The sequence below is a fragment of the Lepus europaeus genome, chromosome 1 (genome assembly GCF_033115175.1).
Source record: "Lepus europaeus isolate LE1 chromosome 1, mLepTim1.pri, whole genome shotgun sequence".
NCBI lineage: Eukaryota > Metazoa > Chordata > Mammalia > Lagomorpha > Leporidae > Lepus > Lepus europaeus.
In genome coordinates this window covers 16,370,316-16,943,016 of record NC_084827.1, presented here as the reverse complement: position 1 = coordinate 16,943,016, position 572,701 = coordinate 16,370,316, and the positions used below count along the sequence as shown (strand labels likewise).

The 572,701-nt window shown below is 53.5% G+C and overlaps 1 protein-coding gene across 1 annotated transcript; it reads right to left on the bottom strand.

The window, feature by feature from the left end:
• Window positions 1-112,266: 112,266 nt before the first annotated feature.
• On the bottom strand, window positions 112,267-532,751 carry PLXNA4 (plexin A4). Its single transcript, XM_062198967.1, has 32 exons — window positions 532,441-532,751; window positions 465,996-467,265; window positions 449,498-449,680; window positions 262,169-262,300; window positions 208,881-208,981; window positions 199,205-199,328; window positions 198,390-198,543; window positions 197,172-197,271; window positions 194,868-194,982; window positions 185,559-185,759; window positions 176,109-176,205; window positions 175,554-175,744; window positions 171,962-172,113; window positions 166,222-166,339; window positions 161,414-161,550; window positions 160,248-160,412; window positions 157,409-157,502; window positions 156,904-157,143; window positions 155,874-156,020; window positions 155,119-155,353; window positions 152,393-152,535; window positions 145,694-145,962; window positions 142,956-143,022; window positions 142,243-142,389; window positions 138,485-138,644; window positions 130,056-130,159; window positions 129,616-129,715; window positions 128,372-128,562; window positions 127,820-127,989; window positions 124,424-124,636; window positions 118,565-118,715; window positions 112,267-116,658 (listed from the first exon to the last, which is right to left on the bottom strand). Exons 2-32 carry the CDS (start codon window positions 467,178-467,180, stop codon window positions 116,563-116,565), a joined length of 5,682 nt encoding a protein of 1,893 aa, XP_062054951.1. The 5' UTR covers window positions 467,181-467,265; window positions 532,441-532,751; the 3' UTR covers window positions 112,267-116,562.
• Window positions 532,752-572,701: the final 39,950 nt, after the last annotated feature.

Here is a 572,701-nt window from a genome sequence, read left to right as displayed (position 1 = left end):
ACTTGCTGTGTGACCTTGGCCAAGTTATTATTTCCTGTGCATTGAATTCCTCATGTGTAAGCTTCCTTGTAACAGAATAAAAGCAGTAATGGTTCTGGCATCTATGATGCCCTACAGCTGGTGAGCACTCAGCCTATGGTAAGAGGTGTTAGGATGTGATTCCAGGGAAGCAGTGGATGTCAGGGACCACGCACGCCCTGGATGGGAGGAGGGAGTGGGGAGGAACTCTGGGAAGCTTCAGATCCCAATTGGCTGGTGTGGAACTGCTGACTAAGCATTTGTACACCTGTCCTGCCAATTCTTCGCTGTTTCTAAGATCAGGAGGGAGATAGGGACCTATTTCAACCTTTCACTCAGACCTGGAACATATATGATTGGAGAAAAGCAAGGCGAGAGAAAGACTGCAGAGAGTGGACATTTAAGGGGACAATAGGGTCACGCTGTCTCAGAACCCCCAACACCTGGGGCTGCTCTCCAATGTGCAGCAAGCCAACCCCTCACACGGGGGAGGTGGGAGAAAGCAGGTGTTTGCTGCAAGGCACAGAGCCAAGGAGCTGGACCCCTGGAGGGGTTGGGGGTGAAGTTCTTCTAGACTGAAGTTGGAGTTGAGAAGTACACATTCTCCATTGCTTTTCCTCTCCAGCACCGATCCAATACCTCTTTTACTCGGTCTCCTTTCAACTAGGATTTAGGCTCAATGCAGACAGGAAGTTTTGACTTCGTGGTTTGTGGCCACATTTGCAGTCTGTAAAAGCCAGTACTTTGCCACATGCTAACTACTCCATCAATAGCCGATGGACGAGTAAAAGCCCTGTGATGGCCCCTCCTCATCCTGCTTGGCATTCAATGGCTTAATCGCTCATCTTCACCAGGCCACTGACTGCCTACTCTCCTCCAATCAAGCATCCTCTATTTTATTTGCTCCTTCATCTGGTTTTGGTTCCAGGTCTGTGCTTTCAAAAACATTCTCACGAATGCTCTAAATCCCCTTGACCTTCAGTCTTTTCTTTATGTTGCTAGAAAGAAAGCGCTGCCAATCTCTTTTATTCCTTTTCTTGGTGCTTGCAACAGAGCACATGAGAGCTGCTAGAGACAGCTAGGCCCCAGCGGGGCTGACATCATGGTAAATTCATCTTCAGTGTTTAAAGGGAGCCCGGCTGTCCTCTGCAATCCTCCTGTGTGTCTCCCTGGGTTGACCATTCCAAGCTCTCTCTGTTCTCCTGGAATTGTGCCCTGTTCCTACCCAAGCGTTTGGTCTAGAGCCGGCGTGGTCCAGACCAGCAGCTCCAGGCACACAAGTGTGTTTATACTTACACTTACTCACACAGGAGAAAGGTAAAAACTCAGTTCCTTGTCCCAACAGCCACATTTCAGGAGCTCAGTAGCTGCAGGTGGGTAGAAGCTACCATATCGCAAACTGGAGATGCAGGCCATTGCTACCACGGATGGCATTGGTTTAGAGTCATCATTCACAAGTAAGAGCTGGTTCTCCCCACCTAGCCAAGGTCAAAGAGCTCACTTCTGCTCTGGAATATTCTGTCCTGCATTCCCCTCCATTCTTGGGGACCCTGACAACAGATTTTCTTCTTTTTTTCTGCACATTTAATAAGTTGTATCTCCATCAAGTCATTCAGATGAGCAGTTAGATATTGTCAGATGTTTCCAACTCAGGCCAATACACACACACACACACACACACTACCCAGCAGCAATTGTGGGCCGCCATGGCCTAGCTGTCTGTGTCCATTGTCCCCATTTCTCCCATTTCCTGCCCCTCAACCCACGCCACGTTGGCTTCCCTCCTCTCATGTCTGCTAACGTGGCTTTTCCTAGGGCAGCCAGGGTCCAGCTGCCTTCTTCCATGTACATCTTCTCTCCCCTCCTTGCAGCATTGCTGTAATTATCACTGCTTCCCTTTAGAACGGGCATTTTCCTCTGCAGGTGCTGTGATACTGTGCACTCCCGGTGTCCTCTGGTCGGGCTCTTCGATCTCTCTTGCAAATTCATCCTCTCCTGTCCAGCAATTAGGTGCTGGAGTTCCTAGGGTTCAGTCCCGGGTCCTCTTCCCTTCTTTTTTTTTTTTTTTTTTTTTTTCGACAGGCAGAGTGGACAGTGAGAGAGACAGAGAGACAGAGAGAAAGGTCTTCCTTTTTGTTGTTGGTTCACCCTCCAATGGCCGCTGCGGCCGGCACACTGTGCTGATCTGAAGCCAGGAGCCAGGTGCTTCTCCTGGTCTCCCATGGGGTGCAGGGCCCAAGCACTTGGGCCATCCTCCACTGCCTTCCCGGGCCACAGCAGAATGCTGGCCTGGAAGAGGGGCAACTGGGACAGAATCCGGCGCCCCGACCGGGACTAGAACCCAGTGTGCTGGTGCCGCAGGTGGAGGATTAGCCTAGTGAGCCGCGGTTCCCTTCTTAACATGCCTCCTCGCCTCGGCGACCAGCCATGAAGCCTGCAGCTTCACTTTCCATCTCCATCAGTGGCTTTCGTGTTGTGTTTTTCTTACCTGTGAGCCATGGTAAGTCTAGATTGTTACAATGAGACCCAATACATGCATACATCCATAAAATAATTAAAATCGAATAACACTTATCTGTTCTACTCATTTCATTTTGTGGAAAAGGCTGGTCAGGACCTGTTAAATTGATTTTATAACTCACCAGTTAGATGCCCCAGAACATAAGCAAACGCTGAGGTGTATGTCAGTGAACACCTATGATGTCTCTTTAAATCATATATCTCTTGTGGGTTCTTGACCCCACGACACTATACTGCTGCTTTTTTGAACCTGACCATATTTTCACTTGTGTTTCTCAAAGTCACTTCAAACTCTCCATGTCCAAGACCAAACTCACGACCTCTTTGGCAGGCTCTGCCTGAGTCACATCTAATTTTCTGCTTCTCTTTCTTGGATGCCTTTTTCTGGTGACTAGACCCGTAGGCCACTCAGTTTCTTAAGTGAAAAAAAAAAAATCCGAGAATCACCCTTTGAGATGCCCTCGTCCTTCACTGTCTGTATCTAATTCACCACAAATTCCTATTGATTTCCAGATGTCTCTCCAACATGGCGGCTTCTTCCACGGCCTTCCCTCCGATCCACACTCCCATCGTTTCTCTCCTGACCACCGCACAAGCCTGCGTGCTGGCCTCTCAGTTCTGGTCTCTCCACACTGGTTTCTGCACTAGTAGTCAGAGTAACCTTCTAAAACAGCTAAATGGATCGTGTAACTCTCAACCTCTAACCCATCCACCACTTGGAACTTTTGAACAGCTTCCTTTTCCTCCAAGTTCTTTATCATGGTCTACACGGCCTGGATGGTGCTCCTTGGCCTAGCTCCCAGCCCCACCGCGCACCACCTCCATTTCATATCTGTGCCACAGTCAGTCTGACCTTGCAAGCATTTTGCTCCATCCTGCTGCGGGGGTCTTTGCAGATGATCCTCGTTCTGTCTGGAAATCTACCCTCTTTACCCGGCCAACCCTACAATTCCTCCTGCAGTACTGCTTCCTGGGGAAGGCTACCCACATCGCGGTCACATGCTAGATCCTTAGCTATGTTCTGAAACAGAAACAACTCATGCCATTTTGCATGTTCCCCCCCTACCCTTGAGATCTTATGTTTTCCCCGTGACGTGAGAATGGCCCTGAGAGCATAGGCTGTATCGTAGGTCACAGTGGCATCTCCTGGATCTGGTGTGCTGTCCGACACTAAGAAAGTATAAAACGTATTTTCACATGGCCACCTGAGCACAAACACGGGCTATGAAAGAAATGACCAGAGTGTAGAAGCAGACACCTTGGCTCATGAGGGTGGTAAGGGAAGCCTCCCCAGAGAGGTGAGATTTAACTCAGCTCAGAAGGACTCCAGCCAGCTGAAGGCTGAGTGGGGAGGATTTCTGTCCAGAGACAGGGACATGGGAGTAGCTGCAATGGGGTGGAGAGGGGGAGGGGACTAGCATTCAAGATCAGTTTGGGGCATTAGGCAAGGGCCAGTTTTTTGAGGATTTGCTGAGCGTGATAAAACACTTGGATTTGGTTTGAGGCACCATAGGCAGTCACTAAAGAACTTTGAGGAGAGCGACACCATTCTCGGATTTCTGAAGAGATAATAGATTGAGCAGGTGCAGGGGCGGGAGCTGGGACATGGCAGCGAGGAGCCCATGGTCACCGGCCGTGTGGGTCAGGCTATCTGGAAGGGAAGAGAAGACATGCGGCTGGGGTGGAGACGCGCTTTGGAGGTAGAAGCAGCAAAGGGGTTGGAACGGAAGAGATGGCCTGGTTTCCTGAAGCAGCTGTGTGGCCAGGGCACCACCGAGAGATGGAGCAGACTGTAGATCCGGTGTTGGCGTGGTAGTGTGGTGACACTATGCCTGGGAGATACCTAAGTGGGGTGTTTCAGGGAGGCCGTTGTGTGCGTGGGTCTGGAACTCAGAGGGTTGATGTGGATTTTGCCCCAGCCGCTCCCTCCCCTCTCTCAACCATCTCCGCCCCCTTCCCGGTTCCCGGCTTCTCCTCTTTGGCGCATGCTCATCAGCTTCCGATGGGAGTTACTACTGATGGTGCCTCCATACCCCAGCTTTGCACGCCCCCTACAATGCAAGCCCCACCACGGTGGGGGTGTTTGTTTAGTTCATCAAAGTCATCTACGTGAAGTACCCGTCTGCAGAGGCCACGATGGCTGGATGTGTTCAGGCTGTGTCCCTCAGAGCCTTATGGTCTCAGGGAACACAGGAACACAAGGATGCATGTCCTGAGGCCCCCTAGAGACAGCAGGGAGGACTGCATGGAGGAGGTGGAGAAGGGGTGAGACTGCTGTCTGAGCAGAAAGTGTGTGTGCTGGCTTGGAGCCCAGGCAAGCGTGGGAGACCAGGGGCCTGGTGTTGGCTCAGCGTGGCTGGGAGGGGACTGATGGGGCCTGGGAGAGTCAGCAGCCGTGGGGAACGGCCCTGCAAGGAGCCAGTGCAGGTGCAAAGCGCAGATTTCCCGGGAGCCAGCCGGGTCCTGCCACGCCACGCCAAAACCTCACCGTCCTCACGCTTCTCCCAGAGCTGTCTCACCACACAGCAAGCAGGCAGAGTGAGTCCTGGGGGTGCAACCATGGTGCCCAGGGATGGCCGTCCCACCCTGTGCTGCTTGTCCCCAATGTCCTGGAGCAGTCAACAGCAACCGGGCTCGACAGAGCACCCCACCCTGGTCGAAGGCCCCTGGAGCCTCCTTCCTTCCACCGCTGGGGGCGGGGGTGGGGCAGCTGAGACAACGCTGTGGGGACCACGTGGTCAGAGCTCTGGATCCAGAAAGGGAAAGGCCCCGTGGAGATCTCACAAAACACCTCGAAGAGGAAAGAGCCCTAGCCCCTGTCCCGGAGGCTCTGCCCACGTTGGCACTGAGGGCCTACATGTGGTTAGGTGGGCAGAGCGATGAATGGTGTCTGGGGTGGTGAGAGTGGTGGAATGAGAGCATTCCCTTCGTGGTGAGACAGGATGACAAGCTCCTAATGGACGAGGTGGACACCAGGTTTAGAAACAGAGGCCCCGGGTTCAAGTTCCACCTTTGTCACTTCTTTGTGGCAGGGTTTGGATCATCACTGAACTCCTGGTTTAGAATCTGTAAAATGCGAACAGCTTTACGCAAACTCCTTCTTCTTCTTCTTCTTCTTCTTCTTCTTCTTCTTCTTCTTTTGACAGGCAGAGTGGACAGTGACAGAGAGAGACAGAGAGAAAGGTCTTCCTTTGCTGTTGGTTCACCCTCCAATGGCCGCCATGGCTGGTGCACTGTGGCCAGCGCACCGCGCTGATCCGAAGGCAGGAGCCAGGTGCTTCTCCTGGTCTCCCATGGGGTGCAGGGCCCAAGCACTTGGGCCATCCTCCACTGCACTCCCTGGCCACAGCAGAGAGCTGGCCTGGAAGAGGGGCAAACGGGACAGAATCCGGCACCCCGACCGGGACTAGAACCTGGTGTGCCAGTGCCGCAGGCGGAGGATTAGCCTATTGAGCCGCGGCGCTGGCCAAACTCGTTCTTCTAAGAGAGACGTGGCAAAAAGCTATATGCAGAGTGGATGGGAACGTCTGGGTTAGGAAATTAAAGGCCAACGTGCTGGTGAGGCTTGGAGCCCCTTAAATACTGGGATTCCTGCGGCACCAGGCGAGTGTCCCCTTTGCAGGGCGAGTCTCTCAGGTGGGGATTGTCGGTGAGACTAAGAGTTGTCCCCCTTATCAGTGACATTCTTTTTCCTGGTCCTATCTTATCTTGAAACTTTTGTAACACAGTTAACCCATCTGTGTCCTAATACACTCTATTCCATCCATTTCCTGGAGCAAGATCTACTGAGCACGTACCGTTTGTCTATTAGGCACCGTACGGCGTGCTGCGGACTCGAATGGGAAAGGCGTGAGCCCCTCGGGAATAACAGATCTGTACCCAGAAAAGCAGACGCGATGCCCCGCCGTGAGTATTATGAGAGACGCAGGCAGTGAGCACCGGAGGTTGAAGGAAGGCTGATGCTCGTACACAAAGCTCTTCTTTCTCCCAGAGGAGGGGCAGGAGGGGTCCGGAGAGGCACACTGAGCGAGTGATGGATGCTGAGAAAACCAAGAGCACTGGCAGAGAAAGCTCTCAGGAACAGGTGGGTGTGTGTGTGTGTGTGTGCACGCGCGCATGTGGGTGCACCCCGCGCAGAAGGCAGGTTCAAGGGAGCAGTGAGTGCACACCCCTGTTGGAGCTGCTGCTCTGATCCGGCATGGCTGATGGGGGGCAGGGGCAGACAGTGGTAGCAGGGATGCTGGGGTGTTGGCAGGAGTCACGTGACCTTGAAAGAGGTACGCTTTCTCCTGTGGCTTCTTTGAAAGCCCTCTTCCCAGGGCAGGTGCACGACCAGCTTGTGGACAGGTAGTTCAGGCGGCAATGTGTGACACGAATGTGGCCGGGGTTCTGCAAAGATTGCGATAACCCACGCCTGGGGTGACCGAGGGCAGGTGCGTGGGGATGGAAATGAAGCTGATTAGCGAGATGCACCAAAGACAATCAGCCTGGTGCCGTGTGGGACTGGGGAGTGGAAAGCTAGCCCAAGGTTTCCAGTTTGGGGGATGGATTGATGGTGTTGACATCACCAGGGAACGTGGGATGAGGACAGGCGGAGATAAGGAAAGAGAGGGCAGAGTTACAAGTTCTACTCTGAATCGGACATGGCCCAGTCCAAAGGATCAGACGGGTCTAGACCGGTCTAAATCCACCTGCCTCCTCCGTGGGAGCTTTTCCCCCTTCATCTGTCTTCCACTACTCCGTATCCCACCATTCTAGGGGAGGGAGTGGAGAGAGCCAGGCAGGAAGGCAAGGAGGACCTTAGATTTTCTCCTGCCGAAGCTCCACCTGGCGGCAGCTCCGCTACAGTTTAATACGTGGCTGAAATATGCAAGAGGACTCTCCAAGATGCCCACAACAATCAACTTTCTCCACCTGGAGGTTTTCTTTGCGATACCAAATTTGGGCTCTTATTTTTCTAAATGTTTTATTTATTTATTTGAGAGGTGGAGTCACAGACAGAAAGAGGGAGAGATAGAGATAGAGAGAGATCTTCCATCTACTGGTTCACTCCCCAGATGGCTGCATTGGCAGGAGCTGGGCCAATCTGAAGCCATGCACCAGGGGTGCAGGGGCCCAAGGACTTGGACTGTCTTCCACTGCTTTCCCAGGCCATTAGCAGAGAGCTGGATCGGAAGAGGAGCAGGAACCAACGCCCATATGGGATACTAGCACCTTAGGCTGATGCTTAACCTACTATGCCACAGCTCCGGCCCCGGAGTTCCTGTTTTTATAGAATATCGCATCATCTCAACCCAAATGATAAATGTGCTCCATCCCCCCATGCTGCAGTAAGTCAAGCCCGATCTGTTTTAAAAAATGGTAGAATGAGTGAAGGAAATAATTGTGTCCCAAGGGGCTTACCCAGATGAACAGCCCTGGTGGCCAGGCTGCCACCAGCCCACATGAACTTGCTGTCGGCAGGAGGAGGCGGAGAGAAGGAGGCCAGCGATCTAGACTTCCAGACTCCTCCCCTGCTGGCTGGGCCCTGCGGCCAGTGGTTAGAGAATCACAGGGTGACTCGGTGCCTCCTCGTGGGACAACGCTGGGCTCAGGCCAGGGCTCGTGGGGCTGGCTGTGGAGAGCCTGCCTGTCAGGTTGGTGGGCATGCAGAGAGATAAACTCCCAGGGAGGCCTTCCGTGGCACGCTGAGGCTTTGATGGCAGACTTAATTAATCAAGACACCAGTGTCAAAATTAGAGAGAGGAGGAAAAGTCAATTAGTGATTGAATGGCTGGTAAGGAGCCATATTTGAATGAGAGTTCCTGTAATTTGAGTTACTCCTTGCCCTAGCTCTGTTCCTGGTACTACCAGGCTTAGAAGGAGGGAGGGACAAGGAGCTCATCTCTCTCTCTCTCTCTCTCTCTCTCTCTCTCTCATTTATACTCCAGGGTAGATGGGGAGACAGAGCCCCCTGTTGTCTGCACAGTCCCCCAGGGCCCCATCACACTATTTCTGAGTTCTTTTTGGCACGACGTTGCTTTCACATTTGCAGTCACCTCTTTCGCTCCCCTCCCGCAGGCTTGGCCACACTCTTGAGAGAAGATCTGAGCCCAGAAAGGGGGAGACGCAGGCGGGCGGGGAAGGCGGGCTGGAGCTGGGCTCTCCAGGGATGTGTCTGCCACCACTCCACCCTCCACCGCCTCTTTTAACTCTATTTGCTTCTGCAGGGAGACAGAGGAGATTATGATGTTGCACAGGCTTTCCAAACCCTTGTCATGGTTAATCAAGGTCTGGCAGGAGCCGGAGCTGGGATGGCGCAGCAGCTCTGGGGGCTGGGGATTTGGGGAGGGGAGGAAGGCGTGGTTATTGGTCCAGCTGTGCATGGTCCAGGAGCCCCAGGACCAGCAACAGAAGGCCGGGGGTGGAGGGCCCCCCCGCTCCCTGTACTTACTCAGCAGGGTCACTGCTCCCTTGTACAATGGTTGCATGGACAGCGGGGCTGGGAGGAGCGAGGCTGGAGGCTAGGAAAGGAAGCCCTATAGCTCTAGGTGATTAAGGACATGGTGGCAGCAGAGCAGGGAGAGGGGTTCGAGGACTGGGGACTGACCTGGAGCAGGAACGTACGGTGCAGGAGCCTCTGGAGCTCGGTCTCCTGCCCTTGGCCGGGATCAGCTGTGGCTTAGGGCTTTTGGGGGGGGGGGGGGCTCCAGCCTGAGGGAGGGGATTGAATGTACCAATGTCTCTGTACCACAGCAAAATACATGTCCACTGCAGGACAAGCAGGCAAGGAGAGCCGCGGTAACTGTACCTCAGCGCCCAGCGGCCAACTGCAGCTAATAGCTCCAGATGTTTTCCTGCTAAGTGTCCTTGAGGTTTCGCATTGATAACACACACATTTCCTGATCCATCCTGAGGGTCTAGTAGGCGTGAGTATTTGCATCAATGGGCCGCCCTATCCTGTTTGTGATATTCGCAGGTTAAAACCACGCTGAAAAACTTGCTTCCTAGATAGTCATAACTGTTGGGTAAAACTGAGCTCCTTTTTTTTTAATATATGAAAAATAATGAAAATTTAGCCATGGGTTTATTGTGCAATAAAAAAGCAATTTAAACAAGGAGAAAATGGCTGGCGGGCATAAGTGATATGTGAAGAACTGCAAAAAAAAAAAATCTTGGTTTTGGATTGAAAAATAGAGCATTGCAAAAATATCAAGGACAAAGAAAAATTTTCAAAATATTTTTGAAAAAGAGAGAAATACTAAAATGCAAGCAGGCTGAAAACAGAATCCAGTAACCCAGCACAAAAATACTTACCATTGTGTTTTATTTCTTTTTAGCATTTTTCAAGGTACATATTTTGAAAGAATCATAGCATACATAGGTCTTCATCTTGTTATATTGTCTTCACACATATAACTTTAGTGACTAGGTTGTGTTCTGTAAACTAGATTTATGGTGCTTTGTTTAACTGTCGCGCCCGAGGTTGGATCTGATATGCTTCAGATCACGCTGTTAGAAAAATACTGCGACTAACATTCTGGGAAAGTCACCTTTTATTAGTTTGACTTTTTCTAAAGAGTAGATGTGCTTAAGTGAAGTCTTTTAGCAAAATTCATTGAAATCTTTATAATTGTTAATTTATCGAAATAAGAATTAATTCTTTCAAGATTTATTTATTTGAAAGTGAACTTACAGAGGGAGGGAGGGAGGGAGAGAGAGAGAAAGATCTTATATCCGCTGGTTCATTCCCTAAGTGAACACAATGGCCAAGGCTGAGCCAGGCCTACGCCAGGAGCCAGGAGCTTCCTCTGGGTCTCCCACATGGGTGCAGGGGCCCAAGCACTTGGGCCATCTTCTACTGCTTTCCCGGGCCATTAGCAGGGGGTGGGATTGGAAGTGGACACAAACTGGCACCCATATGAGATGCCAGAGTCGCAAGAGGTGGTTTTCCTGCTGTGTCATAACACTGGCCCCCAAATTAGCAATTGTTGAATAGTCTTGCTTTCCAAAGCGATGGTGGTCTAATTTATGGGAGCACTGGTTGTGCTGCACCCTCACCAGTCAAAGATGTTATTACATTTTTAAATCAAGGTATAAGTTGCACAAGATGAAGGGAGAAATATAATGGTATACACTGTAACAGAGAATAGTTTCATGACCAGAGAAAGCTCCCTGGTGTCTCCCCCGAGCACACCCAAGGCACTCACTTGTTGACTTCCATCACCATAGATTTTGCTGCGGTTTGGATACGTTTGGCCTCCAGAGCTTTGTGTGTTGGAAGCTTGGTTCCCAGTGCAGCATTGTTGAGGCGTGGTAGGGCCTCTGAGAGGTGGGACCTGGGGGGAGGTGGTTAGATCACTGGGGGCTCTGTCTCCTCCTGGGGTCCCCAGTTGTACTCTGGCTTCCTGTCTTGCTGATCGTGCCCTCTCACACACTGGCTGTGATGACGTCCGCTGCGAGGCCCTGCAGCCAGGGAGCCCTCACCGGAGGCAGTGCTGTGCTTTCTGAGCTGAATTTCAGCCTCCAGAACTGGGAGCGACATAAGCCCTTTTGGACAAATTGCTCAGGCTCAGGTATTTAGCAAAAGTGACTAAGATGGACTAACACAGTTTTCTTTTGCCTGTTCTTAGATTTCGTATCAAATGAATTCAGCAGAAGAAATCCTTCTTGCCTAAGCTCTATTATTTTTCAATACGATGCTTTTGAGATTCATCCATTTTTTTTTTTATGTATCAGTGATTTCTTTCTTTGGTTAAAAAGCTTCTATTGTATAAATATACCAAGTTGCTTATCCATTCTCCTGATGAGGAACATTTGAATTATTTCAAATTTTGGACTATTATGAATACAGCTGTTGCAAACATTCATATTCGAATGAAAAATATTTTGCATTCTTTTGGTGACACAAATACTTGAAGTGGAATTACTGAGATGGGGATAGATGGTTATTAATTTTATATGAATATCCAGAATGATGATGTACTTTACTTGTCAATCAAAAATGCATGAGGGTTTCAGTTGTTCCACACTCTGGCCAAAATTCGAAATTGCCAGTCTTTTATTTTTGCCGTTCTAGTAGCAGGGAAGTGGGATCTGACATATATGTTTCTGACAATCTGAGCTGTTGATCATCTTTTCACCTTTGTATGTACTTACTGGTTATCCCTATTTTTGCCCTGTTATAAAGTGTACTCTTAAAAACAGAAGGCTTATTTTATTTATTTGAAAGTTAGAGTTAAGAGAGAGGTAGACACAGAGGAAGAGAGAAATCTTCCAACCACTGGTTCACTCCCCAGATAGCTGCAAAGGTCAGGGCTGGGCTACACTGAAGCCAGGAGCCTGGAACTCCACCTGTGTCTTCACGTGGATGGCAGTGAACCAAGTATTTGGGTCATTTTCTGCTGTCTTCCCGGGTGCATTGGCAGGGAGCTGGATCAGAAGCAGAGCCGCTGGGACCTGAACTGGAGATCTGATGTGGGATGCCAGTGTCACAGATGGCAGATTAACCCACAGTGTCACAACGCCAACCCATAGAAAGTGTATTTTAAAATTGAGTTTGCCTTTCTTTATTAATTTATAGGAGTTTATTATTCTGTATACAGTTCTTTTGTGAGGTGTACAAAGAATATTATTTCCCAGGCTGTAACTTCTCTATTTGTTTTATTAGTAGTACCTTTGTTGAGTAAAAATGTCTGATTTTTGTCAGGTCCAACATAACAGTTTTTCAGTCTTAAGATTACTACTTTTTGTGTCCTAAGAAATGTTTGCTGTCCTAAGGTTGGGTACACATTTTCCTTTGCTTTCTTCTGCAGGCTTTAGGTTTCTAACCTTGGTTTTTAGGTTTTTGACATATCTCAAGTTGATTTTTGTGTGAGGAGTGAGGTAGGGACTGAAGCTTTCATTTTCCTTATGAGTCCTTACCTGTTTTGACACAATTTATTATGAAGACAATTCTTTCCCCTTCAAAGTGATGTAACAACTTGATTGAAACTGGTCATATATATCTGGGCCTAATCTTTAATGTTCTGTTTTGTTCAAATGATCTATTTTTCTACCTTTATGGCAACACCACAAAGTATTAGTAGTCCTGGCTTTATAGTAAATCTTGAAATATGGTGCTGTAATTCCTCTTATTTTGTGTATCTTCATCAATATTATTTGACCTCCTAGGTCCCTTGCATATCCATGTCAATATTGGTATTACTTGTCAATTACTACAAGAAAAGCCATTAATATTTTGATTAGGATTGTTTGAATTTATAGGTCAATTTTGGGAGCATGAACATTTTAGTACTCTCAATATACCATTCACTTAACAAGTATGACATAACTCTTCATTTGATTAGATCTTTAATTTTTCTTAGGGATGTTTTGTAGTTTCAGTGTAGAGATCTGGTCCATGTTTCATTAGACTTATTCTTAAGTTTTTGATGTTTTAAACGTGGAAATTATAACATTTACAATTTTCTTTTTCAATTATTTATTGAAAGTAAAGATAAACAACTGACTTTTTTAAAGGGAATTTTATTTTTTTAGATTTTTTTTTTTATTTGACAGGTGGAGTTTACAGACAGTGAGAGAGAGACAGAGAGAAAGGTCTTCCTTCTGTTGGTTCACTCTCCAAATGACCACAACGGCCGGATATGTGCCGATCCGAAGCCAGGAGCCAGGAGTTTCTTCCTGGTCTCCCATGCAGGTGCAGGGCCCAAGCACTTGGGCTATCCTCCACTGCCCTCCTGGGCCACAGCAGAGAGCTGGACTGGAAGAGGGGCAACCGGGACTAGAACCCAGTGCGCATATGGGATGCCAGCGCTGCAGGCAGAGGATTAACCTAGTGTGCCACAGCGCCGGCCCCACTTCTGACTTTTTATATTGATATTGTAAATGTCAATGTTAACAGATTTACTCTTTACTTCTTGTAATACTATTGTAGGTTTCTCTTTTTTAAAAATTTGTTTTATTTATTTGAAATAAAGTTACAGAGAGAGGTAGAGACAGAGAGAAAAAAATCTTCCATCCACTGGTTCACTCCCCAACTCTCTACAGTGGCTGATCTGAGCTGATCTGAAGCTAGGAGCCAGGAGCTTCTTTCTGGGTCTCCCACGTGGGTTCAGGGACCCAAGACTTGGGCCATCTTCCGCTGCTTTCCCAGGTGCATTAGTAGAGAGCTGGATCGGAAGTGGAGCAGCTGGAACTAGAACTGGTGCCTATATGTAATGCTGGTGCTGCAGGCCAGGGTTTTCCTGCCACGCCACAGTGTCGGCCCCTTTTTTTGGGTTTGTTAAGGTCTACTATATGCAAATCATGACATCCATAAGTAAAGATAGGTTTACTTCTCTCAGTGTTTAACTTTTCTTTATTATGTCTTTTCAGCACAATGTTTTATAGTGAAAATGGATGTTGTATGCTTCCTAATGTTATTTCATCATTAAATAGATTATCGCTTGTTAATTTTTTTGGTGCCTTTTACAAAATTTACAATGAGTTAATCTTGGCTTAAAAAAATCCTATAGAGCTTTTTCTGGTGATTATTCAAGGGTATTTGATTTTGTCAAATTCTTTTTCTGTGTCTATTGAAATGATCACATAGTTTTTCTCTTATACTCTGTTAATTAATTAAGTGAGTTACACAGATTCTATTTTGAGTGGAAAATAAATCTGGTATTCCTAAGAAATTTCAGTTGTTCATGATGTATTACTCCTTTGATAGATTATTATTTCATTGATAAATTTGATTTGCAAATATTTTGTTAAGGATTTTTGTTCTTATGTTCATGAAGGACATTGTTCCTTAATCTTTTATTATAATGTCTTATTCAGGATTCAGAACCAGAGATCTGCTTACCTCATAAAACAGAGGGGCGTGGGAATGCAGGCAATGGTCATATCACCCCTTGGAACACACACATCTCCCATGTGGAAACGCCTGGTTTGAGTCCAGGCTGCTTTGTTTCCAGGCCAGCTTCCTTCTAATGCACACTCTGGGAGGCAGCAGATGATGGCTGAAGTGACTGGGTCCCTTCCACTCACCTGGAGACCCAGATGGAGTTATGGGCTCCAGACTTGGACCTGGCCCAGCCCTGGCTGTTGGGAGCATTTGGGAACTAATGGATGGCTGCTCTCCTGCCTTTAAAATAATAAATAAAAAATTGTTAAAGACACAAAACACACAGGAGAGCGTTTTCTCCTCTGTTTCTTTTTTTTTTTTTTTAAGATTTTTAAAATTTATTTCTTTTACTTGAAAGAGTTACACAGAGAGAGAGAAGGGGGGAGGGTGGTCTTCCATCTACTGGTTCACTCCCTAGATGGCCAAAATGGTTGGAGTTGTGCCGATCCGAAGCCAGGGGCCAGGATCTTCTTCCAGGTCTCCCACACAGGTACGGGGGCCCAAGGACTTGGGCTATCTTCTACTGCTCTCTTTGGGCCATAGCAGAGAGCTGGATCTGAAGAGGAGCAGCTGGGACTAGAACAGGCGCCCATATGGGATGCCAGCGCTTCAGACAAGGGTGTTAACCCGCTGCACCACAGTGCCGGCCCCTCTCCTCTGTTTCTAAAGTAGCTTGTATAAGACTGGAATTATTGGCCGGCGCCGTGGCTCAGTAGGCTAATCCTCTGCCTGCGGCGCCGGCACACCAGGTTCTAGTCCCTGTCGGGGTGCCGGATTCTGTCCCAGTTGCCCCTCTTCCAGGCCAGCTCTCTGCTGTGGCCCGGGAGTGCAGTGGAGGATAGCCCAAGTGCTTGGGCCCTGCACCCACATGGGAGACCAGGAGAAGCACCTGCCTCCTGGCTTCGGATCAGCAAGATGCGCCGGCCACAGCGGCCATTGGAGGGTGAACCAACGGCAAAAAGGAAGACCTTTCTCTCTGTCTTTCTCTCACTGTCCACTCTGCCTATCCAAAAAAAAAAAAAAAAAAGACTGGTTCACCACTGAAGCTGTTTAGGAAAAGAGAACTTTTCTTTGGTGTAATTTTTTTTAATGTAGTTATAAATTCAATTTAGAGACAGACTTAGGATTATTTAGATTTTCTATTTTGTCTTGGGTCAGTTTAGAAAAATTATCATTTTTAAAGGAATTTGTTTTGTATCAGTTGTCAAACCTAACTGACATTGAGCTATTTGTAACTTTCCTTTATTCTCCTTTTAGTAGTGAAAGGATCTGTAGCATAGCTCCTTTTCTTTGCTGATAACTTTTCTCTTTTTATACCTTGGTCAGATTTTCTACAGGTATACGGTTAATTTTTGCAGTGAACCTATAACTTAACTTACTCAGTTTGCCCGTTTGTTCATTCTTTGATTTCCACTCTTATTTTTATTATTTGTTTTATTCTACTTAGGATTTATTTTGTTTTCCTGATCAGTATGTTCAAGGTGGAAGCTTGGCCCTTTGATGTTTCCTGTTTTTGTTTTTTTTTTTTTTTCTTTTTCTTTTTTTTTTTTTTTTTTGACAGGCAGAGTGGACAGTGAGAGAGAGACAGAGAGAAAGGTCTTCCTTTGCCGTTGTTTCACCCTCCAATGGCCACCGCGCTGATCCGATGGTAGGAGCCAGGTGCTTCTCCTGGTCTCCCATGGGGTGCAGGGCCCAAGGACTTGGGCCATCCTCCACTGCACTCCCTGGCCACAGCAGAGAGCTGGCCTGGAAGAGGGGCAACCGGGACAGGATCGGTGCCCCGACCGGGACTAGAACCCGATGTGCTGGCGCCGCAAGGCGGAGGATTAGCCTAGTGAGCCGCGGCGCCGGCCGATGTTTCCTGTTTTCTAATTTAGGTGTTGAAAGCTATAGATTTCCATGTAAACATTGTTTTAGCTTTATCCCACTGTATTGCATTTTCGTTACCAGTCTGTCTAATGTATTTCTAGTTTCTCTTGTGATCCCACATGCTCGTACTCTTTTTAAAAATCTGTTGTTCAACTTCAAATTCGGAGATTTTCTAAATATCCTAGTGGGTCTTAGCCTGGTTTCTTTCTTTCTTTTTTTTTTTCCTTTTTCTTTTCTTCCTTTTTTTACTGCTCTATCAGAATACCTGGAATTGGGCAATAAATAATGAACAGGAATTTGTTGTCTCACCGTTCTGGGCACTGGCAAGGCCAATACGAACGTGCTGGCCCCTGGCTCTGTCACCACATGGTGGACTGGCAGAGGGTGAGCGAGGCCAGAGGGGGCCAGGCCCGTCCTTTTACACCAGCAACAGTCCCACCTGGGGGGGTGGGGTCCTCTTGCAACCAGGGACAGTTCAGTGTCAGCCTGAGTGTTGGGAGGAACCTTACTACCAACTTGTGTGTAGAATCTATTCCATCCTTACTGATTTCTTTTAGCGTATGATAATGAATTCAACTTTGATCAGTAAAAATATCCCACTTTATCTTCAGTAATCCTCCGTTTTGAAAACTACTTCCTCTGTTACTGATAAAGTTCTTTATGTTTAGCATTGGTGTGGCATATTTTCCCCTCGTCCTCTTAGTTTTAGTTGCTCTATGTCTTTCTGTACGTGTCTTCCTCATACACAGCTTTAGTTGGCTCTTGCTTTTTCTTTTTCTCTTTTTTTTTACAGGCAGAGTTAGACAGTGAGAGAGAGAGACAGAGAGAAAGGTCTTCCTTCCGCTGGTTCACCCCCCAAATGGCTGCTACGGCCGGCGCGCTGCACTGATTCGAAGCCAGGTGCTTCCTCCTGGTCTCCCATGCGGGTGCAGGGCCCAAGCACTTGGGCCATCCTCCACTGCACTCCCGGGCCACAGCAGAGAGCTGGACTGGAAGAGGGGCAAACGGGACAGAATCCGGTGCCCTGACCGGGGCTAGAACCCGGGTGCCAGTGCCGCAGGTGGAGGATTAGCCTAGTGAGCCACGGCGCTGGCCTGGCTCTTGCTTTCTTATGCAGTCTGACTGTCTCTACTTTTAAATTACAGTTGTCAGCTCACTCACACTTAGGTAATTATGGATATGATTGGGTTAGGTGTGCCACCTTGGTGTCTATCTGTTTTCTATCTGTCCTGTTTTTTATTCTTTCTTGTCTGCAATCCTTCCCATGCATTTAATATTTTAATATACTGCTTCCTCTTCTCGATTGACTTTTTAGCCATACCAATCTTTTCTCTAGAAATTCCTCCATAGATTATCCTCTGAGTCTTCTATGGTAAGTACCTAGCGAGCAATGTTGGAATGCTGCAACCATATCATTGCATCTACTTCCTTTGGTCCTCCATGCTCCTGTGGTCAGGTACATTTGCTCTGGACTCTGTAGTTCCTTGATATAATTTTTATTTCACATAATTAATGAACTCCATGTTCTTTTTCATAGGGGTCCAAGTGAGCCATTCTCTGCTGCTTTCCCAGGCACATTAGCAGGGAGCAGGATCAGAAGCAGAGCAGCTGGGACTCAAACTGTCGCTCCAGTACGGGATGTAGGTGTCACTAGTGGTGGCTTTAGCTGCGACACCTCTTTATTTACGTTAGGCATCATGAATGGAAGAATGGTAGAGACCAAAGAAATAATATTCAGCCACAGAGGAGGTTGTGTCCCTTCCGTGAGACTGCTGGTGTGAGGACGGAGTGAACTAGCACTGAGTTTGAGCAAGATGGAGGCTGTGTTGAAGGTTCAGTTTGACCCATTTTAATACTGGCTGCAAACATTTTGAGGATGGTAGCAGGGCTCTCCCTTCGTCAGGTCTGTGGATCTGAGCACCAGTAGGACTTCAATTATCTCTCCGTGCATCCCAGCCTTGCTCCCAGCTTTCTGAGCCACGGAAGGTTCTTTCTTTTATTACTTGGCAGTCAACTGCCAGCTGGGTTTGGGTGCTGCTCCCAGGCTTCTGCGACTCAGGGGACTTCTCTTCACCTCCATCCCTGGCCCCAGCCTTAAGCAGGCTGTTGTACTGCTCTCGGGGAAGGTCCCGTGTCCCTTAAGGGGTTTCTCTCCAATCTCCTGTTCTGCACCTTTGCAAACCATGTCCTGCCCCTGGGGAAGTTCATGTGCACATCAACGGGATCCTCTCAGTCCTCCTGCCTCATCCCAGGTGTGGGTCTCCCGCTCCTTTGCACTTGATGAAGAGCTGTGTGAGAACACTGGCGTGGATGTGGAGGCACGGGCTGGCCCTGCAGCCGGGCTTGTGAGTTCATGGTGGGCCATCACAATGTCACCAGCTGGGCTGGCGACACATTCCTGTTCTTCCTGCGCTTCTCCCTGGGTAGGAGCGGCCATGCTTCTCTCCCACCCCAGGGAGCGCCGGTCATTTCCCGGAAGTCAGTTTGTGTAGGTTTCCTTGCATCCTTGGCACTTTATGGTTTTAGAAACGACTGTTCTGTGGGTTATCTGGCTGGCTCTCTTTGCAGTCTACAGCTTTACCGGAAACCGAGGCCCCAGAGGAATTACATTTAAATTTATGCTAATTTGGCTGTGGAAATGGTACCTTGATTTTTAATCTACATTTTTTATTCTCCAGGAACCAAACATCTTCTCAAATCTTTGTTTGCTGGCTACACTGTTTTTTTTTTTTTTTTTTTTGAGTGTTTTCTGCCCTTCCATATTTTAAGACTTTTAGCTTTTTTCTGCTGAGTATGTATTGGGTCTTAAATATTAAATACAGTGCTCCTTTGTTATATTTATAGCACTTCTTCAGTTTGCTCTTTTCAGTTTTTGTAGTCAAACTTACAGATCTTACTCGTTTTTACATTCATAATATTGCTTCTAAGCCCTACAAATTTCTTTCTCCTCTAGGGCTTTGGGTAATGTTTGGTAATATTTATTTCTGAGGTTTTGAGTTTAACAAGAAGGCATTTAGCTCTTCTACCCAACTGGAATTTCTTTGACTGCATAATGTAGAGTGAGATTTCAAAATTATTGTTTCTCCAAATTGCTAGTTAATTGTCCCGGCACCATTTGTTGGCTAGTCCCTTTCTTCCTCCCCTCGTTGAGCTGTAATGAATCTTACATCTTTGTACGCAGTCAGGTCCATTTCAATGCCATCTGTTCCAGCGTGCTGGTCGCCTTTTCCGGTCCTGGGCACACACAGATGAGGTTTGGAATCTGCAAAGCCAAGAAGCTCACCGTGGCTCAGGAGTCAGTTTTTCTTTGGCAGCATCTAAAAGCAATTATTCCTTAATCTTCATTTGTTTATTTAATTATTTGGTGGTTTAATTCTTTTTAAAAAGTTTTGCTTATTTATTTGAAAGAGTTGCAGAGAGAGGGAGACAGAGAGAGAGAGAGAGAGAGATCTTTTTTTTTTAAATTATTTATTTATTTATTTATTTGAAAGGCAGAGTTACAGAGATGCAGAAGCAGAGAGAGAGAGAGAGAGAGAGAGAGAGAGAGAGAGAGGTCTTCCATACTCTGGTTCACTCCCCAGTTGACAGCAATGGCCAGAGCTGCGCCTATCTGAAGCCAGGAGCCAGGAGCTTCTTTTGGGTCTCCACGTGGGTGCAGGGGCCCCAGGACTTGGGCCATCTTCTAGTGCTTTCCCAAGCCATAGCAGAGTTGGATCGGAAATGGAGCAGGCAGGACTCAAACCAGCGCCCGTATGGGATGCCAGCACTGCAGGTGGCGGCTTTACCTGCTCTGCCACAGCTCTGGCTCCGAGAGTGAGCGAGCGAGCGAGGGAGAGAGAGATCTATCCGCTGATTCACTCCCTAGTTGACCACAGCAGCCGGGGCTGTGTCAGGTTGAAGCCAGGAGACAGTATCTTCATTCCAGGGGTTCAGGGGCCCAAACACTTGGACCATCTTTCACTGTTTTCCCCAGGCCATTAGCAGAGAGCTGGGTTGGAAGTGGAGCAGCCAGGGCTCAAACCAGAGTGAATGTGGGATGCTGGTGACTTTCCCTGCTACACCACAATGCCATCCCTTGATGGTTTAATTTTTAAATCCCCAAGAATTAAAGGAACTGAGAGTGTTCTGGACAGTGCAAAACTCAACAGCAATGGTCCAGAAATCCCCCAGCCTGTCTGTGTTCCTGGGAGTGGCTTCCTGCCAAGAGCCTCCCATGCTGGTGTGACTTGGGTAAGACCCTGGAGGATGCCTCCTTCCTCCAGGACAAGGTCAGGCACAGACCCCGTCTTGTGTGTGACAACTGTTTATCCCACAGAGGAATCTGGGCAAAATTCCTACCCACTTCTCTTGGCTGAACTCGTTAGGCTGTCCCCCTCCTCAGAAGCCCCTACACTCTGGCCCAGGCTCAGTGAGAACAAGTCCTCTTTATGACCCCACCTGGACGTTCAATGACCACAAAGAAAAACAGCTATCAGATCTCTGGTCCTGTGAGCTGCCCATCCCATGCCTGTTCTTCCCTAAAAAGAAGCCCCTTTCTGCCCGATGCTCAAGGAGACTCTAGGGATTAGGGTCAAACCATCCTCCCTCTCACTCTAATCTCTGTGATGGCTTGAATATGACTTCTCTCCTCTGAAACTCATTGATTTTTAACTGCCAATGTAATGGTATTGAGAACTTTAGGAGGCGATCGGGTCATTGGGTGGGACCGACACAGCGGTCACGTGGCAGGGTTAGCTGTCACGTGGCTGGGTGAGCTACCCCAAGAGTGGCTGGTGGAAAGCAGGGATGCCCTAGAGTTTTGTCTCTCTTCGCCCACGCCTACTTGTGCTTCTGCTCTGCACCATGAGTTGAAACGCAGGAGGCCTTTGCTGGGGCCAGGGTCTTGGTCTTCCCAGCCTCTGTAACCAGGAGCTCAACAAACCTCTTCCTTATGAATTACCCAGTTTCAGGCATTCTGTGATAGTAACAGAAGATCAGCTAAAAGGGGCAGGTGTTACGGTGCAGCAGGTTAAGCCCCTGCTAGGGAAGTCTTATCCCATATCAGAGCTCCCATTCGAGTCCCAGCTCCTCCACTTCCAGCCCAGCTGGGAATGCACCCCGGAAGGCAGCAGGTGATGGCTTAGTACTTGGGCCCCTGTCACACACATGGGAGGCCCAGATGGAGTTCCAGGCTCCTGGCCAAAGGTTGGTCCAACCTTGTCCATTGGGGTTATTTGAGAAGTGAACCAGAGTGTGGAAAATCTTTCTCTCTCTTTCTCTGACTCAAAACTTTTCAAATAAATACATAAATCTTTAATACAATGGGAACAATTTTTTTTCTGTAAATTCTGATCATTATTTTATATTGCTTTGCTGATGTTCTAGGTGAAAAGTTGAATCTTTAGCTATGAAGGAAGTTCACATTTCTGTCTGTGGGAGATTGAGCATGTTTTAACTTGGTTACTGGCCATTTTATTGGGATTTCTTCTTTTCTTATTGATTTCAAAGAGTCTTTCTATAGCAAATAAATTAGTTTGGCTGTCGTATGTTATAAATAATTTGCCCATTTGTCTGTTCACATTGTAAATGCTATTTTTTGCTATAATTTTTTTGTATAGTCAGATCTATTAATCTTGACTTGTGTAGCTCCTATATCACTTTCAATTAAATGTATTGGTGTATCATTCTATAGTTAATTCCAGCATTTATGAAATATAAGTTGTTTTCAATTTTTAAATTATCTTAAACAGTGTTTGCAGATACATTGATTGTTGGCTACTTCATTTGTGCACATTCCAAAAAGTATGACTTTGGAGTCAGAAGGAATAAAACATACGATGTTTGCTAAGCATTGCCAAGTAAGGGCCACCAATTTCATCCCCTTTGTATTCACTGATCGCCCATATTAGTAGAAGTCTCATCTCCCAGAAGAATCAGGTGCAGGAGCTGAAGGGGAAGGGGTCAGAGAAACACGGGAGTGTGGCACAAGGACACCCTGGGAGGACATTGCTAGGGCCCGTCGTGGGTGCAGATTCAAGGCAGTGTTTTTATCTGCTTTTACTCCTTTGGCACTGATGTTACAGAGATGAGGTAGGGATTAACTAGAATACTGCCTTCCAGCTAGATTTGTGTGCAACGATGGTGACTTTTGTATCAACAAGCAAGGAGAAAGGACCCCTTTCTCGCCATTTTCCTGCTACTTTTGAGCCCACCGTCAGCATATTTTATATATCTGCTTTATAACTTCCTATAATCTTCTAATATTGAATTGGAGCATTGATAATGGGCCTGGGATCCACTGGCTTTCTCTTTTAAAGTATAAACGAAAGGAGGATTTACAAATCTTGACTATCTCTCTGAAATTCTGTCAGAGGGCTATGAGAAGCAAGGGCTCGCTCAGCCCTTGTCCTGACTGTCGAGGAACAGCGTACTATTTTATTCTTTTTAGTATTTTCTTGTTCTACTTAATACCATTGGTTGAATTCTTTACTTACACAATTATTCTTAGGTGTTTAAATCCAATTGGAAGCCGGCACCGTGGCTCACTAGGCTAACCTTCTGTTGGCAGGACCGGTACTCTGGGTTCTAGTCCCGGTTGGGGCACTGGATTCTGTCCTGGTTGCCCCTCTTCGAGGCCAGCTCTCTGCTGTGGCCCGGGAGTGCAGTGGAGGATGGCCCAAGTGCTTGGGCCCTGCGCCCGCATGGGGGACCAGGAGGAAGCACCTGGCTCCTGGCTTTGGATCGGCGCAGCGCCAGCCATAGCAGCCATTTTGGGGGGGTGAACCAATGGAAGAAAGACCCTTCTCTCTGTCTCTCTCACTGCCTAACTCTGCCTGTCAAAAAATAAATAAATAAATCCATTTGGAAATTGATCCTTGTAAAAAATAAGTGTGGGAATAAGAGAGTGAGGAAATGTACAATATGGCACACGTTTCCATGGACTTATACCTAAGAGTAAAGCTAAAAATGTGCCATGGGACTCCAAATTCCATTAAGGTGGATGGGACTAATGCCATCTCACATGTTAAAGTGATCATATTAAGTGCGTAATTGTTCCTATAGATAGGAATAAGTGTCAAAGGGATCACATAAATATGACCAGTGTCTGCTAATAACATAGATAATAGATAGAATTAAAAAGGAGAGGATGATCCAACGTGGGAAGCAGGCCACACAGCAGACTCACAGAATGACAAATGCCCTAAATAGCACTCTGACTTCAGAATCAGCCCTTAAGGCATTCAGATCCAGCTAAAAAGCCCGTGAGAGTTTCTCAGGCATGGAAAGCCAAGACACTGTGGCCCAAAAAAAAAAAAAAAATCTTAATGAAAGATCTCTGTGAGTGAGATCCCAGTGGAAAGAACGGGCCATCAAAGAAGGAGGTACCTTTCTCCGAAGGGAGGAGAGAACTTCCACTTTGACTATGGCCTTGTCTAAATAAGGTCAGAGTTTGTGAACTCAAGAGGCTTCCATAGCCTTGGCAGCTCATGACAAGAGCCTCCGGTGATCACTGACGCCATAAACAAGAGTGTCGATTGTTAAGTCAACAATAGAAGTCACTGTGCACTTACTGCCCATGTAGGACCTCTGTCCTTAATGAGTTGTATTATGAGAATTAATGGTAAAACTTGTCTTCAAACAGTACTTTTATAGTGTGTGTGTCTGTGTGAGTGCAAACTTGAAATCTTTACTTGGTGTAGAGTTGGTCTTCTGTATTTAAGATAATTAAAAATGAATCTTAATGAAGAATGGAATGAGAGGGAGTAGTAGGTGGGACAGTTTGGGGTGGAAGGGCGGGTATGGGGGGAAGAACCATTATATTCGTAAACCTGTACCTATGAAATTTATATTTATTAAATAAAAGCTTTCTAAAAAAAGAAAATAAAACAAATTCTATCAGAGGGAAGCCTTGCAAACGTGGAGCCAAGTTCCAAGCTCGAATTTCTCTATTTTCGGAGCTGAAACCAGTTTAGACACTTTTGTTAAGTGACAGGGTGGCCGAATCATCTGATGGTTCTTTTTATCAACCCTGCAGGCTTATTTAATCTTACACTCAGAAACTCGTTTTAAGTGGTGCATCTTTGACATCCGTGGAAGCACACACGGCTGTCGATGCCCCTGCTGTCTTCCCAAGAGGAAAGTGAGTTCCCTGAACACAGGCTTGGTGGGATCGATCCGCTCATGGCCAGCTCACAGCGCTGAGCACGGGCGGGCGCTGCTCCAGTGGGTGTTAAAGAGACGTTTGCCTGGTCACTGGGTGGAGCCCCACGTTATCTCCTCTGCAAGTGTTAACACCTGGCAGCTGCTGGAAGCAGGCAACTCCGATCAGATCTGACACTGCAGATCTTGGGCCCCAAATAAAAGCACTTTATGTACAAAACCATTTGGTGTTTGTGCAAAACCCAAGGGTGCCTCCTCTCCTTAGCTCCTGTGCGCCTTTTAGGCAAGTTCCCAAACCTCTCTCCTCCTCATTTATCAAGTGCAGGTGAGACTCCCCCTACCTTGCAGGACTGTTGCCCTCATATATGAGAAAGTTTCAAGAGTACTGAAAAGAGCCCTTCAAATAAAATCCATGAGGGCCCAAGTTTTGGAACCTGTGTTCATCCACTTTAGGCAGAGGCTACAGAAGACAGTTCTGGTCAGTGTTTTGTTTTGTTTGATTTTATTTTTTTAATTTGAAAGGCAGATGACCAAGAGAGAGAAGAGAGAGGAGAGAGAAGAGATAAGAGAGAGGAGAGAGGAGGAAGGGAAGAAGGGAGAGGGGAGAGGGGAGAGGGGGGAGAGAGAGAGAGAGAGAGAGAGAGAGAGAGAGAGAGAGAGAGAGAGAGAATAATGAATTTCTTCCATCCCCTGGTTCACTCCCCACATGGTCACAATGGCAGAGGCTGGGCCAGGCTGAAGAAGGAGCCTGAAACTACATCTGGGTCTCCCACGTGGGTGCAGGGACCCAAGCACTTGGGCCATCTTCCACTGCTTTCCCAGGTGCATTAGCAGGGAGCTGGATTGGAAGTGGAGCAGCCGGGACTTGAACTGGCGCTCTGATATGCGATGCCAGCATCGCAACCAGCTGCACCATGACACCGGCTGCTAGTTTTGTTTTAAGCTAACGAGTTCCTCTGTAAAATCTTAAGGTTTAACAATTAACTGCGGTCAACTGGGATGTCATTTCCATGCTTTGTAAGATAGCGGAAATGAGTGCAGTTAGCTATGCCCTTTGCACCACTTTCCTCTGAACTATAACAAAGGGTAAGGTTCCTACTTCGCAATTTGCTCTAGGTCTTGTTAAGCCAACTCCAGGGAAGAAATGAGAAGGCCCCACCCTGCTGGAATCCTCAGGGTGCTCCCCAGACCTGTGAATCAAAGGATCTCACACCTGTGCTTGTCTGCATAAGAGCAGTACCCCTCTGGGCCGGCGCCGTGGCTCACTTGGTTAATCCTCCACCTGTGGCACTGGCATCCCCTTTGGGCGCCGGGTTCTAGTCCTGGTTGCTCCTCTTCCAGTCCAGCTCTCTGCTGTGCCCCGGGAGGGCAGTGGAGGGCAGTGGAGGATGGCACAGCTCCAGCCGTAGCGGCCAGTTGGGGGGTGAACCAACGGAAGGAAGACCTTTCTCTCTCTCTTTCTCTCTCTCTCTCTAACTCTACCTCTCAAATAAATAAAAATAAAAAAATAAAAAAAACACAGTATTCCTCGTATTCAGTGGCTTTGAGCTTACACATTACACAGGGCAATGACTTCCCAGATATAGACCAGGCAAGGGCAAAGTCATGGCAGAGACTGTGTGGCCCAGGCAACTGCAGCCAGGGACGGATGGAGAAGATCCCACCATAGCTAGAGGGAAGAGTTCTGGAAGTTCCCTTCTACCCACCCACTTAGGCAGTCAACAGATGTTTATTTGCTCCAGGCAAGGGGGGTTCAGCAGACAACAGAACAGCTGGAAGTCTTTGTCTGCTAGAAGTTGCCTTTGAATGCAGAACAGAAGATGTTGGGTATGAATATGATGAGCGGTTACAGATCCCACCCTTTAGCTCACCCATACATGCAGGCCTGGAGGAGGCCATGGTGCTAGCCAGGAGGGGTGTTAGGCAAAAGATCCTTAAAGGGGGAAAATACATAAAATTACTGAGATGTACATTTTAAGTTCCGTCCATGAAAATTACCAGAAAAATAAAAGCCAGAAAACCCCGGGGACATTTTTGCAAAGTAGAGAACAAAGAATTAATGCATTGAATATAGAAAGAGCTTCTACAAATTAATAGGGAAAAGATGGACCCTCAAGGAGAACAATGGACAAGCAATTTAATGGACAACCCAGAAAAGAAGAAACGCAAATGGAAAACAAGATTACATGCAATCTATACTTTTCCTCCTCTCCATGAGTCAGAGAAATTGTTGGGGAAATCATTTTTGCCCCTGTCACATTTTGGCATTGTTTCCCGTTCTCTCCCTGTCTTCTCTTGGCTTCATCTTGCACTGGGTATGGAGTCTGTGTCACACCAGCAGCCAGGCCACCCCTCAGCTTTGATAACCAGCTCCTTCATTGAATGACCAATTTGGTTCAGAAACTCCATATGTGTGGATAGGTCTTGCTATGGGACTATCCCCATAGTTTAACTGAGCCTGTGAAACCCCAATTCTTTTTTTTTTTAAAGATTTATTTATTTATTTGGAAGTCAGAGTTACACAGAGAGAGGAGAGGGAGAGAGATAGATAGATAGAGAGAGAGAGAGAGGTCTTCCATCCGCTGGTTCATTCCCCAGTTGGCCACAATGGCCGAAGCTGAGCAGATCTGAAGCCAGAAGCCAGGAGCCTCCTCCGGGTCTCCTATGTGGGTGCAGGGGCCCAAGCACTTGGGCCATCTTCTACTGCTTTCCCAGGCCATAGCAAAGAGCTGGATAGGAAGTGGAGCAGCCAGCTGTCGAACCGTTTCCCATATGGGATGCCAGTGCTTCAGGCCAGGGCGTTAACCCGATATGCCACAGCACTGGCCCCGAAACCCCAATTCTTATTGGAGAATTTATCTCAGTTCTGCTTTGGTTTCCACTGCTTGGGCCAACTGTCAAGAACTGAGAATGTACAAAACAATAACAACAACAACAACAACAAATGTTTAATAAGTAATTACAGTGCATCCTACTGGTGAACTATAATGAAAAAGAAATACAAAACACAAAAACAAAAAGGAAAATATACAATGGCGTAGGGAATGCTTATGATGGGATATGAAGGGATAAAAACAAAGAACTAATACTATATATTCCATAGTGATTCCTCTCTCTTACTACTCTCTCACCCTCTCTCCTCTGCCTGTTGGGCTTCCCCCACCCGTCAATAAACCTTTCCTCTAACAACAACAATAAAAATATCCCATAGAACACCCACTCATACACGAACAGACTCATCCATCTCTCTGTCCATCCATTCATCCATCCATCCATCAAAAATGCAGAAAAGTCTGGAAGTGGGGTGGAAATTAGCATACATTAATGAATGTATTTGGGCAGTGCTGATTTCTGCTTACCAATGTGTCCTCCAACAAATTTTCCAAACTTCTACAGAAAAAAAAACTTACTACTCCCATTTTAATAAGTCTGTTTAAAAACTTCCCTTGGGTCCAGTGCTGTGGCATAGTAGGTTAAGCCTCTGCCTGCAGTGCTGGCATCCCATATGGGTGCTGGTTTGGGTCCTGAATGTTCTTCTTCTGATCCAGTTTTCTGCTTATGGCCTGGGAAAGCAGTAGAAGATTGCTCAAGTGTTTGGGCCCCTGTACCCACGTGCGAGACCTGGAGGAAGCTCCTGGCTCTTGGCTTCAGATTGACCCAGCTCCAGCCGTTGCAGTCATCTGGGGAGTGAACCAGGAAGACCTTTCTCTCTCTCTCCCTCTCTGTCTGTAACTCTGCCTCTCAAATAAATAAATAAAAATCTTCAACAACAACAAGGTTCCTTCAAGGTAAGAACAAAGAATACAAACCAAGGATGAGAAATATGAAGGGAACTGTAAATGTCCATCCAGACTAAAATCCACTTGTAGTATACAGAGGAGCCAGCCCAGTGCCAGGCCACAGCAGTTTAATGTAAGGCTCCTGTGTGAAGCAGGAGATGTTAGAAACTGCTTTCTTTCTTTCTTCTTCTTCTTCTTCTTCTTTTTTTTTTTTTTTTGACAGGCAGAGTGGATAGTGAGAGAGAGAGACAGAGAGAAAGGTCTTCCTTTTTGCCGTTGGTTCACCCTCCAATGGCTGCTGCAGACGGCGCATCTCGCTGATCCAAAGCCAGGAGCCAGGTGCTTCTTCTGGTCTCCCATGCGGGTGCAGGGCCCAAGGACCTGGGCCACAGCAGAGAGCTGTACTGGAAGAGGAGCAACCAGGACAGAACCAGCACCCCAACTGGGACAAGAACCCAGGGTACTGGCGCCGCAGGTGGAGGATTAGCCTTGTGAGCCACGGCGCTGGCCAGAAACTGCTTTCTTCATTGTGTTTGTATAGCATGATGTCCAACTTTAGGTGGATTAAAACTCTACCAGATTAAGGCCAACGGGTATAAATGTCAAAGGCAGTAGATTCTGGTTGACAATGATAAGAAAATCACAGACGATGATGAAGAAAAAGGAGAAGTGGACTCCTCAGAGAGTCCCTAGTTTTCCAGCGGTCATTCCTGGTGTCCCGGCTGCACCGCCAGGGATTGTCTGGTTTCTCCAGCTCCCGTGTAGTTCTGCGTCCCCCATCTCCCTCACCAGGAAGCCCCGCATGCGGCTGTGCAAGCCTTCTCGGCAGAGACAAGCCGGCTTTGCTTTTGGAGCACGGTGGGGTGGACACAGACACTTGCCAAGAGGCTGGTGGGAGTGGGGAAATAGGGGAGACAACACAAGCATTAGTGATCAGAACGAATATTTTTTCAGGGCGCCCACAGTGGGGCTTGGAAGAGTTCAGCACGCTGACTCACATAAACCAGCCAGAGGCCTTAGGAAAGATCCCTACGGATGGACCAAAGCAGGAATTAGGGCATGGGCGATTGTCCTAAGGGTCAGGATGCTGGTTAAGACACCCACACCCCCCACTGGAGTACCTGGGTCTGAGTCCTGTCTCTGCTTCTGATTCTGTGCGGACCCAGGAGACAGCAGTGATGGCTCGAGTAGTTGGGTCCTTGCCACTTAAAGTGGGAGACCTGGATTGAGTTCCTGGCTCCCAGCTTCTCCCTGGCCAGGCTCTGGCTGTTGTAGGCATTTGGAAGACTGAAACAGCGGTTGGAAAACCTCTCTCTGTCTTTATCTCTCTCTCTCTCTCTGTCTCTTAAATAATTGAAAATTAAAACACAAAAACAGAGCCAAAGTCTCCGACCTTCCTAAGTGCTGAGAGGGCCGCAGCCTGGGATTTAGATTTTCTTACTTTTGGGTTCCCTTGTCCCCGTTGCCCTAGACCTGAGTGATGTGGCCTCAGTTTCCCCTGCAGTGGATGAACAGATGGGAGGGGGACGAGCAAGGCGAGCCAGCCTCTGTGAAGGGTCAGACATGGCTGATTAAAAATAGGGCACAGGGGGTAGGGAGCCGGACGGCGCCGAATGAGAACTGGCGCACGAGGGCAGGAGATTAAACAGAACAAGAAAAATCGCCAGCAGATTTGGATTTACCCAGCTGGGCAAGGAAAGCTTAAGTCATCCAAATTAATTTCTAGTTAAAGGCAGCCCTCGGAGGCCAATCAAACAGGTGACCACAGCTGGCATCAAGCTTCCCCGGGAGATAAACCACTAATGCTCAAAAATAAGCCTGTGTGCGCTGGGAGAGGGGCTGTTTGAAATCAGCCGGCCGGGGTGCAAAGCCGAGGCTAGGTCGTTTCATTCATTCATTCATTCATTCATTCATCGTGCGCACGCACACACATACCCACCCCACCCCACCCCCCACACCGGGAAGGAAGTAGGGGAAAGTGGAGGATGGGGGCGGGGGGTCAGACCTGAGCTTGCAGGAGATGACTGGGCTGACCAGGAGCAGAGGACAATGCAACAGTGGCTGCAGCGACATGCCCTCATGGGGGCGCTCCTGTGCACTCTGAAGCCAGCCCCAGTCCTGGATGTCTCCCCTGTATCTCTCCCGGGGTTGAGGGCCCTGCGGCAGGCTGAGCAGGGTGACTCCCGTCTGCTGAAGAGCCCCCGCAGGGTTTTCCGCAGGAGAATGACATGATCAGGCTTGGGGAGGTTGGGGGATGGGGTGGGGGCCTCATCTGCCAGTCACCCAAGGAGATGGGTTTGGAGATCGCCAAGCCTTTGGATTCTCCAACGTGGTGGTGGACCGGTGGGACGTGGCATGTCAGAGGAGTCAGACTTGGGGCCCTGGTGGGGGCATTGTTGGGGATGGGGGGCAGCTGGGGAGAGGGAGACATAGAACGCACAGAGGATATAGATTGGGAAGCAGGGGGCTTGAGGTATAGGGGACCCTCTCCCTCTCTCATAAATTGTCGTTAACACCCACCTCTGAAAGTGGGTGCCATCTGGGTCCTGCCTGGGACACCCAACAGGAGCTCTGTCCCTGCAGGGCTGAGAGCATGGTAGGTGGTGGTGTTTGAAGATAGGTGATTGCATGCGGTAAGGGTTTGTCTTTGACAGCCTTAAGGGGGAATGGGACAAGCAGTTTCCAGGCCCCGTTCCTCAGAGCTCACGACTTCTGGACCCAGAGAGAGTGCTCAGTGGAGGACCGAGTGTAGAGAGGGTGCAGACCGGGAGGCAAAGTGGGTGTCCAGAGAGGGCACCACCCCTGGGAGCGCCCCACAAAGGCTCTGTCAAAAAATAACCTATGATGTATTTGTATAAGCAGAAATAAGACAGGAGCTCGGATCGTAAAGCAATGTGCAAGAAGGGGAGATGGGGATGTCCCTGATTTGCTCAGTGCACGTTGTATCTGTGCACTGAAATGTCATGGGGCCGGCACTGTGGCATAGTGAGCCAAGCCTCTACCCTGGGCCAGCATCACATATGGGTGCCGGTTCGAGTCTCAACTGCTCAGCCTGCTCAACTGCTCCTCTTCCAATCCAGCACCCTTGTGGGAGACCTGGAAGTAGCTCCTGGCTCCTGGCTTTAGATCAGCTCAGCTCTGACTATTGAGGCCATTTGGGGAGAGAACCAGCATGTGGGTGACTTTTCTCTGTCTCTCCCTCTCCTTGCCTATAACTCTACCTCTTGAAGAAATAAATAAAAATCTAAAAAATAAAAGTCACACAGTAGCCCATACCTATATATAAAAACTGTAAAAATATTTTTAATGTTAAAAAAAGCTTAAAAAAAAAAAAGAAAAAGACATTAGAGGGTAAATGGAAGACCTTGACCCAAGAAGTCTTCCCCTCCAGTTGACATGGACGCCATGAACACTGGGAAGGAAGGGACGAGTTATCCCCTGCGACAGATCCGTGGAGGAACGAGTTTAAGGAGCTCAATGCGGTGCCAGCCATCTGTCAGAGTGGGTCTGGGGTACGTGCTGTGCTTGCAAGGGTGGAAGAGGAGTTAGCTAGGTAGGGAAAATAGAGTCATCCCAGGAGACAAGTCCTGGGCCTGCAGCCGGGAGGTCCCTCCAGGCAGCACTTAGCTGGGACTGCCTGTGTAGCACCTGCTTTCCCAGTTCCCCACCCCCTGCTTCCTCTGAGGCTGTGTGGCTCACTGAGCAGGCTTCGGCAACATGAAATGGCTGCTGTCTCCTTTTCCTGCCTCAAAGAGTTTTGCTTCAACCAAATTCCTGTCTCCCTTCTACTTTCCTGTTTGCCAGCAAGCAACGGATGTAGTTGGTCATTCTGTGTTAAGAAGCTGCCCGCTGGCCTTGGGGACAGTGCGCCGCCAGACTGCACGTATGAACAGCAGGACAGAGACCTAGGCCAGAGCTCACAGCAGCTTTGCCCTGGTTCAGAAAGGAGGGGCAGGCTTCCCTGGGACCTGATGGATGAGAGTGTTAGCAATGGAAAGATGGGGAGGAAGAGTGGCGTGAGTGGAGGGAGGAGCAAGGTGGCAGGAGGGTGTGGAAGGGGAACTTGGGAGGCAGACCCTAGCTTGAGCTGGAGCGATGGCATGGGATGGATTTGAGGGAGTTTGAGCAAGTGGGTAGGGTGCTGAGGGGTGGACCAGTGATGAGGGGCGAGGAGAGGGCCGGGAGATGATGTCTTGGTTTCCAGATAACGTGACTGGAGCTGTGGGCTTCACGGAGATGTACAGCTGTAGGAAAGCACCTGCAAGCGAGGCTCACGACTCCTCCCATCTGAGTCTTGGGTGCCTTGAAGACACTGGAGAGGAGTTGACAGACAACAGTTGGGTCCCCGAGAAGTCTGGGGTCCCTACGAAGGGTTCTCTGCTGCCAACTCACTGCTCTGGTGCTTGGCCGCCCTCTGGGCACTTGACCATCTTGATCTGAGCACGTGCACCACCTGACCTTTGATTACTCATTAATGCAGGTAGTATTTATTAGACACCGAGGCTGTGCAGGTTCTGTGCTGGGTGCTGGCTGTAGAGCAGTGAACGCAGGGCTGCCGCTCCATGCTAGCGACCAAGGCAGCGAGTTTTGCAGCAGCGTGGACGTGGTCTTGTTCTCATCTCCACATCCTCACTCCATCGGAGTTGCGAAAGGTGGATTGGGCCTTCTCTGTACTCCCCTTCCTCTGGGATGGTGGTCCATGGTTTAGAACAGGTGCAGGCTTCACAGCTGCCTTTAGACCAGAATCCCCGAACTATCTGCCATTACGACCTTGGTAGTAATCTATTAGCATATTTATCTGCAGACTTGGAATCTGAAGTTCTGAATTCTCTGATTGGGAGCCAGACCTTAGATACCTTCCGCTTGAGGTATAAGAACTGATCTCTTGGGCTCTGAATGAAGTATTTCAAATTCTCAGAAACTTATCATTTTCCAAAACTCCCAGGCAGAAGAAAGTACATTAATCCCAAACATCAATTTGCTCATCTGTCTCCTTCTCTAGACTTGAAATCCCTTGAGGAAGGGACCCTTTACTCAACCTGTGTCTTTGGGTTGCAGTGTAGACCCTGTCACACAACAGGCAATTCATGAATATGTGTGTTGAATGGATCGGTGATCATGGGACAAGTTTTGATGACCATCTTGGTTATTCAGTTAATTCTTGTTTTATGGAAGCTTGTGTGTTTTGCCTCGTCTACCTAACTGTAGATTAGATTGCTACAGGTAAGAGTTTTGGTTGCTCCGTGAGGCTGGGCTCACAGTGCACACTCACTATGTATTTGTGGATTGACTGCTTGGATCTAGAAGAAGTTTGGTCTTCTCACCACTCTCCTTCACCAGTGAGTTGTCTCCATGTTCCCTACTCTACGATTGCCAAGCCCAAGTCATTTCTTGAATATTTACCAGGTCTAGGCACTCTGTTCAAATTTGGGTGGATGGTCTCTGACACAGATAAGCTCAGAAGAGCTCTTTAGCTGTCCCAAGCAAACACTTTCTGCTTTCTTCCCAAGGTCCTGACTGGCAGCAACTATTATCATTTATATCTCAGAAGGATGTTAAGCAGTTGGCCCAAAGTTGGGGTTTGAATCCAGAAGGTTCTGACTCTGAACTCAGGCAGAGCTGCTACAATGTCAGTGGCTGTCAGAGTCATCTGGGAACCTGGGACTATTCTAGGACTCCATAGCAGGTGACATTGTGACGTAGAGGGTGGGCTGGGGTCCAGGAGAAGCCCCAAGGAGGACTTTGATGCAGGTGGCACAACGGGGCAGCTGTGACCTCATCGATGTGGGAAACAGCTGTCCAGAAACTTAGACTGACTCTGTCTCATGGCCAGGGACCCTTCACTGACCCTCGGGGACAAGGAATATGACATTGCCCTGCTCTGTGTCTCTAGAAACCCAGCTGGAGCCAGGCTGTGCTCTGTGTACCTACAGTAAGGGTTTTGACATGAGTCCCTCCTGCAAACTGGGAACTGCTGCACACCTGATAGGCAAGGGCTCCAATATCCCCCCATCAGCCCAGCCAATGTGACCCTCTTTTCCTCTCCATGTCATCCCTGTGAAATAGAATAAATGGGACCCAAAGAGGCACAGTGAGGGGAGCCTCACCATCCTCTCTGGAGCAGAGTGAGGGGGCTTGGGGATGCCAATCCTGGAAGGAAGCCTCCCCTGGTGCCCAGGGAAGAGGGCTGCCCAAGAGGCAGCTAAGCCCATGTGGGGCTCCAGGGTCCCACCCTAGAGGAGAAGCCATGGGTCTCATGGAGGGAAAGAGCTCAGGCACCAGCACTAAGCAATCTGAGTCGAACCCTGGCTCTTCCACTCAGCGGCTGCATCACTTCCCCTGTAGCCTCAGTGCTCTCATCTGTAAAATGGGGATTCACAAAGCTCCTGCAGTTCACTGTGATGATTAGAGACAACAAGGAGACCCTGCTTAAACACAAGGGGCCTGCTAGTGACTTCTAGCTTTCCACACCGTCCCCTCATCTAGCATCGCAAGCTTCCCAGGGGAGCCCAGGGGGCAGTCCTGGCTCACACACTGGCTCACCAAGTGCCTAGACATCTATTGGGAGTCAGGTGCGCCCCACCCTGGGTTCCCACCCTGCTCTTTGGCTGGGCTCCCTTCTTGTCATAGTTGATTCATTTCATGTCCTTGGTTTGATGTTGAAAGGCTTGATGTTGAAAAAGATTAGATGGAGGGATCCAGGGCAGGGGACCCGGGAGAACTTTCTGAGCTGATATGAAAAGTACAAGACTGAACATGCTGTAGAGCCTGAAACCCGGTGACTGTCAGGAGTTGTTTCTGAGCCTTTGATTTGCAGTTGGCATATTTATGGGCGACCCTGGATGGTTAAAGGATGTGCAGTCTGGGCCACCTGCCAAGGAAGCCCTGGCTTGATTCCTTCAGGAACTTGCCAAGCGTTTGCCACCCCAGGTTGTAGTCTTGAAGCCAGGGGACATTTGGAGGCCCTGGGATAGCCCACGGAACATAACGTCAAAAGCAACAGCAACTGAGCCTTTGAAAGGCACCACGGTGAGCATGGTGTATCGTCTTCGCAGGAAGCCCGTGAGCGAGGTGTAGTTCAGTTTACAACCATCAACCCTAACAGCTCTGGGAAGAGGAACAGGTGAGAGCGGGCCCTGAGCTTTGCTCAAGGAGCGAACTTGACACGTTCTTAACTCTAGAAGCCTCAGCTATCCTCAGCTGAGCAATGGGAATAATTCAGGGGGTTATTTGAGGTTTCCCAGACAAAGTGTGTAGACGATATCTAGCCCAAGCATAGTCTGTCTTCTGTAGCCACAGATTCTGAGGCCTCCGTAGAGGAAGCGGTGTGCCCGCCGTGCCCTGGCTAGGGAGGCCAGGGGCCAGAACTCAAGCTCAACTGTGCTCCACTCCAACACCCTCGCTCGTCCTCACCGTGCCTCCTGCTGAACTGACCAATTTCCTGGGGAGCTCTGGCTGGCCTGGAATGTTCTAGAAGCAGGAGCCTCTCTGCAGCAGCTCGCCCTTCCCCTCCCACTCTCCTCTTGCTGGCTCTCCCCTTGGGGCTCTCTCAGAATCCCCGTGAAAAGAACAACCAGTCCCGAGCCTGGTGTCTTTGAAGCCACACTCTTGGAGTTGCCAGCTGCCACTGGGCCCATGCTTCCCACGCTTGTCCGGGGACAAGGAACTGGGTTTTCCTTTCACAATTTGCTGCTGCTGCTCCATGGGACTTTTATAAAATATCTGCTTCTGTGCTCTGGTGTATTTTAATAAAAGATGGATTTTTATTAAAAATGTATCCTTTAGAACATGTTTCTGGGCAAATGAAATTTACAAATGTATAAATACAAATCCCATTTTGTGATTAGAATAAACACATTAAATTATTCCGTCAGATTGCTATAAAAGTTTCAGAACACTGTATTCACTCGCTATGGACCAGCAACAAGCAATTTGCAGACGTGCCCTAACACAGTCCAGGGTCTGGATGACCTGTAGTGGGAGTGTGGACCCTTCCTTGGGAAGACTCCGGAGGCCATGTCCGCAGACAGCAGGCTGGCCTCACAGCCAAGGGCGCCATTCAGCAGTGGACGTGGCCTCGCAATGACCATGCATACTCTACAGGGAGGCCTGGTGACTACATATTGCAAAGGGGATGAGTAAGGGCTCCTCCCCGCCCCCACAGCGCGCAGTCCACACTGCTGTGGCAGCTTGCATGTGCTTCTACCGTGAGCCCCCCGGCTTGGGGTTGACAGACACCAAAGCACTCCCATAAATAATTGCCTTCAAAGCTTAGGCTCTTGGGAGAAGGGCTCATAGTCAGCTCCTTATCTTCATCTCTGATTGGCAGGACGGTGGGAGGCACATTGGGGGGCGGGGTTCTTTGGAGTGGGGAGCAGAAGGAGACCGTGGGCCCACTCCACAGCAGCCTGCCTGTCACACACTGGAGAAGCTCGATAGCGTATCAGACCTTCTCTCCCCTTAACCTTGTCAGGCTGCCTGGCAGTCAGCGCCCGCCGTTGACAAGAGAAAGGGGGGCCGAGGGAACATCCTCTCCTGGCAGCAGGGAAGCTGTGGTGGGGTCCCTGGGGGAGCGGAGCCTCCTCTGGAGTGGCACGTGCCAATACCTGGAATCAAACTTGCCCAAGAACGGGTTCCCATCCAGCCATCTGTCCATCCGTCCACCCTGTACTCACTCCAAGCTGCGCCACCCTGGGTATATGCCCTGTCATTTGCTCGTAGTGTTAAAAATGACTCTAGTCCCATTTCCCAGCGCAAGTGGTGAGAGGCCCTTGAGGCAGTAGATGGGTGTGTCTGCCTCCCCGGGGACCACCCAGGCACCTGCCGCTTTGCCTGCAGCCTCTTTCTCTCTCTGTCTCTGAGCCGGGGATCCGAAGCCTGTTATTTCCCTGGGAAGACTTTCTCCCAGTTCTCAGAGGACTTCTAGCATTGCCGATGATTGACAGGTCCTAACTCAATTAGTCAAACCCCATCGCGACTCAGTCCTGAGGGCTCCCCATGTCGGGCCGCTCTGAGCCCTGTCATTGCATTCCAACACGTGTCAATTTTGAGGGACAACAGATGCACTTCTCACCGGGAGGGAGAAGTCAAGGTGGGCGCGATGGTGCCAGCTCAGTGCTTCGGCCAGTGTTGGAAGGGAGACGGGGCCAGCGGGGCTCGTCACACACCAGCTGCCATGGGGCCCTGCCTGGCCAGCTTTCCTCTCTCCCATTTGTGTCACCAATAACCACCTTACAGCGCTCTTTGAGATAAAGATGTGTCAGGGACTAGGCATGTGGCAGGCAAGGGTCTTGAGTGGGGATGGAGCCACACTCATGGACAGAGAGGTCCAGGCAACTGCATGAAGACACAGTCGTCGCTACTGCTGCCCCGGGGACCCGGTGGTCAGCTCACGAGTGGCCGCTCTGCTCCCACACTTCTGCAGGCTTCTACGGCAACGCAGCTCTGCAGGCAGACCCGGCGGGGCCTCAGCCTCTCTGTGTGTTCCACCACCTCTTTTCCAGGAGCCTGTCTGGTCTTTCTCAGATGATCCCTGTGTTTTTAGCAAGTCAGCAAATCCGACATTGAACATTTCTGTCTCACGGTCAATGGACGAAGGCTTTTTCTTACCCTGTTAGCTTCCCCCCAAGTCATCCAGTACTCTATCAAGTCAAGGGCTAGAAAACCCTCCTCAGACCATCCTGAAGTGACAAATACCCAGGAGCAAGCTGGGGAGTAATAGCAGGTGGCTGGTTCTGCACAAACCAATGCAGTGTGATCGGTGCCACTCCAGGGTCACAGCCATGCAACACAAGCGCTGCGTAAGGGTGGTGGAAGCCAGCGGATCTCACAGCCTACCCGTAGCTTCTGGCCCAGAGCAGCAAGACCCTGCAAGCGACTGCTTTGTGCCTCTCTGCGCTCTTGGGAAACGTTGTTTCCTTGGGAGGTGGGGTTGAACTTGAAGATGGGACAGGAAATCATTTACTCCATTCCAGGGAGCCATGGAGGCATCATCTGCCTCCTTTGCCCAATGAAAAGGACACTCCCCTTATCGTCCACCATTCCTCTTATTGCCTTTATCCGTTCCTCCTCCCCAGCCCTTGGCTGGCCTTGACCGGGGAGGGACCCAGCCAGGAAATGGTCAGTTCCGCCTGGGACCCTTCTTCACGGTATACTGGAGCTAAACTGGCCGCGGGGGATTTCTGGGCTCCTCACTCTTCCCATGCAGAGACTATGGTCAAGAAAAACACATTAAAACTTTCCACAGTGGGAGAACGGGAGGTCCTGGGCAAGTTGGATAGCAAACAGAAGTAGCAAAGAGGATGGCAAGGTCTGGCAGAAAGAAGGTAGGGGAGGAGGTGTCAGCAGGAGGAGCCCCTCCATAACCACAAGAGCAGGTGCAACCAACTATGGACGGGTAAGGCCTGTAAGATCATCTGGTGGGGCCCTGCCGTCACAACCACAGGTGGGACTCAGAACGCACTCAATATATAGCAGGCTGATTTTTAAGCTGACAATGTTGTATGGCCTGTGAATGATGGTACAAATATCCAAATGGTCCCTGGGAGAAAACAGGTTCCCCATCCTGCTGGGTACGAGGCAGCATCACCTTATACAGCTTAGACGTTGTGTTGGGTACTATAGGCGATCTTGACCTGATTTCAAGCACACAGGAGGCTATGTGTGGGTTATATGCAAATTTGTATAAGGGGCTTGAGCATCTGTGGGTTTTGGCGCCCTTAGGGGTGGTCCTAGAACCCACCCTCCTGTATGTAGGGACACCTGTGCTTGTCCTGCCTTCCCTGCCCCCTGCCTCATCCTCCCCTTCCCTGCCCTCCTGCTTCTCAGTCCCCGATGTGCTGCAAGTGCACCAGGGCTGGAGGTGGTCACTGAGGGACCCCGGTGAGGATGGCCTCACTGGCAGGGGCACCTGCTGCCCTCTGGGTTAGGGTTTCCTAAGTGACTTCCTTCCGTGAGGGGACTGTGGTGGAGCAGGTGGCCCAAATGCTGCAGGACACCTTGCTCTGACCCTGTTTTTATAGAGTGTCTTTATGATGAAACCAACGACAGTTCTATCTCTGGCACAAACAAATAAAAATTAACCTAGCTATCAGCGAAGGTCCCATTACTGATGATTTCCCTTTTTAAGAAAAAATTGAAACAACAACAACAACAAAAAAAGAAAACAAAGTCTCCTCTATGCCCATCAGTCAGAAATAAATGCAGTTAGCACCGTGATGTAAATCATTGCGTTTTTCCCCTCTGAAAGATATATTTTTAGAAGAGATGGATATCAACCAGGAAAATAACGTGCTTCTTGCACTTAACAATATCCATAAACATTTTCCGATGTCATTAGATGGTTTATTACAGTATCTTCTTTATGTTTGCAATGGATTTCATCATATGGTTATGGCATAATTTATTTAGTAATAGCAAATATTTATAAAACACTTCCTGTGGGCCACACTTCACACGCCTCATATAGTTTATGTCTCAGTCTGCTTCTATGAGATAAAACACTTATTATCCTCAGTTACAGATGAGAAAATAGGTTCCGAGGTGACATGTGGCCCCAGGACACACAGGGAGAGAGGGGAAGAGCTGGGGTTTGAACCTGGGTCCATTGTCTCCAGTACCAAGTCTATGAGCTAAGGCTCTACGCATGCTACAGCCAAGCATCCATCGCTGGCCTTTAGGTTGTTTGCTATTTGTGCATATTTCCTTTTTTTTAAGATTTATTTATTTATCTGAAAGGCAAAGTTACAGAGAGGCACAGGGAGATAGAGAGAGAGGAAGAGAGAGAGAAAGGTCTTCCATCCACTGGTTCACTCTCTAGATGGCTGCAATGGCTGGAGCTACGTTGATTGGAAGCCAGGAGCCAGGAGCTTCTTCCAGGTCTCCCATGCAGGTGTAGAGGCCCAAGGACTTGGGCCATCTTCTACTGCTTTCCAAGGCCACAGCAGAGAGCTGGATAGGAAGTGGTGCAGCCGGGACTCAAACCGGCGCCCATATGGGATGCCGGCACTGCAGGTGGTGGCTTTACCCGCTATGCCACAGCGCCAACTGCACATTTTGTGAATATTTCAAACGGAGCTGTGACAAATGTCTTTAGAGCTATAGGTTGTGCACACTCCATGTCATTTTCAAGAACAAATTTCTAGAAAGGAAGCTGTGAAGCCAAAGCAAATGCACATTTTTAGAGGTTGTTTGTGGAGCAGGGGCTGGCAAAACCCACCCTCTTCTCCTCCTGCCCACCCACAAGATTACACGAATTTGAATCCCAACCTCCAATCTTGAGAGTGACCCTCACAAACACAGAGGAGTCTCCTTAAAAAAAAAAATCACTGTGCTCTTGGGTGGAAAGATGACATTACTTTTATTTGCAAGCTGAAAATGACTAACAAATCCAAATGACATTATAAATTTGTTGATAGGCCACTTGTGTTCCTCGTTTGTGGGCATTCCTGTCCATGTCCTCTGTGATGGGGCGGAGCTTTGACATCCAGGAGGCCAGGCTGCATTTGTGTATCCTTGTTTCTGTTTCCTTGTTGGAATGAATACATGAATGGGTTTCATTTCCTGAAGTTCCCTCTGAGAGTTCTTTAACAAGGACACTACTGGTAGCTTTCTCTTAGGCTTATTGACCAAACGAGGCTCCTGTTAACTGGGGCTCCATCATTGTTGCTTGCTCCGGAATGTAATCCTTGGTCTGTTCGAAGCCTCTGGTTTGGCAAGTATTCTTAGGGGTGGCAGACACAGGAAACAGCTCCATACTCCTGAATCCCTAGGAACAATCATCGTAGCTGCCACTTCCTGAGCACCTGCCAAATACAGACGGTTTGTGTCCTCAGCACAATCGTGCAAGGTCTGCATTGTTGTGCCCATTCTACAGGTGAGTAGGATGAGACTCAGGCTGTTAGGTGACTCGAATTGGGGCATATAGCTAATGAGTAGCAGAGAAGAGTCCTCTGTGTCGTGCTGGGTATGAAGGGGCTGAGAAATTCAGTTTTCCTTTCTGTTCTTCATGACTGTCTTCATTTTGTGACTAGCCAGGAATCCAAAAATTGGAACTCAGGATGCTGTGAAAGCAGAGTCTATATGGAAGAAATATTGGGATACTGGTTTTTACAATGTCTTCCAGTCGTTTGCTTCTGTGACTCAGAGCACAAACTTTAGGAAGCCAAAGAAGTCCGTATTGGACGCAGGGTCTATTTCTGGTCAGTCCTCATTGCTGAGAGGTGACAGGGTCAGGACAACTGGGATCTGAGAAGACCTCTGGGGGTGGAGGGGTCTGGATGGCTTCACGTCAGGATAACTCTCCAGGGAGCAGTGAGCGGGACGGGGAGCAGAGAGAGATCTTGGGATTGTTTGCAATGAGGAAAAACTGGGATGCCCACCAGGGTTGCTTGGGACAGGGACAAATGACATCGAAAGGAACCCAGAATAGTTTAGCCAGTCTTTAGCAAGGACGGGAGGCATAGGGGTGGATATCTACAGAAGGCTGCGGTCCAAGCAGCTTCCATAGTGAGTCTGAAGGAAGAAGTTAGGAGCTCTCTGATTTCGGACAAGTCTCTGCTGGTTTCTGGGCTCTTACTGGACAGCTGTGGCATGGCACTTACATGCTGGCACCTCTGAGGGACTTTTGGGAACACGTGGGGGCTGCTCTCAGATTTCGGATTGCTTGGGGAGGGGTGCATGTGGCTTCCAATGGATGGAGACCAGATTTGCCAGCCTTCCTGTAATACCTGGAACAATCTTGAGCAACGAAGAATCTTCCTGACCCCAAAGGCCAGTGGTGTCCTCTTGTGGTACTGTGTTTGCTGTTGCTCTTACAAACTACCTGGGACTGGATAATTTATAAAGAACAGAGATTTACTTAGCTCAAATATTTGGAGGCTAACAGTCCAAGACTAGGTGGCCTCTTGACTGTGTCAGAACATGGAACACGAGCAGGAAAGGCATTGGCCGTGTGCAGAAGAAGCAAACCATGTGGGCTGACCTCATGTCATAACAACCCATGCTCTTAAGGATCAACCAAGGTCCCCTAAGAACTGCATTCATCCCTCCTGGAGGCAGCACCCACCCCTGTGACCTAATGACCCCCGACTGGGCCCCACCTCCTAACGGTGCCATCACCACTTTGCGGCACTGCCACACCGAGGACCAGGCTTCCGGAACGCAGACCCTTGGGGGCACACTCAAGTCCCAGGCAAACCCCAGCACCCATCAGGAACAGTAGAGGATAGCCAGGAGTCTCAGTTCTCATCATCTAATATGCTACGACTCTGTTCTGGCTCCCACACACAGCTTGTTCTCTTCAAGACAAAATGGGAAAAGACATCGATCATCTTGGTAGGTGCAGAAAAAGGGTCTGGTAGAACTCAGCAGTCGCTCATGATTTTAAAAAGATCTCTTAGCAAACTAGAAGTAGTCTCTTAACCTAATATGCCATCTACTATCTAAAGCAAATGCTATAATTAATTATGAAAGATCAGAAGTGTTCCCATTCAAGTAAGGAGAAGGAAAGAATACGCCTATGAATCACTTAAGTGGTAGCATTGTGCTTAAGGTTCTAACAAATACAATCAAGTGCAAAATAAAATAAAAAGATAAGAATTGCAAAGTTAAATATGTAATTGTTATTTAACATTACTTGATTTTCAATACACAACAACAATGACATATGGAAAAGCTGTCAATATTTTTTACAGTTTTTTTTTTATTTCAGAGTTATTTATTTGAAAGGCTGAATGACAAAGAGGCAGAAAGAGAGATAGAGAGAGAGAGAGGGAGAGAATGAATCTGCCCTCTGGTTCACTCCCCAAGTGTTTGCAATAGCTGGAGCTGGGCCAGGATGAAGCCAGGATCCAGGGACTCCATCCTTATCTCCTGTGTGGGTGGCAAGGGACACAAGAGCTTGGGCCATCATCTGTTGCCTTACAGGCACATTAGCAGGGAGCTGGATCAGAAGCAGAATAGCCGGACTCAAACCAGCACTCCAACATGAGGTGCTATTATCTCTAGTAGCAGCTGAGCCTGTTGAGTGACCCCACCAGTCTCCCACAGTTCAGTTTTATTGGAAGATCGACATATCTAGACTTAAAGCACTCTACATATCATATGAACCACATTAGAAAATTGCATTTAAAAGAGATGCAACTCGCTATAGCAAAAAACTAAAATTTCCTAGTAAATAAAATAAAATGTGATAAAATAATATGATAAGAATCCAAGTAATATAAGCATTGAATAACTGGAGAGACTGTGTTAGTGGATGGAAAGATATTATTATAAGGATATAAGTTCTCCCAAGGTTTTGTTACAAATTCAATGTACCTGTAATAAAAATCACATTATTTATCTCCAGGCTTGATAAATTGATTGTAAAGTTTATATAAAATAAATGTCTAAAAGCAGTCAAATGGTTCTGAAAGATGTTGCGAAATATCAACATGTGTTCAAGTAGAGTCAATAAAAGTTACAGTGGGTTTGGCTGTCATGCTGAACATTAGAAACCATGTGTTCAGGAAATCAAGGGGCAAACACATGGTGATACGGCCATTTCATGGAAGTCACTCAGCAAGCTCAATAAATAAGCTACATGTATGTGTATCGACCCGGATGAGCATCGGATGGCAGTGGCCAGATGTTGTTCAACCTTGCACCAGTTATGAGAAACCGTACGAGTCAGCGCTGCTATACATGCACACGCCTATGTGCAATGTTGAAGACAAGAGGGAAGAGTTCACGGTAGATGCACAATGGTGAAAATGCCTGGGATGCGGTTGGGACATGGGATCGAGGTCGATAAGAAAAGCAGCTTCCAAATTATGTAGGGTTGTCCTAGGTATCTCATTTTACAAAATGAGACACGAATGACTTCTGGGTGTTGGGCCCCTGGTATTTATTATTCTTTACTTTTGGTAATCTGAAGGAAGATGAAGATGTGGAGGAGGAGGAAGGAAAGAAGAGAAAGAAGGGGTGGGCGGAGAGGAGAACCTGTGGCTCTTACGGATTCCCACAGATAAATAAGCACAAGGTACATTTCTCCTTGAAATCAGTGGCGTGCACGGACTTCAGAAACGATTTAATTAATTATTTTTCAATTATTTTCATTAGATAATGGGAACTAATGTTTCCTTTTCATGTATTACCTGCTAGGAAAGGCAGCTAAATTTCAGGCTCAGCAGTGATAATTAACCCATCTCAAGTGCCTGATAATCTCCATTTATCTGATCCTTTTGAATGTCTTTTCTCTTTTCATTACCCTGTTTCATACACTGTCTCATTCCATAAGCCATCCCAAATGAACTCGGCAAATAATCAGGCTACAAATCCTTCGCTTAAAAAGAAAAAAAAAAATACAGGGGCCGGCACTGTGGTTTAATGGGTAAAGCTGCCGCCTGCAGAGCTGGCATCCCATGTGGGTGCTAGTTCGAGTCCTGGCTGCTCCACTTCTGATCCAGCTCTCTGCTATGGCCTGGGGAAGCAGTAGAGGATGGCCCAAGTCCCTGGGACCCTGCACCCATGTGGGAGACCCTAAAGAAGCTCCAGGCTCCTGGCTTTGGATAGACCCAGCTCTGGCTGTTGTGGCCATTTGGGGAGTGAACCAGAGGATGGAAGACCTCTGTCTCTCTCTCTTTCTCTGCCTCTCTGTAACTCTGCCTTTCAAATAAATAAATAAATCTTAAATAAAAAAAGACAAAGAACAACTTTGGTCTCTAATTCCAGCAGTTCTGAAGTTGAATAGCATCATAGGAAGAAGTCGTTGGTATCACCTTAAAAACTGGGTCCTGGCATGGTGCTTGATACAGCTGCTCCCCGTGTGCCTGTGTTTCACACGCTGTAGCTTGCCTAGGCACTGGGCATGAGTGGGTGAAGACGAGAAGCTGAGGAGGAGGCAGGGGCTTGCCTCCCACTGTCAGGCACCCATGGGGGGTTGTCCGGGAGCAGTGGACAGGGAGATTTTGTCTGCAGCAAATGCTGACTGTTGTGTAGTACGGCTTACCAAACAGCACTCAGAACTCCGTGTCAACGGTATTAACTGAACCTGCTGCTGGGCCCGATTCCCTGATTGATTTGCTCTATGACATTGGTCAACGCACATGATGACAACCTTGGAAAGCGGTGGGGCTTAGGGATCATGCAGGCTGGGATTGGTCCATTTTGTGCTACTGTGACAGAATACCACAGACTGCACAGTTTATAGCAAGCAGACATTTATTGGCTCGTGGCTCTGGAGGCCGGGACATTGGTCTGTGCTGAGGGCCTCTTGTGGCGTTGTCTGCATCACCCCAGGGTGAAAGGGTAAACGGCAGGCCAGCACCAGTCCCTGTCTTGCCCCTGATTCTTAGCCTGTCTCCCACCCAGTGTATTCAGAGATAGTGAGGGTGCCCTGAAAGTTCACAGTGGGAAGGCAGAGAGCTATTTTAAAATGGGAAGCGTCATGATGACAATGACAGACGCCTGCTCCCGAGGCCGTCATTTTGGTTTATCTGTTATTATGGATGTGTCTTCTTTGACCTCAGGAGTGGCAATGTGACCAGCTCTGGTGTTCCAGTTGGTCACCTCTTGCAGAAATGCTGGACCTCCGTCTATCGTAGCCCCATCCCTTCTGCATGAAACTCCAGCTCAGCTCTGGTTTCTTTAGTTTACAAATCACCTCTGGAGCCATCCATGCTTTCTCTCTCCTGCTGGTAAGATCTCTGGCCGGATAGTTAATCCCTGTAGCCATGGGGATGGCCAGACCAGGATCCGTGCAGTTCTGCCACACTCCCACCACACAATGTGAGACCAGCGTGTTTTCCTCTGTGGTAGGATTGTTCCCAAAGGAAAGCCTAGCAGCTTCCCTGGGAAAGGCGATTCCCTGCAACACACACACCATTCTTGGGTCCACTGGGCAACATCGCACCCCTGGGAGTGATTTGCCAGTCAGTGCTATGCTATTGCCATCTCATTTCCCAAGTCACAAGCAAATTCTCTCTCTCTTGCAGAATCCAGAGGCTGGACGTGTTTGATTTATACCCCTACCACTTGCCAGACAACAACAGATGTATTTTATAACCAAGCAACAATTTCCCGTTTAGTCTGAGTCAATCCATCTTTAATCCAGACTTTTCTATGATCTTTTAAACACAGGCGTGTGTCCCTTAACATTTTGGTCAATGACAGGCTGCATATACAATGGTGGTTGCAAAAGAGCGAAATACAGCCTAGGTTGGTGGTAGGCTACACCATCCAGCTTGGGTAAGTACTGCATGGTGTTCACACGGTGACGCAATCACGTAATGACGCATTTCTCAGGTGCGTGGCAGTGCGTTAACTCCGTGGTCCTCACACTGTGGTTCTGGGGCCGGCGGCATCCACATTTCCCGGGTCCCAGTAGGAATGCAGATTCTTGGCTTCTACTTCAGCCCTGATTAGTCAAAACCCCTAGAAGCAGGGTCCAACAACCTGTAGGTGAGCACTTCAAGAATTTCATAGGAAAAAGGAATTAAAACACAAGTATAGTTTGAGGCAGAGCTTTCTGAAACCTGTGTGATTTTTCATCGTGCACAATTTCCACAAGCTGTTTGAAAACCCTTCACCTTGTAATACACGTCCTATCGCCTTGCTGTGTGCTTCTGATGCAAGATCAAGCTTGAGAACCACTCCCTTAGCTCATTGGATCTTGGTGGGGAAAAAAAAAAAAAAAAAAAAAAAAAAAAACCTCTAAGCATCTTCTTCCCAAGCTACAGAACAGGAAGCTGAGACTCAGAGATTAAAAAGCATCAAGGTTTTGAGTCACGACTCCCCCTCAGGTGTCCGACTCTCTCTGCTGCGATGCAATCTTGGGTTAGAGTACTTCCCCAGAGCCTGCAAGAGGCCTCTGCACCACTCAGCACCCACGAGGGACGTGGGGGCACCTGGTTTCTCCCCCACCTTGCCGTGCTTCCCTGGGGTCATGGATTCTTATCTCTGAGCCTAAGTGTTCGCTGGCCTCTCCTGCTTGATTTGGGGCTGCATTTAGTGCTATTTGTTGTAAATATTGAGTGAAGGTTGGAACCTAAGATGTGAGTGTGGAAGAGCCAGGATTGACTAGATGTGCTAGCCCTGTGATATTACCCTGTCATGTAGTCTCTCTGGGCTTCCAAACCCTCCGCTGGGGAAAGAGAGGGAAGCATCACTTCACGTGGCTGTTAGCAGAAAGAACTACATGGCGCAAGCACCTGGAAGCTCTTGGAAGGAGGCTAAGGAGTGCCAAGTTACCACCTTCCTGCTGCTGTGAGTGTGTAAAATACAAGACGTGCGCCAAAGAGTACATAAATCATGAATGCACAATTCAGGGAAGTTTTACATCTTGAGTACATTCAAGCAACCACCACTGGCTTAAAAAAAAAAAAAAAAAAAAAAAAAAGAACATTCCCAGCTTCCCAGAAGCCCCTGGGGCTCCCCTCCGGGCGTTCCCAATACCTCTCCCAGGAGGATAATCATTATCCTGACTTCAAACACTACAAATTAGTTTGCTAGTCTGAAAATGTTCCATAAATGGATGCACGCAGGATTCTTTTGTGTCTGACCTTTTTCACGCCACCTTGTAAGATGCCCACATCTCCCCATTATGTTCTCATGCTTGATTGTATCCATTTTAGCAGCTTTTAGCATCTGGTGCTGTCCATGGTGCTGTCCACTCTGCCTCCTGTTCTGTGCTCACATGGATTTACTTCACTCTTTTTCTTTTTAAGACTTATTTATTTATTTGAAAGTCAGAGTTACAGAGAGGCAGAGGCAGAGAGAGAGAAAGAGAGAGAGAGAGAGTCTTCCATCCGCTAGTTCACTCCTCAAATGGCCGCAACAGCCAGAGCTGGGCTGATCTGAAGCCAGGAGCCTGGAGCTTCTTCTGGGTCTCCCATGTGGTGTAGGAGCCTAAGTACTTGGACCACCTTCTATTGCTTTCCCAGACCTTAGCAGAGAGCTGGATGGGAAGTGGATCAGCTGGGTCTTGAACCAGCACTCATATAGGATGCCAGCACTGCAGGTGGCAGCTTTACCCGCTATGCCACAGCACCGGCCCCTACTTCACTCTTGAAATCTGGAAAACTGATGGATGGTGGTGATTATTATGGACTATGATGCTCTCCCACCTACTTACTCTTGTAACAAAATGACACACGTGGATCTTCAGAGCCAGGCCAGTGTCCTTGACTATGAGATTATGAGCTCTGCTACTTGGGTGCTGTGGCTTGAATGTGTCCCCAAAGTTCATGTGTTGGAAACTTAGTCCCTAACCCAACACTGTTGAGAGCTGGGACCTTTAGAAAGAGGCGATTTATGGATTCATGCCATCATCATGGGAGTGGGTTCCTGATAAAAGACAGAGTTTGGCCCCCTTCCCTTCTCTTTCTCTCCCTCTCTCGCACATGCCCTCTTGCCCTTCTGTCTGGAATCATGGGATGATGCAGCTAGAAGGCCCTCAGAAGACAAACATCACTACTATAAGGAAATACCAGAGGCTGGGCAACTTTACAAAGAGGAGAGGCTTTCTTTAGCTCACAGTTTTGGAGGCTTGGCTGTGCTGAGGGTCTCATGGTGGGTGATTGAAGTGCAGGTGGATGCAAGAGATCCTTTGCCAATAGGAAGCCAGAGAGCAGTTCAGGGGTGATGCTTGCTCTTGTAACATTTAGTTCTTATGAGCGCAAAGGAGTCCCATGAGAACTACCTCCATGCCTTCCCAGTGCAGTGCCCCTCAGTGACCCAAGAACCACCCCCCCAACTGGGTCCCACCACCTCTTACTGTCACACTGAGACCACACCCCCACCCAGGAACCCTTGGGGAACAAACCACGTCTAAACCATAGCACCCCTCAACTTTGGACTTCCAGTCTCTAGAATGGTAAGGAAAAATCTCTGTTATTTATAAATTTCCTAGTCTAAAATGTTCTGTTCCAGTAGCACAAACAGACTTAGACAACAGGAACGCCAGCCCAGAGAGCAACACTTCTGTTGTCCTGTTCCTGGCTACTGCTTATTCCCTGGGGAAACCATCCCAAAGAGGATGGCTTCAAAGCTCTGCCTCTCCTTGTAGCAGAACCAGAGCACCTCCCCTCCAAAAGCCATGGATAAATAATAGATAAAATCATTGCATTTGAATAGGATAGCTCTTAGGACCTTAGAATATTTTACTGAGGCATTAAAGGAAAGTTCTCCTCTCATTACTGTACAAAGGGGACTAGTATTAAAAAAAACCACATCTTTGCTCAGTGCTTTGGTGTCTTCAGAAGTAGAAGGAAGATGAGACCTTGGGATCCTGGGCCACTTTTTCCTTATTATTTAGGGGAATATGGTGCCTCTTTGTGCCCTAGGGCACTCTCAGTCATACCTAAAAGTTTATAAAAAGCAAGCAGCCCTATAAACATTTCTGTTTGCTTTATGCCTTGCATCCCAGCCCCAACCCTGCACCCACTACTTCATAAACAAAGAAAACCAGACCACAGCATCTAAAGTTTCAGATACCAATGGCTTAGCTGTGTTGTCTTATGGAACGTTCAATGCCAATGTCCAACGAATTGATGTTAATGAGGCTGTGGCATTGATTGTTTTAAGATAATGAGATCATAGATGCCAGGATTTGAATTGACTTTTTAAATTTTTACTTGTTTATTTGTGTTTATTTGAAAGGTCTAAGACAGACATAGAGGAAGATGGAGACAGATAGAAAGAGAGAGATGTTCTACCAACTAGGTCACTCCCTAAATGCTCACAACATCCAAGGCAAGATCAGGCCAAAGCAAGGGGCCCAGCGTTCATTTCAGATCTCCCAAATGGATGGCAAGGACTGAAGTACCCAAGCCAGCATTATTGCCTGTTAGGGTGCACATTAGCAAGAAGCTGCATCAGAAGCGTAGCCAGGACTTGAACCCAGACCCTTTGATGTGAACATGTGAGCATCCCAAGTGTTATCTTAACTGCTGTGTCAAACACCCACCCCTAGGATTTTATTTTTTAAAGTTTTTAATTATTTATTTGAGAGGTAAAGACACACACACACACACACAGATAAACAGATTGACAGAGGGAGCTCCCATCTACTAGTTCATTCCCCAAATGCCCACAATGGTTGGGATTGCGCTGGGACTGAAGCTGGAAACCAGGTCAAGGTCTCCCATGGGGTGGTAGGGACCCAACTTCTTGATCAGTCTGAACTGCATACCAGAGCCTGGGTTGACAGAAGCTGCAGTCGGAGGATGGGCCAGGGATCAAACTCCCATATGGGATGTCAGCATTCCAACAGGATGTTAAGCAGTAGGCTAAAGACCCACCTCGTATGCTAGGATTTTCACTGTGCATGTCCTCTTCATGTTACCTGTTTTTGTTTTTATTTTTTAACTTTTCCATGGAAGAGAAACCTGCTGCCACCCACCCTCTCTACAAGACAGCTCATTCTCTTGTTGCATAACTGATGGTTAGGAAAGTTCTTTGATGAGCCAAAATTTTCCACTAGTAATTTCCACCTATTCTCCGTCCCTGTGGAGTCCCTTTGAATCTATGCCGATCCATATAGCAGATCCTTAACTATTTGAGAAATGGTGATGATGTTTCCCCTTAGGTTATGTATTGACCTCTACTTCTAACAGGAATTGAACCCCCTCTTCTCAAAGTTAAACATTCCTAGTTTTTGAAATATTTATTATATGAAGTGGTTTCTACCTTCACTTTTGAATGCTTTCTGTCTCTCCAGTGTTGCTCTTGAAATGCAATGCCTCTTGTTAAAATATATTATTAAACTATAAAAATTAGAGGATTGCAATAGTAGCACAGTACAGAAAGAATCCCAGTTTACACATACACACACACACACACACACACACCGTTCCAATGTATGGTAAGATTTTTAGATTTTTATCTTGCATGATTTATCATAATAAATTCCAGATAAATTAAAGATTTCAAAGGAAAGTATAGATGTTCTAAAAGAAAAATTGATGTGGCATTATAATCTTGGGGTATGGGATGATTCTCTGAGTATAAGTCAAAGGCAGTAACTGTGAAGAAAATGACTGGTAAATGTGGTGACAATATATGGTCTATGTGAAAATTCACCAACAAATAAAGAGGCAAATGATGAACTGAAATACATTTTATAACATCTCAAACAAAGGATGAATATACTTACTATAAAAAGAGCTCTTGAAATTATTTTTTTAAATAGAAGATGAATTATACTAAACGAAAAAGCAAATGAAATAAACAGGCAATTTCAAAAAAGTTTAATATAGTACGCATATGAAAAATGTTCAGCTCTACGAGTCAGGAAAAGATAGTCTCATTAAACCAACATATTGTTATTCATCATTAAAATCTTTAAAGATGGGGGGAAAAAACACCTCCGCTGACTGTAGTCTGTGCTGGTGGGCTGTGAGTGTGAGGATGTGAGAGTATTCACTTATATGCTGCAATTTTCAGGGTGAACTGGTGTAATCCTTTGTGATTTGACAATATGGATGAGATGAGTAAAAAATTTTAAGAAATGAATATGCCACTTGACCCAGCAATTCCACTTCTGAGTACTTACTAGTAGAAAATCAATATTAATGCATATGTATGTATATATTCCCTTTAAAGCATTATTTAGATATTACTCCCTTAAACTTTTAGAATAATACACCCCTATGTGAAAAAATAACTAAGTAAAATCCAATATATTATACATCTTTTATAAATCATTTACTTGCAACATCATAATCATATACATATTACAAAACATTTAGAGGGGCCGGCACTGTGGCATAGCAGGTAAAACCGCCTCCTCCAATGCCAGCATCCCATATGGGTACCAGTTCACGTCCCAGCTGCCCCACTTCTGATTCAGCTCCCTGCTAATGGGCCTGGGAAAACAGTGGAAGATGGTCCAAGTCCTTGGGCCCCTGCATCCCTGTGGGAGATCTGGAAGAAGCTCCTGGCTTCTGGCCTCAGGCTGGCCCAGTTCTGGCTGCTCTGGCCATCTGGGAAGTGGACCAGCAAATGGTAGACTCTCTCTCTCTCTCTCTCTCTCTCTCTCTCTCATATGTGTATATATATACATGTACATATACATATACCTATACATACACATTCCCCCCCTTTGTAAATTCTTTTAAATAAATAAATGAATCTTTTAAAAAACATTTGGAAGAGATACATTAAAGGATGAGTTATATCAAAACGGAAAGAATACTAATATCTATTTCTCCCTGCAAATGAAAGATTTTGTACAATTCCTACATTAGAGATTCTCGACTCTGAGGACTACAGATTTTACTATTAAAACAAAAGCTTGAAATGTCTCTAATGTCTACAATAGTTAAGTGTTGTGTCCATTTTATTTAATGTAATGATCAGCATGATGGACTAATGTATAGTATAAAAGTGCATTGTAGAAACAGCAGATTACAAACGACTCTATATAGCAGTTCCACTTCCCTGAAATAGTAGAGTAGTTTATAGTGGACTAACCCTCCCATGGATCGCTATTATGAATTCTGGACAAGATACTTTTAGAATTGAGGACACTAGAGAATGACCAAAGATGAGCAGGGGGCTAGTAGGGAGCGAGGCTTCGTGAGACTCACATTGACGCATCAGTCCCCAGACCACTCCACTTCCAGACAGCTGGAACCCAGGCAGAAAGCTGTGGAACCACTGGTCTGCACCACCAGGAGACAGAGTTCATAGCAACCAGAACAGCTGGAAAGTGAAGGTGGGAACATCAGAAGAGAAATGGCCAGAGAAGGAGGAGCCCCCAGATCCACATAGGAAATTTGGCCAAGTCCTTTCAGGACCCTGAATTGGGCACCCAAGGACACTGCCATAAAGCAGAGCTGGAACCCTCCTGAGCTTAAGAAAGAAGAATCCATAGTTTCCACCATGTTTTATTCACAATGCCAAACATAGTATAGAAAATTATTAGACACTGAAGAAGCAGGAAAACACAATCCATGGTCAAGAGAAAAATAGTCCATAAAAAAAAAACCCAACACCATGACCCAGATGTTGGAATTACTCATTAGAATTTTAACACAGATCACAAATAAAAGAACTTGAAATACAACGTGATTATAATGAATAGATGGTAAATCTTAGCAGAGAAACAAAAAAGAGAGCCAAATGCAAATTCTAGAAATAAAAAATATAATACCTGACTTAGAAATGTCAGACTTAACAGCAGACTGAAATGCAAGAATAAAAGGTCATTGAACTTGAAGAAATGAGCTACATCTGAAGACTAGAGAGCTAAACGGCTGTAGCGTGAGTGGAGCCTTGGTGGACTGTGGGGCTATCGCAAGGGTTTGGTGCCTGTGCCTTGTGTCGTATCAAATATCGACCCATCCTCATAGACGTTCATGATCATTGCTGAGCTGCTTAGTCAGAGATACGCATGGGAAACACCAAACCCACGGCTCAGCGTTTGGTGTAAAACTTAAACAGTCAAACACAATTTTAGCTTGCGTGCTCGTATAGTCAGTCACTCAGTACCATTTCCATCTCCGGTAGTAGTAATTGTCCTTGAAATTAGGCCCTGTGTTTCCGTGACTAGCAGTTCTAAGCGAGCCCCTGTGTTTCTGTAGGTTTTGGGAAGAGGGTCTCTGCTTTTGTTCTGGTCCAGCTTCTTACGGATCGCTATATAGCGCACATCTTTGGAAAACATGATTTTTTTCTTACCAAGCAAAGGGAAAGGTTGGTTTGCATTCCAGGGTGATGAAGATGATGTCTCCCTGCAGGAGGGCCTACAATGGGGTGTAATGGGCCTAGAAGAGCCCCTTAACCCCTTGCAGTGGATTTGTGTTCCCCAAGAGTCAAGTTTTTCTTCTGTGACTCAGTACCTGGCATGGTCCCCTTCATGTCACCCTATGGAAAGTGGGGTTCAGAACCTGGTGCAAATGCTAGCATTCTGGCTACTGCTGTCATTTATCAAGTCCTTTGTCCTTCACCTAGGACTCTTGTGCCTTCTTCCAGAATCCATGAAATAAATATGGCAGACAAACCCATTATCTCAAGAGTAGGGCAAAAACCTCACATCCTTCACAATTCTTAACAACCATCTTTTCATTATTACCAAAATCAAAAGATTAACAAGAAGTCAGACCCCAGACTCCATACACATGGTCAGCTGGGCAATCCCTCTTTACCACTGCTCCCCGGTAGCAAGGTTCCTGATATTCTGGGAAAATTTCATCTTATCCCCCCAGCCCTCCTCCATCCTTGATGTGGTTTGAGTGTTTGTCGCCTTCCACACTCTTGTTGAAATGTAGTTGCTATGGTAACAGTGTTGAGTGGTGCGACCTTTAAGAAGTGATTACTTGTGAAAGGATGGAGTTGGTACCCCTTGTCTCTTGCCTATCCACCCTCTACCTTGGCATGACACAGCAAGAAGATCTTGGAATTTCCAGCCTCCAGGACCCTGGGGAAATAGATTTCTATTCTTTACAAATTACTGCACAAATAGACTTAGAGAAACACCCTCCCCACCCCGCCAGATGGCCCCAGGTGGACCATTCAGTGCCTCGCTTTGGAAAAAGTCATTTTCTCTTCCTCTCCTTAACTTCTCAGGCAGTTGCCTTAATAAGAGACAAAGTGGATCTTTCAATATTCAATGGTAATGTCTTTAAAATCCAGACATCTAGGACAGTGGGTGATCTATGAGGATGCTTGATGTAGGCTGGGTGTCACGGAAGAAACCAAGAGCTTATTTCGAAGGAGTGGCCAGGAAGGGTGCAAAAGAGGGAGGCTAGAAACTTAAGAGCCTGTCCCAACCTTAGCAACAGCATCCAGGGATCTGTCCTGTCCTACGGGCAGGTGCTCCCCTGAGCTCCTCAGCTCATAGCTCTGCTCCTGCAGCTTGGGTTCTGATTTCTGGGTTTCATTAAGAAGTAAGCTAGGAGAGAGCCGGGGTGTGGGGGGCAGTGCTGGCTAGGTTCAGGCACAGGTGGTCGAGGAAAGAGCTTAGCAATGCAATGCATCTGTAAGTCAGCTGGTGCGACTCAGTCAGCGTTGCTGCCTGTTGCTCTTCATTTCTATGACTATTAACCTGGCCTCTATCTTGGGAAAGGAAAAAAGCAGAAATAGAGACACCAGCTGTTTTATAAAAAAAAGAATAGTATTTCTCTGATATGAGTCCAGCTTCCTTCACAAAAGGATACGAAAACTTCGAGTTGAGCAAAATGAAAGTTCCTGACACTTAGAAATGAAGATCCAGGAAAGAACAGAGTGGCAAGTGGGGGATTTTCTGGGATCAGGCCTCACGGCATGAGCCGTGGAGAAAGATGGAAGTCGGCGTGGCTGGGAGCAGCCCCAGGGAGGGAGCAGGGCAGACGGGCACGCCCCTGGGCGCTGACCCATGTACACTTGCTTTCTGCGTACTCCGTGGGTGCCCAGGACAAGAATGCCCTCTCAGTGCCTGGGCCCAGGCCTGGCAGGAGTGACGCAGGCAGGTGCATGACCTCCACAAGCCCCGTGCTGTACGCAGGGGGCCCGTCTCTCGTTTTTAGCCCAGGAGGCTTCTGAGGGTCAGACAGCGGAGTGTGAGTGGCGGGAGCCCGTGCCATTTGCTGGTTGAGAAAATTAGAAGGAGAGTGCAAAACCAGGGTTCACAAGAGCTTTCCCTTGGTGCTTAGAAAATCATCGTGTGCCACACAGGAAACGAGACACAGGCCTTTCTGGCGACCACGTGCTAACTTTTGTGCTTTTCTTTGAGAGATTCAGCCAATCTCGATTCTTTCCCATCCGCCCAGGGGTGTTCTCCTCCGTGTTCTAATTGCTGGCACATTGACCAATGCAGAGTCCCCTGGCCCCGCCACCGCCCGTCACCTTTCATTAGGAACCCAACTGCCCCTTCCCCAGGTCTCTCCTGATGAGTGACAATCGGGGGTGACAGCAGAATGGGGAACAGGAGGGGCTACTCTCTGCGCCTGTCTCTGAATTCACTAAATGCCTTCAGTAACCCAGGTCCTTTTCCCGTGTCTCGTCTCTTCTCTTGGGGTATCTGCAACTGCCTGCCCAGTTGGAGTCGGGACCAGTCAGGAGTCGTGAGCAGTCAGCCCAGCCCATCCCCCTGGCCAGAGAGTGCAGGGCCTGACCCATAAAGCCCAGCCATAGCTCCAGCTCAGCCAATCAAGCTCCCTCTGGTGGTGGGGGGAAGGAGTTTGAACTAAGAGAAGCCACAGAACTTTCTTTGTGTTGAAAAATCATGAACATCTGGGGGTGATCTGTGGGCATACCAGCAGGGACATAAGCTATGAGCTTGTCCAAAGTCCTCCCTGAGGTCCATGAGGCTCGGCAGGATCCGCCTCGCTGGCTTCTCCTTTCACCTTCCACCGCTTACGCCCTCTGTTCCACCTGCCTTTGCCTCCCAACTCATCCTTAAACATGTGAGCACCAAGCCAGTCCTCCCCACCAGAGAGCAGGTGTGTTTCATAGATAACTCCTCCATCCATCACTGGATGGCTCCCCACACTCAAGAGCAGGAGACACCCAATGAGTGTTGGTTAAGCTCATCTGAACAATCACCACGGCCACCTCTCCTTTTGTTTCTTTTATCGGGGCTATGACCCAGGCACAGTGGGGTGGGATGGATTGGTGCCTGGGCTTATAGGCAGCAATGAAGCCGTTGCACAGTAGTTTGAAATGACGGCGTGGAATCACTTTCCAGTTATCATCCCCCATGGAAAGGGACCTGGAGTCTGTCCTGCCTTGTGTATTTAAGGGTCTTTTAAGACAGAGTTCTGGGTAATTCTTCAAGCAGCTCCTAAAAGCTGTCCAGTCGGCGCCCATTTCTATTGTGGGTGGGCACGGGTGGGGTTGCAACAAGCGCTTGGTCCTCCAAAAAGGACAGGGATCAGGCGAGCAGCGGAGCAGGAAGCGGGTGGTGGAGAGAGCGCAACAGGCTCCGCCCGGCTTCTGTTCTTGGCCGCTTCTTTGCTCCTTCTGCTCCCATGGGAGACTGTGACCCCGCCCCCGGGCCTCTGCCGCTGAGCAGCAGCCAAATCGCCTTCTTGGGAATCCACGGTAAGGGAATTACCAGACTGTCCGATCATGGTGCTCCTGCCCCTAAGTCTGGCAGGAGTGGCCTGGCTGGGCTAGGCTCTCGCTGGATGCAGAAGGGAAGAGCAGGTTGGTGGGAGGCCACGTCATCGTCATCGTCATTGGGGTAGCAAGGGGTGGCAGGGGAGGGACTCACAAAAGAGGAGGGGGAAGAGGAAGGGAGAGAGAGGGAGGGAGCGCAGAGTTCAGGGGCAGGAAGCAGAAGAGGTAGGATATGGGAGGCAGACATGATAAAGGACAGGAAAAGGAGATGGACAGGAGGGGTGGGGCCAAGAGCAGGTCAAGGTGAGGAGAGGGATGTGAATTAAAAGAGGGAGTTTTCACCCCTTTTGAAATGTTTAAAAAATTAATTATTTAATTAAGAGGCAAAGAGAGAGAGACAGAGATCTCCCATCTGATGCTTCAGTCCCCCGAATGCCTGCAACAGCCAGAGTTGGGCCAGGCCAAAATCAGGAGCCGTACGTCCAGCTCCCGTGGGTAGCAGGGACCTTAGTACCCACGACATCACCTGCTTCCTCCCAGGGTGTGCGTGAGCGGGAAGCTGGAGTGGAGAGCACAGCCAGGACTCAAACCCGGGTACTCTGATTTGGGGTGCAGGCGTCCCAAGCATCGGCTCAGCAGCTGTGCCAAATGCCCTCCGGCCTCGGCAAATTTGATGAAACTGCAGATTCTCTCTAAGCACACTAGCCTGCACCAACCAGCGTGCACAAGTATGATGCTGCCTACGCGCCAGTGCATTCCTGGAATCCCAGACACATACTCACGGCCCAGGGACCCGAGGTTAAAAACTCCTGGGCTAAAGGGAAAACGGTATGGGACAGGGAAGGGTGCGACATGATGGCAGAATCTAAATGGCAAAGAGGACTCAGCATCTGTGTCCATCCCAGCCCAGCTGCAGGGGAGGGCGGCGCTGGGTCCTGTGAGCACGGGCTCTGACATCGTGATTTCTCCAGCATCCCTCACTCGAGGGCTGGCTACTGGTCCACCTGGTATTCTTGACTCCGTGCAAAGAGTGAGAGCTTGAATGGACAAAGCAACACGCATGTGGCCATGAAATGTCTTCCTTAACTAAAGAAACACTCGTTACTGACCGATGTACCGGCACCTGGGCGGAGAAAGGCTTTGCCTTTGAGTGAGGAATCGGCAGGAGCTGCCAGGCTTCCTGGTTCGTTGACATTCAGGAGTGCACTTTTCTCTGTGTCCCTCGGATTCCTTAGCCTGGCCTTTTAAATGTGTGGTTTGCTGTCCGTGGAGAAGAGCCTGCGGGTGCACACTCTGTGTACCACTCCAGTGCGCAGCCTGCTGGTAGACAAACGCTTTGCCAGTTACTGTTTGTGGCATCTTGATAAGATCATGAATGTCGCTGAGACTCAGTCTTCTCACCTGTACAAAGGGTACAGCCAATGTTGGACCATGCTTGTGATGGTAAAATCAACGGACAGACGTGAAGAACCACCTGGGATTCTGCCGCGTGGTGGAGGCTGAGTTCACAAGCCCCTTAACTTTCTCCTTTTCTTAACCTGTATCTTGAAATCGCCTTTAAACATTTTATAGGTGATATGTAATAATTGTACATATGGGATACTGTGTGCTAACTGGATACAGGCATATTATGTGCAGTGATCAAGCCAGAATAATTAACATTTCTGCCTGCCTAAATATTCATCATTTCTCTGGGTTGTGAGCCTTTGAATCCCTCTCTTCTAGTTCTTTATAAAACATGTGCTAAAGGGCTGGTGCTGTGACATAGCTGGTAAAGCCACCGCCTGCAGAGCCGGCATCCCATATGGGCGCTGGTTCGAGTCCTGGCTGCTCCACTTCTGATCCAGCTCTCTGCTATCGCCTGGGAAAGCAGTAAAAGATGGCCCAAGTGCTTGGGCCCCTGCACCCATGTGGGAGACCTGGAGGAAGCTCCTGGCTTCTGGCTTCAGATCGCCACAGCTCTGGCCATTGTGGCCATTTGGGGAAGGAACCAGCAGATGGAAGACCTCTCTCTCTCTCTCTCTCTCTCTCTCTGCCTCTCCTTCTCTCTCTGTGTAACTCTGCCTTTCAAATAAATAAATAAATCTTAAAAAACAACCAAAAACCACGTGTTAAGTTATTGTGAGCCATGGTCACCATATCGTGCTGTCAAATCCTGGGATTTGTTCTTCCTCTCTAAGTGTATTTTTTTTTTATTTTGACAGGCAGAGTGGACAGTGAGAGAGACAGACAGAGAAAGGTCTTCCTTTACCATTGGTTCACCCTCCAATGGCCGCTGCGGCTGGCGCGCTGCGGCCGGCGCACTGCACTGATCCGAAGCCAGGAGCCAGGTGCTTTTCCTGGTCTCCCATGTGGGTGCAGGGCCGAAGCACTTGGGCCATCCTCCACTGCCCTCCTGGGCCACAGCAGAGAGCTGGCCTGGAAGAGGAGCAACCGGGACAGAATCCGGCGCCCCGACCGGGACTAGAACCTGGGGTGCCAGTGCCGCAGGCGGAGGATTAGCCTATTGAGCCGCGGTGCCAGCCCCTCTAACTGTATTTTTAGAAAGGATTTATTTATTTATTTGAAAGGCAGAGTTAGGGAGAGAAAGAGAGAGAGATCTAACTGTATTTTAGCAACTGTATTGTATAACTAGATTTTAAAAGCATCAAATACTAATACATATTATAAAACATGTAACATCCAGAGAAGTGCAACAAAAGAAAAAGAATCACCCAATTAAAAAAAAAATCACTGTGACCCATCACCTGGAGGCAGCCACTGTGTGCGTCTGATGAACTCCACTCTGGTTTTTCAACTCTGCCACAAGCCCATTCCTGTGTGTGGGGCCCCACGTTAAGTCCAGCCATGTGCCTCCTGCAGCTCCAAGGCAACCTAAATACAAGCACAGGCACGGGACTCCACAGGTGCAGCCTCTAGGGGGCGACCTGCGTGTTGATGGCTTTCCATCATTCTCATGGCCACAGGCTGGGAAAAGTCCTGGTGCGGAGATGGCTACAGGGTCCCTCAGCCTCCCCTCCCACGCTCCCCCATTGGCTGCTTTCCCTTCGTTCTTCGCTCCGGAAAGTTCTCTGGCTGGAATCACCAACTCTGTTGCTTAGCAGTTCATGTGCTCCAGGCTGCTCCCCTCCTGTCCCCAGGAACTCGGAGCTGTGTGTTCCCTAGGCCCACATGCCGACAAACATCTTCCCAGCCAACCTGCCACCAGCCAGGCCCTCTCCCCGGCTTCCAGAGGCAAGGGTTGGAATTGGGAGGGGAGAGGCGGGGAGAGACAGGGGGCCTCAAATAAAGGGCCTTCCACGGGCTTCCTTCCCCAGTCCCTCCCCTGGGGTCCTCACCCCTGCTATTAATTGGCCACTGCTTGGAAGATGCTTCAGGAAACAGGAACAACCAGCAAGGGAGCTAGCATAGGATGGGGTTGCCATGGGGAGATGCCACACTCCCACGTGGCAGCTCGCTCCTTGGGCAGGTGTACCAAAGGCTGGCCTGGGATGAGTCTCAGGGCAGGGCCTCCGCGCCACCTGGCTTCTCCCCTGGCCTCTGTGTTCTGTGCTTCCTTCTCATCGGCAGGACACTGTAGAAACCCTTCTGTTGGTTACCCAGCTGGCAGGCCTGTAGGGTTTCCGTGGCTTGTTACACACAGGAGCAGTGCTGTCTTCATCTGGCACGGGGCGACCCGAGTGTGGCTGGCAGGGAGCCGTCCCCCCATTGACACCTCCTGTGGCCCCAGCAAGGACATCCCTCCTGGAAGTGGAAATGCTGGCCCCTGAAGAACTGGAGTGGGGTTGCCTACAAAGCACAGAGCGACCTCCGAGTGGGCAGGGACACATGTGCCAATCCCGGCCTCCTGAAACTCAATGCCTTGGAGGCCTGTTGCAGGTACACTAGAGAACTTCCCAAGAGGCCTGGAGAAAGAACACGGGGCAGTGAGGATGAGCTCAGGGTGGTGGAAATAGGTCTGTGAGCAGTGCGTGGCTGACGGCAGAAGCCCTGGCAGCCTTGGTACGTACTGTACCCCTGGGAGCAGGGCGGCTACAAAGTAAGGGGAGAAACAGGGACTCAGACACAGAGGGCCCTGGGACTGTCCTCCTTTGATGGGGCCACAGAGCCACCGCAAGGGCAGAGGGAAGCAGGGATTGGAAGGCAGAACCTCCCCACCTGGGCGTGGGTAGTGTCGAGGGCAGACCTATTTGGGACAGAGAAACCAACCAAAGTGCCGAGAAAGGGGACACTCGTGGACTTTCTACTTATTTGTTACCTGGGGTTGTCCCGGATTTTAACTTATCAAAAAGAGGCCACACTGAAGGTCACAGCAGTCATCCAAGATATGTGTCTGCGTTACTTAGGGGCCGAGAGCTAAACACTGGGGCCGGCCCTGTGGCGCAGTAGGTTAATCCTCTGCCTGCAGCACCGGCATCCCATAGGGGCGCTGGTTCTAGTTCCGGCTGTTCCTCTTCCAATCCAGCTCTCTGCTAATGGCCAGGGACAGCGGTGGAAGATGGCCCAAGTGCTTGGGCCCCTGCACTCACGTGGGAGACCTGCAAGAAGCTCCTGGCTATGGCTTGGCTCAGCTCTGGCCGTTGCGGCCATTTAGGGAGTGAATCAGCGTTTGGAAGACCTCTCTCTCTATCTCTCCCTCTCACTGTCTGTGGCTCTACCTTCAAATTAAAAAAAAAAAAAGAACTAAACATTGATGATGGGAAAACAAACCTAAAGAGGGAAATAAAGGCAACCCATGCTTTCAAAGTCCAGAGATCAAAGGGTCCCAGCATGTTGACGTACTATGCAAAAGGCTGTCAGTCTTATCACTAGACGTCTTCAAAGAAGTTATAGAAAACATCTATTAGGAAGAAATGACCCATGGCTCTCAAAAACTTTTTGTATCAAAATAACCATCTTTTAATTCCATTTTTCATAAGGTTTCTAATATGTCCTAGCCTGCTTTTAAGCTTAAAAAAGATATCAGCAGTGGCCGGTGCCATGGCTCACTTGGTTGATCCTCCACCTGCGGCGCCAACATGCCATATGGGCGCTGGTTCTGTCCCGGTTGCTCCTCTTCCAGTCCAGCTCTCTGCTGTGGCCTGGGAGGGCAGTGGAGGATGGCCCAAGTGCTTGGGGCCTGCACCTGCATGGGAGACCAGGAAGAAGCACCTGTCTCCTGGCTTCCGATCGACGCAGCGCACCGGCCACGACAGCCATTTGGGGGGTGAACCAACGGAAGGAAGACCTGTCTCTCTCTCTCACTGTCTAACTCTGCCTGCCAAAGAAATAAATAATAAAAAAAAATTATCATTAATATTTTCCCACATCACTTACAAGTGTTCTTGCACACGGCTGCCCCACATTCCCTTGCTTGGTTACACCATGCTCCAGCTATACACCTCCTGCCATTAGACCCTGAGATTATTACAGATTCTTCCTGAGCTCTTGGGCGGTGGTTCCTCCCCTCAGTTCATTTACAATCCGACTGAGACTTGGGTTGTTTATAATCTGAGGGATTACAGTCAATTTGGCAGGCTGCATGGGTACAAAAAGTGTCCCTTCCATCTAAATATATATAAATCTGCACACACAAAAATCAATTCAAATATACACCAGACTTCAAAAAAAAAAAAAAAAAAAAAAGAGGGAACTTCCCTGAGTGGGTGAGGAGGCAGGAACTGAGCCATCGTCTTGGGTGGGAGCTGAGACTGTGATGGCCCAGGGCCCTTCGTTCCCAGACAGAAACATCACAGCTTGTGTTGGGGTTTAGTGTTTGCCCAAGGAGAGGATCGAAGGCCTCAAATCTGGATCAGCTGAGAGGCAAGGGTCAACGCCCTCTGGCATGGCGTTCAGAGCCTCCAACTTCAGCAAATCTGTTTGGAGAAATCTTAAGTGAGTTTGCCACCTACGAAGGCCTCGGGTAGAAGAGAGTCCCACACCACAAACTGGAGACCTGAGCCTGCACTGTTCGCAGAAATCCACTCGACACGAGCAATGCTTAGACACTAACACAAATAAATACTGGTCTAAAGCTGGCAAAGCCAGTGGGCATTAGCAAAGGCAAACATCAAGTCCCACAGAGAGAGAGATGCTGCCACCATTGAGACGGGGCATGTGGGAACCTCACTCCACTGCAGAGCTCCCAATAAAAGTAAGAGATGGCCCGGGCAATGAGCAGCAGAGCCTGGCCTTGCTGGCATGCCCAGCATAAGACCAAGCCACACGAGAAACCACTGAGCCATAGAAAACAGAACAAGGCAACAGAAATGAGCTAAAACTCATCGGCAATCATGATGAATAGAAACTCATTAAAACGGCCCTTTTTAATGCAGTTTTTTAAAAAGATGTGTTTATTTGATTTGAAAGGCAGAGTTAGAGAGAGAGAGAGAGAGAGAGAGAGAGAGAGAGAGAGGTCTTCCATCTGCTGGCTCACTCCCCAAATGGCCTCAATGTCTGGAGCTGGGCCAATCTGAAGCTAGGAGCCAGGAGCTTCTTCCGGGTCTCCCATGGGGGTGCAGAGGTGGGACTCAACCTCCAAACTCTGATAGGGGATGTAGATATCTCACGTAATGTCTTAATTGTTATGCCAAATACCTACCCTCCTTCATTTTTTTAAAAAAAGATCTATTTATTTATTTGAAAGGCAGAGGCAGAGAAAGAGGTCTTCAATCAACTGGTTCACTCCCCAGATGGCCACAACTGCTGGAGCTGGGCCAATCTGAAGTCAGGAGCCAGGAGTTTTTCTGGGTCTTCTAAGTGGGTGCAGGGGCCCAAGCACTTGGGTCATCCTCTACTGCTTTCCTAAGTGCATTAGCAGGGAGCTGGATAGGAAGTGGAGCAGCTGGGACTTGAACCAGTGCCCATATGGGATGCCCGCACTGCAGGAGGCAGTTTTACCTGCTATGCCACAGAGCTGGCCCCAAAATAGTCTTCTTTTTAAAGGCAGAAACTCCACTTTTAGGTCTTAAAAATATGCAGATATTAAGAAATGCCTGAAACATAGCTTGCTCTTTTGGCCTAAGTGCATTGTCCATATTCTGTTCTGGCCTAGGCCTGGTGCCCATATCATGTGAGGGGTGTGTGTGTGTGTGTGCACCTGTGTATTGTGTGTATGTGTGTGTCGAATATAACGGCATACATAGGAGGGGCCAGTCAATTTTTCTCCTTTTCTCCTCCTCCATCCTCTGTCAGATGCATTCACACCTTTGCAAGACATAACACAGAAAGTTTGAAAATAGAATGAAGACAGGCACACCTGCACATCCTAACAAAACTGATGGATCACAACAAATAGCGGAAAAAAGATCTTTAAGGCCAAAAAACAAAAACAAAAACCCCAGCCTCCCCATTCATCCAGAATGAAGTTCATCACGACTTTGTGCAAAACAGGGCAATCAGAGGACACCCGAGAAGTCACGTTCAACGCAGGCAGCATGAGCTAAGTCCAGAGTGCGAGGTTCAGAGAGCGAGTGCCTTGAATTCAGACCAGGGTTGGATCTGACCTGACTCCACCTAGAAACAGATTCTGGATAAAGAGCTCAGTGCTCCAAGTAGCTGCCCTCCTGCTGGGTTGAACCTGTGACAGGTAAATTGCTACTTGTTTGAGAAGCAAAGTACCAATCTGGGGACTTTACAAAAAAAGCGAGGGGAGAAGACAGTGCTGCTCATGACCTTGGGCCCGGGAGTTAAGGTCAGCAATCTCCCCGCAGGGGGGCGCTCCTCTGCTCCTCTGGATCTGAAACACAGCAGCCTGGGAGTTTTGCTTGTTAAGTTGCAGGAGCCTGAGGAAGCCTTTGTAGTCCTCTGGGGAAAGCGTGGCGATTCTCAGTGGTAGAGAAGGACGCCCCAGTTTGGCCAAATGAAGGGCCCTAGCTTTGGGACAGAGCTGGGGCCAGAACACGAATCTCCTGGCTAAGCAAGGACTCCACCCTCCAGCATGGGGCAGCAGATTCCCTCACGCCGGCCCGCCGTGTTTTGGGTATTGTCTCTTTCAGCAGGTGTCCGGCTGCAGGTCTCTGAGTGTGTGTGTTGGTGGTGATGGGATGTGGTAGTCAGCGGGGGTTATGGTTGATTTTTCTCCTTTCCCCCTCTGTCCTCGTCCTCTGTAAACTCCTTCTCACCTTTGCAAGACACGCAGGGGAGTGGGAGGTGCTTTAAAGCCTGGCTCCCTGGACCTAGGGCCTGGGGGGAGAGAGGAGGGCGTGGCCTGGTGTTCACGGGACAGCGAGGGCTGGAGAGGCTCCCGGCGGCGCATGTGTCTGGGGACACTGTGGACAAATGTCCCGAGATTACCCCACCCCCCAGAAGCTGAGGCCGGCATCATGCTATCTTGGGAGACCCAAGCCTTCTCACTCACCCAAGCCATGTGCTAACAAGCTGCTGGCAGAAGACTAGGGAAAAGCATTTTCAAAAACAACAGCAGCACGGATCGCCAGCCGCTCCCTGCATCTCATTAGCGCTAAGGGTGGGGGGACAGGGGCTGGCAGGCCCTGCCTCCTCCTCCGTGTTCTGGAAACCAATGCTGGCCAGCAGCGATGGGTGGGAGGGTGGGTGGCATCGCTCTCTGCTCACAGAAGGTCTTTCGGATGCTGTTGATCTGCTCCTGTGCATGGGGGTTTTTGCAAGTGCAATTGGATTCCTGAGTCCTGTGTGTGAGACCTTGCAGACGATAGAATGTCTTCCACATCATGGAGACTCCTGTGTGCAATAGCGCCTCCGTGAGGCAGGGTGTGTTAGCAGAGTGCAGCCGTCAGCGTTGACCTCCCAGCGGGCATCTGCCACTCGGGCTGCTATGACCTCCACTGGGGTGCTGTCCACAGACACCCCCACTCACCCCTCAGGGGCAAGCGCCATTGTCCCCACCTCCGGAATTAAGGAAATCCTCAGCAAATTTCCGTAATTTTTTCTTTTGTTTTATTTATGTATTTCTTATTGCTTTATCCTTCTATCCTGAGTCCTAGGGCTTCTAAAGAAGCTCATACTGGCTCAGAAGTCAGAGAAGATTCTGAGAAGACCAAATGCAAGCCAAACACCAGGTAACCCATCTCTGCCTCCTGGGTGCATTGAGCATTCTCACAAGTCAGTGGCCTAGCTTACCTTTGGTGAAGGCACCGGAGATCTGGGTTGGGGGCAGGCTTGGCAGAGGCACTCGGGTTGAGAGTTTCTTCCTGTCCCTCCTGGACAAGAGCATCCCAGTCCTCCTCGGCCTCCCCTGACCTGCTTCTCTCCTGGCTCTTTGCCTGCTTGCTTGCTTCCTTCCGAAATTAATTTATTCTCTTATTTGAAAGGTAGAGTGACAGGGAGAAAGGAAGGAACAGGAAGACAGAGAGAGGTCTTCCAGCTGCTGGTTCACTTCCGCAATGATTGCCATAGCGGAGGCAAGGTCAGGCCAAAGCCAGGAGCCAGGAACTCCATCCAGGTGTCCCAAGGGGGTGGCAGGGCCCTAAGCACTTGGGCCATCCTCCGCTGCCATCCCAAGTGTGTTAGCAGGGAGCTGGATTGGAAATGGGGCGACAGGGACTCAAACTGGTGCTCCCAATGGGATGCCAGCGTCACAGGCAGTGGCTTAACCCGCTGTGCCCCTGCCTGCCTGCTTTTCCCAGGGGCAGGGAGATGAGTGCTGGCTGCTGTTATGGGGGTGTCCGTGGGAACGGCCTCTCTGGAGAAGCCTCTCTCGGCTGGGGATGCTTCCTGTCTCCTTCCGTCATCTCCCCCCAACATCCTCCCCACCCTGGCCAGTACTTCTCGTCCACATGGGGTGATGGAAGAACAACCCAAAGAGATGTCTCCCTAATTGCTTCTGGAATCTGGAATCAAGTCCCGGCTCTGGGCCCTGCTCCATGTCACTTTGACATTAACTTCTCCACTCTCCGTTTCCTGGGTCATGGAGCTGGGAAGTCAGACCGTGAACCTCAGGGCCTTTGCGGGCTTTCCCTGAGGTCGTGGGCGTGGGTTGGTACTGTCTGCAACGTGTAGCACGCGCTGTGATGCCGCTCAGACTTGAACTCACTCCAGGGTGGAACAGGCAGGCCCAGCCACAAAGGAAGGGACAGGGAATAAATGTGCTGCAGCGCCATTGACGGGGAAACCGGCCCTATGTCCCTTCCCTCTACAGATACCGTGTAGCAGCAGCCAGTGGACAGATGCCTTGGTACACAAGGGCCAGCTCTGGTAGCCAGGGACCGGGCCACGCTGGGAGGCACAATTGAATTTTCCTCTTCCATCTGACAGTTCAGGACTGGATGTTACTTTCCAAATGAAAGCCGTTCTGGAAGGTGGTTGGGAGCAGTGAATTGTGAGTATGCTGGCACATTTTTAATTCTGTCTCATTACAGCTGCTGTTAAGGCTACATTATAATAATTGCTTTAGTTCTGCTTTGGTATTTGCGGGCCCCTTTAATGTTGCTGTAATCTATGTGTGTATTAAAGGAAGCAGAACCCGCGAGAGGCGCAGGAGCAGTCTTATTAGACCCGAGCAGTGAGCGCAGGGGGTGCAGACAGGCTGCAGAGCGGGGAGACTTGGGGACAGCACGGGGTGGGGGGGAGGGACGGCTCTGGCCCCAGGCCCAACACAGACGCCTGCTGTGACTCTGAGCAGGTCGGAGCTGCCTGTCTCGGTTTGCAAAGTCTGTTTAAAAAGTCCCTAAGAGAACACACCAGGGCTGGCAGAGAGCCTGGGGTTAGAGAGAGGGGGCGGGGCTGGCTGCGTCAGGTCCCCAGGGGGAGCCAGCCGTGGTGGCAAGAAGTCACTGCGGCAGCCCTCACGGAAGGGCCAGGCCCTGTGACCTCTGAGCCGGGACAGGAGTGAGATCCGTGGTGTCAGACGCCCCGATGCTCATGGAGAGCTCTGCTCTGATCTTCCTCCCTTCCCTCTGTCTCTGGTTTTCATCTTTTTATGAAGAAGCCTGCTTCGTTTCTTGAACAGTTCGGATCATTAAAAAGTCCTTCCTTATTTTGGATCAAAGTCTCTCTCCTGATAACTTCCACCAATTAGTCCCTGGTTTGATCTCCTGGAATCAATCCATTCCCTTTTTCACATAGAGGATTTTGAATTTATGAAGGGAGCTGCCAAGCTCCTCCGGAGTCTTCTTCAGATTCAACATCCTTAGGTCCTTTTTTTTGGGGAGGGGTTACTTCTATTCACATCATCCTCAAAGAAAATAAAATATTGAGAGGCCTTGGACTGTCTCCAGCATAAACTAGCCTCCTAGGCAGGCTTGCTTTCGGAGCCAGCATAGCGGTGCAGCAGGTTAAGCCGTGTCTTTGTGACACTAGCGTCTCGTATCAGACTGCTGGTTTAGGTCCCGGCTGCTCTGCTTCCAATCCAGCTCCTTGCTAACGCGCCTGGGAAAGCAGCAGAAGGTAGCCCAAGTGTCCGGGCCTCTGCCCCTACGTGGGAGATTTGGATGGGGTTCCAGGCTCCCGACTGTGGTGGCCATTTTCCATCAGCAGATGGAAGATCTCTCTCTCGCGCTCACTCACTCTGTCACTGTACCAGTTCTCCCAGCTTATTCCAGTGAAAATTTGGGGGCAGCTCCCAAGGCCATAAATGCAGCTGAGAGACTTAGAAATGCAAACACAGAAGACGAGGCTCTGCTCTTGGCTCTGTGACAGCTTCACTCAGAATTGCTAGGCCGGTGTGGTTACCGCCTCCTTTCCACGGTGCAGTAACTGCACGTCTACGTGCACACCCACAGCACCGCTGTCTGCCTGAGAAGAGCCACAGAGCCTGCCGCCCGCCGGCACAGCTTGGACCTCTTCCCTGCATCTTTCGCATCTGCGGTTCTTGGTTCTCCTTTCCTGGCCCATCCTGGAACCCTCTGCCGTCCCCCGCCCCTCTCTCCCCCAGGAGCGGGGCCTTCTCCCCGAAACGCTGCCCTTAATTAGTTAATAAAATTTCCCTCCACGACACAGGCTGCTCTCCCCCAGAACACCAGTGACAGATACGAACACCATTTGGTCTAATTAGTTCTGATATTTCACACAACATATTTGCGAGGTTTTGGAGGGAGGGGAAGTGGGCAGGGAAAATGCTTCTATTAAAAGAACAGCAGGGAGGCGCCGCCGATGCTGGGAGGCAGCCGGCTCTGGGGTCCTCTTTTGTCACTGCAAATGGAGCCTTTATGAAATGAGCGCCACCTGGCTGGGGACGCTAGCCCTTCTGTCTGTCTTTGCATCCCCAGGTTGGCCGCCATGGTGCTGAGACCCAGATCTTGTCCTTATTCTTGTCACAGGAAGTTCCTGATCCAGTGACCGCCTGGGCTGGTGGCAGGAGTCTCTGCAGGGCCAGGGACCATGAGAGGGGTCTTAGCACTGGAGACCCGAGGAGTCGGGGGTGTGGCTGGCTCCATGACCTTGGGACAATTCCTGACCTCTCCAAGGCCCCTCTGCAGGCCAACGGCTGTGTGTTAGGTGGAGGTGGAGAGGGAGGTTAGAGACCAGATCACGTCCGAGTCGCACTTGACATGAAGAATGAATCCTGTATTCCTCTGCCATATTTGCCGGCCTCTGTTAATAACCTGCAGGTTTCGAGACATCTGTTTACCACCGCAAAGAGCCGAATGTGTGTTTCAGGAGTCCGCATGAACCACACTGTTAAGTATGGAGGGGAGACTGGAAATCAACCGTGGGTTTTCCAAGCAGTCAGGCTTATCGCAGTGCCTAACCCGAAGTGGCCGTTCTGTCAATGTTGGTAACACTGGAAATGGAACAGGCTCCCAGGCCTTTGGGTGGCTCCCTGGCTAAGGCCCCGGGAGGGGTGTCGGGACTCTTGGGCTCCCAACCTGATTCTGTTGCTACTTAGTTCTGTGACCTCATTTACCAACCTAGAGCCATTCGCCCAGCTCCAAACTGGAGAGTTGAGCGACTGTGTGAGCCTCATTGTAGTTCCAACACCCATGATTTCGTGACCAAGCACAGGAAAAGTCAGGGAGAGCATTTTAATCACATTCTTGGTGCAGGGCTGGCTAAGGCCAATGGGGCGAGCCTCAGCTCCAAGCTTGAGGAATTCCCAGGGAATTCCTGCAGACCTCCCTCCCAAAGGGCTGTGAGTCTCTTGGGGATCATCACGCGGGCCAGCCCAGTTATGAGCTTCACCTCTGGCCACGTGGCCGCCTGGACACCTGTCCGGTCCCTTGTTTATTCTGCCGCCATCACCACCACGCACCACCCCGTGCTGCTGATCTGAGCATTGCCCTGTCATGAGTTCCCCCTGAACCAGATGTCCTCAGAGGCACACTGATGACCTCCCACTGCACTGGAGGCTCAAGTGGGACTTCATCCGCCATAGGGGTATCACTTCAGCACACAGGCTAGGAGGTCAGCCTAGGCGTGAATCCCAGCTCTGCCATCACCAGCCGTCATCCTGGTTCCTCCTTGTCAGTTTCCTCATCAGGAAAGTCATGGTGAGAACAAAATGGAAAAAGCAAGTCCGCGTAAATCACTTGGCCCGTGGCTGACATTTTTTTTTAAAGATTTATTTTATTTATTTGAAAGAGTTACAGAGAGAGGTAGAGACAGAGAGAGAGAGGTCTTCCATCTGATGGCTGCGACGGCCGGAAATGAGCCAATCCAAAGCCAGGAGCTTCTTCCGGGTCTCCCACGTGGGTGCAGGGGCCCAAGGACTTGGGCCATCTTCTACAGCTTTCTCAGGCCATAGCAGAGAGCTGTATTGGACGTGGAGCAGCCAGGACTCAAACCGGCGCACATATGGGATGCAGGCACTGCAGGCCAGGGCTTTTACCCACTGTGCCACAGCACTGGCCCCACGTGGCTGACTTCTGATCAGCACTCGGTTAATGTTGGTTATCTCTGTGTTGATGTTGATATTTGTGATAAACCCTTATGACCCTTTTGCTCCAATAAGAAGCTTTCTTCGCCAACCTGCTTTAATGATATCTTTTTTCTCCCCTCTTTGGAGAGAGACCAGGAAAATGGCATTAATCACATCCCTTCCTCTACAAGTTCTGAATCCTTTCAGAAATAGGCCAGAAGTCAGATAGATTAAAAAAAAATCAGATTAATCTCCAGCAAAGCTGGATTAGGTGAAGAAAATTAGATCCAAAGACCTCGCATCTCCCCCCAGTTCTAGAGCGTGGGTCTCTCTAGGGGAGGGGTGGATGGGCGCAGACCGGTGAGCGCCATCTTTCCCACGAAGGCCCTGTAGACCTGGAGCTGCCCACTCGGCCCCTGATCGCTCTCCTCTCCAGAACTAAATAGGCAGAGGGCCGCTACCCCCATGGCTCAGCCAGGGTGAAAGTTCTCAGTCCCTGGGGGGAGGTAGGAAGATGGGAAGGGGAGGATGTGGTTCCCACCGCATTTCCTTTGAAAAGTTCTCATTTCTGGCTGGCTGCAACAGCTGCAACTGTGCAGTCACCAGACGCTCTTAGAAAATGACTCTTCTAGAAGCTTCTGGGAGGTATTATCAAAACGTCCTAAGTATCGTCCAGAAAATTCTGTCTTGGAGTGGGCATTTGGTCTAGCAGTTAAGACCCCATGAAGATGCGCTCATCCCATATCGGAGTGCTTGAGTTGGATTCCTGACGCCAGCTTCCTGCTAACCAGACTTTGGGAGGCAGCAGTGGCAGCTCAGGGAATTAGGTTTGTGAGAAGTAAACCTTTGGTTCATTTTCCAAGATGTTTAGCTGTCAGGTAACTAGCTAGCTGGTTACATGTGCCTGAAAGTTCTTAGGCAAACAGGATGCTAGTGGCCAAAACAGTTGAAGCAAATGCGGAGGAGACTGTAACCTTGCAGTACTCAGCCAATGAGGAATGGGGGGGAGGGGCGGGTGGAACAAATCTGTAATAAACAGCTCCTTGTAAAACACCCCGGGGGTGCAGGCCCACCAGGCACCTGCTCTTGCAAGATGGTTAACAAAGTCTAGATTTCTCTGCACTTCCTGAGACTGAGCTGTTGTTCTTTAGTGGAGGAGTCAGTCTGTTTCTCATAGGTGCCTGCCATCCATCCCATGGGAGGCCTAGATTGAGTTTCTAGTTCCCTGCTTTGGCCTTGTCCTGGCCCCAAGTCATTACAGGCATTTGGGCAAGGAACCAGCAGATAGGCACTCTTTCTGTCTCTCTCTCTGTCTCTCAATAATTAAAAACTAATACAATTAATTTTTTAAATTATATTTTGATATATCTTCACTGTGGAAGCATGACTATTATAATAAATTGAGACACAAATGAAATATATATATAACACATGTAATGAGATCTCCTCCCTGGCAGTCTGCTAGCTGCCTCTCCCCACCAGGAGCCTACGAAGTTTTGTGTCCACATAACAGCTTCTGCAAGCGAGGTTTGCAGATCCAGGGGCAAGTGAATTAGGTCCCACCCTCTTGCTAAGTCAGTGCCATGCACAACAACTCCTATTCCCATGGCCTGGGCCCTGTGCCCTGGGAAGTTGTCCCCTGCTCCGACCAGAGTGGGTTCCCACGTTGGTGTTCCCCTGTCCTGCTCCACCCTCACAGCTTCGAGAAGGTTTGGCTCAGGCTCGATTCCTGCATCTCCATTTCTCAAGCTTCCTGGGGCCGGAGGCAAGCTTGCAGGTGTAGTGGGGGTGAGGGTGCAGGTGAGCCCACTGTGAAAATCCTGCAGACGCCCCAAGGCTCCAGGGTCCAGTTCCTGCCTTTTCTCCCCGTCTGTCCCGGTCCTGTTCATTCTGCTGCTGCATTCAGACCGAGCGGTGGATGGGGGGCATGCAGGGCTGCTGGGTGGGGTGGCAGAGGCCTCACCCAAGCCCCACTGTTTGGTCTCCCCTTAGTTTTTCCTGTGCCCAGACCATCTCCCCGTTCTCTGCATGGCAAGGACTGTACCCTGTCCCCAAGCCCAGCTCACGACTCCCTCACACATTTCCTTTCCCAGGGCTGGTTCTTTCTCTGGAAGTCCCTTGCATCATCCAACCGTGTGGCCTGGATGTCCACCTGATGCAAATGCCGCCTGTCCCCAGAAGTCTTGTTGTGGCGTCTTGAATTCCCACCTGGGAGTTACCAGGCCAGAAAGAACTTGACCTTGCCCTCTGCCCTGCCTGAGCGCTGGACTCTGGGCTGTAGGAACCCCCTTGCAGGAGACAGCCCACACTTCCAGCCCCAGTCTTCCCTGCCTTGGCCCCTCTCCTGGCAGGAGCCCCTCAGACACTGTGCAATCCAGGCATGTCACCGGTGACACGTTCAGCTGTCACTGCTGTTTCTCATGACACTTAGCTGTCACTCAAATATTAAGCAGGCCTGCTGGTCTACAGACGGGTTTGGCAATTTATTTATTGCTACTAATAGTCAGGTAAATATTGGTGTCCCTTTAAATATGTGATTTTCACAGACTTTCCCTGGGGAGTTTCTTACATCGGGTGGGAGTACAATCTCCCCCTAGGGGACACAGCCCTAATTTTACCTGGAGATCGGATGAGATAGGCAGCAGCCCCAGGTTGCGGGGTGCCCCTGCATGTGCACAGCAGGGAGTAAGGGTTGCAAGGACATTGATGACAGTTGCTGTGTCTGCCGGGGCGCTCTACACTGCGTCCCCGTTAACCTGCAGAGAAATTCCACGCTGTGAAACCTCTCTGCCTCTTGTTTGGTGGTTTTGTTTTCGTGGCTCACGTCTGCTGGGGTTTGGGTATGGTTGGAGCGTCCCCCAGGGGTCTGTAGCTTGGAGGCTTGGTCCCCAGGGTGGTAGAATTGGGAGATGGGGGAACCCCTAAGAGGCAGGACCTGGTTGCCGGGGGTGGGGGGGTGGTGTTTAGGAAACTTGGAGGCACTTTTGAAAGGGAGAAAGGTTACAGTTGCTGTACAAGGGGCAGCACTGGCTCTGCCCAGCTGTGTCACGGCTCGCCACTGGGCCACCCGGATGCCACCACCACGCCCCTGACCCTCCAGCACCGCAAGCTAAACAAGCCTCCTCTTCTTCATACGTTGCCTGTAGCCACCACTAACACAGTTATTTCATTATATGGCTCTAGTACTTACCCCATGCCAGGCCTTCACAGGCACGGGGACCAGCAGGTTTTAGAAGTCCACAGAAACTCGCTGCTGTGACAAGCAATGCATGGATTTCAACACTTTGGGTGCCTAACTAAGCTTAATTCCGATTTTCCACACATTTCTGAATTCCTCTCATACTCATCTCTTCGGTCCTTGGACGGCTCACAAGCTGTGTGCTTGAGGGTGCTAGTCTTCTCTCTGTTTTACAGCTGGGGAAACCGAGGGAGAGACAGGGGCGAGTGACATTGTTCAAGGTCACTCGCAGCGAGCCACAGAACATAGACGAAAACCCGGCAGCTGGAGCCAGCACCACTGACATGTCCATCCCCGGCCTGTACCCATCTACCCCTGGACGCAGGCCATGGCAGGGGAGGCTGGCCTCCCTCTCACTCTTCACGGCATGGCGGGTGTCCGTACAGGAACCACCACCTCTCCGCTGCCTCACAGGGAGGACTTCCCCCTCCCGGCAGCCGCTCCCCTCACCTGCAAGAATGAGGCTTACAGCCAAGTGGCTTCTGTGTGAATACAGCGTCTGAGCCGTCCCCAGATGAACTTGTAACAGAACGCAGCCCCGTGCCAGTGCCCTTGGCTGCCACACTGCGCTCTCAGCTCTGGCCCGAGAGCTCTATCGACTGCTCCATTCGTGTCGTCCTCGGTCCACCTCCCTTCGTGGTCCTGGGAGTCCAGGCAGTGATCCTGTCATGTCACCTGCTCTGTGGCATCCAGTAGCCCTTAGCTCTGAGCGCCAGCCTTTGCTTGTGTAATGCGAAGCCCTGCCTTTTGTGTCCTTGTTCTCCATTTGGTGGAACCTAGGGACCTGGTTCAGAACACTCTGCATTCCAGCAAATCCCCAGAGCCCATCCCACACAGCCTGGAACCAACAGGTGGCAGGTGAATACCTTGGCCGGTCAGGGAAGGTGGCGGTTAGTGCGTGGGCTCCCCGTGCTTGCAAAATGGGGGTGAAGCAGCAGTAGGGCATGGAGGGCTGGGCTGGGAGTCTGGGGAGCAGAATTGTGGCACTGGGTCTCAAGTTTCCTCGTGTGTGTAACAAGAAGCCCTGATTAGACATCTGCACTTGGCTCTGCAAGCTCTGGTCATGTGATGGCATGGCCGGGAAGGTCCCCAGCCCCGGGCCTCACACCCCATGAGGCCGATCCAGTTGCTGAGGCCAGACGCTGCGAGGCCCAGCCCTGCTCCGAGTGAGGGAGAGAGATGCAGGTGGGCAATTAGAGCTGGAGCTGGCATTTCAGGGGCCGGCTCTGGCATTCATTAACAAGGCTCCTGAAGAAGGGTGTCCACTTGGTTGACATTTCCACACTGCCCTCCTGCCGCGTTCCACACCTTCGCTCTCTGCCCTCCACTCGCAAGGTGTCGCTCAAGCCACTGTGTTCCCCAGCCACGGTGGGGCTGGACTGAGGCTCCGAGGGTAGGTGGGCGAGCAGGACTGGTCACCCCTCTGGGCCCTCAGCCTAGCGCACGGCACAGAGGCACTTAATTAAAGGTCACTTGTTAAGTGGAGAGCCACAGAGAAGGCAGGGGAGGGCCAGAGAGCTGCTTTCTGTGCAGAGAGAGGTGACGGAGTATTCATGAGATCCTTGTGTAAGAAGCGGAGTGGGGCCCCCATCACCACATCTGCCCCTTCTTGTCCCACCCCTCCTGCCTACGCACTCTGTCCCCCTCTCTCCCCTCCCCTGACCCGGCCACGGTCAGGCTCCCAGCCTGTGATGGATTTTTCAAGCTTTGTTTCGTGACATAACCAACCCAGTAAAACATACAAATGGGCCAGCCATGAGGCCTAATGTGCAGTAAACGGTTTTTCTCTTCCTATCATTTTTTATGGGAAGAAATTGGCTTTGTGCCTCCCCGGCCGCCCCCCCTCCCCGTGTGCAGGTGGGCTGTGGTAGGGGGAGGGGCCCTTGCTTGCACCGCTTCATCTGCTGGGCTGTCAGCTCCGTTCCAAACAGCACTCACTCATGGGGCTGGGGGCGGCTCGGTTTGATTAAGTGTCCCGTGCGATATTAATTTCCAACAAGAGCCTTGCGCTGCCATCTCCGTGGGAAGAGGGAGGTGGGGGGAAGGCAAGGTCCCAGCTGGCTTCAGCTCTTTACTGAGGCATTTACTTTCCAAAGGCCCTGCCTCCTGCGCTCCTTGCTGGGAGTTCTGTCTCTTTTCCTTAGGCTTTCCTGGGTTCTCCCATCCACACCGGAGCAGCCAATGCTTCTGTCTTTGCCGCACAGCAGCTGGGGGCACGCTCTGAGCTCTCTGGCTAAGGAGACACAACAGCATCCAAACTGACCGGTGCACCCTGCAGACCTCAGGAAGGAAGGCTCAAAGACGCTCTGCTGCATGTCTTCCGATCCCAGCTCAACCCCTGGGCCTGGCCGGGTTACCTGTCCACATCTCTGTGCTGTCCCTGCCTTCTCCTTCTGCCCCTGGGCCTAGCCCTGTCCAAGCTCCTCTTCTGGCTATATTTCCTCTGCTCCACACTGACCTCAGGGCATCTTCCAGGAATCCAGCCTGGACCATTTGCAGTAGAAACTTCTAGAAGCACATCTAAGAGGCATGCGATTTGGAGGAGGGCAGGCGATTTGCTGAACGGGAGTTGGGGGCTGACCAGACCTCCCTCTCACAGTCCTGGACTTGCCCTGTTCCCGCGGACTGTAGATTCCTCCCTGTCCCTGTTTCTCCCCCGGTGCCTGCTGTGAGCTCGGGAAGGCAGGGGAGGCGGCAGAGTGGGAAGCAGCAGCAGCTTCCCCCCTCATCCCTCTCTCTGGCTCTCACTGCTTGGCCGAAGAGGCAGCTTATCTTCTGCACTGAGACACCAGCAGGCCTGGGAGCAGCAGCTATCTGTGCACTGTCCCTCTTCCAGCCCATGCACCAGGCCCCTCTGTAGCAGCCTGCACTGCAAGATGCAGCTCAGAGATGTGTGTGTGTGTGCGCACCATGTACGTGTGCACGCGCCGTGTGTATGTGTGTGTGTGTGTGTGTAGGTGTGCCTCCCTGTATTCAGATCTTTAAAGCAATACCTGTACTTTGGTTCACAGGCCCAGAATAAGTTACCTAGCACTTAAGAGATACTCTGATGTCACGATGCTGTTTTAGGAGGATAATTGTACCTGAACAAAAGGAAAATGTTCAGAAGCTCTATAGGATCGTCAGGGTTAGTAATGATGATAATTCTTCTTCGTAGACTCCTATTACTCACAGTGGCATCCGACCACACCCCCGTGGCAAGCCCTGGAAAGGAGTGAGAAAGGGAAGAGAGGCCAGAGGAAGCGTCCAGACAACTTGGACACTGGAGATGGACCCCCTGTAGAGCCAGTGTTTGCTGGGAAATACAGACAAGCAGCGAGTGTGGGAGCAGAGTGGCCAGGCTGGAGAGAGGCGGACAGTGCCAGGACTGCTCCTGGGGGCGGCGTGCCTGGGTCTGCCCAGGAAGCTGTGGGTGGCCGCGGTGCAGGACCAGCTGGGAGACCTTCTCCCAACCTTTGACCCTCCCCGCGGTCTCCCCAGGGGGTCTTTTCCTGCTTGCTGAGAGAGAGTCAGATGGGGCCTGGGATCTCCTAGCCACCGTGTGCTGGAGTCTGTGATGGGGGAGAGAGCAGTGAGAGGGCCCGTGGATGTCTCTCTTCCTTTCCTGTGCCTTCAGTTCTCATCAGTTCTCCAACGAGCTAGCCTGAATCCAGGACTGCAGGCATCAGGAAGGGTTCACAAGCAGGGGGCTCTAGAACTTGAGACCCCTCCAGGCCTCCTGGGCCCCCAGAAAACCCAAGCTAGAGGTGCTGAATATTCCCCGGAGGCTCAGACCCCAGCTCGCAGCTCCTCAGAGGGGTGATCTGCTGGAGTTTTGGGGTCTAAACACAGAAATACCGGAATGAAGACACAGGTTAATCTTTCAGGGTCTCTCCGCGGTCTGGAGGAGTCAAGGCGAGTACCTGCTGTCGCCTGGCCCCAGGCAGCTCCCTGATTTTTCTGGATGCTCTGATGGCTGGCCTCCCTCTCCAGCCATCTCACAGGGGAGGGGACCAAGAGGCAGGTGAGGAGTAACTAAACCTCTGACCTGGGAGACGAAAGTCATGGCAGTGCAAACAAGTCTACGTGGAAAGCTCCAGAAGCTTTTAGACACCTTGATTAATCAGAACTTGCTACGCATTATTTCCCTATAAACAAACTACAATGTTACTCATATAAACAGCTTTATCTTGACAGCTGCAAAATGTCAGGATTGAATGTAGAATGAGCAGAGATGTGCCATATGCCAGCACTCCGGGCCTGGAACACGCTCATTCGCAGCACACTGCCTCACGCCGACGAGGGGATTACAAAAGGGGGCTTTAGTGTCACCTCCCACGACCCTCAGCTCCCAGGTCCCTTCCTGTCCCAGCGGTAATGGCTCAGAAGAAACACAAGGCTCTGGGGCTTGCCAGCTAAATGGCAGCCAGCAAAGTCTGGACGCAGTGGGTTGGAATCTTAAACGTGGGCTCCAATCCCTACAGGTGTGCCATACCACGAAACCCACGGTTACGGCACAATAATTACAACAAAGACGCGAAGCCGATGAACCACCGGCATCCCGCGGAGGCAGACTGCTGCTACTTTTGCCAGAAAGAAAAGCTTACAAAAGATACCAAACAAACAGAACCTCCCATGGAAACAAACAATTAAGACACAGTTAAATGCAGGGAGAAACAGAGCTTCAGAGTCACGAACAGAGTCTGCAGAAGGGATTCTTTCCCGAGGGTTGGTTTTAGCCCAAGAAGAGAGCAGTAGGGAATTTTCCCCACTGGCTCTCAGCTCCACAATCCACAGGATTGCCATAGAGAGGACAGTTTCCTGTTTGGTCTTTGCTTTCAGTCCTTGGCCCTCTGTAGCTCTCATCCACCCCAAGATGGCACTAATCCAGGGGTCCACAGGCCTGCGGAGTGTTTTATTAAGACCCAGCCATGCCCACCACATTTGTTGACTGCACCTGCTTTGGGGCTACAGTCGCGGGGTTGGGTGGTTGCCTCCATGACCGTGGCACCCACAGGATTGAAAATATCTGCTCTCTGGCTCTTTACAGAAAAAGTTGGCCAACCCTTGCTCCACCTGGAATGTCACTCCCCGGCCTAAGTGCTGGAGCCATGCTTCTTTGGCCTCTAAACCCTGACTCCTTTTTTTAGGACGTTGCACCCATTCAGTCCGGTCTTGGTGGGACTGCCAACCACGGGAGGCCCCAGCTTGGTGTCAGACAGTCTCGCCTGACCTGTGATTTGCCAGTGGAGTGGGTGGAGTTGATTTGTCCTGGGTTAGCAGCTCCCCAGAGAGACGGCAGCCCAGAGCCTTTCCTAAGCCATTGGTTATGCTGCAGGTGTGTGAGCCACCTGTCGTGTCTCCATGCTGTGTTTTCCTTGCTTAAGTGAGCGAGTGTTTGTAATGTCAGCCGACTCCATGGCCCCTTGCCATCTGGGGGCGGGGGGCCAGGCTCAGCCATGCTGCAGGCCCTCCCCGACTTGGTCCCAGCTCAGCTGGAGAGCGACCCCCCCTCTTCCCCCAGCCTCCCATGCTGCATGCCCAGGGCTGCAGCACTTCCCACACCTCTGCCTTTGCCCATGATGCTCTCTGCTCAGTATAGCCTTCCCTCTTCCCTACTCAGAGAGCTTGGATTCATCATTCAAGACACAGTTCAAAAGGGCACCGCCTTCCCTAACCTTGCCAGGCCAAGTTCTGTGCTGCTTCCTCTGTCACCTCTTGTGCTTTGTGCATCTGTATGGAGCATACGAAACCACTGCAGCAACTCTGCTAAAATGAGGAGTTTATGGGGCTGTTTTCCTCCCAACTGCTATGAGCTCTTGCTCAGGGGGAACAGTCCTTGTCACCCTCACGCTCAGAGTACAGCTCAAGGTTGAAAGCTAGAAGCAGCAGCCTTGTGTCTTTACTACTGACATTGTCCTTGACTGTTCAATTCCCATCTCGCTCCTACGCCAATAGTTCCCAGCCCTTTCTGCTCCTGCTCTGACTTAATTCCTCAGCTCTAATCACTGGCCTCTGCGCCTGGTCCATTTGCTCCCTGGACATGGACCCCTCTCTTTGGCTGTGGTTCCATTCTTCTTCCTACCTTATCCCTCTCCCCTGCCCCAGCCTGTTCCTTTGCCCTTTATCATGGAGGCCTTGCTTTCTCATTCTCAGTGGGGCTGTGGCTGGAAGCTCCACCCCCAACCTAGGAGCCCACAGCAGGAGCACTGGTGCCTGATACCCCCATGCCACAAAGGACAGGCACCCCATGCCACAAAGGACAGACACCCCCATGCCACAAGGCCTTCAGGGGAGCCAGGAGCCTTCAGGTGCTTCCTGGCCCTCTCAGGTCTACACCTCGTCCACACCTGGATCCCAGTAATCCTGATCTGGCTTATCTTGTTGTTGACCTTTTTGCCAAGAGGGTAGTCTGGCCCCAGAGGCACAAGCAACCCCGGGCAGAAGTGCGAGCTGACAACTGGTGTGATCCTCTGGCTGGGAGATCTGTGAGTCTATCTTTGCAGAGAAAAAAACAGCCTTCTGGGGAGCACCAGGCTGAGCGGGGTTAGCAGGACAGTGGAAGCTCCAATCCCAGTGCCCCGGGCCGGAACCATGGTGCCATCTCGGCAGCCAGAACTCTGGAACGTCAGGACCACCGAGAGGAGACAAGCATTGTGATGCTTCGCAGGCCTCCTGGACAGGAGATAAGTGACTCTGAACCACTCCCCTTGCTGCCTGTCCCCATGGTGGGCCGCAGCCTTCGGAGCGTTACATCTTGTCTGGATGTCAAAGTCACAAACATTATCGCCAGCAATCCTCTCGCCAGTTTTCTCAGTCCAGAAAGTCTGCTGGCGTGTGCAAAGCATCCCACATCCTCTCCAGTTCGTGCAGTCATCCAATGAAGTCATCCATCGTCCTACTCCCAGCCCCGTGGCTCCAAACAGAGGAGCATAATTATGCCCAACAAGGGCTAATTCTCAAGATCAAAGCTCCCCTCTGGGATTCCGGGCACACTCCCTAAGATAACTGGCAGCCATGGGTCCCCGTCACCAGCAACTCCTCTGGGAGCCATGAGCTCAAAGCCACACACGGCGGGTGAGAGGGAATTTGGTGGGGAGGCCGAACACGTGTCCTGAAGCATTCAGGTCAGGCTGCACTGTCAAATGGGCTGTGTGGTCCCTCTGCAAACCTGTGGGATGTCCCTCGAGTTCTGCTATTTCCAGCCCACCAACTGTAGTCCCAAGACTTCTCCCCAAACCTAGAATGCCCAGAGTCTTTGCCTGACCACATACTTCATACTTGACTTGCAATCTGTGGTCCTGGGGTTCTTGAAAAGACAGCCAAGGTAGCCTGGCTCCCACCTCTCGCTTGCCCCTCCAGCAGCCCTGGTCTGCATGGTGCTATCAGAACTTGTGTTCAACTCAGTAGGCGCTCTCGCCCACCCAGCTGCCGTTCCCAGCACTAGGACCTGGCCGGATCCGGTGCATGGATTATCCGGATTATCTTTTTCTGTTACTGGCTGTTTCTCTTAAGGACTTGACTCTGGAGTTCAAAAGACCCCTGGGACCTAAACTACAATTAGCTAATGGAGCCCAAACCGGCGTCCAGTCATTACCAAGCAAAGGGGCTCCCTGGTGTGAGCCTGGGGTCCAGGGAAGCTGTAGGACGTAGACTTGGGTTAAGAGAGAGTAACTGCATCGTTAGCAACAGTTCTCACAGTGTTGTTGCCCTGGGCTTTCCTGCACTTGCAGTCCATGTGTGGGTGTGCGCTCATGCATGTCAACCACGTGTGGATGGCGACACAGAGGGTACCAAGTGAATTTTAAAGGAAAACAGCCCTAGTTTCTGCTCACCGTCCTGGAGCCCTGATGCTAACATACAATCGGGGACAGCCTATACTCAGTCCCATGCGCAAAGCTATGCTCTAGGTGACTGCTGGAGTTTTGAATTTGCTCTCAAGGATGCTGTGGATTCCCCAGGGCTCCTGGTCACAGGGCTAAGGGAGGTGAGCAGAACCAGTGGGTGATTTCCTAAGTCACCAACAGCTGGGATTGAAAGGCCCTGTCTGATGGCTCCTGGGAGCTGCTTGGCCTCCCTAATTGTGGGCTCTTTGGGCTACCGTGAAAACAACTGTTTCTTCCCAATGCAAATGAAGTCTACTCTTCATGCATTGTTAAACCCACTGCCTGTGATATGCGGACCCTAACAAATCAGGGAGGAGGGAAGACAAAGATGGAGCATGGAGGTTGTGGTGGTGGTGGGCATCTTGGTTTTTGACTGATTTTTGGATTTATTTATTTGAAAGTGATAGTTACTGAGAGAGAGGGAAGCCAGAGGTCTTCCATCTGCTGGTTCACTCCCCAAATGGCTGCAATGGCCAGAACTAGGCCAGTCAGAAGCCAGGAGCAAGGAGCTGCACCTGGGTCTCCTTCAAGGGTGCAGGGGCCCAAGCACTTGGGCCAGCTCCAATGCTTTCCCAGGTGCATCAGCAAGGAGTTGGATTGGACGTAGAGCAGCTGGGACTCTAACGAGTGCGCTGCGCAAATGGGATGTCGGTGCCGCTGGTGCCGCAGGTGGTGGCTTTATCTGCCACACCACAGCACCAGCCCCATCTGATTTTTTCTTGCCACAGCTCAGGAAGGGACTAAAAGCACAGTCTTGCGGCCGGCATTGGGGTGCACTGGGTCAAGCTGCCGCCGCGTGCAACACCGGCATCCCATATAGGAGCAACAGTTTAATTCCCGGCTGCTCCACTTCCGGTCCTGCTCCCTGCTAATGCGCCTGGGAAGGCAGCAGCAGATGGCCCGAGCCCTTGGGCCCCTACACCCATGTGGGAGAGCAGGAGGGAGGCTCCTGGCTTCAGCTTGGCCTAGCCCTGGCTGTTGTGACCATTTGGGGAATGCACCAGCCGATGGAAGATCTTTCTCTCTGCCTTTCAAATAAATAATCTTTGAAAGCAGGGTCTGAGCTCAGGACCTAAGCCTCCCCGTGTTTCTGCGGAGAGGACAAGGCTCTGGCTCCTGCCTGGCTGCATAGACGTGTGCTCTGCGCTTCCTGGAGCGTCGGGCTGGGCGCCTCTCATGGCGCCTTTGCAGCCAGCTGCGCTGTTTCAGGCCTCCCCGCCTTCTGAGTGCGGACGGGGCCGCCCATGCCCTTGGTGTCCGAACAACAGCTTTTAGCCCATCTGTCTTCTCAGGCCTCACGGGCATCCTTGCTTGGAAAACCCCGGCATTGCTGCCCGCGGCCTCTCCACTTGGCTCTGTGCCCTCTGTGTCCCTGGGCCTCATCCACTCCGGTCGGTCTTTCCTCTCAATCTTCCCTTTGAAACTAAATCCTGGGCTCCAACCCCTTCCCTTCCCCTTCCCCTCCCCTTCCCAGAGCGCTCCAGCTACATCCGGGAATGTCCCACCCTGGTCTCGCTCTGCTGAGGTCACTTCCGCCTGCCCTGCAGGGGCCAATCAGTTCTTTCCCCCTCTCAGCACGTGATCATTCTCTCTGACGTCATGTGACAGCGACTCTCAGGGGCAGCCTCTCCCGCCGAGCCTCCCAGCCGAGGGCGGACGCCATTCCCAGCCTTGCTGGCGAGTTCCTCCCATCAGCCGACGTCTTCTTCGTCCTCTGAGGCCACTGCTCATTTCTAGAGTGAGTTCTGCCCTCCCAGGCTCGGGGACTTCCGCGGACACCCTCTCACGGGCGACGTGCGCGACGCCTTAGGCACGTGCTCTGCCGGAACTCCCTCCGGTTTCAGTTCCTGCGGCCGCTTCGCGTGCGGGCTGGGGTGTGGCTCACGTCGCTGCTGGAGGTCTCCCTGACGTCATCTTCAGGACGGCCCGCAGGGAGGGGTCAGTCACAGCGCACCCCCAAAGAGCCCTGGGTTCCTGGGAAGCTGTTTAGGGAGAGGGCGCCTGTTTTTCTTACTCTCGACTATTTACGGGGAGTTTTAGTACACATTTCTTTCTTTCTTTTTTTGAAAACTACATTGCTAGAAGAAAACAGTTTTGGGGGGGCCTTGCATTGTGGTGCGGAGGGTTAAGTCTGCACCTGTAACTCCCTTATCCCCCATGGGAGCACCTGTTAGAGTCCTGGCCGCCCTGCTTCCGATCCAGCCGCCTGCCCATGCGCCTGGGAAAGCGGCAGAGGATGGCCCGGGTCCTCGGGCCCCTGCACCCATGTGGGGGACCTGAATGGCGTTCCAGGGTCCTGGCTTCAGCCTGCCCCAGCCCTGGCCGTTATGGCCACTTGGGGAGTGAACCAGAGGATGGAAGATACTTCTCTCTCTCTGTTTCTGCTACTCTTCCCCTCAAATATTTTTTTAAAAAAAGGCACCTGATGTCCATGTCACTCTCAGACGGCCCTCAGTTTGTCCTTTTTTGTTTTTGCCACGTCTGCGTTCTACTGTAGCATCTGTGCTTGCGTCCCGGATCCTCCAAGTATCTGGTGCAGCAGTTTGGGAAAATCCTTCTGAACTGTAACTTGCATACTTATTATTTAGCTTTGTGAAAATTCCACTTGCGTGGTCAGTTGTAGGGATTAAGTGAAGTAATCTGCATAAAGTGCTGAGCTACGGCCTCTCATGGAAGTAGTGCCACCTGTGAAGTAATCTGCATAAAGTATTGAGCTACGGCCTCTCATGGAAGTAGAGCCACCTGTGTGTTCACTGTTACCTTTCTAAATGTGGAAATTCGTTTGCCTAAGAGACTGACAAGCCCAATGTCTCTTGAATGATGTCTACATGTGCCTCCTTCTTGGTTTTGTGCCTCATTCTTTCTCCATTTGAACTTCCTACCCAGTTAAAAAAATTTATTTGAGAGGTAGTGTTACAGACTTGCAGAAATGGAGAGACAGAGAGGTCTTCCATCTGTTGGTTCACTCCCCAAATGGCCACAACAGCCAGAGCTGCACTGATCTGAAGCCAGGAGATCGTCCTGATCTCCCATGTGCAGGGCCCAGGCACTTGGGCCATCCTGCACTGCTTTTCAAGCATGTTGGCAGGGAGTTGGATTGGAAGTGGAGCAGCTGGGAGTTGAACTGGCACCCATATAGGATGCTGGCACCATAGGCAGAGGCTTAGCCTTCTACCTCTCAGCCCCAGCCCCTGCCCTACCCATTATTAAAAGTCCAACCTATAACCTCCTCCTTTCATGACACTCTTCCCTGACTTCCACTCCAGTTGAGCTACACTGGATGATGCTGTGATGGGCACAGGTCACTATCCATTTGTCCGAACCCAGAGACTGTGCAAGACCAAGAGCAAGCCCTGCTGTAAACTGGATTTTATGAGCTCCCCACTCCCCCTCCTCTTGTTTCCTGTGCCGGGATGAGGGTGGGCAGAGAGGAAGTGAGCGCTCAGGAGCACTGGCTGCAGTGCCATGTCTGCCACATGTCATCTTTCCCGTGCCATCACAGCTGTTGCTGCAAGGAGTGCTGAATCCGGGAAAAGAGAAGGAGCGAGATGACAGGAAGCAGGCAGGCAGTGTAGAGTGACTCTCCCTTTACTCCAGCCTGAACTTCTGGTCTACCATGCTCACAGCCTCGGGAGCAGCTGAGACCATGGTATTCACCTGCCAGCCCTGGGCTGGGGGCTGGCTTCATCTCATGACCTCAGCTTGTGACAGTGACTGCCTTGGGGTCCCTGTCCCCGGCCACCCATCAGGATGGGCACCGAGCCCTCGTCAGCCCAGCTGACGCCACGCAGCCTGGCACCTGCCCCCCAGACATCATGGAGGTCCCTGTGCTGTCACTGGGACTGGCCTGATCACCTTCTTGTGCAACAAGGGACCAGAATTGGGAGGACGGGTTCTGTAGTGATGAGAACATCTCACGTTCAGATACCTCGGTGGAGGAGGTTCTGCAGGTGTTGTCTGGGCCTGAGTTACTGTTGTATAATTGTAGGGGCGAGGTCATGTGTCAGAGCAACAGGTTTTCACTTGGGTCCTCGTCTTGTAGAGGCAGCATCTGGAACACTCGGCCTCTGAGTCTCCGTAGGAGAGCATCAGGCCTAAAAACAGGGGTGCCCCCCTCCACTCACTTCCTGTTTGTGGGCTCAGTCATTGGCCGTGGCCTCACTGCAAGGGAGCCTGGGAAATGGAGTTTTCCTCTGTGCTTAGAGGAGACAGAGCTCCACATAGCCATTCTAGCAAAGCCTGCAGGTTGAAGGATGGTTCTTTTCAGTGCGATCCAGTTCTGTGCTGGTGAAAATGAAACTGTTTTTGTTTGACGATAAAGTATCGATTATCTCAAATAGTGGCTGGCTGGGAAGACCGAGCAGAGAGCCCGTGAGCTCCTAGTCATTGGAAGACAGAAGCCCTGTGTCTTCTGTTATGAATTATTTGAAGTAGGGCTTCAGCATTACAACGATGATACAGGAATCCATCTCATTCTCTCCAGCCAATCCCAGTCGAAAAGGTTCTTCTCTCAAACTGTAAGAATGTGAACAGAGGAAATCTGTCTCCACTGCAAGTTAAGAGCAGAGGGATGTGATTTTGCCAAAGCACCAAAACCTGGAGCCGCTTTGAAATGGGGAGCCCAGGGCCGCTTCTCTGATTCACGTCGGGGTGTAGCACGTCGCACGTGTGACTTCCTGCCTCCTGGGGAGAGGTCCGTGAAAACAATTGGGTGCACAGATGACCAGCCCCATTTCTTCCTTTCCAGCCCTCACGGTCCAAGGCAAATACATAAATCAACAAGGACCCAAAAGGGCTGGAATTTTTTGGTTTATTAGAATTTCAATTACTTTTATTATTTGTTTGATTTAGCAAAGGTGGCTTAGTTTAATTTGTAGTATTTATGATATGCTAGATAATAATCTTGTAGTTCATTAGGTAATTTCTGTAACAAACACCTGTCATCAAAGGTTCTTAATCGCAGCTTGGCCAATGGAGGCACACTGGGGACCCCCGTGCCTGCTTATACAGTCCAGGCGTGACATAGGGCCCGTGAAGCAGCCCTGACACCACGATCTCCTCTCACTTGTGCACTGTTCCTTGCCCTCCATACTCCTCACCTGCCTCCTGTCATTGCAAGCAGAATTGTGCCCCTCCCCACCCCCCTTGGAGCTGTGTGGGAGAGTTGCAGGAGGTCCTGACACACCTTCCAGTGTGTGTCGGGGGTGGCTTGTTGTAGACTCTGAGCAAGTGTGATTGTCTCTCCTGCACTTCCTCCTCTTCCTCCTCATGTCCCTCGTTGGGAGAAGGGCTCTCCAGGGACGTGCTGATCCCTAGAGGCCACCACACCAGAGGAAGAATGAAGGAGGCGGAGCGCTCAGGGAGCTGCTGGCCAAGGGTGCTGGTCACACCTCTGCACTTCCCTGTGTCCTCACGAGGGAGCCTGCAGGGAAGACCCTGTCCTCCTTGTCCCAATGAGCGTGTTGAGCCCTAGAGAGTCCAGGAAACTTGCTGAAGGCCACACATCAGGTAGGGGGTAGAGCGGAGAGTGGAACCCGCATCCAGAGACGTCAAGTCCAGCATGGACAGATGAAAAGGCGGCTGTCATGGAGGGTGGGGGAGTGTCCTGGCACCGGCCTGCAGGACCCTGTGTGTCTCCTATACAGCTCGCCAGGCCCCTGACCCTGTCCGTGGAGATCCACCTGCTCTCCTGCCTGAGGAGCCCCGAGAGGATATACGCTGGACACCAGAGGGGGCCTCTTCTTCCTGCCTGGGACCTTGGTTCTGGGTAGAGGGGGGGGTCTGCATCTGAAGGGAGGTGGTGCTGAGGACCCCTCTCCCCTGGCTGCAGAGACCCTGCCCCTGCAGGCTGTCCCGGGGAAGAACATCGGCATTTGGCATTGAGGGAGGGAAGGCCTCCCGGGGAAGGGGCCCCTTTCATCCTTCAGTGCACCCTCAGCTCCTTGGTGTTGGACAACTCTCGCTGGTCGAAGAGCTTTTCCTGAAGCCCTTCCCGTGGTGCCCTGCTCCGCCCTCTTGTTCAGTCTGGTCCATACCCAGTTTGCTATCTCTTCATTCTTGCTCTGTTTGTGTAGAAGACTGAGGGGGAACATGACAGCAGATTACAGGAATTCAGGAGTAGACTCTGGGGAGAAAAAGCACCTGGACCATCCCCTCCTCTCTGTTCTCTTCTGTGGCCTGCTTGGGTCCTCGTGATCAGCTGCCCAGGTTGGGTGGGGTTGTTAGGAGCCACTCAGCTTTCCCCCAGGAGAGCCCCCCGGAGGCAGGCTCTCAGGAGTGCAGTGGCAGACAGCGCTTTGTCCCTGCAGAACAGGATGGGCTCCTGGGGCTGGGACGGCCAGTGGCGTTGGTGGCAGGAGGCCTGGGGTCTGGTCCAGGACTTAGCTTGATTCAGCTTCTCCTCCAGCCAGTACTCATCTGTAGGGAGGTGCAGAGCCTCCCCCAATCTCAGTGCTTCTTGATTTTTAACAAGATTTATTTATTGATGTGAATGAGAGAGAGAGAGAGACACTTCCAGTCCACTGCAACAGCTGGGGTTGGAACTCCATGCAGTTCTCCCACATAGGTGGCAGAGGCCAAGTGCTTGGACCATCCTCTACTGCCTTCCCGGGCACGTTAGCATGAAGCTGGATGGGGTGTGGCGTAGTTGGGATTTGAACTAGTGTTCATATGGGATGCGGCGATGCAAGCAGTGGCTTAGCCTACTGCACTACAAAGCTGGTACCCAGTACTTGTTGGTTTTTGAACTTCCTCAAACCATAGCCCTTGTATTTACTTTAGGCCATGGGACCCTCCACAGCAATCCCTTTTGTCACTCAGCCTACAGTGCCCCCCAAAGTACACATGGGCCAGTTGGTAGCCCGTCAGTTCCTGTAGACATTTTGAGTTTTATTTCCTTTAAATTGGCAATGTCCCTCAAATGAGGCCATTTTCCCCACTCTCGGCTCAGCCCTCTAATCTGTTCCCTCTGTCCTTGCAGCCTGGCCAAGGGTCTGTCTCTCCGATTCCAGCCCCCGCTGCCATTGTCGATGTGCTCAAGTCACCCAGAGCCAGCGCCTGAGGACCAGCTAATGCGATCCAGTTGGATTCAATATACACCCAGCACTTGCAGGCACAATGTGGTGGATTAGTCCTCGAGTTATTACAGAGTTGTACTTGGTCCCTACCCTGGAGGAGCTCGCAGGCTGCTGAGGATTGGACAGGGACGATGGCCGTGTGGCAGGAAGTGGGGCAGGTGCACAGAGAACATTCCGTGTAGGAAGACGGTTCTTTCTTTCCCGACCTTCTGCTGCCTCTGCTGCCTGTGGAGATGGATTTATCTGGAGACCTGGAGGAAGTACCGATGTGACCACACAGGACTCTGTGGAGGGAGGCCAGAGGAGCTCATTCATCGTTGGGGATTGGAGACATGACTCATACCCACCTTTCCCCTTGTACATCGAGGGAGGCTTCTGGACAAGACGTGCATGGTGGCACACCTGTGTGCTGGAGGTGGAGGGAGCACTGACCAGGCACTCAGGGACCCACGCCCAGTCTGCTCCTGAGCTCGAAGCTTCCTCAAGTCCTCACCTCTGTGGCTTGCGTGTCCGCATCTTTCCCTGGAGTGACTGGGAGGGCTCATTCCCCAAGGGATCAGCAGCCGTGGTCCCGCAGTCTTGTTTCACACCCATGAGCCTCCGCTTCCAGGCCTGTCCTGGAGTCTGTAGTTCCTACCTCTCTATGGGGCAGGGGTGGGGAGCGGATTCCTCAGCTGTGGGAAGAAGCAAGCATGACAGCTTTGCCAGTCTCCTGGCTTCGTCCAGCACACCTGTGCGCATGTGATCCTTCCACCAAACTGGGTCCCAAGAACCTCTACGCATCAGCAAACTGGCACCCGTGTTTATGTAGACAAAGCATCCGCCTCAAAATCGCATCCTACCTTTCACATCCAATTAGTGGTGATCTGGGACGTGTTCATTTTGGACTGCATCTCCCATTTGCTGCATTAGAATACTCCTGAGCTGATGCACACAGGCGCCAAAGTCTCCAGTCCCAAGCACCATCAGGACCCCTGAGGAGCAACCCTGACGAGACAGACGACATCGAGCAGGAAGCACAAAGAGCAGCTCAGCCATGGTCACCTCTGAGGAATTAGAAGTAAGTGACTGCATGGTTTTTACTGGGCCATAGCCTTGCTGTGCCCTGTCTCAGGTGCAGAGGCAGGATGGGGGATAGCCGGGCCTGCTAACACAGTGGAGGCCGATGTTGTATGTGCGTGTATGTGTGTGTGTGTGTGCGCGCGTGCGTGTTCATGCATGTACATACGCATCTGTGTGTAGATGTGCGTGTGGCTGGTCAGGGGTTCAGATACCAGGAAGATGGCAATTTGTGCATTAGCTTCCAGGCCTGGAGGCTCAGGAGGAAACACCAGGGTCTCGCAGCATCTCTCTCTCTTTTGGAGCTGGCCTTCGGCCTCCCTAGATGGTGGCTGCCATCTTCAGCCCCAGAGACACAGCGTTCCTGTGAGTGATTCTCCAAAGAGCCCTGTCCCCAGAGACTTAATAGGCCATGCTTCACTGAGCACAGAAACTTGGGAGACAGCGGTTGTTGCTCTAAATTGTCAAGGGAGGCCAGGTGCTTTGAACTGCAGCTGCTGGAAGCACAGGGAGAGTCTGCCTGGGGCCACCTCTGCTTCCTTCAATCCTCAGGGGCCGCGGAATGGTGACAGAGGGACCAGCAGGTGGCTGGGAGGCATGACCAGCCTAAGCTTGGCAGGTCGTTTGATGGTCAGGTTGCAGGAAGCCTGGGGGCCACGAGTCTGGGGCCAGGACTTGGTGAGCTTGTGCAGCTGATCTGGTCTGGGCCCAGTTGGGGTGCGGCCTGTTTAGGGCATTGCCCCGTGGCTCTTCTCCTTGATCATGTGTTGTCTGTGGTCCAGGTGTTGACGATGGAGGCTCACTCTGGGGCAGGACGCCACACTGGGCGCAGGACAGTTGTGTAGTAAGGAAGAAGAGCTGCCTGAGGTGCACGTCTGGTGACACAGAGGTGGCTTTGGGGGGAAGGCGCGTCCTGGATGAGGCGGGGGACAGGAAGGCAGCGCCCAGTGGACAGACGGAGCTGGTAGCACACGCAGCAGGAGACTAGGACCTGGGTGATGGCGGGGAAGGAATGGGGATGATGTGGGAGGCAGGCTGGCTGGGCCTCCAGGTGTTCCCGGAGCAGTCTTCCTTCAGCGAGGCGCCGTGCTCATTCTGTGAAGCCCAAGAGCATAGCATCTCGTTGGCTTCCGGTGGGGGCCTCGAGCTGCTTCGCCCATGGTGGACGGGGGAGAGCAGACAGCTGTGCGCAGAAAGGGAAAAGGGGCAAACTCTCGGGCAGCTCACCCATTCCTATAGAAGCCTGTTCCAGAGGCGCTCTCGCCGTGGACCAGACACCTCCCACGGGGCCCCACCCAACACCGCTGACCTGAGAAACCAAGGTCCCAGTACACAGCCTGCTGGGGAAACACTCAGCCCGCAGCACTGCGGGATGCTGGGATCCGTTTTGACCTTGGGTTTCCCCTGGGAGCTTGGAGCAGCCCTCATTCCCCGCGTCCTGGCGCCGTCTGAGACTCGGTTTGTCTGAAGCTATGCTGTGTATGAGGTAGGGCCATGTGCCTCCTGCCCGCCTCTTCCTCCGCCTTAGTGTTCATGACTCGGTCCCTTCTCTTGGCTGGGTTTGTGTCAGAGGAGGTGTGGGGAAGAAGGCAGGTGGCAGGGAGGAAGCAGACTGCCGTCCCGGGGTTAGGGGAGGATAGGGGCAGGTTCTTGCATGTTTACTGAGTGAGGCGTCCAAGGAGAACCAAAACGGAAAATTGAGGCTGCACAGCCTGGAAGGAGGACCTGGGGGAAAGTCGTTTCCATGCTGTCCCTGTGGCCCTTCGCCTGCAAGGGAAGCTGCTGGTGTTCCCCGCGTGCCGGCTGGGCTGCCCTGGGTTGTTTCACAGCCTGCTGGGCAGGCAGGACTCGGAGCTGGGGGTTCACAGTATGGCTCCTGCCTTCAGGGCACAGGTCCTGGAGCTTTCATAGACAGCATCAGAGACACTCCTTGATGACTCAGCCTTGGTAATCAATTGGTCTCTAATGACCACCATTAGCATCCTTATTAGCTCCAAACCAGGAACTCTGAGCTGGCAGACGGGCCCTTGCGCAGCCTCTGCACCTGCAGCCTTATCAAGGCAGAATCTTGGCCCGCGTGGTTATGAATGTTAGGTTAATTTCAATTAGCTGTGTGAGGGAGAAAGGTGCTCTCCTGCTCCGACTCTCCATCTGGCTCCTCCTCCTCCTCCCTCCCTCCCACATTGCTCTGTGGACCAGCAGTCGCTCTCCCAGAGGGTAGCTTCCACTGTCAGTGTCTTGTCTCAGCTACCCTTGAGTGGCAGGCACAGCAGTTCCCAAAGAATCCTTGCTGTATAGCCAGAGTGGCAGAGACTCAACACGCTGGCCCACGTGGACAGCGAGCCTGGGTTCAGCCAGCTCTTGGAGTCTTGACATCTCAGAGTCCCTAGCACCACACCTGCTATTTATAGCAGAGTGGGTGCCCGATAAATACAGAAGATCCCTGGCTTGCGGTGATTCGATGCAGGGGTCTTTGACGTCATGGTAGTGCCAAAGCCGTAAACATTTGGTAGAAAGTTGGAAGCTAGAGCTTCCCTAGCCAGCGATGTGCAGTGCCATGTTCTCTGGAGGTGCAGGGCAGCGCGCACAGCTCCCCCGTCGGCCCCGTGGTCTCCAGGGGGAACAGCCCAGACTCTATGGTGTGTTCTGTGGCTGAACCAGGATGTGGGTAGGTCAGGGGTATTCTGTGCATGTTCAGGTTAGGCTGTTTCTCCATTGCACACCAAGGAGCACCTGTATTCGGCTGCTGTGCAACAACACGGAATATGTTCCAGAAACACCAGTTCTCTGCAGCTTCTCCCGAATTCCTGTACCGCGACCACCACCACGGAGTCCCCCAGCGCCAGCACTTGTGCAGCCGTGATCGGTGAATGGAAAGTGGGTCCCCAGCAAGGAGGGGCGTGCCTGTCCACGGCTGACGGGCCTCACGTCTGAGGCAGAGCAGCCCACCCCGACACGTCTTGAGGGCCTGACGCCATCTGAATGCCTCCTCTCCCCTCTTCCACGCTGTCTTTGAGACTGGCTGGTGAGTGCCTTCCGCTCAGCCACATCCCGACGCTCTCTTGCTGCAGAAGCAATCAGAGGACAGATTGAGCCGCTGTCGCGCTGGGGGGTTCGGTCTGTGTACTTTCGCCTGCTTCCTGCTTGGTGCTGGCGGGTGGTCTTCGAACCACAGGCAAAGCAGGCAGCTCCCTCCTTTGGCTGAGTGCACACAGAGAAACCAAGACACTCTCCCTGGTCACAGAGACACAGCCTGCCCAGTGCAGCCCCCATTCCAGCACTGAGCCCAAGGTGGAGACAGGTGAGGCCAAGGGGGACCCGGGCAAGGTGCGTGTGAGGTCACACAGATTGCACACCTGTTTGCAACCCTGAGCGTCACTGCAGCCCAAGCAGATCCTTGGAGCTCTGAACGCTGCAGACGTTGGTGAATCAGGGAAGGGCTGCAGGAACTCACCAGGAGGCTAATGCAACCCACGGATTCCCCGTGCTTTTACAGGTCTCTTCCACGCTGCACAGTTCTGCTAGATCACTTGCGCCTGTAGGCAGGTCCGTCAGAGGGAGTTGTGGTGACCCAAGGACCCTGGTCTGTCCAGGGAGAAAGCAAAGTCCCCATTTTCAAGGCTCACACCAGGAAAATTGCCCAAGAATTCCCTACCTGGATGAGGCCAGAGGTTAATTTATTTTACAGTTAAGATGGAATGGAATGTATGGTTTTATTTATACAAAGTTCTAGAACAGACTAAGGTAATGTGGTACAGAAAGAAAAAAAAAACAGGAAGGTGGTACCTTGAAGGGTGGGAGTGACGGAATTGTCAGGGAAGCAGCATTAGAGAATTTTCCAGATGATGGCAAAGTTGTGTCTTGATATGGATTTGGGCTGCAACAGACGTATGCATTTGTCAACACTTAGCAAATGTACACTTAAGATGTGTGTGGTTTTTTTGTATGTAAACTTTACTGCAAAATAAATCTGTAGCAAATCTTGAAATCTAGTTAATGACATCTATGCTGAAGTTTAGAGGAGAAGTGTGCTGATGTCTGCAAATTATTCCGTACTGCATCAAAAATAAGTTGGGTTGACGGATGCAGGGGGTGATGGATTGATAGACAGAAGCATGGCAATATAAGTCTAATAAAATGCTAATGGGGGAATTGAGTTAGTGTGTGTGTGTGTGTGTGTTTTCACTGTAAAATTCTGTCCGCTCTGTTACGTGTGGCTTTTCTTGATGATTAAACATCAGAACAAAATAAGATGGGGCAACTCAATTTGGGAATGAAGCCCATTTCTAATTTGTTTTTTTCGTTTTTGTGCACTGCTCCTAAAACTGTTTTTAACCTAAAATTACTACCCCTCCCACTTCACTGGATTTTAAAGGGTCAGATGCCACATTTTTATTTTAAAATATCATCAAGCACAGACAATAGACTCCGAAAACAAAACCACTTCCTTACTTTATTAAGGGATAAATGTATCTGTAACCAAAATAAATTTTGAAGCCCCATATGGCTCTTTGAGTGCGAGTCAGAGACGTCGGGAAGATAATGTGAAGCCGGCATCACAGTTTGCAGGAGGACGCAAGGTTTGGCGCAGGATGTTCCAGGTGGCATTCTGTGAGCTCACAGAATCCAGACACTTAAAACAAACCCCTTATGAAGTTGAGAAATTGGTTTGCATCCAAGCCTCAGTGAAATGGACTCTATCAATCTAGAATCCTTTCTAGGCAGTGAGAGAATGCCGGTGCATTCCAAAATGCGTCTTGCTAAGTCGAATGATGGTGGACCCTCATAGCTCTCTCTTTTTTTTTTTTTTTTTTTTTTGACAGGCAGAGTGGACAGTGAGAGAGAGAGACAGAGAGAAAGGTCTTCCTTTGCCGTTGGTTCACCCTCCAATGGCCGCTGCGGCTGGCGCGCTGCGGCTGGCTCACCGCACTGATCCGATGGTAGACTGGCGTCGAAAGAGGTAGATAGGCTGTGGCCAAATGGCCATGTGAAAGGATCCCAGACTCCACTTGCATCTCTTGGAGACAGACAGTGTAGGAAGTCCAGTTCTAGACTCCCAGCCCCACGGACAGCGTGTTCTCCGCTGGCCAGTTTGTTTTGTGCCTCGCCAGAACCTGCAGACCGAACTCCCTGCCTCCCTCCTTCTGGCTTCTCTCACTCACCCTGGATTCCTCCCTCTCTCAAGTTTGTAAAATTACATATAGGATCTATGTCTAACTAAACCCTCCTTGTCTGTCCTGCCTCAGACCTCGCTGATTGGAACCTGCCCCATTCCTGTGGTTTTAGCAGATCTGGGAACCTGGGGTGGGGGTTTCTCCTTTAGAGTTTACATGGGCACGGGGCAGGGATGAGAAGGATGGGGGTCAATGGGGCGGGTCTGGAGAACCGATTAGATAAGTTCATGCATTTTATTCCTGTTGTGTGTGTAAGAGGCCTTGCACATCACTTTGCACCTGGTAAATGCTCATTTACTTCCCCTTCGTCCCAGCTGCTTCCTTTGCCTTCTCTTCTGTTACGGGGAAGCTCTCTGAGGCTGGAGTCGTCGTTCAGTTTCTTGGGATCCTGTAACTCCTGAAGTCAGAATGACCACAGGCAGTTTGGGTCCCCTCCTCCTTTTCCTAAGAACCCCCAGTCAAGTGCACAGAGGTGGCACAAAGAGAGAAGCCTGTCTCTCCACCAGCTGTGAGTCGATCAGAGACAGGAGAGGTTGTTGCAAAAAGGGAAGAATTGATTTGGTTGGCAAATACTGAGCACGATAAAAGCCACTGATGTCAGAGCCTGATGTTCTTTTGATTGAGGCTGACATTCCCTGTCTGGACCCTTCCTCCCAGAATTGGCGCCCAGCCTCTTGCGGCGTACGCAGCACAGAAGGGGTAGGTGGCAAGCAAGGGCAAGGCCTTGCCTTGTTTGCTTCGTGAGTCAGGCAGAGGGGCTCGATCCTAATGATGGTTTTAAATCTTTTGGTGGAGAAACGGAAGCCCTTGGCTGCCTGGAAAAGATGAGGAGGCAGTGAATAGGAGCCAGCGGAGCCCCAGGCTCAGGGCGGCGCTGTGCTTCTTGCGCATTTCTTGGAGCCAGCCCTGCCACCATTTGTCCTCCGTGCCGTCTTCCTGCCTTGAAGCAGAGAAAGTTTGCAGCTTGCTGCCCAAGAGGGAAATCCCCTGCCCACTGGACAGCCCTCCGTGGAGGCAGCCTGTGTTGGGGTGGGGGCCAAGTGCCCAGACTGCGGCCGGGTTTGTTTTGTGTACCCGCGTTGGGCTACACCAAAAAGATCATCCAGGGAGAGAAGGGAAGCCCTGGTAGGATGGCAGGGCCCAGACAGACCGCGGGCACTCAGAAAGCAGGCAGGCAGGTCTTGGAGGGGCTGCGCCCGAACACACAGACTCAGAGAACCATGGGTCAGGTTCATGACGCAGAGAAATCCCACGGCATTGTCTGCAGGCTTTGCATTGTGGCATGAAGGAAGAGAAAGTGTGGCTGGACGGGGCAGACCTGGAGACCATGCAAGAAGGGTTTCTCTTCCTATGGAAATAGCAGGGTTCTAGGGGGAGGGGGCAGGCAGGCTCACCAGGGCTGGGACACGAAGAACAGGTAAACTGGGAAGGAGAAACCAGACATGAAGTAAAAATCCAGTTTATGTGGTGATCTGCACAGACAGAGCCTGGGCCAGAGCCCCTGATTAACTGGTCTGTAGCACCTGCCCCGGCAGCGCCGCACCTGCCCGCAGCGGGAGGAACTGCCGGCCGGAGGCCTAAGTGAGACACGGGGGCGCTTGTAGGGAGGGCTCGGAGCAGAGAACCCTGACTGCATGTGTGGGGGTGCAGAGAGTGACGTCAGCCGGGGAGACATGTGTGGGTCCCTGTGGGGTTCCCCTGAGTGTATCCACCCACCCCCTCCTGCCCTGGCCTTGCTTCTTTCAGGGTAGGTGGTCAGGGAGGCCTGGTGACCGGAGCTGGGTACTCCAGTCCCCAGGGGTTCTACACAGCAGAGCTCCCACCCCCCTTCTGAGCTGCAGGGGGTCAGTGGGAGGGGTGGATCCCTTTGGTTTTCGTCACTTGCTTCCCAGAGTGTCTTCCAGAGATCTCTAGTTCCCTTCCAGCATCTCTGAGCCCACTTCCACCTGCTGGGCGGCAGCCGCAGCCTCTTCCCCTCGCTGCAGTGCTGGGCTCCTGGCTCCTGGGCCTTGGAGGGGGTGGGGGAGACCTGCCCCACTGGTGCCCAGCCAGCTCTGGAGCAGAGGAGCCTCCCCTTGTTTAGGGGGCTCCCCTCTAGCCCCCAGGGAGGGGTTTCCCTGGGAGACGGAGCAGCCAGCAAACCATGGCGCTCGGTGAGCTTGGCCGCGCTTGCCTCTTCAATATTTATAAGCAGGAGCTCTAATTCAGGGAGGGGAGGGGACATTAGCAACAGCTTTCTCTCGCTTTTTCCTTTTTCCTGGAAGTGAGGGGGCAGCAGAAGAAAACGGAGTGGTGGGAATGGTTGATGGCAGCGAGTTGCTGCCGGCAGGTGAGCAGAGGGGATGGCTTGGGGCTCGCAGACTCACGTCCCCTCCTCCTGCCTCTGCTGCCACCAGGTACTGCCGGGGCCCGTGACAGAGTGTGATGAAGCAAAGGGCACCAGGACCCACCCAGGGAACCGCAAGTCTTGGTGTCGGGCCTGCCCCAGTGGTGACCGTGGTAGTATCCTGAGTCTTCCCAATCCAGGGCCTGAGTGAGCAGGGCGGGGCAGGCTCTGAGCTCTCGGATGACTGCTGATTTTCCTCGAATGTGGCTCAATCGCGGCGTATCCACCCTCCAAGAGGAAGCTCCCACCTCAGCTCCCCCAGAGAGCCTCTGCTGTCGCTGCATGCGTGGAGTTCCTGTGGCGGTCACGCGGTCCTGTCTGGGTGGCAGCTGACCATGGTCTGTCTTGTACCAGTTCTTCCTGCCAACTTTAAAGCGTGGCTGGGCTGTCCTTGAACTTCCGCCTTGTTTGTGGCTGATGGAGTTGCATGCTAAGCTCCGAAGGCGGAAGTCTCAGCTGTCTAGAGTCTGAGGATGCCCGTGACAGTGGGCATCTTACACTCAGTGCGAGGACACAGCACACACCGACTCTGTGCACCACAGCCTCCTGCAGAGAGCCTCGTCAGCGGGGCAGGCGTGACCCAGCTCTGCTCGTACCGAGTTGGCAGGAAGAATGGGTAGGGTTGGGACAGCAGCATCTCTCGGTACTGTCTTGGTACAGGAGATGGCCACGGGGCGGGACCAGGCTGAGGGCAGCAGCACCATGTGTCTCTGGCATGGGCTCTCCTGCCTTGGTGTGCTCCCCAGGGCCAAGGACCGGGCTGGGCTCTCTCACAGGCCTGCCTTCACAGACCCGTGAAGAGAAGTGTGGCTTGCTTTGGTGCCTTCCCCCACCCTCCACCAGGTCCCTCCATCCCATGCAGGCCGTTAGCTGCGTTTGACAAGGCAGAGTTAGCCTGGCAGCGCACTTGTGTGGGAAGAGATTCCAATGAACACGGTAGTTTTATTTTTTAAAATAGAAGAACCTTTTGGAGTATTCCAAGTTCTCCCAGACACATGTGTACTGGGAAGCTCCCCAGCGCAGGGATGGGAAACCCACCGGTCTGAACCCATGGGAGGATGGGTCCGCGCAGCACCAGCTGTTCCCAGGAGCCCCCGGTACTCTCAAACCGGAAGCCAACCTTGTGTGAGGTCGGGGCAGGCAGATCACTTTAATGCAGAGCTCGCTGTCTCTCTCTCTCTCTCCTTCCCTGTGGCACTGTCACTCTTTCCTTTGAGAAGATAACCCATCTGGCCTCCTCACCCTCATTCCCCAAACACACAGCTGTGTCTGGGACTTTGTCAGATAGCTGCACACACGCTGGATCCTGAGTGCAAGCTCATGTCCCCTGCAGGCAGCTTCCCTGAAGAGAGAAAAGATGGAGGAGGGCAGAGGCTGCCTTTGGGGAGGAGAACCAATGAGTGGGCTCGCAGGTGGGAGACGGGAGACCCTTTGTGCCTTTTTAATTGGACCCTGTGTACATGAACTACCTGTTAATAATCATTACATTACTTCCCCCACCCCCGCTGCCACATGTGGTGCGGGACAGGACAGGAGGGAGGTGTGGTCTCACCACGGCAAGGCGGCCAGGCATAGGGTGTGCTTTTGGCCCGTCCTCCGGCTCCCTCCTGGCTCAGAGCCAACCCCGGCCCTGTGAGCCTACACCAAGTGTACAAAGGACAGACCCATCCCTGTCTTTGCTGCGTGTTCAGAGGCTTCTCTTTTCCCTGAGGAATAAGAGAAAGGAAAAAAAAAAAAAACACCTCTCCCCTTCTTGCTCTTCCTGTGGCTCCCTCTCCTCCATTCAGGCGGTCTCTGGTGGCATCATGGTCTTGGACTGGGTACGTTGTGTGAAGGCGCCCAGGGAGGCCAGGAACCAGAGCTTTGTTGATTATCTCCGCATAGCTCTGACGTTGGCTCAGGAGCAAGACTCTCTGATGGGGATTTCCAAAGCAAGATCCTGTTTGGGGCTGCGTTTGGTTGGCAGGAGCTCTTGAAGTAGATGCCAGTATGAGAGCATTTAGAGAAATACAGCCAAGATCCCAAGATTCGGTAGCCCCAAGGAGGGTCCTGGGGGAAGACTGACCACGTCACCTGCAGTCCAAGAACACCATGCACCTGCTTTGCCCTCAGGGAAGATGACGGGCGGGATTCTGTTGGCTGTGCTTGCTTATTAAGAGTCCACGTCTTAGATCCCAACCTGAGACTAAAAGTGCGTTCTTTTTCCCCTGAATGAGTGGGACTTAGACTTACAACAGAGACTAAGCTGGTATGAGTCAAGGAGAGCCACCTTTAGCCTTCCCTTCCTTTCCCCCACATTGAGGAGGGACAGAAGGGAGCATTCCTGGCTCAGGGCGTTAAAGGTTGCAGCTCCTCCCCTCAAGATTAGGCTGCATGAGGGTGGTCCAAGTGTCCTGGTTGCCTACGATTTCTGGGACACTGGACTTTCAGTGCTAAAACTCAAGGAGCCATGGAGAAACTGGAAAGGTTGGTCACCCTCGGTATCAGTGTCACAGTGGTGGTGCAGAAGTAGAGGTGAACCTTGTTGGGCAGCCCACAGTCCTCCTGTGGGGATGAGAAACAGCTCTCTGTCAGGGGTCCCAGCAGGTGTGTCAAAGGCAGCCTAGACCAGCTCTGTGCCCTGTTGGTGTTTCAGGTGCATAGAGGAAGGGACCCCAGGGAGATCTGTATCTGTGGGTCTCTTACGGTCAGTTTTATCCATCAACTTGTGTCCAGACAGTGGGTCAAGAATTATTCTGAGTCTGTGTGGGAGAGTGTTTCTGAATGAGACTGACATTTAGATTGGTTGGCGGAGTCAAGTGGGTGGCCCTCCCTAACACGCCGGGCCTAACTAGAACACAAAGGGTAATAAGGGGAGTATCACTGCCTTGAGCCGGGACACTGGTCTTTCCCAGTGGGACTTGGCCCTTGAACTGAAACACCTGCCATCTTGGGTCCCAAGAACGCCCACTGCAGACCTTGGGTCTGCTCAGTCTTTTGTAATGTTAGCCAATCCTTCCTTGTAGACCCACTGCTTCTGTTCTCATCCTGACTGATCCAGGGGCAGGTGGTGTTGCCCCATTCATAGCAACCCGAGGTTATTGTGATATTAGTAGGAGCCCAGCCTTCCAGGGCCAGGCTACTCAGCACAAGAACCTCCCAGCACCTGTAAAATGTACTAATAAAAATATTAATAAAGATTTGCCAAGCTCTTCCATTTCCAGTGCAACACTCGGGTGTAAATTCTAACGGCTAGAGTATGGCCAGCTGTTCTCTCTACCAGGAGTGCTTTGCAGAGGCGCCCGGGCCCCTTTGCAGAGTGGAGTCAGTGATCTGGAGAGACCGTGGGCAGCAGAGGCGTAGGCTGCAGGGACTCCAGGATGGTTTTGCGTAGCACCTTGTGTCAGGTTGCAGACAACCCTAAGCCTGGGATTCCTACGTAGGCTTAAGCTTTGCTCTGAGAAGTCTGGCAACTGTTGCACTCAACTCTGTAATAAGCTTCTGTGTGATTATTTCAATATAAAAATAACGTATTTTATTTGGTAGTTAAATGACTTAGTTTTCCTCAAAAATGTCTCTTAAGTAGAATGTGTGCTTGAGGAGCATCTTCCATATCTATGCTGTGGCTTTAACTCTCCTTGAAAGATGGCCGCCCCCACGTCTTGCTGGGAGGACAGCAGGGGCGGTGAAGGTCACTGGTGTGCTTCTGGCTTAGGCTGGGATCGTGGGGCGTCCTCAGACGTTTGATCAATGCTCAAGGTGGCAGGGCGTGGTGCTCCTGCACTACCGTGGGTGTGCACACAAGCTGCCCGCCATTGACGCCTGTGTAATCAGCTTCTCGGCTGTGACTAAGCTGATCCAACTCTGCCTGATGTAAACAGAAGAAGTCCACGCACAGCCCTCAGCCAGCTCAGAGAATCCTGGTGACCCTGCCAGCCCTGTTGCTACCGTCAGAGTGAACTCTCCCCACTTCTGTTCCTTCCTAGGGCAGAATGCGTCTGGGCGAGGGTCAGGAACTGTGCGTCTGGTTGGCCAAGGTGAAGGCCGTGTTTGTGTCTGTACAGCTACTTTCGTCCGTCCCAAACCCATCCCCCTCCACCCTTCCCAACTGCCTTGTGCCCCAGGGACTGCTCCATCCAGGCACCCTGCTCCCTGGTTTCCGTTTGCTCAACCACAGGGTGAGAAGGGCGAGAAGGCAGACTATCTGTGCCCCTCCCGACACCCATCTCCCTCCAGTGCAGCAGCCCTGTCAGTGAGTATCTGCCTCTCTCAGGGACTTCAGCTCCCCCTGGGCAGCCCCTTCCGGAGCCCCAGACTCACCAGGCTCCAGCCACACTCCTTCCTCCTCCCGCTGCTTCCAGGCCTGGCCGTGGAAAGAGTTCTCCCCTTTTGTTCGTGTCTGAGTGCTTTGGCATCATTTCTGATTTCCCTTAACTCTTCCCAGAGAGCCCTTCCTGGAGCTGAGTGCAGTTTCTGTCTTCCGGGAGGGTTCTAACCCACTGAAGGCCCTGGCTGGAAGGGAAGCTGTGGAATAGGCGTCTGGCATTTGGGCTTCTGGTGGGAGGCAGGCTGCGCTCACCAAGTCAGCTCCCGAGGTGGGAGATTCCTTACTCTCGGAAGGCAAAGATGAGCACAGCGCTGTCACCCCTGCCATCCAGCATTGTGTCGGAGGTCCTCGCTGTTTCAGTGACACAAGAGGAAGAAATGAAATGTACAGAGATGAGAGTGCACGCACAATCCCAAGGAGTCTATGGGCTGGTGAGATTAACGACTGAATTTAGCGAGTAACAGTGTAGACCAGGTTGCTGTACAGAAACATCAATTGTGTTCCTAAACACTAGCAGCAAACAATTGGATGATGAGGTTTTAAAAGATGCTATTTATAAGAAGCATAAAATGGGGGTCTCTGCTGTGGCGCTGGTTAATCCTCTGCCTGCAGCACCAGCATCCCATGTAGGTGCCAGTCTAGTCCTCTCTTCCCATCCAACTCTCTGCTATGGTCTGGGAAAGCAGTGGAGGATGGCCCAAGTGCTTGGGCCCTGCACCTGCATGGGAGACCCGGAAGAAGCTCCTAGCTCCTGGCTTCAGATCACCCAGCTCTAGTTTTTGCGGCCATTTGGGGAGTGAAGCAGTGGATAGAAGACCTTTCTCTCCGACTCTCCCTCTCTCTGTCTGTAACTATGCCTCTCCAGTAAATAAATAAATCTTAAAGAAGAAGAATTGTAGGCCGGCGCCGTGGCTCAATAGGCTAATCCTCCGCCTAGCGGCGCCGGCACACCGGGTTCTAGTCCCGGTCGGGGTGCTGGATTCTGTCCAGGTTGCCCCTCTTCCAGGCCAGCTCTCTGCTGTGGCCAGGGAGTGCAGTGGAGGATGGCCCAAGTGCTTGGTCCCTGCACCCCATGGGAGACCAGGAGAAGCACCTGGCTTCTGCCATTGGATCAGCGCAGTGCGCCGGCCGCAGCGCGCCGGCTGCGGCGGCCATTGGAGGGTGAACCAACGGCAAAGGAAGACCTTTCTCTCTGTTTCTCTCTCTCACTGTCCACTCTTCCTGTCAAAAAAAAAAATAAAAATAAAAAAAAGAAGTGTAAAATGGGCAGTTGGTAGGAGAAACATTATGGAGGTTCCTCAAAAAATTGAAAGCTACCCTATGATCCAAGGCTCCCACTCCTGGGTATATATTCAAAAGAATTGAAAATAGGATCTCAAAGTGGTATATGTAGCATTATTCACTATAGCAGAGAGATAGGCGCGACCTACAACACTCACCGACAAATGGATAAAGAAAATGGGAGTAAGCGTGTATATGCAAGGGAATCTCATTGGCCTTAAAATACAAGGAGGTCCTGACACGCACCGCCACACGGGTGAGCCTGAGGGGCGCTGTGCTGAGTGAAACCAGCTTACAAAAGACAACTACTCCATGCAGCCACGCATACCTGAAGTGGTCAGACCGACGGGAGCAGGAAGCAGAATGTGGCTCCAGGATGAACTGGTGTTCAGTGGGTGTGGCAGAAGGAGAGAGGGCCTGTGGATCCGTCGCACAACAGCATGCATGCCGTCCACACTGCCGCATACATACTTACAAATGGCTAAGATGGCGGATTTTATGTTACGCATTTCTCATCATAAAAATTGTATCTGTAGTGCCATCAAAATGTCAAGTACCTAGGACTACATCCAATTAAAGATGTGCATTGATTTACATGTAAAACATTGATGAGCGAAAACTGAAGACAGTGTTCTGAGGCTTACTGTAGGGTTATGGTGATAAAGTCAGCGTGGTGCTAGTGCAGGGAGAGACAGGCCAGCGAATGGGATGGAACAGGGAATCTAGAGGCAGATCTTCACCTGTACAGCCGTGGGATTTACATCAGACTCCACCATAACTCACTGGTCTGCAGTAAATGGTACTGGAGCAGCTGGTACCCATGGGCGGGGTCGGGGAGGGGCTAGTTTCATCCCCTACATCACGCCATACACAAGTATTAATTTTAGCTGGATCACAGACATATATGAAAACAGAAAGAACAACTTCCTGATCTTGGGCCATGCAAACGTTTCATACACAATGCACAAAAATGCTAGCCATTAAAGGAGAGAGCAATAAATCACACTCAACTGCACCAAAGCTAGAGCTCTGGTTCATCAACAAGCATCATTTAGACAGTAGACCACAAGCCGAGTGCTGCAAGAATGTAGTAATAATATATCTGATTAGGGGTCCGATTTTTTAAAAAGGGTGAAACAGTTAGGCAAGGTCCTTTACAGAAGAGGATGTCCAGGGGCTGGCACTGTGGCGTAGCGGGTAAACCTGCCACTTGCAGTGCCAGCATCCCATGTGGGCACCAGTTCAAGTCCCGGCTGCTCCACTTCCAATCCAGCTTTCTGCTCTGGCCTGGGAAAACAGTGGAAGATGGCCCAAGTCCTTGGGCCCCTGCACCAACGTGAGATACTGGAAGAAAGCTCCTGGCTCCTGGCTTCGGATTGGCATAGCTCCAGCTCTTGTGGCCGATTGGGGAGTGAACCAGCAGATGGAAGCGCGCGCACGTTCTCTCTCTCTCTCTCTCTCTGCGTAACTCTGACTTTTAAGTAAAATAAAATAATTTTTTTTTATAAAAGAGATGTCAGATGGCCAGTGATCCTATGGACAGGACAGCAGCCTCATTCTTAGAGAAGAGCGTGAAGTACGACCACACTGAGACGCCGTTGTGCAGCCGCCAGAATGGCCAATGTGCCAAGTCCCGAGCAGCCAAGTGCTGCAAAGGGGAAGCAGCCTGGCTCTCGTACGTTGCTGATGGAGGTGTGTATGTGCTCCATCACTTGGCAAAACTGTGCATGAGTGCTTTCAGCCAAAATACGTGCCTCCTTGTGACAGGTATCTCCCCTGTTAGATATTTACCTGAAGCAAACGAGCAAGGTGTGCACAGAGCGAGCGGCACGGGATTGTGCCCAGCAGTGACAGAGCTCGGCATGGCAGTAAGAAGGGCCCCATGGTACAGAGAGCGTGCACGAAGAAGAAAGCCAGCACACACACAGTTTGGCTCCATGTATACGTAATCCATGCTTGTGATGGAGATCAGAAGGGTTGTTAGCACAGCAGAGTGGGGGTGAGAAAAAGGCACAGTTGGGGTCAGGCTCCGGGACCTTCTGTAGACAACGCAACCTCAGGTTCCTTAGTTCGCATGGCATAGTTTGTGCATATAACCCAGAGGATCCTGCTGTAGACTTGGCATCATCTCCGGGTTACTGACAGTGCCGACGGTAGTGCACACGCCCCGTGAGTGGTCGTGATGCTGTGTTCTTAAAGGGTAATGACAAGAAAGAGAAGGCCTGTGGGGAGTGTAGGTGTGAGTTGTGTCTCAGGTATTTTTGGTTTGTGCTCAGTTGAATCCGCAGATAGGGAACCTGCAGTGCAGAGAGCCGACGCCTTTGCTAGACAGAGGCCGGAGGGCACTGTGGGAGTCGATGGACTCGGGTGCTTTACGTGGGCTAAGACTCCGAGGCCTATGCACTTTACTGTATGAGAAAGCGTACCTCAATTTTACCAGATGAGAAGGAGACCCAGAGGTGAGGTAGGGCAACACACGACGTGTGTCCTTCCGGGTCATACGAACAATAACCTGTGTGCCAGGTTATGATGGGGGTGCCGGCTGGAGAGTCCGAACACAGCGCCAACACCAGTGCTGGGGCACGCCTCGCCTGTGCCGTCAGACCCGATGCAGATTTGTGGCTGGGGCAGAGCACATCTGGCCATGGAGACGCCCAGGTAGATTTTCCCCTCGCACAGTCCTTGCCTTCAAGTGCCGTTAGCCATGGGTTGCCAGTGGTCCAGAGAAGCCCCACCTGCTAGCCAGGGCCACCTTGGAGTCCAGGCTCACGCTGCACAGGATCAGCCGGTTTGTCCAGAGAAGCCCTGGGGTGGACAGAAGCCTGAGTGGTGCCCCACGACTTCTCCCTGGGGTTCTGGGCCAGAGCTACTTAGAGGGAGGCCTGTGGACAGTGCCTGTCTACAATGTGGTGCTGGCCCATGATGGAAATCATGCAGAAACTGAGTGAGCGTGAGCCTTTGGGAAACTCATAGTGATTTGAAGGAGTGGTTGCATGGCTGCTGAATTTCCCATTAGAAAATAAGGGCTTGCTGGGATGCAGCACCATGGTGAGCAGGTAAAGCCACCGCCTGCAGTGCCAGCATCCCATATGGGCACTGGTTCGAGTCCCAGCTGCTCCACTTCTGATCCAGCTCTCTGCTATGGCCTGGGAAAGCAGTGGAAGATGGTTCAAGTCCTTGGGCCTCTGCAGTCCTGTGGAAGACCTGGAAGAAGCTCCTGTCTTCAGCTCAGCCCAGCCCCGGCCATTGCAGCCATTTGGGGAGTGAACCAGCAGATGGAAGATCTTTCTCTCTCTGCCTGCCTTTTTTTTTTCTTTTTAAATATTTATTTATTTGAAAAACAGAGTTAGAGAGAGCTAGATCTTCCATCTGCTGGTTCACTCAGATAGCCACAACAGCCGGAGCTGTGCCGATCCGAAGCCAGGAGCCAGGCGTTTATTCTAGGTCTCCCACGCGGGTGCAGGGGCCCCAGGACTTGGGCCATCTTCTACTGCTTTCCCATGCCATGGCTGAGAGCTGGATCGGAAGAGGAGCTGCTGGGACTAGAACCGGTGCCCATATGGATGCCAGCACTTCAGGCCAGGGCTTTAACCCACTGCGCCACAGCGTGAGCCCCGATCTGCCTGCCTTTCAAATCTTTTTAAAAATGGGGGCTTGCATGTTGCATATCTTTTATTCCCCCATAGTGTGTTACAGAAACACTAGATGGAATGAGCTGGAAGTCTTGGGAAAGACAGATGTGTCCATTACCACAGGTGGCTTCAGAGGCCCTGCCCGAAGCCTTACAGAGAGCAAGTCCCAAAGGAGCACACGGAGGAGCCCGGGCTGCGCTCCGGCGAGTTGGGGCTGCCGCCGCCCGCCCTTGGCAATTTTTAGAGACATTGAGCAAAACAGCCTAATTGTAGTTGCCATGGTTACCAGCCACCACCGAAGAGAACACGAGCATATCTTAAAGGAAAAAGCCAGGCACAGGCAAAAGTCAGAAAGGCAGGAGGAGAGGAGGCTGCTGGGGCCAGGGAGGGCAACCATCCCCTGTCTCCATAGCCACTAGTGGATGGCCCTCACCCAGGGGCCCAGAGACGGGCAGCATCCCGGTAGCTTCCCATGAAGATCACAGGGCAGGCCGACCAGGGGCCTCAGCACAGCCCTGCCGGGGTCCTGCTCTCTGGCCCCGCCCCAGTGGCAGCCTCAGGAATTTCACTGCCTGTCTCCCCCACATGCAACACACTTCCCGTGGGCCTCCACCCAGAGCAAAGCTGGTGCTCGGAGAAAGATGGCAGGAAGGTTTATGTAGCAGCCCCGTGGGCAAGGTCAGGGTGAGGGTTTCTCCCGGGAAGCCTCCATCTCCCTGTGGTCCACCGGGGTCAGTGCCGCACAGCCTCCAGCAGCCTCATGTGACCTTTCATTCGTTCGCTCCTTCACTCATTCTCTACTCAATGAACACGTATGCGTGGGGCCAGAGAACACGCAGCCCAACCAGATCAAGTCCTTGCCATTATTGGAGCTTGTATTCTGGTGGGAGAGACAGGTGACAAATGCAGAAACGGAAGCGGTCATGTAGGAGACTGGCCTGCAGGGGGCGCTGTGGTGAGGCTTGACGTCACCCACTGCCCAGTCCAGGGCCTTGTGCATTTGAGGGGATCTGAAGGGCAGAGAGGCGCCTGGGGCCCTACAAGTGCTTGTCAGCCCAATGACCTGGAGCCGCCGAGATCGGAGCGTGGTGAGTCCCTCCTGGTCTGGTCCAAAGTGTGGCCCTTCTTATCACGCGCTTTCGGGGACCCCTGGGACTTCCAGGCGCCCTCTTGGGACAGATGTCACTGTGCTGTCACACAGCATAAGGGATGCAGCTGGTGACGGTGGCCAGGGGTCTGCCCAGGCCTCGGCTGCAGGACACCGCTCTTGCTACTTAGCTACATTGCTTTATGAAAATATTTGGATTATGTGAACTAAGCAGCAGTCCCGCCTCAGAGTTATAGGCTCATAAATCACTCTGAGGGGCTGGGGGCCGGGGAGACTCGGCCGCGTGTTTACGATCTCTCCAGAAGCCTTTGATAGAATTACAGCCTCGTAACTCACAGGGCCCGCACGTGCCTGCAGCCTGGCCTGGGCAGGCCTGTCTGGTGCCAACCGGGAGGACCTCAGCCAGCCAGGATGCTGGGGATCTTCCGCTGGGTGCCGGGGCTGGCACGGGGCTCCCAGGTGGCTGACAGAGAGCCGCGGGGCCGGGGAAGAGCTCATAGCCCCGGGGAGACCCCTGACCGAGGGAGCTGGCACGGACAGTCCTCCCATCCGGGGAGGCGTGCCCATGGGAGGAGGAGGGCATCGCTCCCAACATGCCCACCCCGTCCAGGATGTAACACGGCTTCTGGCAGAACAGGGGCCTCGCATGAGGTGTGTGCTTCGCAGCGTGAGGCCCTGTGCCCAGAACCCGCCGTCATTCCCCAAGTCCTCTAGAGCAGACAGGTGAGGGGACAGGGCGTGGGGACGGACAGCGCTCACACACACACAGACACACACACAGACACACACACGGCTGAGGGGCTGAGCTCTGAGCCCGTCCTTACACACACACACACAGCTGAGTGAGGGGCAGAGCTCTGAGCCCATCCTTCCTCACACACACACACACATACACACACGAGGCTGAGTGAAGGGCAGAGCTCTGAGTAGCAGGCTTTGGAATCAGAGAAGCCTGGACTTACATCCCTGCTGTGTCACCTCCATCCCTTGGCGCCGCTCATCCGTGGGAATGGGTCTAATAACGAGAAGCCCGTGAGGCTGGGTCTGAGCACCGAGAGGCAGTGTGTGTATGTGAGCGCGGCGCTGTTGCTAATTCACCATGGCACTCATCTCTGAGGGTCCTCTGGTGGCCCTCGGTCACAGGCCTTGGAAAGCAGTGTCACTGTCCCACCCACTACTGCGTTCTCATCTTTGTCCCCTCGAAGGACCTTTGCAGCACTTTTCTTTGCAGGGGACCAAGTTCTTGGTTTTTAGATCGATAGGTTACGACAGGCTCAGGTCATTGAGAGATCTTTGCGTTTAATGTCTGTTTGGCTTCGTTGCATGCTTGTTTTTGGGCATCTGGTCCTGTGGCCCAGTGCTGCGGAGAAAACAGTGGGCATTTATCCTATTATTTCACACTTGGCCTCATGTTCAGAAACAAAGAAATATTGAGGCCCGGGTCTTATAACTCCTCTGGATGGAGGAGACAGGACCTAGACGGTGAAATCATTGGGGGGAGATGATCACGTACGGACGGCTCTGACGTTTCAGACAGCATGCTGAGTGGTGCGCTACAGGCACTCAGAGGCCACCGTCGCCCGGGTAAGTGCTGATTGTGCCGTGCACAGGGGAGCGCAGAGGGCGTCGGGATGGTTCAGCAGCGCCGAGTCTCCCGAGAAGGCATCGGCAGGTCTGAGTCGCAGCACCCAGGGGCTCCCACCAGCACCCACGGCTCGGGGCCGCTCTGCGTGCTTTGCTTATGTCATGTGGGCCGTAACTTTCGAGGTGGGGCAGACGCTTGATTTTTGTCGTGAGTGATGGAAGGGCGGAGCAGACACAGCTACAGCCGTGACGGAAGTCACGGGACACTGGAGGGTGCAAGGAAATCGAAAACTCTCACCAAGAAAGTGGTACGGAGTTAATAAAGGGTTTTAAGATTGCCCACTGTGTCGTAGGCATTCCTTGCACCCTCCAACCAGGACTCACCTGCCATTTTTTTTTTTAAGATTTATTTGAAATGCAGAAATACAGGAAGGAGAGACAGACAGACAGACAGCAGGGCCCCGTGAGTTGACTCCCCGCAGTGAGACGCTTACCAGCCGGCACCACTGCCTTGGAACACAGGGCACAGTCTTTGGTCAGGGCCCGTATCTCAGCTGGCCCAGTTAGGTGGCCAGCCCCTGCCTGGCCGAGGCTCCCGTCGCCCCCCCACCTGCCCCCAGCCGGTCACATAAAGAAGGAGCCCGGATGTCAAACTCCATTTTTATTATTTTTTAATAAACTTTATTCTATATTACAAATAAGTTTTTTTTGTTCTGAACTGCAAAATAGGAATGCCTTATATTTACATACACAGGTATACAATTAATTATAACAAAGTACAGAAGCTTGCCTTTACCAAGTTACAACTGGGCTCCAACTTAAATAGCATAGGGTTCTTTTTTAAAAAAACTTTTTTAAATCTGTTTTTAAGCTTACTCGGATACTCTTTAAACAGCCAAACCAGAGGGCTCTGATAGGTGCCATCCAGCTGCCCCAGAGGCTCAGGCTAACACTGTTGTCTAAAGATTCGCTTTGCTCTGCTCTGACAAAGGTGGGGGCTTTATTTCCAAACAGAAGTGGGGTGGGGGGCACTGGGAGGGGCAGCGCATCCGAAACCACTGCCCGCCCTCCTTCCGCGGCCTCTCTGCCAAAGACCCTGCCTGCTTTCTCCCTTCTCTTCCCCCCTGCCCAGGCCACAGCCCCTGCTCCCCACCCCTCTGCTGTGGCTGCCGGGCTGCTGGTTGCCTGGCGACGTGGCCAGCCCCTGCAGAGGCGGCAGGCCAGTCTCCTCCGCTAGCCTAACGGAGGAGGAGGGTGGCAGCACCCAGGGCTTCTGCTGCCTCGGAGCAGCCAAGCCCGGGCAGGCGGCTGGGCACCCCCGCTCACACACACAGTCACGATTTCCACATGGAAACAAGGTTCTTTGAGGTAAACTAGCGTTTCTTTGTAAAGGGAAGGGTGAACAAGCCAACACGCCATGAGAACCCGGGGAAGGAGAGGGAAGAGGGAAGGCTGCCGGTGAGCTCGCCCATTCTTCCCACACTGATCTCTGGCCCGGAAGCGCTCCTCAGCGCTGCTGGGTCACCGGGCTGGATTGGGCCGGATTCTGAAGGGGTCTTGGGGCTGCTCTAGCACCGTGTCCTCTGTTTTGAACTCTACTCTTGTAAGGGAGCCCTTCCCAAATGTGCTTGCCTTGTTGGGATCGAAGATACTAAGGAAAGTTCTAACCCAGATAAAGAACCCGCGGGAAGAGGAGCTGTGTAGACCCGGCCTACTTGCTTTCGCATTTCCTGGGGAGGGGAACACGGGTGCCTCCACAGCCAGTTCCCAGTGGGGCCCCCAAGAGGCTGATGAGAAGTGGGTGGGGTTGGCAGCCTGGGGAGCCCCGACCCTGCCCCACCGGCCCACCCTCTCTCTGCCAATGCAAAAATATTCTTTTTATTCATTAAGGAATTTGTCTTAGCTTTGCTTTCTGGTAGCCGCCAGTCCGTGGGAGCAGTGTAACTGGGACTCTGAGTATGCCATTTACAACGAAAAAAAAAATTCCATATATGTTTTAAGCTTGGATACTCACCCTAATAAATAATGATTTTATTGAGGAGTCAGAACCCAACAAGGTCTCCCCTGACGCTCTCGCGTTTGCTGCAGGGGTTGCTCTAGTGGGAGCATGGCGGGGCCACCAGGGCCAGGGCCTCCCTGGGAAGCTGCCCCTCCTGGGACGCAGCCAAGCAAGCAGTGTGTCTGTGGGCAGGGGTGACCGTCCCTGCACGGCCCCCTCCACGGAGCTTCCTGACCCTGTGCACCAGCGGGGGGGGGGGGGGGGGGGCTGGCCTCGTCCTCCTGAAAGCCACAGGCAGACTTTGGCCCATGCCCCTCAGTAATCCTCAGCTTACAGCCACACCTGGGCTCTCCCCTAATCTCAAACTCTTAAGATTCACAAGCAACAAGCAAGCACGTATCACCAAGCAGGAAGCCTGCACAGCATCTATCAGAGGCCAAATGCTAGGGCTCATCCTCCCAGTGCTGCCTTCCTGGGGGTCGGGGGGTGGAGGGGGGAGCCGGGCATGAACTGCCCCAGGATCTTCTCTGGGGGCCCAGGAGCTGCTCACTGACAGCAGTGCCCTCAGAGACTGAATGGGCTCACTGCTACCCAGCGCTGCCTATCTGTCTAGACAGAGATGACAGGGTCCAGCTGCTCAGAGGAGTGGGTCTGGGCTGTCCACCTGCAAAGCAGGCGTGTCCCCACGCCTCTCTGCCTGTCCCACCTGCCCTGGCTCCCAGCGAGGTGTGGAAGGTTGGTGACCAACAGTCCTACTGGCCCTCAGTCTAAGTATCCGTGTACCCTGTGAGTTCAAAAGCAGTGTCCTCTTAGTCCTGGGGAAGGAGAGAGATGGAAAGGATGCTCCGTTTAGACGGAGACTGAATCACAGCATCATCTGGGCATCTGGAAACAGCGGCGGAGCCCTGCCTCTTGGAGGGGAGGTCACTAGGGACACCACTGCTGTGGCTTTCCAATGGGGGACCCATAGGGCTTGCTGGATGAGGGGCTCCTGCCACTCAGAGGAGCAGCCCTGGGCAGAGTGGGACGGGGGCGGGGCAGTAGCGGGAGGCGGGACCTGCCAGCCGAGCAGTGCCTGCACAAGTGGACACCTGGCGCTGGGGTGGAGGCTGCATGTGCAGGGGTCAGGCAGGGAGGGGCGCGGCCAGAAGCCAGACAGACATGCGACAGGCGGAGAACACCAGGGCCATTGTGAGTGGGAAGGGTGGGGTCGCGGCCTCAGGACAGTACAGGGAGGTAGGCTGACCTCGGCTGGGGGTGAGAGCTGGGCCCAAGAGGAGGCAGTCAGGGACCTTAGCCAGCAGCAACACCTCTTCTCCTGGGGCAGCCCTGGGCAGACTGCCTCAAAGCTCAGACTTCTCTTCCAGAGGGAGCCCACTTCCAGGTTGGCGGGCCCTCCTGAGGCTGGCTCTGGTGCACGTCACCCAGGGTTGCAATGTCGTACCTTGGCCTTCAAGCACTCACGTTATCCTCCACCCCCAAGTTTAAAAGCTTACTAAATGAAGAAGGCAAGAAAATAGTTTCCTGAGGAAGCAATGGACAAACTCGCCAACCTCGCCTGATTGCACTGATGCCTTAGCGAGGCATGTCGGGGTCTCTCCTGGGGGGAAGGATGGAGAACGGGCCCAGCCCGCACATGGCAAGCCTTGTGTCCCCAGAGAAAGGCCCAGCCCGCAGCTCTTTCTCGGCTTCCTCGACCCAGTCTCTCAAATCCAGGATCCCGCCAAGCTGCCCCTCCCACCTGTGCCAGCCGGCTCCAGCCGCCAGATTCCCCACGTCCCCTAGCTCAATATTCCACCTGCATGCTGGTCTAGTACCGGATTGACCCTGTGGGCTCCAGGAGAGGAGGGTGCTGGGGAGATGGCCTCTTCTGCTTGCTGTCCAGACCTTCAACAGATCTGTGTCCTGCCAGTGGACTTCAACCCTGGGGCGAGGGCGCCTCCATCCCACATGCCCGAGCCTGCCCAGCTCCCTTCTCCCTGGCAGCCTGCCCTGGGCCACTCTCAGGGTCTCTGGCCCTCCCAGAGGACACGGAGGACCCCGAGGGCAGCAGGGCAGGAACACCTGGGGGAAAGGCCTGCTCTCGGATAACGGTGTCTGTCTTTGCTTTTGAGACGCAGTGTGCGGGCACCAGGAACGTGAATGGAAGAAATGGAACATGACAGCCAAAGATAGGAGCGCTGTGCCTGGCAAGGTGGGTTGGGGGCTCTGGGTGGCACTGATTTCCCGGGCCCCTAGGAGGTCCCAGCAACTGGGGGCAACCCAGTGCCCGAGCAAACCCACCCTACCCACCAGCCTGACACCTGCCCCAAAGCCTGGCCTGGGTCAGGGGAGCAGCCAGGACCCTGGTGCCCCCGTCTCACCTCCTTCCTCCTGGTGCGCTCTTCTCAGAGGTGTGTGAAGTTTTTCTTACAACGAAAACATGGGAACCAACGTCCTGTCCCGAGTACCGACAGAGTAAGTCAACATTGTGAGTGAAAAACAAAAGCTCCCGTAAACCCATGAGAACAGTCTCATTCTGCCTGTTCATTTGTTTCCTTTAACTGTGCAAAACTTAAAAAATAAAACACACACACGCACTCACACACATGCACGCTCACTCGCACACAGCTTCCATCCTGCAAATCTGTGTTAAATACGCTCGGATCTCTCCTCCCCAACCCGCCCACGTGCAGCGACCTTGCATCCGTCCCACCACCCACGGACTCCCCCGGTGGCCTGCCAGGTCTCGGCTCTTGGGAGGGATCCCTGCCAGGCTGCTCTACCTGGCTTTTCGTTTGCCAAAGCCTTTGGTCATCTGTCTGCCTGTCGAATGCATCTTCTGCCTCCAGGGGGCTTGTGCCCTTCACCATTCTGTCCTCCACAGGGGGCCCTGCTGTCCAGACCTCCACAGGTCACCGCCCCGATTTCCTGTAGACAGAGGACCTCTCCTCCTGCCCACCAGTGCTCAGCTTACAAAGCCAGTGGGGGAGATGCCGGAGGCCGCAGGATGACCCGACAGGAAGGGGATGGAGAAAACAGTTCAGAACCCTCTCGCCTAGGTCAAGAGATCTTTCGGAGCTCTCTGCTTACTCTTGGGGCTCTCTCTCTCTCTCTCTCTCACACACACACACACACACGTGCACATGCACTCTTATTCATAGCCAGAGGAACCAGTACTCTTCAAAGTGCAGGATGCTGTGTAGGCTTTGTGGGAAGCAGCGAGGTCCCTTCCCACGTGGGGCTCCTTTGGAGTGGATGGCCGGAAGGACGTCCCGATGCTTGGGGTGGGAAAACAAGACTGTGGATTCTTGATCCTCAACAGCACCTTGCACGCCGCTGCTTGGCTCCCCGAGGGGTGTACCCACAGCTGGAGACCAGAGCTGCCCGGAGAGATTCCTGCTTGTGGCCACAATGCACCCTACCAGATGGCATCTCAGGTTCCTTACAGGGGCCTGGGACCCCTCACCGCGCCACCTCTCGCCACAGCCCAGGCTCACCTGGTCCTCGGTTCTGAGCACACACTCGCCTCACTGGCGAAAACCGTCTATCCCCAGGTGGAAGGACGGATGGATGGATGGGTGCCAGGCCAAGGCCACCTTCTGTCCGCCTCCCACTTCCGGCCAGGTCCACCCCTCCCAGACACACCAGGCTGGGGCCGAGCCTGGCTGGCACGTTGTGGTCTGTCTCGGCGAGCCTGTGGTTGAGTACGTGTGTGTCAGTGACAACCGCTGTAGAGATGAGGAGGAAGATCGACTACAGAGACAGCTCAGATGTTGAGGAAACACTTCCCAAGGAGGTCTGGACGGCCCAGGGTCAAGGTCGGCTGCATAGCAGTGGCACCAGGTTCTGCAGGGAACAGGGCCTGGGCTGGCCGCCCCAGCCGTCGGTGGGCTCCCAGGAAGCATGGCTGGAGGTAGAATCTTCTGGACGCACTGCCCTTTGCAGTCCACACTGACTCCACCAAGGGTGCCGAAGGCCAAGGTGGGCGGAGGCGCTTCCTCAAGACAGCGCCCGAGGCTCTGGCAATGGACTAGACCCATGACTATGGTCGTGACTCACGTGCATTGGGGGATTCATGAAAAACAACAAATTCTGCTTCCAGGGTAGACACAGCGCTCTCTCCCGCTCTCCCTTTCTCCTTCTGTGTCGCGTTTCTGCTGTTGGGACCAGATCCGAAGGTCAGCAGTGTCTCCTGCTGGCATGCCACCACCATTCCTTCTGCCAGCTGTGCCCGGCAGGGGAGGAGGCCGGGCAGGCCGGTCCCTTGCGGGCACTTGGAAGGGCTCCGTGGCAATCGCATGGGGACACGAGAACTCCCAAGGAGCAGCTGCAGCTCCTCACACATTCTCTTCTCCGGTCTGGGGGGGCGGGGGGGGGGATGTGGGTCTTCTGGCATCTACAGAGCACCTAGACCACCAGCTGGCCCCTTGGAGAAGGAACCACGGGGAGGGGCGCCAGGCTCCCCGCCTCTCCCCTAGGCCAAGGTCTGCACCTGTGGCTCTCGAAGTGGAAAAGGAAGCAGCAGCCCGGAAACAGCCTCTGTCCACGGCTCCTCCTCCACACTCGGGCCCCGCTGCTGATGTGAGGTCAGCTGGCAGGGCCAGCCCTCCATTGGCATCTTCTGGTCAGGTCCCCGAGCAGGGGCCCAGGCCAGCCCTGCACTGACTCGGGGGCCATGACCCGCTCCAATCATGTCGGTAGAGCAACTGAGAGACGAGAGATTCAGGAAGGAGGGAGAGACAGGAAGAGGCAGGGGGAGAGAGAGAGGGGGAGGGGAGAGAGGGGCAGCGCTGCCCAGGGGATGCTGCTGATGCCAGTCGGACTTGCACTTGGTAAAGATGATGATCTAGACTGAGGCACGGCTTGGTGTGTCCCTCCCTCCAGGACGGCCCTGGAAGGTTGGTTCTCAGCTGTCGAAGCTCAGGAGGGCCATGACTTGCTCTAGTTTGTAGGCCAACTTCTGCTTGCCACACTGGTCATCGTGGTCCAAGGGTCCCAGGATCTGTGCAAGGCCAAGGACAGGGAGGTTACTGGTTATGCACACATGTCTTTTTTTTTTTTTTTTTTTTTTTTTGTGCGAGGCAGAGTTAGTGAGCGAGAGAGAGTGAGTGAGCGAGAGAGACAGAGAGAGAGTTATAGACAGTGAGAGACAGAAAGGTCTTCCTTCCATTGGTTCATTCCCCTAATGGCCACTACAGCCAGCGCCATGCCAATCCGAAGCCAGGAGCCGGGTACTTCCTCCCAGTCTCCCATGTGGGTGCAGGACCCAAGCACTTGGGCCATCCTCCGCTGCCCTCCCGGGCCACAGCAGAGAGCTGGACTGGAAGAGGAGCAACCAGGACTAGTACCTGGCGCCCATATGGGATTCCTGCACCGCAGGCAGAGGATTAACCAAGTGAGCCATGGCGCTGGCCACGTGTCTGGGTTCTTAGGGCAGGCAGGTGCACACACACACACACACGTGCAGCCATGGTCGACAGGTCAGGAGGACACGTGCACCTGCAGAGGCACACAGGACACTGCTGGGTGGGTGGGCAGCCTGAGCCACGAGGGTGGGAGATGTGGGAGGCGCCTGGGCGTGGCACACAGCAGGTGGGCAACCATCTGGCAATGAGCAAGAATGCCAATACAACATGTATGTCTACTGCCCATGGAAGACACCTGTGCAAAGACACCACGGCTCCCTGCAGGTGAAATAGCAAGTAGTCTCATCTCCAGGGTCAAAGCCTATGTACTGGCCGGAAAGACGAGTGTCTACAGGGCCAGTTACCCCAGGACAGACTGCCTGTCTAGGGAACACAGCAACCCAAACCATGCCCTCGTCTCTTCTTTTCAACTTATTTATTTGAGAGGAAGAGTCACAGACAGAAAGGGAGAGACAGAGAGAGAGAAAGAGATGTCTTCCATCCTCTGGTTCACTCCCTGAATGGCCACAATGGCTGGAACTGGGCTGATCCAAAGCCAGGAGCTTTTTCTGGGTCTCCCAAATGAGTTCAGGGGCCCAGAGACTTGGGCCATCTTCCACTGCTTTCCTAGGCCATAGCAGAGAGCTGGATCAGAAGAGGAGCAGCCAGGACTCGAACCAGTGCCCCTATGGGATGTCAGCACCATAGGTGGAGGCTTAGCCCATTACACCATGTGCTGGTCCCAAACCACATTCTCTTCTCTTCTGTCTTGGATCCAATTCAATTTGGTTCTACTTTAGTCTACTCTATCCTGCTCTGTTCCATTCTACATCAAACTCCACCAAACCCCATGGTTTGCCATGAAAGTGGGGAAGTGCTTATTTAAACAAGATCAAATCATGGGTGCCATTGTGGCGAGATATGTTGAGCCGGAATCCCATATAGGCACTAGTTCAAGTCCCAGATGCTCCACTTCTGGTCCAGCTCCCTGCCGATGCGCCTGGGAAAGCAGCAGAAGATGCCCCAAGTCCTTGAGCACCTGTACCCATGTGGGAGACCTGGAAGAAATTCCTGGCTCCTGATTTTGGCTTGGCCCAGCCCTGGCCCTTGTGGCCATTTAGGGAGTGAACCAGCGGATGAAGGATCTCTGTCTCTCCGTCTCTATCACTCTAACTTTCAAATAAATAAATGAATATTTTTTAAAAGAAGAAAATTAGAGGAAAATGGAAAATCAAAAAGGAAATATGGGGGGGGGGGATAAAAATACAGCTAGAAGAGAACAGATCTTTCTGTATCTGAGGAGGGTGGAGATTAAGGCAGCTGTATGGGAGGCAGCATTCTTAGTCTCCAGTCCTCTCAGCACAGCCCGAGGCCTGGCTGGTAGACTTTCCAAGGCAGAAGCGGGGACGGGGGTCCTGGGGGTGTTCTTACACATGCCACATGCAGGCTGTCTCCATCACTGCCCCCTTCCTCCCAGGAGAGCCCGAGCAGGGCATGGCTCACCTCCTCACTGTATTTGCCCACGTAGGAGAAGATCTCCGAGAGCGCGCTCATGGTGTTGAACTCGTTCATGTGCATCCGGGACTGCTCGGCCAGGTACGCGTTCATGTCCTGGTCGCTGATCGCCGGCATCTTCCCGATGTCTGAGTAATACCTGCCGAGGGACAGGGGTGGGGGAGAAGCTGCAGCCATGCGTGGAGCGTGACCGGGAGAGATAGGACTCCCAGTGCCTAACGTGCACTCCAGGTAGTGGGTGCCCAGCTGAGACCACCTGGGGACCACAGGAGTCCCATCTGGGCTCCTGTGTGGGCCCCAGGGGGAGCCCTGTGCTGTTGCACCTGCAGGAGGCACAGACGGAAGGGACCTGGGACGTCACCGAGGCCCGGCTGCGGGGCGGACAGAGCAGGGGGCAGGAGTACGAAGGGCCACACCTCGCTTAGCCACTTTGCTCCCAGCCAGCCGGCGGTCCAGCCCGACTCACGCCCCTTGGATGCCTCCTCCCCCAGACATAAGAGGTCTCCTCCAGAGGAACCAGGGGCTCCTGGGAGCAGTTGCTCTCCCCTGGTGCCCTCCCCTCTCCCGGGGTTAAACAGGAGGGGGCGGGGCTGGGGAGAGAGGCTGGCAGAAGGCAATCCGTCACTGTCACTTGCAGCTGTGCACTGCTGTCAACCGGTTAATTAGATGCCAGCATTTACATTTTTAATTTCTGCAATTTGACATTTTATGCACTAAACCCCGCCGCCCCCCGCCAGAGGGGAGTGGTGCCGTTTCCTAATGAGGACCCGGAAGGCCCCGGTGTCCCTCACACAGCGCTTCCGCTCTCTCCTGCGTGCTCGCTAGTGTAGGATAGAGGCGTCAGCAAGCCCAGGGAGCCCCCCACCGACCCCGAGGGTTGCCAGGCAGGAGAAAGCCAGCCCTGCAGTGGGTGGGGGAGTCACGGGCAGCAGGGACCAGGGTACCATCGGGGAGCCGTTCTCTGCCAACCCGGAACCACGCAAGTGCTGGAGACAGTGAGGGGCCCTGCGGGATCCCAGCTCTGCCCCTGGCCTTGACCATGTCAGCACAGGGGGCATTCTCGGAGGCTCGGGGACAGTCTCACCCCCCTCCCCGGTCCTAGGCCTTTCTCAGCCCACAACTCTCCACGCGCCTTCCAGGACCCCATCGGTCCTGTGCTGTCCCACCAGTGCCCAGGAGCTGGCTGGGAGGTGGCCCTCCTGCCTGTGATGCGATGACAGCTCCATCTGCCCTGGGCAGCTCCTGCAGGCCAGGGCTGGGATGGCTGCCCTGCTCTTGAGCCATGGCCACTGGCTTTGGAGCTCTGTCCTTGCATCTGGTCAGAGGGGAAGGTGGAGGGTGAGGGGGAGGGGAAGAAGGGGGAGGGGGGACCCACCCTCTGGGAAGGGTGGTGGGGAAAGCAGGTACAATGCCAGCTCCCCAGCTTGGCTGGCTGGGGTGGGTCTCAGTCCCTGACACGCTGCTGACGGGCAACAGGCGAAATGCTCAGGACATGACCTTTCTCAGAGCAGCCTGGGGGCTCCCTCGAGGCCGTGCTCCCCCAGGCCTTAGGGACTCCCATCCTTCACAGCCCCCCCACTGTACCCCTCGTTCTGCTCCGGAGCCGTCACGGCCGCCGCCTGCCTGTCCTGCCTCACTTAGGGCCCACGACCCACTGCAAAGCACACCCTCAGGCTCCTCCTCACCCACGTTCTGGGTGATTTGGTGACCTTGCAGGGACAAAAGTTGCCACGACAGCCTCCACGCATGGTCACCATTCCCCTGGTGCAGTCATTGCCAACGTCCCATTTCATAGCAGATGACCCGGGATTTTAGCGGCGGCTCCCAACCCTGCCGTGTGCCCAGGGAGATTTGTGTCATAGTCCCTCAAGGGCCATGCGCCTCTCAAGGAGCCCTGTGTGCCCAGTGGAGGTTATGGTCACAGGCGGCCTTGGGGGGTGGGGTGGCGGTGAACAAGGGACACCTCTGAGCCGGCTACACGGATCCCAAACAGAGCTGGGCCACAGCTATAGCCAGTCAATGCTCCAGCAGGGTTCCCAGAGGGGACACAGCTGCCCCCTGATCCAGTGTCACTGGGGCTCCCGCTGCAGCCTGGGTAGATCCTGAAGCTCAGGGGAGCCCAGGGCATGGACTGCTGTCCCCAAAGTGAAGGCAGAAGCCCAGCACTTGGTCCCCTCACAGTGGCTCTCCTCCGGGGAGGGCACTGGAAGCCCCTGTATTCCAAAGAGAATGTGACAGGAAGAGAGGAGAGAGGCTGGAGCCGTGGGGGTGTGCAAATGGCCTATCTCACGTGGATGGGCCACGCACCACCCCCACGGCGTTCCCAGTCAAATCCACGTGGAACAGCCTTTGTACTGAGAGGGCTGGACTGGCCCAGTGCACATCGGTGGCCACACATGGGTGGCTCAGCCACAGGGCGTCATCTTGGCTAAATGGTTGTGGACAGCTCAATGCTGTGTGGGGCTCAGAGACTGGCTCCCTCTCCAGCCTGTCTCCACCCAGCCCTACCCAGTGCTGACGGGTCCCAGCCTCTCTGCAGGGCTCGATTGATGCTGCCTTGACACCCCCCTCCCCCCCGCCCAGCATCCCCACCCAGGGCTGTGCCAGCCTCACGCCTGGTGCTGCACCCTCTCTGGTGTATGCGCAGTTGCATCCTCCTTGCCCTTGCTGCACTGGTCTCCGTGCCTGGCTCCCTGGTTGAGAAGTCTTACTGATTGGGAAGGCTGCATCGAGCCCCGGGAATGAGCTTCAAACCCAGGTTCTCAGCTGTGCAGTGAGGAAGGGCCAGGGCAGCCCGGGCCCCTGCACCGGAACTTGCTCCTGTCCTACAGGTGATCCTGGCTTCAGAAGGGGTTGGGTCTCTGCAAGTTCCCCAGGACCCCTCCAGCCGGACAGCGCTTGGCAGGTGGAAGGCTGCCTTTTTATCCAGCTTCAACCAGCTCTCTGGCTGCGTTGGCCAGCATCCCTGGGGGCCCTGGCACGGTCCTCAGAGAGCTGCTACCAAGGGGAAGGTCCCAGGAGTGGCTCCTCCCTGCCGACCAGTCTGCAGTGGGATAGGATAGGGGCGCTGGCTGGGATCCCAGGCCCAGAGTGGGGCGGTGGGGGTCTCACGTCTGCCTTTAGGACAGCTCCCTGGCAATCGGGGAGATGGTCTCGGATGTCTGAGTGTTCTGAGAAGGAAGAAGGCTAGGCGTCCCTTCCAGCACCCCGAGGACAAAGAGGCAGATGTGAAAGCTATTTCGAGCCTGGTGCTCTGATGGCCCCAGCACTTGTCCATTGAGGCCGTGCACAGGAGCCCTACCCTCTGTGACCCGCCAACTCATCTCTCTGGGCCCAGCAGAGTGGGGGCCTCACTGCCAGAGCACCCTCCCCCCCTCCACTGTTACAGCTCCAGGGCCTGCTGAGCACCTGCCCATGTCTCCCCTGACCACGGGCGCCTCGAGGAAGGGATGGAGTCTGACGTATGCCCTGTGCCCAGTAGACGTGCGATGAAGACCATTCATGCCCGGCCTGGAGCAGCGCCTACGTTAATGACATGACAGCCCTTTATCTCCTGTGCTGCTCCCCAGGACGCCCAGCCATGGGTGCACAGCAGGACAGACGGCTTCCTTACGGAGCATATTTCATGTTGAAAAGTCTTGGCCTTTTTCAGGCCATGACACATGTGACGGATGGCCATCAAGTGTGTGGTACCCCTGGCCCAATCCCAGGGGCCCAGACTGACTCCACTCCCTTCCTGGGGGTGGGGGGAAGCCAGTGATGCTGAGTGACTGAGGCCTGCGTCGCCACAGGGGTGACCATGACACCTGCGAGCTCAGATCAGAGGGCACGGCCACCAAGACGGGGCCTGTACGGCCAGGGGTAAGGCTGCAGCTGGTCGTGGGCCACGGCCATGTCCTTGTGTCCTTGGTGAAGAGGCTAATGATGAATGAGGGACACAGGCTCCCTCCCACTTCTCAGAAGCCGGAAGTTTAATAGAGGGGGGAGGGAGGGGCTGCAGCACTGGCATTAGCAGGGCTTCCGGGGCAGGAGTGGGAGGAGAGGATTGTGCACGGGGGCTCCCAGCTGCAGAGGGTCGCCCTGTCCCCCCTGTGGCCTGCAGGTGGCCAGTGTCTTCTGGACCCTGAGGGGAGTCTGCCCCCTGCACCTCACTCTGCATCAGAGCAGGACGTGCCTGGCTCCACGCGCAGCCCTATCCACACAGCTGGCTCTGCGGACCCTCACCCCTGCGTGAGAGGAGGGTCTGGGGCCTCAGGAGGGCAAACGATGCCCTTCCAGAGTGGGCAGTGGCTGCTGAGAAACCGGCGGGGAAGCGGCCAAGGGAACCACAGGGACCACAGCTCGGCACGCACCCGGCACTGAGCCCACGGGGGCCATTAGCCCAGCAGGTGCACTGGCTTCCCCTCTGCCAGCCAGCCCTGCAAGTCATGAGAATGTCCCCACCCCTTCCCCAGCCTGGGCCTCGGTCAGGGCTGCCTGGGGCCCTGTTTCTGCCTCCTTCCTCCCACACTGCTCCTGGAGGGAGCAGGCCAGCACGCATGCAGAGGGAGGTGACTCAGACATAGGCAGATATGAGGACAAGGGGGCGTGGCCACTGCAGGCACCTGCAGACTACCATAGGTGGGGGGAGGGCAGGCGTGAGTAAACCCTTCCGGGGAGTGGGCAGGACTCCACACTCCCTAATTATCCCCTCTGCAGGCCGGAAGGCAATTCTCAGACATGAATCATGGGACTTTCTTTGCCACGGACAAAATGGTACTGTTCATTTTGTCTTCGGGCATCAAGTCGAAAACAGTTTCTGATCTTATTTATCAAGAAGTGAACAGTTCTGAGCTTCCTTCAGTTTTCTAATCTTTAAGCTACCTGAAAGCAAGAGAAAGGAAGTCTAAAGCAGGGATGCCACGTATAGTTGTGCAGGTTGTCCACTGCACAAACGTACTGCGCTCAGCGTGTAGGCTGGGGCTGACAGCCAGCCCATCACCCTCCAGAGAGGGGCACCTTCGTAATTCACGCAGAGGCACCACGTGGGTTGGCACGGACCCTATCTGCAAGTCTCACAAGTAGCAGGACGGAGATTCGGGAGGGTAGTGAGAGGCTTGGACTGGGGTGTGTTCCATGCTGGCCGTCTGCATTAGTTTGAGCCGATGACTTAGCCATTCTGGGCATGTATTTTTTATCTTCCTGGGCATAAAAGGAAGCTCTCTTCCCTGTCCTCCTGTCTGGGGAAAGCAGTGGAGCTTCAGCAGTGCCTGAACTCAGGTGCGAGGCACACGGAGCCAGCATGGACAAGACGGAGCCTTGTGGCTCCTTCCCAGGAGTCAGTGCGACACTGGGAAGGGCCCAGCCTGCCTGCAGCACAGGGGTTCTGTGAGAGATGGCGCCTGCCCAGGGCCACACGACTGGGAAGACACTGACCACACCAGGGCATGGGGGTCACAGGGCTGGCACAGTGAGAAGCTGCTCGGTGGGTGACAATGGCAACTTCACGGAACTGCTGGGTGGATGGGAGAGATGGGTGGGGCCTCCAGCCTCTCTGTGGCCAAAGGCTATTCTGTCCTTCGGAGCTCCATGACCCGGCCTGCACAGCAGGTGCGCTGGTGTGGATGTGTGTGTGTGTGTATGTGTGGTGTCTGTCCCAGTGCATGGTGGGATGCAGGCTCCTGCCTGCGTGGGGATCCAAGCAGGGAACAGCGCCCCCTTCTGGGCCTGCAGGGCATTTCAGGGCTAAGCTCTGCAGAGGTTCCCAAGCTCTCGGCAGTGGACAACAAGACAACCGTGGGCCCCAGGTGTGGCCGCTGCAGGACCAGGCCGAGCGAGTGGAGACAGAGGGGCCTGGCCGACACTCACCTCTCCACCCAGTTCTTGTAGCTGGGGATGTCCTTGGCGTAGAGCAGCTTGTTGGAGGGCGAGTCCTTGCCCAGCCGGTGCTCCGACGTGGAGCAGGAGTCCATGAAGGTCTGGGCCACCACCGACAGGCAGGCGTCCGTGATGCTGTTCTTGTGGATGTCGAACACGAACTGCGGGTTCTTGATCATGTTCACCCAGAAGCGCAGCGGCAGGCTGTGGGGAGGGGAGCAGCGGGCGTCAGGGGAGAGGCCGTTGCTTGTCTATGAGCGCTTTCTGGAGGAGGGGGAGGGCTCAGGAACTCGCAGTGCCTCCTCTGGACTAGAGAAGGGGTGGGCTTCAGCGTGGCCGTGTGGATGGTCTGAGCTGTAAACTATGCCTGGGGGGCCGGCGCCGTGGCGTAGTGGGCTAAGCCTCCGCCTTGGGTGCCGGCATCCCATATGGGTGCTGATTCCAGTCCTGGCTGCTCCTCTTCCAGTCCAGCTCTCTGCTGTGGCCTGGGAGAGCAGTGGAGGATGGCCCAAGTGCTTGGGCCCTGCACTCGCATGGGAGATCAGGAGGAAGCACCTGGCTCCTGGCTTCGGATCTGCTGCAGCCATTTGGGGAGTGAACCAGCGGATGGAAGACCTCTCTGTCTCTTCCTCTCTCTGTAACTCCACCTCTCAAATAAATAAATAATTTTTAAAAACTGCATGTGTGCTCCTATGCCCTGAGAGGCCTGGAGGAAGGGGTGGAGGCTGGGTTGCCGCTAGGGAATCAGCAAAAACAAAGAGGAAAAAAAACACGCTAAGTCACTCACTGGGTCCGTTGCTAGAATCCGTCGCTAGGCACGGGGCGGTGGGGGGGGGGGGAGACCCCTGCCCACCTGCCTCCTGAAGCCTGCTGAGTCAGCAGTGAGGAGGGGGGTAGAGGGGGATGGCGTTGGGTGAGGGAGCACACTTTCCCTCCCCTGCTCCCACCGCCTCCCCCCTGCCACGTCCCCTGGTGTTTCACTGCTGTTTTTATTATAGTTACAACTGCTGGTGTGTGCTTGTCTTGCCTCTTAGAACTTAAACCCTTTGGGCTGCGTCCTTTCCATAACAGTGCATGTGATGTTTCTATAGGGGTTGAAGCGGCCAGCGGCCAGCAGGTGCAATCAACACGTGCTAGAGCGCCGGCGAGACCTGCCACTCAAGAGCGCTGATCCATCAAGACGTATTTACTGCGATCCTGACAACGCTTGTAGGCTTTTGCTTCAGCGCCGGAAATCGAGAATGGGGAATCACCCGGCTGCAGCCCGGGGCAGTTCCGAGAGCCCCAACACACCCGTGGGAGGTGGGAGTCACGGCCGCGCCCATCCTCCCCGAGGGGAGAGCAGGACCCTCAGCCTTGGGTGCCCTGCACCTGCTGGGCTCTCCGGGAGTGCTCCCTGGAACTGGGGCTCCAGGAGCCCGCATGTCCTGCCCGGGCTGCTTCCCCCCCTCCCTCTTCTAAGCAGGTGGTGATGACAGGCACACATCAAACAGGGAAGCCACAGCACCCCCGGGCTCTTGCCTAATGAAATATTAACATATTATTAACATTAGTGGTGCCGCTCATCTCTGGTTGATTGCAGCCACTCAGGCTAAGTGAGCAGGAGGTTTATTTAAAAACAGAAAAGGTAGGGGGATGGGCAGAGGGTGAGTGACACCTTGGGCCCAGAATAAAGAATCGGTCCTTTTCCAATCAGGGCCAACCCATCCTCCCTTAAGCACTGACTGCTTCTCTTGCAGGGCGGGAGGGGTCAGGTCAGGGGAGTGTCATTTGGTGGGAGAACTTGAATGCTTGCTGCTGTCCCTGTGCCAGGGTTTCCTTCACCTGGACCTGGACCTGGACCTGGACTTTGTGTGCTAAAACCGGAGTAAACTGGAAAAGCTGGCATAGAAAGTGTATCTGGGGTCGGTGCCAGCATCCCTTATGGCCTCTGGTTCGAGCCCTGGCTGACCCACCTCCTGTCCAGCTCCCTGCTAATGCTCCCTCCTGCTAAGGCCTCAGTGGGATGGCCGAGGACGGAGGGAGGACAGGTGTGGACAGGGACTTCTCACGTCCTGAAGGCTGCGGGTGTGCAAGTGCGGGCACAGGCAGGAATGTCCACGGAGGGGGGGCGTAACTGGCCAGCTGGCGGACGGGCTGAGACGCCCAGGGGCTGAAACACCGCCTCACCCGAGGGCAGACACAGGACTGCAGAGTGAGGACGCAGGCCTCTCCCCGTGGGGCGGCCCTGAGCAAGCAACTCCTCGTGCAGCTGGGGGACTCCACCGTGGGCAGCCTCGGCTCTCCAGCTCCACGGGACAAAGCGTGCAGTAGATGGGACGCTGGGCCCGGGACACTGAGTTAAGGGTTAGCACCCCTGCCTGGCTTCCTCCTCATTCTGCATTACAGCCTGGGGTCCAGGGTTGCTCATCTGTGTGCTTGCCTGTGTCCCAGGGCCTTACTGATCTGTGCAGGGTCAGGCGCTGGGCAGCAGGAAAATGATTTGGTCAAGAGTGACCTGGGAGGGGGACCACACGAGCGGCCGCCCTGGAAGCGACGGGGACTACGTATAAACCAGCCCTGCCGCAGCCGGGCTGTGCCAACAGAGACTGCGCGGGGTTCCGAGACCCAGCTCTGCGCGAGGTTCAGTCCCTGGTGCTGATGTCTGACCTTGCAGCGGGAGCCCGAGATGCAAACCACACATGGAGGAGAGGCCTGGGCGATGGATGTGGACGGGCGGGAGGCCCGGCCGCAGAGGCCCTGAGTGTCTGCTGTCTCCCAGGAACGCGGAGCAGCCGCGGGCAGGCCTCTTTCCCTCCCAGAGTCAGGAAAGGGAGCTGTGCGGTGGGAGGACATGACTGCTGCTCACCTGGGCGATTCCGAGGTGCGCTTCAAAACCCTGTGTGTCAGGTGCGACCCCTCTACCCCAGGTGCACAAGGCAGCTTCCACCCGAGCTCTGGTCTCTGTGCAGCCTGGCTGAGTCCCTGGGCTCCTACTCTGCTGGCTCGCATCGGGTAGGAGCCATATCCTACTAGCCTGTGATCCCCAGGCCTAGCCTAATGTCAGGCACCCAGGTGGCACCTGCATGGGAGAGTGGCCTGCCTGTGACATCAGCTCATTGTTGGTATTGTTGTTGCTCATTTAGTCAACTCAGTGTTTGTTGATGGACTGACAGATTGACTGATAGAAAGGGACCCAGACGCATCTGACTCAGGGAAGGCAGAGAAGAAGGGAGCCCAAAAATAGAACAGAGGAGGTTGGCAAGGGCTGGAGAACAGGCCTGCTGGTGCAGCTGGGCTCAGCTGGCCAACGCCTCCCCAAGGGTCTGGAATCCCTGCGCGCACTGGGACTCCGGGCTGGGGAAGCACTCCCCCACCTCTGCCGGCGCCCCGCCTCCTGTCACTCACCAGTTGCTCTTCCAGGTGTGGCGGACATGCGGGTCGTGAATGCCATGCTTGTCGGCCTGCTCGTCCAGGAAGTCGAACATGTACTTGATGGCCAGGGGCAGGGCGGAGCCCCGGTGCGCCGTGCTGAAGATGGTCTCAAACAGGTCGTCCACGAACTTCTGCAGCGTGCCCTGGGGAGGGACCCGCACAGCTCTGAGGACGGGCTCCCGGGGTGGGGGCGCCCCGGGGTGATGGAGCCCAGGTTCCACTGGGAGAGAGTGTGCACCCCTAAGGAGCAGCCACTATGTCCTAAGGCACGGAGGAAGGCAGGGAACGGGGCTGGTCAGTGAGCAGACACAGAGCAAGGACACAGGCAGCGTGGACGGCAGGCCAGCACTGGCGTCTCTGGGTTTTGTCTGCAGCACTGGGTTAAGGAGGATTCTGAGGTTCAGTCCTGGGAGGGGGAGGTGGACGATGGAGAGGCAGGAGTGAGCTAGATGGCTGCTGGTGCGGGGGTCTGCAGGGCGGGGAGACCTCGCCCCCTGCCCCTCCCTCCAGCCCCGGGTGGGGTACCTTGGTGGCCAGCAGCCGCGTCAGGTAGATCTCCGACACCATCTTGCTGCCCCGGTCGCCCTCCTTCTGGTCGCCGTGCTCGTGGTTCTTCACCAGGTGCCACAGCTTCACTCCGCTCTCCAGGTCGGGGGTGATCATTGGGGTTCGCGAGCGGAGGCTGTCGGGGCTGCCTGTGTACCGGATCATGTTCTCTGCCAAACCAAGGACGGCCCTGGCCTGAGTGACTGCTGCTGGGCTTTCCCTGCCCTGGCTGGCGCGGGCAGCTTGCCTCCATTTGGTACAACCCCTGAAACCAAGATGCCCTTCCCACCTCCTCCAGGAAGCCCTCTAGGGCTGATCCCACCCCTCAGACTCCCTTCCCTTTTGTGATTAGCAAGACATCAGCCTTGAACTGTTCACTTTGTAGAAACAGCAACTCGCTCTTCCTTTGCACTTGTTCAGGTGAGCGTCTCAAGTCGCGTGTCGGGGTATGTGCTGTGCCGCCAGTTCAGCATGCGTGGGAGCTGGTGGCCAGTCCCCTTGGATTAAGTAGGCCCATGGAGTAGGGACCAGGACCCTGCTCCCTCTCGCCTGGACCCAGATTCCCTGGTGTTGGCTGAGCCCCCTGCCTGTGTCTGTGAGGTGTGGTAGAGGAGGATGGATCGGGCAAGGAGGATGCCGTCCTACTGCGCGCTCGCACGCAGGCCTGGTCCTACTGTGCATGCATCGACTCCCGACCCGGGAGGATCCGGGCCTTTGCGGGATTTCTGATCTGTTTTGCTGGTGAGCAAACGGAAGCTCACCACGGTCAGGGGCCCGGCCTGGATGCGGCAGGAGGTAGCCAGGCAGTGCTGCACAGGGGTGCCAACCCCACCCCTCACCACCACCAGCCTCCCCTCGCCCCACAGTCGTGGCGTGACCTTTCCTCGTCCGTCAGCCTCTGCGTGTCTGAGTTTTAATTTGCTAATCTGCATAATAGCAGGAAATAATAATTACTTAATTCACTGGATTGTTCTGAACGCGGCGTGAGATGATGAGCCCCGGGAAGGGACGTGCGTCTGGCGGAGGGGACACTTGGGGCCGCCGTTTCTGGAAGGAGGCCCCGCCTGTGCACCACGGCTGCAGACTGCAGTGGGGGCCTTGCGCCCGCTCTGCCTGCCCGGATGCTCAGCCTGCCCGCCTCACCCCCTCTCCCCTCCCCCAGCCCCAAGAGCCCCCCGCCTCCCAGTTCTGCGGCCGCCCAGGACGTGCGAGGCGCTCTTTACCGTATTTGCTCGCCGAGGTCCTAGAGACGGTGGAGTTGTTTACTGCGTTGTAGGCCGTCACCTGCTTGGACACTAGAGCCACCACCGACCCGTCCGGCACCTGCAGGGAAGAGGCACCTAAGGGCCGGGTCTGAAGATTCGGCCGCCCCAGCTGGCCAGGGCGGATGGGGACCAACTTGGTCCTAAGGGGTGACGGGTGCCTTGCTGGAGAGACGGAGGACTGGGGGGAGCCGTGCCTGCCGGTGTCCCACCTCCAAAGGGGCAGGGTCTCTGGCGGGAGGATTCAGTGTCCCCTGAGCGGTTATAGGAGGAGGGAGGACAGGTAAAGAGGGGCCTGGGGGCTTGGTGTGCAGCCTGGGATCGACACGGTCACCCAGGACCGGGACTCCCAGGGAAACGGACGCGGAGTCGGCTCCTCCCCTGTCCCACAAGCGCCTCACCTGGTAATGGGCCAGCGTGTTCAGTCTCTTCCAGTCATTCTCAATTTTGGTGGTGATGTCCTCATCCTGCAAGATCATCCTCACCCCGCTCCCTTGTCGCCACTCTGCAGAGAGAGCAGCAGGGACTCAGGGAGGCGGCGGAGATACTGGGGACCCGGCGCGGGGGCTGGCACCGCAGCAGCTCAATGGCGCATCGTGGAGAGGGGGTTGTGAGCTCACTCTCTCCTAAGGATGGGGCAGAGCGCTCGGTACAGAGAGGCCCTGAGTGTCCGTTCTCGTTCTGATTCCCAGAAATCATGAGGCAAGAATGGGGACAGCATCAGCCCTCCCTCTCCCAGCCCCTGGCTGTGAGCGGCACATCCACAGAAGCAGGTGCAGAGGCAGTGCCGGCCGAAGCGGGGAGGGGAGCCCCTGGCTCCTGACACTAAGCCCTCAGAGGAGTGGGGAGGAAGGCGCACAGCAGCCCGTGTGCGGGAACCAGGCTGCAGGGGAGGTGGGCAGGAACCCAGTGGGCTCAGAAGCTCGCCTGGGAAGCAGCCCAGCAAGGGCCTGCCCACATCCGGAGAGCCTCATAGGGGGTCCCAGCCTTCCCCCCACCACCCTGCATATACCCAGGAGAGTCTTCCTGGCCGGCCACCCAGGGGGCTCTCCTGGGACTCCCGATCTGATAACATAACATCGAGTCATAAACCTTGGAATTTGGTGAATTTCACACACAGAAAGCCCTTCGTCCAGCAACATCCGATAAGAGGAGGGAGGGGTGGGGGGTTAGACACAGACCCCAAGCCCGTGTAAGGCCCAGTCTGAAGGCAGCCCAGGCACTGTCCGTCTCTCCCCCTGAGGAGTTGCCCTGCTGGGCTGTTGGATGTTCTACCTCATTCAACCTTCACGACTTTGCGTACCACTGCTCTCCGCCTCCTCGGAAACTCTTCTTACAGGAGACAGGGACCTGTGTCCCAGCCACCTGCGGCAACAAAGGCACTAAGCAGGTGCACGGATGGCTGTTGCGGCAGCGTGAGTGGCTGGCTCAGAGCTGATGAGAGCTGGGCTGCAGGTCCTGTCGCTGTACCTACCCTAGGGTGTGTCCCTCTCCCGGAAGCTGGCAGACGGGTCACTCTCGGGAGGGGGCTGGGCCCATCCTCCTGCCCGTGCCCACCGAGTTGGTGTGGACAAGGCTGACTTCGTAACTACCCATCACCTGACGCTTTTGCTGTTGTGGGTACAGACCTGCATTCCTACCCACTCCTAATGGGCTTGCTGATGGACCACAGAGGGGAACTGAAAGACTGTTTCTCATCAGCCAGCCCCCCTCCACCGTACATGACAGAAATCACGTGGGGTGGGAGAAGGGCACATTTCAATCTCGAAGTGCACACACATGGGACTCCATGTGCACCCCAGACACAGTCAGCTCCGACATGTGGGTGCACGCGCACTCCATTCCAACAAGTGCACTCCAGAAAGGGAAAAACAGCCTCTTAAATTCAAACGCACCATGGATCCCAGCCAGCAAGCCAGAGCTCTGGTTCCCAGGCAGCCAAGATTATGCACAGTGCCTTATAGATGCTGACACTTGGGCATCACCCATAGAGCGCTTGGGCTTGTTTCGGGGGAGGCTGGTGGCCAGGGAGAGCTGCCTGGCAGTCCCTGGGGGTCTGTCCTACAGCCCAGAGATTCTCCACCTCATTGCCCTCCTGCCAAGTTGGGTCCGTGGGTCCCCAGCCGGCCCAATCGGAGACAGAGCACCGATTCCTCTCTGCATTGTGCAGCTGGCGTGGCCTGTGCTGCCACCCCCATTTCACAGATGGGGTAAAAGCCAGAAAGAGATCAGTTCGCCCCGCACAGCAGCAGAGACGTTCCCCAGATCCAAGTCCTGGCCTCCCGTTCCCTGGGGCTTCCGTACTGGCTGGCGGAGAGCTCAGGGTAGGGCCAGGAGCCAAGGAAGGCGACGCTGGAGCAGAGACGTCTCCTGTCACTTAGCAATCAAGGCCTCAGGAGAGCGGCCACAGGGAATGCCCCACTGTGCCACGGCGGTTTCTGGTCACCAGTGTCTCCACTTGCCCCTGTCTCTCCTGTGGGTCTCCTTTTGCTTTTTATCAACGGACGTACTTTTACGTGGCCGGGGCAAAGGAAGAGGAGTATCTTGGAGCTGGCTGGGCAGCTGATGGGCGGTGCCGTGGGGCTCTGGTGAGGACCAGGGTGGGCAGAGGTCTCCCCTGCTTGTGTGGTGAACGAGCTAGGAGGCTACATGCGGTGGGGAAGGGAGAGAGGCACGGGGACAGCTTTGAGGCACCCACTGGGGACAGCAGCAGTGTGACCTCAGGCCACTGGCCCCCACAGGGTCTCCTCCACTGAGTGGCCACGGGGCTAGCCAGGACCGGATGGAGAAGGTGCCAGCCCAGGACCAACTGCCCCCGGCCGCTGAAGTCACAGCACACCTCAGTGGGATCTGCACTGGACCCCAGTGCAGGCTCTCCCTGGGGCCCCGCCCCCTCAGCTTGTGCAGTGCGCGGCCTTTACAGTCGTCCCCGGCAGCCCGGGCTCTGAGTCAGATCCAGCAGTTACGTAAGTAAACGAGAGTCCATCTGCCTCCATGCCCCATCTGGAAAAGTGGAGCAGGGCAGCCAAAGGATGATGGGGCGTCCTTAGAGTAGGCAAAACGGTGCCGCAGCAGGGACGCAGTGAGCACCTCATGCATATTTATGAGGGCAACTGATGGCCAAGTGAACAGACAAATGAGCGCAGAACGCCCGGTGAGCGATGTGCCGGGGCCCGTTTTCCAGGCAGTCCAAAGAGGGTCATGGGCTTGTGCGTCTGGGCTCCATGGAGGCAGCCCGCCGACTGTGGGGGGAGGGGAGCTGCAAGGTGCTCGGCCAGCAACCCGGGACGGGAACAAGACAGGCTTGGCCCCCTCCCTTACTAGAAGCAAGAGCTCCCGTGCACCCCTGACCCTGGTTCAGTTCTGGGACAGGAAATGAATGAGGCAGGTTAAAGACGGACCCAGAGGCCGCCATCTCCAGCCCTCACCACCTCATTTAGCAGCTCAGCTCTCCCCAGGGCTCTTGTTGGGCATGGGACTGGATGGGACAGGCAGACATGGGCACAGCTCAGGCCTGGCCACATGGAGCCTGCCACCCGAGGGTGAACCATGCACTGGGGACCATGGGAGAGGAGAGCAATGGCTGGACTTGAACTCTTGAGTTGTGGCTGCCGCTCGCCTACACAGATGGAGCTCGAGGCATCCGAGCAGGCCACTGGCAGCTTCTCTTGGGCCATGAGTTTTTTTCTTTCCACAAAATCCAGCTGTGCCGATGGGGTGGCCACATGCTTTCCCTACTGGCTGAGAGACTACGGGAAAGAATTCCATGCAGAGGGCGGCAAGAGACAGCCGCACGCAGGCAGGAAACACACGCGTCACTGATGCCAACGCTTGGGCACAGGTTCAAGAACCGCAAGAATTGTTCTCCTGGGGACCCCAGCCCTGAATCCCTGCGGCCCAGCCTCTGCCTGTGAGCGGCTGGCGGGGAGCAGCTGTTGTCCTTTGCTGTTGTCCTTGCAGTAGCCATCTCAAGAAGTTAGGAACGACCTCCAGCCCCCGTATGAGGATGGCGAGCCGGAACCAAGTGGAACACTTGGCCTTGCTTTCAGAGCCCCGAGCCTGTTAATTTTGTCACCTCTTCTGCAGAAAAATTGCTACATGTGCTATGCTTTTCTGAAACATCAGAAAGAAAGAAAACAAAACCAAAATGGTGAAATTCTGTGCCCTCCCCAACCCAGTCCTGTTGAAATGCAAGCCCAGCGGCTGGGCGGCTGGGGCTGGCTGCTCCGTCCCTGGGACCCACAGTGTCCCCCGCCTCTGAGGCAGGAGGCAGTGGTGTGCACAGCTGGAAGCCAGGGCCACCTCCCCGTGCAGAATGGCTTCAGCAGCACCTGCACTCACTCCTCTCTGCCCAGGTCCTTAGTTCGGCCCTGTTGGCTGGGACACACGTCCACCTGCACGTGGCCTGAGTTTCTTTCCTTCCTGAAACTCCTCCCCCAGGCCAGCTCTTTCCCCAGTCAGGGTCATGGGCTCAGCTCTCTGGAGTGCTCCTATGCTGCTTCGTGGGCCGTTAAGCCCTCAGAAGCCAGACACTGGCACAGGCCAAGGTCAAACGCCCAAGCGGGTGGCTCTTCTCTGTCCCAGGAGCAGGGTGCTCCCCTGAATGACACGGCTGGGTTCCTGCGGTCTCATCAGCACCCCAGGAGTGAGGGCCCCTGGGAGTGTACGGGGGCTGCCGAGGGTGAGGCTGGCCTGTCACCTTGGGGCAGGAAGACTGCGCCAGCTCCCTTGGCAGCGGTCATGGCTGATCAAGTCTGCCTCCATCTGGAGGCCCTGAGTAAGGACCCTAAGTTTGTGCCCCATCACATGTTCAACATACGCTGAGGTTTAATAGCAGTCATGGAAAAAAAACAAATAGCAGTCACAAAAAGAAACAGGGCCCAGGGCTCCTAGTCCTACTCCAGCGTTCTTTCCCCCCAAAGAGACCCCTTGGTCTTGCCTGTGACAGTGGGCAGAACACCTCTCTGTGTGTCCACACCCTGCCCTGCACTTGAATTTTGAGGAATCACAGTGAGACCTTGTGGGAAACAGGTAGAAAGGAAAGGCTGCAGGGGAGCTTTGAGGTTGGGGGCTGGGCTCAGAAAGATGCAGCTGGAGACAGTGGGGACAAGGCGAGGAGGGTCAGGGAGACAAAGGCCAAAGCCACGAGGGCCCAGCTCAAGCAGAAGGGGCATGGGGGTGTGGGTCAGAGGGGTGTTCAGGAGTCGGACCTGTGGTGCCTAGAGGAAGGGCAGGGAGGAGCAGAGGTCCTCAGGTGTGAGAGGAGGGGTGTGGGTGGTGGGGGGAGCACCTGCAGGCCAGCCTGGAAGGAGCTGCTGGCTCCAAGGACACTGCTGCTTGGCTCCGGGGGGACCCAGTGCCCAATAGGAAGCATCACACTGACCTCACTGTTAGGACCCTCACAGTGTGCATGTACAGTGGGCATATGGGCAACGCCCTCCCCCCAACATGCATCTCATTCTATCCTAGGCTGGGGCCCCCCAGGCTGTGCAGCCACCCCCAGCCCATAAGTCTTCCTGTTGCTCTCTGGCCTCAGGCCCCGCACAGGGGGCAGCAGGGAGAGCCGAGGGTGAGAGGCAGCATAGGAGAGCCCAAGCCGGCAGGGTCAATCCCCAGGCCCTGGGCAGGAAGGACCTCACAGCCAGGAGCCAGGACGATGTCCCTCCCCACGTGGCCCTGTGGGCAGGTTCCCCTGGGAGCACACACCCTCCCTGCACCGGGCCCACTTCACTTCCAAACACTGGGCTGTGGGAGGAGCTGTGAGCCTATGTTTCATGCACCTGTCAGCAGGTGAACCCTGGTAGACACCTGAGACCCTCACCATCTAGCCACTCTGAGTGTCACACACGGGGAACAGAGAAGAGCTGGCAGACGCCATGAGAGAGGATCAGAACATGGCTGTGCAAAGGGTCAGAGCCTTCACCTGGGAGCCGAGACAGGCCCATCAAAAATGTCATGGCAAAAAAAAAAAAAAAAAAAAAAACCAGAGTATTTTTGGAGCTGGCACTGTGGAGTAGTGGGTAAAAACTGCCTCCTGCAATGCTGGCATCCCATTTGGGCACTGGATCATGTCCCAGCTGCTCCACTTCCAATCCAGCTCCCTGCTAATGCACCTGGGAAAAGCAGCAGAAGATGGCCCAATTGCTCGGGCCCCTGCACCCATGTGGGAGAGGCAGATAGACTTCCTGGCTCCTGGCTTCAGTCCTGGCTTCAGCCCCAGCAGTTGTGGCCATTTGGGGAGTGAACCAGTGCATAGGAGATCCATCTCTCTCTCCCCTCACTCCATCTCTCTCTTTCTCTCTGTACACACCTTTTAAATGAATAATCCTCTTTAAATATAAAAATGTGAAGTCGTTGAACTCTGACACTCAGCGCTTAGGAGAAGAAATTCTTAACAGAAGCACTGCCTGTGCATTTAAGGCCGAGTCCTCGTCCACAGCTTTTGCACCGGCTGCCGTCTGGGGGTATCTGCAGAAGGGGTGGCCAGCCTGATTTCAGGGAGCCGAGCTGGAGCTTCATGGGTATTCTTGACTGTGGAACATGGGGCTGCGGCGTGTTGCTCGGGGCTGTGTATGCTGGGCTGCAGAAGAGTTTAAAAGGCAGGTGGCGGCAGCAGGGAGGGGGGAAGGTGACCCTGGCATTCAGATGCGTGGCACCCAGAGAAAATTGCTAGTGCTGACCTCTCCCAGCAGCTCCTGCCCGGCAGCCCCGTGCCCTGCTCCAGGCACCACGCACAAAGGACAGACACACTCACAATCCAATTTGTTACACTTCCACCTTGCAGGGAGAGAGGGAGGTGAAAGAAAAAAGAAAAAAAAAAATCCCATTATCTTTATCTGTCTTTCCCATCAGGTGCAGCGGAAAATGCAAACTGGGGAGACAGCTGCTGTGAACTCTTTATATTTCACTCAGAAGATAGTGTATCTTTTTATTGCATACAGGAATTACTTATTTGAAAAAATATATCCTTTCAGCACGACTTGAGCCGCAAGACAGAGAGGGGGGCGGTGGAGTTCCGGGGGCTATTGATAGAGCATTTGCATTAAACCAGAGGAATCTCTGGAGGTCATGGCCAGCATGGAGGAGGAGGAGGGAGAGGGCTGTGTGGGAACCTGTGTCTCTCCACTTCCCTGCTGTGTGACCCTGGCCCAGGCACTGCGCCTCTGCCAGCCGCAGTGCTCCATCTCTGCAGGGCCACAGTACAGCACCAACTATTTCCTCCCGGGAGCAAAGGGAGGTGACACAGAGAGTCCCTTAGCTCCAACAGGAGACTATCACACCTCTGCTAGGTTGCTAAAAAAAATAAATATATAAGGAACATCTGCTGGCACCACCATGGCTGGCGCGGAGCTGGCCAGCAGGTACGCTCTCTTACAATACGTGTGTGGATGCAAGTACTTACCCTGTCCCATACCTGTGCACGGACCAGGACATGAACCAGGGGGTGGGCTCGGACACAGTGGGGGTTGGGCGGCTCCCACCTGGACCGCGCTCTGAAAACCCAGCACCATCCCAAGCCCCACGCCTGCAATCCTGTCTCTCCCCGGACCTCCACAGAACTTCCTGTGTGGACTCACACACCTCGCATTTGTCTCCCCTGGGTTCTAGACACAGCACGCTCTGAGCCACCTCCAAGCAGAGGGGAGCAGGCGCTCTCCCCCGATCTCTCACCAAACACATCCCGCCCAGAGCAGTGCAAGAGGACACAGGGGTAAGAGAGGAAGTGAGGGTTCTGGGGAGCACAGAACTTCCCAATCCCTCAAGTCTTTAGGCATCAGAAGCTGGGGGCAGACGGGGCGAGGTGGTGGAAAGGAGAAACATTCCCTCCGGATTTCAGAAAACAGCACAGATGCCCATCTGTCTTGGATGGCTTAGCTGAAGGCAGCTTCGAGGCAGATGGATGGATTAGGGGCCCCTGGAGGGTCCTCCCTCCCTGTGTTGGTAGGGACCCCAGATACAGCACGTGCATGCGCAAGCACCTCACCCCCCCCCCCCTGCCCCCGACCAGCCTCAGTGGACAGCTCCCACTGTGTCCTTCCCAGAGTCGCCCTCCTAAGCAGCCACAGGAGCAGCCGGTGCCGAGTGCGCGTGCTGAGCCCGGCACGGCCTGGCAGAGGCATCATCCCACGGAATTCCTGCTGTGAGCCTGGCACTCTCGTATTCTCCACTTCATAGGCAGGGAAACAGAGGCCCAGAGAGCTTAGACTTGACCGAGGGACCCGACAGCACCAGGACTCACAGCCGGGGGGGGGGGGGGGTCAGATGTCATGCCACCTGAGGGCCCCTCACAATGACCCCCTCTGAATTGCCCAGGGAACCCCTCACTGGATCCAAGTGCAGCCGGCCCTAAGTGGCGTGCCCTTGTCTATGTAGGCTGGGAGATCTATTCATGGAACACTCAAATACAGCATCACCCTGTGCCCCAGCAGCCTGTCATATCTCATTTTGCTCTATTCATTCCCGCACCCTCTATTGCTGACCCAGATCCTCAAGTTGTAGGTATTCAGCAAAAATTACAGGCAAAGAACACGGGGGGCAGGCAACAAAGGCAGTGGCCAGCGTCCAGCCTAGCAGATTTCGCCACTAACTCTTCCCTGCTGTCTTGTCCCCTCCTCTCCCCATCACCGCCATCCGACCTGCCAGGCTGGATGGTCAACCAGTGGCCACCTTCCTGCTCACTGGTCAGCCCTGCCTGATGCCCAGCAGGCCATGGAGGCCAACCCTAGCCAGGGGTCCTGCCCCTCTGCTCCCTGCACCCCAGCTCTGCCTCCTGCCGCAGGAGAAGGCAGGAGGCGCACGGGGCTGGCCCCTGCTTGGGCTGCCGACTCACCCAGGTCCATATCTGCAGCCTTGGGCCGGTGGGAGCAGGGCACGTTCTTGAAGATGGCGTCCAGAATCTTCTCCTTGACCTGAGTGATGGTGTCGCAGTTGAGGATCTTCACCGGGACCTCGGGGCTGTTGGCGTTGTCTGGGCTGACACAGCTCAGGACCTGGGGAGGAGGGAGGAGGCATGTGGGTAAGCGCAGCCCCCTGGACCCTGCTGAGACAACCCCCCCCAGATGCAGCCTGGGGTCCTGTCTCGAGCGGCACCTCTTCTCCAAGAGGGACCGTGTTCCCACTAAGCCTGCAGTCCTTGCTGGTCCATTCAAGGAAGGAGAATCCGTGGCTTCCCCGTCATCGTGATCATGGGAGCCACCTGGGTTTGCAAAGGGGACACTGCCCAAGCGCACGGAAGCAGCGAGGTTGCCAACTGCACAGGCGTGCGTCGGCCGTATGCACGCACGCACGGGCTCCGAGGACACCCTGTCCCTGAGCGTCAGTCTGTCTCTTCCTGTCACTCTGTCCCAGACACACATGCCAGCTCAGAGCCCACGGGATGCTGGCTCCTCTCTCAAAAGATTTCCTAAGCTTCGATTTTTATGAGGCTGGTTGGAGGCTGGAGAATCTATAAGAAGCTTAAGGTGTTCCTTAAAAATAAAAAGGTGCCCTTTAAAAGCCTGCAGATCCAGGCCACCTGGGATTCCTCGCCGGCTCTGCAGCCGAAACCCTGCACTAGCAGAGGCGGCCGCGGCCCGGAGCCCAGCCCCCATTTCTCATTTTGGAACCAGCCAGAAAAGCTGCGACTGCCTCACCGGATCTGGGCTCTCCTCCTCTCTCGAAGTTCTCCTAGTGGGCTCTCCCTGCCCTGGAGGTGCCGTGTGGCCCCCCCTACCCCCGGGGTGGGGGTTGGGGTCGTGAGGGAGGAAGGCCCCACTTCCCGGCACGTTCACTCCCCTGCGCCCGCCCCCCACCCCCCAGCCATTTCCCACTGGCCCATCTGGCTTGCAGAACCAGACAACAGAGCCCCTGCCCCACTCCATGTGGTGGCCCTGGACGCCTGCCTTTCATTAGCAACTTGACTACTACATGCGCCAATGAAACATGCTTATTCCATTAAGGAGAAGAAAAAAATATCCCCGGAATCTGTAAAACCCACTCTCCCCCTCGAAATGCACTAAACGGAAAGTGATGGTGGGAGGGCCCCTGGACCCAGGTGTGTCTTCCTGAGCCACTCGCTCTCCTCCTCCTAAGAGCCTCCCAGCACCCGCCTTCCTCATCTCCTGCTGCGCTGCTCCGAGAGACCAGGAGGCAGAGGCTGCCATCGGAGCCCGATCTCCTGGTGTCGTGACTTCCCTGGGGACAGGGTGGCTGTCCAGAGAGAGGGCAGAGCTCCCCCAAGTCATGGCCACAGCACCACTCCACCCAGAAGTCTCCTGCCTGCCATGTTCCCTGCCTGGTTTCTGAACCAACTGCTGTGCTAGGGGAGGGAGTTTGAAACTTCTAAAGTGAATAGGCTCACTTAGGGGTTCTGACCCAGGTCGTGTGGAGTGTGGCCCGAGATTTCTGCAATCCAGCAGGCTCCCACGCGGGCATCTGGCACTGTATCAGCCTTCTAGGTGGGCATGGCAGTGGGCTCCTAGGTGAGTGTCTATACTGCGGCAGGCTCCCAGGTGGGCATCTACACTGCGGCAGGCTCCCGGGTGGGCGTCCACACTGCGGCAGGCTCCCTGCTGATGTCGGTCCTGCCACACTCCCAGCAGCAGGACCCTGGGCCATGCTGTGTCCAAGTTTCAGCGCCAATCCAATGAGTCCATCAACACTTGGGAGGTATAGCTGATTATAAAGACCTTCTGTCTGAGCCCCTCAAAGCCTCTGTGATTATCCCTGCTCCCAGGCCCGGCCTGAAGCACTGGGGGGAGGGGGCTCCTGCAGCTCCTGCTGAACCCCCGACATCCCCTCTTCAGCCCCCCACCCTGGAGGGGTGCACCTGTCTGCTGGGAGGCAGCACACGTCTCCCTCCCCTCCTGGTCACTGCTCAGGCACGTGCAAGCGGCCTCTCCAGGGCCTGGAGGTAGCTAAACTTACTATCTCCCTGCAGCCGTTTCTTCCCAAGGCAGAACTGTCCCAAGGCTGTCCCCTTCCCCCACGACACCCCCTCCACGGATGCGGCCATTGCCTTGCATTCTCTGTAAGTGAAGTCGGTGAAGCCAGCTCCCCTGCCAAGGATCGCCAGGAAGACAGGCTGCTGCAGTTTGGGGAGGGAGCATAACACCGACTCCTTGCACGTCATCGGGAAAGACCAGGAGTGGACAGGCAGGAGGCATGGAGAGGGCGGCTCTCTCGTGCTAGGCGGCCCAGGCAGGGCTCTGTTTTCTGAAGGGTTTCCCACTCTGACGGAGCCGACGGGAACTGCAAGGGAGCTGGGGCCTCCTCCACAGACTGCTGCTGAGTGCTCGCCAAGGAGCCCAGCCTGGAGAATCTGCTCCGTCTACCGGGATTCCCCGCGCTGGCGCTCTCTCGGGAGATGGAAGTGGGGCAGGGCGGCGTCCTAGTGCGCAGCCGCTAGAGCCAGGAGGGACAGCTTTGTGGGGAAGGGGGCTGTCTCCCCAGCTGCCCGAGGGGTCTGGGGCACTTGCAGGAAGGGGGGGGGGTTGTCTAGGAACCCCCCCAGCCTGCTGGTCGGCTGCATTCCCTGGCTGTCTCCTTTGCCTCCGTTCCTGGTGCACACACACATCACGCCCAACACGCGGTTTTTCTCTTAGCTTCTCACTGCCTCCTTCCTCTTCCTTTCCCCGCTCTTGGAGCCTGGGAAGAGATCATAATGCGTTCCAAAGCTGCCTGAGAGTGGGCTCCCCGTGTGTGAGAGACAGCAGAGGGCCAGCAGACGGATGGGCAACCACAGTGGGACCCGATGTGAGCGTGCAAGAGGGAGCACTTGTACAGGGCCCCGTCTGGGGTTCCGACCCAAGGCTGTCTGATTCCAGAGCTGTGCTCCTAAATGCTGAGTTTTGCTGTTTCCTACAGCAACTGTTTCTATCAGTCTGACCTTGGCAGAGGTCATCCCCATGTTCCTTGGACACAGGCCCCATCCCAGGAGGCCATCTTAGCCTTACCCATACAGCTCGGATCACTGTCACAGTTGAACTTGAACCAGTGGGCAAATGTATGCTTCAGAAGCACAAGGGGGGCTGGCGCTGTGGTGCAGCGGGTTAACACGCTGGCATCCCATATGGGTGACAGTTCGAGTCCCGGCTGCTCCACTTCCAATCCAGCTCTCTGCTATGGCCTGGGAAAGCAGTAGAAGATGGCCCAAGTCCTTGGGCCCCTGCACCCTCATTGGAGACCCGGAGGAAGCTCCTGTCTTTGGGTCGGCGCAGCTCTGGCCGTTGCAGCCAACTGGGGAGTGAACCAGCGGATGGAAGACCTCTCTCTGCCTCTCCTCTCTGTGTAACTCTGACTTTTAAATAAATAATAAATCAATCTTTAAAAAAAAAAAAAAAAAGAAGCACAAGGAACACTTTGTACTTTCCTGCCCACCACCGCCTGCCTGCACAGAACCGCCTGGAAAATGTCCACTCTCCACCGGCAGGACTCAGACAAGGAGGTGCCAGGGCCCAACAGCCACTGCCGGCAGGTGGCTACCCTTCTCGACTCAGGCCCTGCCTGGGCCCACACCAGCGCACTGGCTGAAGCGCTGCTTGGAGCCACGGCCCCTCTGGTCCCTCCGCGGGGCAGGGCTGCCCAGGCCAGGGGCAGAGGCCGCCTTACCAGGGTCTTGTAGTCGATCTGCTGGCGGATGAGCTTGTCCTCACTCAGGGAGTAGCGCGCCTCGCCCGTGATGGCATCGATGGGGCCCTTCTCCATCTGCTGCTTGATGGCACAGAAGAGGGAGAACAGGGGCTCCCCGGCACACTCCTGGATGCAGGGAGAGACCTCGCTGGCAGGGCTGCAGGACGCAGGCGTGCAGGGCCCGCCCCAGGTCTCCAGACGGCCCCTTCTCCTCCCTCCACATTCCTGCTCTGACTTTTCAGCTCCCTGTCCTCTGCCTCCTCCTTGAACCCCAGGGTCTTCCCCTGCCCTGCCCCTTCCTACCACCTTTCCAGAGCGGGCTCTGCTCCTGGCCCGGCTCCCCGAGGCCCCATCAAGAGGCAGGGGTTGGTCCCAGGTGGCCCAAGCTCCTTAGCAAACAACTTAATAATGGGCAGCTGGGCAGCCCTTGCACCTCCTGGGTGGGCGCCTGGGGGGCTTATCTGCCAAGGACACTTATCAGCCGCTGGGCAGGTGGGTGAGGAACAGGAATTTAGCTTTAGGGGTCCCCCAGGGCTCCCCCTGAGGCTCAGCTGGGGGGCAACGTGGGAGGACTGTGCCTCTGCAGCTCTGTCTTCTGGGACCTCCTGTAGGGACACCCAGGGGCTGTGCAGTGACCCAGGGCCGGCCCAGGCAGGCGGGATAGCGGAGGCAGGGCCGCCGCTCAGTCCTACCTTGAGGAACTTGTAGAGGAGGAAGGTAAACCAGTTGGTCAGCATCTTTTCTGCCACAGACTCTGTCCTGTGCAGCGAGACAGAGAAAGACGCGCTGGGTTAGACCCGCTGGCTGGCAGAGACCTGCGTGCCTCTTGCTGCTTCCAGCTTTCAGGCCAAACTTGGAGATCTTAACAAACATGAGACTCTCATGGGGCCTGGTGCTGTGGGGCAGCCGGTTAAACTGCCCCATGCGACGCCGGCATCCCAGATAAGCACAGGTGCGAGTCCTGCCTGCGCCACTCTCCATCAGCTCCCTGCTAATGTGCTTGGGGCCCTGCACCCACATGGGAGACCCGGATGGAGTTTCCGTCTCCTGGCTTTGGCCTGGCCCAGCCCTGGGAGTGAACCAGCAGATGAAAGACCTCTCTCTTTGTTGCTTCTGTCTCTCTGTAACTCTTTCAAATAAATAAATAAATCCTTGTGGAGTTTATTTATAAACCTCATGGCCTCCTATACCCACCCCCTCCCCGAGCAATCCTTTCCTTTGGGGCAGGAAAGAAGACAACACCTGGGGAGACCCTAATTCGGCAGGAAACAAAGACACGTGGCAGGAGGAAAGGGGCACAGTTCACAAGCCAGACAGGCCAGGCTAGGCCCGCAACCCAGTGCCGGCAGCAAGACTCAGCCCCAGAGACGGCGACACTGTCCTATTTCTAGGGGCGGGCAACTGGCCTCCCAGTTAAGCTGCTGCTAGGGATGTCCACGGCCCGTACCAGAGCACCTGGGCTTGAGTGCCAGCTCTGCCCCCAGTTCCAGCCTCCTGCTAATGCAGATCCTGGGAGGCAGCAGGTGATGGCTCACATAGTTGGGTCCCTGCCGCCCACACGGGAGACCTGGACTGAGTTCCTGGTCCCTAGGTTCCACCCGAGCAGTACTGGTCACTGCAGGCCATTTGGGAAGTAAAAAAAAAAAAAAAAAAAAAACAGATGGGAGTTCTCTGTGTCTGACTTTGTCTCTTTGCCCTTCAAATAAAATTTTTAAACTTTTAAAATTTTGTTAAAATTATCCTATTTCACATACTCTGGGACTTCCTCCTGGAAATGCTTCTAATGTAAACGGGAAGTTCCTTCTTGAGTCTAACTTGTATCTCTCATGCTGGGTAGCTGCCCAGCACAAAATGAGCCAGAAAGAGAAAAGAAGGAAGCACGGGGGGTGGGGGGGGGTGGGGTGGGGGTGGGGGCTGCTACAGGCAAGAGGAGGAGGAGATGGAGGAGGGAGGAGGCAGAGCATCGGGGAGGGCGGGCACAAGGAGGAAGCAAGAGGAGGCCCTGGCCCGGAGCAGGGCCACGCCGGGAGCCGGCGGGGGTGCTGGCAGGCCGTGGCAACCCTAGCATTATGCCGGTGGGTGGCTGCATGGTGGAAGTAAAACAGAAATCAAAACGGTCCACCTCGCTGTTCCTGAAGCCGGGCGATGGCTCCTCCTCGTAGCTGTGCAGGCGAACGCCCACTGCCCCAGGACAGAGCCTCAGGTGAACGCTCTGGGAAGCCAGATCCAGGCCAGCCAGCGGGAGCCCCCAGGATGGAGGTGAGGGCACGGGGTGGTGGGCGGGCCCGGCAGGGGCTGCGTGCAGCCACTTGTGTGGGAGTACTCCAGCCTCCCTCGGGCAGGGCTAAAGACGCTGGCATAACTCAGCCTGCAGGACAGTGGCCAGCAAAGAGCAGGGAGACAAAGGCTCCCCCCAGGGCTTCAGGAACTTCGTGGAATTAAGACAATGCCCATTGTCTATGGGTGCTCTGAGCCCCTCTTGTGTTTCCTGAAGGCCAAGGCCACAGGTTATAGCTGCCTGCGCAGGGGCCTTCTTGGTTTCAGCAGGGAGGAGGGGGAGAAGAGGAGGGGGAGGAGGGGGAAGAGGGGGAGGAGGCAGAAGGAGGGAGAGGAGGGAGGAGGGGGAGGGGAGGAGGAGGAGGAGGAGGGGGAAGAGGAGGGAGGAGGTACCCAGCAGTCTCCTGTGCTGGGCCCTGGACCTGTTTGGTCCAGGAGGAGGAGGGGGAGGAGGGGGAGGGGGGAGGAGGGAGGAGGAGGAGGGAGGAGGAGGAGGGGAGGAGGAGGAGGAGGGGGAAGAGGAGGGAGGAGGTACCCAGCAGTCTCCTGTGCTGGGCCCTGGACCTGTTTGGTCCAGGAGGAGGAGGGGGAGGAGGGGGAGGAGGAGGGAGGAGAAGGAGGAGGAGGAGGAGGAAAAGGAGGGAGGAAGTACCCAGCAGCCTCCTGTGCTGGGCCCTGGACCTGTTTGGTCCAGGAGGAGGAGGGGGAGGAGGGGGAAGAGGGAGGAGGAGGAGGAGGGAGGAGGAGGAGGGGGGAGGAGGGAGGAGGAGAAGGGGGGAGGAGGAGGAGGGAGGAGGTACCCAGAGCCTCCTGTGCTGGGCCCTGGACCTGTTTGGAGCCTGAAGCAGGAGGCAGAAACACATCAGGGCTGCGCTGGGTAAGTTCTCACTAGCGGGCTTGCATCCGGGGCTTCGCAAACTCAAATGTGCATTGGGGTCGCCCTGGTTCAGCCGGCCTGTATTTCTAACAGGCTCCCCAGTGCACAGACAGCACGAGGCCGCGGGACCTGGCTCCTGAGTCCAGTTCTGACTCGGACAAGGCCAGCGATGGCCTCTAGAGAACCCATGAGAGAAGCATTCCAGTAGCAACGGTCAAGGTCAAGAAAGCAGGACGCAGAGGGCAGATGGAGAGGGGGCGGGGCGGGGCCGCCGACCTGCGCAGCAGCAGCTTGGGGTGGTTCTTGCTCTCCAGGTTCTTGTCGATGAGGTCGGCCAGCAGCTGCTTGAGCACGTCAGTGGCGTACTCCAGCTTGCTCTGCAGCACGGTCATGATGAGCGAGGCCACGTTGCCGCGGTCGCGCATGGAGAAGCTGCGCTGGGCCTCCAGCGTGCGGATGAAAGACAGCAGGAAGACCTTGCTGTTGATGAGCTGCGCAAAGAGCTTCAGGCCTTTCTCCACGCGCTCCTGCCGGTAGCCCGGCACCTGCGGGGGAGACAGGGCTCCTGACGCATCCACTGGGCACCCCAAGGACCTCCAGGCCGGATGGGCTGGGCTGGCTCCTGCGACGCTCCTCCCACTCTGCCTCTCACCTGCTGCACCTGCCACAGCCTGCCTGGCTGAGGCCAGCCCTCATCAAGGCCACTGCCGTGCCAAGCACCCACTTTGTCTCCATGGAGCCCTGGGGACACGGCACTGCCTCTGCCTTGGAGAAGAATCAGCCGAGGCAGGGAGAGAATGCCACACCAAGAGTAAATGGCCATGCTGGGATTGAACTCACTTCTGCCAGGCTCTGCGGCCTCAGCTCTTCCCTGGTGATGATGCAGAGTGGATGGGGATCTGGGGTCTGGCAAACCCACCCTCACAGCCCCCCATGGGGACCCCTGGGAGGTCGGGGTGCTGTGTTGTGCACCCTGGCTGACGAACAGCCAGGTCTGAGCCTCCAGCTAGCCCAGCGCCCACTGTGGGTCCTGTCAGGACTTGTGGGCTCCATGTGGGCTCTGACATCACCATGCTGTGTGAGCCTGGGTGAGTCCCTTTCTTTTTCTGGGGGGGGGGGCCCTCCTAGGACCTGAGAAAGGGGAGAGCTGGTCCCAGAGGGGTCCAGCACACTCCCTAACTCTAGAACCCTTTTTGAGAGCCTGCTCCCGCCAGGGAAAAGGGCGAGAAGATGGCTTGATCTTCCTGCCCCATGGTCTGTTGGGAGAGCCTCACAGGGCGGGGCCCTCACCCCAGCAAACATGAGTCGGCCTTGGAGCTGGACACACGGGCTGCCCCTCTGATGGCGGCGGCAGCGCACAAGGCAGCATGGGTCACGGTGGGGTGGCCCACACCGGGGAGCCCCAGTTGCCCAGCCAGTGGGCTGAGGGACTGTGGGACATCCCACCCAATGGGAGACCGCACAGGAACAAGAAGGAATGATCTTCGAATCTTGCAAACGCAGTGAATGAAGAAAGTGACACTAAAGGGGCGGTCTCTATAGAACGCCTTTTAAATAAAGATTTCAAAAATGGGTGAGGGGTGCGTGTCGGGCCCCATGGCTGAGACACGGGGGGACGTCTCCATCCTATGTCAGTGCTTGGGCTTGAATCCCAGCTCTGCTCCTAACTCCCAGTTCCTGCTAAGGAGGAACTCCGGGAGGCGGTGCTCACGGCTCAAGCAGGTGGGTCCCTGCCACCCAGGATGGAGCTCCCAGCCTCGGCACTCGGAGAGTGAACCAGCAGACAGTCGCTGTCTGTCCTTCAAACCTAAGGGCAGACAAAGCAGTCAGTGTGCTAGAAAGGGGGCGACTGTGGAGTGGCTGTGGCTGGCGGAGGGCGCAGGGGGAGCTGGAACGCTCTGCCCCGTACGTGGCTGCGGCTGGACATCTGCCTAGGGGTCGTTCTTGGTGTCCTCCGCGGCCAGTTTGCTTGTGTCCTTCTGACAAAGCACAAAGTTCACTGAGAAAGTCCGCCTGGAAGTAGTGACCTCTGAGGTCAGGAGCAGGGCTCCTCCCCCGGGGAGGGGCAGTGGAGGGCAGGGGGAAGGCTGGGGGCTTAGTGGGGAGTCCGATCTCCCAAGGGCCCTGCATGGGGATTTCTATTGCAGCCATTTCCCACTGCTGAACCCTTAGCAGACTCCGCCCCCTCGGCAAACCGAAGGTGATCCCAGTGGTGCCCGTACCCAAAGGGGCCCACGCCAAGATGCTATGCAGGTGCCTGAAACTTTGGCTCCTTCCAAACCCTGTTTAGCCTATGTGTTTTCCTATATGGCGACCCTATGATAAAATTACAAAATAGGCACAGAGAATAATAACAAATAATAAAATAGGACAATTGCAACATACACTACAATAAAGGTTATCTAAGATAATGTACAAGTTATTTATTTCTGGAATTTCCCACTTACTACTTTCAGACCACGCTTGAGAGTGGTGAAGCTCCAGATACGGTTATTACTCTACAGGCTTCGTGCCGAGTACTGTTCTGTGTGCTGCAGACATACTGGCCCACTTCATCCACACAGCACCCCAGGAGGCGGGGCCTGGTGCAACCCCAGGGTTCCCAAGGGGGAGGGAGCCTTCTTGGCACCCCAAGGCAGAGAAGCGTCAGAGCCAGGCTATGAACCAGGGCAGCTGGCCCAAGTTCCTTCTGTCAGCTCCTGGGGCTGCCCCACAGCCTGGAAGAGACAGCCAGTAAAGAGCCTGCGGCACATGGCCTGCCACAGCCACACCACTAAATGGTGTCTGCCGTGGCCGGCTGTGGAAGACAGAGGTAGCCGGAGAAAGCCCAAGGTCACAGAAGGTTGTGGGACATTTACGCCTGTCACGACTGAGCGGCTGGTGTTCTGGGCTCAGGGCAGGAGGCAGGGAGCAGACAGTCCCAGGACTGTGGTCTGGGAGAGGGCCTGGTGGAGATCCACCCTCCAGGAAGGCCGGAGCAGTGGGAGCTGAGAGCTGGGAGACACTGCTTTAGGCGAGCAGGTCCTCGGATTGTGTCCACGCTCAGAATGCCAAGCGGGAGCAACTCTTCTGCAGGCAAGAGTGGGCTGGGAGCAAACAAACCAGAGTTCGGTGATCCAGTAAGATCCCCGGCTCCCCTAGCCCCAGGCCCAGGGGTGGCAGTCAAAGTTGCTCTCCGTCCACACACAGTTAGTGAGTTTACTGGGACTGAAAAAACCCACATGGTCTGGGCAGGTACCTACAAGACCTGGAAGCGAGGGCTTGAACAGCTAGCTGCACACCAACCTTTGCTACAACTCGCTGGACACAGCCAGCAAGTGCCAGGGCTCCCGGGTGCCCAGATGGAGGCATGGAGAAACAGAGGGTGGCCCAACCACACAGCCTTACAGCCACACAGCTCTGAGACGTGCGGCAACATTGGTGAGCCTGCAGAACAGGATGGCAAGGGAAAGAGGCCAGGACCAGAGGACAAGCGCTGTGTGACCACTTTCACGAGAGCCCGGAACAGTCCCTTGATAGATAGAGTACAGGGGTGGCCGCAGGGTCGAATGGAGTGGCAGAGGCGGGTTCTTGTTCAAGGGAGACCAAGTTTCCATTTGGAAAGAAGATAATGTTCTGGGGTGGATGGTGCCAAGGGTCGTACACAACATGAAGAACTTCACGCCATGGGACCACGGACTTAAAGATGGGTGCAGCGGTACACGCTATGTTAAGCATCCTTTACGCAAATGTTTAAACAGGCGCGCCTTTTAAGTGGTCTAACTTGCTTGGTTCACAGCCTGGGTGTGGCAAGCAGTGCTCCTGTGGGCTCCCTACCCAGGGACCCTGGGGAAGTTGACTGTTGACCGCTTGGTGAGCAGGAGGCTGGGGTCACTTTCCCCTTTGGATAAGGACAAAGAAATCAGAGGGTACTCATGTTGGGGGCCGGGGTTGGGGGGGGAGATCATCAGGCACCAAAGGAGGACACTGTTCACTCACAGTGTGAACCATAGGAGTCGTCTAGGGTTGGAGTGGGATGGGCTATGGGTCGACGGAGAGCATCTTGGGAGAAACACAGGATGGGCCAGGTGATACCCGGAGCCGCTGACCCGATTCCCGGAGGGTGAGTCCCCAACACCCTGTGAAGGCTGCTGGGGCATTGGGAACTCTCGGCTGGTGCAGCTCCGTGCGAGCCCTTGTGTGTGTCCACCTAGTCCTTGAGGATGGACCGTGTCTCCACGGAGCCAGTGGTTCTCGGAGACCACACTCAGCAATGGCTCTAGCAGCCTTCTGGGCAGAGGGAGGGCTTTGTGTCACTCATTCTGTGACCCCAGAGGGCCTTGTGAGTGTCCTGGATGGGGGTGGGGTGGGGTCCTCACTTGGTAGAGAACGCGGCACGTGGGCCCAGGGCAGGGGGAGGGAGGTTCTGTTCAGGGGGACATGTAGGATGCTCGTGCTTGTTGAGCCCAGCTGGCTGGGCAGGGACTCTGGGCAACAGGCATCCTCATCCTAGATCCTAGAGGGAGCTCCCGAGCAGTGCCACTGGGCGGGAGGCCCTCGGCGAGGGGCCTGGTGTGGTCCGGGACAGCGAGAGGAGTCGTCTGCACACCAGTCCTGGTGATCAGAGCTGTCGTGTACAGTGAGGCAGGTCATGCCCTGGACCACTCTGGGTGATGCAGTACCCAACCTGCACAACCATCCACAAGAGGACAGACCCACAGCTCACCCTGTTCCAACCCTAGACAACTCCACTCCACTCATCCTGGGCAGCCTCTGGGTGTGCGCCAAGTCAGGGCCAAGTCAGAGCCCAGATCCTGAGGATCTATGGAGATACAAGCCCCTCAGGAAAGTCACAGGACAGATGGTTCCAAGCGAGGGATAGGCACCCCTGTGTGGGAACATAGTGTGGTGTGTGATCCAGGCCAGGAATGGTGTGGAAAACAGTGCGGCAGTATGCGCTTGTGTCCAGCAGCAGAACCATGTGCGTGGCAGGTGGCTGACCTCAGCCTGCCCCCACGTATGCAGGCTGGCCTACAAGGGGCCCGGCTTCCACACGCTCTTAGAAAAATCCAGTGTAAAATGACAACCTTAGAAGAAATCGACTTAGACTTGGGATTTTGAACCAGGGAGAGAAGTAGAATTGCTCTCTTGAATTCCTACATAGTTTGCCCTCCACGCAATCCACAGACGGGCGTAAGGATGTCTTCAAACGTGATTTCCCTTCCACGCACTGCCAGTTCCACCCCAGTGCAGGCAGACACACAGACATGTGCATATTCATTCACAACTTCCTGCATGCCTGGGGCACAGCCTGCACACCCAATCTCTCTCCCTCTCTCCCTCCCTCCCTCTCTCTCTCTCTCTCTCTCTCTCTCTCTCTCTCACACACACACACACACACACACACACACACATCATGTCCTATCCCCTCGGAAGACTAACCAGGAACTGGCAGGACTCCCTAAGAACCCTGGTATTTTGATGCAAATAAAGGTGAGGTTGGAGAGAAGAAGAAAGGAACAAAAAAAAAAAATAGAGGGAATGCGGGAGAGGAGCAAAGCCGGGGAGAAGAGCCCTGAGTAGACAAGTGTCAGGAGACACCTGGCATTTCTGTGGCATCCACGGTGCGTGCATGGATCCGTGCACACACGCGTCCGTAGACAGAGAAGCTGTGTCACTGTCAGCGAGGACGCACAGCCTCTCAAAGCCCCTGTGCTGTTTATCAGCCAGCAGTCAGGGGGCCTCTTCCAGGCAGCAAGGCCCAGGCCCTCACTACAGACACACACACACACACACACACTGCGTTCAGCAGGCCAGGGTGAGGAAGCGTCCCTACCACAAATGTCCCTGTGAATCTGTGGTGTCTGCTGGGAGGAGGCACAGCCTACCACAACCCCCTGGGGAGCCCTAGTCCGCACTCCCTGGGGCATCGGTACCTGCAGGACCCCCAGCTCCTGACAACGGGTCTGTTTCCATCTTATGGACCAGGTGATGCGTGGGATTCATCGTGGTTCCCACTGTGGCCTTGGTGCAGATCGTGAACCCATCCTAACCAGACTCCAGAGCTGCAGGGCAGGCCGCTGACCTCACACCCAGAGGCCGGGGCACAGGCTTGCTCTGGGGAACGAGGACTTTGGGGTCTAACTTCCTATACCCGGATCCTGGCCCCACCCCCAGCAGCCGTGCGGGGCCCAAGACAACCCTTGAACCTCTCTGGCCCCACACTCTCACCACCTGTGGAAGGAGTTGACCTACTTCACGGGGTTCTCGGGAAGTTAAATGAAGGAATGAACGCGTGCAGAGCGTTTAAAACTGCACCAGGACCCGAGCAGCAGTCGACTAAAAGTAATTATCCCTTATGAGGATGGTTTTACTCTGGTTTCCTCATTTATATGTTCCACTTTTCTCTGGTTTTTATCTTTTTAAGCCATTCCAAAGCCTGTTCGGAACAAAGCGTAATATGAATGTATGCACAAGCCAGCTACCACGCTAGACAGTACGTAGAATAAAGTGTTCGGGAGATGAGCTTCCTGCTGGTAGGAAAGACAGCTACATTTTAATCATTCCCACTGCCACCTCCCTTCCCTATGTCCCACTCACCTTCCCCAGCTAAGCACCAGGAGGTAAAATCCCTTGCACACTTACCAAGTAGCCACTATGTGTTAAAATCTCACATACTGCAGCTTTTACACAAGGGTCCATGAATTCTAAAACTATCTCCCAGCTCTCTTCTCCCTGTGTATATGTACAGTTCCCCCAGGAGAGGGTCCTCAGCTCCCATGGCGCTTGGGACACAAAGCTCCACTCACTTGTCTGTCCCAGCGTCGACAGCTGGGCCCTACCTCTTCCAGGGAAGGTGGCTTGTGCTGCAGGAGCTTGGGCAAAATTGCAACCCCTCCCCGAGCTCAGCCTGCTCCCCTCTGGATGAGGGGCTGGGTGGCACGGTCAACACTCTCACGCCCTGCTCTTCCATCGGCCAGGGGCACGGCGTCTCACCTCGAGGTCCCGGAGCACGGGGTGGTCTTCTATTCCTGGGAACAGCACCCTCATGGTATAGGTTCTGTAGTCCAGGAAGGGGATCCCGGCTCCATCCAGGTCACTGGTCAACTCATGGATGTCCGTCTGCAGCTCGGCGAAAGCTGGAGTGAGGAGAAGACTGTGGGACGGCTGGATGAGGCTGCCCAGGAGGCTGCCCCATGTCACAACGCTCACAGCCCTCAGCACGGCACCAAGGAGACGTGGGCAAGGGGCCACCAGGAGTGATGACATAGCTGTGTAAGCAGCTGGGGTGAATGGCATTAGCGTGGGACAAAGTGTGGAGGGTGGGTGGCCCTGTCCACAGATCTGTGCTGGGACACGGACAGTTCTCCTGAAGATGAAAGGCTTGGGTTTGCAAAAGATGCTGGGGAGTGACAGGGAACAAGGGAGAGTCTTCCTGAGGGTTTCCCAGCATTGTCTTCTGATAAAGGAAGCCAATGGAAGGCCCCGTTCTGCCCCAGGCAGCTCCCTTGGGCCGCCAGCCCTCCAAAGGGGATTTGGCTTTGCCCTTCCAACCTCAAGGTGACACCACTAACGGGAGGTTACGATCTGCATCTGGACTCTGTGGAGGCGGCTCAGGCCTCGTGATGGACAGTTTCAAGATCCTAGCTGGCCTCTGGGAAAGCCCCGTGCGCAGTGCAGCCTGGGATTGTTCCATAGCTCTGCCTATGCTGCTGTTGCATTCTGGCCTGGGCACATCCTCCTCCGGGAGCCACCCTCGACGCGGGAGGTCCTCAGAGGCGGGGCGCCCAGCCCTCTCCTGCTCTGCCTTTCTCCCTGGTGCCTGTGCTCATGCATATGTAACAAGTGCCACCCACACTGGCAAAGAGTGGCCTGAGGATGCTGACCAGCCAATGCTTCTTGCTAGTGACATGAATTCAAGAACAGGCAAAAAATAAGCTGTGGGCTCAGAAGGGATTCGCAAGCCCAGGGTGGCTGTAGGAACCTGGAAATACAAGGCCAGCACCCAGAGGGCTGTGATGACCACGTGAACAGGACACGGAGGCCCCAGGAGCTGTGAGCAGAAGCCAGCCCTGCACTTTGACCTCTCTGCCCCAGGCCGGGCTCCAAGCCTTTGTGTGCAAGAGGTCAGAGGGGGACAGGAGCGGGACACCAGGCAAGACCGGTACACCCTCCTGCTGCTCCAGTCACTCGGACACCGGGGTTCTTCTCATGGAGTGTGACGCTGAAGGCAGAACGCCAGTGTGCCGCGTGGAACGGACACTACTGTGAGTGTGCATGCGTGCGAATGGGGAGACAGCAGGCCTTTGCAGCACGCACTGTCACCAAAAGCCCCCAAACACTGCGCATGTCCAGAATGAGGACCACGAAGGTGTGTGTGTGTGTGTGTGTGTGTGGGAAACGTGGGAGTACGTGTCTGAACATGGATGCACTTATCCGAGTGTGAGACTCTCTGAGTATATGATGGTATGTGTGTGTGTGTCGGGCGTGACAGTGTTGTGAGCACACCCACGTGTGAAGGTGTCAGGAAGTGTGTGGGTATGAAAGGGCTCATGCTCACGTGTGCGCTTACGTGTTAAAAGCTCGGGCTGGGTGTCCTGAGACTGTGGGTATGGGCGGCACCCTGGCTAACAGTAAAGCCCTCTGGGCCATGACCAGAAACCAGCTCTGGACACCCCGGAAAGAACGTCCATGGCTAACCCTGCAGGGGCTTTGCTGTCCACTCCCTCTCCCGACCCAGGAAGCACAGCTCTGCCAGGGCCAGCAGCCACTCGGACCCTCGGGAGCTGGGCTCCTGTCTGGCTGCTGAATCCTCCCTCCCTAGGAACCTTCTGGAGGGGGCTCAGCGTCCCCCTGCCTGGGTGGGATCCTCCCAGTTGGGGTGCTCAGCTGGCTGGGCGGAGGAGGAGGGAGCTGGCTTTTTATCCATCTGCAGCGTTCCTTTAAGTCACCAAGAGCCTCCAACATTCAAAGGCTCGTGCCTGCCACACATAAAAGAGATTCTAATCACTACACCTAATTAGAGGGAAGAGTACATTGCGGAGAAAAAATTAAGCAGCGTAAATATAATAAAAGGCAGTAATTAACAGTCCCACCAGGCAGAGGCTGTGTTGACAGCTGAAGGGTGCAGACAGGGGACGGAGCAGAGCCGCTGCCCCATCAGAAAGGGCCACGGCTTCCCCGGAGCCCAGGTACAATGCGGGAGTTACCCCGGGAGCCAGCGGACAGCCGGGCCCGGCTCCTCCCAGGGTGACCCAGGGATTGATGTCCTGCGGGTGACAAAAGCCAGCACCAGGCTTCCTCCGTGGGATCTCGCCTGATGGTGGTGTCTGCCATTTTTTAAATACAAATTGTGAAATGCTCTTCCTTCCAAACCACCCACCAGCCCTGCAGCCTGTCCTTCCGGCTAGAAGACTGGAGCTGAGGGTGGCTTGCATGTGACATGTGAACGCGCCCCACGGCTCCCCTCCAGGACAGCGTGGGCCCCTGCTCAGCCAGGAAGCTGGGGCCAGAGGCTGATCCCGGCCTGACACCTTGGGGAGCGGCTGGGAGGCCTTAGCCTCCTCTGGTGCCGCCCAGGGGGTGGCCTGCAGGGGTGTGGGCTGGGTCTAAGTCACAGGTCAAGGCCAGAGCAGAGGCAGCACCGCCCCCTGCTGCCCAGCCTGCTGGCTTGTGTGTGAGAGGCACACGCACACGGCTGTGGACACCCGGCCACTCGCTACCTTCCTTGCACTCCAAGGCCACGCGGGACTCCAGGTTGTCCATCTGCATCTGCAGCCGCTTCAGGGTGAGGTCGCTCTCGCGAGATTTGCGCTTGTAGGCGATGAGCACGGCCACGATGAAGATGATGAGCAGGCCGCCGGCCACGGCGATGCTGACGATGGCGGGCAGGCTGAGCGGGCTGTCGGGCACGATGTACACCATCCCTGGGGAGTACTCCATGCCTCCGACACGGGCCTGGGGTGACACGCAGGGCGAGAGGGAGCGGGCGGTGGGGGTGGGGCACAGCAGGCCAGGAGCAGTGGCATGCCAATCAGAGAACTGCTGGCCGAGGCGGGATGAGGACCAGATGCCAGGGAGGACCCTTGTCGCTGGGGGCCTGAGGAGGGCTCGGCCAGGAGAGGCCACCCTCTAGCTGGGACCTAGCATCGTTGTCTTCCCAGGGGACCTAACAGGACTGGCGTGACATCAGTGATCGGTGCCCCAAGACCTAAGCCATCCCCACTGTCAGGATGGAGAACTGAGGCACGGGCCAGGCCAGCGGCAGCCATCCCCTGGGAAGCCTTCTGGTCTACCAGATACGCTGCTGCCCATGGCTTAATGCTGCTTGGCTTTGCCTTTCCTGTTGCACCAGCCAGTATGGAGGGAAGGTGCTACAGAAGAGAGACCCGGGGTGTGGGGTGAGTGGGGATGGAGCTGTGCCACTCACACCCTGCGCCTGCCTGTGCCACCCAGGACCGGGGTCGGCCAGCCTCACCATCACTTTGTGCCTGCCGGTGAGGTTGGGGGACTCGCAGAGCAGTTGCACGTCCGACACGGTCACAGTGCACGGCTTCTCCCCGACCAGCACGGTGTAGTTCAGCTTCACGTTGCCCCCGGCCACCGGCGGGATCAGGTTCTTGCCCTGAATACACACAGGAAAGCCCTGGTCTCCAATCCAGAGTCAGGCCCACGGCTACTGGCTGGCTGCCAGGCCGCCCCCTCCCTGCCCCGGAAGTCCCTCCTGCAGGAGTGGGTCCCCAGCACCCTTGGCCCATGGGGTTTGCCCCACCCCACTCCCTGCAATGTTCCTGTGTTGGGGGCTCGGTCCCCAAGGCAGCCAACTTAACCGGTGGCCTACGAGGGGTCAGCACTGTCCCCTCCCCAGGGTCTGGCTTCCTGTCTGGCAGGTGCTTTTTCCCTCCCAAGCAGGCTGCTCTCTTGAGATGTAGCCAGGGGGCTCTTGTCAGAGCTGGTGCCGTGCTGTTTGGGCTGGCAGCCTTCAAAGCTGTGTGCTCTGTAAACCTCTTGGCTTTTTAAGTACCCAGGTTCGGGTATTCTGTGATAGTAACAGAAAATAGACCAAGAGCAGCATGCACACTACCCTTCTCCCTTCCTCCCAGTAGGAAGCTGACAATCAAAGATAAGTCTTTTCAGCTGGTCCCAAATGCAGACTCAGCGGCCTCTCCCCACTGAGCTGCAGGCAGTCACTACCAAACGATCAGAGGAGTGAAAATTAATTTGCAACCCGCGCTCCAAGGAGAACCCGTGTGGTGGTTTGCCAGCGGCCGCACAGGCAGACGCAGCGTGCGCCTCTGACCTCCCAGCCCCTGGGTTCTGAGGACAGAAGCTTGGGAGTCCAGTGGCCTTGGTGCACCTGCTGCCCTAGACAGCCCTGGCCTGTGTTGAATTTTCTTCCAATACAAACTCAGAGTGTGTGTGTGTCACATGCAGTCCAGCGTCTGCCAGGGACACCGGTCAGGAGGCCTGGCAGGAGCCCTCCCCATACCCCCCGCCCTAGCACTCACCTTCAAAATGATGGGTGTGCCAGGCTTGAGCTCCAGGATCCCGGAGGGACCGAAGGCCTCAAACACGGGGTTGGGGTAGTAGGTGAAGTTGGTTCTGTTGAGGATGAGCAGGGACTGGACATTGTCCAAGATGAAACCAAACTCTTCGGGCCGCTCAGTGAGGTCCGACTGGTGGTCAGGGCCCAGGGCGAGGGCTGGAGCCTGGCACGTCATCTCAGTAGAATTCAGGACCTCACAGACCTGGGGGAGGAGCCAGAGGGAAGGGAGATGCTGTGGCTCTCCATGCCTCGTGTGCACACCCCGGGGCCCTGTCCACACGGCAAGGGGCCAGTGCAGGAGGCTCATGGATACGACAGCCAGAGCTGTAGCTGGCACCTGCTCCAGCTTTGCCCGTGGCAAGCGTAGCAGTGACTGGGGGCCATAGGCAGTGGGTCATAGTGCATTCGGGGAGGCCTGCCTGAGCGAGGGGGCAGCCCCCCATGAGGCCCGCCCACCCCCGACTCACATTGATGTGCTCCTTCCCGCCGTGCTTGGCACGGATCTGGGGGTTCTGGATGAGGTCCAGGTGAGTGCCCCAGACGGCGATGGGTGTGTTTCCACTGCCAAGAAAAAAGGAGGTGTGTGAGAGACGGGGACAGAAAACAGTGGCGCTGAACAGAGGGCGCGGGGGAAGCGAGCTGAGCTGTAGGAAGGACAATGATGACCAAGCGTCATGGTCACGGTCACAGGAATGACGGGAAGCCGCTGCATGACAATAAGGATGAGGTCTCCCACGCCAAGGGGAGCACAGTGAGGACCAGGACTCTTTTGTTCCATGCTGAGCTCGCAGTGTAGACACCTTGCGGAGACCCAGGGGACAGCCCAGCCCCTTGGCCCTTGCAGGCCTGCTGACCTGGGCCAGCTGCTTCTCTGCTACCCCTGTTTCTCTCCCCGCCAGCCTCAGCCCTCAAGGCTCTCAGAACTGGGCTCACATTAGCCTTGGCCTAGTGGGAGCCTCGCTCTCGATCGCCCCACCAGAGCCCCCAGGAATCGAGAGCAGCCTCGCCCCAGGTTTCCATACTGGAGACTTCCCCAGGCTGAGGTTTGGTTCAGGAGAGGCAGAGAGATCGGGCTCTCAGGAACCTCCTCCAGGAGTGCAAATGTGACATGCTCCAGGCTTCAGGCCTCCTGCCCCGGGGTGGCACAGGACCACCGGTGGGAGGGCTCAGGACACACTGGGAGGCCAGTGCGGAGTGGGGGCAGTTCCTGGGCTGGACCCTTCTTAGGGGCTGCCCAGAGGAAAGCAAGGAATGATCAGATTCCCCAACTACCTGGGCATCCTTGTGAAGAATCCTACTACCTGAAACAGGGCCCCGAGAGCTCATGGCTTCTCAGGCTGGTGGGTGAAGAACCCTGGTGCCCACACCCACATGCATCTCTACCCATCTATCCCTCTGTCCCCAGTTATTTCCCTCTCCCCTTCCACACACACACACACACACACACGCATGCGCACGTGCATGTAGGAAGGTTCCTATGAAACCCAGAGCGGCTCCTCTGCCAGTGAGCTCCTGGTGTCCAGCTGTCTCCCCAGGCCTCCGACACACAGCCAAGCAGCCACCACCACTGATCCTTGGCGACCCAAGTGGCTTGTAAGCAAGTCACGCCACGTGCAGAGCCCACCCTGCCTCCCGTAACCTCTGCAGACACGCTGGAGCTGGCTGGCAGACCCAGCGTGAGTCTCCAACCTCCCAGTTGACGTGAGCGTGGCGCACGGATGGCCGCCGCGGGCCAGGAGGGAAGACGCCCGTTTCTGGCACAGTGATACGAGGAAGAACTGAAGGAGACCCTGCTCTGGATGCCTCGGACAGCTGCAGAGGAGCGGGGTGGGGGGTGGGGTCTGTCAACCTCCTCATCTTACCGGGCCCTGGGGTCAAGTCCTGTTCTACTTTCCCCTCTCTGCACCTCACGGTCTCCATCTGCTTTAAGACCATGGCTACAGCTTCTAGCATCGAGCCACTGTTGAGAACAACCAGTGCTCAACTCCACAGGCAAAGCTGCCTTTCCTTTGGGCTTAAGGCAGGGGGTGGCCAACTCTTGCTGCAAAGGGCTAGAGAGTAAATATTTCAGGCTTTGCAGGCCATATGGTCCCTGTCGCAGGTCCTCAGCTCTGCTGCTACAGTGAGGAAGCCGCTACAGACCATACAGCTTGGCCCAATGCCAATAAAACTTTATTTACAAAAGCAGGTGCCGGGCCAGATTCGGCCCTGGCCAGGAGTCTTACAATTGTTCCCCCTTGGCTGCCCCCTGCCCCAGCCTGTGGAGACCCTTCTTCGTGGTCTCCCCACTGGCTCCCCCGGTCCCAGGCACTGCAGAGCTGGCACAGAGGGGAAACAGGACTCACAGGGGGTGAGGAAAGAGCTGAGCCAGGAGCTGTGCTGCCTGCCTGCATCTCACTTCTCAGCTGTTCTGTGCCCGAGTTGACAGATGAGGGAGCCTGGCCCCAGCAGGTGAGCTAACTTTTTAAGGGCCCTTAAGCAGTGGCATTCGGCTGAGCCTGTTCCTTCTGGCCCCAGGCCCTGGTTGGGCTTCTCCAGGTGGCCCCTGGTCTCCCCATGGCATCCCACGCACCCCCCAGGGCCTGCTGTCTGCCTGCAGCTCCATCTCGGCCATCAGCTGCTCCACCCCATGGGCCCGGAGGTCCCACGCCAGACAGTGGAGAGCCAGAGGCCCAGGCAGGGTTTGCAACATGCCCAAGCTGAGTGCCCGAGCCAGCCACATGACTGAAGGGCCCAGCTCCCTGCCATGGTGGTGCCTGTCTTCTGGGACATGCACCCAGGGCCCTGGGGAAGGAGCAAGGAGCAAGACCCGAGCTCTGCCCCTGAGCCGGCAGTGGGGGCAAGGAGGAGTGTGTACAAGCAAGCAGAGGGCACGCCATGACACAGGCCGGCAGAGGCTCCGGGGACACGTGCAGGGACCCACACCGGACCTCGGTGGTCAGGACGTGTGGCTTCCTCCCCAGTGGCCCTGACCACACCCATTCTCTCACCTCCATCAGCCTGAAAGCAGGCCCAGAGTTCTAGCTGATACACCCAGAAGTGAGATTGAGGGGAGTAGAACTGGCACTGTGGAGGGATGGAGACACTCGGCACAGCCCACCCACCAGCCCTCGACGTGGGGGAGTGGAGTTCCTGCCGATTGGGGTGTGGCCTCCCAGCCAGTTCCTGTGCCAAGCAAAGTCTTCCGCTTGAGAAGTGCCTAGAGCCAAAACTCCAGGTCCTCAGTCTCCAGCGCAGGGATCCTGGGTTCTGGAGAAGGCAGGGGCAGCAGGGACCCCGAGGCGTGGAGGTTGGGGCAGCGCCTACCTGACGATGCTCCACTCGGGCTCAATCCGCACGATGGTGGGGTCCTCCACGTACTGGAAGACCAGGTCCTGGCGGATCTTGGCCCTGTCCACCTGCACCGTCACCTTCATCGCCAGCACGTCCTCCGAGGAGGTGGTGTTGCAGACGATGGAGGAGGAGGACCGCCTGCAGGGGGCAAGGCAGAGCACTGGGCTCCCAGGGGCTGAGGAGGGTGGGGGTCTGGGGTCAGGGCCCTCCCACGCCCCCTCCCGGCACCCTCCCGGGCAACCACTGAGCCTCTGTAGATGTACGGCTCCGGCGCCCATGGCAAGGATTCTCTGCTTTGCCACACTTGAGACAGGCTCCTCTGCTTTCCAGCAAAGCCTCACCCTTGGGCTGATCTTGGGACCACACAACGCTGCATTTAGCGAGATTCCTGTGCAGTTTGGTGGGAATCCCCCATCTTCACCCGTGATAGCTGATCCCCCTGGTCTGTCTTCAGCAAGAACCCCCCTACTCTTGCTGTGTCCTCTGAGTGGTTTTCCATGCCCTGACCCTCTCACTCTGCTCACTGGCCAGACACTCCTTGCTGGGTTAGTTGCACTCAGAATCGAGCCTGAGCTCTCTCCCCTGTCGCCACAGTCCTGAGTGGTCTTCTTCAGTACCAACGCAGAGCCTGGCCTGGGCTGACTTCAGATCTGTCCCGGCTCTCGGCACACCTCCCTGGGAATGGGCTGTCTGGCCAGCTGAGGGGCATCTCGGCCACAGCCCCGAGAGCCCTTGGCTGCGCGCACTTCCTGCCTCGCTGCTCCTACTGCCCTGGACTCCTGGCTCATGGGAGATGCACCCTCTAGGGTTGGGCCATGGGACAGGGGAGGGCAACAGTTCCTAGTGCCGCTCTCACCAGCTCTCAGCAGTGCCAACTGGCTCCCAGGAGTGGGCTGTAGCTGCAGATTCCTGGTTCTGTGGCACATCCTGGGCGCTACAGGGTCACCAGGGCTAGGTGGTGGCAGCAGCGTGACTGGGCTCCTCCAGGAAAGGGGTAGGGGGAGGCCGCAGGGCTCCAGGGAGAGCTCAAATCCTCCCTCTAAGAGGGAGGAGGAAGTAGGCAGCCCCACTCCACTCTCTGTGACCCCTATCGCCCGCCCTGGGGGTGCACCTGCCAGAGCCAGCGTGCTGAGGGTTACCTGTGGAAGAGGCAGGGCTGGGTCCCAAACATCACCACGACGTTGCTGCCCGCATTCAGGTTGGTGCCCGTGATGGTCACCTGGGTGCCCCCGGACATGGGTCCCCGGCTGGGCTTCAGGTCTGAGAGAGTCAGCGTCTGTGTAGGAGAGGATGGGCCTGAGCCAGCTGGGGCAGGGCGGAGGGAGCCTCTCGCGGCCCCTGCCCGGAGCTGCCTTCTGGAAGCTGTGCTGGGCACGGCGCCATGCCTGGCGTCTCTGGATGAGGAACCTGAATCACGGTGGCTGCACGCACGCATCCCCTCCGTGTGGGCTGTGCGACAGACACACAGCCTCGAACCTGTGATTCCAGCGCCCGGCCTCTGTAAAGTGGGCGTTACCGCCGGCTTCACGGCAGAGTGGAGGATGGGAAGTACCAAGGTCACGCAGCCAGAAAGTGGCCTGGCAGATTGGACTCCAGAGCCCGGCTTCTCAGCCTCCCCACAGCCTGTCACTCTAGGGGAAGGCGACTTGTCCCCTCCGCAGGCCTCCCAGCTAGCTGTTCCCCACCACCACCACCAGCACTGCCAGGCTCCCAGGGGCTGGAGCGGCCGGAAGACGCAGAGACACAGTGGTTTTCCAGGCCTGCCCTCAGCACCTGCCAGACTGGAGGAGAGACGTTGGCTGGGGATGGGGGCAGGGCAGAAACAGCCTGAGCCGGCTGGGGATTTGGGGTCGCAGTTTGTTCTTTCATTAGCATTTTAATGGAAAAACTTTCCTCCGTCCCAGGTGAGAAGCCCATATCTGCATTTAAATGAAGATTTCTCTGGCCCTCCTAGGCAATCTCCCCCTTGAAGAATTCAGCACCCAGAGTCCTACCACTGGGCTCCCCTGAGCAGGCAGACCACCCCCTCCAGTAGAGACCCCCAACTGGGGATGTCTCCAGGTGGGGTGGGGGAGGGGCAAGGGAAGGCCCAGCGCCTGGCACAAGCCCAGCTCCGGTTCAAGGCACACAGGCTGGGGAGACACAGCCATGGGCTCAGACTCCCTGGTCCCAGCACCATTGCCCATGGACCCTGGTCTCAACACCAGCATGGAGCTTTCAGCTTGCCTTACTCTGTGCCACAGAGAAGGGGCCCCTGTGCCCTCCCCAGGGAAGGATGGGCAGGGGTGTGTGTGTGTGCATGTGTGTGCACACACATGTGCACATGCCCATCTGTGCACAGTGCCTCTGAGTTGGGAGTGGCCAAGAGACCCCGTCCCAACTGGGAAGTCCTGAGAGCTGGGGGTGCCGAGGGTTCCTAGAGGAGGCCAATGATCCCAGCAGGCTTTGCAGTGGCGTTGAGTGGAGGGGGAGCTATTCCCCGGGCGTGGAGGGGATGCCACGTAGACCTGTTTCAGAGTTGTAAGAAACTATTATGATTCCAGTCATGCTTCATAAATATTTCACGGTGGGTTTGCACGGGAAGTCGGGTTCTGCATTATTTGCTGCCTCTGGGCTCCGTGAATGGAGGGTAGAGGGGAGGGGAACAGCACTCCCTGTATGGAGAACTCCAGAGTCTCCTGGCTCTGGGCCTTGACGTCTGGATTGTGGGTGAAGAAACCCACAAGGCAGAATCGGGCCGGATGCGTGGAGGGAAACCGAGGCAGACTGAAACCTTGCCCCCAACCTCAGCTCTGGGCAGGGGCTTCCAGCTGTCCCAGCGCCCCCGGGGTGCCAAGCAGGAAGACAACTAGAGCTTTGCCACATTGGCAGCATGTGGGGGCTGGGGGAATGGGGTGGTGGTGGTGGGGCACTGTCCCTTCCCAGCTCCCTGGTGGGACTCATGGGGACTTCTGCCCCCTTTTTCCCACCTGAAGCCCCTACCCCTACCCTCCTCACCCTCAGCCCGAGGAACTCCTTTGGGGGCACCTCTGTGGCTCAACCCTTAGATGCAAATCGGGGCCAGGAAAAGAGGCTGCAGCACCTCCTGGGAGGTTATCCCTCACAGAGAACGGTGACACAGCCTGAGCCATGGGGACCATGGGGCCAGTGCCTATTTCCCGACCTCCTTCTGTCCCTCCATCCATCCCCACCTTTCCTACATTCTGAGTTGCCCTGCAAGCCAGGAGCAGCTGTCCACTGCCCAAGTTCCTCATGGAAAATCAGTTTGTCTGCCTTGGATGCACGCTGCCTTCCTCGCTGGTTTCTTCCATAAAGCCTCCAAATAAAGCCTTAGAGGGACCTCCCCACCCTGCTCCAGGGGCCCAGCCATCCTGAGCCGTCTCCTGAGGGCGGCTGCATCTTTCCCGTGTCTACCACATGGGCTGTTTATAAGGATCGAAAGAGAGGACAGAGAGCAGGGGTAGGTGGCAGCCACTCAGTTGATGTGACTGCTCCTGCCTAGCGCTCCTGGGCCCAGGCTGGCTGGTGGAAATCACCCAGGGGTTTTTGGACCAAGCTAATACCGGTGTCCACCTGTGGAGTCTGAATTAATTACCTTGTGTGCAGGGGTTCAGGGCATTTTGTTTAAAGCTCCCCAAAAGAGTGTTTCTTTAAATTACTGTTTACAGGGCAGAAAGAGAGAGAGACAGAGACACAGACAGAGGACTCCCCTTGGTTCACTTCCCAGATGCCCACAATAGGCTGAAGCTGGAAGCCAGGAACTTGACCCAGGTTTCCTGGGAACTCAAGTATTTGGGTTCATCACCTACTGTCTTCCAAATGCACGCTAAATGGAAGCTGGAGGAAGTGGGTGCTGTGGTGCCGGGGGTTAAGTTGCCCGCATCGCATACTGGAGTGGCTGGGACTGAGCCCTGGATGCTCTGCACTTCTGATCCGGCTCCCTGCGAATGCACCTGCAAGGCAGCAGGTGATGGCTCAAGCACTTGGGCTCTTGCCACCTGCATGGGAGACCAGGATGGAGTTCCTGGCTCCTAGCTATGGCCAGACTCATCCCTGGCTGTTGTAGGCACCTGGGGAGTGAAGCAGCAGAAAGTAGATATCTCTCTCTCTCTCTCTCTCTCTCTCTCTCTCTCTCCTGGAAGTGGAGCTGATGTGCTGAAAATCCTGCTTCTGCATGGGCTGCAAGAGGTCCAGGGCAAAGCCATGGGAAAGACTGAAGGAGGCCATAGCAAGAGCAAAGGGGATGGGAAAAGTGGGGCGTCAGGACGTGGGGACGATCCACGACAGGATTTAGGGAGTGCCGGGCCACAGTTCAGGGAGATTCCAGGCTTGGAGGACAGGCTCAGGCAGACATGGGCTAGGAGCTGAGAGCCTGCATGGACCATGTGCCGGCGGCAGTAGGACACGTGGGCGGCTGTGGCTGTCACGGAGTTGAGAGCCCTGGCTGGCAGCACACAGCAGAGGCAGCTGGGCCCCGCGGCAGGCAGCAGGTCAATGAGGGAGGCCGTGCCAGTCCCTTCCACTCTGTCTTCAAGGTCACTGCCACGGACCACAGGAGGGAAAACGCTCTGGCAGGTGACTGGCCATGGAAGCCCAGAGCTGGCTCTGGCCAGGCAGCAGTTCCTCCCCATTCACCCCGGGGGCCGGGAAATTTCAGAGCCAGTGCCAGCAATACTTGGCCAGTGTGGTCTCTGTGTTACAAGCTCCCCATCTTTCTGCCTCTCTCTGTATCTGTGTATTGCACAGCATCTACCCCTGCCTGCCTCTCTGAACATCTTTGTAATACACAGTATCTGTACATGCCTTATATATGAGTGTACATGCGCTCATCACTATGGGCTTCATACGCAGGCTGGGTTTTATTGGGAAGCTCCCTATGTCTTTCAGAAGAAGGAGGGGTGTGAATCCCGAACACGTATGTGGAGCTACACCTCTGTGACTGGCCACCGCCTGTGTCCACAGGGTGGTCGGATTTCCAAGAGCAGAGCTGGGGCGAGGGGCTTCCTCCACAAGCAAGTCTGTGTTCAAGTTCCTGTGTTGATGCTATCTCCCCTTGCATACAGTGGGGCTCCCAGGGGAGAGGCTGCACTGGGTCCCTGCTCACCGCCGTAAGCCCCACAGCCGGGCCTGTCGAACTGTATTCTAAAACTCAGCCCGGTGAAATCAGTACCCATCCAGTGATCTAGGGAGAGGTACTGTGCAAGGTACTAAATGGCTGTGAGCTGAAGGGAGAAGGAAGAGGACGTAGGGAGACAGGGGTGAGGCCGTGGGATGGATCTGGGTAGGGATGGGGGTGGGTGTGATGGTGTGGGTGGAGATGGATGGGTGTGGGAAGGAGATGAGGGTAGGTGGAGGACGGGTCCCAGAGGTCCCAGGATGGGGTGATGGTGAGCAGGGCAGGTGGTGGGCAGTGTGGGTGCTGGGCTGAGCTGGGTGTACAGGGGAGAGGCCAGGGTATTGCAGCAATGGTGGCAATCACAGAGGTGGCAAAGGAAATGATACTACAAGGAATAAACATATTAATGTATTCCTCACAACACCAAGGGGTGGATGCTATCATTAAACCCATTTTACAAATGAAGAAATTGAGGCACCCAAAAAGTCAAGTGACTTGCCCAGGCTCAACCAGTCCATAGGTGGCAGAGCCGGGGCCCAAATCCCAGGGGTTTTCGTGGGAAGGTCCCACTTTCTCTAGCTACCCAGCCACTTGGCGATGGCCCGAGAGTGAAAGCCATGTACCTGTGGCTGCACAGCAAAGTCTGGATCCAGGTCCTCCAGACATCAAAGACTATGGCCTCTCACTACAGGACAGGACCCCATGAACCTAGCGGGGCTGTCAAGGTGGTTCTTGCCCTGGGTTTACCCCTACAGGCGTAGAGGGGCCCAACAGTCTGGATAAGGCTGCCATGGCCTGCGCCCAGCCCGGCTAGGGGTGGCTGGCACTCACCATGAAGTAGTAGAGCTGCGAGGAGCGGGCCATGAACTCAGGCCGACACACGGCCACGCAGATCTCCACGAAGCCTGCATGCTGGCTGGGCTTCGCCTCTCCCATCTCACACACGATCCTGCAGGGAGGAGAGGAGAGAAGGCTCCCAACTGTGACCCTGGGCCTCCAGGTCCCCCCCAGGCCCCTCGCTCTGCGGCAGGACCTCAGGGATGGCAGGAAGTTGGGGCTGAGGGTTGCTCCCGGCTCTTCCATGCAGGGGTCCTCTTTGGTTCTCAGGAAATGAGGGGTCTCCTTTGAGGGGACCTAGGAGAGGATCTGAGTTTCTGGTTCCCTCACTCATAAACCGTGCACTGAGTTGTTACGTAGCCTAAGAGAATGCTTCAGCCACACAGCGTGGGGAGCAGAGCTGGCAGAGCCCAGAGAGGTAGGGCGACCTACCCACAGGCACACAGCTAATAACACACAGAACCTGGAGCTGACCTGAGGTTCTCAGGAGTTCCTTGCTCCCAAAGATTTGGGCTGCCTTAGAGGAGAGCTCTCCGCCCCAGCCAGCCCAGCTCCAGGCTGGGAGAGGAGATGTGTGTGTGTGCACATGCATGCATGCGTACCTGTGTATTAAATGCAAAACTTCTTCAAACTCTTCGGAAGCAGTCAATCCATACAAAAGTGACAATCAACAACAAAGGTGTGACAGTAAAGAGTGTCCCTGTCTTTACTCCTAACCACCCAAAAGTTGGAAATATGTGTGCATAAATATTTGCCTATCTATTACTGTCCACCCATCATCCACCCACCCATCCATCCATCCATTCATCCATCCATCCATCCATCCACCCACTTCCTCATTGTACAAATAAAGAAACCAAGGCATAGAAAAGTCAGGCAACTTGCCAAACGGATACATAGCTCACTGTCTATTCCATGGGATCTACATCCTTGGATTCAACCAAGCATGGGTTGAAAACTTCTTTTTGTTTTTTTTTTGTTTCCAAATTGCTTTTGTACTGAATAGGCACCAATATTTTTTCCTTGCCATTACTCTTAAGAAATATAGTATTAAGGCCGGCGCCGCGGCTCAACAGGCTAATCCTCCACCTGTGGCGCCGGCACACTGGGTTCTAGTCCCGGTCGGGGCGCCGGATTCTGTCCCGGTTGCCCCTCTTCCAGGCCAGCTCTCTGCTGTGGCCCAGGAGTGCAGTGGAGGATGGCCCAAGTCCTTGGGCCCTGCACCCCATGGGAGAGCAGGAGAAGCACCTGGCTCCTGCCATCGGATCGGCGTGGTACGCCGGCTGCAGAGCGATGGCTGCAGCGGCCATTGGAGGGTGAACCAACGGCAAAGGAAGACCTTTCTCTCTGTCTCTCTCTCACTGTCCACTCTGCCTGTCAAAAAAAAATATAGTATTAACAACCATTCACATAGAATTTACATTATATGGGCAATACAAGTAATCTAGAAGTGTTTTAAAGTATATGGGGCCAGTGCCGTGGCTTAACAGGCTAATCCTCCGCCTTGCAGCACCGGTACCCAGGATTCTAGTCCAGGTTAGGGCGCCGGATTCTGTCCCAGTTGCCCCTCTTCCAGGCCAGCTCTCTGCTATGGCCCGGGAAGGCAGTGGATGATGGCCCAGGTCCTTGGGCCCTGCACCCGCATGGGAGACCAGGAGAAGCACCTGGCTCCTGGCTTCGGATCAGCGAGATGCGCCGGCTGCAGCGGCCTTTGGAGGGTGAACCAACGGCAAAAAGGAAGACCTTTCTCTCTGTGTCTCTCTCTCACTATCCACTCTGCCTGTCAATAAATAAATAAATAAAGTATATGGGGAGATGAGATTAGGTGAGGAGTATATACAAGTGCTATGCCATTTTATGTAAGGGTCTTACATATTTTGGGTACCAGATTTTGGGTATCCTGGGGAGGGAGATGGCCTGGACCTAATCTCCCACGGCTGTCGACAGACAACTATGTATATATAATACACACACATAGATACACATATGCACACATACATACATGTTTTACATGCATGAACACAAACATCAATGTTATATACACACATGCATACATACAATGCTACATAAATACACATATGTGAAGAAACGTGTATGTCCTTTTCAATATAAGAGTATCTATAATATGGCTGCTGCTCTAAATATGCGTGTTTGGGGGTCAGCGCTATGGCGCAGTAGGTCAATCCTCTGCCTGCGGCGCTGGCATCCCATATGGGTGCTGGTTCTAGTCCTGGCTGCTTCTCTTCCAATCCAGCTCTCTGCTATGGCCTAGGAAAGCAGTGGAAGATGGCCCAAGTCCTTGGGCCCCTGCACCCCCACGAGAAGAGCCAGAGGAAGCTCCTGGCTCCCGACTTTGGATTGGCTCAGCTCTGGCCGTTGCGGCCACTTGGGAGTGAATCAGCGGATGGAAGACCTCTCTCTCTGTCTCTACCTCTTACTGTCTGTAACTCTACCTCTTAAATAAATAAATAAATCTTAAAACAAAATAAATATGCCTGTTTTTACCCATATACAGCGTGGGCTTTCCTTCAGCCCCCATGTCCACGGCTCCATTTTACTTGTCTTAACAACTTCACAGAGTTTCCTGCCATGACCGCAGCCTCACTTACATAATCTTTTTCCTAGAGATGGACATTTAATTATCTTGCCTTTTCTCTGACTCCAAGTAATCCTGCAAAATGAGGCCACTTTGTACACAGGTCCACAAGCAGTGTATATTCAGTAGACTAGACTTTGAAGGAGGGAACTTGCTGGGTCTGATGGTTTCTGTACCTAGCATTTGATAGGGAACCTCCGCGCTGTCCCAGACAAGGTAGCAATTTGCACTTCTATCGGTGGTCCACTCTTTTTGCCAATAGGAGATATTAAGGAGCCTTTGAAAGTTCTTCCAGTACACTGGGAAAAAGGCTGCATTTTAATTTAAATTCCCCTGATTGCAGGTCAGTAGAGAAGCTGCAAGTTTTCCTGGGTTTTCTATCTCACATAGCCTTTCCTTGGACTTCTCTTACCCTGACAGATTGTCTTCTTCAGAGGAGCTTGTGAACGAATATCACATTCACTCCTGTCGGTTATAAATATTGCAATTATTTCCTGTCTGTCACCTATCTTTCACCTTTGTTTCCAGGATCTTTTTGCCACACCAAAGTTGAAAGAGTTCTGTGTGGTTAAATTGGTTGTTCTTTTTACTTTATGGCTCCTAGGTTTCATGTTTGTCTTAGAAGAAACTTCTGAGTAAGATTTCTGCAAAAATATATACCTTTCTGCCTGGGTAACATAATGAATACATGCTGAGTGCAGAAATTAAGGAAAGCATGGGAAAGTACTTGCTCCTATGCCACCACCTCTAACTACACCACCTAGGAATAACCGTCGTCATTTCGGTGTGTGTTTTCAATCTTGCTTTTCTTTTGCAAAACTAATTAGAAGCAACATTCTCCCTGGAAACCTGTTTTCTCACTTAATAGACCTGAGTGTATTCTGGGTACTTCTGTAATAGCAGACTTAAAGGTTGTGTTGTTTAATGTCCACCGCACATACTGCTTATTTATTGAATTGTTACATTCCCTAATATTAGAAATACAAATTCTCTCTGAATTTTTACTATTCCAAATAAGGCATCAATAAGCATTCCTGCAAATAAATATTTGTGCAGGCTGGTAACCAAAGGAATGTTCTGGACGCGTGATGGCCAGGATAGAGGCTGTCAGCCCAGATCTGCCAACTGTCTTCCTGAGATTGGGTTCCAGTGTGCCCTCCGTCCCTGAATGAACGAAGCTGCACGAGTGAATTCCCAGGTCTCTCATCTGCACCAGGCAGTAACCTGGAAAAATCACTCCCCACGGTTTTAATTTGCATTTCATTGATTACTACTGATGGCAAACATTTTTTTTCCCCATATGACTTCGGTTCTTTGAGTACCCTGGGAACTGTGCATCCATGCTCTTTGCTCATTTTGTGATATTTGCTTTTTATTTATAACAATTTATTTCTATTTAGATGCTAAGAAAAATCACATAGTAACTGCCAAGGGCATGGCTCTACTCCCAGCTTCCACTTGCGTTTCTAGTTCGCTCGCTCTGATTTCTGATGCAGGGGTTTCCAATCCCCTAACCTCTCCCTTTGTAATTCCCCCTTTGCTGTTATCCTGAGAACAGCATCTTCTTCTTGAATTCCCGCCTGCATTTTCTTCTGATCCTTTCACGGTTTCACGTTTTACAATGAACTCTTTAATCCATCTGGAATTTACTTCGCCATAGAACGTGAAATAAGGATCTGATATTGTGCTTTTCCAGGGAGTTAATCAGCCCTATTTATTGAGCCGTATTGCCTTTCCAAGCTGATTGGAAATGTCGCCTTTATCACATCCTACATTTTTAGGTGTCAGGATGCTGCTGGGCATCCTATCTGTTCCACTGACGTAACGAGCACCAGAACACTTTGCCCCATGGCTTTACAACCACACTTCTGATGTCTGGCTGTGTGGGTGTGGAGTGGGGTATTTTACAACTTCCCATATTCCCAATGCATCCGCAGCAGCCTACTCAGGATTTGGGGATGGGGAAGGAGCCACAGAAAGGCCTTTGGACCAGGGAAGTGAGTCCTGTTGGTACTGGGGCCCTGAGGTCTAAATCGCCCGAGCTCCTAGCAGTGCCTGGGGGAGACTCTGACGGGAATCGGGAGGAATTGAGGATGGCGGCTCCTGGTGGGTCAGCATCACTAACTTCAGGCAAGGCCTAGCAAGCTGAAATGCAGACACACCTCCGGGAGGCCTTGCTGAGAGACAGTGCCTTAGGTGCACAGGACCAGTGGCAGGGCTTTCCTAGGGCGGGGGCAGTCGAGGGGGCGTGGCATGTAGATTCTATTGTGCAGGTAAATAGGGCATCATCGGGTGTGATCGCTGGGTTGGAAAATGGTGTTTTCTTACTTTGAAGCCAATGCAGGGCCCCTGAGCCTCCTCTGCTGGGCAGGTTGGAGGCCAGGACCCTCGCTGAATGACAGAGCCAGCAGAGTCTGCAGGTAGAAGACTACTCCAAGGCACCCAGGGGACCGACGGTGGGTGTGGCTTCCGTGTCAGCCTCCAGGGGCGTTGGGGACAGCCGAGGGGACGAACAGGGGACGAACGTGCACTTCCGCTGCAGGTTGTGGTTTTGCTTCCTCTCATCTCCACCCCAAGTGCCAAACAGGTGACGGTCACTTTTCCCTTTCTCCCAGCTACTTCCCCTCCCCAGTCAACACAGGAGCCAGCTAGCTCCGGTGGGGCGCTGTGGGGTGCCCCGCACCCTAGGATTGGAGGGGCCTGCTCCTTCCCCCACCCACAGCTCCGAGATTTTCTACTGGTGACCAGGGCATTCGTAATTCGGGTTGACCACCTCTAGTCTCAAACTCCAAAATGCTCCAACGTTTGAAGTGTTTTGAGCCCTGACCTGATATCCCAAGTAGAAAGTTCCACTCCATGAAACTTTGTTTCCGTCACAGAATTATTAAAAACTTACTGTGAAAAATTACCTCCAGGCTCTCTGTATAAGATCCACAGGACGCGGAAATGAATTCTGTGTTTAGGCTTGGGTTTCATCGCCAGGATAACGCATTATCGATGTGTGCATATTCCAGAACCCTTCCCCCCAGAAATCCGAAATCCAAACCAGCTCTGCTCCAAGCACTCCGGGGAAGGGATGCACAACCTCTCCTGACTTGCCTGCCTCGCCTCCCCATACCTCAGGCGCCTTCCACTTACTGTTCGGCTGGGATGTAGCCATCCACCAGCGGGCTGCACTCCACGCCGGCCACCTTCACGTGGGAGGCGATGTCCCGGAACTCCAGGCCCAGGTTCTCCCCGCGGATGGTGACCTTGGTGCCCCCTTCCCGGGGGCCTGTCACTGGGATGATCTGGAGGGAGGAAGACAGGGAACCGCTCAGACCCCGACACACAGCCCTTGCTCAGCTGCAGGGGGGCTGGGACAAGCTGCTGGCTCCTCTGTCGTCTGCGCCCGATTCCCTGAACGGGCCCAAGTTCACCAGGGCACCCCAGGCCTAGGACGTATCCACAGGCACTGGCTTTGGGTAAAGCAGTCAGTGTGTGTTTTTGTGTGGTCCTAGAACAGAGTTCAAAGCTCTCCGGTGCATCTCCCACTGTGCAGAAGAGATGAGCGGTTGGGATGTGACCAACAGTACTACTGAGTACTGTGTAGAAAATCAATGTGAGAGCTGCTGGCGCTTGGTTCTGCGGGATCTACTGTCAGGGAGAAGACAGTACCAATGTCAGCCCTGAGCCTCCACCCCACGGCGATCCCGCCCATGGACACCGCAAGACCCGCTCCTGTGCCACTGCCCCATCACCAGGCTGCTTCCTCTGGCCCCACAGGAACTCCAAGACCTTCGTTGGCTCCTTTCATGGCGAGGCTCATTCCTTCCTGCTTCTCCTTTCCACCCCACGGATCTGAGTCTGTGAGCAGGGACGCTGTCTCCCTCCTCCTGTGTCTCCTTCAGTGGCAGCCCGGTCTGTGTGTCCCGGCCTGTGACTGTGGGAAGCCACAGCTCCCCGGGCACATGAGTGTCCGTCACAGCCCCGTGCCTCTGTTGCTCAGCTCCATTTCTCAAGGAGCTGGGCTTGGTTTTGACTTCACCCTTGTATGGTGGTCAAAACGCCTGGTGTCCCTTCCCCAGGTGTCGCGGTATTGCACACCCGTGGTTGGAATGTGAAGAACCAACCACCAGGGGTGCGCTCTGCACATGGTGCATACTGTGAGTGCTGCCGTCTGACCATGACCCCCACGGCTGACGGACAAGGCCAGGGGGCGATCCCACCTCTAGCCCATATCAGCCAGTTCTAGTCTCCTTGCCCTGCAAGGATCACAGCTAGGGTTCCCTCTTGAGGGTACAAGATGGGGTTATGAAAGATACTAGGCTGTGGCCACCTGTATGCCTGCATCCCCTATCAGCAGAGCACTGGTTCGAGTCCCGGCTGCCCTGCTTCCAATCCAGCTCCCTGCTAAGGCACCTGGGAAAGCAGAAGATAGCCCAAGTGCTTGGGCCCCTGCCACCCTGTTGTGGCTATTTGGGGAGTGAACCAACAGAAGGAAGACCTCTTTTTGTCTGTCTCTGTCAGTTTGCCTTTCAAATAAATAAAATAAATCTTTATTAATAAAAAAAGGAAAGACACTAGGCTGGGCAGCTTTGCAGTGGGAGACCCCCACCTGCCTCCTGTGTGTTTCTGAGTGAACAAGTGCACGAGTGTGACGGCCACAGACTGTGTTCCCCACTGCAGTGGGAAGGCAGCTACCTGCAGAGACACAGACCCTGACCTGCGTGGAGGGGGTGACAGATGTGGGGAAGGTGGAGAGGGGAGTCCGGGTTCCTCGCCAATGCCTGCCCTGACAGTCAGCCCCCAAGGCTCCTGGCACCTGGCCTCAGCCCCCGCATGGTGTCCAAGCCTGGGCTCCCATCCTGAAGGGGCAGGTCCCCCTGTGGCCCAGGGTCTGCCAGAAAGCCAAAGCCAGCACGGAGGTAGGAAACAGCCTCCATGGCGGGGAGATCTGCTTAATTTTCCATCTCCTTCCTGTGATTTGCTAGGATGCGGTCCAAGAAGAAAGCAAGTCCTAGGGGTTGCACCTGATGCACCAGGAGCTGCCATGTTCAGCAGCCTCTGCGGTGGCTTCGGGTTAGGAGAGCTGGGAACAGCAGTTCCTCGAGCAGGTGCAGGGTGGGGGTGGGTAGCAGGAAAGGTGGGAGGGGCTCAGTCCAGGTGTGTCCAGCTGCCCTTCTGCTCCAGGTCATTCTGTGGCTTGTGGTGCCAATACTCCCCCCTGGTTTAAGAGTCACTGCTTACGTCCCTGTCCACGCAGCAGGCTGAGAGCAAACTCCCACTGTCCATGCAATCAGGAATGTGAAGGGGAAGGGGCTGGCATGTGGGGCACGTTCTGAGGGCCACGCCAGGGGCTGTTCCCTCCACAAAGGCAAGATGCCTGGTGCGTGTGCACTGTATGTGGGAGGCTGTTGGGAGACTCAGCACTGCAATGTGCAGCAGCAGGAACTGGGGGACCAGGAGACTCAGGGCTCAGGACCGTGTCATTTCCACTTTGCTTAGCATCACTGTCTCTCTGAGCCTTGGTTCCCACCTGGGAAAGGGTGATGATAACCCCGGCCTCCGGGGGTAGGGGCTTTACAGGGTGAACTGTGTCCCTCCCAACTCACAGGTGGAAGCCCAAACCCTCAGTGTCTCATATTGTGGCCTCCTTTGGAGATAGGGACTTTACAGAAGTAGCTTGAAGAGTTATTTATTTATTTTTGAAAGGCAGAGTGACAGAGGTACACAGAGAGCTGCTGGTTCACTCCCCCAAATGTTTACAACAGCCTGGGCTGGCCCAAAGCCAAAGCCAGGAGCCAGGAACTCCATCTGGGTTTCCTAAATGTGGCCAGGGCCCCAAACACTTGGTCCATCTGTTTGCGGCATTCCCAGGAACATTAGCAGGGAGCTGGATGGGAAATGGAGCAGCCAGGACTCAACCAGCTTTCCTATGGGATGCTGGCCTTGCAGGCGATGGCTTAACCGGCTATGCCACAAGGGCAGCCCCTTTACAGAAGCAGTGAAGTTTAAGGGAGGCTATTAGGGTGAGCTTCAGCCCATAACCGGTATCCTCATAAGGAGAATTTGCACACACGGAGACGTGCACAGGGGAGAGAATGGGATGAGCCTGGGGGACGATGGGGTCGACAAGCCAAGGAGAGAGGGCTGGATGGCTCCTTCCTCTCTGCCTTGCAAGGAGCCAGGTCCTCCTGACCCTGACCTTGCAGAACTGAGACCCCGCGCTCCTGGTGTTCACACCACCTGATTGGTGGCGCTTCCTTACTGCAACCCTGGGGACCTACTCTAACGGTAACAGGGCAGAGGGGAAGACTGATGGAGAAACTGTGCAGCCCCAGATACATGGCCCACACCCATCTCTCCACAGCCTCTGCCCTGGGTCCCCCTGAACCGTGCTCAGATCCACTCCACTTCTGCCATCTCTCGGCTTCTGTTTGGCTTTGGGTGAGTCCTGAGGCCTCTCTGTCTCTCCACCTCCCCATGGCTGGGCTCGGCCCCCTGGACCCCCACGGCCTAATGCCCAGTGAGGCGGCCACTGATGGAGACTCTCAGAGACACAGACAGATGGCAGCGAGGGCAGAGCCCGTTTGGACACAGCAAGAGAAGGGCTTGCCAGGGAAGCTGTGAGGGAAAATGAGGGGCATCCAGGTCCAGTGGGGACAAAAGGGGTGACCACCTGATGGCTACACGTGGCTGCGAGGGACCCCAACCCCCTGGCAGGGCAAGACTCCCGGCCCCAGCTTACCTCTGTGATGCGAGGGTTCGTGCACTTGCTGTTGGCACCTGACAGCTCCAGCCACCGGCTCTCGTGGGTGGGGCAGTGCTGGCGCAGGGTGCATTGGCCGGGGCCCTGGCACCAGCCGCACTCGAAGTCAGGGTCAGCCTTGAGGCACAGCCCGCAGCTCTGGCGCATAGCTCCACACTTGTAGAGGTGAACTGCGGGGGGTGCAGGCAAGAGGCGCTTGGGGGTGGGGTGGGGACAGGAAGGGGCTGGGGTGAGGGCACCCAGGGCATCCTGCTCCGCTTAGGTCTTCTGAGGCAGAGAAAACCAAAGAGAAACTCCATGCCTGAGCTGGGAACGTGACAAGGGAGGCCACGGGTCCCCAGCCACACTCAGCAGCCCTGGGGCTCTTCACTCCACTCCCCTCCCCTCCCAGAGGCTGTCAGCCCAAGATGAGCCCACCTCGAAGCCCAGGAGGTAACAGGGAAGGGTGGGCAGTGGGGAGGCTGTGGAGCAGGGGCTCTGAGCCCAGTGGAGGGCCAGCCAGGAGGCTGGGGTGGGGGAAAGATGACCCCGTACCTTTGTTCTGAGCTGGATTGTCGATGGTGAAGTGCCCGTTCCACACGACCGTCAACTCCACGGGCAGGTTGTTGATGCCCGTGCCTTCGTAGGAGTACTGCCGCCGTGTGGAGGGAAGAGGAGAGAAGGAGGCTGTGTCACAGGACGTCCAGGGAGGGCCCGGGTACTCCAGCGGGGGCTGAGGACTGGTGAAGACCTGGACACACGCATGCACCCGTGGGCGGGCAGGGTGGGGGGACAGGGGGTCTGGAAGGTAGAGCGGGGGTGGGGCCAGGCCTCTGTGGCACACCTGTGTGTTGCACACCTGTGCAGGTGCATATCCACACACATGTTGGTTTAAGGGGCAGAGTGGCGCAAGCCAGGTATTAACTCCCCATGGTTCTCCACGAGGAGGCTGTGGGCAGGAGCCTGGGCGTGCCCACCCTCCACGCCCAGCAGTGGGCCCAACCCAAGATGTCTAACCAAGGGAGGGGATATTTCCTTCCAGACTGCCCTGGGGACACCAGCCACTAGGCCCTGCCAGGCCAGCCATGAGACCAGGGAGCTGTAACTTCCAGGCAATGTTCAGGGTGCATGGGGCCTTCCCAGGGGCCTGGACCGGGACCCCCAATTCACAGGCAGACTGCGTGTCCGCAGAGAGAAGAAATGAAGGGGCTCTGTGCTGGGAGGATGTGAGGCTGGGGTCTGGATGGTGGCGCTCAGGGGAAAGAAGTAAGTGAAGGAACTCAGAGCCAGCCCTGGGGCAGCACTTCCAGGTCCTACCATAGGGGTTTGCTCGCTACCCCACTAGAAATGCTGACCACAGGGCTGGGATGCAGGAGTGGGGCTGAGACGTCCAGGGCACTTGGTGTGAGGTTGTGTTTACGGAGCCAACGGCTCTTTGAACTCCGTGTTATGGTTTGGAGGGGCTGGGCCTGGGGGTGTTGGCTGACGCTATCCTGCTGTATGCGTGGCACCTTCCCCGAGTGAGGGGACAGCCACACTCATCAGGAGTGCCCAGCCTGGGCAGACACCTAGGGGCCTGCTGTCTGTGCACCAGCCTCTGGGCAGGGATAGGTCTGAAGCCTGCTTGCAGAAGCTTCTACAAACACGTGGAAACCTTCAGTCCAGGAAGTTCCAGCGCTACAGAGTGTGCACCGAGGTGACCATGCGGTGGCCATGTGAGTTGGACACATGTCCATGCTTCTCCACACTCTGCCCTGGGTCCAACATGGCAACATAACTGTCTGGCAATGCGTGCCCAAGACACTGGTCTGTGCCACCCACACCCACACCCACACTCACACCAGCTCTCTCTGGTGGCCAAGGCCACTTGGACCCTCAGAGTAAGCACAGAGCCACCTGGCCCTGCAGACACCACATTGGACTCTCTGATCGTCTTATGACTCTGTGCAGTAAGACCTCCCCCAGGCCCCAGCAGAGATCACATCCCAAGACCCCCAGTGGATGCCTGAACCTGTGGCTAGTACCCAGCTCAAGATACACTATGCTTTTTCCTATACATGCACACCCAGAAATAATGGAAGAGAAAACAGGCACAGGACGAGATGGACAATAACAGCACACAGATGACTGCCACACATTGTGAACGGTTCTGTTCTGCTCTCTTGATCTGATCGCCCAGGGGGCTTCTGTGATTAAGGGGCAGGAGAGGTACAAGAGTGGACACGCTGGATGGTGGCCAGGGGAGATACACAGAGTGGACACACTGGACGATGGTTGAGTGAGGTACACAGAGTGGACACGCTGGATGGTGGCCGGGCAAGGTACACAGAGAGGACACTCTGGACGGTGGTTGAGTGCGGTACACAGAGTGGACATGCTAGATGGTGGCTGGGCGAGGTACACAGAGTGGACACGCTAGATGGTGGCTGGGCGAGGTACACAGAGTGGACATGCTGGATGGTGGCCGGGGGAGGTACACAGAGTGGACACGCTGGATGGTGGCCGGGGGAGGTACACAGAGTGGACACACTGGATGGTGGCCAGGGGAGGTACACAGAGTGGACACGCTGGATGGTGGCCGGGTGAGGTACACAGAGTGGACACACTGGACAGTGGGCGGGTGAGGTATACAGAGTGGACACAATGGATGGTGGCCGGGGGAGATACACAGAGTGGACACACTGGACGATGGTTGAGTGAGGTACACAGAGTGGACACACTGGATGGTGGCTGAGTGAGGTACACAGGGTAGACACCCTGGCCAGTGGCCGGGTGAGGTACAGTGTGGACACACTGGATGGTGGCCGGGTGAGGTACAGCGTGGACACACTGGATGGTGGCTGGAGAAGTACAGAGCATGGACACACTGGATGGTGGCTGGGTGAGGTACACAGCGTGGACACACTGGGCAGTGGGCTGAGTCCCTTCCCGTTGGGACAGCAGGATGGTCTGGGAGTCCATCAGGCCGCTCAGAATGGAGTGCAGTTAAAAACCTACCAACAGGCCGGCGCCGCGGCTCACTAGGCTAATCCTCCACCTTGCGGCGCCGGCATACCGGGTTCTAGTCCCGGTCGGGGCGCCGGATTCTGTCCCGGTTGCCCCTCTTCCAGGCCAGCTCTCTGCTGTGGCCAGGGAGTGCAGTGGAGGATGGCCCAAGTCCTTGGGCCCTGCACCCCATGGGAGACCAGGAGAAGCACCTGGCTCCTGGCTTCGGATCAGCGTGGTGCGCCGGCCGCAGCGCGCCAACCGCGGCGGCCATTGGAGGGTGAACCAACGGCAAAAGGAAGACCTTTCTCTCTGTCTCTCTCTCTCACTGTCCACTCTGCCTGTCAAAACAAAACAAAAACCTACCAACAGTTTGCTTCCAGGATTTCACATTTGCTATCTTCAGGCTGCAGCAGACCTCGGTTAACTGAGCTGCAGCAAGTGAACCTGGGGTGGGGGTGGGGGTGGGGGTGGGGAGCTGCTGTAACCACCGTCCCAGAGGCAAGTCTGACCCCTGGGCAGGCGGGCTTGTCCGTCCCACGTGGTCCTGAGTTTTCTCACAAAACCGCTCCTAGACTGGTGGTTCCTGGGGTCTGTGAATCCTTATGTCAGAGTCAAGGTCAAGATCAAGGTCAAGATGCAGAGTCCAGGCCCTGTCCCCGACCTGCTGAGTCAGGCTCTGAGCCCCTCTGTGGTCCTGGTACTGGCTGAAGCTGGGGAATCCCCATGATGTACCCAGGGGAGAGGCTGGGGTGGAGGGGAGGCTGAGAGCACTCACTGAGGGCCAGAGCACAGCCTCCCACAGCCAGGCCGGGCACCTTCCCATCCCTTGCCTCCTTGGAGGCCCCAGTGGGGAGAGGCCATCAGCCAGAGAGCTCCAGGCATTGCTGGCTGCTCCAACCTAGGACGCGCACCTTCTCATCACCTGGAGGCTGCACTGGGGGACCAGGGCAGAGGTCCAGCCTTGCGGGGGGAGGCCAGTGGTGGCTCAGGCAAGACTGGAGCCCAGCGTCTGCCTCCCAGGCCTGGTCTAGCCAGAACCCTAAGTGGAAGCGGCAGGTGGTGATTAGAGTCTTCCTGGTCCCTCTTAGGAAGACAATTAATTCTGCAGGTGCATGTGGGTGGGGCCGGGGTGCACACCTGTGTTTACATGCGTGCTGGCTGGGAAGAGGTTACCGCACACACTGGTATTATCCATGCATCCACAAATGCACATTTGCGTGCACTCACACACACACACACAGAGTGTGTTCTGCCAGCCACCAGCTGTGTGAACGATCCAAGTCTCAGTTTCCCCATTTGCAAAGCGGGACTGTGAAGCAGCTCACGCCTCCTGGGACCGCTGTGAGACTTGGAGAAAGCGTGTGCTATGCTCCAAACACGGTGTCTGTCACGTAGTCTCAGCGCTCCAATGTTTTGTGTATTTTCATCCATGTCTATACACTTGGGGTGCTCTGCAAAGCAGTGTTTATATTCCCTGTGTTTACGCGTCTGTATATGGAGTGCTTCTGTGCCAGACACTTGGTGCATATGGGGTTGTATGCATATGAGAGCCCGCTGTGCTAGTGTGTGTGTGTGTGTGTGTACACGTGTGTATGTGGAGGTGAGGAATTTCTAAAGAAAATTACAAATAAAAGGCTTTGACGACCAAATACTCTGACATCATTTTCTGCACACACACCCCCCACCCCCATTTCTGAGACCAAACCACGAAATACTACAGAAACCCAGACCCCGGGTGCTCCCTGCCGCCCTCCCTGTCTCTAGTGTAGTGAAGTGGCTGGGTTCTTAAGAGTCCCTCTCTCTGGACAAAGAGACCTGCACCCCATCTGGGGGTGCAGGCAGAGGGCTCTCCTGCAGCAGCTGGGGGGGTGTGGACCCCCATGCCCCGCCCCGCTCAGCGCTGAGGCTCTCTGCAGCTGGCGTGCCATGAGCTGCACGGAGCCCAGTGCTGCGTCGGGGGGGCGACAGGCTCCTGGAGCCCAGGAGGCGAAGCTGCCCAGTTAAGGTGTGGCACACCACCGCTGTGCTGACGGATGGATGACTTCATCCGTTACCTTGGGAAAGAGTGAACCTCAGCTTCTCCTCTTTTTTTTTTTTTTTTTTACAGACAGAGTGGATAGTGAGAGAGACAGAGAGAAAGGTCTTCCTTTGCCGTTGGTTCACCCTCCAATGGCCGCCACGGCCAGCGCATCTCGCTGATCCGAAGCCAGGAGCCAGGTGCCTCTCCTGGTCTCCCATGCGGGTGCAGGGCCCAAGCATTTGGGCCATCCTCCACCGCCTTCCCGGGCCATAGCAGAGAGCTGGCCTGGAAGAGGGGCAACCGGGATAGAATCCGGCGCCCCAACCGGGACTAGAACCCGGTGTGCCAGCACCGCAAGGCGGAGGATTAGCCTGTTAAGCCACGGCGCCGGCCATCTCCTCCTTCTAAAGCAAAGAGAAGATCTATACAGCTGAGACCCTCCTTCCTCCAAGCATTGCTTGGTCTCCAGCGCAGAGGCCCTCTGCTGGGGAGTTCTACCATCTGGGCCAGCAGGTCTGAGAGGCTACGCAGGGAGCCAGGCGGTGCCCTGCCGGGCTCAGCAGACCTGTTTTCACCTGCAGTCTTTGCATAAGGTCAGCTGGCTTTTTCTTTGTTTTTTTGAAGAGGTAGAGAAACAGAGGGAAAGACAAAAAGAAAGACAAATGGACAGAGCTTCCATCTCACAGTTCACTCCCCAGATGCTCACAACAGCCAGGGCTGGGCCAGGCGGCAACTAGGAGCTGGGAACTCAGTCCAGGTCTCCCACATGAGAGCCAGGGACCCAAGGACTTGAGCCATCACCACCGCCTGCTGGGGTGTGCACTAGCAGGAAGCTGGAGTAGAAGAGGAATAGCTGGGACCTGAACCCAGCCCATTATGGGACACAGGCACCTTGGCCACCAGGCCAAATGCCTTTGTGCCACATGGGGTGCACTAAAGCACCAAGAGAAAACCAGAGGCCAGTGTGGGTCCAGGGAAGCTTGGCCTGGAGCCCCAGCCCTGTTGAGCAAAGCACCAGCCAGCCAGCTGGCCTTTGGGCACTCACTGGCCACAGCCAGCCACAGAGGTGGTGGCTGGGCGCTGCTATTAGCTGCACCTGATGTTTTGCTGATGCCTTGGTCTAAAGTAGGCCATGCACACCCACGGTGGCCCCCCGTCCCACTCCTGCCCGTGGGGGCCCCCTTCCCTTCCCATCTCCCTCGGGAGCTGCAGTCATTGGCCCAGGGCCAGCCCCCAAATAATGGGGCCGGAGAGACTCAGCCTGCCTCGTGCAGCCAGCATGAAGCCCACACGGTATGCCCTGATTTCCCTCTGCTCTCCTCGGAGAATTCTTTCTGCCCTCCAAACCCGGGGCTCGCTCTCTCTCTCTCTCACAGCCTTTCCTCCTGCTCCCATTCCAGATCGCTCGTGGAGTTAGCAAAGGAAACAATGTCTTCTTCCACACGATCCCTGCCAAGGCTGACCAGCTCCTGCTCCCAGGGATGACACCAAAGCCTGCAGATAAAGTGCTCAGTTGCTAGTTCCCCTCCAGTGTCGGCTCAGTGGGTGTGTCATGAAACTGAGTTCAAGTTCTGCTGCGTGACCTGGGCTTGTCGCTTGCCCTCTCTGTACCCCAGGTAACCCCTCTGTAACAGGACGATGGAGAGACCCCCCCAGGCGTCTGATCCTGCCTGACAGTCTTATTCTCTGCGACCTATAGGCCTTGGATTATGACCCCAAAACTCTCTTAAGGAAGTCACTTGGTGGCAGGCAGTGCCCTGGCCCGGACCAGCAAAACACAAGGGTTCCACTGCTTCCCCTGAAGACAGAGGCTCAGGGCTGGCCCTGTGGCACAGCAGGCTAAGCCTCTGCCTGCAGCACGTGCATCCCATACAGGCGCTGGTTCGAGTCCCAGCTGCTCCTCTTCTGACCCAGCACCCTGCTGATGGCCTAGGAAAGCAGTGGAGGATGGCCCAAGTGCTTGGGCCCCTGCACCCACATGGGAGATCCAGAAAAAACTGGCTTTGGGTTGGCTCAGCTCCGGCCAAGGTGGCCATTTGAGGAGTGAACCAGTGGATAGGAGACCTTTCTCTCTGTCTCTCCCTCTCTCTGTCTATAACTCTACTTTCAAAATAAAATCTTTTTCAAAAATTTTTAAGAAAAGATAGAGGCTCCTGGGAAAAGTCAGAGCAGAGCCCTCCTGAATCGTGGGACTCTGGCCGGCGCCGTGGCTTAACAGGCTAATCCTCCGCCTTGCGGCGCCGGCACACCAGGTTCTAGTCCCGGTTAGGGTGCCGGATTCTGTCCCAGTTGCCCCTCTTCCAGGCCAGCTCTCTGCTATGGCCCGGGAAGGCAGTGGAGGATGGCCCAAGTGCTTGGGCCCTGCACCCGCATGGGAGACCAGGAGAAGCACCTGGCTCCTGGCTTCGGATCAGCGTGGTGTGCCGGCCACAGCGCGCCAACTGCGGCGGCCATTGCAGGGTGAACCAACGGCAAAAAGGAAGACCTTTCTCTCTCTCTGTCTGTCTCTGTCACTATCTACTCTGCCTGTCAAAGGAAAAAAAAAAAAATCGTGGGACTCCAGTGAGTCCTGGTGGGGCCAGGGGGCCCCTCTCCTCTTGTCTCAGTTTCTCAGACTTGAAAATGGTAGAGAAACAAGCTCCCCGATGACTGGGGGTGTGGAAATGACACAGCCCCCGGGGAGCCGTCACCTGGAGGCACCCAGTTCTGGTCTGCAGCAGGTGAGGGGGCCACAGGCTGCTGCTGAAACCCCGGGGGCCAGCGTGCAGCCGGCTGCTCCCAAGTGTCCAGGGGTGGTCAGGTCCCATCCTCATGGTGACAGCCTCGGGCTTGGGGCCTTCAGCCCCTCTGTCTCCCATCTCCACCGCCCCGGGAAGCAGATCTAGAAGAGCCTGAGCCCATGCACTCAGGAGTACTCGGGCCTCGGAAGCAGCAGTGACTGCTGGGCCCTGGGGTGTCAGCTTTCCCGATGGGAACCCCAGACACAAGGTGCTGTGGGACCGGCAGACTTCTCAGGGCCCCAGAAAGTAGATGCCCACGTGGTGCCCATGCTCGTTCCAACCTCAGCCACTCCAGGGAGAGGCCACCACAGAGGAGGGGCGGCTCGCACCTGCCCAGGGCTACCCAGATCCCCTTGCGCGGGATGCTGGCTCCCATATTTGGGGGTCCCCTGTGCCCACTGAGGCTCCCTTATCAGGTGGAGGACATTGCAGCCCAATGGGCCTCCGATCCAAGGCAGTGTAGAGAATGACAGAAAGCCCCAGTGAGCCCTGGGACCGTGAAGTCGGCCCCCAGGGCACAGAGGGAGCTCCAGTGAACTCGCATTAATGCCTGGGGTACCTTTGTCTAACTGAGGCAGCCAAAGCATAGGGCCCAGGGCATTGTCTGTGCCCTGCTGCGGGGAGCCCAGAGTGTGCCAACTGAGGCTGCAGACTCTGTCTTCCCTCCTTAACCCTCTCTCCCGGGTGCGGCTCCTCCCAGGAACCCTGGCCATTTTCTCCAGGGTCTGAAATCTCCGCTTGTGTCTGCAGAGTGCGAGGTGGGGCTCAGGTTTTCTCTCTCTGCACAGGGACCTCGTTTGGGGAGATTTACTTGAGCCAAGCCTACGGGGCTTGTCTGCCGGGCCTCCAGAATTTACGAGGAAGCAAGAGGTGTTCAATATCACCCCTGGCCGGCAGGTTTAATCCAGATCCCTGCAGAAATCTAAGGAAAAAAAAAAAAAAAAAAAAACCTTTCTGGTTGCTGGGGGGAGGCGGGGCGGTGCCCAGGGGAAGCCGGGGGAGGGGGTGACAGGTTGGGATTTTTGTCCCTGGGATGCTGGGCAGCCTTAAGCAGGTGTGTGGGCCACCCTGAGCCCTCATCCTCCTGCACCAAGAATGGGGAGTTCCGGTGAAATCCTTTGTCTGGAACTCTCTTGGAGGTCCTCCATGACAGCCTCAGATACAGTCACCATGTAGGAGTGGGGCCCAAGTGCAGCCCAGCCGCACCTCATACCAGCTGTGTGACCTCCAGCGAGCCACTGAGCAGGTGGGCAGGCGAAGGTTACCCCAGAGTGGGCGGAGCTCCGGCTTCAGGGCCTGCTCCTACCTGCACCGCCTAACAGCTCACGCTGCAGCTCTGACATCACACTTCGACCTTAAAGATTCCTAGACTGCACGCGACTGGGTCCCCGAACCTAAATCTGTCCCAGGCCCCGATCTGCTTTTGCACAGTAAAGAACTTGGAGGTTTTCTCTGCACCTTGAAAATGTCAGGAGTCAAGAAGTCTGCCCACTCCCGCCTGGGAAAGCAGCAGAAGATGTACCAAGTACTGAGTCCCTGCCACCCACGTGCGAGACCCAGATGGAGCTCCAGGCTCCTGGTTTCAGCCTGGCCCAGCCCTGGCTGTTGTGGCCATTGGGGAGTGAACCACCAGATAGAAGCGCACACATTCTCGCTCTCTTGCTCGCTCTCTCTCTCTGTGTCACTCTGCTTTCCAATAAATAAATAAACTCAAATATAAAAAAGTCCCATCTTTGTCTCTGCACATCTGGATGCACAGCCAAGAGCCCAGAAGCAGCCAGTGAGACCAGAGCAGGAGCTGGGAAGGCAACACAGCGAGGAGGGCAAGGAGGGCAGGAAGGGTGACAGTCAGCTGGTCCACTCGGGCAGCCTGGGGCAGCCGACCCCTTACCAACAGAGCCTGGGCTTACCATGGATTTCTGAGCACTGGGCAGGGCCCGAGCTGATCTAAGCAGCGTGCTCCTGGTCAGCTCCCTCTGCCAGCAGACAGGGCTCAGTGGTCCCTCGGCTGGTCCAGCAGCCCCTCCTCCCGACAGGGTTGCAACTAGGCGCACACACACTGGGTGGCTGCAGAGCCCAGCACAGCACTGGGGCCCATGTGAGGGCACCAAGGGTGTACGAGCAGGGTAGAGTAAGCAGGTGGGCAGGGAGAGGAACGGATCTGCAGAGCCGGGCCTGGGGGGGAGGCACGGGGCCGGGCCAGCGGGGGCCACTCACAGACGTGTTCTGGCACTGCACGCTGGAGCTGTTGAAGCGCAGGGCAGGCACTCTCTGCTCGCCGCCCTGGATGCTGAGGATGCACTCGTAGCCACGCTGCCCCGACTGCGGCTGAGGCAGGTTCTTGGCCTTCAGGGTGATGGGCTTGATCACCTCCACGGGCACCAGGATCTTGTCCACGCGAAGCAGCTGGGGGCAGTCCTGGGGGCAGAGGAAACAGCTCAGGTCGCATGCCGCCAGGAAGCCAAAGGGGCAGAGGTCTCTGCAGATACCCCTTCCCCACCAGGCTCCATGCTGCTACCTCCCCCAGACACGCCCTAGGAGGCCCCGGGCTCTCGGGAATGGGGTAGGGAAATCCCTGGGGAGGAGGGGGCTCACAGTCTTGGGTCCACCCTCAGGGTCCTTTCAGCGCCTCCCCCTGCACGCCTGAGTCTCTGACACTCTTGCCATCTCCTCCCAGCCTAGCAAGACTGCTGCTGCTGGCAGGCACCCATCCCATGGCCACTGATAGCCTCCTGGCCTGCTACATTCCAGGTGGCCAAGACTTGGGGCTGGTGGGCTGTGTGGGACAGCCCACAGGGAGGCAAGGCCCTGCGCTCAGCTCTGGCTCTGGACCACACATAGGCCGGGCCAGGGGGGAGCCTTCCGTACACGGCTGAGTGTGACACTTAGAATATTCTGGAATAGGCTCCAGAGGTCTGCTGAATCCAGAAGCTTCTAATGAGCTCTAGGGATGGGCTGACCCCAAGGAATTGCCCCTCAGAGCAGAAACACACCGAGCTGCTCTTAGCTGCCAGCAATGGGCACGCTCACCCCTGGAGCCACGTGGGGTGGTCACCCGGGCCACAAGCTCTGTCCGGGACGGGACGGCCTGGAAGAGACTGGGTCTGCAGCAGGAGGTGGTGCTGTGCTGGGGCACCTGCTGGGAGTCAGTATCTGGGCCTGACTGGCGTGGGCAGGAGCGAGGCCCCTGTGTCCCTGGGCACACAAAGAGAGCCTAGCCCAGGGCAGGCTGCCATGGGAGCCACATCGCTGCTGAGGACGCCTCGTCACGGGCTCACAGGTGACTCTCAGCAGAGACTTCCTCCTTCCACAGGGCCCATCCCAGGTGAGGAAGGCAGGACAGATGCCATGGGGGGAAGGAGACCAGACAACCCACAGCTGTCGCTCCCGGGCTCCTAAGCTAGCACAAACCGAACAGCTCTCTGGGGCCATTGAAAGCTGCACCCTAACAAAACTGGCCTCGAGCCTGCTTCGGTTTCTGGGCCTGCCGTGGGACCCTGAGCTCACGACAACCCAACTCCGACACTCAACCTCCTCATTGGTTGACTGGGTGGGACTCCAAGGCTCCGCCCATCTTACCCAGGCATGCTTGGGGGTGGCAGTCTCTTCTGTCCTGGCCATGAGAACAGAGGACAGCAAAGGAGGCGGGGGAAATGGCAAAAGAGAAGAGAGAAGGCCAGGGAAAGCTCCAAGGGACGCTTGGAGAAAGAGAGGGAGCCAGAGGACCGCGGGCCCTGTCCCCAGACGGTCCCAGATGGAGCCTCACCCCAAGCCATTGACTTCTGCACCCCCCAGCCTCCAGGCTGCCACACTGTGACTCTGAGGAGCAGCTGCACCCCTCCGTGTAACCCCCGGAGAAAGGGACGCAGAGCCTTGCATAGTTATTTGCACTCCACAGCTCACGTGTCCGTGGATGGATGCACGGCCAGCACACGCACGCACGGCGGAATAGTAAGCAGCCAGGAAGAGGAAGGACGTCCTGACGCAGGCTCCCTTGTCCTTCCCAAGAGTCGCACCCAGGCTCCCTGGGGGTTGGCCGCTGAGTCTTGACTGCCAGCGAGCCCGGGAAAGCCTGGTCTATGTATGAAAAGGTCCGTGGCCCTGGGAGCAAATTCTTCAACAATAATTGGGGAGGCCCTGGGGCTGGGCAGGGCAGCTTTGCCTCTAGTGCTGCTGCTCATGACCCCAGTGCCCCTCTTAAGTGAAAAGCAAAACGGCACTTTCTCCCTGGGCAACAAGGCGTTGGCACCCATCATCTCAGACTGCAACCTGCCTCGTGCCAAGACTACCCCCAGGTGGGAAAGTCGTGGGCCACTCCAAAGCCATGTCTGCGCTGCTCCACACCTCGCGCTTGGGGCCCTGGGTTCATGTCCAGGGGTTCAGGCCCCTGGCCTGGGTCCTACCCTTTGTAGTTCCTCAACTAGAGAGTCTGGCTGGGGAGCCAGGGGCTGGGGGTCCACACCAGTTTCCCCATGGGCCCCAATGTCATGAACAGTGCTCTCCTCATTGCTTGCCTTCAGCCTCAGTGAGGATTACAATTCCTTCTTGGGTGCACTTTGGGGGATTCCAGGAATGGCCCCACATGAAGCTCTGGGCACTCAGTGAGCTTCAGATGCGGGTTTCTTCCTCCCCTTCCCCCCCTGCCCCGCGCCCTGCTCCCACCTCACATCCAAAGGACCCATCTTCCTTGCCCCCGCCCCCTGCGTGCCTTTTCCATAAACACCTGTCAGTGCCCACTGTCACTCCTGCTCCTGCCCCACACAGGCCTATAAATCCAGTGGCTCCAAGTACCCCAGCGGCCAGGGGGCGGGTAGGGAGCGCCCTGCTACGCCCTCTGCTCCCTTGTCTGGTGACATCCTGAAGCTGCAGACTCTGAGACAGGAGACCGGCCAGCACCCAGGTGGCCTTGGGCAGGTCCCTCCAGCCCTCTGCATCCCTCACCATACAAGGGTGAGGCTGTGGGTGTGGATCCCCGGGGACACCGGAACATAATAAGAAACGGGTACCTGGTCTCCGACCCTGCTTCTTGGCACGGAGCTTCTAAAACCTTTGGAATTCTTGAGGAGTTGGCAGGGTGGAGGGGGCGGGGAGAAGGCTGCGAGTGGACCTGAAGGGGGTGTGGCCTTGTGGGGCTGAGCCCTTGCCCTGTGGGATCGGAGGCTGACTCCTGGTAGGCAGAGTCAGAATGGAGATAAACTGGGCTACCTGGGGCGGCCTGAGAGAACTGGAGCACTGTTCAGTATGGAGGAAACCTGTACATTTGGTGCCCCGTGACTGATAAGAGAACAGTTTATTTTCCTTTTAAGCCCAGCACTAGTATTCACCTAACAAACAACCTGGACCGCATCTCTGTACTTGTTTAATCTGTTCGAAGCTCAGTTTTCCCAGCTCTAAAATGGGCACACGAACACCTGCTCAACCAGCCCAAAGCGCAGTATTCAAAATAACCAGGTAAATGAGCATGGAGGGGCTGTGATGGTGAGGCAGGTGGGCCTCCTGGATGTGCAACTGCCTGCCAGTGACGAAGTATCTTACTACTCTAATAATGGGAGTGTGGCTGCTGATATGGCGCACGGGTGAGAGGGCACTGGCTCTGGAGGGCAGGATGTGCTGCTGTGGAGACTCTAGGTACCAGGGTTCAGTGGGTACCAGGGTTCAATGCAGGGCACACGCCACCTCCTCCACTGCCTTGCACACATCTACCTGCTGCCTCCTCTCGGATCTTAGCACATCTGATCACCTCCACGGTTCAGGATGGAGACACCCGGGACACCGGCTGCCTCACTCAGGACTCGCAGTGGCTACAAGCACAGTACCTTACCGATCCTCTGATCGACTTTACCCACAGCTGGGAGCTGACCCTGTCCAGAACTGTTCAGCACCATACCACTCGGCGCTTCTCAGGGTGCGTATTTTTCCAAACTGACATTTGACAGGGCCAGCTCGTGGAGGACGGAAAACACCTGTACTCCACAGGATCGCAAGTAAGAAGCAGGTGCCCTGGGAGGCTGGGTGTGCCAGTGGCTACAGGGTGCAGGCGTAAGAATGGATTGAGGGGTGGCGGGGAGTGGCAGGGGCTCGGGGCTCCAGCAAACCTTCCATGGCTTCGCAGTAGGGGGTGGCTGCCCCTTGCACATTTTGGTCTCCACTCAAATGCACACAAAATAAATATAGTGCATTTTGGTCTCCACTTATATGCACACAAAATAAAGAAAGTGCATTTTGGTCTCCACTTATATGCACACAAAATAAAGAAAGTGCATTTTGGTCTCCACTCAAATGCACACAAAATACAGACAGTGCTACTAATTGCAGGGAGCAGGAACTCAAAGTCGAACCCTGAAAGCCAGAGCGATGCCTCTCCGTCCACCGTGTCCAGCATGTCAGCGGCTGCCTTATACAAAGGTTTCATTGCTGATTTAAATAATTGAACAAGGACATAAAGAATGCTGCCTGGCCGGGAGAGAAAAGGCTGCCTGCAGGGCTGGGCTGCCAGCGAAGGAGGCAGAGGGGGTGGATTTACAGCCCCCGGTGTGTTTACAAGATGAGAGCTCTAATTCTCTGAGTCGAGTTGTTACAGCCCAGAATGAAGAACACGAAGCTCTTAGAGAGGGAGCAGAGCCTGGGCAGCTGAGGAATAAGTGATTTGCAGGTCATGTCTCCCCACCCCCAATCACTTTAGCCTCCAGCAATTCCAGAGACCAGCCAGCCCCAGCCACACCGGTCCTCTAACCATATACGCGCTTACCTTCTCGGATCCATGGCGCCCAATACACAAATGTCACGCGCCATATATTCTCTTGCTGTTCTCTGAGTTTATAATGCCATTAGCATGATCTACGATGGGCTGGTTTATGGAGAGTGAAAGTAATAATATAGAGAGGAAGTACCCAGAACCTTAGGGGGAGGGGCAGCGCAGACGGATGGAAAGAGAAGTTGTCTGGATAATTGAATACCCAGGGTAGGGGGTGGTGCCTGGCTTAGAGACAAGTTCTCTAAGCTGGGTCTGGGCTTGGCTTGCTTAAAGGAGGGTGAAGGGCTCCTCTGCAGGGAGGCAAGCAGATCACCAGCAAGGTGGGCTGGCTGGATGACCCTCCAGAGCACAGCCCGTGGGGGAATGCCCGTGGCCTGCCCTTGTCTGGGGCACGGGGAACAGGGCAGTCTGGGGACGTTCCCCGCCTTGCAGACCTTCAGGCCCAGAGCAGACTTGAGGACACCACGTCTTGGCTCTGGAAGTCTTCTCAGGTGAGTTGCGGTGGTCAGGATGTTGGGAGAACCTTTCAAGCACAGCTTTGTGAATCAAACAGAATTCGTTTGCCTCCTCTGATCCTGCAACTGTTCTCTGCAGTGAGCACTCGGCTGAAGTTCAAGTGGAGAGAGGCGCTCCTAGGACCCTCCTCCTCTGAGCCTGAACACCTGCCGGCCTTGAGGCCCTGGCCTGGAGAACACAGCATCAGGCCAGCTCACTTTGCTGCCCCTTCTCACTTTAGAAGGGAAAAAAACAAAACAAAACAAAACAAAACACAGAACAGTCTCTCGAGGGCAGATTCCTGCCAGTGGATTTGCTTTTCCATGGATGTTCCTGTTGGTTTCCCCGAAATCACCGTTATTAAGTGCACAGGCCTGCTGGGACGGCCAGACCGGCCTGTGGAGGAGGAGCAGTGCCGTGCCAAGGGCAGGTGGGGCCGGCGGCTCCTCCAGCTCGCCACAGGGGTGGGCCTGGCTCGGCTGCCCCAGCAGAAGGCCATTCCAATGGGGCGAGAGAAGCAGCCCAGGGTGTGAGAGCAGACACACGCGGTCACCCCCGTCCAGTGCCACCTCTCCTCTCCTCTCCCTGGTTCTACTCGGTACCCAGGCACTGACGGCTGATGTGGAGATCCAAGGTTGTTATCACAATGCCATCATTAGCTGAAACAAAATCATTCCTTGTAACTGGAATACAGTTACTATAAACGGCATATGTTATCGGGCACTCTGTTTCTAATCATCGTAATTATGTTATAATACTCCCCATTAATATAATAACAACAATGATCCGCCAGTTCTCCGTTCCAGACCAATAACTTCACCTGAACATGCTCTTTGTTCAGGGGGGAAAAAGAGCTAATTCAGCATCCCCGGAGACGGTCGACAAAGCCCGTGTTGGAACTGGGAGACGCACGCAGATGAAAGCATTCCTAGGGGGACACGGTGGTGCTGGCGAAAGCCACCTGGCAGCCTGACCTCTGGCTAACAAGAAGGGCTCTGTCTGCGTCCCTAACTCAGAGGCAGGAGGGAGTGAAAACCCAGGGACTTGCAGGTCTTGGCCTGATTGTCCAGGGTAGCTGCAGGCCGCGGAGCCGAGCCAGGGTCACTGCCAGGCCAAACTGGGAGACCGAGGCCTTGACCTGAGCTCTCCTTGGGCATGCGCTTCTCCCAGGTGCTGTCCAGCTCATTGCTACCTAGCACGATGGAATGTTAGGATCACACGGCCCCACGGCCCCGCGGCACGCATCTCTAAACCAGACCGCCCCAGCTGTCGCTCGGCGTTTCACCTTGCACGGTGCTTCGCCAATGAGAAATGTTCAGAGTCACCAGGGACCAACAGCTACTTCACAGGAGGACGGCAGAGGCTCCTGCCGTGAGCCAGCCCTTCCCGGGTGTGGAGACGTGTGTGCCTGGGGACTGCCACAAAACCGGCTTCCGATGCTCTACTTTCCTTACTACCCCATGCTCCTCCACTGCCTCCTCCCAGACACACCTACAATGCTAAAATCTACATACAGAACGGGAAAACGCAGAAAACAAAAGAACGTAACAAGGAGGTCATAGCGCACAGTAGACTTTGGGACTTCCCTCTGGGTTTTGAGCAGCAAGGCCTCCTTCTGCCGCCCCAAAGGGGCTCGAGCAGTCAGCCGTTCACAAAGACGTGTTTGCGGCTCACTCACCAGGGAGCGGGGGCTACAGCACCCTGCTGGCCCACCGGGAGGTGCTCAGTGCTGGCTTTTTTCTCCATGGTCACATTCAAGATGGCCCCAGTATTGCCTTGGGTGGATGTGACCTCCAGGACCCTCAGAGTGTCCTGCTCTTAGAATCAGCAGGCACCCAGGCTAAGGCACAGCCAGAGATCACGCCACGCAACAATGCAATGGGGAGGCACAGGCAACGCCAAGCCACAGTGGGGCCTCTCGCTGCACAGCCTGCCAGCCTCACTCTAACTGGGCCCGTGTGACGGGACGAGAACTGTAGGGCAGCGGGGGTAGCTTGGTTCACCTCCATGTCCCTCTGTCTGTCTCCGACTCCGTGCCCTTCTCAGGGGCCCGAGGGGCTCCAAGTCCCCGGCAGCCTCTGGCAGGGCCAGGCCCACGTGGTGGGGTGCAGGGACCACCTTGTAGCTGGGTGCTCCCGGGATCCTTCTAGCTGGATCCCTTCGTGGCTCCGGGGAACACGGTGTGCCCTTGCTTTACTTTCTTTTCTCCCTTTCTGAGCAGTACTGATGCAAGCTCCTTTTATACATTTACAAGAAAAGAAACTTGGGACGAGAGGAGCACACGGGAAAGAAAGCAGAGAAATTTGAAAACCTCCTTCAAGGTAATTAAATGATGAAGGGCCTTTGAAATCCACCAGATCGGCTTTTATTTTATCCCTGGGCCTCTCCACACATAAAACCTCTGTCTGGAAAGCTGGCGAGAGAGCCTGAATGACCACTTTGTCTCCGCTCCCATGAGGTTATCAGCGGGTTTCAGACACACACAGCCCTGGGACGCTTCTTGGGGCCCTGTCCCCCCCTGCCTTCTGCTTCTGACCCACCCTAAAGGCCCAGGTGGGCTGATAAAACCGTGCGACCTTTATCAGCTCTTCATCCAAGGGTGAGCCCACCGGCTGTCCCGCTCACACCTCTCCTATTCCCTTTAGAGCCATCTGGTCTTTGTGAAAGCTATGAAGGAAACGCACACACACACACACACACAGGAGCCTCACTCGGGTGCACCTGCGGTCTGCCCTCCCCATGTAAAGGGACAGCCCAGGCCTGGGCTCCTTTCCTGATGACAAATCAGAGCAACCAGTTCCATCTGCACACAGAGGGAAGGTCCTGGGGGAGGGGAGCGGGGGCTCCACAGTCTCGTTTTGTTCTGAAACCTGCAGGGTTTGTGTGACCACCTCTCCACACAGAGCCTTTCCTTCTAAAATGAACTGCTCCTTCCTCTCCACCTGTGGGACGGCTGCTCAGCCATCAGGGCCCAGGAGGAGCAGGATTTGGGTTCTGGATTCCTGACAGCTGGGCGTAGTGCAGTCTGGTGTCCCTGTGCCGGGGGCCCGCCCAGCAGCTGTTGGGATAGATGTGCGTCCATGTTCCCTCTCAGCCTCAGATACAACACAGCTTCTCTCCTGCCATGAAGAGTTTTGGCTTCAGAGTGGGGTGCAAGTCTGCGGGCAGGGGCAAGGGTCCTGTGACGGGTCTCTCTGTTCTCTGGATGTCCCTGCTGTCCCCTGGACAGGTCTGTGCCCTCACAGCTGGGGGGCTTGCCACACGGTCAGGGCACCTGTGTGTGTGTGTGTGTGTGTGGCTGGGGGTGGTGGGGCGGGTGCCGTAGCCTGCCTGGGCCTAGGTTGGCTGAGGGAGAGCAGGCCAGGCTGGCAGCAGCTCTGTGCTACTGTTGGAAAATCCAGCAGAACCCAACCAACGCCGCCTACACTTCAGCCTGTGTACCAGTCTGTCGCTCAAGCACAGCCTTGTGTTCCGATCCACCGGCAGCCCACTGCCGGGGCCACGCAGGCTCCTGGGAGCAGCAGACTTCTCCCAGCCGCGGTCTATGCTGTTACCTCCGAGGGCCCTGGCCCCCAGACCCACATTCTAAGTGAGGCAAAGACGGCGGCACGGAAGTGCTTTTGCAACGGTGATGGAGAGTTTTCAAGGAAAAGAGCAAACATCAGGAGGCCGCAGGAGGTACTGGCCATGCAGCCTACCTCGCCGACTTCCCCAGGGATTCTTCTACCGCTGAGCCCCCGCGTCACCTGGCAGGGCCGTGAGCACCTGACGGCTGAGCCCAGCCCAGGGCTTCCTACTCAGGGTCCGGGCTGCGGCGCGAGGCATTGCCTCTCTCGTATGTTCTCAGGTGAGGCGGAAGCTGCTGGCTGGGCGCTCACTTCGGCAATGCCCTCTGGCGGACATGTCAACCACTCTTTGATTCTTGTTTCCTCTTTCCTTTTACTCAACGCGTCCCCTCTGGTCTCAGCTCTGCCCTGTGACCTGAGCGCTGAGGGATGGCCTGGGATCCCGAACACAGTCCTGCTGAGCACAACGATGCTCACTAGGACCCACCCTGTCTCTCTGGGAACCCCCCTGGCAGGCAGGGGGTCCTCCAGGCTGCAGAGACCTGTAGGGCAAGCTCAGAACTCACAGCCGCTGGGCAGGGCTTGGCTTGGTCACTGCCTTCATGCTGTGTGCCCTTCAAGAGCCAGGGTTGGGGAAGAAGGGGTGGTCCCAGGGGTCTCCTCCTGGAGACGACCTCCCAGCAAGCGGCACTCACCACCCTAGGGACCTACCTCAGGCAGTTTCACTCGGCCTTCCTGGAAGGAGCACGTCTTGGGGTCGTGGGTGCACATGTGCCGGTATTTGCACCAGTGGCAGCGGTAGGGGCTCTCCACGCACGACAGGCAGCTGGGTGCAGAGGGAAGAGGCACAGATCACAGAACTGGCTGAGCCAGAGCCCAGACCGAGACTGGCAGCATCCAGAGAGCCACCCCGGGACGTGCCCAGAGCATACGCGGGTCATCTTTTCGTCCCTGGCCTCCTGACCTCTCAGGCCCAACCTGTTCTCCCAGGGCCTGCTCAGTCTCCCTCCATCTCCACAGCCTGGGCCCTTCAGGCTCTGCCACAGAGGGGTAGGTCCAGAGAGACCTAGGAGCTGGGGCAACCACAGCCAGGTTACAGGTCAACTGCACACGCATCTCAGCTCTCAAGGAGCTGCGTGGCCCCCACCTGGTGGATGAAGCCCCCGAGGCCACCCCTCGGCACATGGCCTCCCTCTCAGTGGCTTGCCCCAGCCCCACCCTTCCCCCAGCAAACAAAGGCCCCTCCACAAGAGCCTCTCACTGCCTCAAAACCCAACGCGGGCCCCTTGTCCCAGGATCCCCAGAGCCCTTCCACCCAGGAGAAGCCCTGCACGGCCCAGGCCCGCTGTTCCCCGTGGGTTTGGTGCTGCCACCACGAGCAGGCCCCATACTCTGCACCTGCTCTTTTACCATCCGGGGACCGCTTCCTCCACTTGGCCGACTCTGCAGGCAAGCCAGGGATTTGAGGGGAGGGGTGTCCCTGCGGCCTGCTCCCATGATTCTCGGGGCTACTGATGTCTCTGGGACAGTCTTGGCCTCGTGTCCAAGGTTTTCATGGCGCAACTCCCCCACCAGGCCTCATGGAGGGCAGGGGTCGAGACTTCGGGTTTTATTTATTCCCTCTGACTGCTCTGCACCTGAGGACTCTCACCTCTCTGCCCTGCACACAGAAGATGCTGGCCGTCCTCCTGGGGACCAACTGGGAGTGTCACATGGGACCTCACCCGCTGAGCGGAGGAGCAAGTTGGTTGGGAGCGATTAGGACTTCCAAGTGGTACAGCCATGGGAGGAGAATGCCAGCGTTAGAGCAACTCATTTATGGCTGGGGCTGGGGAGGACTGGACACCTCCTTCCTTAGGACCCCAGAAAAGGCTCAGCTCTGGACTCACAGGCACTGTGAACTGAGAATCCCACCAGCCCCGGGCCCGCAAACATCTGTGGTCACATTGGCAGCCCCTCCTGCACAGGGGGCCGACAACAGTGCCTTGGAACTGGCAGGGCGCCTGGAGGCCAGGTCCTGTGGTTTCCAAAGTTTGCTCCAAGGAATCCTGGAGAGGTTTGCGGGGTTCCTGGAGAGAAGGCTTCCAGGCCCCCCAAACCCTCCTCCAGAGAAGCTCCTACTCCCAACTACTTTGCAGCTTGGGTTTTTCCGCGATTTCAGTTGAAGAAAGGTTTCTAAGGTTACAAAAAGATGGCTTACACATCCACCGTCTGGTACAACCCCATCATTGCACAGAAGAAATAATAACATAACAGCAGCAGAAACACGAGCCGAGTGCCAACAGCCGGCCAGCATGGCTGAAAACATTGGCCTTGCAATAGGCCTTTCACACACACGGCTGCCCTGGAGGACAGGCAGGGGCCATGGAGTGGTGGCCAGTGTCTGCTCCGAGGGGTTCGGGCACTGCCCTGGCCACTTACTAAGTATTTGGGGGGCATTCCTGGAAGGGTGCAACTGGTCCCCTGCTTATGGAGAACCCTGGGCCCGGAATGGACTGATTCCTAAGCTGGAGCCTCTGCTGACCACACCTGCCATGTTCATTCTAACACAGTGAAAGCCAGAGCTGGGTTCAGGCTTCCCGACCTTCCCCGCCGGCCCTCCTGCAGCCTGCAACACCCTGCACCTTTCTGGCCTTCCTCCGGCCCCGGCTGGCCCCTGTATTGGCCTAGCCTGTAGAGGCTGAGCATCCCAGTGAGTGGTCAGCAACCTGGCTGTCCCAGGTCACACGCCGAGGCCTCTGTCCTACCCAGACTCCTCCTCTGCTCTTCTCTCAAGGTGAGGGCACACAGGTGACAGACACCCATCTGGTTAGGAAGATCGACACCAGGTTAATGTGGGCTAGGACGCCCCTCCGCCCCCACGTTCTCACTCTCCTCTCTCTCTGGTCTCGTCCCATCAGCTCTGTGAGCATCAGAGGATGCTGCTCCTGGGGCTCCCTGCGGTGACTCCCTGGGCCGGTGGCAGGGTCGTCTGACCTCTGGAGGGCCAGGATGCTGAGAGGCCGGGGCACTTACGAGTTGTGGACACTGCAGTTGTAGAAGACAAAGCTGGTGCTGGCAAAGGTCATGCCCGTCTCCTTGGACTTGAGCTGCAGCTGCACGACGTGGTGGTCCCCTATGAGGCAGAGCCAAGCCAGGAGGTTGGGGGAGGCCGAGGATGCACCCTGGGGAAGGGGAGTCCCGCCCCTCCCTTGGGGTGCTGCCAGCTCTAACGGGACTCGGATTCAGCAGCGCCCAGCCCAGGGCAGCCCTCAAAGCGGCTGCACAGGGCAGTTCCAGTCTCTTCTCTGTGCTGAGTCACTTGTGTCTCCCTGCCCAGTTGCTCATGCCCCCTCGGCACACACACACACTGACAGGTGTTCGGACATGCACCCCCACGCATGCTGTCCTTGCTGGGCTCCCAGAATTACAAACTAAGCCTGAGGCTTTGCAGATGGGTGGACACGTGTGCACACACCGCTCCTTCCCATGTCTGCGCTGCACGGCCCTATTCTGACGCCCCCTCCTCTGAGGGGCTCCGCGGCTCCACTGGGATCGGAGACCCAGGGAACCTCAGCTGGCGCCAGGGAGGAGCCGGGGCCCATGTTTAATTCACAGCTCTGACCCTGGGCCCCCACTTCCAGCCTTGTTCTCTGCCTTCCCTGAGAGCCTCATTAATCAATCAGCTTGGAACAAATGTGACAAGCCCAGGTGGGAGGGACAGCGCAGGATCAATCTGCCTGGGGCCAGGCCTCTCCCTCCCAGTGCTGAGCCTCTGGCCACGGATAGGAGGCAGCTGGAGAGAGCCAGGGTAAGGTGACAGTGGGGAGGCCATGGTCTTGGGTCCATGACCCAGCTGTGTGCGCAAAGGGAGACCAGCCAGGTGAGCCATGCCTTCTCTTCCCAGCTGCCGACCAGCCTCCTCCACTGCCCCCAGCCTGGCCCAGGGGGGTAGAATTGCACCACTCGCTCTGGTGCTGGCCTGGCCCGGCTTCCACCCAGCCTCCACATAGCAGCTCCTCGTAGAGGAAGAGGTAACTCTCAGAGGCTGAGCTGGGCTGCGATGGGAAGGCTGCAATCGCCGATCACGAGGGCAATGGAGGGAGATTCCTTCCCCTCTTCCTGTAATGGACCTGTCTGACCCCTCCATAGCCTGTAGGCTCCCTCAATCCACCCGAGTCCAGGTTCGTCTGACTCTGCAGGGGCGGGGCACGCCCCCCCCCTCCCCCGGGCTTTGCTACTGGGGCTGCTCACCGTGCCCGGTGATTATGCGCGGCACCTCCTTGGCTGCCGGGGAGTAGCACTGGATCTGGCTGCCCACTACCAGTCCGTCCATCTCCGACAGGTCCTCAAAGGTGCAGTTGACGCCGGCCGACAGCTCTGGAACATTGTAAGTCTCCAGCACCAGCTGTGAACGGCAGGCAGGGGGAGAGAGAGGGAGAGAGACGTGAAATGGGGAGAGCAAGGTGTGGGATGAAGGGAGCAGGCGAGCTTGCTAGATCACAGGCAGTGGAGAGGCAACGTTAACGGCAGGAAGAAGGGACCCAGTCTGTGATGAGAGCAGCGTGCAGAAGGTGGTGGGCTGTTAACAGGCAGAGGAGAACGTTGTTAGGGTCTAACGGACTTGGCCCCAGCAGATGCGAGCGTTTAGGGCATCTGTGAGGTGGGAGGACATTGGGCAGCCCTGAGAGACCACAGCTGAAGGCCCTCTTCCATTGGTCCTAACTCTGGGAAAATGGCAAGGCCATCAGCAGGTGCCCGGTGCAGGGACTTGGACGCCATGGGGATGCCCTTGTCTGCCGCTATGCCCCTCACAGCTGCAGCTCTCCTCCCCCACGCCCTTCGCCACTCTTCGGCCCATTCCTGGTATGACGGCTTTCCCTGGCTCCCCGGGCATTATGGGTAAGTTCCTGTGCATGTCCCCTCCTGCTCCGCCACCTTGCCTTGGTCTTGCCCTGCATTTGCCGGCCAGGCTTGGCCCAGCTCTCCCAAGGGCACTTGGGCTCAGGTACACTGTGGAGAGGCGAGGTGCTCCCTGTGCCCCTGGACTCTGGCCCGGGGACCCTTACCAGCACGTTGTACTGTGAGACGGAGATGTTGTTGGGATGGACTGTCAGCCGGACACACTGCTTCATCTCTGAGGCAAACCTGCGGGGCTCCCTGGACCGCTCACACCGTTCCTTGCGAGTGCACCTGCGAGGGACACACCGACAGTTACCTGGGAGATGCCGCTGGCCCAGGGAGGGGCCGACACCGGAACCAGGCATTTCCACAGCTCCCAGGCCGTGGCCAAACATCCTGTGCCCAGGGCTGGTGTCTGCGTCTCCTTCCTCAGGCCTGGTCCTGCTCCATCATGCCCACATTTGGAAGCGGTGGTCGTTCTAGTCCCACTTGCCAGATACAGAAATGTGAGCGCCCCCTTGCCTGCCTGGGCCCTGGCCTTTGGACATGCTAGTTCTCTCTGGACTTTTCTCACCCCGCTCCACACTGTCCAACACCCTTCCCTCCTGGGCACAGTACAGTTGCTGCACACCTGCAATCCCAGGAAAACTGGAGAGCTTCCTCCTCCCATGGTCTCGTAGCACCGTGGAGTCTCACAGTCTAGAAGTTCTTAGAGTATCCGACAAGCATGAGCCTAAGTACAGCGCCCTCCTACCAAGTGTGAACCTCTCAAATGAAGAAAGTAGGTCCGATGTATTTTGCAGTCCCCATGTGTGTCTCCTGTTCCAAGAGACAGAAGCTAAATGCAGGCAGGTGGAAGGAGCTATCAGAGGAGCCGAGGGTGTGGTTGCAAGCATGGCCTGGAGTGGTTCCCAGCTCCATGGGCCAGCTCTGATGGCTTAGTGCCCTGAGTTATAGAGAGCACCATGTCACAGGTGCACCACCTCCAGTGTGACCTGGGGCCTTCACTGATGTGTGGGGGCATCCGCAAGATTCATGCGAGAACCTACACCTTGTCCAACAGCAAGCACCCCACGAGATCAGAGCGTGGAGGCATGTGAGAGTCTGGGAACCGTGTTTAACCCACGCCAGGGCAGCCTCGTGGACACGGAGCCTCTCAGAGCTGCCATCCTTTGGACGCTCCGCGTGGGCGGGGGACAAGCAGGGTCCTTGGAGGGACAAGGAGAGAGAAGACGGGGCTGCAGGGACATCAGGGTCCCTGTGAGTTGCTTATCTCACTTGTTAGGAAACAGTGTGCAGAGAGAGGCAGACATCGGGGCTGCTGTGGGACGGGAGGCAGGGAGGGGAGTGGGAAATGGAGCAGAAAGGGATGGGGGCCCTGTTGAGGGGGGGACTTGGGGAGGGCACATGGGGTCAAGGGGCAGACAGGTGTGGGTGGGGCAAGGGCAAGAGGGAGGGGAGGTGACTGGAACCCTGAGCCACTCTTGGTGCACGCAATGCCGTGGGGCTCTCTTCCCAGCCAAGGGGAAGGAAGGCAGCTTTGGCCACAGCAGGGGGACCCCGGATGGTGGAGTGTCCGAGAGGAGAATTCAGCAATTGCAAGAGAAGCCACTGAAGGCCATGGGCTGCAGCTGCCCCTCTAAGGACCAGGACAGAGGGGCGACGTTAGAGTACACCAATGGGAGATGGAGAAGTGAAAGATACCCCGAACATCACAGCCATGACAGCCAGGGGTTGAGTGCTGATTAGGATCTGTGATGCAGGTTTGCTTTGACTGGTGTCTAAGTCTCAGGACAACGCAGTGACAAACCCCACAGTACAAATCAGGGAAAAGTGGGTGAGTAACCTGTCCCCAGCCAATCAGACAAGGGCAGCCATCACACACAGGTGAACTCTGGGCCTCTGCTCTACCTTCCGGAAGTTTCGAGATTGAGAAATGAGAGGCAGGCCCCTCTCCCCTTCCTCCTGCACTGGCTGTAGACCTAATCCATTTTCTCTTCCACCTTGCTGCTCCCTCTCATGTCCTCGGAGCTGTTTAAGAGGATAATTGCTACTTTTGCCTCCCACTGGAAAGCAAGTTGGAGAATTTTTGCAACTTGTTGGACAAAGATGAGTCCTCCAGAGTGCCCCCCCCCGCCCAACCAGAAGCCCTGTCCCAGGAGAGAAAGGTCAGACAGGAGCCTGGTCATCCCCAGCACTCCTTGGCAGGCCGATGGCAGCCAGAGCATCTGCCTCAAAGTCTTGGGAGTTAATTTAGCAGGCCGGCTCCTCTGCGAGGACTCCATTACCTTCAGCCATTAAGCTAATGTTATGGACTTTTCCAGAGTGTCTGCACTGACATCGCTATTAATAGTGTTATTACTCCCATTAACAGCAGACCCAGAGAGCTGGGATGGGCTTAAATTATTCACTGACTCCCCAACTTTGAAGTTCCTGTTTCCAAGAGCAATCAGAAGGTCTGGAAAAAAAAAAGTCTTTGATTTGATTATGAAGCGGGGGTGGGGTGGAGGTGAGGGAGAAAATGGAAGTGCTTCCAGACCAAGCATCACCTGGCGTTGCCAAATGGACTCAAAGAGAAAGGATAGGGCTCCAGCGCTCTTCCGGGGCGGGGTCCCAAGGCGAGTTCTACCTGCACCCTCTGCCACTTTCAGGGTTCAGGGGCTGCCTCGTGCCGCTGTGCCCTTGAGAGTCCCCAGACTAGTGATTCATTCCCCACCCTCAATTTAGGTCTTACCAGAGAAGCCACCTATCACGTACTGTTTGTTTTTAATGCTTAACTTTCAATTTTATTTTCTTCCCCAGAAACCTTTTATTTAAGGAATACAAATTTGATGCATTGCATAAATACCACTTTAGGAACATGGTGATCCTTCTCATCCTACCCGCCCTTCTACCCTTCTTCCTTCTCCCTCTCCCATGCCCATTCTTATTTTTTACTAACATCTATTTTCAGTCAGCTTTATAGTTTTAGGCATCCGACCTAACTGTGTTTTATTGGGCAAATTCTGTAAACGCCCGGTGCCTCAGTCATTTCATCTCTGAAATGGGGAGGAAATTGCACCTGCCTAATGGCACGAGGACCACATGAGATTCGCGACTCAAGCATTTAGAGTGGGACGGAGCTCCTGGTGAACCCTCAGTACATATTAGCCTGTGCTGTGATCCCATCCCTCTCTGCTTTGCTCATCCAACTCCTTCAAACCACAGCTGACACCTGGAGCCCGGCTCTGTTCCCCGGCTGGCCCAAGGGACAGAGCGAATCACATGAAAGGGACAGCTCTGGCAGTTTTCCTCGGGGCCGGGAGGGAGAAGAGAGGGAAGAGTGGCAGGGGTTGCAGCTCTGAGCTGTCAAAGGGTAGTGAGAATCAGCTGTCTTCGTGGAAAGTCAAGTTTAAGGTCAGAGCCAGGGATGTTTTGACATTTCTACCATCCTTCAGGGCCTGGGGGCGGGGGCAGCCAATGTCCAGCAGCAGACCATTGACCTTAAGTGTGACAGGACAGTGGAGGGGACGAGCACACGCCTTCTGACATCGCTCGGGTCCACCAGGGGAACCGCCCGTGATCTCCGGTGAGCCCAGCAACAGCTGCGGAATGTGCAAAGGGTCGGCTCACCACCCCTGAGCCGTCTGCCCCGCAAGGGGCAACAGGTTCTTCCTAAAGCATGTCCGTCAGTTCCACTAGGGACACCCCGGCCCTGGAGGACACATCCTGCCTCATCCATTCTCCTGGACGGCACACAGAGACAGAAAGTACATGCCATGTGACTTTGAATTATCAGACATTTGTCACTGCCACCCCCCATCGTCACTCCTCTCCCAAACATGCAGCTACAGACAGCTGGCAAGAAGCGGATCCCCCAACGCACAGCAGGCCCCCAGAGCCAGAGTCCACACCTGCTAACCTCTTCTTCCCGCCCAGCCTCATTCCCCTTCCTCTGCAGGGCAGCCCCTCCGGCCCCAGACCAGAGGTGCTAACAGCCCCTGGGGAGAAAGGCGCAGGGACCCTGGCGGGGCTATTATCCAAGCCAGTGGTTCCAACGAGATTATCCAGTCTAATGAAGCAGCTACCGGCAGGCCTCCCCTAAGCCTGAACTTTCACTGCTGGCGAATTCGCAGCCAAGTGGAAAATTAGAAGGGAGAGGAATGTAGAAAGAAAGGGGGTGAGGGAAAGGGACAGGGAAAGGTGGTGATTAAGTTCCCTAGAAATTATTTCTAAATACAGGGATGAAAATATGAACTCCCAGTGCTGCTGGCCAGGCAAACAAGTTCAGGTGGGAAACGGGGCTCTCTGAGTCCAACCTGGGCCAGCCTCCAGGTTGCAGGGGTGGTTGCTGGCCGGCCTCCCCAGGCCCTCCTGTGTGGCCCCCGGTCCTTAACCTTCCATGTTGGCCATGGCCTCTGCTCCCAGTGCCCCATCTGGGGGAATCTGTGTGTGGAGCATGAAGAGACAGGGAAAGAAAGGGGATGGGGGGCTACCGGGCCTTCCCAGGTAGGCCAGATAGAATGTTGACAAGGCTTAGAATGTGCTGGTACGTTCTTCAGGAATGCCCGCATAAAGGAGCACACAGAGCTGTGCGGCAGGGAGGCAGGTAGACCAGATGGTCAGGGAGACCCACGTGGATGGGTGTGTAAGAGACCAGAATCTATCTTCTAGTATAGAGAATCTAGTACTCAGATCAGACCAGGCCCTTTCCATGTGAAAGTTCCAGGGTCTGGGGACTGACACACGGCCTCATGGAAGCCGAAGTGTTGAGGTTGTTTCACATGACTACTTCGGATAAACCCCAGACAGAAAGGCCGAGGACCCACAGACGGAGCACCCCGAATCCAAAACCAGGAAGCTCAAAAGGCTCCAACATTTGAAACGTCTTGGGCCCCAAAAAGACACTAGAAGTGGAAACATCCACACCTTGAAACTTTGTGTCATGCACCAAAAATAGCAAAATAAAAAATTAAAATTTTCTTTAGACTACATGTAAAAGGTGTGCAGCAAACGAGGTTTTTGAGTAGACTCGAGTCCCCACCCCAAGATGCCTTATTACTTGGTGCACATATTCCAAAATCAAACAACACAAAATCTAAAGCACTTCTGCTTTCCAGCATCTGGGACGAGGGAGCCTCAACCTGTGCCCTCTGCCTCGAGCTGCTGCCAACAGAGCCCATCCTCCCTTCACAGACCAGAGTGTACCTGAGCAGCACCTGGTATAGGATTCACCCACATCTCCTGCAAGAGAGCAGCGGACTCCACAGGAACTGGCAGGTGTGGGGGTCATGGGGACCCCAGAACCTTCCTGGGCTCCGTCCCACCACCGTCGCCTTCAGTGACGGGCCTGCTGCCTGCACTGTGCAGTCCACTCTGCTCCGAGCGCCAGGCTGGATCTTTGCCTTGTCTTCCTTTCAGCCATGCTTCATGTGAACTACTCGTTGGGCACAAACCTTAGGGGGCCCAGAGGGGCCCCCCCGACCACACTGAGTGCTGCCAAAAGAGGAGGTGAGGGGAGGCCGTCTGCCTTCTCTCTCTTCGTCAGGCAGCACCATCTGGGCCTCTCTAACCCCACTCAGTTGAGGAGAGGCTGGGAAGGAGGTGGTGGGAGTGAAGCAAGATCAGAGGCCGAGGCCGAGGGAGAGGGACAGGAGCAGGAGAAGCCGAAGCACAGCCTAGCAGAGACGCCCACCCCTTCGGAATCCAGCCAGGAACAAGCAGGAGGCTCTGGCCTGAGACACATCCCACTATAGTGCAGACCACTACGCTGTTACATCACTGGCACCAGAGCTTGGCACAGGGTGGCCCTCTGCTGCGTGCAGGCTGGGTCACCCCACGCATGGGGCCCAGCGAGGGCCAACCAGGCAATGTGTGTGAACGCTGGCATAAGGGTGTGCATGTCTGGACTCAAACTCCTCAGCCTGTCCCTCCCAGGGCCAAGTCACGAGACTGGGAAAACCGTCAGGGCTTTTCCAATCCAGCTGGGATGCCGGCACTTCCGACTCACCACCCTGGGGTCAGGAGGCACATGATACCTGAGAGTGTGTTGGTGTGTGCAGGGATGGACAGAAGGGGAGGGCGATGAGAGGGAAGCGCGTTCCTTGAGCCGCACTGTGCACCTGCCCAGCCTGGGTGCGCAAGACCAGACAGTACTGATATCGAGTGGACTCTTGTCTCCAGGCCCGGGGGCTTTTTGCAAACTCAGTGAGGCCACAGTACAGACGTCAAAGAGTTTGCAGGAAGAGGTGGACAGCAACGATCCCCCATGAGCGTGCAGGTGTGGTGCCAACAGCCCAGGAGAGATCACTGACTTAGCAGGTGTGTATCATGTCCCCCTCGGACACAGACGCAAACAACAGAAACAGAACAAGGTGATGGGCTAAGCTAGGGAGAGGCCAGGGAGGATCTGTGCTTCAATCATTCATTCATTCATTTTTTTACAAGTTCCTGATCCTTTCCTGAGGCCAGGTTTATTTATTTATTTTTTTAAGATTTATATTATTTATTTGAGAGGTAGAGTTATAGACAGAGAGAGGGAGGGACAGAGAGAGAGATCTTCCATCCACTGGTTCACTCCCCAAATGGCCACAATCCAAACCCGGGAGCCAGGAGCTTCTTCTGGGTCTCCCATGTGGAGGCAGGGGCCCAAGGACTTGGGCCATCTTCTACTGCTTTCCCAGGCCATAGCAGAGAGCTGGATCAGAAGTGGCGCAGCTGGGACTTGAACCAGTGCTCGCATGGGATGCAGGTGCCCCAGGCAGAGGTTCAGCCTGTTATGCCACAGCGCCGGCCCCGGATCTGTGTTTTAGAACCAAGTTGTCCCTCATTACGAGGACCATGGCTTATGGGACAAGTGGTTGTCTCTGTGCTTTCCAGGGGGCCCCTGTGGACTGCACCTAACTGGCATGGCTGGTTAAAGCCACCTGTGGGAGGACTTGTCCCAGCCACCTGCCGCAGTCCTGGCGAGGAGGGGAACAGGAAGGGACAGGACCACAGCCTCCATGTGCACAGCCACGGTCATCGGGACTGCCTCAGACACAAGTACCCGCTCTGCGAGGGGGCGCCATGCACAACCTCTCCCCTAATTTTCACAGTGTGGCTGTCACACAGCTCTATTCATCGTTGTTCAATGCCACGGACAGGGAGCGCAGCCAGATCTGTCCCCACTCAGCTCTTGGCTCCACCTCTCCCCTCTGCCCTTCCCACCCTGTCTTAGCAGAAGCTACATACAAGGAGTGAATCCTGAGAGGGGGCCCCCGCCCACCCAATGGGGGAGGGCGTTCTTCTAAACAGGAGGAATCTGGGAGGAGGCGTGTGGTTGGGGGCAGACAGAGACTTCGTGGAAGCCCATCTGATCTTTCTCCTGGGATGTCTTGGGCTACCTGAGCCTCCCAGGAGGGACGCTGATGACTTTTCTTAAAAAAGGCAACGTCTGGACCAATCGATGCAGCTGGGTCTGCTGGGCAGGATCTGTTACCTGCTGAGACCCAGATGGGCTTCTCTGGCTGGGCGTGGAGCCAGAGGGGGGGGGGGGCAGAAAGAGGGGAGGGAATGTTCTAGGTCCAGGCTGATGGAGGTGGGCTTTTACCTTCGCCCAAGTCAGGCACAGGAGGAAGGCCCTGGGAACAAAACTGCTGGCCAGATACTGCCCTGCTGTGTGGTTGGTGAGCCAGTGGGCGGGGTCAGGGGCACCATGCCCCTCCCCACTCCAGGGCTGCTGGTGATCCCTGGGAATGGAGAATAACACGAGGGAGGGACTGAAATTCCCTGAGCGTTTCTTAGGCATGCTCAATCTGCAATCACCTGTGACCCTGGAGTCCAAACAGCCATGCAGATATGGGAGCCACCTGCTTACGGATGCCTGCCCTTCAACTGCGCAATCACACACAGGCTCGGCCCCTGCTGCTATCCCTCCGCCTCTCTGGCTATTTGTCTCTTTCTCTCTCACCCCCCCCGCCCCCCGCCAACTGTCCTTCTCTTACCCCAATGTCACCACCACCGTCTCCCCACAGCCAAGGGCACTGCTGGCACGAATGACCAAGGAAACAGACGTAACCCCATACCGCAAGGAGCCCGTCCCCACTGCCCTTTCCTGAGCAGTCTTGCCGAGGCTCAGGCCGCGGCATCACAGTCCCTTGCTCAGCTCAGGGTCTTGCCCACGGTGGACCCTGGCCATGGTGCTGCTTCCAGCACAGACCACAGCCCCATCCCGTCCCTGACTCAAAGGCTCCCAAGAAGCTTCAGCAGGAGACAATCGAGGCAGCCATATTTATGTCCCTGATCCTGGCACCGTGCTTGGCCCAGAGCAATGAGCATAGGTTTGAGAGGTGTGTGGACACAACCCTGCCTCGTGCAATGGCCCACACTCATTACCTGCTCCCATATGGCAGACAGAGGCAGCTGCCCACAGGCTGTCCCTGGCTGTCCTCACCCCACCCTTGCTCACCTCCGCCCTTCTCCTTCCTCCTGTCCTCGACTCCCTTCCCAACCCTTCATGTCCAGTTTGCACCCATGAGAAGCAACACCTGACTTGCCCTGGGCCTGAGGGGCACAGAGAAAAGGTGCCCAGAGAGGCACTGGTGAGAGCAGGGGACAGCCGATGACTGTGGGCAGTGCTATGCGTCTCCCTAAGCTGTGGAATGCCTGGCTGTGTGCATTTGTCGAAGCTTTCCAAACCCTATGATTAGGTCCTGTGTACCCCACCCCATGTACATTGAAAATTACATCTTGGGGCCGATGCTGTGGCATAGTAGGTAAAGCCTACGGCTGTGATGCTGGCAACCCATATGGGCACTGGTTCATGTCCTGGCTGCTCCACTTCTGATCCAGCTCTCTGCTGTGGCCTGGGTAAGCAGCAGAAGATGGCCCAAGTCCTTGGGCCCCTGCACCCATGTGGGAGACCAGGAAGAGGCCCCTGGATTCAGATTGGCCCAGCTCCGGCCTTTGCTGCTGTGCAAAGTAGAAGCCGTCTGGGCACCAGGTGAAGCCAAGGCACCAGCAGCAAGGCCCCCAGAAGCCCTCTGCCCCAAGCTGCTCAAGGTTCCTGGGAGTGAACCAGCAGTCGGAAGGCTTTCTCTCTCTCTGCATCTCCTCTCTCTGTGTAACTCTTTTAGATAAATAAATAAATCTTAAAAAAAAAAAAGAAAGAAAGAAAGTAGAGCAGCCAGGACTGGAACTGATACCCCTATGGGATACTGGTGTCACAGGTGGTGGCCACAACACTGGCTCCTAGACTTTTTTGTTTGTTTACATTTTCAAAATGAGGACAGGAGATCACTTGAAACAAGAAATCTAAGGTACAATTCATAACTTAACAGCCAAATTGGTGAAATTTTCTCTTTCTGACCTCTCCTTCTATGGACAGGGCCAAAAGCAATCCAGGTCCAGGCGCTCTGCCTCCTGGTGAGAGCAGTTACGACAGCAGAGGGAGGGTCCTCAGGTGCTGCACAACTGAACTGTACGGGCCAGAACCAGAAAATTCTATGGAGACACTGCGGGGTATATCGGGGGGATGTAGAGTCACAAGATGCATGGCACGTCTCTCCCACGTGACTTATTGGCCCATGCAAACCTTGAGAATCAAGCCCGAAGCCTTGTGTCTGGTGTCAGCCCAGGGAAGTCAGTCGACAGCCTCATCCCCTGGCCTCCGGTGCACAGGTCCCCAGCGCGACACCCACATCGGGAGCCGTCACCCTCCTTGTACTGCCCTTTCCATATCTCTTGTGGGACTGGGGCGGTTTAGAGTGGAGACAGAATGAAGGGAAGGAGAGAATTCACCAAGGAAGCAAGGGCAGGAGAAGAGGAGAGTGGTGACACAGGCGAGGGAGGGGGAGGCGGGAGGAGGCTGCCGGCCGTACTCACGTGTTGTGGAGCACACACCAGCCGCAGTGGGGATCGCCTGAGCCCAGGCACTCGCTGCAGCTCTGGTACTGCCCGCAGGACTCCACAGGAACGCTGGTGAGCTAGAACAGCACAGGGACACAGGGTCAAGGTTCTGCAGGACACCAGACAATACTTATGTGGTATACATTCACATTTTCCCAATACCAAAGGCCCAAAACATCTCTCTGGGAACACTGGGTTCATCATGTTTATTTCCCATCAAAACCCACAAATGTCCATTCTTTCTCCATTTCTTGCTTTCCTTTTGCAACAATGTTTCATCTTCTTCTTGGGCCCTGGCCTTTGGGCTGTACCATTTCTGCTCTTCCCAGGGGGCACCTGGCCTCTGACAAGGTGGCATCAACCCTCTGGGCTGCTATCTGCCTGCTTCCCAGCCCATTGGCCAACCAGCTCTGAAATTCTTCCCTTTGTTTTTTTCAAGGAGCAGCTGCTGCTCTCTCCTCTTCCTCACACCCCTCCCAGGACCAGAGGCGTCACGTTAGCTTTCAGCAGCGCCTTGCTCGGGTAAAACGTTCCGCGTGGCATTCGGCTTAGCCAGATGCTCCTGTTTCCTGCCTGCCCTTACCTATCCAGTGACTCCTTTGTTCTCCCATGTAGCTTTCCCTGGATGTCTCCGGCAGTGACTTGCTAGTTCCTGCTAGCAGTAGGCGCTCCACAAGAACACACGGCATCAAATGGAATGTTTATTTTCCACGTGTAACCCAAGTCTTTATTCCCTACTCTGCCAATCTCTTCTTTACAAAAAGTTTTTTTTTTTTCTAATAATCCTTTTTTCCATTTGGAATACCTTCTTCTGTTGATGGAGGGCTTCCTCCCTGATCTCTCGGCTCGAGCTAAGACATGCTGATGTGGTTGTCTTTTGGGTTTCTCGCCCTCAGACAGCAGGTGCACAGAGCGCCGTGCGCTGCTGACCCGGCTGACAGTCTGCTTCTTGGGCAAAGGCGGCGGCCACACGTCCCCGCTGCTTCTCAGGGCATCTGCCCCTACACAATTATGTCCGCGTGGCAGGGGCTACTTGTAGCTCGCGCACAGGCAGGCTGGCGCTGGAGCCCACTCAATTAGTGTCGAAACTCTCTTTTTGAATTGGTTAATAATTAATTCCAAGCCCCACATGGCCGCTTTCCCCTTAATTTTCTTATTCCCTTTATGTATTTTTTAATTCCCCAAAGCTTACGCTGAGTGTGCTTTCTGACCGCGCTGTGCCTCTGCTGCTTTCAAGTTCTCTGCTGGCCGCCGCCCCCCACCCTCACAGCTTCGCCCTTGGCCTTGGCAGTTCTTTCTTTTACTTTCTCTGATTCTTTTCTGCACATCTGGATTTTATCTTTTCTTTTATTGCTGCTCATGTCATCTGCAGGGGCCACGTTGGACCTCTGCCTACATACAACATTGCTAAAATAACTATTTTATTTCTTTGAAAGGCACAGTTACAGAGAGAGGAGGAGAGCCAGATAAAGATCTTCCATCCACTGGTTCACTCCCCAGATGGCTACAATGGCCGACGCTGGTCCAGACCAAAGCCAGGAGCTTGGAAATCCATTTGGGTTTCCATTAGGGTAGCAGGGGCCGGAGCACTTGGGTCATGTGCCGCTGCCCTCCCAGGCACATTAGCAGGACACAAGACTGGAAGTGAGCAGCCTACTTGAACCAACACCCTGCTATAGGGTGCTAGTGTCACAGGCAGCAGCTTGGTCAGCTGTGCCACGGCGCTGGCCCCACAGTGTCACGACTGACCTTGACAGTCAGCGGCCTACACACTGCCCCACCGGACCCACAGGCACTCAGAAATGTCTCCTAGTCCTGTTGCCCCTTTCATTTCTCTCCCAGCCTAAGTCACACAGCCATGCGAGTCACGTGAGCACACAACCAGTGGTTCCCAAGCCAAAGGACGTGTGCTCCCAGGAGTGTGCGGGCGGAGATGAGGTCCATTAGCAACATTCAGTACTGCTAAGAGCCCAACAGAATTTGGGTTGTTGCTGTTTTATGCTTTTATGTATTAATTGAGGGATGCCCCGTATTACAAATAGGAACTATATTATTACATTTAAACACAGTTTGTTTGGCAGACAGAATCTTTCAAAACACGATGCCTACAGGGGCAAAATAACAAAAGAAGCCAAAGGCAGTACAAGTTGGGAGCCGTAAATATATAATAAGGGTCTCCCAGGTCCCAGCTGCCTGCCTAGCATCTATTTCTACTATTGGTTTACTGCTGTCAACCTCTTCCTGTGCTTACTTTCTAAATGAAACTTGATCACAGGGGTGTGTATGTGTAGACCATCTCCTCGATAGTGTTTAGTGCAATCCGAGGTGTCAGGCGTTGGGGGTCTTGGAATGTGTCCTCCAGGGACAAGGGGAGGCTACTGTGTATTCGGTCGCTTTCCGTCAGTGTCTCCTGCACCATGTCTCAGTTTCCCGCATCCTTGTAAAAGTATAGACGCTAAAACGGGGTGCCGGTAGGATTCTGACAAGGTGGCCAGAAAGGCCGCTGTTATTTACAAGATGGGTGGCAGCCTCCCTTGCCTCTGGTGGTGGTGGGGGATTGGGATCGGGGAGGCCAGGACCAGGGACGTCTCCGGCACACACCTCCAGGCAGTACAGACTGCCCAGCACGCCAAACCCTTGCGGACAGCTTCCTGCGTGGGCCATGACGCTGCCTCACTCCCCACTCCGGGGGGCCTTCCGGAAAGCATCACACATTCACCTGACCGCCTAAGTCACCTCTGAGGGCTGGAGCCAGCCCAGCCACGGATCTCAGTACGAACGGAGCCGAGGGATTTCTGCAGCATGCACCCCCTCCACCCACACCTCGCTCACGTTGCACAGGTGGCCAGGTGGCGTCTGGGCCACCTTGTCCCTGTACCTCCCTCTCCCCACACATCTGGATTCTCCATTCACCCCTTAGACCTAACAAAGCCGCCTCTCCCTCCCATCCCCCAGCCCCCGGCTCTAGATCTTCTGACCCTGGAACACAGACCGCTCCAGATGTGCAGCCACACGATTAATTAAAACCACCCCACGCTGATTACAGTCTTGAGCTACAGTGCCAGGCATGCTAATTAACGGAGCGAGGGAGTGCAGACCACAGGAAGAGAGAAAGGAAAGTTACTGCTTGGGGGAGGGACTTCTGCTCCGGGGACGCATCAGATGACGATGGGACCCAAGCGAGCATGGTAGTAGCTGGACTCAGAGACCACAGGAGACTGAGGTCTGTGCCTGGGGTCCCTGGGCTCCAGGAGAGGTATTGTTTGATCCTGCTGCACCATCGCTCTCACTGCTTCTAGAGCCTGGAGCCCCACCACCTCTCGAGAGCTCCCTGGGTGCCTTCAAGATGCTGGGGAGAAGGGGGCTCCTCGGGCACAGGGGTCAGGATGGGGCCCGCACATGGTCATCGTGGCACACTGCCCTGGAGTTGTGCAAAAACATACTCAGTGCTAGGGCGATCCCTCAAAGGGTTGAGCACAGAATTTATTATACGATCCAGAGATTTTATAATGAGGTACACGCTAGAGAGAAGCGTAAGCAGAGGGTCTCAACGAGATGTTTGCATGCCCATATTCATAGCAGAGTTCATCAGGAAAGGTAGCCAATAGGTAGACGCAACCCCAATGTCCACCCATAGATGAACAGATAAGCAAGAGAGTGTATAGACAATGGGATATTATTCAGCCTTAGAATATAAGGAGCTTGTGACATATACTTTGGAGATATTACATAGTAATCGAAATACGCCAGTCACAAAGGCAAACCGCAGTAGGATTTTACTTCTAAGGACCATCCACAGTAATCAAACTCGTAGAGACAGGGGCTGGACCGAGGGAGGGTTGAGGGGGTTACTGTTTAATGGGAACAGCTTCATCTGGGGACCACGAGAACGTTCTGGCAATGGATGGTGGTGATGGCTGTGCAGCAGTAGGAAAGTGCTAATGCCACTGAACACTTAGAAAGGTGAAATGATGAGTTTTATGCTGTGTATAATTTGCCATAATAAAAAACCTGAAATAATCTTTTAAGCAGCCTTTGCTGAAAATGATTTCATCTTCAGCACCACAGAGCAGACACGCGAACACCTGTTCTCTGCTCAGCTCCCGGGTCAGTGGGGAGCAGCTTTCTGTTGGTACACCAGTAAATCCATGTTTATAAAATATTCTGAGGTCCTTCCGTGGAGAGATAGGCATCGCTACTCTTTTCAATTTAATCTCAGATGGACAGAAGGGTTTGGGACCAATGTCTCTAGCATGCTTGGTTATGTAACTGGTCTGCGGTTCCCAAGCTCTGGCTGACCATTGTCCAATTTGGAAAAATAATGCCTTAGCTTTGTTCTACCCCAAAGTTTTCCTTATCTCCCATCCCCTCTAACAGGCACAGAGCAGGAGGCTCAGAATTCAAATAGCTCACGTGAGGTCAAATGGCACTCCACCCCCCCCCCCCTTTTAAAATTATGTTTATTTATTTGAAAGGGAGAGGGAGAGAGAGGGAGAGGGGGAGGGAGAGAGAGGGAGAGAAAGGGAGAGAGGGGGGGAGGGGGAGGGGAGGGGGAGGGGAGGGGGAGAGGAGGGGGAGGGGAGGGGGAGGGAGAGGGAGAGAATGCAAGAACACGCGCCTTCCATCTACTGGTTCACTACTCAGTGGCCACAACGGCTGGGACTGGGCCAGGTCAAAGCCAGGAGCCTGTAGCTCCATCTGGGTCCACATGGGTGGCAGGGGTCAGACCCTTGGGTCATCTTCTGCTGCTTTCCCAGGTGCATTAGCAGGGAGCTGGATGGGAACTGGAGTAGCTGGGACTCCAACCCGTGCTCACAAGGGACTGCCAATGTCGCAGGCAACAGCTTAACCTGCTGCTCTACACACAGCAGCACATAGAATCCCGGGTTTTAGGAAACTCTCCTGTTCACACCCAGCCTCTGTTTTGGTGTTTTCCAGGCTCAGTTACCAGCAGGAGTCACCTGTGTGCCCTCCCCTGGCCTCACCTGCTGGACCCCTATCACCGGGGCCCCACATTGGTTTTCTTGGTCTTTTTGCCACCAAGATGAACTTCCTCATATAACAGTGTAGTCTGTTCCGGCTCTGGCACTATAGTGAGTACAACCTGGATCACGGTCAACATCTTCCCCACCTGTCCAGAACCATGCCAAAGGCCAAGTTCCACAATGACGGCCTGGAGTAGGAAGGCAGTGAGTGACCCAGCGCAGAGCAAAGGGGCCCTGCTCAAGGTTTCTGGCCTTGGTCTTTAGACGTTCCTGCATCTGCTGAGCAGTCTTTGCCTGGAGGGCCTGGGAGCCTGGGTCTGCTCCTGCTGCAGCCCCAGGTCTCTCCCCTGGCTCCCTGCAGCCCAGCCCCTGACTGCTTTGCTCTGGCGATGGGGTCCCACTCAGCCTGCTGCCGCTCGTCTTGCACGGGGTGCCTGCTGCTCTGCTGATTACATTCAGAACCATTCCACAGCTCCGGCACACTTTCGCTGTGTGTATTCTCTCATTTGTTTAAGCATTTGACATTCTGGTCGGAATGTGAGTTATTACTCCATCGCCACTCTTATAATTGGATGCTAATGCTACAGTGGCTACACTGAGCCCGATGGCTGGAGTTAATTTAAATGTCCAAAAGACTTCTTAAGTACCCAATTTCCTTCAAAATTGTCAAAAAAAGAAAGGAGAAAGGAGCCAAGACGACCCATTAGGAAACGACAAGAGGCTGCCTGGGAGCTGTCAGCCTGCACGGCGCGGCACCCAGCACCCGGGACTGCTGCTCCCTCTGTCCTCCCTGTCTTCCGTCCCCGAGCACCAGAAGTAGAGCTTGGAAAAGTTCCTCCTCTCCTAGAGAATGACTCGCTCTGTAACCCACGTGGATCTGGGCGGCACGGGCTTGGAGAGCCCATCACAGCCTCCCCACGAGCCTTTCTCTCCTCCGCTGGCCTCTGGCTGCCTTTCCAGCTCCACTTCTGGACACTGTCCCATTCTCTAGGGCCCCTTGTGTCCCCTTGCAGGACTCCAAGGCCGTCACGGCACTGTGGCTGGGCTCAGGAAGTTGTGTTCATAAGTCCCTCCAGCAGGTGCCAGAAGCCCATCTCTCACACATCCTGTTTTCTCCGAGGCGGCAGGAGTGTTTGAACTCCTGGAAAGAGAGGCAGAGGCCAGGGGTTCCCAGAGATTGTGCCACGAGTCCCAGTTCCTCATCTCCTAAAGTAGCCCTTCATTTCCGGTATCCCCACAAGGCTGGCTCATATGCAGAGAAAGGAGGTGGACCTAGCTGACAGCATTGGAGGGAGAAAGTCCACGATGGGGTGGCGCCACCTGTTCAACCTCTGCCGAGGGCCACATGGTGGATGGATGTGTGAGACAGGACACCAGAGAGGGAGTGGGCCAGTCTTGCTTGTCTACAGCAACCCGAGCGTGTAGGAACCACCTGGGGCCTTATGCCCTCTGGAGGGCAGAGCACCCAATAACCGTGCATTGAGCTCTGCTTTATAGGTTTGACCCTGGACTCTGGGTGTGACCTCGGGGGTGGCAGCAAGCACACGGCTCAAAATTGCTTGCTAAGTGCTGACGTGGTTGTCTTGGCCCTCTGGTGCACGTGGCATGGCCACAAGAACAGCTTTCCCAGGGAGCTGCTTCCCCTTTATCATGGACTTTACACAGGCATGCAGAGAGCAAGGCTCGAACCCAGTGGGCAGCGGAGACACAAGCCCAGCTAGGGCAGAGCTTGAAGCAGAGCAGCCTGGCCGAGCCGAGCCTAGACAGCTAATGTGCAATTGCTCTGCAGAGCCGCGAGCATGAGAATCGATGCCTATTGTGTGCTACTGAGCTTGAGCTGTTTATGGCACAGCTTTATTGAGCAATACCTAGCTTATACACAGGTGCTGGACAGAACGTCACAGCAGGGTACAAAGGTCCTGTGAGGGGTGGACAGGGAAGTATAAGGGAGGAGGGGGAGGGATGCAGTGTGGGAGCTGCTTTCCCCCTCCCGATAGGATGCATGTGATTTCAGATATGAGTGAAAACTGAGTTCAACTTGACCATGAACCAGCTCTGTTTCTTCCATGCTGTTCATTGTCGCTCTCTCATTTGTTTGTTTTTAAAGATCCATTTATTTATTTTGAAAGGTAGAGTGATAGACAGAGATATGGAGAGACAGGGAAAAAGAACTTCCATCTACTAGTTCACTTCCCAAATGGCCACGAGGGTCAGGACCAGGGCAGGCTGAAGCCAGGACCTCAGCACCCCATCCAGGTCTCCCATGTGGGTGCAGGGGCCCAGGTACTTGGGCCATCTTCTGCTGCCTTCCCAGGTGCAGTAGCAGGGAGCTGGATTGGAAGCGGAGCAGCCAGAACTTGAGCCAGAGCTTTGAGATGGGATACTGGTGTCACACAGGGTGGCCTAACGGCTGGAGGCCCAGCGTCGGCCCCTGCCCACCGTTTCCTAAGTCTGTGACCACAGAGCTGTAGATCTCCGGAGGGAAATGCCCCTGAGCCGTGTACCACAAAGGCCTCTGGGAAGGGAGTGCAGCTCTCCAGACATGGCTGATGGGACGCCCAGAGTCGCAGGACTTGCTGCACTGGCCTCCTGGTTATCCCAGCGTCAGGAAAGCATCTTATCTACTGGGCAGTCATCGAATCCCTGCCATCTTCCTGCTTATGCTTGGGCCAAGGGCTAAGCCAGCGGGAGCCTCACAGGAGAGCAGGCTGAGGCGCAGGATCCATGGCACCAGCCCTGGCTGCCACCACGGTCCTCACCTGCCTCCAGGCTGCAGTTCTGGGGGTCAGGGTCCCCAATCGTGGACCAGCAAGGACGACAGCCCCAGAGCACGAGGCTTGGGAAGCTGAGGTCTGGGGCTCTCGTCTCTCCTGGGTGACCTTGAGCGCCCTGCCGCTCATCGTGCCTTGCTTGATTCATTTCCACATCGGGGATCCAGTTCTGCTGTGCCTCAGAGAAGCGGTCACAAATGACTGCTAATACAAATGGTCTGGGAAGTGATTCTTTGCAAATGAAAAGTAGCAGATGTTGCGGAGGGCTGCAATTTGCTGCTATTAATAAGTATAAATGCCTAATAGGAAGCCAGTTTGCACCGGACAGCCAAGGAGCCAGTGTCGACGCCGGAATCATCAACATATGCTGGTCCTCATTAGCGAGCCACAGTGGCCGGCAAGCCAGGCGAAGCTCTCGGCTGCTTTCTGCTGCGCCTTGAGAAATCACCCCGCACTCCTGCCTTCCAGGGAGGCCTGAGCCACAATCACACACGATCATCATTAGCCAGGCCCCTCACCGTGCCGGTGCAGCAGGCCCCTTCCCTGCTGCACAGATGGGAAAGGCCCAGAGAGGCTGCACAGCTTGCCCAAGGTCACACAGCAGGAGGTGCAAAGGTAGAAACGGAAATGAAGATGGAGCCTGGAGTCAGGCCGGCCAGATGCTGCTGGCTCCCCATGAACAGCCCAGGGAGGGATGGAGAAACCAGTGGCACCCCCCATGAGCCCAGGGTCTTGGGTTGAGGGGCTCCTCCTGAGGACAGAGAAGCCTGTCACCAAGCCGAAAGGTGGTCTCGGACCAGCCCTCCTCCGCCAGGGAGACCCCTGGCTCCTTCCAATGCAGTTGGCACAGAAGGCGCAGTTTGAAGGAGCTTCACCTCAGTGACCCGTGAGGAGCAGAGCTCAGAGAAAGGTCTGAGTTTGTCACCTGCCACTTCCCGATGGCCTGGGACAACCTGCCCACATGGAGACTCCACTCCTGCTTGTTTTACGATGAATGGGGACAGCACCTGTGAAGGTGGGAGTGCAGGGTCCTGACAACCTTTTGCTGTTGTTCTAGCAGCTTCCTGGCTGCCTCTCCTTCCCCCATCATACCCTGAACTCAGCCGGTGCACAGCAGAAGAGAACAAGCAAACAAGCGAGGGACACCTGCGTGAATGGACGGACTTGGGTCCTGCCGAGCTCCTACACATCCCACAAATCCCATGGAGATGGGTGACTTGGCCACCCTGGCTCTCCCCGAAAGCCCATCATTTCTGGATTATCTCCAGGCTCTCTCCCCTCCCTGGGCTGTCAGGGTCACATGTACATGGCCTGCCCAGTAGAGCAGCCTCCTGCACTGCGGTGTTGTAAGGTTATGAGTTTTCCTGGGTCGGCTGATTCCACGCATGTGACAGAGTTCATGTAGCCTTTATCCTGCCCAGACAGCAGCCTTGTCATCCTGCAGGCAGAGAGGAGCCTGGGATGGGAGCAATGTCCTGGCATTTACAGAGTTAACAAACTGCAAGGGGCCTTGGAGACCGTCTAGTGGCCAACCCCCTTGGTTTTCAGGAGGATGCTGAGTCCCTGCAGGATTTGCCCAAGGCCACGCGGCTACCAACGTGATTCCTTCCATGCCTGTTCTTGACCTACTCTGAAGGTCAGGGCCGGAGGAAGGGGCAGGAGCCTGGGACTCCCATCCAGGTGGGGGATGGGAGCCTCCCTCCCCTCAGCAGGCCCCGCAGGTGGGACAGGGCCTTTGTCCTGGAGATCAAAGAACTGCTCCAGTTCTAGAAATCTTTCACCAAGGGACACGGACAAAAACTAGGGCCACATCTGAGCTGGGCCTGGGGACCTGCTGGTGTGAGTTTCCCAAGCTCAGCCTACTCAAAAGGGGCTTTTGTTCCAGCAGCCAAGAGGGAGAGGGAGGGGGAGGGGCTGGCATGGGGACACCTGACTCCAGGCCCTGGCACTGGCTGGCTGGCTGGCTCCCGCTGTTTGTAGGAAGGGACAGAGCAGGCCGGGGACGTGTCCCTCACCCAGCACCCAATCTTTCACATTGACGGCCTTCTGTCAAGGACACGGGGGGCCTGTGTCCCCATCAGGGCTCTGGCTGTTCAAACCAAAGGCAGTGTAAGCAAATGGTGTGTGCTCCAGGGCCTTGGGGGCTTTGCCCAGACAGAAGGGCCCCGGGCTCCTTTGGGTAGGAGACAAACATCTTCCTGCAAACAGGAATTTCAGGGGATGGTGCTGTGGTGTAGTAGGTTAAGCCTTCGCCTGCAGTATTGGCATCCTATATGGGTGCTGGTTCGGGACCTGGCTGCTTCACTTCTGACCCAGCCCCCTGCTGATGGCCTGGGAAAGCAGTAGAAGATGGCCCAAATGCTTGGGTCCATACACCCATGTGGGAGATCCGAAAGAAGCTCCTGGCTCCTGGCTTTGGATCAGCCCAGCTCTGGCCGTTGCAGTCATTTGGGGAGTGAACCAAGCAGATGGAAGCCCTCTCTCCTCTCTCTCTTTCTCTCTCTCTCTCTCTCTCTTTCTCTCTCTCTCTCTCTCCGTCACTCTGTCTCTCAAATATATATATATATATACATATATATATATATATATATATATATATATATATATATATAAAGGAATTTGAACCTAAGCAATGTCAGGGTGCCCAAGTGAATGGCAACTGATAGCCTGCAGTGGGAGCCACTGGGGCCCAGCCACATAGGGCTCCTCTTGGGAACCCAGGTGCTGCTGGCTTCAGGGGCGGGTGGGACACAGACCACAGATGCCTCCCAGAGAAGCTTAAATCCTCTTCTGCCCCCTCACCTGAAGGTACTCGGTCTCTGGACCCTTCATGAGCTCCCGCTGTGGAGGATGGGGGATTGTACAGGGTCTTCTGGAGTCTGGGTCATCTTTGCATGTGCAGGGAAAACGTGTCTTCATGAAGGGATGGGTTTCTGAGGGTGCTTCCAGTAACTCTCCCATTGGGAAAGGACAACAGTTGAAAGGACAGCATCCTCAAAAGTTCTTAGGCCACACTGGTACACTGTCAGTAGGTGTGTAGATGGGAGATCGCTTTTGAGTAAAAAAAAATATATATATGTATATGTGTGTGTGTATATATATATATATATATATATATATCCCATATATATGATTTGAAAGAGAGAGGGAGGAAGATATCTTCCACTAGCTGATTTTCATTCTCCAAATGGCCACAAGAGCTAGGACAGGGCCTGACCAAAGCCAGGGGTCAGGAACTCTATCTGGATCTCCCGTGTGAGTAGTAGGGCAGGGAGCCAGGTACGTGGGCCATCAGGTGTTGCTTTCCAGGCACATTAGGAAGAAACTGAATTGGAAGAGGAGCAGCCAGGGCTGGAATACTCACTCCATATGGGATGCCAGTGTTACATGAGGTAGCGTACCCCATTGCACCACAACACCAGTCCCAGGGAGCAAGCTTTTTGAGGGGGCAAATGGGCAGTTGTTGCTAAAAACCCAAGATGCCCCAGCAAGTCTCCCTCTTGCAATCTTTCCTGCAGAAACACCAGCACCTGACACAGTCCGTCCAGCTTTGCACATGGTACTAACTACTTGGAAACAATCTAAGTGTCCACCCATAAGGGACTGGTTAAATAAATGGTGGCACATAGCACATGGACAGATAGATGTCCCTGGTCTGTCTTTGAGTTAAAAAACCAAGTTTCAGGGAAAAAAGTGTATTATTTTTAAAAGACAGCTATGAAGCACATATTTTTGTGCAAAGAATAACTTCTAGAGAGAGAAAGATTGTTAAGAGTAGTTAACTCCAGGGAGTTTGAATTTTTCATAGGCAGGGTATAATTTAAAAAAATTCTTTTGACTTGGGAAATAAAAATAATTTTTAAAAGATACTTTAACATGCTTTATCCTTTAGTCTTTTAAACTGAATTAATTAACCAGTCAGCCCCACATTTATTTTAGGATTGCAGATTCAATATCTCTTTATACCCATTTAATTCTGAATATTCTAGAACATTTTCCCTCTTGGTCTGCCCTACCTCCTGCAGCATCCTGGACACACACCTTGGGCTACCAAAATTTTCTCCTTGAAAATTATTTTTACTTGGTGGAGGAAATGTTGTTGGGTCGTGTAATTACGAGTAGGCAAACCATGATGCCCTCAGCACGGAGGCACAGCAGCTCTCCACAGAGCACGGCCCCCTGCCCACGGTTCCACGTGAGCACACTGCCATGTGCTGTGTCTGGGTCCCACACATTGGAACAGCCCTGGTGGCAGCTCTGAGATCTGCCCCTAACTGCCCCAGCTCAGGCTCCTAGTTTTCAGGCATGGATGACCCTCTATTGTCCCTCCCAGCTGGAAGATTGCACCTGCTCTAACTTTCTGAAGGCTAGAAAAAGCCTCCAGGAGTCTGGCCAGCATCCCCTCCCACCTGCACAACAGGGTGGCTCAGCTCGGCCCCGCCCCCGGATCCTGTGGTCTTGAGAGAGTTCAAGGACACCGATCTGAAATACACTGTGACATCTAAGACAGGAAAGGATCACAATTGTGATGATAAATGACAAACCACCAGGGTTTCTATGGCCGCTTCTCGCTCTCAGGCACAGAAACCCTGTGTGTGTGTGCACGTGTGTGTGTGTGTCTGTTGTCAGTGTGCACAGGAGGGGCTGCCTGACGGAGCCCAGCACAGCAGCTCAGCACAGGCTTTGGAACTCAGGCTCGCGTTTGAGACCTGGCTCAGCCGCCTGTCAAACCTGTAACTTGGGCACAGTTAAAGTTTTTGTTTGAGCCTTGGTTGCCAGGCTGCAGGGGAGTAAGACGGAGCGTCCCCCGCCTTCTACCAGGAGCTGACCCCACTGGGCTGAGGCTGTGGGTCAGCCGGTTTCCACTGGGAGGCCCATTTTCCTGGGGCGAGGGGTGGTGGGCTAGATAGCACATCAGCTTCACATTTCACATAGCTGGGGGATCTGAGTCGCTCAGATGGAGGTTTGGAATAGATTCCCCCTTCCAAAATCAGAAGCCGCTGTCAGGGCTATATTTAGAAGTCAGATATGATTGCCGGCCCTGAGGTGGCACTGGGCTGAGAGTAGGTACCTGTTCCTGGCTCTGGGGGTCCATGCTCAGAGGATGCATTTGCGGGGGGGTGCCTGGGGGAGGACTGGAGCCTTGGCTACCCAGACTCTCTCAAATCAACAAACCACTCCAGTGCCTGCGCTCAGCAGATGGGGAGACTGGGCAAGGGATCTGGATGGTGGAACCCTGCGGGGAGGAGCTGTAGTAACCCAGGGTGAGGCAGGGGCCTCTGGGGCTCCAGCTCTGCCTCTTAGTAGCTTGGTCAGGCATTTAACACTCTCTAGTCCCCAAAAGGTTATGGCGATTAAACACTGCAATGTGTGCTGAGCACTCGGCCCTCGTCCTGGGGCAGCCACGGCACGTGAATGGCAGCTGTCATTGGAAGCCACGGCCGGGGCTGCCTTCACCTCCTGGGTTGTGTCTGCTGGAGCAGATAACAGCCCCCCAAATGGAAAGTTCTACTTTAAAGCCAGGCTTGAAGGGCGTCCAGAGGCCGCCCCGGGACGTTGCAAAGAGGGAGTCAGCCGCGAGCGAGCCCACGGTGGGAACTCACGAGCCCACTCCACGGAGGGACGCCATGCAGGTGCCAGGCCTGCACACACCCTCCCTTTCAGCTTTCCAGCCTCCCGCTCTGCCCTCAGCCATTCTCAGAGCCTTCCCTCTGCTTCTGAATGGCACAGGGCAGAAGAGGAGGGTGGAGCTCCTGGCCTGGAGCAGCTGCGGTTGTCAGGTGAAGCCGGGAAGCAGCTCTGGTAGACGAAGTGAGTCAGGGTCACGTGCAGCTTTGTTCCTTCCAGCTCTGCCTGCCCTGTGCTCCTGCAACAGGAAACCGTGCTGGCCCCCGGCCGCGCACAAGAGGCCGTGCTGTGTGCCTGCATGTGGGGACAGGGGTTGGCACGGCGCGTCTGGCAGGCCAGGGGCCAGGCAGCGAGGCCCAGCATGGTGGCATTGGCACGGAGTCCAGCAGACCCTGCAGCGACAGGGAGCGGGGATGCAGCCTGCAGACACGATTAAACCCGGGGCGTTTGCTGAGTTTGCACACAAACCCGCAGGGTGCGGGCGGCAGCAAGGAAACAAATGTGAGAATTTGGGGCAGGTAGCATGACCTTGCAATGCTTTTCTCCTCCATCCAGCTGGCTTGGGCCGCTGCTGGGAACGTGATTCGCCTTGCATTGTAACCCCGGGGCTGGTCAGGGTGGTGGCACACTCCTGGCAAGCCCATGATGTCACCACTCCCTGAGCTGCAGACCACCACTCAGGGGCCCTCTCCACTCAAGGGGAAAATCGGGGCCCTGATTAAGTGCAGGCAGGATGGGAAAGGCAAGGAACCAGGGCTCGGCTAAGGAGCTGTGAACCGAGGGAGGCGTCAGAATCAGCTCTGGGGCCATGGACATACCGCAATGCTCACACCAAGCTCAGAACAGCCAAGGCAGAACCTCCCAAAGCCGGCACCTCTGTAGTCTCAGAGCACGGTACTCAGCACCCCCACCCTCTCCGATGACCCTGGGGAGGGGCTGGGTTTGGGACAACTGGGCTTTGCCGCAGTGTCCGAGGGATGGTGGCCTGTGGAAGGCCGTGGGGCAGATGAGCGGGAGGTGGCCTGGTGGTCACACGGGACAGCTGGACATGGCTTCCCGATTTCTAAAGGCATTGCACAGCCATGACTGCCTGCAACCCCAACCAGGAGCTGATGAGGCAGCCAGGCCGGGAGGACAGGCTCCACGGACAGAGGAAGACATGGGTAGGGAGAGGTTAAGTGACTCGCTCAAGGGCATCAGCCACTAGCAGCAGCAAGTCCAGAGGGCTCTGACTCCGGGCGACCGAGCCACCTGCAGCTGCTTCCTCACATGCCACAGCTCCCCACTCTGCTCCAGCCCTGCACCGGCTCGGCGAAGAGGCTGAGACTCCCGCCTGCGAGCAGCCGCTGCCTGGGTCGGGTGCAGGGGCCAGCAGCCCCTAGTGGTGCACACATGGGTGAAGGCAGAGCTGGGGAGGCAGGGATCTCAGGCCAAGAGGCAGTCTTTACAAAGTTCATGGGGCAGGCAGGCCATGAAAGAATGCATGGAGTTCAAAAAGTTTTGCACTGGGGTGAACTTATCGTTTACTTGCATTTTTCCAAGGACTTTTTGAACTACCCCCGTATTCTGCCCTTCAGCCGGCGTCTTTCCCTGGCAGGGTCATCTCCATATCAGGCTGCCTGTCACCTGGGGCTGGGCAGATGCTGGGCAAATGGCTCGGCACTGTCCCTGTCACCCTGCGGGAGCCGGGAAGGGCCAGTGTGCCTGACTTCTTGAGACCCCGCCGGTCACAGCACTGTTTTGCTGCCTGCAGGTTGTAAGGCTGGCCTGGGTCCACCCAGAGCTTGGCGGCACAGCCAATCCCAGCTTGGAGATCAAAGGCTGGGGACACGGAGCAGCCAGTGCCTGCAGGCGACAAGACGGCCCCTGCTCCAGCCTGCCAGAGTGAGACTTGAAGGGGCTCCGTGGCCTGCTCTCTGGGCAGTGCTCTCTGGGCCACTTTTCCAGCTGTGCCAAGGAGTCCGTCTGACCCTGTGGCTTGAGTGGATGGAGGCCCCTGGAGGGCCTGGCCTGATTTCTGTGCCAGTCACACCTGGCCCTGCTCACTCCACCACCCGAACTCAGGGAAAACCCAGCTAAAACACAGACACTGATGGCAACCTGCGGTCAGCACAGGTTTTAATGAAACCAGCTTCCTGGGCAAAGGGTGCAGTTGGCACAGGGAGCATTTAAGGCAGAAAAGTCGGTGAGAAAGCCTCCCTCCCAGTCCCCACACCCTGCAGGAGCCAGGCATGGGAGGGAAAGTGGTTCTGCCCTTGTGTGTGGTTCACCTGGACTAGGCTAAGGCTATGCAGGGCCTCTTGCCCCCATGTGCGTCTCTGTCCACCACTCCTTCAAGGACAGAGTAGACGTAAACAAGCTGACAGCTGCCCTGCAAGCCAACAGCAGAAGGACTGGTGGCTGGGAAAAAGGGGGGGCAGAGGCACTGCTGCAGGCCTGAAAGGGGGTGCTCCCCCCACTGCCAACCCCCATTTCTTTCTCACTCTTTCTTCACCCTATCACTGGGACCTAGTGGCATCCCAGCCATGAGCATGGGCTGGCCTCATGCTGTGTCTTTTGATGGTTGCTCAAGACTTGTTTCTGGGAGCAGATTCGGGGGCAGGAGGGAGCTCCAGAATTCCCAAGGACCTCAGGGGTTGGGCGCCCTGTTTCTTCCCTTCTGCCTCCTCCCTGTCCCCTGGGACTAGTCTCCAAGGGACTCTAAGGTGCATGACTCTCTGCGATGCTTGGGAAACTGCCCACACCCACCCTGACCACACAGCCAGAAAACCAATGAGAAGCAGAGACACATATGAAAGCATGGGTGGCCTGCATGAAACTAACTCTAGGTCCAAAGAATCTGAGCTTCTATCCGATGCCAAGCTCACGGCAGCCAGTTATACAATGTATTCACCAGGTAGATCCGGTAGGAAGGAAAATGGTAAGAACGGGCACATCATTGGACACGGGCGGATGTGACTTAGGAGAGTTTGTCACAGCATCAAACTCTACTTATCTGTCCTGTGGCCCCGAGTTTGGCTTGTGTACCGTGGTGACCTAGAACTCATAACTGCTGGAACAAAGCACTAGGAGTTTCTTTATGCCTCTTGGTTTTTTAGCCTCCAAAGAGGGCCCTCCAAAGAACCGGAATAGACAGTTCCCAAAAGAAGAAACACAAAGGCCAGCAAGTACATGAAGGAATATCCAGCATTGGCCAGCGCTGCAGCTCACTAGGCTAATCCTCCACCTGCGGCGCTGGCACCCCAGGTTCTAGTCCCGGTTGGGGCACCGGATTCTGTCCTGGCTACTGCTCTTCCAGTCCAGCTCTCTGCTGTGGCCTGGGAAGGCAGTGGAGGATGGTCCAAGTGCTTGGGCCCTGCACCCGCATGGGAGACCAGGAGGAAGCACCTGGCTCCTGGCTTCGGATCGGTGCAGTGTGCCAGCCTTAGTGGCCATTTGGGGAGTGAACCAATGGGAGGAAGACCTTTCTCTCTGTCTCTCTCTCTCACTGTCTAACTCTGCCTGTCAAAAAAAAAAAAAAAAAGAAAGAAAAGAAATATCCAGCATCACTAGCCATCCAGAAAATGCAAATCAAAACCACATGACGAGATAGCACCTCACCCCTGTCAGAACGGCTATTATCTGAAAGACAGAGTGACAAATGCTGGCAAGGATGTGGAAAACAGTGTGGAGATTTCTTAAAAAACCGGAACTGGAACTTCCATGTGATCCAGCAATCCCCAAAGACGCGAACACTTTGGATCAAAGATGCCTGCACCACCATGTTTAAAGCAGCACTGTCCGCAACAGCCAACACAGGGAATCAACCAGCAGGTGAGGGCACTCAACACCTTCCAAGTTGGCCATATGCTTGCATTGATTCTGTCTGGGGTGGGGGTGATTAAAACGAATACCCCGAAGGAGAATTTAAAATTGTGCAAATGAATCATTGCAGAGGCATCTGACGCGAGATCAAAACACCTGCGTTTGAAACCTGCCTGCTGCCTATCAGTAACTTTCGAGATGTCATTTCTCTTCCACGAAGTCACGGTGCCTGCTGCAAACAGTTGCCGGGCAGGTTCAATGAGAAATTAGGTGGAAAAGCACTTGGGAAGTGGCTGGTACTAAACAGATCCATGGTATCGTTTCATTTGCTACCATTGTCCCATTAGCAGAGATAATTTAGAGTTCGCCCGTCTCCAGCTTTCTAGGGAGCATAAATGATCGTAACTATTAACTTCTTGATTCAGTTCTTTTCACTACCTTCCATTAAGGCTCCAGAAGAGAAATCATTTTTCTTTCTTTCACCCACTCATCATCATTTCAGGCATCCTGCTACCCTGAGATACAAGACTGAGGAAGCAAGAACACTAAGAAAAAAAAAAGAGAGGAAAGAGGAAAACGCAGATAACAGATAGACCTCAAAGCTACAGAATTGGTTTAATTAAACTGAAAGCTTGGGCGCTTTGTAGTAATTGTTATTAAGGAACCCACATCCCATCAGATCCCACTCCCCCCTCCCCCCGGGGTCAGCTGCCTCTGGTTTCTCTCCAGCAGGTATTAAAATAGTTTCTACCTTTAGGAAGAAGCCGACAGAGCCCAGAGGTTATGGTGGGGTGACTGTACCTCGTGGGGTGAGGGGAACAGAGGCAAACAGCGTGCTTCAAATCTGGCTTTGATTTTCCTTGGCTCAGATCTTCCTCATCCCTTCTGCTGGAGAAACAACACCTGCTTTCTGTTGGGACCTACTGTTGGGTGCTTAAAGGAATGGTGTTTGCTTTGGCAAAACCCTTGGCTACTTCTGCTGTGCTGGGTTTCCAACACTACCTAAATAAAACCCAGGCCAAGCTGGGTTCCTCACACACCGGTATAACTCACTACCTGTTTGTGAGCTGTAAGAAAACCCTGATCCTCCCCCTCTGGATGCCCAAAGAGCAACTGGACCCCAGAAGTAGATAAAACAGCAAGTCCTTAAAAAAATTCATGTTGAATGCTTAAACAACAAATGCAACAAGAAGTGACAGGCCGCAGAGGGAGGCCCCTGGTGGGGTGGGAAGAGACACAACCACACTGTTTACTTGGCTCCTAACCTTGAGAGAGGCTTTGAGTCTCCACTGTGCTCTGGAATCAGCTGGGTGCTGCCTGACTGTCCAGCCTTCAACCTCATTCTGAAACATCAGGATCAATCCAGAAAGCTTGATTCCATACTCTTCAAAATAACATGTTGCCTATCCATCGGCAAATGTTTGTAGGGTGACAGCCCTAGGCCAAGCATCAACTGCTGTACTCTACCGGTCAGGTCAGGCCACAGAGCTTCTTAAGAAGTCTGAGGAGCTATCGGAGCCATTATACACTTTTGAATGAGCAACTGGCATCATGAATCAAATCACCAAGTGTTGGGTTGTAATATGCACAGAGTTATGGAGGAAGGATCAGGTGGTAGGAAAAGAGCAAGACAGAACTCAGGTCAGTTCCAGGCCTGGCAGAGGACTGAGCCAGCAATAGGGCAGATGACCACAGAGGACCTGCTAGTTATGACTCCCAACCTGCATGTCCTGTAGTAGAGGCCAGTATACACAGGCCCTGGCAGATAGAAATGTGGGCTTTCATGTGCTGTGCATGGTGACCCTCCCAGCCACACAAGGGCACGCTAGCATGCTTGATGATCATCCAAGAGCTAGCATCCAGAGTGGGACTGGGGCCGCAAAGAGCTTGGGAAAACCATACACCCTTGGGTAAAGACCAAGGTAGACGGACGCATGAGCAAAGGTAAGAGTGAGGGGTGGGTAATTGTGAGAACAAGAAGTTCTGAATTTATCCAGAAGCAAGAAAACCCTGACTCTATCATTGTGGGTCTCAGCAGAGCTTAAATGCATGACAAAGTCCTGCTTCCTGATGCTCCCTGGGCTGAAATCCACACTCAATACAGCTCTAGAGAAAGAGAGAAGGCTGGGGCAGTGTGGGAGAGGGGTGAGGGGTTGAACCCTTCTATCTCAGCATTACCAATTATCCCAACCATGTCCACTTCAGAGCCTGCCAGCCAAAGACTGGAGGCAATTGAAATCTCCAACCTTTGGAAACACTGCCGTGCAGTTAAAAGTTCCTGGAGTCTTTTGATTAAACATTGTGCTAGGTAATCACTGTTTTACTTCTCATTCTTTCTCACCTCATTCAGATTACTGATTGTTGTCTGACATTAGGGCCCAGTTTGCTCGTATTAAATTAACAAGCCCACAAAACTCTTAATGAATCAAAACTCATCAAATGTTTGGAAACGATAGCAGCCTAAAGATTCTCTCCTTTTCCATGCGTTTCTGTGTGAAGTGTCTCTTGTTTCCACTGACTCACTTGAGTTCAGGCGGCTGCACTCCAGGGATCAGGTTTTGCTTCTTAGCCCACTGGAAGGAGCGGGGGGTCAGTCGCCCACAACAGTTCGAGGACGTGAGGGCTGGGTTGCGTCCTGCAGCCTGCTATGCTCCTGCACATGCATGGACCTTGAGAACTTTGGTGCATTTGAAAAAAGACATTACAGGGTGGATGGGGGCAGCTGGTGGTCATCCAACGCTGTCTGCCCCCAAGGAAGAGCCTGACAGGGTTGTAAGAGGAGGCGTGGACGTGCATGTGGGCTGTGCTGCCTACTCGATGGCTGTGAGCCAGCTCAGGCAGAGGTTGGGAACCTTTTTTTTCTGCCAAGAGCCATTGGGATACTTATAACATTTGCAGGCCATATACAATTATTAACTCTAAAATTAGCCTGCCGTAGATTTCTTGAACTTTGAGTCCCATCAGTGGTTGCCTTGGCATGGCCAGACCTGTGGGCTGGACATCCGGGCATCCTAGAATCCCATCTTCTCTGGATGTTTGTCCCTTTGCCAATGCCAACCTCATCTTGAAACTGACCATCCACCAAGGTTCCTGTTGAGATGTTCACATCTGTGAGGGGTGGGAGTTCCTGCAGCCATGAATAACATAGCCGTCCCAGTAGGGGGCGTCCAGGGGCAATCTCCATGTTGGCTCTTGCCCCACAATTCAGGACAATGTGCCCAGGTGACTGGGCAACCCTGAGCAAATTTACGTCATCAGTTCACCTTGGAAAATACGTGAGAATTTGTGTCCAGGCGTCTAAAGGAGGAGCCCGGGGAAGACCAAGGGCTAATGAGCACAGCCTGAGGGAAACACTTTCTGCTCTGGCCACAGTCTCAAAGCCAGATGTCCCTGGACACATGTGCCTGGCTCATGGAGCCCTCCCCCTGAGAGCAGATCTGGCCTTGACTCGCTGTGGGTCCCAGCCAGTTATGAGTCAAGACTCAGTGCCCAAAATGTTCCTAGGAGAAGCTTGCTGGGCTCCGGGCTGGAGCTAGGAACCACCTGACGATCCTGGGCAGCATCTTATGGTCAGGGCTGCTCCACGCTAGAGCTGTGCCTGGACTTCTTACAGGATGGGCGAGCTCAGCTCTCTCATTCTCAGACTGAGAGAAACGGCTAATTCTGTATAGTCAAAAAACAATGCTGTGTGTAGAATAATCCCTTTACCCAGGGGCGCCGACCGTAAGCCCTCCCCGAGCAAGGAGCACTCATGGGGTTTCTGTCCATGTTTGAAGGCTGACTTCTGGCCGCCTTGCTCTGGCCTGCTTCTCTACAGCTCACAGGTGCTGGCCACTAAGAGTTAACTGCGGTTGACTCAAATGCACGGATAACCACCCAGAATAAGGAACCGAGCAGTGGAGAATCCTGCCAAGACCAGTATTGATTGGCTTGCTTGATTAGTTGGTTAATTGAATATCACTGCTTTCTAATATAATTAAAACAAGATAAATACTGGGGCTTCATCCCATAAGCAAGTGCCATTAGTGCTCATGGCGCACACCCTGATTAAAGATAGTCTACTAGGTGGATAAATTATGAACTTGCCAGCCTTGAGTGCCACTCCCTGGCTTACGGGGCTGTGAGCTACGACCTGGCTGGCGTGAAACTCCCTCACCTGTCGAGACTGCTCTAGTCTCTTGGGAAAGGAATTTATTACAGGAGGAAATACATGGGATGGTCTCTCTGCAGGGGAAGCTCCTCCGTGCTCACCCCTATCTCCTTTGTAAAGGGATGATGAAGGAAACACGCAACATCATGGAGCTGCCGGGACACTGTGCCCCCTCCGCCTCACCTCCCTCAATCCCAAACTCTCTCTGCCAGCCTCTGTTTCATTCCCTCCAGCTTCATCATGGGGCTGAAACCATGGATCATGGAAGACTTAGGTCCAAGTACTTGAAGCAAGTCGTGTGCGGTTAGAGGGAAGGGCGTGGGAGTCGTTTACTTAGGGTATGAAGGAATCGCTCTACAGGGCCACTAAGAGAAACAGTTAAGTGTCCCAGGCCTTCATCAGATGCTCAGTGCAGGTGCCTGTGGAGCAAGCTGCTTCTACTTGCTGTAGGACAGCTGGAGCCTCCAGGAGGAGGCAGGCTGCCTGTCTCTGGAGGGACGGGCTCTAGCCCTGTCCTCTTGGATGTCATCTGTGGCTACTGGTCTACCAAGCGAATGTGTGATGGGAGAGGCCAGCCTTGAGTCACATTTCCTGAGTCCTTATTGATGTCTACAGCAAAGGAGACTAGTCCTTTAGGGCTGGAGGGCATCTCAGTGAGGTGCAGCTGGGAAAGAACCTGGAGCACCTCCAAGGAAGGCGCTATCTAAATACAGACATTATTCTATAAGTTTCTGTTCTGCATTTTTGGAATGTGTCCAGATGCGCTGACTGGTGAGCAAGTGTTAGAGATCAGAAGGGAGCTGCTCCTGACGTGTAGAGCAGAATAGAGCCATGTCTGCTCTGCTTCACAACCAGCCAATAGTTTGAAGATTTATTTCTTTATTTGAAAGGCAGAGGTAGAGTCAGAGAGTTAGAGAGTTAGAGTGAGTTAGAGAGTGAGTTAGAGAGTTAGAGTTAGAGAGATCTTCCATCCATTGGCTCATTCAATGTCCAGGGCTGGGCCAGGCCAAAGCCAGAAGCCTGGAACTCCATCCAGATCTCCCACGGGGGTGGGGGTAGGAACCCAAGAACTCAGGCCATCTTCTGCAGCTTTTCCAGGCACAGCCCAGCAGGGAGCTGGATTGGAAGTGTAGCAACTGGCCCTCATCTGGGATGCTGGCATAGCAGGCAGTGGCCCAACCTGCTGCACCACAATGCCAGCCCCCTCGGCAGTGGTTTGATGATGTGTTGGGAGTATCTGAAAAGCCAGCAAGATCTTGTGGTGCAGATGTGGTTCTAAGGTAGCAACAGCAAAAAGCTGACCCAGCCATGTGGCTCTGACACCTTTATATTTTCCTACCAAAAAAGAGATCCCCCCCACCCAACTCTTGCCCTTCCCAAAACACACCCTTTCAGTGTCTTTATTTTATTTTTAGATTTTCTGAGAGAGTGGCTTCATGTTGTTCTTTTCCCTGAGAGCTGGACAGGTTTGGATGAACAGGGACACACCTGCTGGGATGCCTGATATTTCCATTGCCAGAGAGAAGAGAAGGGAATGAGGCAGACAGGGGGCTGCAGAGCGGAGCAGGAGCTGCTCTTGGCACCACACGGAAGTCAGTGCTGAGGCCCCCACTTTTAATGGGAAATCACAAAGAAACGTGCTTGAGGGGTTGACAGGAATAATTGAGAGCACCAGCAGGCTGAGAATCCATTCTGTTCACCCTCAGGTTTCTAGGGGCTGAACTCATCCTCTTAAATGATTGTTTGGAGAGAAAATACTACACCAAGAGATATGTATACACAGATAAACAAGGTAGGGCCCTACAGTTGTATTTTTAGCTTGCTGCAAAATAAATGCTTATTAATTTCCATACCACATACAGAGGGAGCTGCCACATATGAGTCTCTTTCACCAGTAATTGCCGTGCCTCCGACTCCTTATGTTACATGTACCATGGGGATGGTTTCCAAATAAGAACCTGGAGAGAGGGACAGGTTCACAGATGATAGCTAAAGATGTCTAGAAATTATAGACCGATTGAGATCAGCAAGACACAGTTATTCAATATATCCCCCGGGGGCTACAGCCATATTTTTCCCCATGATTCCAAAATTACTTGGCAGTTTCATTAGGGTGAAAGGCAGTGCAGCCTCAAAGGTGCAGAGAGTAGAGGTTGTTGCTTAAAATTTAGATGGACTTGTCATACAAACACTTAGGGAAGATGGCATTTGACAGTCTGCTCCTGCTCACCAAAGCAGTAGCTTAAATTTGTGGGACAGGGGAATGGGAGTAAGAAGGATTTTAATTGCAATATTTGACACTGTGTATATGAAAACTCAGGAAATCAGTATTGTGAAGAAACCTGAGATTCAGGCAGATCACTTATAACGTAGGGGAGCTGTCCTCATGTTCTGGTGCTGAAATTCAGAACCACAGATTTTTGACATTTGTAGTGTCTCCAAGATATGAACTAATGTGCTTTTCCTGGCTCTAAGTACAGTTACTGCTCAACCATACATGACCAACAAAAACGGTACTTGTCTTGCCATTAGAAATATTGGAAAATGTTCTTTGAACCTTTTCAATGTGGTGAAGATGAGTAGAGTTCACTTGTGTCTGGTTCTTCTCTTCCTTGGCTCCCTTCTTCCCCTACCCACTCTGCAAGTCATCTCACTGGTTCTGATTAGAGGGATGTGAGCAGACGTGACAGAGATAGCTGCTGCTCCAAAGCAGTTGAGAGTCAGGGTGTGACTGGCCAATCCTCCTTTCCCCTCCAGCTATAACAACACAGATCACATTTGAGGGAGCAGAGCCACAAGAGAGAATTATCATGAATCCCCAAGTTCCCATTTGGAAAGAATCCTCCCCCAGAGAACTGCTGGGCACATAGCAAACTTTGAATGAATGAGAAATGAAATTTTATGAGTTAAAGTCCCTACCCCATCTTAACTGACATACTAGGTTATTCATCTTGGTGTCTAAAACAGAAGAGTGTCACAATAAAACCTGATGCTGCTACCAAGCACACAAAATAAATATAGAGAGAAGAAAGGAAGTTTATTCACTTGGAGAAAAAAAAGAAACTTATCTGATAATGCCCTCCCACCCACCCAGCAAAGACTGGGAAAAGCTGTGAAAGAAATGGTTCCAGACACTGCAGTGCTTTTTTTGGCATAAAAGCTCATTTCTACACTTGCTTTCTAAATGGTCAGAGAACTCATGTTGGATTTCTGATAATCAGACTTCTACTGTGTATGAAGAAGCCAGCTTAGGTCAACATCACTGCCATGAAATGATGGATGTTATCATCAAGAAGAGGTCAAAGAGGATAAGAATTGAACAGAGACCACAGGATGTGGTCAAGGGGAGGTCACAGGCTACCTTTTTAAGAGAGTAGTTTCACTGGAGAGACCAGATTGCAGTGTTGAGGAAAGAGTTAGAGGTAAAAAATGAAAATAGAGAGTCTAAACCACAGACTCAAAGTATTTGCTGGTAAGGGAAAGTTACAAAGGGAAAAACAGATGTTGAATTTGATTGAAGATGGAGGTGAGAGAACCAGATGACAGAAAGAAGTAGGAGATTAAAAATCATGTGCAGAAAATCCCTTGTAGGTCTGAAGGGGGTGAATCCACAGCACAGGCAGAGGACACTTGTTGCAAAAAGGGAGACCATGTCAGGATTTAGAATGGCTTTCCTTCTGTAGTTCTGCTTTGTGTCAGTAGCATTTTCATTCAGTTAATTTCTAATGATCAAGAACTCCATGCATCATCTTTATCTCCTGCAGTCTCCCCTGCATTTGCTTGTCACCAAGGTGATTTAACCTCCCAAGTATCTCTTAAACTTGCACCATTGTCCCCATTCCTACAGCCATAAATCACGCCCTTCATCTTGATGGAGCTGTCATCATCACAGCTTTACTCCTTACCAGCTGGGTGACATCAGGTAAATTACAAAGCTCTCAATTTCTCATCTGTGAAATGGAAATAAAAATAACTATTTTTCAGCACTGCTGTGAAGATTAAATTAAATGAGTACCTGGCACAATGATGGCAAAAACTTTTTACTTGTTCTCCCCAGCTCTAGATTTCCCATTTTTTATTTGATCACTCCACTGCTGCCAGAACCATCTGCTAGACACACAAGTCATTCTCTGTTTCACCTCTGCTTACATCAAGTCAACAAATCCTACAGTTTACAGGGTAAAAATCAAGGTTTGCTTTTGAGCACAGCACTTGCGATCCAGCACAATGTAATACTTTGCCCAACTCTTCAGCCTTAACCTATCTCCTACCTCCATCTATGTCCTGACAACATGAAACTCCTTGTAGTGTCTCTTAAGACATCACAAAGTTTCAAAGTCTTCATTGACTTTGCCATGCTATTCATTCTGCCTGGAATGTTGTTTTCCTCTATGGTTCCCTCCATAAACTCCCACTCCTCCTTGAAGCCTGGCCCATACTGCCTCCTTCAGGTGCTTCTTCACCACTCCCGTTGTCTCCATGCTGCCATCCTATGATGTCGTCACTTCTGTTGTCACACTTCACTCATTGCACTGTCACTTATGTGTTTACAGCCTGGCTTTCAATAGTCATGGCCTCTTTAAAAGGTGGTCTGTGTTGTTCTGGCATCTCTCTTGTCTGGAGGAGTATCTTGCCCTTGGCAGGTACACCACAAATGTTTGGTGAATGAATGCATTTACCTGCATGGAATGATTATGACATAATCAAGCGGTGTATAGGGTGACACGGAAGGAGGTCAGCTCCACACAGACCACACCTCCGTGGGGCAGCTCTGATCTGCTCTCTGTGATGTTTGCATTTGTGAAATTGTTGAAAGGGGAAGTATGGGAACCTAAAATTAGGAAAAAATACAGTACACTAAGTTCACACCTAAGACTCTCTAACTCATGCCCCCCCTGGTTTTGTGTGTGCACACACACACATATACACACATACACTTCTGTCACTTTGTCTCCAGAACTATGATATGACTTCTCAGGTTATTTCAGCATTGAGAGTCACACTCAGCTTTGCTGAAACTCAAATATGTACTCCTCAATTTTTCCCCTTGCTATTAAGACAGTGATACTGATGAGTAATGGAATCTCTACTTGAGTTACCTGCTGGGGTATTATCATGTTGCATGGAAACTCAGGCCTGGTGGCCAAGAAGAGAGAAAAGGTGTGATCAGGAAGTTGAGTGCGATCCCAGGACTCCTGGTGTGTTTCCCTCCATACCCACCGCTTGCTATGACACTTGGACGCACCTTTGCCTATCTATAAAATGGGGAGAACCCGCACTTTCAGCTCTCAGCGTCTCACAGAAAGGCCAGGCTCCGGCAGCAACTACAGTCCAGAAGTGCCCTCAAGGAGCGCCTGGCCTTCTGCACCCACTCCAGGAGCACGCGGCACCCTGCTGCTTTCTGAGCACTTGGGAAGTATCTCCTCTGGCCTGCTGACCAGGCTCTGCAAAAATTGAGGCAGCAGAGGCTAAAAGAAACCCTAAGGCCGGCGCCGTGGCTTAACAGGCTAATCTTCCGCCTTGCAGCGCCGGCACACCGGGTTCTAGTCCCAGTTGGGGCGCCGGATTCTGTCCCGGTTGCCCCTCTTCCAGGCCAGCTCTCTGCTATGGCCTGGGAAGGCAGTGGAGGATGGCCCAAGTCCTTGGGCCCTGCACCCGCATGGGAGACCAGGACAAGCACCTGGCTCCTGGCTTCGGATCAGCGAGATGCACTGGCCGCAGTGGCCATTGGAGGGTGAACCAACGGCAAAAAGGAAGACCTTTCTCTCTGTCTCTCTCTATCACTATCCACTCTGCCTGTAAAAAAAAAAAAAAAAAAACACACACACACACACACACAGAAACCCTGGCTATCATTAGAAAACAGAGTTTCCTTTCTTTTCTGGAAGAATTAGCTATATGTGGTTGAAATATTTTAATTAATGGATGATCATTTTTATGGGCTCCAAAGGCTGCTGACACACTTACAGATTATTGTTACATAGCGGAGTTCTGTGTGGAAAGAATCGGGGCCACCAGCGCACCCCACCGAGATCACTGGTATCTATCCAGGGGCCACTGTGGGGCTTCCTTGGGTAGAAAGTGCTGTCCACTCCAGGGGCAGCAGGACTTGAGACCAGGTCAGGCCGACTGTCCATCTCTGTGTCCCTGGGGTCCAAGGAGGAGAGTGGCCTACAGCACAGGCTGTCAAAGTTGAGCCTATGTCTTTCATCACTTCTGAAGCGTGTCACCTTGTGGGGACAGCTTAATCACTCTGTGCCTCAGTTTCCCACGCTGTAAAACGAGCCCCAAACTTGGCACTGACTGGGAGAAACCATCTGCCAGTCACTTATCTGACAAACAGTTTGGTTTCAGAGGACACACGTATAAATAGCTCTCAAAACTGGGACAATACAGAGGCAAACAACCTGGCTATTTTTTTAAAAAAAGGCAAAAGCCTTGAATGATTATTTCATCAAAGAAGATGCACGCATGACAGCTAAGCAAATGGAAATTCCATCATTAGGAAAATGCAAGTGAAAACCATGAGATATCCCTACGTTCTTATGTGAGTGGCTCAGAAAATATGGCCACACGTAGTGTTGGTGAAGGTGAGAAGGAACTGGAAGTCCCATTCACTGCTGTGAAAATGCAAAATGCAGCCAGCTAGGGAAACAGTTTGGCAGCGTCCTCACAGTCTGAGCAAATAAAGTTTCAGGTATTTACCCAAGAGAAAAGCAAACTTATGCTCATGTGAAAACATGTATGAGAATATTTATAGGAGCTTTATGTACAATCATCTGAAACTTGCAACCTCATCATCCCATTTGGGAGTAAACTGAGGTACACCCATATTCTGGAACACTACTTAGCAGTTACAGTAGCAGCCACATGAATGAGGTTAAAAGCATTATGTTGAGGCTGCCATTGTGGCAGAGTGGGTGAAGCCACCGTCTGTGACATCAGCAACCCATATGGGTTCCAATTCGAGTCCCGGCTGCTCCACTTCCGATCCAGCTTCCTGCTAATATGCCAGGGAAAGCAGTAGCAGATGGCCCAAGTCCTTGGGCCCCTGCCATTCATGTGGGAGACTTGGATGCAATTCCTGGCTCCTGGATTTGGCCTGGCCATTTTGGCCATGTGGGGAGTGAACTAGAGGATAGAAGATCTCTCTCTGTCTCTGCCTTTCCCTCTCTCTCATGTCACTCTGGCTTTCAAATAATCTTCTTGCATAAAAAAGGCATTGTGTTGAATAAAAGAAAGCACATACAGAAAACTATACATATTGTTGTGTCGTTCCATTTACATTAAAGTCTAGAAAAAAAAGCAAAACTATGGTGACAAAATGCAGAGCAGGGACTTCCAAGAATGGAAGACAGGGAGAGGAGATTGACAACAAAGGGCCACAAAAGGACTTTGGGGGTAATGAAAATGTTAATATCAAAACTGTAGTGATAATAGCACTATAGAATAGATGGTTTTCATTTTTAAACAAGATGTGTTTTATTTATTTGGAAAGCAGAGTTAAAGAGAGGGAGAGACCGAGACAGAGACAGACATAGAGAGAGGGAGAAATATCAGTCTTCCATCTGCTGGTTCATTTCCCAAATGGCAGCACTGGCCAGGGCTGAGCCAGACCAAAGCCAGGAGCCAGGAGCTTCTTCCAGGTCTCCCACATGGGTGCAGGGACTCTAGCACTTGGACCATCTTCCACTGCTTTCCCTGGCACATTAGCAGGGAGCTGGATTGGAAGTGGAGCAGTTCATATGGGAGGCCGGTGTCACAGGTAGTAGCCTTACCTGCTGTGCCACAACACCAGGCCCACTGTTTTGCATCTCTAAGACCCATTTATTTCAAACTAAGTACTCTCAGAGAAAAATCACACAAACAGTAAATCTTTCCCAAACCGGCCTCACTCACGTTTCCCTCATGGTAAGAGCATACAGAACCCTGCAACAGCGATCCACACCGGAAATGAACAGTGGTACAACACCATCCGCCAGACTCTCAGCCTTCCTCGCACCACATCTGTTCTCCTGCTCAATTTCCTGTTCCACCCCAGGGCCCCACACTCCATGCAGTCATCATACCTCCTGCATCACCTCTGATTTCTCACAGCTGCTCAGCCTTGCACTGTCTTTGTGACTTTGGCGCTTTGGACAGGGACTGCTTTGTTGTTTTGTGGAGCGTGTGTCGATCTGGACTTGTCTAAATGTTTCGCTTCATTAGAACAGAGTCGTAGAAGTGACACTGTGTGCTTCGTGCATCGTGTCCAGGGGTTCAGGATACGGAGCAGCCTGGTTCCTGATGACGTTAACTTTGCTCCATTGGCTAAGGTGGCCTCTGCCATGTTTCTGCACACTAACGTGACTATTTTTCCCTTTGTAATTAATATATATCCTGGGTAAATACACGTAGGCTGTGCAAATATCATGTTTCTCCTCAAACTGCTGCCCACTCATTTCTGTATCCAGTGTTGGATCTCAATTACAACAATTAACTCTGTGGTATGATTTTAAATTTTCATCTCTCCCTGGGCATTTAAAAATTTTGATCTCATTTGTGTTTTTTTTTTTTTAAAGATTTATTTACTTATTTGAAAGGCGGGGTCGGGGGGGAGAGGGAGAGAATCTTCCATCTGCTGCTTCACTTCTCAAATGGCCACAACAGCCAGAGCTGAGCCAGGAACTCCATCCAGGTCTCCTATGTGGGTGGCAGGGCCCCAGATACTTGGGCTAGCTGCTGCTGCCTCCCGGCACATTAGCAGGGACAAGGATTGGAATCACAGCAGCCAGGACTTCAGCCAGAGCTCCAATATGGGACACTGAGTCGCAAGCGTTAGCTTAACCTGCTGATCACAACACTGGCCCTTGATCTTTTTTTTTTTTTAAGATTTATTTTATTTATTTGGGAGGCAGAATAACAGAGAGAGGAGAGACACAGAGAGGTCTTCCATCTGCTAGTTCACTCCCCAAATGGCTGAAATGGCTGGAACTGGGCCGAACCAAAGCCAAAGCCAGGAGCTTCTTCTGGGTCTCCCACATGGGTGCAGGGGTCCAAGGACTTGGGCCATTTTCCACTGCTTTCCCAGGCCATAGCAGAGAGCTGGATCAGAAGTGGAGCATCTGGGGCTCGAACTGGCACCCACGTGGGACGTGGGCACTGCAGGCAGTGGTTTTTCCCACTACACCACAGTGCCAGCCCTGACCTAGGATTTTAATTTTTGAAACCTTTTTATTTTTTGAAATATAGATTTAGAATCTCTTATCTAAAATTCTTGGGACTAGAAGGCTTCTGGGTTTGGATATTTTTGGATTCAGGAATATTTGCACAGATGAAATATCCTGGAGCTAGAACCCAATTTGAAGCAAGAAAATCATTCATGTTTCATACACATCTTACACATAAGACCTGAAGGTCATTTTCATGTATTTTAAATAATTTTATTCATGAAACAAAGTTCCACGGATTTTTCCACCTGTGGCATCGTGTTGGCACTCCAAACCTTTTGGATTTGGGGGCATTTTGGATTTTGAATTTTCAGATTAGAGCTGTCAACTGGAAATTACAGAATCAAAGTCAGTTGCAAAACTAATACAAGAATTCCCAAATACTCTTCAACTAGCCTGCCCCAACGTTTACATCTGTCAAGACTTTACTAAGTTACCGGAATCTACACGATGACATTGGCTGAAGATGTGAGTAAAGTTCTATGCCATTTTATCAGAGACTAGGTTCACGTAACCACTACCACCATTAAGACACAGAAGCACCATCAGTAGTCACTTGTATGCAAATGACACTTCAGTGCTTCAGGCAAGAGACAGACAGAAACCACCAGGACTCGGCCAGGAAAATACCGAGTGCTGTGTAACCACTGGCTCGCTTGATCATGGAGCAGCTACCTCCTGTATTAGGGTGCCAGCAGGCTAAGGCCTTCGAGAAAGTCTGGGAACCTGGCGAGACGCATCCCATATCAGGGTACCTGGTTCAAGACCCATTTACTCTGCTTCCAATCCAGTTCCCTGTTACTGTGCGTGCTGGGAGGCAGCAGAAGATGGCCCAAGGACCTGGGTCCCTGCCACCCACACGGGAGACCCACATGGAGTTCCAGGCTCCTGGTTTTGGCTTGGCTAAGTCCTGGATGTTGTGGGCGTCTGGGGAGTGAACCAATGGATGAAAGACCTCTCTGCCTCTGTCTTTGCCTTTCAGATATAATGAAAACAAATACAAATATACAAAGAAGACAGTCTAGGCAATAAACAGAACGGCAGAAGCCTCCCCTTGTGCACGGCTCCCTGACTGCTGTACTGAGCAGGTCAGGCGGGGAGTGAGTCCCCCGGCACTGCCGGAGCCAAGCCCGAAGCTGCCCCTGCCCGTCAGTGTGGGCTTCTCCTCACTCCCGCTTCCTCTCTCTAGTCTGACAATCTTTCTGTTACTTGAATACACCAAGTGGATCCTACCTCATGGCCTTGGCACTTGTGATTTTGTCTAGAACGTTCTCCTTGCAGACACCCCATGGCCAGCTCCCGTGAGATTTATTCAGAGCTTCCTGGGCCACCTACTCTGACCTTGTCCCCTCTTCCCCAGCTGTCACTCTCAAGTGCCTCTGTTTTATCCCCACTCCAGCTCCGACAGCTGGAAGAAACCCTCTTGGCTACTCGTCCTCTGAGTTCCTTATTGCCTGTTCCCTCTCTTCTCTTCCCCAGAATGTCCAGTGCGTACACGCGTGAGCGCTGCCTGTTCTGTCCATTGCTCCTTGCCAAGGGCGTGTCAGTGGGGAGTTTCACCCCCAGAAGAGTTTGCCTGCCACCTTCCTTCTCATTCTGCACCCCCCTTCTTCCTATCCAGCTCCCTTTATGTCTCTGACCCATATCCATTGGAATTGAAAACGAAGCAGCTGCCACCAAGCAGAGCCTGCGACACCTGCCTGCTCTCTCAGCTGCTGCTCCTCCTCCTGGCTCCCGGCCTCTCTGTGAGGGGCGCTTGCAGCATGTACCCCCGAAAAGGAGGCCTCCCCTCCCCACCTCTGAGACAGTTAGTGCATTTAAGCCGATGGGAAAGGTTTCCCAGGAAATGTACAGCTGCCAGCCAGCCCCACTCCTGCCCTCTGCCCCACTTCAATGCAGTTAGCCCTGTTAGTATTAGTTCCGGGGAATGGCATATATCCATGCCGTTAATTCCACGTATTTCTGGAGGGAGGGAAGGCTGGTTATTTGCCAAGGCTCGGACATGTCTCCCCTTTCTGGACGGCCAAGTGGGTTTTCTGAGCGCATCTCTACCCTGGAAGTAGGGCTGCTGCCTCCGAGCTGAGTCCTAAGTGCCGGGGGTGGGCCCTGTTTTCACGGCCTGTGGGTAATAGCGTTTCCTGATTTATGAATTGGCATCTGGGGGAGGTGCCGAGACCCTGGATGGCTTCATCAAGGGGAGAGCAGCCCCATAAATACTCCTGTCACATGAAACCCTCGCCCACGTTTGGACCTTTTGAAAATTTCCTTTGGGCGGTGGTGGAAGGAGTTAGGGGCTCTCAGGGACAGCAAAGGGAGGAAGGAGTCGCCTGGCCCCATTTTCCTAAAAACAAGCGGGTATCCTCCAACGCAGCACTGTTCAGTGGGCACTCAGCGGACAACTGTCCGGATGGTCGCGGCATCTATGGGATTCTTCTGCATGTTGGCTTAAAGCCGGCCACAGGCGAGGCAGGCGCCAGTTTGATTTGACAGGTTGAGCCTGGGCTCCTGGTGGGAGTTTTGCTAAAAACTGGCTACGCTTCACGTAAGGTCCTCCCAGCCTCCCCGGGCCCTCAGGGTGAGGCTTTGTCTAAGAGCATCAATTACTTCTCGAGAGTAAGCATGGCAGAAAGCTTCGAGCAGGGGCCGTGGCAGCGGCAAGGCAGCGAGAGAAGGCAGCACACCGTGTGCAGGGTGTACGTGAGGGTGAGCAGATGCACGGTGCGCAGGCTTGGAAGCACAGACAGGGAGAGGCACCCCCGGGGCAGCCCTGACAGCGCGGGGAGGGCAGAGGCCCAGGGTGCCGACACACCCATGGGGCTGCTCAGAAAGCGAACTGTTGTAGGTTTGTGCTGCGTGTGTTTGTGAGCCTTCTCCCCAGTACACCAGTGACCTCCCCGAGGACAAGGACCCTGCCACAGATGACGTCTGTACCCACCCCTTTCTTTCCTGACCATGACCTTTCACACATACAGGCTGAGACCAGAAACCCCACTGCTTTCTATTAAAGGTTGGGTTTTGCTTGTCAATTATTTAAGAGAGAGACAGAAAGTCGTCATCTGCTGGTTCCCTCCCCAGATGCTCACCACAGCCACAGGCCGGAGCCAAGAATGCAGAACTCGGTCCAGGTCTCCCACGTGGGTAGCAGGAAGCCACCTATTTGAGCCATGACCACTGCTTCCTTGGGCCTGTAGGGAGCCAGAGTCTGAAGCTGGAGACAGGACTTGAACCCAGATACTCCCAGACAGCATCCCAATGAGCGCCTTAACCACTATGCCAAATACCTCTCCGGGGAGAGTTTATGTTTTTGGACTTGGCAGAAGCCGTATGCTCTGTCTCAACTATGCAACTCTGTAGCTGTGGTATCAGCAACCCCTGGCCACACGTAAATGAATACGCATGACCAGGTACCGATAAAACTTTATTTACAAAACTAAGTGATGACGTAGCTTCCCAACCCTTTCAGTAGGTAAATGACAAGTGTTTGTTAGGTACCATTTTGAGTATCATTTTATAACAAGTGTATCTCACTGTAAAAAAAAAAAAATCAACTCTGACTTGATAAAGTAAATAAATGCAGAGTATGTCAAAAGAGTTATTTTCTTTGCAGAAAGATTCCTGTATATTATAGAAACACAGCTTAAGGCAGAAGTCCCTGTGTACAGCCTAAATCCTGGAATCTTCTACGGCGTGCAAGACATGGTGCAGACACAGCCTTTTATAGGGTGCTGGACGCCAGCAGGCAGTGCAAGGAGGAACTCTCTCTCCCATGGTTGGAGCCTGCGACTGACAACCCAGGCCCTGGGGGCGGGATTCTCTTGGTGGGTGTGGCTTCAGGGAGGGGACAGTCCAAGCCGTTTAGCTTCTCTAGCCAGCAAGTCTAACTCTAGGGACTTCTGTTCATTCCTTTAATTTATTTCTTTGTCTTCATGGCAGAATAAACTCCAAATTCCAGGGGTCAACTAAGAGGCTGCCACCAACCCATGCGTGGCTAAAAGAAAAACCTTGGTGTCATCCGTCAATGCCAACCAGTTAATAATGACCAGCCTCTCTGCTAATGGCCCGAGGCAGGGGTCCTCTGGCTCTGGGAGAGAGACTTGCAGGCTGCCTGGGGAGAGCGGTTTGCAAGAAGCCTTTGTGCTGGCCACTTTTTTTTTTTTTTTTTTGACAGAGTGGACAGTGAGAGAGAGAGAGACAGAGAGAAAGGTCTTCCTTTTTGCCGTTGGTTCACCCTCCAATGGCCACTGCGGCCGGCGCATCGCGCTGATCTGAAGCCAGGAGCCAGGTGCTTCTCCTGGTCTCCCATGCGGGTGCAGGGCCCAAGCACTTGGGCCATCCTCCACTGTACTCCCTGGCCACAGCAGAGAGCTGGCCTGGAAGAGGGGCAACCGGGATAGAATCCGGCGCCCCAACCGGGACTAGAACCCGGTGTGCCGGCGCTGCAAGGCGGAGGATTAGCCTGTTAAGCCACGACACCAGCCACTGGCCACTTTCGAGGGCTTTCCACCCTCCCCAGCTCTTTAGAAGTGCAGCTGTCACGCTTCTGCCTTCAGAGTACTGGGTGAACGCAACAGGATTTGGCATTTGGAGAACCACTGGAGTCTTCCCTCTCTTAGTCACATGCCCCAGGCTTACGCTTATAGCCCATAACTAGGAAATACCAAGGTGATTGGCAGTTCCGGGTGTGTTCGGCCCCCAGAGAAAGAAAAGAAACTTTCCAGCATCCGGGATTTGGGCAAGGAGAAGCCACACCCAAGTGAAGCTGATCATGACTCAGCCGACCCGAGACCACATGGCATCTCCTGCGGACAGCAGGTGGCAACCGTGGCCACCGAACTGTGAGCTCCCGGAGCGTGCGGGGCTTGTCTTGTGCATCCTTGGATGTTCCTGACATGGGGACCCGCACACAGCATTGCAGGGAGAAGGTCTTGCAAGCACACGTAGCACACAGTACACTGTGCTCACATGGACAGCATCTGCCAACTGGGGAGTGGGCCGTGGTGGGCTGCCATTTTTATCCTGTCTGCTTTTTCTTTTTCCCATCTCATGGAACATGCCTGGAGAAGACAGGGCTCCCAAGGCTTGGTTCCCCCTCCTGCTTAGGAGAGGACCTCCATCAGCCCAGTACGTTGAAAAATACATTCATTCTCCACGTGTGCCTCTCCACGTAGTGATAGGCTGCAGAGCACTGATAGGGCCCACAGGGGGAAATGAGACACTGGAGGCACGTCTCACAGTGAGGCAAAGGCTTGAACCCAGGTGGGCGCACTCAATGTTCAGCACCTCATCTACTTCCCCACAGTCATCATCTTAACCTGTCAACCACATACACATGGTTGGAATCAGGAAATAACAAGAATAAAACCTAGCAGAGAGACAGATGGTGTCATTTGCAGTGTAAGTTGGATGCCCGAAGCTGGACATAGTGTTGGCCAGTGTGTGTGAGGGACTATCCCTGGTACTGCAACCTGGGGCACACACACGTGTGGCTGCACAAACAGTACTTCTCCTGGCTGCACTTGATGGACACTGTTCTATTTGATTTTATTCTATTCCATTTAAAAAAAAATTCTGGCCGTGACCCTGTGAATTGATTTTGTGACCCGCTAAATTGATTTTGTGACCCGCTAATGTGTCATGACCGGCATTTTGAAAAACACTGGCCTGACCCCCCCTTCCTGGCTGCCTCTCCCTCCTCAGAGACTGCGGGCAGGAGAAGCTGAGTGTGGAGGAGAGACAAGAGATTGAGGAACGGAGATAGAGGAGGAGGAAACGGGGGAAGACCTCCCACAAATGAGATAAAGCAAAGACTGGGAGTGGAAAGGAGGGAGAGGAGGGAAATGGGAGTGCGAGTCATAATTGAGAACAGGCAGGTCCTGCACAGACTTCCACCTACGGAAGCCATTCCCCAGCCCCCGGGTCATTCTGGCCAGACATGGGAATCTCGCGCAGCAGCGCCAAGGCTTACCTGGGCTTCTTATCTGTCAGCATCATCTCAGATTCCCTGTGGTCTCCCCCCTCCCCAAGAGAGAAGCTTCCAGCTGTTGTTCAGGGCTCTGGGCCCTGGAAAGCTCAGGAAGAGGCTGGGAAAATTACCCAGGGATAAAGAGACTGACCACACGCGCACCACCCACTCCAGGGCACAGGGAGCGCCATGTCCTTCCGAGCCGAGTCCAAGCAACAGACTCTCAGTATGAAGGAGACAGCTGTGGAAGGCAGCAGGAAACTGAGAACTGGGTAGGACTCACTTATAAAGAAACATAAGAGTAGCCAGAGGTCTCCAGAAGGTGTTGATCGCCCATTTCAGAGTCAAAGACTGGAAACAGGTGGGGGAGACTCTTATCCGTTGTTTAACTTCCCAAAATCTTGCAAAGGCCGAGGTGGGGTGGCAGACTGCAGCTGGGGGTCAGGAACTCCATGCAGGCCTCCCAGGTGGGTAGCAAGCACCCAGGTACTTTTGCCATCACCTGTTGGCTTTTAGGCTCTGCATTATCAGGAAACCAGAATCAGGAGGAGCGTCAGAGCTTGTAACCGGACACTGCAGCATGGGACACGGTGTTTTAACCGATTGGCCAAATGCTCAGCCCATCAAAGATTGTATGAGTATGCATCTACAATGCATACACACCGGATGGGAAAGGTGTTGTTAGCAGATTTCGTCCTTGTGGGAACATCATAGAGTGCATGGACAGAAGCTTCCATAGTACAGTCTGCGACACACGTAGGCTACTTAGTATCTTTATACTTATGCCAGTTGTTCCTGGGGTCATGATGAACTAAAGACACAAGATTTAAAAAAGCAAAAAAGAAAATGACAATCAAGAGACAAGGTAAATGCAAGGTGTACAGGCTGCTGCCAGTGCCACATGGCATACTATTTTACAGCAGTTTTTTTTGTTTTTGGTTTTGTTTAAAATAAAATAGAGGAAGCGTATTCTAGGGGATAGGGAAACGTTTTCCTGTAAAGGACCATTTGGATATTTATAACATCATTCATAGGCCAAACAAAATTATTAACTTAAAAACTGGCCCGCTAGAGAGTTACAGAATTTCAAGTTCTTGCCTTGGCAGGGTCAGACCCGATGATTTCATGAGCTTATATGGCCTTCGGCCGCACGTTCCCCGCCCCTGCACTAACAACGCAAAGTACAGTGTAGTTAGTAGACAAATCAGTAACCCAGTGATGCATCGACACTACCAAGTGTCAAGTAGCACGTATAATTAGTTATGTGGGGTCTACTTTCATGTGACTGGCAGCACAGTGGCTTTGTTTATTCCAGTATCCCCAGGTGAATTGTTCAACTCTGTTCTAGTCTCATGGGGCCACTATTGTCTGTGCCATCCCTTGTTGACCAAAATGTGGTCATTTTGCACACAGCTGTATTTATTACCAAAAAAAAAAAAAAAAAAAAAAAAGGTTCTGCTTACTGACATCATTGCAAAACCAAACATACAAACATACAAATATCAGGAAAGACATGAGATGAAAGCAAATGGCATCCTGTGTTTTTTATGTTCTAAATAACCGATCCAAAACATTTACTCATCACTAAGGAGATTACTGTAGCAATGGGAAGAGCAAGTTACTGGGATTGGCTTCATGATCTTCACAGCCCTTGGTTTAGCACTTGGCGACGTGGGGCTCTCAGGGCTGGGATTGGATTTGTTTCAGGATTTTGCTGCAATGGCCCCCGGAAGTGATAAAGGACTCCTCACATGGACACAGGGATGCAAAAGCAGTGCCCTGGTGGCCTCGCTGACCGAATCCGCGCCGTGCCTTTCAGCGTGGCGCGCCGGTCCCCTGGACGCTGCTGCTAGACCTCGGCTGGCAGGTGTCCATCTCTGGGACTCAGGCGGCCCTTCCTGCAGCTAATTGGAAGGTGCTGACTCTTCACTGTTTGTTTTTTAACAAATGGGTCACAACTTTTTGAAACCCTTCCTTGGGAAGACTTTGAGCAAACTCTTTCCAAGTTTTAAAAGGTTTCGGATATGAGTGTGTGTAACTGGCAGTGATAAAATCACACACTGATGAAAGTGTTTCCCTAAACCCTTACCCCAGATGCTCTCTCCACACCACAGATCCTTTCTAGAAAGACTTCCTTTCTCACTCATTGTGAACACAGTCCCTGGCTGTGGAAGGGAAAAATAAAGTGTTCGTTGTTTCAGAGAGATCAACAAAGCGTCCACTCTGACAGCTGCTTGTCAGCGCCAAAAGGTCAGCAAACATGCACCATTCAGGTTCTTTCAAGAGAAAAACGTTTAACTAGGTCCTCGAAGCAGCAAACCTGTGCTGTACGAAACATGCGGTGGTCACTTCCGTATCAATGCAAAGTATTAGGATGATTCTTCTCAGGAATGATTTTTACGACACTGATACTATCTGTCACGCACAAACGGCAAATCAGTGGTTATAGGAGGGTATTTCAAAGAGTTCATGGAAATGAAGTTAAACAATAAGTTTGCTTTGGTGTAAAAATGTTGAAATCCATGTATGGCTTTTCCATAATCACATTTGCATGAACTTTTTTTGAAGACCCCGCGTGAAGGGTGATGACAGGTGAGAGGCAACATTCTAGTAATTTCTATAAGATACATGGGTTTTGGAGCAGTACAAGGAGTTGTTCATTCAGGTTGGGGGCTCAGATTAGAGCTGAAGTGGGCTCTATGGGCCTGGAATGAGGTGATAGGGTGGTGAGTGTGAGCAAGCCAGATGTCAGGGGGCTGGAAGGAGAGCAGCCGCACCTGCCCACAGGGCAGCCTCGGGGAGCTGATGGAGAGAATCCTTCCTCAAGTCAGGAGAGGTAAGACCCAGAGCCAGCTTGTGCCTGCAGCTGGCAGAGCTCAGAAGAGGAGTGACCAGGTCAGGCTTGATGACGGAGAGACCAACCCGTGAAAAGGGAGAAGAGACCACAAAAGCTGGGAGAAGACAGCTAAGTTGTCCTCAAGGAAGGCTCCATAACATGCCAGTCACTCTGGGTGCATCTGGTGAGGTTCTGCGGTCACCCTACCTCTGTACCGTGTCACCCTGCCATGGCACGGAGTCACGATGCCCATACACATCCCAAATGTCCTAAGCAATGCTGCAGACCAGATGTCTGCCCAATTCAGACCTCCCCACATCGATTTCCCCAGTTGTTTGTTTGTTTATTTTTGATATCCTGAAGAATCTTGGCCTTGAGAAATAAAATGTCGGACATCCTGAAGTAACTGATGTAGAAGCCTACGCCGAGGCAGGGCTCCAGCTGGGGACGGTGTTTGTGCACACCACTTCTTGAGGACAACATTCATCTCTGAGTACCACCCCCCCTCCCCTTCCGTGGCATTTATCTCCTTGTCTCGGGGATTCCAAGTAGCTTCAGAAGAGTAGAACATTCTCTTGTAGGTCTTCCTCACTCCCTGAAAGTAACCTCACGTGGGGATGGCGACCTCCACCAAGGCTGGTATCTCTCGTGGAGGTGGGCTGGGGCACTGCCTGTCCACCGGCACGGCTGGGGTGCCTCAGTTCCTGCTAAGAATATGAGGCCAGTGCCGACCAGGAGGCCACCTGGACTGCTTCCTGTCCCTCTTAGCACAACCCAGAGTTTCTAGACGTGAATTTACAAACAGTGGAGGAAAACTATTACATGTGGATTTTTTTCAATAAAACCTTGATGTCCTTGGAAGAGTCACTGGCTTACAGAAGTGACAGAGACGAAAGCCAAGATTCACTGAGTCCCATTATGTCCCCAGGATGGCACTAAGAAGTTTATATCCATTTTCCTATTTGCTCATGAAATGCACCCAGTCGACAGGGAAGAGCAGCCGGTCTTCATCTTACTGTTGAAGAACCCAGGGGTCAAGTAACTTGTCCAAGCTATGACCTGGTCGAACCAGGACCAGCAGCACAGTTGGAGGCTCTGGGTCGGATCCCCCTGCAGGTCACCTATCTGGTGTGTGGTGCCTCCAGCAGCAGCGTAAGTCTGTTTGGAGCTGGAGACGCTCTACGCCTGCTTCTCACCCTCGCCATTGTTTTGTTCACCTTTCTGGAAGCACTCAGGCATTCCTGCCAAGCCATCGCATCTGTCTCTCAGTTTCAAGTTCATGTCTCTGTTGTCTTGCGATATTTGACATGCACTCCAAAGACTCATCCTATCATTTGCAATTTCTCCTTTTACACCAACACTGCATTTGGTAAAGACACGTAACATCACTAGTACCAACTGGTCATCTTGAACAATGGCATAAATTAACATGCACCCATTTTCTTTCACAAACAACACATCAATATTCAAAGTGAGCACACAACTGACTCAAGGATGTGGTGTTCCCAGTCTCCCTTTTCTACAGTACTCAGGGCAAGTCAACCAGCGGCCATGGAGTTTGACCACTTCTTCCAGCACCATCCCCAGAGGCCAGGCTGGGACTGAGTAAATGAGCTTTCCATCAATACCTGGCCTGTGCCAGAGGGGCTGAGGCAGCCCAGGGCCACCAAAGAGCTGAGGGGTAACGGTTATCTTGAGAAACACCCTCAAGAACTTTGGCCTCCAGACCCGAGTCCTCACAAGAACTCCCCTAACACATGAGAAGGGGCTCTTCCAGCTCACCCCTTTTTCCTCTTTAAGCCCTAGCTTCACGAGAGAGTTGGGTTTCCAGAGCAACCTGCTCCCAATCTTTCCAAAGCCCTCCAATCTGGACTGTATCCCTGGTAAGCTTCCAGAACAGGGCCTTCTACCTGCTCTTCTCTTTTTCTGCACAGTGCCTAGTTTGGGGCTAGGCATACCATAGGCACTTAATAAATGCACATGGAGGCAAACACGAAGCCACCTGGCTCTGTGCACCCACCCTGTGAAGTCTCCAAATGTGCTGATGAGTAGAATCTTTAAAAGTGGCATTTAGGGTGATCTCAAGTATCAATAGGCTGGCGCTAAGTTCGTAGCAGAAGCTGCAACTCTGGGACGACTGCTAGAGACAGGCGTGTAGTAGAGTTCGGGATCAGTGAGCTGCTAAAGCCCTCCGTAATCAGTGGCCATTGCATTTCCACCTCTGTGCTCCAGCTGCACCTCCCTCCCTCGGCCACTCTGCCCTACCACTATCCATCCCGTTGTTCTGGGGCAGAGAGGAGAGGAACTAGCCATTTGCCCATTTACCCTAGAAGTCCTGGAAGATGAGGCACCAGGAACTTTTTAAGCTGCCCTAGCTGTGAAAACTGCAGTGTCCAGAGGGCTCAGGCTCTAAAACTTTGAAATTCCTACCGTAGAGTAGAAGTAGGGTTACAAAGAAAAATCCAGGGGTGGGCATTGTGGCAGAGCAGGTTAAGCCACTGCTGGGGATGCTCGTATCCCACCCTGGAGTGCTTGCATCCCAGTACTGCCTCCCCTTCTGTTGTAGCTGCCTGCTCACGCACCCTGGGAGGCAGCAGGTGACGGCGCAAGTTCCTGGGTCCCTGCTACCCATGTGCAAGACCTGGACAGAGTTCCTAGCTCCGAGCTTTGGCCTGGCTCAGCCCCAGTTGTAAAAATGTGGGAGCAAATGGAAGATTCCTTTCTCTCTTTCTTCCCCACTTCTCTGTCACTCTGAGTCCAAATAAAACTTAAAAATACAACAAAGGAAAAAATCCGTGAGGCCCCAGAAAAATCCACGGAGCCCCACCCAGGTGACAGCTCTCTCTGGGGAGGCCAGGAGCCTCTCCACCGCTGGGAAGCTGCCACTGTTCCATTGGAAGGGAACTGCCCGCCTTGGTGTTTTCTGGGAGACTTTGATATGGAAGGGGGAGGCACGGAATCCCAAGGTTCTGGTTCCTGTAGCTGTCCTGACCTCTGACCTTCAGCCACCAGGCAGGGATTTTCCCAGACATCCCTGCCAGAGCAACAGCATGGTTTCTCAGGGACAGTAATGATGACAATGAGAGGATGCTAACACCCATGACGTGCTAACAGCCTACTGCACGCGGGCGCTCTACGTGCGTTCACTTCACTCCTGGAGGCTTGCAAGGCAATCCCTGTGCAATGAATACCCGCAGAACCTGAAACAAGGACTGCTGAGTGAGCCCCTCGGGGTGGCTGGGCTGCAGAGCCAGGTCCACGGTCTACTCCTGACCTCCCGTGGGCTGCACCCTGCACATAAGCATGCCAGGCTGCGGCCATTTTCTCCTGTCGGAGGCTGCAGACTTTGCTTCCCGTTCCAGTGGCCACTTGGAAGCACACTGGCCGGGGAAGGGCAGTAATGATGATGGTGCACTGTCTGCGGCTCCCTAGGACGCAACAGAGATGCTGCCGGGGTGCAGGGGCTCTCCTGTCCAGCCTACATTAGGAAGAACAAAGCAAGAGATCCCCTCCAATGGTCAGCTGGGGCAGTTTGGAGTCTCCACTGTCACCCCCGTGGCTCCGTGCTCCCACCCAGCATGCCCCTTTGCCTCCTTAGGCTTCTCTGGTGGCACCTCCTGCCCCCATGGAGAGCTCCCTGCAGTGGGAGCCGAGCCCTGGACCCAACCCGACTCAGCTCCCTTCCCACACGCTGTGTGATTCCATACAAGCTGCTTCCATCTCTGGGCTTCAGATGTGCCTGGCAATCACAGGAGAAGGAAGGGTGGTGGGGGAGGGCACAGGAAGCCTGGAAGCTTTTCCAGGTGTAAGGTTTTAGATGCAATGGAGAATCCAGGTTGCCGACAGCTGCCAGCACCCACAGACCGCAGAGAAGTGGGGACGGAAGTTGTCTGTCCTGGCTGGGTCCCATGTGCTGCGTGGGAAAATGGAGATGCTTTGCCTTGGAGCTGAAGGCAGAGAGAAGAACTTCTCAGCCCTGACACACAGGCACCTAGGGGTCTCTCCAGGCAGGTGGGGCACTTCTGTCTGCAGGAAAGGTGGGTGAAACCAGCAGTACCTTTTCCCTTTGGGCAAAAGCCTGCATGGCTGCAATTCCTGCCACTCACTTCTCAGGCATGAGCTTCAAGTCCAGCCTCCCAGGAGCTATCACACAGCAGCCAGGAACCAATGTCCATTCGGGCTTGTCACCGTGTCAGCCATCCACATGCAAACCAGAACCTGCAGCTCAGCCCCGGCAGGGACAGAAAGGACGCTGGAGAGACAGCTGTGTCACTGCCCAACACACTGCACGTGAGACTGTGCCACAAGTGGGGGTCACTCCTGCAGGAGCCCCTCACCTTGGCCACAGCACTGTGCATGCCACCAGCCCCTGCAGGCCTGCAGGGTGCTCAGGCTGTACATCCGGCCCTGGGAGGCAGGCTGGGGCTGGGGAGGGACACTGAGGCACAGAGAAGTGGCAGTGGCCCTCCCCCACACACAGAGTCCCCGGCAGAAGCGATGCCCACGCAGGGTTCTGAGCACCAGGTGGCACGAGCCTTTCTTTTGGCCATAGAACCACCTTCCCTCGACCTCTGCTGCCCTCAGAACTCGCAACCAGGAAGGCACCTTCTCCCCTCTCCCCTGCTACTAGGCAGTCAACTGTCTCCTGATCTCACACTCTGACCAAGGGACTCGGTAAGAAACAGAGAAGAGGGAGGGAGGGAGGCAGGAGACTGGCGCTCTCAGGCTGCCTTCACATCCTGCCTGCCTTGGCCCCCGGATCCCTCCTAGGAAGGCTCTGCCTTCCTCCCTGACCACTGCTCTGTCTCCTTCTCCATGGCACTCAGGGCCCGCCTGCCTGCCTGCCTGCCCCGTGATTCACTCCTTATGTCCACGGCTTCTTGGCTCCTTCCTCTTACTGAAATAGCAGGGATATTTTTCTGTGTCTTCTCTGTTGTGTCCCCAGTCTCTTGACAAGTGCCCAGCACATAGTAGGTGCTTCGTGAATACTGGGTGAATTAATGAATGAATCAGGCCTGGATGACGTCACAAAGCAGGATGTCCCTCGCTACCTTCCTAGGGGACTGTGCTGGATGGAGCTGGGCAGAGATGGCCCCTATCTGATCCCACTTCCCCAGACAACTCTGAGGCAGGTGCTCTGCCTCTGAGCCCCTGCAGGCACCTTTGTCTGGGTTTATGGCTAGGACTTGTGTGCCAGAAGCCCAGGAGGGGGACAGGCTGTGAGTGTCCCTGGGTACCTGGGAGCAGATCCACTGTCAACAGGACTCAGGAAAACAAAGGACGCCAAGAAAGCTGGCCTTAGCCCAGACACAACCAGTGCACACCCTGTGCAAGCAGAAGCACGTGTCGGAGCCCCCCCCCCCCCCACACACACAGGGAAGGACTGGTGTGTGGGATGGCAGATTCTAGAGTTTACTGAAAAATCTGCCACCTTCTGTGAGACTTATCAAAGACGACACATGCCTTGTCTGGGGACAGCTGCTTCTCCCCAGTATTGGTGGCTCGGGGGCGCCTGAGGTCAGTCCCAGCTCTGCCGCTCACCTCCGCATATAACTGCGTCTCTGACACCCCTTCTCACTTCCCCCCTGCTGCCATGGCAGGATTTTCTCACTGCGACTTCAGTCTATATCGACGTTCCCATGGGGTGACTAGAGTACTAGCAGTCATGTGCCATGTATGGGCATGTGTGTGCACACCCCCCCAGACACACACATAAGGCAAGAAGGAGGCTCATGGAGACACAGACAAGGACAGACACAGGGGAAGGTGTGTATGTGTGTATGTGTGTGTGTGCGAGCTCTCCTACAAGCAGGGACATGCACACCAGGGAGATATCCCAGAATTGTGCGGAAAAAAAAGCAGAGGTGACAGAGACCCAAGACACAGCACTGAGAGAGCAGGTGTGTCACCACGGGGTGATGCGGAGACCTACAGAGCGCGAGCAGTGCACACGCCGCGGCAAGCAGAACTCGTCCAGCAAACTCAGAGAGGAACTCGCACCCCTGCTCCGCGGGGACTCGGGCTACAGGGAACCGAAGGAGCCGCTAGCATTCGCTGAATGCTCGCCCTCCGTCAGACGCTGCTGAGTGCTTTGGACGGCGCTAGCTCACTGAGTCCTTAGCTCTCCTAGGACAGCAGAGCTGCTTGCTCCATCTTCCTTTTCTGGGGTGCAGATGGAGGCCCTGTGCGATCTGAGCCGGCCTCTCCCCATCACACCACCCTCCATGCCAGGCCCCCTCCCTCCTGGCTTCCCTTCTGTCCTGGACAGTCCCCTGAGGCTTCCTTGTATCCAGCTGTTTGCTCCAAAGTTTCCTCCTCGGGGAGGAGCACCCTCCTCACTCTCCCGGCCATTACTTTATTCCTCTGGGATCGGTTTAATGTTTCATCGTGTCCACCATGCCTTGACATAAGCCCATTCACTCCTTCACTTATTCACCCCTTCATGGTCTCTGTGCTCAGAATGTCAGCTCCCTAAGGACAGCAGCTCTATCATGCTCCACCCCAGGATGCCAGCAAGGGTCCCTGACACATAGAAGTTGCACCTGTTGGGTACTGAACGAATGGGAGGACTAAGCATGGCAGGGGGCAGGCTGTGACTTGTCTGAGGTCCAGAGCCAAGAAACAGGCACACCTGTGGACACACACACATCCATGCTCACACACTCCACCCTCTCCCTCTATTCTGCTATTAGTCCCAAGGTCCCATCCTTCCCTCCTCACCACCCACCTGCTCCTGCTCAGGCCTCTTGTACTAAGGGAAGTGAAGATGGCTTTTCTAGGAAGAGCTTCAAACAGCAGCAGGAGACAAAGGCTGCTGATCTCTGGATTCTTAACCTATGGCTTCATTAGCGACCTTGCAACTTCTATAGCATGGCACAACAAGACCTCCTGTGTGAGTCAGGCCACTTGGAGAGGGGTGGTAGAGACAGCAGGTGCAGCATCACCTGGGAGTAAGGAGTGTGAATGAGAACCTAGGAGACGGCAGCCCCGCTTTTTTTTTTTTTTTGGACAGGCAGAGTGGATAGTGAGAGAGAGAGAGACAGAGAGAAAGGTCTTCCTTTTGCCGCTGGTTCACCCTCCAATGGCCGCTGCGGCCGATGCACCGCACTGATCCGAAGCCAGGAGCCAGGTGCTTCTCCTGGTCTCCCATGCGGGTGCAGGGCCCAAGGACTTGGGCCATCCTCCACTGCCTTCCCGGGCCATAGCAGAGAGCTGGCTTGGAAGAGGGGCAACCAGGATAGAATCCGGCGCCCCGACCGGGACTAGAACCCGGTGTGCCGGCACCGCAAGGCGGAGGATTAGCCTGTTAAGCCATGGCGCCGGCCCCCGCTGTCTTGGCCTGCTTGTCTGAGGGTGCACAGGACTCCTTGGCAGCCCAGAGAAAGTGCCCTAGAACTTGCTGGATGTCTGGGTGAGGCCGTCTTCTTGGTGATGGCCATAAAGGAGCGGCCAAGAGAGACAAGGGCCCTGTTGTCCAGGAACTTCCAAGATGGACCATAGTGATGGGAAGTGAACCAACAGGTGATTTTCATATTATGGTAGGCACCAGAAGGAAATAAACAGAATGCTAGAAGAGGGGAAGGACTAAGAGCCAGGCTAGGGGGACACTTCAGAGAGGGTAGTGGGTGGAGGCTCCTCTGAGTACCCGCTGTTTGCATGAGGCCCTGACACAGGGAGAGGTAGGTCCTGCACCAGGAAGGAGCTGAGCAGGTTCACAGTCAGAATGGAGGCCTGCCTGCTGGTACACAGGGAGCCAGGGCACAGAGTTGCCAAATGAGCCAGCCATGGTGGGAGGAGTCATGGCACAGGGTGGAGGGGCCATGCCAGGAGCTGGGGCCTTAGGCCGAAAGGGAGGAGCAGCCACTGATGGTAAGAGGAACAGATCCCTTCTGTTAGTCTAGGACGTGCTCCCTGGCCTCTGTGTTCTGCCACTCACTTTGTTCCTCTTGCCTATTGTCATGGTGTTGCTTCCCTCTGGGTCCCCCTCTAGGTTCAACTAGGGTTACAAAGTCCTTTAGGTCCCTGCCCTGCTGTAGGTCCCAAGGGAGGAGAGAGGGAGAATCTGAGATTCCCCCCACCCCCTGCCACCCCTAAACACACACTCCCTGCCAGGAGTTGTGTCCTCGCTCTGAAACAGGTGTCTTGGGTTACGACTCAAGTCAGCACTTGCCCAAGTCTGGGATCGGAGTCTGCTTTTCCCCTGAGACCCAGGAATACAGACGCTGGTGTGCTTTGGGGTAGATTTCGGTCCTCAGTTATTGGAGCCGCCAGGGCAGCAGGAGTAAAATGGGAGTTGCACGCCACGGCTCAATTGGCCCCAGATGAGTTCACTCACTTGTTCATTCATTCGTGTGCTCATTCACAAAAATGGACTGTGTGCTTGCCGCACGTCAGACACTGTTCTAGGAGCCTGCGCCACAAAAGGGGACTGAGAAGACAACCAACACGAACGCTTCTATTCTCCTGCACCTCACCTTCTACACGAGGAAGACCCACAGCGAATAACAAGCCGAACAAACACATCGAGTCTTTAGCACGTATGAAAAGACCAAACGTTCCTGATTACAGAGAGGCAGGCGAGGGGGTTGGCAGTTTCTGGGTCCAGGTGCAGGGTGGTTTAGAGTTTACCTACAGTGCTCCTGCAAAGAGGCTCAGAGGAGGATGAGAAAGTCGCCTCGTAGATACCAGGGTGGGGGGAACCCCAGGTGAAGGCAATGCTCAGGGCAGAGATCCTTAGACAGGAGCTCGCCCACCATATCAGAGGACACTGTTACAGGCATCACCTCTGTGTGCAGAACACTCTCCCCTATTCCCACTCTGACTCCACAGAGTGGGTGAGGGCAATTGAACAAGTAAGGGAGCACACGGGAGACAGGGAAGTCGGATACCCCTGGGGGACAGCACCTGTCCAGGGCAGCTTGCCCACTGGATGGACTTGAGCAGAAGAGCGGCATGGTCTGCACCGAAGTTCTGTAAGATTGACTGCTGCACCGAGAAAGGGTGAGAAAGTCAAGGGTGGGACAGGGAGACTCAGAGGGCACAGGGAGGTGCTACTGCAGCAGATACTCAGGCACAAGACGAGGGTGGCTCAGTCCACGGTGGTAGTCAAGGAGCAGGAGGAAATGGTCACATTCTGGAAATATTTCAGAGCCGACAGAATCTCCCTGTACACCAGGGAGGGGTTTCAGCTTGAATGGTGCAGCTGCTACCACCTGAGATGAGGTGGGCACTGGGGAGAGGAGCTGGGAGGAAGATGAGGAGTTGAAGATGTCCGTGAGCTAAGGGGAGACATCAGGAGGCCACTGGACAGGTGAGGCTGGGGCCGAGGAGAGGACGTGGGATCCTGGAGGCACGAGCACCTGCTACTATCTGGGCATGAAATGAGCATCACTAAGGAGTCAATGTGACATCAAAGAGAAAGAGAGAGGGAGAGAGAGAGAGAGAGAGAGAGGGAGGGAGGGAGGGAGGGAATGAGGGAAGGAGAGGGGCAGGCAGAGGAGGAATCAGACAAGGAGACTTGTAGCAGGAAGTCCGGGAGGATGTGGGGCTTACAAGTCACAGCTGGAAGCTCCCTGCACTGCCTGGAGCATCCTGCACTCAGTAACTCCACCGAAGACTCCAACGCCATGGTCGCCCTTCAACCAGGGCTTGAAAAACTACCACCTGCTCCTTTATTCTTGTAAATAAAGTTTTATTGGCACATGGCCATACCCATTTGTTTATATCCCATCCATGGCTGCTTTTGCATCACAACGGCAGAGTCACATAGTCACAACAGAGACCAGGTGGTCCGTACACCGCTCTCCAGCCCTCTGCAGGGAACAGCTACAGACTCCCGGCGCTAGCTCCTTGGAACTTAGTGCCGGTAATTAGTGCCAGTAACTCATTTCCTTCAGGAGTATTTAGGTCTGTCTCTCATGGGAAGGAAGAGAACAACCTGAAGGTTGCCGATGTCTCTCCCGTGTTATCGAGTTCTGCGGTTTTCATTTTACCTCCAAGAAAACCAGAGTCAGAGATGTTGAGTCTCTCATCCAAGGTCACCCGGTCAGTAGAGAATGGGCCTGGGTCTTGAATTTGGGTCTTGGGGTCAAACTCAAGTTGCACGGCTCCCAGAGCAACAAAGCTGATTCAGAGTGGACACAGAGGTCAACTTTCAAAAAGTTTAAAAGTTCTGCTTTATTTGTAGGTACATGAGGTGCACTATATGTCTAGCACAAATATGTATTATATAGGACTACTAATATTTTAGAGACAAAGTAGGCTATGGAAGTTGAAACAGTCAGCTTATTTGAAATACAATATAACATAAAAAATACTCAGGACAGGGCAAAAGTGGTGATGGTGATGCTGTGGGCTAAGCTGTATCCCTTTAAAATTCCCATGTGCTCCAGCACCTCAGCAGGTGACTGCACTGGAGACAGGCTCCTTAAAGAGAACATGGGGGCAGAGCTGTAATCTAAGCTGGTGTTCCCAGAGGAGATTAGGACACCCACAACAGCGGTGTGTGCACACGGAGGAAGGCTATGCGAGGACACAGCGAGAAGGCAGCCGCCCACAAGCCACGGAGGAACTAAACCTGCCGGCACCTTGATCTTGGACTTTGCATGTCCTGAACAACAAGAACCTAAGTTTTTTAGCTGTTTAAGCCAGCCAGCCCGTGGTCTTTGTTTTGGCAGCCCAGCACCAGCACAGACGAAAGACTGGGGAAGTGAGGAGGCACTACTGTCTTTAGCTCACCTGTTGTCTTTTAGTTGGGGTAAGTCTCAACAGGAAGTGAGCGCAGGTCATAGGTAACTGGTATTGGTCCATCTCTTTCTCTATGCTGTTCGATGAAGACACTGGGGATTTACTCATCCATTCATTAAAAAAACTATGTGGTGCTTGCAAGTGAGGCTCAGGCGGGTAAGACAGGGTTGTCCACCAGCTGCCAACAGTCTCTGCTAGGGAAGGGACAAAGGGGTCATCATTCAGCATGGTCTGTGAAGAGCTACCGAGGGGCCTGCGCTGTGGCACAGCGGGTAAAGCCACCGCCTGCAGTGCTGGCATCCCATATGGGTGCCAGTTCGAGTCCTGGATGCTCCACTTCCGATCCAGCTCCCTGCTGTGGCCTGGGAAAGCAGTAGAAGATGGCCCAAGTCCTTGGGCCCCTGCACCCACGTGGGAGACACAGAAGAAGCTCCTGGCTCTGGAACGGCACAGCTTTGGCCACTGCAGCCAATTAGGGAGTGAACCAGTAGATGGAAGACCTACCCCCTCTCTTTTCTCTCTCTGTGTAACTCTTTCAAATAAATAAATCTTAAAAAAAAAAAAAAAGAGCTACCGAGAGGTATCTGCCCACAGGGACAAATGTGACGGCAGAGCCGTGTTTCAGAGGTCAGGGAGACATCTGTCACACAGGAAAGTGCTTTCCGGGCAGAGCAGACATCACGTGTCCTGAGTGTGCACTCTGACCTCTCTAGGCTGGAGTTCTTCTGGACACTGACGTCCAGTGACCCCCAGTGTATCTGCCCCGCTCCTCTTGCCCCTGAGCTCTGCTCCGCACGACCAGGCAGTGGAGCAGCCACGGGCTCCCGATGTGCTCTCCACCTGGACTGCATCCCTGCTCCCCGACCACCTTGGCCTTGACCTGGACTTCTGTGCTCCAAGAACCCAGATGCTGGCACCTGCCTGCCTCCAAACATGGTCAGTGAGGAAGCTCCCGCCACAGTGCCCTCAGAACAAGAGCCCTTCCCTGACCCTAACCCTAGCACACAGGCGGCCACATCTAACCTCTTAGATGCTTTCTCTCTCTGGATCATGGAAACTACACTATCCAATCTTATTTTTTTAACAGATAATTGTTCATACTCATGGGGTATAATGTGATAATATGATACGTGTATAAAAATGTGATGATCAAAGCAGAATAATCAGCATTTATTTGTGCTGGGAAACGTTGAACTCCTCTCTCCTAATTATTTCAAGATACAAAATAAATTATTGTAGATAATAGCCACCCTATCTTGCATAGCCAATACTACTACCACCACAGGATGGTAGAGAATACCGACGCTTAAAGAGGTTAGGAAAGTACCTGAGACCACCCTCAGTCAAGAGCAGAGTCAAGATCCATGCTCAGATAGCTTGACGCTAAGGACTGTGCACTTAACATTGTGCTCTCCCACACAGAGAACTTGGGGGTCCCAGTGGTAGCTCAGGTGCTGGGGCCTGGGGATTGTTATTTGGGTGGCAGGGTGGGGAGCAGCCCCAGACTGCATGGCCCTGTCCATTCTTGCGTTCCTTTCCTTTCCAACGTGCCCAGGTTCCAGCACTCCCAGCATACCTCACTGCCACTCCTGCATGGGTAATGATGGTTCTACCAGTGAAGGGGAGCTGCCTGAGGCCAAATGAAGCAAGCCAGGACTTCAAGGGGCACAGCGGGAGGAGAAGCACTGCTCAGAGCCCTCACTCAGTCATCAGAGGGGGCTGGCGACTCCTATCACCAGCTTATATTTTCCAGCTTCTGAAGTTCTTTTAAAGCTACAGGGTCCGAAAACTTGTCTCTCTGGTCAAGAAAAAAAGTCCTGAAATATTCAATACTTTGTGCAGGCCTTGAGATGTCCCCAAAGGATTTGTTCCATAGAAACCTGTTGCCATCAGACGCTAGGGTCTTGGAGGTAGGCAGGGACTGGGAGGGTGGACTCCACTTACAAAGCAAGGAATGCAGACAAAGGGGCAGCCACATCCACAGCTGTGGACTCCATCCCAGGAGTCCCCACTCCCAGGGCAGAACACTCCACCCTCAGCCCCAGCAGCCCATTCCCTGGCCATGACAGCCTCAACAAGGGCATCACAATGGGCTCCAGTGTGGCTGCAACCGGGAGACTGGGGAGCCCCACATCTAGAGAAGATGTCATCGGGCTCTTGGGGCGGGTGAGCTGCTGTGGGCTGCCAAGGCTAATGCCTGGGCCCTGTGGGTGGCATAATGTAGCATTCACCCCCTCTCCACGCTGCGGAGAGGGGACAGGCGGAACAATCCGGACTCTGTTGGCCAAGTCCTAGGGAAGATGCATATGAGGGGAGAGGTGACCCTCATGACTGCTGCCCCCGCCTCCCAGACCTGACACATGCATATTCATGAGTTGGCAGGGACCGCTCCCAGCGATTGCACTGAGGAAGAGGCCTGGCAGTGCTGGTCCACACTTGGGGTGCTGTGTGTGCTATCTGGTAGACTACTTCAGGCGGTGAACCACGGGACTCCAAGAAGTACCTTCAAACACACAGACTATTGGCGGCGTAGGGTGGGGGCTGGCGGGAGGGGGGACTCCTCCTTTGCTTGCCCCATGCACAGAGCTGTCAGCGGAATCTCAGATCCAAGCCCAGTGTTGCTACTCCCTCCTCAGTGGGAGCCAACAGCACTCTCTCCACCGTATCTATCCATCCTGGCTTGGCTTCATGGCATGGACTGCGGGCCCGCAGAGGGTCGATCCTCCCATCTCACACGGGCTGCGTTTCCCAAGTCCTCATCATGCCTGGCTCTTCCATGAGGCTCCCTTAACGAAGCTCTTTAGGTAAAGCCTCACCGTGTCAGACTTTCAGGGTCCAGGGTCATGACTTTGGCTACAGAGTATACGGCCAAAGGCTGAACCGGAACTTGGGCACCTGTCCTTTTGTTTCATCAATAAGTGTTGGCCCCGGACTCACACACACCATCGTTTTTGTAGCGATTTATTCTAGACTCACAGATATTTTGGTATTTTAAATGTTTCCTTGCCTGTTGCAGCACACCCAGCTTCAGTCCCCAGGCAGTAGAACTGCACACACACACACACACCGAGCCAAAGAAATTACACCACTGCTCTGCAGCTGGCCTCCTGCAGGCTTCTACCTAGGCTCCGGCCAGTATTTTGCTGCCAGACACATGCCTAGCAGGGCCTTACCTGCCTCTCTGACATGATGTAGAGTTGCTCACGGTCCTTGGAGAAGGCCATGTCCCGGAGGACAGGACCGGGGTCCACCACCTGCACGGTCTCGTACTGGAGAGCGTTGCCCCTGGGCCCATCTACCCGGATCTGTACAAAAGAGGAGAAAGAGAGCCAATGTGAGTTCCGATTCTGTGCTGACCCAACTGTAAGCCAGAGTCCCTCCCAACAGCCAAGGGAGAGGCAGTGAGCTCCATCTTGACAGTGCTCAGTGGCTCAGTGGCCAAGGCCAAGGAGCAGGAGCAATGCAAGCCCACCATGGGGCTCCTGATGGGAACGCCAAGGGGAAGGGGAAGGGAGGGGCCAAGCTGGGCCTCGCCAAGAGTCGCAGGTTGGAGTCCCTGAGGGCTCGCTGCTCTTTAGAGAAGAGGACAGGGCTGGTGTTGGGGAGAGGCTGAGGATTGAAGTTTGAGAAGACACTTGGAGCTGCTAGCGTGTCACTCCACATGGGAAAGCCAGTGATGTACCACATGGGCTAGCAGGGATGTGCAGGTGCAGCTGTGAGCTAACTCCTTGATGCTGCCACCTGGATATCACTGATGTACCTTGGAGGGGACCAGGCAGGAGGTCAACTCCAGAAGTTTCACCTCGAGTGGTCTCTTTCTGGCTACTGACACCACTGGCTTATAATTCAGGGTCCTAGATGTCCCATTCGTGTCCCCGGGGAGAAAGACGTGGGCATTACAGGAAAATGCATTTCAGGCATGAGTCATCCCCGAACTTCTGGGAACACTTAGCAAAGCGGATCGTCCCCAGGCCACCAGGAAGTCCTTCCCAGAACTGCCTGGACAATGTGTGTGTAACAGCAAGAGACCTTTGCCCATGCTCCTGTGACTGAGAACAAGCCTAGAGAAGACACGAGCTTCCCAACTGGACACAGTGCTTGTCTGGGTCCCGGGTGCTAGCCTAGGTCTCTAGAACCATCATAAGTCTGAGCGCATGGGTCCAACAGGACTACTGCCCAGTGCTAGTAACACATGCTGGGGGCAAACACTACTGAGAATGTGGCCAGGTCACAGCTGGGGGACCACCAGACTCCAAACCTGACCAGGTACCATCAGGGTAAGACTCTGGGTACTCAAGGTGTAACATTAGAGATTTAAATAAAAAAACTAAAGAAGAAATTATATTCCAAATATCCCGTTAAGTACATTAATTTTGAATTTTAACATACAATTTAAGAAAAGATTTATTTATGTATTTGAAAGGCAGGGTGACAGAGAGAAGGGGGAAAGAGGGAGAGGCAGAGGGAGAGGGAGAGGGAGAGGGAGAGGGAGAGGGACATCTCCCATCCAATGGCTCACTCCCCAGTGGTCACAATGACTGAGACTGGGCCAGGCTGAAGCCAGGAGCCTGAAACTCCATCCCAGCCCCTCACGTGGGTGGCAAGGGCCCAAGCACTTGGTCCATCCTGCACTGCCTTCCCAGGTGCACCACTGGCCCTGACATGTAATGTTAACCTCGCAACAGATCAAAGAGAATAAGAGAGTACACAGAGGCACCAAATTACAGACAGGACACCCATTAATGACAAGTGCCCTCATCAGGCCACTGGAACATCAGTGGCTCGTCATCAGCTCCCATATAGCTAACTTTGTGGTTTATGTGTTTGCTCCAAGCTCTGGTTGTTTTGAAGTTTCCGAGACACCTGGTGCTAGGAGGCGGTTTTGTTCCTGATTCTTCATCGACACGGTCCTCTCCATCACATGGGTTAGCATGCATTTGTCAGGGCTGGTGTGGCCTCTCCGGCTTCCACTCTCACCTTCTGGGTGGCACTGACCCCGCTCCTGCTTGCTGAGGTTGTCCCTGATGTCCCTATTATCAGTGGACGAAAATGAGACCCGGGCACACAGAGCAAGTGGCCTGAGCCAGAAAGTGTGGGGATAAAATTAGAATCCAGCTGTGACCATGAAGTCTGCTTCCCCGAGAGACCTTGCTCCTGGAGGGACTTCCCGTGTGCCTCCAAGTGGGTGTCACCTGAAGACAGGGGGCTGAGGTCGGGGGCCATCTCTTGTCTCCATGGTTCCAAGACTTTCTCTAGCTAGTCCTGATTTTTTTTAAGTCTTTACTTATTTAGTCTCACTTTCTTTGAAAGGCAGAGGGAGAGGGGGAAAGGGAGAAAGGGAGAGAGGGGGAGGGGGGACAGAAAGGGAGAGAGGGAGAGAGGGGGAGGGAGGAAGAGGGGGAGAGGGAAAGAGAGGGGGAGAGGGGGAGAGAGAGGGGGAGAGGGGGAGAGAGAGGGAGAGAGGGAGGGAGGAGAGAGGGAGAGGGGGAGAGAGAGACAGAGGTCTTCTATATGCTGGTCAGGGTTGGGCCAAGCTGAAGAGAAGAGGCTGGGACTCCAACCAGGTCTCCCACATGGGTGGCAGGGACCCAGCGACTTAAGCCATCATCTGCGGCACTTCAGCAGGAAGCTGTAATCCAAAGTGGAGGAGCTGGGACGAGAACGCAAGCGCTCTGCTATGGGATGCTAGAGTCCCAACCGGCGTCCTAATCATTGTGCCAAACAACTACTCCCACCCTTGAGTTGGATGCTCAATGCTTTTTTTCACTACATAAATATTTATTTTTAACATGAACAAATAAATGAACGGCTGAAGGCTCCTCTTTGCCGACTTCCCGTTAAGCTCATGGAAACAGCACCAACAACAAAAATGGGGTTGAAGGAATTAGAGGGCGGCGTTTAGCCCCGAAAATGGAAATCCCTTAGGTTCCTGGAGCTCTCCTTCTGCACCTACCCAAGCCATCCGATGTCCGTACCGGCCAGGTCCGCACTTAATCTGAATGAAATGGGAGCTCGTGCAAAACCAATTGGGATTACCACCCGAGTCTGACCGTGCCGTGATGGCCTTGGCCCCCAGCCCAGCCAGACTTCAACCTCCTGGAGCTGGGGGAGAGGGTGACGCTGAGTGTCCTGGCTCGCCTCCAGCCTCCGCAGGCTGCACACGAGCAGGCTCCGTGGGGAATGCTAGCGGAACAAAGTCCCATCCAGGGCCCCTTGCTCTGATCCCCAGAGGAAATTGAATTCGGTGCCTGAGTGGTCTTCCTGATTACACGTCTCCCATGTCCTTGCTCTTCGGGGTGGGGTGATGTGCTGGTGCAGGTGGGCGTCAGAGGACGCCAGGGGCAGAGGGGTGGAGGAGGCAGGGACAAGGGAGCACTGCTCAGGTGAGTTTCCAAGACCTGATCATCCCTGGGGGAGCTGCACGGGTCATGTACCGCCCACACCCACCACTGACCCACACTGTCGGGGTGGGAGTAAGCCTCCCCAACCCCCACCTCCCCAGCCCACAACTTTCCAGAAAACAGGAGACAAAGCATTCGCTTCTCCATCTGCTAAAAGAATTCTCCCCAGACATGGAAAAGAGGAGTGTGCGGTGGGGTCCGTGGAATGTTCAATGTTTAATCCTGAAGTTCAGTGACGGGGTAGAGGGGGGACCAGCTGCTAGCTCTTGGGTCCTCACAGACACAGACAGCAACAAGAGCTGTTGATGACTACTGGGTGTCGGGTATGGGGTGAGGCATTTCATACACATCTAACTTCTTGTTTAAATCTCCTAGCTCTGTAAAGGAAGCATCAGTATCAGCTAACCCACACGCCCGAGGTCACCCATCTAGTGCCCGGTACAGCCCAGAACTCTTACTGGGGTCTGATGGAGCTCAGTGTCCAGTCTGAATCAACAGCAAACGTGTTGAACCCGTCCTAGTGGGCGTGCAAACTCCCATCGCTTCTAGGAGTGAAAGTAGCTGGTGTCAAACAAGCAGCACCCAGGGACATAGAAGAACCACCTCTTTACCAACTGCAAAAACACTCTTAAGTCACACTGTCTCAACTGATGGCCGTGCAATATTTTATGATGTTGGCTGCCCGCATAATCATGTTACTGAAGAAGCCAGCAAGCAGGGGGCTTCTCTGCACCTTGCTCCAAGTTCAATGCCACACCAAGGTCGGGCGGGACTGGAACCCAGGTCTCCTGCCTCCTTGCTCAGCACTTGCCTCTTAGCTATTTGGATTTTCCGAAAACCCTCTGATAAGGTTCTGGCTGAAAAGGTATTTAAAAATAATGAGTCTCTGTGGGACTTTGGGCAGTTTGGCCGCGGAGAGAGACTGACTTAATGACAGGAAAAGCCATTTTCTGTGTCGAGCAGTGGGTCTGGAGTCTCCTCCAGCACAAATGTTAGGATGGGTCCCCCTTAATATTTCCTGTAACAGCTCTGCAGGGAGGAGCAGGAGGATGTGCACGTGATTGTCAGCTCGTTGGGATAACAAGAAGCCCCACCACAGAGAGCAACTCCGGAAAGATGCTCCGCCCTCTGTGGGGGCTGGATGTGAGGGACAGATGGCCACAGGGCCACGGGACCGAGTCCCATGGGGTCACGCCTGTCGCATTCAGCACAGTTCCTGAGACATGGCTGGCAACTCCCAGTCCGCCCTGCTCCAGGAGAGGGGCAGGGGCAAGAAAGGGGCCTCAGCGCCGCCATCTACTGCTCCCAATTCTCAGGGCAGTCTAACGGGCAAGAAAATGCCAGGCAGCCCTCCACCAGGGTTCCAGGGAAAACAGAAGGCGGTGTCCGGCCTGGCCAAGCTCCCTGGAGCACGGGCGATCACAGCCAGTCCTCTCCTCCTAAGGGGGACGCGCAGCCCAGAGGCCTGCAGCTCCAGAACCACACAGCAAAGGCAGGTTGCAAAGAAAGGGTGGAGAGGCCAGATGGCGGGAGTCACACTGGCCAGAGCAGAGGACAAGCCGAGGCTTGCCAGGTGACGGTGTCAAGCGGTAGGATTGAGTGACACCTCTGGATCATCCAACAGTGAGAAGGGGTGGAAACAAACGGATTTTCTTTTCCAGGCAGAAAATGTAAGTGACCAATTGCAGGTGCTGGTGAATGTCTGAGGTTGCCACCATGCCGGGAACCACATCGCAGCACTGTTGTGTCACCCGACGCTGGGATGCAGCACACGCTCAGCCGGCACCTGCCCTGCAGGGGTCGGACGCCGCTGCTTCTGGGCTCAGCACCAGGTTGTGGGGGTGAAGATGGTGCGGCCCCGCCTGCCTTCTGAGAAGGCTGCCTCCTAGGGGCACTGGACGTCACACAAGAGGGCCACGTGGCCAACTCGTGGTAGGGGGTGTGCAGGGCCAGCATTCACTCTTCCCAGGAAATCCAGCGGGCCGACTAGGGTGTCACGCAGGGTGAGCGAGGCTACTGGGCAGTGGCACGTGGGCGTGTCCCAGGACAAGGGGCTACCAACACAGCGCCAACAATCATGGAGTGGGAAAGACAAAACACAGCAAGTCCCATCAGGCTCACTCAAAAGCCGCCACAGGAGACAGAACCCCTTGTCGGCAGGAAGACTGACCTAAGTAGCAAAACTAGTGATACAACAGATTTTACCAAGACATAGCATCCTGAATGGAGTATTTCAAAATACTTAGTACAGGGGATTTTGAATGTTGTCAGCACAGGCAAGTGATAAATGTCTAAAGCAGTAGGTATGTCAGTTACCCTGACCTGATCATTGTACATTGTACACGTGTACTGAAATGTCACCCTGTACCCCATAAGTCTGTATGATGTGTATGTGTCAATTAAAATTAAAAAAAAAAAAGATTGGGGGCTGGCGTCATGGTGCAGTGAGTTAGAATGCATCCCGTATCAGAGTGCCAGTTTGTGTCCTGGCTACTCTGCCTCAAATCCAGTTCCCTGATACAGCTTCTGGCTAACGTACCTGCGAAGGCAGCAGATGATGGCCAAAGCACTTGGGCCCCAGCCACCCATGTGGGAGACCCGGATGGAGTTGCTGGCTCCTGGCTCAGCCCTGGCAATTATTGCAGGCATGTGTGGAGTGAACCAGTAGATGGAAAAATCTTGCTCTGTCTCTCTTCTCTCTGTCACTCTGCTTCTCACATAATAAGCAAATAAATAAATAAGCTTTTAAAAAAATTTTAAAAGGAGCCATTTAAAAAAAAAATCAAACGTGCAAAGGGCCGATCTCCAGACATCTGGAGAAGGCTGCTCGACAGGATTCTCTGTGGTGTGATCTCTTCAGTGCTCTCCCTGCTGACAGTTCGCAGTCCAGCAGGCTGCGTGCGTGACTTTTCAGCTGACAGACTAAGTACTGTGGCGTGCGGAGTGTGGAGCAGAGGGAAAGACGAGAGGAAAAGAGAGGAAACACACACAAACCCCTGACAGGAAGGGGAGATCAAAAACACAAAAACAGGTATCAGAGGGGGGTAATGAGGAGGGGGATGGATGGAGCAGACTGGGTGTCAGTGTGTACTCAGGGGCAGGGAGCGGTGCCCCTCCGGGCCTCGTCCTAGCCCTGATGGAATGTTCTAGAACAGCGTTAGAAGAAATAGGTGAGCCATCAGTGTGGATCATATATGCCTTTTAAAATTTTTGAAGTAGCTGTATTAAAAAAAAGACAGGTAAAATTAATTTTCATAAAGTGTATTCCCTTATGTGATTATCTAACATGTATACGTAATATATACATTAACATGTATACAATGGTAACAGTCACTGAGCTATTCTACACTATTTTTCCCACATGCAGTCTGTGACTCCTGGGCTGTATCTTGCACGTACATCTCTCTGGGGACCAGTGCATTTCAGGGGTTCTCTGCGTGGCCGGTGAGACCCAGGCTGTGCCCTTTCCCACAGTCCTCCAGTCAAGAATTTTGCTCAGTGACGATCCCCCCTGGGGTGCCCACAGCAGAGTTCTGCATGCCCTCTTCCCTGCCACAACACCTTGGTGTCTCCCAGGGACTGTCCGCCCACAGGGTCATGCGGTGTGCCCCTGGACCGTGCTTTGGTGGTGCCCACAGGCCATGAGAGGCAGACAACCGACCCCAGACAGTCAGTATGCTCTGCAGCTCGGGTCTGGTTCTGCTCCAGGCGCACCGTACACAGCCAGGCCTGGTCTCTGCATGTTCTGGGCATGCCCCCTGCGTGGTTGGGCTTCCAGCACTCAGCTGTGGTCAGCACATTGGACAGCTGTTCATGGGAGAGCACCCACCACGTGGACTCCCACATGTGCCAGGCAACACTCCTAGGGGAGGTGGGAGAGCGCCCGGATGGCAGTGGGCATATGAGGCCTGGCACAAGGGGTAACTAGCAACCACAGGGATGTGTGTCAACCACATCCAACGTTCCTACATAAATAAGCATGGCAAAGGCAGGCCAGGCCACATCAGGACTCAATGACTGAACATCTTTGTGCCTGCACCACATGGCAACCTCCATCACAGCATTGCGTGGCACCGTTCCCTGCTCGTGGCTTACCAGGGACAACCTTCACACGCTACGCTGGGGGCCCAGGCGTCCCTGCCCACCATCCTCCACAGCCTCTGAGTCTTCAGCCGGGGACCTTCTGAGGCAGCCAGCCCCTCCCTCCAGCCCCTGCGGCACCCTGCCCACTCCCCAGTCAACACAGCACCTAGCTGCGTCCCTGGCACGGTGCGTCTCAGAGCCGCCAGGCGGACAGCTATTGAAACATCAGCAGGGTGGCCTCTGCAAAGGCCAGCCGTCCAGGGAGCTCCTGGCAGCCGCTTGTTTGTTCACTGGGACATTATCTGGGCCGGGTTGTTTATTTACATCCATTGAAGGATTGAACAATAAATATCATCTCCCAGTAGCAGGCAGATGCTTGCACTAGAGCACTCTGGCTGTCGTCTTGCTTGGAATAATCTCCCTAATGAGCAAACAGTGCCACTCATCCCTCCAGGCGTGGGCCACCTCTGCCCTGCCCCCTCCTCGCTCACTGCACGTCCTCCCCATGGTCAGGGCTACACCTGCCATTTCTGTGCCAGGCCTGGGTGTAAGCAGGAAAGGGAGGGGCTTATCTGTTACAGGGAAACAGAGCAGGAAGTAGAGATGGAGCAGAGAACCACAGGTGCCAGCACCACTGGGAGTTTCCCATCCTGACCTCATACCTCTAAGGGGGAGGCATGGGGCTGGGCAGCCTGGAGTTGGGCTGGGAGGATGGCGGGGCCTCTCTCACAGGGCCAGGGTGGAGGGGTCTTGGGCAGGGCCTGCCCACGGGGGAGGCCACATCATGATGACGCTCGGTCAATGAGTCGTGATGTGGACTGGCCGCAGTCGGGCCTTCAGTGCCCAGGAGCTGGAGGGACTCCTGTGCAATGACATGCGTGCCAGTCGGTGTGCAAAGGGGAGACTTCTCCAGGACAGCCAAGGATGGGGCCCCAAGGTGGGAAGTGAGGGTCCTGGCCCAGTCCTTCCTGACTCTCTGAGGTGTCCTGGCCTCTGTCCCAGTCTAGTCCTGGCACCGACTACAGCAGAAGTGGGGGTGAAGCTCCTTGGTGAGGAGTGAGGGGCCAGGCTCGACCTGGTGCTCCGCGGGGCTATCTTTAGGGAGGGGACATAAAATGAGCCATCTGAGTCCAAGCATGTGGCTTAGTCAGTTGACCCCAAGGGCTCGGATGTAGCCATGGCAACGGTCCCCCAGAACCTTGCCATGAAGCTGAGGAAGCCGGTGAGGGCAGAAGTGAATCAGCATGTTATAGTGAGTGGAAGCTGCACACAGTAGGTGCTCGCTTGTTGCATGAATGAATGACCTGAGATGGGCAGGTGTTGTGGTGCAGCAAGGTTAAGTCCTCACCCAGGACACTGGCATCCCATATGGGTGCTGGTTCGAGTCCCGGCTGTTCCACTTCCTTTTTTTTAAGATTTATTTATTGTACTTGAAAGTCAGAGTTACACAGAGAGAGGAGAAGGAGAGAGAGAGAGAGAGAAAGGTCTTCCATCTGATGGTTCACTCCCCAATTGGCTGCAATGGCCAGAGCTGCACCAATCGGAAGCCAGGAGCTTCTTTCGGGTCTCTCACGCGGGTGGAGGGGCCCAAGGACCTGAGCCATCTTCCACTGCTTTCCCAGGCCACAGCAGAGAGCTGGACAGGAAGTGAGGCAGCCGGTCTCAAACTGGCGCCCATATGGGATGCCGGCACTTCAGGCCAGGGCGTTAACCCGCTGTGCCACAGCGCCGGCCCCTGCTCCACTTCTGATTCAGCTCCCTGCTGATGCACCTGGGAAGGCAGCAGTGGCGGCTCAAGTGCTTGGACCCCTGCCACCCATACAGGAGACCAGCCCCCTGGCTTCGAGCTGGCCCAGTCCCGACTGTTGTGGTCTGTCTCTTTCTCTTCCTTCCCCCTACCCCATCCTTCCCCACTGTAACTCTGCCTTTCAAATAAATAAATCTGAATAAAAAAAGAATGACCTAAGAAGTGAACTCGGGGCCTGAATTGCCATAGTTGCAACTATTGGCTGTATATACATTCTCTCTCTCTCTCTCTCTCTCTCTCTCTCTCTCTCACACACACACACACACACACATGCAATGCACATACATGCCTTCTCTGTCTCTGAAGATGGGGTCATGTCGCAGCTCAATACCACTCTTGAACTTGCCAGGTGTGACTATGAGAAGTGATGGAAAGTGAGTGACTCACCTTCCACAGTGGTGAGGAGCATGGGCAGGGTGTGGTGGGCTCTGGGGAAGACAGGCAGTCGTGGGATGAAGTTGCTGGAGCCCAGCCCCTGGCCGGAGTCTGAGTCAGGCTCTTAGAGAAGGGCCTCATCTCCATGTCCCCCATGGAGGAGTGGCCTCATGTTGGGGTCTGTGGGCCTGGATGGCCTGTAGGCTTCTGAGAGGACCCTGGGCCAAGGTGGTTCCCTACCGGCCCATGCACCTGGCCATGGCCAACCTTCCCATCACTCCACATCGCAGGCATCTGAGAAGAAAACTTCCCTCAGTGCCACCTTCAATCTCCCCAGAGCTTTGGTGTAGAGTCACCCCCCTCTCCCAACACCTGGAGCCTCCCCCGGCACGCTTTTTTGTCCTCCTAGTGCTTGTCACTAGTTCTGACAGGCTCTGCAGTCACCCGTCACTGTGGCGTGTGTCTTCCTTGCTAGAATGGCACATGCCACAAAGGCAGGGATCTTCATCAATGGGTCTCTCCCAAACCCATGAACGGTGCACGCGGCAGGTGCTCACTCCATATGGGTTGGACACATGAATGAATGAATGAATGAGTCAATGAATGAAAACACCTGGGTAACTCATCAGCCCCTCTCTCTTCCTCAAGACACAGACTCCCAACAGCATAGTGAGGGCCCCACAGTGGGCACTGTTGTAATGGGGAGGGTCAGTGGCAAAAGCAGCACTGGAGCTAACCAGCCGGCCTGCACTGGACTCTACTGCAGGCCACACTGTGGCCCCAGCCTGGAGTCTGGAGGCCACAGAGGCGGGCAGAGACCTGTGCTCCTTCATCTTTCCCCGGATAGTGCTGTGCGGGTGCTCTGGTTTGACTTCCTGCTTCCATCCCGCATACAGGGGGCACCAGGGGAACCGTGAGGGTGCAGACTGGGGCTCATCAGACAGCCGGGGCAGGTGCACGAAGCCCTCTCCATGTCACCACACAGTGCCAGCACAATTGGCCCCTTTGGGTCTCCCACGACACTCAAAGCCCAGTGCTGACTTCAAGGCAGCCCTGGGATTTGTGCCCTGCATTGTCCCAATCAGACAAACTGGGGACAGTGGCTTGCAAGCCTTGCCCCCAACCCTGGGCTCCACCTGCTTGGGTAGTGACACAAAGAATCCGATATAACCCCAGAAGAAAAACACACTAGAGAAAGAAGAAGGGGAGTCTGCCTGGTTGACCTGGAGCAAGTACCATGTCCAGAGCAAGACATTTCCAGCACGTTCTATCATAAAACTGCCTCTCTTGTCACCCCTTTCCGAGAGACTCCATGGAGAGCATTGTGTGTTGAGGGTTCCAGGCGGGGCAGCTGCCTCAGGACCCTGGAGTCACCACTCCCTGGAGTAGCCTGAACCCTAAAACGTCTGTTGGCAATTTCCCATCTGCTTCTGCCAGAAAGGAGCCTGGACAGCCTGCCCCTACTCCTGGGAAGACACAGACAATTGAATGGACAGTTAATTCACCACCTGCCATGTGCTAGGTACCGTGCCATGTACTTTACACGCATCAGCTCCTCCTGGTGCCTGGCAGATGGGCCCTGCTCACCCATGGGATCAGGCCAGAGGCCTGAGGCGGGCGCATGGGCAGGCAGCAAGTTGGGTACCCCCAACTCTGACACGTGTGCACCGTGCTTCCGCCAAGACCGTGCTCAAGTTTTCTGAGCGTCACTATTCTCATATGAAAACAGAAATAATAATAACCATGGCATATCATTGTGCTTGGTGTTGTATGACTCTGATGATGTCCCAAGCGTGGAAAATACTTAGCGGGACACAAGGTAATGGTTAAGTTTCAATATATGTTAGCAACTACTTCTACACAACTGTGCCCCTGCTAACAGGTGGACCTCTGTAATCTCCATCCTCCCCACGAGGAGCAGCAACCCTGAGTGCTACAGAAAGAGGACTTAGAAGGCAGGGCCCACAGATGGGGCTTCCAATGCCCAACAAAGTCATCCAGGAGCTGGGAGGAGAGAAGAGGGCAGCTCTGGGCTGCCTGTGGCCACCTACAGAAGGGACAATGGTGAGCAGAGGGCAGGGAACAGTGCACGGGAGATTCTGTACTGATGGACTGTGCATGGATGGATTCCGCATGGATGGACTGTGCAGGTTGGCATCCCACCAGCACAGACCTGGAGGCCTCCCCCAGCTGCCCCCAGCTGCAGGAAGGGCCCAAGACAGGCAGTAACTCTGCAGAGGAGGATGAAAGCAGCTACAGGACAGGCAGCAGGGGCATCTGCGAGGACCCAGAAAGGGCAGTGAGCCCAAGTTGGGGCCAGCCAGGCACTGAGCAGCAGCAGGGCTGCTTCCTATAGGGGAGGCAGGGTCCCCAAAGGGCATCAGCATAGAGACAGGGACCCAGACCTGGGGCCTCAGTCCTCAGGTACATGTCCCTTCTGCCTCCTTCCGTGGCTCTCACAAGCCACCCCCACGCCTGCCCCTCCCAGCCACGGGCAGTGGGTTAATGCCAGAAAGATCCACTAAGCCCCAGGAACAGAGGTGTGTTCTGAGGCAGGGGCTGGCGTGCAGTCAGCAACTGTCTTCTGCAGGAAACCCAGCCTCGCCTGGGCTGAGGGGTGGGGCCCAGCAGCTGCTCGGAGCAGCTGTATCCCAACCAGGAGACACCCTGCTGGTGGGGCTGAAAGACTAGAAACACACGGACGCTTGCATGAGCTGCTCCGGGAGCCTAAGACCTCCAGGTGCTGACTCGGAGCAAGGAAGCTTCACACCCAGAGCGCTGCACAGAGTAGACTCCGTACCGAGCAACTTCCTGTCCGGTAGCCCAACACTTGCCAATCACTGGCCATCTAAGCATGGTTGGAACAGTCTCCAGGCATTGGCCAGGATCTTCCCTGCTTCTTCCAGGGCTCAGCCGGATTTCTCAGCCACAGTTCTGCTCAACCCTTTCCCTCTCCCCCTCCGTTCCCCTCCCCTCCGTTCCCCTCCCCTCCCTCCCCCTCCCCTCCCCTCCTCTCCCTTTCCCTCCCCTTCCCTTCCTTTTCGCTCTGCTTCCTCCCAACCGATCTGTATTCACCAGTCCCTCTGAGGCTGGCCCAGGTGCTCCTACAAAGGCTTTCTCTCCGACACCCACCGAGTCCCATGGCTCCCCAAGCTGCCTGCACCCAGCCCTCACTTAGCACTGCCCCGTGCTCCGGCTTGCACGGGGGCTTCTCGTTCTCTCCCTGCATGCTTCACGCGTGTTTTGTTTCAGCTGCAAGATCGGTGACATCTTGAGGGCAGCTCGGCGGCATGGGGCTTTAGCATGGGCTGGAGCTGCGGGCCAAGCTCAATTCCGGGTCCTGCAACCTCAGGCAGGGTTTGCCAAACGTGTTTGGCATCCACCAGTGAATATGGGGCTCGGACTCCCGGACACAGAGCTGCTGCGAGGATTTCATCGGGTGAGCCACGAAACGCACTCTGTCGGGTGCCTGGCCTACGCCAGTAATAAATGTGTGTGTGTCTGTGACTCATCACTAGTTAGTATGAGTTAGCTAGTTAGCATGCGGAGAAGGTGACCGAAGGGGAGGATGAAGATGATGTCACAGCTCCTCCAGCAGGGCCTCCCCCCGCAGCCCTGTGAACACCTCTTGCTTAATACCTGTTTACTAAGTTAACAAATGAACACATGAGCTCCGCCGACAGTGGGAAAAGACGAAAATGGCCCCAGGGTCCTCAGAGACCCTGGCCCAGGCTTCCGTGTCTTTGATTTCCTGTCCTTGAAGGGTCACTAGTTCCAACACCCAGGGCCTCGGCAGCAGCCAGCCCTGCGTCGTGGAGACTGTTCCAGGCTGGGACCCAGCATTGCTTAGCCCTTAGGCACTGCTGGCCAATTTCCTAGACAAACACACACCTAGGGAGCATCAGACAAGTGCTCGACAAGTCGCTGCGGCATCTGGTGTCTGCAAGGAGCCCTCTGTCCGTCCTTGCCCTGTAGCCTCAAGAAGCTTCTGGGGTACCAGCCCTGTCCCCAGGGCCATGTGGCTGCAGCCCAAGGACAGCTGTGTGTGTGTGTGTGTGTGTGTGTGGCTAAGAACAGCCTCTGTTTATTTAGTACAAAGGACAGGGGAGAATACGGTTCCTCAGACAAGCTGGGGAGGGGTGGTCTCCCTCCATCAGCCCCTTACCCTAAGGCACCTCCTCTTGGGAAACACGCTGGGTTTGAGTGATGCCACCCAGCCTCTACCTGAGGTACCAGTGGACTCGCACACGTCTGAGATGGTCAAGGATTCACACCATGCTCACTTGAGATTACAGGAGGATTTCCAAGTAGCCCTGGCTCCTGAGCCATCCGGGATATTTGCAGGGCAAGGGAGACAAATGAGGTCGGATGTAAGTGCTCCACGCACGCCACGCTGTCAGCGACCCAGCTCAGGTATCACGGAGCATGGAAGCCATCAACACTCCCGTGTGCTCCCACGCTACTCTGTACACAGCCTGCCCGTGGCACTACTCCCACGCACTATGGCCTGGGCTCCCTGCCCCTTGTCCATGAGCACATTCCTCGCAGGGCTCCTGTCCTCTTAGTCTTGCCCAAGCTCACGCAGTCAGCCAGGGGAGCCCCAGACGGCAGCGGGCCTGGGCTCAGTAACATTCACGTCCAGTGAGACACCACCGTGCACCTAGCAATAATGTTCTCTATCATGGAGCAAAACACTTCTGGAGCTTCTGCCAGGGTGGGCTTCTCTTCCAGACATTGCTTTGTCCTCCCTGGTCTTCCCCCGTTCCCCAGCCCAGCCACTGGTCCATCCAAACATTGTGGGTTTTATTTGTCTGTTTGTTATTATTATTTTTTTTTGACAGGCAGAGTGGATAGTGAGAGAGACAGAGAGAAAGGTCTTCCTTTGCCATTGGTTCACCCTCCAATGGCCGCCGTGGCCGGCGCGCTGCGGCCAGCGCATCTCGCTGATCCGAAGGCAGGAGCCAGGTGCTTCTCCTGGTCTCCCATGTAGGTGCAGGGCCCAAGCACTTGGGCCATCCTCCACTGCACTCCCTGGCCACAGCAGAGAGCTGGCCTGGAAGAGGGGCAACCGGGACAGAATCCGGCACCCCGACCGGGACTAGAACCCGGTGTGCCAGCGCCGCAGGCAGAGGATTAGCCTGTTGAGCCACGGCGCCGGCTTGTTTGTTTTTTACTAGTAGCCATGATGACAATGAGACACTTGGAACTGCCATGGACAAGGACCCAGAGATTCATGAGTCCCTGGGCGAAGCCTGCAGAAGCTCCTCAATCCAAAATCTGCTCCAAAGTCCCCCGCACCCCATCCTGGCGCTGGGAAGGACAGCCCTATCCTGATGACGTCACCATTCAGGGCTGGAAGGCACAGAAGAGAGGTCTGGCTGTGACAGCACAAAGGGTCTTTTGACCACTCTGTGTCTCTGTGAAAACCACAGGGAAGGGGCTGGGAGCCTCCCCCGCCATCAGTGGAGAGGCCTAAAGACATGCTCAGCAAGACAGACAGGTGACCTTTGACCCAGTGAGGGAGAGCCCAGAAAAGGAGGGGAGTGCAGAGTGAAGGGCCTTCCAGGAAGAAACATTACTACCACGTGGCTGGGTGGGAGACGCATGCTGCCAGCAGCACGTGGAGTTAATTGCAGAGAAATGCATTTTAGAATACGATATTGGAAAACCATCCTCGCTGTCGCTGGCCAGTGCGACTACAATTACTTATACGGCATCAGCAAAGCCTGGGTGTTTCAGAGCAGTTAAACCATTGATCTCACAGCTCCGGGCACTGAGCAACACCCACAGCCATGAGGCCTGCTGCTTGGGAACTGTCGCTCCCCACTTTCAGATGTGCAAAAACTGAGACCAACAGAGTCACATGGAATGGCAGAGTCTGTGGCTGGAACATCGACACAAGTCATAATATATTAATAAAATATGGCTGGCGCTGTGGTATAGTGGGCTAAGCCTCCCCCTGTGGTGCTGGCATCCCATATGGGCACCAGTTCTGGTCCCGGCTGCTCCTGTTCTGATCCAGCTCTCTGCTATGGCCTGGGAAAGCAGTAGAGGATGGGCCAAGGCCTTGGGCCCCTGTGCCCACATGGGAGACCCAGAAGAAGATCCTGGCTCCTGGCTTCTGATTGGCCCAGCTCCGGCCATTGCGGCCACCTAGGGAGTGAAGCAGTGGATGGAAGACCTTTTTCTCTGTTTCTCCCTCTGTCTGTAAATCTGTCTGTCAAATAAATAAAATCTTAAAAATATATAATATGCTAATGTTACATCCGCACTTTAATCTTGGTTGAGTCCCTTTCCCCCTTGGCCAGCACGTTCACTGTGGCACTGTCAACTTCCAGGCTTGCATAAGGAATTTGTGTAGTGATTCAAAGCGTGGCTCCAAGCCCAGCTCCACCAGGAACTTGCCACCTGACCTTGGGAAATGAGTCAATTTCTCTAAAGCCTGGGCGTCCTCACTTATCAGAATCAAACATTCTCGGTACATACCGCATTTTGATGCGAAGACTTAGTGAGCTAATAGATGACACGCACTTAGCACGCTGACGGGCATGCACTCAGAGAGAAGCCAAGTTTAGGAGCTATCAGCAGAGAGGCTCACGGACACTCGTGGACCAAGGATCCACCTCGGTTGGCTGCTGCTTCACAGCCACCTCACTACCAGGGGAGTCACAACTCCGAGATGGCAGTGGGATGAGTGACACCTCCCTCTTTCCGGACGGCCTTCAAGCAGGAGCTGGACTTGAACCTCGGTCTACAGCTGGCCCCACGGATGTGAATGGGCGAGATCCTCGCACTCCAGCCTCCCTCTGCCCACCATGCTCTACCTGGGAACATGCTCTGTCATTTTCCCTCAAGTCCAGAGTCTATGGTAATCTAATGGTGTTTGCACAACGTCTGACTTACGAAAGCCCCTTTAATGTTAGTTCATGTATTTTGAGGACAATGTGAAAGGATAAAAAAATGCTGAGTGGCAGGGTCTGGGGTTCTCCGGAATAATTCCTCTTAGTAAACATTGTGCTTCAGAGTGTTGCACGCTCCTGGCACATGGTCCCTCGTAGTGCATGGTGGGAGGGGGCTGCCAGACCCGGGGTGAGTGTCAAGGACTGAGTGCTGGCCAGCATCCAGCCCAGGGGCAGAGGGGACTGGACAGAAGCATGGAGGTAGACGGGGATGGAGCCGGGGGTGCCCAGGAGTGTGTCGGGAGGGAAAACCATGGTAGGTGGGAGGAAGCTGCAGTGTGGTGTCACAGACAGCTGGCTGGCAGCTGCCTCTGGGAATTCAGCCCAGGGGCTTGGGCAGGGTCACGGCCAAGTACTACGTGGGTGCTGCCATTGTAGAGGTGGACCAGGACATCATGACGTGAAAACACTGCCCAGAGCAGGGAGTTGCACCATCACGCCAGGTGGGCCCTTACCCTTGCACACTCTCTGAGGTCTCAGCTGACCCCTTGTGAGGATTGCAGAACACAGACTGGTAAAACGCCGGTGAAAGGGAAGAACCCACTCACACCATCCGGCTTCCCAGCACGTTGCCCCTAGCAACCACAAAGTGCTCAGACATTTGAGAAATCACTTCCCCGTCCAGGCTTACCCTACATTAAGTAGCAGATAAGCAGGTAATCACCCCGAGGAGTGTGGGAAAGACACAGCTACTCAGGGACCCCCTCTCTGCACGCCACACCATCCCTGAATTCCAGTGTCCAAGGAACTTTTCCTGGGTTAAGCATCTTTTAAGATATAAATATTCTGCTGGAGGAGAGGGAGCAGCCAACCTTTGGAGAGGGGTAGAGTAAAAGGCCCAGGCCTGGGAGGAGATTGGTTCCTGGCCTTCTGCCAGTCGGCAGTAGGCTGGTGGCCCTATCCAGGTCTCTCAAGCTCTCTAAGCTTCATCAGCAAGATAGTTAGGTTAGATGGTCTTTACGGTCAGGTGGACAAAGTTAGATAGGATAAGACATAGAAACTATTATATATAATTGTAAATTATTACTATAAATGTATATCTAGTTCATTTGTATATTATATATAATAAGTAAATTATATTCCTATTACACATACACACCACAAGGAAGAGTATATATGGGATAGCAGTTAATATGCTGGGTAAGAAGCCCACATCTCACATCAAGTTCCTGGGTCCCATGCCTGCTCCTCACTCCGGCTCCTTGCTAATGCAGACCCTGGGAGGCAGCAGTGATGGCTCAAGTGCTTGGGCTCCTGCCACCCACGTGGGAGACCTGGGTTGAGTTCCTGGTTCCTAGCCTTGGGGCCAGCCCCTCCCCGGCCATTACAGGCATTTGGAGCGTGAACGAATGGATAGGAGCTCTAGCTCTCCCTATCTTTCTCTATTGCTCTGCCTCTCTTTCTCAAAAAAATTAAAAAAAAAAAGCTTGTGAAGAATGGAATTAAAAGATAAGTTTATTGGGTATCAAATTTTTCAAATCCATGCATACCACAGGTCTTCAAAAAGTCCACAGAGAATGCGTATCATGTGAGAAAAAAAAACAAAAAACAACTATGCACCAAAATAAATGTATCTCTTAATTCCATTTTCTGGTAAATATTTTTTTGAAGTACCCGTATCTTTGCTGTCACCATTAGCACCAATTCTCTCATGACGAGAGACGGAGGTCAAGGCTGCCTGGTACAAGGTTAAAGAGGGGACAACAGAAGCTAGGTGGTTCAAAGGGAGGAGTGAGTGGCATTTCCATGGCACCAGAGAGAAGTCTCACTTTGCCCCACCATGATCGCAATTTTGCTGAAGGCTGCTTTGGGACTTCTTTCAAAGTCTACGCCAACTTCAAAATCCAAACACAGCCAGAATTACAAATTGTTATTATATTATTATTTATTATATTATTATTGTATCATTTCCCACTTAAAACTTAAGTTTTAAAATACAGTTCATACTGAGGGTTGACCGAGCAGTGCCGCCCCTTTGTCCACAGAGATCTTCACATTTGTGGGAGCTTCCGGTCAGCCTCGTGCCAGTGCCCACCACACCAGGGGCCCCTGGTCCCCTTCTGCTTCTTGAAGCCTTCCAAGGCTGGCCTCAACCAGCAAGGGAGCCGGAAGGAGGCAGTGGGAAACAGGGAAGAGAGGAGGGGAGGGCTGGGCGTGCTGAGGGTGTGAAGCCGCCACAAAGGCTCAGAGTGGCCAGTGACTCTTGGGCTCCAAAAAAGCCCTCCTCGTCTGAGGTCGAACGCTCTGGGGCCCTGGGGCCTGCAGATAGGAGCCCATTAGCTGGACTTCCAGCAGCCTTTTTTCCCCCACCCCACGAGGTAGGCCAGGGAAAGCCACACCAGAGACACATCTCTGTTGCCTGACAGGACCCTGATGGTGCATGCTTGCGGTGTTGCAAAAGAGAGATAAAAAGAATCTAGCAACAAATGGTCCCTGAGCTCCCTCCCCAATCTCTAGGCAGGGCATCCCATGCTCAGCTTCCGATGGCTGGCACATACTCTGGAGGGCTTTTAGCACAGGCACTACATAAGTAAGGGGGTCAGGCCATTAGGGATAATGTTGTTCCTCTAATGGAAATCTTGCCCTTATTCTATAGCTTCCCTCTCCAGATGTCCCCATCCGGCACCCAGCATGGGCTGCTGGGAGGGCTTGAGAGCAAGGGAGACATTCCTGGGGCTGGAAGGACCAGGAGGCCCTGACCTTAGCTCACCATGTGTGACCTCTGGGAGGCCTGTTTGCTCTCACTGCCTCCCGGAACACTGAGGGAGCACCTGCTGTTACAATCTTGCTCACTGTGCAGCAGAGGTTCATAACCCAATTCAGCAAGCAGTTTCACACTTACTTTCTAATTGAATCCATATCACACATAGTAGGTGCACAGTCAACATGTGCTGAATAAATGGACTGCAATTCTAAGCAGGGTATGGGGAGCAGTTTATGTTTGTCGGTGAGTTATATAGAAATCAACTAAGACTCAGGGAGGCCAAATGACCTGTTCAAGGTCAGACACGGCTAATAGGATTCAGAGATCTCTACCAGGCCTCTGCCAACATGTCCTGCCCTCTGTGCCAAGCTCCTTCCTGGGAAAGGCATGAACGGTTCATTCTCGGGGGGCTCGGGGGTGCTCTTCACAAAAGTATAGCGATTTCAGCTGCTAATGCAAGACTGTGATTCCAAGAGCAGGAAACACGGGGAAGAACATGTCCTGGGGAGCCCTGGTCTGGTGGATGGTAGCTTGGATGTGGGGACAAGAAACCCTTACATGCGCTTCAAAGCACGGGGCGTTGATTTGCAGGCAGAGGGGAAGCGTTGTATGTTCTGGAGGTGGAAATTGATAGGCTCTATTATAAAACAGAGCTGCTAAGTGATCCTCACCCTCCTCTCCAACACGGAGAACCTCCTGCCAGACCCTCGAAGAGGAGTAGTCATTCCTTTAACAAAGGGATGCACTGACTGATGTCACAAACACTAAACTACAGAATACGATTCTACCCCGTGAGACGACTGACTTTGTGTTGGGAGGTGAAGTACGTTGAATCATCCACATCTCCTGGGTCTCTTGTGTCTTAATGTTTGGATGAAGGGAACAACACATTTCTCCACCAGAACCTCTACAACTGGAATTTTGGAAAACCTTCACATTCTTCAGATAAGTCAACCGATTTAGACATGGAAAGTGGTGGACTTGGTAACTTTGTTGTTTGAGCACTTCCCTGATAAAATTGCGAAGCAATAGAGACCCCAGAAGCTCACAAACTCCCAAGCCCTGGCTTTAAAACATGATTTAAGACTGGTCCATAAAATATCCACTCAGTACCAGCTGACTGCCCCAAAGTTTGCGAAGAGCTTTTGTGTGCATTTCTTCAGTGTTGCCCCGTGAGTTGGGTTTGTACAGCATCTGTAGGCCTCAGCCCTCCAGTGGGAGGTGGAGGAACAAAGCCTTGGGTGATAAATGGTGCTCAAATCTCTACCAACACTGTAGTTCCAGTAGGTCTCTTCCCTCCTAAGCCTATTGTCCTTGTCATGTTGCAGTAAGGGATTTGGGGTCTGCCCAGGACAATCTACCACGTGGTACCTCACCTCCCCAGTTCTACCAGTGCAGAGTGAGATGAGTAAGTAGGGTGTTATAAAACTGCCTAGTGCTTGGGTTTAGTGATTTTACTATACTGTGTTGGGTTGGGTTGGGTTGGATCAGATTGGACTGGATTGAGTTAGACTGAGTTGCACTGGGTTGCACTGAGCTGGGTTTGTGTTCTGTGATTCAGTGGAGCCAGACCAAAGTCTTTCCCCATTGCTTCTGGTCTGGGGCATTTAGGTATCCATTTTCTGGCCTAAGCTGAGCCACAGTGAGTTCACAGTGAGTTGTGTGCATCAAGAGCAGAGCAGGGGACCAGAAGCAAAGAGGGATAGCACAACGCCTGCAGGCTGGCTTCAGGGACCCTCCCAGCCTATTCCCTCCCTCATCTGGCTCAGCTTACACCAGCCTGGCAGCTTCAGAAAGGGCCAGGGAAGAAAGCCAACAGCAGGGAGCAGAGCCTGCAAGAGCCAGGCAGAGCAAAGGGGGCAGGCAGCAGAATCCGCAGGCCAGAGAGCATCCCTCAGAGCAGTCTGTGACTCCTAAGAAGGGATGTGACCTGACTTCTCTGAAGACCAGGGGCAACCCAGCCAATGAAACTCAATCCTGGCCGGCGCCATGGCTCAACAGGCTAATCCTCCACCTTGTGGCGCCGGCACTCCAGGTTCTAGTCCCGGTTGGGGCGCCGGATTCTATCCTGGTTGCCCCTCTTCCAGGCCAGCTCTCTGCTATGGCCCAGGAAGGCAGTGGAGGATGGCCCAAGTGCTTGGGCCCTGCACCCCATGGGAGGCTAGGAGAAGCACCTGGCTCCTGGCTTCGGATCAGTGCTATGCGCCGGCCGCAGCAGCCATTGGAGGGTGAACCAACGGCAAAAAAAAAGGAAGACCTTTCTCCCTGTCTCTCTCTCTCACTATCCACTCTGCCTGTCAAAAAAAAAAAAAAAAAAAAAAAAAAAAAAAAGAAAAAAAAAAAAAAGAAAAGAAACTCAATCCTGAGATGTAAACTCATAGACTCAGACAAGACAGTGCCAGAAGTTCACCCGTACACAAGCAGGCTTGCAGGAGGGAGTGCAGGAGGGAGCGCAGGGAGGCAGGGGGGTAGGGGGGCAACCCTCCTCTACACAGCCTTGCCCCTCCCAACCAGACCGGGATACCTATGCACACTTGTACCCTTCTGAGCACCAGGAAAGCCCTGCTTGGTTTAACCCTCTGGCAGCTTCACCTGCTGGCTGTAGGATAAACTGAAGCATAAAAGAGCATACTACTGCCCTGAAGCCAGGGCCTCAAAGGAAGGAGTAATGTCCACCTAAGTCCAGCTGCTCTGGATCCCAGGAAAGCCGGATACTGGCAGGTCTGGCACACACAGTCCCTCTGCTCCCCCCCCCCAACTCCCCTCCCCTCCTCTGCTGCTTGACCCTCCCCCACCCTTGCAAAGATGCACAACATCTTTGCCCTCTGTGTTCTGCGCCAGAACACAGGAAGCAAGGAAGGGAGAGGAAGTCTTTTCAGAGCCTCTGGTCATCATCACAGCTTTGCTGTCTTTCTGTTCTCCACTCCAATCTCATCTGTGCTCAGCGAAGGCATCTGATGCATCTGTGTTGTGACACAGGGACTCCCAGCTGCCGTGGGCTACCCAGGGTCAGCAGGACCTGGCAGGTGTGTTTGTGTGTGCACACACATGTTTGTGCATGTATGTGTGTGTGTGTGTTTTCTGAAGCTGTGCTTTAACCAGCATGGGTCCCCCATCGAACAATGCATCTCCTTCTACAGCCAGTAGGTGGCAGAGCTGTGACAGGCCGGTGACTTGAGTCCTGTGGCACTTGGCCCTGCAGGGATGGTCAGGCCTGGTCCACGCATGGGAGGGAAGCCATATCCACATACACCCCAGGGTAACCTGGGGCTAAAGACCAGACAAGACAACATGGAGGAGAGCTGTCCAAACTCTTCTGAGCCCCTGTCCCCTCTCCTCCGCATGCCCTGGGTGCAGGTGGAAAGGGGAACGCTACTCAGGGTAACAAAGCACCTGCAGCAGGGCTGCCAGGCTTACAGGCCACTACATCCACCTGTGCAGTTTGTGCAAATGCAGCTGCCCGGGCCCGGTCCACTCGGGTTCTCAGCAGGGCTGGGGTGAGGCCCAGGAATCTGCATTGACGTCAATACCACTGGCAATTCCAGTGCAGAGCCCAGGAAACCCCCAGTCGGGAAACAGAAAGCCATGCTATTCCTGGTGCTGTGAGGGCCCCACGGACAGCCAGCCTTGGGCCTTGCTGAGTTACAACCCTTGGCCGCTGTGCTCCTCCACCTCCAACTTGAGCTCTGTGTTCTCACCGGACCACTGAGTCTTTCCTTATGCTACTTCCCCAGGGCTCTGAGGCCCCTGGACTTCCTGCCCAGTAAGAAGGTGGCACACACTGCCCAGCTGACTCCCTTCATTGTTCTGGTTTGCTTTCAGCCCCTGGAACACCTGGTGCCCTCTCCCTACTCCATGATGGGCTCTGGGCTCTACAGCAGTCATGCATCTTCCACACCCCACCCCTGCCTCTCTAGCCACCTGCATTGGATTATCTTGGGAGAAGGGAGAAGTGTTCAGAGTCGGGCAACCCACAGCTTCACCCCCGACATGCTCATCCATCCGGGTATGACATGAGTCCCGTCCAACATGGTCGTACCAGTGCCTCTAAAGTCACCCCAGAAACTCTGCAGGTCCTGAATCTGCCAAGGTGGCGGTAAGAGATTACCATGCACTGGGTGGCTTCAAACAACAGAAACCCACTCTACCATTTCCGGAGGCCACAGTCTGAGACTCGGCGTAGGCACGGCCCAGCCCTTTCTGAAGGCCCTGGGGAAGACGCCTTCTTTGCCTCTTCCTAGCTTCTGCTGGCCTGGGCAACCCTCGGCATCCCGTGGCTGGTGGCAGCAGAGCTCTGGTCTCTCCATCCCTCTCACGGGGCCTTCTCCCTGGGTCTCCATGTTCCCCACTCCTTTCTCTTACACAGACACCACGCACTGGATTCAGTCCCAACTTTACTTGGCCTTAACTGAATCGTGTTTACAAATGATCGTGTTTCCAAATGAAGTTGCCCACAAAGCTACTAGAGGGGATTCAACCCTCGAGAGCCCAGAGACCAAATGTGCTCCATTCCAACCCCTGATTGGGGCGAGGAGCCAGGGCAACTGGCACTGAGCAACCCCTCGCCTGCTCAGGCCGTTGCTTTTGGTGGACACAGGATGACAGCCCAGGTACTCAACCGCCCCCCTCGTCACTTCCTGGACTGGTGGACTTCAAACCTGGTCGGCCTGGAGCTTGGCGGCTGTTAGAGAGGGCACGCTGACCCCCAGCCTCCGGGAACTCTGTAGCAGTGCGTGGTCTCAGCCTCCCAGGACCTCCTGAGTCAGGAATTCCAGGCTGAGGCCAGCAGCCTGTGCTCCATAAGCCAACCAGAAAATCCTGATGCTTTTCAAAGTTTGCAAACGATGGGGGTCTGTGTTGTGGTCAAGCCACAACCTGTAAGGCTCACATCCCAGTGGACACCGGTTCAAGACCCCACTGCTCCACTTCCAACCCAGCTCTCTGCTGATACTCCTGGGAAAGCAATGGAGGATGCCCAAGTGCTCAGCCCCTGTTATCCATGTGAGAGACCCGGATGAAGCTCCTGGCTGCTGACTGCTGGCTTCAGCCTGGCCATTGCAGACATTTGGGGAATGCACCAGCAGATGGAAGATATCTTTCTCTGTCTCTCCTTCATTCTCTCTCTCTAGCTCTGCCTTTCAAATAAATGAATAAATAATTTTTAAAAAATCAAGTTTCTCAATGACTATGTGAGCAGCAGGAGACCCAGGGTGTCCCTAGCAGGTGCCAGATCCAACTACATCACTTGTTATCCCAAATCGCCCTGTTCTTTCAGGCTGCCCACTTCCAGCGGTCTTTCCCTGTGGCCTTCCTAGGGTGGCTGCAGGACATCAGCCCACTTCACGCCACACCTGTGGGCCAGCTCTCCTGGGATGCTCCACTTGTTAGCTCTGCACCCATGGCAGCCCCTCCAACCTACCCCCACTGCCCCTGCTCCCTCCCTGGCATGTTGTCTTGACACACACAAGGGCTTGCAGGGGGTGGTTAAGTTAGCAAACTGTTATTTCCTTATCAAAGCCAGGCGCGTGTGAATAGAGATCCACAGTTACCCCGGCTCGCCGCGTTCTAGACAGGTTGTCTGTGCTTTGTTTTATGCTTTTGTAGATCACGGTCAGCTACCAGTGACAACCTGTGCAATGGGCCCTGCCCTGCTTTGACGGTCTCCACCCACACTCCCTGATGCAGGAAATAAGCAACGTCCATACACAGCAGACGTGGGGCACCTCTGACATCCACACTCCACGTGTCTCAGCCCCCGGGACCGGCTTTTTCCGAGGCCTGAGGAGCTGAACTGCTGGTTCATGTGCACACACCGTGACAGACAGACCGCAGGCAGGCAGGCGGGAGACCTGGCAGACGCTCGAGTCAAGACTGGTAAGATCTTTCTGTGGCTGGGGCCAGAGAGGAACACATAGCCCTGGAGGTGGCCTGCGTGCAGGTGGCCCACCTCCCAGGACTGTTCCCACATGGGCCGGCCCGTGTGTGAGCAGGAGGAAGCCCTGGAAATCCAGTCCAGGGTAAGGGGTAACAAGAGGGAGTCTGGGCAAGTGGGCACTTAGATTCTATACCATTTTTTAAAATCCTAATTGCCAAATAGAGCACCATTATAATAGAAACACAGCAAAAAAAAAAAAAAAGTCACTCAAAGTGAATATGTTGGGGTGGTGCTGATCCAGGCTTTGAAGCCAGGAGCCTGGAACTCCATTTGGGTCTTCCACATGGGTGGCAGAGGCCCAAGCACTTGGACCATCTTCCACTGCTTTCCCAGGTGCATTAGCAGGATGCTGGATCAGAAGTGGAGCAGCCAGGATTCAAACTGGCGCTCCAACAGGGGATGCCAGCATTGTTCGTAGCAGCTTAGCCTGCTATGCTGCACTGCTGACCCCTCTGTACTTTTAAAGTACAGACAATCCTCATTTTATGATGGAAATGTGTCCCAATAAATGCATACTAAGTGGAAAATAACGCAGGTCACAAATACCTTTCATCCACCCCACCTGCTGAGCACCCTCGCTTGGCAATGCAGCACACTCTTGAGTAGTGTGTAGTGTGGAAGCTAATGTCCCATGACCACAGGGCTGTCTGTGAGCTGTAGCTGCTGCTTGTGCTCAGCATGCAGGGAGCAACTGATGACATATCAACAGCCTGGGGAAAGATCAAGTCTGGGGCTGGCGTTGTGGCCCAGTGGGTTAGGCTAACTGCCTGGAAAACCAGCCCCCCATATGGGCAACAGTTTGAGTCCCGGCTGCTCCACTTTTGATCCAGCTCCCAACTAATGCACCTGAGAAAACAGCAGAAGGTGGTCCAAGTGCCTGGACCCCTGGACCCACATTGGGGGACCTGGATAGAAAACTGGCTCCTGGCTTCAGCCTGGCAAGCCTCAGCTGTTACAGCCATTTGGGGAGTGAACCAGGAGATGGAGGATCTCTTTGTCCCTCCCTCTCTTTGTAATTCTTTAAAAAAATAATCTGAATAAAAAGATTCAAAATTCCAAAGATAGTTTCTCCCGAGTGCATGTTGCTTCCATACTGTCATAAGGTCTAAAAACAAGAAATGGGACCACGGCTAAGCGGGGGCCTGTCTGTATGGTAGCCTCACTGCACTGAGAACTTGGGAGATCACCGACTCACTCTCTGAAACCACAAGAGACATTCGGGAGGCAAGAGATGTCACAAACCAGGCAAGGTGCTCACCACAGACCACTCATGGTGCTCAGTGTCCTAGGCCCAGCTCCCTGGGACTTGCAGACCTCCCGAGACCTGAAGCAGGAGAGCAGCTGCCCCATCTCTCTGGGGTCCTCACTAGATAATGTTAGCAAGAAACGCAGGGGTCAGGGAGGGAGCCCATTCATTTTTTAAAAATTTATTTGACAGGTAGAGTTACAGAGAGAGAGAGAGAGAGAGAGACAGAGAGAAAGGTCTTCCTTCCATTGGTTCACTCCCCAAATGGCCGCCACGGCTGGCGCTATGCCGATCTGAAGCCAGGAGCCAGGTGCTTCCTCCTGGTCTCCCATGCAGGTGCAGGGCCCAAGCACTTGGGCCATCCTCCACTGCCCTCCCAGGCCACAGCAGAGAGCTGGACTGGAAGAGGGGCAACCGGGATAGAATCCAGTGCCCATATGGGATGCCGGTGCTGCAGGCACAGGATTAACCAAGTGAGCCACGGTGTTGGCCCCGGGAGCCTATTCATATCAGTGTGTCCTCTTCTGGCACCGGGTGACAGGGGAATTCACTCAGGGACAAGATCTATGTAGGGAGAGACTCATAACACAGGTGGCCACTGAGCTGTGGCCTGTCTCCTGTCCTGCCCCTCACCTGACCATGAATCGCCTGTCCATGTGCACTGCTGGTAGCTGGCAGCTGATTCACGAAACCCCAGAGTTCCCCCCTCACAGCTCGGGGTGGGGGGGAGTGGAGCAAGCAGGATGGGGAGGGCATGGCAGGACTCCGGGACTGTGGCCACATGTGGCTTCTTTTCCAGCCTCACGGGACAGATGTTGCTCCTAGGACCTGCACGATGGCTCTATGCAGCTGCTGGCTTTCCGTGTTCCCGCCCACTGTGCCACACTAGCCACCACACAGGCATAGACACTGTAAGAGAGACAGCCTGGAAGTGACTCTCTCCACCCCCAACACTTGCTTTCCTTTCCCTGTCAAACCTTGCGTCCCTTCTCCCTTTCTCTGTCCTGACATCCCCATCTGTCATCCCCCTGCCCTTGTAGTAGCACTGCCTGAGTTTATGTTGTTGAAGAGGTAAGGGTTGGTGGTAGAGACAACCTGGTTCCTTCTCACACCTGGTGGAGTCAAGGTGGTGACAACCACGACACTATGGAGTACCTTGTGTTTCAGCTACACAAAGTGTCTCAGCTGGGTAAGGTCTCAGCTGACCCCAGGGGTGGTCCGAGCATCACGTGTTCCCCAGGCTGATGGCGGAGCAGCCACACAATGCCTGCAGCACCAAAGTCACAACCCAGAGGCCCAACCTGGGTCCACCAGGACCTTCTCAGCACAATTCCAGGTAAATGCTCCCTCCAAAACAGGGCTGCTGCTCCTCCTGCTTGGAGGCTTTGCTGTGTGGATGTGGATGCTCGGGGACTCCTCGGGTGACTGTGTCCCCACCAGGCCACTGCAGTGTTGGCCATCCACAGGTTGGGATCATTCTTGCAGCTTCTGCAGAGACACCCGAATCCAAGACCGAGAACCACGACGTGCAATCTTCAGTTCCAGCATGCGGGGACGACCAGCATGTTCTACCAATCCTTACCACTATTTTCCCACTTCTGTCCCTGGCTGGCCTGGGTGGGCCTCTGGGCAGGGTTCCTCCAAGCACAGGGAAGGTGGGATTTGACAGAGATGCAAACTAAATTAGTTGCCAGTAACTCTGGCATACACCTGAGATCTGAGAAAGTGCTCAGAGGAGCCGAGCCGCACAGAGACAACCAGAGACAGCCAAACAGAGGGTAACGAGGGCCCTGGGGACATTTCCATCAGTTCCCAAACCAGGTTCTCTTTAAAAAGGCCAACGGAGAACTGTGGGCCTGGAGGTTGACCAATAGCCCCTAGACAGGGATGCTCAGGTCCCCCCAGGAAGAGAGTGGAGGGGAGAGCTGGGAACAGGAAGAGGAGGAAGGAGGATAGAGCGAGGGGGAGAGCAGGAGGGAAAAGGAAAAACATCTAAAGGATCTGTTAGGTTTGACACTGCGAGGAAAATGTCCTCGCGGATTTGTGTTTCCTGGTAACAATCACTTCTGTTTTTATTTATTCTGGCAGGGTGATCATGTCGGGTAATCACTGTTTTAGTTCATTTCCCCCCAATGATAGACTGTGATAAGTCAAGTTGGTTGTTAATAACGCTACAATTTACCTAACAAATTTCAAGCTTGTAGTACAGCTTCATTAATATGTTTAATTTATCGTTACAATTCCTTCAGGTTAATGGTTTGAGAGTATGTTGGAGTTGAATCTGAGCAGTTATTACAAAGTGCTTGTTGCTCGTTAAGATGTAAAACTGAGATGGCCAGGACCGACTTGGCACAGAGCTGGCTGGAATAAGCCCCCTCTTCTCTGCGGTGGGGGAGGAGGGAGAGTCGCTCCTCAAATACCCGCAGCGGCAGAGTGGGGCCCAGAGAAGTCTAAAGCAGTGTTGCACACCCAGCAGCCTTTCCCCAGGGGAAGGGGAGGGGGCTGAAGGCGGGGCTGATTCTGGAAGGGTTCGCTGATGGCTGCAGGGCAGGAGGGACAGAAGGAAACGGGTAAGAACTGAACTTGACCACAGTGGAAGCATCCCCAGCGTCTGGCTGTTGGGTGATGGGGAGCAGACTCCACGTTATGGATCTTCTTATGCACTCAGGCAAAGACCGGAATAAAGACCCCTGTTCCCAGAGAGCACAGAACACAAGATGGCAGCCTCCCCTCCTCTTCTCCGCCTGGAATTCTGGGGCTCCTCTCACTGGTGCACTGTGCAATCCCTGTGGCAGCAAGGCAGACGCCTGCCCCACCTGCCTACCCCTCCAGGGCCCCTGAAACGGGCCCATTCCTCAGGGTGACTGTCACCTGAGCCAGCGACAAGAAACAGCCCTCACTCTGCGTCTCCAAGTCAGCCAGCTAATTGCTCAGCGTGGCTGCCAGGGAGCCTGAAATGCCTCTCCTGGATTTGGGGTGCGAACAAGGACTTGTCAGAGCTCCAAAGAAGGCTCTGGGTACCGGGCCCTGTGCCATTAGTATGTTTGCTGATGACTGCAAGACATGGAATTCTGGTCCTTTTAATGACCAGGGTCCCTGTGGACACGTCTCTGGCTCCTATGGGATTCAGGAAGACAAGCGCTATGGTTGAACCACAACCCCAAGCAGCTATACCGAAGCCCTAAGCCTGGATACCTACGAATCGGGCTTTATTGGAAATGGGATCTCTACCGATGTAATCACGACAAGACGAGCTTACTAGGCTGGGGCCTCACCCGGGATCACTCCGGGGACAGGTTGGAGTGACGCAGCTGCAGAACAAGAAAAGGCAAGGGTGGGTGGCCAGCACCGGACGCCACGCAGAGCCTCCGAGGGAGCTCAGGCCTGCTGGGAGCTCGACTTTATTTCTTTATTAAAAATGTGTTGACACTTACTTTATTTGAGAGAGAGAGACAGAGACAGACATAGAGAGAAACACAGAGAGACAGAGCTCCCATGCACTGGTTCAATCCCCAAACATCTGCAATAGCTGGGGTTGGGTCAGGCTGGAGCCAGCAGTCCTGACCTCAATGCAGGTCTCCCACGTGAGTGGCAGGGACCCACCTACTTGAGCCATCACGGTGGCCTCCAGGGTGTGCATCACCAGAAATCTGGAATCAGGAGTGCAGCTGGGACCCAAACCAAGGCTCTCCGATGTGGGATGTGGGCATCTGAATCAGCTCCTTAGCTGTGATGCTAAACGCCCACTCCCAGCATCCTGATTTTGGACTTCTGGCCTCTAGGCATGAGAAGGAATATGTTTCTAATGTTTTAAGCGACTCAGTTTGTGGTCCTAGGAAATGAATACATGCGAGCCCCACTGGGCTTTCTCGGATGTTAAAGGTAACTGTGTGTGAGTGCTTTGTGGGGGGAGGGGCATAGCCTTGGATCTCCAGAGCCCCCAGGACCTAGCAGGCCCTGAGTGTCACAGACATGGAGTTGGAGGACAGAACAACCCTACACTGCCCCGACACAGTGTATCCTCTGATGGTTAATTGTATGTCAACCCGACCAGGCTGTGGGATGCCCAGGCCTTTGGTTGGATGCTCCCCTGGGTGTGTCTTGGTGAGGGTGCTTCTGCATGAGATGAATGCCTAGATCAGTTGGCCAAGCAAAGCAGCCTCCCTGGTGTGGGCTGGCCTCAAGTTATCCATGCAGGCCTGAAAAGGCAGAGGAAAATGTCCCAACTCTGGCTGTCTTTTTTAAAGTATTTTATTTATTTATTTATTTATTTGAAAGGTAGAGTTATAGACAGAGAGAGGGAGAGACAGAGAGAAAGGCCTTCCATCTGCTGGCTTACTCCCTAAATGACCCCAATAGCCAGAGGTGGCTGATCCAAAGCCAGGAGCCTCTTATGGGTGCCCTATACTGGTGCAGGAGCCCAAGTGCTTAGGCCATCTTGCATTGGTTTCCCGGACAATAAGCAGAGAGCTGGATCAAAAGAGAGGCGTTCAGGACACAAACTGGCGTCCACATGGGATGCCGGCATTTCAGGCAGAGGCTTAGCCTACTATACCACGGCGTCAGCCCCTGGCCGGCTGTCTTCACGTAGGGACTCTGATCTGCTACTGCTTCAGGCTGGAGTCCACACCTCTCACCTTCCCAGTTCTTGCCATCTGCAGGTCTTAGTGCTTCTCGGCCTTCATGATGCCAAGAGTATTACAAGTCACGCTTAGGCTATCTGGCTATCTATCTATCTATCACTATAACAGCAACACACACACACACACACACCCATACACCCTACCGTCCCTGATCCTCTGGAATGTGCAGGCTAAACACCTTGGCTGCAGATGCCTGAGAGCCCTCGAGTCAGGGCCCCCAGAACTCCCCATGCCTACCCGGGTCCCCATCCCACTCCTCCCCATGCTCACCCACGGCCATCTTTCCAGCCCTCCCGCTATGCCCCCAAGACCTGCTCAGAGCTGCTCTGCCCATGAGCTGATCGTCTCGGGCAGCTCCCTCCCTCCCAGCAGGCCTTACACGAGTGTCTTCATGACTCAGGGTGGCCTCCCCGACTCCCCCAGTTCTCATGGCTCCCATGCCTCTAACAGGTCTCCACTCCCTTGCGCAGTTTCATTTTTCTTCAAAATACAGCCTGAAATGACCACTGTTTATTCATGTTTGTTTTCCCCACTAGAATCTAAACTCCTTGTGTGGGCAGCACTCACGGCTGTCTCATTCCCCACGGTGTCTGTGCCCAGGGCTTGCACAGAGCAGGTACTCAGTGAGTTTGATGGCCAGAGGGAGCGAGAAGGGTGGGAAACTGGGGGAGGGAGAGTGACGAGGAGGGATGGAGGGAGGAGGGGACACGCTAGGCTCTATGTCCACCATCCACAGGTAGCCCCTTGGCACCGCTCACTCCTGGGGGAGGTCGCGGCCTACAGCTCTGCAGTGCTGATAGACTGGTCATGCCAATGAGAAGGCAGCATGCGAATTTTGAGTGTGAATGAACTTTGACCTGAAGGTGCAGAAGTGGCTGTGAGTGCCTGCTGTCCAGTCCTATTGCCTCCCATCCTCACCCCTCCCTCCCAGAGCCCTGAAGCAGTGACCTGGTCCTCCAGGCCGAGACCCCCAGACACCTGCCTGCCCGGACAGGTGGGCCTCTCTGAGCGGTCACCGGCCACCCTCACAGCACCATGGTGGGCCACGCATCCAGTGTCTGCCAAGCTCTGGGTTCTGGGACACAGATGTGAACGCTCTGAGAGGAGTCCAGTCTCAATTCTACATGAGGTATTCATCAAATTACTAACGATCTTATCTGTAAGCCAACAAATCTTTAAAAAATGAGAGGCACATGTCATGATGCGTTTTGCCCTACCATGAAGGAGCTAAGGGCAGAGAAATGCCCAGCAAGCAAGTCCCCCCTCCTCCAGCCTCCTTAGACACGGACGAAGCCCAGCTCTCCCTGCTGTGTTCTGAGCACAGAGCCCTGGGCCTGCTTGGGGACGCAGGTGGGCAAGAGTTTGCTCCTTCCGGGGGGAAGTCAGCCGAGGAAGGCACAGGGCAGGCAGATGGACAGAGGGCGTCTTTGAACTGGCGCCTGGGCTCTGGCCCTAGCAGCCTATCTTCCTTGAGGGGCCTGACCCTGCTAATGGAGACTGAGCTCCACTTCCTGGTTTGCCCGTGCAGTGGAGGGTCGCAGGAATCAGGCCGGTGCAGGCTCCCCTTCCTCCTGACAGATCCATAATTAGGAGACAGAGCCTTCAAAGAGGAGCGCTGGCTCCAGGCACGTCCTTGTCAGCTGCCGAGCCGAAGTCTGCTCTCCGTGAGCTATTTTGGGCCACCTCCTCAGCTGCACTGCTGACCCTCTTGCCCCCTGGCCCTTCCCCACCCAGGGGCTCCCTCCGCTCCAAGTCTCCACGATGACATCATTGAGGCTGAGGGCTTTGGGGCAGGGCTGGACAAAAGGCGCATTTTGTACAAGATGCTGGAGGGCACCAGGACTGGGGCAGCCGCCTGACCCTGCCCGCAGCTCCGACTTCTGGACCAGTGGAGACTGCAGGGGCCGGGCTCTGGGAGAGATGACGACCAGAAGCCGTGGACCATGGAGAAAATAAAGGGTCAGGCTTCAAGAGAGAGGGTTTCAGGGCAGTAAAACCAGGATGGAGAACAGGGAGGGAGTATACTCTGCTCATCAGCTGTCCTGTAGCATGCCCAGGGACCAGAGGATGCCAGGCAGCATGCTGAAGCATCTACACACACGTGGGAAAGTGCACAATGGTGTCTGTGCCCCAGCACGTGTCCCTGTGCCTTGTGCAGGGGCTGCCTGATGAGTGGCATGAAGACAGGAACCCTCCCAGAGAGTCGTGCCCTGCCAGTGCCTGTCATGGTGGGGCAGGGTGGGCTCGGCCCCGCTCTCAGTGTAACACACCCCTTCTCCCCTGCACCTGCCAAGAAGAAGGGGCTCCTGATGCCAGGGAGCCATGAGGGCACAGCCCCTGGTGGGATTGGGCTCTCACAGGTGGTGCGCCTCGCTCCTCCTTGGGTTTAGTCCTCCATATGAGCTTCCGGGCACAGGTGCACTGAGACGCTCCCTGCCTCTTTTGGGCTGTCACTACCCGTTCTTACGAGAAGGTTGACTCAAACAAGGGGAGGGGGCAGCATGGACTCAGAACTGCAACTGCTGCTCTGTGAGCCCCTCACTGACCTCACAGCACCACCGTGCAAGTGCAGGCAGAGGGTGATAATGGCAACGACCCAGTCCGATGCTTCTTGCCTCCTAACCATGTGCTGGGAGCACAGTCAGGTGCTTCACAGGTAGGGTTCAGTGCCGCGCTCGTGGGCTCTCCAAGAGGCAGAGGCCATGCAAGCGAGGAAGGCTGTCTTTCCTGGTGAGCCAGCCCCATGCATGCTACACAGCCGCAGAGTCACACGGTCTTGTTGCCCAAGGAAGCTGTCTGGTTCCTTGCGGGCAGTGGTTCTCAAAGTGTGGCCCAGGGGCCGGCAGCACGGGTATCACTTGGTTTATTCAAAATGCAAATTCTGGGACTCCATCCAGACCTGTGGAACCAGAAGCTCTGGCTGGAGCCCAACAGTCTGTGTTGTTACAAGCCCTCCGGGCGATGCTGACGCACACGCGACTTTGGGAACTTTTGCTCAAAGGATGTCTTATTGCCAGCCCGTAGGAAATGCTATGCAAAATCTGAATGCCCCACTATGTTCTTTAACATAAGGCAATCTCTCTCTCTCTCTCTCTCTAAAAAAAATTATTTGAAAGGCAGAGAGAGACAGACACACATAGAGATTTCACAACCACTGGTTCACTTCCCAAATGCCCACGACATCCAGGATTCCGCTAGTCTGAAGCCAGGAGCTTAGAACTCTGCCTGGATTTTCCACACGGGCAGCAGGGACCCAGACAGTCACCTGCTGTCCCCCAGGATGTGCCCCAGCAAGAAGCTGGATTGGAAGTGGAGCATGGGCTCGAACCCAGGCACTCCAACACGGGATGTGAGCATCTGGCTTGCAGAGCCATGTGCCTGCCCCAAATCTATCTCTTGAATCCAGCGCCAGCTCTACCCTCTAAGTCTCACACAAATGTCCCCGTGACCTTCAGGCTCCCACCGCCATCGTCTCAGCCCACGCCAGACCCTGGCTCAAGGTGCTTTTGTGTCTTGTGTGTGTCTCCCCTCTATTACACAAAGACAGCGAGCTCCTCCTGTTTGTGTCCCCACAGGACTCTGCGCAAGGGTGCTCAGCCTGGTGTCTGCCTCCCCACTGTGGGGCCCCGCACCCCAGGGATCCAGCCATTGTCACACCCTGCCTTCACAGAAACCAGAGAGAATTGATTAAGCACAAGCCCTAATTAGGGCACCGCTGCCCAAGAGCCGAGAGCCAATTCCAGCTGCTTTCACTCGTTCACATCACAGGCCTCCAGCCCTGCCGGATTGTTTTTAATTACCAAAGTAATGAGAATGCATGAGCTCTTTGCACTGGCCACTCGCACAGGATGGAAGGACATGGAGAGGAAGCGATTGGACGCCCTCTGTAAACGGGCAATCCGGATGGACCCGTGGGGTCCCACCCCGGGGTTAGAGGTCGCAGCCTCCAGTTCTGTCGCTCCTGCATCTCCACCTGGTGACCTTGATGGCACAGCTCTGAGCCCCAGGATGAAGATTTTCCGTTTACAAACTAGGGAGGATTGTGTCACTCAAGCAACAGGTGTTGTTTGAGTTAGAAGCCAGGTGCTGTGTTGGGCTTTGGTTACAAACAACACACCGTGCCACCTGACTGGGGAGGCCTCCTGCTGGGAGGCAAGGGGAGGGTGGCAGAGCACATTTCCCTGAGCCAATGGGTGATGGGTCAGGAACAAGGGAGCCTTCGGCAGGCGGAAACGAGGGAACAACATGTGCAAAGTCACATGGGAAGTGGGAAGGGCTTGAAGGGCTCCGGTGGTAGGGGGCGTTTGGAGTGGCTGGAGTTGAGGACATGTGCAGGCTTGCTGGGAAAACGACAGGGCGGGGAGTAAGAGGCTCCCCGGCTGGCTGTGCTGCCGCCTCCTGCTGTGGACCTCTGGACGCCAGCAGTGATTTAGCGGCAGAATAGCCATCAGACCTTTAATCCCCACTCAGAGCGAAATACGGCGCTGTGGCGTAGTGGGCTAAGCATCAGCCTGTGGCAACAGCATCCCACAAGTGTGCTGGTTCGAGTCCTGGCTGCTCCACTTCTGATTCAGCTCCCTGCTAATGGCCTGGGAAAGCAGTAGTAGATGGCCCAAGTGCTTGGGCGCCTGCACCTGTGTGGGAGACCCAGAAGAAGCTCCTGGCTTTGGCCTGGCCCAGCCCTGGCCATTGCGGCCATTTGGGGAGCAAACCAGCAGATGGAAGAGTCTTGCTTGTTCTCTCAGCCTTTTGCCTTTCTATAACTCTGCCTGAAAGAGAGAGGGAGAGGGGGTGGGGGGGAGGGAGAGAGGGAGAGAGGGACAATGCCTGCAGAGAGAACAGGAACAGAGAAAGCGAGGAAAAAATCCTCTGCGCTTCTCCAACCTGCAGGGGCCCTGAGTTGTTCTTTGCAGCTCATTTTGAAATGGGAAAACACAGAATTTAGCCACACAGGGGGTTCCCCTGGGATCCTTCCCAGCTCCAGACTGCGCTGCTGTCTGGCTGGGAGGAGGTGATGCTCTTAGGTGGGTGAGGGGGATGGCTGAGGGCTGAGCGCCCCAGCAGAGCTGTGGCTTTGAGCTGGGTCAAGTTGACTGTGGAGCCCACGGACATGGAAGTGTCGAGGGGCGCGGATAGCACCACCTACCCTCGCGGTCACCTTGGGAACAGGCTCAGACGTGCTGTGTATCTCTATACACTGGCAGGTACTGTTTAAGAGCATAATCATTTTATAAACAAGTGAGAAGGCCCACTGATGGTGGTGCCAGAGCAGAGCTTCTCCTCTGACTTCCAAATTGCTGCCTGGGTCTCAGGATCTGCCAGTCATAACTCCACGGTTCAAGGCTCCACTGGTGTCAGGACAGAATGGAGATGGGGGCTGGGAATGGATCGCGGGGAGGGAGGGGGTGGGCCGACCCTGGCAGTGGGAACAAGTCCCGGGCCATGCTTCACCTCGCTGTATAATAACAGCAGGAATTAATACAACTCCAAATGAACGCAGAGAAGAGCGCCTGGGAGGCAGAGCCACATTCCTAATGGGCTCTGCTGAGATGGGGAGAGGATGAGAACAGAAGGCGAGCCCCTCCCAGGCCTGCACCCTGGACCTCGCGGAGAGAGCCTGGCAGAGGGGCCATTCCTTTGCTGCACACAGCTACCCCTGTGCCAAGGACACCGTCCCAGCCTGTGCCAAGAGCTCTCAGGGCCGGTGCCTGCCCTCCCCCCGACCCCTCCACTGAGAATGGCAGGCCCTGGAAGGAGCGCCACGCTCTGCCCTGCTGCTCCGTGTCCCGGGCCAGGCCCTGGGTCTGGAACCTGGACCTGCCACTCTCAGGCGAAGCATTTCCTCCACTGCCTTGCCCCAGACCCGGGGCGTGGGGAGCTGGTCAGCAGCACACCCTCAGCCGTCGTGTCGTTTACCGCACTTCCCACCTGATAACCGCGGGTGGCCCCTGCTCTGTGCTCTCCTTCCCTTCACAGGTCCCCATGCCCCAGCCCTGCCATCTCACCTGTGATGGGCACAGCCACCAGCCCCGTGAACGACAACAAAGCCCTAGAGGAGGGGCAGTTCCCCGGCAGCCACCAAGGACATACAAGGAAGGACCTGGGTCCCAGGCCTTGCTCAGACCCACAGGGTCCTGGATGACCCTGGGCAAAGCACTGGAGATGCAGGACTGGGAACCAGGACGTCTGAGTACACTCCAAGCACTCACATTTCATCCTCGGTGAGTTCACTGTCAATCGAGTGAACATTCCAGAGCCTTCTGGGATCCCTGACTCTTCCCTCTGCCATCAGGTACCCATGGAGGGGTGGGAGGAACCCCTTGGGTCCACCTTGGGTGCAAAGAACGTGGCAGATTGCAATCCTTTCAGAAGAGACTGGGTGATGCATTGCTGGGGCCATGGCCTTTTCCTGTCACCTTCCTAGGACCTGGTCCTCTCCAAAATTGGAGGGCTTCCTCCTTCCCCTTGTCTTCTTTGACTGCTGGTCCCCAGCTGGGTTGGAAGCAATGACATCTCCGTCTCTGTCTTGCTTAGCATGAGCTGGGCCTTGCCACAGGAGACTGAGCTGGTGTGACCAGGGGAAGCCAACAGGAGGGGAGGAACCATCTAGAGAAGTTTGCCACACTCTTAAGTGCAGGGCTGGCATTCCTCAACTTCTCCTTGGGAGACTGGAACCAGGGATCATTCCAGGAAGGCTGGTCTGATCTCTGGAATCCAGTAGAAGAAATGGAGTCAACTTGCAAGAAGACTGAGAGAACAGGGCAGCATTTGCTGGTAGGGATGAGAGTTCATGGGCTCAGACCTGGCTGGTTGGTGAAGGCAAGACATTTCATGCTCCTGGAATCTTTGTACCTGGTGGCTCTCACGGGGACGGGAGCTTGTAGGGAAGTCAGGGGAAGCGGGAAGGGGTGGACTACCAGGACTTATCCAGCTCATGTTTGAGAGTTACAACCAGAAACTCACTGTAACCCAGGACACACTTGCTCATGGACCATGGGAGAAAAGCTCCATGTACCAATGGGCATGCATTCAGATCTCTCCTCCTCCCTCCCTCCCTGCTTCTCTCAAATAAAATGCCAGTTATGACTACCAAATTGCTTTCTGACACATTAATGGGTCTCACTGCATAATTTAAAGTCACTGGATTAGATGACCCCCAAAGGTCAGTCTTTGTTTCTGATGTGGTTGGAAGGAGGGTGGGCAGCCCTCTGGTTCCTTCTGGTCAACCTGGGGCTCCATAGCCCTGGTGCGGCTGGTGGGAAAGGGGTTGGTTCGTGGGCGGGGTCTCCAGGACTAGGTTAGACAGGGGGATCCCCGGCTGGATGCTGCTTTGGCCATGCAGGTATAGGGATACAATGGGCCCTCCACAACTCATGGCCACCTGTGCCTACTGCTAGCCTGAGTTGGAGCTCTCTTCCATCCTTGGCAAAGATGAGGAAGAGGGAAGTTGGGGGGGTGGGTAGCATGAAGCACCAAGCAACCAGGGGGTACCCCGGGCAATGCCGAATACCAGGGGAAGCCAAGGGCTCTTGCTTCCCATGACTCACTGTGAGCAGCATTGCAAAGGGCAGGAACAGGTGCACAGCAGCAACAGTGGGCTGCCCCATTGTGTCTGGTCACCACCTGCCCGAGGCCATGGCTCCTTGCCCCACTTCCCAGGGGTCCTAGAGGGAGGCGACTCCATCCACGGCTTTGCCATGGGGCCTGCTAATCGTGGCCAGCAGCAATCTGAGGGAGGGCTGGCTGTGGACACCAGCACAGGGATTGTCCTCTCAGCCCCTCAGACTTTCCCTGTACCCTGCGAGACCCAGTTCTCCCTGCTAAGACCCTGACCAAAGCAGTGTTTTGTACACATTTCTAGCTACTGTTGTCAGGCTCGTTATGTGCATTTAATAACAGTGATGAGTTTATAGCATCTGTAACCTTTCCTTTTCACACTACTTGTCATCATATCATCACTTCCACGGAACGCTCATGGCCCAGTGTAGAATCCCGGAGTGGTAGGGAGAGGAAGGCAGTCTCCTTTGCTAAGATTTGCCACCTGGTGCTTTGGGAGCTTTTTTTCTTCCTCTAGAAAGAGACACCTCTGATTCTATGCTCCAAGGTGAACAATGAGGAAATCCAACCTCGGGGCCCATGTGCTGTACTCCGGCCAGCGTCACGGTGGGACCTGATGGGTTAGACAAGGGGAATGGAGGGGCCCGGAAGCCCTTCTCCCATTCTTGGGTGCCGAGAGCCAGGCTAGAGGGGGGACGTGGTGCTGATAGTGCCCTAAGCCTGCCTGCAGCCAGACATGCAAGGCCGTCCGAGGGTTCACTGACACAGTTCGTGTCCACCAGCACGGCTGTCCACACGCATCAATGGGTTAACATTGGGGGTGATTCCTTGAAGCACTAGGAAAATCTCTCCTGCTTCCTGACAATTAACCGAGTACCATTAGCATAGTTTTATTGTGAAGTCAGACCTAACTGCCCTTAGATCTTCGGCCCACTCATCACCGTCAGATAATACACAAGTACCCCACGTCACAGCCTGGTGACCGACAGCCCCTTGTTCCCTAAGCACAGCCTTCGGCACTGAGCGGGGCTGTGCAGCAGCCTCTGAAGTGGCCACGAGCTCTACCCGAAGCTGGGACTCCGGGAATGATGCACAAAGCGCATCTCTTGAGTCCGCCGCGAGGACACTAAACAGTGTTCCCTCTTCTCTAATAAGGAGGCTGGTTTAGTGATCATTAAACCTAATTATTTGGTGAGGCTGTGGCTCGGAAGCCTGTGGTCTCTGCCAGAGGTTGTTCACTCCCAAGTCCCACCCTCCTCTCCCCCACTGCCCCACATCACCAGACTCAGTTCTCCTGGTAGGAGTCAGCCTTGTTTGCTGGCTGTCAAGCATTTTCATTCTGGCGCTCCCTAGGCCAAAATAAGAAGGTTTCTTTTTAAAATGAATCTTTACAGCTCAAGGTCATCCGATATTAAATTGATGGGTTCTGCCACTGTTCGTGCAATGAGGAGCTCCCATTCCAGAAACAGAGATGACATCGTTTGTTCTCCTCTCATTCAAACCAGCAGCGAGTGGGAAGGGACAGCCTCTCCTGGCTTCAGGAGCTTGCCCAAGAGAGGAGAGGACAACAGGACTCCTGGAAGGCAAGCCACACACAGGAGAGACGGCCTCGGAGGCCTAACGCTGACCCAGGCACCTGGGTTCACAGGTCTGCACTCTGCCTGTTCAGGGACCTTCGCCCAACACGGGTTTTCTTCCCGTTTGCCGAGGGAGTTGGGAGCCTGAGGCAGCACATGCCACATGGCAGACCTGTGGAGTCGCTGGGCTACTGCCGGCTGAGAGGGAAGGAACCACCGTTGGGGAGAGAATCAGCTTCCCAGCCTGGGGAAGGGGCTGCCAGCCCCGGGAAGAGTGACAGTGGCGCTGACATATTCTTTGTCATCTGCTTGCCCTACAACTGATGGCGGGATCCAAGGACCCAGCTGAGAGGAACGACAAGGAGAGCCATGTTCTCCTGGAAATCGCTTCTGCTCTCTGAGGATTCTAGTCCACACAGATTCTGCTTAAGATTTTACCAGCATTGTTAGTAGTAGAAACTAGAAAGGGAATAGCTTTGCTTTGTTCAGAGTGATGGATAGTGGACCTTTGGATGCAATTATGGGTCTCAGTCACGTCCACGTTCAAGGCGCCCAGCATCTGATTCAGCCAGCACGTATTTTTGTCCCAAAGAATCCCTCCAAAGTTCTCTGATGGCATGCTCAGAAATGATGGACACAATCACCATCCCTAATCTCTCTCTCGTTGGCCTTATCTCACATCCCCATTGCTCCGGTTTTCTGTAGCCTCCAGAGATATCCTAGAACAGAAGGGGTTTTCTAGGCAAGGAGGACAAGGGGACGAAACAGCCACTGAGCATCTATCATGTGCCAGGAGTTTGACGCCCAGGAACCTCAGAGCATGGTCATGACTGCCCCCACTCTACAAATGAAAACCTTGAGATCAGAAACAAAGGAACTGATGGCTGGCAGAGGTGGGATCTGAACACTCAATATTCAGGATGCAAAATTCTCTCGGTCAAACTGTTGCTTTTCAGCAGGCAGTAGAGAACCTGGCTGTCTTCTCATGGCCTTGGGCACCTTCCTCCCCTTACTTCCTTAGCTGAACATGAACTCCACGAGGGGAGCAGCCAAGTCTCTGCCCACTGAAGAACCAACTCCTACAGCTAGGAAGGTGAAAAGCCACTGGTGAGAGCAGCCGCTTTGCCTCTGTGTGGACTTTGGCTCCCTCGCCGCCAGCTTCCTGCTCTTACTCACTCCCATCACACCCAGGAAATGTGGCACTTGGAGCCAACAAAAGCTGCCTCTCTCAACCCACTCTGCTGCTGTAATAACAAACCATAAAATTAACTAAATTTCACCACGGCGTAATGTGCCGCATAAAAGCGGTGGCAATGTGTCTGCAGGGCAAGGGAACATGCCACTGAAATCCGTTTCTCTTTATTGCATTGCCAGCAGCGAGCAGTTTCTCCCCTTACGGGCAGGGAGAATCGCATGAGCAAAAACAGAACGGATACTCGCCCATGTGCTGCAGCTCCGTGCACCTCCACACAGCCATGCAAGAAGTGCAAATCGGAACTGGTAAGGCTCACGTGCACATGCAAGTTCACACACACACACACACACACGTGCTTCCTGTGTCCACCCCCGCCCCCGGCTATGGAAGCACATGCCATCGGGCACGTGATGCTTGTGCAGAAGCACACGACTAGAGCAGCGCACATCCATCTGTGTTGTACACACGTACTTCCTCCACACCGGTGTGCACATGAGTAGACCAGGGATGTCTGCTCCTGGCAGTAAACCCTCCCCCCCCCCCCCCCGACCCCATAATCGGCCCCTGAACCTCTGCGATCAACGGCACCCTGGCTGTGCCAAGTGAAGCCCGTTTCTAAGTAGTGAGGTTTCAAACCTAGAACAATCCCTTCCAGAGCCATGGCTAGGAAAGGACACGTGTCAGAAGTCGGCTTTATCTAAAGCTTCAAACCTGAGCAGGGAACAGTGAGCCAGAGGGGCTGGGAGGCTCTCCCTGGAACACGTCTCCCAGCTGGGCAAGCGGGACCTCACCTCTTGCATTCTGGGAGAAAACGGCCATAGGTGAGCAGGTGTGGGGCTGACAGGATCTGCCCAGGCCATAGAGCAAGGACGTTCTCCTGACTGCCTGCCCGTGGTCCTTCCCAGAGCAGTGGTGGTCCCTTTTCCCTTGGGTGAGGGAAACAGCCACCCATCACACTTGCTCTGAGAGGCCTTCAAAAGCAAATGGGAAACGTGTGCTAGGAAAAAGTACCCAGGTGTCACGGCACAGTGGGCTAAGCCATCTGTGATGCCAGCATCCCATATCGGTGTGCAGGTTCGAGTCCTGGCTACTCCGCTTCCATTCCAGCTCTATGATAATGCACTTGGGGAGGCAGCAGAAGATGGCCCACATACTTGAGTCCCTGCCACCCATGTGGGAGACCTGGACAGAGGGAGCTCCAGGCTCCTGGCTTCAGCCTCACCCAGCCCTGTCTGTTGTAGTCATTTGGGGAGTTAATCAGTGGATAAAGATATTCTCTCTCTCTCTCCCCCTGTTAAAACATGTTTTAAAAGAAAAAAGAAAAAAAAAACTACCCATGGACTTGAAACTTCTTTTGCACTGAAACAAACCTATCGCTGAATTCCATTTTTGCAGGATCCTCATATATACCGCAGGAACCCATCATTCACCGTCTCCCACACTGGCCAAGGGCCTCTGAAACTCACACTGACTTCTACTCCCTCCAAAGCTCCCACCCCAGCTGCATCCTGGGGTGAGGTGAGAGCATTCTGAAAACTTCCCATTTCTGGGAAGGCTCCTGGGGGCCGCGTGACGAACCCTGGGTTAGGAAGCAGGAGAGTGGGTCTGGGCCAGGACTGCCACCGGCACAGGAATCAGGGCCCAGACACAAAGTCTTCTTGGCCTCCAAATGAGACAGTGACACTTTGGTGGGCCAGTGACATCCCTCCCAACTCTGCGCCTCCAAGCTGTTTTGAAATCTGCTGATGAAAGGCCAGTGCCAGTCTTGCTTTTTATGGAAAGCGGCACCAACAAATGAAGGCCTCTGATGTCGTCACAGGCAGCCAAATAAGCCTGGCTGAACTCAAGCTCAGTCAGAAAGAGCTGCTTCACGCTTTCAGGACAAACCGTCTTCACAATGCTTCTGGGGCAGTCATTACTCTGATAGTTAGGCGGTGATTACCATCCTCAACATCCAAGTCATGGGAGAATGTTCTGGCCACAGCTAGATCGCCGACCAGCCTAGCCCGGAATGTCCTATGGGAGTGCCACAGTGAGCAGCATTCAATAAGCAATTACTTAGTGACCACACCATCATGTCAGGAGTGGAGGGGAGTCTGGCTCCAGGGACCAGGGACACAACACTGAACAAGACCCAGGACCTGCCCTCCATAATGACCGGAAGCCAATGGCCCCACAGCCCACCTCCCTCATGGACACCTGGCTCCTGGCCTCTGCACAAGAAAACAGTTCCCTTCTTCCCCGAGAAGACAAGCTTCATGGCCCCACAAGCATCCCTACGTGACGCTCACTCGGGTGTCTGGCTCTCTGATTGCCAAACCAGGAGGCAAAGAGGCAAGGGTTGCTGGTGGCCAGAGGGCACAGAGGGTCCACGCTCACGAGACCCGGGGAAAGAAGTGAATGAATGTGGGAATCTCAGATGGCTGGAGCTGGACTCAGGGGCAGAGATCTCCCGGCATGCTGCAGTTCGTGAGTGAACACTCTGGAGGCACAGATGGGAGCTGGCCGATCGGCCGATCCAAAATCTAATGTTCCTCACCCCAGCACGCCAGCCACACCCGTGAGACAGTCTGCCACAGGAAACAAATCTCTCAACTTACATTGAACACCAGTGCTCAGCCGTGCACTGCACAGATCAACTTTCTGTATCTGATCACATGCAACAGTTTTCTTTAATAAAAGCATCGAACGAGAGATCCCTTCCATTTCTCCTTTCGCAAGTATTTCCGTGTACGGACCATATGCAAAGCATCCATAGACAAGGAGAAGGTTTCCCTTTGTGAAAAGTGGCGGTGACAAATGTATTTCCTTACATACAAGTAAACCTCACTGTGAGCTCCTCCCTCCCCGCCTCTGCACCCCAGATATGGTAACGTAAGTGAGGACCTGAGTTCCCTGTCTTTGTGGGTTAGGATGCAAACTGAAGGGCCAGCTCCCACAGCAGCCTGGATGCTGAATTACCAACCACACCTGCGCTGGGACTTCTTGCAGCTGTACTGTGGAAGATGGCTTTGCAATGTGCCCCCAGCGGTTCTTACCTAACAGGACCTGCCACAGAAGTTGGATCTCATCATGACATTGTCTGTTTCCACCAAAAACACTGTCACACACATGTGTGTCACATAACAACATGTTACACTACAAGTAATACTGTGGATCTGGACTGGAAAGCTGCTCTCGGCCGCAGCAGGGGGCTGTGACAACAGGACTGCGGCCCCCACATGTCCCTACTGGTGTCTCTCCCTCTCTGGGTCTGGTTCGCAGCCTTGTCTCTGGGCCGGTCCCATGCTGAGTTCTGCCACCGTGGAGACTGAGTGCTCCATGGGTTCCACTCCGTCTGCAGTGGCCTTGCTGAACATGAAGGAGTGAGGGGCCAAAGAAAATCACACCAAACATGTCCCCCATCCCTCTTCACCTTGGTCCTCGTTCAAGCTTAAAACTGGGTAAAAATGAGCTCCAGGGACTGGTCTGAGGCAGGCAAGGGAAGAAGATGCTGAAGAGCCCGCAAGGGAAGAGCAGAGGGCACTGTTGCTAGGCAACCAGCCCCAGTCCCCCATCGCCTGCAGGCAGATGACCTTGGATATTTCTGAGCATCAGCTGGTGGGACCTCCAGGTTCTTCTCCCATTCTGTCCTCCCGTCCCTTCCCCCCAACAGCCTGAGTCATGGATTTAGTGCGCCCCAAGGACAGCTCTGCTCAGTGGAGAGAAGCACAGGGAAGGATGGGAGGAAGCCACGACATGGGAAAGGGGCCTGGGGAAGAACACAAAAGGACGGAGAAATCGAAATCGACAAGAGATCGTCCACAGCGCCACCATTCAAGTCCGATTCTCTGCCTGGGTTCTTACCTCCTTCTGCAGAAGCGGTAGCCGCTGAGCAGCCAGGGAGGCACCGCCTTGCCTGGGACTGTGGAGCGGGGCAGGGGGCAGGAGGCTGTGGCCTGGAGCCCGATTAGGGCACCACCACTGAGTCCAGCAGGGAGACTCATAGCCTCTGCTGGGACTGGATTCCAGCTGAGGACAACAGGACACTTACTAGCACTGAGCAAGTCACTGGATGGCAAGGGAGCAAGAGCCAACGAAGCCTTCTCCACTCCTGCAGCCCGGCAGCCTTTAATCACCATCCTTCATCTAGTCCAAGGCACCGACTGTAAGACACACTGCAATCTTACGTACTACTAAGAAAGAAAGAATGCTGGCAATGAACTAGGACAATACACTGATTGTAAGATGCATTCCTCTTCAGCGATGCTAAAATGTGAGTCACAGAATTGTCAAAATAGAGCACAATCAAAACCCTTTAAGATGCCATCTTCCAGCCTTTGGCAGAGGGCCTTGGCCACCGTGTCCAGCCTCCCCCTGGCCCTCCGGGGACAGTGTCTCAGCTGTCCCTCACTCCCCTGCACCAGCACTCACACCTGCATTCCATGGCAGGCCTGATATTGATCGTCTACCTGGGAGGCAGCCCCCTGGCCTGGGCCAGTCCCCACCTTTTATTCCATCCCCATCATGACCTTGTCCCTTCATAATGTAGTTCTGGGTACTTGGGGTTTGGTCCTTGCTCTACGACAGGAGTGGAGAACCTTTTAGCTGCCAGGGCTATTTGGCTATTTATAACACCATCTGCAGGCCATACAAAATTACTACCTTAAAAATCAGCCTGCTGTAGATTTACAGAATTTCAAATCCCACCTGCGGTTGCCTTGGCAGGGCCCAGACCAAATGATTTTGCGGGCCTTCTATGGCCCTTGGGCCAGACATTCCCCACCCCAACTCTGGGTTCTGAGTTCCCTGGGGGAGGCTAAAACAACTGAAGTCAACACACAGTGAACATTTACTGTGCGCCAGGTAACATAAGCTATCAAAAAGCTCCCCAGTTGGTGATGGGGTTATGTCCCGATAAAGCCATCACTGAAAACATCCTAAGAAGTGGAAAAAGCATCTCAAGTAACCTATTGGTGATCACAGTTTCTTAACACAGCCACATAGTAAACATACTCAGAACACTTGCTATAGCCTACAGTTGGGCGAAGTCATCCAACGCAAAGCCTCTTTCAAAATAAAGGGTTAGGAATCTCATCTCCTCTATTAAAAAGATCAAAGGTCGAAGCACAGCATCTCCTGAATGCCTATGGCTTTCACACCGTTGTGAACCTGGGAAGTCCTAAGTTGAGCCATCATTAGGTAGAGACCAGCTGTGCCATATACATTTCACAAACAAGTGGGTGCTGATGTTACCTAATGAGGAAAATAAGATAGAGATGGTAACTTTGCGAAATTCACACAAACAATTGACTAAGTATATTACTAAATCAAAAAGGGATTTCAGCATAGGTCTGGGTGACACCATTGCCCTGTATTTAATCATTTTGTCTTGTGGCGCTGGCATCCTGCCAGGCATGGAGTGCCACACATGGACCAATCCACTGCGGGTTTTCCTTTGGCATTGAAATGGCTTTGAGGAGCCTGTCTCGTTCAGCTCCGTCTTTTCCAATTCCTCCTTCCCGTTACATAAGAAAAAGCATTGCTACCGTTAGGGAATTTACGATCATAAATAAAACAAAGCCCTTCAGACATTGCTGGAAACTAAAGAAAAAGGCAACTAGATAAAAATGATAGCATTGGATAGAGGTATGAATAACAATGCTGATAATAGGACGGGAATCCTCAAGCCGTAGTAATACACTTAGTCAAATGAAGGCTCTGGGAGTATAATGAGTTACAAACAGATTCATCTCGGCTATACAATAAGAAGCTTCTGTGATTACTGTTGTTACCATAGATTAAGCTGGGCTTAAAAATATCACGTGGTAGACGTGTGTGTGTGTGTGTGCAGACTTGAAAGCACCATCCAAAGCCAGAGCTCTGGCCTCTGTTGCTTGGGCTCAGGAATGCCTGGGGCCACCCCACAGGGACACAAGGTGGGTGACCTGTGCTTCGAGGGCCGGCAAGGTGCATGGAGCGGCTGGAGGGTGGTTTCTTTAAAACACCACATGCATGGGACAATGGAGGGGTGCAGGTACCTGGCACCAGCCTCTTGCAAAGACCAAACCCTGGGGAGAGGTAAGGAGAGCAATATTCCAAGTCTTGGTGTTGAGGAGCAATTGAAGAGAATTTCTTTTTAAAGATGAGAAAAATACAGGAGGAAGCCACTCTGAAGCCAGGATGAGCAGAGGGGGGTGAGACCGTCCTATGGAAAATCCCTTTCAAACCTCCTTTAACTGTGGCAAACACATGTAACACGTAACGTAGGTTAACCGTGCGTGCCTCCAGCGTGGCTCAGTGGCATTCAGCACATTCACGTTGTGCTGCCACCACCCCTCCCACCCCCATCAAGCACAGAACGCCTTTCATCTTGCAGAAGTGAAACTCCATGCACTGCAAAGAACTGCCCCTTCTCCCCTCAAATGGCTCTTAGCAACTTCCACTTTCTGTCTGGAAAATCCTTTTTCAATGGGCCATTCCATCATGAGCCTTGCACTGGTCTTTAAGGGAGCCTTCTCAATGTGCGTCCCCTGCGAGGGGACAGGCCATCTGTGCAGAAGCCTCTGGCTGAAGGAGTCACGGGTAGGAAGAACAAGTGGGAAACTGAGGCTCAGAGAGACAAAGACAAGACTTGCTTCGGGACACATGTTGAGCAAGCTGGTGCTGCTTTTCTGATAAACGTTTTTTGTTTAGGGGAACGTTGCTGCCCCACACGTGGCACTCACTGCCAGGTGAACTGCTGTGTCGCATCAGGGGGATGGGGCACAGGTGCTGCCTACAGGCAAGGCAGGAATATGCCATCTTTGAACACCTGCCCTTCCAGTGTGAGACAAGTTACCTTAAGTGAAACCATCTCAGGAGAGCCCTTGGCACAGAAGGGATGCCATGAATGAGCTACAGGTGTGTCAGGATGGGGACATGGCCCTGCGGGAGGCCACTGTGTGCTTCGCTGTGCCCCACATGTGACACGGTATGCTAGAGTGGTGTTGAAATACAGATCTTTCTTTTTCCAAGAGACTCAGAAGCCCTGAGCTTCCTGGGGGTGAGAGGGAGGGACCAGTACAATTAAGGTGCTACCTTAACATCTCATCCCCTGTAGATCAAGCAGGTGTCACATGGGACATCTGGATGTATCCCACCCACTCTCTGTACCAAGAAGTCATTAACTCCAGGCCCATCGAGTGAGGACCAGAGCCAGATACCTCCCTCTCCCTTTTAGTCTTTAGCTTCCTCCTTCCTCATCTCTTCTTTCCACTCTTCTATTATCTACCTGACCGGTTGGATGTAGATACCCAACAGCTGTTCACCAAAACATATTCTGTCTGTCCTTGTCTTCACTTTGTGACACTTCGCCATACCATAGTTTTGTTACGTGTCAAGGAAGAGATGAATCGAGATGATTTCATTTTTCAAGGGGAGCTAGGAGATAGCAGCCTCTCCAAGGTGCCTTGTGTCTAAAGCCACAGCAGTGGAAGCCATAGTAGAGAGAACTCAGCTCCAAACAGAGGAAATGGGGGTTGCTGCAAATGACCTCTGCCGGTGGAGCATCTCCCCTCAACTGTCACACTGGAGATTTGTAGATAATAAATATTTCCCCCAGTAGGATAGGTTCCATAGATGTTGGGGAAGAGAATGAAACAAAGCAGGCATGCATTTGATTAGATCTTAGGTCTTTGAAATAGCTCCTTTTGGGGATGGGTGTAGATGTAAAAATAGGAAGTTCCATTGACAAGCAGATCGTTTAATTACCAACAAAATACAGGTAGACTCAACACATGAAGACTGGTTATTCTAATATTAGAAGCTCAAAGGCACACACAACTGTCCAGAACCGGTTAACTAACTTTTCTGCTGAATCAATATGTCTAAGATCATTACAATTCTCAACAAACACAAAACTCCAAAACCTCATCTGGACAATGGCAAACTAGAATAATTTGTGTATCCATGGGTGCTTGATATTTGTGTATTAAACTAACACTTTGCTCTTGCTTATTTCTTTAGAGCAAGAAAGTTCAGATTTCTCTAGTACACTGAGCTCTCCCCTATAGAAAGACATGCTCTGGGGTCGGTGCTGTGGCATAATGGGAAAAGCCACTGCCTGCCATGCCATCATCCCATTTGGTGCTGGTTTAAGTCTCAGCTGCTCCCACTTGAGATCCAGCTCCCTGCTGGTGTGCCTGAGAAAGCAGTGGAAGATGGCCCAGGTGTTTGTGCCCCTGTACCCACATGGGAGACCTACAGGAAGCTCTTGGCTCCTAGCTTCATATTGGCCCAGCTCCAGCCATTACTGCCATTTAGGGGAGCGAACCAGCAGATGGGAGATCGTACTCTCCCGCTCTCACTCTCTATGTAACTCTGCCTTTCAAATAAATAAATAAACCTCAAAAAATGCATGCCCTATCTCACCTTCACTTACCTTTTATTAGATAATTTGTATTTATTGACAAACAATAATTGTACATATTTATGGTGTACAATGTAATATTTTGATACATGAATATATTTTAATGATCAAATTAGAATAACTAGCTTCCATCGCTTCATATATTCAAGATTTCTTTGTAGTGTGAACATTTAAAAGTCTTTCTTCTAGTTATTTAGAAAAATACAGTATGTTATTGTTAACTATTATTACCCTACTGTGCAATAGAACACCAAAAGGATTCTTTCTGAAATAAGAAAAAATGTACTTTTTGATTTGATAAAAGTAAACCTTTCAGAGGTTTAAAATATATATATATATATATATATATATATATAGAGAGAGAGAGAGAGAGAGAGAGAGAGAGAGAGAGAGAAACTTAATTAACTTTGAAGAAGAACCCAAGAATGGTACATCTTTTGCAAGCACTTAGATATAACTATAGCTTATGAGACATAAAAAAACCTCCACTTAATACGTTAAAATGAAATAAATATGAACAAGTTTTACTATTAATTCTTATAATTCCACTCTTTGAGGACAGAGGTCCTGCATGGGAAGTCAGTGCACAGGAACTCCTGTTGTTAATTAAGCAATTAATTCTCTTATGTATGACATCAGTGATCACCCAAGGCTGTTGACATGAGCTGCCAAGGCTATGGAAACCTTTTGAATCCACCATCTCCTTTCATATTTAGACAAGGCCATGAGCAAAGTGGGAGTTCTCTCTTCAGAGAAAAGTACATCCTTCTTTGGTAACCACTTATTTCCACTGGGGTCTCAGCCACAGAGGTCTTTCATGTAGGACATTTTTTGCCACAGTGTCTCAACTTTCCAAGCCTGAAATATTCTCATGGGCTCTTCAACCAGACCAGAATGCCTTAAGGGTTGATTCTGAGGTCAGAGTGTTATTTAAGGCAATTGTCATTCTATGAGTCTGCTATGCGGACTGCTTCCCACATTGGAACATCCCCTCCTTTTAAATTTTATCTATTATTATTACCAAACACTTAATCCTATTTGTATGATCACTTTAACCCTCAATCCTATCTATATGATCACTTTATCACTTAATCTTATCCACAAGCTCACTTTAACACTTAAAATGCTATTTTTACACCCAGCTTAAGGGAGATTGGGGTCCCATGGTAAGTTTTTAAAATGTACCCTTAGAAATAAGTCCATAGGAATGTATGAAGAACTATACTTTGCAGTTACAAACTCCGTACACTTCACAACTGCAACTTTAGGAACATTCATCTTCACTTATAACCACCACTGAGCTTGCCTGACCCCTACTGAATAAATGAATGGGTGAACTAATGAAGGATCGAGAACGATCTGTCTGAAGCTCGCTGGGGAAGGAAATGACATAACCCATGGTTCTACCGCACGTGAGTTCAGCCCAGTTGTGCCCCTAAATCTTCTGGGCTGCACCGCCAAGCCCAGTGGGAACTTCTCTCCAAAACCATGACTCCATTATGCTCCTGGCAGGGCCCCAGGCGCTCCCAGTGTCTCGCCCCAAGAGCGACTCTTCTGGCAGAGCCAGAACAGCCGCGGCCTCCCGGAGGAGCCCAGCTGGACCATAAATTGCACAGACAAAGATAAAGACAAGCATTTTTCCTGGCTCAAAGGGCGGCGACGTGGCACATTTGCCTCCCCTCTGCCAGGCCAGCAGGGCTGATCACATGGCTCCCCCTTCTCTCCTCTATCCCCATCTGCTGCGTGAGCTCTCAGGCTCCTGTAAATCCTGCTTGCCAGAGCTGCACACCACCCAGGGCTGGCACAGCAGGCTGTTTGTTGGGATGACCTTGAGATGACCTCTCCGGGGGTCTCAGCACTGGCTCTACCTTGCTCCCATAGACAGCAGGGGGCTACTCGGAAGCCCTCACGTTGAAGTCAGCAGCTCCTGTTCAAGATACTGCTGCTTGCTACCTGTGTGACCTTGGGTAAGTTGTTTGAGGTCTCTGGACCTCATAAGATAATGCTAGCCTTATTGGGCGGTTGCAAGGACTAACGGAGATAGCTCCTAGTTGTAATAAAACATCATTTATCTCATGCCTTGCGAATGACAAAAGAGCTTCATATCTCTGTCTTACCTTGAGGGAGGCAGGTTGATGTTGGAACAGTTTTTCGGGAAAAAAAAAAAAATTAAAACCACAGTTTAAAAACTAGTCAACATTGCAGGAGGCCAGAATAAAGCCCCGGCTGGCAGCTTCCCCATCCAGGGCTCATTCCACCCTCCTCTATAGGCAGCCCCACGGCTGAGAAGTTCCACGGCGGCTCTGCCTTCCAAACGAGCAGGAAAGGCTCGGAGCAATCCAGAAACCCCCTTTGTGGCCACTTGATCTTAACCTGTATAAACTCTTAGACTCCTCTGTGAAGGGACACGGCGTCTTCATTGGCTCCTACTCTGTTTCCCCGTTCACTTCATCTATCCACCGTGGAAGGAGCAGGTGGCCCTTGCCTCCTGAAGATGGTTATGGTTATGCAATGACTACCCTGAGTCATCTGAGATCAGTTCTGGATAAATCGTTCTCTCTCTCTCTCTCTCTCTCTCTCTCTCTCTCTCTCTCTCACACACACACACACACACACACACACACTGCACTGGAAGTATGAGCGAGTCTCAGTTCCTGGAGGAAGTGTTCCTGCAGGGGTCCAGGTAGATAGTATTGATGAGCTGTCTGTGCAGAGCCCTGAATGAAAGGTGAGGGATTGTTGATGGTGATAGCCACGGACAGTGAGATCTCATCAGTAGGAAGAGGATGGCGTTAAATGAAGGGTCAGAGGGAGGAATAACACGGCATCCCTTTGCTGAGCTTGCCAAAGATGATAAAATATAAATAACACGATGTTAGCCTGAGTCCTTCCTTTCTTTTCTCTCTGATTGCCACTTGAGATAATTTGGTAATACAGCAAACCAAACAGAAAATGCCTAGATTTTTTGTTTTTTTTTTGTTTGTTTGCTACTCCGTTTCTTCCTCCCCAGTGGAACAACTTGGATTAAAAAGCATCAAAGCATTCTCAGCCAAATCCCTTCCCCCCCAAAGAAGCAGACACAGGGGGCACAGCCAGGCCTTTCTTCCTTGTCTGCCCAGAGAGGTTGCTGGGAGATCACCAGGGCCCAAGTGAGGCGGGAAGCCGGGACGCATCTCCATGACAACCACGCAGGCCCAAGGCCAGTTCCATCACCTGGAAACCAAGCAGGATGCAATAGGAGAGCATTATCTGTGGGGGAAGTTTGGCTTCTCCTACAGGAGCCTGTATGAAGGCAGCTGATGCTGGGGCTAGGGTGGGACTGGATGCACTGAGCAGGGGACTGGGGTGGGGCCTGAGAAACTGACAGAGCCAATGCCAGCTCGATGGAGAGGTGCTGCCAAAGAAGAGACTTTGCTGCCCAAAGAGCAAAAGTCCGAGGCGGCCAGGTAGGAAGGTTAGGTCTTGGGGGTTGTGTGCTTCTGGAGGTGCCTGCGGGAGGAGGGGACAGCTGCCAAGATCACAGGGCCAGGGGCAGAGCCCAGACCCAACCCCAGGCTTTCTAACTCCATTGGGACCATCTTTGGTTCTCAAATGGGCATCACTTTCTCTCCCTCGTTCTGCAACCTTTCCAGGCAGCATGTGCTCTTTGGAGGTGTAGTCACACCCCCAGCACGTGCATGAGAAGCGTGGACAGACAGTGGACACCGCCGTGGGGGATCTTCCCAGGGATGGCTTTCCTGGGACAGCCGTGGGGCAGAGGCTAGGAGGGCAGGAGGGAGAAACAGGGGGCAGGAGGCACCAGGGATAAACCTCCCCTCCTCCCCACCTGCCCTTTACCCGTGAGAAAGACAAAGTTGAAGGAGCCAGATGGCTTGGATTAAAATTCTGCTTCCGCCACTCACAGGGATCCTGAAAATACTGACCTCCTAGGAGGGAGCACCCAGGCTCAGGATGTCACTGACCCTTCTTCCTGGACCCCAGAGGGAGGCGAGGGCACGGCTGGCAAACCCAACAGCACACGAGGGCATGGACACAGGGACGTTCATTGGCTCTGCTCCTGGGTCACATCATGACGCACACAGAAAAATGACAGCATTTCTACAGTTCACTGTGTGGACCTGGGCAGGCTGCAGTCAAATGGCCCCCGGGGGGCTCTGGGTGCACTCAGACCCGTCCTGGTGGCTCCCAGGGCCATGCTGGTCAATTAGCGTCATACCTCAGGGTAGGCAAAGCAAGCACAGCCCAAAACTATGGCAGGAAAGACCCCAATTCCAGGGGTCGGGTAAATTCTGGACACTATATTGGTTTAGGATTATCTGGACCCAACCCCTGGACACGAAGTGGACAGAATGAACCTTGGTTTGCTCAGGCCAGTGGGAGACCACTTGGGGTCCTGGTGACAGAGTGATCACCCCTTTATCTCCTGGGGACCATATTGTGGGAAGATGGGGGACCCCCTCCCCCCGCCCCAGGAAGCAGTGCCAGGCCTACCTCAAGCAGAAGGGACAAGTGCAGAATTCCTGATAGGGACCTTCCCCTGTGACCTTCATCGTATGCCCTCCCCAGTGGGTGCTTCGGACTGCTCCGCTGTGACACCCACGTAGCCTCCAAGCTACCAAGTCTGAATGATCGGCCAAGGACCGTAGCAGCCACAGTGAGCCATCCTATGCAAGGACCAAACGTGGGAGCTCTTTCTGGAAAGCCTTTAGAAATAAATAAATAAATAAATAAATAAGAGGGCTATTTGGCTCTTTCCTCCCTCTCTCTTAACAGCACCTTTCAACCCAGGAGCTGCCAAGGAAGTTATAAGCTGTGGCTATGTATAGAAACCACATCACTCAGGGCTGAAACACAGAAGAGTGGCAACTCCCCCACACCGTTTAGGGAGGGAAGAGAGAGCAACTGGATCCAGAGCCACAGAGGTGTGCATGGCGGGGGCGGGGCCAGGCTGGGGAGCACAGGCAGAGAGCACACAGGAGGGCTAGCAGGGGTGGCACCACCAGGCCTTGCAGCAGTTTTGGAAGGAACTGCCTTGGGCGTGCGACTGATCACATTGGGAACAGCCTACAGGGACAGGACATTTGATAAGTTCCCATCCCAGCGTGTCAGGGCCCTGACAGCCAGGGAGCTCTCTCCCTCGGGACTAAGGGGCCACATCCCACTATTTAAAGATCTCTTTCCTTCCAGCATCCTGGACAGAGTGGGGAAGAGCAGGCCCCCATCCTCAATGGAAGACCGCTCTCCTGCCACTGCTCACCCCTGCTTCTCCTTGGAACAAACAAACAAAACCCTGCTGCTTCTTTATCTTGGCATCAAGCGTTCTTTTCCTTTGTCCCAACTCAACCTGTCTTCACCCTCCTCTTGTAAATTATTTGCTTTCTTCCGACCTCGTTAAGGTGCACTGGGTAGGCGTGAGTGCTGCTCTCGGCAGCAGCAGGACCACAAGCAGGTCCGCACATCAGCCCAGGCGGCAGGAAGGAGGTGAACTCCGCTGGGCACCTGCTTCTTCTAGTGTGGCTCCTTCCCTACCTCCTCTCAGTCAATGTCTATGACCCACGGTGTCTCCAAGGTCAGACTCACCAATCCTGAGACCGAGAGTCAGAGAAACTGTCACGTGTCCAAGTTGACCTGGTGAGTAATCACCGTGGCTAAGGTTTGAACTCAGTTCTCCTTGCTTAATTAGCTCAGAGACCAGCTCAGATCAGGAGCAGAGGTAACTGCAGGCAGGGAGGTGCGCAGCGAAGCCACAAGACAAGGCGGTGCTGTTTCACACCTGCTGGGTGTCAGCGAGGACCTGGTGAGATGGGGGCTGCTGACGGAAGCAGTCCCGCGGGTCTCAGGTGGTGAAATGCACATTCATGGTCTGACCCTGAAATCCCACTCCTCAGTATACACCCAAAGGAAACCACAACGCTACTCACCACAGCCCCAGAGTGGGAACAAGCCAAAAGCTCATGGATGAGAACAGATAAACGAAACGCGATTTACCCAGACAATAGAACATTAATTGGCAATGAAAAGGAATGACGTGCTGATACATTTTACAACACGGATGGACCTTGCAAACTCTATTTTGGGAGAAGGAAAGCAGCACAAAGGCCGGTGTGACAGGTCCTGTTCATATGCAGTGCAGAGAGCAGAAGACAGAGAGGAGAGGGGTGGTTGTGACGTTTCTTTGGGGAAAATGTAAACGCTCTGGAATTGATTGCAAGGATACTTGTGTGACTCCATGAACACACTAAAGGCTAAAGTTGTAAAAGCCATGGAACCGGACTGTTCAGATGGGTGAACTGTGTCTAGTGTCAAAGATATCTCATTAAAGCAGGTTTTTTTGGACCAGCTCTAGGGCATAGAAGGTTAAGTTTCCACGGGCACTGCCGGCAGCACATACAGCTGCCGGTTCACATCCCAGCAGTTCCACTTCTGATCCAGCTCCCTGCTCATGTGCCTTGAAAAGTAACAGAAGATGGACCAAGTGCTGGGGCCCCTGCACCCATGTAGAAGATCTGGAAAAATCTCCTGGCTCTTGGCTTTGGTCTGGCCCAACCCTGGCCACTGGGGCCATTTAGGGAGTGAACCAGCAGATCAAAGATCTTTCTCCCCCTTCTCTCTGCATTTCTGCCTTTCAAATAAATAAATAAATGTTTTTTAAAAGGTTGCTTTTTAAACAGTACACTAAATTCCAAACTCTGCTTTTTTAATGTCTGAGAGTCATTTGTCCTCCCCCACATTACATAAAGCAGGTCCCTTAATCCATCTCTGGCCTGTGTCCTCTGGACTTGCCCATGAATGTTCACTGGTTCTCTGCACATGAGAATGGCCGGTGGGTCCCCTATTGTGGGAGCGAAGGCCCAAGGCCCAAGAAGAAGGGGGAATGGGGTCCCCATCATGCAAAAACGTAAATGCAAAAGACATACCTCGGCCACCCCGCATCTGTGTTCCCCCTTTCCCATGGAAGGCAGCGGAGCAGAAGGGAGGCACCTCACCCAGGCAAGGCCGAGGACCAAGCCACCAGCCTGCAGTCCCTCGGGGAGCAGGAGCCTGAGCCCCTGGGCCAGAAGCGCAGCGGAAAGGGAGAAGGGCCCGCCTCCCACTCACTGCCGCCTTGCTCGACCACTCCATGGAGCCGCAGGGCGAGAGAAAGAGGAGGCGAAGAAGGAAGGAAGAAAAGAGCATGCGGAGACAGTTGGAAAATAAAAGGGGGCCAATTCCCTCTTATTAAGGCTGTTATTAGGCTGCGAATCAAATTAAACCACAGGGCTTTCCACTTCCAGAGTGCTATTTTAAGGCTTATTAGACTATATTAGGATTGGCATACATTTCCACTGACATAATATCGGCCTTTAATTGGATTTAAGGGCGAGGAGGCTGCACTCAGCTGCAGCGGGGCCCCTGCAGGAGAGCTTGGTATTCTCCTCACAGCTTTCCCGCTTTGCCCGCTGGCGGCCGTCCGAGAGGCCAGGCGAAACCTGTAACCCGTTCAGACCCAAAACACAGCTGCTCGCCTCCTCCCCCTCCTCCCCCTCCTCCCCCTTCTCCCCCTCCTCCCCAACCTTTGATAAACTGCCCAGAGCAGGCCCCTCTCCCGCAAACGTGCGCCCATTACTGCCTGGCAAGTTTCCACATCTTGGTAGCTGCTGGAGTCCAGAACCGTGAGCGCCCACCTAGGCTGGGCGACAGAGCTGCGGCACCGTGAGCGGGGCCCCGGGCTAGAGGCCAGCCGCACCTCTCCTAACTCCAGGCGGCTGTGGCTGTCCAGGGGATTGGCAGTGGGAGCTGCTGGGGTTTGGCATGGGGCAGGGATGGGCTGGTGGCAGAGTTGGCCTTGACCTTCGAATCTGCTCCCATCCCCTACTCCAGTTGCAACTGGCAGAGGCTTGGAAAAAAACCTCCCCCGGACAGCTTTGGAATGACCCACAGGAGCAGGTGGGAGGGTCTAGACAGGGAAGAGATGCAGGAAAGAGTTCACACACTGGATGGGGAGGCAGTGAGCAGGCATGACCGACACCTGGAGATCTACAGAGATCACCTTACTTTATCCTCTCCTCCCCAGGGAAGGGCAGGTGCAGGAGGCAGTGAGAGCCACCACCAGTCCCACGGCTGTTGGAGACGAGGGAGGGGCCCAGGTCTGGATCTTGGGTCTCCCAGACCTTGGCCTTATGGTCAACCTCTCACAGCTGCAGGCTCCTTTATTAGGGCAGTGACCCACTGAGGCTGGTGCCATGGTGCAGTAGGCTACACTGCTGCTTGAGACACAGGCATCCTATATCACAGCACGGGTTCAAGACCTAGCTACGATGCTTCTGATCCAATTCCCTGAAAATGGACCTGGGAAAGTAATGGAAGATGGCCCAAGGACTCAGATGCAGTTCTGGCTCCTGGATTTGGCCTGGACCAGCCCCAGACACTGGGCCATTTGGGGAATGAGCCAGTGGTTGGAAGATCTCTATCTCTTTGTCACTCTTTCAAATAAATACATCTTTAATAAAAATAAAATGGTGACACACTTTCCTTCCACTCAGGACTGTTTTGAAAGTTAATCGGGACGATACAGACAACGTGACAGGAGGCTTAATCATGTCCATACCTTCTCATCTCTCCTTTGCTCTGAAATTTCAAATATTTCCACTAAAAGCCATCGTAACAGCGACAGACGTCACCAGTCTAGTATGTTACAAAATAATGTTGGGAAGAGACATATCTTGGTATGCAGACAAGTATGTATGAAATATCACTTCCCAAAATATTGCTCCAACATGAAAAAAAAAAATCCCCAATTCCTGAAGACTTCCCACTAATCCATGTGAGTGCCGCCGGCTCCCGCTCGCCAAGATGCGCCTTGGCTCCGCCTCGGTGTCTTCCAGTTCCACACTTATTTTGAGCTCTTCTGCCAGAGCCATGTGCTTGTTTATTTTCTACTACATTTTTATGACGTTTCTGCTATAGCAATCAGTTTTGCATTATTAGTTTTATCAAATACCAGAATGTCTGGTTGGCTGCTGAGATACATTGGACTGGTATCTGGGCTCCAGCCCAGAACACTTTCATGATTACTTTCTAACTTGTTCTCAGATTCATTCGTAACTATCTGCTGATGCCTTTATTAAATCACACTTGAGGGCTAATTGTTACAGTACAAACTTAGCATCCGGGTGGTGCCAACTGCTGTAGTCTTATCATTATTACCTAATCACAAGGTTGCATCCTTGGTTCAATGCAAAGGACGCACGTTGGAGAAGTCGCTCCTAAATCTGATATTTACAAAATGAATCTCTATGTCTACTCCTTGGGAGTCTCCCCCACTCCCCAGTCCCAAACCAAACCACATTCTTGCAGTTTAAAATAACTGCTGCGCAAGTTCAGCATATTCAGGATACTAGAAGGAAAGATTATTACAAAACAAAGGAGAGCAGACAAGCAAGATCTCATCCTTGCAATTGGTGGCTTCCTCTACTGTTAGTTTGTGACCCAGTATGACTGTGAATGGCTCGGTCCTATCTTTGAGAGACAGAGAAAGTACGTACGGCCCCAACCCCCATTTATCAAGGGAAGAAACTGCGGCCGCGGGGTGGGGAGTGTCTTGCCAGCCCTGCGGTGAGGCACCCGTTGGTCTGTTCTCTGCAGGGAGGCCCCTCTTAGGCTGGCGTGCACTGAAGCTGTTGTGGTTCTCAGTGATTTGCAGTCCTGGAAGTCTGTGTGCTTTTCAAGTCAGATCTGTTTCCCGCATGGAGTCTGAGCCTACGGGTTTTTTTTTTTTTTTCTTCTCCCCCCCAGCCCCAACACATGTCGTCAATGATCACTGACCCCCAGAGAGTTCCACATCAGTAAGAGTGAGACCTTCTGGAATGTTCCCCCAAGGGGACATCAAAGGAGCAACTGTCCTGGTGGGTTTGGATTAATGGCATCTGAGTCATTACAGCCAGAACCGGGCACGCCCGTGAACTGGGGGCACTGGCTGTGCGTGTGTGTGTGAGTGCGTGTGTGTTCATGTGCAAATTAAGGCACTTAAATCAGGAATGAGCTCACATCCACGAGCGTGTACCGCTGTGAACTCGTGGCACTCACAATTTCACCAGGAGGAGTTTTGATTGGAAACCCATGATGTCTAACGTCTTTCTAGGGCTCAGTTCCTTGAAGTCGAGGTGCTTTATGTGCAGGTTTCCCCTGCTCTTCCGCTAAGGCTCTGCTTTCATCCAACAGGGAATAGAAAATTCAGATGGCAGAGGGCGGCAAGCTGAAGCCTTTAATAAAAATAACTTTTCATCTTCACGAACCATCATTATCCCCAGTGCTGTTCAGTGTGCACACGTGTAGGTTCCTAAAGGAGGGACAGGCTGTGTGGTGAGCGGCACAGTGCATGTTTGTTTGTACACATATGTGTGTGTCCTAACATAGCCCGCTCTGCAGATGGCTCTCATGAAGCTGGGCAAGGAAAGCTCTTAGAGAGGGGTGCTTGCTCTTAGTGGGATGTTCTAGCTCCTCTGCTTAGCAACCATCACGTACAGATGCAGCAAAGGCAGAGAACCAGAGAAGTAGTCTCAGGTCCTACAAAGGCCCCTTGGGGAAGCAACTTGATGACAGCGCCAGAGGAATGTGGAGAAGGTACGCGGGCCCTTTCCACTGCCTCTATGGCTCTAGGATGAGTGAGTCTTTAGCTGGCTTTGACATGCGATTGATGGGTTACAGAAAAAGTGAACACAAGCCCCTCTCCACTGGACTTCTTTGTGGGCATAGTCCAGGACCCAAGCAACCCCACCTTTGGAGGAAACCTCGGTTACAGTGGGTCTCACTAGCAGGTAAGGGAAGCAAGTGGCTCACTTTGGAAGCCGGAAGTCAGTTTCTTCCTTCTTCCTCTGATGGTCAGGGCCCTAGGCTGGTGCTAAGATCTTTTTTCTCCATCTCAGGTGACACACATGGGAGGATGGGTAGCAACCATCCAGGATGGCAGGGGTGAGCAATGCAGACACGGCACATCTTGCTAAAGGTGGCTGTGGCATTCCACCTGCCAGAGGGCCCCCCCCATTCCTGCACCTGGTCCCAGTCTGCTATCCAGCTGCCTGTCAAGTCTGTAAGGCTCTGATAGTCTTCCCCATAAATTCCCTTTGTGATTAAGATAACCCTAGTCAGTCTCTGTTAGTTGCAACTGAAATAGCCCAACTGATAAATCTCGAAGACAGCTGATGTCAGATCTCATTAGTTGAAGGAGCGAGCCCCGCTAACTCTAGGCAAGAAATGCACCCACAGTGATCCCCACTTCCACCAAACACCTGGACAAACGACACCATCAAGTGCTCAGTGACTGTCTCATGCACTCAATTAGTATTCATCTGGTGCTATGGGCCTGGGCCTATCCTGGGTGCAAAGGCTACAGCCACAAGGGAGAGAAAATCCCTCTTCTCATGCAGTTGAATCCTGGGGAAACAAGCAACAATGGGTCTATAGACACCTGTGCCTATACCTAGGCAGAGAGGGGGAGGGGAGGGGAGGGGACAGAAGAGGGTTAGGGCAGTGGGGAGAGAGAACCAGGGAGTCCCAAGGCCAGGTGTTCCCAGAAGGAGAGACGTCCTAGCCTTCCTGCTGCTATCACAGCTTCCCAGACTCCGCAGTTGTGTACGGTTCCGGAGGCTGGGCAGTCCAGATGCAGGGGCTGCATTGGGCGAGGGCCTTCTGGTTGCATCCTAACACGGGGGCAGGCACCACGAGGCGAGAGAGCAAGAGGCAGCCAGAGGCTAGGCGACCTGAGAATTAACCCATCCCTGAGACAATGGCATTAGTCCAGTCCCAAAAGTGGTCTCCCTTCATAACGGCATCACGATGGTGGTTACAGCTCAACATGGGTTTTGGAGGGGGCGTTCAGAACACAGCAAGGGGGTAACCGTTTCATTGGGAAGCGTAGGTGGGTAGGGGGTTAGTAAAGAACCTCATTGCTAAATGGGAGAGCAGCAGATAGGCAGGGTAAACCCTGAGGAATGGCCCCAGGCGAGCAGCAGACAAGAGATGCTGGGTTGGGGGTTGAGCAGGGAGAGGAGGGGTTCAGGGGTGGGAGAGCAAGGGCAGAGAGAGCGAGGGAGCTGATGTGCTTTTTGAACACCTGCAAATGGAAGTGGGGCATCTAGCTTTCAGAAGAAGCACCTCAGGAGGGCAAACCACGCCGTGTGTCGTGGGCACAGGTCTTCCAGCCTCTTCTTAGGTCTATGTGAGACGGGTGAGAAACTGGAGTTCCATTTTCCTTCCCAACCATGCCTCCCCATGGGCCTGTTTTTCTACCCTGGTGCTCAAATGTGAAAGCTGGAATTTCAGACACGGCTGTTTGTGTAAATGGTGAAGTTGGGTTTATAGCAATTTAATCAACGGCATTAATAATGTCACCTAAGCTTAATGATACCAATTATAACCACAGTAAACATCAGCGAGCAGCTCATAAACAGTGATATTAAAGATGAACTTCCTGCACTCGGTCAGTGCCGCTGTGAAGAAACAAAAGTAGAAGGGGTCGTGTTTTGAATATTCCCACCTTCGCACGCCTACTCGGTATGACGAGCTCCACGTAAAGGCTCACGCTTGCAAGGAAGGGGGCCCTGTCGCTCTCTGGCTGCCCTCGGCTGCTCCGGCAGCATCCTAGGGGAAGATCCGAGCAGCTGCTGCCTCCACCATCATGGAAGTGAGACCGGGACAGAAGAGTAACAGGAGGCATCACCGTGGAGGCAGGACGCTGCTAGACAGCCATGCAGCCTGGACAATACCGGTTCCGCGTCCAGGGGAAAGCAAAGGGAATGTTTAAAGGTCAAACCGAGAACCCGTCAAGACTCAAACTCAAGAAGCTGGAAGCAGGATTTAATCAGAGCCGCTCCTCTCTATGGGGACATCTCACAGGGACAACAGAAAAGGAACATGCACCATGAGGGAGACACATTACAGAATGAGGAAGATGGGCTACGTGGGGAAAGCTGTGAACCACCAGTTACAGCACAGGCACCCCCTCCATTTATGAGCTATGGAATCCAGATGGACAGACAGCGTTGGGCAAGGAGCACTGACCAGGCAGAGGTCTCTGCCAGGCACAAGAGCCCTCGGGAGTGTACTTGTGTCCAGGGTCACTTCCATCTAAAAGCAGCACAACTTCCCCATCTTTTTACATGGCAGCATAGAGGGGGCTGCCTAGGACCCACCCGTGGGACACCAAGTGCCAGCCCTGAGCCCTACATGCCCCTCTGCCTCCCTCTTTTTGCACATCCGTCTCACTTTCCAGTCCACCCCAGCCGAGGGCTTCGTCTGCCTTCTTCTGGCGGCCAGGCATGTGGGATCCAGGAAAGCAGCTGGAGCCCAGCATCCCAGCCAAATAGGAGGCTCAGTTCACATGTTCTTCATAAATAGCGCCCCCAGGAGTTGTGCAATAGGTTGGCCCTGGCTCCACCTGCAGTTTGGAAACTGAAGATACCAAGATAGCAAACGACCTGCACTGCAGGTGCTGTCCCTCTGCCAAGTCACTGTGAAAACTGGACCAGCCGGGGCCTCCCACATTCCATCTCGGGCATGTTGGGGGCTCTGAACTTGTCCCAAGAAATAAGGGCTGTGCCTCTCCCTCTTCAGTCTCTGGAGAGCTGGCCAGACTTCTCGTGGCCTCTAGCACAGGCCTTTCCAGTCTAATGTCCCTGATGACAGGGCACTCTTCGGGGGAAAGTTTACTGCAGAGTTTGGAAATTGCATTGCGTGTTTTTATGGATGTGCAAGTACGCCTGGTGGTCTTAGAACTCTGCAGGCAACTTATAAATAAATAACAGCACTGGGCTGAGCCCGAGGTACAGTAAAGGATTTTGTTGAGCCCAAGTCAGAAAAGGAATTATAGAGAAATGCATGCCAGAAAGCAGGGGGTTGCTGGACACAGAACCCTCCACTCAGAGGGCAGGAAGAACAATATATAAGATATATATATCTTATATATCCATCCAGCAGGTCTTAGTGGAGATGAGGATTTGTGAACAAGATTCTAATTCCACTGCCACCACTAACTTGTTTTCTAGATCCCAGGGTACACCCATGTATGTCAACCATCTGGAAAAGAATTCAGAAGGTTATTTATCCAGATATTTTGAAATTCACCAATCATTTTTTGTTCCACTTCCAGTTCAACCCAGATGTTTGTCATCTGAACAAAATGTCCAAGACTCAGTTTTTCAGCTAAACTGAACTCAAGCCCAGTTGTCTCCAAGTAATGGCTTGACTATTAACAAGTGGTGCCAGAGGAATGGACCCACGCTCTTGGGGAGGGACAAACTGGAAGACAAAGTATTGTCAGCATAACCAGATAGTGGCACTCTCTCCAAGTATGATGGCAATGAGCAGGAGGATCCTATCGATGGAGAAGACAATCGAGTGAAGAAATGACTGTTTTATTTAATTCTCTGGGAGTAATTAGCTGTGTATGATCTTCAGGTATGGCCACGTGGAAGTCCCAGGCCTTTAGTTGCTTGCAGTTGATCCCCTAATGCATGTGTTCATTCAACAAATATTGATTCCATGCCTACTATATCATAGGAAGACTGGTAGGTGTTAGGAATCAAGAGATAAAAGCAAGCTTAAAGGGGGAAAAAAAAAACTTTTATAATTGAGTGTTTCATTACAACTGTGGCAAGTTCTAGGAAGAGTCGGCCTCCAGGATGGAGCTGAGGCTGCAGAAAAAACAGCCCAGCACGGCAGGGCCTGCAGAGGTCGGGAGCTTGTGGACTCCCTGCGGGGCATCTGATCTGACCAGGAATGCGGCAGGAGTCCACTGAAGAGTCTGGAATCATATAAAGGAAAAATACCAGAATCAGAAAGCTTGGGCTCTTGCCCCAGCCCAAAGGCTTAGCAAGCCAGCGGACCCTGAGAAAGCCTTTGCACTTCTCCAGTCTTTTCCTGTCTGCTAGCGGGGAATACAAAGACTCAAATTTGGATCGGAAGGCCTCTTAGATTTTTTTCTTTTCTTTTCTAGTCCAGCTCCCTTCTATTTCAGGGGGAAAAAAAAATCAAAGCCTTTCATACCTGCTCTGTTCACCTCAACTGACCGTGACAATGATCCAAAGAACAGTTCAGGTAAATATGTTCCAATACCCAAGGTTTTTAATTGTTATTACTATTACGACATCCACTCTGTTCCACTGTGGGCACCTAAACTCACACACCCCAGTGTCCCCAAGTGTTAAGAGAGCTAACGACGGAGCTCTGCCTGTCTATGTTCTTGTACGTGTAGGTCTGTGAATCCATATCTTTATCTCATTAACTACATCTGGGGAGAAGCCGGGAAAGGGAGTTGCGGGAGACGGGCTGCAGTCCTCTGGCATTATTTACAGGGAGGGGGCAATCGTGAAAAAGACCCGTCCTCTTGGGAGCAGTGACCCAATCAAGATGTAGAATTGCTGGCCTTATCTACATGGAAGCATCATTGAGAACAGTCATGGGCTGCGCCGTGGTTGCAATCGCGATGCAGTTCCCAACTGCTATTGAGTTCTCATCCGCCGTGGAGTTCAGCTGCTGAAGGGTAATTATACTGTTTAACAAATATATTCCCTGTAGGGGCCTGATGTTAAAGACGCAGCCTCCCTTTTCTCCTCCTACCACATCACACGGCTCTGAGGGCTGTGGCTGAGTATGCGCTTTTTCCCCCTACCCTCACCTTTCTTCCAGGCCGGTGCTCGGAACTGTGCTGTCGGAGGGTGGGGGGCACTGTGAGCTCAGGGTCCCAGGTGGGCAGCCACCAGGGCTCCTGCTGTCCCTCGGGCCTTCCTAATGAATTCCAAGAAAGCTTGGGGGCACACGTCCTGATCGGTCTTTTTGGCAAGCATATCGGAAGCTCATGAGAAGACCTGGCATTGGCCTTGGTGCTGAGTGATGATCCTCCCCATCAAAACAAGAGATAAAGATGGGCGTACTTGGAAGATGTCCCAAGCCCTCTACAGAGTTGCTGCAGTGTGGCCAGTGCCTCTGTCCTCACCAGACATCAGAGGATGACACAGAGGCCTGCTTGGGGAGGAAGAGAGTGGGCGGTGGTCTTGGTGTTGGGCCAACTGTGGCCAGCACAGTCCTGGACGCCTGCCCTTGTCTAGCTCCATCCCTGCCTTATCCCCGAGTCAGTGTCCTAAGTGTATCCAGCTTGAGGACAGAGGCTACATCTGCTGTGTGTACCTTCCACCTTCATCCTGCACGGGAGCTCATTAAGTGTTTGCAGAATGAATGCCACGTGGAGCAAAGCGATGAGTAAAATCCATGTAGCAGTGCCAGCTGCCTGGCCATCTGTTTCAAGACACTGCCCGTGATGTGGACGGTCCTCGGTGCCATCCCTTCCCCCAAGGACTTAGCTATAATGAGCCCCAAGGGGTGAGTTGCTGCTACACGCAAGATGGAATCTCATGAGATATTTTCCAACCCTCCAGGGAAAGCTAGGAGGAGCAGGGAGCATGATAAGGGTCCCGGTGGGGCGTAAGGTCTAGGTGGGCACAACGGGGCCACTCCCTGGGCCATCCTAGCAGCAAAGCATCTCCGAAGACTACGTTGGCCATGATGCCTGGGGCAAGCACTCCTGGCTCTGAGAACAGGAACCATTGGTGTCACCACCACCGTGCTGCCTCACCGGCTCATAGAAAGTGATGGGTTGATTGATCTGTTGATTGGGCCTTTTATTTATTGTGCCCAAGTGATGGATGGATTTAGTGAAAAAGGTGGGGGAGGGGGTCTGACAGCTGCAGAATGGCTCAATCAACATCCAGTTTTAGCTCAGAAAATAAAATTTCTTTCTCATCCTTTCTGCTTTGTTGAGAGAACATCTTTTTTTTTCCCCAACACATATTAATAAAAAGCAATAACAGAAGAGTGAGGAGGAAGGAGGAAGGGGTAGAGGAGGACGAGTGGATGAGCCAGGGATTTGTTGAACTGAATCAGTCCTGTGCCTCCTGCACACTTTGATTAAAGCCCTGGGACCTCAATCAAAGCCACTGAAAGGAAATAAAATGATGTCTGAGAACAATTTTGTTTGTTGGAATTCTCCCTCCTGTGTTCTATTAGGATGGGGGGGGGGGCATGGTATGTAAAGCAAAAGAGAAAAAAGAAAGTTCTCTTTGGCCCTCCTTTGATCTTTCAAAGAAAGGGAGAACATTAAAAAATGAAAAAAAGAGAAACTGACACCAAGCTAATGCCCTTTCTTTCTTCAGTGGGCATCAATAACTCAGCTGGATCTTGTGCGAGGTATGAGCAGCTGTGAGTCCAGGCCATACCCAAGTAAACCCATGGCACGCAGCAAGAGGAGGCTCTTGGGGCCCACAGAGTCACGAAGGGCCTCCTCTCAATCGCAGCCCCTCTCCATGCCCTGGTGCCCACTTCAGGCAGGAGGCAATTAAGAGGACTTAGTGGGAGGGGAAGATACTGAGAAGTCCCTGATCCACATTTCCATCTGGAGAGGGTTTACTGTCGAACCATCTGCAGAGCGGAGTGGCTACACTGAGCTCCAAGAGGTGGCTCCAGACAGCATACCAAGCAAGACAAAGCCACAGGCACTCATGCTTAGGTCGGGAATCTGGGTAATCAGCCCCATGACTCTCCAGAGAGAATCAAGCCCTCTCTACCCCCTACAGCGATATCCCAAGGAAGCAGTAACAATCCCAAGGCACCAGGACTAAGAAACTGATGCCGGAAGTGCAGACATGGAAGGCGGGCTTGAGTGCTAACTCTGACTGACTGGTAGTGACTGCCTGGGGGGCTGTGTTAAGACAGACTATGAAGTTGAGTTTGCATCCAGTCAAAAGTATAGTGACCAATTAACTGATGTCTGCCATAGAGGCAGAAGAAAAGCCTGGAACCACAGGGCACGTATATGTTGTTTCTGGTACATTGAAAACAGCAGTGGAGTCCAAAGACCACAATCCCTGACCTTAAGAAAGACAAAAGTCTTCCTGAGCTGCTGGTGCCCTATAATTACAAGCAATAATAGGAAAATTGGTATTTGTTCATGAACTTGGTGATTTGAGAAAATTTTCTTATGTGCTATTTTTTTTTTACTGTCACAAAATAGACATAAGACAAACCAGAGGCACTAAAAATGCTCACACATTGTGCAGCCATGACCACCATTCATCTCTAGAACATTCTCATCTTCCCAAACGGAAGCTCAGCACCCATTAAACGGAACTCCCCACTCTCCCCTGCCTTCGGCCCTTGGAACTCCCATTCTACATCCTGTCTCAATGAATTTGACTCCACTAGACACTGGGTATCAGTGGACTCATACAGGATTTTTTCCGTCTGCTCCTGGCTTATTTTACTTAGCATGATGCCCACAAGGTTCAGACACACCGTAGCACGTGTCAGCAGGGCCCTGTTTTTAGAAGGCTGATTAATATCAGTTGTACGTGCATAACCACATTCTTCCACTAATCAACACCTGAGTCGCTTCCACCTTCTGACTAAGGTGAATGGAGCTGCCATAAACACGAGCGTACAAGTGTTTGTGTGAGAGCCTCCTTTCAATTCTTTCGGGCATCGCCCAGAAGTGGAATTACAGGATCACACGGTAATTTTATGTCTTATTTTTGGAGGAACCCCACACACTGCAACCGTTTCTTCTAAAATTTCCATTAGTGATGCCTGTTTGGAATACTTCCTGGGCAGGCTGAAGGACTACCGAGAGCTACACGTTGAACAAACTCAAGCTGAATCAGGTAGGACCTGGGCCCAGCCAAGGGCATGGAGCAAGTTCTCCGTTGCTGCTGCCCAGGCTGCAGCTGGCTGGCCATCTCACCCGGGCAGAGCACCAGGAGGGAGGGACAACAGCTGGAGCCCGTCCACTCTGCCCCTCTGCCTGGTGCGTACAGTGCATGCGGTTCCTGGGCCAGGACCAGCGCTCCACTGGGAAAGAACATTCGCACTCAGCAGCCACAACGTTTCCCTTGGCACAGGCTGGCTCAGATGCTGCCCCTGGAACACAGACCCATCTGTGGGCAGGGTGGGGGAGTGGGGGAAGGACGGGCAGCCACAGTGGGAGGAAGCCATTAGCATTTTCGTGGTGACATATTTACGTTCAGACCTCATCATGTGGAGCTAATGACAGGATATTCTGATAGAGACTCGGCTTTCAAATAATGGGCTAAAAAGAAAGAAACATACTGCTTTTCTTTGTTCCACAAAGGCCTGGCAGCTGGCGAGATCAGAGCCAGCCTGCGGAGTACAAAGCACTAGAGTCCCTGTCCTCTCTGTGATGGGGCAGTTGTCCCATGCCAGCTCGTTGCCATTAAGGGGCTGGGCTGCCTGGGCACCACTGGCACCTGGGAGTGGCAGCCTGCTTGGTAGGCCCTTTGTCTAAAAGTCTCAAGACCAAAAAGGGTTTGTGGAGGCTATTTTAGCCCTCTGCCCTGCCTGGTGTGGACACTAGTGAGGCCATCCCAAACCAGCAGGGACTTTCCTCACTTCTAAAAATTCCCATGCCAAGGCCCTGCTCCTGGGATGCTGGGGAATGGTGTCTCCTTCCCTCATCCACTTCGTGGTTCAATGCTGTTGGGTAAGCGAGGTCGCTCTGGGATGGAGCAAAGTCAGTTGGACATGTGGGGCTGACTGCAGCGCTTTGTAAGGCTGCAGAAACATTGCAAGGGCTCCGTTCCTAACTCCTGTAGTCACCCTGCAGATTGGAGAAAGACAAGTATGTCTGCCTTATCGCACTCGATGATGTGAGATGCCTGGCGCACGAGGGTCCAATGGAAGCTACTGGCGTCACTGCCCATCCCAAAGGGGTTGTCCTCCTTGGGGAAGGAAGATGGTGCCAGAGCCCCTTGGATGGACATCCTCACTTCTGGGGTGGCCGTGGCTTCTAGCCAGCCTCAGAGATTTAGGAAACAAACTGGGAGCCTCGTCTCATGGAAGTCCACGTGCGGCTCATCTCACAGCTCCACCAGTAAGCAGAGCTCAGCAGGGAGGCAGTAAGGAAAGCATCAGCAGCCACGTCTTGGGTACATTGGGCTTGGGTACGTTGGGTGGGCTCTGAGTATTTCTATGTCCTGCTCTCCTGGAGGTATTTCCTGTGGCCCTGGGGTAGACAGGGGCTGGCGGGAGGGGGGGCTAATGGTGAATGGATTGGGCTGGAAGTCAAGGAACTGAATTCTAGGCTCATAGGCTCACTTCTGGCTGCAGGGGGCCCCTTCCCCTTGGGGGGCTCAGCTTCCTCATCTCTGAACGGAATAGCTGTGCAGATCCATGTTTAGAATGCCTGGTCGTTCCATAGTCCCATGTTACTGGAACCCTGGCTGGTGGACAGGAAAACCAGGGAAGGCAAGGCAAGGCAAAGAAATGAGTTGAAAGGAAAGGCAAGGCAAGGCAAGACAAGGCAAGGCAAGGCAAGGCAAGGCAAGACTGTATGGCACAGATGGCAAAGGTGGGGTCCGAATCCAGGACTCCTGACCACAAAGGAGGAGGAAATTACGAGATACAGAAGAGTCCTCTGCAAAGAAATATTTGGTATTTCCTCTGCCGAGTCCTCTTAGATGGAAACCCATATCCCCAAGGAACTGTTGGAATTCAATCCCTCTGAGACCATCACAAAACGAGCTAGCAAAGCACATTTCAAAGAGGAAAGCTGGTCAGCCCGGCCTCTCTGCTTTCGTATCTGTAACCAGGGGAGGCAAACTCCTTCACCCTGGCTGGCAGTCCCCTGGGTGCCTCCCTATCTCCCAGGGAGCTTGGGGACTTGGGCAGAGAAACACTGCAATGAGGTAAAAGTTGTGAACCTGTCTCAAATACAACCAGTGTCTGGCTACAAGGAGCTGCCCACTGAGAAAAAGTGGAAGAAATCTGTAACTTGGCCAAAACCTGGAGATGACAGGGAATTAGCCCCTTGGCCACACTCATGCTGGTAGCCCTGGAAGGCACTGCTCCATGCCTGGAGAAGGGACCCTCTACTCCTTCCCTAAAGAGCCCGGATGCCTGTCTTGTGGGGTGATAGACCCAGGGCCTTCAACAAGAACAGGAGTTACGTAAGCAATATTTCTTTCTTTGGCCAACCGCAAAGGTTGGGTCCTGTCCAGAAAGTCAAGAGAATTTGGGAAGAAGAATGGAACAGGACTTCCAGCAGCAGGGCCATTTCTCATTCACCTTGGAAAAACTAACGGAAAGAACCACCAAGATCCACTGATGGACCACGATGGTGTGTGTTTTAGCTAAGCCAAGAAACAGATATCTGAAATTACCTAGAAATGAAACCCTTGCTGCATGTGGATATAGAGCAACCGGGACGTTGCAAATCACCGACTGTCCCTTCCCCGGGACCAGTGGCTGTAAGGAGGTGGGCGGGCAGCTCTGCCGTGAGCTGTGATCCAAGACTTGCTTCCAAAGAACCACCACAAGTGACACTTCAGGTGTGATGGCGAGGCGGCCTGTACTGCCCTCGAGGGCACACGACGCACTTGGGCAGCACCGTGGCAGGGCAGGAAGGAGACTGGGAGGACCTGGCCCAGAGCCTGCAGGAGGAATGAAGACAGGAGGGCTCCACCCAGGAGGAAAGGGTGGACATGGGACGTGAGGAGCAGAACCTGCAGGGACAGGTGGGGACAAGAGAGGAGACTGGGAAACAGAGGCGAGTCATGAGGACAGAAAGCCTTAGTCATCAGCTCCCGTGGGCAGGGCAGATCAGAGACAACTCCATTCTGATGAAGGACCCATGTGGCCCAGACAGGTGACCACACAACAGGGGTGGCAGGTCCATGGAGGACGCCACAGACACCCCGGGACCGAGAGGCAAGAAGCAGGCATCAGGCACAGGTGGGAAGGAACGGAGCCATGCCCCTTAACTGAATGGATGTACAGCGAGACGTCACCTAGGCTGCATGTAACAGGTGTTTATCAGGTGAGAGTGATGACAATCAGGGAACCTAAAGAGCTGCCCCAGGACCGCCAGGTGTGACAACAGAACTGCGCTTCCCACCCAGCCCTGTCTCTTCCTCTGGCGACACTCTTCTCCTAACACACAAGGCCACGGTGCAGGACGGGCACGGCCAAAGGTTGCAGCAGGGACCTTTCTGTGTTGGTGGAGAATGCTGCCCACCCCAGGGAGCAGGCAGAGAGAGGGACATCTTGGAGCAGGCTGGGCAGCAGGGTGTGGCCTGGGCCAGAGTAAACATGATGGCATGGCCAGGTGGCAGCGGTGTATCCCTTGGTGGGCACCCAGGGGAGGAAGAAGGGAGCTCAAGGGACAGTGTTTGAGAGTTACGTCTTATTTAGATTTTGCTTTAGGTGAGCAGGTCAAACCTATGTGATCAAACATTAATGAGGGAGAGGACAGAAGAGCAACGAGACAGGGCTGTCAGGAGGGAGGAGGACAGAAATGACTGCCTGTCCACAGGCCTCAGTGCACCTGTCCCCCCCGCACTGCCAGCAGCTCCAGGAGGGGAGGCACTATCTGAAGGCCTGCCCTGCTGGTGGGACCTGACCTCACCCTGGATCTGAGAGGCAGAGGAGAAGCCAGGCTCCTGCCTGCTCCTGTTGTCCCTGTCTGCTCCAACGGACGTGGGGCGGGGGAGGGGAATCCCTGAGCACCTGATGACAACTGAGGCTCGTCCTGCCATGCCTGACTCTGCTCTGGGCACCGTGCCCATCTCAGTGAACCGATGCAGGCAAGGTCTGGACAGGGGTTCATGGCCACGTGCCCGGCTGCTGGGGCGAGATGTCCAGGGCCCAGCCACATAGCAACACCGGATCCGAGTCATGACCTTGGGAGCCACATCCCCTCTGCAGGGGTGGGGGTGGGGGCCTCTGCACTGACCTCCGAGAGCGCTCTGAAAATGTGTGCCCACGGAGGGGCTTCCTCCGCCACCCTCATTCCCATCCTTCCGTCCCTGCATCCCATGGCTTCCTACTCCTCTTCGGCAGGGCCTGACAGGAGCCCGGAGCCGTGAGCCCTTCTACAGGAGATGTGGCAGAGGATCCCTCGCGCCCCTGCTATTTGACCAAGGCAGCTCCTTTTAACTTCTGTCTTCCCCTCGGGCAAAATCAGCAGCACAGACAGGCTAAGCCGAGTGGCCTAAGCCCCTCCTTTGATTCTCAGGCCCCCAGAGCCAGCCGGGCGCCAGCAACCTGCTAAGACGCAGCAGCGGGCTCCGTGCTGGTATCACGTGCCTTTTCCCCCTTCTCAGCAAAACCAACAGCACATGGCTTCCCGGAGAGGAGCTGAGCGGAGGGCTCCCCACGCCCAGCGAGAACACAGGCTCTGCAGGCCTACAGCTAGGCTTCTGTGACGCCAAGCCAAGAGCCACCAGAGGCCTGCAGGCTCATGACGGACACCCAGCTCTGCTGATAGGAGAAGCCAGAGGGTTGCATGGGCACTGGATGAGTCCCTTTACCCCCCAGGGATGCAACACAGGCAAACAAAAGAGGACATCTTCTCTGTTGACAGAAAAAAAAAAACATCTTACCGCAGCCTCAGCAGAAAGTGGGTTCTCACAGTGGCCTGAGCCCATCACTTTGAACTGAGAAAACATCCAGGAGAGGGAATTTTGTACACATGGTAGAGTGGTGGCTTTGGTACCTGGTGGGTCCAGTGTGATGCCTGGGCAGCAGGTGCAGAGACGTGGCGTGCAGCGTGGCCCCGGGACAGCACACGTGCAGCAGGCTCCCCGGCCGGGGATCTCATGCATTTCATGCTAACAAGACAGCAGTTGGCTGTGTGTCCTCCCTCCCTGGTCTTAGCCCTGGTGGGGCCAGAAGGGAGAAGCCAGGTATGGCTGCAGAGGGGGCATTCAGACAGCCTGCCCGTCACTGTTATCACCAATACTGCCCTGCACAGGTTCCAGGGAAGGAAACAGCGACCAGCCAGAGCCAGGACCACTGGAGAAGCCACTGGCTCCCAAAGCCAGAGTCACGGTGGCTTCTCAGCTTGGAGGTCACCCTACCCACAGCTTGAGTGGTGTGCCTCTGGCCCTATCAAGAATCTGAACCCTTGCAAATAACTTTGATAAAATCATCCATTTGTGAAAAATAAAATCTGCACTTGTGTAATAAACCATGTCTTGCTCTGCCTATATTCAGGGGTGCCAGCTCTCCCAGACTTTGTGTGCATGCTACATCTCTCCCCATGTCTTGCATATCACCAACAGGAGGGTATTTTAGAAAATTGATGAAAAATATGTATTAATATGCATAGGGTCCGGCGCTGTGGCACCGCAGGTTAAGCCAACAGTCAGCGGTACCGGCATCCCATATGGGCACCGGTTCAAGTCCCAGCTGCTCTGCTTCTGATCCAGCTCCCTGCCAATGTGCCTGGGAAAGCAGCAGAAGATGACCTAAGTTCTTGGTCCCCTGCACCATGTGGGAGACCTGGCTGAAGCTAGTGGCTTTGGCCTGGCCCAGCCTGGTCACTGCGGCCATTCAGAGAGGAATCAGCAGATGTAAGATTCTGTCTCCCTCCCTCCCTCCCTTCCTCCCTCCTTCCTTCCCTCTCTCTCTCCCTCTCTCTCCTCTTTTCTAACTCTTTCAAATAAAATAAATAAATCTTGATAAAAGAACTATGCACTATGCACAGATTCAAATTTTTTGCATTGCCTAAACTTATCTTTAATTCAATTTTCTGCAGACTCTTTGACACCACCCCTTCCCCAACTCCACCCCAGCATAAGAGAACACAAATAAATGCCTTTGTGAGAAGACAGCCTAGTCGCCTTTCCTGGGTTCTGTTGCCTTGTTCTCACCCCTCTCCCCGCACGCTCCATGCCCTGGGTGACAATGGGTGAGACTGCATGGGGCCACCCTGCCTTGGACAGCAGGTGATCACTCAGTTGTGCTCCAAGGGCGCCCAGTGAGGACACAGCACCTCGTGGCAAGCAGGAGAGCTGATGCCTTTTTGTTTGAGCACCTGAATGAGTGGCAGCCCTGTGTGGCTGGTGGGCAGAGGCCCAGCCGGGAGAGCCCTAGAGGCATGGACAGGAAGAGCAGAGGGTGGGGGTAGGTGCATCTCTGGGTTAGGATTCCATGGCAGGTGCACAGTGTGGGGGGCAGGTGCACCTGTGCCACTGAAGGTAGAGTTAGGGGACAGGTTAGGGGAGAAGCAGGTGCAAAGATGAAAACCAGGAGCCGGGTTCTAAGTCCTTTGACTCTGTGTTATTTATACAGAAGGCACAGAGGTTGAGTGAAGGAAAGGCTATAGGACATCCATATCTGGGCTGGAGAGGATGAGGTTCCCCAAACACGGCCCCAGGAGCCCCTCGGGGTGGCCCTACCACCATCATCTGCCTCTTCTCTGCTCCTCCTGGGTGACAGCTCTCAAAATGCTCACGGAAACTGCTCAGGACGAAAAATACTAGCCATGGAGTTCAAGATCTTTTTTGCACTAAAATAAACTTAGCTTTTAACTCCATTTTTGCACAGACTTCATGAAGTGCCCCGTAGCTCCCCACTCCACGGTCACCTCTTGTGAAGGGGTCTTGCCAACACCGTCGGTACCCGGATGTGGAGGTCAGCTCCGGACATGGCTGCCTGAACAAAGCCTTGGGAGTGGAGGAGTTCACACAACGGGGGCCCTGGGAGGCCTGGGCAGCCTGGAGGGGACCAGGCCACTTAGAAGGGGGCCAGGACTGGGGTGGAAGTGCGAGACTGTCACAGCAGTTCTTGAATGGGGGGATCAAGGAGAGGGCACTAGGAACAGTAACTCCGTATCACGGACCCCTTCCTTCACATCCCCCCCCCCCACACCCAGCCACCAAAGAGGGCTTCTGTCCATGCAAAGAGACCAACAAGGCTCCCTGAGGAACCTGACTGGGAGCTAAGTTTATCCCAGGGTGAAAACCTGTTGTTACACAACCCAATGCCAAAAAAAGACACACTCTTTGGGTCACCTGTGTCCCACCCTGTTTAACGACAGTGAGTTGCTGCCTCTAGATGAACATCACATTGCTATGTCCTGGACTGGAGCTCTTGGATCAGTGCACCCACACCTGGCATTGCATTGGCCGTGCTCACTGAGACCAGCACCAGGGCAGAGGAAGGCCTCCGCAGAGCCCGGTGCCCGTGTGGCACTGCCTTAGGCTGTGGGGCGAGGGGCTGAGAGAGGCAGAGACCCTGAGGGCAGCAAGCCACCTCCTAACAAGTGCACTCTTGATTTACTGCTCCATTCTGTACACCATTTCACTCCCCCAAGAGAAGCAGGAGCGAACAGCTGGTACCAGGAGGCGACCATGTGGAGGGGTTTTGCTGTTGGGGTTTTCAATTTCCCCAGAAAAAACGACCTGGCACTCAGCTACCACACAGTGTGGTCTGAGCCCTATTCGCTCACATGGTTCCCTGCCTGGAACCCTGAGGATGAGGCTCACCAAACACTGCCCCAGGAGTGCCTGGGGATGGTCCCAGAGCCGGCAGGGAAAGCGGCCCCACCACCTTCAGCTGCCTCTTCGCTGCTCCTCCTGTGCGACAGCCCTTCAAAACGCTCACAGAAACTGCTCAGGATGAAATAAAAAAAAAAAAAAAACTAGACACGGAGCAGCTCCTGGGAAGCAGGGGAGATGGGCTGTGGCAGATCCCCCTCTCGGGGGCACCCGCCCAGCGTCTGCTCACAGGTTGCAGGCAGGTAGTAAAAGCTCCCACACCCCGCAAGGAGCTGTCTCCATGACACTCTCTCAGGGCAGGAGATGTCACTCGTCTTCTCCCGCAGCCCACGGACTGGAAACCAGCGTGATGAGAGGGGAAGACGACGGCTTTTAGAACGAAATCCACAGAGCTTCCAGAGTAGTACGTGGCAGGTGCTGTACAGACAGCTGACGAATGAGGCCTGGCTTTGCCTCTCTCCAACAGTACGATTTGGAGGGACTCCTGGAAGCCTCAACGTTCTCACCTATAAGTAGGGGAAGCCGGAAAGCTTAAAGAAGATAAGCTTTATTGAGGGGCTCAAAAGAGGTCTTGGCACGAAGACCAATAAGTGCCATGGAAACTGGCATTTCTTAAACATCTACTAACAAAACCTCAGAACACTTTAATGCAATGCCAGTACTATAATACTAAACATTTATTGAGTAGTTACCATGTGCCAGGCACTTTTCTAAGGGTTTAGCATCCATCATCCCTTTTAATCTTCAAAACACCATGTGTGTGGTACATATCATGATCCTTACTCTACACAAGCAACAAGTTCTGCGAGCAGCCGGGGCACGCTGTGGCCAGGCGGTAGAGAAAACACATACAGCAGGCAGGACACAGTGCCTCAGCGACCTGTGGGACCCGGGCTGAACTTCATTGCTGACTTCTCCTCTGTCCCGGCAGCCAGACTCCAGAGGACTGGCTCTTGGCCAAGCTCAGCCTTGTTCTCCCTATGCTGGAGAGAAGTCAAGAAGATGGCAAAGCGTGGGAAAGCCTGCCAGCCCCCAGGTGCTCGCTCACTAGGGGTCTGTGATTAGAGCCAGAGCTCCCGAGTCCTCAGTGGACTGCCGGCGAGCTGCCGAGACTCCCAGGGTGGCAACTGGAGAGGACGCATTTGGCTTATCTGGTAATCACCCCCAGGAGCCAGAGGCACAGGTGCACAGTCCTCTCTGGCTCGTCTTGCTTTCTCCTGGAAACCCACATTCCACGGCTCTGATGCTCCAGAGCCTCTTGAAGCCACCGTGTTCGGACTTTAAAACACATGCACTCAAAACATTCATGAGAGGGGGTAGGAAACGCTGTTGGATGGGTTGGCTGCAAACTGCTTTTTGGCTTTTTAGCTGGGGCCTTGGGTAGTGATGCACACATGCACATGGACGGATGGAGGAGGGGCATCAGAGGGAGGAATCTGGGGAAACACGAACTTCCATCCAAGATAAGAAACCCTTATGGCCCTCATTAGGCCTTCTGTTCTATCTGGGAGGTCCCCTGGCTTTCATAAAACTTCATTTTCCCATTGAACTCTCCCATGTGGCAGGGGCCCCGAGATGGATGGAGGAATCTGAGATGACTCCAACCTGAGGCTCAGGTGCCTGGGGGCCCAGCAGCTGGGACTGATCGCAGAGCTGCCTGTGTCCAGCACTGCCCAGGTCACAGCAGAGCCAAGAAGCATGGCGAGCCGTTGGATACAGACCTGGCCAGGTGGAGACGGCAGCGTGGCTCCAGCTCATCCCTGCACCAAGGCAGAAGCCGCTCCTGGTCCTTATCAGAAGTGGACCTGAGAAGCAAGTGATGAGCTACAGCGTGTGATTTATTAGGGGGCATCTGCATTTGAAAGCCTCCATGGCTTTCATCCACGCTGAACCCCTTAAGGTTCCCATTAGCGCCGGGCGACTCTGTTCATTAGGAGCTGCTGATTTTGATGAATTCATTCCTCCTGTCACATGCAATTCTATCTGGGGGTCTCACTCTCCATTCTGAGGGGCTGATCCATGGCTCCTTAATACCACAAGACAGACGCCTTCAGAAAACAAGCAGGATGTCAAAGGCGGAGCCACTGGGAGATGCCGGGCCGAGCCAGGGGGGGCTGGAGGGGAGGGGAGGGGAGCAGCTCCTAATTAGAAGTTCCTGGTGGGTATCAGAGTGCATCCATCAAAGGTCTGCAGAGATGGACACCCCAGAGTCTTCGTGGGTTACAGGAGCTGGTATTGGTTCCAGGCATTGGTTCCAGGCCAATGGACCGCCATTTGCTAAGCCCTTGAACTCTAACCAGAGCTTCTAGCTTTACCAAACTCCTGTTTTGCCAATTTTGCCCACAAGACACACCAGAAGTGCTGCGACTAGCAAACAAGTCTGCATGAAGTTTGTACTGCCAAAGAGCATATCACTTGTATCTAGCAATTTTGATATCAACTTAATCAGACATGCTTGCTTCTAAATTCACAAACAGGTTCCAGCTTTCTGCAGGGAAAAGGCATGTGAGGCGGGAGGGAACCCCCCGCTCCCCCCAGCCAGTCTTTGCCCACACTCTCTGCCCCAGGAGACGCTTTCTAACGTTTCAAGGTGTCAGAAGGAGTTTCTGATCGACCACGCGCTGAAGGCCAGCAAAGACGCGGCTGGCGCCCTGTTCTCGCCACTCCCCCGGTGTTGATGCCCCACCCAATCTGTGTCCCTTACTCCAGAGCAGATAAATGAGCTGTGGGTTGGAGTTACAGCAGAGGGCTGGGCAGGACAGGCAGGAAAGGTACCTGCTCAGAAAGACTGGAGCGGCTTCGGAGAGGCCAGGTGACCAGGGCGTAACTCATCTTCCACATCATCTTGGTCCTTGCCTTTGAGTGCTGTCCTGGGACTCTAACCTTCCTCTGACTCCACCCAGACTCCGCCTTGGTGAGATTCAGGACATCATTAAACTCAGAGATACCATCCCGAGGATCCAGGTTCCTAGCTGCCCCCCAAGAGGCATAAACCTCCCTGGAGGCTCAAAGACAATGCCCTGGAGGCTCACTCGCCACCTCCATTCATCAAAGCTAACACCAAGTCCACGCCCAGTGCAGGGTGCTGGAGACCCAAAGACACACATGTCAGGCCTCACAGGGCCTCACACAGAACCCAGTAAGAAAAGCAGACTCGTGGGTCGATGTTGTGGCATAGCAGGTAAAGCTGCTGCCTGCAACACCAGCATCCCATATGGGTGCCACTTCATGTCCTGGCTGCTCCACTTCCTATCCAAGACCTTGCTGATGGTCCAAGTGCTTTGGCCCCTGTCACTCATGTGGGAAACCTGGAAGAAACTCCTGGCTCCTGGCTACAATGGCCATCTGGGAATTGAATCAGCAGATGGAAGATTCTCTCTCTCTCTCTCTTCTGTAATTTTCACTTTCAAATAAATAAATAAATCTTAAAAAGCAGGCCTAAATAGCCACAGCACCATGTGGCCTATGCCAACACGAACATGCTGCAGGCCCCACAGTCGTCCAGGATGGGGAAGGGTACAGGTCTGGCCTGGGGTGAGGAGGATGAGAGGCACAGATCAGAGGAGGCTTCCCAGAGGAGGTGACATTGTAGCTGATAGAGGGAGGGGTGGGGAAGATGTTGCAGACAGAGTGAGCAGCACCTGTTCATTTGGGGACTTGGGAAGAACAGGGTGTGCTGGGACAACAGAATCCAAGTTGGGCTTGATGGGGAGGGGGCACGGAGTTGGCGACTTCTCACAGAGTTGGAAGGGAAAGGGTTAACAGGAGTCTGGGGAGGGGGGGCAGGGAGGGGGCAATGGTTCCTTCCAGCTCTGGAAAGCCCTTCCGATGGGACAGCTGGTGGGCTCAGTCCCAGCCCCTCCAGTGTGACCTCACTGCACCTTGTGGAGCCGCAGTGTCTGCCCTCTACACCAGCCAGGGCCACACCTGCAGCCCTAGACAGGGCTGGGAAAGCTTTGCTGCTCTGAGGACCGTGGAGAAGCGAGGCAGCGTCACGCGTCTTTACCAGCCGTCAGCCTGGGCTCAGTGCCTGCGCGACTATGCCAGGACGCCCCCGGCATCCACATGTAAGGGCAAGTTCAGTCCACCGGGGCTCCACGCAGGAGCCTGATGCTGGAGTCACCATCCCCACTGCTCCCTAGTCAAGGGGCCAGTTCCCCCAGGGACACCTGGCTCAGCCCTCCCGAAGGCCTTCCTAACTCACAGGCCACCAACTGATGTCAGGTGTGGCACTCCCAGCAAGAAGCAGTGGTAAGGAAACAAAGTTGCTGTGGCGCCACTTCCACTCCCAGGCAGCCACATGCTCCATGCTCCATGATGGCGATCCTTAGCAGCCTAATCAAAGCAGGAGAGGAGGTCTTCCCAGCTCTCAGACTCTCCCCACCCTGCAGCAGAGGCAGCACCCAGCACCTGCACTGCCCCGGCTTTGCTGGTGGTGTGGAAGTGGGAGGCACCGTCCCTAAGACTGCCAGAAGGGACACGCGGACCAGCACGCAAGCCGGCCCCACCCCTGCCGGGCTTCCTTGTACTTCCTGGCTTCTCTGTCCCCAGGCCCACCTTCGGGGAAGGCAGGGTTAATCAGCTCCCTGCACGGGGTGGTAAGCGCTACATTCCGCCTTCGGCTGTGTTTGCTTACGGAAACCTCTACCGGCACCTCCGTCTTCATCCAACATGAATGCCAGCAAACACTCCTCTCCCAGCCTCATGAATTTTGTAAAAAACAAAACACGAGGAAAAAAAAAAAAAACCTACACTATATTCCCCAGATGTTCTCTACGAGACTACTGCAGGGCCTGCCTCTCACACTCTCACTCTTAGTCCACTTGGAAAGGCGACTTAGGAAAAGCTGGTGAATAGGAGACACTCTTGCTCTAAAGTAGCAGCCGGGTAGCCTTGTTCATTGGGACTCAGTTGGGAGAGAACCCGATCCAGCGATTCGAATCAAAATTGCTTCAAGTGATTTAAATCCTAAAGATCATCTGTCCAAGACACACGCCCCTTGCCTTTCATAGACTCTCCTAGGATGGCATGTACAGGATAAGTTTTTAATTTTTTAAAAATTTATTTGAAAAGCAGAGAGACAGACAGGCAGAGCTTTTCCATATGTTGGTTCACTCCCCAAATGCCTGCAACAGCCAGGAACCAGGAAGTCCACCTGGTTCTCTCCTGTGGGTGGCAGGGGCCCAAGCACTTGAGCCATCACCTACTGCCTCCCAGGGTGTGCATTAGCATAAAGGTGGAATCAGAAGCAGAGCCTGGACTCAAACCTAGGTAGTCCAATAGGAGATACAGATGTCCCAAGTGGCTTCTTTGTTCTCTCAAAGATTTATTTAAATTATTTGAAAGGCAGAGTAAGGGGAGGGTGTGGGAGAGGGAAGGAGGGAGGGAGGCAGGGAGATCTCTCACCCACTGGCTTACTCCCCAAGTGGTTGTAATGGCTGGGGCTGGACCAGGCTAAAGCCAAGAGCCAGGAACTCCATCTGGGTCTCCCATGTGGGTGCAGGGGCCTAAGCACTCAGGCCATCTTCTGCTGCTTTCCTAGGTGCATTAGCAGGGAGCTGGATCAGAAGTGGAGCAGCTGGGACTCGAACCTGCACCCATATGAGATGTTGGCTTCACAGGCAGGGGCTTAACTCGTTACACCACAATGCCGGCTGCCCAGATGGCTTTTTTTTTTTTTTTTTTTTTGACAGGCAGAGTGGACAGAGAGAGAGGGAGACAGAGAGAAAGGTCTTCCTTTGCCGTTGATTCACCCTCCAATGGCCGCTGTGGCCAGCGCGCTGTGGCCAGCGCACCGTGCTGATCCAATGGCAGGAGCCAGGTGCTTCTCCTGGTCTCCCATGGGGTGCAGGGCCCAAGCACTTGGGCCATCCTCCATTGCACTCTGGGCCATAGAAGAGAGCTGGCCTGGAAGAGGGGTAACCGGGACAGAATCCGGTGCCCCGACCGGGACTAGAACCCGGTGTACTGGCGCCGCTAGGCGGAGGATTAGCCTAGTGAGCCGCGGCACCGGCCTAGATGGCTTCTTAACCACTGTGTCAAATGCTTACACCTCCGAATGTGCTTCTCTGATAACCTAGAGCTTCTTCAGGCATAGCCTTCTTCAAGGAGAGAGAGAGAGAGAGAAGAAAGGATGGATGGAGGGATGGAGGGAGGGAGGGATGGAGGGAAGGAGAGGGAGGGAGGGAAGGAGGGAAGGAGGGAGCAGGAGAGATCACTTCCTCCGTGCAGGCAGGAAAGCTAGGGAACATCAGACTAGACAGCACCTAGGACAGGAGCCCCACAGCTCCGGCCTGGGCACAGCCCACCCTGTGCGGTGCCTTGTGTGTGACAGCAGCAGCCTGTTCCCCTAACACTGTTGAGGCCTAACCTCAGCCCCTCGCTGTTGGGGTGGGGGAGGGGGACAGCATATGACTTCCCCATGCCCCTGAGTGTCCAGCAGCACCGAATCAGCAGAGCACGTTGTTTCTTACGTGAAAACCTCTTTGCTGGCCAGGAGCCACCCATGAGTAGGGGACGGGGCTGGTGGTGATGACCAGAAAGCGAGAGGCCTGGGGCTGATCCGAGCAAAGAGCTGAGACAGTGCAGCAGAAGTGCTGCCCCCCACAGCACAGCCTGGGGTGGGAGTAAGGAGAGGGAGGACACAGCCAGGGTCCAGGAAGGTACGAGGGAGTGCCCATGACCTGAGAAACCACCTGACATTCCGAGATGCTCCATGGAGAGCAGCCGAGGCAAGGTTCTATCCTGGACCACTCTTTGCACCTGGCATCCAAGTCCCTCCTGTGTCAATCACGATGCAAGGGAAACAGAATGAGGTTTCGATTGTTGAAAATCCCTTCTGCCTCTGATATCCTCTAGGCCACTGAAATTTGGAATTCCACTCACAGGTATCAGGACGCACAGCCAGCTGAGGTTTGGCCTACTGTGGACCAAGACAGCAGCCAACATGGTTCTGAAATGGGTATCTGTCCTCTCGTCAGAAACTTTGATGTGGACATCAGTTCTCTTGCTTACAACAGATGTGTGTGACATTTGGGGCAGAGTTCCCACCACTGGAGATGCGCACATGGACCTGGGCGGTGTGCATGGAGGGAGGGGTATATAAGCATCCAAAGAGTGACTGAACCAGGCAACATTGCACGTCCCTTCTTTCTGGGAGCCTATGATGCAAGAGAGAATCAGGACAAGGCTGATCCAACCTCGCTGTGACAAAACTCCTAGTGAGGAGGAAGAAATAAAGGCAGTACCTCAAAGCCAGTCTGGGAAGCATCCCACTCTCCAAAGCACACGTGGTCCATTCTCCAGCTCCCCACTGTGCTCTGCACAGCCTCCATGACAACCCTTACCCTCTGCATGGAGATCCACTTCACATACTTCCTTGCTTAGACTGAACTACGTAGGAGCAGGGCTGGAGTCTACTCTCCCATGTATGCCAGGGAACACACACACAGTGCCAAGCACATAGTCACTACCAAACATTGACGGCCAAAGAATGAAGGAAGACATGTTCTTGCCCGGGGGTCACAAACCACCAGCGACAAAGCCTACGTCAGAACCCAGCCTTCCAGAATCCCAGGCTACAGCTCTTCATAAGGGAAGATGATGTGTCTGAACAGTTAACCTTTGTAATGAGTATACAATCTCTGGGTTTCAAGGCCTTTGGGGTAGGGGACTATTATTTAAGTCTTGCCTGATCTTTATGCCTGGAAGACCCAGCCACTGTCATCTCTTCTCCCTCCTCTCGCACCCAAATGCAGTGCTCACCACATAATGCAAGAGAGCTGATTTACTCGTGGCTTGAGGAATGGATAAGAGTTGCTGCAGCTAGCCCCATCTGGGAGTCCAGGAGTAGAAGCAGCCCCTCTCCTGGGGGCTTCTGGGAACTACAGATAACTTTTTTTTAATGAACCAAAATACCAAAGAAGTAAACCTCCAGATAGTTGCTATCCGTTGCCCAACTCCCTGCTGAGAGCAGCCTGTGGAATCCGCAGCGTTGTGGTCATGTGTGAAGGCAGCACCAGGCCCCAGCGGTGATAACAAGGAGGCCTATTTATCCAGCACTTCTCCCCCAGAGAGCTGGGTTTCTCTCTGCTGCAATACTCTGGCCCTCTTGGCTCAACCCAGCTGGGTTGCCAACAGGAATTCGGGGCTGGAAGCAGATGGGTGGACTCAGAGAATCTGTTCAGAGCTAAGGGCCGAGGCGTGGAGAGGGCTGATGATACAGCGTGGCCCCTCATCTCCTGGGTCATTGTCTACAGAGGGAGGGTGGCCAGATTCCAAGAATTTCACAACCTTGGTTTCTAGAAACCTGCCAACATTCCAGGAACCCAGGAAATAGACATCACATATCTCTGGGCAGGCTGGAAAGGACAGAGGAAATTTTGAAGTGTCAGGAGCTGGACCCCACCAGGGTGCACTCTGATGCTCTTGACAAACGCCAACACAAGCCATGCTTTAGAGGAGTGATGTTTCAAGTCAGTCAGCATCACCTGGGAAGTTTTCTAACACGCAATGGCTGGTCCCCAACTCCACTGCACCTGACTCAGACGTCTGGGCTGGACATGAGTAGGTTTGTGGAGATCCCACAAGGCACCAACGCTGCTGGTCTAGGAGGCGTGCCTTAGGGACAAGGTGGCCTTGGTTCAAGCCCAGGGACCTGGGAGATACACCAAGAAAGCACTGCCCACCGCAAAGGTTGAGGACCAGGCACGTGACCAGGTTGCAACTAAGGAGAGTTGGGGAAATCTCCAGAGCTGGGCACTGGTGCTTCTGAGATGGACCCGAGCCAGTTCTGCTTTGCTACAAGGCAGTTTTATCCACCTCGGTCTGTGTGTGTGATCAGTTTCAACACAAGGCGCCAGAGCACCTCCTGTATCCAGTACTGTGCTGGGCGTTGTTTCATACAACAGCAGGTGCACATCAAGGGGTGGAGAACTGGCTTGGTTTTATCCTCACTGGAGACCATGCAGCTAAGGCCCAGAGGTTCCATCAAAGTCTCCCAGTTGGCAAGAGGTGGGGACAGGACTCAATCACACAGCTCCTATCTCACAGGGTTTTCTTTCAGATGTGAGGCAGAGGGCAGAGCAGCACATGTGAATATCCTCTTACACTGTACTTGGGGTAGCCTCCTGCAAGATGGAAGGGGAATACAAGCTGACCTAAACCGTGGTCTCGAGGCTACATGAGTTCGGAGAAAGCAATTGCGTGCAAAGAACGGGCTGCTGCATTTCTCAGCTATTTTAATATGCTTAAGCGTACAGTGAATCTTGAAGAGGAAGCTGAATAGCTTTTCTCGCATCTGACCAGAGAATCTTCTATTTCAAAACAACTCCTTAAATGCAATATTAACGTTGTGAAAGACAGCCTGGTAACATCTGGCATGAACATTCGTAAGGCCAAGACTTTACACCATGGGCTATTAACTCTATTCCACACATACTCACAACTGCAGGTAAACACAGAGATCATGTCTGGTATGACCCAAACCAGATCAGGAGGACAGAGATACAGATCTTGCTCACACCCATTGCCAAGACATAAGCAGAGATCTCTGGGAGCCCCAAGCAGAGTCCAGACAGGGCTGGGTGGTCCACACAGCCCTGTGCCTCTCCCTGGGGCAGCCTAGCCTGCAACTCCCCCAGGGCTGGGGCCATCCCTCCATTACCTCCATGCTGCACCTGCCAGGTTCCCTGCTTCCAGGGACAGCTCCAATCAGAACTGTCAATCACCCCAGCTTCTCTCAATCAGTGATTCGCACCACTATCACAGGGGATGAGGAAACACGAGGGGTAGGGGAGAAAACGGGGCCAGGGGATTCTGTGGGCGGGACCTAAGGGCAGCCCCCTTAGATGCGCTTTCTGCCGAGTCACCACATTTGCCCTCTCCCACAAGGCAAACAGGATGTGGAGGTTTCCTTCCTTCCCTGAGGCCACAGAAGAGGAAGTGGCAAGAGAGCTAAGAGCACAGTCCATCTCAGGATCAGACACGGAGGCCCTGGCTTGAGCGTTGTTGTCCTCTCCTGTCTGGGTGATGTTTGACCAGCTGGGGCCTGCAGTGTAGACACAAGAACCCAGACCCTGCTGCTGCTGGCTTCGGCCTGTTGTGCAGCCTGCTCTACACTCAGTCCTTTCTGCTGGATCCCTCCAGGTGAGAATTGAATGCAAGATCCTTCTAGCAGGGTCCCCCAAGCCTCCATGGGCCGTTCACCCTAAGTCAGCTTGGTCCATTTTGGCAAAAGATCCAGATTTTTAAATTGCTACATGTGGCATTCTGCAAATGGAGATTGCGACAGCATCAGCTCATTAATAACAGAGTATTGGCATGGTCTGCAATCATTATTATTGCTATCAAAATGATCTGCAATGATAGGCTGTCCTTTGTAGTCAAAGACAATGCAACTAACACAGTGTAAGTGCTTATTTTCCATTGCACAATTATCATACATTGTCTGAGCCCCCAATTTATTTGAGAGAGTATTTTCAGAATGTATGTGTGAGTGCTTATATCGTATGTATTTAAATATACATATACATAAAAATACTGCACATAAGTGTAGCTATATATTACTACATTCATCAGCTGTTGCTCGTGTGTGTGTGTGCATGTGTGTCTTGTCCCTAGATGGAAATGCAAGTTCTTAGGGGAACAATTGTCCTTTGCATTTTCTATGTATCATCCTTAGTTCAAAACAGGGTGCATCCTTTGGGGAATTCTCGCTGGCTATTGGAACACTCACACTGACCCCTCTGCCTATGCTCCGTCTCTTGCCTACCTGTGGCAAGTGTGACCGACTTACCCAGCAAACCCAATGATACTCTTAGAAAAAGATTCTCTCAGGTCAGGCATCTGGCACAGCCGCTTGAGATGCTACTCGGGACACCTGCATTCCAAGTCGAAGGGCCTGGGTTCAAGTCCCAGCTCTGCTTCTGTTCCACATGTGCACCCTGGGAGGCAGCAGGTGATGGGGCGAGGAGCTGGATCCCTGCCACCCATGGGGGACACCAGGATGCAGTTCCCAGCTCCTGGCTTCAGCCTGGCCTCGCCCCAACTGTTGAGGGCACATGGGAGTGAACCAGTGGATGGGAGAGCTCTCTCTCTCTCTCTGCCCCACCCCGTGTGTGAGTGTGTGTGTATGTGTATGTGTGTGTCTGTCTCTTTCAAATAAACAATATATTACTAGATAAATTATTTTTAAAATCACTTGTATCTTCTTTTAAACAAGATGACTTTCTCACTACTGAGTTAGCTGGTTGGCTGGTACATGCCCTGGGACTGGACACTGCTACTCTAAGTCATCTTTGCTCTCAGACCTAGATGCTACCAAAACATTCCCAGGGATTCTTCCTGACTTCACCTCTTATTTTTCCCATTGTAAAAGTAATAAGTGTTCAATAATGATTTTTTAATAATGTAGATAAGTAGAAAACATACATAGATAACGTCCCATTTTCCAAGCATTACTACTGTTAGCATTTTGATGGATGTCTTTCTGATTTTGATTTTATGCATTGCAAAAAGTTTTAACTGTATCTTGATTCTTCATATAATGTTACCACACAAGAATCGGTTGCAAGATTGGCCTTTGTAAGTGAAATTTACAATGGCTGCACTATGTACCGAATCTACCTAACCACTGCCCTGTGAATGGGTGTTTAGATCAATTCCTATTTTTGATATTCTAAATAATACTAAAATATGTATATTGTTGATTTGTGCCTTTGGAAAAGTTAGCATTGATTTCTATATAGATTATCACCAGTTCAAAGCATTTGACTGTTTTCATGGTTCTTGCTAAATATTTACAAATTGTTTTTCGAGAGTGTTGTACTAGTTAGAATTCCCAACAGCCGTCCTTCAATGCAAACAGAGCCCGTTTCACGCCGTTCTCCTGGGACTCATTTCTGAGCAACTGTTTATAATGGTTTTTAACTCCTTCAGAGTCACTGCCTTACTTGTCCTCGTGCAGGTGCAGACCCTGCTCGGAAACTCTGGCCCCAGGATGTGGACAAGTGGCTCACAGAGGAGGTGCCCAGGTGACGCCTCCGGCCTTGACCCTCATCTCCAGAACTACAGAATCCTGCTGGGTCCTAACCGTGCAGGAGACACAGCCTGTTCATGGCTGACACCACAGCCTTAAGGAGTCTGGACAACACTGACGCCTTTTGGGGGCTGTTGACCTTTTGCAGGCATGATTGGCCTCGGCATGCACTTTTGCCTACCTCTTCCTTTTTTCCTGCAGAGGCCAGTGTGGTTCTGAGCGCTGATTACTTCTGTGAAGTCATGGTAAGGTGGGCTCCACCCTGCCTTCCCTGTGCGCGCGCACACACACACACACACACACAGTGTCCGGGTGACTTGGCTGCAGAAGTGGAAAAACAAGCCTGAGATTACTCAACTGTACCAGGAAAGAAAGAAACCAGGTCCAAGAGGCATCTGCGGTCCTAGAGGTAGTCCGTGTGCTGAGGTTCACGTGTAAGAAGTCCACAAGCTTTGGCCGTCCCCATGTTTCAGGGTCTGTGGGTGCACTGGGACACTTGGGGCGGTGGAAAGAGGCCAACTGCCTGACCAAGCTCAGACAGACCCTCTCAGAAGTCTTTGCCCCTGAGGACCCTGGCAGGACAGGAGCTGTGACGGATGGCTGGGGTCACGCTGAAGTAGACGCCTGCTCTGGCCGCCATTTTCCAACATCCAAGGTCACCGTCGCTAAATAATCTATACAGCTTAGGGTTTTTCTCAGCTTGGTAATAGTTGGAGCTCAGGGTTTTGTAAAGGAATTGTTGCTCCATGGGCTCTGAGGGCCCATCTGTAACTGAGGGGTAGGGCAGGGGCTGGGGCCAGGCATCTAAGCATGGGGTCCTTTGGGACCACGGAACACAAGCAGTGGCCACAAAGCCCCTTATTCTACTTATCCTCCCCTTCTTCAGGAAAAGCTGCACAGAGTTTAAGGGGCTCAGTGGGCATAAAAGAGACCCCAGCCACGGGTTCAAATCCTGAACCAACCAAGCAGCTTTGTTTCTGTTCCGTGGCCATGCACGTCCTACCCAGCCCCAGGCACCTGTCTCGGGAAGCTGAGTGCTGGCATATATCTCATACAGCAAGGGGGGTGGGAAACAACCAGTCCCACGGTAGCAAGCCTTCTCTTTTATACAAAGGTGAGCGCGCACACACACACACACACACTCTCTCTCTCTCAGTGACAAGGCCTCCTATGACCAATCGAGCATCTCACTAGCCAATTACACAAATTGAAAGTTAAAGCCGTTTAGGGTCATCCAATAAATCATCAGCACAAATCAAAATCTAACCACTCAATTAAACCTGGGCCGAGCTGAAATCATACCTTTTATGAACACTGGAGTGGCTGCTTTCCAAAGCATAGGAGATCATTCAACACATGGCGATTCAGCACATCAACCCCTTTTCTGTGAGTTTTAAACTTAATGAGCATGCAGGAAGGGTGGTGACATCTTCCACCAAGCAGCTGTGTTCGAGGGTTTTCCACTGACTTAGAAGAGGGAGCATCAGCCAACAGGCAGTGACAAATGGGCCCACAGCTGCCCGGGCACCAGACGGGGCACCAAGATGGGGAACAGAAGAAAGAAGGTGAGTCTGGAAGGAGCTTGGCCAGCCCGGCGTCGCCAGCATCACCCCAGCCGTGCTGGCAAGAAGGCGTGACAGCTTAGAGCCATCCAAGAGCAACAGAGATGGGCGCTGCAGGGGAAGCCGGGCCCTGTTGTCCTCGCTGACCGCAGCCAGCCATCCGCCTGCCAAGTGACCGCAGGTCAGACATGGACGGCTGCAGCTGGCCCCATGCCTGTTGTGACTGCGCTGGGGCGCGCTCACACCCAGCCCTCCCCCGCGGGCTCCCAAGACAGGAAGTCTTCTCACTGGCCTGTGTTTCAGCCCGGCTTCTTTCTGAGAAGCAGGAGAGCTGGTTAACACAGTACAGAAAAATCCCGCTCGGGGATGCAGGCAGGGGGCCGCCCAGGTTGGGTGCAGGGGCCGTGAGAGCTGCGTGTTCCGGGGCTCTGGGGCCGCCTCTCTCTCAGCGTTTCCGGGCTCATCCCCTTGTTGCAGCCTCAGAAAGGAAACTGAGCTGAGCTTGGAGATGGCCGGTTGAGGCGATGCCAGGACCTGGCTGGGGAATGTGGAGCGGGATCTCATTTCCAGGAGCTGTCCCCAGAGGCAGGGCGCATCCACACCCGGGCAGCAAAGGATCACAGAATCTCACAGAGTATCCGATCCAGGGCTGCTCAAGCCGTGAGCCATTCTGAACTCCCACCCCCACCCCCGCGACAGAAGAAGACTTTTGTCAAATAATAGAAAAGCAAATGACTAGAAATGTAAAACCGCAACACGCAACACCACTGACCATGCTCTGGAGGCTGCGTCCACATAGACTGCTACAGAAACATCTACCTAAATGCTCCCTCTCAACTGCTGGGCCTGTCTTGATGCAGACCCCTCACAACAGCTCCCCGTGTGGTGCAAGGACCAGTAGGGGCAGCATCACCTGGGAAGCTGTGGTTAAGATGCCAGCTCTCGGGGCTCCACCCCCGATGCACTGCATCCGAATCTGTACTTGCAAAAACTCCCCATGGGAGTTGTGTGCATGCTACAATTGGGGGCATGCTGCAACAGACAGACCAGACTGCCGAGCTCACAAATCACACACGTCTTCTTCCCATCCGACCCTCGTGATGGCTCTAAGTGCAGGAGGTGCTTAGGTGGCAGTGTCTTGACGAGGCTGGAGCGCAGGAGGCGATGGCACAGCTGGGCAGAGACTTCAGGGTGATGTCTCTGATGGCCGTCGGGGAACTGGGCAGCGATGGAGAGGAGCCAAGGGCACCCGTTGGTCCCCTGGGGCCAGATGACACTGAGGCTTAGAGACCACCCTCACCACTCCCAGGAGAATGAACATAAAGATGTTTGTGAATCCCACAAGGCATGCCCCACGGAGGAGCGGTGGGGGAGGGCGAGGGGGAGGGCAAGGTCAGGGAGTTGCAGGTGACAACTTGATTCCATAGTGAGCACAGGCTGGCCCCGCCGGAGACAACAGCACGTTTCCTACTGAGATCTCGTTTGCTTAGCGGTAGACTGGCTACACGGAGAGGGCTCTGTGTCCTCGGCTGGGAACCATGTTCCTAATGTGCTTGGCCACACCAGGGGCTCTCTTCACCCTGTAGGCCGCCAGCATACAGCCAGAGAGGCTGGGGGCTGCAGGGGCCTCTGGCTGCACCCCATCCTCTGGCGAGTCTTGGCCTCTACTGGGCACTTCTATCAGTGCCCACCGAGGGCAGCCCAGGTCTTCCTGAAAACAATCAAGGCACAGACCAGCAGGGAGAGAAGCCACCACCGCCTTGGTCCACAAGGACTCTCCTGTGGCTCACAGCAGAGGGCCTATCACTGGGTGCAGCCACTCCTGAGCACCCTACATCTTCCTGTCCCATGGAGACTGGGACTCTCCCTTCTCTTTGACCCCAGAGGATTCCCCAATTCCTCATCGCATCAACAACTCATAGATCCAAGGAGACCCTGGAAACGGAGGCCCCCATGGCTCAGGGTCTTGCGTGAAGCCACCCAGGTAGTTTGTGTCCCTTCCAGAGAGGAACACAAGATAGATCGTGAGTCTGTCACCCACATTGTTCCCGGTCACCAGATATCCCACCAGAGTGACAGCTTCTGGGCTCAACGCTCTATCAATCTCGGTGCAGAAAAACGAGCCTCCTGTTCACACAACTCCTCTGGTCCTCACCATGTGTCTTCAGCTGCCTTACGGAGGGGTTCCAGTTCCACCTACTGCTTCCCCGGGGGTCCTGAGAGGTCTCGGGGGCCCCAGTGCGGGCTACCCTGGCTTCAAGGGCAGCTGAGACGAGAACCATCTTGACCTGCAGTCTGCAGGGTTCTGAGGGGCCCAGCCCAAGCCAGGGGCTCAGCAGATCAGCCCTCCTCCAATGCCGCGAAGTTCTGGGGCATCTTGGCCTTTATTGCTCTGTGCTGCTCCGAGCAGGTGGAAATGAACAGATCCCCGCAGGACAGGCCCAGCTGCAGTCACAGCTATCACTGAATTCTGACAACACGGGTCCCATGAGACACCACAGCATACACCCCCCACCATGGGCAGCCCCCGGCCCTCGGCATACCCTGAGAAATACCCATCCACGCCCAGCATTTCTGTGTGCCCTTGGGGGCTCCTTACGAGTTCAGTTTCACCTGTACTTCTTCATGCTGGTCGGGCAGGGCGTGGGGGGAGACTCCCCCCTACTCTGCTTCGGTGTTTTTACCCTGAGAAAGCAGCGTCTATAGTAAAGATGGAGATTCCCTGCTGACGACTCAAAACCAGGGAGCAGAGAGGACCAGGGAGTGGGAGGAACAGAGGGCAAGCTCACGCCATTTCTCCCACGCACCGAGGTCTGTGAAGTTTGCCAAGAAAAGGATGACGGGATCTTACTTCTGCCACTGCATGAAGAGACAGCATCCCTGGGGAGACGGCTGTGCACATGGCTGGGAGCGGGGACAGGTGCACCTGCTGACTGCAGCAGGTGCGTGGCATGTGTGGATGACACATGGAGAGCACGAATGGAAATGCTCAGCATGGAGACCAGGGCCAGGGGAGCCCCTTCTCTTCCCGGGGGTGGACGTCCCTATTCTCATTCCCTTACTGGTACAGGGCAGAGTGGAGGCCAGCAAAGGACGGCGAAGAAGACCCTCGAACCCGCTGTGCTGTCCCTTGGTGGACAGGTTGTCGTGGCTTTGCTGCCTCCCCAGTGTGAAGGAAAGGTAAATTCAGGGGACGGTGCACTAGCCCAGGACTGTAAATGTGGGGACCATCACCATCCTCTGACCTGCAGAAGCAAGGGAGGGTACAGTGGTCAGAAACTGAAAGGAGAGAGAATCGCTCAGGGCAGACCTGGCTGAGAAGTAAAGGATGCAGCTATGGGAAGGGGAGAGGGTGAGGAACTGAGAGATGAGCCCTCCAGACCCCTGGCAAGGCTCCTCATTGTCCAACTCACCCAGGATGGGTGGCTCCTGAAGCCATTGGTGGGCACTAAGACTATGGGCACAAGCAAGAGGTACCTGGGGCAGGTGCACCTCATAATCCCCAGAAATTACTCACATACATTTCTGTCCTCCAAGTTCAGTGAGAGGGAACCTGTTTACTGCCAAGGGCCACTTGGATATCTATAACATTATTCATGGGTCCAACAAAATAAAAACTTAACATTAGCCTGCTATAGGGGCCAGCATTGTGGCGCAGTGGGTTAGGCCACCACCTGAGATGCTGGCATCCCTTATGGATGCCAGTTCAAGTCCTGGCTGCTCCATTTCTAGTGCCGTTCCCTGCTAATACATCTGCAAAAGAAGCAGAAGATGGCCTTAGTATTTAGGCTCTGCTACCCATGTGGGAGGCCTTGGATACAATCCTAGGTTCCTGACCATATAGGGAGTGAAGCGTCAGATGGAAGAACTCTCTCTTTCCCTCTCTGTAACTCTGCCTTTCAAATAAAGAAATAAATCTTTACAGAATTATCCTGGGGCCAGAGCTGTGGCATAGTGGGTAAACCCACTGTCTGCAGTGCCAGCATCCTGTATGGCAACTGGTTCAAGTCCCAGCTGCTCCACTTCCCATCCAGCTCTCTGCTATGGCCTGGGAAAGCAGTAAAAGATGGCCCAAGTCCTTGGGCCCCTGCACCCGTCTGGGAGAACTGGAAGAGGTTCCTGGTTCCTGGCTTCAGATTGGCTCAGCTCCAGCCATTGCAGCCAATTGGGGAGTGAACCAGCAGATGGAAGACCTCTCTCTCTTTGCCTCTCCTTCTCTCTCTGTGTAATTCTCACTTTCAAATAAATAAGTAAATGTTTGAGAAAGAGAGACAGAAACAGAGAGAAAGAGAGAGAAAGAAAGAAAGAAAAAAGGAAAGAAAGAAAGAGAGAGAGAGAGAGAGAGAGAGAGAGAGAGAGAGAGAGAGAGAAGAAAGAAAGAAAGAAAGAAAGAAAGAAAGAAAGAAAGAAAGAAAGAAAGAAAGAAAGAAAGAAAGAATTATCCTATTACAGATGTATTGAATTTTGAGTCCCACCGGCAGCTGCCTTGCCAGGGCCAGGACAAATCATTTTGCTGGCCTTATTCGGCCCCCAGCTCTGGACATTCCCCACTCTTGCATTCCTTGGGGGCTGGGTGCATGTGCCTATATACAACAGACATTCAATACATGTGTCACACTAGCAAGCAAGTGTAGGGTGGATGGACAGAAGGGAAGAAGGATGGTAAGAACAGAGGGAGGGAGGGAGGGAGGGATGGAGGGAGGGAGGGAGGGAAGGATATGCCATCAACAGAGGGCACAGAGCTGGGTAGCCCCTCTACAACATCTCCCAGAGTCGCATCATTATTGGGCTATGACTTATCTTTCAGACTTACTGAGAGGACAAGGCATCATTTCTCCCAGCCCATCCTGTGAACCCTCCTGGTGTGTCCTCAGCTTCAGTTTCCTGGGGTTCTCCCAGTTCAGGGTCATGGGGCTCCACGCTGGCAGGAGGTTTACCTGGGGGCTGAACGAATGGCCAAGCACCCCCAAGGCCCCAGCAGTTGCCGTCTAGCTTTGATGCCTCTGGGTGAGTTGGGAGCCTGGCACCTGCGTGGCCATACTCCTTGTTACTGCGACAACAGCCAGTATAGTCCCATTGCGGGTGGCTGCAGCCACCCTGTAAACCAAGGCTCTCCTGGTGAACTGAGTGGACCCAGGCACCTTGAACCTGGAGTGAATGCTGAAGGCCTGCTGAGCCCCAGGCCATTCAGTGGACAACACAGATGACATCATTCACCAAAGAGCAATAACCCTCCTCTTGCATCCGACTGAGCCCCAGGCCCAGTGGGCCAGAGACATGGAAGATGCTCTCCTTGGGTAGGTATGATGGTGCCACCCAGTGATCTTTTATTGAAGAAATCACAGTCTCTAGGGGCCACAAACCAGAGAGGATACAGTTGACTGTCAAACCCAGGAGTGGAGAGTAAACAGTACCACACACCAGCCAAGCTTTGGACACTGCTGACCATCAGTGGAGGCCCCAGCTAGCTCATCTCTCGGCCCTGACTTTGTTAGCTTTGTTCATTCATGCACTCCACTGAGAAGCATTTATTGAACACCTGCTCCATGCCACTGAGCTAGATAGGCACTGAGTACACAGGGGAGCAAGGCACAGTCCAAGCTCTCCATCAGGTGACACAGGAGGAAACGGACATGCAGGGGAGATAGCGAGGGTGGGAGGAGCCCAAGGAGGAGGCACCTACCCACATGGAGCAGAGAGAACTTTGAGCACGCAGAGGCTCGCAAGTTCAGTCTGGGCAAAACCAGGAGGGCGAGGTGGCATCAGGACACTGAGCCATGTTCAGAGAGAGGCGGAGAAGCCAGGGCTGGGAAGGAGAGCTGAGCCACAATCCAGACGCCCCAGCCAACTCAAAGGAGCCCATTAGTGATTCCAGGCACAGAGCTGGTGAGACACAGACCACTGGTTTATACCCCACCCTCTTCTTTTTTCTTTCTTTTTTTTTTCATGCTAACTGGCATCCCTGTCTGACCTTCCCAATCCCCCAGCAACCTGGGTGTCTGCCTGGCTAGAAGCCATCCAGAACTCGGTTTGATTCCAAGCCCTGGCTGAGACCCAGAGTGCGTGGGAGCTGCAGGGGCGGCTGGGAACCATTTGTGCTTGGGCGAGACCTGCTCTTCCATTCAGGGCCTGTGCTGGGCTGGGCTGCACTTCCTCTGAAGTTCTGCCCAGCCAGCAGGGCTGCCTCTGCCCCAGCCCCTCGAGACACCCAGGCTCATGTGGTGCAGATGGCTTCAGCAGGTGCCTGCCCTTCTCAGGGTCCCCCACTCCCGGCTAATGAGGGGAGCAGGTGAAGGGGCCAGGCAAAGCAATGAGGGGTAGGAAGCCCAACAAAATGAGATTAAGAGGGAGCCAAGCTGGGTGCTCGCCCCAACTCTGCCACAAATGGGCCTCCCCTTTCTGAGCCTGGGCGTCCCTGCTGGCTGACAGCAGCTCTGGCTGTCGGGAGAGCCTCTCCTGTGCCGAGAGAAAACAGAACTGGGTTCTTACTTTTACTCCATCATGCACCTGCTGCATGATTTTGGCTAAATTCCCTTACCTCCTGGTGCTCGAGTTAACCACCTTTTGCAAGTCGCACACAAGCATGAGGTTAAAACTGACTTAGCGTGAAGCAAGGGCCACAGTTGAACCCACGAAAAAGTCAAGAGAATCCACAGAGTGTGTTGCCCCCTCTCCCTCCCGAGCCAGGGATTCCGGTTCAGAGCAGCCAGGCCACCCCTGCGCTTTCAGCCTGCCCCAAGCTCCTGCTCTTCCTCCCTCTGCTGAGCCAGAGTCCTCCATGGCTCATGGAGCTCCAGGACAGCTCTAGGAATCCTCCATTTCAGGGACCTGTGTCCCCGTCACATGCAGCCATGGCCTTACCTGTCCACCCGCAGCCCACAGCAGTGGGGACCCCCCCACAGCTGCTGCTAAGCTGCCCTGAGGGCTACTGCTCAGAGAACCCCACTTCTCACTCCTGGATATAGCTGGGAAACTCGCAGGCGTGGGCTGGGATGTACAAGAAGCTCCCTTAGTGAGCTCCTAGGCTCCTGAAGAACACACAGGCTTTGCACCTGCACAGGATGCAAGACCACAAGATCTGCAAAGGACAGGGATGGCTGGTGGCTGCTCAGGCCAGGAGGGATGCTGGGGGAAGGTGGGTGAAAAGGACCTGCACGGGGAAGAAATAAGCAAAAACTTTGGCTTGGGGGGGAGAGGTGGTCACCAGGGAAAGGGTATGGCAGCAGCCCCGAGCTGGGGCCAGAGTCCTTTCCCAAGCTTTATAGGCACCAAGTGCTTCCAGCTTGTGAGTGCCACGTCTGGTTATATGGCCCCGATGAGACACAGGAGCAGGAGCAGAGGGGCTGGTACAGCTCCCCGTGAAACCCAGCCCCGGCACTGACTGCATCAGGAACTTCCGACACCAGCTGCCACGGAAGCCAAGGCCTGGCTGGCAAGCAGCAAAGCCTACAAGTCTGGAGTCGCCTCTTTGTAAAGACAGAGAAGAGTCTCTCTGCCACCTAGAGAGCGCAGGAAGTTCAGGTGCAAGCTCAGGCTGTCCCCACTTAGACGGAAACGAATGTCACGTACGTGGCAGGGCCTTGGTGGCCAGGAAATGCATGGGGAGGCCACTGAACAGCCTCGTTCCACGTGTGTGGCCTGCACCCTCTGCCTATGCACGCATTCAAGAGGTGGGGGGAGATTTCTGTGTTGGGGTGTTGTGTTCTGGGGGCCCCCAAGTTAGGGGAGGCGAGCACCTCCAGAGCAGCCACATCTTGATGGGACATCCACGGCGGGTCCTCTGAGCCTGAAGCCTGGGAGCACTTAGTTGAGCCAGAGGAGGCTTAGGACAAAAGCGACCTGGGAACACACAGCCGGTGGCCAAGGGGGTCCTGCCCCTGGGGAGTCCCCACCATGCATGGACTCAGTCCAGACGCTGGAGAGGTCCCTTGCCTGCTCCACACTTTGAAAATTGGGGACCCCATGAAGGAAATGGGGAGACTCAAGAGTGCTAGATAGCCATGAAAGTTTCCGGAATAGCCCTCACATACATGAACCGTAATTTCCACAACAGTATTGTAAGATAAGTGCTATTGTCAGCCCCACTTTACAGACCAGGAAGCAAAGGCACAGAGAGCTTAAGCAACTTGCCCAAGGTCTGATTGGTGGCAGAGTGCGACTGAGAGCCTCAGAGCCAGTGCAGCTCAGCCTCTCTGGAGGGAATTGGGATGCTGCCTTCGTGAGCCAGGAACCTGCCACACACCTGCCTAGGGCCTGGGGAATCCAGCCCTGGGACTCAGGCCAAGGCACCTGCCCCCAGGACGGCTGGCCAGGGCTGGGGGATGGGGCCCTCATGCCAGCCATGTGCTCCTTGGAGAGGCCCAGCCATCCCTTGGAGATTAAAACTCCTCTTTGCAACCTCGTCTTCCCCAAATCTCACAAACACTGGAAGATAAAAGCGCAGGCTATGAATGGAGTTGGAGTTTAAGAAACGGTGTTTTACAATGGGCCCCATCCGATGCGCGTCATCTACATTTGGTGCCTTCTGGGACATCTGTTGAATTATGCATTGGCCGCGCTGGAGGCCCTGACCGGCACCCCCTTCCCACAGGCTGATCTGAATCCTGTGGCCCGGGAGACAGCCGCACACATGGCTTGGGTGTTGAGACCTATCTATGATTGTGGCGCTCCAGTGGAAGGAGACAGGGCAGCCAGGGTGGCAGAGAGTGGTGAGGCACCAGGAGGGGACGGGAGTGACAGCCGCTGCTTCAGTCACCGCACGTGCACACAGGCCCCGTGCCAGGAAGAAGGGAAGATCTAAGGGAAGGTGAGCAGGTGCCAACTTCTCGGAGTCCAGCCTCATCCACACATCCACAGGGGCGGGGCAAGAGGAGACACAGAGAGCCAGAGACTCGTGGCGGCACAGGATGAACCAAATCATCCAAGTCGGTGTTCCACAGGGTGCAGCCTTCTGGGGACCAGGGGAAGCCATGGGCATCATTATGAATCTTTCTCTTCACATTTCCCCATTCACTGCAGACTGGTATCCTTATCTCAGCATCTAAGGATCAAGGACCATAGGCCAACCTGACCAGCCAGGAGCAGCCTACCCAGGGTCACAGAGCTGCTTTGTGGCCAGAATGAGGCTGGAACTGCCACTTCCTGGATCTTGGCCACCTTCTCCTCCATCGTCAGGGCTCTGCCATCTTAACACAGAGGCTCTTGGCATCTCCTGCTTCATCGGGGAATGCCAAGGGCCTGTGGCCAGGGCCGTTAAAAGCAAAGGCACCAAAGCCCCCAGGCCAAGCTGCCTGATGCAAATCCAAGCCCTGCCTGTACTGAGGTGTGTCCCTGGGTGGGCCACGTGGCCCTCGGTTTCCTTGTCTATGAAATGGGCCTGATGATAGTTCTTGCCCCTCATTGGGTATGACCCATCTGACGCCTTTAGCTCAGCACCAAGTAGATGCCAAGCAGCCAATGAAAATGGCCCACCGCTTCTACTCCTGGTCTTCTCCTGATGCTCACAGAGTTGGCCGGGAAGACCCTGCACAGGTGGCTGTGTCCTCACTAGCACAGGTCCCATGTGGTCTCCCAATCAAGGAATGCTAGGTCCAAGGCGGCCAGGCCAGAGGCTTCCCTGGGGAGTATTGGCAGCGGCTCTGTGGAGACACGATCCACGCTGCTCTGGGGAACTTCATCCCTGCACCAGTCCTTCCCATACAGGCAGTGAGCCTACCCCACCCTCCTGGCCTGGCCCCGCTCAAGAGCCCAGGGCGGCCCCTCAGCCCAATTCTAAACCTGTCCAGCAGCTCTCGCAGAAGCCACTACCATTCGTGCTGTAAAAGCTCAGCCTCTCTCGACCCAGCTGGCTCGGGCCCCCAGGATTAATGAGCACCTGTTGCCAGCAGGCTGGTGGGGACCGATGCCAACCTAATGAGCAGGGTGGGCCAGCCTGTGCCCGCTGGAGGTGGAGCAGGTGTCAGTGTCACGATGTCCCTTTGCTGAGTGTCATTTTGAAAGACAGGGTTGTTGTTACAGAGCCTTTTATTATCCCACCCCATAGAGTCCAAATGACCAGCCACAAACACCCATGCTCTTGGCTCCGTGGCTGGGTACAGACTGGGCTTTTCTGGAGGTCTCTTAGGTGTGGGGCTGGAGAAAGGTTTGGCATCCTGGCACCCCTCCCCTCCCCGTGCCATCTGGCTGGTGCCGCACCTAAGTGCAGAGGTGTCTGCTCGCCTTCTCAGCCATGTTGCTGGTGTAGTCAGAGTCCCTGCGTGGACAGATTTCATGTTTGCCGGGAGCCGACAGCCATCTCTGCAGCCTTCCATAGGCTCCGATGAGCACACGCGCCCAGCATCACACAGCCACCAAAGGGACACGACTCAGGCCCCAGAAGACTTGTACGGCAGTCCAGGACATAGCCCTGGGGAGACCGCGCATCAGCACAACATAAAACCAACACCAAAACCCATAAGGGTCACTCGTTGAGCACTCACTCATGCCAGGCCTGGTCTCTGTCCTTTTTATTCACTCGCTTGTTAGGTAAATGCAAACAGGAGATGCTGAGTCGCAAAGGGGCAGCTCGGAGCTGTGCAGGAGAAGCAGAAAGGGGATGTTCCCTTCCACCGCCTGGAGCCATCAGGAGCAGCTTCCTGGGCGGGGGGCAGGGCTGCACTGGTCCTGGGGGAGCGTGGGTGGACACCCCGGGGGCAGAAGTTGGCACAGCCTGCCAGGCTGGAGCGAGTCTGCAGGAGCACACATGCCTCGCTATGGTGGGCAGAGGGCGAAGCCCCCGTGAGTTCAGTTCAGTGGGCGCCAGCCTCTGAGAATCTCCGGATGAAAGATCGGATTCAGGGTGTTATTCCAGCATGCACGGGGCTTCTCTCAACTGTGGCTAGACTGCTTCTTTTCCACATCTTTCCTGAATGTGAGTCCTTACAGTGTCCACACAGTGAGGTGTGTGCCCCTGGACCGCACACCAGAGTGTGTGACACGCGTGTTCACCCGTGTAACTAGCCCCCGGGTCAAGATCTAGAGTGTGCGGCAGGCACTGGGCACTCACGTCACATATTGGAGTGCCTGGCTCATGTCCTGGCTCCAGTTCTAACCCACTTTCCTTCTAATGCACACCCTGGGAGGCAGAAATGATAGCTCAAGTGTCTGGGTCCCCTGCCACTCAAGTCAGAATCCTGGATGGAGTTTCTGGCTCCTGGCTTCAACCTTGCCCAGCCCTGGCTACTGAGGGCATTTGGGGGAGTAAACCAGCAGATGGAAGATCCCTCTGTGTGCCTGTCTTTCAAATAAAATGAAAATAAACAAAATAATTGTAAAAAGATCTAGAATACTCCCACAGGGCATGAAGAACAGGAAATGTGACCTTTCAAGTCTGACTGTTCTGTATTTACACCTTGGGGCATTTATGAATCACAACATCTCCAAACGACTGACTTCCTCCCTTGCCTAATCTCAGTCTGCCTCCCGCCCCAGGAGAAGTCATACAATCCAATGAAGCAACACCTAGCAAGAAAAAAGCCTCATCAGCCTTTGTGCCTCCCCACCTCCACACAGGGCACGGAGCAGGTGAGTCACACATGCTTCTTAAACAAAGGAGAGAATTCATATCCCCAGGTTAGTGTCTCGCAGGAGATGGAGGCCTGGCTTTCCATAGGCTCCCACGGGACACTGACAGCCATGGAGCCTTCCTGCCCCCTCTCTTGCTGTCACGGAGCAGTCCCCATCAGGATACAAAAGAGCATCCTTCCAAATGGCCCCCACCCCCACCCTCACCCCAAATGCCCCTGCACTTGCCACGCTAGCCCAAGTCAGTCTCGAGGCCACAGAAAAGCAAGGTGCTGGCCCAGTGCTCATCACTCCCCTGTGAAGTTCAGTAGACAAAAAGTACGAGACAGAAACATGCCCCAACCTCAGCCACCCCGACCCTTCTCTCCAGACCCTGAGCTGGGAAAGGGTAGTGTCAAAGAGGCCTGGCTGTGAGTACATGATCCATTCACTTCCTGGCCTCTGCAGCAGCTGGGTGTGGCCACCCACCAACCCTTGCACCCTCCAAGTTCCTGGATATCATCCCCCGGGAAAGCTCCCCATGCACAGCCTGCACGGGACTGCAGGCCCCCAAAAGCACAAGCCAGCGTTCCAATCAGATTATTTCTCTCTGCAGAATTGCACAAAGAGAAAAAAAAAATAATGCTGAACATTCTGTTCAGGGAAGAAAAAATAGCAGCAGAAAAACTGTCACATTGTTTGGTCTATTTTCAATTTCATTCTCGAGCCCGCAAATAGCTCTCTGTGCAAACAGGCCAGAAGCAGACTCTGGCCACCTGACACAGGCACTGTGGGCCTGCCGTAAAGGGAGACTGGAGCCTGCGTGACATGATTTGCTAGTACTACGATTATGCAAACTGTTATGGGGAGGGAAACAGAGGAAGGGCATGAGGAAACCTCTCTATGCAACTCATTGCAACTGCATGAAAGCACACAATTATCTCAAAAGAGAAAATTTAAGAAATCCTAGGGGCCAGTGCTGTGGTGTAGAGAGTAAAGCCATGGCCTGCAGTGCCAGTTTGAGACCCGGCTGTTCCACTTCCAATCCAGCTCCCTACTATGGCCCAGGAAAGCAGTAGAAGATGGCCAAACTCCTTGGGCCCCTGCAGCACCATGGGAGACCTGGAAGAAGCTCCTGGCTCCTGTCTGGGCCTTAGTTGGTGGCCAGGTACATGAGTTTTAAAAGCTCCCTGGGTGATCTAATGTATAGCCAGGGCTCAGAACCTCTGCTCGCTGCGGCTGAAGATGTCTGACGAACATGTGGCATCAGGAAGCAGTTGGCAGGTGCTTTAGCACTGAAGGTACCGTTGATAAGCCCAGGAACTACCGAACAGATGCATAAGGTGTTCTTGGAATTCAGAGAAACAGCAGCTGTGGCATGGGGAGACCTTGCGGGGTTTAACCCCAACTGGACAGAGACAGAGGTTTTAGATGGGGGTGGGGAGCACGACCCTCTGGAGGAAGGGCTTGGGGATGGCATGGATGTACTGGGGAGGGGGAGGGGGAGGGGGAGGAAGAGTGTGGTCTACCTCTAGCCCTGTGCGTATCTCACCCACCCAGCTACACTGGCTTGAAGCACTTGAAAAATGGCCAAGAGCAATTGTCAGCAAAAAGCCAGTTGTCTAGGAGATATTTGCCATCTCTCTGATAACCAAGATGTTATTCAGAATATAGTATTGATGGGTATAAAAGTAAACAGCCTTGTCATGGGTATAAATCCCCTCACCAATCCGCACTTCGGTCGCTGTAGCTATCCCCATGTAAGAACCCAGCCACACAACAGAAGTCACCAGAAATGACCCGGGAATTTCTAACAGAAATCTCAGTACACCTACATCCCAAAACGAACGCACTCGACTCAGGCGCTCCCTTGAGTCATGGTTCAATGCCTCTTTATTCTTATTTTATACACAAGTCTAATAAGCTTGAGTATCTGTTTCCAAGCCCACAGCAAATTAAAAAGAACAAGTTAAATGGGAGCAGGAGAGCTGCATCAGACAGGATCACTGACAACGTGGAAGTGACAGGTGACAGACACCTCCGCGGTAGAGAGGAGACAGAAATCTATAAAAAGTAACCTGGGGCACTCACCTGACAAGGAAGCTACCTTAGCAAGACTGAGAGGCTCCACGGTGAAGGTGGAGAAAAAGCCTTAAGATGCTCAAGTCCAAGTTCGGAGAGACTTGCTTTTTGCTCGTGCTTGGTATGAATTTTCTGGATGTGTTACCGCGGTGAGCAGCATCATCCCCAGCCCCAGTCCCAGCCTCTTGATGCCTGCTTTCTCCCCTGCTGGCCCTGGCCATGGCTACCCCAGGGCTTGCAGAGCGGAGGGTGGGCTGCACCAGAGCTGCCCCGTCTATCGGCTCCATCGGGCTTCCTCAGAAGGCGTGTGAGGTCCAGGAGAAGCAGCTCCTACGTCATTGGCACCTTCGTGTTGCATGCATGCAATGGTCTGTGAATCCCAGAGCTAAGGACCTGTGTGCTTGTCCTTGACCCAATGGCTTCATTTTTCGTGTGGAGCACTCCCACCCACTGACCCACCACCTGGACAGACTGCATAGACACTCTCATGAACACAACACAAAACCACAAAACACTCAGCTGAGTGGATGCCCAAGCAAATGTGTGAGAGCTGGGACTCTGCCCCTGGGGCTGACCCTCGGCATCTCTCTTGCCCGCGCATTGCCTGCACTGTCTGTATGGTTCAAAGCCAGACACCACCAGGCAGGCCAGGCAGTCCCCTGCACACCCACCTTCCTGGGAGCAGGGCTGAGGGAACCAAAGGCCAGCCTCTTCTCTGCCCCAGACTCAGAGGTTAGGGCAGGTGTCATACACAGGGTCCTCAAGTGGCCCGGACGGGGACAGAGGCTGCAAATTCCAGGTACTCTGATGCCTGGCCATGTGCTGTTCTCTTCCAGGAGCCCAGCAACCAATGTCAACCTCTCTTGGGGATGCTGGTATCCTGTTGCAATGCAAGTGCGAAAGCTGAAAAATAGAAGCCCTTTAAATAGGAAGCTTTTAAAAACTCCCACACACCTAGGTGTAGACAGAAGCTTAGCCTAAAACCCAGGCTGGCAGGTGTGAGTGGGGGAGGGGCTCTGATTGCCACTCAAGCTCCTGGGGCAGCCAGGGTGACACCTGAAATTCTTTCAATCTTGGGCACAAAACATAAATCATCGCTCAGGGAGCTCGCTTCTTACTAATCTCGCTTTCCTGCTGTGTCAGCCGAATTCCTGAATTGGCCTGGGTTTAAATGGGGACTTCTGCTCCCTCCCTCTCTGCTTTTTCTTCCCTTTCTGGTCACCCTCCTCCCACCCCACAGGAAACGATGACAGAGGAACCGGCCTGTAAACTCCCAACTGTAGGCTTGTAGGTTCACTTACAGGAAACAGGGAGAGTGAAGAGAGGGGGACGGTGTGTGGGGGCTGGCTGGTGTGGGGAAGCAGGGCTGAGTGACCAAGAGGGAGATTAGGGGCCCTGGACCCTCCCCACAGACCTCTGGGGTCTGGCCTCCCTTCCGGGAAAACCCCTTCTCCATTCCTGGGCAGCCAGGGAGTCTGATTTCCCCAAGGGCTGGGCTTCTGTGGCAAAGGGGGGATGGTGCGAGCCTTGGAGAGAAGAGGCGTGAGGTGTACAGTGGTCCTGAGGCACCTGCACAGGCTCTGAGGGCGCTGGGAGAGAAAGGCTCCTTTCTCTTTTGCTTCTGCAGCTCCCCAAGCACCACCATGATGCAAGCAGGCTCAGATCCCTTGAGGCCTTCACCTGGAGGTTGCACCCCTAAATAGCTCCATGAGAAGCTCCTATCTTACGGGACAGGACCCTGCACGGGGTGGTGTGGGCTGCACACGACACTGTCACATCAGATGCACTGCCTGCCCCCAGCACAACTCCAGCAGACACCCCCAAAATACTTTCCAAAGTCTCCTCTCCCTAGAACAACGGGAGACGCTCCCTGGTGATTGCATCACCAAACCCAGCCAGGCACGAGGCACTGGTCTCGGTGCTCCGAGGGGGTAGGATGAGGCTGGCGGGCAGGGCCAGCAGCCACCCACCATTCATTGCCAAAGCCAGGGCGGCAGTGATGCCTGCAGGGCTCACAGGGTGGAGAGGTTTCCTGAGGTCATTCATGCAGAGGTCCTGGGACAGCACTGGGCAGGCTGTGTGCGCCTGCTGTTCTGATCAACACCACCGCCACGATCTAGACCACTGGTCCCATGGCACAGGAGGTCAGAAGGCAGGGAGGCCAGGGGTGACACGGCTGCCGAGGAAGGGAGGCAGGCTAGGGCCCTCCCGTCACCCCAGCCCCCATCAGCTTCCCCAGGGCTGGCCGGCTTGTGGTAATGGGGCCTGTCTCCAATACTCTGTTTCTGAGAACATCCTGGGGTCAGTTGAGGATGTTGTACATGTGAGAACACTCCCCTCTGAGGGGTGTATGCTTCCACCCCGAGCAGTTTGCTAAAGGGGGGCCCTTCATGGCAGGAGGAGGGGTGGCCATGGTGGTGTGGCAGGTTAAGCACCTGCAATGCTGACATCTCATACAGGAGTGTGACTCTGAGTCCTGACTATCCCGCTTCGCATCCAGCTCCCAGCTGATCACCTAGGAAAGCAGTGCTAGGGCCCTACCTCCCACAAAAGAGACCCAGATGGAGTCCTTGACTCCCAGCTTTGGCCTGGCCCAACCCAAAACATTGCAGCCATTTGGGGAGTGAACCAGGGGATGCAAGATCTCCATCTCTGTGTCTCTCCCTCCCTGTCACTCCGCCTTTCAAATAAATAAATCTTAAAAAGTAAAGCCAGGAGCAGAGCAGTGGGCTGTGGGACAGAGCCTGGCTTTGGCATCAAAAGCCTGGACTTTCAGGGACCACAGAAAGTTGCCTGCCCTAGCACCACAGTTTGGGGTCCTTGTAGATGCTGAGACAGGATGAGGCCACTTCCAGCTCCTCCTAGTTGGGAAATTCAAGAGGTGAGATTTCAGACAGCCACATGGTCTCACCAGGAGATGCCGGGCCGAGCACCCCTTCTCCCTCTCTGATCTCACCCTTTCTTGCTTCCTTGTCCTTGGTTTTTAAAGAAAAGCCAAAAACAAAAACACAACCGGAGGAGCAGGTCCAAGAGAAATGGACAGCCATTGCCTTCCAGCTTGGAACGACTGGGGACAGCTTCGGGTCACCCCAGGGGACTTGTCAGGTCTGCCAGGTCAGGAACCCAGGCCACGCGGCCAGGGACAGCAGGTAAGTGGACACATCACAGCGCCAAAGGCCATCCCTGGAACAACCCCGGTGGCGTTTCTGGTTTCCACCACACATTCCGGGGGAATGACTGGCAGTATGAGGGTGCTGGGGACGTCTCCGCACTCCTCGTACCTTGGAGTTTCCCAAATGTGAGACAGAGACCTGCCCAGGAGGTCCGACTTGGCAACTCTGGGCCAAACAAAACATTTCAGGAAAATAATTGTTTCAAGGGCTCTGGCTGCCTGCAAAGCACATGGGTATCTCTCCCCCTTCTATTCTGTTGTCTGGAATGTTGCTCCCAGCCCACTAGGCTGATTGGATAGCATCCCAGGAGGCTGTGACCCCCTTCCGCAAAGCATTCTATAAGAGGCAGGGAAGTGACAATGACCCGAAGCGGCTGCAAAGCTGGCAGAGATCCCATTTTGCAGAGAGACAGACTGCCCGAGGAATTCAGACACCAAAGGGCTGCAGGGCTCACCTGCAGGCGTGGTCAGAGTCGCCCAGGGACCACCACGTGCTTTCCACGGGGTCGACAGCAAGCCTCTTTCTAGTGGAGACGCCAGCTGAGGGGCCCACTGATCCAGAACTCTGGATTTCCTCTAGGAATGCACACATACATGCAGGTACACACACACACACAGCAGACTGTTCACATCCCCAGTTCCAGCACACTTCCCAGGAACTAACCCTCTGCTTTGTTTGCATTTGGGGGCCCATGTCAGAGCCTTGCTCCTGATCTGGGGTACACGCATGGTGTATGGGAAGGGGAGAATCAGTCAGCTGGGCTATCTGGGGCCACCTCTTTCTTCCCAGGGTAGACCTGGGGCTTTCCTGAGTTTCCAAGAACCTAATGAAGCCGTCTTTCATATCACAGTCTCTGCTGCACCACAGCTACCCCAGAACCAAGACACAGGAAACAAGGAATGGCGGCCACACTAGCAAAGACTTCATAAAACTCTGTAGCTTCCTAGCAGGAACATAAATTAGAGCAATGCTTTCGAAAACAATCTAATAATAGATAGCCAATCTTTAACGTGACCAATACCCTCTGACCTAGAATTACCACTTCTGGGACAGCCGCCAAAGGAAGTAGTGGGAAACACAGGGATTAAAAAAAAAAAAACACCTCTATGCACAATAATCCTCATATTTGCATTATTTATCATTGGAAAATAAGGATAAATACAAAAACAGTAGGGGAATGGGTAAGTAAATTACAAAACATTCACAGAATATAAAGCAGATGCTTGAAAATACATTGTGAAGCATTTACAATAAGGTGGGAAATGAGGGGAGTCACCAGGATATCTGAAGAGGCAGGGGAAAGCCATCCATGCAGTATAATCTTACGAAAAAAATCACAAAAAATTTGAAATCCAAAATATTAACAACGATCATGGGTGGCAGCATTCAGAATGGGCATTTTCTTTTATTTTTCTGTATTTTCCCAATGAACAAGTGCCTTTTCCTTTAGATTTACTTTTTTAACTTTGAATCCCAAGAGCACATTGTTCAGGCTAAGGCCCCGTCATGTTCTGTCACCAGCTCTGCAGGGGACATTGAGGGGACTTGTGTGACCTCTTTCTCACTGCCTCCCTCGCCACCTCCCGCACCCCCAACCATGCCATCTTCCCTCTAATGAGGGTGTTGGATCACGTGATCCCTAAGACCCAGTCTGCTCCAACACTCTGAGTCTCGAGATATCAGCCTCCTGTGTTGGAGAATGGATCTCCAAACAGGGCCCAAGAGGCGTAACCATCTTCCAAGTAAAACACTGTACTCAGGCTAGCGAGCAGTGCACTGGGATGGTCTCGGGAACAAACATAGCTGTTCTGAAACAGCCTGCAGAGAGACATGCTGACGTGATGTCCTCGGGCTTGGGCATCTGCGGCCAAGCATCCAGACTACGGGGGTGGCTGGCAGCTGGGCTTGGAAGCCGGGAACGGAGGTTGGGGCGAGTGGAAGTTGAGCCCTAGCTGTTGTTGAGCCCCAGAGCAAGAGGCAAGATGGCCTGGTGGCTCTCAAAGGGACAGCAGGGCAGACCCCATGTCCTGGAACCTCCCCTGGTAGCCTGGCTACCCCCTGACCAATGTGGGGGGTGACCATCTGTTTGGGGATCCCTCCTAATTCTCTGAGTGTCTCGTGTCTTCCTTGGTGGTATCAACTGTTACCCCCTAAAGTCTGTCCCTCCCTTGACAATCCCATAGCAGGTGGGTGGCTCACCAGGGAGAGCAGGTGACCCGGGTTGAGAGGTGCAGTGGGTCTTCTCCCTCCCACAGCAGAAGTCCACAATTTGATCCCTACGTGGGATAGCATCTGTCTGGGGGACCTTGGTCATCTCCCGCAGGTTGGAGAAAATATGAGTTGCTTCTAGATCTGCCATTCAGCCAGCATGCGCCAGTTTGGATAGAAGATACAATATTGCAATGTTTTATGGCTTCTTATGCCTCCCCCACACCCCGGCAGCCTTATGGCATTCCCCAAGGATGCCCCAGGATGGGTCGCGTAAAGAGTTCGGGCCTGACCCCAGGGACCTGGACACAGCGTCACACTGTATGCCCTTGACGGCTGAGCGTTCCGAGTCTCAGTCCTGCCCAAACTGAGTGCACTGGGTTGAGGGAATCTGACTTTACAGATCCCGGGAGGAAAAAGTGTGTGCGATAATCAGGATGGTTTAAATGTAAAAGGGACAAGCGTTGTCCTGGACCACCGAGCGGCCCCCACCGCCTTGTGTGGTGGGGCCAAGGGGAGGGCAGCAGTGGTGGGCAAACAGGCGGGCGAGGCGCACCGCACCGTGTGGTTTTACAGTGCTCCCCTCGCTTCTTTACAGATGGGGCTGGGAGCTCCCGAGCGCAACACTCCGCTCCCCCAAGCTCCTCAGTCAGCTGGGAAACCCACGGCATTTCCACACAGCATCCTCCAAACGCAGACGGGTATAGAGATGCTGCCCCTGGCTTTGCCCAAGGCGGGAACGGGGTGCAGAGATGCCCAGTCCCAGGTCTCAGGATGCTCTGGGTCACACCCTGGCCTCGCCTTCCCCTCCTTGGGTTCGTGGGGGATGAACATGAGCATGGCCACCCACGTTCCAGCTGTTGGTGTAGAGCTTCCACGGTAGGAGCCGCGTTAGGCGACGGCAGCCAGGCAGCTGCTTTCACAGACAGGAGGGTTACAAGGCACCGCCTTCTGCTAGCAAAGTCTTGGTCTCTCCAGGCTCCCTCACTCCAAGTGCTACATCAAAAATAGGTGCTCAACAACAGCCCCCCAGCCCCCACCCTAGTGGGGAAACCACTAGCATCTATACTTTTATTCCTCTCCGGCAGGAGGTATAGGAGACATCGAGAACATGCCTAGAACCCAGGCCTTTTCCTTCCGGCTGTCCACCAGCCCTCTGTCCATCCCGACACCACAGGGCTAGTGTCCCTGCTAGGGACTCCGCCAGGAGCCCACGCCTCAGACATGAGCCCCAGGAGGTCTCAGCAGCATCTTTTAGAAAAAGGTTCCAGTGCCTTGGCCATCATCCCAATTAGGTTTGCCTGTGACCTGATCTGGCAGTCATGGAAGAGACACAGGAATTCTAATGCAAGGAACTGTTCAGACACAGAACGTGCAAGGACCACGCCTGTGCTCGTGCATCCTCACTTTCATGTATTCAGAGCTGGCAGGGGAAGGGGGCCGGTTTGCTTCTAATTAATGATGCGCTCCATCCATCCAAATGACACTCCGGTCCTCTGCTCACTGCACACGGAGGACCCTGTGCCCCTGGCTCCAGTGAATCTCCACGCCCGTCGCATCTCCCCGGTCTCTGCTCAGGCACCTCCTGCCAATCAGCCTGTGTTCTGGAACCTCTCCGCCACTCATCCACAGCCAGCTCTGCTGTGTAACCGACAAGACCTTAACTGATGAAGGGCATTTCCGGGCTGGGCGCTCCCCACCTGATCCCTCTTCCCCTGAAACTGCCTGGAATCTAGCAACACCAAGGGGCCTGGGCCATCACTTCAGTTGTTACAGGTGTGGTGGTTCCAGAAACCTGGGTCGTTTCCACATAGTGCACGGCTTAGCAATGCCCTCGTTCCCGGTCCCATCAGCATCAAGTGGGAGTCATGTGGGTCCAGGAGCCATGTGGGTCCAGGAGCCCTGTATGCATTTGCAACACCCCCATAAATAAAGCCAGAGAACAGAAGATGCAAAGAAACTAAGCATCATCACCTGTGTGAGAAGGGGAGACCCAGAAACTGGGCATCTGCCTGCAGCTCTACCCAGCCTCCCTGATTCAAATCCTGCCCCTCTGCAGGGCCCACCTCTCTGGGTCCCGAAGCTCTTTGTGCCAGCAGCGAGAAGGGGCCCCGTTCCACCTCCCCATTCACATCCCTGAAAGCCTGAGGTTTCTGGGTTGATCTGGCCCCTGCCTCCTTCTTTAAACCCTAACAGTGCCCCTCTGCTCACCTTCATAAAGGTCTACACCAAGGAGCCTTTCCCAGACCCCTGAAGGTGCTGAGCTCTTCCCCTGGCCCAAGGCCTCAGGAACAGCTCTCTCCTCCACCTTGGCCCCTTGCATGCAGTGAGTAGTGGAGCCAACCTTACAGCTTTCCACTGAGGGATCCCTGAGCCTCCTGACCCTGTATCCACAGCCTGTGTGTTTCTTTCAAAACCTTGCTAATAGAACCATTTGCCACTACTTAATGAATTTGGTTGTTTTTGTCTTGTCTCCTGCTCTAGAACATGGTTCCATCTGTTGGATGGAAGGAAGGGAGGGAGGGAGGGAGGGAGGAAGGGAGGAAGGGAGGGAGGAAAGGGTAGGGTGGATGGATGGATGGGTGGGAGGGTGGATGGATGGGTGGATGGGTGGATGGATGGGTGGATGGATGGATGGATGGGTGGATGGATGGGTGGATGGATGGATGGATGGATGGGTGGATGGATGGGTGGATGGGTGGATGGATGGGTGGGTGGGTGGATGGATGGATGGATGGGTGGATGGGTGGATGGGTGGATGGATGGGTGGATGAATGGATGGATGGATGGGTGGGTGGATGGATGGGTGGATGGGTGGATGGGTGGATGGATGGGTGGGTGGATGGATGGATGGATGGGTGGATGGATGGATGGATGGGTGGGTGGATGGGTGGATGGATGGGTGGATGGATGGGTGGATGGATGGATGGATGGGTGGGTGGATGGGTGGATGGGTGGATGGATGGATGGGTGGGTGGATGGATGGGTGGATGGGTGGACGGATGGGTGGATGGGTGGGAGGGTGGATGGATGGATGGGTGGATGGATGGGTGGGTGGGTGGATGGATGGGTGGATGGATGGGTGGATGGGTGGGAGGGTGGATGGGTGGGTGGATGGATGGGTGGATGGGTGGGTGGATGGGTGGATGGGTGGATGGATGGATGGATGGGTGGATGGGTGGATGGGTGGATGGGTGGATGGATGGGTGGGTGGATGGATGGGTGGATGGATGGATGGATGGGTGGATGGGTGGATGGGTGGATGGGTGGGTGGATGGATGGATGGATGGGTGGGTGGGTGGATGGGTGGATGGATGCATGGGTGGGTGGATGGGTGGGTGGATGGGTGGATGGATGGATGGGTGGATGGATGGGTGGATGGATGGGTGGGTGGATGGGTGGATGGATGGGTGGGTGGATGGATGGGTGGATGGGTGGGTGGATGGGTGGATGGATGGGTGGATGGGTGGATGGATGGGTGGGTGGATGGATGGATGGGTGGATGGGTGGATGGATGGATGGGTGGATGGATGGATGGATGGATGGGTGGGTGGGTGGATGGGTGGGTGGATGGGTGGATGGATGGGTGGATGGATGGATGGGTGGGTGGATGGGTGGATGGATGGGTGGGTGGATGGATGGGTGGGTGGATGGGTGGATGGATGGATGGGTGGATGGGTAGATGGATGGATGGGTGGATGGATGGGTGGGTGGATGGATGGATGGATGGGTGGATGGATGGATGGGTGGGTGGGTGGATGGGTGGATGGGTGGGTGGGTGGGTGGGTGGATGGGTGGGTGGGTGGATGGGTGGATGGGTGGATGGATGGATGGGTGGATGGGTGGATGGATGGATGGGTGGATGGATGGGTGGGTGGATGGGTGGGTGGATGGGTGGATGGATGGATGGGTGGGTGGGTGGATGGATGGATGGGTGGGTGGATGGATGGGTGGATGGGTGGATGGATGGGTGGATGGGTGGATGGGTGGATGGATGGGTGGGTGGATGGATGGATGGATGGATGGGTGGGTGGGTGGATGGGTGGATGGATGGGTGGATGGGTGGGTGGATGTGTGGGTGGATGGATGGGTGGGTGGATGGGTGGGTGGGTGGATGGGTGGGTGGGTGGGTGGATGGGTGGGTGGGTGGGTGGGTGGGTGGATGGGTGGGTGGGTGGGTGGGTGGATGGATGGGTGGGTGGATGGGTGGACGGATGGGTGGATGGGTGGACGGATGGGTGGACGGGTGGGTGGGTGGGTGGGTGGGTGGATGGATGGATGGATGGGTGGATGGGTGGGTGGATGGGTGGGTGGGTGGATGGGTGGGTGGGTGGGGGACAGATAAAACCACATGCCGCTATGTGCCAGGCGCTCTTCCTGTGCCGGTGCACAGAGTTCAACAGAACAGACGCGTGGCCCTGCTGGCCCTAGCAGGATGCTAGCATTGCAGGAGCCCTGGGCAAAGACGAAGGAGCTTGGGAAGAGGCACAAGGAAGGAAGCAGCTTCTCCTGAGTTGAAAGCAAAATCCTGTATAAACATCACACAAAATCTATTAGCAGTACTGGCACTGAGGGCAATTGCTTTTTAATACAATAAGATCGTCCTTGGAGGCGATTAGGAGGCAGAGATAAGGATCGGGTGACATGTTGGGGTTTCACACACATGGATTCATTTCTGTTTACAACTAGTTGCTGGCAGCGTGGGGGCAGTTCTAGGTTTTCTGGAGGAGGTGGGAGAGAGGACTTCTGGGGAAGGCAGCGCTGGGCCAGCTCGGAGCTCCTGGCCTGCTCTATGATCCCAGGGCCAGGCAGGGAGGCCCTGGTCACCAGGGAGGGGCCTCACACAGGAAGCACTGACCAGGCTTGGGCTCAGGTTCCTTGTCCACGCTTCTCAACCCTTGGGGGTGTGGCCAGGTAGGGGCGCTATTGCTGGAGGACCTAGAGACACCAGGAGACTAAGCTAGGGACCTGATAGACAGGAATGCAGGGCTGGGGCGGTAGGATGGAGCCAGACCCAGCAGCAGGCACGTTTGTCTAACCCAGCTCGTCCCAAACGTCAACGCTCTCCTTACTAGACACAAGGGGACTTCAGCAAGTTCATGGAAAATGGAATTAAAACAAATGATTATTTTGTTTGACAAAATCTTTGAAATCCATGTGGAGTCTTTCCATAGTGTGCATTCGTATAAACTTTTCAAGACGCCTTGTATGCATGGATTTCAAAGTTTTGTTGTTGTTGTTGCCCCAAAATAAATGCATCTTTTTATTCTATTTTCCAGGAACGTGAAGTTCCTTTGTATACTCTTCTCTGAGTTGCACATGAAGGCAGACTAAGGCCTGGGGAAAGTCAGGGACAGATCCAACCACAGAAGCGCAGAACCTGGATCCTGACTCAGGGTGCTGTGATCCCAGGGCCCACAGGCCACAAACCCTCAGTGAGTGGCTGAAGAATCCCTGCCTCCCACAGACCCAGGGAGCAGCTCTCAGGTTCAAGTAGCTCAGGGCTCCTAGAGTGGGCACTCACGTGGCCCAGCAGCAAGACACAAACTCACCACCAGGACATCTCTGACCCTGGAGTGAGGCACCTAGGGACGTGTCCTGGAGGCTGCTTCTGCGGCCACGTGGCATATGCCTGTGATGCCTGCTCCATGGAAAAGGCAACCATTTACCCACTCCTGTGAACTCCACTCAGGGCAAAAGACCGTGGGAAACACACCTAAGAAATTCCACAGTGCCACATGACAGGCGTCGTCATATACCCCTCGGGACCTGCAACAATCCTGTGTTATGTGTGTGGCACAAACAGAATATTAATAACGCCCCTTTTCCTTTCAAAACTCATCTTGCCTGGCCAACAACGTCTAGGGTCCTCCTACTTGCAATGCTTCTGCAAACCCAAATGCTATGGATTCCCCACAGAGATGCTGCTATTTCAAAGTGCAGACACCCTCTCCCATTATGCATGCCTTGCTCCCACCCCTGGATCGACTGTCCAGCAAATACAATTCCCACTGCCCCCCACACAACAGGCAGCCACGAATCGGTGCACATACAAGTGCTATGCGCTTGGCCATCAGCCACACTCCTGCACTCCTAATTCTTCTCCGGATCTCCCAGTCACAGCAGATAGCTTTCTCTTGGCCACTGATTGGGCCTAGCCATGCCAGCACGTATCTCACACTTGGGGAGAGCACCAGGACATATGCACCTGCCTGCATATCCATCCCAGTCAGCTAAGCCTTCAGGGGGCTGAAACGGAAAGGCCCCAGTTGCTATAATGGCTGCAACCTTGTAAGGACAGGAGTCCAAGTTCATTAAAGAGCTCAGTGTAGATGGACCCTGTTGCCGTTGTGATTAATAATCATAATAGACAGTCGGCTGGAGGCCTTCCCAGCTGTGCCTCCCAGGAACCCGTTCTGGGATTCCTCTCCATCCACCAGTGAGTGATGGTTTGGTTTATTGGAAACTCTCTCTTCATTTTTTATGGCTTCAATTAAGCAATGGGGAGAATCTATCATGTAACCTTTGCTGCACCTGCTAAAGACTTCCGGAGGGGAAAATATTTATCAAACACCAAACCATCGGAGGAGAGACTGTGGTAAACCTAACAGGAGGCTGAGGTGGCAGGGAGGTGACTGAGATGGTCAGGAGAGGAGAAGGAAAAATCTACTCAGAAGCTTCCTGCCTGGACAAGAGCCAGACTCTCTCTAAAATATCCGCTCATTGCACAGATACCCAGCCACTGCCCCTCCTCACCTGCTCTGTGCTGGGGACTAACCAATCAGTCTCTCCCCTGTCCTGTGCATTAGCATGGCCCAACAGGTCCAAATGGCATCAAGCACAGAAACTGAGAGAGGCATCCCCAATGTAAGAGGCACAGCATCCTCAACAAAGTCCAAGGAACATGGCACCCACCTGGAACCACCCATGGGCCCCACGAACCCCGCAGTCCTTGGATTGGTAAGAACTTCAAAGGACCCCTTTTCTGGCTGTGATTACAAATTCTTCCCAACGCCAGGGACAACAAATGCTCTCCCAGATCAATTCATTAGAATCCGCAATCCGCCATCCTTGGCCCCAAGTCGGCCCTTACCCTCTCCCTGACCTCTGCCAGACAGCCCTGTTGGTAAGCGGAGCTGGCTCTTATTCTCCCTTTAAATTATTCACACCCCAATCTTGGCCACTGGCATTAATCTTTCATTTGCTATTTGGACATCTGATTCCTGGGGCAGGATTGAGAGGTGCCACGTGGGAGATCAAGTTGGCCAGAGGGGAGATCTAAAGGGAGCTGGAGACCTGCAGAGCAACAAGGGCCCGCCTGCAATTAATGGGGTCATCGCCCTGCTCCCCCGTGCCTAGGGGAGGGAGAGCCACAGACAGAAGACACAGCTGTGTCTGAAGGAATGACTTGCAGGTCCTCCTGCTTTTGAAGTATGTGTGATGTGTGTGTGGCTGTAAATGCTGGCCGGTGCACATTTACGTGCGTGCAAGGGCAGGGATACAACCTCTGGGCTCACATCAGGTTAGGTTCTGTGATGAGACACAGAGGCACCAGGAGAGCTGGGCAAAGAGGCTGGGAATCAAATAAAAAAGGACAGCCATGCGAGCCCCAGGAAACGCAGGATTGTCTACACACGCCCAGTAGTAATACTAAGGGATAGGGAGTCTTGTTCCTCAACACATAACTAACAGAACAGAGAAGTGGAAATCCATCCACCTTTCTCCTCCTCCCCTTTCTCCTCTCCTACCACACGCTGGGCACTGTGCTAAATGTTCTATCTATGTTGTCTCCGTCAACAACCCCAGCAAGGAGGACTAGGAGCACCCCCATGTTACAGGTGAGGAAACTGAGGCCTGGACAGGTTGAGTACATTTCCCAAGACCTCACAGTTAGCAAGCAGTCAAGGAGACGTTGAGCCAAGAAGTCCAACTGCAGATACCAAACTCTTAACCATGATTTAAGCAGCAATAATCAGATAAATTCGATAATAACCAAAGAGCATTGAGAAAAGGATGGGTCAGGGCCACGTTGTGCAATAAGGCAGCTACTTCCTACATGTGGCTCTTCAAAGTTAAATTTAAACTCCAGTCCCTTGGTCACACTGGCCACACTTCCAGTGCTCAGGACTACCTGTGGCCGGGGACTACCAGTAAGACCAGTGTAGTTGAGTATTGTCATTGTCACTGCAAAGTTTCATGGGACAGCGCTGGTTACACAATGATGATGGCTGCTGATGAATGGAAAGGCCCCCAGGAAAACCAGCTGGAGGAAGGGCTGCAGTGGCCTGTGAGCTGTCCCCATCTCAGAGGGGCAAGGGAAGGGTGATGAGGAAAGACAGCAGAGGGCGGTCAGTCACAGATCAATAGGTTGGTGCCATTAACAAGGAAGACTTCACTCAATGTGATAGAATGAAGGAAGGCACCATGGAGATGAGCATGGCCAACTGCTTCCACGATGGACGAGGCCAGTGACAGCTAGGGAGTCAGTGCCCGGGTCAGTCCAAGCTTCTTCTCAATTTACCCAGCCTCTTACCCTGGGTCCTCCCCAGCCTCCTCACTCTTGATCCCTCTCGAGATGTAACAGAAAAATACCGGAGCTCCCAGAGGTGGTTTTCATCATTTCATGCTCTTCTGACTCCTAACAGCTAAGTCTTGTTTGGGAGCAATAACTGTAATTAGCCCTATTGCTGCATCGTCCTTGTAATGGTGCAGGGCTGTCCACGAATGAGAAGCTGGGCATTTGTAAAACGGCAATGACGGCAAAGATAAATGGAGAGCCTGGAGTTTGGAAAGCAGCCAAGTAGGATTCGCTTCTCTACTGTATCCCTAGGATATGGAATAGGACACATTGTGGAGAGTTAGTAAATGATTTTTTAAAAACATGCAATCACCTTTTTAAGATTTCTGCAATTTATTTGAAAGACAGAAGTAGAGACAGAGAGAGAAAGAGAAAGGGGGGGGTGGTTCCATCGGCTGGTTTACTCCCCAAATGTTCACAACAGCCAGAGCTGAGCCAATCCGAAGCCAGGAGTCAGGAGCTTCTTCTGGGACTTCCACATGGTACAGGGGCCTTAGGACTTGGGCTGTCCTCCACTGCTTTATCAGGCAGCTTAGCAGGGAGCTGGATCAGAAGTGGAGCAGCTGGGACTGGAACCAGAACCCTTATGTGATGCCAGAGCTCTAGGCTGGGGCTTTAACCCACTGTGCCACAGCACCAGTCCCAGTAAATACTTTCAGAGTAAAAAATTGGATGCTTGTATGGATGGATAGATGGATGGATGGATGGATGGATGGTTGGATGGATGGATGGATGGAAGGATGGACGGGAAGGTTAATGAAAGAGTGGGTGGGTAGATGGATGGTTGGATGGGGAGATGGATGGATGGAAGGCTAGCTCACTGCTTGGTGCCTGGGTCTCCATCCTTGTTCTTGCTGGGTCTCATGCCAGTCTCCCTCAGGTCTGTGGCAACCACTGCTTTCTCTGTAGCCGCCTGATACTCGTCTCTCTTTGTGGGTCACTTTAGTTTATTTGAACGAAAATTCCCTTGATCCATTGTTCTTCAGGTCTAAGATTTTCTGAGCTGCTTTCGAATTCCAGATTCTGGGCCCTGAAAGAGTTATTAGCCATCACCCATGGCTGAGCACTGATCCAACCCTGCCCCTTGGAATGGCCTGTCCCCCTAGACCCCCCTGTGGCCCTGGAACTGGTACTGCTACCACCCTCCTGCTGCTATAGGCTTGGCGTTTGTTTTGTTTTATAAAAGAAGAATGACATCCCTTTTGCAGCCTTCAAGCTGACCTGCACTTAGGAGAGGCCCTCCTCCCTGACCATCAAGGCTCATTCCCTCTGCCTACAAGTCTCTCCAGCAGCAGCGTCTACACGGCCTCCCAGATTCCAGTGGCATGTTTACCGCACGTTCCTGGAGTCTGTATCTACTGCTTGCTCCTGCTTTATAGGACAGTGCAGTGTGCTTTCCACCACAGCGTGAAGGTCAAGTCTCCTGCTGAACACAGCTCCTCGGCCTTCCTAGAGCTTCCCAACCAAGACAGACCCAACACGGCTCAGCTTTCAGGTCCCAGGGCAGCCTGCTTCGGACAAAGCATAGGACATTGTAACAACCCGTGTAGTGTGGTTGTGGAGGACTAGGTGGTACCTATGGCTAGAGGCTGAAAGCACTACTTATTCACAAACTCAGTATCTGAAATTCCACAGACACGCCGGGCACAGCTGGGAGACCGGAAGAGGAAAGCGGGTAGCTCTGTTCAGGTACTGCCTCCACCACCAGGGTACAGATCGAAGGCTCTCCTCCCCCTATACACAGGAAAATCAGCAGTGATGAGCAGGCAGACCAGCAGGGGAGAAAGGAGAAAGGACAGAGAGTACAAGGGGGAGGGCCCCCCCCCCCCCGGGAGCGGCCGGTGGAACGATGTTTGCATCTTCTATAGATTCTTCCCCTTGACTTCCTCCAGGCCTGCATTTCTTTTTCTTTTTTTGTAATGGCTGGGACCAGTGATTTGTTTGCATTGATTGCTATTGATGTTTTTCAATTATATCCGTGACATTTTCGGCAATATGTTTGTCAACACAAAGCCCTTCTCCAATAGCGCTTCTTGTCGCCTCACGGGAGAGCCGTCCCTCGTCACTCCGCGTCAGCTGTCAATCAAAGGGGTCAGGAAAGCAGCTGAGTGCCCTTGGTCCTGGGACTTGCTGCGTTTTCTCTGGCTGCCTCATCCACTCCTGCTGGGAAGACTGAAACCTGCCTTTCCTAGTGGGAGACGGCTGGTTGGAAACCAGGGAAGGGGTCCTGCCTGGGGCTAGGCACTGTGTGGTGGACTGGGGGAGGAAACTGTGGCAAAGAATCCTGCCTGCCAGCTTAGCTGGGGCCTGTGCTGCAGGCACAAGCACTGGCTTGGCTGGCCCGAGTGGAGGTTGCGGGGCAGCCTGCATCCAGATTTACAATGGCAAAGCTCCGGTTTCATCTACACAGGTGGCTTTCCAACTTTTTGACCAAGACCCACAAAGAGAAAAGAAAAAAAAAAATTCACATCACGCCCGCCCCAGCCTACCCTCGCATATTTAATTGAAATGGAAGGTTAAAGGAAGAAACAAGCAGGGCGCTCTGATCTCTTTTGTTCATTCGCCTATTTTTCTTTTTATAATGCTGATCCTGTTCCACTGAGTTGATTCACAGCTGGCTACTGTGACCCACGGTGTAAAAAAAAACCACTGGACCAGACCAGAGGTCAGGAGACTTCTCTGCAAAGGCCAGATAAGAAATACTTCCCACTTTGCAGGCTGTATTGTCTCTGCCACATCTACTCTTCTCAACACTGCCACAGGCGATCTGCAAACAAATGAGAGTGGCTGTGCTCCAACACGACGGTGCTCATGTGTGCTGACGTTCAAATTTCATAGCATCTTCATGTGCTGTGAAATGCTATTCTTTTATTCTCTTAAGACTGTCAAAACCATTCTTAGCTCACGGGCTATATAAAATCAGGGGCAAGCTGGCATGGGCTTGGGGACTGGATTATCAACCTTTATACCACTCATAGCCACCAATAGATTGGGGTGTGGGGAGCTCCAACAACCTCTGCCACCACAGCCCATGAGTCTAGGCCAAGTCCATGTTGCGCTCCTGCCTCTGTGTTACAGTCTGAGTTGTAACAAATTTAACTGATGGGCCCTGTCCCCCTAAACAGTGTCCTCAAAGAGAATGGTTTTGGGGCCGGTGCTGTGGTGTAGCAGATAAAGCCACCGCCTGCAGAGTTGGCATCCCACATGGGTGTTGGTTCGAGTCCTGGTTGCCCCACTTCCAGTCCAGCTCTCTGTTGTTGCCTGGGAAAGCAGTACAAGATGGCCCAAATCCTTGGTCCCCTGCACCTGTATGGGAGACTGGGAAGAAGCTCCTGGATCCTGGCTTTGGATTGGTGCAGCTCTGGCCATTGCGGCCAATTGGGGAGTGAACCATCGGATGAAAAACCTCTCTCTCACTGCCTCTCCTTCTCTCTGTGTAATTCTGACTTTCAAAATAAATAAAAAAATAAATCTTTAAAAAAAATGAGATAGAATGGTTTCTTGAGTTGTGGGTTTCTCACTTAGCCATGAAATGTCTCTGACCTCGCTGTTGTCTTTGATGGACTGTGAGCCAGTAGATTCTGGCACCAAAGCTGCTGCTCTGGCGGAGGGCAGGAAGCCTTGCCCTCTCCAGGCCTTTTCTTGGTTCATGTGTGGACTCTACTTCTGGGACCCATCCCAGGAGCTGCTCGGCACCCAGTCTCAAGTGTCCACCCTGTGCAGCCTCACTTGTCAACCTAAAGTCACAGGACTCCCAGCTGCCCCGCAGGTGCCTCTACACCATGAGCTCTTCACCTCTAAGCACCTGGAGAGCAAGGCAAGCACTCACTCTTTGAAAGATTGGGGTACAATATGCCCGACAGATCCATTTTAACCATTTTAAGTGTACAGTTCAGTGACATTAAGTGCAGTCACGGGACTGGTGCTGTGGCGTAGCAGGTAAAGCTGCTGCCTGCAGTGCCTGCATCCCATATGGTCCCCGGTTCGAGTCCCGGCTGCTCCACTTCTGAAACAGCTCTCTGCTATGGCCTGGGAAAGCAGCAGATGGCCCAAGGGCTTGGGCCCTGCACCCTCGTGGGAGACACGGACGAAGACCCATTCCTGGCTTCTGGCTTTGGACTGGCACAGCTCTAGCTGTTGCTGCCATCTGGGGAGTGAACCAGTGGATGGATGACCTCTCTTTGCTCTCTGCCTTTTGTGTAACTCTGCCTTTCAAATAAAGAAATAAAACTTTAGTTAAATAAATAAATGCATTCACATCACTGTACAACCATCAGCACCACCCATCTACAGAACTTTCCCAGCTTCCTAAACTGAAAAATTGCACCCATGCAACAGTAACTCCTCACTTCCCCTCCCCTGGCCCCTGGCCACCACCTTCCTACTTTCTGTCTCTAAGAAGTTGATGGCTCTGGGGTACTTTATACAACTGAAATCATAATGTATTTGTCCTTTTGTGTCTAGTTTATTACACTTAGCCTAATGTCCTCAAGGTATATCCATGTGGCAACATGTGCCAGGATGTCCCTCCTTTTTTAAGAGCAAATAAGAGGGCTGGCGCCGCAGCTCACTAGGCTAATCCTCTGCCTTGCAGCGCCGGCACACCGGGTTCTAGTCCCGGTCGGGATACCGGATTCTGTCCCTGTTGCCCCTCTTCCAGGCCAGCTCTCTGCTGTGGTCCGGGAAGGGAGTGGAGGATGGCCCAGGTCCTTGGGCCCTGCACCCGCGTGGGAGACCAGGAAAAGCACCTGGCTCCTGGCTTCGGATCAGCGCAATGCGCCGGCCGCAGCGCACCGGCCGCGGTGGCCATTGGAGGGCGAACCAACGGCAAAAGGATGACCTTTCTCTCTGTTTCTCTCTCTCACTGTCCACTCTGCCTGTCAAAAAAAGAAAAAAAAAGGAAAAAAAGAGCAAATAAGAGGATATTCACTTTTAAAAGGCAGGTCTCAAATCTTTGCTGAAGTTTCCTAAGAGCACAAGTAGGCCTTTCCCAGTTTTGACATATAATGACATGACATGTGATGGTATGATGTATGACAATAATGGCATATGACACATGATACATGGTGACAATATGATGCATGACATAACATACAATGACTTGACACAGGACAATGTGATGTGCAACATGATATGTGATAGCATGACATCTAACAACGAACTCTCTTCATATTTCCCCAGCAACACTGAATTCAGATTCTACTCCATCTCCTTACCATTTCTGCTTCTAGAATATTCTTTGGTCCCGCCCAGCCCCTCCTTGTTTGGTATGGCATTAGAAAGACGAGGAGATTAATTTTAGGGTGACATCCTTGAATTTCTATCTGAGCTGCTTTTTCACTTTATTAGGTAAAGTGACTAGACCTTAATCTGTAAGATGGAAACATCTACCTTAATATGATTGCTGTAAAGATGGAATGAAAGATTCAAAGTATCTAATACAAAGCTTAGAACTTAGTCTTCAAAATGATAAGCACTATCATTAACCAAACTAATAATGTTTTCCAGAATCACAGTCTTGTCCTAGTATCCCAAACGAATGCTGGAGATCCTTAAGAGAATCTCCGAACTTACTCATTTATTTGATAGAAAGAGAGGGTAACACAGGGATTTCCCATCTGCTGCTTGGCTCCCCAGATGCCCACACTAGCCAGGGCTTAGCCAGGCTGAAGCTGGGAGCAAGTGAACACAATCCAGGTCCTCCACATGGTAGTAGGGACCAACTACTTGAGCCATTGTCTGCTGCCTCCCAAGATGGGCATCAGCAGGAAGTTAGAATTGGGAGCAGAGGTGGGACTCAAACCCAGGCACTCTGATATGGGATGGAGTCTTGACCAAGAGGCCAAACAACCCCCACCACCACCCCGCCCCAGCCCCTGAACCTCTGTTTTGAGACTCCAACTGAGTTACAACCAAAAGTTCCTTGGTCAGAGGTTGGGACTCTGATGGCAGAAACATCACTGCTTCCCCGTGACTCTGGGCAAGCCAGTATCTTTCTCTACCCCTCATTCTCCTCCTTGTCGGTGAAGTGGATTAAATGATGCCCCTACAATCTTCCCAAAGAGGAAGTAATGCCTTTTACTTTCCCGGAGCCTTCCATGGGAAGTCACTGTCAGACATACACCTGCCATTGCAGACAATGTTAACACTTGCCGACAAATGCTTTCCTTTAGCCATTGAATGCTTCGACTCCTTACCATCCGTCAAGCTCCACCCTGGGGCTGGGAAACAGGAATGCACTTGAGAGCCCCAGCACCCATTCTGTGCCTGTGGGATCCAAAGGTGTCATTACCTGCAGAACAACAGGTTCCTTATGCAGCCCAAACTGACCTCATACCTCAGGGGAGGAGGGGAGAAAGTTAACATATGATGGGGACCCATGTGCTACCACACCTTCCATGCCCAACATGACATTTAGCCTTATACCTCTGTGGTGGCATCTTAAGGAGCACCAAAGGATGCATGGTTTACCTGGCCACACGACTGGGGTACCAAGCAGCTTAGACCACACACCAGCTGTGCAGCTCCTACTTCTAGGATTGCTCTATTCTTCCCGGCAGCCATTCTAACAGGGACCATTGTCCGTCAGTCCCTCATGCAGAATCTGGCTTGTGCTGGTCATATCTAACGGCCTGGCTCTCCATTCCTTTCTGTGTCCTTTATGACTCAAGCTCATTTGGGGCACGCTGTGTCAGACGTCCAGCTGCCAGTTTATTGGCTATTGGATTCACAGAGGGAAAGGAAGTAACATTTGCGGAGTGCGTTCCAAGCCCTGGGCCCCGTTTCAGGGGCTCCCAGTCATACATACTCCCTCTTAATCCTCACAATAACCCTGCAGAGTGGGTATTATTATACCATTGGACAGAGGGTCACAAAAGGGTTAAGTCACTCTGGACACCCCAGAAGATGGACCAACAAGGTGCCCTAGCACCACGGGGACCCTCTGGAGGTGAGCTCTGCCAAGCAAAGCCTCCCACAGCCAAAGGCACCAGGTGGCAGCGGCAATGACTCCTCCTCCTTCCCCGCCCCCTTTCCAACTAGGGCAGGGCAGTTTGAAGTGGATTGTGTGGTGGGTTCTGATAAAGAACATTCATCACGCCTGGCTCCTCACGTGGCTCAGGATTGGTGGCAGACCCCCGAGCCGTGCTCAGCCCCTCCCGCCTCCTCCCGCGTGAACACCATGGGATGAGCCGACCAGGGAGCGTAATGAGGTAAGAGCTGCCCCTTGGAGGCTGGGTCTTCCCAGCACCGTGCTAGACACTGCCCATCCTTCGCCGTCTTTCATTTTCTCAGCGATCAGACTGGGCATTTCTATCTGGCCCCATCTGTACACTATTTCATTTCATTTGCCCCCACTGCTCCGCGCTCACGAGGTGAAGACAAGCACCCCCGCTCTGGTGGGGAGGTGTGAAGCAGGGGTTCAGACCCTGCTCTGCCCAACCAGAGGCCCCTCAGGAATCTGCCATGCCTTGGGGAACGCAGAGAATGCCCATGGCTCCCTCCTTCCCATCCGTGCTGATGGATAAACCAAGTCCATGAACAGTGGTGCCGAGATCCTGCTGGCTTTCCGGAAGTGGTAACGGAGCCCAAGAGGGTCGGTGGGACCCTTGAGGAAAGCAAACGTCCACAAAGCTGCCTCGTGGTCTGTGGTGCCTCCCTGCTGTAGGGAGCTGATCAGGGCTCCCTGGCTGGATTCCTACTGCTGTTGAGCGCTTTCTCTCCATTCCTGTCCTGTGTCTTCCTAATTGTGTTACTCGCATAGCAACGCAACGGAACACGTGACAGCTTACTCATAGCATGCACCACTCCTGCACCAGGCTGCCCATGCCAGACAGGGCAGCACCAGGGCCAGTGCCCCCAAAGCCGCCCATCCCCCTGCCATCTCCCAGAACGTGTCTTGTACTTCTGACACAAGCCGAGGGCTCACCCAAGTCTCCTTAGTGCCGCCTCCTCCTCAGCAGGCTCCCAGGAGACCTCTTAGCCACATGGGGAAGAGCAGCAGGGCTGTCACCTGCCAACTTCAGGTCCTGACTCAGGAGTTGTGGAGTCCGCGCTGGTGTTGCTGGGCTGCTCTGTGACCTGGGAACGGGCTTTCCCATCTGGGAGCAACTTTGGGGACAGAGGCTGATCCCGGAAATCCAGTGCTGATTCCCAAGTCCAACAGCACAGACTGTGGTCAAAGGGGCTGACAAGGGTGCCCAGCTAGAGCGCCAGCCACTGCCCATCAGAGCTGAGGGCACTGCCCCCCTTGAGGGCAAATGAGCACGCCAAGGTCTCCTTCATTCCTTCATGGGGACCGAAATCCTGATGGAGCTCCCCACATGCCTGGCAAGTCAGGAGGTAGGGGAACACCGTGCTCCCTGCTCTGCCCAGAGCTCCCCCCTCCCAGGATAATCCTGCCCCAGGGCTCCGTGGCACCTGCCCCATTTCCAGTGTGAGGCCCCCTGTGCTTCCAACTCAGCGGTTCCTATTCAACTATCCTGTGAATAACCAAATGGCATACGCTGCTAGGGCATGGTTGGGCAGCTGTCCACTTCTCCCCCACTGGGGTGTGCCCATCTTCCTTGGGGTGGGGGACACGGCAGGGCCGGGTGCACCACTCACTGCCCCATCCTGCCCCGACAGCCCCCTCCAGATGCTGCACCATAAACAATCCTCTGTCTGGGACATAGAAGGCCGTGCCCCAGCTTCTCGTCACTGCCAAGTCCATAAAAGCGCCGGCGCCTGGCCCTGCTCCTTAGAGGCCGCCCCGCCGCTCAGGCCCTGTCAATCTTGGCTATGTCTCCCCAGTGCCAAGATAATAAGGAGGGAAAGTTTTTTCCTCCTCCTTCCAGAGTGCAGACCAATTAGCATTTTTTAAATTACCATTGGAGAAATACACCTAATTAGCCACTTTAAAGGAAAGCTTTTAAAAAAAAAAAAGTCATAAATTTCTAACTGGCCACAGCTTGGAGACACTTTTAAAGCTAATTGTGTGTTTCTGGTACTGACAGGGGAATTGGTAAAAGTTAGAGACGGATTATATGACCTTGGAGGGAAGGGGAGGGGGTGGCTGGGTGACCTCCTTGGGGCAGAGAAGGGTTAATGTCTAGGAGCACAGTCGAGGCCCCTCCAGGCCGGTCTTCCTATTCCTCACCCCCTTCTGCCCCCCTATCCCCACCCCCACCTCCAGTTCTGCCCTGGCCAGAAACCTGCCTTGAAGCTGAACCTGTGAACCAGAGGCAGGCAGGCAGCCAGACACGGGGCAAGGAGGAGGGGCAGGCAGGGAACAAAGAAGAGAACAAGAAGGAAGGAGGGTTTGAGGAAAAGGAGAATATGGGGCCTGCTTCTCACCCGTGCTCCCTGTTGGGCTCCAGCGGGGGTGGTGGCTGGGATGCAGGGCTGCTCACGGCGCAGCCACTGGCTCAGGTGGTCCCAGACGGGCAGCAGGTGGCATGTCCACAGTCCTAGGGCTCACAGCCCAGCTCCCAAGCCTGCTCCCTAGACTTGAAACTGAGCAAGCCCTTTGTAAAGCAGAAAGGGGGTGCAAGGCTTTGGTGGGGGGCTAAGGAAGGAGGCAGCACAGTGCCCTTTCTGGCTCCCCCCAGTCTCTGCCACCACCAGGGAAGAGGGAGGGTGCATGTCCTCCTGGGGCCTGCAGGGACACCCAGTGGGGAAGGCAGTGGGGGTGGGGGGCTCCCCTCCACCAGGAATCTGGGGGAAGCACAAGTCAGCAGGGCTGCCTGGGCCCCATGCTTGCTCCCACCACGAGGGGCAGTGTGGTTCTCTTAACTCTGGATCCCATCCGTGCTGCAGACCCTGATGTCAACCTGCCAGCCTTCAGAATTCTGCTGCCTAAGCCACCAGGCTACTGTCACATGTTATAGAAGCCCAAACTGAAGCCGACAGTCTAGAATCTGGAGACAGGAAGCCAAAGGCTCTGGTCAGTTGGGTGTAGTTGACAAGGGGCAGAAGCAGGTGTTTCGAGTCTCTAAATGGAAAGACTGAGGCACATGGAGAGGACGCACGTTTGCTCCTGGAGAGGAATGGGCACCCACTCTGTGTGTCTAACAGTCTTGGAAACCACTCTTGATTCATAAAGACCCTGGTTTCCATACCTTAAGCGAGATGATGGAGAAATTACACACAGCATCAAAACGTCTGTTTCACACAGCCTGGGAACATACATTCTTTTTTTTAAGGTTTATCTTATTTATTTGAAAGGCAGAGAAACATGGGGGGGGGGTGGGCAGAGAGAGGGACAGAGTGAATGGGAAAGAGAGCTCTATCTTCATCTCCTGGTTCACTCCCAAAAGCCCTTAACAGCCAGGGCTAGGCCAGGCTGAAGCCAGGAGCCAGAACTCCATCCAGGTCTCCCACGTAGGTGGCAGAGGCCCAAGTACTTGGGCCATTAATTTGCTGCCAACAAATGGGACACAAGGTATTCATGCTCCAGACACCCCTCTGGGGGGCTAGGAGGTTCAGAGCCTAAAAAGTAGCCAGCGAGGCTTGGGTGCTGAGGTTAAGGACCAGGATGGGTGGCCATTGGGTCCCCAGTGCTCTCCTGCTCTCTCCCCTCTCCACATGGGTAACCCCTGCCACCATCACATACCTACAGGTTAGGAGTCCACGAACCCCACCCCATCCACTCAAGAACAGAGCCTGGGCCAGCTCCTGCAAATGAGCAGTTGGCTTCCAGCCTGACACATCTCAGCCTTAACAGGCAGCTCAGGGGTCTGGGGTAAGAGCTTTGAGCTCAATAGAATTGGATCTGAACAAGGCCCCAGCATAGTGTAGACATCCCTGTGAACATGGAGGACCCTGGGCAACAGCTCTGTCTTCCTCCACTCTCTGTCCCAAGGCCTTTGTAAGCACCTGTCACACAAAGGATGCTTCACATATAGACGTGGAGTTGAACACAATCCTTGTTTCTCAAAGGAGGGTCATGCCAGCCTCCCCTGTCTCAGAGGGCCACTCTCAGGGTTAAAAGAGAGGGTATTGATGACGCGCCTTGGAGAGAACCTCACGCACACCAGGCGAGCAAGGTCTTGCCTTTCCAGGAAACTCAGCGCTTCATTACAGATGTCTCCACAAAGCAGTGAGGAGGCCAGGCAGGAAGGACCTCAACACAGTGGGGAAACCAAGGTACAGGACAGGACAGCCTTGAGGTGGCTCCGAGTGCCCTCGAGGGCCCTGCACACATTGCCTCCTGCCTGGGGGACAGAACAATGCAGTGAGCAGACACCTCTCTAGCAGTGGCAAGGATGGGCCGAGGAGCATTGACTGGGGTCCCTTTCCTGGGATTCTGGTACCAAGAAGGCATCCCTTGGAGGATCCTCTTTCACCTGCTCTGGGCCCACCTGCTGGAAGTCCCCAAGCTCTCCCTCCACCGGTCCTCTTTGGCTTTCTGGGACTGATGGATGGCTCAAGAGTTGCAACTTCTGTTCTCTCAAGAAAGCACAAACAAGTCAATGCCAGGAGGGAAGGGCCGTGCTCCCACCTGGCCCCTGACAGAATCCCCAGGGAGCTCGACCCACGTCATGGAGGCAGACAGGGAAGGGAAAACAGCCAGGTCTCTGGGGCCCGGGAGCAGAAGCGAGCTTTCTTATTTGTGAATGAGTAAGCAGACGCTCCAAACACTTCAATGAGTGCTTCCTTCCTGCCCCTCCCTCTGCTCAGACACAAGAAATTACCTGGGGTGGCCTGGGCAAGGGGTCCCCTTGGTCCCCACCCCCACGCCCAGCAGGCCAGGCCAGTGCCTCCTGCCTCCAGCCTGGCTCTGGCTAGCCACCAGGTCCTCACCTACCTCTCCCTCCATTCCCTGTCTGCAATTGTTTCCAATCAGTTTAGGAAGCAGCACTGAGAACAATTAGAAAAGATAACGAGGAAGAATTACATAATTACAGTCCGCCTAGATTCCAGGCGCTTCAAAAAAAAAAAAAAGAGTCCTAGCCAGGATCAATGTGAGGAACAGGATGACGGCTGGTGAGTGCTGGTGGTGCCAGTTCTGGACCCTTGGTGAGGGAGGAAGGGAGGACAGAGGAGCAACTGTGTGCACCTGCTGGCCTGGTGAGGGGCTCCTTGCTCCCAGGCCAAGGCTGAAGATGCAAGGAAGAACTTTGTCCTCCAGCATGGAGGCTGGCAAACTTTCCCCGTGAAGGGACAAATAAGAAATACCATCGGTTTGTGGGCCTTGCAGGCTGTGGCCCTCGCTCAGCTCTGCCCTCGGAGCAGGGCAGGTGCAGATGTCTGGAAACAGACTAGCAGGGCCGTGTCCCCACACACACCCCGTGGTGGACACGGAAATTTGAATTGTATGTCACTGTCATGTGTCATAAAATATTACTGTTTCTCTTTTTTGATTCTTCCCCAACAGTTAAATACATAAAAGGCATTTTTCACTTGTGGACTGTACAAAAACAGGCAGTGGATCAGATCTGGCCTGCGGGGGGGGGGGGGGGAGTGTACTGACTCCTGCTCTGGCTGCTTGTGGAAGACTGTGTGTGATGGTGATACAGGTGTGGGGGTGGGAGTGAGGGGTTCTCTGAGAAGGTGGCCCAAGTGTTTGGGCCCCTGCACCTGTGTGGGAAACCCAGATCAAACTCCTGGCTTCAGCCTGGCCCAGTCCTGCAGCCATCTGGGAAGTGAAACAGCAGATGGATGATCTCTGTATCTCTCTCTCTCTCTCTCTCTCTCTCTCTCTCTCTGTGTGTGTGTGTGTGTGTAATTCCAAGTTTCAAATAAATGAAAAAATATTTTTAAAAAAAGGAAAAGACAATAGAAAAGAGAGGCCCAATGACCATGTGGACTGTTGAGCTAAGCCCAACACAGATCGGAGCAGGTGCAGTGGGGACATTGCAAAAGAGGAGAGGAGCGAGAAGTCGTAGCCAGAAGGAATAACCCGCGGGGACCCCAAGCCTGGTCAGTCTGTGAGAACACAGACAGTGCACGTGCTGAGTCAGCACGGGGAGGGGTGGCCACAGGGCTGGGAGGTCAGCCGTCAGCTGTATGAGAGCCCTGAGGGCCAAAAGTCCCAGGCAAAGCTGTTTAAAGCTCTGCAGGTGGTGGGGGCGCTGGGTGATCTGAACAGAGCAGGCTGGGTGGCAGCGAGACGAGGGAGACTGACATGCAGCAGAGGGCAGGAAGATGGGTGAGACGGAGTCCACTCAGCCGCTGTCCTGGCACGGGAGCAGCAGGGGAGGCCACGGCACTGGTCACTGGGAGAGAGCGGGGCTTGCAGAGTGCTGAGCGGTTCCGAGCACAGACCCTGGAGTGAGACAAACCGGGCTTCGGCTCCAACACTAACTTGCTGCAAACGGTCAGTCACCAGGGGGACCCAGTTTTCCATCAGGAAAACGGAGCAATAATCTCTCAGGGCCGCTGTGAGGTTTACATGCGGCTGCATGTGCCAGGTGCTCAGAGCAGTGCGCTGTGCGGGGCGGGTGCTGGCTGAACCTCTACCACCACCTTGTTTTGTACCAGTCCACCCTACAATGCGGGGTCATCACTGGGGACAAAGCTCACTAAGCACTGTGATAAACACTACATATTCCTCGTGGCCAGGGTCGAGTACCGTCCCTTGGTTGGGAGTTCCCCTTGGGCCACAGCAGTCTGTTTTGGGCAGAGAGGAGCTGACCACAACCTGTGATCTCCACCCACGTCCTCTGTCACCTCCCGATGCTGGGGGAGGTGGGGCCCCAGCCCCACCCCAGGAAGCTGATGTCCAACAACCAGAGAACAGCTCCACACAGGCCTTTATCAGTCAATGCCACCTGCAGAAAACTCACAGCCCCCCGCCCTGTGAGAGGGAGGAAGGAAGGGGAAAGGCCCAACCAGCAGCCCAGAGCCTTCTGGCTTCCATCACAGAGAGCCACACAGGGCTCGGGCCGCAGCCTCCGGTTGGCAGAAAAGCCCAGGGCAAACACCCAAAGCCTCCCTTTCCAGAACCCTCACTCAACATCTGGTGACCAACTACTTGTCAGGGCGCTGCCCCACTGGGAGAACCATCAGTGCCACAGGCTGTGCACGTGTGCAGCCAAGAGCTCGAGCAAGGGCAACAGCTCAGTGGGGCACAGGAGACAATGTGCTGGGGTCACGGCTGGCGAGTTCTCACCACCCGAGATGAGGACGGGCCCCCGCCATTGGTTTCTACTCTCACCAGCCCAGAGCCTCCGTGCTGGGCTCCTTGCCCTCCTGTTGGGTCTGTGTGTCCGCACGACGGTCACCTCTGCTCCCCTCTCCCCTCGTCCAGTTATAGCACAACCCCTCACCCAAGCAGCTGGGAATCCCACGTCTGCTTCCGGAGGGGACCACGACTGTGCAGGAGACTCGCCAGCGGCTCACAGCGTCCCAGGAAGCCTCTGAGCCATTGTCTAGGCAACGCCCTTCAGATCCCATCTGGAAGCAGCCCAGTCTCCCAAGAGCTAGAAACCCAGACCAAGAGGAGCAGGAGCGGGGATCGGAAAAAGCCGAAGAAACGAAACGCCTGTCTGTCCCAGGGAGGCTCTCCACGGAGCGTGCACAACTTCCCCCGCTGCATCTCCATCTGGTTGCTACTGGCAACCAGGCAATCATCGCTTCCCAGTCCCGGATATAATCATCATAATCAATACAGGGTATTTATCCCACTCCTTCATTTCAAGGAACTCACGGATTTTCACATTGAGTTTTCTTTCTGCACTAAGATGAGGGGACAAGGGGAGGTCTGGATGTTGAGGAGGTGGGGGGCCATTTAATAGATGGGAAAACTGAGGAAGGGGGAGGCCGGGGGAGCTGCTCATAAGAGGACAGCCTTGTTCATGGTAATGAGCTTCTGACTGTGCTTCCACTGTCCTTGTCCTCTCTCATTCGGTTCTCACCACAGCCCCCTGAAGCAGGTGCATTTCATTCATGATATAGAAGACGCTCAGAGGACATGACCTGCACACAGTCACACAGCTAGAAACAGCATCGCCTGAACTTGACCTGGGTCTCTGAGTCCCTTTTCAGTGTATGTGTGTGACTGTTTTTGAGCTTGATTGATTGATTAATTATTTTAAAAGGCAGAATGACAGAGACACGGGGAGCTCTTCCATATGCTGGCTCACTCCTCAAATGCCTGCAACAACCCAGGAGCCTAAAACTCCATCCAAGTCTCCCACATGGGTGGCAGGGACCCAATCACTTGAGCCATCACCTCCAAGGGTGTGCACAAGCAAGAAGTTAGAACTGGAAGTGGAGCAGGGACTCGAACCCAGGTACCCCAATATGGGATGGAGGCACGTTAACCATTGGGCCAAATGCCCATCACCCCCAACCCAATCATGATCTTTTTCAAGTGCCCTCAGCCACTGTTAGTGTTATGTCTCTCTCCCTTTTTTTGAAGTTTTTTTTTTATTTGAAAGGCAGAGCTACAGAGAGAGAGGGAGAGACAGAGAGAGAGGTCTTCCATCTGCTGGTTTACTCCCCAGATGGCTGCAACACCTGGAGCTGGGCCAGGTTGATGCCAGGCGCCTAGAACTCCATCTGAATCTCCCATGTGGGTGGCAGGAGCAGGAATACCAACAAACTGGGAAATCTATCAGAAATGGATAGATTCCTGGACGCATACAACCTACGCAAATTGAACTATGAAGACATAGAAAACCTAAATAGACCCATAACCAAGTCAGAAATTGAATCAGTAATAAATGCTTTTCCCATGCCATTAGCAGGGAGCTGGACTGGAAGTGGAGGCAGCCGGCACTCAAATGGGCATCCATGTGGGATGCTGGCGGCACAGGTGATGACTCAACCCAGTGTACCACAATAGCAACCTGAGACTTGTCTCTTTGGTGCGTTCCTACCGCACCACTGCCAGTGCCTGTCTGCACACTTACATCACACATTGCAGCTGCTTTTACACGTGTAGTTCTTCTCTCGAGTTCAGGTTGGTACCCATGCCACATAGGCAACAGGGACAAGAATGATGACTTGATTAAGGCATTTAGCTGGGCTGGAAAACATAGGCGCTATATTTAATTTCCAAAACTCTAAGAGCGTTCCCTTATTTTAGGAATAGCTTGGGAGAGAAAGTCAATCTTTTGGACGATGAAATCATTCATCCCTTTTGACAACTATATGATGCTGCCAGTCATGACAGCAACTGGTTGGATGTCACCTTTTTGTCATAGCAACAAGAGTGATACTGAAAGCTTGCCTGGGTGGATGAGGCACAGGAAGCCTGCATCCCAAACACCCGGCAAAGGCTTTGGGGACCACCTGCTCACTGGTGCTGCCCACAGACAGTGGCAGAGCAAAGGGCAGTGAATGCCACACAACTGAAAGAGAAGACCCATGGCCACAGGCAGACCTGCTCTCAAATAGGATGCTTCTCTGAGTTCTACGCATAGCATTCCTGTCTCTTTGGAGACAGCACAAACAAAGGGCTGGTCTGTGTCTGCCGTTCTGAGAATGAGAAGCAGCTGGACACCACGTTTCTTTGTTTTCCTAACTTAGACAAAGACCTGACCCGTGATTCTAGGATTTCCTAAGGCAGCAAGAGGAAAGGACTGGGAGTCGGCCCTCGGCTTCCTAACACCTCATCTAACACCTCCCTGAAAGCCGGAAAGAACTACCATGTTGGGAAATTTCCTCTGTACCCCAGGTCTACCCAGTGGAAGAGGAAAATCAGAAACACAAATGCCCGACATAAAACCCAGGCTCAAGATGTACAGATGGAAAAGCCAAGAACTCGGATCCCTGGGGACTGATGGCCAGTGTCAAGCAAAGCCTGCTCAGCACCTGCAAGATGTAATTCCCATGGACCTGCTCCCACCTGGACCCTAAACCATGCTGCCCCAGGGCTCACACACAGCCTCACCTGACCCCAGCAGCACTCTCTGGCTGTGGCTCCCTTCCCCGTCCTGTCCTATAGTTCTTCATCCTGACATTGGGTTTTGTCTCCCATTCCCTGTCCCTAGCTCTTGTAGCCATCAGACGTGGCACGCCCGAGATCCACTTCCAGTGTCCTCTTGGGACCACAAGGTACCCCGACCCCAAGTTCCTTGATTTTCTGGGTTCTTAGGTTTCCCACATTACTATCTCTGGGGCCTAGCCCAGATTAGCCATTGTGATTGGCACCACTGGCTTGTGGTGAGAGGCAAGGAGAAGTGAGAGTTGGGTGGACTCACTGCAGGCAGTATATGGTCTCTTTCCCAGATACTCAGCAAAACTCAAACTTAGAGGTTCAGTTTCTCCAAAACACCAATCAGTTTGGGGCTCTTCTGAAAGTCTTGCCGTTCCAGCTGCATCTCACAGTAAATTCTCAACGAGAGCGATTTCTTCTCTTTGCACGATACCGGCTCCTTTGCAAAGAGCTTGCCATCTGTCATCTGCTTAGCCTCACAACATTCCTGGGGTAGATGCAGTCAGCTCAAAGGGCAGAATGACCGTCTTGCACCATTCCAGGACACCGAGGCACACAGCCAGTTCTCCTTTGCTCCCACCACCATTATGCATTTGCCGGCATGAGCTGGACTGGGGATGAAGGGTCAGTCCCTCGTATGATGGAGCACCTGCCTTGTGGGTGGTGATAGCCAAAGTCCACACTGATTTTTCACCCAAGTCCACAGGATCCACGCCTTTCTCAAGGGGCCCTGCTCTGTGGGGATGTGGCTGGTGGGACAAGGAGCTGAGATGCAGGATTCCAGTCTGCTCTGTCTCTCCCCAGCGCTCAGCTTCTGTGTCTGGACATGCCAGCCTGTGCGGCTGAGATTGGAGCAGGAAGTACGTGTGCCTTGCCCCCGGCCTCCTGTCCTCCCAGCCTCATGGGGCCACATCCTCATTTAGGAGGTCGGTGCACTGCAGAGCCTGGCTGGGCTCCGCAGCCCTGACGCACAGCTGTGGGCGCACAAACTCCTGCTGAACGCGTACCCATAGCCCCAGGGGAGAAAAACAAGGAAGGAAGGAAAAATAACCGAGGTGGGGAGAGGGGAGACATTCTGAAATCTGGACAACATCAAGAGCCTGTTCCCATGACAACCGCTCCTTATTACTGTTGCTCAAGCTGCAGTCTGTTCCAATCAGCCCTGCGGAAGGAGCCTCCAGCCAGACCCCACAATGGCCGCCACCCAGCCTGCCCGGCTCCGGAGCAACATGGAGGACCACGGTCCTGCTCTGACCTCCCCAGGCTCCTGAGAGGAGGGCACAGGAAGGGGAGCTCTGAGTCCCAAGGGGGCACTTCTGTTGGGAGGACTCAGAGGTAGACAAGGAGCACCGATGGAGGTGGAAGGTGGGAGGCAGCCACAGGCACAGCCTGGAGCCACCGTGGGAGCTGTCCGCATGTGTTTGCTGGGACGCCTGCAGTGCGACCCGTGTCTTCACGCCGGCAAACCCCCGAGCGCAGCACGGGATGCTGCACTCTGCAAGGGCTCCCCATGGGCCCATCCCTGGCCCCTAAACCTGCCTCTCTCTTCTGCCCCGCGTCTTTGGGAGTCTCTCTTCTCCCACAAAGCTCTAAGCTGAATCCACAGACAACCCCTGCGAGGTCAAGGCCAGGGCCAGTGTCAGCAGGAAATGGGTACTGAAGGGTCCTGAGGACAGAGGGAACAGCTGCACACACAGTCTGCGGGGTCCTCACGGAGGTGAAGGGTTTGTGGTGTAGCGCCTGCCTCCACAGACTCCTCAAGTCCCCAGGAAACCACTGGTGACTTACAGGTTTTTCTCCACTCCACAGATGGGGCCTCAGAGGCCAGCAACTTGTCAAAGTCACCTGCTGGGTCGGGTGTCAGCCTGGAGACTTTGTCCCAGCAAACAGACTCCCTCCCCTCTGCACACACTGAGCTCCCCCGCCTTCCTCCCGTGCCCATCTGGCCATCACGCAACAGGCTGCAAATCAGATGACATATGACACGTTACACTCGGTCCCACTCCGAGGGGAGCACCTCTATGGGGACCAGGGGTCTGGTTTATATTTTAAGCGGCTAGAGTGAAAAATGGGGGACTGATGACGTAAGGGCATGGCAGTGAACACGGTGCAGCTGTCTAGCATCACTCCTTCACCTCGGTATCCTGGAACCGGGGGCTGTGGCACCGGGCAAGGCTTGTCCCGCCAATTACCAGCAACGGGGACAGAGCCCGTCAGCTCACGAGTTCCCTCCCCCCACGGGCACCTCTGCAGCCAGTACCGCCACTGCTGGAAACACAGCAGGAGAAGCCAAGGGGTGGGAGAGCCCAGCAGAGCAAGGCGACCCTTCCCTCCCTGCTACCCCTGGGCGAATCCAGAAGCAAATCCAGAAGCTACAAGCTGCCTCGTGGAGAATGGGGGCCCGAATTTTAGTTGATGACTGACCAGCCATGAAACAAGGGAGCCTGAAAGTCAGCCCGGGACTGAAATCGTGAGCAGGCCAGTGACCAGAGGAGGGGAGAGGAAGGCTCAAAGATGCTTGTCCCTAGCAAAGACTGACCAGAGAAACTTCCCACATTGGGATGCTGCTCTGGGCAGTGGCTTCCTGGCCACCACCTGCCACCTGGTGGGGGCGACGTCGGGGCTTGGTGGACGGCTGACCACTCTGCAGGAGCTGTGTGGGGCCTCTGGGATTTTTCCTAGGCCTCACAGCTGCAATGCACCCCAGATGGGCCATCTCCACGTGGACAGACGGGCATTGCTGCAGTGTCTCCCTTGGGTCCCTGCGTCCACAGGTGAAAACAACCACAGCAACCCACCCGCCAACACAGAAAGTGCCAAGGTGCAGAGTCTGATCTGAGCGGTCAAGGTCCCCGCCAGCTGCCTCTGCTCCTCACAGCCCTGAGCCCAGGGCACTCCAGGGCCTGCGTCTAGTGGGGGCCGTGACCACGGCGTATGTGCACGTGCACAGACATGTACTTTCTCACAAATGAAACTGCAGCAGCTGCCGACGTGTGGGTGGACGTGTGCGTGTGGCTGTGAAGTTGCACATCACAAGCGAAAGGAGAGCTGCTTCGGAGGCAGAGAAGCCCCTGGCTCCACGCCCCTGCAGCAGGAGGGCCTAACCCCTGGTGCACCCTAACTGGCCTCTCTAACCTCGCCCCTGTGCAGGTCAATGCTCCCCTATTTATCCCTCCCTAGATAACTCCACAGCACTAAATGCTCACAACCGGAACACACGGAGAAGCCAGGAGGTAGGCGATGGCGTCGGTGACACAGGTGCAGGCACTAACAGGGCCACGGCTGTCGCTCTGTACAGGCTGACAGTGGCAGGAGGGCCCGTGTGTCTGCAGAGGCAGCCTCACTCCCACATGAAGTGGAAGCCACCACCCCCACCCAGACAGGGAGTTGCAGAAGAGGTAGGAGGAGTGGAAGGTGGGATTAACAAGAGTCAAGGTGGCAACGGAGGGGAGGCTGGGAGCAAGGCTAAAGGCAGATGACAGAGGCTGCACCCAGTGTGTGGCCATGGCAACGGGAGGAGGTCCTGACCGTGGCGTTGTGCCCACGAACCCACCCCCACTTCTGAGAAGCCGGTTTTCATTATGCCGTATGCAGAAAAAGCAGCACGCTCCCAGCGGGACAAGCACGCATGTGGGGTTGCACACAACAGGCCATAAGCATGTCCGTGAATTTGAGTTAATGAGTGGCTGGGACCACAGGCTCGGAGCTTCGGTTTCCTCTCCTGTGAGATGTTGACGACTCTACGTGACTGCTTCTATGACGCATGCTCTGGGCACGCTGCCTGGCAGGCAGTACATGCTCAGTAAAAATTCACTTGACTTTATTATTTTTCCAGCCCCTTGGCACCTAGGTCTAAAATGACATAGCAAAATAGCGACGGGGTTAGAACCATACTATTGCTATTCGCAACATAGGTAGAGCTCGTATCACCAGCTGATAGTTGAACTGCCAGCACCTCTACCCCACTACATGTTAACATGCCATGGTAATTCCAGCAAGTAGGTCTCAATAGTAGTCTGAAAATATTGAAAAAGTATTGCACAGTGCAATGGCCAAGTGAGGGCCTGGGGGCTGTGCTGATTTTCCCACTTGCTAGGGCCATCAGATGAGCTTGGCCAACTTTCTGGCACATACCACCAACTCAGTAGATGTTGAAGCTCTTAGTCCTGTGGAGTCAGAGATGCGCTTAACGTTAACAGTTCTGTTCTTGCTCTGATGGGTTGTATTTTTCAAAATGCCATAGCATGGTGTCTACCAGAGGCTGTGGGTGGACATGGATAGGGAGAGGGGGAATGCGAGTCCACAGGTACAGGCAGCAGTTGTGAGTTCTGTGACTGGCTGCAAACTTGAAAATAATTTTCTATGTCCTAACCACAATGCAGCGACTGGCATGTGAGGTGATGGACATGCAAACTATTCTGATTTGATCACTCCACAATACAGACATGCATTGAAATGCCACTTTGTACCCGATCGACACATATAATTATTTTTGTAGATTAAAGACAAAACAAAAGGGCCACCATGGTGGCACAGCTGGTTAAGCCACCACCTGCAACACCGGCAGCCCATGCTGAGTGCCAATTCAAGTCCTGGCTGCTCCACTTCTGATCCAGCTCCCCGCTAATGTACTTGGGAAAGCAACAGAAGATGGCTCAAGAACTTGGGCCTCTGCCGTCCACATGGAAGACCTGGATGGAGTTCCGGGCTCCTGGCTTTGACCTGGCCCAACCCCAGCTGATATCATTTGGGGAAAAAGAATAAAAAATAATAAACAATAAATAAAAAGCAAAGGGAAGATCTCTTTTCCTCTCTGTGTCTCCTTTTCTATGCTACTCTGTCTTTCGAATACATAAAGTAAATCTTAAAAAGAAATAAAAATAAAGCTAAAAACAGAATCCTTATGACTGGCTGTTGGCATATTAACACAGAAACATTTGTTCCAAATAAACCAGCCACTGCTAACAGTACTCATTGATAGACTTTTATAGGTTTGCATGAAAGACATAGACATATTAATTCTTCACCCAGGTCCCCTTTAAACTCTTTATCCCGGCAGCAAGCATTAACCTGCAATTATTACCATGTACAACGTCCTCCACTATTGGCAAAAATGTTAAGAGCCCCTGGTTCATTCAGCAGTCCTGGTATCATTCACGAACTGCGGTTCTCATTTTATCTCTGGCCTGGAGGGAATTAACAAGCAGAAAATAGTTTCAGCCAGCTTCAGCTGCCCTGACACTCACAGCTCAGCTGGCAGGTGTCAGAGCCACAGACACAGCCGGCCCCGCCTGCTTGGGCGCGGTCACCGCAGGGGCTGGGCCTTGCCAGAGCCACCCCCAGGAGCTTCTGAAGATCCTCCAGACTCTGTAGGCTGATTTCTCAGGATGTGTGGCTGTCCACGCTTAGAACACATGTGTGAGCTGTGTGTTGGGTTCCTCGGATCATATACACACCGGCATGCATCTATGTACACACGTATGCGCATGGGTACACACGTGCCTGCATATGTACACACACATGTTCATCCACACATACACACACATGCATGACACACCACACGGCTGTCTGTCAATAGGTGGCTTCCCTTCCCACCACTTTAGGTGACACGCGTTCTGCTGTTCAATCAGCTTTTGGAACCACAACATTTGCAAACCACTGGTCAAGGGACAGGCCTCGAACTCAGTGGTCTATGCCACAGGTGACCCAGGGAAGCACGTGGTCCTAATTCCTCCTGCTCCTCCTCCCTTTCCCGAGAGCCCCTGGCAAATGCTCGATGCAGTTTCCTTTCCATCCCTGCTCCTCCAGGCCCTGGTGACTCGAGGATCGTCAGAGCGAGAGGCACCTGCTTCCTGATCCCACACTTGTCCTGGGGCCCAGGGAGCAGCGCGCTGAAGTGTATCAACGCAGGAGATGTGTATCAATCTGGCCGGCTAACCCTTCCATCTATCCATGCGTGCACGCACAGGGTTTGTGTCACACTAGCTAGGACACACACTCATCTTGAGCGTGGGTCAGTTCCTTGTCACCATGTCCCAGGAGCCAGGCCACCAAAACAGCTTTGAGCTTTCAGCGACAGGAGACTGGGTCTGAGAAGGGGGCTCGGTCCCCCCCCCCCCAAGCCTTGCACAGATGCACACCTGGAGGGTGCTCCTCCATTCTTCAGCTTGCCGCCTCTCACACGCAGCCGTCACATCACACCCGCCCGACACGGCTCGGCGACTACCACCAAGCCACGCAGCAAGCAACTTCCGAGAGTGCACGCCCCTGGCCCCCAAGCTCCGCCTGCCTCCTCCAGCCCGCGCTGCTGTCTTCAAACTCACCATCCTGACACCGCGTAAAACAGCCTGACAGGTTAATTTCTCCCGTGGCAGAGGAGAGCAATTTCGTTGTCCAGAGGCGAGAGACCCTATGCATGAGCGAAGCCGATCGCTCACAGACCAGGGGTTTAACGTGATAACACTTCCAAGGGTGTGCGGTCTTCCTTCTCTTTGCCCTCTTCTCCCTTTCCCCGAAGCTGCAGGCAAACTCTTACACAGCTTCCTTTGCAGCAGGCCCGCCAGTGAACTCTCTCGGAATAAATCCACTCTCTCTAGGAAGTTGATTATCAGACCCTTATTTGTGGAAAGAGGCGACTGTACAAGGTGAGGGCCCGGCTGCCGCTAGGGCATTTTTGTCCCTAAATAGAATGTTTTTAAAAATTGCATGTGTGGGGCCAGCACGTATGGGTAAAGTCGCCGCCTGCAGTGCTGGCATCCCATATGGGCACTGGTTCAAGTCTTGACTGCTCTACTTTCAATCCAGTTCTTTGCTATGGCCTGGGAAAGCAGTACAAGATGGCCCAAGTCCTCGGGCCCCTGCACCCATGTGGGAGACCTGGAAGAGGCTCCTGGCTTTAGATTGACCTAGCTTCAGCCATTGTGGCCATTTGGAGAGTGAACCAGTGGATGGAAGACCTCTCTCTCTCTCTCTCTCTCTCTCTCTCTCTCTCTGCCTCTGCTTCTCTGTAACTCTGCCTTTCAAATAAATAAATATTTTTTTTTAAAAATTGCACATGTTTGGGGCTGGCACTGTTGTACAACAGGCTACACCTCTGTGTGGGACACCAGCATCCTACAATACAGCAGTGGTTCGAGTACTGGCTGCTCTGTTTCTGATCCAGTTTCCTGCTAGTGTAGCTGGAAAAGCAGCAGAAGATGGTTCAAGTTTTTGGGTCCCTGCACCCATGTGGGAGATCCAGATAGAGTTGCAGACTCCTGGTTTCAGCCTGGTCCAGTCCTAGCCACTGCAGTCATTTGGGGAGTGAACTGGCAGGTGGAAAATATCTCTGTCTCTGTCTCTGTCTCTGTCTCTCTCTCTCTTTCCCTTCCCTTCAAATAAATAAATCTTGTTTAAAAAATTGCATGTGGGGACTAGCATTGTGGCATAACAGGTTATGCTGCCGCCTGCAATGCCAGCATCCCATATGGTTGCTGATTTGAGTCCTGGCTGCTCCACTTCCAATCTAGCTCCCTGTCAATATGCTTGGGAATGCAGCACAAGACAACCCAAGTGCCTGGGCCCCTGCACCCATGTGTCAGATCTGGAAGAAGCTTCTGGCTCCAGGTTTCAGCCTGAGCCAGGCCTGGATGTTGAGGTTGTCTGGTTGTCTGGGGCATGTACCTGTGGATGGAAGCTTTCTCTATCTCTCCCCTGCTCTGTCTGTAACTCTGCCTTTCAGGTAAATAAAATGAATCTTTGGAAAAAGAATTTCACATGACTTTCTTTGCACCAACCCTGTTGGCTTCTGCTGGGTCTCACGTGGGCCCCTGGAGAGATGGGCCCACCCAGTGAGATGGCTGATGCATGGGTCAGCACTCATTTCCAGAAGCTGAGACGAGACCACGGTGGACCTGTTTTCCCCAAAGATTCTGACAGTGGCTCTGACATTTTCTGCTACAATCCATGTTAGGTGAGTGTGTTTTCTATCGTGTGTCTATTTCATAAACGAAAAAGTCACAGTGGGGCACAGTAAAGACTCGACTTCCTCTGCTGTTGCATGGGAACGGTGGGCCCCCGGTTTCCCCTACACACACAGCAGTGAAGCACAGCCTTCAGGTCCAAGTTTACACGGTGAGTTCCCATCAGGGACAGAGCTAGAGCCCCCGTCTCCCAACTCCCAGATATCCGCCCCTCATCCTGCACCGACCCCACGTCCCACCTGCGCTGTGACAAAACGCGAATCCTAAAGGAGATTTCTCGACTCATCTTCACCACTGAACTTGCTCTCTGGCCTTGGACGAGATGCTGCCTTGTAGTGTTCTGGAAGACTGACCAGGGAGTGATGCATCCTTTATAGATTGGCAGTGCCCAGCCAAGAGCCTGGACTGTAACACGTCCTCCCTAAACACTCAGCGGATGGAACTGCAGGTGACAGCCGTGTCCCTGAGCTGGCAGTGCACTGTGCTTGGAGACCCGAGCCTCCGCGCACCCACCCCAAGGCTGCAGAACGCCCACGTGCTGCTTCCACCAAAGCCTCGGCTTTTCAGGTAGTAATGAATGGGATTCTTTTTTAAGCTCTGCTTTTGGAGTTTATTTCATGCCTTTTTACATTTCATATTATATTTATATAAAAATCCTGACTCTATCACATTTTGGAAACCTATTCAGTCAAATCATAATCCTATTGCTTGGCTGCCTGTCAGGGAAACGAAGGCCTCTCGAAGAATAACTTGTCCAAGGCCAGCAAAGGCTGAGTATCGGAGAAGCGGGATCTGGAAGGCGGACCTGGTTTAAGGCGGCCAGAGTTCTGCCTGGACTTCACCTTGGACAGGCCCTGCAGGTAAGGTGTCCTAAAGGCATCACCAAGGGGCACGTCCCCAGTGCTCACTAAAAATCACAAGTCACCAGCCAATCAGAGTGAGAGGTGAGACGAGGGCCCGGATCCTCTGAGGCTGGGAGACCACCTGCTCATCCCAACCCCCAAACCATCACATTTGGCCTTCAGGGCTGATACAGAGAGAAAAAAACAGAGGACAAATCCAGGTCTGTAGGGGCAGAGGAAAAATTAGCCATCAGGAGCAGAGAGCTGGGGATCAAAGGAACATGCCTGCATCACCAGCCTGAATTTTTTTATATATTTTTTTATTTATTTGACAGAGTTATAGACAGTGAGAGAGAGTCAGAGAGAAAGGTCTTCCTTCTGTTGGTTCACTCCCCAAATGGCCACCACGGCCGGTGCTGCGCCGATCCAAAGCCAGGAGCCAGGTGCTTCTTCCTGGTCTCCCATGCGGGTGCAGGGGCCCAAGCACTTGGGCCATCCTCCACTGTCCTCCCGGGCCACAGCAGAGAGCTGGACTGGAAGAGGAGCATCCGGGACTAGAACCTGGTGTCCACCAGCCTGAATTTTCAGGCCTGGAGTCCCAGAGCCAGGGGAGCCTTGCACGCTGTGGGTAAGCTCAGATGTCATAAGTAGAGAGTCGAGAAAGAAAGGGGGTGTGGAGGTGAGACTCGGGCATGCCTGTGGTCTGCCGGAACTTTGGGCAGAGGTCCTTCCGCCCCCTTTCTCCTTGGGAGTGTCTCAAGATGTTCGCTTTTCTGGACTGGGCCACAGTCCCCACCCCCACGCTTTCTTTCTGCACTCCAACCTGCTGCTCCTCCTCCAAGCTCTCCCTTCTCTAGTGTGGTCACTCAGTGCCAGCTTCATGGCTCCTGTGTCCAGTAAGCACTCCATGAGCACTCCTTGTACCCCAAGCCCAGGGCTGAGTACCAGCAGCAGCAAGGAGACCAAGTCAGGGCCAGGCCCAGGCCTCCCCAGCTCACTTGTCAGCATGAAGGACAGGCACTACAGAGCAGCCATGCTGCTCCCGGCAGCAACGCCTCCTGCCCCTGGTTTTCTGTACCGGGGTCCCTTAAATTCCCCTGTGACCGGAGGTCACAGGCTGCTGGAATGAGCAGGACCTGCCAAGCCAAACCCCAGCAGTGTGCACAGCTCCCTTCTGACCATCTCTGGCCTCACCATGAAGGACACTGACCACTGGGGCCCCACACCACAGCATTTCCAGGCCCAGGACTCTCCAAGCCGCTTCACACTTCCCACCTCTTCCAGGGTCCAGCTTGCACAAACCCCGCGGAGGAACAAGGAACTTGCTCCTGACCAGGACCGGCTCCCTGGCCGATGCTCCAAGCCTTTCTTTTCCCTGTGACTTTGTTCCCATAGGAAAGACAAGCAGGCTCTGCAGTATGATCTTCATCAACCCCTGTCCTCTTCGGGGGAGTCTCGCTGTCTTCTGGGGTCCTCTCCATCGGGTCCCAAAGCCCCGGGCCTTCAGAAATAGCAGTCACGCTGCCTGGAGTTGAAATCAACCAGGCAATTCTCCTCCCAGGACCCTGCTCTGCTGTTGCCCTGCCTGTCCCTTCTTCCCTCTGAACGGGCAGAGAGGCCGCCGGCTGCATCGCCTGGCCTCGGTGCCCTCTCCTAAGGTTTCCAGAATTGATCCCCAGCTGCCCGGGGGACCCGTCCTCTGTCTCCCTGCATCGCTGCTGTGGTCACAGCCACGGCCCCTCTCAGTGGCTCTGGACTCAGCCTTCCTTTAGACACATCCCTCTTAATTAACCTCCTGTCTGCACCCTTTCTTTATTACATGGAAGGAAAATATTGTCAAAGAAGGATTCGGAGGAGAGGTTTGCAAAGACCAGCGCGTAGCATCTCCGGGGCTCTCCTTCGTTTTCTAAATTGGTCCTTCTCCCAAATTAAAATGTTTCTGGCATCGCTTCTCTTTAAAAATGTGTGCTTCCATTCCAAGAAACATAGTAACAGACTGATCCTATCAAGGAGAGGAGAGCGTGTGGACTCAGATGGCTCCAGAGATGCCACTCAGCCCCCAAAGCCGGCAGGCAGCTGCGGGGCTGCACATCCTCACGCTGAGCTCCGTGGGATGCCCCTGACTTTGTTCTTTCTCCCCAGATGCCTATTCACGGTCTGAGCCACTTTGGAAATATTTAGATGACGTTAAGAGCATGACCGCACTCCATTTCAGACTTAGCTCATTCTTTTCTAGAACCCAAAAGTCCCTTTTAAAAAAAAAATTTAAAGATGTATCTATTATTTATTTGAAAGGCAGAGTGACAGAGAGAGACAGAGAGATCTTCCATCTGCTGGTTCAGTCCCCAAATGGCTGCAAAGGTCAGGGCTGGCCAGGCTAAAGCCATGAGCCTGGAACATGGGTGGCAGGATCCCAAACACTTGAGCCACCTGCTGCTGCTTTCCCAAGCACACTGGCAGGGAGCTGGATCAGAAGTGGGGCAGCTGGGACTCAAGCTGGTGCTAATATGGGGTGCTGGTATCACAAGCATTGGCTTACCCCACTGCATCACAACGCCAGCTCTCCTAGTCTTTTGTCATAAACCACTGTTCCACGCTTACTCCTCTCTCTCAAATTTGGCAATTAAAGCAAACATTCACCTTCCCACCCTCTAAGCAATGCTCTTTCATTCAGCTGCTTCCAGGAAAGAGCAATACAAATACAAAGGTATTTCAGGTGACATGGGAAAAACCCAGGTAGCTAAGCTCCAGGACCCCCGACAGCCTGGCACACGGCTATGTCAAGGTGTGCACTGGCTGGGACAGGAGGCGCTCTCTGGGAGAGGGTACAATAGGCTGACCCCACTGTACAGCATGCACGTAAAATCATTTTTCTGGAATAATAGAAGAACCGGATGGTAGCCATGCCCACTCCCACCTAAGAAACCAGCACTGTCAGGCCCTAAAGGAGCATCTCTTTGAGCCTCGTTATTAACTCCCTGATCCAGCCAGTGACCAAACCAGTTTACCACATCCACAGCCACACGGCAGTGTCTATCCCAAACCTGCCACCTGCCACTGCTCGGTGGCCTCGACAACCCAGATCATCTTGTTTTTCTCTCACATTCAGTCCTCTCTCGGTGGCCAGCTGGGTGGCTCTGGCTTGGCACCCACTGGCTCAGCCCCCTCTTGCCCCTGTGTAGTCTGCCCGTTGGCAATGGGGGGCCTCATGGCACACAGCCAGCTGTCCACTGCCTCCAGGACAGTACATGAGACCCCCTCTAAAGTGCAAAGCAGAAATCACCCCATTCAAGTGAACCATGGTCACCTAGCATAGCCATGACACTCACTTCTGGGTAGACAACAGCATTTTTCACATCAAAAATTCTTTGAAATTGTCCCAAGCATCTCTTTGTCAAAAATATTTTTTTGGGGGGAAAAAAAGGAACAAATATGTATGATTTGGCAAATCTTGCCTGGCTCCCTAGCTAGAGCAGCTCAAACACACCTCATTTTAGTGTCCAGAGGGAAACAAAGAGAAACAGGAAACAGAAGTGCTGGGGCTACTGGCCCCTTCCGTGTCCCCCTCAACACTCTGGGTCCTAATGCTGTTGGCACAGCCTCGCAGGCTTCTGTGAAAGGTGGTAAAATCAGGACCACAGCTACGACAACTCACAGGTCCTCCGCTCTGCGAGTGGAGTTGATGTGTCCCAGGTAGGCCCAGCTCAACTCTGCACCCATCTAACAGGGGCACAGAGGTCAGACAGGGAGGACAAGGCCAGGTGCCCAGCGTGCCGAGGCCGAGATGGCCACAGGTGCTCTTGGCCTAAGCAGTCACACCGACTCCTGGTCCCCTTGAACCATAAGCAACCACCAGTTCTCTCTTCACAGTTGTTTGTGGCTAGATGAGCTACTGCACGCAGTATGCACACACTGGAAATGGCCCTTCACACAGGTCGGGAAAGTTCAGACAACACCACCAACCATAAACTTTCTCATAACCCTGCTCATTTCAGGCTGATGATGGCCCCGTCAGCCAGGCACTGTCCCCACCACTCTACACAGGAAGATACCAGGACCCCACGCCATGGAGCACCAAGGTGCCCCGAATCCCACTGCTGGAAGACTCAAAAGGAGAAAGGGTAGAGTTTGCTGGGTCCATCTGAGGGGCAGTAAGGGGACATGGGCAGGTCCTAAAATGGCCCAGTGGCCCAGACAGCGCATGGAATCTGAGCTCTAGCCTCCCCATCCCCCTTAGCCTCCCAGCTGCCCACTAGAAGGGAAGACCACGGAAATTAACTTCCCACGCCAGGCACCGTAGCCACGCAAGCTGCAGGTAAGAAAGTCCAACAGTAGCCATCTCCACGTCTCACGCATCAACTCTTTGGTTACCTGTTCACCTCACTGCACCCTCACAAAACTCCTACCCTGTCTGTATCCCTAATGGGTCCATTTAACAGAGAAAGGCAGCGGATCTGGGATTCCAATCCAGAGTCTGCTGGTCTCGGCACCATCACCCACATCAGCAGACCCGCAGTGGACACAAACGCTTCTACACGCCTCGGCGGCCCTGCCTGGACCTCCCCCCGCCTTCCATACCCCACCCCCATGCACATCCATAATGTGTGTCTTCATCAGGCGTCTTCGCACAGTGATCTGTTGATCTGTCGTATTAGAATTGCAAACAAATGCTCTCATTCCATCCTCCGCTCCCCCCTTCCTGCCCTCCTAGCATCTGGAATTCAGCATTGATTTTTCTGGGCCGCTCCACTGCCTGACTGACATTTCTGGTGGATGTTCCCTTGGAGACCTTGAGCTGCCTCCACGCTAGAGCCAGAGTGGAGCGGCCCATCACCTGGACAAGCTGACTGCGGCCTCACCCCCCTCCCTGCCCTCAGAGGCCTGGGCCCAACGCCCCCGGACTCTATCCCCTCCCCTCAGTGGACACGGACACGCAGGGCTCTCTGTCCTTCAAGGTTTCCAGCAGGGAGGGGAGGAGGGCGACTGGGAAGTGGCTCTGCTGGGCTGGTGGGGGCTGGGGAGATTTCACTTCCCGAGTACGGATGCGTCCAGCCACATGGGGTGGACAAGGAAGGGGACAAGCTGGGGGCAAAATGGTCTTGAGGAAGATGCAACAGGTTCAGCGTTGGGGTGGAAAGGCTAAGCTGCAAACAGCCTTTTTCAATGTCTCTCCCTCCCTCCCTAACTCTACCTCTCAAATAAATAACATCTGCTGCTTCACTCCCTAGATGGCCACAATGACCAATGCTGGGCCAGGCCGAAGCCAGGAGCTTCATCTGGGTCTCCCAGGTGGGTAGGAGGGGCCCAAGCACTTGAACCATCTTCCACTGCTTTCTCAGGCCATTAGCAGAGAGTTGGATTGGAAGTGGAGCAGCAAGGATATAAACTGCTGCCCATATGGGATGCTGGCACTGCAGGTGGCAGATTTACCTACTATACCACAGTGCCAGCCCTGAGATTGAGCTTTTTATTTCTTGTATATCCTTGACAGTGCCTGGTGAGGTACTGAAGGCACAAGTAACTAATAAATATTTAGTGTATCAATTCAATTGCTTTAAATAATCAAATTGGTGGCCAACCATTGGCTTATTATGAAAGATCAAGCCTTTTTCAACCCCTTCTTTAACACGGCGAACGTGTGCCATCTGCATAGACTGACAGACACTGGGGAGGTGTGAGCTTGTCCTCCTGACTTACCTTGAGCTCATGCCCAGGTGCCACTCCTCCCACTGGGCCCAAGCCACTGACGTCCTTTTCCGTGGTTTTCCAGACTCTTGGCCACTCACACAGACCCACACAGCCTGAAACCATGGCCCTTAGCAATCTGGGAATCGCAGTCCCCAACATTGTCCGCTGCACCTTGCACACCCCGGTTAAGGACAACCCCAATCCACGCTGGTCAAGACGACAAAGCAGGTGCCTCCCCGTGTACACATAGAGGGGCTCAGAAGCCAGGAGGCCCCCATCCCCTCAAATCCTCCCTACCAAGCAGTTCCCCACCACAGACAGCCCATTTCAGCGGAGCTGTGGGGACACCCCCAGCCCCACAAAGGGAAACAGAGGCATCTGCCTTGGAAACCTGTCATCCTCTGGGCTCCCCGTCACAGGTGACCAGCCCACTTGTCACGCTTCTCCCTTCCTTAACAACTCCTTCCAGGATGCTCCTCCAGCGCCTCTCGGGAGGCCAACCTTTCTGGAAAATGATCACTCACCCATTTATTTACAAAGACTTCAGAAGCTTCCAGAAGACCAGCAAAGGGCTCCGGGCCAACAAACCCCAGACGAAGGACACCTGATGCAAATGCCTCTTGGTCCCTTGGCCATTCCCCTCCTGGACACCAGCTCCTGCCCACACCTCTCTCCTCCAGACAGAAAGCTGACCACCTCAGCCCCTCTCTCTTCCAGGCAGGAAGCTGACCACTCCACAGAACCGTCCACACACAGGGTTGAGCACACGGACACCCACGGTTCTATGCACGCTGCTCAGGTGCACGGGGCCATAACAGAGATGCAGGCTGATGAGGCTGCGGCTCCTGCTGGTCCTTTGAGCACGCACAAACGTCACATCAGAGCCGCAGCCCTCCACGGCTCCGCCCCGCAGCCCGGAGTCCCTGTGGAAAGTGTTTAAAGGGGAAGGGGATGCTCCTCCCAGGAAGCAGCTTGGGCTCCCCAGCGAGGTAGGCAGGACAAGCAGACAGCTCTGCCTCTGCCCCGCGCTGACTCCTGGAGGACCAATATTGTAAATGTCTCTGACACACCGCTTTCCCCGTTAATGCGGGAGCTCAAGAGCCCATTAAATTCTATTAATGCTCTATCAGCAGCAGCTGATCACATCCACGCCACTCCCCCATTCCCCAGCTCCCTGCTCACTTAGCTGCTGAGGAAGACACACTGGGGAGACCAGGAAGGCTAGGACCTGCCCTGTGCTATGGGCAAGTCACAGCACCCCTGCAGGTGGGGAGCAAAGACCCCACCTCTCCTACCATAGAGACAGGGCAGTCACAGCATTCCCACGGCGGGCCTGTTCAGCCTAAAATTCCAGAATAATCTCTGCATGTCTCGGAACTAGGACTTCAGTCCATTCTGGCCCTGGACTATGGCCAGTTGAGGCCCAGAAAGGCCAGGCCCAAGCTAAGTCAGTTTCTGGGCCTCCTGCTTCATGACTCAGGAGCCCAGCCAGGGGCTAAGTCTCTGAAAACTTAGCCACCCAAGGTTTAGACACCCTGAGGTCAATGACCTTACCCAGTCTCCAAGGAATGGAAGCCCAAACCCAAAGGTCCCAGCTGCTCACCAACACCCAACCCCCCTTTTTCTTTAAAACAAAACGACATTCAGGGACAGGCACTTGGTCCAGCAGGAAATCTGCCACTTGGGATGGCCGCATCCCATACTGGAGTGCTCGGGTTTAAGTTCCAGCTCCACTTTTGGGTCTATATTCCTGCAAATGCACACTCTTGGAGGCAGCACTTGCTGGCTCAGGTGCTTAGGTCCCTGTCACCCACATGGGGGACCTGGGCTTCAGCCTGGCCCAGCCCTGGTTGTTTCTGGCATTTGAGGAGTGGACCAGAAGATAGATGGATAGACACAGATAGATATCTTTCAAATACACAAAAGATAACTAAGAAACAATTTTAAATAATGATTGACCCTGATACTCATAGGAGACCAGATTTAAGGATGGAAAGTAATAGGCCAAGGGGGTGGTGCCCAGAGTCCAGGGGTCTTCGGCTCCCCTTTCACAGCAGCCAAGGCCCCCCACACGCTGGGGTGGAGTCTTCCCCCAGTGAGTGTCTCGGGGTCAGCTGTAGCCCCTTCCCGAGTCCCTGTGGCCGAGGCCTGTGCACTGGTCTCCGTCTTCACTATACCTCTGGGCTGAGGGCTCGCGGGGAAGGAGTCAGGGGCAGTAGCTGGTGACTAGCGCCAGCAGTGGCTTCACCACCAAGAACCCACATGCTCAACAGCTGAGGGGCAGGCTGGGGACATACACCACCACATGGGAAGAGACCTAAAAACAAATAGTGAGCAGCACCGTGGGTCCCAAATCGAAATTTCAGAGAGGGCTCTGTGGGGCCCATGTCCAGCAAGGACAGGATTTTTCTTCTCTGAGGTCCTTTGCATTTTGTTGTCAGCTCTGCACACATGCCGGGGGGAAAGGACAATGGGAAGAGGCCGGTGGGGAAGCATCTCTACAGGTGCCGAGCGGCAAGAACTCGGCCCATGGACTCACTAGGGCTCCGAGAAGAGAAGGCAGCAGCAGGCCCTCGGAGAGAGCAGACTTGGGCTCCTGCTGCCTCAACGGGCCAGAATGGAGTGAGTGCAGCAGACCCAGCAGGGGGCGGGCGGTGCAGGCCACACGGGTTTGCTGTGGGCAGGCTCTTCCTAGCATTATCTACTTTCTGCTTGTGGTGCAACATCTGGAGAACCCAAAATGACGAGAGACGAAAAGGAGAAAAGAACGGGAAGTGTGTGCCTACGATGCCTCCGTCACCGACGTCCACAACACGTCTGTGTCCTTCAGACTCCGGGACTTCTCTCCAAGAGGAGGCTCCAAGTCCCAGGTACCAAAACATTACATCACACTCCCTGCCTCCTTCCCCCCGTTCCAGGAGGGAACGCTGGAAGGATACCCGGGTGATTCTTGGCCCTTTCTCTTGGTTTGATTTTCATCTCGGGTCTGGCTTAGACCGAGACTCAGAATGAAGGCTAGGAGATGTTTTTCCTCCCTTTCTTGGACCAGGGAGATGCTTCCTAAAGAACTCTGAAGCAGGGGCCGGCACTGTGGTGCAGCGGGTTAACGCCCTGGCCTGAAGCGCCAACATCCCATATGGGCGCCAGTTCTAGTCCCGGCTGTTCCACTTCCAATCCAGCTCTCTGCTGTGGCCTGGGAAAGCAGTAGAAGATGGCCCAAGCCCTTGGGCCCCTGCACCCGCATGGGAGACCTGGAAGAAGCTCCTGGCTCCTGGCTTCGGATCGGCACAGTTCCGGCCATTGCGGCCAATTGGGGAGTGAACCATTGGATGGAAGACCGACCTCTCTCTCTCTCTCTCCGCCTCTCCTCTCTCTGTGTAACTCTGACTTTCAAATAAATAAATAAATCTTTAAAAAATAAAAGAACTCTGAAGCATTCACCTGCCATCACCCCCCAGGGAGGCATCCTGGCACCACGCGTGTAAGAGAAAAAAGAATCAGTGGATCACGGAGAGATGGAAGCAGCAGCAAGGAAAGGCCAGGCTTCTGCCCCCCACACCAGTGTCCTACCCACCAGGACACATGCAGGCCTTAGCCCAGGGAGCCTAGAGCACGCCCATCTCCCCAAATACACGTGAGCAGAGCTTGGAAGCAAGAGCAAAAGGAGGCAGGATGGTCTAGGTGGCCGGGAAGCCTTGGGGAGTCCATGGAGCAAGTCGCTGGTGTCAGAACCTTCCCTGAGGGCATCCCTGGGGAGCTCCCACCATTGAGAGGTGTGCAACAAAAGGTGCAAGGGCCAAGCCGCCAGCCCTCTGCAGAGTGCTGTTCTACCTTCTCGCTTCTATGGGAAAAAAACGCAAACAGAGGCCACACTGGCACCTGCTCCTGAGCAACCCTATCCCAACCCCAGCTCTGCGGTCTCAGAAGGGGAAGGATGGGGCCGGGAGGGGGAGGATACGGGCATCAGTGCACGGGGTCAGAGAAACAAGTATCAGCTGCAAGACAGCTCCGGGCTGGTCGGAAATGAAGGTCCTAATTGCATTCCTCCATTGGCCACGACCTTGGGTCACCACACACCAGCAATTATTTACTCTGGCAAAGTGATTAGGGAATTGGGACCAGGGAATTGATACGTGTTGGGGTAGATGCACAAGGGGGTGCAGAGGATGAGGACGGCAGGGGGAAATGCTCCTTTAGCATCTGTCTCCTCCTAATTGGGGTCACTGCAGGCATCGGGTAGGGGGCTGAGGACCTTGTTGTACTTTTTGCTTGTGGTGCAACATCTGGAGAACCAAAAGTGACGAGAGAAGGAAAGGAGAAAAGAAGGGGAGGAGTTTGCTACTAATATGCAAAACCTATGGAAGTCAGGGAGAAGGTAGAGAAGTTTCAGGTCTCCCAGGACCAGCGTAGAGAGCTCAGCCTCGCCAGACTGGATGGCAGCAAAGACAGGAGAGACTGGAGACAAGGACGATGACACAAGCCCTGAGCAGGGACTGTGGGGTGGGGGTTCTGCTGCAGAGGGCTCCGGACCAACAGTAGCAACGTCCATCCCCTGAGAACTTCCCTGGCCCCTCCATACCAGGTCTGCTGAATGAGGAACGTGGGGCAGAGGCCCACAGTCTACCAAGAAGCCCTGATTCTCATGCAAGTTTGAGAACCAGCCCTGCAGGAAAAGGGGACTCTAGTTTTTTTAACTCAGTCTGCAAAGTCCCCTGGGAGACATGGCATCACTTTTAAGGACCACATAACCACTGGTATCCAGCGACAACATCGTGACGGCCATCAGCAGAAAGGCCAGCCGAGTGAGGTCTGCACCAAGCCCTGATGGTGCTCCTGTCCCAGGACCCAGCAGATGTTCACCAAGCAGCTCATTGGGCTTACTGGGGCTGTTGTTACCACTTAATGATGGCAGCGCCCATCCCGCCATTGAAAGTGAAGGAAATAAGTAAGCTCTGAGCACCTGCCGTGTGCCAGGCACCGTCCAGGCATTCTGCACTCAGCGCTCAGAAGGTAACAAGGCTCAGAAAGGCAAGGCCATTTGATCAAGGCCCACAACTGTGAGGTCCCATCCCAGCATGCTGGCTCTTGCCATCACATCACATCACATGGTCTGCTCCTTGTCCTACAATATTGAAAGAACTACTCCAACAAAATCCTCCATTTCCCTTGCAGTTCCTTTGGAAGCCACAAACCAAAAGCTGCCCCAGCACGCATGCAGGAGGAGTTAGGAACTCTGAGCCAGCTGGGAAGGGAGGCAGAGTGGACACACAGAGAGGACTTCGCTATTGGTTACGGGCCAAATGGCACTCCCCACCAAAATCTCATGTTGCAGGCACCTGGGAACATCACTGTATTTGCAGAACAGTCTTTAGAGGGGTAATGAAATGAAAATGAGATCATTAGGGTGGGTTCTAATCCAATAAGACTGGTGTTCTTATAAGAGGAGATTAGGATGCAGACAAGCCCAGAAGGAAGACCATCTGTCGGCAAAGGAGAGAGGCCCCAGGAGAAATCAACCCCACCCACCCCCTGATCTTGGGCCTGCAGCCCTGGGACTGGGGGACCAGGGGTGTCTGCTGCTGCGGCCCTGCACTGCCACCTGCTTTGTTACAGGTGCTTTCTCCTGCGGTACCCTGGCTGGGGCTGACGCTGACCGGCAGCACAGGTGGGGCTGGAGGCTGCAGGGATGTGAGGTCTCTGGAGGAAGGGCCCCCTGGGAGAGGCAGCACCAGCTGCAGGCCTCACCCACCTGCCCACCTGCCAGCCTCGCCTGAGCCCTATCTGCACACACAGCACAGGTATCCCCCAGGCTGCCACACTGCATTTGCCATCTTCCTTGCAGGTGGAGGAAGAGAGCAAGAACAAGACAAAACCTGTATTTACAGAAAACAGGTTTACATTCAGGGACTGGGAGGGGCATCTGGCTCCCAGGATGGAGAAGTAGAAGGAAAAGGAGACGGGGAGCAGCTGTGCAACAAAGTGGAACAGGAGGAGAAGGGTGGAAGGCTGGCCACAGAATCGGATGGGGCGGGGCGGGAGGGATCATATGCACACGCATACACATATACGCACAGAGGAGCCGCCTGCATGGACACTTGGAGACACACAAACCCAATGTGCTCCCCACACTCACAGGCCTTGGTGATGCACAAGCACACGTGTGCGTGCACACACACACAGAGGAGCAAGGGGCTGCTCACAGGCACGCTTGGAGAAGCTCAAACCCCAACAAGCTCCCCTGGTGACGCACAAGCTGTGTGACTGCCCAGTGAAAGTGGGCCCTGGAGAAGCTCTCTTTGCGTTCCCACCGCTCTCTCTTTCTGAGCTTCCAAGCTGGGAGTCAAGTGTGCAGCTGTGCTGAGAGTTAGATGACCAGAGCAGCCTGCCAGGCATTCCGGGCTGCCCCGGTGGCCGACAGCCAGCCACTGTGCGGGTGTGGGGGTGCAAGGCTCCCGGTGAGCAGACCACATGTGAAACCTCTCTGCCTGGACCCGCCCATCACCCCCTCTCCCATCTCTGCAGACCTGAAAGGAAGCTGGGGGCACGTGTCACCTCAGGAGGCTGGAGGCGAGGCCACAGCACACACGAGACGACGCCTCCTTCCCTGCTGGCCCTGTTGGCCCCGGCACAGGGCTGGTGGGAGGGCAGGAGGCGGGCGAGGCCATTTGTGCTTACGTGGGAGCATTTGGGGCTCTTGTGTGTGTCTTCTCCGTTCTCTTTTTTTATGAGGCTGAAAGCTCGCTCAGAACTCCTGTCCCCGTCAATTTCCTGGGAAGGGCCTGGAGGGACAGGGCTAAGCCAAAACCACCAGAGGGGCTGATCGCGAGGGGCTGGGCAGGGATGGTGTGTGAGTTGGTGGCAGGTTTTATTAGGAAGCTCTAACCATGCCCAGGTCAGAGTGTGACCGGGAGATAACAACTCAGCTGTCAGCAGCAGGCCACCGGGAATCTTTGCCCGACAGGGTCTGGGACAGGCCAAGAAGGGAGGAGGGGGCCGGCGCCGCAGCTCACTAGGCTAATCCTCCACCTGTGGCGCCAGCATCCTGGGTTCTAGTCCCGGTCGGGGCGCCATATTCTGTCCCGGTTGCCCCTCTTCCAGGCCAGCTCTCTGCTATGGCCCAGGAAGGCAGTGGAGGATGGCCCAAGTCCTTGGGCCCTGCACCCGCAAGGGAGACCAGGAGAAGCACCTGGCTCCTGGCTTCAGATCGGCGCGATGCACCGGCCGCAGCACGCCAGCTGCGGTGGCCATTGGAGGGTGAACCAATGGCAAAGGAAGACCTTTCTCTCTCTCTCTCTCTCACTGTCCACTCTGCCTGTCAAAAAAAAAAAAAAAAAAAAAAAGAAAGAAAGAAAGAAAGAAAGAAAAGAAAAAAATTAAAAAAAAAAAAAAGAAGGGAGGAGGGAAGGACAAAGCTGAGGAGGGGTGGAGAGGAGCTAACAAATCAATCAGAGAGGCTGAAGGCCGAGCCACCCCTCCGTTCATGTCTGAGGACCACCCTCCACCGGGCTACACCTAGGAGGCCTTGGCGGGGGCTGCTTGTGACTCATAAAGCCCTGCTGGATTTTTTTAAACACCTATGATTTGTCCACTGCCCCAATCTCCACTTATATTTTAGTGGTTATACATTATTTAAATCTCATTATCACCTCTTCAGATCTCTCTGCCAACACTGGACCCTGGCTCCTGTGTCACAGACATAGGGAATTTAGAGCTTTTTCATTAACACTATCCGGGTACCTTGTTTGCTTGCTTTTTAACTTCCTATTCTGAAATCATTTTAAATTTATAGAAGAGTTGCCAGGATAATACAGAGAGTTCCCCTATATTGTACCCCTAGATTCTCCTTATGTTGCCATCTTACATAACCACAGCAAAACCATTCAAACAAGTTTAACACTGGGAGTTCACCAGTTTCCCCACTACTGTCCATTTGCCGTTCCAGGACCCCAGCAGAAATCCCACATTGCACTGAGTGTGTCTTGTAGTTGGATATTTTCCCTTCTATCCAGCTTGTTCTTTGTTACAGGTGAAAAGTAAATCATGGTTTGAGGAAGCAAACCCTAAGACATCGGGCTTTGAGGGGCACTTCCCACACCCATCGCACACTCCCATGATGCAGTGAGAATCACGGGGCAGCTGTGACTCACACGTGGTGTTATGCTGTCTCACAAAGGCCAATCAGACATCATGAGAGGCTGGGCTCGGCCTCCAGGGCACCCAGGTCCTAATCCCTAGAACCTGGTTATGACTTCATATGGCAAAAGACACTGCAGATGTCATCAGGGGAGGGACCCTGCAGATTATCTGGCTAGGCCCTGAATACAATCACGGGGTCCTTATCAGAGGGAACTTTTACAAGACAGAGGAGAAGGCAACGAGAAAACAGAGTGGAGAGAGGTTTAGAGATGCTGGGATGTGCACCTTGGAGGTAGAAGGAGTCGTGAGCTCAGGGATGGAGCTCTAAAAGTGGGAAAAGGCCAGGAAGCGAATCCCTCTCCCCTATTCTGAAGGGATAGCGGCCCTGTGGGCACTTGGCTTTGACCCAGCAGAATCCACACTGTACTTCTGACCTCCATAATTTTAAGAGAATTTGTGGCCCCTGTTACAGTGCCATAGGGACCTAACATAGCCTATCATTCATAACAAGTGCACTCAATAAATACTCCCAGGTCTCTTTCTCTAAGACCCAGTACACCAGGCAATCTGAAAATGACAAGATACTCCCTTTCCACTGCTTTTTGGTGAGGATGTTAACCAGTCCCTCAGAGCCAAAAAGCCCTTTAAAGAAATATCTGGTCTTGGGGCCGGCACAGTGGCACAGCAGGTAAGGCCGCCGCCTGCAGTCCCGGCATCCCATATGGGCAGGGGTTCGAGTCCCGGCTTCTTCACTTCCTGTTGGCTCTCTGCTATGGCCTGGAAAAGCAGCAGAAGAAGAATCTTCTTGGGCCCCTGCACCCATGTGGGAGACCCAGAGGATGTCCTGGCTTCTGACTGGCACAGCTCTGGCCGTTGCAGCCAATTGGGGAGTGAACCAGTGGATAGAAGACCTCTCTCTCTCTCTGCCTCTCCTTTCTGTGTAAATGACTTTCAAGTAAAATAAATAAATCTTAAAAAAAAAAAAAAGAAAGAAAGAAATACCTGGTCTTAGGGCCAGCATCGTGTCACAGTAGGCTAAGCTGTGGACTATAACACCAGCATCCCATATGAACATCAGTTCGAGTCCCAGCTGCTCCACTTCCAGTCTAACTCCCTGTTAATGCACCCGGGAAGACAGCAGTGCTTGGGCCGCTGCCATTTGTGTGAGAGACCCAGATGCAGTTCTGGGCTCCTGTCTTCAACCTGGTCCAGTCCTGGTTGTTGCAGCCATTTGGGGAGTGAACCAGAGGATGGAAAATCTGTCTCTGGAACTCTGACTTTAAAATAAATAAATAAATATTTTTTAAAAATTTTGGTCTAATTTGGCAGCATCTATCAAAATTGAATCCATGCAAGGACCAGAAGTTTCCATCTAGGTGTGTTTCCAGGAGGAATATGAATTTGTAGGTCACCAGAAGACCCACACATGGGTACTAAGAGCAGCACTGTTCGTATTAGGCATAAATGGGGAGCTATTTAGATGCTTATCAACAATAACACAGAGGAGCACATCTTGGTGAGCCCACCCAGCAAAGCGCCACACGACAACAAGAACACACCAACTGCACACAGTGACACGGATCGCCCTGCAGCATCAAGCACCATGCATGGGGGCCGAGAGGTGTGCCCCATGCGGCTCCATGTACGTCAAGGACAAAGCCGGTGAAGCAAATCCACACTGGCAGAGACAGGATAACAGCTGCTCCCCTGGGAGGATGGAGGCTGGGGCCCTAGGGAGTGGGAGGGGGTCCTGGGGAGTGGAAGCGTCCTGGGTTTGGATCTGGGTGCAGGTTGTGTCATGGAACTCAGCTCACCAAGGCCTACACCTGAGACACTTCCTCTCCTGGATGGACATAGCAGTGCAACAAAAAGGCACACGAGAAACCCAAGCCTGGAAGTGGTGCCTATGCCAAGCCCATCTACTCCCAAAGCTGTGTACGGTGGAGAGCTGGGCTAAGTGCCTCCCAGGACAAGCACAGCAAACGTGGTCTGCCTATTACCATAATTACATCTCAGAATGTGCAAAGCCCTCATTTTCCTTCACGCCTATAATGTTGTGGGGACACAGTATGCAATTACAGGCCAGAAATATGCAGCTTAGGAGGCATAAATACATACATCTAAGCAAGCCTAGGTAAACCACATCCATTTACATGGCGTGGCCAACCCAGACATCAGCTCAGCCTCCACTCTGCCTCCTGCCACCCAGCCACGCTCTCTCACCCTTTGGGCTTGCCGGCTGCACAAAGACTTGAGCAACTCTGGGGCTACATTCCCCTGAGCAGACGGTTTTCTGAGACAGAGCCCCTAATTTAGAAAACGCGTGAGGAGGCACAAGGTGAGAACTCAAGGGCAGGTGCTGTCGTCGTGTCTGCTGTTGCCAATGCCAGTGAGATGTCTTGTTTGCAAAAGACCCCACATTCCCTTTGTTATCTGAGATGCAACCTCCTTGGTCATGCACAATTCAAGGAAAGCTGGCAGCAAACGTTAACTAGCAAGATCCTGTCTCCTGGCAGTGCAGAGTGGAAAACCAGGGCAAGACCAAAGAGTGATAAGCAGAGTCGAGAAGATCTGATTCTGTAGGATTCTCTCAGGGTGAGGTACATTAGGGTGCTACGGAAAAGATGGCCAGGGTCCCACACTGAGGTTTGGTGTGTGGCGTCTTCCATTCTCATTCCTGCTCCCCTGGGTCGTTCAGGCTGATGGGTGGCATGCCAGCCAAGGTGAACCTGATTTGACATCAGCCCATGTCAGTGTAGACCAGAAGATCAACCTGCCAGAAATCAAGGGGGGGGGGTTGGGGGGGGCAGAAGCCTGATCTAAACACAATACCCACTGCCCCAAAGTCTAATGGGAGCGATTCTGCAATCAGTGGCTGCAATGATCTATAATGTGTCTCCCTTTCAGAAGTGAGGGTGACCAGAGTTGACTTGGCTGGAAACGTAAGTCTCTGATGTGTGAACCCTCACTTGTACCAAGAAACACACACGTCCATGGGCCCCTCTCTACCCCTGCCCACTCCTACAGTCAAGCTACACGAGGGCAACACGACACAGCCATCCTTCTATCTGTCGCAATGCCCACTTAGTGAAGCGGCCCTATCTGCAAGCAGTATTTTGTATTCGGTTAGATAGTGAGGCCAGCAGACATGGCAAGATACAAGCAAAATTCTCACCTCCTGCCTCGGAATGTCCAGATACAGAAATTACACAATGGTAAGCAACAGGAAAAAATATTTATGGCCACGGAGGACTCAGGAGCAGGAGAATTCAAACCCTGAATTCTCCAAATATTGTCAAATAAAGCTGCGTGGGGAAAATTAGCTTCGCGCTCCTCTTGGCTCCCTTCTCGCCCACCTCTCCAGGGACAGCGCTGGAGCCTTCCTAAGGTTTCAGGTGCCAAAGGATCCCAGGGGAAGTCCCATCAGGTGGGAACCACGGCAAGTCAGGGCAGCCGGAGTTGGGGCTGGCAGCTGCGGAGTGGGGTGGGGGCTTCAGAGCAAGAAGGCAGCCGCGTTTACACTGGAAATGCTGTGTGCTTCATCACAGCCCTGTGTGCCTTAGGTTTTCCTTTTGCTTCCTTTGCTGCAGGAAGTGGTAAGAATGAGTTCTACCTGGGCCCCTCTCACATGTCATTGACGAGGAGAGTGGATCTGGGTTGCCAGTGAAACACAAACCTACGGAAGGAAGGGTTAGGACCTAAATGTCTCAGGAAGAAGCTTGTGAGGCCGGTGATGTGGCACCATGGGTTAAGCTGCCACCTGTGATGCCAGCATCCCATATGGGCACCCGTTCGTGTCCCAGCTGCTCCACTTCCAACCTGGCTCCTCACTGATGCACCTGGGAAAGCAGCAGAAGATGGCTCAAGTGCTTGGGCCCCTGCCACCCACGTGGGAGACCTGGATGAAGCTCCTGGCTTCATCCTGGCCTACCCCAGCCATTGTGGCCATTTCTGTCCACGCCCAACCCCCTCGCCCCTGGTGAAAGCAAACAAACAAGCAAGCATTTGCTTCCAGACTCACCAGAACTCCTATGACAACCTCTCTTTGAAAGGCTGAACAGACGGAAGACACCCAATAAGCAGAAAGATATCACACATGCAAAAATAATCGCAATTGTCACAAGCAATATCCTCCTGGGAGACAGATCTACTCCAGGTGCAGCATCACTAGTCCCCAAGGCCAAAATCCAAACTGCTCTGAAATCCGGACCTCCAGAGCACTGATTTGACACCGGAAGTGGAAAATTCCACACCTAGCCTTGTAAGACAGGTCACAGGCAAGAACACAGGTGCGTTAAAAATACTGTTGAACTACCTTCAGGCTCTGGTATAATGTGTATGCAAATCACAGATGAGTCTTGTGCTTAGACTTGGGCTCTGCCCCTAACAACTCATTATGCATATGCAAATATCCTAAAATCCAGCAAAATCCAAAATCAGACACTCTGGTCTCAAGCATTTCAGATAAGGGATACTCAACCTGTATTAGGAAAAAAAAGAGAGAATGTTAGAGAAATGTTCTTGCTTGTTTTTCCAGTAAGATTCACTGGGACTTTTGTCTGAAAATTTTAAATGAATCGCATTGAGGGCAGAGATCAGCAAACTTCCTTTAAAAGAACCGAGTGGTGGATATTAACGGCTCTGAGGCCACAGGGCATCCTTGCCACAAGGCTCCTCAAAGCAGTAACACTGTGCAAGCAACATGCAAATGAGCGGACGGGGCCAGGCCTGGCCATGGGCTATAAATTGACCTCTTTCTCATCTGGAGGTGAGGACTGACCATCAGGAAGGTGGAGTGAAGACTGAAGTCACCGCCTCACTTAACAGCAGTTAGCAAACACTGCCAACCTATCAAGTGAAGGAAGTAAAGGCACACTGGTCCCCAGAAACCACAGATCCGGATGACAAAACCAGAGACTCAGGACATGCACAAAAGGAATCCCCCATGGAAAAGAAACAGCACAGAGCAGAAATGATGACGACTTTGAGGATGATGTTGGGTGATGGTGGTGGTAATAGTAAAAGTCTTCTCTATGTTGAAAACTTGAGGCTGCAGATTGGAAAACCACATTTAACTACAATGCAACAGAAATTAAGTGAACCCACATACAGGTCCCGACAAACCTCTCTGATATCTAGAGAAAAATGATATAAGCCATCAGACAGAAAAAAGGAAAAGATTACCTACAAAGGAATCACAATCCAATTGGCCTCGGGCTTTGTTCCTGTATTCATTGTTCACACGATGGAATACTTCCAACAACTTTGAGAGTAGAAAAATACTCAGCCAAGTTGTCATTTACACATAAGGTCAACAGAATGACATTCTCAGACATCCAAGGGCTGGAAAATTACATTATCAGTGGCCCTTCAGGAGAAAGAAAGCAAAAAAAAAAAAAAAAAAAAAAAAAAAAAAAAATGTTTCCATGATAAACGCCTATCTACCAAGAGACAAATCGAAACCAAGAACCCTCAAGTGGGAAATTTGCTACGTAACAGATCTCTGAACACTGACAGCTGTTAGGGTTGTCTAAATACCTAGCGTAATTTCCATTATAAACTAGTAGGAATGTCAAAAACAATGTGTGAAAGGGATGGATGAATATTGAAATTATTGTAACATAAAAATACTAATGAGTCTCAAAACCTAGATCATAGTAACTAAAGATGGGGAGTGAGGGGAGCAGAGGGACATAAAATCATCCTGTTTAATTCTTAACTTTGATGCTGAGGGGGTATGGGTTTAGAGATGCATCCACACACTCAAAGATAACTGCTATTACGTTAAATAGGGTGGACGCTTTCCAAATCACTGCAGGAAAGTCAATCAGTCCATGAAACAAAAATCAACAAGGGATAAGAAAATAGGAAATACTGGTCTTTAAAAAGAAAATCAAGAAAGCTTAAAGAACAGAAGACAAGGTCCACACTGTGAAATATTAGGCTGCCATTATCATCGTAGGCTCACAGGATATTTAAGATTTAATCACACATGGAAACGTCTACCACGCAGAGTCGGGGAAAGCTGGGGAGGCCTCCAGCCCAGGGTTAAGACTCCCGGGTTCCCACTGCAGTGCCTGGGTTCAAGTTCCCTCCCCACTTCCAATTCTAGCTTCCCGCGAAAGCACATCCCGGGAGGCAGTGGTGATGGCTCACTAGCTGGGTCCCTGCCACCTATATGGGAGACCTGGACTGCTTTCCCAGCTTCCAGCTTTGGCTTGGTCCAGCTCCAGCCATTGCGGGCATTTGGGGATAAGTCAGTGGATGAGAGTCCTCACTCACTCTCTCTCCCCCAAATGAAGTGAGGGAGAAATTATAAATGTCTAGTTTTCAGTACATGTGTATAGGGGACAAAGACACAGGAATACACTTGCGTCCAACAGTAATGTTTTGAAGATAGCATGACTGCAGGTGATTTTTCATTTCCTGTTTATTCTTTGTTCTGTATTCCCTCATAAACTGTATACATTGTGACAACAATTATGAAGCATTCAAAACTATCACAGTGGGGAGTTTTAGGGTACCCTGAAATTGAGCTGTTCAATCTTCCATGTCAGAGAAGGGCACAGAGAACTGGGCAGAAGTGCCCACGGCAGGTGTACCTGCACAGGAAGGCGGACTTCCCACCCCTCGCCGCTTCCACCAAACTCTCAGCCCTCAGGATTCTCCAAACACCGAGAAAGTTTTCATCTCCAGAGTCCTCACTATGGGCTTTCTTCGATGTGCTTTCTCCTCACACAGCAATCCAGAGATGTAGGTTTTATTGGCCCCATTTCACAGTTGAGAAAACTGAGCCAGGGAGAATGAGAGACTCGCTTGAGGCCACGTGGCTGAGAAGAGACGCTGTCAGGATTTGAACCCAGGCATTCCGTGGACAGCCTATTTGTCGAATTCCAACATACGTCCCCTTTCTTTTCTTCCTTTTGGAAATTAGGAAAACCTCATATGGACATTATTGCTACTATTTCTGAATCTGTTCTTTCGATGCTCTGATTAGAGGGACACAACCATGAGGGCTGCTATCTCTTATTTTCCGCTGGACTGCGGATACAAACGCCCCAGATTCTGTAACAAAGACCCTACAAGATGCATGCCATGCGCACCTCCTGAGCAACCTGCTACCCATCCCAGCCTCACTGGATAAAGCAGAACTAAACTCATCACAGTGCAAGCCCCCTGCTTCCCTCCCTCACAACTGACCAAAGGTAGGGGTCCCAGCAGCCTGTCCAGTACATGCCAGGGCCCCAGATGCTTCTCCCCACGGGCCCAGCGCCAGCCAAAAAGGGACCTGGGCTGGCTGTCAGGAAAATGAGGAAAATCCGTATCTTGGCTGGAAAGGCAGGAGACGGGAGTGGGGAGCTTACTTCTGCGTGGCAATGTTACTGGGACACAGTTTGCTGCGATAATACCAATTAACATTTCTCCCCATTTAATAGTTTCTAGTACGGGATAAAAATAGCAACCCACGTGGTACAGAGATGCCAGCGGTAACAATAGGAGCAGGACCGTGCTCTGGAACGGGGCTGCTCTCTCCCACCTTGGAAGGCTCGGGAGGCTGGCGGGAGTATCTTGGGGGGTGCAGGAGGGGACTACAGAGAATCTGCAGGAAGTTGGGGGCCTCGGCTGCCCTGAGTTCCTGGGCACGCTGAGGGAGGGTGGCTATGGTGACGCAGAGCAGTGGGCTTGGAGGGAGAAGGCTTGCTTGTGGAGTCCACACCAGGGCACCAAGCAGGCCCGGGCCTTCCACGGCCAGGTGGCCTCTCCAGGCAGCGATCCTGTCTGTCAGGGGAGCTCAGCACCTGCAGCACTGGCAGACACGCCCCTGGAAAGCGCCTCTGTAGACTGTACCCTGCCATTACAAAGGGAGAACAAAGTCCCTAGGAGGGGCACGGGTGGCAGTCGCCAATGCAACCACTACCGTTACGAAAAGGAAAATAGCCAACAGCCCCAAGTTAGTTGTCGCTTCCAGCAGGATTAGGAAAAAAAAAAAAAAAAAACCACACCAGTGGCACAAGTATAGGCATTCCCTGGCAAAGCTCCACCGGTTCTGTTCCCGACCCTGGCACAAGGGCCCGATCTCCAAGGCTGTTTCCCAGACGGACACACAGCGGGCTGAGCTAGAGCTCGCAGCTCGACATCAAGGCTGGCATCTCTCCAAGGCCAGCGCCGAGACAGCCCTGGGAGCCCAGGGGCCACCCACTGCAGTGCTGCAACCTCAGAGCAGGGGAAGGACTCCTGTCTCCCCGTTCTCTCACACACGGGCCCCCACCTGCTCCAGACCTCACGCCAACAACACAGGACACCCGGCTCCAGGACAGGGAGGGTTTGTGCGTGTAGACCTCCCACAAGGCACTCACACCTAGGAGTCCTAGGGGGACATGAAGAAGACAGAAAGGGGAGCTCTGACATCCCTCCCCACCCCAGCCGCCCCTCAAGCTGAAAATATTTCTATCAGGTTAATGTTTGCCTTCCATGCAAGATTTTAGATGAAGTAAGGATTCTCTCTCCAGCCTCGCCGTCTTGTTTTGTGCAAAGACCTTGGTCTCTGAGCTGAGACAAAGTCCCCTCTGGGCCTCTTCACCCCAAACAACTCCATTCTCCTAATAGAAAAACAGACTGCAGCAATAACACCACACAGGATTCTTCTGGGCGTGTGGGCCCCGCTCCTGAGTACAAGGAGTTTTCTGGTTTCCAGGAAAATGCCTTCTCTATGGACCATGGTTCCAGGGCCACGAGAACCAGAGTTGTCAGCTCAGATGCCACAAGCCCAAAGGAGTGAAGTGTTCTGGCAAACTTGGAAGGGTGGGGCAGCAGCTGTGGTGCACGGGAGCAATAGGAGACAACTTCTTCCCACGGAAGAAATCCACCTGCTGCTTTCGAAACGCACACTTCTGGAAAAGGAGTGGAAGGTCAGGGGAACAGAGAGGCCAGCGTGGAGCACACCCTTACAGGGGCCCGGAAACACACGCGTGGAAACGTGGGCCACAGGGCCCGATCTCAGCTCCACTCGGGAAACACTTCTATTCCCTTCAGACAGGCAGAGAGGGGTAGGTGGGCTCTCACTGCCTACCCACACAAGGTCCCAAAGAGGCTGTGTCGATCATGGGGACAAACAGGAAGGGGAGGGTGACACCAGACACGACGGGGAGCTGCAGGTCTGGGGCATGTGGCATGGACAACCTCACCCTGCTCAGCCTGAGCTGACGGGGACACAAGCAGGCAAGCACAGGCGCTACACCCTGCGTTCAGGCACATGGCCATGGGTCTGCTGGCTGACCTCTCTGGGCCTCTGCATCTGTGGCAATATCAGCACACCTACTCTGCTGGCTGTTATAAAGGCTGAATACACGAACAGCTGTTAAGTCACCTGGAGCAGCGACGGGCGCCATGGTGCACGCGGACCAGGCAGGCCACGGTTAAAGCCCCTTCACCGGGAGCCCCATGGGATTCGATGCCACTGCAGAACCAGGGGAAGGGGACATCCGGAGGTAGCAGCCGGATGGAAACAGACCCTGACACCCGCCTTCTCCAGGCGTAACCTCCTCTCTCGGGGATGCTCTCGCCACAGCCTTCCCTTCTGGCTTTTCCTCTCTGGTCTTTCCATTTCCCTCCTTCTTACACAGCGCTCCCTCATCTCTCCTCTGTGCTTTGAGTAGATTGGCTGAGCCATTTGTCAAGACACTGCAATAGCGCGTGACCACATGATTACAAGTTGCCTGTTCACAAGCACCCAGGCTTTTTGAGCGGTCAGCAGAACATTCCTGGCGAGAGAGGGCACCTGTCCGGGATGCTGCTGAATCCGTCAAAGCCGCACCCACTAATCACCACCTCTCCAGGGCAACTCCCTGCACAGCCCTGCAGGTGATCTGCTCACCGCCTGTCCCACTCACAAGGAAGCTGCAAGGCAGCTGGAGACATCGCTGGCGAGAAGGCCTGGACGGTCCAGAGGCCCAAAGCTGCCTGTCTGCTTTGTAAGTACCCACACAAGACCTCGAGCTCCTGGGCCCACCTCCCTGGGGTCCTCCCCACAGCTCTGCACAGCGACTGCACGTGGGGCCAAAGGAGGCACGAGGGGAAGTGGCCTGCAGTGGGGAGCACTAAGTTGGACTTATTTCTCCAGCACAGAATCAGGAGCACTCCTGCAGCCAAGATGGCCCACTGGGCAAGGGCTCAGGGTGCTGTCTGCCGTTGCCCTGCAGGGGACTTGGGCTAGACCTTGGCCTTGCTGCTACCCTGCTGTAGACAACTGGCCCACCCCCCAGCTGCACTCACCAAAGACTTCCTGGGAGGCTTGCTTCCCAAGCATTTTCAGGTCTTCCATACACAGTGGGGGAAATTAACACACACACGGCGAGGGCAAAGTGATCGTCTGAGGTCACAAAATGAAAGGGCAGTGAACCCAGGGCCCAGACTCACATCCCACCCTCCCGATGGCCCTGGAAACCTTCCCACAGGTGGTGTGGGTGCGGGGCATTCCAGCATCTTTCTAATTTCTCTAATGATTCGGTCACTCTGGATAGTGGTGTACAAGCCGTGAAATCCTGGATGTACGCACGGCAGCTGCTCCGGGATCCTCACCTGCCCTCCTTGCAACAGCACGATGTTCCCAACGCCCCAGACTTCCGGCAACACCTGTCCCCTCCATCAGCGGTCACCGCTCGTCACTGCCACACGCTCACACACTCTCTGTACTGAAGTTGACACACGTCCCACACATATCCTACACAAATCATTTTTCCTAAAGTCGCGAGCTCGCACACTCCATCCCAGTGAACTCCGGGGGAGTCCATCTCAGAAATCCGATTCATCGAGGTCAGATGGGAAAATCTTGAACTATGGCGTAAAAGAAGGGGCAGCCGATAGGACGCACCGTGCTCCTGCGTCCCGTTCTAGACTGCGGCGCTGAGACGTCCGCCTCTTCCTGCGGAAGCAGGAGTGGAGGGAGAGGAGCAGACAGACGGGCAGGGGAACGCCTGTCGCCAACGACAGCCGACAGGTGCTCCTTAGCTCCCCAGAAACACCCCCTCCCAACACACTCACACACACACTCACATACTCACACACTCTGTATTATGCACACGCTATTACACACGTGTGTTTGAGAAGAAAGGAGTTATGTAACACACCAGCTGTTCCTTTCTGCGAGCCCAGCTGAGGAGGGGCCCGCTCCTGTATGTCCAGAAGCCGCCCGCAGTGGCAGTAGCTTGGAGGGCTGCAGATGTTCGTTCCAAGTGTTTCTTCCTCTCTGGAGGCTTGAACTCCAGAGTCCCCAGGCTCAGCTCTACAAAGACCTGATGCTTAGTGGGGAAACCAAATTGAGCTCAGAAACACACAGAGAGCAAAAAAAAATAAATAAATAAAATGTATTTTAGGTCCCCATAGGGAGGGGTGGTCCTATACACTACACTGCTAGGACATGGGTGTGGACTTTGTATACAAACAAGTGCCTCATCCCCCCGCTGTGAGTTTCTCCGTAGGTAAAAGCAGAGTGAAATGACTCACTTTGCAGGGCTGCAGTGGGGCCCCAGGCTGGACGTGGGTAAGGCACTGGCAGCACCAGGCCCAACATGGAAGAGCAACTCACGTCTTCTCATTGTCCATCCTCTGTCCTCTCCTCCCCAGCCCTGACTCACTGAGAGTAGACGCCAGCTCTGCGGCCGCCCCAGCCTTGGCTGAGGATTCCCCTGGTAGCTGGAGTGAGCTCTCCCCCTGCCTGCATGGAAGACTGACTTCCCATAGCTTGAGCACGGAGCCTTAAGCCTTCCTGAGACCCGGCTCGGATCTGATTGCAAAGCCAAGCGTAGAATACAGCTTCCAATGGCCAGGTGGCCACAGGCCAGCAGACCTCGTGGTGTCCCCAAACAGTGCGTTCGTCCACTCTCAGCTCTGCTGTCGACCTCAAATCTCCAAGACAGCAAAGACCATTCTGTATCTGATTTGGTCATCTCACACTGCCTAAAAATAGTATCGTCCCAAATGTGAATGTTAATAAAAGGCCACCTGGAAATGACAGGAAGAACACAGAAACAAACAAACGGGGCTGGCACTGAGGTGTGCCAGGTACAGCTACCACCTGCAATGCTGGCGTCCCATAGGGGCACCGGTTTGAGCCCCAGCTTCTCCACTTCCCATCCAGCTCTCTGCTAATGTGCCTGGGGAAAGCAGCAGCAGATGGCCCAAGGGCTTGGGCCCCTGCATCCACGTGGGAGACCTGGAAGAAGCTCCTGATTCCTGCCTTCTGCCTGGCCCAGCGCTGGCCACTACAGCCACCTGAGGACTGAACTAGAAGATGGAAGATCTCTGTCTCTCCCTTTCTCTCTGCAACTCTTTCAAATAGGTAAATAAATAAATCTTTTAAAATAATAAAAAAAAATCAACGAACATGAACATGGCCAATCTTTTCCTTGACTAATGAATGACAAGAATCTATGGCAACACTTTCACAGGCGTCACAGCTGGCCCTGCCTGCCCACGGGTTCTGGGCCAGATCTTCTCGCTGGGCTTCTGTGGCTGCTCCACGTGCCAGAGCAGCCACAGATATGCTTTTTTGTTTCGTCCAACCGATGCAAAGATGAGCTTTCCAAAAGCCTGTTATGTCAAAACTTTCTTTGGAAACCCAGGGGAAGCAAATCTGCATATAATGAAAACCTGACCAAGTCAATGAAAATGAGCATGAGCAGTTCATCACAGAGGGGAACCTCTCCAGAGAGCCAAAGATCACCTTGACCACTGGGAACCACATGGTGCTCGGCACCCGTGGCAAAGCTTGCTGGAATTTTCAGTCTTTGTAAAAGCTTCCTCCTTGGCCAGTGCCGCAGCTCACTAGGCTAATCCTCCACCTGCAGCACCAGCACCCCAGGTTCTAGTCCCAGTTGGGGCGCCAGATTCTGTCCCGGTTGCTCCTCTTCCAGTCCAGCTCTCTGCTGTGGCCTGGGAGTGCAGTGGAGGATGGCCCAGGTCCTTGGGCCCTGCACCCACATGGGAAACTTGGAGGAAGTACCTGGCTCCTGGCTTCAGATCAGTGCAGCACACTGCCACTTGGAGGATGAACCAACAGAAAAAGGAAGACCTTTCTCTCTGTCTCTCTCTCTCTCTCTCACTGTCTAAACTCTGCCTGTAAAAAAGAAAAAAGGAAAACTTCCTCCTCTTCTCTTTGGATGTGAACCTCCCACTTGCCCTACGTGGTCCCAAAATGCCCTCCCCCTAAATTTCCAACCTCCCACCTGACCCCTAACGATTTGGGAGACGTTCCAGAGGAAGCTGTCATGGTAGGCAGAAGGATGCTCCCCTGTCAGACACTCAGCCACACCTTCATCCTGAACCTGCAGATTCGCTCCCTGCCGTGGCACAAAGGGACCCTGTGAGCATCATGACCCTAAGGACCTGGAGCTGCTGGGAGGCAGCCTGGATTCCACAGGTGGGCCCACTCTAAGCCCCGGGTCCTGACACACAGAGGACCCCTCTCAGCTGTGGTCAGCGTGAGACATGCCTGCAGAAGCAAAGGCAAAGAGAAGCAACGTTGCTTCTGGCTTTGCAGGGGGAGGAAGAAGAACACAGTCGAGGAACACGGTGGCCTCTAGAAGCTGGAAAAGGCTGGAAAACAGGACTCCCGAGAGCCTCTGGGAGGCAATGGGTGCATGCCAACTCCTGGCTGTCAGCCTGGGAGACGGCTATGGGGCTTCTGACCTGTAGACCACAAGGCGGTGAGGTGAGCGTGGACTTGGGCCGGTCACGGTAACTCAGAGCAGCAGTAAGAAACCAGCAGAATGCTGGCCCCTGCGAGATGTCTACCTCTCCCTCACTACCTCTCTTGGCTTCCTGGAAGGTGCCGCCAACCAAGGCCTCCCACTGCTCCCTGGCCAGGAGATGAGCAGCCCACTGATCCCATGCTCACTTCCCAATTGTGGGTGGGAGAGGGACTCTTGGGACTCGGGTGCCTGACTTTCCCCCTTGGCCAGTGCCAAACGACGCACACACGCTCAGGAGCGAGCGAGAAGCTCCCGGGCACTCTCTCTGTCCTGTTTGGCTTTTTCTTAGAATTCTGAAATATATCGAGTGTATTTCATTCGCACTGCCAAAAAGCAGAGAGACCCGCCGCACTTCATCAACTTGCTCGATCCGACAAACAGCAAACCACACGCAGGCAGCAGGGAACTCTTCGGCGGGTCTGTCTGTAACCATGCCCCACATCGTCTCCAAGCCTGCAGAGTCAGGCCAGCCTGGCCGCTTTGCCTCTTCGACTCCACTTGATTATCCTGCTTGCTTGCTTTTTGATCATGAAGATAACAAGTTTTGCCCTGATGGGGTTCTTTTTTTTATGTCTTCATTTATTTTTCTTGGGTCATAAAAAGACCTTTCTAACACAAGTCTGTATCTTTTCTTGCACAGGATATATTTTCCTAATTGGATGTGTGTGTTTGTTTCCCAGTTTGCTCTGGTTGGTTTGGACAATAGCAGGCATTCCATGTACATGCCGGCTCCTTCTCACCTACTCTTCCTTCCCCTGTTACGTCCATCCTTTAACTCTTTCCTCCGTGCCCCCTGACATGGTTCTAAAGCTGGCCCTTTAAGCTGCCACGGCCAGGGTTGGGAGGTGGGAAGGAGAGGTGAAAACTGGCAGAGGAAGGAGGAGGCCCCGGACAGACAGCAGCGGTGACAGCAGGAGCTGGGGCAGTGTGCAGGATGCACCCCCCGTCGACTATCTCCCAAGTCTGCCAGGGGCCCTGGATCCCAGTTTCCGGCTGTCAGCAAAGACAAATTTAGCACCAATGATCTCATCTTGCAGAATAGCCGCAGGGCCCGAGAGCGCTCCGGGAAACAGTGTTTGGCCGAGTTGGAGAGTGGACGTCACTGCCGGACCACAATGCACCACTTCACCAAAAAAGGAGCAGGAAGGCCGTAAGGCGGGGCCGGCAGGGAGTGGGCTGGGAGGCCGGGGGCATGGCCACCCCTTTCTCTGCAGGGTCCCCAAGACTTCCAGGCGAGTCCCCAGAGACCACCAGGCTCAGTCTGAACGACAGGCGAGCAGTCCCAAAGTCCCCCCTGCGGAGTCAGGGCTGAGGTCCCTGTGCACTGCCCCTGTGCCCATCAGGACACGGTGAGACGCTGCATTTAGGAGCAAGTGAGCAGAGGGCAGCGCATTCCCAATAAAACTGGGGGGGGGGGGTTGTCCCTCGCCCCTCACAATAAGTTGGAGGCAGAAAAGGATGAAAATTTGCCACTGAGCACAAATTCAACTTCCTGCCACTGACTCACGCGGCCAACTACGATTTGCAGGTGGTTTTCCCTAGGGTTCATGTGTTGAAGATTCCCTCCCCAGGGTGGTGACATTGAGAGGTGCTGGCACCTTTAAGAGGCAGGCCTAATGGGAGGTGGTTGGGTCATTGGGGCAGGGCCCCAGGAGAAACTGATGCAGCTCTATTGGGACCCTGGCAGGATCTCCAAAAAGGTTGTTCAACAGGAGCCAGGCTGGCCCCTCCCCACTCTGGCTGCCAGTCTCGCCCTATGATCTCCCTTGCACACACTCCCAGCACAATGCCCTGTGTGGTGATGGGATGTGGTCAAAGGGCCCCCCCAGCATTTACAACATGCGGTTTGGACTTCAGCCTTCCAGGGCTGTGAGTTATGTGAACCTCTTTGCTTATGAGCGGCCCAGCCTCAAGTGGTCCAATATAGCCAAGGAGCACAAACACGTCACCTGTCCGCGGTTCTGTCATTGGTCTCCTGGCTTTCTTAGCTGGAGACATTGACTGGTTGGCTCCCCCGGGGTTTTCCACTGTGTTTCATGGTCACAGTCTCTCTCTGGTGCTCCTGGAGCCAAGAGGTCCCCTGAGATGCTTCACCTTGCCTCAAGGTAGTCGCAGGAGGGCAGTGGTGGGTGGGCCTTTTGGCCAGGAAGAGGCCCTCTGGCTCCTGCTTGCTGCATCCAACGCACAGCACCCACACGAGCCTTCCTGACGGAGGACAACGTGCAAATCCCCAAGAACAGACTTGACACTTCTCAAAAAGAAAGAAGCACATTTCTAGCTGTCAAACACGGGAGCTTCCAGAAGGCGGGGCCTACAGAAAAGAGCGGTCGGCTTCCCGCTGGTGCAGGTGCCGCAGGTGACAGAGTGATGGTGAACAGAAGCTGTCACATACAAAAGGCCAGGTTTGTGTCCGAGCACACCAGGGGCCATTCCCAGGGCAGGTTCAGTCGTACTGGAGAAGATCAACTGCCCCGGAACAAGGGCTGCAAGCCAGCCGGGTCCATGCTGGGAAGTGCCGAGGGGGTGCCACGAGGGGCTGTCAGGGAAATCAGACCACCAGCATAAAATCCTTCTGCCAAAGGCAGCACAGACACCGCGGTGGTCAAAGGCAGCGAAGTCTCACAGGCGACTCAGGACAGAACTGACAGCATCTCTCCAAGGACAGATGGTAGAAAAAGCTGCAAACAGGAAGAGCAAGATACAGACCAACGATGAAGGCCTACAAACAGGTACTGAGGCCGGTGGTGGGACTAGGTCCTTGCAAGGATCGGGCCTATGACTGGCCCAAAGTCAGTTCTCACACACACACACACACACGTATGTACACATGTGCCCATGCCACCTGCAGCACGGAGTATGGAGGGAAGAAACAAAATTAATTCAGGCTAGGGACCATTTATCCTGTAGAGGAAAAATGAGACTTTTCCCTTGCTCTTTTAATTAAAAGGTGGCTCATAAATCAAAGACCTTGTTTCCGGGCTGCAGGAAGTGATAGGAGGGAGCCCCAGCTGCTCAAGGCTGAGTGTGCCCTGTCTGTCCTCCCTCACCCAGGTACTCACTCCAGTGACAGTGCCGCCCAGGCAACAGGGAGCTCAGCGAGCAGCCAAGCCCAGCTGAATTCTTTTAAGATTTATTTATTTATCTGAAAGGTTGAGTGACAAAGAGAGGAAGAAACACAGAGAGATCTTCCATCTGCTGGTTCATGCCACAAATGGCCCAGAGCTATGCCATTCTGAAGCCAGGAGCCAGGAGCTTCATCCAGGTCTCCCATGTGGGTGCAGGGGCCCAAGCACTTGGGCCATCCTCCGCTGCTTTCCCAGGTACATTAGCAGGGAGCTGGATTGAAAGTGGAGCAGCCAGAACTCAAACTAGCATCATATGGAATGCTGGCATCACAGGCAACAGTTCTACCCCGCTACACTACAGTGCCGGCCCCTGAGCCCAGCTGAATTCTACCTCCTCATCTTCATTGGACTCCCACAAGTTCTTTCCAGGAGGCCTTGGGAAGGCAGGTACACACACACATGCTCTTAAATCCCACCAGGACTGGTTAGTGCATCTATTCAGAGGTTCCCTTGGGGAACCCCAGTCTCTGGAGGCCTTCCACCCCCAGCTTTTCTATACTTCCCTGGTTCACGTGGCTGTGTGCATCCCAGGAGTGTGAAGACTCTTCCCAGAAGTTTGCCAAGCACACAAGTCATGTAGCCCCTCACTACGTTCCAGTTTTTTTTTCTTTTCTTTTTCTTAGATTTATTTATTTATTTGAAAGGCAGAGTTACAAGAGGCAGAGGCAGAGAGAGAGAGAGAGAGAGAGAGAGAGAGAGAGAAACAGAGAGAGAGAGACAGAGAGAGATCTCCCATCTGCTAGTTCACTCCCCAAATGGCTACAATGGCCGGAACTGAGCCAATCTGAAGCCAGGAGCTAAGAGTCAGGAGCTTCTTCCAGGTCTCCTGTGCAGGTGCAGGGGCCCAAAGACTTGGGTCATCTTCTGTTTTCTGAGGCCATAGCAGAGAGCTGGACTGGAAGAGGAACAGCTGGGACTAGAACTGGTGCCCATATGGGATGCTGGCACTGCAGGCGGTGGCTTTACCCACTAAGCCACAGTGCTGGCCCCTCCAGTTTTCATTAGATTGTTCCTCCTGGTGTCCCAGAGGCCACCCCCTAGATGCGAAATCCCAGGAGTTGCTGCTTGTTCGTAAGAGAGACAGAGGGCACACGCTTTCGTCTGCTCTGCTGGCCCCAAATCAGAATCAACACTGAGATTTCTCAGTGTAACTTGCAATGCTTAACCCTATACCCAGGTCTTCACCTCAACAGTACAGAGGCATGGACAGCCCCCGGCTTCAGACCCAGACACTTGCATGAAGATGCTAGGATGCCTATAGGCTGACTTGAGAGGACTTCCTGGCTGCTTCCTGCTTTCCTGGGACCTGAGAATGGTTGCCGACCTCTGCAGCAAGAGTTTTGTTCTCCTGTTTTGCAACTCTTCCTCCCCTGAGCACCTCAAACTCATTGTTTGGCCACAGGCATGTGCTCTCATCCCTTAGGGTGGAGGTAAGGAAAGAGAAAGGGAACCCCTAAAAAGAGGCACCGACAGACACAGGAACCAACTTCCTTTCTGCTTCCTGCCCAGAACCTACCCATGATGCCGCAGGCCTCTCTCTCACCGTACCCTGCTCCAGCCCTGCTACTTCCTTCTGTCCCTGATCCTGGACAGAGACCAAATCCAGACAAAAGCAAAGGTCAAGGAAAGGGGCAAAGGTCCCCTTTACCCTGTCCCCAGACCCCTGGCCCCCACCAGCAATCAAGTTTCAAGCAGAGATTAAATTATCACTAAGCTAATTATGGGACTCACACTTAGGCTAGCTGCTGGGAAGTGAGGTCAGAAGCAAGAGGCAGGAAAATTAAAGGCAGATGCAAGGAGCACTCTGAAAAGCAACTGGGAGACCCATTACCCCCACATGGAAGAAGAAAGAAGCCACTCTGCTGTCCGAGGTGCCGTCCATCTGAGACAACAGGCAAAGCATTTGACAGCTAAATAGCTCCACTCTGTCATCATCTCCAAGCCGAAGCGGGCGAGTCAGAGATAAACCGATTAGATGGCTTGCTGCTAATTTCCCAGAGAGAATAGGAGGGAGGCAGAGGCTCCAGCCCAGAGGGTACAGGGAGCCCAGCTCCAGGCTCAAGAACAAAGGAAAGGTCCACTGGCCCCTGAGCAAGCATGCGTGGGTGCACTGGGTTGCACTGGGTGAACACGGGCATGTGGGCGAGTCAGGGGCAAGTGCATGTTCACACTGTGAGTGGGGGAGGGAGTACGTAGTCACGCATGTGCGGGCATGGGAGGGGATCCAAAAAGTTTGTGGAAATGTGGAATTAAAAGGCATGTTTCTATGGCACGCATTTTCCATGAAACCTTTGAAGACGCCTCACGCGCACTTATCTCCCTTTAAATAGAAAGTGAAGTTTGTAAAGAGAGGGCCCTTCTTAGCCCGACTGCACCTGAGCCCACCTCGGGATCTTTCACGAACCTGCCAAGCCCCTCCTCATCGTTGCCACAGGCTGAGCCACAGAAATCCTCGTCCTGTTGCCCAGGTACAGCTGCTTCCTACACCCAGGCTTCCATGCGCACCATCACAACGAGGCAAGTATCATCAGACATGTTGGCCCAAAACTTGGCAGTCCCCGAAAGGAAACTCAGAACTACAAATCAACGTTTTGCAAACCCATCAGCAGGCTGGCTGCCTCAATTCAGGATCCCACCTTTGCATGTCTCTCCTGTCTTCCAGAAAGGAGTGGGCTGGTGCGGGACCCTGCCAGGGAGGTTAGTAAGCTGGGGTTGGAGCACAGGGAGCTGGGATGGTGCTCAAGGGGTAACCACCTGCCTCTGTCCACAGTGAGCTTTTGGAATTCATACACAGCAAAGTAGGTTCAGAAGAAAGTGGGGGAGTGTTTGGAAGTTAAATTACTTAGAGTTAATTTGAAGGCTCTCTTTAATTGCAGGTAAAAAGAAACGACTCCATACATTTGGATAATTTAATTAGCCAAGAGACATCTCCGGGTACAATCTAATCATTGCATTGAGAACAGTGCCCTCAGTCTCAAGGAAAACTGAATTCAGGCAGATAACAAACACTTGGAGCCTGACTCATGGGAGGAAAGGAACAATTCTGGCTTGTTTTTAGGAGGAAGAAAGTAAATCCTAGGAAAACAAGTGGAGAGAAGGTTTTGTTTTTGAACATTCCCAACACCGTGTTGGGATGATGGAGTGATGTCAGCCATAGCCTCGATGCGGGCATGTTTGTACTCATATCAAACAAGAAGGGAGGAACTATCCAGCACATTATAAATGACTAAGATGATATTTCTGGCTGAATAACTACAGTGTGGATGTTCACAATAACATCCCGATGGTAGACTGAAGCAGCAAAACCACTGAGAAATAGGCTGCCCTTCCCTGCCGCTCGCCCTCACGTGCACAGCTCACTCTTTCCAGGGTGCAGCTGCACTTCCCGATCTGTTCACTTCGGGTGGGCCACTAACATGCGAGTGGCAGTAACACGTTCCGCTGCCAGCAGTGGCTTTAACAGCCATGGTGTGGCTCTGCCATCCAGCTTGTCCCCCAGCCGTGAGATCCACACGATGCAGAGAGGGGCTGCTCTTGCACTTCCTGTCCCAGGTAAGTGACACGAGGCAGAGCTGCTGCCAACCAGGGTATACATGAGGATGAGGCGGAAGTAACCCTGCTGCTGTAAGCCACTTGAACCTGGGCGTCTCCTGTTACCACAATATAACTGCCCCTAAGCTGGCTTGCTAGTCTCTCTCTCTCTCTCTCTCTCTCTCTCTCTCTCTCTCTCTCTCTCTCTCTCTCATGTGTACACACAGAGACACACACTGTAAGACTTGGAATCTCAATGGCCAATCTTCAAATACATTTTCAGTCCTGGGAGGCACCTGCAGACTGAGGGAGAAAAGGTTCAGACTCACAATAAGGAAGAAAGACCGGCTGTATAAATGAACTGCATTTTCTGTGTGAAGAAAATGAACACATGGGGCCAGCGCTGTGGAGTAGCGGGTAAAGCCACCGCCTGTAGTGCTGGCATCCCATATGGGCGCTGGTTCAAGTCCCGGCTACTCCACTTCCAATGAACTCTCTGCTGTGGCATGGGAAAGCAGTAGAAGATGGCCCAAGTCCTTGGGCCCCTGCATCCATGTGGGAGACCTGGAAGAAGCTCCTGGCTTCGGATCGGCACAGCTTCAGCCGTTGCAGCCAATTGGGGAGTAAACTAGCAGATAGAAGACTTTCTCTCTTTCTCTCTGCCTCTCCTCTCTCTGTGTAACTCTGACTTTCAAATAAATAAATAAATCTTTTAAAAAAAGAAAAGAAAATGAACATGTCTTTCAGAAAGGAATATCAGCTACAAATGATGGAAGCTTCTACTGCCTGTGATTTCTGGGTAATCAAAGTGCAACTAAATAAAGACCCTATCTGATAAGATGGATATATTATGAGGTGATTCCATTTAGGAAAGGAATCTTCATTTTAGAAAGAGTTCATTGGCTTCCTTGTACGAATCTACATCTCGCCCAAAACCCCATCACTGTCTATTTGAGGCAAGAACACAGTCAGGAGTACCAGTGTCCCATCAGCCACAACCCCGTCCAAATCATGGCGTGGAGAGCGTGAGTGTCCCCAGCTGCCACACTGGCTGCACTGAGTTGAGGGCACCTAAAACCAACCATGTGCAACATCAAGTCCACCGAGGGCCTAAGCCAATCCTGCCAGATTAAACCTTACTGAATCTAAAACTCACTCTCTAGGAGAAATTTTTTTTTTTAATCTTTTGTTTTGACAGGCAGAGTGGACAGTGAGAGAGACAGAGAGAAAGGTCTTCCTTTTCCATTGGTTCATCTCTCAATGGCCACTGCGGCCAGCGTGCTGCACTGATCCGAAGCCAGGAGCCAGGTGCTTCCTCCTGGTCTCTCTAGGAGAAATTTAAAATGCATTTTCCTCTCCCAAATTTGGTATGTCTAGGGCAAGGCTCAGGGAAAAACAAAACAAAAGAAAAACTTTGACTATAAAGATTAAATTAGATATTCAGTTCTGTTAGTGTTGTGCATCCAAAGTACAGTTATTATTACAAGCAACTTTTCAAAAAATCTGTGTTCCCTTCATGATAAACACTTATATGGAAGAATCTGGTTTCTGGTAGAGAGTCATAGATAAATTCCATGTACTGTAGGGGAAAACACAGCAAAAGGGACAGAGCTGAATTACGACTGGAGGAAATGTTGGGTAACAAGAAAGCCACATTGAGGAATTCGAAGATCTACAGATCTTTGAGAATGGGCTGAAGTTATGTAACCGTCTTCCCCACAATCAAAAACCTACGGTGTGGATAAGATGCCCCTATGATCTGAGGTGTGCCCAGAGACTGAGGGAGCAGCTGGCATCTGAGACTTCCATGGGAACGACCCGGAGAGCAATACGGCTGGGTCTGAGCTTGGGATGTGGTGATGAGGGCAAGGCGTAAGGTGAGTTCAGCACCATTCTGGCCTCTCAGGTCCAACTATCCCAGGGCACGCTGAAATGCAGCGACCCCCAGCCCACGCACATCTTGTTGGCGAGGTCTGACAGGTTTAACAGGAGGACAAATCCATCACTTTTCCTTCTAACCACCTTGTCTCCAAAGCCTCAGAAGCCTTCTCCAGGAGACAAGGAACCTTCTAGAAGGGGACCCAAAGGAAGTTCCAACAGAAAAATTGGGACCAGAGGAGGCACCGTGAATGCTCGAGGGTGCAGTGGCCAGAGATCAACCCCAAGGAGCTGCGAGAAAGCCCTGAGCCAGCAGCCACTTCTCACAATCCCACCCTTGGGGAGCTTTCCCTAAGGAGACTCCCAGGGGTACCAGCAGGGCACAGCCACCATATAGACCTGAGCCCTCCCAGCCACAGCAGGAACAGTGGGTGCGAGGAATGGGGTCTTCCACCATCGCCCTCGGCGAGCCTCAGACTCCACTCTGGGCGATGGAGGTTGTGGCCCCGGGCAATGGCATTGAGGCACTGCCGGGGGCGAAGGAAGCCGCTCTTCATAAGAGCCATGCAAGGGCGGCTCTGAAGTGCAGTCTCCTGGTGCCTCCTGCACTCACACTGTTCCCTCAAGTCACGGAGTCTGTAAGTCAGGGGTGGGGCCAGTCTCCCTGGGCAGATGGGTCATAGTACATCCTCACCAAGTGCAAAGTCCAGTGCCACAGGGGGACCGGGAGAACGAGGCCAGAGCTGAGAGCGCGAACATGAGGAAGGCAGGCAAAGGGCGGAGAGGCCGGGATTTGGATAGAACGAGTGAGCTGCAGGCGCTGGCAGGGCCAGAGGATCAGAGACTCGGCGGTCCCCACGAACAGACAAAGCAGAAGCCACGTTCTCCTATGTGTACGGACAGAGCCCCGTGATGGAAAATTAGAGCAGAACTGTGGAACCCAGTGCCAGGGCTGCAGGGACAGATCAGTGGCCTCACATCTCTCCTGGCAGGGCTGAGGGGAGGGGGAAGTGCAGTTCCTCCTATTCTAGAAGCTTCCCACTCTGCTGCAAACCCAGGCTCTGGCATAGCTGCTCCTGGAGACCCAGGTTGCTCATGGAGAGCGTCAGTGATGTGACAGACGCATGCAGGAGGAAAGCCCATCGGGGTGGAGCGTGGGAGTTCAGACAAGGCACACGGTCCCAGTTTTCTTAACGAAGAGGCTTGGAGCTGCTCTAGGGACAGGGTTCTGGAAGAGTTTCCAGAAGGGTCTAAAGATGGCAGCTCTAGAGACGAGATGAGTTACAATTGGCTGAGCACTGACACCGGGGCTCTGAGCTGGGGGTGGGGGGATGCCAAAGGGAATGAGAGGAAGGTACCGGCCAGCAGGTGCGCCAGCCAGGTATACAGGAGGGCCAGGGGACCACCCTCAGACACAGCCTATGACATTCCAGTCTGGGTCAAAGGGCAGACCCTAGATTCAATCCTGTGACCTTGGGAGTCACTCAATCTCTTTCCTGATGGGTGAATGGAGGCTGCAAAATCTACCCCACCAGGATGCATGTGACAGGGGCCACGTATGACATCGATGCAGGACATGTGTGTGAAACACCTAGAAAAGCCGTGGGCACCCACGAGGTGCCCAATGCACATCAGCTCCCTCCCCATCCTCTCTTCTGCTAGCTCCAGTCTCTGGAAAAAGGACCCCTTCCTAAGGAGCCAGGGGCCTCCCCAAAAGGCCCAAGGCAGGAGGTTCTGATTCTCCCTGGTACAGGGCTCTCACCAATTATCACTCAGAGCTCTAAGTCTCTCTCACCCACAGGCTTCAAGCACCGCCTTCATCCTAAAGTCCTGGGATGCCTCACCCACTGATTCTCTTCTTCCTGCTCACCTTTGGCTTCTCTCTCGACTGTGACCCTCAGCAAGCCAGGGGACAGGCCAGTGTTGGCCACTGTTTTTTACTGCTCTCTACGCCACTCAAAGTTAACTTGAAGCTTGAAAGTATTGGTCCAGGTTCCATTAATGGTCCAGGTAGAAAGCCCTAGCGTGGTGGGCAGCCCCTAGAACGGCCCTCAGCAATCCCCACCTCACCCCGCTGCAGACTTTCTCATCCCGCAGTGTGAGCTGGACCACGTGGCTGGCTCCCAACACCCAGAAGACGGCACAAGTGGTGGGAAGTCATTCCACAGTTAGAGCAAGGTCTTCAGAGACAATGGTTTTCGCCCTGCTCAGCCTCTCTAGTTCTCTCTCTCAGCCCACGTGGCAAGGAAATGAGAGGTGGAGTGAGGGCCTGAGATCTGCAGATAGCCACACAAGTGACACAGGAAGTGGATCCTCCACCATTCTGGCCTTGACCCTTCAAGTGCCTGCAGCCCTGCCCAACACCTTGACCACAGCCTGTGAGTGACTCTAAGCCCGGGGAGCCAGCTGAGCCATGCTCAGATTCCTGCCCCAGGGAAACTGTATGATAACCAAGGTCGCTTCCAGCCTCCACGCTTTGGGGCAGCTTGCTACACAGCAATGTGTAACTAACACACCTGTGTCTTCAGGACGGAACGTAGAGTGAATGTGGCAGATCTGAGAGAGCTCTCCAGAACGTCACCATGGATGCTTTTATGAGAAGCCAAAGCCGTGGGGAAAGGTACCATGATACCACCAAGAAGCCACATTCCTAAAGTCCCTAAGAACAAGTGGGGACTCCAAGCAGACCCGGAAGACAGCATCCCCATCAAAGCGGCAGAGCAGGACAGGGCCACGGAGACCTGCCCTGGTTCTGTCCCTGCTGAGCTCTCCCAATGGGACTGACATCAAGGGTCGGCTCTCCCTCCGGAGCCTAGCAGGCACCAGCCCAGCCACAGAGGGCCCCATTTACAGCTGGGGCCACCTCCTCCTCCTGCTGCCTTCTGCCTCCTCCCTCTTCCTGTGCACACCGTGTCTCCTATCCTTCCCCATCTTTGTTGTCTTGGTTACATGGCCAGACTCCGGATACGCTGCTAGTTTTCATTTTAATGATATGTTCTTGTAAAGCACAATATTTTACTTCTATTGCATGTGTCAGTGGATAAATTCCTCCAGCACGTCTGACATTTGTGGATCAGCTGACTGAATGCGCTCTATGATTTGGGGTGTTTCTGCTGCACTTTCTTCAATTTTAATGTCTTTGCATTTTGATTTATGATCAGGATCATTCTATCCAAATGTAGACACACACACACACACACACACGATTCAAAAAAAGTGGCACATGTATCCATAAATCTCGAATTGGCAAAGCTCGGTTACAATGATCTCCTTAAATTATGTGCACTCGCAGTGACCATTTGGAAAGGAGAATGACAAGTGTTCCCAGGTGCTCTTTGTGGGAGATCTCAATGTGCGCCTCAACAAGAAACCAGGGGGAGTGGACACCAATGTGACACGCTGTCACATGGGGACACCTCCCCATACCTGTCCAGATCAGCTCCGAGGGAAGGTGGGAGGGCCCAAAGGCAGAGCAGCGAGACAGGAGAAAGGTTAGGAGAACAGAGCCAGCAGAGAACACTTATGGGGAAAGGATGGCTGAGCGCTTGACAGCATTCAAGAATACAAAATGTGTCTGGGAGGACAACGACCAGCTCAGTTGCTCTGCTTATCTCCTGAGTATAACAGGAAAAAAAGAAAAGCTGAAAACACAGCAGAATAGACAAAGACGCAACACTGGAAGGCCCATGAGAAGCAGACAGGCTGGCCTGAGCAGGAACGCGTCAGAAGGGCCAGCCAGGGGCTTTCAATAGAGGAGTCATTGCTGCCTCTGGTTAGAGGGGACCTTGGCGGAGGGAGAGTGCCCCTGCATGCATCTGTGGGCTCCCTTGCCTGGAGCACCTGCACCCTCTGCCTCTCCTCCTGTGACCAACAGCTTAAGATCTGTGCAGGTTTCCTACCTGAAAAAGCAGGGCTTCAGCTCAAGCAATCAAACAAAAATGCCCTGATGGCCTTTTCCCATCACGGAAATTGGCCAGCCCCGATTCTTCTACTTTTCTTGGCTGCTCTGCCCATGCTCCCGGGGTCTGACACGTGTAAAGCACAGCCACGCTCAGTGACCAAACCTGTCTCAGAGACACACACCCCCTGCTCTAATCCCATTTCCCAAGCAGTGCGAAGCTCCTACTCTATACCCCTATCTGATCTCCTGATGCGTCCATCCCCATCCAGATCTCGCCACCTGGAGAGCTTTACATGCTGTGACTTGACTTCTGGTTATAGTGCATATAAATGTCCAAAGGAATTTTCTTTATCAATCACCAAATACCCTTAGGAAGTAGCAAAGTAGGGACTGGGATCTCTGATCTGATGTTGCTTTGTGACTCAAGTGTCGTTAGTGCACACACGCGTGCGCACACACACACAGCATCTATTCCTGAGACTCAGCCTATAGAATGACATTTACCCTTAGGTGCTTCTCCCTCACCCCACTCCACCTCCGGCTGCACCTATGCCTAGAGACCAGGAAACACATGCAAATCCACTTTAAATCAGATTCACAAAAAAAAAAAAAAAAAAAAAGAAAGAAAAGTAAAAAGAGGAACATTCAGTTCATCCGCATGGCAATTCCCAACGAGAATGGCTTTTGTGTTACACTGACACGCATCTCGAGAGGCTGCTACAGCCTGTTCTGTGACATACACACAGCTGCACATCTCCTACAGGCTAAGCTAGGCCAGCAGAGTCCTGCTTCACCAACATCCACAAGGTGCACCACCCCAGAGCTAGGAACAACCCAGCACCAACACCCAGGAAAGACGCAAGTGCCAAACGCAAGGAGCAGCCACACCTCAACTAGAAGTTTGTGATATTTTGGTGCACCATGAGCACGGGTCTCTACGGCTGATGTTGGGCAGTAATTCGCTGCGGAACAGCAAGCATAAAATAGGATCCTTTCATGAAAGGGAAGCCACGGGCAGGGAAAAGAGAACTATTTTAGCAAAGAAGTCGTGTCTTCCTGGGACAATACTGACCTGGTCACCCCAACTTGGGTCGACTTCACACAGACACCCTGTAGCCAGTTACGGTGGGGTCTGCCTTAAGATGTTTACCTGTAGCAAAAACTGACACGTTAACAGTCTGTGAGTTAAGCTCCTAGTCACCTCCTGGTGACGGCAGCAGCAGCATTTATACACCACATTTTTTTTTAACAGCACACAACTGTAACACTCACCATGGGAGAAGGACGCCAACCCCATCACACACACACCCCAGAAAACATAAAAGACTTCCCGATTGGCTCTTTCCTCACCTCCTTTCCCCCTGCCTCATGTGATGTGTGCACTAGAGGAATGAAATTACTGTCATCCGGAGTAAATAACTGGGACCCACACCTTTCCAACCAAGTGACAAGTCAATCATGTTGAGGGCCTAGCTGCAGTCTAGCTCCTGGGCCCCTGGAGTCCACAGCCAACTCCTTTACCCTCAGCAAGCCCCCCAAGCCTCCTTCCGCCCACCCTGCCCATGTCAAGTCTCCTGTCATACAGCAAGGGGCTCTGAAAAGCCCGTGATACACACAGGAGATTATTACAGGGCTCAGAGAAGCCAACGTTGTAATTACGGCTACCATATGATTTCTATTATTCTCGCACCCGGGTCTCAGTTGCTCATAAAACTTCTGGCAAAAAAAAAAAAATCCTCCCACCAGCCCAAGGCTTGTCAGGGCTGAGCCTGCCCAAAAGCTGACTGTGGGTCTGATAACCCCTGGGCACAGCAAGTCAGTTATTACAAAGAACAGGAGTGGCACTTGGCCAGCGAGGGGTGGTGGTGGGGAGCCTATTGTTCAAAAAATAAATAAATAACAGGCTAGTCCTGCTTCTTATTATTTCAGACAACAGATCCGCAGCCCAGTCTTCCTTTCCCAACTCCAACCATCCCAGGCAAGCAGCCCAGGCTCTAGCAAAACCATCCTGATGTTGCCACTGGGAGTCCATACAGTGCAAAGTCTGGTGGCCCCGCAGCATGGCCAGGCTCTGCCCAGGGGCCCCCGCGGCATGTCTCACGTGACCCTTCTGCTCCTGCCTCACTAGCTGCCCTGCTGCTCCAGTTAAACTTAACATCCCAGGCGGGTGAGACAGAGCTGTTCTTCCATGCACCTGCCAAGGGTGTAGGTGGGAAACGCCGCCTGGCCAGGGTGGAAAAGGCATCAACCCTGCTGCTGCTGGGACAGGTGGAGCTGTGCCTCCTGCCCATGCCGGGGTGTTGTTTCTGAGCGCTTGCTCCCCTAGGCTACTGGGGGCATCCTCAGCTCACACTCATGAAGACGGGCTACACTTGGCCTTCCCGCCAGCCAGGCTGGCACAGGTGAGGCAGCACTGGCCACCATCTACCTCGGTGCATCTGCAACTTTGATTGCCTCAAGGTTACAGGACAGGAAACAGGAGTGACTTTCTCCCCCAAGAGGAAACAACTGCTGGTTCTGTTCCACGCACTGAACTTGTAAAGTTCATTTCACAGACACCATATTCCAACCAGCTCAGACAAGGACAAAAATAAATCCTCCCGCAGGGTCTACTATGGCTTACCAGCAAGTAAATGACCCTCTGGCAGGTGGTAGGAAACACAGGGGCTAGGGATCCTTTGGGGCAGGTGCCCCATGCCCAGTACACTTAGAGTTGTGTCACATGATATGTCTCTGTGGTACCGAGGTTGTGCTCCGCGGAGCAGTTGAAGCACACCCATATTGCCTTGTTTACCTGTTGATTCTCCATAGTTCTTATTTGCTCACAGCCACAACCAAAACTATCAACAGACTTGCACTTGCACCAGCAAAAGGAACTCATCGGATTCCAGGGAAGAACTGAGCCATCTGAGTGACCAACAGAAAGGCCCACAAGGCCTTTGCCTGCCCGCACCTGCGGACCACTCCGGCTTCCTAGGCACGATTTCAGCAGGCTTGGCTAGCCGATCTCCCCAAAAGCTGGAAACCACAGACTGCGGGAGGGGGAAGGTGTCAGAGCGCAGCAGCAGTCCTGACAGCAAGTGGAAGTGACAAGTGACGACAGGCACGAGAGGAAGAGCCAGGAGGCTGTGACAATCAGCCACAGTGCCCCTGCCTCGCTGCACTTTCTCTGGGAAACTCAGTTCAACGTGGGAGTGAAAAATTGCAAGGAGGCCAAGGCAGCAACGGACCCCCCTCTGCACCCGAGAGTCTTCACAGAAAGGTGGGGGCAAGAAGCCACGGGCCTGGGAGCTGTGTGCACGGCGCTGCCCTCGGCAGCACACGGCTATGTGTCTGCCTCTTCCTGGGCCACGCTCCGTGTGCAGTGCACGGCGCACGTCCTCACGCAGAGGGCCCTGGCGCCCCAGCCGCACACGCTGCCTTCCTTCCCAGACACTGCCGGCACACTGCCCCTCACGCACAGCTCCCACCCCACACACCCTGCTCCCCACCTCTCGCCCCGCACATGCTCAGCTTCCAGACCCACGATCCGATCCACAGACAGCAACGGTGCAGGGTGGCAGGAGGAGCACAGTCCTCCAGATGTGCACAGATGTTTCCACTTGCTCATGTCCAGAAATACAGCATAGAGAAAAGCAAGGATCCCGGCTCAGTCTCCACTAGGTAGTGCCTTTCTACTCAGTCTGAATCACGCAACATCCAGAGAATCCCAAGGAAAGTCGATATAAGACAAGCCGGAGATACACATTGAGGCACCACTGTTTCCTGGGGAGGAACTCTAGTGTAATTAGCATCCCACAGGAACCAGAACCTCCTTCCTAAAGACTCAGAAAGGCTTTTACCTAGTCAGGAGGGCCAGCCCTGACTCACAGAGATGAGAAACCCAGGCAGAGGGCACCCCTAAACGGACGAGTGCTCCCAATACTGCGGAGGAGCCGAGACGGCTCCATAACCAAGCAGCCGGGCCAGACCCCCAGATCATGGCGTTCTAGCCCACCTTCAGCAATTCCCTCTCTCTTCCAGCACCCACGGCTTCCTTATTGCACGAGTCGGCTTTCAGTCCCCCGTCTGTTCCCTAAGTGGCCTCCAGAGAGATGCAGCGGCCAGAGGAACAGGCACACTCTTCCCCCCACCCCCACTCCCCACCCCCCCCCCCCCGTCATCCTTCCCCAAGCTGGACCCTACAAAGCCCACACCTTCAAGCATCAGCCAAGCGCAACCGAGCACAGCATTTGGAGTGACCTGGCGAGCCTGAGCCACACCTCCCTCGTGCATGGCAGCTCTGAGGAAGAGCACGCAGCCTCCTCCCACAACAGCCACGGTATGAAGGCCAGAGGAAGGACAGGGTGATCGGCGTGAAACTCCACAGCGGCCATCCTCAGCCTGAAGCCATCTGGGCAACCCACGGCGAGACGATGCCTATCCCCATAACCCAGCGGCGCACCCCGGTCCTACCTTCTTCAGCTTGCCGCTCTTGGTGCCCACAAAGGCCAGAGAGTGGTTCTTGTAGACGTACGCGATGACAGCAGTCATGCGGTCCCTGTCCTCTGTGAAGACGGGGATGCCACGCACCATCTCCGACACTCCCAGGGGTGCGTTCATATCCAGGCCACAGAAGTTATCGTCGATGGTTAGGAGCTGGAAGGACACAAGCGGGAGAAGTGAGAAGGGAACACAAGGAGAACCGGCCAAGAAATCAATTTAGAGAGCACTGGGGATAATAGATCCTGAGATGGATCCTGCGATACAGATCCCTCAGTTCTGGAGAAACTAGGCGGCCTGCCACCTAAGGAGGCAGCTGCAGCACCGTGGCCAAGGCCATGGTCTCTCCTCCAAAGCTTCCAGGTGCCACCCTGGCAGCTTGATAGCCACCACCGTGGCCACGTGGAAAAGCACTGGGCCAGGGCCCTGAGCACGGGCTCCAGGCAGCCCTGCTCGGGTGTGAGAGGGATGCGGTGAGTGGACAATGGGGACCGGGAAGCACTAGCGTGGGAATAACACCATCAGGCACGCTACAGTCGCCGGGGAGAGGAAGAACTGGCGATGGGAAGGCTCGTGACTCAACCCACCACCAGGCCCCTGTGGGTGCTGCCTCAAGAGCCGACCTCAGGCTCCTGCCTCTCAGAGCACCCCAGAGTGAGCCCCTCTGGCCTTGTCATGCCCACCCCCACATTTCTCAGAATATCCCATATGGAGCCCAAGCTCTCCAAGATGCTTTATGTAAAAGGCACCATCACCACCACTCCCCATCCCACCATGGGGCCGGTGCTGTGGCATAGTGGGTAAAGCCTCCACCTCTAATGCCGGCATCCCATAAAGGAGCCAGTTCTAGTCCCAGTTGTTCCTTTTCCCATCCAGCTCCCTGCTAATGTCCTGAAAAAAGCAGCAGAGGATGGCCCAACTCTTTGTGTCCCTGGCATGCACGTGGGAGACCCGGATGAAGTTCCTGGCTCTGGCTCCCACCTGGCTTAGCCCTGGCTGTCACAGTAATTTGGGGAATGAACCAGCAGGTGGAAAATCTCTCTTTTTCTTGTCTCTTCCTCTCTCTCCCTCTAACTCTGAGTTCCTAATAAATAAATAAACCTTATTTTAAAATAAAGAAAAAAAAGGGCCTCCTCAGGTAAATTTCTGGATGTCATTCTACGATCCTTTATCCAAGATAATCATACTGATCAGTTCCATGAAAGTCCTCTTAGGAAGAACAATGTTTAGCTTCATCTCAGCCTTTGCCAAACACGTTATTCCATAAATCAACTTTGATCATCACACCTGTTAGCATTCTTAAAGAGAACATTCTCTACGAGTCTGTGGGACACAGCAACCAGACCTCTCCTCCACCTCCAAGAAGCACAAGCTCAGGGGTCAGAGGCCAACAGGACAGGTCTTTGGGCTGGTGCCCCACAGTGCTCCTGATGGTCTCTCCCCTTCTTTACAGAGCGGGTCCCAGCAGGGTTCTGTTGTGCCAGGGGTTAGCAGAGACCTTGAGGATGGCTGGCGACAAGGCCGCAGTGCCCCCCCAACCCCGTGCCCCCAGCTGAGGCTGGGCTCGGAGCTCTCCCTGTCCGAGGCACGAGAGCTTGCCCTGGAGCTTCCCCCGTTGCTCGGAAGAACCGTGCGGCCCCAGAAGAGCGGCTGGGTCTTCCTGTGCTTTTTATTTTCCACTCTGTAAAGATGAAGGGAGGCATCCCTGCTTTTTGATGGGCTACTGTGAAGCCTGTTGAGCTCACGCCTGTGAAACGATTTGGGCCTTTCAGAGAAAGGAGTGAAATAAAACACAAGGTGTCACTTTTTTAAAGGCTTCCATCCAGCCAAAGCAAAAGACATCTGGAAGCCAGCAGGCAGGCTCTTGCCAGCAGAGCTGTGTCAAAGTGGCCAACTTCGGGCTCCCAGGGCCTCGGTGAGGGGGAGGGGACTCCTCCACTCCCTCCCAGGAGCCAATGGGCAGGCATCGCCAGCCTCTCTCTCTCTGACCTCACCCCTTCCCCCTACCACAGTGGGAGCAGCCAAGGTGGACGGGGAGGGTGCAGGCAGGCCACGTGCAGAGCCCATGTCTGCTCCCTGCCTTCTACAGCCTCTGGCCCCTCCTGAGTGATCTGGCTCAACAGCCCAAGTCAAACACACCTCTCCCCTCTGCCCCTAAAAGATGCCACAGGTGTCAAGGGAACTGTCAAGGTCTAGTCTGAGGTCATCATTCTCCCCCTACAGGAGAAAATGGGGAGGAGCGAGGCTGTATAGGGTGGTGGGGATAGAGAAAAGAATGGAAGGAGAAACCTATGTGAAGGGAAGGCAACAGCCTTTTCTTGCTGGACCTGGCCAGCAAGGCCAAGGGCAGCCTGGGGCACTGGGAGTTCTCACAGCCCTTGAATATTCTCACTTCCAGTGCATAGGGAATCCACGTCCCCAGTGTCGGCCATCAGCAGACTCTACTTCGCCCGTGATGACCCATTTTCCACGTAGATGAGCCCAAGCGTGGGAAACTGAGGCCGCGAGGAGGGTGGCTCATGGCTCACAGACACCCCCAGGACTCATGCACACACACAGGCCTGGTTAACCAGGAAGCATCAGGCCTCTCAGCCCCACTGCATTTCTGAGCCATCAGGGCTACTCAATACGATTCTTCCCCTTACGTAGGCAAAACACAGGCATGTCACCAGCCATCTACCAAAAATGACACACGTGATCAAGTGCATCATTCGATCATGTCTGCTTGGAGGCTAGAGGGCGAGGACCCGTGCACCCCTTCCTGTCCCCTGGCCCGGCCAGGGGCCCAGGAGTGTTCCCAACAGGAGGGCGTGCAGACAGCCCAGCCTGGCAGCCTGCCCCCAGAGCTCTGCCTATCTCCAGCTTGGGATGGCTCCCTGTGGGGTCCCATCAGCAGGGAGGGGCTCAGTCTCTCCCCCTGCCTACCCAAGGGCTGTCACCAAGCCCAGGCATCGAGAGCAATGGTGGCTCCGTTTCTCTCTCTGAATGGACCCCAAAGGTGATGAAGGCACCCTCAAGGTCCTTGACCGAGTGCAGTCTGTGTCTGCACCTGTGTGGATGCTGAGGCCCCCCCCCCCCAGCTGAATCAGGAGGAGGCCTTAGCCTGTTTCTGCAAAGCTAAGGATTCTTAACACCGACATGATGAAGGAACCACAGAACCGGTTCCAATGGGAGCTCAGCTGTCTCCCAACTGTGCACACCTCGCTCCTTTTGCTCTCTGAGTCTCAGTGTCTTGGCTGTCAAATAGAAAGGACCCCGGGGTGGAGGGGAGGGATCTGGAGGACTGGGAAGTGTCTCTCCCCACCCCCCCGTGAAGGATGCTGCATGCTGACACTGTTCATGGAAATCCTGCCCAGCCCATGAGTGGGACGGCTGCAGGAGCCGCCCACACAAGCCTCTCCTGAGCCGCAGCTGTGGGGTAATTCCAGCGTGGTAGGACACGAGGGAGCATCTCCCAGGGCCTGCAGACAGGGGTGGCAGGTGGATAGGGAGCAGATGCCAGGCCACCTGGCCTTGGAAGGAAAGGCTAATTGGTGAAAGCCTTGAACGGGTGAGGGCTGGTGTGGATTCCTGAGCAGCTTCGGCAATGGGGGAGCAGAGTATTTTCTCTGGCTTTGGCAGAGCCTTCCCCTGGGCCCCATTAACAGTGAAATTAGAGCCACAGACAGAGGAGCCAGGGGCAAGTCTGCTGTAATACGGACCCTAGCCATGCCCACGGGACCAGGGTTGAGCATCCCTTCCTGTTACTCCACAGATACCCACAATGAGCTGTGGCCACCATTGTAATGCCTATTTATTAGGGAGCAACTCTGCTCTTACAAGGGAGGAAAATAAGGGCCCACCCCATGGGAATGCATGTGGTGCACAGCTGAGCAACCCTGAGGCTTTAGACTGGGCCACACCACTGCATTCCTCCCTCTCCATCAACAGGAGACACTGTCTTCTGCCTACTGCCTCTGGAGTCCTTAGGGAATGCATAAGGCACAAATTAAGAGGTGTGACTGTCTACAGTCCAGGGGCCATGGACTTAGGGATGAGGACTGTGTTTCATGCATCTCTGTACCCATAGCTTTATGCCTGGTTCCTAGTAGGTTAAGACACATTGGGGATGGATGGGAGAATGGACAGATGGATGGACGGATGGATAAGCAGGTTAAGAAATGTGTTGGATGGATGAATGTGTGGGTGGTTGGGTGGACAACTGGGTGGATGGGTGAATAAATGGATGGATAAGAGCCTGAGTTTCACAGTGGCTCTGAGGTATGAATCCTAGCTCTACCGTGTAAAGCTAAGTGGCGGTGCTATTTACCCACTCTGACCTCTCTGCGCCTCAGTCCATCACCTGTAGAATGGGCATTACAACAACAGTGTGTACGTCTTGGACTTGAGATTAGGATTAAATGATTTCACACCTACAGGATGATGTCTGGCCCATAGGGAACACGATGGGGGCACTAGCTGTTATCAACAACACAGGTAACTTCTCCTTTAGGATCCATCCCAGAGGTGTTCTCAAGATGGCAAGGACCCAACGCTGTGGAGATAAAATCTCCATGGAGGTACCTCCTAATGCATTTTCCAAAAAGGACAGACACTTGGCCCATGCGGGGCTGCATGAAGGAACAGAGGGATGGCCTTGGGTCCAGAAGGCAGAGCCTGTGCACTACAAATGGAGTTCTGGAGCCCCAGCCCAGGCCCACTCCTTCATAGAGCCTGGGCAGGGGGAGCTCAGTCATCTTCATCTCAATCCAAGTTTCTGCTGAGGTTTGAGATGCACCTGCCTGCACCACGGAAGTCCCTTCCTAGGTGAGAACACTGTCCACCAAGCCCCTGGACTGGACGTGGGTGCACAGAGGCCCATGCAGCCTCCCCGGGGGCCTGCCAATCAGTGGTGGTGGAGATGGCAATGGGGAGCTGGAGCTGACACTCCGAATTAGAATCTAATAGCTCACGGTGCTTCCTGCACGCACGGCGGCAAAGGTTACCGTGCAATTACGTGTCGCTACATACAAATGACAGAGCAGTTACGGCTACTTTGCCAATTACAGGGAAATTGCTCCCGCTCAGCACAGGCACGGGCACTCTGCAAAGCTCTATCATCTCCATGGAAGGGGGATTTAAATGCTGCCAGCTTACTTCCTGTGCAGTGTTCCCGTGCCTTGAGACCACAAGTGACTGGTGGTTCCTACAGAGACACCTCTAAAAGGGATTGGGGGGTTAGGGGGTGGGTCTGGCCTGCAAGAGAGCAAGAAGATCTCCCAGGAGCCAACCCCCCCCCCCCAACACTGGCGCCCAATCCCAGGTTCCAGGGACGCATCATTAAGCAGCCAACCATTGCCTGAGACCCCTGCCAAGCTGTCTTGGAGACCGCAGGGAATGAGGCAGGGTGGGCACCTGCTCCTGAGGTCACCCTGGACCCCTGTTGACATGGTCCCTGGTCTATTCTGACCACACCACCCCTGTCCCATGGAGCTGCCCTTGCTCCAGCCCTCGGTTGTCCCACCTGGGCAGAAGCCCCACGTTGAGTCCTTCTTACGGGAAGGTCAGAACTGGGCCAGGGCTCAGTGGTCCGAATGCAGAGCTAATGAGGTACAGGTCAGCAGGTCCATCCCCATGTGGGCTAATTAGCCTAGCTCTGGGACACAGCCTCTTCCACGGCCACAGGCTGCCCCTCTTACCCCAGGTATCCACTGTTGACAAACACCCTGAGCTGACCCAGAAAGGCAGGCCAGGTGAGCCAGTGGGATGGACAGACGCAGCCAAGTGCTCCAACTGTAGATGCACCTGCCCGGCTGCTCTGGGCCCCAGGAGGGAAAACACAGTCAGGCAGGCTTGGAACTCCCATTGCTCTGGGGACAGCCCATGCAGTCCAGCAAAGACAGGATTTCTACAGCAGGGAGCAAACCAGCTCACCCTCCCCTCCTGGTCCCCTCCACATCCAGATTTACACACAGAGTCCTGCACACACTCACGCCCTCCCCAGAAGCCAGGACACCACCCCTCCGGTCACACAGGAAACAGCATCAGGGCTTGCCTGAGCTCACTCGCTGTGCAGCAGGTCTCCGGTCGGGAGCCTTCCGCCAACCAGGTGTTGGTCCCATAGGCTACTAGGCTGCTCTGCTTCCAGCCAAGCCACGGAGGCTCTACGTGAAGCCAATGCTGCTCGTGTTTACGGTTCTCCGTTTTGACTAATTTGCTTTGGAACATTTCTGAAGGCCCCAGCAAGCACCAAGCACTGGGTGAGGCCCCGGGATATCAAGCAGGAACACCTGGGTTTCTGCCGCAAGCTCTGCCCCGTTTCCTGGTGGAGGAGACGAGGCCACGCAGATGCCAGTGTTGGGGGGGTGTGGTTCCCTAGCCCAGCTCTGCCCAGGGCAGCGCCTCCAGCTGCCTGGGGGAGCGAGCAGGCTTGGGGCAAGAGGTGAGGTTTGAGCTCTGTCTGGAGATCTGTGGACAGGACACCAGCTCCTGCTCCTCACGTCGTACTGTTTCAAAAAAAAAACTCGAGGTCATAAAACCCAGCAACTTCACGGGGCGAGAAATCGATGCGTGCAGGAAGAAGTGGCTCCCTTGGCCTCCCCTCAAGTTACTGGAGAAACAGGTACCACGTCCACAGATTCCCGGTTCAGAAGGTGACATCTGATCAGAAGCAGGTGTTTCCTTCCGCATTGCTGGAGCCAGACTCACACCCCCGGAATGGGGCGGGCAGGATGCGGCCTGGGAAGAGCCTCCTCCCCGACTCCCTCCCCGCTATGGAGCAGGAGGCACCCTCTGCCCTGCTGCCGTCTCCAGAGCCCTGAGCCCAGCCAATCAGGAGCCTTCCCTGGGCCAATCACCACAGTTGGCCCTCCCCCTCCCCCGGGTCTGCTCATGCAAAGGCCAGTGAGAGCCCAAGTTTCAAAGAGAAATACAAGTTAGGAGAGAAGCAGGAGGGGTTCCTGTGATGTGGGAAAGAAACGTCTTTGGATTCTTCATGCCCAGTAGCACTGTTTCTTTCCATGGATGATACTCACACACACACACACACACACCAGCAGCTGACCACAGCACACCTCTGCTGGAAATGGAGAATGGGTGAATAACACAGGTAAGATTTCAGCTTAGAGGGAGATACTGATCGCATGGGCTGTGACATTGCACGTCTACATACAGCTCTGGTGGTGTGCCCCTCAGGACAGGGAGACCACGGTCACCCAGTTACTGGGAGCCAAAGCTCACATAGGGCCACTGACCCCTACGATGTTCATAAACGCAGCGGCTCTGACACACAAAACACCTCTTTCCTTGGCGATGACTCCGTGCGCCCTCCCATCTGCCTCCCCAGGAGTGGAGGGGAGCAGAGAGGGTCCCTGGAGACTAGGAACATCGCTGGGAGGCTCTAGCAGGTGTAGGTTGAGCCTGATCAGCGAGCCTGTTGCTCTAGATGCTGGCCCCACGTGCTGAGGGGTCATTTCTATAACCAAGAAGGAAATCAAACAAAACTGACGATCCAGCCGCGATTTGTCTACTGTGCTACCTAAACGTTCCTTTCTCTTTTATAAATTCGAATCCTCCCTCGTTAAGTCTGCTTGTGGCCCGTGCTGACCCCAGGAGGTTGGGTGCTCTGGAAAGCAAGCCAGAGAAGTACTGTCACAGAAGCAGGTTGGCCCAGCACCCTGGCCAAGAGCACAGACGGGGGGAATTAGGTCTCCCTCACTCTCCTCTTACAAATGCATCGTCTCTCAATGTCCCTTCATTGTGAGCTTTTCTATGAGACTGGAGGGGAAATGAATGTGTACAGAGAAGGGAGTCAGCCAACAAGCTGCAACCGTCATAACCTAGTTAGACAAACACGTTGCTGAAGGGCCTTAGTGAAAAGCATCCCAGGGCTGGGAAAGCCACTCAACAAATGATGGCCAAGTTCCCAGGACCCAAGTGTCCTGCTTTAGGCACAGCAAGGAGGCTGGGAGGGGCCTAAGTCAGACAGAGGAAGTCATCAGGTTTTAGGAGCTCCGTGGCAGGCAGGCTGCTTCTGATGGCGATACTCAACCAGTCAATGAACGCACCTAACAGCCTACGCTGAACACTGCTTGCTGAAAGAAACACTTCTTTTCATACTCATTTGGAAATTTCTTAGCATGTTCTCTGGGACCCTCTGTGGCCCCATGTCACCCAATTCCAGTGCAGTCTTACTTGGCATCATGAAAAGCTCGCCTTCTGATAAGGAATGAACATCTCCAAACCGAGTGGTTCTCCCAGGAGAGGGCCAGAAAGCTAAGCTAAGGCCAGGCTGCCACGGGCTGCGAGCTCTGGCACTGCGTCCCTCCGAGGCAGTCAGAGAGAGCTCCACTCCGGGCCCTGGGGATTGGACCCACGACCTGGTCCTCATTAGCTCAGCTGCTAAGAAACTCTATAAGTACACGAGGCTGCAGCACAAGACACCAGAGCCAGGCGTTGGCCCAGCGAGAGAATCAGGACTCTGCAGACAGCAGGCACACCGTGGGGCAGTAAGGAGCCAAAACGGAACCCAGGGGAGTGCCAGCATCGTGAATGGTGCCAGCCAAAGCCCAGCGGGGTGCTGCCCCTCTCCTTTTGCACCTCAGTTCCTGGGACCCACCAGCTGCCACCTATCAGGAATGGACAAACCCCACATGCCAACCTGCCAACCCCAAGTTCCCGTTCTCCCTCCCAGAGCCACGGCAGACAACCTTGGCTGCCCCGGAGCCTGTAATTGGAGCAAGGAGCGCCACAATGATTCAGTTTGTGTGTTTTCTGGCGGATGCCGGGAAGCAGCGGCCCCACTCGCCAGGCTGAGTTATGGGGTAGGTCATTCCCTTGTTAGCGGGAATAAATTTTATTAGCCCCGCTCTCGCTGCCGTGTCTCTTCCTCTCTTGCTCGGCAGGCCCGCGTGTGAGTCTGGGTAACGCAGCCTGCATGCGGGATAAATCAGCCGAACAAATCCCATTATATTTTGGAATGCTGACAGAGACACCGTAATGATACCAAGACCAGGCGAAGATGCGGGCTTTCTTCTCTCCGCTGATCCGGTTTCACGTTTGTGCACAGCATATGAGGCCAAAGCCACAAGGGGAAAAGCAGCAAAGGAGAGGCCCCACAGAGAGCTCCCTGAGCTGTCTCTGCTGCCCTTCTCCCCAGTCACTTTTCTGCTGAGAAGGACCCATGTGCTGGCAGGTGGTCACCCCTTCAGCCTGGCAAAGACCGGGGGACGCCTGAGCATAGTAGCAGTGCTGGTCTGGCTCAAAATGCACCCCCCCTTTGGAAGGTGTCACCTTAGCATCCATGTGTCCCAGAGAAAGGAAGGGGCGAGAGGAGGCACATCCCAGGGCTTGGGACCCTGAACGTGACGCCTGGGTCACGCACAGCCCGGACCTCCCAAAGGCAGATACTGAAGGGGGCGGGGGAAAGTAAGGATGAACTCCCAGTGTGGTTACGTTGCATTCCTTCTGTCCCACCGGGAAAGAGAATTGTTGTTGCCATGAAAACGTTGAAGCATCCAGCAAACACAAGGTGCTGTGTGTCATTATTCATCAACGTCCTCATGGCTCTCTCCCAGGGAGCCTCAGCACGCTTTATTAAAGGAATATGACTTTATTACCTGTGATAAAACCATATCACACTCATAAAGCAAAAGGGAAAGTGCTCATCAGCCCAGTTGCTGTGGGGCTGAACTGGGACCTAACAGCCAGACCCTCAGGCCCAGGTCTCAGCCCCCACGCCACCCCGTGAGGATGGCAGGATGGAAGGCGAGGCCCAGAAATGCACGTCGGAGTTGCTGAGCAGGGCTGCTCTCTGTGCTGAGGGAGGGGCTGGCTTCCCGTTTGGGCTGTGCCGCAGCATACTCGGAGCAGTGTGCGTGTGTGCACGTGGGAGCCATCTCCCTGCTGCAGCTGCTGAGAGTAGTGTGTGGGAGTGGGGGAGAAATCACAGGAAGAGGCAGAGAGAGAGGCTAAGAGACGGCAGTGCCCAGTGAGCATGTGCGAGGGAGACACGCTAACCCAGCAAGCGGGTGGAGAAGCAGAGGGAGTGGAGACAGACCCCTGCGGGAGGCAGACAGATGCTGGGGCAATGCTGGGGGGAGGGGTGCAGGTGCACACGTTGCTGTGAGGACCGGAAGTAGATGACTTTGACTCAGCAACCCGCGCTGGGGTGTCTCGGCAGCTGTCCCAGTTAAAACCCAAGGTGTGTGTGTGTGTGCAATTTCTGGGTCCTGCTACTCTTCCTGACCCAATGGCCTCCTGGGTGTGCCCCCTGGGAAAACACATTCAGCCAAGGAGGCCAGCCTCAGACCGCGGCCTCCCATGAGGCCCGGCACCCAACCAAGGTTGGGCCACCAACCGATGCCTACAGGACCCTGTGGGTTGGGCCGGGCTGGAACACATCCCCTGCAGACGCTGCCAGCCAACAAGAAGGAGGGGCTGGGTGTTTCACTCAAATCCCTGAGACAAGAGGCTCTGGGAGAAGGGAGGGGGACACTTGATTCTATCACGATGGGGACTGAGCCCCTGCAGGCACTCCAGTGCTCTTCCCTGTAGTCCACAGCACAGCGAGCTGTGAGCTGAAGGGGCCAGGGCTCAGCCAAGGTCAGAGATGTGCAATGCATCGGGACACGCACACAGCAAACAGCATGCACCTGTCACAGGCCGAGGCACGAGCAGAGATGAAGAGAGGCGGCACGGGGCTGGGAAGAAGAGGCGTTCCCGATCTGAGGGAGGAGGGCAGCCAAGCAGAAAAGAGCAAACCTCGCGTAGAGCCATCAACAACAGGATGCAACCCCAGCCAGTCACCACCGTGCTTCCTGCCGACGGGGAAAAGAAAACACCCCATGCACACGGGCAGAAACCAGCCCCCAAGCCTGGGCGGCTGCCTGGCCACTCCGGATGCTCACGAGCTTGGTGTTTCAGGCTCTCAGGCGCCAGACGGCTCTGAGTGACCATGCAGGCCAGGAGGCGAGGCCAACCTGGGTCTGGGGGGGGTGTGACCTGGTCTCCACCCCAGTACCACTGTTTGTGGGAAACCAACGAGTGACAGAAACACAGGAATGGGGCCCTCCTCCACCTCCCACAGATGCACACTCTGGGCCAGGAGGTGAAGCAGGTACATTCTTTGTGCCTCTCTGACCCTTGTGGGACTGGACAGGGCTGAGGGTGAACCCCGAGGGCACGTGGGAGCTTGGCCTGGCCACAGTTCCCTCCAGTAGCTCCTGGAAGGACGGGAGGCGCTGAGTGCTCTGGCGCCCAGGATGGCAACGCCCTGCGATGCTGAGGCAGTGGCTGTGCCAGGAACGGGGGCGGGGCAGGGTCCGGTCCCTTTATCACATGCCATCGAGTGGTCCTCTGCCTCCCCCAGTGGATGGTGTGCCTGCCTTCTCCCTCACCCTACATGTGCAGAGGGGTGCAGCGGGCAGAAGGCACTTGCACAGCCATCTGTGCCAATCCCTGAGTGGGGGCCCACAGCTCCCTGCTCCCACCACTGGGGCTTGATTTCAGCTCACAGTTTCTGTCCCCAGGACCCCAATTTTCTAGCGGAAGGTCAAGGTCAAGGGAAGGTAAAGAGGCTGATCCCCACCTCTACACCCTAAAACTGATGCTGCTCAACTCCAAAGTCCATTTCCTAATTGGACCCAAGCTCAGGGAAGATTGAGGTCCAGTGATAGACGGCCACTCCCATGACCATGGCGCCTGTCCCACCCCCTGGGCCCTAAAGGGCTGCTTGTGTGTGTGTGCACCTCTCCCCTCCACTCCCTGTGTCCCCTAGAGACTGAGACCCGCCACGGTCTTGCATCCACCAGCAGCGAGAACCCTGCCAGGGTCTACCGAAGGTATCACCATTCGTTAATTCATGAGGCAAGCAGAGAGGCTCATGGTCTATGAGGTCACCAGCCCCAATCAAAAAGCTAGAAGAAAGGGACAGGAGGTGACAGTAGCTATGGTTGGGACCCTTGGGGACACCAGGTGCTTGGCCCACGTAGGACACAAGAATTTGGGCCACAACCACACTGGCTCTCCTGCTGGCTGCTACACCCCCGGTCACAAGGGGCAGCCCCCCTTCCCCGTAAGAGAAAGAGTGGGAGCTGCCACCTTGGCCTGCACGGGGCTTTAGCACATGAGAGAGACCCCAGGCTGTGGACTCCTCAGGGACCCTGGGGGCAGCCTTCAGAAGGGGCCAGGGACAGAGACCCCATGTGCTGAGTGACAGAGAAGTTAAAGTACTGTCTTTAACCCTCAAGTGCCCCAGATACGCCAGGGCCCCGACAGCTCCCTGGAGTCCTGGAGGAGGACTGTCCTGACGCCCAGGCCCTAGCGAGATCCGCACCGCAATTTCAGACTCCGGCGCATCTGTTCTCAGATCCCTCTCTGCACTCAGTCTGGAAAACGAACCAGGACTCGGGCAAAGAGTGGCTCAAAGGCAAAGGCGGAAGGAAGCTGCCCCCACCGTCCTGTGCGCACCAGAGCCCACCTGGATGGCTGCTGGCCTGGCCACTCGGGGCTTTGTGTGTGCCACGTGCACTTAGTCCCTGCAGGCCAGCCTTGCCTCTGCTGGGAGCCCAGCTCAGACACCAGGGAGCCCTTGGGAGCCTGCAGCATGGCAGGTTTCAGTCTTAAGCGCAGCAACTCCCTAGCGAGTGGCTCCGTGGACACCCAGGAAGAGCAGGCTGAGGCTCCTAGCACTGTCCCCTACTCCACCTGTCACCCCAGTGAGCACGGCAGAGGGAGCGGGGTCTCCTGAGGCAGGCAGGTGGCCAGGGTTGGGCTGCTTTCTGCCCTGTAGGCTGCAGTCTAGGGGAAGGCAAAGCACCATGGGAAATGGAAGGGGCCAGAAAAGCCTGGAGGACCCCAGGACACGCATTCCAATGCAGAGAGGTAGGGCAAGGAGCGCAGTAGGAATTACCCACAGGCCGTGTCCCATTTTTAAGCTCCTTACGTTGTAGCTACAAGGGTCCGCATTGTGGTTCCATCTGCTGGTTCACTCCTCAGATGGCCACAATGGCCAAAGCCAGGAGCCAGGAGCTTCATCCGGGTCTTCCACATGGGTGGCAGGGGCCCACGCACTTGTCCCGTCCTCTGTTGCCTTCCCAGGCCATTAGCAGGGAGCTGGATTGGAAGTGGAGTAGCTGGGACTCAAACCAGCGTCCATATGAAACGCTGGCATCGCAGGTGGCAATTTACTTGCTATACCACAGTGCCAGCCCCATAAATCTTTTAAAAAAAGTAGCTACAATAAAACCCACAAGGGCTCCCATACTACAAAATGCAAAACCTCGTGCTCTGCTCCCACTGCTGTCCACAAGATGGAAGGCCTGTGAGATCCCACTCTCACTGTGTAGGCCTCCACGGTGCTGAGGCTGGCAGACAAGAGAGAACTCCAGGGTTCAGAGTTCATCTTGTCCATCCTGTGCCTCTCGACAGGAGAGGAAAGAGAAACCGACCCAAAAGGTCTTCAGAATGGGTCGAGGGGAAGCCAGGCCTGCAAACGGTGATGAAGGCTCCCCATTGGGGCCATGCGGGAGTCTGGCTAGACTGATGCCGACGTCGTGGGAAATGTGTGGTCTGAGCCGAGTCCGGATGCATTGTAACAAGAGGGCCCGAGCAAAGGGACTCAAGCCTTGGCCAACTCAAAGGAAATGGATACTGTGCCTAAAAATCTGGCCTGGCCGTTTTTTTTTTTTTTTTTTTTTTTTTTAAGACTGGCTGGGGGGCCAGCCCCAGCCCTGAACAGAGTTTCTGGCCTTCTCCTTTCTATTCTCGGCCCTGAACTTGCCTCTAACTTGAAAGGGCTAATTAAAGCCAAAAGAAAAATCAAAAGCTTGTTATCGGGCTCCATGAGTCCCAGTCCCGGCATTAGCCCGTCTTGCAAAGCTGTTTTCCCTCTGTTCTCTCCAAGGCTACCATGTGGCATTAGCACCTGCAGCTCTGCAGACTTCCACAATGAACTTGGCTTTTGGTGGCAGACAGCAAGGGCAGGACAAACACGTCTGCCCTTGGGCTGTCTGATGGATCCCTGCAGCCAATGCTGCTCCCAAAAAGGCAGGGTTTGGAGCAAGTGCTCTACAGCAAAGTGTTGGAGACTGCCAGCCCTCCAGTCTCGGAAGAAGTCACCATTGGGGAAACACACAGCATAAACTCGCGAGCTTCCAACATAAGTGGTACGTGTGCATGCTCATGGGAGGTATTTCTTGCATGTGAGCGAACAAGTGTGGGTATGCACACTCCCATGTGCCTTTGCCTGTACCCTGCAGGCTGAGGGGACCCTCCTCAAGGGCTGACCACTCACACACAAGGCACATGACTGGGGGCAAATCGCTGACCTGGATGGGTGCTAGTTTGAATGTGTGTCCTCTTCCAAACTCATGCTGAAACTTAATTGCTATGGTAACAGTATTCAGAGATGGGACTTTCGAGAGGTGATTAAGCCAAGAGCGTTCTACCCTTAGGAGAGGGTCAGTGTCATGACCGAGGGAGTGGACTCCTTATAAAAGGATGTGTTCAGGGGCCGTCACTGTTGGTAGTAGGTTAAGCCTCCGCCTGCAGCACCAGCACCCAATAGGGGCACCAGTTCGAGTCTCAGCTGCTCCACTTCCAATCCAGTTCTCTGCTATGACCTGGGAAAGCAGTGAACGATGGCCCAAGTGTTTCAGCCCTTTCACCCACATGGAAGATCTGGAAGAAGCTTCTGGCTCCTGGCTTCAAATCTGCCCAGCTGTAGCCATTGCAGTCATCTGGGGAGTGAACCAGGGGATGGAAGACCTTTCTCTCTGTCTCTCCTTCCCTGTCTGTAACTCTATCTCTCAAATAAATAAAATCTAAGAGAGAGAGAGAGAGAGAGAGAGAGAGAGAGATGCATTCAGCTCTCTCTCATAATCTCTCTGCCCCTGGAGCAGGTGAAGCCTTCTGTCATGTTCAGTTGCAGCTAGAAGGGACTGTCTCAGCACCAGCAGCCCACCGACCTCCCTGTGGACCTGGGGCTGAGCACGTGACACACACACAGCCCGGCAGACACAGCCTCTGGCCTGGCTCTGGTTTTCCAAGTTGAGGTTCCCTTCCCTGGCTCACAGCAGCTCTCCCATCTCCTTTGTGACACGAGCAGCGGGCTTTCCAGAACCTCCCAGAAGGGATGCACTCTGAGTTTTTAGCTCCAGCATCTGGGCGACACCCAGCCCCTTCTCTCTCCTCCCCCCACCCTGCTGGGTTGACACAGGAACTCTGGTGTCAGACACCCCATCTGTCTGCCTCACAGTAACCCCCTCTGTCTCCTCTCTTGGGGTCGCCAGGGTGCCAGCGCCCCTGAGACCTGCTTGGCAGGCACTCTTGCTTTATGAAGGGAAACTTACACTGCTTAAGTGAACCAAGACACGTTTTCCTCGCATGGAATTCCACCAAGGTTTGAGCAGGAGTCAAAAATCAAATGAGGACAAGTACATACTTGTACCTGATGGGCAAATGTTCCCGTCTTCTCCCCAAATTAAGATGACAGCACAGATGTTTTTCTCAAGCGAGCTGAATAATATTTTAAGTGGACAAGAAGCAGCAAAGGGGAAAGAAAAGAAACACAGGTGGACTAGACGCCGAGAGCTGACCTCGGAGGCGTCCATGTCGCTTGAAGAATCATTACAAATAGCACCGTTTTAGAGACGAGCAGAAGTTTAACAGAGAAGGGCAGATGCTTTTCCTGTCAGGTCCCAAGGGCCATCGGCCAGGCCACACCAGGAGCCAAGCCACTCATCTCGCCTGTGGTCACACAGCAAGGCTGCACCCTGACATCGGCTCACCCCTCGGGTCCCACAGGCCCCAGGAGGGCCCCTCAACCAAACCCTCTGGTTCCCAGTGGCCCTGCTCCCTGCTTCCTGATTTGGTGGCGGGCCCCTTCCGTGGCACCAAGCACACAGCAGAGTCCTCATGGATCCAGCTTCCCCTCCCATTCCTTCTCTAGGCAAGTGCCATCTTCCCCTGTGCGTTCACTGGACTGCTCCGAGTGGCGGCTCTCACTGTGCCAACCCCTAGAGACATGAAGGGGCTAGAAGCAGGGCTCTCCTGAAATCCCGTATCTACACCAAAGGCAGAACAGCTCCTCACGCTCTCCCTGCCCTTCCCCTGGACCTAATCTGAACTCCCAGGACAGTGATGTCCAGGCTGGGTTCCTCAGAATCACGGCACCCATCTGATACTATGCACACCATGCTGCAGCCTTGGCTGTGACCAGCACACGCGACATTACTGAGCCCATCCCCCGCTCTCCCCAGCACTCCCACCCAGGACAAGGAGCCAGTAAGGATCAGAACAGAGGGTCCCAATAGAGGATCTATGCTTCGGCTCCAGCTTCGACTCCCAGGCACTCAGAGCGTTTGAACTGCGGATGATCTGAGCGCCCTGAGACCCAAGACGCAATGAACTCACTGGGGAAGACGGGCATGCATGCTACAGGCCCCCGGGTCCTCGCCCTCCACGCCCCACCAGCCCAAGCCTGCAGACTCACCGCGCTGCTACAGGGGATGTCCTTCACCTTGAGCCAGGCCAGGTCCAGCGTGCCCTCACCCCGGTAGCAGGACTGTAGCCGCTCCTTAATGCGGTCGTTGATCTGCTTCAAGATGAAGATGCACAGGGCCGACTCGTCCAGGGACTTCATCTTCCGCTTCTGGCCCTTGGAGAAGACGGTGAAGAGCAGGTGGTCGTCCAGATGCACCCCAAGGTTGCGGGCGAGCACGGCCCCGGCCTTGGACAGGTAGGCGGCCTGCAGCAGGCGGTACTCCACCCCGTTGTGCTCACAGCCGATGGGCACCTCCACATAGGAGTTGAAGGCCGTGTCCTCCTTACACAGCCTCACCAGCTTGGACGTGTACACCTGCTCCTTTGTGGTGGAGCCTGGGGGAGACACCATCTCGGGCTGAAGCGTCAAAAAGTAGACAAAATTGCCGCTGCTGAAACCGTAGACGTAGTAGATATCGAAGTCGGGGATGACCGTGAACGTGTCGGACGGGATCTTGATCATGGAGGCCACAAACTCGTCGTGGAAGACGTAGGCGAACATGCCGTCCGCCTCCGAGTTCTTGGTCAGCTTCCGGCTGGAGATGGTGGGGAAGTACTCGGGCTTGCCGTCCACAGCCGTGGCGATGAACAGCTTATCGTCCAGGTTGCTGTAGGAGACGATGACGCCGAAGACGGCGCCGCTGCCATTGGCGCCCGACAGGTAGTGCTCCTTCTTGTGGAAGGGCTCGGCCAGCTTGAAGAGGTCGTCCAGCCTCAGGAGCTTGCAGACGCCCTGAAACAGGCTCCCGCACGCGATCAGCCGGTTCTCCTTGTAGTCGATGAGCAGCATCTTGTTGACGTTGTTGGTGGTGGTCAGAGGCTCCACGCACGTCTGCACGATGCGGGGTGGGTAGCACTTGGGGTTGTCCTCGTCCGGCCCCGTCTGGTGGGTCACCAAGACCTTCAGGTCACTGGACAGCTTGTAGATCCGGTTGACGGCCCCCAGGTAGATGTGCCCTGTCCTCTCGTCCACCACCAGGTGATTGAAGCTCTCGGCGGGCTCCCCTCGGAAGGTGGCAAAAGAGCGCTTCTGGGCCAGCGCGGGCGGCTGCCGGGACAGCAGCGTGCAGGAGCCCATGCCCACCATCAGGAGGTGGGAGAGCAGGCAAGTCCAGTTCCAGGGCATGGCTTTCATCTCAGAGCGGAGACGGGCAACACAGCAGCACTCGGCCACAGCTATCCTCGGCGAGGGGGCGCACAAGTCAGCAGGGCAGTGTCCCCTAGAGGAGAAAGGAAAGGCTATGAAGGTGGAGAGCCAGGGCCGGGCGTCGCTCACCCACAGCCTGCCCGGAGCGCCCCCTGGGGTGAGGGAGGGGCAGCCCCAGTGGCCACCTCTGTAATAAAAGTGGAGACTCTGAGGGTGCCTGGGATAACCACCAGCCACTGCTCCTGGAGAGCCTGCCTGTATGTCAGCCCCAGTCCCTCACTGAGCACAGATGTCTCACTTCCCCTTTGCAAGCCCTTCTGGGCTAAGTGTCTTCCATCTGCCCTCCCGATCCACCGTCTCCACCCTGTGTTCCCCAGGGGAGCTGACCTGTGTGCACCCAACAACAGGTCAGGTGCAGCTGTAGAAGCCCGGAGGGAGGAGAGGCAGGGAAAGGAAGCAGCACACGGCCTGCCCTGGCTCTGAGCCTCATGGGAGGGAGCTGCACAGCCTCTCCACACCACCAGCCACCTCCAGGTTCTGTGAACCAGCTCCCGCCGGACCCTAAGTGCCCAAGAGGCAGCGACAGGGGCTGCGTGCTTACTCTCCCCAAATACCGTGCTGCCCCTACTTTTATAAAGGGTCCCTTTGTTACGCTTTGCACCAGTAACTGAAACTGCTGGGACCCTGACTTGTACAGGAAGCAAATGCTATCTTGTCCCCATTTTGCAGCCTGGGAAAATGAGTTTGGGGCAGTTATGTGGCTCGCACAGCTAAACACGGTAGCGGCAGGTACAAACTCTAGTAAGCTCATAGCCAGCTCTCATTCTGAATATCTCAGTTTATCATGGTCTTGCTGGAGGCTGTGTAGCTGGAACTGTGCAGATTCATTTTATTTATTTGAAAGGCAGAGTTACAGAGGGGCAGAGGCGCAGAGAGAGAGAGAGAGAGAGAGAGAGAGAGAGAGAGAGGTCTTCCATCTGCTGGTTCACTCCCTAGATGGCCACAAGGGTCGGAGCTGCACCGATCTAAAGCCAGGAGCCAGGAGGTTCTTCCAGGTCTCCTATGAGGGTGCAGGGGCCCAAGGACCTGGGCCATCTTCCATTTCTTTCCCAGACCATAGCAGAGAGCTGGATCGGAAGTGGAGCAGCTGGGACTCGAACTGGCGCCCATATGGGATGCTGGCACTGCAGGTGGTAGCTTCACCCACTACACCACAGCACTGGCCCCTGGACCCGATCTCGTAGGCAGTCCACTCCAGATCCAGCCTCTGCCTCTCCGAATCTGGGGTTTGCAACAGCTGTGCCCCCTCTTCCAGACGGTGCAGGGAGGCCACATCCTCCAACCATTCTGACTGTGGCAGCCACCAGGCCCTCTGGCTACAATGCCCAGCCCTGGCCCTAATGTCATTTTAACAAGGCCGATCTTGGCTGTCTCCCATAGTGGGGCCTCCTCTGAGAGCTTTTCATTCAAGGGAGAGAAAAAACTGTTTTAGGAAGAAAGCGGTCAAGTAAATAATGGAGTCTCTGAGGAGCCAAATCGCTTTCCGTCCTGACAGTGCCCTTCAACTCTACCCAAGGTGCCTTCTGCATTGTATCCAGCACACGGCTCCACGTTCCTCTCAGTACAGGAGACTCGGAGCAGGGTTTGCCAGGGTCTTATTTGGGAGCATCTTGGCTCTTGGGAATTTCACACATTTTCTCCTAAACTCAAAAACAGGGACTGAGAAGGGGGAAAACCATTAAGCCACCACAACCTCCCTGGCAGGAGAGACCACTAGCTTGGGTAGAAACCAAGAGAGAAAATCAAAGACTAAAGGAAGCATCAGGGGAGGAAGGTTCTCGCAGGTAGAGCAGCCAACCAACGGCAGTGCTGTTAGCCCAAGGCCTTCACTCATTCACCCAAGAGGCAAGAGTTAGCTCAGAGAACACACTACACATGCAAGAGACATGGGGTCCAGAGATGGGCGTCTCAGAGAATCTATAGCTAAGTCCTGTGGATGCACCCGGAAGCTCCATTCTTGCACAAGGGGAGAAGCCATGGGGATGCTTTGGAATGCTCTGGAAGGGTGAATCAGGAAAGCAGACTTCCAGCTGGGGGTACGCTGCAGGAGGACTTGGGGCAAGGGATGGCACTGAGCCAAGCTGTGAACCTGCAAAGAACAGGCCGGGCTGGAAGGCCAAGGCCTTTTCGTAGAGGAGCCAACACAGAGAAAGGTGTGGCACAGCAAACCAGGCACAGACCAGCAGGAGTCTGTCTGGAGAAGACGAGGCAGGCACGGGAGAGCCACAAGGGGGCACAGACATCAAAACGTGCAGTGTGGAGGAAAGAAAGGAGCAACAGCCCCCAAGGGAAGCTACCGCGTTTCTGTCGATTTAGCCTTGGCCTTGGCCAGAGCAGAGTCTGGAGTGGAGGCTGAGTCCAGCGAGGGCTGGGCGGGTCTGTCTCACTCACCACCACCACCACCCCCCCGTGTCCACAGCACCAGAGTAATGGCCCACCACCTACCAGAGGCTGTGTGTGTGTGTTTGTGTATTTTGAGTTAGCTACCATGTTTACAACTAATGTATTTATTTTCATTTTTCTCCACATTTCCACAATCCACTTTTGTACCCACAAGAGGCAAGACTGGGCCAAGCCAAAATCAGGAACTCAATCCAGGTCTCCCACAAGGATGCCAGGGGCCCAAAGTACTTGAGCCACCACCTGCTGCCTCTTGGGGTGCACGGGGCAAGGAGCTGGAATTAGGAACAGTGCCAGAACTCTAGTTCAGGCACCCCACATGGGACGTGGGCATCCCAACCACGGGACAAGTGCCTGTCACCACTCAACAGCTATGTTTTGGCAGGGAGAACGAGGGGCTGGAAGCAAGTGGGAATGTATTTGTGGAGCCTTCTCTGCACCCCAGGCTCATGCAAATGCCTTCAGATAGATGACCAGTCAGCATCACACCTGCTCTCTGAGGTCGGGGTTATCTGACCCATTTTTTTAGTTCAGAAAACTTCAGCTCTTCTAGAATTAGAAAGCATCAAATTTGGAGTTGAAACTCAGGTTTGCGCCACTGCAAAATCCATACTCTTTCCAGAAATGTGTGGTTGCAGAGCCTAGAATATACTGAGAATTCATAAAAATTCCAAACACAGAAACGTCAGGACATCACCTCCCAAGAGCAGGAGGAAGCAAAGTCGCCCTGACCCACAGGGCACCACCTGGAAGATAACGCCTATCAGGTGGGCGCTATCACCGCCTCCCTTTGCCTCCACAAGTGTTAGCAATGTACAGCACCTGGCACAGGGCCTCTGCCTGGCACACAGTAAGTGCTTACAAACCAACAGTGCTGTTGTCGCTGCCAGCAAGGCGGAAATGGGACAGGACCTGCAGGCACACCTCAACTGGAGTGATGAGAAGCCACGATGGTTCATCTTGTACTGACTGTGCAGACCCAAGAGCCAGAGAAGAACCCAGAAGGTGTTGCTCTGAAAGAGAATAGCCCACTTAATGAGTCCCAATCCCTGATCTTACAGACAAGGGAGGTGAAATCCAGAGAAGTCAAATGAATTTGTCAGAAGCCATGTAGACTTAGAGGTGCTCAGGCCTCCGAGTCCCAGACCAGAGCTCTCTCCATGGCCATGGCCTCTCTGCTGACTTTTGAACCTGCTCCAGCAGCTGCTCCCTGGCCTTTGTCTAAAAGAGGCACTCTTTGGGCACCCTCCACTCTGCTGGCAAACACAGCCTCAAAACATGTGTTCCAACCACCCAGTTCCAGCAGGGCTGGCAATAATCCTCCTTCCAGACAGGCAGGTGCACATCGGGGCTCAGCCGCCAACTCTTGTGGCGGGAACTTTCAGCAGTCCCTGTGTCCACACGTGCCACGCACATGGCCTGCCTCTCTGTGTCTGCTCACAGATCCCCAGCCACGGTCTGCGTGCAGCGAGGCAAGCAAGCCTGTAATTGTGAACTTAACAAGCAGAAAGGTGCAGGGCTCACTCTCCATCTCCTATCAGGCACTGAAGTGGAGTGCAGTCATGCATCTCAAACATCTACCACCCTCATCTGGGGACAGGGAGCTGACTACACCCACAGGGGAGGAGGGCCAGGGAAGCAGTGACATTGGGTGAGAATAGCCAGCCCCTAGGTTCACACGCTGCAGGAAACACTGGTTCAAAAATAAGCAACGGAGAACTGGAGGGAACAAGGATGGGGGCTCCAGCCTGCTTCACCAGCACCCCCACTGGATCCCTGCAGAGGTGACCCAATAGCAGCCACCCCACCCCAGCTCCGGGCCCCCCCAGTAGGCACAGTCACTCGTTCACTGCTAGTAGGGCTGCCTAAGGCTTCTCCAATATGACAAACTTGGAGCTTTCCGTGGAGTCTCCCTTCTGAGCCATCGAACCTTGTAAGCAATGACCGCAACCAGCAAGTCCCCACCCCAAATTCAGATCCTACCAACACTTCACTTTCAAATGATCATTTAGCTGACTTTAAAACACAGCGTGAGAGGTAACAAGCAGAGCACACCCTCCCGTGGCAAATAACAGGACTGACTCACACCCCAGATTTCCCCCAAAGCATCCCTGAACCAGGCAGGGTGGGAAAGGGGGCCAGAGGCAGGAGACCTGCAGGACCCTGAATCAAAGCCAAATACACTGCCATTCCCCTTCCTCTGAAATCAGATTTTACTTCTGAGTGGTCTCAGGAGAGCTGGGACTCGTTTTTAGAAGCTGATCATCATCATTTTGATTAAAGAAATTGGGGCTGTCTTTGTTTTATGTGGCAAGTTTTGAAGAGCTCAAACTAATTTTCCTGAAATTGCACCATCCTCTCAGATTCCTGAGTGGCAGAGAGAAAGTTATTACAGAGTGGTTTAAAATAGCAATTACCTCGCAGAATCACTTCAGCGCTGGCAGAGTGTTTTCATATACAATACTTGGCTCTGATCTTACTGCTCCTGACGATTCTGTTAGGTCGATGAGGTACTTGCAAGTGTATCCCCTTTACAGAGAAGGAAACTGAGGCACGAGCAGGTGCAGATCCTGGCCTCAGCCAGGTCGTCACACACGGCCATGCTGGGTCCCCCACATTTGATCACAGTCTGTTTGCTGGGTGTCCAGGCTGTGGGTCCACCCTGCAGGCTTTGGACAGGGAGCTGTGAGCTCCTTCCTTGGAATCAATCAATCTCAATCTTTCTCTCTCTCTCTCTCTCTTTCTCTCTCAACATGCATATGTTCTGGTCCCTGAAGAACCTTGGCTGACACACTCATGGTCAAACAAGCGGTCGGAGACGCTGGTCCTTGGTCGAGTCAGACACCACACAGGCAACAGACCCTGGCTGAGAAGGCAGACTGGAGGGTTCCAGCCCTTCCACTGGCTGTCACCTTGAGGAAGCACAGGCCTGAGGACTGCTGGCATCAGCCCGTGCCCACGGGGGTGGGAGGAGGGCTAGGAGCAGAGCTCAGGCAGGGATGGAAAGCCCTGGGTCCCTGTCCCAGTGCCATTGTGTGCATGTCTACATCACGTGCAGGAAGCTGGCTCCATGCCTGCCCTTCCAAGTCACCTGAGCCAAAACATTCCCCTCTTCTCATACATCAGTTTGGGCTCAGGTTTCTGACATTTGTGATTGCACGATCCAAACCCAGGCTCAGAAAAACCCAGAAGAGTCCATGCCCTTCACCACCTCCTAACAGACCATTCCGCCACAGGAAGAGCTGAGCAAGCCAGACTGTTGCATGCCCATGGCCACAGAGAGGAAGTATAGTTTGACACAGAGCAGTGTTGTCCCAGGTGAGACAGGGCAGTGTATGTGTGTGTGTGTGTGTGTGTCTTTAATATGCAAACACAGTGCTCCCCCTATCTTTCTGAATATTTTCCTTAAGGGTCACACCCGCAGACCTCTGGGAAAATCTCCACCTGTTCAGGCTTCCATGTTCAGATTGGCTCGTTATTCAAGTGAAGCCTTCCCCAATCCTGGCACAGGGCTACCATGCACCTGTCGTGTCAGTGCACGAAGCAGTACCTACTACGGTGTCCCATTTTGTATGGTATTATATTTGTCCTCGATGTTCCTCAACAACAAGGATCATGTATTTTTCCCACCACTATTTTCTCTACTTCTAAGCCGCGAGCCTGACATGCAGTGGGTGTGTAATAAGTACCCACTGTTTATGGCTACAGCATCAGAGTTTGAGACGTGCAGGCGACAGCACTGGTGCCTAAGGTACAAAGTAACGTCTGGTGCTGGGCCAGCCAACAGCTCAAACAGGGACCAAACTAACAAAGATGGTTTTAGCCTGCTCCCATCAGGGCATATAAATACTTAACATCATCAGCTCTATCCTTGTAACCCATGAGTTCAAACACATGGGAGAAACTACACCTTTTTTTTTTTTTTTTGGACAGGCTGAGTGGACAATGAGAGAGACAGAGAGAAAGGTCTTCCTTTGCCATTGGTTCACCCTGCAATGGCTGCCGCGGCTGGCGCACCACACTGATCCGAAGGCTGCACTCCCGGGCCACAGCAGAGAGCTGGCCTGGAAGAGGGGCAACAGGGACAGAATCCGGCGCCCCGACCGGGACTAGAACCCGGTATACCAGCGCCACTAGGCAGAGGATTAGCCTGTTGAGCTGTGGCACCAGCCAAAACTACACCTTTCATACGTGATTTACAAGGAGGCTGACCCATCCAGCAGCCAGAATACGTAGTCACTTTGAGTCTGCAAACAAGACTTTGAGGACGACCACCCCACTCAGCAAAGGAAATCAATTCTGTGAAGGAGACGGACTCGGCCTGGAAATGAACTTGCAACAAGGACAACCTAGACAGCGCAGGAGACAGAGTTGCTGGAAGTCAGCAGGCAGCTGTGCCCGAAGCCAAGGACTGTGATCGACCACGCAGAGTCCTGGCGGAGTGCAGGCGGCACAGGGACTCCCGAGCAGATGGTCTCCTAGAGCGTCCTCGGGCTGTCCCACTGGCCAGCTCTGCAGAACGTACCTTCCAGCCCCCACTAGAAACCAGGAACTTCCACACAGTAACTGTCGGGGGGGGGGGGGCGGGGGTCAGGATGCTAACTCTGCACCAAACAGGTGCTCCCCATGAGGCTGCAGGTGTGAAGTCGGCGGTGAGAGGCAGCCATCATCCTCTGCTCCACACTGTACCCAAGTGTGACTGTGCGAATAGGGAGAGAGCATCGTGGTGACACTGTGCCACGGCAAAGCAGGGAAGAAACACCAGTGTGCGTGTGTTCTTGCTGCTGTTTGAATGCATCTCCCAGATGTCACGTCCTGGAAACTGGGTGATCGTCGGGATTAGATAAGGTCATGAGGGTGGGGGCCCCATGGGTTTATGGGAAGCAGAAGAAAGGCTTCAGCTGACGCACACTTGTTCTGTCTCATCACACGATGGACCCAGCCATGAGACCTTCAGCTGGGCTCCGGCACCAAGCTCTTGGTGCCCCCAGAATTGTGAGGGTCCTCTGACTGATTCAGTCTCAGTCTTGGTTGTTGGTCCTTCGGACTTTGTGTCTTCATGCCTCATTCTTAGGCCTCTGTGTATACTTCACCCAAGCTTGGGGGTTTCACAACACTGACGGGAAAGGGACCTGGATAAGTGGGATGCTGAGGCCCTGGGGGACAGTGGATCCTCGCATTGGAAGAATTCACCTGCTCACCAGGAGCAGCAGCAGGTCAGGGAGAAGCCCTTGCTGTATGGGGCGAAGCTCAGAAACTGTGGATTTGTGTTAGGACACTTAGCACCACCCTTAACTGACACTCACAGAAACACGGGGGGCACAGCTGCACGCTGCAGCTGGCACTCAGCCCTCGAATGCTGGCAGCTCATCGGGACGCTGACCCTGGGGGCATCCCCCTCAGACGTCCACAGCCCCACCTGGTTCCCGAAGCTGGACCACTGGCCATCACGCTCGGAGAGATGAAGACAACGGTGCCAATGTTTGCAGGACACTGGCCTCAGTGGCCTTCCCAAGTGTCAGGGGTGGGGAGGCAGGATGTATATGCAGCTGAGGTCAGTGCGCTGGGGGGGGCCTGAGCAACCTTCAAGGCACCTCCGGGCTGGCTCTCTATTGCATCCAAGAGACACTAGACCCTTAGGGTTCTAAATCTGCAAATAGACAAATGCCTGTTTCAGGTTCATGAGCTCTCCGTTCAGGATAAGAGCCTCAGTAAGTGACAGATATGTGTCCCATCTGTACTTGTCACCTTGGAGGGGAAAGCCAGGAATTGGTTTCTGTAAGTGGGAGCCATGAACTGTGCTTTATGCCTTTCTCTGGAGAACTTTTACACGCACCATCTATGGTCCAGTCTGGTGTTCCCAATGGGGCAGCTGCCATGTACCTGTCCACCTCACTGCCACCAAACCGTGGCTTTCACTGCCACCACTTGCCATGTCCCGGTCTCAGAAGTGAGGGCCACATTCATAAAGGGAACAGGGTGAGTGCAGGTGTCCCAGTGCAATCCATCACCGCGGAGCACCAAGTCACAGGGGCCCACAGCACTGTCCTCGAACAAACCTACGTATACGTGGAGGCCTTGGAAGGGCTCGCTCAGCCCAGGATTCGGGGGGCCTTCCCCCCACCTCCCTGCCACCCTGCCACTTCTCTTCTGAGCAAAGACAAATGTGAGATTGGTGGTTGGGAGCACCGCTGGGGGAAGGGCGTGGGGAAGAGGGAGCCACAGGCCGCCGGGCAACCAGCCGGGTCCTAGAGAAATTCAGCCCCAAGCTTAAGCTACACAGGGCTCCTAATCCTCACTTCCCAGCTGCTGAAAAGAGGCTGGGGGGTCGAGGGGAGGGGGGCGGTGGTCACCATGGATGGAGCCTTTGGAGCCGGCCAGGAGGGGCAGTCTGTGCTCCATTTAGAGGTTTGGTGCCCGGGGCCTCTGCAGCCTCTGCCTCTGGTTTCCACCTGCTCCTGCCCCTGTCCCTCCAGGTCCCCCTGTGCTCAACCTCGAGGCTATGGAGCCACCTCTCCCTGGCCAAGTCTGCGCGCTCAGCGGCCGAGCAGGCGCTGCAACCCCAGACAAGCTCTTTCTGGGCACAGGAGGCGCCCTTTATATTCCAAACACTGTGCCCCGCGTGGGGGAGTCGCTAAGCAGTGGCTTTCTTTACTCCAAGCCTGGCGGTGTGCTTTAAAAACACAGCGCTCCCTAGAGAAGCTTGGCTTGGAGAGAGAAAAATCCTCTGTTTTCTCCAGCTTCTCATTTAAAGAAACAGGCCAGCTGGGGGTGGGGGGCCGGCCGCCCCACCTGAAGGTAGCGGCAAGACCTGCTCTGCAAAAGTGGTGCTGCCTGGCACCAGGGTGGCCACCACCTCCTGGCCTGAGCCCTCTTGGCCCAGCCCACAAGGAATGCTCTGTCCAGGGCCCTCTGGGGGCAGGGCACTGGCTCTCAGTGTTCAGACGGTCTCCTGTTGGCCTCGCGATATGCAGAAACGGAGGGACCTCAGGGTAGGTGGCCAAGACACCCCAAAACTGGGCAAAGAGGCATCTGTTGTCTTGCTGCCCCAAGACCTGGGTGCACAGAGAACGGGCATGGGGCCCACCACACACTGCCAACACTCACCTCTCCACTCAGTTGTCTCACCCACGTGGCCTAGGCTTCTGTCACTGACCGGTTTTGTAATAAAGATTCATTTATAGAAAAGGCGGAGTTACAGGTAGAGAGGGGGAGACAGAGAGAGAGAGAGGGGGGAGAGATCTTACCCTCTGCTGGCTCACTCTCCAAATGCCCACAATAGCCAGGGCTGGGCCAGGTCAAAGCCAGGAGCCAGAAACTCCATCCAGGTCTCCCACATGGTTGGTAGGGACTAAATACGTGGGCCACCTGCTGCTGCTTTCCCAGATACATTAGCAAGGAGCTGGATTCAAAGAGTAGCTGGGACTTGAACTGGAACTCCAATATAGGATGCCAGCCTGGCAAGAGGTGGCTTAGCCCACTGTACCACAATGTCAGCCCCTTAGCTGATTGGTTTTCATCTGGAAATCAGATACACTGCCACCCTCCCAGGCCCAAGCACTGGGCCCACTCCCCCTGACCTCTCAGCCCGATTCCCACACTGAGGCCACACCGGCCATCTCAGCCCCAGAAGCCCTGCACCACCTCTGGGGTCAGAAGACGTTAGATGTTCTCAGCTCACAGCCGCTCCCACTGCAGCCAAGCCACCCATCAGAGCCTCCTCTCTCTGAACCTCCATGGCCAAGATCGCTCCAGCGTCCAGAATGGCCACCGTCTTCAGCTGCCGTGGTTCTGCTAAGGAACCACTCTTCACGCCTGCTTTCCCAGTTCCCCTTTCTGTGTTTCTGGCAATAGGGTGGTGAGCAGACATCACCAAGTTCCTTCTGGGGCCAACTCCAGAAGAAGTGGGAGCGAAACTTGCCCGGCCCCGCAGACCCAGGCCTTCCAACGCTGGCTGGGGCCACCTGTCCACAGGGATGACAGTGACACTTGGGCTGGTTTCTCCTGGAAGACAAAGGGCTGGCATTTCAGGTTCCATCCAGAGAGCTTCCGTATCTCTGCTAAAGTTGGCTTTTTGGTTCCCTAAGTCTAAACTGTGGACGGCTCAGAGCCTTGGCCAGGGTGGAAGAACCAGGCCCAGTCCTCACTCCCTGGGGTCTGCCTCGTGCAATAAGAGAGGCAACCAGGCTGGGCCGCACTTCTCCAGCCCAGGTGTTGGTCCAGCCCACCCAGCCTGCAGAGAGAGGGGCCCCTGCTTCTTTGGGCCTCTGAGTACCTGCACACCAACAGGCTCCTTGATGGGCCAGTCAGCCCCGGGTGTCCAGGCCCTGGAACGGCCCACCCACCTGCAGGCCCAAGGCACCCCCTCTGCAAGTTGACTCTGCCTGCATGATCTGACCCACTTCCCATGGTCCACGAGTTAGAGGAAGACCTGGAATCGAAGTAGACCTTCCTCACTGCAGGTCTGGGAAGGACACTAAATGCAGGGGTTTAGAGAACGCCAGCTGGGTAGCCATGCTCTCAGATCTCTGGGGCCCAACACTGCTCCTGGGGTGACTGACCACCCCTTCACCCCATCACTACCCCCCATCAGAGCACACCTGCTCTCCTCAGCCCAGCTACCTGCCTGCACAAAGCACAGTCTTTGTGTCAGGAAGCCCCCCATGCCACTGAACAATGGCTCCATGGGGGAGTAAGCTATTAGGGACACACTTTGCCAAGTGACAGCATCTCTGTTGCCACCCAATGTCTCCAGGGAGGGGTGCCCCATCCTGTCCCCGCCTTGTCCTTCTACCTCTGCCCTTTCTTTTTCAATTCCAGAGGAAATCAGGAAGTGAACAGTTGTCTCCCTTGCTGGTCTATATTCATGTAATTAGTGCTATTTAATTCCACGATGAGCCAAAGCTCGTAAAATACAAAACATATTTCAGCTGCGTGCTGCAAATCTTGGCAGGAATCTCTACCACAGCCGGAAGCCCAACAGAACTATATTTGCTTCATAAATATATATATACATATATATATATATATATATTCAGAATGACTGCAACAAAGCTTTGGGGCCAAGCACTACTTCTACCTGGAAATATGCAAGGCAGTAGCAAAACAAGGGATTTTACGAGTATATCTCAAAGTTTGCAAGTTATCTCCACCATCATGACAACACTGCATTTTTAAAACACGGAGTACTGCTCAAGTTACAGTATTCGATGTCAACCCTCAGAAGCAGGTTCTTCCTAATCCAATGACTGACAGGTGCTCTAAGGGTTGGGGTCCCCAGACACTGGACAGGAGGTCATCTTGCCTCCCCCCATATGCCAGGCACACACCTGTGAGTCCGATGGTCCAGGAGACAACAGGAGCTACTAGCAGTGATTCCAAATTAACTAACACAGTCCCATCTCCCAGCTCCTTTTCCCCTGCCCATCTCTTCACAACCTGACCTCACCTTATTTCTAGATCCACGGCAGCAACAGGAAATCTTACCCCCTATCCTGCCACTGTCTCACATGGTGAAGCAGCCGACATGTCATTCTCCCAGGAGCCCAAAACGGGGAACGGCAACAGATGGGTCCTCAGCCCTCAAATCAACACCTCTAGGAGCTGCCACAGCACCCTGAGCATGCTCTGTGGACAGAATCCCAGGTGCTCCGTGCAATCACCTGCCAGCACTTGCCCCCTCCCCCTGCAACACAGCCAAGTCCCGCCCCCACAATCACCACCAGCTCTCATTGGTGCAACATTTGGTTTTCCACATACTCCTTCACATGCAACACACATTTGTGTGAGGCTCCAAGATCATCCAGCTCTTCTTTGCCTTACAGTGGGGTTTTATCCATAATAAATCCATCATAAGTCAAAAATGGTGTTAGCCACAAGCCCATGCAATACCCCAATGGGCCCACTATAAGCCGAAAGATCTACGTTGAGCAAGCTCAAGCCAAGGATCACCTGTGTGTGTAACCGTTCCTGCTGAACCCACGATGTTTACCGCCCAATTGAAGCTCAGAGAATTCCCTTCACCTGCCCGAAGTCGTGTCCCTCCTATGTCCACACCTCAGTTCTTGGTTTACCTCCCTCTAAACCATAAAGCCACCATCAGAGTCCCATGGAGACGGTGCATCAAAAGTGGGAGTGGGGTAAGTCAGTTAACTGAGAGGAGAGGGGGCCTTCCAGCCTACTGTGTGTAAAAACTCAACTTTCTGTACTGCCATCACCTTGCTCAGCCTTGAAAACTGGCACGTGACAGAGCCCAGGAGGTGGCACAATTGGACAAGTCCTGGGTGGCCAAAGGACAGTGTGGGAAGGCCATGCAGCAGGCAGGGAGATGGCCGTGCTATTCACGCATTGACTGACAACACATATTCCGCTCCCAGCAGCCTGACTTCCTTGCGTGCAGCCAGGAACGAGACACCAAGGTGTTTGATCTCACAGAGCTTACATGTCATAGGGAGGAGACAGACAGCAAACAAGGAAAACAGCAATGTTCAGAGAGGCTTAAGACCTCAAAGAGAAAGCAAAGTCAATTGCTACAGAGTAACGGTTGCAGGCAGAGCCCTCTGAGGAGTTGCTTGCAAGGAACGCGGGCCAGGTGGATACAGTCACGCCAAGATTTGGTGGAAGTGCATTCTAGGCCAGGGCAAAGTGAGTGCCAAGACTCAGGAAGGCACAGACTTGGGAAGGCAAAGGCCAAGAAGTCCGGAGGGCTGGCAGGTGTTGAGTATGGAAGAATGAGTGAGAGGGTCAGAGAGGGAGGGAGCTGGCAGGTGCTGGAGGGCACTGAAAAACCACTGGAAGCCATTTGGATTTCATTCCACGTGGTACGGGCAGCCATGAAAAGGGTTTAAGCCACACTGAGATAACGGTCAGATTTATGGCTGTCAAGCTCAGTGTGGCTGCTGAGTGGAGAAGGGTTTGGGAGAGGAGACCTGTGGTGGGTCTCTGAAGGGTGTTGGTAGCCTGCCTCAGGTGCCAGAGGTGGGAAGGGATAATGGTCGCTCCAACAGGGTTTGCTTGTGATTACAGAGATGTGAATCAAACACACCTCCATGGTCCTGTGCTGGAGCACCTGGGTGGATGGTGGTGCCATTCTGGGGAGGAACAGAGCAAAGAGACATCAAGGGCACGGTTGTCTGCGGAGCCCACTCTGCACAGAATCGTGCTCAAGGGGAACCAGGGATGTGGCACAGAGAGCTGGGCTGTGCAGCCTGTGAACAGAGATTTACCTAGAAGCTCTCAAGAGGATGCTCGGAGCATCCTTTTATTCCAGGTGAGAAACTGATTCTCAATAACCAAGATGAAGGGAGGCGGAGGTATGGACCTAGGTAAAGCCCCATTGGGTTGAGGGGCTTGGAGGGTGACACCAGTGACAGGATTTCACTCAGGAACCCAGAACGTTACGCCTGTCTTTTGTGAAAAAAAGAAATTCTCAGAACGTCCACTGTACCCAGGGGAAGTTCCAAATGTTTATGCACCATAGGCTAGTTTGCAAGCTTCCTAAATGGCCAGCCAAAATGAGTAACAGAAGCAAGGAAGCTGCCCTACACTCAGGCTGCAGGGGCCTGAGTCCCCAGTCGTGCAAACCAGCAAAGGTCCAAAGGCTGCTCTGAAGGAATTAGACGAAGGGCAAGGCTCTTTACAAAACACTAATGTTTTCAAGGAACGTGGAGAAATACATGTACCGTGATGTTTCCCATCTTAACCACTGTTAAGTACATTCGCATCGTTGTGCAACCATCACCACCACCCATCTCCAGAACTCTGCACCTTGTAAAACTGAGACCTCGCACCCAGTAAACAATCACTCTCCATGCCTCCCTTCCCCGGCCCCTGGCTGCTGCCGGTCTACCTTCCGTCCCCATGCGTTGACTCCTGGAGATGCCTCGCGTGACTGCAAGAACATAGCCCCTGACCTTCTGTGTCCTGCTGATTTCAATTCCACCAGCATCATGTCCTCAAGACTCACGCGTGGGTAGCAGGTGGGGCAGGGTGGTTTTTAATAAAGAAAAATGGATTCTCTTTTTCCAAACTTTAAGCAACAGCTGGTGGATACAGGTGAGAATAGGAAGAACTCAACAAAACGTGGACAAGAGCCTGCTGGGGCTTGTTAAGTGGAAACACGCCCCTCAGACCAGCCCACCTGAATGTAAGTAAGCAGTACTGAGAGGAAGGTAACTCCCTCCAACACTCTGCCCTAAAAGGTTCCCCACGAGCAAACTCAACCTTCTTGAGGGACCATGGTACACATCTGCTTATGTAGAGTCCTGAGAGTTGCTGTGATGAAGAAACCTGTTCGTGGCTTATGAACCAGGGTCTCCCAAACTTAGTTGACTAAGGAACCCTTTATTGCTTAGCAAGGATCATTGTCTCCAGCAATAGGGTTCCACGGTACCCGCTTTGGGTTACGTTGGTTTCTATTCCTCAAAGCACTGTGACACACTTATTTTCTCTTTTCACCTTTATGAAAATTTGCCACATAGATGGAGGAATTTAAGGTGATTTCCTTCACTTCTTGAAATCCCAAACTTCCAAGATTTAGGTCTGGAAGGAAGGAACATCTCCAGGTGAGGAGGAGCAAATGCAGCAGGTGCGGGCTCTCTCCCTGCTGATTTTCGCTTCCTGCTGGGGGTTCATTTGTGGAGTGCGCTGGGTCCACCACCGCCGTGGCCGTCCCGGCAGAAGCCTGCACACTGTTCAACCCCCTTCTGCTTCCTCTTAGCACAGCTGAGAGAGGCCGCAATTTTCACTGTGGTTATATGAAAGCCAAAGGGGGAAATGAAATAAACATAGAGAAGGGAGAAAAGATAAATTGAGTTTATCTGAACAAACTATAGGTTCCTGCTCTGACCAATCTGAGCTCAGACTCAAAGGCCCTGCCAATCCTCATACCCAAAGAGCAGATTCTACTTCTTTAAAAAAAAAATAAAAAGATTTATTTACTTATGTATTTGAAAGGCAGAGCTACAGGAGATAGGCGGAATAATTGAGGAAGAGTGTTCCCATCCAGTGGTTCTCTCCCCCAGATGGCCACAACAGCCAGGCTGAAGTCAGGAGCTCCATCCAGGTCTCCCATGTGGGTGCAGGGGCCCAAGCACTTAGGCCATCCTCCACTGTTTGTCCAGGTGTATCAGCAGGGAGCAGGATCAAAAGTGGAGCAGCCAAGACTCAAACTGGCATGCCCATAGGGGTTGCCAGTATTGCAAGTGGCAGCTTAACCCACTGTCACAATACCAGCCCTGCTAATTCCATTTATAAGATGCCCTGCCTCGGGCCAGCGCCGTGGCTCACTAGGTTAATCCTCCGCCTGCGGCGCCAGCATCCCATATGGGCGCCAAGTTCTAGTCCTGGTTGCTCCACTTCCAGTCCAGCTCTCTGCTGTGGCCCAGGAAGGCAGTGGAGGATAGCCCAAGTGCTTAGGCCCCTGTACCTGCATGGGAGACCAGGAGGAAGCACCTGGCTCCTGTCTTTGGATCAGCATAGCGCTGGCTGTAGCGGCCATTTGGGGAGCGAACCAACAAAGGAAGACCTTTCTTTCTCTCTCTCTCTCACTGTCTCTGTAAAAAAAAAAAAAAAAAAAAAAAAAGATGCCCTGCCTGCAGCTGGGGTTGTAGCGTAACAGATTAAGCCACCACCTGTAATGCTGGCATCCCATATGGGCACCAGTTCAAGTCCAGACTGCTCCGCTTCTGATCCAGCTCCCTGCTAATAGCATGGGAAGACAGCAGAGGATGCCCAAGTGTGTAGGCCCCTGCACCTATGTGGGAGACCCAGATGAAGCTCCTGGTGCCTGGCTTAGACCTGGCCCAGCGGTAGCTGTTGCAGCCATTTAGCTAGTGAACCAGCTGATGGAAGAGCTCTCTTTTTCTGTCTCTCCCCTCACCCTAACTCTGCCTTTCAAATAAATAAAATAAGTCTTAAAAAAAAAAAGTGCCCTGCCTAGACACCTGATTCACAGGTTTGCGGTGCCTGTATTGGGACTGCCATTCATTTCAGTGAAGGGTACCCACTCTCCTGTCCCAGCCTGTGGGGCAAAGCGATGCTTGAGAGAAGGGGGTGAGAACCCGTGATGTCAGTCATCCAGGAAGAGGCAGCTCCCCGACAGGTCACAGGGTCTGACTGCACACCTCTGCAGGCAGGAGATGCCCCCCACCCTGCTCTGGGCCTTGGAATCCTTACACAAAGAGTTGAGCCTGCCAGATCTCACAGCCTGCCTCCATCACCAAGTCTAAGACCCTAGTTTTATTTTACTTATCAAGGAAGTAAGTCACACAATCGAGCATGTCTTGCCACCCCTCTCAGGACTTGCCCTCCGAGAGAACCGATTGCTTGCCCAGCATCTGGACACCTGAGGCGGGAGCTGCCACCCTCTGTAGCAGGTAAAAGAAATGCAGGTTCAGAGAGGGTAAAGGCACTTCCCGAGGTCACAGATTCTCCCAGGAAAGGGGTGACTGGCATCCGCAGTAAGAGCAATGCAACCTGGCAAAGCGTCAAGTAGGTGCAAAAAAAAATGAATTGAAGAGAAATGAAGCGATCTCTAGTGGATGGACGAGCGAGGCTCCGTCCACAGTGGAAAATCAATGAGGCAAACACTCAGCCTGCGAAAATCGATGATGCAGCCGACCGGTGACCTGTATTCCCCCCTGAATTGACACCTGACCACATTACAGTCATATCTGTCCCTGCCCAAACCAACTCCCCAGCTCACCTGCCGGCGCACGGCCAGACACCTGCCCCAGCCTCCACACAAGCACCCACCCGACCAGGTCTGAGCAGCACCTGCCAACAGCCCTGAGAGGAGTCCCTGGAACAAGGAGATAAGGTGACCTTCCGAGAGTTAAGTTAGTGACAATCAGGACATCCGCACAGAAGCATCAGATGGCTGCAGAAACTGCCTTACAGGAGTAAGGGGTTCCCATTCGCCACAGCAAGAGCAGGGAGCCAGAGCCCAATCAGGGTGACAGGTGCATCCCCCAGAAAGCAGTGGTCTAAATAGAGCCAATACGACGCTGATGCCGGTGCTCACCCAGGAGGACACGGCAAACAGAGAGAGGTGCTCCGTTTCAATCTCACCACAAGCAGCAGCAGGCCCTTGGTGTCCACTGGCTCACCAGGGGGCGGGCTCCCAGGAAGGACGGCAGTCAATCACCAGGCTCCCCTCAGCACCGACAACACCGTCCTCAAGAGCAGCCAGCCTTGGGCCCCCATCTAGCGGCTAACACCCAACCCCTCTTTCTCACTGGCACATTCACCACCCCACCCCCTTCCTGGGGGTTGGCCACAGCTCAGAGGGCGCAGTCATAGAGTGAGCTGGTGATTCCTGGAGCCCGTGTGTTTACCGTGCCTGGATCACGCCAATGGCGCGGTCCCCTCTCCCCTGCCAGTGTCAGTGACAAGCTCGGGAACAGCCACAGCACTGAACCTGGCCGCCTGGGGGGGGGGGGGGGAGGGGGGGAGGGCCCGCCCGCTTGCGGTACCTGGAACAGCTGCAGACCGGCTGTGCAGGAGACATCATGGAAAAGCCTGTGAGAGCGGAGCAGCGAGAGGACCAGCTCCTGGGCCACGCTGAGGGTGAGCCACGCAGCCCTGTGTGAGACCCTCACTCATGGTCGCTCCCACCACCCCCCAGGCCCTGCTGAGGCGGCTGAAGGCACCATGCCAGTGCACCAGTGAAGGTTCTGGCTACAGACGCTCACCATGCTCCACGGACTCTGGGGAACGGTGCAGGGCAGCAACTGCTATCCTTCCACTCACTAGAGAGGAACAGACCGTTACAATTCATAAGGTGACGTCTTACCTTAAACATGAATGCCCTAGGGGATTAGAATGACTTAGTTAGAATCTGTTCATCTCTGGCTACACTGGCAAAGTCAGATCCGAGGCCACGGAAGCTCTACCCTGGCGGAGTCACCTCACCTGGCAGCAATGGAAGGGAACGACTCAAAATGCGTGCTACCCGCCCACCTCCACCCTCACCCTTGCATCTACTCGTGCCACCTGTTTGCTCTCTGCATTTGGTGCCTTGTCTTTCAACGGGCCATTTGTTCTTATCTACCTCATTTGAGAGAATGAAATTAAATCCGTCTGAGCTGATACCTAAATCATGGAGTTTAGGACACGAAGGCTGTGTTGGAAACCATCTCAACTTCCCGGCCATCAGAATGACCTGGGCGCTTTTGTAAAAACAGAGACATCAGGATCCTGCTCCGAGAGACTCAAACCTAGAGGTCGAGGGTGCACGCCAGGGCTCCTTTGATGTCAATGCAGCTGGAGTGGGGAGAACCCTGCAGGCAAAGCCCACCACCTGCAGGTGAGGAAGAACCCCCCCCCCTCCACCGAGGCTGAAGCTGCTGCAGCACCGCACCCTGGGGTGGGGTCCCTGAGCCTCTGGGCTTGGTCACTTCCCATTTGGCTTCTGCAGGGCACCCAGGGTGTTCTCATTTACAGGAACAGAAAGCAAGAGGCGGCAGTAACAAAGGGCCAGGAGGAAACTTCTGGGTGCTCACTCTCTCGATGGTGGTGCTGGGTTCACAGATGTGCGTGCATGTCAACACCCATTCAGTTCTACACATTAATTATGTGGTTTATCGTTTGTCCATCATCATATCTCAACTGAACTGTATTTTAAAAACAGACAAAAAAAGACAACCTACACAATGGGAGAAAATATTTGGAAATCAAATACTTGAGAAGGATCTTGAGTCTAGAACACGTAATAAAAAATTCCTACAACCCAACAACCACAGGACAATTGCAGGGACCAGCACTGTGCTGTAGCAAGTTAAGCCGCCACCTGCATGCCAGCATCCCACACAGGTGCCGGTATGAGTCCTGGCTGTTCCATTTCCAGTCCAGCTCCCTGCTAATGCCCCTGGAAAAGCAGCAGAAGATGGCCCAGGTCCTTGGGCCCCTGCACCCACGTGGGAGACCCAGAAGAAGCTCTTGGCTTTGGCCTAGCCCAGCCCTGGCCATTTTGCCATTTGGGGAGTGGACCAAAGGATGGAAGATTCATTCACTTCTCTCTCTCTCTCTCTCTCTCCACATCCCTCTCTAACTCTGCCCTTCTAATAAATAAAGGAAAAAAAAAACAGAAAAACCAAACTTAAAAATGTGCAAGTGACTTCCAGAGACATTTCTCCAAAGAAGATGTGTAACTGAGCAACACACACATGAAAAGGTACTCAACACTGCTGGCTATGAGGAAAGTACAAGCAAAGCTATAATGGGACATCACTCAGTAGAACAGCTACAATCAAGAAACCAGAAAATAACAAGCCTTGGTGAGGATATGGAGAAATTCGAACTCAGGAACATTGCTGGTGAGAACGTAAAATAGCGTCGCCATCATGGAAAACTATTTGGCAGTTCCTCAGAAAGCTAAACACAGAATAGCATATGATCCAGTAATTCTACTCCTAGATACAAACCAGAATAATTTTCAAGTGTGAGCCCAAATGGATACTTGTATACCACTTTCTTCACAGCCCATGTTCAAGAGGTAAAAACAATCTAAGTGCCCATCAGCAGGTCAATGGATAAACAAAATGTGCTTTAATCCACACAGCAGAATATAAGTCAACTATCAAAAGGAATGAAGTTTTGATACCATTTGCAAAACGGGTAACTCTTTAAAAATTACTCTAAGCGAAATAAGGCAGATATCATATAAGGATACTCCAGAAGTTCAAGAAAAGCGGAATTAAAAGCTGTTTATTTTGGTGCAAAAAAATTGGGATCCATAAATAGGAGGAGGTCTTTGAAATGCTCATGCAGAATATGGAGTACGAAAAAACTGCACAGATTTCAATTTTTGGCACTAAAAATAAGCTGATGTCTTAATTCCATTGTTCACAAACGCTTCTGAAGCACCCTCAGGTGATTCCACGTCTCTGAACTATCTGCAATAGATTCCCTCAAATAGAACAGTGGTTCCCAGGGGCTCGGAGGAGGGAATGGGCACTCACTGTCTCATGGCTACAGCTTCAGTGACAGAAGACAATGGAGATGTGCATATGGGTGGTAGGGAGTGTGCGTGACATCACAGATATAATTAATGACACTGAATCAAACACTTAAAATGGCTACGATGACAAGTTTTATGCTGTGTATGCCTGCCACAATAATGAGGTCCTTTTTCTAATATTTATTTTTTTATTTATTCGAAAGGCAGAATTACAGAGAAAGAGGGAGAGACAGAGAACCCTCCACTGGTTCACTCCCCCAGAACACTGCAACAGCCGGGGCTGTGCCAAGCCAAAGCCAGGAGCCCAGAGCTTCTTCTGGGTCTCCCACATGGGTGCAGGGGTCCAAGCACTTGGGCCATTCCTGCTACTTCCCAAGGTGCATTAGCAGGGAGCTGCATCTGAAACGGAGCAGCCAGGTCTCAAACCGGTGCCCAGATGGGATACCAGTATCACAGGCAGCAGTTCAACCCATTCACAATAACCCCTGTGTTTGCATAGGATATCACAAATTCATACACAAGAACACCCATGAACAACACTTACAGATACTGACACTCAATGTGAATTACCCAATTTATCTCTCATAACAGTCTGTAAGCAGATACTGTTAGGGCCCTTATTTTACAGATGGGGAAACTGAGTCACAGAACATGCAAAACATCTGTCCAAGGCCCCAAAGCTGTGCAATAACATTTCCTGCCTGGGAACTGTCTAGAAAGGCAGTTCTCAGACTCCGCCCCACAAGAAAGAAGCCTATGTTCAGACAAGAGATCAGCAATTTGCATTTCTTAAGATTTATTTTATTTACGTGGAAGGCAGAGTTAAAAAAAAAAAATAGAGAGAGAGATTGATCTTCCATCTGCTGGTTCAGTCCACAAATGACCACAATGGTTGGGTCTCGTCCAGGCCAAAACCAGGAGCCTGGAACTCCATCCAGGTCTCCCACAAGAGTGCAGGGGCCCAAGCACTTGGGCCACCTTCCACTGCTTTCCCAGGCACGTTAGCAGGAAGCTGAATGGGAAGTGGAGCAACCAGACTCGAACTGGCACTCACATGGGATGCTGGCATTGTAAGCGACGGCTTAAGCTGCTGCACCAAAGCATGCCCTAGGAACCTGCATCCCAACAAGTTCCCAACGACACTTGATACTGGTAGCCTGGGGATCACACTCTGAGAACTGCTAACACACAGAATCCCCCTTCTGCCCCATTTCACTGTTGCACAGACTCAAATGCGTCATGTTTCCTAGAGCCACAGAAGGAGTTACTGTCTGGGAGGAGAGCCGATGCAGAATTCTAAAGCCATCACCCCAGAGACCCAGATGCTTCCATGTGTCAACTTTGCACCCACTCTAAGGAGGGAAGGAAGCGAGGGAGGGGTGGGGGAGGGCCACACCAGTCTAGGCTTCAGGTCAGGAAGGTAGATGCAGATGTGTGGATGGGGCTGCAGGACAATGGAATATGGAACATCCATTCTGATTACATCAGTCGCCTCTTATCAAAGTGAAAGGAAAAATCTCTCTCCTGCACTGCGCAAAATAACACGTCACACCATCCTCTGTGCACCCTGCAGCAGCTGTCGCGGGTTGTCGGTCACCTCTCCACGTGCTACAGCCTCCTGATACTCCACTTTCTAAGCCACTTACTCTGCACTGATCAGGGCACGCTCCTCCCCAAGAACCTTCAGCGGCTCCCTACTGCCTGCAGGCTGCGAGACACACTTGGCCTCGCCTTCAAAGACGCCCGTTCCCAGCCCTCCGTGGCTCACACCCTGTGCTTTTCTGCTCCCCGCCTTTGCCAGGTTGCTCCCTTTGCGTGGGATTCCTCTCCCCTCCCTCCTTCCCCATCTCTGCGCTTACGAACCTGACTTCAGGCAGACTGCTCACTCCCTCTAGGCCTCAGTTTTCCTACTCGTGAGATGGAGGGGACAGCGGTATTTTCTTAGCTTTGGTGAGGAGGAGCGTGTGCTACCTCCCCAAAGCCCTCCTAACCTCCCAACCAAAGGGACTTCTCTTTTTCTTCATTTCCAAAATGCTGTAACGTGTGCAAACTTCTGCTTGGCGTCTGCCTTCACACTGATATCTGGTTTGGGTTCACTTCCTTTGCTGCTGAATGAACCTCACTGACATGAGCCATGCTTTATTTGTGATCAACACACAGCACTCACCACGGGGGAGGTGCCCGGTGGGAGTCAGAACCGATGGTCACCATGGAAGGTGAGCAGGACACAAAATCAGGAAGGGGATGGGTGCAAGGCCCCAACATGAAAAGATCTTGCCTGTCTCCAGATACCCCTGTTCAAAGGGTGCCCCTGAACCCACAGCCCAATTTCCCAGCCTAAGGAATCTTCCAATCATTCAGACTCTCTCTCGCATCAGGAATCCCTTGTGCTCACTTAAAACAAAACAAAAAAAATCCTGGTTCTAAAAGAAAATCATTTTCTCTTATTTGATGCTTTGGGCCTCTGTTCTCCTTCCACTGTGCGAGGCATGAATCTGCAATGGCTCTGCCCGCCTTGGGGAGCTGGAACCCAGTGGGGGCCGCAGACTGAGAGCGTGAGGCTGCAGGCCCAGAATGTTCTCTATGCTCCCTTCCCCCACCTGCCCCCCAACCCCCTGCATCTACCTTCTTGGGACCAATAGCAGCTCTGATCCGGGGCTGCTTCCTGCAGAGCCAGACCTGCAGGTTGCTCTGAAGGACAGAGGATTGGGGTTTGTTGTGTTTTCTTTTTCCAGCAACTCAGGGGTCCACAGAGGCAAGGAGACTGAGCCTCATCCTTCCCAGGTGGAGGAGCGCAGGAAATAAAACGGCCACCTTATGATGACACCCGGAAGAAAGGGCCCATGGCTGAGAAGAGGCGAAGGCAGCAGGAGCTCAGGCCAAAGGGGAAACTGGACCTGCCACCTCTGCTCTGCAGCCAGGATCCCTGGTGAGAGATGCGCTCAGCAATTCCCCATCCTCCCTGACCCTGACCCTGACCCCAGGCTCCCAGCTAACCAGCCACAGGGCCACTTCCCCACCTAACCACTCCCACCATTAGGCCACTCCTGTCTGGAGGAGTCCCCCTGCTAAAGGAGGGGCAACTTCCAGGGAAGAGAAGCCTGGCCTGGGGGCCTGCCCTGCCTGGCGTCCACACACTTGGCCTGTGCAGAGGCTGAGCGCCCGGCCACAGGCTGTGTCCATGTGGGGACCCACACACGGACACCACGGGGACCCAGGCGGGTACAGAGTCAGCTGGAGCAGGGGGCTGAGTCTCCACAGTGAGGACGGCCAGGAGGTGGAACACACAGGACACACCCTGTGCTGTCTGTGGCTGATGTGGTCTCCAAAATCAGGGGTTTGGGAAGGAAAGATCAGAGCTGCTATTTAAATACATGTGTATCTCAAAAGAGAGAAAGAGGAGGCTGGCGCCGCGGCTCAATAGGCTAATCCTCCGCCTTGCGGTGCCGGCACACCGGGTTCTAGTCCTGGTCGTGACACTGGATTCTGTCCCAGTTGCCCCTCTTCCAGGCCAGCTCTCTGCTGTGGCCCGGGAAGGCAGTGGAGGATAGCCCAAGTGCTTGGGCCCTGCACCCGCATGGGAGACCAGGAGAAGCACCTGGCTCCTGGCTTTGGATCAGTGCGGTGCGCCAGCCGCAGCGGCCATTGGAGGGTGAACCAATGGTAAAGAAAGACCTTTCTCTCTGTCTCTCTCTCTCACTGTCCACTCTGCCTGTAAAAAATAAATAAAATAAAATAAAATAAAAAAGAGAGAGAAAGAGGAGAAAGCCCTGCTAATCCTCAGTACTCAGAGCTGGCAGGTCCAGGGGCTGGTCACCGTCTGTGATGCTCTGACGCCCAGGGGAGACTTGGTGCCTGCACTTGGTTATCTGCCATCAGTGTGTGCAGGACATGGCAGTAGATCTATCTCAATTAAAGAGATTTGCATTTAATAACTGCATCACTTCAGTGCAATGTTTTACAAAAACGGGCAACTGGCTTTAAGAGCTTTCCATTAAGGACCGTGGAGACAGAAAATGACACAAGTAAGTCAAGCACTGGTCCTCCATAAGCAAGTGAAGAGCTGACAACTCCTAGAGCAAGTTCTTTCTCACTCACATCACAAGCCAGGGGACCGACCAATCAGACCAGAAATCGCCTCCCTGTCTGAAAAATACCAAAGAGAAGCAAATTACTTGGAAACAGTTGTTATATCTGGATTTCCACGCAGCATCCTCAAGGATGACTACGCCCGGAGGTGCTGGGCTGCACTCAAGACACAGCAAAACGGACGAAGGCACACACCCAGGGCATCACACACCATGCTCCATGCCCGTGCTTTGCCAAGGGTGGGCCTGGCTCGTGGGCCAGAGCGGGGATTGCAGTCTGGCTGCTGGGCTTCAGGGGGCCGCAGTCATGACTCTCAACAGGCAGTTCTAGGGAAAGGCCTTTTGTGGCTGAGACCAACCAATGGGTTCCTTTCAACCCTTGCCCTGTGGAGTTCAAGTGCATCGGGGTGGGCGAGAGAGGATTCTCTGTGATTGGAGCTCTGTATTCTTACATCTGAATGGCAGTGACCCTGGGCCCCACACAGCGCTGTCGCATCAAGTCACCCAAGCTAGGAAAGTGTGACACAGAGGGAATTGGGCCCTACAGCCCTGTGCCTCCAGACTCATTGCTTCACCCCACGGCTGAGACCCTCTCTCTCCATAGCCCCCAGGCAGCGAGGACATCTTCCCTGGGAGGGAAAATCAAGAGCATCTGGGTTTCCAATCGCTGAGAATTTGCCGATGCTGGCTCTGGGCTGCACACTTGACCCCCAGTGTTTTAGTTAATGCTCACAACCCCAGGAGGCAGAGGGAGGGATGCCAGGGGTCACAGGGGCTAGGTCATTGCAAGCGGTGGAGTGCAAACTTGAACCCAATCCCAGAATCTCTGTCCCCTTCCTCGCTTCTCCTTCCCATAGCAATCGGGAATGCTGGACTAGGAGGAAAACCATTCGTGAGCTTGCACGAGTCCACGCCGACTCCTCGTGTGGGAAACAGGACCACAGCAGCACCTTGTGCGGAGGCGGCCACGGTGCTGCACATGCAGCACACGCCGGGAGGGGCGTGCAGGCGCTCCTGTCCGCGTCCCTGTGTGGTCCCTCCCACTCCTAGAGAGTGACTGAGGCCTATGCTTGTCTCCAGACCTGACCCTTACACCAGACCAAGGCAGGAGCCGTATATGACACAGGGGAAGACGACACTGTCCTGCCTCCTCCCACCCCCACCTCTGCACACACCCACAGGTATTGCATGGACACAGCAAAGGGAACCAGGATGGGAAGGGAGCAGAAGGAAGGGGAAGGAGCTCTGGACGGCACTCCCTGCTCAGCCCGGCCAGGCCTTCTCCTCTGAGTCTACCTGCCGCCCCCTGGCTCCTGCCACCCAGACACTAATTAGGCAGCCTCAACGCGGCCCCAGAGGAGTCTGGAGGCTGGCGGGCCGCCACCTCAGGGTGCTGGCCCTGCAGCCACCACACAGCTGCGATGCATAGGCCACCCCCACATGTGGAGAGCCCACGGCTCCCAGGACCAGTGGGAGGCCGGATGCCACGAAGTCCAGCACAGGAAGAGTATTTGCCAAGAAAAGCGGGCGCTACAGGGCCTCGTGCTCAGTGGCAGGCTCTGCCCTTGGCCAAGGAGGACTGCTGGGTCCACCTCACTCCCTGGGGCACTGGCTGAGTCACAGGACCAAAGTGGGGCAGGCAATGGCAAGACCCAGGAAGTCTTGAAGGGACTGGGTGTGTCTCTGACATCCCCCAGAGCAGGGTGCACGGCGGCTTCCCAGGTTACTCCAAAGGGCAGGGACAGGGCCCTGCAATGGAGGCCAAAGGCGGGGACACCACTCTTCTTGACAACCTGCAGCCTGTTGAGACAGTCCAGCAATGAGCCGGGAGACCCAGAGGTCCTCAAGCGGAGCCAATGTCAGTTTGGCAGGGATGCCATAAGCACGAGTCCCTCCGTGGTGGCAGGTGGGTCCAGATTGGGGTCAGGCATCCACGCAGCACTCAGCACAGGGGACATTTCTAGTAATGAGTAATCCAGTGATAAAGCAGGATATTTTTGTTGACAGTAGTAACAAAAAAAAAATAGCCCTCATCCTTTAAGCCCATTCAGTCCCCTGTAGGGATCATTTTTGGCATCAAAGTACTAGGTCAAAAAAGTTAAGGCCAGGGGCCAGCTGGCATTGTGGCATAGCGGGTAAAGCCATTGCCTACAATGCCAGAAGACAGCCCAAGTGCTTGGGCCTCTGCCAACCATGTAAGAGACCCACAAGAAGCTCTGGACTCCTGGCTTCAGCCCGGCCCAGCCCCAGCCATTGTTGCCATTTGGGGAGTGAAATAGTGGATGGAATATCTCTCTCTGTAACTCTTTCTAAATAAGTAAATAAATCTTTTTTTTTTTAATGTTAAGCCCTTTTAAAGGGCTTTGGCTAGGATCCCCTGGTTTGGGACCCAGGTCCAGAGGCAGGGTGTCTTGGACCAAGGCCCGTGGGCCTCACCAGATGCAAGCCCGGCCCAGCATGGGGCAGGAGGCGTTTGCTCAACATCTGTCTGCAGCTCCTGCTGCATGGGAGAGAGGCAGAGGCAGCTCGGAGTGGAACAGAAGTGGACTCTGAGACGGAGGTGACAGCAAGAGGCTAAGAGAGACAACCCTCTGGTGAGAACAGGAACCGGAAACACGACATAGGGAAAATGTTTTTACGGCCTTTATCTAGGTCAAGCCCTTCGTCCAGCCATGAGCTCTGCTGTCCGTTGCATGGGGACATGCACAGTGGTGAGGCCACTGCCACCCAGGATCACCCCCCAGCTCAGGGCAACACCTCTACAGGATGCAGCACTTCACTGAGCCCGCCCAGCCTGCCCCTGCCCAGGTTCCACTTCCTCCAAGGAGACACGGACCCTGCTACCTCCCTCATTCTCTATCTTAGACCTCCCGGTGCAGCCACAAACACAGAGAAGGAGACAAATGCGCCAGCTTGGAGCTCCTGCCCGCCTGTGTCAGCCCCTGTACCAGCCCACTGGGCAGTGGAGGATGCCACCACCTTCCCTCCCAGGAGCCTGAGATGTGGTAGTGTCCACCCCGCAGACCAGAGGGAAAGGAACAGTGCTCACCAAGGACAGACACTCAGGCCCCAGAGGTCACACGACTGGCTTGTGCTCATGGGTAAAGTGTCAGGCAGAGCCAGACTGAAGCCCGGGGCATCACCAGGCACACAAGGTTTAGGGAACAGCCGCAAGGTGAATGGAACGAAGGGGTCCCCATGTAAGGAGTCTTCTCAGATTCAGAAAGCAAACACCAGGATTTGGAGATGAGCATCACCCTGTGGGATTCGGGGCATGGGCCTGACCTACAGCGGCCTTGGCCCCCGGGCCCAGCTCCATCACTCGCTCATCGTGTGAACATCAGCAATGCCTGAAGCTCTCAAATTTGCTATCTTTATGCATAAAGCAGATTGTGAAAATAGGGCCCCGCCCCCCCAGGACTATGGAAAGTGCTCAGTGGAAGCCCTGGCACATAGTAAGCACCAGAGAACCCGAGCGGTGCTCCCAGAATCCTTACTGAGTGTCTCCAGGCAGGGCACAGCTGACCACACAAGCCGGGTGCCGTCAGCAGCCGCCTGGCCCGTGTTTGCCTCTCCTGGGTTCCCTCGCTTTGATCCCAGCTGCCGCCATCATGGGCAGTCACAGGGGGGGATGTCGCTTCCTTTCTGACAAAAATCCTTCTCCTTGCTGCCTCTTTGCCCAGAATGGCATTGCCAAAAGGGAATGCACAGGGCTAGTGGTGTGGCACACCAGGTTAAGCCACTGCCTTCGATGCCAGATCCCATATCAGAGTGCCCGCTCCACTCCCAGCTGCTCCACCCACAAATCCAGCTCTCTGCTGGTGGGCCTGGGAAGGCAGCAGAAGATGCCCAAAGTAATCGTGCCCCTGCCACCCATGTGGGAGACCCAGATGGAGTTCCTGGCTCTTGGCTTTGGCCTGGCCCAGCCCTCACCATCATGACCATTTGGGGAGCAAATCAGCAGATGGAGCATCTCTTTCTCTTGGTCTCTCTAACTCTTTCAAATACACAAAAATAAATAATTAAAAAGAAGGGGACAGGGCCGGCGCTGTGGTTCACTTGGCTAATCCTCTGCCTGTGGTGCCGGCATCCCATATGGGTGCCAGGTTCTAGTCCCAGTTGCTCCTCTTCCAGTCCAGCTCTCTGCTGTGGCCCGGGAAGGCAGTGGAGGATGGCCCAGGTGCTTGGGCCCTGCACCCGCATGGGAGACCAGGAGGAAGCACCTGGCTCCTAGCTTTGAATCGGCGCAGCTCTGGCCGTGGTGGCCAGTTGGAAGGAAGACCTTTCTCTCTGTCTCTCTCTCTCTCTCACTGACTATAACTCTATCTGCCAAAAAAAAAAAAAAAAAAAGAGGACAGAGTTGTGATTAAGCAGGTATAGCCACCACCTACAACGTACGCATTGCTTAGGGGCACTGATTTATGTCCTGGCTGCTCTACTCCCAATCCAGCTCCTTGCTAATGGGTGGAAAACACAACTAGGATGGTCCCCTGACACCCACATGGGAGACCCAGATGAAGTTCCTGGCTTCTGGCTTCAGCCTGGCCTAGTGCTATATGTTGTGGCCATCTGGGGAGTAAACCAGCAGATGGAAGATTTCTGTCTCTCCCTCTCTCTCCCTCTCTCTGTAACTTTGACTTCAAAATAAATAAATCTTTAAAAAATTAAAAAAAGAATGCACATCTAATAATCACAGAAAACATAAACATAACAGAAATAATTTAGTTGCACAACTCTGATGCTGTAATAACTCGCATCCATGTGACTCGCCAACCCCAAGCCCTGCCTGTCTCCCTGGAGATGCTGCCAGTCAGTCACCACCTTGCCCTCCTCTCTCCTGTTACAAGGCTTGGGGACATCATTAGTGCCTACCTAGGACCCTGCTTCTCCATCCCAGGTCTGAGGAACATGGGAAGCCTCAGACTGATGGGAAGCACAGTCTACGTGAGGCTCTATCCTACCCCAGGACCTATACCCCACACAACCCCGTGTACGCATGCCTTCCCAGAACGTCCCATGCATTGCACATGACTTGGACATGAACTGGAGGACTCGAGTCAATGGTTCCCAGTGTGTGGGAGCTTCCCAGGGCAGCAGCACCAGCCACACCTGGGAACCTGCTAGAACGGCAAACCTGCAGGCCAACCCGGGCCCTACGGAGTCAGGGGCTCTGGAGGTGAGTTCCAGCACCTGTGATTCTTACAAACTCCGCAGGAGACTCTGAAGCAGGCTGAAGACCTAGGTGGGTTCGGTCAGCTGCGGAGCCTCGAGCGATGTGCCAAAGCCTTGCACCTGCAAGGGGCTCTGAAGGCAGCTTCACCGGCATCTGTGAAGTGGGAATCGCAATGGAACCAGCTTCATCGGTGCTTGCTGCAAAGATGAATGAGATCCGGCACAGAACATGCCTAACCAGTCATAAGCATTCCGAAGTGTCTGCTAATATTAATCTCCTTAACAAGCCCAAGAGATAAGTTCTGTTATCATCATCCAACGACCTCAATGAAGGCTCGGAGAGTTTTCAAGTGGATTGCTCAAGGTTACTCAGCTGTCAAGGATTTCTTACCAGCCCATCTCCCCCAGGAAGAGGTACAGGTGTTAAATACAGGCAAGGTGTCAATCCTGCTCTTCTACCCTCAGCCTTGCAGAAGTTCTCAGCCCGGACAATCTCCCTTCCCCATGGGCATCTAGAAATACACAGAGGCTTTTGTAGTTGACCCTGTAGTGCTTCTGGCTTGTAGGATCCAGAGGGTCCAGGATGCTCCTCCTGCATGTGCAAGATGGTTCTGTGTAATGAAGACTTACCCCACCCAAAATGCCAGTCACACCTCCTTGGAGAAACACTGCCCACCCCAGAGTTCCAGATCTGCTCAGGGTGGGACAGCACGTCTGAGGCTGCCTGGAGAATCCATCAGGTCACAGCCATTGCAGGTGAGAGCTACAAGTCTCATAGGATGTTTCCTATGGTGGGTGCTGTGTGGCCCAGTGTTCCTTCTAGACACTTGGCTGTCTCGCTTTAACATGCACCTGCCTACACCGTTCTAGCTCCCATCCTTTCCTACCAATCCCAGGCTGGATCTCCACTGCCATGGACCTCGGCAAACACTTGCCAACACTGTACTATGTAGGAATTCCACACACTCTCCAGAAGCTCATGCAGGACGTGCATGTTGTATCAAAAGAGTAGGAGATAGAGTGTGGACCTGTCTAGAAAACATGGTGCTACTCACTACCTATTACTCGCAGAGGGCAGGGGAGAAGAGAGCTAGATTATCACTGACGTTCAGAAAGTCAAGAGTCCTGGCGGTCAACAGTGCAAGGCATGGATTTCATCAGTACAATCCATAAAGATGTATTTCAAAGGATTCCTAGTGCAAAACTGCCCAGACAGGGAGCAGGAGCAGGGGAGGGGAGGACGTAGCAGCAACACACACACACACATACACACACACACAAGTTGGTTTTCCAGAAGCATCGGCAGTCAGTGCCTCTGAGGGAGCCAGCCATTCCCCTGAACTTAACACCTCTTTTCCCATACAGAGCCCCTTTCTCTCGAGACTTCTACCAAGGGCTTTCAGCAGTTCCCCCCTCCCCACAAGAGCAGCAACTGACTGTGCTGATATGTTCCTGGTCCCACAAACCATTAAGCTGTCACACTGAGGTGGTGAACAAACCCAGAGAGAGCTGGTGCTGGAATGCTAATGGCGAAATTGCAATTATTCTTTCTGCTCTGGACAATTCCTGCTTCAACTTCCCTGGCCTCAGGTCGTATTTTTGTGATCTTTGGATGCTGATGGAAGAGACACGGCCTGATGGAGAAAATAACCGGGGAGATCATGTCTTGATGGAGACAGAGGGAACTAGTCGAGGTTCTTTTGTTGTTTTCTTTTGACAACCACGCAGGTGTCCTATAATGGCTGCTGGTTATAAAGACCCCTATCCAAAGGAAAAACAACCTCGCCATAAATACCTCGCCCACGTCAGTGAAATCGCTGTGTTACACACTTGAGTACCATTTTCGAGGACACTTTAAATAGAGCCTCGGTCGCTGCTTTCAATTTAACGTGTGAACGGGAGCCGCTAAGGCAGGCAGAGAGGATAATGCGCTAGGGTAGGCTCACAGTTTCCATCTGCTCGGATTTTAACAGAGCCACGGGCACTTAAGGCTTCTTGGGGACAAGCCTCAAGGTTACAAGACTCACTCAACCAAGGAATGAGCACCTCGTATGCAAGCACAAAGCTAGGTTGCTCATACTTGCCCCAGATAGGGCAGGCTTTGCATACAAGTTACAATAGTTCAAGGGAAAATGTGTAAGTGGTACAAGACAGGGAAAAATACTTCCAAGTTCAGGCCAGAGCTCGGTGGCATCTGTTTTCTCTTGTGTAGAAGTCCTTGATGAGTTTTATGAAGGTTGATGAGTTCTAATATGGGACAGATGCAAGAACAATGCCTGAAACTACATCAGTAGCACTCACGGATGGCAGCAGTCCTGAAGGAAGCAGGATTAACACTGCTGACATTAAGCTTCTGTTGGTCATTTAAATTATATATCTAGTTTGAGGCAAAAACAGGATCATCAGATAAAGCTTGGAAAATAATGGTAACATGTGCACACGTGCAGGGAAAGGGGCGGGGGAACAGTGTCTACCAAGGTATACAAGATAACTGAGGATTTGCCTGGGAAATAACCAGCGATACAAGGTGTCTTCTGCATCCCTATTATGACATGTCTGGATGGAGCTTTCTTTGTTATTTATCCTATTTTTTTTAATTTACCCTCCTAGGCATATTTGAGTTGGTGTATTGATATTTTTTCCTTAGTTCTAGAAAATTCATGGCCAATGAAATTTCTTTCTCCTCCTCTCTTGATAAAAACCCAACAGGTGCAATCACCACACCACTTCCTCTATATCCCTCATCCCCCTTTTCTGTACCTACTGGCTTCCATTCTGGATGATTTCTTTGCCTGGTTCCCCCTTCATGGATTATCTCTCCACTTGCTTCTTCTAAATTATTTTAGAATCCACCCATTCAATTTTTAACTTCAGTTGCTGTATTTCTCTGTCCTACCATTTCTTTTTCACTCCAGTTTAAACCTACTGTGTCGTTTTTGTAGTTCCTGGTTTGCCACCCTGTTTTGTAACCGTGTCTCATTGCTACCTGAGAATGGTAGACATGGTTATTTTAGAGCCAAAGTCTGATCATTGTAGTTCCCAGGAAACCTGCAGGTCTCTCATTTCTGCCAGCTCTTGTTCATGTTCACTTATTCCTGTGTGTGCCACTCATCTTTGAAAGTATGCTGGACACTCTTCAAACACAAGTCTGCAGAAGTTATTTGATGACTACAGTAATATAGCTTCCTCAATCTAGTATTTTGTTTATATCTATCAGGCAGCTGACTGCAGAACAATACAGCATTAATCCCATTTTAGAAACTCGTGTTTTTTTTTTTTTTCAACTATGTCAATGATTTGAAGCCTGGCTTCAAGACAGTGAGGGCCGTTTTACTTACAGCCCTGAGCCAAATTGTCCCATGCTTTTATCACCCCTGAACTGCAGCCCTGGTCTCCTAGCCCCCTAATGCTGCCAAATGAAATGATTTAAAAGACAGCAGAAGTCTAATCCCTGTGTACTAGCCTCTGGATTTCCATTGTCTTTCAAAATGTGGCCCTAAAATGTTGACCACCTTGCTCACTTAAAAGTATCTTCAAGCACACATTTGAAAATATTTTTGCCATTTTCTTAATTTTTCCTCAGTAGGAAGGTCAATCTGAATTATCCAGTGTGCCACTACCATAGCTGAAGTCTCACTAGTGCATAATTTAACTGGAACATTGTTCCTATGTTAGAAAGGAAAGAAAAGGGGGCCAGCACCGTGGCGTGATAGGCTCAGCCTCCTCTTGTGGCACTGGCATCCTGTATGGATGCCTGTTCATGTCCTGGCTGCTCCTCTTCTTTTTTTTAAGATTTTATTTATTTATTTGACAGGTGGAGTTACAGACAGTGAGAGAGAGACAGAGAGAAAGGTCTTCCTTCCATTGGTTCACTCCCCAAACGGCCACAACAGCCCAAGCTGTGCCGATCCGAAGCCGGGAGCTTCTTCCTAGTCTCCCATGCGGGTGCAGGGCCCAAAGACTTGGGCCATCTTCTACTGCTTTCTCAGGCCATAGCAGAGAGCTGGACTGGAAGAGGAGCAACCAGGACTAGAACTGGTGTCCATATGGGATGAGGATTAACCTACTGCGCCACGGTGCAGGCCCCTACTCCTCTTCTGGTCCAGTTCTCTGCTTATGGCTTGCTAAAGCAGTGCAGGATGGATGACGTGCTTGGGCCCTCGCTCTTGTGTGGGAGACCTGGAAGAAGCTCCTGGCTCCTTGGCTTCAGATTGGCTCAACTCCAGCCACTGCAGCCATTTGTGGAGTGAACCAGAGGATGGAAGACCTTTGTCTCTGTCTCTCCCTCTCTTTGCCTGTAATTCTACCTCTCAAATAAATAAATTAATAAATCTTTTAAAAAATAAAAAGAAAGGAGAGAAAAAAAGCCAAAATGTAGGCTGATTCCAAAATATACATCAACTTGAATGCTGGGCTAAAGAGGAAAGAAACTCAATAATCCACAGGGAGCCACTGAAGGTTCTTGAGGAGCCATAGCCTGAGAGCTGTGGTAGGGACAAAAAATTGGGCACTCGGTGCCAAACAGATGAGAGGGGAGTGAGACCAAAACCAGGAAGCAAAGTCCACAGGTGGCTCAGCGTTCAGAGGGGAGGTAAACACATCTGTCAGGGCCATGGCACTGAGACTAGGAAGACAGGAAGGATGGGAGCTCCAGGGTTCTATGTGAGCGAGGTGTGCCAACCAGATGACGGAGGCCAGAACTAGAACGTGGAGAGGAAGTGAGGAGGAAGGTAGGATGATGTGATTTGCCAATTGACTTTAGATGGATTTGAAAGAAAAGTCAAAACTGAGTTTTGGGACCTGGGGAGCTCAGAGACAGGGGAAAGAGATGCTGTGGTCGGAGCCATAACCCACTCATCCTCCTTCTAAGTCATGGACAAGATCCAAGAAAAGACCTCAGCGTGCCATGAGTGACTGGCCACTCTGCAGCCCAGGGGACTCCCAGGGGAGCGCTGACTTCATGCGAGAACAAAGAATCTGCCCCTGGGATGCATCCAGAGACAGGGTCGTGTTGTCGGGCAGCGGAGCGACCTCCTGGGGAAAGGGAGGCCACCCCGTTTTGTGATATTAGAGGTGTTCTAAGTGAAGCTGTGTTGTGACAGCACAACTTGTGTGGGGCAAGAAGAAAGCTCCCAGGGCCCCTTGCTAGTAACCAGAGACCCTGGGGCACAAGAACACAAGCCAAGAGGCGCCAGGGAAAACAGACGGTGCACGGAAATAGACCAGTATACAGAGGGGGAGAAGCGCACACCCCACCGCTGAGGGACAGGTGGCCCATGGGGGCTCCTACGACTGTCATTATGGGTTCCGCTGAGGAATAAAAAGGTGTCCACTTCCCAGGTTTCTAGGTAGACAGAGAATTCAATGGAAATGCAAACCTTTAAACTGTAATCACACTTTTCTTGGCCTACACGGCTGCCAGAGACTCCAGATAGTCTTTCCCCATCCTCCCTTCCATTTATATAAATGAGTGTCAAAGACAGCTACCCATGAGGAAATAACCTCTGCTTCCACGGGGGGATCTGGGACATGAGCTAAAATAAAAGTAAAATGTTACTTGAGGAAGGGCTATATAATTTCATAAATAAATTACTGAGGTTGACATCGATCTGAGCTACACTCGTGCTCAGAGAAGCACTCCCACCACACCCGGCAAAGCTCAGCGCACAGCCTGCCTGCTTGCTTTTGCCTGTTTTATTAATTGTCTGCACAAGATCAATAAGACTTGCAAAGGGCCAATGGACGTGCTTCCCTCTGCTTGTCCTACGCCAGAATTCTTCAGACCTGGAACTCAAGACAATGAAAGCTTCTGCCCCCCATAGCCTCTGGCCTCACATTGTCTGTCCCCAAAAGTTCCCACTAATGCTCGCAAGAGGACTAGCCCCACTACAGTCACTTCAAATGCTTCTGTGGGCAGCCTTCATTTAACCCTGCAAAAGTCAGAAGACAGGGAGGGGCAGAGGGTCGGGAAAGCTATGCATGCAGAGTGAGCCCTGAGTAAAAATGCCCCAAAGAGGGACTGCCGGCTCCCCACGCCAGGCTCGTGTTGGCCAGTTCACCAGGATCTGGCATGATGTCTGCCTTCCAGAGACCCTCAATAGACACTCACTGAATGGAGGACTGGGGGAACTGGGGTACGGGAACAAGCCAGGCAGTGCCCCACTCTGCAGACAATTCTCAAACATCCTCTCCCTGCCCCAGACCCTCCTCTCTCATTGCGTAGCCCCAGGAGGAGCCTCCCGGCCAATGTGCTCTGGCTTTTTCCCCTCAAAGCCTCTTTTCTACAAAAAAGAATCAGCATAGAAGCTACTGAGAAAGGAAAGGCTCCAAGATTTCCCTCTGTTGTTTGCAAGAAGGGAAGAAAGGTGCAGATCGGGATACGTTAGGATTAAGGTGTTAAGAAATGCAAGAGGGGGGAGGGGCTGGGAAAAGCCAGGGCTGCTGGGAGAGGGATGGGCTCAGCTGATTGGCTGACACAGTCCACCAGCGGGTACCTGTGTGTTCATTTCTGATGACTGAGAGGCGATGGCCGCGCATATTCACAACTAAGGCCCGGACAACAGACTCACCAGTCACCAGCCAACCCTGGAAACGGAAGAGCACTCTGGCTACCCCAGCCAACACCGGCTAGTCCAGGAGGGGGGAGTCTGGTTTTAACAGCTATCCTGGGAGGCAGGGTGCCCCCAAAGGGTGCCGGGCTGAGTCAGACCCGTGACTGACATCCCTCTGTGATGGTCTGGCCACCATGCAAGGAGCTGGGGCCCCTTCCCCCAGCAGTGGCTTCAGGAATGAAACGTCACCTATGCCCAGACAATCCTCACCATGAAAGCAACTGTAGCACCGCAAAGAGGGATCAGTGTTTGAGATCTCCCTAAGTATCTCAGCTTCTCCACTCCCCAGGCCCTGAAAAAGCCTGCATACATCAGTCATTCATTCATTCATTCATATTCATATTCATATTCATATTCATTTTCTCTCTCTCTCCCACCTGCCTAGCCCTGACAGGAAGCTTGCACTTACAGCCCATGAAGGAAACAGTGGAGCTCCTTGTTTTGTTCAAGGATCGCTTCCAGCCCAAGCTGGACGACAGTCCTGGGTTCACCTCGGAGCCTTCAGGAATCTCTTTCCAGCTATCCAGGCCACTGGCCCTAATGCCAGGCTTCTGTGTGAACAACGAGCGGGCAGGCAGCCATTTTTCTAGAAGCTTCCATGATGCAAGTTTTGCTCGGAAAGCACAGCCACAGAGTAGCAGCCTCCTCAACACCACAGCCAAGGGTACAAATGCACATCTCAGCCGTCTGCATCTTCTAGCCCCAGCAGACACCTGTGCTCCGAAGAAGGGACGAGAACTAAGCACCCGCATCTGCTCTCCTCTTGCATGAACAGGGAGCTGCGTGGCCCCTCCTCAGCGGGGCTGTGGCCTTCTCTGTGGAAGACATTCACTCACTCTCATCAGGAACTGGACCTCGATCCCCAGGTCAGTATTCCTCCAAGCACGGTTGCTGTCCATGGGAATCAGAACCTCTGAGGGGCAGGGGACTACAACTTCAATTGCCCTTTGGGTAATTCTTATGCTATGAGCGGGGCCCCCGAGGTCAAGAACCAACCCAGAGACCTAGGCCAGGGAGGCAGGTGATCCCTTGAGTACTAACCTTTAATGATACCCTACAGAGAAGGGGGGAAGGAAACACAGCACTAGTAGAAAAGACCAGGACAAATTCCCCACTAATGATCAGCGTTGCCTTGGGCTTCCAATACTGACCAGTCATCAGCTCCACTTTGAACCCCCTTGGAGAAGGACCTCCATCCCCGCCCCTGACCCCCAACACCTTTAGAGATTCTGACTAAATCAAACTGGGACAGGGCAGGGAAGCTAGAATTTTTTATAAGTTCCTCAGGTACATCCTAGGATAAACAGGGCCTTGAAGTCACCAAATTCACAGAATGAAAACATGCAAATCAAACTCCAGACTGACCCGTCTGAAGCAAGATGCTGTTCAAAGAAAGGCAGCTCAGAGGATGCCAACAGGTTACAAATAGCCTGAAAAATACATTATTTTTTAAATGCTTCCTCTTTCGAAATGGTATGCTGAATTTACAGCATGGTGGTGTTTACCCTGACTCCAGTTCACGAAGAGAACTTAAAGTCAAAAGCCCTTTCACCAAAGGAAGACGTACTAGGCTGTGCCATTCAAAAGGTTAGTTCTGGGGGCCGGCGCTATGGCAGAGTACTATGGCATGAGACGCTGGCATCCCATATGGGCACTGGTTCAAGTCCCAGCTGCCCCCTTCTGATCCAGCTCCCTTCTAATGCACCTGGAAAAGCAGCAGAGGATGGCCCAAATCCTTGGGCCCCTGCTCCCAAGTGGGAGACCCAGAAGAAGCTCCTGGCTTCCGCCTGGCCCAGTCCCGGCCATTGGGACCATTTGGGGTGTAAACTCTATCTTTTGAATATATAAATATTAAAAAAAAAAGTTCAATCTGGGCCAAGGACTGGTGCCCCAGCTGCTTGCATGCACCACCTCATTACCCCATAAGGAAGGCACTGTCACTCCCATTGTACAGGGGAAGAAGGGGTCTCAGGGGTGTAAGTTACTTGCCCCTGCAAAGTAGTGGGGTATGATTTCTTCTAAGATTACTTATTTGAAAGGCAAAATTACAGAGAGAGAGAGAGAGATATCTTCCATCCTCTGGTTCATTCCCTATACAGCCACAATGGCTGGGGCTGGGCCAGGCTGAAACCAAGAGCCTGGAACCCCATCCAGGTCTCCTACGTGGGCGGCAGGGGCCCAAACACGTGGGCCATTCTTAGTCACTTAGCAAACGCCTCCTTCACATCAACCTTGTGTCTTTGGTTTCTTTTTCAGGGTGCTCTGGAATGCAGCCAGGTGTGGGTGAGGGTCCAGAGAGTGGCAGAAGTCAAGAGGAGAGATTGGAACCTCCGAGAGCCTGGAACGTACATTCCTGGGATCCACTGGTGGGTGCAGAACTGTCCCAGGAATGGTGACACATCTTTCTGCCCTGCAGATGAACCAAAGAGAGACTTTGCCACAGCCAGACACGCCAGGCTACAGAGGGGACAGACGCCTCCAGGACTCCCGGAATACACCTACCACGACATCTGCGACTGTGGCGTCAGCAAGAGACTTGCTGAGCCCCTGAGACGTCTACTCCGTGGGCGGCTCTGAACTGCAGCCTCACGCAGCAACCTGCAAACAAGCCCTGGGGAAGACAAGGAAGCAGGGAGCACTCATCTCTGTGGCCACGGCTATGGGTCCTGAGCTCACCCTGACCCAATGCAGACGGAACGCCTTCGCTGACGCACACAGGGGCCCCGGGGGAGTCTGGGCACGAGCAGACCCTGTGCTGTGGAACAAAACGTGAAACCGGAGAAAACACCCGGCGCCGCACGGGGCCCTCTGAATTGGTGGCTTCCCTCCAGGTCGGAGTGGGACAAGAGCAAAGAGAGGAGACAAAGGCTGGCTTTGGGAAGTCTCAAAAGAGTTTCCAGGAATACTGTGTCTGTCCCAAGTCCGGCTGGGTCTGTGGCGGCTTGGAGGCCTGGGGTTAAGTTCGTCAGCTTAAATCCTAATGCAAAATTAACTGGGACTAGAGTGTAATTCTACTCACAAGATAACTGACAGAGGATGGGTATGATAAGCACTCTCCGTTATAAATGGGGTTCTTAGTCGCTTGTTGCTGCTTTTCGCTGCCCATCATTTTGTACACATTTATGGGTTCCACTTGGTGGGGTGACTCCAGGAGGGATGCCAGTCAAAGACAAGGCTGCAGCTGGGGGGCAGCAGGGGAGTTTGGGGGTCTACTCCTGCCACCCCTCCGGAGAGAGCACTCAGGCTCCAAGGTGGGCCTGTTCTCACCAAAGACCCAGTCCAGATCCTCTCATCCATCTGGATCAACACCCCGCCCCCAAACTTCTCCACAGCTAGATGCGGGGGAGCAAATCCCCCATTTGTCCTCCCCTGACTTGCATAAATAAAATGCACCCCAGGACCACCTCGCCTAAGGAAACTGGAATCCCCAGGAACCTGGTCTCCCTCTGCACGAAGGATGTGTTAGCAGCTCGCTCTCCTGGACAGAGTCCCTGGAAATGGCTCCGAACTCCACAGCGTGTGAGAATCACCTGCGAGCTCTCAAACACCCTGGGCCCCAACCCCAGGGCCTCGGATGCCTTTGGTTCCTCCCAAGAGTTTTGAAACGTTGAACCACAGACAGTGGAAAAGTTTTCAAAGCGAGTAGACATTCAAACACTGCTGGGGGCGGAGCTCCTGGACTGTGGCGGACCAGCTGCCCTGCGCTGCCATGCCTCTGGCGATGTGCCCTGGAAGCAGGATGGAGGACAAAGCCTTAGCAGTCCTGTAAGTGCTATCTGGGCTGAGGCCCTGTTGCTGCTTTAATATTCCCATGCATTTGTCTGCTTGTCCGTTTGGGGGAGCATCTTGGGGACCAGAAACTTTGGCTCTTTTTTGTGGAGCAGCGTGTAAGTTACAGTTCATAGCCCATGCATTGGATAGAGAAAGGAGGAGCCAAAGAAGAGAGGAGGGGCCTCCCTCTATGCAGAGTGGAGGTGGGGCTCAGGAGCCAGGTGCAGCTGGGGGCACCCATCCAGGCTTTGGGACATGCTGGCCAACCTTGTTCTGCTGGTGTTGCCCTGGTAGTGCCTTCTGCAATATCCCAGCCCTGGAGCCAAGGGTGAGCTTCCCCTGAAGGGAGCGGACATTCCCTAGGAAGAAAGGAGGCTGGAACGTGGGTCTTCAAGGGAGCTTGGAGTGTGGTGATGAGCTGCCCTCCCCCTGGCGCTGAGATGACAGGGTGGTGGCAGATGGGCCTGGAGTTGCTGACAGGACTACAGTGAGACACAGTGTAGGGTCCTGCCTAGGTTTCAGTCCTGTTACCTTGACTACCCTTGGCCTATCAGAGAGACGTCATTCAAAGTCATGGCTTGATGTCTTGTGCTGGGAGGGATCTGGCCAAGGGCATCTTCCAGCTTTGAGTAACAGGGAACGGCAACCGGGGACGGGAGAGAAGCCAGCATTTCTTAACCTGCAGGAGGCAATCAGTACGCAAGCAAAGGGGATCGGAGCAACAGCTCAGCCCTGCACTCGGGATGGCCCCATACACTTGGTATCTCCCACCTGCCCTCCCTGGGGGGTTTTGTCTGAGACCTTCAGTGGGAAGAACATGGTCCAGCCCCAGGAATCCGCCTCAGCCTGGTGCTCTGGTCATCCACCGCACCCATCGACCACATTTACGCTGCGCCCTCCCCCGACCCCCAGGCCTCATCTCAGGCCACTTGCACAGCCACAGCCTGCACAACTCCGTCAGCATCCCCAGGCACCTCAGAAACCAGCCTCTTTGGTCTCTCCACTCCTGCTGCTGCTCCCGCCTTCTCACCCAGGCCTGGTACGCGGCCACCTATGGGGCCCTCTGTGTCCCACAGCCTCCTCGTCTCACCACCACCAAGGCCACTCCAGACCACCCCCACTTCCCTCCCCTGGGCTCCTGCAATGCAAGCCCTCATCCTCACCTCTCCCTGAGGGCAACAGCAGCCCCCGACCAACTACTTGACCCCAAGGTCCTTCCCTGCCCCCCCACCCCCCACACCACACACCACCACCAAGACTGTCTACGAGTCCTCCGAATCAGGAGACCTCCCTGCCAGGACCCCTTCCACGGCTGCCCACGCCCCACAGCACCATGGGAGTCTAAGCCTGGTTGCATTGTGCCTTCTCCCCGTCCGCCCACCCGCACCTCCAGGATCGGGCAACTCTTCCATATGTTTCTCACACTCGTGTAATCAAGCACACGGACTCGTGCGACACATGCTTCGCTCCCAGAACCCCCGAGGCACCTGGCGGAGGTGGGATTTTATTTTGGGATGGTTGCATAACATTCCCTGGTGTGGCTGTATCATAATTTACTCAGCCTCTCCCCTCTCCATGGGCATTCCCTTTAGCTCCCCCCACCTCTATTTTTGTTGTTGTTTAATCACAAAGATTGATGCCATTATAAACACCCTTATACAAACATCTTTGGCTATGAGTCCTGCCTATTCCATGAGCCAGGCTCCCAGGAGCAGGGATCGGCTTTGTTTTATTGCGAGTCGCCAGACTGCTCTGTGTGTCTTTGCAGTCTTCCAGGTGGCTCCCAACATGATTAGTGCCACCCTCCTGAGTGGTCTTAACGCTGGACAGCAACCCCGTTACTAAGGCAGGCTCTCTCTGGGTAGCCAGCATGTTTATAACACGACTTGGGGTGGGGGGGTGAGATAAAGGAGGTCAGAGGTACACACGGAGCTGCCACAGGCTTTGAGGAGAAAGTAGAAAGACAAGGCAACTGGAGAAAAGCAAGAAGAGGGGCCCAAGCAATAACAATGGTGCTCCTGTTAAGGCTCATTTGTGGAACCCTACAGGCATGAAAGACGGGTGATGCTGAACCTTCTCAAAACTGCTCTCTTCCCAAACCCATCCATCCCAAATAACTCGGTCCCCAGCAGCCCCCAGAAGCCCAACGCATCACTTTGCTTCCCCTGCCCTGTCACACATTGACACCAGTGAGTCCCTAACCAAAGAGCCCAACACCTTGGCCAACTAAAGGGAAAGCAGTTGCCTGAAATTTCTTAAGCACAAATCTCCATTTTGGGAACTTAGAAAATTCTCCCCTGTTGGCTTTATAATACTTTCTTTCTTCAGTCTACACTCCTTTTTGCTGCCTACCAAGTTTGGAAAATGCTTCTTAAGAGAAGTCTGCTCTGACCTAAAGCCTGCAGCATTGCACACGCAGTGGTTGCTGGGCTGGCAGTGCCCTGCCGATGCCCCTAGCCTGGCTCAGCCCCCAGGCTGCAGCCACATCGGGCTTCCTACGTAAATGGAAGCTCTCAGTGGGCAGCCCAGCATTGCTGGGCTTGCAGACCATGAGCCTGGTCCAGATCCCCAACCCGCTCTCTGAGTCTTTCACATACAGTAGCCCCTCTCCCCTTTTGCTGAAGGTTCACTCCTCCAGGGTCCAGTTACCCACAACCAACCAGGCTCTGATCATGTCAAATGGAAAATTCCAAACAGTTCAGAAGTTCTAAATCGTGCGCCATTCTGAGTAGTGTGACCAAATCACATGGCCATGTCACTCCATGCTGCTCAGAACAGGAACCACCCCTGCATCCATCATTACCAGCCCTCGGTCACTTAGTAGCCATGTTGGTTTCTCAGATTGACTGTCACACAGTTTCAATGCCCTTGTATGTGGGGTTCAGTGTTATCCACAGTTTCAGGCATCCACTAGGGGTCTCAGATTTTACCCCCCGTGGATACTGGAGGACACTGTCCTTTCTCTTTCCTCCTCCCTCAACCAGATGCAGAGGAGTTGGTAGGGACTGAGAAGCCCTGAGGACAACAGAGCCAAAAGAGGGAAGGAGCCTGGGTCCTGAATGACAGCATAGAGCAAACCCCCACCACCACCACCACCACCACCACACACACACACACACACACTAACCCATGGTGAATGGTGACATTTGCTGGTGACTGGTGACAGAGGTAGCCTGCCCTGATCCATACTGAGCAGCTCACAGACAAAGAGATCAAACAAAGCCCTTCCCTTCACAGGCTTCTCATCCCAAATGCCCGACCCTCCCACAGCCAGAGAGGCAAGTGTGCTCACTGTAGCTGCCATGCAGGCTGCCAGGCTCCAGGTACAGTGAGAGCCATCTGTGTACAGCCCGTGTGCACCTGCTCTGTCATCCTCTAGTTTCCCTTCCGAGGGGTGGGGTGTCCATGACCACCGAAGGAAAATGAAATATGACTCTAGGTGTCACCTTTCAAAGAGTGTTCCTGACTGCTAGCTAAAGTGATTTAAACCCCAGGAAAAATCCCTGTGTCCTTTTAACATCCAAAACTAATCCTCTCCACACCAGACATCAATGTTAAATAAACAGAGACTTCCATTAACCTGCACCTCTGTACATTTATGTTTAAAACGCGGTGTCACTCTCCTTTAAATGAACATGCTAATTAGTGTATTAATAAATAGCTGAATGGAATCAATGAGACATGTAATCAAGGTCTGACCAGGAGTCAAGGCCAGGTTGAAGGGGGTAGGAAGAAGGAGAGGAGGAGAAAGAATCTTATTAGCAGAGGAGGGGCGCGTAAAATCAATGGTCCACATGCAGCCGAGATGACGCCCAAGTTGACAGTGGAGGGGAAGCCAAGTGCCTGCCAGCCTCCCCTTTGATGGGCACGCTCCTGGTGCAAGTTAATGTAACTAGCTGGGAGGATGCTAATCAGGGCTGGAAAAGCCATCCCCAGCCCTGTCCAAGATCAACACTGGCAGAGTTACCCAGGACCTCAGTGCTGGACATCTGACTCCTAGACCTTTATTTAAGACACCAAGAAAGAGCAGGCTTAGGAGAGTTGATTCCGTTCACAGCACACATGTGCTCTCAAAGGAAGTCGCAGTGGGAGTTACTTGTTTGGGGCACTTGTTAACCTCTATCCCCTTCAAGCATCCTGGTCCATGAGGAGTAGCTGGAAGCAGCCCTGCCCCACGATGAGGGCACTGGGAGGTCATGTCCCTGCAGAAGCACCCTTAGGGGTGGGAATGAGGCAAGCCCCTCTCTTCCATCAGCTCTCTGTTTCCTATAGCACACAGCACAGCAGCAAAGCTCTGGAAGGCGGAAGAGGAAATTCATTGGCAAGTACGAGGGCTCACCTCAGTGTTGGAGCTCAGGGTAGCCCCTAACCTTCCATGTCCTCCAGCAGGAGACATACCCCTTCAGGCTGCAAAGCTCCAGTAGGAGACCTGGGCTTCCACTGCCCCAGAGGTTATCACCGGAGAAATACCTGAGCTCCCATCACCTTCCCTGGGCCGGATCAGGGACAGTGGCTGCAGCAGAAGTTGCATTGGCAGGAAAGAGACTCAAAAAAACCCTTCTTGCCTTGGGCCCACACTGCCCAAAGCAGGCCCACTAAGGGGAGGTCCTTCAAGGAAGCAGGGGATCAGCTTGGATGGAGGGCTGGGGCCAGGACTCTGGACTGGTTTGGGGCTCGGCTACCATGAAAACGAGGTTCCTCCTTGATTTGGTTACTGGGGAAGCTGATCCCTGGCACACAGGCGGAACACCTGCTGCTGTGAATGCCTATTTATGGCAATCACACCCGCACATGTGACCTAGGAGCTTCAGCAGGTATGTTCTGGGGTCTTTTCTGCAGCCCTGGTGTAGCCTGTGCACGACGCACCCTGAGGTCAGCATTTCCTGGCATGACAGGGAGGACACACATGCAAGGAAGGGCGGGGACACAGGGAGGCAGCCCTCAGCCGCCCTTGAGCTGTTTTCCACATTACTGCTAATGGTGCTTTGTCCCTGGAGGCTCATAACACAGCCAGAATGTCTTCAGGTCCCCAAAGCTCCCCAGACCCATCAGCAAAGCCAAGAGGTTACCGCCATCAGCTCAGGGGCACAGCTTCCTGACAGAGGCCATGAAAACGAAATGCATAAAAAAAACAGAGGACACAGGCCTCTCTGGTTTGAGGGATTTCAGTAAAGTCCGCGTGTACCAATCAACAGCCACTAAAATGCCACCACCAGAGCACTGCTTCTTTGGGACTGCTTCTCTTTAGATAGCTATACCCTAGTGTAGCTGCTCCATCACCTGCACCAGGTGCCAAACAGAATAGCAGAGTGGACAAGGTGCAAACGGCAAGGTCCCACTGGCCTACATGGCTGCCTGGTGAGAACCGGGGAGCACTGTCCACCCTGGTTGGTCAGAGCTGAGAGGAAGAAAAAGGAAGCCCTTTCCTGAGCAAGAAGATGCAGCAGGGCTTGGTCAGTGAAACACGGGCAGGATGCCAGTCCTTATTCACCCCTGAGTCACCGGTATACAAATACAGCATAGAGCACTCTACAGTATAGAAGAGACTCTGTCCACGGAAAGACAGAGACAGGCAGAAAGGTGATACCTAACGGACTGCTTGAGACAAAATTCAACTGCCTCCCATTGTGTCCAAGTGTTCCCATCTGGATTTGTGCTGTAGATAGTGACTGTTTTTAAACCAAAAATACCAGGACACATGCTCTAGCAATGGCACAGAATACCCAAAACAGAGACTGTTTTACTGAGAGCTGGCCTGTGGTCACTATAAGTGGATTAAAGGGTAGAAGGTGACTGGGATAAAGGTCCCGGGGAGGCAGGGACAGTGTGCCAGTGAGATGCCTCCTACTCCAGGGGACAGAGAGCAGTAAATAATTTCCCCCCTCCATGTGCTCTGCAGTGGAGGGAACAGCTTACTCAGTAGTGGCCCAAATTCTGTTTACAGAGGCTTTATCCTCTTCAATACACAGATACACACGATGGCAAGGACTCCCCTCTCCACAGTGGCTAATCACCTCTCCCCTTCATGGGAATAACACATTGCTTCAGTCACAATGGTTTGTCATGTTAGAGACCTCACTGACTTCCAAACCGAGGTGCCTGGAAGAATTGCACCTGCTCTAACAATCTGGGTGTCTTAGGAGACAGGATTTTGATGGGGCAGCTGGCCATAGGCAGTGAAAACCACACAGGACAACCCCAGTCCCTTCCTATCCAGTCAGAGGCTGTCTTGCCAGGAAACTGGGGCCCAGCTGAGGGGGCTGTTTTCATAACTATGCCCTGTTGTACACAGGTGCGCATATCCAGGTATGTCAATGCCAAGTACACTGGCCAAGCCCCTCTTGTCCCTGGTGGGCCACTACAGCTTCAGGGCTTTGTTGCAGACGAACGTTAGCAGGTGTCCCATCCTGCGGTGCATGGCATAGTCATGTTGGGCAGGGTGTAGACAGTAATTACCTATTAATAGCTAACCACTGCCTTGAGCCAAGAGTCTCCTGCCTACTCTCCCCTGCACCGAATATGGAGTCTGAGCTAGTAAACTTGAACAAACCAGTAACCTTCTAATTGATGGAAAAGAAAAGCACATTATCTAAGACATCACTGCAGGTCCTATAAAAATAATGTGTGTTTACATGTATGCATCGGCAAAATAGGTGGCCAAACTGAACACAGATTGGATACATAAACGTGGCAGTCAAATCCAGACTCCGGGGAAGTTCTGTGTCTCCCCAAAATGAGTGAATCCCTACAATACTTTTAAATCTTGCAGAGGTCACACTCAGAGGGGGAGCCAGGACTGATGCAACAGAACAGCCACCTGCTCCTCCCCTCCTCCCACTTGCTTGTAGATTCTCAAGGTGCTGGATTGTTGAAGCCCAGCCTTAGGAACAGATGTGACTATTTGTAAACCAAGAAAATTGAAGTGTTTTAATCCAATGGAGGGCGCCAATTTGAGGTACCTGAGAAGCAGGCAATGCTTTGCAGTAGTATTATGTCTCCAATTATTGAGCATTCATTACACGCGAAGCAGTGTGCAAACTATTCCCCATGTCTTACATCACTTATTATCACTGTAGCCCTTAATGTAGTACTATTCATCCTGTTAGTGGTAAAGAAAATGAACATCAGAGAAGGTAGGCAGCACACCCAAAGTCTCACAGCTAAGGAGCTGGCCTTTGATGACATCTCTAAACATGGCAGCAGTCATCCCTCATCTTCAGAGGATACATTCCGAGACCCCAGCAGATGCCTGAATCCACAGATAACGTTAAACTTGCTGCATACTGTGTTCTTCCCTAAACATATGGTGAAGATGTGAGTTGTTATAATGCCTATGCAATGCAATGAAGTCAGGTAACTGACATGTGCACTGGACTCCCGCTTAAAGGCTATTTGAACACAAGCTACCAAACCACAACAGTGGCTCTGATCATTGAGACAGCTACTAAGTATCTAATGGGCAGGCAGTGTCCTTACAGTGTGGATGCGCTGACAAAGGGATGATGCACATTCTGGGTGTGGGATCTCTCTATACTGAGCAGAACTGTCATTTAAAACTTACGATTTCTGAAGCTCTGCATTTCATATGTTCAGCCTTTGGTTGGCCATGGGTAACTGTGAAACACGGGAGGTGAAACTGCAGATCAGGAGGGCTAGTGCACTATGAAATACTTCAGCTTAAACAGTGGGGTCTAACGTGCGTAAGTTAGTATTAATCCATACCCAAGGATGGTTAGTTAACATCTCAGATGCTGCAGTCAAAACACCCGCACCCCAAGGTTGGAGGGCTGGCTGCATCAGAGTCTACTCTGGGCATTTCCACTGCACTCTTCCCACAAGCACGACTGGGCTTGTTAAAGAGCATAAGAGATGTTAGGAATAATTCATCATCAGGAAATGAAATAGCATCAGAGACAGGTGAGTGGTTAGACACACCACCCAGGCACCTCTGCCCTTCGGGCATGAGAATCTCTTGCAAGCTCAGACCCTTTTATGGCTCTGCTGCTGGTAGAGGGCTCCACTGGGTTTGTGCTGCATCTCTCAAAGGAGTCGATGCTCTGACGCCCATGGAAGGTGAGCTCAAGCCTGCAACCAAAGCATCGCTGCACCTGCCTCAAATAAACCTTCCTCCTGACAAACTCAGCAGGGCCAATGTCACACTTCCTGCCACCCTGGGTCCCTTCGTGTCCTCTGCCTTTCCCCCTGAAAGCTTGAGGGGACTTGCTGTCTCAGAAAAACTCTAACCCCTTCTCTGGCAGACTGGTGGGGCCTGTGAGGTTGTGTGGCCGTTCCTGTGCCTGCTGACTGCCAAAGACGGGTATGTGTGGTAGAAGCGAGTCTGTAGAGGAGGAGGTCTTAGCTCTCACCTGCCTGTAACCATGGGAAACAGAGCCCCTCCTCCCAATAATCTGGCACTGGGCACGGTCAGTTGGCATAGGTGAGGTTGCACTGCCAGGCCTGACTGTCTCCAGAGCCTATTCTGGCTCCTCAGGGTCCCGTTGCTTCCTGGGCACAAAGAAGGTGAATCAACTGGTATTTGTCCAACAGGTCTACAGGAAACACCATGCCAAACGGTTCTGTCCTTGGTGCTATGCTGTTCCATACTTTTATCAATAATTTGAATGAAGACTGAGAGTCACATTTATTAAGTTTGCAGATGATAAATTCCAAGACCTGCAAAGGTCAAATGAGATACTATGAGAGCAATCATGTGTATTACAGTAAGCTCAGTCCATTGGTGGTGGTGATATGAAGTTTACAAATACCTTATGAGCCTAGAACAGGTCAAAACCAGATGTACAAAAGAAATTTAACAGAGTAAATGTATGTTCTAAACTTAAACCTCAAAAACTGCTCATGGATAAAGTACTAGATGGTAGGGGGTGGGCATCTGGCATAGCAGCTAAGATGTCTACATCCCATATCAAAGTGCCTGGGTTCAAGTCCCAGCTCTGCTCCTGATTCCAGCTTTCTACTAATGGCACTAGTGGTTGAGTCCCTGCCACCTGGATTCAGGTCCAGACTCCTGGCTTCAGCCTGGCCCAGTGACAAACAGATATTTGGGGAATGAACCAGGAGCTGGGAAGATCTCTTCTGTCTTCTGAGTGTGTGTGTGTGTGTGTGTGTGAGAAAGATGTAAATGATCTCTTAAAGTTGCAAAAGGCAGAAGTTCATGGAGAACATGCACAAAACAGGGGTGGGATGGAGCTGCCCCTAATTCTTAAGTGATCCTCTGACCAACAACCCGCACACACAGATGACTTTTGACTTTGGCCTTGCTCTCCCCTGCTCCTGCTCCACCAGTCAGCCACAGACTCAGGCGAACTGTGCCAAGAGCAGCAGTGAGCTCTCCATCAATGTGGACAGACACTGAGAAGGTAAAGAGCCCTCCACCAGTACTACCCACGTTGACTTGTTCCCAGCCCCTGCAAAGTTGCCAGCAAAGTCCCCCTGCTTCCAAGTTGCCAGCACAGCCAGGACGTTCAGCTCAGAGAAAAGAGATTGGGGAGAGTTGATAAAACCCTGAAAGTTAAAGAGCTTCTTCACAGAAGATGGAAGGGATGGGACCAAGCAGTGCACAAACATAGGTCACCAGCTACCAAGGGGCAATCGTTTTATTTCCTTGGATTACTTTGGCATTATCTTTTTAATTTCTCCACCTTTGGGAAACCTGAGAGCTTCCAGGCCAGAGATACTAGGCAGTCAGCCAAGTTCAATGGAGTTTTCATGTTGGAAAAGAATTATCTGCAGCTCCAAGGTGCCTACCAGGCAACACAGTAAACGTGTGGCCAACACCCCAGCTCAGTCGAGTGCACCATGCAGCATCAGCCGGTGAGCAGGGACAAGTAACTGGAAGAATAAACACCCAAGACATGGCCATCACTGCATGCAGACTTCCTCATGAAGCTACTTCCTACTTCCTGTGTCTTCATGGTCGTTTCAGGATGTAAAACGCCCTCTGCTGTCCAACGTTCTAACACTCCTCTTTCTGAGCTCAGAGAACCAAGTTGAAGGTGAGGAGGGAGAGAAGAAAATCAAACAACTTGATGCTAGGTCCAAAGGGAATACAGGTGTAAGATAATGCCTGCTTTCCAGAGGCTTCCAAAATTGAGGAGAAGGAAATGCTAACAAGACAAATCAATCGGTTATAAGTTACCAGGAAATTCTTGCAGCCTGAAATTCCAGTCAAAATTTCAATACTACTGTCTTGACACAAAAATGTGTGGACCCTGTTAATACCTGGGGTCTGGATAAGACTACTTACAAAATTGGTTAGCTGGTTAAAAACTCTTCTGTGCCTGGCAATATTGTAAAGTTTGCAAAAAAGAAGTTCTAGGTGAATATCCCATTCTTTCAAAACAATGTTGTTTTTTGTTTGTTTTTCATTTCTAGGAGTTAGTTTTCTGTATTTGGCCACGTGATATCCCTTAAGCTCTGTACTCTTGCTCTCTCGAACACTCCAAGAATGGACATCATCAAATTAAAACAAAATTCTATTGCATCACCGCAAACTCTAGTTTCAAATAAAATATCTTCTCACTCAACAATAACGGCCAGGGGTGGGCATTTGGAGTAGTAGTTAAGATGCCACTCGGGGCACTCACATCTCGTGTCACAGTGCCTGGGTTTGAGTCCTGGCTCTGCTTCTGACTCCAGCGTCCTGCGTCCTGGGAGGGAGTGAATGATGCCTCAGGTGGCTGGATCCCTGCCATCCCCAAGGGAGACCTGGCTTGCATTTCTGGCTCCCAGCTTTGGCCTGGCCTCACTCAGTTCCAGCTGCTGCAGGCATTTGGGAAGTCAGCCAGCAGACAGGGGCTCCAGCCCTTTCTCTATCTCTCTGCTCTTCAAATAAAGTAAACAAATAATAATAAGGGCCAAAGATATACATATAATCTGTACCAATGATTTAGATTATTGTTAAGCATTTGCCAATGAGGGTTTGATCTTGCTCATATCAGGTCCTGGAAGGAGTGGAGTGAGTGGAAGAAACTTCTTCATCATTGGGCTTCAGGTGGCCAAGCCGGCCCGCTCCCACCACCCTCGGCACCCGGTGCTCTGCAGCAGCCCAGACTCTGTCCCATCAGACACTGGGCACACGGTGCGCATTTTGCATCTAAGTATTTGCCTCCTTCCTTGGCTCTTCTCATCTGATCACAGGACCAACTGCCCCTTTGAGGACCTCTGAGAACCAGCAGTCAGTGAAAAGTCTTTGAAAGGAAACCTAAGAAGGAGAAGCAACAGCAGGGATTCCCTACCTTTGCACCAGCCCCCCGCCCGGTTTTGCCAGGCCTCAGCTCCCCAGTTCCAGAGCCCTGCCACTGTAGTGCAGACATGCTAGGCCCAGGCACGGAGGCCACGCAGACTGGGGGCTCCTCAACTGCTCTATTTTTGTCCTGATCGCAGATCACTGTGGTTAGGGTACTTCCCCTCTTGGGGTCGCAGGCCCTGCCCTCTGCCCTCCTGGGGAAACAACGTGCCACCTGATAAAGCCGGGGGTGGGGAGATGACCGAGCTCCCTCTGACATCAATCCAGCATGTTCTAAGAGCCACTGATGAAACGTACAAGGGCTTAGTGTGGAGGTGTGAGGGGAACCAACAGAAATCTCCCCACCTCCATGGGGCTCACCAACACCTACCCTGCTCTCCGCAAGACAGCTTGCAGTCGAAGCCATTTCTGTCACCAGCCCTGAGACACCCAGAAGTGATTCTGAGAAGAGAGCAGAACCACCACTCTGACACCTGAAATCCCCCTGCACGCTGCAGCTAAAAAGACTGGGCTACAGGGTGCCCATGGTCCCCACGTGAGTGGGACTCCCAGGGCCGCCCAAGGCCTCCACTCCCTACACCTGTCACCTCCAGGGCAGCCGGGGGGGGGTTGAAGCATCTGTGTGAACTTGAAAGAATCAGATACACTTCTCTCCCAACCCAGTGGCCTGCTGTCTGTAGTTCCTATAGCATGGACACCGCGGGAGACCCCAGAGAGCCTACATGCTTTGCCATAAGTCACATCTACACCTCTTGCAATGAACAGACACCACAAAATTACAAAGATTCCACACAGAATGCAAAGCACTGGGCATCAACCCATTAACCCATCTGGTTTTTTTCTGAAGACAGGAATGAAAGAGAACAAATACTTTTTGAACACCTGCTAGGTTGTATTTGCGATGTGAACTCAAATACCTTCTGCATAAACGTGGGAGGCAAAGGTGCAGGACAAAAGACACTAGAACCCTGGGTGCCTGGAGAGAGACTGCCCTAGCTAAAGGCATTCAGATCGCACAGTTTTGTCATTAACGCGCTTCGAACCAAGGCAAGCGTATCTAGCGTCCAGATCCCTGCAGCAGGCTTTGATGGTGCACACTGACTCCTACCACTCAGGCTGGGGGGTTAAACAGACAAGATGCTATTCTGAAAGGGCAAGGACAACATGTTCATCACCATCTCGTAGCTCATGGTGGAGTTCACTTCCCGAGCCCATGGTGTCTCGAGTACTCATTGCAAACGGGGGCCGTGCACCACAAAAGGGAACCAGCTAATGTGCAGGACAAAGCCCTGATCATTCTCCATCCCTGCCCTTCTTCCGGACTTGCTCTAGAAGCCTCTGGGACTGCTCAGCCTCCAGGACTATGCTTTTTCCACTGGGAAGTAGTGGTGCTCTCCTGAGGGAAGGTGAACGCCTGGAGTGCCTTTAGAACAACCCCAAGGAGGTTGTTCAAGACGGCAAACTTGATTTAAAACATGAACCACTTGAAAAATGTAGAACTCTACATGTGGGTTTTCTTGCTTCTTTCCCAAGCCAAATCCCAGAGTGAAATCTTAGGTCCACAACACGGATGAGCAAGCATGCGATGGCGTTGCCAGGAACACAAGAGCCCTGTATCCACTGGCCTCCACATGCATCCCAATCCCATATGTACCCCAGTTCACTGTGCCCAGAAAGAATGCGCCACCCCCTTGCCTGCCATTCTCTGCCAACCTGATCCCGGCCTAGAAATCGTAACCCCGTGAATGGTGTCACCTTGCACCAGCAGCCCAAGCAGGAAATCTGCATGATGTCATCGTTGACTCATCCCCTTGCTCCCCACCCCCTTCTCGGCCATGCCCACTCTTCACAGTCATGTCAACTCTAATGGCCACGCACCTCCCAGGGGAAGGCACTTGTCTCCCTTGCCACCGCCTTCCCATGGGGCCCTCTGGGTCTCTCTAGTGTATCATAGCAGCCTCACCTCCAGCTGTCCTCACCCACATGCCAGGACCTTTCCACAGATGATGTAAGTCTGACATGGATGATTTTCCCCAAGGCCAGATAAATCCATTAGCTGCACACGAACACCCTGGCCCAGACCCCACCCCACTTCCCACCACGCCTTGAGTGCCATGCTCTCTCCTGCTCCACCTGGGTGCACACTGCCTCCTCCACCTGGTGCTCTCCACGTGTGTTCCCAGAGCCGGTCCTCCCATCTTTTCAAACACCGGTCAGAGCTCAGTGCAATGCTCCTTCCTCCTCATGGAGGTTTTCCCTTCTGCACAAGGGTCCTTCTTAATGATTCCCAGGGCACCCTCTTCTCCCTGTTCAACCCATGCCATATTGTATGCAAATATTCTCCTCCTGTGTGTGTGTGTATGTGTGTGTGTGCATGTGCTGTGGCCACACCATGCTGTGAGCTCCCTACTGGCAGGAAGCAGGTCTTTCATTTCTGTACAACCAAACCCCTGCACCGTGCCTGCCCCCTCACAGGTAGTCAATAACAGTCAGCTGCCTGTTTAAATACTCTGCATTGGTCAGTTTTGTATGACTACAACAAAACAGCTCACAGTCTGGAGGGGTTCAAAGTCCAAGATGGGCAGCCCCATGGGTTGGGCTCCGGAGAGTATGGCAAGAGGCTGTGGTCACATCTCCAGCCAGAAGCCGAGCAAGATGGGGACAGGGAGCTGAACTCGGGCTTTATAACAACTGTCCCCCTGGCAGCACCCCCAGGGACTTAAGGACCTCCCACGAGACCCCACCTCTGAAAGTTTCTGCATATCCCCATAGCACTATCCTGGGGACCAACCTTTCAACCCATGAACCTTTGGGGGACATTCAATGTCCAAGCCACATCCAACCCCCTTGATTAAGACTTGTAAAGAGATGTGTATGGGGCATGGGGAAAGGGAAGCACCAAGGGAAGTCATAATTTCTTTTCTTCCTCCAGGGTCCCTTCCTTAACCTGCCGCTACCAGCATAGGACCCCACCCCCTCCCCTGGGACTCAGGCTTCTAGATTCCTGAGCCAACCAGCCCCTCCCTGCCTCTCGGCTCTTTGCCACATCAGCAAACACCCAGGAGCTGGTCAAGGTGTCGCAGTGAGAGGCCTGAGCCTGGATCTTCATCCTCTCTCTGTTGATCCGCTCTGACCTTGTGTGCAAAGGGACGCTTTCTTGTGACACTCACCAGGTCCTTCAATATGCATGGCCACATTCAGCCTCACCTCTTGAGCTGCAGGTGGGAGCAGAGGAGGGGGCAGCCAGGGCTTCTTTTCAATGCTAAAGAAAGAGATTGGGGCCCAGCCTGGACAGGGAACCCACTGAAAGATAGCCAGCAGGCCTAGGATTAGAAGCGAGGTCTCCTTACTCCCCAGCTGGCACATAATACTTTTGCAATTGCTCTGAAAATGAAAACCTCAGGATTATTTTGCAGGGGGAAAAAAAAATAGGCCTGGAGAAGCTGCAGCCACATTTCCGACAAGCTCCATTCAGAGGGCACCGCAACTTACATAAATGACTTCCTATTACACCGCAATTGTCACTGCTACGTGACCGTCTTGCCGCTTCCTCGAAGGTTCTCTTTGTTGTTTTTTTTTCTGTGCGGCTACCCCAGGAAGCAGAACCAAATGCAGTCCAAGCAGGAAAATAAACCACACATGACACCTGCAGCCCCGCAGCCCCCTCACCCGTGGCTCCTCCGGAGCTACAGCAAAGAGAAGGCATGAATAGTCTCCCAGGGGCCTGAGCCTTCTCCCACCTGCCCTCTTCCCATCACTCTCCTGTGTCCCTGAGAACAGGATTCCAATGGGCAAAACGAAAGGCATCAGTACATGAAGAAGAAATGAAGTGGCAATTTCCCAGCATGGCCGGGAATCCATACAAGCTGTTGTCAGGGTTTTCCTGTCGAAGGGTGACTGTCACACTCCACCAAAGTCAAGCGCGCCAGAGCTCCAGCGCTTGACTTACAGCTGCTCCATCGTGGCAAGATATTTTTAATTTAAAACTCACTGCAGTTGGGTTCGAACTCAGCCGGGACTTGATTTACTGCTAATTCATTTCCACGATTCCTATAATTCTAAACTCAGTCACCAAACAGTTTAATGCTGATAGAATCACTAGAGCGGTGCTGTATGAATGGGCGCCAGGGGAATTTTGTTAGGGAGTGTGTGTTAGCAACTATTGTTCCCTTTGCCAGGGAGCACAGTGCTTGGGCAGACAGCGGTGGAGGCCCTATCATCAGGCACATGGGTGACTGGCCAGTGTCCCCAAGTGATCCAAACCCAATACTACCGCAGTGATAACCTCTCTCTGCCCCAATACACCACACATACACGCACGTCATTACCTATGCAAGATGAATACCAGGTGGTACCACATCACACCCCAACAGCAAAAACCATGGAACTGTGGCCCACCAGGAAACCCTCAGCCCTCTCTAGGGTTGCAAAGTTTTCTTCTTCCAGTAGAAAACGTGTTTCTTAAATTTATTTTTTTTTTTATTTTTTTGACAGGCAGAGTGGACAGTAGAGAGAGACAGAGAGAAAGGTCTTCCTTTTTGCCGTTGGTTCACCCTCCAGTGGCCGCCACGGTAGACGCGCTGCGGCCGGCGCACCGCGCTGTTCTGATGGCAGGAGCCAGGTGCTTCTCCTGGTCTCCCATGGGGTGCAGGGCCCAAGGACTTGGGCCATCCTCCACTGCACTCCCTGGCCACAGCAGAGAGCTGGCCTGGAAGAGGGGCAACCGGGACAGGATCGGTGCCCCGACCGGGACTAGAACCCGGTGTGCCGGCGCCACAAGGCGGAGGATTAGCCTACTGAGGCACGGCGCCGTGTTTCAATCATGCCCGATTTAGGGAGATGTAGCTGAACAACTCAGGTTTCCTTCGCTAATTTAATAAAGAAGATTTATCTTTATCACCCCCGAGTGACTGATGGGCTCGGCCAGCACCTGTCTTGGTCCGCCTTAATACTTTGCCTCCATGTAGTTCCAAGCCTGCCCATGCTGGAGTGCAGGAAGGCACCATGTGAGCCTACACTTCACTCCCTGGTGTTGCCCTGCTCCGTGTATTCGCTCTACATATTCAGCACACAGTTATTGATTGCTTCTGATAGCATGGGCTCAGGGCTGGGCACAGAGTAGACACAAAAAAGTAAGAAGCCTAAGACACAGGAATTACAGTCACCCCTCAGTATCTGCAGGGTTTGCTTCTTTCCAGGACCCTCCCCTCAGATACCCAAACTCATGGGTGCCCAAGTTCCATTTATGTAACACATTGTAGTGTTTGCGTATAACCTATGTCATCTTTAAATCATGTCTAGATCACTCACAATACCTAGTACAGTACAAATGTTATGTTATATTGTTTAGGAAATAATGACAAGAAAAAGTCTTCCCATGTTCAGTACAGACACAATTTTTTTTTCTTTGCAAATGTTTTCGATCTGTGGTTTGTTGGATATGGAGATGGAGAACCTGAAGATACAGACAGCCAATTGCAAACAGTCTCAATTATTACTGCCACTGCCTCAGCAGCTTCTCTGCCATTATTAAAAAGTCTGAATTGAGGCTCTGATTGCACAAGAGACTGCCTCAAGCGGGGGGGGGCCGGCCCCACCCTCTGGGAGCCAGAACAAGCAGGCAGACATGCCATGACAGAGCCCGAGAGCTGCTCCCATCCATCAGCAGTGGGGGCCATGCACTCAGGGGAGGAAGCCGGGGGTCAGCATCTAATGGGCCAGACATCTGGGAGAGTGCAGGGCAGCCGTCATCTGCCCAGCCTGCTCCTACGGGGGCCTCAGAACACAAGGGTTTCACCACGGTGTGGGTAGGGGATGCCGGCTAGAGGTGATGACCTATGGAAAGCATTTTATGGGGAGATATCCCCTGTTGTGTTGTACTTGGATGCTTATCCTATTTCTTAAATCCAGGAGGGCAGCAGAGGTCATGTGCCTCCATCCTCTACTTCCAAGCAGCCACTCACCTCTCTCACCCAATGCCAAGAGTGCTTGAGACATTGGCCCCCAGCATGTGGAAGGCACTCCCAGGGTGAATAGCCTTCAGAGCTAAGAGCACCTCCTGAAATCCCGCTGGCGCTCACTGCCATTCGTAATGGGGTTGCTACTGGGGGGTTGAAAGTGGGGAACCCAGGCTGCGGCTGGCCCTTGCTGCTGCAGAGCCATGAGTCCTGGAGGCTCCCATGGGAGCACCCTGCCCTGCCTCTTTGTCTGACTCTGTTCAGAGGATCCACAGGCGTGGCTGGAGCCACGGGCTCCTTGTATGGAGCCCTCCACTCCCATTCACACACCTGGCCGCATCAGCACAGCCCTGCCTGACATTGCCCACCACACCCATTTCTGAGCCTCCGCCATGAGCTCTGCTTCCCACCACAGTGGGTCCTGATGCCTCAGGCCATTCCTCTGCTCCTGAAGTTCACACTCGCCTGTCTTCCTTTTGAGACAAAGAGTAGGCTCCTGCAGGAGTCACACACCAGGGGCTTCCATCAGGGAGCCATGGAGACCCCAGCTCTGGGCCTGACTCATGGAAAGTCTGGCTTGACCTAGTGTCACAAGCCCAAAGTGAGGGGGATTGATGCCTCACAGGCTGATCTGTGACCACTGAGCTCCAGTGGTCAGGGAGACCCTGCAGGGGAGCCACAGGCTGTGCCTACCCTCCGCAGACAATCCCGAGACCCCACGTTCCCATCAGTCCCCTCTGGACACGTCCTGGGGAACTGTGTTTCTTTGGTGATCTGTGGCTAGTGCAGTAGTATGTTGCTTGTTTCCCATCTGTCTCTACCTCCCCCTCCCCTGCCTTTTCTCCTCATCCCTGCTCACCTGGGACACTGCCCCTCAACAGAGTGTAAACACCCAAGCTTCTGGGGAAGCCAGGCCAAGGTGGGGTGAGAGATGAGGCCTGGGGTCCTAGCTTTGACCAGAGCAGTCCTGCCTGTACCAGCTCTGTGTGCCAGAACTCCATATTCCCAAATACACAGGAAAATGTCTGAAATCATTGCGCTGGAGCAACTCGGTCATATTATAACTGGCAACACTGGAACATAAGGTGATTGCTCCCCAGGCTCCTCAGCCAGGAATGTCAGAGCAGGCATCATGTATCTCTGTCTGTGACCCGGCACAGCTTCTCCCACACCCCCAGGGTGTACACGAGGGGCTGCACCAGGATCACCTAGGACAGGGGTGGGGAGCATTTTTTCTGCCAAGGATCCACAGGCGTGGCTGGAGCCACAGGCTCCTTGTATGGAGCCCTCCACTCCCATTCACACGCCTGGCCGCATCAGCACAGCCCTGCCTGACATTGCCCACCACACCCAATTCTGAGCCTCCGCCATGAGCTCTGCTTCCCACCACAGTGGGTCCTGATGCCTCGGGCCATTCTTCTGCTCCTGAAGTTCACACTCACCTGTCTTCCTTTTGAGACAAAGAGTAGGCTCCTGCAGGAGTCACACACATCTGGATATTTCTAACATCATTCGCAGCCACACAAAATGATCAACTTAAAAATCAGTCAAGTGATGTCACAGATCTTACATGGCCTGATAGGGAGCTAAGAACATGTACACAGGCCTGGAAAACCCTCCCCTGTCTTGCCCTGGAGACAGCTGAGCCAGGCGGTGGGTTGGGTGGACCCCTGCCTCCTGGGCCTGAATCTGCTTGCATAGCTCAGCTTACACCATGGGCAGCACCCAGGCCTCTGTGTGTGATGCAGAATCTTTGTGGGGGAACCCAACCTTTTATGCAGCCAAGAGTAGACCTACGAAACTATCTGTCTCACTCCAGACTTCTGCGTCCACCACGCGGTCTGTCTACTGTTGTGCTTTCACAGTCCATGTTAGCATGCTAAAGGCACACAGCCGCCCCACAGCAAGGGACCTCGTTAGCTTTGCGTTATTCCTAGGGCTTCCCCAACCCAGGGGAACTTGGGTGTGTCTGAATCTGACACAGATTCCTGCCCCAAGAGAATACACTTTGGGAAACCCTGATCTATGCCTTTCTCAAAGCAGCTGAGAGATGGAGAGGAGGAAAATGAATTCTCACATCTTCATCATGTTAGGTAATATCTACGCAACCTGGTTCCGTGGCACCTCCTGATGCCTGCACCCTGACATTCCCTCCCCTCTCCCTCTTCCTTCCTCTCCAGCCTCTCCTTCCACCAGAAGAGAAGCACATCTCCAGCCCTGCTCTGCTTACTTTCCATCTTCGTGATCATCCGGGCCAAAGCCAAGGACTGATGTCTTTCCTTTCTAGTTCTAGACTCTCCATCACCAGGAGCAGCGAAACTGAAGGAAGGGTTTAGCAAGTCAAGCAAATACCTGGCCCTGAGCAAAGACCAAGCAGGCCCCTGGATGGCTGGGGTTTTCCTTTCCTGAATTCCCAGTCACCTCCTCCTCCACCACTTCTCGCCCCACTCTTCAAGGGGAAACACCGCCCCTTACCCCGGAAGGCCTCCCGAATGGATTCAGCCAGGCCTTGCTGAGCGCATTGACTTTGGGATCAGTGAGACCTTGTTAGCTAGCGATCTGTTTTGTACTGGAGTGGCATAACGTCCCAAAATCCAATTTGCTATTGTGGATTCGGGTCCACGTAGAAGACACTAGGCAGGTGGAGGAGGCCCAGACAGGGTGCGGGAGATCTGTCCACAGCTGACCAATGCAGCCAGCCACCCCGGGAGCCCACATCCAACTGTTCCCTCTGCTCCTACTGCTGCCCCCCCCACCCCGGGAGGAAGGAATGCGATTCTAAACGCACCCCTTGCAGCCCCCTCAAGTTCTGCAAAACCGCCACTCACCTCCTAGTGTGGAGGAGAAGCCAAGTGAATCATATGTGGAATAAGAGTTTGTCTTTTGGAGGAAAAGGAAAAAAAAAAAAAAAAAAAAACAGAAACAACTACCCACAAGAGTTGCACCAGTAGCTGCTTCCTAAAACGTGCAGACCGGAGCTAAGGGATCTGCCAGCCTAGCCCTGGGCCTCACTCCCATCCCTCTCGGCATCAGGGTGTAATTCCTAGTGCCTGGCTCAGCCTGTGCCATCGCAGGTCCGGATTATCTTCTCCATATGTACGGAGATCTATCAAAATGCCACCACGCCGCAGGACGACTCTCCCCACTCACAGCCCATTGGCGCCAATTCCAACAGTCTCTGCTCCAACCACCACAGATCCAGGTGCCCAGCATGGTGTGCCGTGCCCTGGCAAAGACTTATCCTCACTCCTGGACCTCAGAAGCTGGGACCTGAAGGCCAATGGATGAGGGAAAGCCTGTGAGCTCCTGTGAGCAGTGGGAAAAGATCAAGCCTCACGTGGCAACGTGGAACCTGGGAGCTCACTTACACTCCCTTCTTGGCCAGGACTGGACGGCAAAGTGCTGTGTGCACAACACCAGCAGCTTGAGAAGCTCACTAGGGAAACACACACTCCCAGCAGCTTGGAGCGCCCTGGGCCCGAAAGCAGAGATGGGGACCTCGCTCACTACTCTCTCACTCACTCCTTCATTCTCCTCAGGAGAAAAAGAGGTTCATGAAGTGAAGAGTCACCCCCCGGAGCTGAGCACCCTGCCAGAATGATGCACACAATCTTACAATCCACTGGCTGTTGAGGATAAGGCTCACTGCCCGCTTTGGTGCATGGGGAAATCTGAGGGTCAGAGACTAGACCGGTTAGCCTGGGCACATGGAGGAAATCCCAGGGAGAAACCGGGGCCAGGTATGCCGGGCTTCCCCCAGCACAGTCACCCACAAGCCTGCCAATGGGGCGGCACCATGCACCCCACACACACTTTAAAGAGACAGGCAGCAGGGTGGTGACTGGAGTCACCAGCTCAGAAAGCTGAGGGTAGAAGCTTGGCTCGGCCACTTGGTGGCTGTGTGATCCTGGACAACATCTTTAACCTCCTGGTTTCAGTCTCCTAGCTGAGCACAGGAGGCTGGGGACAGCCACGGCCTCCCTGGGGTATCAGGAGCAGTTAGTAGTGTGCCCACCTGTGCAGTCTGCCTAAAGGGCGCCTAAGCCAAGTAGCCGCTCAGCAAGTACTGGGCACCATCCCCATCAGTCATCATTACCATTTCCCATCTCGTTGTTTTCATAAGGACTAAACCCCATGCTAGGAGCTCACAGCCTCATCACCCAGGAGGCTTGGGGACGCTTTCTAGTGCAGGGATCTGGGGGCTCTCACCCCCCCAGGCAGCTTTTCATCCAAGCTGCTGTTTACCAAGCAGGCCCCCTTCCTTGGGGAGCAAGGCCTTGGCTCTGGGAATTAGGACCCCCTGCCTGCCTGCCTTGCCTGCCTGCCTTTTTAAGATCCATTTCTTAGCACTCAGCGGCAGAACCCTTTCCCGTCTCCCGGCCTTCCTGCTGGCTCCACCTTCCTGCCACAACTAGAACGCTGAAGCCCAGCCAGGCGGGAAGGAGGACCCAAGAGTGAGCAGGGACAGAGGGAGAGACGGGATCGGGTGGGAGTTCAGAGAAGGGAGCAGCAGTGGGGCTCGCAGCTTTTAAAGAGACAGTAGCGTCCGCAGGGCTCTGTGCGGACCCAGCGCTGCTCAATGGAGCATACGGGGCAATTACTCTAATCATGTGCATCTCGCAAACAGCCGTTTGATTTATTAGCGCCACGTCTTTTTAAAATGCCGCTGTTAAATATAAATAACACTTAATCATCCAGCTGTCGTTAAATTCATGTTATATTGATTTCTTGGAGTGCCGCAAATTTGAGGGCGCATGGGCCGGCGGATGTGCACACAAAGCCAAGAGGTGGATTGCGGCTGGGGCGGGGGGGAGGAAGAGGAAGAAGAGGGGTGTCCACGGAGAGAAACGAACCCTGTTCCAGGGCCCCGGGTTTGACCCAGTTTCGCATCGGGAGGCGGCGGCGGCGGCCGCCAACCGGGAAGAGGCGAGGCCGGCACATCTGTCGCACACACTCATCCAGGCAGGCCCCGTGGCGGGGCTCTCGGCGCCGTCTCGCCCCAGCCCCGAGCCGCTGCAACAGGTCTCGCGTGTGCATTGTCTGCCTAGTGCCTTCCCTGGCGAGCGCGGGGAGCAGCAGCCGAGAAATGCCCCCTAGCTGGCTAGGAGGAGACAGCCTGGCTGCAATTTCTTTGCATCAAAGCCCGGTGATCCCTGCGAGCGGAGAGCGCTTAGGAACCCAGCCCCCTTGGCTCTCGCGCCGCCTCAGGACGGCTGCCGCCCTAGGAAGCCCCCTGCTCCATTCCCAGCAGCCCACGTTGCGAAGAAAAGGATCCGCAGGCCAAGGGTAGGCAGACTGTCATGCAGAGTCTCCGTCTGCAGCGAGCGGCCGCGGCAGGCGCCCAGAAGAAAAAAGGAAACACGCGGGCTGCCTCAGATTCCCCCGGAAATGCGTGCACAGCCTCGGTGGGCATTCGGGATGAAGTGCTGGAGGCCAGAGGCCAGCCCAGGGAGGACAGGATTGCACCGGCGGGGACTGCTCGCCAGCCTGGAGAGCAGCGAGAGGCCGGGCAAGCAAGCGCCCAGGGTCTGGCGGACCCACCATTCCAGGCTGCGGCTCCCTTCCCCGGGAGCAGAGCCCTCTCCGCCCCCACCCCCAGGGAGAACTTAGGAAGAAGCCACAGAAGAGTGGCGGTGTGGCCTGCTCCAAGGCTGGGCGAGGAAGCCAAGGGGAAAATCAGACGCGGCACCCACCCCGCTTTGCACGCATGTTGATTCATGCCTGCTTCCTCCGAGAACACAAACCGGTGCCTAACGCTACACCGCTACACCGTCCAGGGGTGCTCTGAACCCTGATGTTTAGCTCATGACCAGCATAGTGACTGCTGGTTTGGTATCCAAGTGGCGGCTCCTGAGCTGCAAACGCGGGTAGGGAGGGACACAGAGAAAGGAGCAGTGCTCCCAGGGAGGATGCACAGACATTTCAGGAAGATCTGCACCCTGGCCTTTTGCCCTGTCCTGGTCCCGTGAGGCAGTGTGTACCTGGAAGGCACTCACTGTTGCTGGGGCTCACTGTCTGCTGCAAGCCATGTGGCGCCGCCGTACGCATACGTGCGACCAAACACTCCAAGGGCACGCGTATGGAACTGTTCCAGCTCTTCCGAGGCCTGGCAGCCAGAGGTGGACCTCACTGTCACACGGGGTGGGACCAGCTGACTACTCTGAGCCTGAGGGAGACTGCAGGTGTGGATGGGGGAGGTGCAGCGCACGCATGCCCATCCCGGTCTCTCTGCATGGTGAGAACTTTGCTGGATTCCCTGTCCCCCTTTCCATCCATCCTAGGGCAGCTCACAGGATACACAGGGAGGGTTACAGGGATATGGTCTCCTCCCCCACCCCCACCCTCAGCCTGGCCAGCCACCCCTGCTGGGGCTGCACAGAATTTGAAAATACTGGAGATGGGGGTGTGGGAGAAGCCCTTCATTTTAGCACCCAACTGCAGGACTTACAAAAACAGCCCAAAATCTGTGCCCAGTACTGAGGTCTCCTTGTTCCAAAGAATGTTTGCCCCTTCTCTCTCAAGTTCTGGAAGACTCCCAGCACATTTTTCCCACTGGTGGGTTTGTGGGACATTCTTAAAGCGTGATATTGTATAGAGGTTACATGCTTATTCCATATTTTTGTCAGAAAGCCACCTCACAGGGGCAGCTATAGCAACACGCATACTTGCTGGGTGTACGATCAACTCCAAAATAGGTTTTACTTGGATTTCACCCTTTGCCGCCTACAAAAACCCAGCCCCTAAAGGAGTTGCTCATAGAAACCTAAGATGCAACTACTGGGGGGGAGGGGGAACGCTTTGGAACCCCAGGCTCCTCCAGAAAAAAGTTTGCACACGAACGGCCTGTGCAACTGCAGCCAGGGAGAAAGGGAAATGGAACCTGGAGCCCCCAGCTGCAGGAGAGAGATGCTACACGCGGAGGGCCAGGCTCCGCGGGTCGCAGGAGGCCCGAGAATGCCTTGCACCTGACGGGGTGGGCCCTGCGAGGCGGCCGGGAGAGAGGCGATCTTCCTCCCTGGGAGGACTACACCCCTCTCTGGGCCCCTCCGAGGCCGTTTCCGCAAACACGCTGCTCGAAAGGCATGCGGCAGGTGTAGCGGGCGCTCGGCAAAGCAGCCCGGGTACCAGGGAAGACTGGGGAGGTGAGAGGGAGACCCAAGTCCTGTGTCCCCAAGCCGCTGCTTCCAGCTCTGTGCATAGAGCTGGCCCTTTCAGGAGGCTCTGCCATCCTGCCCTCGATCCTCCCGAGACCAGGGACCCGGCCGCCGCGAGGCCGAAGCCCCTTCCTGCCTGGAAGCCGGCGCATTCCCGGGGAAGCCGAGCCGCGCTTCAGAACAGCGTCTGTGCTGCCTCTTACTGGGGAGACGCCGCGTCGGTTCCATCTGCACCGCCCTACCGAGCTGCAGCCCCCGCCGCCTCTAGGGCCTCCTCCCCGTGCGCCCGGCCACCGCGCTTTCCGAATACCTGCCCAGATACCTGTCGGTGTGTCTCCCAGGAAAAATCCCGAGGGGTCCAAAGCCACGGCGCGGCGGATTCACTGGGCGGGTCTCCCAAACCCTCCCCAGACTTCTCCCGTTTTTAAAGCCAGCGAGGGATGAGCGAGCGGGGCTGGGAACGGGAAAACCGCTCCCGCAGCCTACCGGGGGAAGGGAGAGCCAGTCACACGAGGAATCCCACCCCGAAAAGTCCCGGGGAACCGAAGTCTGAGTCCGCGGGCGAGGGAGGAGAAAGAACACGGGGAAGCCCTGCTCCGGCCGCGCGGCTGTCCAGGTGGGACGCGGGCAGGTGCGCGGGCGCCGTGTGCCTGTGCGTGTCTCTGTGTGTGTGCGTGTGTGTGTGTGCGCGCGTGTATGTGCCGCGCACCGGCTCCAGGGCAGCCGAGGACGCCCGGGCCGGACCCGGGTCCCTGCCCGCGCTGCCCCGCCGCCCGCCCGGCTCCGCGCCCCGGTCGGCCGGCCCCTCACCTGCAGACGCCGCGTCTCCTCCTTTAGCGGGAGCGCCGCATTGACACTGCGGATGGTGCCTGTGCCGCTGCCTCTCGCCCTCCTCCGAACGTGCGCGTGTGCGCGCGTGTGGCTGCCTCCTCCAGCCCCAGCCACGAACGCAGAGACTCCGCCGAGGCTCGCGGAAGCCGCGGGCAGCAGCGGCGGAAAACGGAGGGGGTCTGCCCGGCGCCCGCGGGGCTTGACAGCTCCTCTTGCAGCGTCCGAGGTGGGCGTAATGTCCAACAAAAAGGTCGGGAGATGTGGATCGATTCCAGGCGCCCTCTCGTCCGCGCAGCCCCGGAGCCTGAGCAGCGGCGGTGGCGCTCGGGGGCTGCCCCCTTCGTCCCCACCCCCGCGGGCTGAGTGTCCTTGATGCCAAGCGGGCACGGCAGCGTCACTCCGCGCCGCCCATGCTCGCCGGGTCGGGCTGCTGCCCGGGCGCGGCGAGTGCGCCGGGGACCCGCCGGGGAGCGCTCTCGGCGCCGCGGCGCACCTCGCGGGGCAGCCCGCGGCCGGCCACACCGCTGCCGCCCCCGCCCCAGCCGGGGGGCGCGCCGGGCAGTGCCCGGGAGCCGGGGCTGGGGGCGCCGCCGGCGGATCCCCAGGGAGGCGCGGGGCTGCGGCGGCGGAGAGCGCGGCCGCGGGCCGAGCCGGGCCTCCCGGGCGCGCCCCCGGCCCCCCGGGCGGGCCGCTCGCAAAGTTTGCAGGGGGCAGGGCGCGGGGCCGCCGCCGGAGCTCCCGGGCTGCCTGCTGCCGCCGCGGCTCGCCGCCGCTGTGCATTGAAGCCCGGCCAAGCGCTGCGAAAACTCCAGCTGCCTGGCGCTCCCTGGGTCCTCCTCTCCTCCCTCCGCCCTCCCTGCTTCCCGCCCGCCCTCCCTCCCTCCCTTCCTCCTCCCCTCCCTCCCGCCGCTCCCTCCCTGGCTCGCTCCGGCGGCTCCGCGCTCGCGGCCGGCAGAGGGGGCCGGGGTCCTCCCCACGCTCTCCCGCCCGCCGCCGGCCCTCCGGCTCGCCCCTCCACGGGCGTCCGCCGACACCCCCTGGGGCCCCTCGGCCCGCCCTGAACCGCCCTGGCAAGGGCGATCGGGGCTCAGGGGGCGCAAACGTGGCGAAGCGGGCGAACGGCGAGCTCGGAGCCGGGCGCACTCCGCCGCCGGGGAAGCGGGGAGTGGGCGTACACGGCCGGAGGGACCCTCCCGCACGTGTGCCGAGCTGCCCTGGGCGCACGCTGACGCCCAAGCGCACCCTAGTTTTCAAATCGGAGCTGCGCCCCAGCCGCCGCCACGGCACCCCGCGTGGAGAACCCGAGGCCTCGGCGACAGAGCACGAATCGCCAAGCGCCCCGGAGCTCACGACTTGTCCCTCGGTGTTTTATTAAGGAGCTGACCTGGCCCCTCTCTGCTTTGAAACCCTAGACCCTGGCCTGCATCCAGAGCAGACAATGCCAACATCAGGGTAGTTTCTGAAGTGCAGAGGAAGAAATCGCCGCGTCGCTCTGGTCTAGACAGCCATCTGGCTGCGGGCAGCAGGTGCGGGCGGGAAGTGGGCTGCACTGCCCCTGAAACCTCTGTATAGACCCCACCCCGGGGATGGGCCCACGCCCAGAGACAAACCTCAGGGAGTCCCACAATTATTCACTCAACTCTCTGCCGTCTCCTTCATCCCCACTCCTGCTGTGGTCCCAGGAAAGTGAACCTGCAGCGCTGCCAGCTAAGCCCCTCCCTCTGCGAGCACCTCCCCCTGCCAAGCACCTTCCTCGCTAAGCCCCTCCCACGGCGAAGTCCCTCCCATTGCGAAGCACGGGGTGGGGGCACCCACCGGGGACCACGTTTACAGGATCCCAGGTATGTGGCCTCCTCCCTCCTGCCCTTTCCCCAGCGTCCCCCCCCCCCCAGACATCTCAGACCTTCTATTGGGAGGCAATGACTGGCAGTGGCTAAACTTCTACACCTTCCTATCAGATTTACATCTTCCCAGAAATCAAACATGTGCTCTGGGCCCACCCTGAACGGCGCTGTCGGGTGACAGGCACACGGGAGCCAGCAGGGCAGCACACGCGGGTCGAACTGGCCGCCTGAGAGGACCGCGCTGAAACTGCTCCTGCCCAGGAGAAGGCGAGGGACAGGCCGCGGGCGGGAGGACACCAGACCCTGGACGCCCTGGGGAAGGGTATTCCAGGAGACAGCGTGGAGCCCTTCCAGGCTCTGGCTCTCTGCTCCTTATTGTGTGGCCCAGAAAGCAGCCTGGAGTTATCTCATTAGTGGAGGCTAATACACTGATCTGGCTCCTCTCAGAGAGCCAGGATCGCAGACTGGATAAGGCACACACAATATCAGGTTAGTTTCAGAAGACCAGAGAAACACACAACAAAACCACTCAGTGCCACTGCTGCTTGGACATCGGTCCCAGGCTGTGGATGCGCAGAGCCAAACAGCTGTGCAGGTGAGGCTGGGACCAGACCCCTGGGATGCACACTTCCGCCCCCACCCTTACCCTCGGGCCTGTGAAAGGCTGGCCTCACCTGGACCTCACCCTGCTTCCAGGTGGCTCCTTATCATGGGCTGTGCCCAAAGGGACGGCCCACAGGGCCCCCACAGGAAGCCCTAATGGGTTATAGAAGGAATAAGGCTCAATAGAGCAGAGAGGGTCCACCCAGCTTACAAGGCACAAATGCTGAAGGGGAGGCCAAGGCGGCTCTGCCCCTCCTCGGAGGCAGTGCTTCTAGCATGCATGTGTCATACAACCTGATGGGTTTTTTTCCCCTTGCAGACTGTGTGTGTGTGTGTGTGTGTGTGTGAGAGAGAGAGAGAGAGAGAGAGAGAGAGAGAGAGAGTTGGCTATGAGTTCCAGGTCCATTTCCTGATGGATGGACGGGAAGTCAAAGATCTTTCTTTTTTTCCAGAGGTGGCAAATGAAACATGTTTATTATTCTTTATCTCCTGCGGAGTGCGTGGCGTCATTTATTTTCATTGAGAGAAATGAATGCCATGTGGCGCCTGAAGAGTAATGATGGGAGCCAGGTGACAGGGAAGAAGCCAGGCAAAAAGCTGGACCAGGTGAGGGCCCTGTCTCCTAGCACCCATGCCTTCCTCTCCGTCCTCATGATACAAGGGTGCAGGGCCTGCAGAGGGGGCAGAGGGAGCATGGAGGGAGCAGGTGTAACATCATCAGAAGGCAGCACAGGAAGGGTCTCGGCTCCACCGCAGGGGGTGGGAGGGAGAGGGGTGTGGGGAGGGGTAGAGCAGGGGACTTGCTTGCTTTTTTTTTTTTTTTTTTTTTTTGGTAAGTGATGGTCCATTGGCTTTGCTCCCAGCATGGAGAATGGGCTGGGGCCGGGTAAGCATGGCTGTCTGCTGGGAATAAAAATTCCTGTGTCCAGCAGGTGCCATCCTCTCAAGGGCACTCCCTCTCACCTAGCGCAGGTGCTCTTGGAGCGGCCACGGCATCCAAAGGAAACAGTGCCTATCTGTGTGTGTTGGAGCTCTCAGGTAAGCATGACGCACAGGTAAGGCATCTGTGCTGCTTTTCTTGTCTCCAAGTGGTGCAGCAGCATGAGGGCAGGCCCCCTGCCATTTCCACCCTTCTCTATGAAGAAACACACGGGGCGAGGCAGCAGCCTCTGACGGCTTGCCCATCGATGTCTTCCAGGTCTCAGGCCTCTGCAATGCCGCCCCTCCCCCTCCCAAGCTAGGGAGTGGCAAACAGGGACACCAGTGGAGCCGTGGAGCTGTCCCCTGCTGCGAGTGGACCTAGTGGGAGTCTCCCATTCTAAACCTAGTCTGGTGGTGAAGCCGAATAGTCATCACCTGGCCCCATGGCCACAAGAGGGAGAAGTGGTATATTGCGTCCTAGAGTCCTATTTTCTGAAGAGACGACTTTTGTAGGATTTTGGTTGGGGGTTTGTTGCCAGGTTTAGGAGAAAAGTATCAGCTCGTGTCTCATGGATGAATAAAGGGGTCATGTTTAACAGGAGAGAAGAGAAGCCTTAAGTTTCCCTTCACTTAGGGACTACCGTTTTATTAGCCTAGGAGCAGAGTGGCTATTTAAGTTGATAAAAGCCAGATTTGCTTGTTAAACAAATCACCAGAGCCTGGTGGTGCTGTAGAGAGCTCCCCGCCCCCTCCCCTTGGCTGGGTCTCCTGCAGTGCACTGGATAAACACCACAGGCAGACAGCAGCTGAAAAACCTAAATCGTGGCGCCACCTGCAGGAGAGCAGAAATATCAGCACTATCCCAAATCTGCAGAGAACTTCCGAGAAGGGACCATGCAAGGAGGCTGGGGCAGGCAGGCCGGGGTTGCAGGCAGGAAGAAGGGCCTGCTCCCCACTGGCCCCTGGGTGACTGGATGCACCGCCCGATGCCCGCCATGCCTTCCCGCGGCCTCCACTCACCATCGTATCCAACGCTGGCCTTTCCAGGGATCTAGAGCAGCTCTCTGTTCATTCAAACACATTCTTTCCTGGGTTCCCTAAGAGGTGAGGGAAGCCTCTAACCCAAGGGTTCCATCTTTGAGACTCTGCACCATAGAGCAGGGGACCAGGACAGAGACATGACCGCCCTTGGAGGAGGGTGTGGGGAGGAGGAACAGCCCTGCGTCCTTATGGTGTCTAATCACAGCTTGAACTTGGCGGCTGGGCATTCCTATTAGACCCAGACTGCCTCAGGCTTCCCCGGCCTGTGGACGCAAATGACAATGCATACGTCCACATTGGAATCTCAGCTCCCAGCCTCTTCTGCTCACCCAAGACTTTGGCCAACACTGCCCTCCTACCCCACCTCCTCCCACTGTGCCAGAGTCCCAAAGGCGCATGTGTCTGATCGTGCTGTTCCCCAGGGCTCTCCCTGCAGAAGCCCCCTGCCCACAGCCTCCTGGTGGGCGGCCATCCTGCACCAGCAGCACTATGATGCCTTCCGTGAGAATGCTCTACCTGCATACGCTGTTGCACGCAGCCAGCTGTGCTGCTCTGCTGTGGCTTCAGGGGTCGGTGCCAAGATGGGGAGGATCCCGCACCACACACACACATGCACACATGCACACACGCACATGCACACATGCACACACAAACACACATGGTGCATGTTGCCCCTCTGGGCTCCCAAACAGCGCCCCTGCCTCCCATGGTCCAAGACTTCCTCCCCTTCCTCCCCAGGCCTCTTCAGCCACCACCCTCAACGCAGAATTCTCCCAGAAGAAGTGAGAGGATAAAGCAGGGTGGGGGAAGGGGGCTGAGGGATGGGTGAAACCTGGCTGCATTGTCCAGGAACACCAGAGTCCCAGATCTGCCAGATTTGTGTCCTGCTGCAACAAGAAACTAGCAGCATTTCGGAGGGCCCCTTCTTGGGTGTTCAGTCCCTGGGGGCACAATGTCCCCCCGTATGTCTGAATACCAAGGACTGGATGTAGTCACAGCTGCAGTTTCAAGTCTCCATCTCATCACTACCTAGTGCATTTGCCAAGTAGCCTGAGTGAGTCACTTGGCCCCTTTGACTGGGGGCCAAAGCCTTCAAGCTCTTTTCCTGGTAACGAAGATGGATTTGTGCTGATGCACTGAGCGTGATGGTTGGGTAACACATTTACAGGGTGGTTGCCAGGTGTCTGGGAGTCATCTGTTTGATGTGGCTGTAGTAGCCAGCCTCCAAAACGACCCCAAGGACCCTCACTTACCTCTCTGCATACTCTCATACTGCCCCCTCCCCAACACTTAGCCAGAGCTGACCTCAGGGATCAAAAGTCAATGCACCAGTACAGTGTGTCCAAGGTGAGATCCAAAAGGCATCCCAGCTCCCAGCTTGGTCTTTTGGATCGTGTGGAGCTCCACGTGGTTAAGGACCTGAGGCTGCCCCTCTACAACCAGCACCAACCTGCCAGTCCCGTGCCAGAGCCTCCTTAGAAGCAACACCTCCAGCCTGCGTCAAGTCTTCTGATGATTCCAGCCTTCAGAATCTTCCGACTGAGGTGGCGGAAATCCTGGAGCAGGGATAAGACACTGCTGTACGCCAGCGGTTTGGACGTGAGTTGTTATGCGGCGATACCTAAAGAATATGGTGACGTGCGGAGAGGACATCCTTCCCATGATCTTGGCCTCATTCATCCCTTGCTCTTGTGATCTGAGCTCACTTGATGTGGAGGACAAAGCAGAACAAGCTCGACTTACGGTAGCCCCACGCCGGGTGGCACCGGGCACCGGGACATGTTCTGCCAGGAGTTCCTCTACCAGGGGTACCTCTTAGCACATCTCAGCATGTTGAGCAGAAATGAGAAAACCCAAACCAGGGGGACAGGAGCATCCGTGAGGAGGACAGTCGTGGCCGGTGCCCGCCTGAAGTGGGCTGTTGTCAACTCCAAACTGTCTGTGATTGGAGACATCCGGGACTGAGGCAAAGGTGCTCTGGGTCCCACGGGTCTCAGCCCGCTGTGTGGCTCCTGGTCCTGATGGACAGCCTTGGAAGGTCAGGCTGAGTGGATCTCGGAGTGAGGCCTGGCATCTGCAAGGCACCTGTCCCTGTGGGCTGCAGAATATTCCTTGTATCTGACTTGGGCCCTCTGTTGGGCAGGAGGGAGACTCCTGGATACTTCCCATTGATTGAGACTCCACAGAGAGACCAGGAGAAGAGGTGGCTGGACCTGGAAAGCTTAGGTCCCTTCTACACAATTTCCCTCCAGGACCTTCTCCCCTCCCTTCTGTCCTCGGCCCTCCGGGAGAACTCGGGAAAGCCTGAGGTGGTCAGGACCCAGGCACACACAAGGGTTAGGAAGAGAAGCAGGAGGAGTATGCAAAGAGGAGAAGGACTCCGCCGAGTCGGAGCTGAAAGAGAGCCGCAGACAATTACCTTGGGGGATTCCGCACGCAGGATGACTTCTTCCCTTCTCAATGTCTACAGTAGGGACTCTACAGCCCGGCTCTGTTCTCCCTGTCACCCCATTTTCCCGGCCACATCCATTCCCCTTCCTCTGTCTCCCAAGGGCTTCCTCCAAAGGCATCCTTGCTGAGTGCAGGCTTTGCACATGCCACGTGTCCCTTGTGCAGCCCAGTGGTGCCTGAAGGCTGAGTGATGTCTGGGCGTGCATGAGGCCGGGGGCGAACCAGCCATGCCTAACACAGCCCAACTCTGCATTCGGTGGTGCCAGGCTGGTGGCTGGAAACCAGTCACTGTCAAGCATTCACACCTTGGTCATTAGCACGCACATGCGTGTGCACACACACACAAGGATGCATTTCTGTGAGCAGTCAGTTGTTCAACATTTGCTGGCACTTCCCTGGTGAGGGCCAATGGTGTCCAGCGAAGGGCAGCCAGGGCCAGGCCTGCCCCACTGGTCAACTGATAGTCCACGGAGGCCGTCAGGTAGGCCAGCAGCATCAGAACAGTGCAGTGTGGCTATAGCTGGAGGAGGGGCACTTTCCTGTTCACACGGCCTCCAGATTAGAAGGAAATGTTAGCGCGTCCTCGTCCCAACAGCTACTTGTCCCAAGGCTTGCTATGAGTATTTGCGAGGACTTGGCTCACATGTTTTGATGAAGGAATTTCTTTTCCCTAATAGGCAAATTGAGGTAGGGGATGTTGACGTGACCAATCTCTGGTTGCATAGATAGCTCAAGACGTGAATCTGTTAACACCTCTCGCTGACTCCCTCCACTTCAAACCTAAGAGGAAGGCCCTGGGCTGGACAGCAGTCCTATTCTCATGTCCTCAAAGCACTGCTTCTACAGCTACAGTACAGCTGCACCATGGAACCACTGTGCAGATGTTACTCAAAGTGCTATAAATCTGTGTATGCGGCTCAGTGAAACAACAACAAAGCACAGAACAGCGTATCCATCTATATGCTGGCATATCTTTAAATATGCAGAATAGCACGTGCACATCTACACAGGCTTGGATGTGCACAGGACACTTTGGAAGGTGACACAAAACAACAGCAGAAACTCAGACACACGGCTGTGCGTTTCGTTTGATTGTGTAGTCTTTGTCCCTGTTGACATTTTACCATGCGCAAGTACCCCATTCTCCGTTTTTTTTAAAAAGCTAGTTAAAAATGAACAAAAAAAAAAATACTGCTGCTAAAAACATCTCCATCACAGCACCAGTCCTCTGCTCACTCATTCCTCAAATCCAGCCAGCCACTCCTCCACCCATCTGTACCCTGTGCAGCCTGGCCTCTGTTCTAGTTTCCTGCCATGTGCTCCAGCCCGCTCCTCTCCTGTGGGCTGCAGAGCCTCACACAGCAGCCTGTCCGCCCAGGCCTGATGGGACAAACATCCCAGAGAAGGCATCCTCACCTCTCATTTCCTAAACAATGGCCAGCATCCTCCGCGGCCTGAGGACTTCTTTGGCACTGGATTGACTAGAGAGAGATTCCCAAGGAAATCTAGATCTGTTCAAGAGGAATATTCTTCATGGAAACTAATATCCCCAAGATGATGAAGGTTAAACTCATAGTGATGCCAGGAAACACTCGGATAGTGACAGGTGCACACTCCACATTGCTGTTAATCTTACCAGGAACTGGATAGGGAGAGGGGAAGAAAGATGAGAGATGCACAAATGTTATCGCAGTTTTGCAAAAGGAGAAAAGAATGTAAGTTCTAAAAAGTACAAATGAGTGTGGCCCAAAAATCAACCAATGGATTGGCACAATAGAGATAAGTTATTATGTAGCAAAGGATTGGGCAGTCACTAGAAACAAACCTAGGGTCCCTGTCTTCATCATTTGGGGCTTCCATAATGCAATGCCATGCACTGGCTTAAACAACAGACATTTCTCATGGTTGTGGAGGCCGCACGTCTGAGATGAGGGTGTCAGCAGGATTGGGTTTTTGGTGAGTGCCTCTCCCCCAGTGATGTCCTCATGTGGCTTTTCCTTGGGTTGTGCAAACAGAGAGAGAGAGAGAGAGAGAGAGAGAGAGAGAGAGATTTCAAATGTCTCTTCTTTTTTAAAGATTTATTTATTTGAAAGGCAGAGAGAGAGAGAGAGAGTGTGCGATCTTCCACCCTCTGGGTCACTCCCCAAAGTGACTGTAATGACCTGGCAGGCTGAACTCCATCCTGGTCTCCCATGTGCACAGGGGCCCAAGTACTTGAGCCACCCTCTGCTGCTTTCCCAGGTGCATTAGCAGGGAGCTGGATAGGAAATGAGCTGGGACTCCAACCAGTGCTCATACTGGATGTTCGATTAACCCTCTATGCCACAACACTGGCCCCGAATGTCTCTTCTCTTAATAGGGACATCGGTTTTCTCATGTGTGGAGGATCTACCCTGAAGACCTCATCTAGGCCTCATTACCTGCCAAAGTCCCCATCCCCACGCACCATCACCTTGGGGGTGAGGCATTCAACAAAAAAATTGGGAGGTGAGAGACATACACGCTGAGTCCATAGCAATCACAAAGGATACACTTTGTTAGGCGGTCTCATTCCCTAATTTAACAGGCAGTGAGGCCTTTGGACCAAGGCAATGTCAGAAGAATGAATCGCATCACAGCATTTGCCTCTTTAATAAAATCCTCCGAGAAGATGGGGCAATGTGGGCTGGTGGATTAATGGATTGAACAGTTAAACCCCAAAAGGTGTTCTTTAATGCACAAAATACAACATGAAGAACGGTTTTCTTAGGGTATGCTCTGTTCTCAAAAGAATCCTATTCAATACTGCTACTAATGTCTCAGCTAAAGAGAGAGGAGACATGGTCATCAAATTTGCCTATGACTTCAACAAAAGAAAATATTAAATATAGGTATTTACGATCTTTCTCCCTTCCAAGTAGAAGCGTTTGCTTAATATTAGGCATTTTAGATGTTAACAGGGCATTTTGATAAAAAGGGTGGGAGGAGCTTAACAGGTCCTTATCTGAAAATATATGGAGCTCTCCAGAAAGAAAAAGGACTTGGTTACAGGAAGAAGCATGGGGTAGGGGCCAGGGAGGGAAGCCAGGTAAGGATGAAGGCACCAGCAGGAGGAAGGCTGTGAGGACAGGGAGTGCAGGAGAGCTGAGGAGCAGCCACAGGTAGAGGGCTCTGCAGGAACTCTTTCAGGGAGTAGATGCGATTCCTACAACAGTGCCTCTTCAAGAAACCATCAATAGAGAGCTTTGCTATCTTTCAGTGCCTCAAAGTGACTGGGTTTGCATTTCTTTTGGGGACATCATTCCTGTGGTTTGGATGTGGTTTGTCCCCCAAAGGTTCATTCATAGGTTGGAGGCTTGGTCCTCACTATGGAGGAGGGACCTTTCAGAGGTGGGGCCTGGTGGGAAGCTGTTAGCTCATTGAGGGCTCTGGCCTTGGAAGGGATTGAAGCCGTTCTCAGGAAAGTGAGTTGTCATGAGAGCAAGCCCACATTCTGGATCGCTCTTGCTTCCTGTCTGGCCCTGTGATCTCTTCCTCTCTTATGGGCTCCCACGGTTTTGACACTATCTACCATGAGGTCCTCATGGTGATACTCCCTTGAATCTGCAGGACTGTGAGCTGAAGAAACCTCTTTTCATTATCAACTTAGCTTGCATTGGGTACTTCATTATAGTAATGAAAAATGGGCTAACAGGATCCCCCAATTGCAGTGGATCATAAAGCAGAAGCAAGAATGCTGTTTTATTTGGGTTACAAGTGCATGATCAAAGCTTATCAGTGTGGAATGTACTATTTATGTGCAAAAGCAGTTTGGCTGAAACCAAAAGTAACTTGGCATGGGGAAGTTTTAACAAAACGAAGTGTGACATGGATACAACAAGGTCCTATATATAGGTTTCAAAAGCAACTTTGTAAATACAGGATCAAGGAGATGGGAACACATTCTTTTTAAAGTGCCAGCAGAGTTGACAATAAGCTCAATTTTAATCAACAGTGAGATGCTGCCAAAATCAATAGGATCCTAAGCCACATTAACGGGCAGTGGAGCCCCAGAGGGAGCCATAGCAATCCTGCTCTGAGACAGCCATACCTGGACTATTGTGCACGGCTCATGGCCGTGCACTTTCAGATAAGTCTGGCATATACGAGGGAGAGAGGTCAAGCCCAAAGGAAATTAAAATCCTGTTAAATGTGAAACAATCAGAGGAATTGGCAACGTTCAGCTTTGAGAAAGTGAATTTCAAGAGAGAATGATGGCTTCAAATATTTGCAGGACTGTTAAGGGGAAGCCCGGCTTTGTAAGTTTGGAGTAGGGCTGAACGATCAATGAACAGAATACAGAATCGCGCTTCTGAAGGGATATTTTGGCACAACACGAGGACTGTCTTTCTAACCGAGCTCTCTAAAGACAGAACAGATGTCCCCAGATGGCAGTGAGTTCTCTACCTCTTGATGTATTCTAGGTAATCAAGTGAAGATTGGCGTTTGGATCCAATGACGTCTAGAATTCCCAAGAGTCTGAGATTTTAGTTGTTTTGTATTTATTGTTCTATCTTCTATGTGCCATGGTCTTTGCATGGGCTCAGTAGATGCTGACTGAGTTGAACTGCAAATGTTTCTGAGGCTATACTCCAGGGAGGTAACTCATCTCTCACCCAAGGCCACCACTAAGCAGGGAGGTCAAGGAGCAGATCAGGCACATGGAATCAACCAGTGAGAGGAGGGCATAAGTGGACACAGAGCCGAACTCCATCCTGCCTCTTCCCTGCTCTGTACGGCACACTTCCCTCATGGGCTACACCGGGCCCTGCCCAGCACTGGCCTGCCTGGGACAACCGTCCTGTTTATTTGCCACTGAGCGTTTATGTAACCCAGGGCTCTGCATTTTCGTTTTTCCTTCTTGCTTTTAAGCCTCCCTCCCTTCCCACACCTGCAGGGTGCCAGTCTCTCTTCTTGGTGTGTCCTCCTTTCCCCTGGGCGGTCTCTTCCTCCCCTTTACATTCTTCCATCCCTGTCACCTTTTAGCCTCAGGAGCTTTCTGTAGCTCATCTTGGCCTGGAAACCTGGCCAGGGATGTCGGCATCTCAGAGAGGTCTCGGGTCACTCATGGGCTTCAAGTCAGATCGCGTCATCTTGGCCCAGGGACTGCAGATCTGGAGGCCAGACAGGATTTTGTCCTGCATAGAACTACATTGTGGATGGACGCTGACGGAGCTTTAAGTCACAACGGCTCTTTCCCTCTCTGGTTTGTCTTAAGTGACGGGAAGAATGGCATTGTCACCTCTCGGGGGAAGTTATCCCACCATCAAACGTCCCTCCACATGAAGGAACGTGCACGCACTCCAAGCCTTCGGTGTAATGCCCCTCTGCCTTCCTAGCCACACTTCCTCTGTCTTATGATCAGCATTAGCAACAGTGCCATCACTTCTCCTGCAAATAACACTGACATCTCCCAGCCCTTCCTCCCCAGTGGCTTTATCAACACCTTTCAGGCATGGTCATAATTTCCCCTCCTGATTCTTCATGTTTATCCAGGCATTAAAACTACAGGAAGAGAGAGTACATCTTGAAGAAGAAGAAAGAGAAGATAAAAGAGCGAGCGAGCGAGCGAGAGAGCAAAGGGATGAACGATAAGATGGTGGCAAGGATAAAAGTGTCTTCCAAAGACCAGAACAGATACCACAGATTTTTCATGGGACTATAAAAAGTTTTTTTTTTTCATTTTGTTGTAATTGTAGAGTGAAATATGCCAGCAAGATATTTTGTGCAACTCATATCATGTTTAGAATCACCCATTCAAGAAAACATTCATTGCGTGTTTGCCATATGTCACTATGCCGCATGTCAAGCTGATTTAGCTGCAGTCCTGGACCTCAGGGATTTCCAGGTGAGTGAGGGACAGAACAGTTGAATCAACAAGCATAGTCGTGGTTGTTGATGCTAAGATATAAGAATTCACCGCACGGTGCACCGCACGGTGCAGGTCAACTCGGAAAACAAATCTTCCCGATTCCAGCGAAAACACTGTATTCAAGTTCTAACTTCATTTTTTTAAATTGTGTCTCTGCTTTGATATTTTAAAAATCAGGCTTGTCTCAACGAGAAATACCAGCCACACTAATATATGTTCTTCTAAGCTGAGGTTTAAAATATGGAAAGTCGATGACAGTACAACATTGAACTGGCATCTTGCAATGAAGCTTTTTAGCATCCCCATTTCATAAGCCCTGAAATATTCCCTTGGGGAACAAAGCCACAGACTCAGAGGAGCAGGCATCCAGTAGCCACTCACTGGCTTTCTTTGTTCCCTTACTGTAAAAACATATTCAGAGCTCACAGATGCGTCCAACACTGCCATGAGTGAGAAGATGAAGCAGAGCTCGTGGCACACAGCCTTCCGCCACTGCCTGGTGTGCGCTCTGAGAGCACAGCCCGGAAGAATGCGCAAGTTCAGTGACCAAACAAGATGAATTCTGGTGCTGCTAGGTTCTGTAAAGGAAATTAAAAGGAGGTGTTGCAAGAAGCGAGAATACAGGTGCCAGGAGAACCTTCCCCGAGGCTGAGACTTCAAGCGCAGGAAGGAGCCAGCCAGGTGAGGAGGACAGAAGACGGAACAGAGGATGCAACCGACCCAGGGGCCCTGAGGTGGGCTGAATACCTGGGAGGAAAATCCCTTGTTGCCAAAGGACTGGAGTTTGGGAGTCCATGAAAGGGTGGATGGGGGCAGAACAGCACCAGGGGAAGAAATGAAACAAGTCACTGTAAACACACACACACACACACACACAGGGAGACAACTGGGAAAGAGGAAACGTCCAGGAGTTAGGAAAATCAATCATAGCTTTAAAAAGATCTGCGTGGCTGGCGCCGCAGCTCACTAGGCTAATCCTCCGCCTTGCGGCGCCGGCACCCCGGGTTCTAGTCCCGGTCAGGGTGCCAGATTCTGTCCCGGTTGCCCCTCTTCCAGGCCAGCTCTCTGCTGTGGCCTGGGAGTGCAGTGGAGGATGGCCCAAGTGCTTGGGCCCTGCACCCCATGGGAGACCAGGAGAAGCACGTGGCTCCTGCCTTCGGATCAGCACGGTGCGCCGGCCACAGTGCCACCCGCGGCGGCCATTGGAGGGTGAACCAATGGCAAAGGAAGACCTTTCTCTCTGTCTCTCTCTCTCACTGTCCACTCTGCCTGTCAAAAATGAAGAAGAAGAAGAAGAAGAAGAAGAAGAAGCAGAAGCAGAAGCAGAAGCAGCAGAAGAAGAAGAAGCAGAAGAAGCAGAAGCAGAAGAAGCAGAAGAAGAAGCAGAAGAAGGAGAAGAAGAAGGAGAAGAAGAAGGAGAAGAAGAAGAAGAAGAAGAAGAAGAAGAAGAAGAGGAGGAGGAGGAGGAGGAGGAGGAGGAGGAGGAGGAGGAGGAGGAGGAGGAGGAGGAGGAAGAAGAAGAAGAAGGCGGCTTCTGTCTGCAGGCGGCCAGGACCTCACCCAGCTGCTCAAGTGGCAGTGACCTTTACTTCCTCTTGGGAGTAGAGTCCCTGGTTCAGGCCGGGATTCCCGGAGGAGGTCGAGGACCCAGCCTCTTTCTACATTTTCCATGTCTCATCCTTAGCAGATTGTCTTTCTGCCCTTGGACTTATTTCCTCATGGCCATAAGAGGGCTGGTCAAGCTCCAAGCATTGCTTTCCATGTTGTCATTTTTAACACATGAAGATAGGAGCAGAGCAGGGTACTCGGGTGCTCTTCTCCAACAGCTCTTCATTCTAACAGCAAGTAGCACCTTGAAGTGCTCCCCTTGTCTGATTGGCTGGAAGTGGGTCACATGTCCACTCTAAGCCCCAAGGAGATCAGGAGAATGAGCGTCTGAAAATGAGGATTGTGGTTACTAACACTGACTAGGACTAACCAGGATTCAAAGAGCTGCCCCCTGCAGATGCACGTGAGCTAGGGGTCCCCCAAAACAGAGGGGGAGAGAATGAGAAGCCACAGCACCGCAGCACCGCAGGGATGCACCAGAGTGGAAAACCCTGGGTCTGGAACCAGAAGGCACAGGTACCAGTGCCAGCAACGTGCGCAGTCTGCACAAAACACTAAACCAACCTCACCACCAATCTTTGTCTACAAAATGGAAGCATCAACTCCCATGCATCCAGTAGGCTGTGAAGGGCGGAACTTGCTGGGGCTGGGTTATGGGCACCTCTTCATCTGTCATGACTCCAGGGGGGGATACAGGGTGAGAGTGTTACAACTTCTGCCTCTACTTGTTCCTCTCATTCCTTTAAGCGTAACACATACATAGCTGTGCAAATTTTGTGATATACATAATCCATTGTGGGGACGGCACATACAGAACCTGTCTACAAATATGTGCATGTATGTTGGGAGTGCTCAGGAAAATTTGCTGATAAAGGCCTAGATCATTTTTTTTCAAGGTATGGAGATCATTTTTAAATTGTTAGGTATTTATTTTTATTTATTTGCAAGGCAGAGTGACAGAGAGAGGGTGGGAAAGAGCGAGAGAGATCTTCTATCCACTGGTTCGCTCATCAAATAGCCCTGAAGGCTGGGACTGGACCAGGTTGAAGCCAGGAGCCTCAAACTCCACCCAGGTCTCCCACATGGAGCTGCATTGGAAGTGGAACAATCTGAATTCGAACTGATGCTCCAATATGGAATGCCGGCATCGCAGGCAGTGATGTAACCTGCCGCACCACAATGCTGGCTCCTGGAGACACTTTTAAAAGAATGTAATGCAGGGGCTGGCACTGTGGCACAGCAGGTTAAACCCCAGCCTGCAGTGCTGGCATCCCAAATGGGTGCTGGTTCTTGTCCCGGCTGCTCCACTTTAGATGCAGCTCCCTGCTAATGTGTCTGGGAAGGCAGTGGAGGATGGCCCAAATGCTTGGACTCCTGCATCCATGTGGGAGACCCAGAAGAAGATCCTCACTCCCGGCTTTGGATCAGCCCAACTCTGGCCATTGGAACCATCTGAGGTGTGAACCAGTGGGTACAAGATCTCTCTCTCTCTCTCTCTCTCTCTCTCTCTCTCTCTGTGTCTTTACCTCTTTCTCTGTAACTCTGGTTTTCAAATAAATATTTTTTTTTTAAAAAGTAGCCCAGCTAAATATTTTTTAAAAATGTAAGTCATATGAAGGATGGAGCACAGGTTTGGGCTTATATTAGACCCTGCAAAATGCTGTTCCTGTTCTCTTTCAAACATATTAATGCCACAATGTTTAATGGGACGGGCAGGCATCTGTCACAGTCCTTTCCAGTGCCACTTACAAAATATTATAAATGCCAGAAAACAGGATTATGAGTGCTGCACCACACAAGTCGCTCCCAGGAGGCGTTATCTATCCCAGAGCTTCCCCAACCTCTAGCATCTTCCGCCTGCTCTCCTCCACTTTTTGACTGTTGCTTGGCTGCTGGGCTACTCCTCAGTGGGACTCCTAGGGTCAGGGAGACAGGGGAGGCAAAGCCAGCCAGGGAGGTGAGCTGCCAGCCCTGGAAGCGAAAGGCCCCTCTGGGAGGCGAGGGTGAAAACCCAATCTCTGGGCATTATCTGAGCAATTCTGTTGTGCCCTGGAACCCTGCCTCCTGCTAGCAAAGACAGAACTGCCCGCACTTACTTCTTCTTCTTCTTTTTTTTTTTTTTTTTTACAAATAGAGTTAGATGGTCAGAGAGAGACAGAGCGAAAGGTCTTCCTTCCGTTGGTTCACCCCCCAAATGGCCACTACGGCGGGCGCTGCACTGAACTGAAGCCAGGAGCCAGGTGCTTCTTCCTGGTCTCCCATGCGGGTGCAGGGCCCAAGCACTTGGGCCATCCTCCACTGCATTCCCGGGCCACAGCAGAGAGCTGGACTGGAAGAGGGGCAACCGGGACAGAATCCAGCGCCCATATGGGATGCCGGCACCGCAGGTGGAGGATTAACCAAGGGAGCCACGGCGCCGGCTCCACGCACTTACTTCTACCTGCCCTCATCTGCCTTTGCAGGTCCTCAAGGCACTTTTTAGCAAGATCGTCTCCCTTTTTCCCAGCATTACCTCTGCTGTGGGCAAAAGACAAGGATGGGCCTGGGTGCTGCGAGAGAAACGGTCACTTAGTGACTCAGCCGGACTCGCGATCAAAATCACTTTTCTCATTAAAAGCGCGCAGATAAACCTCCTTTATAAATCAGAGGCCCTTACGTATTAGCCTCTGCCGGCGCTTATACTTCCTGTGAAGGCATTGTTCATTTATTTAATTTAACTTTCCCCTCAACAGCCTTTGGATGTGCCTTTAAAGAAGCCCTTTAGCCCCTGTAAACGAGCTGCCGATAAACGAATAAACTTGCTAAAGAACTAAGTCTCCCGAACGCTGCTGCTGTCCAGGACCACAGCCCCGCTCCAATGAATGCAGAGATAATGCTAATAGAAGTACACATTGTCACCAGATCAGGGGCTGCCACAGAAAGATAAATACCAAAGCCAGGCTAAGGCATTTAATCAGAAGTAAACCCCCTACATGGCTTATTTATTTATTTACTGAAGGAAAAAGAAAAAAAAAATAGCAAACCCTGAGACCTTCCGTGGCTTGTCACATATGCTACTTCATTTACCTTGATGCTACTTTTCCAGATGGGTTTGGGGTAGGTCCTGCACACATAGACCCAACACACACACACACACAGACACAGAGACACATAGCTGAAAGCAAATGGAATTAACAAGAGTGACCCACCCAACCTATGTGTACGGGGACGCACACGACTCAGTGGCAGTCCTCGTGGCAGACAGGCCACACTGGGATTAATTCCTGGAGACGATACGGAGCTTATCTGTTTTGTTTAGGCTCGCTTTTAACAAGATAAAATCACTGGCCCTGTGGTCTGCCGGGAGGGAGGCTGCCTCCCTGCACAGCTGACGAGCACCATGGGCTGCTGCGGAATGGAAATGAGCAGCAGGCGGCAGGCGGCCGGTCCCCTCCTGCCCTGGCTCGCCCTGGCTCCCACCTGGCTGGTTCGTCACACCCTCTGAGACCACGTTTGAGGCCTCACTCTGGAGGGGGGAAGAAAAAGTGCACATCACGGCCATTTGCCATCTCTGGGGGCTCTGATAGTCCCTGGCTCTTTCTAGAATGGAAATGACTTCAGTGACACCTGTCCAGGTCACAGCGACACTCTGGGTCTACCAGTCAGAGTTTCCTTTAAAGTAACGGAGACAGGTTCCACCTGCCTGTCCTAGGCAAAGATGGACTCCATGGAAGGTTATCAGGGATTCCCAAAGCGCAAAGCTAGGGCATAAGGCTTAGCAAGCCACCCTACAGGGACAGGCTAGTCCAGTGCGGCCACAGCACGGAGCACAGAGTGGCCTCCACATCACGGCTTCCTCACTCAGGGGACGGAGGTCCTGCGGAATGGGTCCCCCCCGCGACTCACTGGAGAAGACAGGAGAAGAAGTAGGGTGCAGGTGGAGAGACAGTCACAAGGTTGCTCAGTGGCTCGGCTAGAACACCCCCGCCCCCAGGACTGCTCTTCCAGTTTCCAGAGAGAGAAACACCTTCTCTCCACCATGGAAGTGACACCCAACAGGGAATTCCCCCAAAGGGAGCTCAGCTACCACCAACAGGGGGTGGATGAGGGGCACCCCAGAACAGACAAATGGCTGCTATGCTGTGGCCAGGATGAACGTGCTTGGGAATTCCTTGCTGCATCTGAGCATCGGGTAGGAGGGGCTCACAGCAATGAAAAGAGCTCCGAGGGGCCGGCGCTGCGGTGCAGCGGGTTAAAGCCCTGGCCTGAAGCGCCGGCATCCCATATGGGCGCCGGTTCGAGTCCTGGCTGCTCCTCTTCCAATCCAGCTCCTGTGCTGTGGCCTGGGAGAGCAGTAGAAGATGGCCCAAGTCCTTGGGCCCCTGCACCCACGTGGGGGATCCAGAGGAAGGTACTGGCTCCTGGCTTTGGATCCGGGCAGCTCCGGCCGTTGCAGCCATCTGGGGAGTGAACCAGCGAACGGAAGACCTCTCTCTGTGTGTCTCTGCCTCTCTCTTTAACTCTGTCTTTCAAATAAATAAAATAAATCTTTTTAAAGAAAAGAGCTCTGAATGATGACCCAGGAGATGAGCGTGAGGCTCCAGGGCCACGCTCAGGGGAGGCCATTTGAGCCCAGGAGGTCCATTCCCCTCCAGTTCACGGGGAGGGGTGGGGCCGCATCTGCCTGCAGTGCCTGTGTGAAAGACGTAGCCACCCGTACATCGGATTGGCTTCTTTGGAAGTAAGGTCACTGCAGAAGTAATGAGTTCAGATGAAGTCACCCTGGAGAAGGGTGGGCCCCTAACCCAACATGCCTGGTGTCTGTACAAAAGGGAAAGTTGGTGCCGGCACGTACACGGGGCGCGTGCCCTGTTCTCCACAGCTGGACTTACTGTCCACCGGCCACAGAACTACAGGACGCCAAGACAGAGGCCTGGAGCAGATCCTTCCTGAGCGCCTTCAGAGAGGAAGCACAGCCCTGCCGCCACCTTGATCTCTGAACTTCCGACCTCCAGAGCTCTGGGGAGTGTCTGTGCAGCCGCCGAGTTCATGGTGCACTGCTACGGCGGCTCAGGAAAGCCAGGCACTCATCCTGCGTGGGGTGAGTGGGTTAGACCAGGTCTCTGGCCCTCCGGCTGTGTGAGTCTCAACTTGAATTTGACCTTTCTCAGAGCCGGAGAGCAGCAGCCTTTGAAAACCACGGGGCCCAGTGATTTCCAAGTCCTTCCAGCTGGGACTCTCTAAATGAAAGCCCCTTGCACTATTGGCAAAGGTTTGGGCAAGGAGGTGCCAGAGCCATTTTCTCTGCAGCTGTGTGGACAGGATAGGCCGTTGGCTGGCCCCATGCACACGTCTATCCCACACACATCTGCTCTGCAATACCGGGCACTAAGCCACCCCAGGAGAAGAGGGCTACCTTGTCCAGCAGCCCAGCAAGTTTGGAGATTGCTTGGTCTGGCCAAAATACTTCCACTCAGACACACATACCTTGGCCTATCATGCTAGACACCGGTCATCACCTCAAGTCCACAGTGGGTCCAGCAGGCTTCGCGTGCTACATCCTCCCCTCCTTTCTCTTCCCACAGCTACCTCTAGCACCAGTGGCATTGTCCAATGCTGAGAACAACAGATGCCATATTGAGAAGTGACTGATGTTTTGTTTTCTATCTTTAAACAGAGAAAGAAGGGTCATGACTTCTCAGATACGTGGGAGGACCCAGGCATCATGCCAGCCTTGATTACCTACTTGGGTACTTCAAAAGTTTGTGGAAAAATTGAATAAAAAGATAGGATTATTTGGGTGCAAAAAAAAAAAAATGAACTCCATGCAAAGGCTACTGATCAAACAAACTTTTGTATGACCTTGTATGAATGGATTTCAAAATGTTTTGCACCAAAATAAACTGTTTAAATCCATTTCTTGATATTGGCACTGTGGTGTAGCAGGTAAAGCTGCCACCTGCAGTGCCGGCATCCCATATGGGCACTGGTTCAAGTCCCAGCTGCTCCACTTCTGATCCAGCTCTCTGCTCTGGCCTAGGAAAGCAGAAGATGACCCAAGTCCTTAGGCCCCTGCACCCACATGGGAGACCTGGAGGAAGCTCCTGGCTTCTGGCTTCGGATCAGCACAGCTCCAGCCATTGTGACCATTTGGGGAGTGAACCAACTGATGGAAGACCTCTCTTTCTCAGTCTCTCTCTCTCTCTCTCTCTCTGCCTCTGCTTCTCTATAACTGTGCCTTTCAAATAAGCAAATAAATCTTTTTAAAAAACAAATTCACGAGCTTTTCGAAGTACCCTTGTTCGCATCAGGAACCTCTCTGTGGGATGAGTTCATTGAGAGGACTGCCTGCCTCACTGCCCATCTGTCTCCTGCTCCACTGGGAGCTGGGTGAGGACAGGCACTACTGTGCATCAGGTTTGAATTCAGGTGCACACAGATAAACCCTAAGTGCTACAGAGTGAAAGCCCAAAGAGCTGCCTCTGGCCTAGAGCTCATGTTATTACAGAACCCGGAAGTGCACATTCATAACACTCAGACACCAATCTCAGCAAGGAGGGAACCTTGTCCTCGCGGGCCGGCCCATCCTGATTCAGTCACAGTGTTGGGGAGACCCAGGAAGGCGGGCTGCCCTCCTCTCTCCCTCACAATAGTTGTTACCAGGTTGTGCTTTTTTTTTTTTTTTTTTTTTGATAGGCAGAGTGGACAGTAAGAGAGAGAGAGACAGAGAGAAAGGTCTTCCTTTTTGCTGTTGGTTCACCCTCCAATGGCCGCTGCGGCCAGCGTACCGCGCTGATCCGAAGGCAGGAGCCAGGTGCTTCTCCTGGTCTCCCATGGGGTGCAGGGCCCAAGCACTTGGGCCATCCTCCACTGCACTCCCTGGCCACAGCAGAGAGCTGGCCTGGAAGAGGGGCAACCGGGACAGAATCCGGCACCCCGACCAGGACTAGAACCCGGTGTGCCGGCACCGCTAGGCGGAGGATTACAGGTTGTACTTTATATACATCGACAGTTTCACAAGTAATGAAATGCACACACAGTGCTGTCCACCTTTACCCAAGAGTTATCATTTTGCCATGTTTGTAGACATCATGAAATCTCACTTCTGGCCACTTCAGTACTCCACTCTTGAGAATGAACCACCCTACCACACACGTACGACACCCTTATCACCTGTGATAACATCAGTGCTATCTAACATCAAGTCCATACTCAGTGTTGCATTGTACTTCCCATCCTGCTTCATGGAGATTTTTTTTTAAAGATTCATTTGTTTATTTGAGAGAGTTATACAGAGAGAAAAAGAGGCAAAGAGAGAGACAGAGACAAAGAGAGAGAGAGAGAGAGGTCTTCCATCCGCTGGTTCAATCCCCAGATGACCACTACGGCCGGAGCTATGCTGATCTGAAGCCAAGAGCCAGGAACCTTCTCTGGGTTTCCCACGTGGATGCAGAGGCCCAAGGACTTGGGCCATCTTCCACTGCTATCCCAGGCCACAGCAGAGAGCTGGATTAGAAGTGGAGCAGCCAGGACTTGAACAGGTACCCATATAGGATGCTGGCACTGCAGGAGGTGGCCTTACCCACTAAGCCACAGCGCCAGCCCCAGAGATGTGCTTTATAGTTGATTTTAATGACTGAGATACAGGTTGTGGCATCTCCTGAGCCTTCTTTTCTCTGGGAAAGTCCTTTCTTTCGGGGGAACCAAGGCCAATGGCGTTCTAGAATGTTCTGGATCCTCGCCTCGCCTTGTGGCTTCTGACTTGCTCCTCTCCTCCCCAGAGGTGTCTGACATCAAGAGCTCTCCAAAACTCTGAGTGGGGACTGAAGTTGGGGAGACTTGGGGCTGAGTGTTCTGCTCCAGCATCCACTGGACCTCTTTCTGGAGTTCCAGCTCCACGCCGGCAGCTCCCCCACCGCGTGGCCACTGGGGGCCTGGTCCTGCCAGGCCACTGCTCCAGGACATGGGAAAGCAGCACTGCCCCTGTCCACACCCTGTCGCCTCTGAGGCTAGAGTGAACACAGCTGCAAACACACACACACACACACAGTGTCACCAAAGATTATCAAGATTTAAAGGTTTCCCGGTGATTTATATCCCCTTAATTAAGGGCTTTTATGCTTTAATTAGAAAGTTACAGAAGTTGTCTTTACTTGTGAAAAACGTGTTTATGGTTGAGCGCTTGAGTGAATTAAACAGCACCCGTCCCTCGGGCTGGCTCCATGCTCGAGTCTTCGAGCTCCTGTTCCGGCCGGCAGGAAGAGGGTCAGTGAGCAAGGCCATCAGGCAGGGAGCCTGGGACAGCTTTCATTACTTTTGCGACTGGGCAATAATTCTCCACGATAAATCATCTCATTCCGTCTACAGAGTGAGAGGCGCGGTCCCTAAATGCCATCCATGGTCCTGAACAACAAAACCCAGCACGAGGACTTGGTTTTAAAGGCAGTCACCCCCTCGCTGAGGAACAAACGGGGAGTCTTCTTCCTAACTGGTTGGTTCTTAGGCCACAATAACTATGCTGGGTGCAGGGACGTGCAGAGCTTTGCCTGGGCTCCCGTGCATATCCGGCCAACATCGCACCCACGAGTGAACCTGGATGTGACCCAGACCAGCTGACTGGCTGTGCCACCTGCCCACTGCTCTGCGCTCGGCTCCAGCCAAGACGATCTCATTAGTTCCCTATGCAGGACTATCATCCTGTTCTTTGGCATTCCCGCTGCACTTATTTTTTAAATTCATGTCTAACTTTTTCCTTATTATTCATTGAATTATATTATTTATGCCCGTGTTCCTCTCTCCTCGCCTGCTGCATTGCTGTCCCCTGTCGAAGGTCACTTCTCATCCACCCAGGCACAGGCTGCTCCACTACCCTGTCATTTCTGTCCTTACTCTACACGAGCAGAGTTGTTCCCGAAACGTCTAACTCACTCCAGTTCTCTTTTTAAACGAATTATGTCTATCTCCCCTTACCAAGTTGTAAGCCCTGGTGACCTTAATTTGATCATCTCTTGTTTGTTGCCTATTCTACTAGACCTTAGGTCACAGAATTGAGTCAATCACACTCTTAGTTCAGGATACATTCAATCAGGAAGGGATCTCTCCTTTCATTCATTCACTCACGATTTGTCTATTTGTTTATTCTTTTTATTCCTCTTTTCCAATCCTGTTCCCTCAATCATTTTTAAAATGAAGATTTGTTGATTGATGGATTGAGTTGAATCTTCTTACCACTGGTTCACTCCCCAGGTGGCTGCCATGGCAGGAGCCCAGAAGTCCACCTGGGTCTCAGACATGAGTGGCAGAGGCCCATCCACTTGGGCCGTTTGCCACTGTCCTCCCAGGAGTATTCGCAGGAAGGAGGTTCAGAAACAGAGCAGCCAGGACTCGAATCAGCACTCTGATGTGTGATGCTGGTATCACAAGCAGCGACTTAGCCTGCTACATACACTAGGGCTCCAGCTGTTAGCTCAATCACTGACTCCCAATCTAGCAGGCTCATGAGGTTTTTTGTTCATATGCACTCTTATACAATGCGTATATATTTTGTGCATTTAGAATCTTAATTTGCATTAGTGTGATGTCATACCTTTCCTTCTTTTCTTTTCTTTTTTTTTTTTTTTTTTTTGACAGGCAGAGTTGGATAGTGAGAGAGAGAGACAGAGAGTAAGGTCTTCCTTCCGTTGGTTCACCCCCCAAATGGCCGCTATGGCCGGCTTGCTGCACTGATCCGAAGCCAGGTGCTTCTTCCTGGTCTCCCATACAGGTGCAGGGCCCAAGCACTTGGGCCATCCTCCACTGCCTTCCCAGGCCACAGCAGAGAGCTGGCCTGGAAGAGGAGCAACCGGGACAGAACCGGCACCCCAACTGGACTAGAACCCGGGGTGCTGGCACCGCAGGCGGAGGATTAGCCTAGTGAGCCGCGGTGCCGGCCGATACCTTTCCTTCTATTTCTTAATCTTTTCACTCAGGGTTGTTTGGAAGACCCAGGTGTGGTACTCTATGTATGTCCAGCATGTAACAGGCAGCTAGTGGCTAGCACACTGTGGCAATGCTGCTGCTACAGTTTACTGTTTCCTCCCCATGCACAGGCACCCAAATTGCTTCTCACTCCCCTTAGGGACCGTGCAACACACACCCAGGGAGGGAAGTTCTGAGTCCTAGGGTTAATAAATAGTCATGGCCAAGCTGCGCCACACTGCCCTTCAGCACGTCTACAACAACACAGGCTCTTGCTGGCACGAAGGAGATTGTCCATGGTCCCTCAGCGAATGTTCGCCAGCTTTCACCCGTCTGGCAGTCTCAGAGGGGAAGCATAATGTAAATCCATTTTAAAGAGACATTTGGATTGTGCCTTGTTAGTTGTTTGGGTTTCCTCTCCTGTAAGTGTCCTGTTCATAGCCTTTGCCCATATTTCATTTAGAGTCCTCACCTTTTTCTTTTTTTTTTTTTTCTTTTTGACAGGCAGAGTGGACCTTTTTCTTATTGATCTGTAATAATCTCCAGTGAATTCTAGATAATAGTCCTTTGTCAGTTTTTTTTTAAGATTTATTTATTTTACTGGAAACTCAGAGTTACACAGAGAGAGAAGGAGAGGCAGAGAGAGAGAGAGAGAAAGAGAGAAAGATCTTCTATCCGCTGGTTCACTCCCCAATTGGCCACAACGGCCAGAGCTGCACTGATCCGAAGCAAAGAGCGAGTTTCTTCTGGTTCTCCCATGCAGCTGCAGGGGCCCAAGAACCTGGACCATCTTCTGCTGCTTTCCCAGGCCATGGCAGAGAGCAGGATTGGAAGTGGAGCAGCTGGGACTCGAACCAGTGCCCATATGGGATGCTGGCACTGCAGGCGGTGGCTTCACCTGCTATGCCACAGCGCCAGCCCCTCTTTGTCAGTTTTAAGCACAATAAAATATCTTCTTCCAATGGTCATCTGCCTATTAATTGTTCATAGTATCTTTTATCCAGTCTTTAATTTTGATATGAGTGTGGAAAATACAACAAATTTCCCTTATATTTCTGGCTTTTAAAATTTCACGTAAGGGGCCAACATTGTGGTACAGATTAAGATGCCACCTGCGGCAACAGCGTCCCATATGGGCACCAGTTTGAGCCCTGGCTGCTCCACTTGTGATCCAGCTCCCTGCTAATGTTCCTGAGAAAGCAGCGAAAGATGGCCCAAGTGCTTGGGCCCCTGCCTCCAACATGGGACACTCGGATTTAACTCCTTGATCCTAGTTTCAGCCAAGCCCAGGCTTGGCTGTTGTGGCCATTTGGGAATTGAACTTGCAATGGAAGATTGGGCACTCTCGCTCTCTCCACCCCCCTAACTCTGTCTTTCAAATACATAATCTTTTTTTTTTAAACTTTTATTTAATGAATATAAATTTCCAAAGTACAGCTTATGGATTACAATGGCTTCCACCTGCCCCCCATAACTTCCCTCCCACCCGCAACCCTCCCCTTTCCTGCTCCCTCTCCCCTTCCATTCACATCAAGATTCATTTTCAATTCTCTTTATATACAGAAAATCAGTTTAGTATATATGAAGTAAAGATTTCAACAGTTTGCCCTCACATAGCAACACCAAGTAAAAAATACTCTTGGAGTACTAGTTATAGCATTAAATCACAATGTACAGCACATTAAGGACAGAGATCCTACATGATTTTTTTTAAGAATTGATTAATTTTCTATGCAATTTCCAATTTAACACCAAGTGTTTTTTTTTTCATTTTCAATTATCTTTATATACAGAAGATCGATTCAGTATATACTAAGTAAAGATTTCATCAGTTTGCACCTACACAGAAACACAAGGTGTAAAAATACCGTTTCAGTACTAACTATATCATTACTTCACATTGGACAACCCATTAAGGACAGATCCCACATGAGACTAAATATATAATCTTTAACATCGTTTTTTTATTTAAGGCATTCTTTCTCCCTGGGGCCAGCATTGTGCTGTAGTGGGTTAAGCCATTGTTTGGGACATCAATATCCCACATCACAGTGCCTGGATTCCACCTCCACTTCTGACCCAGCTTCCTACTAATGCACCAGGGTGATGGATCAAGTACTAGGGGCCCTACCACCAATGTGGGAGATCTGGATGGAGTTCCTGGCTCTTGGCTTAGGTCTGGCCTACTCCTGGCTGTTGTAGGCACCTGAGTAGTGAACTGCTTGTGAGAAGGTACGTCTCTCTCTATATAAAGATAGATCTCTCTATAAAGATATATCTGTATGTAGATATAGATCTATAGATATCTTTTACTCCCTCTCACTCTTTCAAATAAATAAAAATAAAACACATAAACCTTTAAAAACATCTTTCTCACTGTAGGTCCCAAAGGGTAACCTTCTGTTAACTCTGTAGTTGACCTTTCCTACTTAGGTCTTTCATCTGTCTCCAGCTCCCCCTTTTATACAGTGTTGGGGATGTAATTTAATGTTTCCATGCACAGAAGGCAGATTTATCCAAATCAGTAATTAAATAACCTCCTCCCATTCAGCTCCCATAGTGACATGGAGTCTCTCTGGCCCACCTACTCTGTTCCACTGATGGTTTGGATCTGTCTTTGTTCTTTTATCCCATTGCTTTTACTACCATGTCATCCCAATTTTTAAAAAATATAAATAATTTATTTTCATTTTTATTTGAAAGAGAGAAAGAGAGAGAAGGCGATACACAGAGAGAGACAGAGATATGGACAGGAGGATCTTCCATCCACCAGTTCACTCCCCAAATTCCCACAGCAGCCAGGACTGAGCCAGGCCCAAGCTAGGAGCCCAGAACTCCCTCCAGGTCGCCCACAGGATGGCAAAGACCCAAGGCCTTGAGCCACCTCCTGTCACCTCCAAGGATGCACGTCAGCAAGACACTGCATCAGAAGTGGAGGAGCCAGGACTTGACCTGATGGGGTGGGAGCAAGGCCCGCCCTCTAGGATGGTTTACTGTCTGCCAGGGTAGTTCACTACTTCTTTCTTCTTTTCACAGTTGATCTTGCTTTGCTGGTGGACCTTTACCCTTCCATACACATTTTAAAGTAGATGTATTGGATTTCTTTCTCTTTTATTTTTTTGACAGGCAGAGTGGACAATGAGAGAGAGACAGAGAGACTGGTCTTCCTTTTTCTGTTGGTTCACCCTCCAATGGCCGCCACAGCCAGCGTGCAGCGGCTGGCACATCATGCTGATCTGAAGCCAGGAGCCAGGTGCTTCTCCTGGTCTCCCATGCGGGTGCAGGGCCCAAGGACTTGGGCCATCCTCCACTGCCTTCCCGGGCCGCAGCAGAGAGCTGGCCTGGAAGAGGAGCAACTGGGACAGAATCCGGCTCCCCAGCTGGGACTAGAACCCGGTGTGCTGGCGCCGCAGGTGGAGGATTAGCCTATTGAGCCACGGCACCGGCCTGGATTTCTTAAGTCACCTTGAATTTTGAGTCAAAATTGCATAAATTTACTGCTTAATTAGAGATGAACTGACAAGTTTAAAAAACTGAAATTCTACATCTGACACAGCATGTCTCTTAATTTACTCAACTTCTGTGGACTTCACTAGCATTATAGACTTGACTTTCAGAGAAGGCCACAGGTTTCCTTAAGTTAAATCCTAATTACTGGGGAAGGAGCTGTGGCATAGCAGGTGGGCTGCTGCCTGCAGTGCCAGCATCCCATGTGGGCACCAGTTCGAGTCCCGACAGCTCCACTTCCGATCCAGCTCTCTGCTGTGGCCTGGGAAAGCAGTGGAGGATAGCCCAAGTCCTTGGACCCCTGCACCTGCATGGGAGACCTGGAAAAAGCTCTTGGCTTCTGGCTTTAGATTGGCACAGCTCCGGCCACTGCAGCCAGTTGGGGAGTGAACCAGCTAATGGAAGACCTCTCTCTCTCTCTCTCTCTCTCTCTCTCTCTCTCTCTATATATATATATATATATATATGTGTGTGTGTGTGTGTGTGTGTGTGTGTCTGTCCCCTCTCTTCGTAGCTCTGACTTTCAAATAAATAAATAACATCTAAAAATAAATAAATAAATCTTAATTACTAATTTAATAATACTGTATTCAAAATATTTTAAATTTTTTAAATTATTGTTATTACAGAAAATGTGATTTTGTTTTAGGCAGGTTTGAGATACAGAAATCGTGTGTTTATCCTAGTTGTTTATTTGTACTTTCCAGAGAAATGATCATATCATTTGCGAACAATAACACTTGTATCTCATCCCTTCCAGCACCTATACCTCTAATTTCTTTCCTTTTTTTTTATAATCAGATTCTGTTGTATTATCTTAAGCAGGTACAATTCCATGAACCAGATGAAACACGGAGAAAGATCCCCAGAACCCCAAATTTCCAATACATATGCACATCAACCACTGTCAGTTCACAAAAAAAAAAAAAGGAAAGACTCTCAAAAACATCTCGAAAAGAGCTATTAGGCTGGAAATGAAAGTGTTAACAAATAGCATTTCCTCCCTTTCCATGCCATGTTTCTATTCCTCCCATAGCCAGCTTGCTAGTTTCAATTTTCCTTCAAGCAGCTCTCACATTAATGCGATTGGTAGTTTAAATGTCTCAAAGAAACGGCATAGACTGCTGGGATCTGTATCCTCGTTCTTTTAAAAAAAATATCAAATGGACTGCAGAGAATTAGGTGGAATTAATTCCACCCTGGGAAGAGAGGAGCCGAGCTGCTTCAGTCTCTTGGTTTATAAGGTCACCAGAATCCCTTGTCGGGAATAATTCTTCTATAAATCACGTCTGCCCAGCTCCTCTGCGGCCCTGAGTTGCAGATAATCCAGACAATGATTGTGTCTGGTCTCTGAGTGGAAGCTTCCCGAACTCCCTCTGAGGAGTCTGGTACTCATGCAGGCTGCAGGAAAGAAGCAGGGGCACACAGCCTCTAACGCGCGCCAGCTCTTTCGACCACCTGTGGGGTGACAGCCTCAGCCGTGGCTGGAAGTACAGATTCAGCTGGAAGGGAGAGGGTCCTGTGCCCCATGGGCCAGCTCAGACAGCACACAGGAGGACTGAGTCTGCAGCAGGACCTGGGAGGCGGAGCAGCCAACCAGTACACTGGATACCTACCTGCGTGGGTCGGTGCATCGTTATGAGTGTGTGTGTGTGTGTGTGTTCAATACGTCACACTGATTAGTCTGTCTTCAGCTGTCCACTCATTCTGGCCTTGCGAAAATCACTTAATTTGGAGGTAGGGGGACTTAGCTTTAAACAGATCCAAATTAAAACCTTGTATAGAAAAGCGGAATTAAAATCTAAGTTTATTTTGGTGCAAAAATAAACTAGAAATCCATGCCTAGGTTTTTTCATACTATGCATTTCCATCAACTTTTCGAAGATCCCCTGAGCACAGTAACAGAGCCTTTGAGCAGATAACATGATCATTCTGAGGTAGAACACTTCTACCCCAGTATTCTGGGAATGTTGGTGCATGGTTGTGCAAGGTTGTGGTGAGGATTTAAAATGATAACAAATAGAGTGGGCATTTAACCCAGCAGCTAAGACTCTGGTTACGACGCCTGCTTCTCACATTGGAGAGCCCGGGTTCAATTCCCAACCCCAGCTCCTGACTCCAGCTCTCTGCCAATGCGGACCTGGGCAAACAGTGGTCATGGTGCAAGTCATTGGCTTCCTACAACCCATGTGGGAGACTCTCACTGAGCTGCCAGCTCTCAGCTTCACCCCGATCTTGTGTAGGTCAATGCAGGCAGTTGGGGAGTGAACCAACAAAGAGGTCTGTTTTTCTCTATGTCTTTCTGCCTTCCAAGTAAGTGATTTTATAAATAAATAAATGATTTTAAACAGATGAGAATCTATACAAAATGCACAGGCTCCAGCTGGGTTATCATTCCCTACCACTCTCTTCTGAGAAGTCCTCTGTGTCTCCCAGCTGCCCATGGGCAGGGGAGCCAGGGTGGGTGGTAGGGCACCTGACTCCACAAGGACTCCGTGGTCCAGAATGGACACTAACCCCTAACCTGGCCAATGCAAGTGCCTTCCCCCAAGTCAGCTCCCTCTGGATCACAAGACCATGCACTTATGACTAACTCAGGAGCCGCTCTGCCCGTGCTCTGCCAAGCAGCCAGTGCAGCAGGAGAAGCTGGTATTCAAATGGAGAGAGGGAAGAGGAACACAGATCTACAGAGAACGGACCACGTTCAAGCCCCTGCCTTACGACTCATCTCTACCTCTGGGCTCCATGAAACTCACAGCCCTGCCTCCTTAGCACCGAGTCCCCTTCCCTGTTCAAGTGGCCTGTTCTGGTGACCTGCAATGGGAAAGTCCTAATCCTCAGGGAAACAGCTGTGGTTGAATGAACAGCAAACACCAACTCACGTAAAGGGGGAGAGGACTGGCCACCCTCCCCACCCCTCTGACTTCGGGTAATTAATTCCAGGAAGCACTTCCCCATCAACGTCTCCTTCTACGACCACTTCCCCCTAAGTGCTTTATTCACTGATAGGCTGCTGCTTAGGATCAAGGCAGGGACAACGGTACAGATGGCTGCTTCTCTCAGCCCTATCCCCTGGACACGACCCTGCTCACATCAGACTCTGCCCCTGAGACTCCACCCACACGGCCCCGTCCTTTTGTCCCATCCCAGCCCTGGAGGCTCTTCCTTGACTCCAGTGCTGGCAGCGCCACCAGCCCTGCCTCAGTCCCACCTGCGGGAGGGGCACTTCTAAAGGCATGTAGCCTCCATACCCACAATGAAAACAGCCAATAGGCAAGCCCCATGCCACGCACTCCCCAGGAGCTATCTCCTTCAATTCTCACAACACCTTAGGAGATTTGCACTGTCATCCACATTTTACTGATGAAGAAGCTGAACCACAGGGGGGAAACGCAACGTGTTCAAAGTCACCATTGGGAAACACTAGAGCTAAGATTCAAAGCTCTACTGGGTCTTGCCGAGGCACCGTCCTCTACCTCTTACCCACACGAAACTCAGATCATCAGTCCATTCTCAGAGCTTGTTCTTTACTGGACAGAAGTAGCTACATCCAAGCAACAGCTATATGAGCTCTGAGAAGGTTAGAGCCTGGCAGAGTCCCTGGCAAGGATATGGAGAAAGGTGGAACTGGATTTCGGTCCTGCAGAACAAGGCTCATGGTAGGCAGGGACAGGTCCAAGGCCTGGAGGCACAGCCGTGCACGGAAGGCTTTTGGGATTTTCAGGGTTCATTTGGGTGACACTGGTAGACGTGAAACCAGAGTCGGAACTCAGTTTGGTTATGGTTGATAAGATGAATTGTATCACTATCCCCTTAAAAAATACACATGGAAGTCCTAACCCATGGTAGTTGTGGCTATAACCTGATTTAGAAATGAGATCTTTACAGGGATAATCAAGTTAAGAGGAGGTCAGACCGGAGAGTACACACTCATCTAACACAACCCGTGTCCTCATATAAAGAGGCACACAGATGGGGACCCACAGCTAGAGCACCATGAGAAGGTGGACACAGACTGCAGCCACACAGATGCAAACAAACTGAGGACCACCTAGGACTGACAGCCCCTACCAGGCCCTGGGGAGGGACACGGAAGGATTCTACCAGAACCTTGGAGGGAGCAGGGCCCTGGGAGCCTCCAGAACGGAGAGACAACATTTTCTCCTCTTTATACCACCCTGTTCGTGGTTCTTGGTTATTTCTGTTCCAGGAAATGAGTGCAGTCACCACTGGAGAAACTGCGCAGGCCCCTGGGATGGGCAGGGCAGTGCCAGGAAAGCCAAGCTTTGGGAGTGTGCAGCTCAGACAGTAGAAGCGGCCAGCTGCAAGCAAACAGATGGACTTCAGTGGGAAACCACACTCAGCTGGTGTTTGCTATAATTTCTGCTTCTCCCTACACCAGGTAATACGCTCCATGCTCCCTCTCTTTCCTCTGCTACTTCAGAACTGGTCCAGCCACAGCTCTGAGAAACTCGATTCCTCTACCTCTACCTCAATGTCTTCACCTGTAGAAATGGCTCCCCCCCCCCCAGGGCCCTCCCAGTTGTCCTCTTTGTCCCCTCTACCCTAAACATTTCTTCCCTTCACCATCTTCACAGGATCTCCTGCCCCGTGGCAGAGGGCCTGTGGGTTTGCTTGGTTACTATTTGTCTCACTCTGCTAGAAGCTCAGCTCTTGAAGGGCAACAATGGGCTCTGCTCACTGGCATCACCCCATGCCCAGATGAGCACCAGTGCTTCAATGCATACCTGGAGAACACGGGAACAGTGTCCAGTCAAGATCCAAGACGATGGCGCGTGCTGTGCACCAGTTCCACAGCAAGGAGTTTGCATGGGCCGACCCTCCCGTTGTGTGTCCCCAAACATTTCCTCTATTGCACAAAACGTGTTATGGGTGACTGCAAGGACACGTGTCCCATGCTTTGGACACTATACGGGTAAAGCTGCAACACACCACCTTGAAATGCTGCTAGATTTTTCCATTTCTTTAAATTGAAAGACACATCTGGCCTCTTAGAAATGTTCTTGTAGGTTATGCAAGTCTGGTGAGTAATCCAAGTTGCTTGTTGAAAGGAAATCAAACATTACCTGCAAGCGTCTCCCCATGAAGAACAGTGTCTTCCTTCCCCAGCTGCTCAGAGCGAGGCTCAGAGGCCCCACTGACAGTTTTGCTGTGTTGCACATATGTATTCCCCACATCACCACAGCATGCAACATCCCACAGGAAAACCACAAGGCTTACATGGAGTTATGGATACAACATTCAAAATCTCTCCTAGTTATATATTTTTTTTAAAAAAAAAGGAGAGACTATAATAAAAATGGTAGCACAGTTCACATTTGTGGAGTGGGTAAGAAATGCATAAATCCTGCAATAAGTGTGCCATTTTACCCTAAAAAAGTTTGATGGACAACAGGAAGTCTACAAGTGATACATTACGAGGCAGTGGTAGGAGGGTAGCCTGAGGCCAGATGGAACTTGTGACACGAGGTGTGGACAAGTGCGTGTTCCACCACCACATGTGGGGAACTAAGGCAGCTGGGAGATGCTAAAGGCACAGGCGTGTACATTTTATACCTTGCCGTGCTGCCCAGGGCCACTTTCTGCACTCACCTAGAATTTCTCTCAGGCCAAACCACACGTAAATACATGTGAAATTCATGTTATGCTCAAGTCATTCCCTGATCCAAAGGTTGTGTTGAAACAGATTTGTGTTTCCAAAGCAAGCGATGTGGCAGAAGCACCTGAACATCCAAACTCACACAGGGAGGGGGCGACAGGGCTGGGCGAAGCTTCCAGAACACACTAGCACCGGAAGACAAGCAGCACCACGCTTCACCTCCGGCCTGAGAGAAAAAATTAGAAAGGAGGCAGCACACACTATGCGGTCAGATTTTCATTCACCAGAAAGCAGTCCAAACCCCCATCTATTGAGAACTATCTACCTTCAAGTGTAGAAGAAGAAAACCACAAGAAACAAGCAGAAGTCTGGAATTAAGCCAAATAAAATCAAGACTGTGTCCAGGAATGAGAGCCACCCAATTCCCTGAGCCTTCTACGCCTGTGGTTAAGAGTCATAAAAAGTGGTATTCTGGGATGGGGATTCTGAATTAGGATTTTTTTTTTTAAGATTTATTTATTTATTTAGAAGTCAGGGTTACACAGAGAGGTAGAGGTAGAGGTAGAGAGAGGTCTTCCATCAGATAGTTCACTCCCTAATTGGCGGCAATGGCTGGAGCAGCGCCCATCCGACGCCAGGAGCCAGGAGCTTCCTCTAGGTCTCCCACGCAGGTGCAGGGGCCCAAGGCCTTGGGCCATCTTCTCCTGCTTTCCCAGGCCACAGCAGAGAGCTGGATTGGAAGAGGAGCAGCCGGGACTAGAACTGGCACCCATATGGGATGCCAGCACTTCAGGCCAGGGTGTTAACCTGCTGTGTCACAGAGCTGGCCCTGTGAATTAGGATTCTGGATGCTTCTAACATCACCAAATAAAGGGCACAAACAGGGTTCAGTGTCCAAATGGCAGAGGAAGGAACCCTTTGAAAAAGACTCTAATAGGACTAACCAAGACAAGGGTTTTGATAATCCCAGAGCATTCTACCTCCCAGAGGCTGGCCTGCACCTGCTCACAGGAGGCACCCAGCCACAGGAGGCACCTCACATGCCTCTAATCCTATGAGATGGGTCCCTGCTTAAAGCTCCAGAGAAATTGACAATGTGGCTCAAATGTCCAGTGAAGGTGCCCTCTCTTCCCTTCGCCCTTCCCCACCCCTTCACCGCCATTTTTGGGTCTCTTCCTCCTTCCCTGGAGGCAGACCAGGGCTCCCCCCACCCACCCAACATCACCAGGAGCACCAAAGTCCTCAGCGGAGCAGCAGCTGTAACTCTGCCCTGAGCACATGAGGAACCAGAGGAAATTCTGCAGATGGAGAGACAGGCAGTTGTGATGTGTGGTGACCTGGCTAAGGGGATCATGGTTTTGTCTGCCTTTGACAGAAGAGCCTCCACAGGGGCCCTCACCAGCAATGACAGCAATGAGCACTGTAGCATGGGAATGTTCCCTGAGTGGATGGCGTCGTCCGGCTTAGAAATTCTGATTGGGCACTCTGTTCACGTTAATTAAGCCTCTAGTGTTCTCTTGGAAGCTCGGAAGCATTTTGCTCTGAGAAGAGGAAGGGGAGCAACATCACCACCACCACCACCACCACCACCACCACCACCACCATCACCATCACCATCATCATTATCATCACCATCACCATCACCATCATCATTATCATCACCATCATCACCACCGGATTTTATAGGCACCTACAAGACTCCATGCTGGGGGCTGTAGCAAGCCAGCATGACACACTTTCTCCCCTGGGAATGTTCAGTCTAGGACAAAATGAGTAGCTCATTCATCCATGCACTCACTGAGTCATCAACACAAGAATTTTAATTAGCCAGCTATATCAGCTTGATGTATACAAGTGGAATGAAAGAGACGGTAGCCATGCTTCGGGAACACCCAAAGGAGAAATAAACTGCAGGCATCATAACTTAGGTGCCCTAAGAGAAAATTGGCCCAAGGCTCCAGTCGCCCTAGAAAGCCATAGGGTAATCACCCCAGCCTCCTATCACTCATCACCTAAGTCCAATACATCACTAAGGCTGCCAGTCTCTCCTCGCACTGTGATTTTGATCTGTGCTTCTGCCATGCCTTGGCAGGCCCCCAGGGCTCTTCAACAGCCGTCAGCTGGCCTCTCAGCCTGCATCACCCCAAAATGCAAACCTGAAGGAGTCACTCATTCCACTGAGTGAAAACTGCTTGTATCCAAGCCCATATTCAAACTCGGGAAAAACCCTCAGGGGGGACCCGGCTGGCTCAGCAGCTCTCACCCAACCCTCTCAGGTCAGCCTCACATTTGGAACCCTGCCAGGATCCCCGCTTCCTGGTGAGCCAGCCACTACCACGCCCTAAGGCCTTGCTCCCTGTTATCCCTTCCTCCACCCCACCTCTCCCGACCTGGCCACCTGCTGAAATGCCCCTCCCCTACAAGGCCCAGCTCATAGACTCCTCTTTCCCCTCACACCTTGATTATGGTGTTTAAGAGTTGCATCATCGCTAGTCTGAGTATCTCTCTACCCTCCTGAATTTCAGATTCCCAGAGGGCGGGGCCAACTCCCCAGTGGCAGGTCATGGGCTGACCTAGCCTGGGGGGAACTCAGAAATGGTTGGAGGAAGGAATGGCAAAGCACAAAAGGGCCAAGGGGATGCTCTGCAGGTGCGTGAGCTGCTCCAGCCCCCAAGTCCAAGCCTGGCAGTAAAAGTCCCCACTCTTTCTTCCCAGGTGGTGCTGGGAGACCACGAGGATTGCGCAGAATGGCCTTGGGCACGGGGGAATTCACCCTGGGCCAGCCACCCTCTTAGGTTCCCCTCCTTCACACTTCTTGGGACAATTTTCATTGGAAGCTGAAGCCTGAATGTGGCAGAGAGGGGCTGGAGATCATCACCGATGAGCTATCTCTGCGGACGGCCTGCCAGGCACTGCTCATCTGCTTCTACTTATTTAATCAGATTAACAGACATCATGATCCTCATTTTGCGGGCGAGTAAGCAGGCTTTCTGGGGCTGCATTGGCCAACAGCACACAACGAGCAGGTACCGGAGCTGGGATTTGAACCTGTGACGATTTGGCTCCCTAGCTTGAGTTCTTCCTACCACTCTGGGCTGCCTCCCACTGGCACTGGAATGACGAAGCACACGGCCTGGGCACGGGTAGCGTGAATAGCACCGCCTCTATATCTCGTAGGGCCAGCACTCTCTGAGCACTGGTTTTTATTTACCTTATATGGTAGAAAAGAGAGATGCCCGTATTTTTCCCCCATTTCTGCAGACTCTAACAGACGGGTGCTAATTTGGAAAGTGCAAATTGTCTGGCTGCAGTTCCATCCACCATCTGCCTGCTTGAACTAGGGGAACCAGGGTGACTTGTAATGATGCCCAGTTCCCTTCACAAGGTCCTTCCATCCCTGTCGATGAGCTTATCCTCTTCCTATTTTAAGAAAGAGCTCCCCACCCCAGGGCATTGATGGAACACTTCCAAAACTGGAGCAGAAAGTGATCTCCTGAAGCCAAAGCAATCACGCAGACAAAACCCTGCGATGACGAGACGCCAGGAGTCCCAGGCTGGGGGATGGGAAACAGGTCACCCAGACTCGCTGGGCCCCTGTTTCTCTGCCACAGCACCAGTATTTGGAGTCCATGAGGACAGGAAGAGGAGCTTTGCAGCTCCTGCAGCGGGGCTGCCCCCACAGCTGCTGCTGCTCCATGGGCCAGTGTCTGGAGAAAACACCTCTCACCTGCTTGTCCTCGCCATCATACAGGAGCCCTCATGGTCCTCTGGAAGATTCTCCCTGCTACCGCACCGCTGCTTGTGCAGATCACAGCTCTGGTTCAGCTGCAGCAGCCTCCTCCAACAAGCAGTCGCCACTAAAACGTGCATAAGTGAGCAGTGGGCCACAAGGCTAGGGCAACAATCTCCCCAACCTTGCAACACCAGGTGCCACGCATTGCGATCCAGAGGAGGACGTTCCGTTTGTTTGCCTTTCTCCGACTAGGTTCCCCCACCTGCAGGGAGCAGGTATCCTTTAGGAGATAACTGGTCATATGGCAAAGGGGTAGATGGATCCCCTCCTTCAGTGGGGTCATTCTGACTTGCAGGAGCAGGGGCTCACTGCTTGTGAGGGGGGTGAGCAGCAGCCCCCCGCCTACCTCGCTAGGGAGGGAGGCTTCTCCGTGTGCTCTGGGACCCCTCACCCTCTCCTCCTGTCATCCCAACCCCTGACCCTAACCACGCACCGTTCCCCCATCTCTGAGACTGGCAAATGAGCCAATCCCACCACCGGTCGCCAATTTTTTTAAAAAAATCTCTCTGACAAACTAAGAGGGAGAGCTGGCTGTTCCGTTTGGTGGTTTTCTTTAGCAACATTGAAATGTCTAACATCTAAATGTGTGGTGTTTGCGAACTTAAACATGTCGCCTCTGGCCCAGCCATTCCCGCAGGAACATCTGCTCTCCCCAAGATGAGAAGCGAGAAGCCGTAGAGTTGCATTACTTATCTCTCCCGACAGCAACGAAAGGTGTTTTTCTCCCCCTCACAGTAACAGCTCCTTCTCCCTCCACATCAAAACCCCAGCCTTTGGCAAACACGCCTTCACGTTTCCCAATCCAAGATCTGGCACAAAACTTGAGCCTGCACAAGTGACAGTGGCGGGCCTGAACCCCAAGCAGGTTCCCCAGAACCTGGCTCCCTCGGAAGTTCTGAAAGGTCAGAGGGCAGAAGGCACCTGTGCCCTCACTGGCAGTGTGCAACCAAAGGAGAGCAATGCATTAGGCAACCGGGGCGGGATCCTGCAAGATGGGCTCCCTGCAGGTGGAGGCTGGACGAGGACTTGAACCACGGTGAGGATTGTCCCTGGGGAGGCAGAGAAGACCCAGGGACCCAGGACGGAGGCTACAGGCACACAACAGGTGCATTCTTCAATGAGAGACGCACAGCTGCAGGGAGTGAGGGAGTCCTGGGTCTCAGCGAAGCCACCAAGAACAAAGCTGCTCTTGTCTTCTGCTCTGCCATCCTCAGTGCCCCCTCGAGGCCACCGCATGGCCTCCAGCCAAAATGTCACTGGTTTTCCCGAGAGTTGTTTGCACTCCTGCTAGCACACCACATTTTGGGGAGCAGGAAAAACAAAAGTAAAATGCACCCCCTGCCCCAACGCTCTCATTTCCGTTACGGACCACTAGCACAGGACGCTTCTGCTGACTTTTGGGTGGCCAGGACTTCGTCAACAGCCACATCTGGCCACGGGGGACACTAGGAAATGGTGCCTTTTAGCTTGGTGAATTATAACCTTGAGGGAAAAAAATGAACTGCTTCCACCCGGGTAGAGGGAACAATGTCTCTGAGGGGCCCCCGGCAGCTCCTGTCACAGATTCACGCTCCTGTCTGTCAGACACGCCTGGCTCTTCCCCATCTCGGCACCAATGACTCTGTGGGCCAGGCAACCCTTCACTGATGTGTTTCCAGCACTGTTCACCACTGCCCACTAAATGCCAGTAGGAGCACCATCGCCCCATCAGCAGGTGAGTGTCCCCTGTCCTACAGGGGGCAGAACCACACCTGGGAGAGAACCACTGGCTTCTATCAGGACACGAAAATGAGAGTATAGGTAAAATTTTCTTACAAATATATATTACACCTCCTCACCAGCAACTCCCCACACACACTCACACCATTTTATACCTGACCACCTAGATGTAACACTACGAGGAAAAAAATGACACTGATCTTTACATTTTATTGAAAATAGGTTGAGAGACATCAAAGTCAAGTGTACCCTGTCACGCTCCTCAGGTTCCAAAGAGCAAACCTGGAAGGGGGAGAGGAAGCTGGCCTACCAGTGACTGCCCTCATGCAGACAGCTCGGCCTCCAGCGACTCTCCTTGAGCTTCCTGGTCCCCAGATTGCTGTGGGGATCTCGAGGTCTCCCCAGGCCAGCATGCCCACGTGAGCCCCTCCCCCTCCGCTGTCTACTTAGCTGACTCCTTACCCGTCAGGCTCTGCTTAGAGGTCACTGCCCCACAGTGGTCACAATCAACCCACCTGCCCCTCCTGCCGGCCCCTCCTCTGGATCCTCCACATTGCAGTGCCCAAGTCTGGATTAACCCAGCCACTCTTACTCTCCCTCCTCTCACCAGATCATGGCTTCTACCAAGGCATGGGCCATGCCTCCTTAGTCGCCTGTAACCACAAATACTAACTATCTGATGAACAGATGCATGTGTGACGTGTGAGAGATTGGCAAAAGGGGTGACCAAGAGACCTGGACCACAAATGGCCAGGACAAAGGCCTCATCGAAGCCGACGCTAACCGGTCAGGAGCAAGTGTGATATTCGGTCACAGACGTCATGTTTGCTAGCCAATCACAGGCACGAGTCGGTATCTATGCCTGGGATGGAAAAACATGGCCGCAGACGCAACACAGGAGATGACACACACATTTTAATCACTATAATAAATACAGTAAATGTAAGATGGCTAAAAGGGTACTTTAAAACACATAGAAAGGTAAAAGAGTACCAATTCAACTGCTCTGATAGTGGAGAGCATGCAGCTTTGGGGGGCAGCTCTGGGGGAGGTTTTGCAGGCTGGACAGGGCTAAGAGAGGGGGTCTTTTGGGAGGGAGGGCAGTGAGAACACCCGGCGGCTGGCCTGGCGCCGTGCCGCAGAGACGCCCTTTGAGTCATGGGCAAGGTGGAGCTTCCTGGCAGTCCCACTAAAGGTAAAGAGGAAGGTGACATGAGCTTGAATAGCTGCGGTTCTCCTTGAGTAGCCACAGGAGACTGGTTCCAGCACCCGCCTCAGGTAACAAAACTCACGCACACTCCAGCCCT

What these genes read in the sequence shown, in the direction of transcription:
- PLXNA4 (XM_062198967.1), bottom strand. Translation starts at nt 467,180, where the DNA reads ATGAAAGCCATGCCCTGGAACTGGACTTGCCTGCTCTCCCACCTCCTG. An exon ending in TGGTGTGTGCTCCACAACAC is followed by an intron (nt 199,329 to 208,880) that starts GTGAGTACGGCC and finishes TGTCCCTCGCAG; the next exon opens with GTGCACTCGCAAGGAACGGT. An exon ending in TGCAGTGCCAGAACACGTCT is followed by an intron (nt 176,206 to 185,558) that starts GTGAGTGGCCCC and finishes ACACGGCGGCAG; the next exon opens with TACTCCTACGAAGGCACGGG.